The 441,565-nt window shown below is 38.7% G+C and overlaps 2 protein-coding genes, 1 long non-coding RNA gene and 1 pseudogene across 4 annotated transcripts; 2 read left to right on the plus strand and 2 right to left on the minus strand.

Annotated features, from left to right (window-relative positions):
* Window positions 1-31,217: 31,217 nt before the first annotated feature.
* On the minus strand, window positions 31,218-52,090 carry LOC129519519 (uncharacterized). Of its 2 annotated transcripts, XR_008666415.1 has the most exons (4): window positions 51,971-52,090; window positions 47,880-48,237; window positions 41,996-42,117; window positions 31,218-34,223 (listed from the first exon to the last, which is right to left on the minus strand). It is a non-coding gene; the product is annotated as an uncharacterized LOC129519519 (long non-coding RNA). The 2 variants fall into 2 exon arrangements; XR_008666416.1 differs by lacking the exons at window positions 47,880-48,237; window positions 51,971-52,090 and adding an exon at window positions 44,973-45,174.
* Window positions 52,091-62,133: 10,043 nt separating this feature from the next.
* Window positions 62,134-63,382, plus strand: PRMT6 (protein arginine methyltransferase 6). The gene has a single exon (XM_055340080.1). It carries the CDS (start codon window positions 62,184-62,186, stop codon window positions 63,309-63,311), a length of 1,128 nt encoding a protein of 375 aa, XP_055196055.1. The 5' UTR covers window positions 62,134-62,183; the 3' UTR covers window positions 63,312-63,382.
* Window positions 63,383-142,856: 79,474 nt separating this feature from the next.
* Window positions 142,857-441,245, plus strand: NTNG1 (netrin G1). The gene is made up of 8 exons (XM_055340644.1): window positions 142,857-143,543; window positions 299,371-300,011; window positions 359,318-359,490; window positions 371,178-371,204; window positions 392,173-392,340; window positions 397,765-397,899; window positions 440,319-440,478; window positions 441,035-441,245. The coding sequence occupies exons 1-8, from the start codon at window positions 143,298-143,300 to the stop codon at window positions 441,243-441,245; spliced, it is 1,761 nt and encodes a 586-aa protein (XP_055196619.1). The 5' UTR covers window positions 142,857-143,297.
* LOC129519775 (LYR motif-containing protein 4-like) lies at window positions 167,361-167,634 on the minus strand (annotated as a pseudogene).
* Window positions 441,246-441,565: the final 320 nt, after the last annotated feature.

Here is a 441,565-nt window from a genome sequence, read left to right on the forward strand (position 1 = left end):
ACCCTCTCTAAGAAGGAGATATTAGGAAATCGCAAAGTCAAGAAGGGAGACAGAAGCAGGACACTAGAGAAAGTGAAGTCTATGACACCTATAGTTACAGAAAATATTAAATGCACCCCACTTCTAGCCAGATCACCAGATGTCCTCATCCTAAAGACTTAGTTACCTCAATTCTTTTTTTTTTTTTTTAATGATAGTCACACAGAGAGAGTGAGAGGCAGAGACACAGGCAGAGGGAGAAGCAGGCTCCATGCACCAAGAGCCCGACGTGGGATTCGATCCCGGGTCTCCAGGATTGCGCCCTGGGCCAAAGGCAGGCGCTAAACCGCTGGGCCACCCAGGGATCCCCAGTTACCTCAATTCTTATTACCTGATCTGAGATGCCCAGCTTTTGACAGAAAATTACAAGGCATGGCAAATGCAATAAAAATACAGAATGAAAAGACAAAGCAACCATCAGAACCAGGCTTGCTACAATACAGATGTTAGAACTGTCACATGGGGAATTAAAAAAAATGAGTAATATGTTAAGGTTTCTAGTGGTAAAGTAAACAAACATCTGATAATATGAGAAATGAAAACTCTTAAGAAAGAACCAAAAGAAAATGTTAGAAATCAACAACATTGTAACAAAAAAGAAAGATGATTTTGATTGGCTCCTCAATAGATGCAACACAGGTGAGAAAATAACCAGCAACTGTGATGATAATTCATCAGAAACTTCCCAAACTGAAATACAAAGAAAATAAAAGAATTTTAAAAAAATAAAACAGGCATCTAAGAAATAACAGACAATTTCTAAAAGTGTAATGTGTGTAATTGGTATATCAGAAGAAGAAGAAAATAAAACAGTAATGGATTGTAACCCAGAGTATAAAATAAATACTCATGGGTCTATCATGATATAAATAGATGATTAAATAAATTACTAATGGGGGAAATGGATAAGATGTCCAGACAGAAAAATTCCAAATAATTATATAGGTGCTTTACCCTAAAAAAAAAAAAAGCATAATTTCTCCTTAAGAATTGGCTGTGCATTGGAACTTCCTTCCATTGCACAGGTGTCAGGAGGAAAATACAGACTTTTCTATGAATTATTTCAAATTGGATGATCATATGCATTAAAATAAATTTTAGTCCATGCCTTACACCATATAAAAATAATTCAAAATGGGTCATATACTTGAATGCAAAGTCTAAAACTAGAAAACTTTTAGAAGAAAACAAAGAAGAAAATCTTTGTGACATTCGACCAGGTAAGTTTTCTTAAATGTGACACCAATATCACAATCTTTAAAGTAAAAATTTAATAATTTTACATAAATCCAAATTAAGAACTAGTTTTTATAAAAATAGTGTTGAAAAATGGAAAAATAAGTCATTGACGGGGAGAAAGTATGTGCAAATCATAGAAATGTTAAGGTACTTGTGTTCATAATATATAAAAACTTACAACTCAAGGGTAAGAAAACAAACCAATAGTGAAAACTGACAAAAGTTCTGAATAATTTCTTCACCAAACTGGATATACAAATGACATGAAATAATGCTCAACATTATTAGTAATTAGGAAAATGCATTAAAACCACAAAAATACCTAAACACTCACTAGAATGAATATAATCAAAAAGGCATTCTAAATGTTAGAAAGAATGTAGAGACACTGGAATTCTCATACACTACAGGTAGGAATGTAAAAATGGTATAAGCACTTTGGAAAAAGTTTGTTAGTTTCTTTAAAAAGTTAAACATACACTTAGCATACAACACAAAAATTTCACTCCCAGGTATCTCCCGAAGTAAATGAAAATATATGATCAGATAAAGACTTCTACATGAATTATTATAGAAGTATTATTTGTGATAGCCAAAACTTGGAAACCATCCAATTGTCTAAAAATAAATGAACCAACTCTGGTATATTTGTGTAATAAAATTCCACTCAGCAATAAAAAGAAACACACACACATATAAATGTAAAACACAAAAGAACCTCACAACACTATGCCATATGAGAAAACTTATATACAAAAACTACATATTGTACAAATCCAAATGTTTGAAATTTTTAGAAAAAATAGAACTATGAAGACAGAATCAAATCAGTGGTTGTCTGGTGCTGGGAGTGAGAATGGGGTTAACTCTAAAGGGCATGAAGGAAATTTTGGGGGTGATGGAAGTGTTCTAAAACCAGAATGTGATGACGGCTGCATATCTCAATATATTTACTAAGACTCATACAACTATATACTTAAAATAGGTAAAATTTCTGGCCTGTAAACTATATCTCAATAGAGATATTTTAAAACACAGTGAGTATTTGCTAAAGGATGCAGAGATTTTACTTACTTGAAAACTATGAAAGGAAAGACATAAGCCCAGATAGAAAGTAAATAGACTTGATGGAGATTTATTTTCCCCTATAAAACTGAGAAACCATTGAGCAAATGTAGTACAAAGAAGCCAGTAAAGAATAAGAGGTTAAAAACATGGCAAAGAGAGAAAATCATTAATAGATCTGGATCCTTGAAGAAACTTTCAAAAGCAAGTAGATTCACTTTAGGCAAAAAGGATTACCTCATCCTCTGCAATGGAGAGGAGTAGAAAAGACAGATGAAATTAAAGAAAACAAATGGTGGTGATGGGGCAAAAAGGCAGCAAGAGCTCTATCCTGGTGGTGTCACTTACTTAGAATTAAATGGAAAGAAAAATATATTTCTTAGTCATTCAGATTCTTCCTAATGGTTACAGACTCTTCAATTAGCTACTGTGAATGCAGAGTGGTGTTCTTTCTAGCTGAAGTGAATTTATACCTGTAGTTATAACAATCCAACCTGGCAAAAATAATCTTCAGCATCAATCAAGGAGGAGAGGTGTGTACAGTTGGGGGTCTGAGTGCAGAAGAGTTTAGAAAAGCACCTGATTGCAACTGAAGAAAAAGCTGATTGGAATCTATAGGATTCCTGAGAACGTGACCTACAGCTGAGCTTGGAGGTAAGGAGTAAATAATTACCTCATTTCTCCTGTTGGGCATTTTCCTTCAGCTCTTCTCCACAGCACAGGGTGGATGAAAAAAAGGCTGGTGGTTAGATGAATCCATTAATGCTTCAAGTATTTCCCAGAGGTTTCTCTAGCAACTGCTTTAACTCAACTTGATTGCTCTAGCATCCTATCTTTCTCTGCAACTAGTCCCTACATCAACCTACCACCTTCTAGTTCCATCTGCCACCATATTTTACCTCAAAGTCCTCTATAATTATTTCACTTGTGCATATCTCTTCTCTGTTAAGAGCATTATGTGCAGGGAAACCATTTCTTAGGATTTCTTGGAGTCCCACTTTAGTTCTGAGCAATTAGTAGCACTCAAGATTTGTTAAATTGAAAATAATTTAAAATTATCATGAAATAGCTACAAATAAGCTATTTGAAAACAAAATCTTTTCTAAAATATTAGTGATAATTATGTGTGTCCAATCTAATTTCTAATTTATGTTCTGCCACCAAAGAGCTTGATGGCATTGGGCAAGTAATATAACTTCTGTGAACCTCCTTTTCTTAATCTTGGGTTGGCTTAGATAACTTAATGGGTTGGATTAGATAACTTAAAAAATTAGCAATGATTTGTTTTTCCAACTCTAAGTGAGCAAGGGGACTGATGCTAATTGTTTAAAAACCAAAAATAGGTAGACTGTAAGAAAGAAGAGAATCAGATTTGTTTATCCCTAGATTTACTATTATAATTTCATGGCACCGAGTATAAGACATATAACATTATTCTGTATTTAAATATTTGTCAAGAAATTTATTTGTTTGCAAATATTCACAGAAAATTTATTTATAATAGTCAAGAACTGGAAGCAATCCAAATGTCTAGTTACTTGTTAGTGGATAAACAAATTGTGGTATATACAATGGAATACCTTTCAGCACTAACAAGGAATTAGTCACTGCTGCATACAATAATATGAATGAATCTCAAAATTTGTGCTGAGTAAATGAAGCTATGCACAAAGGCTATATTCCATGTATATGAAATTGTAAAGAATTTTAAATAGAAAAAGGAATATATGATATTTTACAGAACAGAAAGCAGATTCTTAGGTGTCAGTTATGGATGACAGAGATTGTCCAGAAAGGAGCCTAAAGGAACATTGTAAGTAATGGTATTTTCTTGTGTTGCATTGTAGTGGTAGATTTGTGCACGTAAATAATGTCAAATGAATGGCAACTGACATACCTTTTCAATGTCATACCCCACTCCTCCTGGGTAGGAAATAAAGCATATGAAGGAATGAAGGAATGATACGTCCTTCATCTCAGTGGTGAGATTGAAGGTAACAACATGAGTTCATATTGCCCTCAAAAAAAAACCCCAAAACCCTAATTTGTCTGACTATACGAGATTGGGCATAAAGAAAATTAATGTGGGGTTTATCTTTGATAGGAAAGCTCTGAAGTAGATAGTTGAGGGGATTAGAACACATCTACTATGGCTGATCATGGAATTCAGATAGTACAGACCAAAATAAAAACAGAGTATATTAGATGCAATGAAAATGAAAGGTCCAATGGAAAAGAAGGACTAGGTGAGCTATAGGTGCAGTAGAAAGGTACAGAAATACTGCCAAGTGATGACAGGGTTCCAAGTTTGTAGAAATGAAATTGAGATGTTCAGAGTAAGGACATTGAGTACAGAATTTTGGGAGATACAAAAAGTGGAAGTTGAAGCTGCTAACATGTATTATAAAGGATGTGTGGGAAATGAACCTTTAAGTCAAATAATTAATATTTGAAAAAAGATTAAAGAATAGGTTGGTGAGTCTCCTCCACCCAACCTATAGCTCCATCTTGCTTTTTTATCCATTCAGTCACTCTATCTATGTCTTGGGATTAGAGCATTTAGTTCATTTACATTTAAAGTAATTATTGATAGGTATGTACTTATTGCCATTTTGTTACTTGTTTTATGGTTGTTTTTGTGGCTTTTCTGTGTTCCTTTCTCCTTCTCTTGCTCTCTTGTCTGTAGTTAGATAGCTTTCTTTATAGTGTTATGCTTGGATTTCTTTCCTTTTACTTTTTCTGTATCTATTATAAGTTTTTGATTTGTGGTTACCATTAGGTTCCTATATAACATCTTATGTGTATAGTAAGAATTGATTTTTAATGAAAATTTTTGTTCTATATTTAATGTTATCGAAAGAGAAAATAATTTCTAAGAAACAAAAGTTGGTTTTAAAAATAGATGTAGTGATAAAATATAGCACTGTGGAATTGAAAATGACTATTCAAAAATACAAATACATCAATATTAAATAATTATGCCCATGATAAATATCTATTTCACATACATGAAGATAATATAATTTTAATATAATGTCTTTTTATTGCTCAATTTTGAGCCTTTTGGAGCTAGATTTAAGTTTGCTGTAATTTTCACTTGATGATGAAGCTAAAACCTATCTATGAAGTTAGGTTGTTTTTCTCTGAGAAAAGTTGACCCAGGATGGTAGTAAAAAAAAGGAAATCTTATCCATATTAAAAAAGGATTAAGTAAATCTAATGAATTGCTTGAAGAATGGATACTAAGCTATAGTGTAGATAAAAGTTGAGGTTATTGATTTGTTCAAAGTGGAATCTAAAGGCTGAAGTAGAAATCATGGATACATAGCATGAGCAATATTGCTTTCTAATCTGCCCTGCCCCACAATGAAGCACACCATTTCAAGAAGGCATTCAGCTTTGGTTCTCAGATGAGCTTGGTGAGAACAGCTGCAAGAGATACTTAAAAGGGATTCTCACTATAGAAAAGGAGTTCCAATTTCCCTTATAGAAGTCTTTGATTCATGATAAAGTCTATGACTAGGAGGTTAAGTAAAATCTAAGCATTTCATAAGGTTGTAATATATACTTTCCTTCTTGTAGCACTAAAAGCTAATCAACTGCTTCATCAAATAAATATTTAGTAATTATTTCCCAAAGAAAAGTGAATTCTTTATAAAGGTGTTACAAAGGGCAGACAATAACAGTATCTATTAAATCTTAACTCTTCACTGCTTGCCAAATAGTGTTCCAAGTGCTATGCATTTAGAACATGTAATTGACAAAAAACAAAAATTAAAATCTAAAAACCATTTACGCTATTATGCTATTCCCATTTTACAGAAATAAAAATTGAGACACAAAGAGATATAAGAAGTTGACATAACTAATAAATGAAAAGGCCAGAATTTGAATACCAATGGTGTGATCATAGATCATAACTCCATTCATTATAGATACACTAGCCTTTTCATATGTATTTTTTACTGAAGTCATCTTTTTTCCACTGATGTATTTATTCTAACATGGTGAAAGTAGAAAAGGGAGCAGGACAAATTATCTCAGCATCTGGATCACTGTCTGCTTGCTCCTTTGACAACCTTCATCAATCTTTCAAAATCTTCCTCCTGGTTATAGGATTTTCAATTAACTAGCATGAATACAGAGAACTGTCTTGACTAAATGAAGTTTATTTATACCTATAGTGTTACAATGAAGTATGGCAAAATGATCCTTAGCATCAATCAACTCCAACCCCACAAGATAAAATATTCCACCTACCAGGAGAGGCAGAAATAACTTTTACAAACAAAAGTTATAAGTTTCCTTTGTTTCTAACAAAGACTGAACTGGTAATTATCTACCTAAAAATCTGTTTTAAAGAAATAATCAGAATTGTGGACAAAAAATTTATGTAAAAATGTTATTTATAGTAGCGAAATTTCAAAACTATCTAAATGCCCCTACAGAAAAATAATGGTTAAATAAAGAATTGTGGATCTATAAATAGATTTTCATCCACCCACTGAAAATTATGCTTTGAAAAATAGTTAATGTCACCAAAAAATTATCATTATATAGTTATGAAGGGAAAGGATCTAAATACATACAAAAAAAAATTAGAAACATACATTCCAAAATATTATCAGTGATTATATCTTGGTGGTGTGATTATAGGTGCTTTTAATATTCTTTTTTTGTGCTTCTGTTTCCCAAATAACCTACAATATTCATTTTGTGGCTTTTATAATAAAAAAATCTATATTAAAATAGAATTTCATAATTGATTTTTGAACAATAATATGATATCTATACTTCATACATTGTCCTATAAATAATGCAGAGAGCTCTATATGCAAACATTTTAACATGCTATTTCATTTAATTATTAAAAGAAATCTATGACGCTTCTGCTTCCAGTGAAGTCCACACAACATATTGGATTTAGCATCCTGCCTGAAGCAATAAAACAACTGGATAAAATACATGAAACAATGGTTTTAAAGATGCCAGACAACAGACATTGAAGGATATAATTCCTGAGAAATAGAACTTAAATGAGATGATCCTTAAGATTGTCCCAGCTTACCGATTTGAGAAATTTCTAAGACATGACACAGAGGGGTGAGGAGGAGCCCACACAGAAGATAATGATTCCCTGAGGCAAAAACATGGATTTATGAGTCCAGGGCACCAAAAAAGCCACAATTCACAGGACAGAACACAAAGAAGAGCTACACAGATCAGGAACTCTGAAGATCCACAATATGCAAGGAAACTGAGGACCTAAAATCTAAGAAAGAACCAGCCTAGACGGAATAATACCAAAGCTTGCACAAGACTGGGAATAGTGCCTGTTCCCACGGTCAAACTGGAAAACATTACACTTAACAAGGCATTGGATGGAATCCTGGACTAAATGCTGGTCTGTTTCCATATGACAAATCTTAAAAACAAGACGAAAGAAAGAAAGAAAGAAAGAAAGAAGAGAAGAAAGAAAGAAAGAAAGGAGAGAAAGAAAGAAAGAAAGGAGAGAAAGAAAGAAAGAAAGAAAGAAAGAAAGAAAGAAAGAGAGAAACTATTTCAAGCAATTTTATTGCATTCCAGAACACACCTCAAGAATATTTATAGCAATACAAAAATATCCAGCACACAGTGAGATAAGATCTACAATGTCGGGAATCAAATTTAAAAAAAAAAAATAATAGGCTTGCAAAGAAGCCAGAGAAAATAGCTTACATTGAGGAGAAAATCAAAACTGATCTAGAACTGACACAAATGCTAGAATTAGTGGACAAGGGCATTAAAACAGTTATAATAATGGTATTCCATTTGTTCAAAAAATTAAGCAGGGAATTAGGAAACATTTAAATGAATCAAAATAAACTTTTGGATATGAAAACTACTCTACTGAGAAGAAAAATACCAGAAGTGTTAATTAGCAGATTAGAACATGGAGAAATAGCAATAAGGTACCCAAAATGAAACACACAGAGGAACAAAAGAACTAAAACGAATAAGCATGTGTTAACTAAATTGTGAAGATAGTTCACATAATGTAATATACCTGTAACAGGAGTCCAAAAGCATAGGACAGAGAGGGAAAGTCATAAAAAAAATCGCCCCCAAAAGCCCAAATTTTATAAATATTGTGAAACTGTAAACCTGCACGTGTATATCAAGCACTAGAAATACGGACAAAACTACACAAGGCACCAACTCTAAACACAGCTTGAGAAAATAAAATATAATAAAATATAAAAAGAAATAAATCATGATGAAGTAGAGTAATCCCAGGAATGTAAGGTTAATTTCACTTTTGAAAGCAGTCAGTGTAATTCATCAGCAATTGATGAAAAAAAAAATCATCCATATAACCATCTGTGATGAGCAGACTCTAGGATGGTCCCCATGATCCTGACCAGAAGATACTTCACACCTGTGTGTAATTCCCTACCTTTGAGTGTGAGAAGAATCTGGAGACTCAATTCTAATGGATAGAATACCACAAAAATGAAAGATATGTGACAGTATGTATGTGATTAAATCACATAAAATCAGTATTGTTAAAAACACCCTCCTGGCTGGCTTTAAAGAAGCAAAGTGCCACGTTGTTTGTTGCCATATGGAGAGGGTCACTCAGAGAGGTGTTTATGGTAGCTTTTAGCTAACAGCCAACAAGAACGTGAGGGCCTCAGTCTCCAATCTACAGGCAAATGAATACTTCCAGCAAACATTTGAATTTGGATCTGAGTTTGAATGCAATCCTTTCTGATTAAAGCCTCACATCAGACTGTAGCCCAAGCCAATACCTTGACTGTAGTCTTTTGAGATCCTGAAGTAGGAGACTAAGCTAAGTAAGCACCGTCCATACTCCTGATTCTCCAAAAGTGTGAGATAATAAATATGTGTTGTTCTAAGCTGCTAAGTAAGCACCGTCCATACTCCTGATTCTCCAAAAGTGTGAGATAATAAATATGTGTTGTTCTAAGCTGCTAAGTTATTGTTAGATAGCAATAGATAAATAAAATGTCATCTCAACAGATGCAGAAAAAGCATTTGACAAAAATCCAAAATCTATTTCTGATTTTTAAAATCTCAGAAAATTGAGAATAGAAGAGAACTTCCTCAGCATCTACAAAACACCTACAAACAACATCAGAGTTAATGGTGAAACGCTGAAAGGCAAGAATGTCCACTCTAATTACTTCTATTCAAGATTGTACTGAGGTTCTATCCACTGCTGTAAGACAAGAAAAAAAATAATAAATGGCATTATGTAAGAAAGAAAAAAGTAAAACTATCTTTGTTAACAATCAACATGATCATCAACATAGAGACAATATTTTTTACATTAGCAACACCAAATGAAATAGATTTCATTATAAACCTAACAAAATATGTACAAAATCCATATGAGGAAAACTATAAAACTCTGATAAAAAAAATCAATGAAGAACTAAGTAAATGAAGAGATAATTCACATTCACAGATAAGAAGACACAATACTGGGGGATCCCTGGGTGGTTAGGTGGTTTAGCGCCTGCCTTTGGCCCAGGGCACGATCCTGGAGTCCCGGGATCAAGTCCCGCGTCAGGCTCCCTGCATGGAGCCTGCTTCTCCCTCCTCCTGTGTCTCTGCCTCTCTCTCTCTCTCTCTCTCTCTCTCTCTCCTCTCCCTCTCTCTATGTCTATCATAAATAAATAAATAAATAAATAAATAAATAAATAAATAAATAAATAAATCTTAAAAAATAGAAGACACAATACTGTCAAGATGTCAGTTATTCCTACATACTCTATAAATTAAATGTAATCCCAGTCAGAATCATGGCAAGTTATTTTGTAGAGATCAACAACAGGTTTCCATTCAAAGTTTATATGGAGAGGCAAAAGAGCCAGAATAGCCAACACAATTTTGAAAGAAAAGAACAAAGTTGGAAGACTGACACTACTCAGCTTCAATATTTACTATAAAACCCAGTGATCAATATAAGATTGTATTGACAAAAGAATTGACAAAATAGATCCATGGAACAGATTAGAGGGCCTAGAAATAGACCCACACATACCGTCTTAATATCTGTCAGCTTTGACGAAGGAACAAAGGCAATATATTAGAGAAAAGATAGTTTTTTCAGCAAATGGTGCTTGAACAACTGGATACCCATATGCAAAAAAAGAAAGAAAGAAAGAAAGAAAGAAAGAAAGAAAGAAAGAAAGAAAGAGAAAGAAAAAAGAAAAAAAACAATGAGTTTAGACACAGAACTTACACTCTTTGTAAAAAATAAGTCAAAATGGATCTTACACTCAAATGTGAAATACAAAACTATGAAACTTCAAAAAGATAAGAAATGACTTATAGGATGTCAGTAAGTTCAAAACAACAATATTGAATGTCAATAAGTTCAACAATATTATATGTTAAAAGTATGATAATGACGTTTTAGAAACTGAAAGAAAAAATTTTAGATGCAGAAAGAAAAAAATTAATAAGCTGAACACCATTAACATTAAAAACTTCTGCTATGCAAAACACATTGTCAGAAGAATGAGAAGACAAGCTACATATTAGGAGAAAATATTTGTTCAAGATACATCTGATAAAGGACTCTTCTCCAAAATAGAGAAAGAACTCTTAAAACTCAACAATAAGAAGATAGGGTAACTGGGATGACTCAGTTGAGCATCTGACTCTTGATTTCAGCTCAGGTCAAGATTTCAAAGTCCTGGGATCAAGCCCTGCATCAGACTCTGTACTTAGCAGGGAGTCTGCTTGGGACTGTCTCCCTCTCCCTTCCAGAGCCCTCTCTCTGTCTCTCAAATAAATAAGTCTTTAAAAAAAAAAAAGGCAAATAAACAACCCAACTAAAAAACGGGCAAATGTTTTAAACAGACATCTCACCAATGAAGAATATAGCATATGAAAACATATTCAACATAATAGATTCTTAGGGAATTACAAATTACAATAACAGTAACATACCCCTGTACACCTATTAGAATAGCCCAAATCAAAAACACTGACAGCACCAATACTGTTGAGGATGTGCAGGAATAGGAGTTCTCATTCACTGCTGTTGGTAATGCCAAAAGGTCCAGCCACTTTGAAAGGCAGCTTGACAATTTCTTACAAAACTAAACATACTCTTAGCATACTATCCAACAAGTGTGCTTCTTGGCATTTATCTAGAGGAGTTAAAAACTTATCCATAAAAACTTGCAGTGGATGTTTATATCAGCTTTATTCATAATCGCCAAAACTTGGAAGCAACCAAGATGTGCATTAATAGGTGAGAAGATAATTGTGGTACATCCAAACAATGAAATATTATTTAGTGATAAGAATGAAATGAACTATTATTATTCTTTTATTCTATGTGAAGACCTAGAGGAATCTTAAGGGTATATTACTAAGTGAAATAAGCCAATCTGAGAAGTCTACATATGATTGTATGATTCCAACTACATGACATCCTGGAAAAGGCAAAACTATGGAAAGAGTTTAGAGGTTAGTGGTTGCCAGGAGGCGGGTGGTGAGTAGGAAAGAATAGGCATCATGGCAGAACACAGATGATGTTTAGGGTGGGAAAATTAGTGTACATGGTACTATAATAGCATACATGTGTCATTAGACATTTGCCAAAGCCCATAGAACATACACTATGAAGAGTGAACTGTAATGTAAACTAGGGGCTTTGGGTGATAAAGACATATCAATATAGATCTGTCACTTAAAAAATACACCACTCTGGTGGGGGATGTTGATAATGGGGGAGGCTGTGCATTTGTCTGGGGAGGGAGTATACGGGAAATCTCTGTACCTTATGTTCAATTGTGCTGTGAACCTAAATTACTCTAAAAAATAAAATAAAAAATCCTCTTGCCCCAAATATAAAAGCATACTGATTGGCTTTTGTGTCTTTATAATATAGGTTCTGAGTTAATTTTAACATATGATGAATGTACAAATTGGAAAACCTTCATGCCTTAATTTATACTAGGATACACTTACACTTGGGATCCCACTAAATTTCAATAATGTATACCCTCTACAATCAGAGTAGTCACCATGCACAAACAGGTAAGATTCACCAGAACTACTGCCATGCCTAAATTATCTATAGCCATAGATATTGCTCTAAAATATTGCTCTAAAATATTCCACGATGGGCATAAGCACTCTGATCCAACAAGTAATAAATTTAAATAAAATTAATCTTTAGCACTAATGATTAGCTCAATAAAATGGGATTCCATGTACCCCCTGGTCAAAAATAATTAATATGGACCAATGTAAATTAAAGCAGGGCCTTTAAGGATTAAAATTTGTTATGCAAGACCTATTTAGAAAAGAGGGAAAAGCACTCCTTTCACTTCTCAAAATATACAATATTGAATAAGGCATTCAATAAAAATTTCACCTCTCTTACCAGCCTCAGGTTTCAGGCCTCATAAATGCCATACTGGCTTAAATAAGCTCATAATTAAATAAAATATTGCATATTTCAAATTTCAGTCAAATATCAAAGGTGGTTATAGTAAAGAGTTTGACTCTATTCTTTTATTTCTGGTTATTGAGAGCTTTCAAGTCCTACTCCTCTCCCCCACCCACCTACCCACATACCTTCTCCTATTGTCCCACTTCTGAGCAAGCCCAGGTGCTCCCTCCTACAGTGCTTATTAAACCAGTCAAGCCTCAGTCTTTTGCAGGAGCCCTCACTCCAGCCCCACTCCCTAACCACAATAGAACTCCAAGCCCATTACCCCCTCCTTGCTCTCTAAAGCTATTTTCAGACTTGCTTGAGAGCTTGCTCTGCTTTCCTCAGAAAGAGCATGTAAATAACAAATCTCTTCATACCGTCTTGACACAATTGTGGCATTATTAGTCTCGACATTAAATCAAATTATGAGTAAGGAGTTGAGCTCATTTCCTATGGGAGGACCATAACATGCATCAAGCCAATATTCTTAAAATCAGTAAAAAGAAAGAATCAAACATTCATGCTGTCTTTTCTATATCAACTGCATTCCAGAATAACAAAATGCAGAAGAAATAAAAGGATGAGAAATATCATACTGCAACTCTAATGGAATACAGGGTTTAGACAACAATCAACAATCATTTGTGAAAACCATTAGATAAAAGGTTGATGGGGAAGTTTGTAATAGATTAGGCTGGAACCATCTGAACTGAACTGATAACCTTAAGCTCTGAGATTCAACCAGTTATTATATGTATCCTATTGAATGCAATAGGAAGTATGCAGCACAATCTGTTCAGTATTCTTACTAAAATTATAAGAATATAATTACTCTTTTAGATTTGATTATTAGCTAATAGAAAATGTAGTGAGTAGAAAAACTTGTTTAAATTTCACAAGACTGAAATTAGTGAAATATATGAAAATTCCATCAGAAAAATCAGCGTGTTTCTTACCAAAAAATGGCATTAAAAATAAGAAAGGGAACTATTATAGATAAGATAAACTAACCTATTGCAATGTGTGGATCTTGTTTGGCTCTGATTCAAGCAGGTCAACTTTACACTGTTTTAAGTTAATCAAAGAAATTTGTATATAGACCAGACATTAGATGATATTGAGAAATAATTATTAACTATGGTAGATATGATAATGGTATGATGATTATTTTTTAAAGGGCTTATCTATTATACTCCAGACTATAGAGAAGGGAAAGTGATGTGAGGAAGACTGTTAGGGATACATGTTACTGGAAATTATTAATGTCTTACTTGAGACCTAATAAGTGGGTAGGAAGGGAAAGGAAAGGTACTCCACATGAAACAAATAGCACATGAGGAGCTGTGAATATCAGAAAGACCATAGTGTATCCAAGAAACTAAAAGGCACAGTATGGTTGTATTGTAGAGCTTGAAAGCAAAGAGGTAAGTGGAAACACTGAAAGGCAATTGAAATCTATGTCATAAAGGGCCTTGAATATTATGATTAGAAGCAATAAGAAACCATGGAGGATTTTAAGCAGGAGGATGACATAATGATTCTTTTTCTTTAGAAATATCACTTTAACTGTGTTATGAGGAGTGGATAGGTAGTGTGAGATTTAAGTCAAGGGGACGAAGAAGGCTTTTCAGTAGTACATATGTGGGAAAATGACTCTGTTGATGAGAAATTTTTTAACAATATGAAGTAGAAAAAAATTGGCAAGACTTAGTGATTGCATGTGAGGAATCTGAGGTTAAGGAAACAATATAGGGAAGGATGATCTCAGATTTCTAGTTTGTGGAAATAAAAAGTGGCATTTTCTTTAAATAGAGATAGGGAACACAGAATAAAGAGCTGATTTTTGGAAGAAAGATCATTTGCAGCCTCATGGAATTTGAAATGTCTTCAACACACATAAGTAGAGAGCTATCCAGTAGTTGGTGGGACATATGAGTTGGAAACTCAGAGATAGATCTTTGACAATCATCAACACAATGTACTTAAAACCATAGGAGTTCATGAGAAGGCCTGGAATAGTGTACTTGGGAAGAAGAAAGCTGGTAAGCTAACCTCAAGAATATTATATAACTAAGAACTAAGGAGGAGGGAGCTCATTTTTAATCATCTGGTTCCAAGGTCTTGCACTTAAAAATGGCCACTGTTTTGTTAAGGTAACCAAGGGCAGATATTATGTCTTGTGTATTTGTGTTTGGTTGTTATTTTTAATTTATTATAAAATATGCAAAAAATTGCAAGATTATACTACTTTTTTATCTATTTTCTTGTCAGGTACAATTTGATATTATAAACCATGCCACTATAAACATTCTTCCTCATGTCTCCTTGGGCACATACGCAATAGTTTCCTTATCTAGAAGTTGAGTACATGTGCAAGTTTCCTTAGGGTATGTATATAGATGTGGAATTCATAGGTTGGAAGTGTTTTGGTCAGTGTTCAATCGTAGAAACAGAACAATTCAAATTATTTTAAGGAGAGAAGTATGTGATATAGAGTATTAAATGATTGCAAAAGGAATAACTCAGAACCATGCCACCAAATGAGCCTAGCCAAAGAATTTTACCATGGCTACAACCAGGAAAATAGGAAGTCAGTAGGCCACTACTGGAACCATTAAACTGAAAAACAAACAACTACCACTGGGATTCCAGGAACAGGAAACCATAGCCTCAGAACTACAGCTATCTCTTAACTCTAATGAAACTAGTGACTTGCCATTCACTGCTGCAACAAAACAAAAAAACAAAAACAGAACCAATGTCTGCATGACTTTGCCTGCCAACCGAAACAATACTTCAAAATTTACCCCGTATCACCTCTACTCTCTAAATATTGCTCAACTATATCAGTTTACAAAACCTAGTGTGTTTCTAGAGCTCCAACTTGATAAGAGTCTGAGAAATGTTGATTTTAGCTCTCAAGCTTTACAGAACAGAATAGCACAGTACACCAACATGGAAATGAATGTTATGGTGTCTTCACTATATCCACCAGATAGTATCTGTGCACCTTAAACAGGACCATACATTGTGAAATAGATCTCTAATAGTCAATGTGAACTATCATAACAAAATACAATAGATTGGGCAATTATACAGCAGGAATTTATTTCTCACCATTCTGGAGGCTAGCAAGTCAAAGATGAAGGTGCCAACCTATTTGGCTCTTGGTGAGAGTTCTCTTCCTGTTTTGCAGATGTCCACCTTCTTGTTGTGACCTCATATGAGCAGAGCCCTTATATCTCTACCTCTTCTTCTTTTTTTTTTTTCTCTTCCTCCTCTTACAAGAACTTTAATCCTATAGGGTGGGGGAGGGGAGGGCATTTGCAGCATCTCATCTAGACCTAATTATTTCCCAAAAGGCCACACTTCCAAATGCCACAGCACTGGGGATTAGACCTGCAACATATGAATTTGGAGGAAAACATTCAGTCCATAACAATCTCCTAAGTGGTTTATCAATAGGTATTCCTACTACTAGAACTGCTCCTGTTGTACAACATCCTCTCCAACACTTGGTATCTTCAAGGGTTTCTGTTTGTTTTTACCCATCTAATAAGTGCAAAATTGTATCTTATTCTGGTTTTAATTTGCATTTTTTGATTACTGGTTAGGCTGAACATATTTTCACATGTTTGTTGGACATTTTAATTTCTTCTTAAGTTTAGATACCTTGTCATGTTTTTGTATTGAGTTGTTAATCTTTATTTTAATGATTTATAGACAGCCTTTGTAAATTCTGCTTCCTAATTCTCTTCTGATCATATGCATTGAAATTATCTTCTAGTGTATGGCTTACGTTTTTACTTTTCTGTTGTTATTATGGCATCTTTTCATATTGTACTTTTTAAAATTTTAATTTGTAATACTTGTTTTCTTTATAGTGTATTCTTTTGGGGTCCTATTTATAATATTCCACTCCTAGATTTATTAGACTATATTTTCTACTAGAGAAGTTCTTCATAACTTCTAAAAGATCTAAAGATTTAATTTTTACAGTAGGTTTTACTAATCTTCTCATATTAACCCTTGGTATGATGGGAGGTATGAATTCAATATATATTTTATTTCTTATGGATGAATCATTCTTTGAGCACCTTTTTTTCTAGCTAGGTCAACCTTTCCCTATTGATAGGAAATGCCACCTCTGTCATATGCCAGGTTTCTGAGTCTGATGCTGAAATCTCTATTCCATCTGTCTATTCCAGTACCACACATAAATGTCTTAATAGCTTGATAACTTTTTACCTTAAAATCAGTTTTGTCTGAGTTTAACATACCATCCTCATTTTGCTTAATATTTGTCTGTTGCACCCTTTTTATTGTTTCAGTTGCAATTTTTCTGTTTAAGTATATTTTTTTAAAAAAACATAACTAGATTTTTTTCAAATTTGGCCATTTCTTCTTTAACTGGCAAGTTAATCTAGTCACATTTATTGTGCTTACAGATATCTTTCTAGATATATGTCTCATTTTGTTCTTATTTCTATACTTTGGTATTTGTCATTTTCTGCCTTCTTTTGGATTCATCAATTTTATTTTTCATTATAACTTAGGTTATTATTATTCCATTTCTCTCTGCCTCTTGTTTAAGAGTTACTCCCTCGGGGCAGCCCGGGTGGTGCAGCGGTTTAGCGCGCCTGCAGCCCAGGGTGTGACCCTGGAGACCCAGGATCAAGTCCCATGTTGGGCTCCCTGCATGGAGCCTGAGCCTGCTTCTCCCTCTGCCTGTGTCACTGCCTCTCTCTCTCTCTCTCTCTCTCTCTGTCATTCATGAATAAATAATCTTCAAAAAAAAAGAGTTATTCCCTCTGCTTCTATCACTCAGTGTTTAAAATCTCTTTTAAGCAGTTTCCCATGTGTAACCAATGGTTAAAATGAGACTTTCTCTCTTTAGTTTCAGCTTAAAAAACCTCAAGACCACAGCCAATAAATATGTTTTTCCATAATAAATTCTGTACATTTCTCAGTGCTCATCAAGATCCCCTTTTAATCCCCTTTTATCTATTTCACCTATACTCTCATCCACTTTCCCACTGGCAACCATCAATTCATCTTTATAGTTAAGAGTCTGGGTTGTTTTTTGGTCTCTTTTTTTGCTTTGTTTCTTAAAGCCCACATATAAGTGTAACCATGTGGTATTTGTCTTTCTTCAACTATTTCATTTAGTTTTGTATCCCCTAGGCCCATCCATGTTGTTGCAAATAACAAGATTTCATTCTTTTTCATTGGTAATATACCATGTATACCACATCTTCTTTAGCCATCTATTATGGACCCTTGGGTTGCATCCATATCTTGATTACTGTAACTAATGCTGCAATAAACATAGGGATGCATACATCTCTTTCAATTAGTGTTTTCATTTTTCTTGGGTAAATACCCAGTAGTGGAGTTACTAGACCATATGATAATTCTATTTTTAATTTTTTGAGGAGTCTCCATACTGTTTGCCACAGTGGCTGTACCATTTTGTATTCCCACCAACAGTGCACAAATGCAATAGATGCTAGTACCTCAATATTTAAAAACAAGTATATTAGAAAATTTATGAAGAATTTGCAAACCTTTTCTGCTGTCTCTATAGGCTACCAACAAGCCATATGAGAGAAGGCTGGGGATTCATTAGCAGTAGATTAGAATTGGAAAGTTCATTGGAAGATGTTGTCTTTGCTGTGCTGTTCACTTTCCTTTTGCTCCATCTCCACCAAGCCAAGTGAGATGGAACTAGGGGCCACTTACAGAAATACTTGGAAAACTAACTTGTACTACTTGGAGTTTGTGGATCACAAAGCTGCTATAACCTGACTCTCCCTCTTGGAGAAGTCTGAAGTTGAGTGCTGCATGGAGCCACCCTGATAGCAGGGCATGTAGACTGGGCTATGGTGCAACAGGCTGCGATTTGGACTAACAGATCTGTGGAGAGCCAGACTTCCATGGCTTTTACGTGAACTCTTCTTACCCACAAGGCCCAAGAGAGGTAAAGCAACCCAACAGAGAAAAATCCTTGCATAGGATGAACTACCAAAAGACAGCCTGAAGAGAGATACAACACCTCTCTGGTGGTGGAGGGCACATTTCCTACATTAAGGCATGAGGAAGAAGAGTTCTGCTCTGAGGAAAAGTCTCTGAAAAACCACAAAACAGCCGCATGAAAGAAAGGGCCAATATTTGTGTGTCTGCTAAACACATGACTAAACATTGGAACCTAAAAAATACTGGAACTAAAACTTAACTGTAATATTAAATGTTTATTACACTGAAGAGCGGCAATTCAATCTAGTCAACATAAACAATGTGGAACATCCACTGGAGTCTAATACTCCAACTATTTCTTACATTTTTCCCCTGTCTTCATAACCTTCCTCGGGATGTACCTTATAAGCTACAAACATCAAATGTTTGACAGATGATAAACAGGAAGTTGTCTGTTTGCCAGTGTATTTTTTTAAAGGCTCTGCCAAGACATAGGAGTTAAATCTGAAAGTTTGCCCCCTCTTAAAAACTTTGTTCCCTTTCTCAGCAGAGGATCTGCTTGCCAGCCTGCCCTTGGACATTTCCTTGCTACCCCTACTTTTCAATTCCCAAGTTCTTGGATTTAACACCTGTGCCTATTGCCCAGAAATAAGTCCTTAAATGGTCAAGTTACCCTATTACGATAAGCCAATTATAGGGAAAGATTGTTATACCTGATGATCAAGAGTTGACTGAATCTTTAGTTATTTATGTGATTGTGGATTGCAAGATATTTGAATAAAATAAATGGATAACTAAAGAGATGCTCTTTAAAAAATTTTTAAGTAGATGCTTTTTAAGAAGCCCTCAATTTCCTCTATATGTCTTAAATCATTAACGAAGTCTTTGATCTTCAACATGAAGACCAACCAAAGAGCTCAGAACACATGATGTTCTCTAGCACTACAAACTTTCACAAATTAAACATGTACACTTGCATGATTAGACTGACACAGTGATGAAGGATAATGCAATTTGTGTGGCCATCACTTAGCAGCTGGCATTACCAGCCAGTCACCATCATTGCCAATGCTCTGTTTCTTCTTTTAAGCTCTTTTCTGAAATCTGAAACTCAATTGACATTTGCTAAAGTGTGAAGCTTCCAATAAGCCTTGGCTCATTTTGGTGTGAAATTAAACTCTTCAAATTGTGTGTGGATCTAGGCTAGATTCCAGCTTCTTACATTCCCTATCTCTATCCATCCTCAAGAATCCTCCTCACTACCACTGTCTCCTTATGGGGAAATCCCTTTGGCTTGACTTACTCCTTCTTGCCTAATGTACAAAAGCCAGGTGGCCTTCTTCCCAGACTTAATTCATTTGCCAATTCTTTCCATCAGCTTCTGAGGAGGACAAAATAGGGGAATCCTTTCCTCTTGTAACTTTGGAAATGTAAGATTTTGTTTTAAAGAACATTAAAGTGAAAATATCTGGGATCTCTAAATTTTCTGTCAGTCTTCTGATTGTCTCTATAATTAGTTGAAATCAACTGCTAAAATAGAAGTAAATTCTCTTACAAAACTTTTTAAAAACTAACAATGTAGCTTGTCTTTGAGGTTTCACAAATGTATAAGATAAAACAATAAACTTAAAAAGAAAGAGCCCCAATCAAGTATAAACTAAAAAAGTTTTAAACAAAATTTTCCTAACATGTGTGATTTGCAATAAGAGTGAAGATTGATTTGAATTTTAAAAGAGTAAGAAAATCATTGCTTTAAGTTCCTAGCACACAGGAACAGGATTATAACAAAATAGACACAAAAGGTCATCATTGATTATGAGACTGTAATTGTTTGGGGACTCTTTCACACAGATATGTTAAACAAAAAAAAAATTTAATTAAAGAAATTTAAACAGAAGCATTAAATACCAACACAGTGAAGCTCTTCTCTGAGAAATTTGCTGGGAAAATTGATTTCCATCTACAAACCAAAGGTTCAGACAAAATCTATCTTGCTTCCAAGGAAAACATTTTTTGCCTATAATGTTTCTGTAATACTCTGGGCACCTGGGTGGCTCAGTCCATTGAGCTTCTGACTCTTGGTTTTAGCTCAGGTCATGATTTTATGGGATTGAGCCCCCCTGTAGGGTTCCACACTTGGTGGGAATCTGCTTGAAGATTCTTTCCCTCTGCCCCTCCTCCCCACACTCTGTTTCTCTCTCTCTCTCTCTCTCTCTAAAATAAATAAAGTCCTTAAATGATCCATCTCTATTTAAAAAATAAAATAAAATATTTCCATAATTCTCAAACTGAGCTCATTTCTACTCCATTCTACATCATTTATTTGGATGTGTCTGAATCAACACTTCTTCATTTTCATTTTCCAAACCCTTTAATGTTGACTGACATCTTATGCTAGGAGAGGCCATGCTGCAGTTACAAATAACTTCTTATTCTGGTATAATATCAAGATTGGCACAGTTCTCTTCCAGGCAATAACTCCGAGATCTAGGCTGCTCCCATTTTATAACCATGTAATCCAGAACATGCAACCTCTGAGGTCACCATAATAGGAAAACATAAGACTGAAGTGGCTCATTGGCTCTTCTTCATCCTGTAAGGGGTACACTCACCTTTCATTGGCGAGAATCATATGTGCAAGAGAGGCTGGGAAGGAGAGAGGAGCACACGGTTAGCATGAGAGCTAATCATTTCTGATATAAGACTGAACTTCTGGAGATATGTTCTTGCTTTCTCTCTTTACCTGAGATATCCTAATTGTACACCTTTCCTCACCATGAAGAACACTGTGTGTGTGTGTGTACATGTGTGTGGTTTTATTCCAATCTTAGCATCTCTTGCTCTTAGAGTACATTGAATTTCTCAGTAACAATTTCTCTGTTCTTGGTAACAGAGTTTACTCTTTCTAAATAGTTTGAGTTAGGCTGAAGATAGGGTGGGGGTGAGTGAGTAGCTTGTCAATAGAAACCTGGCTGCCAGACAGCCCAGGTGGCTCAGTAGTTTAGTGCCACCTTCAGCCCAGGGTATGATCCTGGAGACCCAGGATCGAGTCCCACATCAGGCTCCCTGCATGGAGCCTGCTTCTCCCTCTGCCTGTGTCTCTGCCTCTCTCTCTGTCTCTCATGAATAAATAAATAAAATCTTTAAAAAAAAAAAAAGAAAAGAAAGAAAAGCAAAGAAAAGAAAGAAAGAAAGAAAGAAAGAAAGAAAGAAAGAAAGAAAGAAAGAAAGAAAAAGAAAGAAACCTGGCTGCCTCTCTTTACATGGACAAAGGAAATGAAATGTAGAGCTCAGGCATGGAGTGGTTCTTTTAATTTATCTAAAGAATTTATCAAATAAGTCTAGTTCTATGGATACCAGAGAGTTAAAAAAGACAAAGCCCTGATGTATCCATTTAGAATGCACCACTGTAAATCTACTGCATGTTATTACTTGCCAACATATATTTTTCATGTTTTAATAAATCACAAGACAGCATTCACAGTCTGACTCACTTGGAAAAAGTAGAAAATAGTTATCATGTTCTTTCAGAGAATGAATTCTCATCAACTAGCCTAGAGACCAGCTTAAGCAAAAATGAATATGAAATTGCCAATACCGTAGAGGAGGAAATGTGCGCTGCTATATTAAAAACACCTTCATTTCATGTGGTCAGCACACAGAACCACCAATGGATGATATTCAGCCTGAGTTAAAATGGATGCTAGCCCAGAATGGAGAGAATATGGTGAGAAAAAGAAAAACAATACCAGGAGTACCTGGGTGGCTCAGTCAATTAAGTATCCGACTCTTTTTTTTTTTTTTTTTAAGTATCTGACTCTAAATCTCAGCTCAGGTCTTGATCTCAGGGTCATGTTTTCAAGCCTCAGGTTGGATTCCAGGCTGGGCAAAGAGCCTACTTTAAAAAAAAAAAAAAGAACACATAAGCTTTGGAGTGCCTGGGTGGCTCAGTCAGTTAAGTGTCTACCTCTTGATTTTAGTTCAGGTCATGATCTCAGGGTCAGGGATCAAGCCAGCATCAGGTTCCTCACTCAGCACAGAATCTGCTTGTTTCTTCCCTCATCTGAAAAGAAAGAAAAGAAAAGAAAGAAGAAAAAAGAAAAGAAAGAAAAGGAAAGGAAAGAAAGAAAAGAAAAGAAAAGAAAAGAAAAGAAAAGAAAAGAAAAGAAAAGAAAAAAAGAAAAGCAATAGCAATACAACAACTAAATGACTATAGTATGAAACTATAATGTTCCCCCAGCAGATTAGGACAGATAGTTTAACTATGCATATCATCATCCTTGCAGACTTTGGATCACATCTTAAAGATGAGCAAATTGATAAAGAATAAACCATAGTGGGATGTCTGGGTGGCTCATGGTTGAGCTTCTGCCTTCAGCTCAGGTTGTGATCCCGGGGCCTTGGGATCAAGTCCAGCATCAGGCTTCCATCAGGGAGCCTGCTTCTCTCTCTGCCTCTCTCTGTGTGCCTCTCATGAATAAATAAGTAAAATCTGAATGAAAGAAAAGAAAAAAAAGAAAAGAAAAAAGAAAAAAGAAAAGAAAAATGAAAGAAAAGAAAAGAAAAGAAAAAAGAAAAAGAAAAGAAAAGGAAAGAAAAGGAAAGAAAGAAAGAAATAGTAGGGCCCTCCTGCTACATATGTAAAAGAATGAATGTAATTTGCTGAGCCCCAGGGGTCATATTAAATCACAACCCTGAACAATGTTTCAAAATATACTATGGCATCTAGATAGTCCAGTTTGGTTAAACATTGGAATTCTTGATGCCAGCCACATATACACACGTACACATACACACAGCAACACACAGATCCTGGGTCTCCAGGATCATGCCCTGGGCTGAAGGCAGGCATTAAACCACTGTGCCACCCAGGGATTCCCCAATTTTTTTAAATGCTGAATTTCCTATTTATCATTCTACAGTGAGCCCACAGTGTGGAAAGAATTGAAACATCAGGTGGTAACTTGCTTGATCAGAAACTGGGAAAGACAATTCCTCGTTATCCTGAGCTATCCTAAATATTGTAGGATTCCTATCATCTCTGTTCCCTGCTTGCTTAATGCCAGTAGGGCCCCTTCCATTCAGTCAAATTAACAATGAAAAATGCCCCAATACATTTTTAAATAACCCTGGCAGAGAACCACTTGACCAGGTGGTTTCTGGTAGTTTATTCTCATCTTTTGAGAGATATCCCACATACCAAATTAAAAACAACAACAACAAAACAAGCAAACAAACAACTTTTCCTGATTTTTCCATTTCAATAAGACATGTTTTCTTAAAATAGAATCATCAATATTCCCAGACTTTTCTGTTGAAAAGATGTCATTTTATAGATATACTTGGGTTTTGATCAATTAAACCAAAGTACATTGAAGAGACAAAACAATAGACCATAACTAAAGTTCTAAGTGCAGCCAGTGGAACTGAATGTTTGTTAATAAATGTTGACATAGTGTGATTGGTAAGAGCATTTTCATAAATTTGACATTTCTCTCTACTGTTATTATCTTGACTTTCTGCCTGATTGCCTCTAATTTCCAAGTCCTAAAGTAATTGCTATAAATAGCCAAAATGTCCTAATCTCCATGACATATTTTCTTACATTTGGTCAGGTGCATTATTGCCTAAAAAGTTACTTTTAGCAATACTGCTACAAGATATCATAACTAAAAAAAAAAAAAAAAAAGATATCATAACTACATTTTTTTCACTATTCTGAGTAAAATACTGCATCAAAAAATTTTCATATTTTAAGGATTCAAATTTTATAGAATAGTAAAATAAAATTTTATTCCATGAAGAAGACATATTTTTCTTAGACAAATTGTAACCACATAGATTATTAGTGACCTTTAATTTATTTGATTAAGGTACAGTAAAATCCTTTCTAAGCACATCATGTTGGTTACCATGGAAGGGAAGCCATTAATGGCAAAAAAATTCAAGCACCTAAATTGGGGTAATAGAAGTATATTGGGCTGAGATGAAGAGGAGACTACCTTAAGTTAGCTACTAGCAAAAGAGAAAGAAATGGTTTTTACAAAAATGAACTGTAACCAACTAAGTATCTACTTAAGCCTATAGCAGTAGCACATGACTAACAGAAAGTTAATTTGATTTTAATCCAAAAAGACTTGGGATATTTTGAAGTCCACAGCTTTCCAGAGAAACAAGTTTAAATTCTTTTGAATATATAACACATCTGGCAGGTAAAATTAAAGGAAAAAACTACTTGATTCTTAGATTTAGAAACACTTTTACTGAGGACGGAAAAATGGCTTTCTTTTAAAACCTTTTCTTATGGGAAATTTCAAATAGATAAAATAGTAAAGAGTATGTACATTGAACCCACAAGTATGTATTATCCAATTTCAACCATGGTTATCACAAACCCAATCTTGTTCTTTAAGTATGTTTTAATTTTGAGTAATGTCTATCTGACTGGATGGATTTACAAAGAGCTTCCCAAGAAAGCCTGAACATAGCCTGGATAATCTCTGGATTTCCAGCTTCAGTCTCTAAAGAATAACTGCATAAAGATTAAGATCCCCAATAAAACATCAAGTTGCACACACCCATCTACTTTTTATTCCTTCAAAAACTCCACCAAAACAGCAGTAACTAGATTTTTTTTCCCTGACATTTTCCCATAGTAACTAGGAATACGAATAAAATCCTAGAAGTTTCCATAGAGGGGGCAGAAAAAGAAAGAGTTCTTATACAAAGGAACAGGCACCTGAGTAGCCTTGGATTCTCAACAGCAGTGTTCCTTAGCATGTTGGGAGTGAAGGTGGGGGTGGGGGAGAGAGAGAGACAGAGAGTTATGTGTGTTTGTGTGATGGGAGCAAGAGAAGACAACTAAACCTTTGCTTTCAATAGCTGGGAGTCCGTATATAATGTCTAAAATTTAAAAATCAAAAAGTAACAATATAAGCATTTAGAAACAGCAGGTAAATACCTCATCTATTCACATACACACTCTCCAAGATAGGATAGTTGGTAGATAGATAGATATAGATAGATAGATAATGATAGATAGATAGATAATAGATAGATAGATAGATAGATAGATAGATAGATAGATAGATAGATAGACAGACTTTTGCAAGTAATGGGAGTGATTTCTCTGTAAAGGGGGAAATGGACAAGAGAAAGACTAATGCTTTCTATGTCAAATCTTACTCACTGAATTAGTTTATTTGACTCTTAGAATATTCAATTAGATTAACACAAGGCTTATAATTTTGCTTACAATTTTAAAACTGCAACATTGACTTAAAAAAGAAAGCCTTGTTCAATGTCTTTGTGTTACTCGTATATTGATATGTGTTAATTTTATTTGGAGAGACACCTCATATTATCCAATCCCCCATTTTCTAACACTGCTGAGTAGCCAGCAGTTTTCTGTGTACGTGAGAAAGCTGCTACAGGCTGACTTCAGAATGAGCTTTGACAAAAGTTATGAAAGTGAAACAGAAAACAACTGACCCACATAGTGTTTAATATGTCCACTGGGCACACGACATTTAATTAGCTGAAATGTGTTGACAAAGGAAGACCTTCCTGTTGGCTCGACAATTTTACATCAAAAGAAGATCCTACAAAACACTGACTGAGATAGTAAATTGCTGGGTTGCTTACAAGCAGGTTCTGTCTACATGTGCTCTATGTTGGGAGGAGCTTAAAGAGCAATACGGAGCTCTAAAAACCACCCGCAGGCATTCAGGAGATGATGATTTTCAGCCACTTAGACTTAACATGAAGGACAGGACTGAGTTGGCTGCAGCCCTACTCTGAGTTATGTGCTGATGAGAAGCAGATCTCTGAACCCTTGGTGGCTAAATTAATTTCCTCTATCTCATTTTTTAAATTACTGACAATTACCAATGGCTCTAACCAGCTCCATCTTCACCAGTACCCACGCTCTCATTCTTCCACCACTTTAGTATCTTCTAGATACTAAAAATACAGACATTTAAAATACAATAAGGGATGCCTAGGTGGCTCAGCCGTTGAGCACCTGCCTTCGGCTCAGGGCGTAATCCTGGAGTCTCAGGAGTCCCACTTCAGGGTCCCTGCATGGAGCCTGCTTCTCCCTCTGCATATGTCTCTGCCTCTGTGTGTGTGTGTGTGTGTGTGTGTGTGTGTCTCATGAATAAATAAAATCTTTAAAAAAAAGCTTAAAATGAAATAAAAATACAGACATTTAGAGATGAGTAAGCTGTGATATAAGTCATAGGGAAATAATGTAGCAATGTGAAGCATAGCTGTTTGTACTCCTTGCATCCCCTATTTTGGAATATGTCTGACAAGATGTGAGAACAGTATGTTCTTTTAAGTAGATTAATATTTAATATGTATAGAGGGCTCATAATAAATCATAAATATGCACGCAGAGAAACTTCCCTGCAAATAGTTCAAAAGAAATGCAAAGATGTCTAAACTAAATGAATTAAAAACCAGGGCACAGAAGTAACAGAAGGATACCATTACTTATGGTTTCTGTCACCAGTCATTCCAATCCTTAATATTATACTGGAATTAATCATCATCCTAAATTGTATTTTTATACTAATACTTACTGAAGTTAATACAATGAGAATCACTTCAAACAGTTTTATAATTATTGTAGTTCTCTTACTGCTGGTTGATTTCCTTTGGTCTTTTAGGGTATAGCAAGTTCTGAGCCATCAGCAGGAGGAAAAATGAAATAAAGTTCCAAAATGCACTCCTTTCAATTCTTCCGAGGCTTGTTTTTTTTTAAAAGGTAAGTTACTTATGTCCATCTAGTAATACTCTGGTATTACCAAAAGTAATACTCTTTTAACCACCATCTTTCTGTGAGGTCAACGGCATGTCTGTGGTTTGATACATGTTTCTAATTCTCTCATCATTTAAAAACTGTAACAGAGTGATAATTAGTATTACCAAATTGTCTGACACTGGATGGGTAGAGTGCTGGGCCCTTATACTCCTTATAGATCCAGGTAAAATAGGAATTGTCAAATAATCCACATAGGCTCCAAATGATTACAAGCTTATTTGACACATGCTCACAAAGTATTCTTTCCATAATTCATTTTAGAATCCTGTACAGAGGCAGTAGGGGTAATAGAGTTGATCAATAAAATAACTTTACACTTACTGAAAATATAGATTATTTTTACATAGTTTTCATGATTCTCCTAAGATTTCTGACAGAGGGTCAGCAATATCATCTTCAAGTTTCCTGTTTCAGGCAGAATAATTTGTCTGGATTCAGATTGCTGAAGCCCTCAGAGGCTGTACACAGGACATTTCAGAGATGCAGGGAAGCACGGCCATCATGCACAAACTCTTCCATCATTAGGTGAAGGCTTTCCCCGTGGAGATCAACTCAAACATGTCTGGAATGCCCCTTCCAGACTGAAAAGTCTCTAACTTTCCAAGGAATTTGGGTTTCAATCCCTGTCACTGATATTTGTTCTACACTTTTTATTAAAAATAAAGGTAGATCAGCCCAGGTGGCTCAGCGGTTTAGTGCCGCTTTCAGCCCAGGGTGTGATCCTGGAGTCCTGAGATCGAGTCCCACTTCAGGCTCCCTGCATGGAGCCTGCCTCTCCCTCTGCCTGCATCTCTGCCTCTCTCTCTCTCTGTGTGTCTGTCATGAATAAATAAATAAAATCTTAAAAAAATAAAATAAAGGTAATTTTTCTTAGACAATAGAAGCAATATTAGCTGTTTCTTTGACATTGGCACTAATATTTCTCAGTTCTTTAATCATTCTGCCTTTAGGTTATAAGACAGTCATTTCAGTCATCTATAGCAATTTTCCTAAGCCTTCGTTCATTCTAGATTTTACAGTTCTTTGGTTTTTTCATATCCATCCTTACCTGGCTGTCCCTTATTTCTTATCTTACCATGATTTTTTTCCAAATCCCACCCAATCTGAGAACACCCATCTTAGGTTGGGTCAGAATGCCAAGGAAACTGACATGTTATATACACTCTTGTCAACTATCAGTGAAGCCTTCTACCAAAGAAATCAATTCTAAAAACATGTCTAGGCTGCCTCTTGTAGGCTGAGAACTCTCCATATTCCTAAGAAAAGTCTCAAGCAAAGAGTTGCAGGGGTTTATGATAGAAAGCTCTTGGGACAGGTCTGTAAGCACAGGAACTGTATGTGTTCAGTGGATATGAACCAGGATACTGACAGCATTTGCTACAACATGCTAAAATGGATTAATATGTCTTAGAAAGCAGCCATTATTTTTTTAAGATTTATTTTATTTATTTTAGAGAGAGAGCAGAGGGGAGGAGCAGAATGAGTGGAAGAGAGAATCTTAAGCAGATCCCACACTCTGCACAGAGCCCACCAGGGCTCCATCTCACCCCCTGAGCTGAAACCAACAGTCAGCCTGCTTACCTGACTGGGCCACCCAACCCTGAAAACAGCCACTCTTTAGTTCAATGAGATCATTTTCTAAATAATTGTTAGAATGTGTTTTTTGAGACTCTGAATCCTATAAGACATCCCCTGTTACAGCATCAGATCATAGAATCCACCACCTTTTCTTCCATTTTCTGAAAGTCATATCTCTAGTGTCTAGGGTAAACATTTGGGTGATTCAATTCTTCTTTTCTCCCATTACTCTAGCATAGTAAAGCCACCCCCTCCTAGTTTCAGGTAGCAGGCAAGAGTTTCAGTGTTCTCAACCATAACATGAGCATAATAGGAATATTTATTTACTAGGTTGCAAAGATTAAAGAGGTTAATATAAGATATATATCATAGTTCCTATAAAATAGTAAACACACTAGCATTAGCTATTATATTATTACTATTATTAATTACTGCTTTCTCTAAAGATTTTTGAACTTCTACTTTTTTTCTGGGGCACCTGGGTAGCTCAGGAGGTTGAGCATCAGGCTCTTGATTTCTGTCCAGGTCATGATCTAAGGGTCCTGGGATTGGGGCTACCTTGGGCTCTGAATTCAGCGGGGAGTCTGTTTGGGATTCTCTCTCTGCCTCTGCCCCTCTCCCCCGACCCCATGCATACACTCTCTCTATCAAATAAATAAATATTTAAAAATAAATAGTAAAATAAAATAAAATAAACTTCTACTTTTCTCCTTCTTAGTCAAAATTATGCCTGAAAAGTAGTTCCCTTTATCTCTAAAACATTCTAGGACAGGTCTTCTCAGCTTGAGCACTATTGACACTTGGGGTTGGATCAATTTTTTGTCATGGGGAACCATCCTGTACATTACAGGTCACTTAGCAAGACACTTGCCTTCTACCTACTATATTCCAATAGCATGCTTGCCCCAAGTTCTGACAGCTAAAAAATGTCTTCAGATATCGTCAAATGTCCGCTGGGGGTGGGGCTCAAAAATGTGAGGACAAATATAATACATGACACACAAATAAGCAGTCAATAAGTATTTGTTGAAAGAAAGGAAATAAAGAGAAGTAATAAAAAGAGTGAAAAAGGAGGGAAAAGAGGGAAGAGTTAAAATAAGAGAAAAGAGGGAAAGAGAGAGGCAGAGACAGAGAGATTCCTTGTGTATGGCAAGAGTTTATCTTATGTTTGCACTTAGCTAGTGAGAGTATCAGAAGATGATCAGAGTATCAGCACAGTCCCTAGTGCTGCTGCCATATACCGCCTCTGTGCCAGTCTCATGATCAGATTCAGGGACATACAATCTACATACTTGACCTGGGAATTCAGTCTTCTGTTACTTACACTCAATTTCCCCTTTACTCTGTACCCAGATACCCTCCAATCCACCTCAACTTTCAGGTTTATGAGCTCTTATGGTAGGTAATGTTGTCCTAACAAATGACAATACTTGATCTCTTTTGCTTAGAGCTCTATTATTTTTGAACAATCTATAACTGCCTGGTCCAACATGGTAGCTCATAGTCAATATACTTAGTATTGTATATATGCTGGTTATATTTTTTGTTTGATTGCCTATTGAAATGATAATATTTTGGGCATATGGACTTTTTTTTTACATTTTACTTCATTAATACGTACCCAGAATTAGCAAACAGTAAAGCTGAAGGCACAATCCTCCAGACTGACAAATGTGCCCAAGACTTCTGACACCAATTGCAAGGAGTTACAGTCCAACTAAACGTTAGGGAGAAAAGAGCCTTCACTTCAGACATCAACTGCAAGTTTGTAGGGATTTCCTAAACCACTCTCAGTTTTGGTGGTTCACTAAAAGAGTTTGCAGAACTCCCTGAAAGCTATCATACTCATAGTTATGGTTTATTATATGGAAAAGATACAAAGTAAAATCAGTGAAGGAAAGAGGCTCATAGGGCAAAATCTAGGAAGTTTCACTGGTGTCAACATGTGCCACCATCTCTTGGCATCAGCATATAAACAATCACACAGGGTACTGACAACCAGGAGAGCTCAGCCAAGCTTTCATATCCACAGTTTTTATTGTGCCTTTTTTACAAAGACAGGATTGATTGATTGACTTCCTACATGGTTGAACTAAGCCTCCAGGTAAACTGATACCCTATGACCCAAAGACTTCACCATAAATCACCTAGTTGATTCCTTCTGGCCTGGCCCGCCCCCACTCTCAGACTACTGGGTATGGCTGGTCCCACCTTATATCTGCTGTGCCTGGTTCCCACTCTAAACAAAGACACTCCTCTCAGGTATGACATAAATTGACCCAAGAAGCAAGGACAAAAGCATCTCTTGGATAGAGGCCAAAATCTTTACTACACAATTTGGCTACTAGAAAATGTTAAATTTGATTGTGATTCACATTATAGTTCTATTAAATACTTATCTATACCTTTCTATAGCTAAAATTCTTGTAGTTAATCCTATCATACTAAATCTCAGTAATATCGTTAGATTCATATCACCAAATTGTGTCATTTTCTGTCACCCTAAATATTTATCATTTTTTTTTCCATTTCCAGTATGACCTATTCGGAAGTTTCTCCATGTTATTCCCTTCGAGATCAGTTTAGGGTAACAATATATTCACATATTTTAGAATCCCTTGTCTATTTTCAGCTGGTCCAGCTGGCAGATCTCTTAGCAAATGAATTTTCTTCATCCTTAGAGCTCCACTTTTCCAGTATGAGAGCATCATTTTGATAATCTTAAACCTTTCCCTAGAAATGACATCATCTAGCAACCAAGTTCTTAATTGGACATATCCTTCTTTTCTGTAGTCCATAGCTTTCTAGGTCTTCTCCAGAAGTTTTATTAATCCTTTAAAAGTTATAAAATCAGAATAATCTACAACTTTCACCATGTCCCTTGTGTGAATACTCCAAAGCCACAGTCCTCTTCCCAGTTAGCTGTTTCAGGATCACAGGGGACACTCTCTTGTTCAATACATTGACTATTCATCAGTCTGACATAAAGTTGTTTGATTCATGCACCATGAATACCTTCTTCAATACCTGTGGTGTGATATTAAGCAAGAGTGCTAAAACGATGAAATAGAAGGTTTCTGCTTTCAGTGCTTCTCTTCTTAGTCTGCAGTGGAAACAGCAAAAAAGTCTTACCTGGTCAGTGCATTTTCAGGTTATGAACTCTATGGGATAGGCAATTTGAAGACAGACCAAAGCTGAACTGTTCAGTCCACAGACTACAGACTCCCTGAGGAATTTATTTTATACTATTAATAATCTGCACTTTGTCATAAGAATTTTTTTCAAAAAAGTTGTTAGGTTTAATAAGACCTCAGTTAAGAAATATCCACGCTTGAGGAATGTGTGCTGCAGCAACTGGGTAAAAGCAACTCCATTAGCTGTGTCTTTGCAATTGGGATTCCTAAGTTCTGGGTCTTATGAAGCCAAAACAGTCCATTAATTGTGGGTAGTCCAGGTTTGTCTTCCTATATCACTTTATTCTGTCGTGGAGCATACCAATTAAAATGTACACACATGGTTTTTATGAACACATTAAATGGAAATAACAATCACTAATGCAAAACTAAAACCACGAAGTTGTTCTGCTGTGATTAGCTGTGGAGGTGAGCATTGTCTGAGCCTCTGAGCCTCTGCAGCCTCGAGCAGATCTGTTGATGGCTTCCATTCCCTGACAAAACCACGGAGGAGGACTCTAATAGATATTACATCAGCACATATGCTGCTGGTTGTCCTTCCTTCATGCTTATTCTGCCCTAAGTGACTTTGAACATCTGCTGTCATTTGGTGAATAATAATAATTACCCTTCTGCTATGTGTGATGCTTCAAGGCACAAACAAATAAAAAATCATTTAGGCAACTGAGATTGCAGAAATAATCACATGGTATCAAGGACCATCTCACCGTAACCATCTTGTGCCCGACCAGGAGTTTGGAAACCCAAGCCTTGATCTAATATTTCTCCTCCCGGGGCACCTGGGTGGCTCGGTGGTTGAGCCACTGCCTTTGGCTCAGGGCGTGATCCTGGGGTTCCAGGATGGAGTCCCACCTTGGGCTCCCTGTGGGAAGCCTGCTTCTCCCTCTGCCTGTGTCTCTGCCTCTCTCTGTGTGTTTCTCATGAATAAATAAATAAAATCTTTAAAAATAATAATATTTCTCTTCCCTTACTGAAAGCTCTTAGGCAAAGATATCTCTTAACTTTTCTGCCTCAAGCATTCATCTAAAGAGTGGGGATAGTTATATCCCCTGTCTTATTGCTTGAGAGTGGCTATAAACATTAACTGAGATTCTCTCTCTTTTTTTTAAGTACTTAAAAAGTCTCTCACAAGCCTTTAGGGACAGCATTTTCTAGGTTTTGTTGACCACTGCCTCATTTTTTATATTCCTTAAATGACATGGTTTTCCAAAGCCCCACACAATTATTAGTGCCTTTCAAAGAACAGGTTTAAAATTCCTATTACTAGTTCATAAGCTTGAAGCTGTCTTCTGAAACAGAGATCATAATGTTTTGATCACTCATCAAAAGCTATTAAGGCAGCAGTTAGGAATCTTCTGAATGTGCATGCTAGTCAGAGAAACCTCAGAGCTTTGGCTGCAACTAAAGACCACAGTTTCCGGAAACTCTTTATATTTCTTCTTCCTTGTTAACAGGTGGTTGTAGTTGTCTCTTCATTACTAAAGCATTGCCTGACAAAGCTGTATTGTCATTGAGTGGTAAAATAACCACCTCTACCATTATTCTATGCCCATAGAAATGTCTTCTGCTGTTGACTCATTGCAAATTACACAGTGGTGCTGAAATTGATCACTCACACTCTATTTAGAAAAAATAGGAACGTCATGGCTTTTTGGCATAGGTACCATGAGGAGCGCAACATAACTTTTGCATCACTAATAGTGCTCTATAATTGCCTTAATAGGTCTAATTAGTATATGGATTTTGTTTTCCAAGAGCTTGCATATTTTTAATGGGTTTCCTCTCTTGTTAAATGGTCTAAATGACTTTCTATGAAGACCAACTTCCAACAGAGGCAGACTACCTGAAAATAAAGACAACGAATCTTAGAATGTTTTTCCCAATGAATCTAAGTTCAAATACTTAGAATATATCACCAATAACAAGCAAATAAACTACAATAGTGAAATTTCAAATCTTTTAAGAACACTTTTCACGATTTTAAGGTTAAATATTTAGAAGTGAGCTTTCAGCAATATAAGTAAAAGTGCTGTTAAAAATATAGGTTCAAGATATTTTATAAATTACTACAATCAAAATGTTAAACAATATCTTATAACTGAAAAGAACTTGACTGCTTTCATAAGCATTATTCATACTAATGAATCTCAAATGTTTCAATAAATGGTGGAATATCGATGCTTTAAAGATTTTTTTGATGCTTTAAAGATTCTTATGCAGAGATAAATATTCTCTTTGTTTCTTTTCAATGAACATTTTTACAATTCTTTACACATTGAGTAGAGTACAAAGATTGGTAGAAATTCTGAAAATTTATTTCAGGAAATTATTGATTCCATATGTTGCTGCAGAAGAACCACCTAAGGAAAATACAATCAATGTATGAGTACTCTATTTCAAAGAAAGAAAAAATCAAGAGCTGCTTCTCTCATAGATCATGGATATTCTCTCATAGATATTTGGAACATGGCAAAGTGAAGGAAGAGAACTCACAAGCATTCGAACATTAAAAACTCAACACAATTAACAAATGTTTTTGGAGTGTCCATTAGGTGCCAGACTGTCTTAGGTTCTATCAATGCATTAGTAAACAAAAATAATCTGTTATAAAATGTAATTTATATTCAAATGGAAGGGCATCAATAAACAAATACACAATGTACTGTATGAGATGGTCCTACATTCACAAAGAGCAAGATCCAGGGTTACAGAGTGAAGGAGACACTCTTGTAGAAAGTCCTGTGAAAAAGACTCCAGATAGTAAGAGATGAAAGAAATCCTGACTAAGGGGAGGAGAGTTGTGGCTATCTGAGCTCCATGGGTTCTTGGACAAGGAAACTAATGTAGATGCCCTAAAGCAGGAGAGTCATTAGCATATTCAAGGCAAGGAATTGAGGTAATTATAGCTGGAACACAATGGGAAATCCGTCTTTTATTAGAATTCTTGTTACTGTGACTTTTAGTTTGCACCACAGAGTTAAAACCCCATACTACCCAACACAGTGCAAAAAGAAAAAAGAAAAAAACTTGAACAAAAATGCATTAGCATACTGAGTAAAAATCAATAATCTGAACAATATGTAGAACACATTCATGTCAATGAAAAAAACACTATTGTATGAGGGACCTGTGGGTGGCTCAGTGGTTGGGTGCCTGCCTTCTGTGCAGGGTGTGATGCCAGAGTTCTGGGATCAAGTCCACATCTGGCTCCTTGCGTGGAGCCTGCTTCTCCCTCTGCCTATGTCTCTGTTTCTGTCTCTGTCTCTCTCTCTCTGTCTCTCTCTCTCTCTCATAAATAAATAAATAAAATCTTTAATGGGCACCCCAGGGGGCTCAGCAGTTTAGCGCCGCCTTCAGCCCAGGGCCTGATCCTGGAGACCCCGATGGAGTCCCATGTCCCGTTCCCTGCATGGGGCCTGCTTCTCCCTCTGCCTGCCTCTCTGACTCTCTCTCTGTGTCTCTCATGAATAAATAAATGAAATATTTAAAAATAATAAAAATAGAAATAAAAAATATATAAGTATTTTTTAAAAATAAAAAATAAAAATCTTAAAAAAAACTTAAAAAAATAAAACAAAAATGAAGGCACTGGTTTTTCTTTTTCTGATGCCTTAGACTACTATTTAATTACATTTTCTCTGAAAAATTAAAATCCAACTTATGTTTTATGTGAAAATGAAAACGAAATGCTTAAAAATCCACTCATTACTTGTGGGAAATCAGAATACAGACCTCACAATCTGATAAAACTGAACTTTCCTCCTTAAATTCCCTTAAGCATTACTAATAAAGATGCTGTCTCTTGAGGTGTGTGTTTTATAAAAACCAGGAAAAAGGCACTCGATTATAGATTTTGTCATTGGGGCTTCCATAGCCCTGGATTTTATAAGGTTAAAGCATATACCTTTAAAAATAATTTTTAATATATATATATTTTTTAAAGATTGTATTTATTTATTCATGAGAGATAGAGAAAGAGAGGCAGAGACACAGGCAGAGGGAGAAGCAGGCTCTATGCCGGGAGCCGGAGGTGGGACTTGATCCGGTGTCTCCAGGATCACGCTCTGGGCTGAAGGTGGCGCTAAACCGCTGAGCCACCCGGGCTGCCCAATATATTTTACTTTATGTCTTTGCTATCTTTATAATAATGTATGTGAATTGATTCTACCATAGATGATAGATGGATGGATGTAGGGAGGGATGGTTGGATAGACAGATGATAGATAAATGGATTACAGATGGATTAAAGTATGTGTGCATTAAACACGTTGAATGATAATGATAATTACTTATGCAAAATTAAAATAAGGTGTTCTTATGTTATTTGCTTGGAAAGTTAGTCTTTTAGTGAGATTTTCTCTATCAATTATCTAAACTGGACATTATTTAGTAGTAAAGCGAGAAGAGAGAAAACAATTCTACTTCAGAGTAGACTTGTAGACACTATGTAGCCCTGGCTCTCCCATTTACCAGTGATGTGATTTCAGCAAGTGAACTTCCATGAGCCTTACTATACTCTTCTGTAAAACCAAAATAATAATTTCTTACTGTTTTCAACATACACTATCAACATCTATGGCACAGAAATAAACACCTAATAAGGCACTCGAAAACTGACACCTATTTAATTAGTAGTAGTAGTGGTGGTGGTATTTTGTTTTTACTATCACTGTCACTATTACTAATCAACTGTAGTCTCATTCTGTTGATGGCAGCACAAAAAGACAATGGCCCAGGTAAAATTATAATACTGGACCCTGCCAGGATCTACTGGTTACTTCAGAGAAAGACTTGCTCACCTTGCATTATTCACTTACTTTATAGCAGATGGCAATTTGTGATAAGATTATTCCTGGGAGTTACTGGGAGTTACACTGTGTTGATATATCATTGTTTGTTGGTGAAGGCCATGCTAGCACAAAAGCAAACAGTGACCAACATCTGCAGGATTACAAGCTCAGTGAAGGAAAATAATGAAGAAGGTTGTTCTCATAACATTTTGGTAAACAATTTCTTTTAGAACAATGAAATTTTAATGACTTAGCATTCCTCTCCAGCGAATAATAGTTGCATATTTTTAACACATCCCTTTTGAGAAAATCACATTAACTTAAATAATACTTCTTGAAGGACACTTATTTCATTAATCACAACTGTGAATCCAACAATACACATATACATAAAATCCAGGATATATATGGGAACTTATGTCAGAGTGCCTCTCACATCTGTGGGAGAAGATAGATAAAACTATCCAAGAAATGGTTTTGAACCAAGTTGGTAACTGTCTAGAACAAAATTTAAGTTGGTTCAACATTTCACACATTAAAATAGGATAAAATTTCCAAATAATCAAAAGTGAAGTAGCCAATATATTTTGTGTGACATTCTACTTCCCCAGTAGCCCCCAAGGCTACCAACATCGAGTCAAGATATAGCACATTCTGAATATAAGACCACCTTCACTCCTTCAAGAGCCTAATACCATACCTCCCAGGGCATCTATCCCTTTGATCAGAAACCCATCCACACTATTCTCCAATCTAAACTCTTAAGTCCTGAGGGGGCCCCCTGCCTTAAATACTCTCAACTTACTCCATGATGTCCTGCATCTATATTTATGACTCTGACCACACCCAGAACCCCTCACTCTAGTCACAATAAGAATCCCCACATCCTCTTCTCAGTCTCATTCTCCCAGGCTATCTAATGGTGAAAACTCTTCTATTCAATCCTTTGAAATTCCTTGCTCCATTAGCAGCAAAATCCTCTTCCCTTCATCTTCTTCACTCAACTGAAACCTAGCTCTACCCAGTGAACCTGCTTTCCCTGCAGCTCTCTCAAGTGGTGGCTGTTTCTTAACCGTAACTCCAGCACCCCTGGGCTGTAAGTAACCCAGTGCTAGATGTCATCCTCAGTCCTTATTGCTGCTTTCAGACCATTCCTTCCCTAAAATACCCAGCTTTGAATCTACTGCCATCACACTAAATCACTAATTCCTCCCTATTTTTGCTGACATATATCATATGAACTGGGTCATTTTCCCCAATTTCTCAACAATTATTTTCCCTGATGTGATCCTTTTAAAATATGTCCTATATGTCATTCTGCTCAAAACTCTGCACTGATTCCTCATTTCAGTCAAAGTAAAATTTTAAGTCTTTAGAAGAGTCTAGAAAGCTGTGGTTTCCTCTCCAACTATTTCTCCCTATTCATCATACTCTAGTCCCACTTGTTGGTTCACAGGCATACTCTTGACTTAGGGCCTCAATCTGGCACTTTTTTCACCCAGAGATTTGCATGGAAGTTATTCACTTCCCTTCCTTGCTTTGCTCAGATGATACCTTCTCAATGAGGTCTGCACCAATTACTTTATTTATTATTTATTTATTTATTTATTTATTTATTTAGGACTGTAGGGTTTTTATCTGATTTTATCTATCCATTTGATAGAGAGAGAGCATGAGGACGGGGCAGGGAGGGAGGCAAAAAGAAGGAGAAGCAGTCTCCCAGCTGAGCGGGGAGCCCAACATGGGACTTGATCCGGGACGCAAGACCTGGGATCATGACCTGAGCCGAAGGCAGATGCTTAACCAATTGAGCCACCCAGGTTCCCCTCAATTACTTTATTTTAAATTGCAACTTATATCCGGCACTTGATATTCCAGTTCCTCTTAACAGATTATATCTATTTTAATTTTAATAGCATTCATCATTTTCTGACATACTATATAATTTACTTCTTTTGTTGTTATCAACCTCCTTCCACTGGAATGCAAACTCTGCAAAGGCAAGGATATTTGTCTGTTTTGATCACTGATACATCCCATCCCAAGTACTTAAAATAGATCCTAGTACATGAGAGACACTCGGTAAATATTTGATAAATGAATGGAGAACCAATGAAACAAAATTTAAATGTTAAAAAACTGAAATTATAAAATACTAGAAGAAAATTTTGCACTAGGCTGAGGATGGATGGACAAGGGTTGTGTATGAAAGGACTTTCTATTGTATCTCAAAACCCTAAATCCACAAAAGGTAAATACATTTGAATGAATTAAAATGTAAAAAATAAGCAAACAAAAAAACCAAAACAAAACAAAACAACCTTTTTGCACAGCAAAAGGCCATAAGCCAAGAAAAATCTCAAACCACCAAAAAAACTACTTTACTTTTATATTACAAATAAATGTTAATACTTGTCTAACAAATATGACAACCCAACAGAAAAATACATAAAGGTTATGAACATACAGGTCACACATAAATGGAAATAATCATGGCTTTAACCATAGGAAAAGTCCAACTACTCTCTAATGCAAATTAAATCAGTCCTGGGATACTACACTTACCCAACAAACTGATAAAATCCAAAAGCTTGATAAAGCTTTCTATAGGTGAGCGTTATAATAGCATTCTCTCACACTGTTGCTGAAAGCATAAATTGGTACAGCTCGGGAGGCAATTCCCCAGTATCTGACAAAATCACAAATGCACAGACCTTTGGACCTAGTTATTACCACTTCGGGGGATTTATCCTATAGAAATCTATTTGCATACGTGTGACATGAGGTGTGTAAGAGGGTTTTTTTTTTTTTGTAATGTGATCTGTCCTAGTAAAATCCTAGAAACAAAACAAATGTTTATCAGTAAGACTTTACTTAAGTAAATGACTTAAGTCATTTGCATCAAGTGGAGATGCACCACTTGCATCTCCATTAAATGAAATACTATTCAACCGTATAAAACAATATGGTAGGTTTACATTTCAATATGACAAAAGCTCCAAGATGTAATGTTAGGTGAAATGTGAAAGAAGTAGAACAATGGTATCCTATGTTTAAAAAACAGAGAAAGGAGACTATTAGTATTTGTATTTACTTTCATGTATATAAACAAAAACTGGAAGAATACATCAAAAATTAATAAAAGTTTTACCTATGGAGTTGGAAGGTAGGGATTGGGCAAAGGAAAGGAAAAGGTAGCAGTAAAACTTTTCCTGTGTATCTTTTTGCATTTTTTATGTTATTTTTGAGCCACAAAAACATATTACCTAAAAATCAAGTGATGAAACATAGTTGCAGCTCATAGAAATAGCTCATAAGAAAATCATATCAGTACTACATCATTGAAATGCCAACTAACTTCATTTTGTAAACACCTTGATTGAACACTTTGTAGATACCAAATATGAAACCAGAGAGAAAAAACATTTCTCCATTTTGACTCCAGGAAGATTGTGGTGAGGGAGGAACAAGAACCTGTAAAGAATTCATTATTGTTATTTATTAGCTATTGTAGGCCAGCAAACATGTCAGGACTCTAAATAAAACAAGGCAAGAAGCAGTATTAGCATCAAAAACAACCACTGACAATGAGCAATACCACTTGCAGAATGAATAAACAGGTGTATAGCCACTTAAAGCTTAATTTCTCCATAATAGGAACAAATAGATAAATAAAAGAGAAGCCTTCCCACTGAGAGCAAGAGAAATTGGACCACAGAGCAGTAACACAGCACTACTGTTGAAATATCAATCAAGATAGTGGGTGATGAAAATAGAAGGAAAATGTAGAATTGGGGGAAAAAAACATCCTTATATTTAGCATCTCTTGATTCCTTTCTATATACAATTTAAGGCCCTCATGTGAAAAGAAGTCTCAATGCCAGTGCTCCCACCTTTGGGTCCAAAAGTTGATCGTCAAAAAGTGGTCCATTATGGCTCCACTAAAATCAATTTTACCAAAATCTGAGAAATCAAAGGATAATCAAATTAATTTCTTAAAAAAGTTATTTAAAAAGAATGGAGGAATGAATGTAATTGGGAATGTTTTGCCTAAAGAGGAGAGGGATCAGAGAAAGAGCAAGTAGATTCAGCATCAACAAGAACATTTGATTACCAATCATTTTCAACCCTAGGAATCAGAGAATAAAAATAAGACATCATACCCCTCAAGGAGTTTAGGAGATAAGATATATATATATATATATATATATATATATATATATATATATATATATATATATAATTTGTAAATTTGCTGTTTGTGAGTAGACTGGCTTAGAAATATAATATAGAATGCTATATCAATATTAGAAGTATTAGGCAATTTCAAAAAAAAGAAGTCCTATGCAATTTCATATAAAAATCTGGATTTCCAACCTTTCTTTCAAATTTGGGACATAGAGAGTTACCAGGTGTTGAGAGGAGCAAGTTTTTCAGGTTCCATGGGGTATATTTTACACTGAGAACATAGGAATCTTAGAACAAGATAGAAAGCAAAGTTGAGGGGTCTATTGGCCAGTTCGGGCTGTCACAATAGAGTACCATGGACTGGATGACTTAAATACAGTAATTTTTCTTCATAGTTCTGGCAGCTGAGAGGCTGAGATCAGGGTAACCAGCATGGTCAGATTCTGGTTAGAGCTCGTCTTCACTTGCAAATCACCACATTCTGGCTGTAACCTCATATGAGGGAGAGATAACCATCTGTCTGTCTCTGTCTGTCTCTCTTTCTTCTTGCAAGGCCACTAAGCCCATCATGAGATCTTCCCCACCCTAATTAATTAATGTAACCCTAATACTTCCAGAAGGCCCCATCTCCAAATACCTTTGCATCAGGGGTTAGGGCTTCAACAGGTAAACTTGGGAGGAGGACAAAAATCTTCTTTCCACATAAGCCAAGGTGAACTGCTTGCTGGATAAGAAGTTTGCATGGAAATTATGGAAGCCCTGTAGGAAGAGATATGATTTTTCAATTATCTCTTTTTATTCTTTGTATTTTTTAAAATTTTTAGAAAGAGAGAGAAAGAAAGAGCACAAAAGGGGGAGAGGCAGATGGAGAGGGAAGGCAGGCTCCCTACTGACCAGAGAGCCTGACATGGGGCTCGATCCCAGGACCCTGAGGATCGAGCTGAAGGAAGATGCCCAAACATCTGAGCCAGCCAGGCGCCCCTAGTCTTTCATATTTTGAATTTGGTGTACAGAGCTTCCTCAACTTACAATGGGGTTGCATTCTGATAAGTTCTTCATAAGTCAAAAAAAATCATATGTCAAAAGTGCATTTAATACACCTAACCTGGGATCCCTGGGTGGCGCAGCAGTTTGGCGCCTGCCTTTGGCCCAGGGCACAATCCTGGAGACCCAGGATCGAATCCCACATCGGGCTCCCGGTGCATGGAGCCTGCTTCTCCCTCTGCCTGTGTCTCTGCCTCTCTCTCTCTCTCTGTGACTATCATAAATAAATAAAAAATAAAAAATAAATAAAATACACCTAACCTACCAAACATCACAGCTTAACCTAGCCTACCTTAAATGTGCTTGGAATACTTTTATATTGACCTACAATTAAGCAAAATCACTTTACACAAAGCCTATTTGATAATAAAGTGATGAATATGTAATGTAATTTATTGAATGCTGTACTGAAAGTGAGAAATAGAATAACCATTCTGTGTGTGGCAACATGATCGGTTGTCAGTGTTGTTTACCCTTATGATCACGTGGCTGGCTGGAAGCTGTGGCTGCTGCTGCCCACCATCACAAGAGTATTATAGGGCATATTGCTAGCCTGGGAAAAGATCAAAATTCAAAATTTGAAGTGTGATTTCTACTGAATGCCTACCACTTTTGCACCATTGTAAAGTAAAAACTCATAAGTTCAACCATCATAAGTTGAGGACCATCTATACATAAAAATGTTTTCTATTCCAAATTCAACCTCCAATGTACAAATATTATATCCCCCAAAATCTCATTTTATAACTCTTCTTATTCCTGATCATCACTTACAGAAAAAGTAATGTATAATCCCTTCCATACCAGTTATATACATAAAACTATAAGATCCCTTCACAAACTACCTAAGAAAATTCGGCTTCTAGGGGTGCCTGGGTATCTTAGTCAATTAAGCATCAGACTCTTGATTTTAGCTCAGGTCATAATGTCAGGGGCATGGGACTGAGCCCTGCATGGGGCCCCCCACTCAGTGGGGAGTCTGCTTGAGTTTCTCTTCTCCTACTCCCTCCCTCCCCAACAAGCACAGATGTACTCGCTCTCTTTCAAATCAATCAATCTCTAAAAAAAAAAGAAAGAAAGAAAGAAAGAAAGAAAGAAAGAAAGAAAGAAAGAAAGAAAGAAAGAAAGAAAACTGGTCTTGTAAATTTATATTCACTTTCATTTAAAAATTTGGTTTTAGTGAGCAGGGGTTTAGAATCTAGACAATAATTTGACAGATGAGATTAGTTTTTAATTTAGTGATGCTAATACAGTCAAATGAGGCCACAAGTATTACTTTAAAATTAATTACCTGTGCATATTCTTCAGCAGTACGGAAGCATTTCACTTATTTTCCAAAACAGCTGTTAAATTTCTAATTTTTTAAAACATGCTGCTAAAAAATCTGCTTTTGCCCATAAAAGGCACCATATTTACATCTCTATTATTCTCCATTCCAGCGCCTTCTTTTGAAAGCAGGTGGCCTGCATTTCATAATTAGCAAAATACTAAAATAGACCATCAAAATGCAAACTTTGTCAAACTCCTAAAAGAAAGAATTTATGTCAGAAAACAGTCCGATCCATAGTGATGAAAGAGCTGATAAAAGCTCTCTACAGAACAGGGCCTCTCTAATGGCATTCCATGTTCAACCTTCCCTTCAGGGGTCCTGACTGTCATAATCCCCAGAGTGGGTTTGGGATCAGGGTTAACCCTGATAAGTGGCAGAAGGACCTTGTCCGTGATAGCAGTGCCTCAAAGCTATCCTACAATCCCATGTGAACCACTCCACAGATCTGAGAGCCACTTGGCCGACGGAGCTCTACTATTTGTTAGGTCTTTGGCCACTTAATCGCTCTGAAATTTAGTTCCCTTATCTGCAAAAGTAATACAATAATAATACTTGTTTCCTAGAATTGTTATTAGCTAAATTCTTAGCATAGGATACTACAAAAGCAAGGCATTTAGGTGCAGGTCAAAGGGCAGACAGACCACAGGAATTCACTTTCTCCCCAGTCTGAAACCACATCATAATGGTGCTGTTTTGTTTTTTTTTTTTTAAGATTTTATTTATTTACTCACGAGAGACAGAGAGAGAGGCAGACACACAGGCAAAAGCAGGTTCCCTGCAAAGAGCCCAATGTGGGACTCGACCCCAGGTCTCCAGGATCACACTCTGAGCCAAAGGCAGACACTGGGAGCCACCCAGGCGTCCCATAATAGTGTTGTTTTATTCGTTTTAAGACACAAGGTTACAAAGACAAAGAGAACAGAAGAGTTAGAGAAAAGTAACAAACATTTTGAAGCCAGAAAGTAACTACCTGACTGATGGTAACTGACAGCAGACCAAGGAAGGCAAATTGCAAAGTAGGTAATGGGGCAAGTGGGAAGTGACCCTATGTATACCCTGCAACTTCACCCCTGCCCCTCCACCCCCACCTTTGCCCCTGCCTAGGTATAGGAGAAAATAAAGCCAAAATATGAACATTGATGAACCAGTTATCCCACCATTATCGAACCAGGTTAGCTGGGAGACCATTTATCTCCAGTAAATGTTGACATGGTGACTCCTGAGATGCCAGTGTTCTTACCCCTGCACTTCACAGAAGTTGAAAGTCGCATCTCTATATCTCCATCCAGAAGGAGATTGCAAGAGCTTTCTTAGAAAGATCTGATCTCTACCTTGAAAGAGAGGTACCAAAACAAACAACAATAAAAATGCTTCTCTGAAGAAACAGAAACTACACAGGGAAAAGAAATATTCAAAATATTGCTAAGAGCCTGGAAATACAGTAAAAGATAATGCATCTATGAGAAAGAAAGCAAAATACTACCAAAAAAAAAAAAAAAAAGATCAGAGATCAAAGAGCTTCATGGTCTCCTCTCCAGGCAATAAATAGAGTTAAGTAAAGACATCCATACCCCTTGATAAAGATTTCCAAAGTCAGCAAATGGCCATAGATGAGTGTCTTCTAGCTCTGATGCCCTGTTTTCATATCCCTTCTTTATATTCATCCTGACTCTCCATTCTGATTTAGCTATCCCTTATCCCATATCCCTTATCCCTAAACATAACCTATACTTACATCTTTCATAGCAAATAAACAATATACCATAATATTTGTCTGTTTGTGTCTATATCCCATACTAGAGTGTGAAGTTTCTCCAGGGAAGGGACTGAACATCACTAACACATAGCTGAGTGTCAGGGATATGAGTAGGTGCTCGATAAATGTTTGTTGAATGGATGAATAAACCACCATCACCTGTTTTGCCTTGTCCCCAGAACTGGTAATTCTAAAAGTCCATTATTAGCTTTGGCTAAACTCATATATGCAAATTCCTTGAGGGGGGAACAGAAAAATATTTGGGTAGAAGAAGAAAGGATGTAAGAGATCCTCCCTTCAGTAGAAAACATTGATTTGAACAAATAATACCTAATACACAAGAAAAACAACTCTGTGGAGCACCCTTGGATTTTTGCTTCAATTGCAAAGTCAAATACTCTAGTACTAGAATTAAACTTTCAATGTCCATTTGATGCTTTAGAATATTAAAAGTGGTCATATTTGAAGTTATTTTGTTCCTTTTGCTTTTGCATTTTCTTATGTTTACACAGTGTACAGGTAGACTTGGATAATAAAAATTAATCATATGATAACATATATAAAATAATATAAAGTCAAATGAATGTTTAAGCATATTTAACTTTTTTAATTCTCACTTCTTTACAAAATGTACTTTGAACCAAAAACGGTGAGGATTCTCAATCCTGTTCATTTATCATAAACCATTTTGTCATGGCTCCTCCCAGATTTATAGACTCAAAATCTATGGGAGACCCAGGCATGTGTATTTCTCACAAGTTGCACAGGTGATCCTGGTTCTCAGGCAGGTCTGAGAATCACCATTCATAGAACATGAAGCCTCATTAGAGATCCATGATCTTAATCCAAGGACTCCACCCAATAATTGCTTTCAGTGACTTCATTAATAATTTGTAACTGAGAAGATAATTATTAGTTCTGTAAGAAGACAGGAGAAGGAAAATATATAAAGAATAGGATTTCTCAGAGTGACTACTGAGAGCACAGTTTAATCCAGATCGAAAGTACCTATTAAACGAAGACAATGAGTAAGATAGGATTTATCAGGCTTATTTTAAGTTTATCTTGCTTTTCTGTATTTCTAATTGCTAAGGAGTAATTTCTTAGAGGATTACCTCCATTAAAACCCACCCTCTTATCCTTTTTTGCTAGTAATTCTTTCCAAAGTATATAAAAGCTTATTTCAGTTTTTAAGAAGCTAGAAATCAAATGGATATTCAAGTTCATTTGCCTGGTGTCCTCTGTTAAGAGTTGATATTGAAATAAGAGCTTATAGCCTGTGCATTTGAGCTATTAACCAGGTCCGCTAGCCATTTATCTTTTTTTTTCTAAACTCAAAAACTGAAATTCTCTTAGTCTGCCACTTTATTATTCTGCACCATATTACATTCAAATAGCATCACTATTATATTAATGTAACAGATCATCTCTGTAATTGAGTATGAATACTATCACTTTGCACCCTTCTAGAGCTATTAATTTCAGTGTCTTCATTGTATTTTTGAATGTAGCTGCACAGTAAATAATGCAACACAAAGAAGCTTTAACCTATTCCCAAAGCCTGCAACAAGGATATAAAGCCAGTGGTGTATTAGCTTAAAAAATAGATCAATCTTATCTTGTAAAAAGAAGATAAAAGGTAGTTCTGTCAGAAAGGACAACCATGCTTGAGGCTGTAAACCATACTTGAGAATATAAAGAGAAGCCTAGAAGCCTGTGTTAAATTTTGCTTCCTGTCCTTGGAAAAAGTCTTCAAGTCAATGGGCATTTTAAAAACAAGCAATGGATTCAATTATCCAAGTATTTCCTCATGTTGACTATGCTGAGAAAGCATAAGCTCAACAGTAACAACAGTAACAATTATATTGTCATTTCATAGCACTTTACAAAGGGCTTTAATATACATGAAAGTGAAAATTAAATGAATTCTTAAGTATGGTCATTACACTATCCAATGATAACCTGAGGCATGTAACACTAAGCAGAGAACATAACAGTTAATCATCAGAAGAGTAACACAATAGTTCCTCAAAACATCAGCAAAGTACAGTGAAAATTAAATATCTGTAGAGCCAGGTAGGAAAGATATTGGGATAATGCAAGAATTATCCTCATGTTTTTGAGAAAGGCACTCAGCATCATTTGCAAACCGTAGATAAGCCTGGGTTAAAGGACTGCAAAGTGGATTATGAGCTCTTTGTATTGTTGTTGGTTTGCATCCTTGGGAGCTTTTCAGGTGAAATCGGCCCAAATCTGAAATCGGCCCTCGTTCGTGGAGGGCTAAGAGACAGAAGAAATAGGCCGGCCACTCCAGATGGGTGGCAGGTGTAACAAGCAAGGGAACTTACAAAGCTTATCTTGTGCTGCCGGAAAATGAGTAGATCTCCTTACCTGCTAGCCAAAATGTTGAAAGTTTCTATAGAGGCCTTAACTAGGTTCCTTCATCTATACCCTCCAGATGCTCTCAACAACATATTGCTCAAGGATCTATCCTTTCAAAATGGCTCCAACTATGGGATCGGGTGGGCAGAATGGAGCATTCCAAAGACAGGAAGAGGTAGGAGACTCCCATTGTCAAGGTCCAGCTCCCTGGTCAATCAGCAGTCATCTCCTCTCAATGACCTTCTCCCATACTCCACTCCTCTAGAATGGCTCTTAGAATCTCATGTGCCTCCATCTTCTGCAGTGTCCAGAGCAGGGAGGAAGGGGTTTCATTAGCATGGAGGTGGCTCCTTCGGTATCCATCTGGCTGCACAGAGGCAGATCCCACAGCAGCAGTACAGTCACACACAAGAGAAAACACAGATTAAGAGAACAATGATCTCCCAAATCAGGGACAACTTTTTCCATCAAGAGCCCCATGATCTGAACCATTGATTTACTAAGTCTCCTAGACTGGGGATAGGATCACTCAGGGTGTTCACTGTATCCACATATGTTTTAACAAAGATGACACATTAGCAGACTCATCAGATATGAACCCACAACCTTCTTCTTAGATAATGGTATTTATCCATGCACCTGTGGTGCTTCTTTGCAAGGCAGTAGTAACGTCCAAAACCATTCTATTTTGGAAGACAGCTTTTCTCACTAAAGACATTTCAGCGTTCAGGGCACCTGAGTGGCTCAGTTGGTTAAGCATTTGCCTTCAGCTCAGGTCATGATCTCTTGAGTCATGGGATTGATCCCCATATTGGGCTCCTTACTCAGTAGGGAGTCTGCTTCTCCCTCTTCCTCTGGCCTCCTACTCATGATCTCTCTCTGGTCCACTCTCTGTCTCTCTCTCTCTCTCTCTCTCTCAAATAAGTAAAATCTTAAAAAAAAAAAAAAAAGACATTTCAGTGCTCAGGAAAGACAGGCTTTGTTGGGTGAATGTGATAAGGGCTTCTGTGTATTGGTCTTCCGGGTCATTGGAGGGGACAAAGATGGCAGCCAAATGATTATACCAGAACATGGTATAATCTGGAAAACAGAACATGCTCATCTGGCCTTGAGAGAGGAAAGTTGGCAATTTTCACTACCATGGGGCAGATTCTCCTCTGTGCTCAGGGAAAACCTAGGTTGCAGTGACCAACCAGCCAGGTGGAAACCATGGCCAAAGATTTGTGTCACACATCCATGGGGTCACAGTCAAGGCTATCCAATAAATACCCAGACAGTGTGACCAATCAGTGCCAAACTCATCACTACTCTTTAATGTAACAGAATGACTACAAAGTTCCAGTGATATCCATCCCCATATTCCTTGCACAATTAGGTTAGTTATATTTAGAATGATTCTTCTGTTTCCAACATAGTGGGGTCCAGGTGCTCCAAGGTCCATAATCAAGGTAAGCCATGCTAACTCATTCCAAATATGACTAGCTACCCATGGCTCCACTGGTGGTATTTTTAGGAGTCTCCTTAGCAATTTGATGGGCTGCCTGTAAAGTATGAGTGACAGAAAAAAGAATGCCTACACCGTGTTACTGATAGCCACAGGCCAGGATTCTGCATCAGTATTGGTGGTATCAGCTGGATTAAGAGTACTAGATCTAGTTTATTCTTCCTTAATGTACTGCTTCAGGATTCTCTAATCCCTTCCATCGAGTGGTGATACCCACCATGGCAATCCCGAAAAACTAGAGAGGAGCGTCTTTTCCACATATCCAACAGTTGTATGGATTCCTTTGCCAGGCATATGAGTGGGCCCACTGCAGAAAGGTATTTCCATTGGTACCCAGCTCATGCCCAGATACTACAAGGGCAAAAGAAGTCAAAGGTCAAAAAGGCAGATACTTAGTAGGAAATAGTATGGGAAGGTCTTCATCTTCTCTGAGAATTATACTTGTGGCCTGATATTTTTAGATGTTCATATGGCTGCAGCTTTAGGAGTTTGATCTAGTTGTACATACCATACACATGGTGGCTGGAGAAGGCAGCACTGGCAGTCATGAGAAGACAGAGTGGGGGTGGGATTTGCCAGACCAGGACCCCCACCTTCTCCCCTCTTTCAGTGGTGCATGTCCCATCTAGCTTGCAGCCAGACAGCAGGATTGGAAATTGAATAGTTCCCCCTCACCCAAGGATACAAAGTATCTCATCCATCCTGGTGGGATATACCATTGAAAATTCCAGTAGACAATGCCTTTCCTAGGCATCATAGGGTGTGGTGTTCCCAGCAGCATAGCATGTTGATCGTTGGTGAGGGTCTGGGCAATGGATGTTTCTTGAGACTTCCATACCTTTACATTGTTGGATGCCTTGGCAGGGGTCCACATTCTGGCACATGAGGCAACAGGCCCTTTTGGTTAAGCATTCAAATGTATTGTAGCTTGGAGCAGTACTTTAATCCACCCAGCTAATGTGGTTTTACCTGTTAGTAATTTACTCTGCTGCTCTAATATTCCATTTGTCCTTTCTACCATCCCTACTGTTTACAGGTTAGAGGGGAGATGGAACCTCCATTCAATGTCTTTTGCCCAGTATTACATACTATGACCTTTGAAATGTGACCCTCAGTCATGGTCTATTTGATGAGGATATCCACAAATGGTACTTGGGCTGTCTAATCCCTTAATGGGAACAGCCTGGTTTGCATGGGGAGAGGAGAAGCTTGGGTTAGGCCAAACAGTGTCCACACAAACCAAAGCGTGTTTGGAACCCTCACTACTCAGAGTAAGGGCACCAATATATTCCATTTGCCAATCCCTCACCAGTTGAAAACTTCAGTAGGTAACCCCAGACTCATTGGCAGTTGTCTTGAGCACTGTTTAGAATACACAGGATGTGCTGTTACTGTGTTTACCAAGTCACTGTATTTTAAGGGCAATCCAGCATCCCTAGCAATATGTCATTTCACCCAGGCACTACAGTAGCCACTCTTTCTCTGCACCCAACCTGCTGTCTATTGAAGGATCCGTTGCTAGAACTTGTACTGAGCTGGGGCATCAGCATCCTGATTGCTAGGGGAAGTCAGCACTTTATGAGTCAGGATATAAGAAAATTGTGAGGACTGCTTCAGGTTCTAAGAACCTGGGTCAGGCAGACCCAAATCTTTCCATACAAGCTGACGCCCCAAGGGCTTAGTCATGGTCATCTATCCTTTAGCTTCCCACTATCTAAGGCATAGAGTTAGAATAGCCTGTCTGTGCAAAGGGTTAATGGCCAGGGCTTATGAGTGATCAACAGCCAAATGGCTCTGACTTGAGCCCACAGGCTGCTGTGGTCTGCTCCTGTTTCTATCCAGATGCCTGACTAGATCCATCTGTATCAATCAGTCAGTATTTCCCCTCCTCCTTTCTATGGCTACACAGGCCCACCAGAGGTAATTCGTGGGACATGTGGAGAATCTACACACTCTATGGAGCCCAGTATCACCCGAGTTTCTAGTCACAGTGGTGCACAAAGTGCTCCTCTTCTGTAAATGGGCTTGTCATTTAGTCTACATGGAAGTTTGAGCCATGACAGAGATGGGTTGACAGAACATATTTTTAATCCACCCCTTGATAGGAAGGAAGTTCTCACCATGATATGCTGTTACTTTGTGAGAGGATCTACCTGGAGGAATGCTGTGTACACCACCAGGAGCTGCTGCTCTATGGGAGTGTATCAGTTTTCTGCCCCCTTTCAGAGCTGGGACTAAAATCCTAGGAGTACTCTCTCCTTCAATTGCCTCTGTCACGGTGCCAAGCCCATGTCTTCCAGAGTCACAGACATATCTAACTCAAATGGTAGCCCTACTTGGGAGATGCTCAGAATTTTAATCTGTTTTATCAGTATTTTTTGTCTTCCCAAAGCCTGCTTGCTGCTCTGACCACCAGTCCCACATATACTTCTTCTTTACCAAGTGGTATGAGGGATGGCGACACTATACCAGGTGGAAAATAAAAGTCCCCCCAAACCTCCAAATCCCTTCAAAGGCTTGGATATCTTTTGTGCTCACAGGGGTTAGGTAGGCGTGCATGTCATCAATCACAGTTTCCAGACAATGCATATCTTACCTGATCATGATTCCTAAAAACTTTATAGTGGTGCCTTAGCCTTGGAACTTTTTGGATTTCATGGGCTATCTTCTCCCTCTCAGATGTTCCAGCAGAGTCTGCACAATGTCCTATGGCAGAGCTAAGTCTTCATGTGTTAACACTATATCATCAGTGCAATGGTCCTATTTTATTGATGTGGAGAAAGAGAACAGGGATATTTCTCGTGACATTATGAGGCTCTATAGGTTGACCTGGGAAAGCATCTGAAAGGTCCACTGTTAGGGCACTTGGGTGGTGCAGTGGGTTAGGTGTCTGACTCTTGGTTTCAGCTCAGGTCCTGATCTTGGTGTCGTGAATTCAAGCCTCACATGTGGCTCTGCACTCAGCCAGTGCATACGGGGCTGCTTGACATTCTCTCTCCTTCTCCCTCTACTCCTCCTCCTTGTGAACACATTCTCTCTCTCTCTCAAATAAATAAATAAATCTTAAAAAAAAAAAAAAAAAGGAAAAGGAAAAAGAAAAGTCCATTGTTGTCCTTCCCATGTGAAGGCAAACCGATCTTGTGATTCATCAGCCAGGGGTATCATGAACATAGTATTTGTTAAGTCCAGTACAACATGGTGTACTCCTAGGACCACAGCCGAGTACCTCTGATGGTGGCAATGTTGGGCGCAACTTCATGGATGGGAGGCACTAGCTTGTTCAGTTCTCAGTAGTCCATAGTCCGACTTTTCATTGGCCATACGGGGCTATTGAAATTCCTATAGGCAGAGTGCAGAGTACCCACTTGGGGTACAGTTTTTTGATAGTTTCTCCTATTTCCTTAGGCCCTGGGGCAATGTATATCATTTGACAGTTACCATTCTTCCCAGGGGCAGTAGACTGATGAGTCCCTAGTTGGTTTCTCTCTTCAGCACTGGCTTAATGACTCTAACCCAGAGGTAGATTTCACTGATAGCAGTTTGCAGATCTTGTGGAATACTATTGCCCAACATGTTCTCTAGTATTTGAGACATTATAGACTCATATTTGGTCGGGGAGGGAATGCCTAACTTTTCATTGTTAAAGGGAACTTCCTGACATAACCATTTATCTCTGTAACCACAGGAAGGGGCCAGAAAACTTCAAAGAATTACCATGTATTAGAGTACATTTGGTCGCACTGTCAACTAGAGCCCTCACCTTTTGTTTACTTCTGGGGGATCAGTGAATGGTGAACCCAATATGAGGCCTCTGATCACCACCGCCCCGCCCTGCCCCGCAATGGCCCTCACCTAGAGGCAATATTGGACTGCATCTTATATTTGGGGTGAGAGGCACCCATCCCAAAGAGGACTATACCCCTAAGGCCTCTTCTGGAGCAGATGGGGGCATTGGGGATGGTAGGGGAGGAACAGGTTTGAACTGTTCAGGTTTTAAGGTTTTTTACAGGCTGACCAACGCAGCACTGGGTTGTCAGTCTACCTTTTCAGGTGGAGTCCCAGCAGCCAGGAGGTCAAACCACATTTGCTTCCAGTTTACTTTTATAGGATCTTTACAACTGACTGGGATAACCTTTGGTTTTTCAAGTTCCATCTCTGTCTCAAGTCTTTCCCCTAGCTGGTACTTTCCTGAGATTTGTCGGCACCCTCCAGATCAGCAGTGGATTGCCTAACATCATAAATATTCTATCCCATGACAAGATAGCATGGATATCAGCATCCCATCCCAGGTCCTGGGTTCAGACTGGACTATATCGGCTTCCATTCCTGCAGCAAATGTGGTCCGATCAGATACTTCAAAGCAGATGGCCTGTCTCATTCCTGACTTCCTAAAACTTTGTTGCACCTCCTCTAAAGAGGTCTAGCATTCCATTTGCCCAGAGACATCCCCCTTAATGGGTCAGGTCTCTTGCAGACTAGAACAATCCAATCTATAACACACTGAGGACCTTGAACACCTGAGCACCATGCAGGTGCTGCCAGAAGGCAGCTGTGTGGTGATGTTGCTCATTTTCTGTGCCTCCTACCTGGTCAGAGAACTGTCATCACCCCCGCACACACACACATCCCATAGCCACACTAACTATGCTGGAACACTTGCCCTGGCCTTTTGCTGGGACTTGGCAGCTAAATCAATAAACTCAGTGGGAGTATATTCTTTCATCATGATTGTATCCTAAATTGGGGGCTGCCCTGCTGGCTGGGGTTGTTTTGGCTGTGCTGTGCTATTGTGTTTGTATTAGGGGTCAGATGGCATGGAACATTCTGTTTTACTTTCAATCACATCCTCTTCTTCCCTCTCCTTAGTTTCTCAGGGATTCCACCTCTTAGTGTCCCAATCAGGCTTTGTCGCAAGAGCTTAGACCTTAATTCACAGCAGCCCGCACCCTCCTCGCTTTGGTAAATAGCACACTAAGTTCTCCAACTTATTATCCTGCTCTCCCACCTTGTCTGCCAGCCCTGAAACTGAGTAATGGACACTCACATGTCCTTTTTTAATCTCAGCTCTTTGTTCAGATTTCTAACTTGGCTTCTGTCTCGAGTTTGTCATTGCTAGCCAGCCAAACCGCCCACAGGAGAGGCCAGTCCACTGCAGCAACCACTCTCTTCCCGTCTTTGCCACAGTGCACTATCTGTAGTTCCTCAGACAGGCACATCAAACCAGCAGGCATTTTGAAGGCATCCCTGTGCTCATATGGAGGTCCGGAAGCATCTAACATACACACCACCATGTGATGGTGATGGCCAACTTGAGATTTCTCTTGCCCAAGATTCACTTCTCTGGTTTCTTGGCTGGCTTGCATTTGTTGGTTCAAAAATTTGGAAGCTTCTTGGGTAAAATCTGAAACTGGCCCCCATTCACAGAGGCTTTAAGGAGAGATTGAAGAAAGAAGCAGACTGCTCCAGGCTGGTTGTTGACAGGTTTGATAAGCAAGGGAACCTCTGAGCAAGGCTAGTGGGCAATCACAAGACTAGTATACCTCTGTACTCACCCGCCAGGATCTTCTGAGTTTATAGAGGTCTTAACTGAGTTGAGTTGCATGTAGTCCAGATGGTCTCAGCCACTCATTACTCTCTCAAGACTGCATTCAGAAGTAGCTCCAGCTTTGGGGATCGTGGGCCGAATACACATTCTAAGGACAAGAAGGGGTAAGAAGCCTCTGATTACCCTAATGCAGCTCAAGTGTCACCTGAGCTTCATAAATATTGTGAAATGTCTGCAAATAAGTGAATACTCTGAGAATGAAGCCAAGCAGAGCTGAGCCTAAGCGAACCCAGGAGAACCTACTAGATTGCAAGTCCCATCTCGTGGAAACAAGGAACAAAAAACTTTTGTTTTGTGACAAAAAACTTTTTTGTGGTGAGCTACTGAGATATTGGGGTTGTTGTTACAGCAAAAACAAAACTGACATACAGATATACGTACAGAATGAATTATCATTATAGGACCACTACCCACGTCAAGACTTAAAACACAACCAGCGCCAGAGGTGTCCCTGTGTCCCTCCCATCCTATACTTTTTCTCTTTCCTGAAGGTGTGTACCCTGATAATGCCATAAGAAGATTCAGTGACCTGGTTTGTGAGCTTCAGAAACATGTGATCATGTGGTAAGTGTTCCCTCATGTCTAATTTCTTTTGCTCACCATCATGGTTATGAGATTCATCCAAGTGACTATATGTAGTAGTATTTTCCTCATTTTCATTGCTTTATAGTATTTCATCGTAGGAATATACCATAATTCATTTAACCAGGTTTCTGCTGTTGTAGAGATCCTGAGATGGAGATAATCATTCCTACTGGGAATTTTGTAGTGTTATTTTTTCCTGTAAAGCTCTTTTGACTCTTACTATTTTCGATTGCTGTATAGGATTCGATTCTGTTACCCCTAAAGCCACTACAGTATATGCTATGCTTTTCCTATGAATGACTTCACATAGCGAAGGTAACTGAGCTTCTCATTTCTTCCATCTGGGTTCTGCAGCTACTCTATTTCTATACACCAAAGGAAGAAAGCATGATACATTTTACCTAATCTCTACATGTGTTTTATTGAGAAGACTTGTGATGTGGGGATTGTTAGTTATGCTATAGTAGATTGACTATATTTAAGAATCTTGGGGATCCCTGGGTGGCGCAGCGGTTTGGCGCCTGCCTTTGGCCCAGGGCGCGATCCTGGAGACCCGGGATCGAATCCCACATCGGGCTCCCGGTGCATGGAGCCTGCCTCTCTCTCTCTCTCTCCCTCTCTCTCTCTCTCTGTGACTATCACAAAAAAAAAAAAAAAAAAAAAAGAATCTTGGTTTATTCACTTAACTTTGCTGTGCTTCTTCCACATACTTTGCACTGTGCTGGGCTCTAGGAAAGGAAAGAGAAAACAGTCTGTTTCCACCCTCAGGAGCTCCCAATTGTTGGAGGGGGTCATAGAACGTGAACCCTGGTTGACTGGAACTCCTGGGTTCACTTAGGCTCAGCTCTGCGTGGCTTCATTCTCAGAGTATTCACTTCTTGGATCCAGACTAGCAAAGTAGCCACTATTTGGAGTATGCTGCTTCACATAGCAGGGTTCAGAAACTCAAACATGACAGGTAACCTGTGCAGGTAACCTGTGCAGCTAGCTGCGTTAAAATTTTCTGCTCAGATAGGGTCACAGCTTTGTTCAGGACTTTGTTTCTGATTTGGTGCAGTCATCTCCACATGCCAGGAGCCACACCCCTAGTTCTCTGAGACATAGGCTTATTTGCAGACATTTCACAATATTCATGAAGCTCCAGTAGGAACACACCCACTGTCTCTTTATGCTGACTCATTTTCTCCAGCTGAAAGTATTTGTTTCCCTGATTGAAGTCCCCAATCGGTTGATTTTCGGTCAAAGGAAGATGGGGGGTGGGAATAAGAGAATGATTTGGACTAGGGCCCTCCCCAAGGTCAGAAAGCTTCCTCCGCTGGCCTCGAAGAAGTAAGCTGACAGGTTGTGAGAGAGCCGGGGCCAGAAGCCTCCACAAGCTGAAAGTAGTCCCTACATGAGAATCAGGAAGAGGAGGAAAACCTCAGTCCTACCTCAGCAAGAACTGTCTTCTGCCAACCATGTGAGCTTGGTAGAGAACCCCAAGCTCCAAAAAAGGAATGCGGCCAGGCTGAATATTGTGATTACAGCCTTGCAGAGGACCCAGGGAAGCCATCCCTCAACTCCTGACCTACGGACATTAGGAGATTAAAAAAAAAGAAAAGAAAAGAAAAAGAAAAGAAAAGAAAGAAAGTTTGGTGCTTTAAGCTGCTAAATTCGTAGTCATTTGTTACACAGCAATAGGAAAAAATAAACAAAAAAATAATAGGCCTTCCAGCCCATAAACTCCACCTGGCCTCACCCTGGTTCTGATACACCTCAAATTGTCTGATGTGATCCTTCACAAATTTCAGCATGCACCAGAATTACCTGAAGGGCCGTTGGAACAAGGAAGACAGACCCCTAGCCCAGGAGTTTCTAAATCGTTACATAGAGAGTGAGGTTCATGCTTGTGTGATTCTAACAATTTCCCAGGTGATGCTAACACTGTGGATCTAGAAACCACACTTTGGGAATCACAGGTCTACGGTGACTACATTTACGTCTCTGCACTTGAAATGTCCTCAGTAGCAAAATGCTATGAGATCATAAGCATCTGGTTGAAGCAACTGGTTGACTTTCTTTCATATTAAAGGTTTTCTTTAAAGAAAAAAGAGAGAGAAGAAGATCTTATTAAATGTTCATTAAGCTTAATACCTAATTTTCATTAAGCTATTCTCATTATTCCTGTGGCACTTGAGCAAATGCTAATCTCACAGATGTACTAATATGTTACTTCTCCCATATTATAATTTACATTCCCGGGATTTTAGTACTGTTTCCATTATAGTGGCATGATTTATAGTAGAAGTTGTTAAAATGTCATAACCAATATTTGTACTTGAATCTGTTAAGGTACCGCATTCTGTATTTTAAGAGGGCTCAATAAATTTAAGTCAAATTAATAATTATGGATTAAGTTCATAATATCTTTGTTGTGACTACCTAAACAATTCAATACAAACCTTTTTAAAAAGAATTAGACTTCTCACAATAACATCATCAGGGAGCTGTAAATTTGCTATTCGTCTGTTTTAGTAGTAGGTTGAATAGCTGGGCCAATACACCATGGAAAGACACTCTATACATCAAGAGAATAACATATATGTAGGCTTTTTATGTTTGATGTTCCAATTTGTTTAAATATAAAAACCACCACCTTTTGCCTTCATTTTCTACAAAGGATTTCTTTTTCTTTCTTTCTTTCTTTCTTTTCTTTTTTTTTTTTTTTTTTAGGTAGAAGTGCTCCTTTCTACGCTGACAGCTTCTAAGTAACTACAGAATGGTAAGAACTACATCACTTAATGAATATTCATACCAAAGAGATATTTATAACGTTTTTCATGTCATTGCTCCCTTACCCTTCCCCAACACACACACTTTGAGAATTACAATGACTTCTTGAAATCCTGAAGGAACTACCTTCAACTTTAATACAAAGCTTTAAAATACATTTTTAAACAGGTCTTCACATTAAAGAGGAAAGGAATTTGAAACAAGCATTTGTGGGAGGCAATTGCATCAGCAAACTCAAGAAAAAATAATACAGGGGAGAGAGCTGAGAATTAAAAGTGATCTAATAATTCGCTTAAATAAGGCAACATAGGAATCATAACTAACATCATAATAACAAAAATAAAAGCTCTGTGAAGGTAGAGATTTTTGTTTTTTGTTTATATCCTCTGTTTCTACAATGTTTAGTGCAGAGTCGAAGCCCAGAATATTTATTGAATAAATAAATAAATACATAAATGTGCGTGATGTAGAAAATCATGGTTCTCCCAGTCATACAAAACGCATGTATGATCCCATGTGCACTCAGGACCAACAATCAGGAATGTGGGAATGGTGCTGACTCCACCACAATGCAGTAGATTCTCAATATAAAAGTGAAAAATACAAAATCTTGGTTTTCAAATATCCACCACCTGGCATGGAAAGGCCAGATATGTAAGTGGCTGTGGTACAAAGGGGATAAGTGAAAAAAAGAATTACATGTAAGTGTTGTCAGTCACAGACTGGTTGAAAAAGCTACAAATAAATAGTAACATTTGAGCATTATCCAAAAATACAAGCCAGCGAGAGGACAAACCCAGAACAAAGTTACAGAAACGTACAAATTCACAGTGCTTTCAGAGAACAGCAAGCTGTGGATGTCAAACTTTGGAACCATAACCTAGAGCAAGCAAGAAAAACATATACAGTATACTTGACTGAAACCAGTGAGTATGGAAATAATACTCACCTTTTACTCATTTTATGCATTTGATATTTTCTATTTCCTTTTGCTTAATGCTGGTGAAGATGTATTAAGTCAATTTCAAGATACAGTTGTTTGAAAAACATGGAGTTTGAGCATCAAATGGATGTGGTGAGTAGACTACTGAAATGGAAACACAAAGAATGCCCTGACAGCTGAGCTCCAATTCTTCTCCCATCCACGTGGTTTGCTGGAGCTACACTCCTTAGAGGAGGACTATGATTTAAAGTCCTTTCCTACTTAAAGCACCTCAGTGAGGCAGAAAAGATGAGTAAAGAAATCTCTCTATATACCAAGCCAAGGCGCAGGAAGGGAAAGTGCCACAGGGCATTTCTTCTTTACTTTGGGCATAATGTCTAGTGCTTACCATTATTCTGTCTAGAAAGGTTAAGAGTGTTTGAAAACAAAACAACTCTCCTATCTAGGAGCATCCTAAAATCAATCTGTATCTGGATTTCTCTCTGAGTTTACTAGAGTCAAATTGTTATACTGAACTGCAAAAAAAAACCAAAACTCTTCTTCTTCCCCTGTGAATAGCTATTTCAGTGTTTCCACAACAGTCTTCCTTGAAGACTATTTACTGATCACTCTGTGTGTCAGGATCTGTTCTAGGCTAGGAAACTACAATAGTGGGGAAACAAAAGTCCAAGCTTCTTGGAGTTTATATTTTACAAAACAATAGATACACAAGTAAACACAGAAATTGTAAAAGCTATGAAAGAAATAAACAGTATCAGAAAACAATATATTTAAAGTAGCGAAGGAGGGCCCTTCTCAGAAGGTAATATTTAAGCCGAGACCTGATGGATGAAAGAAAGCCCCTGAAGTCAAGTACTAAGGGAAAAAACAAAAAAAAAACAAAAAAAAAAAAACAATGTTCCAGGCCCTAGAAGAGCGTAAGTGAAGACATGAGCCAGAAAGGCCAGCATATCTTGAGCCTGAGGAGCTGGGAAGAGTAGCATGAGATGAGATGGGAAGCTACTTGACGCTACTAGATTGTTTCAGTACCTAGAATGGGGAGTTAGTGGAGAATGGCTTGGTCTAACTTGGGTTTTTTAAAGCTCATTCGTATAGCTATGTGGACAACCGAATAGATAAGGGGCATGATGAGAAGCTAAGCCATGTCTTAGGAGACCGACTTCCAGGCAAGCAAAGATGGAAGGTTAGACTAGGGTGCTGGCAGTGGAGGAGAAAAGAAGATGGACTCAAGATGTATCTTGGAAGTAGAACCAACAAAACATATTCAGAATTCTCTTAAAAAAGAGACCGTAAGTACGTGAATCGAAAACTGGTTGGAGGAGCGAGTGCATTTAAAAGGGGAGGGAAAAGATTTGGAGGGAGGAAAGAATGGGAGAGGGGTGCACCGAGTTGAGTAGCAGCTTAGAGGTGTCGTATTAAAGCGACGGCATTTAGGCATTTACTGACGACTGACTCTCATCTCATAGCCTGCTCCGCACCTCGGTTTTCTTAAAACAAGGAATCAAACTGGGCAGAAAGACAAACTGTTTTGAAGACTTTTAGCCTTAAATGGTTGAGCCCAGGCCCCTGGGGGGGTAGGGGAGGGGAGGGGAGGGGAGATAATTTACCCGATGAAAATAATGAAGCAAGATTTATTTAACTAAGATCATTTTAGGGAGAAACAGTGGTTCTTACTCGGGCTGCACATTCAAATACCCCAGGGAGCTTTTAAAACTTCATGCGCGCGGGCTCCCGTGAAGCGGTTCTGGCTTGATTAGTTTGAGGTGAGACAGAGGCGTGGGTGTTCTCAAAGGCTGCACAGCTGAGGGTGCTGAGAAGCAAGAGGAGGGCCCTCGAAGCACGAAGCACGAAGCACGAAGCACGGCTGAGGATGTCGGGCCAATGAACCTATCCCATTACACGAGATTAACAGAGGGAAGAAAGCGGTGAAGGGACTTTGGTCCCCGGATACGGAATACAGGCCCGTCGGCTAAATGGACAGAATCCGAGACTACAGGGAAACAAAGTCAGTTGTTTTCAATGTCATTTTTTTTTTTTTTTAAGCTGGGAGGGAATTCTATTCGCACGGTGCTGGGAACACGGACACTCCTAGGGACACCGCACATACTTTCAAAGTGTATTTTATTTGTGCCGTGAACAACAGGGAGGGAAGAAACGAACCCCTGACGGCTGATGAAAGGGAAACAGAAGAGGAAAAATACCTCGTCCTCGTCCACGCAAACGACACGCGGGGAACAGGGCTGCCGCGGGGAAGCACCCGCGAGGCAGGCGGGCAGCCCGGGGCTCCGCGGCCCAGCGCCGCCTTCGGCCCGCGTGGGGCTCCCGCCCGGCGCCTGCCGCCCCCTCTGCCGGGTCTCTCACGAACGGATAAACAGGGTCTTTAAAAACGAAAACCCGAACAAGGGAGGAGGGACTGAGCCGTGGAGTTCCAGCGGCGCCCGCCCCGTCACCTCGCGTCCCCGTCACCTCGCGTCCCCGCGCTGCGGCCTGAGGGACTGCAGGGGGCTGCCGCCGCCAGGGGCTGGTCGCGGGGCCGCGCTCCTCGGCCGGCCCGGCCGCCCTTCCGGGGCCCGCGGTCTCCTCGCGGCCCAGGGCCGGTTCCCACCCGCGGGGCTTTCTTCGTGGCGCTCACACCGTGCGCACCGCCCCTCACCTCGGGGCGCGGCGGGCGCGGGCGGAGGCAGAGGGCAACGGAGGGGCTGAGGGAGAGGCTCGCGGAACTCCGGCGCGACGCGACCCCCCCCCCCCCCCCCGGGCTCCGCGGCGCGGCGGGGGCCGCGCTCCGGGCTTCTCCCCCCGGAAGTGGGCGGTGCCAGCCGGCACTACAAGTCCCAGAAGCCCCCGCTGCCCGGAGCCCGCGCGGAGCCGCGCAAGGCCCGCCGGGAGTCGGCCGGGACCGCCAAGATGTCGCAGCCCAAGAAAAGAAAGCTTGAGTCGGGGGGCGGCGGCGGAGGAGGGGAGGGAAGTGAGGAGGAAGATGGCGGAGCGCCGGAGGCGGCCCCGCCGCGACCCCGGAGGGCGCGGCGGGAGCGGGACCAGCTGTACTACGAGTGCTACGCGGACATCTCGGTGCACGAGGAGATGATCGCGGACCGCGTCCGCACCGACGCCTACCGCCTGGGCATCCTGCGGAACTGGGCCGGGCTGCGGGGCAAGACGGTGCTGGACGTGGGCGCGGGCACCGGCATCCTCAGCCTCTTCTGCGTGCAGGCGGGCGCCCGGCGCGTGTACGCCGTGGAGGCCAGCGCCATCTGGCAGCAGGCCCGCGACGTGGTGCGGCTCAACGGGCTGGAGGACCGCGTGCACGTGCTGCCGGGGCCGGTGGAGACGGTGGAGCTGCCCGAGCAGGTGGACGCCATCGTGAGCGAGTGGATGGGCTACGGGCTCCTGCACGAGTCCATGCTGCGCTCCGTGCTGCACGCGCGGGCCCGCTGGCTCAAGGAGGGCGGCCTGCTGCTGCCGGCGTCCGCCGAGCTCTTCGTGGCGCCCGTCAGCGACCAGATGCTGGAGCTGCGCCTGGGCTTCTGGAGCCAGGTGAAGCAGCTCTACGGCGTGGACATGAGCTGCCTGGAGAGCTTCGCCACGCGCTGCCTCATGGGCCACTCGGAGATCGTGGTGCAGGGCCTGTCCGGGGAGGACGTGCTGGCGCGGCCGCACTGCTTCGCGCGGCTGGAGCTGGCCCGCAGCGGCCTGGAGCAGGAGCTGGAGGCCGGCGTGGGCGGCCGCTTCCGCTTCAGCTGCTACGGCTCGGCGCCCATGCACGGCTTCGCCGTCTGGTTCCAGGTGACCTTCCCCGGCGGGGACGCGGAGAAGCCCCTGGTGCTGTCCACCTCGCCCTTCCACCCGGTCACGCACTGGAAGCAAGCGCTGCTCTACCTGAACGAGCCGGTGCCGGTGGAGCAGGACACGGACATTTCCGGAGAGATCACGCTGCTGCCCTCCCGGGACAACCACCGCCTCCTGCGCGTGCTGCTGCGCTACAAAGTGGGCGACCAGGAGGAAAAGACCAAAGACTTTGCCATGGAGGACTGAGCGCGGCCTCCTCCGCCGCCGCCGCCGCCGCCGCCCCCGCCCCCACCCCCACCCCCAGGCGGCCCGGCCCGGCCCGGCCCGCGGGGCGGGGGCGCAGGGGCCCGGAGCAGCGGCGGAGCCCGGCCCGCGGGTGGGCGCAGCGCCTCTCCGCGCCCTGCCTGCGCCCGGTTCCCGGGGGGGCCGGCGGACTGGAGTCTCCTCCTCCCAGGAGGTTCTCCCGGCGATATTTATTTAAAAAGTGAACCCCGAGGCCCCCAACGATGGAAACAGCTTGTTTATTACTGGGCCTCAAAAAGCATGTGGTACCAAGCACTTGTATTTCTGTTTCTTTCGTTTCGCGGGAAGGAAGCCAAACACAGAGGAAGGCTCCGTGCACATCCCTGACGTCTCCCACCCAAACCTGAAGCCAGGGAGAAGGCTGACGGGGTTTACCTAGACTCCATAAATTTCCACTATGACTTAAATATTATCTCTCCAGAGCCATATTCTTTCATTCTCGAAATTCCCTCCTTTCCTAGGTGCCTCTAGGCTTCAGTGCTTCTTCCTCCTTGTTTTTTTAGATAAACTTTTGCTTCTGGTAATGAGAGTGAGGAAGCAGTTTGAATTATCCTGTTCTTACACTTAACTACTTCCATAGGGTGCTAAAGTCGAACACATTTCTCCTTTTTGAGTAAAATAGGCCATATATAATTGTGCAGCATACCCCCCCAACATCAACAAGGCACATTTAGGAGAGAAACATCTGAAAGACAGTGAAGTAGTATGGGTTTTTTTTATTCTTGATTTTACTATTAAGATTTAACCAAGGCAATGTTTCGTGTATGTTACATAATAAAGTTTTGTGTGACTTTTATTAAACCAGTTGGCAGAAGGCTTTCTGAACCTGACCCAAGGGGTTTGTTCATCATATTGGGTAAATTCTTTAGGCTCTTTAAATTAAGGAAAATCTTTTCCCGGCTAGAGAAATGCACTCACTTAAACTCTCACTTGGGGAGATCATGTGATCTGGCCTACTTACATCAATTGAAATTTCCTTTTTTAGTGTTGTTGAGTTGTTTTTTTTTTTTTTTTTCTTTTTAGCTCAGCCAAATGTGAAAGTTGTGAATTTCGGAAAATCATTTGTAATGAAGTGTGAGTCATGTTATCAAATTTATTTCGCGGATGTTTCCCTCCTTATCCCTGTGGCAAATAAAACATTGGCATTCTATTTTTATAGATGAAGTAAGAAGTCTTGTGTACTGCGACTTAATAATGCTTTTGCCTTCTTAATATCGTCGGTTCTTAAGTGTTACAACCCTTTCGGGATATAGCTTCAGGGTAGTTTATGCTTAATGTATGTTTTTTTCTTCATACTGGTGGCTTTTGTATGCTGATAGAAAACAGGTGTGAGAAGTGGTCTTTGAAGTAATTCAGCATAGTTTTGTTTATTGTAAAGGAGTTTTCTCCTTTATTCATCGCATATTAAAGTACTGAAGTATTATAACCAATTTGCTAAAATGTGGTGTTAACACATGAGACCTTCCATTAGGAGAGGAAACATACAAAATCAATGACTTGACGAGATCCAAGCCATGACAGTGATAGTTGTCACCATTTTGATAGTTAACAGTCTGTGTAAATGGTGCAGTCATAGTAAAGTAGGCCTGATTTAAGCTGGAGGTATAAAATAAGTCCTTTTTATTTTTTAGGGTCAACTATATAAGATGAACGTTTATTTAGAATACTAATGTATGATTTTGGGTAGATTTCTGATGCTTTTTTTGACTTCCTATAACAATCCATTTGCTATGTGGGCAAACAAAAACATTCTGAATTCCAGTTTTTGAAATCCCTTTTATAAATGTGCAGATACTATGGAGTTCTCACCACCAGTATAAGCATGCAAAGAGAACACCAGTTAAAACCCAGTAATTATAGAAGCAAAAAGTCGGTATTTCATAATGAGGCAAGTAAGCTTTAATAATCCTTGTTAGTGTTTCCCAAAAGAAAAATGAATTCTCATAAAAATATAGCTATAAAAGCGATTAGTCAAGAGGCACCATAGCATACCGTTAAAAGCCAGACAGATCCTGCTGGAGCCTAGGCTTCACCACTGGAACTGTGTGATCTTGGGCAAAATACTTAACCTCTGTCTCCAGTGCTCTCACACCTGCTCCATGGAAATGTGATACGCGTAATACGGGGAATAGGGTAAATACATGTAGTTGATACACGCAAGCACATAGTGCCTGGTACACAGTAAGATCTCAGTGATTCCTAGCTGTTGTAATTACAGAAAACTATGGAAACCTGAAGCATTTGGACATTTGTAAAATGTGCTACAGAATAAATATTCAACATGTTGATTTTCTTGCAGGTCTTGCTTGGCAGTATCAGCATGGCTGTGTACGATGAGCAGTGTATAACGATACCAGGTGATCCAAAGGAACCCCAGGCCCTTAGGAGTGACAACACCTCCAGAAGGACGAGAGTGTGACATGCTCCAATATCCAGGCACTGTCCCTTCTCTGTGAACTGGCTCTGCCTACGGTCATTGGACCACAGGAAGAGCTGTCACCCCAAGGAGGGAAAAACATGGTGAAGTTCTGCTTGCTTTCTTCAGACAGCTTACATTTGTTTAGCACCTGTGAAACTTTCCAAATACTTACAATTCACTGGACCAATGGACATTTTATTGAGTATGCCAGGAAATAGTCATTGTGATAAGCACTTAGGATACAAACCAGTAAAACAGTTTTTGCTTCCAAGTGGGTATGTTCATAGGATAAACCAAAAAGGAAAATACATAAATGATAATGGGCTCCTGGGGATGCTGTAGGTGTTAGGAACGGCAGGTAATTTAATTACCCTCGCTTTACATACTTGGAAAAAAACAGATATTGAAAGTTTTGCCTAAGGTTACATAGCTAATTCTTAACAGTTGAACACAAGTATATCAGTTCCTACTCCCAAACAACCTCTTCGTTTCAGCAAGTTCCATTGGAGATAAAGGCCTCAAACAACCACCTTCAGTATATAGGATCTCAAGGTTGGCATTACTAGGCACTCATGAAATAGACCCTGAACCCGTTTCCCTAACAGGGCTAGCCAAGCATGGCATTCTTTCTGAGGCCCCCTGGAAACAATGCTCAGTGCAGTAGCAATGAAATAGATGAGCTTCTGCCATTCTGGCTATAGGTCCTAGCATCCAATGAAGCATTCACTCTAATGATTTAATAAACAACTATCTAACAAGTAAGCTCTATGATAAATAATGAAATGTAACCCGCAACTGAGATATAGTAGGAGAATAAAATTACCTACATCAGTAGTTTGCATACATTCTTTAGCCTGGAAAGTAGACGTCAGTCCAACTAAATCTCCCCTCTGCTGGAGCAAGGACAAGAAGCCAGCCCTTTAGTCAATTCTAACCTTAAAATTCCTCTCAAGCACAAAAGTGTTACTTATCACATAGATTATGAGATCCCCGGAGAAAAATGTGATGGTAAGGTAGAAGAAGATATAATGAGACTATTTCTCGAGATACTGTATTTGCTTCTAGGATAAGACATTTGAAAACAAAACAAAAATCTGGATCTAACTAAAGACAATTTTTTTTTTTTTTTTAAAGTAAGACATGACCAGTAACATTGGAATTGTGCTCCTTTGGGAGCTTTGATGATCACAGTCATTATTTCTGATAATACCTTGAAATGAAGACAAGATTTCAGTTGATTGGGTAGCCAGCCACCTTTTTAACTCTAAAAACAATCACTTATAACACACATTTAGAATACAGAGAGCTGTGAGGAAGGAAAATAGTCCTCCTTTCTCCAGGCTGCCCCCTGCACAAAAAAGAAGATGGGATGGAAGTAAGTCCTTAAAGTGCTTTACAGGCATCCTTGCAATCACATGATGTACATATTTGTGAAAATTCTATCACATTCTGCAATATGGTGCACTAAGAGTAAATGGGGGAACATTGGCTGGGTGGACAATCAAAACTTTGTAGCCAGGAATACTAAGAATACCAGTAAAAGTAGCAATTAAAGAAAGATGTTAATCCTAATAAACACTGCGATAAATAAGGTAGTTTGATGGAAGAGCAAAAGGAAGAGTTACTGAGACAAAGCAAAATGCACCAAAATGGAGAGGAGGTGTAATAAACATTTCAAGATCCAGAGCCTATGGCCAAACAGTGCCAGGAAGAAGAATGTAGGGTGTGAAACATTTCTTTTTGACGATTGCATTCAACTGTGTCACTATACTTTCTGTTCAGTAGTCGTTGCCTGGTAGTATGGATAAACCAACCAACAAATAACCAATGTCAGACCTGTTCTGACATTGTCCCTCTACTTAATATCGTTTGAGTTTATTCATTTACAGAAACATGCATGGCAGGAGAGCATTCTGTCCTTTGTTCCATAAATTAAAGGAATTCAAAAATTCCATTGGGTTTACAGATCTTTTCTTTTTTTTCAGATATTTTCTTTCTAATGCAAGTTTTCTTAAAAGGAAAGTGGGACGAAGGTGGGGTGGGTTACAGGTGGGCCAAAACCATCCTTCAGTATGATTCTATTTATCATATTCTTTTGATCACTGGAAAAGATCGACAGGAAAGGGGAATAGAAATCCTGACGTGGGGAGTGAAAGGAAAATAGCTGAGTATTCAGAAGGCTTTCGGATAATGGGATTGAGGACAATAGGTATTTCTCCAGAGTCCAAGGTACAGCAGAAAAAAATATCTTGGGGTCAAAGAAAACTGAAGTTAGTGAGAGAAGAACATGAAGATTAAGATCCCTATGCATGCATTTTGCCCACATCACCATATCTTTGGGCACATTTTTTTCTGAGGTACTGGGCTCAGAACATAACTAAGAGTATTTTGATTGATTACAAATTACTGCTTATTTTGGTATTTATCCTTAACCTCTCATTTCAGCTTAATTTCTAGATTCATTCAAGGACTGTTCTATTTAAGAACTCTTTAATCCTTTCAAATTTGTGAACAAAACCTCCAACTTCCATTATCTTAAGCTATGTGCAGTTTAGTAATGGGTGGTATGGAATGGGATGACATTAGGCCTTTAAAAACAAGCCCTGGGATCCCTGGGTGGCTCAGCAGTTTGGCGCCTGCCTTTGGCCCAGGGCGTGATCCTGGAGACCCGGGATCGAATCCCACGTCAGGCTCCCAGCATGGAGCCAGCCTGCTTCTCCCTCCTCCTGTGTCTCTGCCTCTCTCTCTCTCTCTCTCTCTCTCTGTTTATCATAAATAAATAAATAAATCTTTTTAAAAAATAAAAACAAGCCCCAAAACAAACAAAAAACCTTGCAGCTTTGTTCTTGATAAAATTATCATATTTAAGAACAAAGCATAGAATTCTAACTATCAATGATGGTGGAGAATAGATTAAGATCCACAAATGGTTAAAACTTTCATTTTATGCATTCATTGGAATCAATCTTTTACTAGGAACTTCTATAAAAATAACAAACTGCTTATTTTAATGTGAGCTTCTCACTCTATCACTTATCATCTGGTGAATTATAAAAATAGGAAATATTTAAATGGTTAAGAGTGTACAGTAAAAGACAATTAAAAAGAGAGGATTTGGAAAATCTACAGATTACACAGTCCTTGAATAATTGAGAATTTACTCTAGAATAATTAGAGGAAAACATAAAGAGAATGACAGCAATTACAAGGAGATTTTAACACAAAATGAAATTTAAAACTACCAGGAAATGTGCTCTTTGTAATAAATACAATTTAATATCAGCTAGCTTTGCTTGAACCCCAATCAGGGGGATTTTATAGAGCCCAGACATTATTATAAAATTGGTTCACATATAAAATAATTCCATGGTATTGAGCCCAAGAAAAATTGGCTTTAGGATAGTAAGTTCTTAAATAGATAAGAGAACAGTTGAGTTACTCCAAGCAATCACTTAAGGTTCTTTAAAGGAAAACCAGACCAATAAAGGATGTGGTCATTGCACCATCCCCATAGTGGTATTAATGAAGACACCAAGGTGATATATTGTTCAGTACAAAAATATGAGATATAGTTGTAGGAAGATATCATTTTTTCTTTTTTTGATTCATTATCTGATATATTTTATACCAGATGATGATGCATGCATAGAGACATATAGTGAAAATAGCATATGCTGAAACTGTATACCAAATGATACTCAAATGCAGCAGCTACTACTTCTCAGCACGTAGAATGTTTCTATGCAATAATGGCATGTTAATCAAACTGTGCAAAGTCCCATTAAAATCAGTGATGTATTAACTTTGTTTACTTCACATCAGTTATACATAATAAAATACTGTTCTTTCTCCTAAGGAAATCTCCATATCTACTATAAATTTTCGTTTAAAGGAAACTCCTCCTTTTGTTAGACATGCCACAGCATATATATAAAGCACCCTCATTAATTTTTGAATCATTATTGAGTGCCTTATGTGCTAGATGCATTTTAAGTACATTATCTTATTTACTGTTTGAAATAACTCTATGAAGTAGTTCTATTATCAATCCCATCTTGCAGATGAGAAGACAAAGGCATGGACTTCGATGAATTTCCCAAGACCATATGGAAAGTAAGTGATAGAGCTTAGGACTCATCTCCTAAAATCTGAGCATCTAACCTACTACACTATCCTATCTATGATGCCTGAGTTCTCAGGAGTTAAGGTTTATCTACAGTCACTTAAAATACACAGGTCATTGTCTTAGGCCAGGATCCCCATAAGCAGATTTTGAGACAAGGATACATATAGAAGTGTTCATCAAGAAGTGTTCCCAGAAAATGCTAGAATGGTAGTTGGGAAGCAGAACCAGAAGGGAAAGAGACGAGCCTAGAGTATAATATTAAACCAAATCCTAAGAAAGGGAATTTTGGCTCAGTCCTGCAGAGATGCTCTGAAGACAGCACAAATCACATCTCAGAACGTCCCCAGTTAGGCAGTAAGGCAGCTAGAGCATTCATACCTTCTCACCCATCAGACACTGGTTAATGTCTACCCCTGGAGAGACACTTCTAGGCACCTCCCACCTCTCCTGGGTGGACACAGCAGTGTTCATGAACTAAGGACAATCCCCCAGCTAAGGATTACCAGCGAAGGAATTTAAAAGTACAAGGGGAGGAGGGCACATAGGTGGCTCAGTGGGTTAAGCATCTGCTTTCAGCTCAGGTCATGATCCTGGGAGTCCTGGGATGGAGCCCCACATCGGGCTCCCTGCTCAGCAGGGAGTCTGCTTCTCCCTCTCCCTCTGTGTGTCTCACCATCTCAAAAAAATAAATGAAATCTTAAAAAAAAAAAAAAAAGTACAGCCGTGAACAGATAAACAAGAAAAAAAAAAAAAAGGTGAGGGATACCCAGTGACACATGAGGAATAAATGGAGCACTGGTAGGATATGGCTACTATCATAAATATACTTTCTGAGACTCCTTTACATCTTAAATAGTTAAATAGTTACAGACACTTTGTTTCATTTACATCCCTCTTTCACTAGTCTTTTAAAAGCTGCATGAATAAAGTATAAATATAATAAATGTGTAGAAGGAAAAAGTTAATCTTCCATTTCTCACAGTTTAGAATGTATCTTTCTACTACATCTACTTATATACACGTTTATGTAGGGTTTTTTTAATAACTATGTGAACATATTATCCATGTTACTCTGAAAACTATTTTGAGGGTGTTAAATACATATACTAAATGTCCCATGAAGTCAATATTCATAATTTATTCTTGTTAATAGCAATATGAAAATGTATGGTATGCATAATCCATAATTTATCCAACCAATTTTCTATTAATAGTTGTTTGCAATTCTTTGCTACTACGAATTTTATTTACTTTTCTCTTTTTCAATTCTCCCCCTAAGTAAGCTCAACTTATCCAATCCCATGACTTTAAGTAGTATACCAACCATATGCCAATGACTCCCAAATTTATAATGTTAAACTGGACATCTTTCCTGCATTTCAGATTCATATATATAACTGCTTAATTGTCATCTACACTTGAACCAAACAGGCATCTCAAACCTAACATAACCAAACATAACCATATAATTATATACATAATTTTACCTTATATGTATATATCTTTAAACAGCATACTTTAAAGTTTTGCTTGTTTTTTTCAAAACTAATATATATTTATTAAATATATTTTTAAATAGCCAGAATCTCAACCTTCTACCCAACTCTATCTTTAGTCAAGAGTTAATACGCTTCTTGAAAACTTGACATCAGATTATGATCATGGGTGTTTATTGATTGTTTGTTGCATGAGACTACTGTTTGGTATTGGCATATCAAGAAGTATAGGACAAAGTCCTGGGCTGACTGAGTCTTAAGTAGAGAGCAAGCATCTCAACTTTTCAAAGGTAACTAGTGTTATAACACAACATATGTTCACTTCCAAATGAATCACAGACAAGTATGATTTTAAGGGTTTGGTCATTGCAAGGTGGGAAAATCAGAGCTGCTCATTGAAAATGGAGGAATGGAACTGAATCTTTCTGGTTCTCAATCATGTCAATGTTTTCCACTGGGAACATCCTTTTCTTAGACTATTTCATTCTTTCTCTCTTTTCTTAAAGTTCTCTGTTTAAATGCCACCTCAGAGTGACATTTCCTTGACTACCATAATGAAAATAGTCCTCTTTCCCACAAGATACCATTTTCTCCTTGTTATCTGAAATTTAATTGTTTACTTGTTTAGTACCTTTCTCATAATATAAACCTTGTGAGAATAGGAATCTTGTCTCTGTTGTTCACCACTATCCATTGCCTAGAACATTACCTGGCACAAATTAGGTATTCTGTAGATATTTATTAAGTAATTGGGCTTTGTAAACCAAATGGAACTTATGTAAGAGGGCAGGGTAGGTATTCTAGGCAAGCACAATGTTTTGAAAAACAAGTGCTTAGCTTTTTTCAATCACACTCTATGGTTGGAAATTTCAGCGATACCTGGCATACCGAAAATATCAGACGGACAGTGCAAATGATTGGGCTTGCCAGCACTAAAATAATCCCTAGTGAGTTTATAGCCTCACTATAAGTGAGTCTTCTCCTAGGTCTACCAATATTCCCTGAGCATACTGAATAAGTAGTCTTGTCAAAAAGGACTTGGTTGGATCTTTAGAAATAAAATTTTGGAAGGCATAAGAAAAATAAAGGTGTTCATAAGACTTTCAAAATGATTGCTTTGTTTTGGGGGATTTCCATGAACAAAAGAGAAAGATCAAAAACTATGACAAAGGTAAAAATTAAATCAAGGTATAATTTATTAAGGTCGATGAAATCTTTTTTCAGAGTTATATTTTAACAACTGGTTTACTCAGATTTGTCCCCAGTTACTCTTTGGAAGTAGGTGTCTACAGTCTTCTCGACAAGGCCTGACTGGATGATAATCCACAAAATTTCCCAAAAGCCACTGAAGGAATCACAGATCTGTGTGTTCTTCATTCGTTGTCAGCCTCAGTGCTTAATTTATCCCTAAATGCTATGGACAAACACATCCTATGGACTTTTTCTGCACAGATACAGGTTTCCTTCAATGAGATTATAACCATGCATGAAATTCTCCAAACAAAAAGAAACAAATATCTTATATATACTGAGACATTTGGCTTGTGTTTACAATGCCAATTTAAAAAATATATTGACATGGGGCACCTGGGTGGCTCAGTTGGTTCAGTGTCCAACTTTTGATTTCAGCTCAGGTCATGATGTCAGGGTCCTGAGATTAAGCCCCATGTCAGGCTTCATGTTGGGCATAGATCCTGCTTAAGATTCTCTATCTTCTTCTTCCCTCTCTCTTTGCCTCTACTCCCTCACATGTTTGCTCTCTAAATAAATAAATAAATAAATATATGTGTATATATATATATATATATTTAGACTATATAAACACATTTTAAATACAGGCAATTTGTTGTGTGTTAAACAATAAACTATTTTAAGAATCTTGAGAGATGCCTGGGTATTCAGTGTTTGAGCATCTGCCTTTGGCTCAGGTCATGATCCTGGGGTCCCGGGATCGAGTCCCACATTGGGCTCCCTGCATGGAGCCTGCTTCTCCCTCTGTCTATGTCTCTGCCTCTCTCTCTCTCTCTCTCTCTCTCTCTCTCATGAATAAATAAATAAAATCTTTAAGAAAAACAAGAATCTTGAAAAATTGTGTTTTTATGGTATCAGTGTTCTCTATATTAGACTGAAATAATTCTGCCCGGACAAGAAATAATCCATGAGCAAACTTCCCCCAAAATGATCGTTTCTTTCTAGGATTCAATTTGGTCATCAAGGAATTTACCTTGTGGAGTCCATTTTGCATTTTTCTAATTTACCCTGTTAGTCAAATATGCACATGAGTGCACACATGTGCGTGCACACATGCATGCATGCACACACACTTTTTAGAAATTCTTGAAATAGACCAAGAGGCACAATCTGTTGTGCAAATGTGATTCAATCCCTGAGAAACGTGGTGTTATCATCCCAGTAAACATCATGCAATTCTCTAGCTCCCTTCCTCCATTCATGCTGCCACCCTTGCCTGTGTAGAATGCCCATCTTCTCTCTTTTCCTTCCTTGTCCAGCTTTTAAGATCTGTTTAAATTCCACCCTCATACTAAGTATTTCCTCATCTCCCCTGGTGGAAGGAATTGCTTCACAACCTCACGTTATATTTTTTGTGCTTTACTCTTCGGGGCCTTATGGGATCTACTTGAGATCACTTGTACTGTCCTGTGAGGGCCGGGCACATCCCTTACTCATCTTCACATGCTCTATCTTATCCAACATATAGTATTTGATTGCTTTTATTCTGTAATACTCAGTGTGTATCTTCCTGTTCCTCATAAGGAAAGAGAGTGTTTTTGTAGTTTAAGGCAGAATTAATTCCTGGCTTAACTGATTTTACAAAAGGCCTTAGATGAACTTGGCATCCATATGTTAGAAAATTCTATTACTAAAAAAAAATCAAAATGCTGCATCCCAAACAAAAGATGACATATTTTTAATTGAACAATAACTTTCAGGCTAAGTTTTGTCTAATAAAATACCTATTTATAAAATAAAATTGAACATGTTTTTGTTCCTAAAAAAAACTTAACCAATCTACAATTTCTGGTGGGAAGAAATTCATCTAAAACAATGCATATGCCAGTTTCTGCTATAATTAAAATAAATTATAATTAAAATTGCTTCAGTATAATGTTTACAGTCCATCCATATCTAATCAATACATATGAAACGTGACATTACTATATAGTGTCATTATTTCCAGAAACCTCAAAATAAAAGTGTCTTTAATTGAACATTTGTCTCACAATATATTAACTGTAAGTCACTTTATCTCAGAAAAAAATAAGCAATATTTTAACTGAATCTTGACAAAAATGCATTAAATCTATTTTTTAAAATATTTTATTACTTGCAAGTTTCAGCCTGATGTGATTTTAAAATAGCCATGTTATAAACCGCTGAAAATTGGAGTTTCTAATGGAAATACTGACAGACCCTTAACTTTCAGAAGGACGAATGCCTTGCTGTAATAACATATGCTGATGCCGCCTCAGTCAGCGCAGCAACATGACCAGCTGCTAGATATGGGATTTCAAATAAAAAACTGGGTGAATACTTGTTGAACGATTTTCCTGTCTCTAAGATTTTAGAAAAGTAATTTCTTGTCTTGGGAACTCCTTTTCTCTAAAAAACTGTTGTAACAAGTACAAAGGGCCCCCTTTTGCTTTTCTCAACAATGTCTCCTTACTTATCATGTCCTCTCCCATTGCTGGTTTCTGCAAAGCGTTCCATTTCAGTATACTGCATCGCCATCCACCAGTTGGTTATTTAAGCCAAAAAATTAAAGGTCAGTTGTAACTCATGTTACTTCTTTACCACATCTGATTAGTTGCAACTACTGAAGGTTTTACTGCCAAAATATATTTTGAAACCAGTTATTCTTTATCATCACTGCCATCACCTTAGTCCATGCCAATGAAAACTCAGGCCAAGCCCATCACAGTCGTCCCCGCCTCCTAACTTGCATCTCAGGATAACCAACAGTCAATGACGGGAAGTTCTTACTTATAGAATCCCAGCAAATGAAGTGGTAGGAATAATAGCATGAGAAAATCACCATTTCACAACCCATAATTAAATAATCTTTGCAATGATCGATCATTCATAGTTGCTAAAATCAGGAGGGGAGTGGTTAATGGAGAATTTTTCCTTTTTTTTTAAAAAAAAAAAAAAAGCTGGGTGGCGCAGTGGTTTAGCGCCTGCCTTTGGCCCAGGGCGTGATCCTGGAGACCCGGGATCGAATCCCACGTCTGGCTCCCGGTGCATGGAGCCTGCTTCTCCCTCTGCCTGTGTCTCTGCCTCTCTCTCTCACTGTGTGCCTATCATAAAAAATTAAAAAAAAAAAGCTTTATTTATTTATTTTAGAGAGAAAGAAAGAGAAAATAGGAGGAGGGGCAGAGGGAGAGGAAGAGAGAGAGAAGCAAACTCCCTGCTGAGGGAGGAGTCTGACAGGGCTCCATCTCAAGACTCTGAAATCCTGGCCTGAGCCAAAACCAAGAGCTGGTCTCTTAACCAAATGAGCCACCCAGGTGGCCCAATGGAGAATTTTCAAATGAAGAATCAAACTTCCATGCTCAGAACCCAACTGTGCTAATCACCGAAGTGGGAAAACCTGTTATTATGTCTTAAAACATGATGAATGCAACAGGAAGCATACTTGCCTAAAATATTGAACCTGAATCTACTCAGGCCTCGAGATTTATGGGAAAATATAGGGAATGAAGGAAAAAGTTAAACAATACCATGATGAAGCAATCAGCCAAATCCAGAATGTGAGAATTCTAAAGAAAAACAATAGCCTGATTCCTCCAACAAATCGGTGTTGTATAAAAGGTGGAGATGATGGGGGTGGTTTGTTATAACAATGAAATGCAACATGAGTACCTAAATGAGTCTAATATAAACAAACCATTTGTAAAACTCACACCTGAGGCAGTGAAGGAAATTCAAATATGGACTATATCAAAAATAAAGAAATTATTGTTAATTCTTTAGGTTTGAAAATGGCAATGAAATTGTTTTTAAAAATGTTTGTATCAGAGATACCTAATAAAATACTTGTGTATGAAATTACATGATATTTGGGATTTTCTTTTTAAAAAAAGTCCAGGAAAAAGAAGAAGTGAAGAAGGAAGAAGAGCAACATATGCCGATAACTGTTATTAGAGCAGTTCATTGAACTATTTTCTTTATTTTGTGTATATGAGAAGTTTTCTCAGAGAAATCATTATTAGAAGATCATTTAAGTTCTTTAGAAAAGAAATGAAAATGACCTTCCAAGAGTGTTCACAGTGGAGAGGGAGAGAAATATACACAATTGAGATATATTTTAAGTTAATAGGAATTGTTAATGATTGAAGGAGAAGGTGAAGGAAAAAGGAGGATTCAATGATGGTTCCTTGGTCGCTGATTTGAGCAACTGCCTAGATAATGGTGCAGTTTACTGAGTGCATTTAGACTGCAGAGGAATAGGTTTCAGTCTATTCAGTCTATCTGAAAAACCCAGTTTCAGATGTTGAGACCTGTTTTCCATTGATGCTGCAGGTAATTGCAACATCCTCAGTGGCAAAAAGCAACACACATTTATTATTTTATAGTTCTGGAGGTCAGAAGTCCAAAATCAGTCTCACTGAGCTAATGTCAAAATGTCGGCATGGCTGGTTCCTTCTGGAGCCTCCAAGGGACAATCTGTTTCCTTTCCTTCTCCAGTTTCAAGAGGCTATTCTCATTCCTTGGCTTCTGACCTCACATCCCATATCTTCTCTTCTGCCTGTGTTTCCTTGGTCACATCACCTTCTCTGGCTTTGACCTTCCTGACTATCTCTTATCCTTTTGATTATATTGGGCATATCAGGATAATAATCCAGGATAAACTTCTTAAGTTAATCACACCTGCAAAGTCTCTTTTGCCATGTAAGGTCACATATTCACAGTTCTGAGGACTAGGACATAAACATCTTTGGTGGGTTATTATTTACCTTGTCTCAAAGTCTAATATGTTTGAAGTGTTATCAGGTATCGTAGTGAAGATGTCAGACAGTTAGAATGTCGAGGTTAGAAGAGAGAACTGAGTGACTAAGTTTGAGATCATTGGCATGCAGATAGGACCTAAAATCAAGTAATTGTTCAGTCTGAGGACTTCCAAATTTAGAGGATGGGGCATCTGGACTTGAGAATGATAAGTCCAGAAAGCTAAGCAAGTGCTGCGCCTGGAAAGCCGGGAAGACACAAAGGATGAACTGTGTTGAATGTGACTAAGGGATCAAACAAGAGAAAAAATATGCATTGTTTTTGGTCTCAAAAAAAAGTCAGTGGGGCACCTGGGCAGCTCAGTTGGTTAAGCATCCAACTCATGATTTTGGCTCAGGTCATGATCTCATAGTCCTGAGATCAAACGCCCTTGGGGTTCCAGGCTCAGCAGGGAGTCTGTTTGAAATTCATTCCTTCCCCCTCTGCTCCTCTCCCCACCCATGCTCACTCTCTCTGTCTCTAATAAGTAAATAAATCTTTAAAAAATAAAAATAAAGTTAGTAATATTTATTTAGTTTTTATTTTATGCATCTGTTCGAGAAAGGGAGCGAACATAGAAGGGAAAGGCAGAGGGAGAGAGAATCCCAAGCTGACTCTGCACTGAACCCAGAGCCTACACTGGGTTTAATTTCATGACCCTGAGATCAGACCTCAGCAGAAACCAAGAGTTGTCACTCAACGAACTGTGCCACCCCGGCACCCCAAAGCTAGTAATTTTTATAAAAGCAGTTCTAACCTAACTGCCATGTCCTGAGGAATGAAATGGATCCAGCGAATGAAGGCAACGCATTTACAGAGCTTCACTGTGAAGAGCAGGGAATTCATGCGAAAGCAAGAGGACAACGTGGGTCAAGGCAGAGGTTATTTTCCTTTTCTCAGGACAGGAGACAACATATGTCTGCTTGGTGACAGAAATGATCTAGTGGAAAGAGAAGGATTAATAATGAAAGAGAAAGAAGGGGTAAACAAAGGAAGGACATCCTGGGCAGGATAACAGAGAGGTTCCACAGCAAAAGAGGAGGACTTTCATGGCAGCAGAGCACTTCTCTGGACATGGAGAAGGGAAAACAGAAAAGATGGGTACCAGCGGAGGCTGGCAGTTCAGCTTGCAGAGCTATCATGAAGCATACCTGCTTTAAAAGCTCTATTTCCTTAGTTCTAAGAGCTGCAAGTAGACTTAGGGACTCAGCTGGTGAGGGAAGGTTTGAGAATTGTTCCACCAAGGGAAATACTGGGAAATTCCTTTCATTTTATACTTTTACTTATTTTTTTTAGCTGGTGGGCAGGGGGCAGAGGGAGAGAGAGAGCATACAGCCTGACAGGGGCTCGATCTCACAACCCTGAAATCATGCCCCTGAACCTACACCAAGAGTCAGACACTTAACTGACTGAACCACCCAGGTGCCCCAATGTGAAATTCCTTTTAAAGGGCCAATCTGCCTGCTACCAAAAAGCAGGCGGGGCAGGGTGCAAAAAAGCCTTCCCCTTGTGATGAGAGGGATCGGGAGGCCGGTGTCATACATCCAGGATAAACTTTATTCATAGACACATTATTTTGGAGTGATAATTCAATTAGAGTCAAATATAACAAGTGAATTGATTGGAAGAAAATGTTTCCTTTGCAGTGATGCAATGGGAGTTATGCTGGCTGCTTGACATTCATTGCGCAGTAAGGATTTAAATGTTCAACATCTTTTAATGAGTTGTGAAGGAGTAGACTTCAAAGTATGTAAAAACGATAGACTCTTTCTATTGCCCTAGATGAGCATTTGTCCCTAAGCAGTGACATCAGTTAACACCCCAGAGCCTCATAAAAGTAGCTGCTTTATTCCAATTAAAACAGAACAGTCATTTCAACAGTCTTGCTTTACAGACAGAATAATATTTCGCCCATCATCTCCCAGGCCATAAGCACATGATATAGTGGCTGAAAGCTCAAGACTGCTTAGATTCACATTCTCACACAAACAGCAGAAGAGCAAAAATGTATTATCCCTCGACTAAAATCCTCCACCCCTCGCTTGAGGTTTAGGACTTAGGGTTGTAAGCAGCAGCAATGGAGAGTTGGTGTGCTTGAATTCTGTTTTGAGAGGAATGAGCCTTTAGGAGTATCTTTCAATGCAGAACCACAGTTTTATTGTAGATGTGGATATGTCTCAGTCTATTCCTTTCAGAAGGAAGGAGAGGTATGAAATAGTTATCTGGAGGGAAAATGACTTTACAGGGAAAGCATGATAGCATTGTTTATTAAAATACTATCAGTTAGGTTGCATTTTTCAAGAAATATTTTGGGGACTTTGATTAGATTCACAGAAGTAATCTGGGTTTTTTTTATTTGGTCCAGAAAATAATTTGATTCAAGACTATCCCCTAAGGGGGAGGGAGGACTATTTCTAAAGGAAGTTAATATCAACTACATGTTGATTATTTTTTTTTTTTACTAATTGTGTTGTGATAAGATAACACCTGATTATATCTCTAAATTGTGGGTGTGGTCTACTATGGTTGCCTGTGTACTGCAAATAATAACATTATTTTGCCTCTGAATAATGCAAAGCTCACAGGTTTTTAAAAATCTATTCTTACAACCTTTCCTTAGAAGAGACAAAGTTTACTATCCCCATTTTTCTGAAAAAGAGAGTAAAGCACAGATATTAAAAAGCATTATCCCCAGATCTATCAGGTTTCTTTGTCTTACAGTTTAATTCTTATGCCACAAAATTTGTATGGGTAAGCATAAAAATGCAAGCTAAATGGAGCATTTAGGAGATCATTGAAAGGAGGTTCCAACAGCACCTACTGTCTTCTGAATTCATTTCCAGCAAGATTCACTTCAATTAAACAAGCATGGACTGAAGAGTTACCATGTTTAAGGTATCCAGCACTTTATTAAAAGGCAAAAATGTCAATTAATGATCATGTGAAATAGAAACTTGGGCCCCAACCATACTAACTTCATTTAGTAGGTCTTATTTTTTAAAATTAAAAATGACAGATTGCTACCTATGTTGGTACCATTGGACTTGATAGTTTTGTTCCTGCTGTTGTTTTGTTAATGAAAATTATAAATTTCTAACTCACTGGTTTTTCAGTGCAAAAGATAAGATTGTTCAAATTCTTGTCCCATTCAAAGAAAACAAAACAAAACTGTAACTATGTGTTTCATACTTGACTCTAAATTGAGTAATCAGCTGTCATTCCCTTCCCAGTAGAAGGCCTCTGTCCTACACTTCTTGATATAGCTGGTTCTCCACTGATCCATGCAACTACATGGTTGCTAATTGAAATTTGATGCTTGTTCTGATTTTATTTTAGTACGTCCCTAATTAGTTACTCCAGTTTCTCAGATATACTAGGGACTCAATAAATACTGATTACTTTTTGATTATCTAATTCTAACATTTCTGAATTATAGGAATGTTATATAAGAGCCTACACAATGTCTTATAATGTTATAATATTATGTTATATATAAGAGTTTGAATGCTTGAGTAGGCAATTAAGCCAGTTAAGGACCCAAGAGAGATTGGAAGGGATTTTTTTGAACAAGATAGTTGAAGAGTTAAAAAAATGAAAGAAAAGAATACCTGGTCACTTTAAGAAAAATAACTGGATTACAATTCCTCTTGTATTATCAGAGAGGGTTATGCCTTTGGCAGAAAATAGGCTTACAGTACTTTTTTAGAAGTCCAAAACATCGAGGTCATTGGCTGAGTAAACAGAAAGGTAAGGCTAGTGACATTGGAGAGGAAACATATTTGTATCTCTATCTCTGTCTATCTACTTACCTATCTTTCTGTTTGTCTATCTATCTCTGGAGAGAGGGAGAGGTAAGGGAACTTATTTTAAGGAGTTGGCTCTTGCAGTTATGGAGGCTTGGAGAGTCCAAAATCTGAAGGAGTAAGCTGGCAGGTTGGAAACTCAAGGAAGAGGTGCAGTTCAAGTCCAAAGTCAGTTCGCTGGCAGAAATCCTTCTTGCTGGGGGGTCACTCTTGTTCTATTAAGGGCTTAACTGATTGGATGAGGCCCACCTACATTATAGAAGGTAATCTCATCCAAACAACACCTTCATGGGAAACATCCAAAATAATATTTAACCAAATATCAGGCCACTGTGGCCCAGCCAGGTTGACACACAAAAATAACCATCACAGGAAATAATTTTTATAGGTGTTCATATTTATAAAAGTAGGCTAAGTGGCAAATTTGGGTTATTGAAAGAGAAGATCCATCTTTTGGTGAGCCGTCTGTTTGTTTACTGTTAATGTGAACTGACTGGAATCATAGCTATTTTAAACCAGCATTATTACAACAAATTACAGGAACTGCATATGCTGAAAAAAAAAACTGGCCAGTAAAACATATTGATGAATAGTTATTGACAGCTTTTATACAGACGTGCATTTGCAGAAGCAAGTCCATATTTTTGCAACAGGCATCCTTTTCACAAAATTGCGCAGGCCATAGTATGCATTTAGGCCAATCTTAGGGAAAACATGAACCAAATATGCAAGAATTGCTCCAATGTTCACAGAGAGCATCTGGAAAATTGGATCCATATTTTGATACAAGTATATAGTACAGAAATAGGGATGCACACTTTTGTGGAAAGCATTTGCTTGGGGTGCTATAATGTTATTTGTTGAAATGCTTAATTAATATAACGGTTTTTTCCCTAAAAGGAATCTAAAAATCATTTTTTCTTCTAGAAATATTTACTTCATATCCCTGCTTTTGTTATTAATTTTTTTCTGTTTTATTTTCAGTTTGGGGAGTAACTCCACAGATACAGAATATTGGCTAACTGCATAACGTTCTGCATTTAGCAATGCCTTGAAACATCCTAAAGTTATTTCATCACTTTCCACTCAGGGGCATCCAATGCCAAAACTTGGCATTGCAGAAGTTATTAATTTCCTCTCTGTGTAAGAGAAGTATCCCTTAATTGACTGAAATAACTTTCTAGTTACTGCCAATAAGATCACTACTGGTTCTGATTTATTCACCTCTTTTATTTATTTATTTATTTATTATTTATTTATTTATTTAGCAAGATAACCACCATTAAAAAAAAAATCTGTATTTGTTCTCATGCCACTTTTTGTCCCAGAAAAGTTTTTGCTTCTCAAGCCCTGCTTAAAAACATCCCTTTAAAAAAAAATCTGGAAATGACTTTGCCTCCAATGGTTCCAGCTCAAGACCTCTGTCTTTGGGCCCACAGGTGTTCTCTGACGTTCTGTGTGTGTGCACAGAGGGTAGCAGGACCAAATAGATATTTGTGTCATGAATGACCATTGCCTTTGCTGGGCACTCAAAGGGAAAATGGATGTGCCATAAAAGATTTTCTTTAGGGCTTCAGGAGTAGGGTTTCAGAACTATATTCAGTCCATATAGTCCCTGGGCTCTAGCTCCAAGATGCTCTTCTTGGTTGACAGATGACTGTCATGATGAACTGAAACCAAGCCCCAGAGAGGTTCTTCAACATCTTGTTCTGTGGTTCTCTGCTATGTCCACCCATCAAGTTCTTCCTTCTCTTGTCACCTTTTGAAAATTTTACTGGACTTCCTTTCTAAGCTTTAAGCACCTCATCTGTCAACTACTCCATTTCTAAAAACACAAACTTGTTTCTCTTCTCCAATGTATGGTTCATGCCCCAGGTATTCTGTTCCTATCATCAGAATGGCTGTTCAAATAATCTTCTTCTTTACTAAAAGACATTGATGGTCCATTAAAATAAGACCTACAGTATGATAAAATAAGACCTGAAATCATTAGAAAGATGAATACAAGCTTATCTGAAACAGTCCCAGGATAGCAAAAAAAAAAAAAAAAAAAAGGAGGAAAAATGAAAGTGTTAACTTCCCACATTAAAACAGATTGAATGTTCTTATTCTGCTCTATCTATGCAGGAAAATCAAGAGACTCAATAAATGACATTTTCTTTGGAGCTTTTGTAAATAAACATTTCTTTTCAAGTGTTTTCTCAGAATGCACCCTGCAGTACTTTTCTGTTAGCAGCTTCCTCTGTGTCCTCTCTAGCAGAAGCAATTTATCTTCCCATCTCCATCGATTGCTATGTGGCCAGGTTATGACACTCTGGCAGCACTGCCTGAGCTCTGGATGGGACTCTTGAGTTCTGAGAAGACTAGAGCAAGGCAAAAGGATGGCATATTTCCCTACCTTTCAGGGTTGAAAGAGAGAGAGTGAGATGCTGTTGGCTCTCAAATCCTACTGGACTTATTATGGAAGAAAGAGGTCAATGAGAGAAGAAGAGAGTAGGGAAGATGAACAATAAGAAAGAAAGGAAAAAAGAAAGAGAAAAAAGAAAAGATGGAGAGAGGGAAGGAAAGAAAGAAAGAAAGAAAGAAAGAAAGAAAGAAAGAAAGAAAAGAAGAAGAAGAAGAAGAAGAAGAAGAAGAAGAAGAAGAAGAAGGAGGAGGAGGAGGAGGAGGAGGAGGAAGGAAGGAAGGAAGGAAGGAAGGAAGGAAGGAAGGAAGGAAAGAAGGAAAGAAGGAAAGAAGGAAAGAGGGAAGGAAGAAGGAAGGAGGGAGGGAAGGGAGGTTTCCCAGTCTTGGCACTATTCACATACCCTTGGCTGGACAATTCTTTGTTGTGGGGGCTGTCCTACATATTGTAGGGTATTTAGCACCATTTCTGGTTTGTACCCTATAGGTTCCAGAGGTATACCCTCAATCAAATTCTGACACCCCAAATTGTCTCTACACATTGCCAATGTCCCCTAGGGGCAAAAATGCCTCCAGTTTGAGATCCACTGACTTGGAGAAAACATGTTTGACATATTCTCTAAAAGGAATTCAGAGTGAAGGTCATATACACATTTCTCTAAAACTGATAACTAAGAATTTTAAGAATATATTCCATACAAAAAATCATGCATGGTATTACAAATAGAATAAGATGTTTTGTAGAATATACATATTAATAAATGAGATACTTACTACATGGAACAAAACCAGTGAAGAGTATGATGCTCCAAAAATTGTGCAGTGGTAAACCACATGTGCCATATTAATCATATGACTCTTTCTCGAGCTTATAGAAGAGATTTATATCTCCTTCCTTTTTATAGAATAATCTAGCTGTATATCCAGAGTGTTGAAGGTTTTTTTATTTAGAAGATTGTTTTTATTAGCTATTAAAATTCTTGTGGCATTTTTATTACCATAGTCAATGTTTGTTTATTGTAAGGCTAGTGAATGTTTTTGAGTTTGGTTGAGCTTTTCCAGTAGGATGGTTCAAGGATGATTTTGACAATTGAAGTTTACAAAGGGATTGTCATCATGTTGTCCAATTTTTCTGGGTATTTTGAATAACCGTCTTTAAAATTGCTGAGATATTATGCTCTAGAAAATGGGCTTGAGTGGTCTGCAATAACAGCTTTTTATTTGCGTTATGAGTCTTAATACTCACAGCATCAACTCTAGTAGCTTCAGAAATGCGATGATGAGCCATTTGGAATTTTAAAAGCATTCATAAATAAATGCATTCTAAAATAGTTCCAATTGGCTAGATAAGTAATGTACATTTAAAAAATTAAAATAAAATAATATCAAAATGCATACACACTTTGGTCAAATAGAGTAAGTGTCCTTTGAGTCATTCAAATACATTCTTCATCATATTGAGTGAGCCGTTCAGATATGTTGCTTTTGCATTTTATAGCAAATAGCAAATAGTACACTAGAACCAGGAAATGCCAGGAATAGGAGTAAAGATTTCAAATAAAAAGAGATAATTACTTGACTGTTTTCATGAAGAGTAAAAATCTCACACCGGTTGCTAGTTCGTTTTTAAGAAGCCTAATTTATGAAGGACTTTGAGGCAAAAAATACACAAAGCAAACAGAAACTTTTTTATTACTTTGTGTTCAGCATGGTGGTATTTGGAAAGAACTGAATTAGATGACATAGACTGAAAATTGAGTAATCGTTATTTCTTTTCGTTTCTTATATATTCAGAAACTTTATAACAGAAGAAGTAGCAAATGCCCTTATTTTCTGAAATCAAAAATTTTTAATTCCCATCCCCTCCTCCCACAATTCAAGAATCCTGAAGTTTGTGCGAACCATTCTGCCACTGCTTGCCCAGGTCTTTGTGGTCCTTTCCACGGCATGCACATGCTTTACTTCTGTGCCAGAGGGGATCATAGGAATAATCCACGTTGAGAATTCTAATTTCTGTTGGTACACAGGCAGCCTTCACTATCTGAGGTCCTACCTGGCCCTAGTGTGTTGGTCCAAATGGAAAACAAAACTCCTTTACTGATCTAGCAATACTTGTGTCCTCTTAGGCTCAGAGTCTGGCCAACCTCTGTTATCCTCTCAGATGCTCACTTCCATTCCTCCCCATCCTGAGCAGCCCCATCTTCTTCTCCAATAAACATCTTAAGATGGCTTCAGATAGATCTTTAAAGTAGCTGTCAATCGCAGTGGGGCAAGCTGAGGCAAGAACCAAGAGGTTTAGCTTCTCTTTCATTCTTTCTATTCTCTCCTAACAGTGAGAATAAATCAATATTTTAATATATAAATCTTTAATATATAAATCTTATATATTGCCTCTACCCATATTTCCTTATTCCTCACAAAACTCTCACAATGCACATTGCCAGCCTACAGACTCAGAATGACACCAAGAAGTCTTGTCTTGCTCAAGGTCACCACACTGGAAGAGCTGGGACGGAAACCCAACTCTGTGACTCAAGCTTCTCTGATTCAGTAAAAGTGTTAGACTGAGTGAAAGAGCCAATGAAGGACAAGGTGCTATTGAATTTAACCGCTGATGTCCACAGAACAAGAATTTCATTCTCAGTATTTAGTGTTTATAGTAGGTAGAATAATGACACCACAAAGATGCCCACATCCTAATTCCCTGACCTGTCAATATGTTAGATGACAAGGTAAAAAGGAATTAAGGTTGCAGATGGAATTAACGTTGCTAATCAGCTGACCTTGAGATGCGGAGATTATCCCAAATTACGCTGGCACATCCACATAATCACAAAAGTCCTTAACTGTGGATTGAGAAAGCAGAAAAGTGAGTGTTAGTATGATGTGATATGAGAAGGACTCACTCAGCCGTTGCCGGCTGTGAAGATGGAAGGGGGCAACAAACCAAAGGTGTACTCAGCTTTTAGAAAAGGCAAGAAAGGGGATCCCTGGGTGGCTCAGCAGTTGAGTGCCTGCCTTCGGCCCAAGGTATGATCCTGGAGTCCCAGGATGGAGTCCCACATTAGGCTCCCTGCATGGAGCCTGCTAGCCTGCTTCTCCCTCTGCCTGTGTCCCTGCCCCTCTCTCTCTTAAAAAAAGAAAGAAAAAAGAAAGAAAGAAAGAAAGAAAGAAAGAAAGAAAGAAAGAAAGAAAGAAAAGAAAAGAAAAGAAAAGAAAAGAAAAGAAAAGAAAAGAAAAAGGAAAGGCAAGAAAAGGAAAGGCAAGAAAATGGAGGCTCCCCTAGAGTTTCTAGAACGGCCTGACACTCTGCTGATACCTCAGTTTGGAGGTGAAATCTACTCTACACTTTGCAACTCCAGAACTATAAGATGATACCTTTGTGTTGTCTTTAACCACTAAGTTTATAATAATTTGTTATAGCAGCCATAGAAAACTCTTACAGAGTCCATATCAATTTTGTTTTTAAGTATTATAAACCAAATTAGCAAATAATGAGAAAAAAATCAAAGAGGTTAGTATTCTGTTATCATTAAGAAATTTTTAGCCCAAAGGCTATGCTAAAAATATACAAAGTTTCCAAAGTTTTCTTTTTTATATTTATTTAGGCATATAATTATTTATGGAACACCTGTTATTAACATGGTGTTGAGGAGATGGTGGGGGGCAAAATAGACAAAGTTTCCATTCTTCATAGATTTATGATCAGAAAAGCCTCAAAATTTAGTTCATTGGGTGTTATTTGATAAGAAAATTGGTCAAGTAGGATGAGCGTTCCAAAAGAAATTCACAGTAAAGTGAACTATGGATCAAAAGATGAGGGGGCACCTGGGTGGTTCAGTGGTTGAGCTTCTGCTTTCGGCTCAGGTCATGACTGACTCCGGATCGAAGTCCCACATCGGGCTCCCTGGGGGGAGCCTGCTTCTCCCTCTGCCTATGTCTCTGCCTTTCTCTCATGAATAAATAAAATAAATTTTTAAATGAGGTGCTGGGGGGATGCCTGGGTGACTCAGCGGTTAAGCATCTGCCTTTGGCTCAGGGCTTGATCCTGGGGTCCCGGGATTGAGTCCCACGGGATCCCTGCATGGAGCCTGCTTTTCCCTCTGCCTGTGTCTCTGCTTCTCTCTCTCTCTCTCTCTCCATGAATAAATAAATAAAATATTTTTTAAAAAATGAGGTGCTGGAGAGGTGGGATCCGCCCCAGAGCCTCTCTTCAGGTTCACCCTTCCAGCCGCAGAGCTCAGCAATTCTTCTGTTTTCTCTTTTCCAGACTCATCGTGCAATCTCTTCCTCATTCCTCAAGGTGAGTCATACAGTGGATTTGGTCTTGACAGGCTTTCCTCTTCCTTGCTGCTTCAATGATCTTTTAATATTTTCACTGCTAACCACTGAATTACAATAGCATCAACAACGAAGCCAAGAGGTAAAATTTAAAATCCTACAATGTTCTTACAACATAGGCTTTGACTAATTTTCTAGAACTAAAGGCATTCCCCTGCTACTCTGAGAGGGGTTCAGATAGTAACTGTCGATGTAATTAAGACCTAAATGTGGATTCAAGGTAGAACAAAAGCTACCCTTTTGACCTCAAATGGGCAATTGTGTTTCTGTGGCCCTCCCAAGAGAGGACACTCCGATTCACTAGGGGGCTCAATAATTATGCCCTTTGGGCATTTTCTTTGTAGGACATCAATTAAAGGGCAATTCTAGGAGACTTAAGTCAAGAAGGTGTTTTCAAATTTATTTTGACCAGAACCCAGAGGAAAAAGCAGATTTTAATTTGTGATCTATCATGCAGTCATAATTGAAACAAAAGTTTCAAAAACAATACTTATCCCTTATACCAAACGATGTACTTTAATTTTCTAAATTCTATTTTATTTTAATAATGCTGGCTGATCACAACTTATAATTTTCAAAACACTGCAGCGAGCTAGTGTAGGGGCTGGTTACACAACCTAACAAACACAATCATCGCCATCAGTAACTCTAGGTATGAGTCCTGGCCTCAACACCTTCTTAGGTGTGCAAGTTTGTTCAAGCTATTTAACATCTCTGATTGTCTTTCCTGTGATCCAATTTGTGAAGATTAATATTTCAGAGGGGAGTGGCAGGGTCCCCAGGTTAAATAGCGTAACATACAATGTTAGCTCCATGAGGTCATGATTTTCGTGTATTTCATTCACTGGTGTATTGAGGGGTGTGCTGTAGTCAGGTCACACAAGCTCACAAGAGATGATTCTGTACGTCTTCTCCCAACTCTTCACTCATGGACATTCTGTTGATAACTTGAAATCAGCCATCATGAGAGTATTTACACCAGAGAAAACAGCAATTGCTACCAGTCAAGCCCTGCCACCCCAACCCCGGCCATTATAAAGCGTTTGTTAGGACACACTTGCCTGTATCCAAGCACCTGTGACAGTGTTTGACCTAGTAGCTCTTAATAAGTAGTCACCAAATGGATAAATGGAAAAATGAATATAAAAGACTTAAAACAACAAGTGATATCACCATCAGGAAATACACGTTAATAGAAATGGCCTTGGGGACTGCTTTGTTGAAAAAAGAGCCACGTAAGAAATTGCCTTAAGGAAGTCTTTCCAATAAAATAAATGGTGTCAAATGACCTCATTTCCTGCCCTGTCACTGTAGAACTAGTGAGTTAAATGGTGATTAAAAAAAAAAAAAGCCATTATGAGTTTCTTTAATAGCTTCCCCCTCCATTCCCACCTTTGTCTCAGCTGCAAGTCACTGACTTCTAAAATGTCAAAAATCAATCATGTTGCACAGCAGATAAACCTCATATATAATTTGTTCACATTTTCTTCCAATGGTGATGAGGAAATGGGAAGTTTGCAGACTAGGACTAACTCTTTAGGTGAGAAAAATGGAGAGATAAAGACCATTACATTCAGCAATACATATTAAAGGATTAAAAATAAAGTAGAAAATAACATCAAAGCATTTTCTGATCCTTCCTTGTATCCCCTAAGACTTCCCTTCTCACATATTATCACCTTCTCCAAGAAGATTTCTTTTTTTCCAGAGAAAGAATGAGTGTCCCTCTCCTGTGGGCTTCCATGGCATAATATATGGACTTGGGTGTATATACTATATATTTATTACCTAAAGCACAATATAGTTGCCTGTAATTAGCTGTCTGCCCCACACAACCAACTGAAGTTTAATGACTTTCTTTTGTTTATAATTTGACACTCAGAGTAATGATTCTACCTTCTAAAGTGCCTGGCACATAATAGAAGTTCAGTAATGTTCACTGAATTTGTGATCAAATTATACATTCATCAGTTAATGAATAGTGCTTTACACATTAAAGATAAACTTAAGACTTTGGGAAAACTAGACAACTAACAAAGAAAGAAAGAAGGAAAGAGAAAGGGAGGGAGGGAGGGAGGGAGAGAAGGTGGGAGGAAGGATAAGGAAAGGAGATTATCTTTTTGAGCCCAAACCAATGCCCATTTCTCTTCAGACTTAATGAGATGTATGATAGCCTTGCTTGTTCCAAGGCAAGAGGAAGGACTAAGATTCTTTGCATAAATTAACCCTGGGGGAAAGTTCAATGGCAAAGGAGCAGAAATAGGTATGTCTTCCAATATCCACTGCATAGTCAAAGAGTTCTACTGAACAGATACCTGGTTGAGTTTCTTTAGAATCTCTACTGAAAAGTTATGTCCACCTGCTTAAATCTGGAGGACTCAGTAATGCTTGACTAAATCTCACTCGGAATCTGGTTACAACCATTTTCAATGTTTGAATACATTCACTCAGGATTGTTTAGACTCATTTATATTTAAACACAATTAGATACAATGAACAGGAAGGTCAAACAAATATGTTTTCACCAATATTTAGTTTAAATGATACATGCCGAGATTAAATGGCAAAACAAGGAACTAAGCAAAACACATCATTAAATTTCACACAGCGGAGCTGATTTGCTTTCCTTTGCACTTGCTTGAGTTTATGTTAAAGAAGTATAATTTTCTGTGCCCCTTGGATTCTGTTAAACCATAGCAGCCAATAGTCACATTAAATCAATGCATATTCTTCGTCTAAGTCCCTTAGGTGCTGTTGAATTGTAATAAATGCAACTCTCTACTTCAGTGAGCTGGGCTGCAGTCCAGGAGAAAGGAAAATCTTGAATTTAGAGTCTTGGCTTATCCACTGCTCGGGAAGCCATTCCAAGTTTTAAAGAAGATGCAACTAACCAGTGCATGTAAATAATGAGACTGGAGTTTGTTTTCACGGGGCATGAGACACCATACTCAATTTGGGAAATAATTATTTTTTTGTCTTGTTACATTTCAGGTTGTTGTGTCATTACTTGGTTGTGCCTTTTATCATGTATCTTTGGACCAGTATTTTCTATTGAAGCTGCTGTGATTTTTACAAAAACTTACTTTCAAAGCCAATAATCTTTTGTATAATAACTATGAGCTTAGAAAATGAAATATACTCTCTGGTAGTATAATTATTAGCTGAATGTTCATCACAAAGTGGAGCCTGAAAAAACTCACGGGCACATGGGCAGGGGGATTCCGTGAATGGACACAGGATTTTTTTGTTCTAAGGGTTTTTGTTTAGCACCAAGAATTTGATCAGAGACTTTTAGATCAATGAGTCCTAGTTTTCATTCATTTAAAAATATAATTTTGGACTTCTGAAACATTTTATGATACAAATTTAATTAGTTATTATCTTAAAATTATAGTTCACATTCATAGAGATAATTAAATAGTAAATGCTTTATCATAAAACTTCCTATAATTTTCCCTGTTACAGAAAAAGACTACCTCTTTGTGTTAACTAGTAAGACAACTGATACAAAACTTCATTAAATTTGAAAACACAATGGACACAGGAGAGGACAGTGAACATTTGAGGTCAGCCCATGAAAAAAATCTGTTTCATTTCCAATTTCAAAACACTATACACTGAGATTTATTTTAGAAGTGAAAAAGAAGAATGGAGCCCATATCTTTAGCTTCACACAGACCAAGACTGTGATTGTCTCTTCTCAGCAGCTAGTGAGGACAGAGTTAAAATATCCTAAAGAGCAAGGATTGAGTTCTACTTTTTTTTTTTCCTCCCCCTAGCATCTCTTATTTATCCATTCTTCAAATATTGATTGGGTGTCTGGCTCTCTGCTAACCACTGATAATACTGGGGTGGACTGTATCTTCCAAAAATGGCAGCAGCACTATCTCCCTCCCCTGTGCTCTTCTGCAGTGTGACCTGGCTACTACTCTGCCTGAAGGTGGAGTCTGATTCCTCAATTGGGAATCAATTGGGCTCTTCAATTGGTCTAGCCTAGAACTTGCTCATAACTAATAGAAGGTAATAGAAATGAAAGTGAATGAACTTTGAGGCCAGTCAAAGATGACAATGTATTTTCTCCCTTGTTCTCTGGAAACATTTGCTCCTCGGGAAACCAGCCAACATGTTAAGAAATCCAACTACCCTGAGGCTACCTGATGTAGAAATGCACTTTAGGCAGGCATTCCAGTCAACTGTTTTGCTGAGCACAGTCTTCCTGCCATGCTCATGAAAACATCAGATGTTCAGTGAAACTGTCTGGGCCCCTCCAGACCAACTGGTTTTAGTCAATGCTACAAGGAGTAGGAAATTGTCCAGACCCTGCTTAGAATTCTGACCTACATAATTATGACACAATGAAATGGTATAAACTTGGTGTAAACTACTAGGGTTTGGGATGGCTATGCTCCAAGAGGTAACTCTAACAACTGCTATTAATAATAGGTAGCATCTATTCAGCTCTTCTTATTTCTTAAGTAATTTTCAGATAAGCACTAACATTATCCCCATTTTCTAGAGAGGCCAAAGTAAACTTGCACAAGATCACAGAGCCTGGAAGAGAGGAAGCTAGAACTAAATTGCAAGACCTGCATTCTGAACTTCTATGCTCTGCAAAACCCCTGCCCTCAAGAAGCTCCTAATCTAGTGCAGAAATAGGTCCATAAATAATTATAATAAAATGTGAGAAGTATCATAATTTGGGCTTCATAAGATGTCATGAGAATTTGGAAGAGAGAAAATATAATTCTCTGTTGAGTGGGAAGCAGATGGGGTAGAGGAGAAAAGACTCAGACTTGGAAAAGGAAGGAGAATTTGATCATGTAGAGATCAGGTGCTTGAGTGAGAGAACATTGGGTTTCTTCTCTCTCTCTCTCTCTCTCTCTCTCTCTTTCTTGCTCCCTTCCTCTCTCCCTCCATCCCTTTAATGGCAGATAAATATGGCTGAAGCAAGAGAGACTGACAAGATAGAAAAAAAAATTGTTGAAGAGGCAAATGAGGAAAGGTTAGCATGGACCATTTCATTCCAAGCTGAAACTTTTGTATTTGTTTTATAAGTGCTAAGGAATTGCAGGAGAAATTTTGATAAAGGAAGCAGCAAAAGAAACCTTGCATTTTTACAATATAATTCTGGTTGCAGTGTAGAAGATGAATTGGACTGAATTTAGAAATAGGTACTCAAATACATATTTTATATGAAAGAATAAATGGATTAATTTAAATTGTAATTTGGTTTCTCTCTCTCTTTTCACTGCCTTAAGCAATTTGCCTTATCACTCACAGCAAAACAATGCAGAACACACAAAGTAATACACAGCATTAGTAATAATGGAACTTTTATTGAACACTTATTATGTGTGCTGTCATTTAATCCTAACAACAAACTACAATGTAAGAATTATCACTATCTCCTTTTTTTGCAGAGGGTGAAACTGAGGAAGACTGTAGCCAAGATTGTATAGCTATTTGGTAGCAGAACTGGCATTCAAGCCAAGGCAGTTGGGTTCTAACTGATGTTACAGATTCTGGGACAGAGTTTAGTAATTGCAGACGCCAAAGCAGATATTTTCACCCTAATTTAGTAATGGTTAACATAGTCTCACAGATAGGCTGATGCTACTGTAATGGGCAGAGGCCCAGCTAAAATAGAAAGTTAAGGAAAGGCTGTCTTGGGGAGACTGTACATGAGTGAATTTCAAAGGATGAGTTTGTCCTTCAAACATTCATTCATTAACTCATCAAATATTTTTGAGCATCTTTGGTACCAGGCACTGTACCAAGAGACTAAAAGAATTAGTTTATTTACTTGCAGCATGTAGAGTCAACAGGCAAATAATTACATGTTAAAGCATGTTGTGAAGGAGAAGTGTGATGTTCTGTATAAGCCCCTCAAAAAGGAATCCTTGCCTAATCTGAAAAGGCAAAGTCTAAACCAAGTGCTAAGGGATGAGTAAGAGTTATTCAGGTAAAGTGGGAGAATGTGATATAGCAAGACTATTCCAGGCAGAGAGGTGGAAGAGCCTGAGGAACTGCATTATGTCAAGTGACAACAGCAAAGAGAGTGCTGAGCTGAATTCTGAGTGACAGCCAGGACCTAATACATGAAGAGTTTCATGATATCATATAATCTATGGAACTATCTGAAGGTATTTTTTTTAGATTATATTTATTTGAGAGAGAGAGAAAATGAGCATGAGAGAGACAGAGAGATCACAAACAGGGAGGAGGGGTAGAGGGAGAAGCAGACTCCCCACTTAGCAGAGAGAGCCCAATATGGGGCTCCATCCCAAGACCCTGGGATCATGACTGAGGCTAAGGCCGACTCTTAACTGACTGAACCACCCAGGCACTCTGAAAGTATTTTAAAATCTGGTTAAATTCACTCTGGCCACTGTGTAGGAAGGACACAAGAATGGCAGGGGGGCAACAGTGGGAAATCGTTAATATATTTTAAATGTATTTTGGAAATATCATTGATGAGATTTGGTGATTGATTACATTTCAAGATTTTTAAAAGAAAAGGCATTTTAAAGGACAACTCACCCACTTACAGATTGTATGACTGGAGAGATGGTTGTACCGAATAGAGCACATGTCAGAAAACTGGACAAGGAACAGGGAGGATGCTGGGAGGACTGGAGGACATGAGTGGGGGATAGGAGAGATCCTGAGTTCAGTTTGGGCAAGCTTAGCTGGAATTACTGAGGGTGAGAATTAATATAGACATTTGGAGTTAGGAATGATGTCTGGATTAAACATACAGATTTGAAAATTCTATATTGAAAAATAGACATATGGTAAACGAGGTTATGAAATTGTCCAGGAAAGGAGAGTAGAGTGACTAGAGGAGCTCCTCGGATAGAGAGCTAAAGAACATTTCTGAGCTGGAGGTGTTAGGAGACAAAGGAAACAGGATTTCCTAGAGAGTTGGCAATTAAAACTGAACAAGAGAGTGTTTCAGAGAGAGCTTTGAGGTAGAAGTGGTTCATAATGTCAGTTAGCTGACATGGAAAACTGTAGAGAAAAGAATCAAGTGTTAAATTCAACCCCTAGGGTGACATTTGTTTTTAGTGGAATGTCAAGGACAGGCCACAGGGGGAAGGGAAGACAGCTCTGAAGAAATTTGGCTGTGAAGAAAATATGACAGTAACTAGAGTGAGATATGTGACCAAGCAAGATATTTTATTGTTTATTGTTTGGTTTTCTTTTCCGTTTTCCTTCCTTCTTTCTTTCTTTCTTTTTTTTTTTTTTTCTAGTGGAAGACTGACTCTAGGCAGTGTTGGAACGTTCTAGTCAGAGTTCACCAAGCAGAGAAAGATGAGTGCTTGTATGACACTTCTGTTCCTTCCACCAAGAAAAAGGAGTTGTTTCAAAGTATGAGATCAAAGACATAAAAGAGATCACAAAGATCAAAATTTGCTTGGAAGGTGAGAACATGACCAGAAAATATATTGCTGCAATAATTTTGAGAAATCTTTCCCATTTTTTTTTCTCATTACTTCAAATAAATCTGTGGTCATTTCTACAGCCACTCATTCTTCCCCATGAGGATTGTGGTTCTTACTGTGGTTAATAGTGCTAATGTTTATTCAGAGTAGATATACATGTTAAATGTGCCCAATGAAAGTATATTTATTTTCAAGTCTGTATCTCCCAAATATCTAAACCCATTCCTACATTATAATTTTTTTTTTATGATAGTCACAGAGAGAGAGAGAGAGAGAGAGAGAGAGAAAGAGAGGCAGAGATACAGGCAGAGGGAGAAGCAGGCTCCATGCACCGGGAGCCCGATGTGGGATTTGATCCCGGGTCTCCAGGATCGTGCCCTGGGCCAAAGGCAGGCGCCAAACCGCTGCGCCACCCAGGGATCCCCCATTCCTACATTATAAACAAGAATTTGTCTTCTCAAAGTATTGGTGAATTTCTAAGAAACACTAAGAACAGGCTGCTAGCTCCCTGTATTGAAATCACACACTTGATGTGCCACAGAAGTAAGATGAAATTTCTCACTGAAAAACTAACAACAAAAAAGAATCCCTAGGTACATCATTGTTGGCCCCTTCCTCACTGTGAAACAGGGAAAAGCATCTCTGGCCAGCACCTTAATAGAGGCAAAACAGAGTGGCATTCAAAGCCATGTAGGTTTAGTGGACCTGAGAAAGAGTACAGGCAGATTGTCCAGGTCCTGGACATTTCCTCCACCACAATTATTTCCTATCTCCTCCTGTCAACCCCCAGAGAGCCATGGTGAGGTTGGTACAAACATAAGCAACCTGGTTGTCCATTGCTGGGAGAATGGATAATTAATTACAATGGACACACAGTATGAAATACCATACCACAGTTAGAAGCGAAGGATTAAATGAACATTCACAGACATGGATGGATGGTAACAGGCACCTGAGTTTTCAAAAGTGTAAGAAACAGGAAGAGAACTATAATCTATAGTACAATACCATCTACCTATTAAAAAAAAAGATTCAAGACAATATCAATTTGTATATCCCACAAAGATAGGATATACAAATGAACAATATCTTAAACAGAGCAGCATCTTTAGTGCATAGAGGGGGCAGGAGAGGAAAGACTAGTGGCTGTAGAAGGAAGGGATCATTAATTACAATTTCAAAAAATAAGTACTGATGATGCTAGTGTGCCATGAACCCAGACCAGTGATTAAAAGAAGTCTCTGTACAGCCATCCAGAAAAGCTAAAAGCCATATAAGCCAGAAACAAATCTGAAACACTGTATAATGAACAGGCAAGGAGGTTTATTACTAACAGGCAAGTTAGTATGATTTGCAGAAGATTGAAACCGGCCCAAATGTAAACAGAGAGGGGAGTAGGCTTTCTGCTCCTGAGCCATTTCAGATGAAGAAGAAATTCAGCATCCGTTCCTCCAGGCTACTATTGATTCGTCAGACTCTCCCTAGTTCCAAAAGGCACACAGTGAAAAGGGTCATAGAGGTACAAAATAAGATTTTGAATGAAGTGACCATCTGGTGAAAGAATAGGAAATGTGGGAGAAGGGTTAAAAAAATCTCAGTAGGCTACTAAAAAAAAAACCTCAAGAGATTGATCAATTTTGTTAAGCTAGTTTTGAGATTGCCTTCGTATATTATAAAATATTTTTGAGAGACAGGCCTAAAGGCATTCACAATTAGTAAATACAGAAAATCTATATACTGGAAAATTTTATTAAATTAATATTTTATACTTGTGTTGAATGTCAATCTTGACCCAAATGATGCCATGACTTTGCGTAGAACAAAAGAGGTTAAAAATGCCCTTCACATGAAAGTTTTATATTCTGACAGCACAAAGGAATGAAATACTTTCTCATCTGAAATAGCAGTTGTCTGGGAGGTTCTTTTATTCTTTCACTGGCACATAGTAAATTGAGTCTTTTCAACAGTAATGCAATTGGGAACTTTAAAGATAATTAAGAAACATAAAATATGTCAGTCTTCTCAAACAGTTGGAATATGAGTTTTAATCTCTCTCCTTCAAGAGCATTAGTATAAATTGAAGCCTATACTCTCATAATTTTTTTAAAAACTGTATCATTTTAAAGATATACCAAGAAAAAATGTCTAATAACTGTGTACAGAAAAATAAAATTTGTTTTTCATAAATATCTACTGAGAGCTGTACTCGAAATATATTGCTTATACATGATCAGAAATATTTCTTAAATTTGTTGATATAATGTAGCATGTAGCAAAAAATACAAAAGAAGAGAAAGGAGATCTTCTAATACAAATTAGGTTTGATGACAGGCTCTGATACAAATGTAGGGATTCAGCTCTCTCCTAATGTCTTGGAGGTCACAGGCAACATGAAAGGATAAACATGGCTATCTGTCTCCTTCTTACAATCTCAGCAGCTACACTGATGGCAGTAGAGTGTGACTGTGACACATAGTCCTTGTAGTATTTGAGTCCCCATAAGACTTCCAAGAGTCGTACCTGGTTTATGCAATTTAATAAAAAAAACCTCTGTGCTTCACAAACAACTTGAGAATAGATGATGCATGTCTCAACTCCACTTCAAAAGAGTAAATTTTTTGGAAGTTCATAGAGGTAAATCTGTATGTGTTGCAATCTCATTTATAAACCACTCTCAGAGTAGCCTTTACTTATTTCCTCTATAATTTTTTTTTTGTATTTATTTCCTCTATAATCAGTAACCACATATTACAATATTTGGTCTGTAATCATGGAAACTATTACTCTCAATTCAGAGGTATAGATCCTCATAAGTATATTTATTTCTCCCTTAAAGGATCTTGATACATTAGGGATATAGACCTTCAAGCAATCAACAGTTGACAATCTCCACTTGGACCAGGGTGCTATCAACCTTTTATTGTCAGAGTTCCTGTTCAGGGCCATAGTGTTCTCCTCCTCAGTATCCATCATCAATACAAAAGTTGAACACCAAGATTACATGGGTCCTACATAGGACACATGGAAATTAAGAGTTCACTTATTGTGAAGTGTCTGGCTGGCTCAGTAGGTTGTGTCTGACTCTTGGTTTTGGCTCTGGTCCTGATCTCAGGGTCTTGAGATCGAGCACTGCATCAGGCTCTGCAATCAGTGGGGAGTCGGCTTGAGATTTTTTCCTTCTCCCTCTGCCCCTTCCCACCTCTGTTTGCACACTCTATTCCTCTCTCAAATAAATAAATAAATAAATAAATAAATAAATAAATAAATAAATAAATAAATCTTTTTTTTTAAAGAGCATACTTATGATAAATATCTTATTTTTAAACATTTCCAACACAGAGGATTTTTTTGGTATGCCAATTTAAATATTTCAAGCATGAAATAGAGAGCATGTCACTAGATGTCACATACTCAGAATACTATTCATCCTTCAGGCTTACAAAGCCAAGGCAGTTCTCACCATTGACACATTAAGAGAAAGAACGAGTTTTCATTTTGTAGAACTCTATGGAGGATGAAGAGGGCCGCCCTTCTTGGGCATTTGAGCTCTCTTTTCTCTCAAACCAGAAATGTATCATACAGGGTCTCATTTGAGAAAACACCTCCTTGGAGCCATAGCCCGGCATAGCTGAATGGAGAGCTGTATTTTAATTCTACCTTTGCCAATAATTGGTTATGTGAAGTCGGAAGAAAATCTTTAACTCTGTAGTCCTCAGTTTGCAAATTTATAAACTAAGAAGTTTATATTAGATGATTTCTTCATATCTCTCATTTTTACCTATTTCCTTATCCTAAATTAAATTTAATGATTTTTTTCGTTTATGTAATAAATGTATCTTAAATATCTAGAGAATGCTAAGTATATGCTAAATATTAAAATACAAAGCCAAAAATTGATAACATACATTTTATAAACCTATCGAAATACCTATATAATATGAGAGACACTATGTTGGCAGCATAGAAAAAATATTTTAAAGATAAGAGGAAGAATGAACTCAATCTTTGTGGGATATAAAGAAAACAATCTCAGTGAAAGTATCAAGTTAGACCTTTTTACAGATTTGGGTGGTCAAGGATGCCCTCTCCAAGCCCCTTCACATACTATGATTTAAAAAAAAAAAATCACCGAGATCTTGACCATCAAATATACTGAACAAAGCAATATTACCTTTACTAAAAATAATGAAAATCTTAATGTGCAGCAATTTTGTAGTTACAAACTTGCAACTCTGAAGTTACTAGATCACCACAAATATAGTCAAAGGTGAGGCATTTCACGTTTAAGCTCCTTTTTTTTTCATGTGCATTTGTTCAGAACTTTTGGTGGCAAGTGACAGAAACCCAATTTGAAATATGTTATGCAATAGCAGGAATGCAGCTACACTCCAGGGGCAGTGGAAGCCTAGCCTTAGACAATAGAATCTCCCTACAGTCCCTAAATCACTGATCATGGTTTCATTCTCGAAGTCTGGCTTCCTTCATTTGATGGAAAACATGGTCGCCAGTAGCACCTAAGACTCTTGACTATCCTCTATGTCCTCCTTCTGTTCCTCCACTCCTCCCCACCTCCTCATTCCTGTAATTCCTCCTTAGTTCCAGTTTGGAAAAGACATTCCTGGCTTGGGTCATGTGGATCCCTTGAGGACAGTCAGTTGAGGTTTGGGGTATGATAATATCATTGGGCCAGTCTGTGCTGGTAACCACCACAGAAGAAGCCTTGGCACCAGGAGGAGATGGTGATATAACAACATGTTGGGGCCCCACTGTTTACTGACTGTGCGATGTTGGAAGACTAACTTAACCTCTCTACGTCTCCATTTCCTCATCTGTAATGCGGAGGAAATACTAGTAATTAATGTCCCCAAAGCAATTAGCACGGTATCTGGTACATATTAAAGGCTCAATAAAATAGTAAATACTTACCTTAAAATTCTCATCACCACCACCACCATCATTGTCATCATCATAGAGGTTCCCATTAGAATTACATCATCGGAAAGAAAAAAGGTACATTCCTTAGAAGAACAGAAAGTATTGAATGAGCCAAATAATATTTGTTATTTGCACTGCTACTAGAACATCTTATTCTGAAAATCATTTTGGAACAAGAACATAAAAATAGTTAAATGGAAAAATAAAAGGACTAAACATATGTTTAAAGGAGGAAAGAAGAACAGGGCAATTAGAACGAACTTACAGATAACTAAGAAGAAAACACTTAAGTCTTTTTCATACCATAGCAGTTGAAGAAACCTCTATCCTGTATTTTTCCTTTGGTAATTTAAATGCATTGGAGCTGTACATTTGCTCACAGTACACTTCAAATGCCTTCCTCTGGGGCCACAGCCACAGATGTGGAATAGGTGAAGGATGGAGGAAAATAAACCAGATGAACCAAATGTGCATATCCGTTTAAAGTTTTGCCCAATTATAGAATCCATATATAATTTATATAAATTACATAATCTAGTATATGGAATGTTTGGGTAGGGTCCAGCTTCTCTTGGGTAAAAATAATCAGGGATTCAGAACCTTCTCCTTGTTTCTCTCCCTTAAATATTGTGGGGACGTGGTTGGAGTTGGAAGAGGGAATGTCCTTGTGGAATTGGCAGGGAAAGTAAGGTGTCTGCATGCAAGTCTAGCTCTGGACCTGCCAACAAGGGATATGCCGGCCCCGCTGACATTTGGGGATTCAGTTTCTGCCTGTATTGTCCATGATTTAGTCTCTCTGGTTTGGTCATACCCTGGTAGCCCCGCCTGATTTCTCAATTTCCCTGTGATTTCCCAACAACTGAAGACACTTTGGTGTCCACCAGACCCTTCATCCAGCCCGGGCTAGTGGTTGTCCTGCAGCCCCTGACTTAGTGGGTCTCGGAGCAAGCCGGTGGGCTCTCGGATCAGCTCTCACATCCCTCGGGAATGCCACCTTTCAGAAATCCATGTGTTGTGTTCCCTCATCTCCTTTGGGTTATTACTCAAGCATTGCTTTTTAGTGAGGCCCATATAAAATTGCATCCCCCACAACACTTCTTATTCCTCTTCCTGTCTAGCACTCACGTCATCTCACATGTAATATATTTTATTTTTGTTAAGTATCTGTCTTTCTCCCATTAGAATATAATTTCCACGGGGGTAGAGATTTTCGTCTTTGGTTAATACCATATAATCAGTGTCTAGAACATAGCCTAGCACAAAATAAGTGGTCAGCACACATTTGTGGAGTGAATAAATGAATAAATAGAAACTGAGAAATGCTTCCGAGTTCCAACTCTCACGTTCTCTGTGCATGTACTGTTTTATTCTCCTAATTCGTCGGGATCCTGCACACAGCAGGCAAGTGAATAGCATAGGCTTGCCATTAGTCTGCCCCTCACTCTTTGCTGTGGCTCAGCTGCTGTGGTTATCAGCTCGCCCTTTGGTCCATCTCTAGGGTTTGCTTTTATTCCTCAACTATTACTTGATATTTTTTCTTCCATGCTTTTGATTCCAATTTACTTGTCTGCGATCTGATGCAGCATCCTCCTTATAATGTGTCCTTGAAGATTCTGTATCTTTCATTCCTGCTCCATCCCAATCTGTCTAACCTTGTGCCTGCTCATAAGAAAAATTCCTGCCTTGATAGCTCTTCACTCTCCCTACCTGGCTTCAGGCTGTTAGATTATCAGCTTATTAGCTTTATGCGTAACTCTGGATGTCCCTGTTCATCTCATTTGGATCTTCAGGGAACCATGAACTCATTTGACCCAATCTGAAGTTTCTTTACGTCATCATACTGCATCTAAAAATTGTGGGTCCTTGCTCCATTAAAAGACCAAACTATTATGGATCTACATTCTATAAGCATACTTTGAATATTGCAAGGTTATATAAGCTTGCAACTTTAAAAATAGCAGACATTTATTGAGCTTTTATTATGTGCCAGACACTATGCTAAGCATTTTCTAGATCTTACTGCGTCTTGTTTTCACATAACTTCAAGAATAGAGACTATTGTTTTAGCCCCATTTTATAGACAAAGAAACTAAGATCCAGACAGCCTACGAAATTTGCCCACGATCACACATTTAGTAAGTAGCAGAGTTGAAGTTCACAGCCAGTTGCGTTTGTCATCAAGGCTTCTATTCTGCAGGACCACACCAAATAGCCTTTATTATTCGTGGCTACCAAAGAGGAATTTTACCACAATTCATTTATCAAATAAGTGAACTGTGTAAATTCAGAAGCAAGCATTCTTTTAATTTATAACAGAGAACAGAAAAGAGCATTTTTTTTTGTCATCAGAAATATCTTATGATTTGGTAAATTCCCAGATGAGTACTAAGATCGGAAACAAATAAATGGATTTCAATGAGGCAGAAATATCTCCCCCCCCTTTTTTTTTTTTTACCAATATCATCTTTCCTTTACTCATTTTTCATGCTGTATTGCATTCATTCATATCCCAGTGATTAGAAAAGACAGCACAGAACTATTTCTCTAACACTCTCTCATAGCCCTTTACATAATGACTTTGGCTTTTAAGCCACCAGGCTGTATGTGTTTTATTTGGCAATGGTTACAGTCCTAATTAGTAGCTTAAATAAATGCAATGGCAACTGACAATAAAGTGCTAGACTACATTAGAGCTTGCAACTCACACGTTGTTTACTGGGCTTATAATGTTCTAATTACCAATATGGTCAGGGACAAAATGCCATTTTCTCCCCCTTTTTACATGGCTCAGCATGGGTAAGCTGAGAAATGTATTAGAAAACAATGTTTCTAATGATTTTATTTCAAAATATGTTTCAGATTTTTCATGCTGAGAAAGTTGCCCTCTGCATTCTTAAACTGCTGAGATGAGCTGACAACTTAGAATTCTCCTATGATCATTTCTGAAACCTCTACAATGAGGGAAAGCTTCAAAACACAAATTGCTTAATGACCCAAGCCCCTCCCACTTTGTGTTTCCATGGGGTTGCATTTCTTTCTATGGCTTCATACATGAATGTTTTATTCCTAAAATAGGAGTAGTCAGAAAAGATAGTCAGGCTTTAAGATAAAAGTTAGAGGAATAGATTGTGGCTGCCCCGGGGACTACAGCCACTGCAGTTTACAGCTAAATTTCCTCCGTATCAAATCACTCAAGCATTGTTACAAAGTCTATACACACTCTTGCTTTCTCTTTCAGCAAATAGGGTCTTTCATGCCTCTTTCAGAGCAGCGACTACTTTTGTCAACAACCAAAGCAGCTCACCGCTGTGAAAATAACTTGGAGTAAAAACCAACCAACCAAATAAAAAAATATATTTGTTCCTCAAAATTGAAGTGGGACGGAAAATACCCGGGGATATATATTCGAAGAAATATGGTAAGGAGGCTTGCAACACAAAGCCAGGAGCCTTGTTGGAAATACAGTTCTGGACTTAGAAATTCCTGCCGGATGGAGGCTATTCGGGGGCACCCCGACAATGAATCTGGGATGAATCTTCCAGATGCTGTTGTGCTTTGATAGTTTGGTTGATTCAAGAACAGAGTTCACAGGGAGCAGAGAAGGGGCCCACATGTTTTACTCTGCAATCCCCAGCATAAATGCTTCTCAAGCTCCCTGTTTCCTGGAGTCCAGCATACAACCAGGAATTTATTACACAATTTTAATCATAGTTAGACTGACTGATTGAAGCGATGAAAAGAGGCTGTTATGAAAGGAGAGGTGAAAAAAAAAAAAAAAAGAAAGGAGAGGTGAAACGTGGAATACATCTGCTTCTGGTTTGAGGACAGAAAGCCCTAGAAGCCCATTAAAGCAGATGTCTGAAGTTTGAACACGAAAGTATTAAGTGACAAAAATAAGTTGTTTACATAAATCCTGAGATAAAATTAGGATATTTGTAAAGTGGTGGTGAAGCTGAGATTACACTAGCCTGCCTCATTTATTTACCATAATCACAGATAAAGTCCTGAAACAAGGGCCCCAGGGCAGGTTCAGAGCCTCTTTCATCCTGGGTGCTTGGTGCATTCACATGGCCTTTGCTGGATTACCTCGAGATTTACTGACACTGAAAAATGTCGCTGCATATTCATTATATTAGTGAGATTTTGATCTCACTATCTCATTACAGTAATTACATTATATCATAAAAAGTCACATTTATTATTGTTTACAGATCTAAATATTCAGTCTTCAGCAAACTTGAAGAAAACAGTCCCTTTCTTTCAGGCCAAGGGATAGCACAAAATGTGTTCTTATCAGAAAGAAACATTCTCAAAGAAATTCCATTTTGATTTTTTTTCCTTTCTATTGAATGATCAATTTTTCTAGTTTCTTCCATAGAATGCCTCACATAGAAAATCCCCAATATAAAACAGATTTTCCTAGAGGTCCTATTGCAGCCGTTTGTTTGAAATATAGAAAACATCTTCCTAACACTTGGTATTATTGAACTAATTAGATTCACCCAAGCTACAGTGCCAATTTAGCAAACAAATAGCAGCCTATTTAAATTAACACACATTGTTCTGGTGAAAAACGCTTACTAGATCCTACTGGGAAAGTATCTTTTTTGACCTTAGTGGTAATCTGACCTTCGTGGCAATTAGTCCAAAAGCCTTTTTCCAAAAGTAAGTCTCTTCTCCAGTGGCTTAAGGATATGATTCTTTTTAGAAAGTAACACTTTAATTTCCTTGTAACCACTTATATTTACACTTTCATTAGGATCCAATAAAAAAGCAGAATTATCAGGATACTAGAGATGATAGAGATAGATATATGTGCAGAGAAATAGTTAGATACAGAGCTTTGTTGTAAGGATTTGACCTTATATAATTTGAAAACTTGAGTTGGTCAGGTAGTCTCTGGAGGGCTGTTGCCTTGCATCTGATACTAAAACATTGAATAGTAGCGACCTATGTCCCCTTAAGAGGAGTTCTCAAACCCACCAGCCAGCAGAATAACCCTCTTCTTTGCCTGTTAATTCAAAGCCCTAAAGAAACCATTGTCCAAGCAGCAGTTGGAATGGAATCATTTTTGTGTGGCCAGCAGATCCTGGGCATGGGAAACAAAACCTTTTTGCTAGTAGATCACTTAGGGTACAGTGAAAGGATCACATCTACCTCTGCCCTTAGATTCCTGCATACACGGGTCCTGGTTACAGGAAAACAGCATTATCGGACGCCGACTAGGAGCACATACCAATCTGAGAAGACATTACACTAGTCCCCCAGGTGTTGTTGTTACCCTACTAGCACAAGTTTTCAAATCCTGACCAATCACGCCAGCTGCTTTGAGATAATGGGGAACAAGTTCAGACCCACGGATTCCAGGAACACGAACCCATTGCCACATGTCATCTTCCGTAAAATGATTCCCTTGGTCAGAAGTGATGCTGTGTAGACTACCACTAAGGTAGATACGGCATCCTGAAGTCTAGGGCCGAGTGTTTGGGCAGAAGCATTAGGGAAGGCAAATCTACACCCAGTGTAAGTATCTATTTTAGTAAGAAATAAATTCCGCCTTCTTCATAATGGAAGTTTCCTAATGTAAACAACCTGCCACAGTTTGCTGACCCCGCAGGGGAACAGGGTCCCATCAGGAGCTTATGTTGGTTTCTGCAGCAGTTCTCTCCGCTAAGACCAGGCATACATCAGTGGGGGCAGCCAAGTCAGCTTTGGTGAGACAAAGTCCATGATGCTGAGCCCTGTGTGACCTCCATTTCTGCTGTCATGGCCATTTATCCCCGAGCCCAAAAGGCAAGGACAGGAGCGGCTGGAGAGGTAAGCTAACTTTATCCACAGAGTGAGTCATCCTATCCACCTGATTATAAAAATCATTTTCTACTATCGTCACTATTTGATGAGCATTCACATAGGACAAATCTTCAACCTCCTTGCTTATTTGGAATGGTCTGCCCCACAGCTTTTTCTCAGAACTCCTAATAATCAACTTTTCAATCAGTTCCTTTGAAGTTCCTGACCATCCAGTCAAACCATTTGCTATACTTCACAAATCTGTATAGATTTATACATCATGTCATCCTTTCATTCACAAAAAAATGAAATGTTCAGAGGCACTTCTTGAAGCTCTACCCACTGGGAGGATTTCTTACATTATAATCCTTCAGGGTCATCACAGAGCAGGGCTGTAGTGCTCTAACTATTTTCCTCTGGGTTTTGCCTGCAAATCATGAAGAACTACCTATAAAACAAACCCAGGATGTCTCTTCCTTGGTCAACTGGTCGCGTGGACCTCGCTATGAGACCACAAGTGCTTGTCAAAAAAGAGACAAAGGGCACCTGAGTTCATATAACTTACTTGGCTTCAGGACCAGCTTGGACAAGACCTTGTATGTATTTTTTCTGTTTAATAATGGAGTGTAGCTGTGCACACTCAGCTCCATGGTTTGGTGAACAAGGCATCACATGCAGTTCTTGATGGGTCACAGGTAAGTTGGTGGTCCATGGTCAAGTGATCAGTCTCTCTACTAAAAGACTGTAGCAATGTAAAAGCTGTTTCTTAAAAGAGAAATTATCATCAGAGAACAGAATGGCTTTGTTCCAAAACCTAAAGGTATTCACTGTGATAAAGCTCTGCCAAAAGCTTTACATAGTATCTCTATTTGCCACTGGCACTTCAAGTACCATAGGATCTGCTGGCCCATATGGCCTAAGGGCCACAGCAGCTGGCATGTCAGTCTTGACTTGTCCCAGAGCCTTCTCTTGTGAGGTGTTTCACTCAGTACTGGGGGCTTTGTGGACCACTCAATACCGGGGTCAGAGTACCATGCCCAAATGGGGCTAGGTGTTGCTTCGAAATCCAAAGTGGTTTCTAGGTGATATGCTACTTTCTTAGTGGCCAGATACAGTAACTTTTTCTTCACTTGCAAGGGATAGCTTAATATATACTCCAAGCCATCGTACCTTTAGAAATTTCACCAAGGTTACAGTTCCCTGAATTTTCATAGGTTTCATTCCCTATCCTCTCACATGCAAGTATCTTAGCAACTTGCCTGGGTGGTTGCTACTTTCTGCCTACCAGGCCCAACAAACATAACTTTATCAATGTAATGGACCAGTTCGATGTCCTGTGAAGAGAATGATGATCATATTCTGCAGATATTAAATTGTGACATAGGGCTGGTACACCACTCGGATAGAATAACTAAGGTATAGAGCTGGCCTTGTTAGTTGCAATAAAACTGCTTCTTTACTGGTCTTTACTATCAAGTATAAAGAAAAAAAGAATATTCACCAGATCAATAGCTGCATGCCAGGGAGTATGTTGGTTTGGTCCAGAAAAAAGAAAAAAAAATTGCAATAGCGGGTGCAATTGGAGTCACTCTCTGATTAAGTTTATAATAATCCACTGTTATTCTCCAAAATCCATCTGTCTTCTTCATTGCAAGTGGAATGGGAAGTCCTTGATTGTGCTGCTAATCTCCACAATTATCTCCAGCAACGCAGTATTACTTCTGGTTTTCCATTTTCATAAGTAGAGACAGTTATAATGGCTTCTCTTTGGACTTTCCTATCATAATAGTTTTAACTCCATAGGTCAGGGAAACACTGTGGGGATCCTTCCTATCACTAAATATGCATATTCCAATTATGCATTCTACAACAAAGATAATAAACACAGAGTTTTTTTGGAGATCCCCATGTTTCATTGTGAGAGGGTCCTGAACCAAAGGACCCACTTTATTGATTATTTGATCTCCATAAGACCAAACTCTAGGGACGCCTGGATGGCTCAGAGGTTGAGCATCTACCTTTGGCTCAGGTCGTGATCCTGGATCCTGGGATCGAGTTCCGCATCAGGCTCCTTGTGAAGAGCCTGCTTCTCCCTCTGCCTGTGTCTCTGCCTCTCTCTCTGTGTCTCTCACGAATAAATAAATAAAATCCTTTAAAAAAAAAAAGACCAAACTCCAACTGATGGACCACAGTAATGTTTTAAGTATATAGAAGTTAGTATTAGTTCTAAGCCAGTCTCTATTAATATCCATAAAATCCGATTATTTTTCCCTCACATTTTATAGCCATATTGCAAAAATGGTCCCAGATACCCCTGGGGGAATTCTGGGGAAAAAAGTAATGGTGTAAATTATTGCCAGTGTACCAGGGTCTTTCCTCAAAGGATTCTTGTCATGTGAACTGGCTCAAGTCTGAGAATCAATGGAGAAGTTATGACTGTTTTGGTAATTCAACTCAGATTTCTGTTGGCTAGAACTTTTCCAGTTATAAAGATTAAGTAAGACTCTATGAGGCTACACATCATTTTCAGTTCTAGGGCCACCATGAAAACCTGGCCAACCTGTGAGTTAGTCCACGCGAATGGCTGCATTGGCTCCAGTGTCCATTATAGTAACCATGCCACCTGCTTGTTTTGGGAGTTTAATGCTGCTACTTAGTCCCAGTGATGCCATCAAATCCATTGCACACAGCATCCCAATTTTATGGAAGTAGTTCTGTCATTTCTGACCCAAGAAGAAGAGCTACCACAAAACTCTTCAAAGATGCTATTGTCGGGCAGCCCTGGTGGCTCAGCGGTTTAGTGCCTGCCTTTCAGCCAAGGATGTGATCCTGGAGACCCCGGATCGAGTCCCACGTCAGGCTCCCTGCATGGAGCCTGCTTCTCCCTCTGCCTGTGTCTTTGCCTCTCTCTCTCTGTGTGTGTCTCTCATGAATAATAAATAAAAAAAAAAAAAAAAAACGATGCTGTGGTCTCCTTACAAATTTATTTCTCAGAACTTCATGAAAAATATGTTCTCTGAACCCTCCAGAGGTGAATGAGTGGGTCTTAGATAAGAAAAGCACTTTAATATTCTAATCACCCTATGCTTTTGGATACCTTCCTCTGCAGTATTCCAAGAAAGTTATAGCATTTTAACTTATTTGGCATAGGATATTTTGGACCAATATTTCAACCAATCTACAAAAAAAAAAAAAAAAAGAAAAAGAAAAAAAGAAAAAGTTAGGGCCATTTCCAGCTTCTCTGCTTAAAACATTAAATCTAGAATCTCTCTTAGTAGACCTATAGCAATATTATAGGTCTGAACAACTTTATATACCTTCTACCTTGATTCCATACCTGTAATGTCTATTCTTACATATATCCTTCAGGTTTCTGTCAAAATAAATTAGCAAATCATACAATTCTCTTGATGAATATTGCACCTTTTCACAGGTCATGATTTGTACCTTACCCTTTGGGCCCTCTGGAACTTGAGTCTGGCTAGATGTCTGGAAGGGTGGCAAGGCTAGGTCGAGAGGGTAATCAGCAGTACATCGCAAGGCAACTGTATCAGGGGTAGTGGAGCATTACAGGTTCCTTGGGAAAGACTAACTTCCATAGGAAGGGATGGAAGGGCTACTTCCACCAGCAAGGAGGACTCAAAAGATTTTAGGATATCGGGTCATCAGAATCTGCCCATATGTCCCATCCTGATTTTTAGGATCTCATTCCTTCCTAATCAATGGTATTACTTTCAGAAAACAGACTCTTCAAGGTTGATAACTCAATTTGCATTATAGTTTAGGCACCTACAAGATTAGACTTCAGGTTTGGTTTTCAGAAATCTTAGTCCCACTGTTACAGCAAACAGAAGTTTTCCTTGAAATAGTCATACAATGTCCTCTATGCAGACCTTGAGATGAGAATTTAAAGCATTGTGAGTTCATTATTTTCTTGCTTCAAGTTCTCCAGCACAGTTAGAAGCAACCAACCAACTCCTTTATATTCTATATTTTTACTATATTATTTTAATATATATTTTTACTATTTTAAAAATATTTTTATTATAACATTTTTGCTGTATTTTTACTATAATATTTTAAAGCTACAAATATTTGATGACCCAGAACATTGCCTTCTAAAGGCACTTGATTACAGGTATCTACAGATGATAAATGGAGTCACTGTGATGCCTATGTTATCTGTGATTACCAGTGCCCCCTATATCATGACATACAAGAGCATCACTGTATCTAAATGTAATCACACCAGACAATCAATTCCAGAAAGCCTAGAACCAATATAAAGAACTCATCTTTAAGATTTTGTTTATTTGGAGCCACTTCGCTTCCAGTACCAAATTCTGAATCAAGTCAGGATATCATCAGAGGAATAGAACTGCTAGAAGATGATAGATGATAGATAGATAGATAGATAGATAGATAGATAGATAGATAGATGATAGATAAAGATTTGTCACAGGGAATTGATCTCATGCAGATGTGGAAACTGGAGTTGTTTAAGCAATTTCTGTGAAGCTTTATTCTTCACATTTGATGGTAAAACCTTAAGTCCACAGGACAAGTAGAGTCAGGAAGGAAAGATGGATGAGAAGTGGGGAAGGACAAGAATAAGATGGAACCCATAAGCATGAGCTAAACTCATGAGGATAAGTTTTATCTCCAGTTCACCCACTTGTCCCAGGAGTCAGAGAAGCAGAAGGGAGACCCAGGAACAGTTGGACCCGTTGCACACCAAGCTATTGCCTTAGGCCAGTGGGGTGCGTCAGCAGATCCAGGATGTGTGTCAACTACAAAATGGCTGCAGTCTCATTTATGCCCTCTAGATCTTGCAAAGGAATCTCTCTTGGGTGCGTTGTAACTGGAACCATGTAGCAAAGAGAATTCTGGGAAATGTAGTTCAGCCTAACCAATCTGACCCATTATAAAGCCTCCATTCACTCTGGGGAGAAGTGTTCCATCAAACATTTTCTGAAGAGGTTTTTGACAGTTGATAGGAAGTAAAGGATGTAAAGCAGTGCTGAGTGACTAAGAGGATATAATGGTAAATAGCAAATATCCTTAATGGAGAAAGTAAACAGCGAAAGAATCTCCTGTGTACCGTGATGGAAATTCATCCACCTTATGCTACTATATAGGCTTCTGATTTCCTCTATTGATACTTTACCCACAAGGATGCTGTTCGTTTATTTCTCATGGATTGTGGTAAAGATTTCTCTTTCTCATGGGAAGTAGATGTAGGTGAGATATGAGATTCCTGTGGTTAAAAATTCAGACTTTGACTTCTGCCTCTTTCACTCCTTTGAGCTAATCCTATGTAACCGTTTCTTCACTTGCAAAAACAATAACAAGCTTATCTATATATCATAAAATTGCTGAGTTTATTAAGCATATAATGGTTGCAAAGTGTTATATCAATACTTAAAGGTTGAATTAATCATTAATATAACTGGATAATAATTGAAAAGTAAATTAACAATAATTATGGCCAGATTATTATGTTCTTGCAGCATTATTTATGGCTTTCATTTCCATGGTAGATTATAAAATTGCAATGTTTTTATGCTACTAATATCTTTATTAATGACATCAGGATAAAAAAATTTGTTTAAAAAGATTAAACTTTCTAAGTCATTTGCATGTTTGGTAGAGAAAGTAGCCATGATATCTACTGCCCCAATTTCGAACTTCCCACTTAGAAAAGTAAGTTGTGGCATCGATAGGATGACACACCTCACCTCTGAGTCTGCGCTGATTCCAGGTGCTGTGATGTGTTTTTCAAATGCCCTCTCCGGCTTGTAGGACCTATTCTCCCAGATGTTGGGGGTGCTCCAGCCCACAAGCCCCTCCAAGAAATGAATTACATCAGTGATTCTCAACGTACGAGCCCTTGAGCGGCAGTATCTACATCCCTTGGATCACTGGCACCACTTGCGAGAGATGCAAGTTCTCAGGCCACATTCCAGACCTAACCAGAAACTCAAGAATCTATTTTATAAGCTTTTTGGTTTCTGATTCTAATATACGGTAAAGTTGAGAGCCATTGACCTACACTAGTAAGAATTGCCTTGACCTAAGTGCCATTCCTCCCCACCCCTCTATCCCAACTCAGAACAACCCTAAAGGGCTACCCCTAGTTCAGATCTTTACTGAGACTGCCCCGCATTGTGGTCCAAATTCTCCCTTTCCCCAGTTATGCTTGTTTTCTTTCTGGCACGGTGTTTATCCTGCATGCTAATCTTCGCTTCACATTCTGTTCCTTAGGAAATCAACCAGCCATAGCTGATTCCAGGAGCAGCCAGAAAGTGCAGACACTGAGATGGGACATTGGAGCTTGATCACCTATCAGTCTCCTGCATTGTGGACCCTATTACTGATGGTAGATGGAGCTCCTGGCACAGGGTTGCTGTGAAACTGTTAAATTGCTTCCTGGTGGTGAATGGGGTTGGTATAACAGAAGTAAAGACACTAGTGGGTGCAATGTATCAGGTGTTTGGAAAATATTAATTATTGTAATTATAAGGATAATGGAATTATCTGGTTATTGATGGGAACCACTGCTGTTTTGAAAAAGGTAATAAAATTCTGAGTAATTAAGGGATAGCTATGAAAACCTGATGTCCTTTTTGACAGCATATAAAGAGATTCTCATCTCTTGGTGTTGGCTGGTTAAAACAAACAAACAAACAAATTAACAAATAAACAGCTAGGAACTAAAAGAAGACTGAATTCTCAACCTAAGCAAGTCTACTATGTCAAGGTTAGCACCTTAACTGGAGAAGAATGAGATCCTGACAAAAAAGGTTGCACTTGAAATTCTTAAATCCCTAGTTTCCTGTGAACCCTCTGGATTTGCAGAAGTTGCCCACATTTCCCTCTCTGAGGACAGCATGGCACAGAAGCTGGGGTATTAGGAGACAACATATGCATGCTCCCTTGATCTAACCTGGCTTCCAGAACAATAATTAAGGTTGAAATCACATAAATTGAAACATAACCTGGCCAGGGAAGTACTAGATCTCAGCACTAAGGGAGGGAAAGCAATATCAAAGAAGATGCAGGACCTGGTCAACATGTACTGGAGGGAACAGGAAGTGTATGCCTGGACAGTGATGTTAAGGACCTGGATCAGGGAAAGCAGACTATAAAGTGAAATAAGGACGAATGTATTGTTGTGAGATCATTCCCCTGCAATACGGGACTTGGCATCCTCGCAAGGACCTTCAGGAAAAAGGCTAACATGCTTGGGGAATGCAATGGCACATGAAAGGCGCATTGTCATGGCAGTTGGTAAAAGAAGGAAATGAGGGCTCTGAGAAGTGAGCGTGTAGAAATGGATATATTACATAAAGTCTAGAAACCCACCCACCACCTATATTCTGAGATACCCTATTTACCAAAGTAATAAGGAATGCACTGATCAGCAGCAGCAGGAGATGTTCAGTGCGGGCTCCTCTTTATAAGACAGGCTGGAGGTGTGGTTCTAGAAGCAGGCTCTCTTATAGTAATACAAAGACAAGATCTTAAAATGACCAATGCAAAGTGCTGGTTTCACTAGGCTGCATATTACTAGCTGATCTCACCTTGAGATCTGAGCCTTTGTAAGCCAGGGCCTCGAAGAAAAATGCAGGTCACTCTAGGTTGGTAGGTGGCAGGTTTTGTAAACAAGGGAACGTACGTATCGGTTTGTCTCAGGTGGCTGCAAGATGAATGGATCTCTCTCTCTCTTCACTCACGCTCCCAATCTTAAGTTTATATAGAGGCCTTAAAAGAGTTCAGTCATGTGTACTATCTGATGATGGGCACCAACCAGATGGTGTCAACACTACATCACTATCCCAAGTCCGTGTCGTTGGGGCAGCTTCTGTGCGCTGGGAAGGTGAGCAGTGTGCAAGTTCCAAGGACATGGGAGGGGATGGGAAGCCTCTGATTTTTGGGGGTCCAGCTCACAGGTCATTGGAGGTCATGTCCTCTAGATGACCTCCCTCAACAAATAATGCACCATTATAGACATTCAGTTAGTTAAAATATTGAAATGTTTTTGCAACTGGTTGGTAAACAGCCATTGTAGTGAGCACTCTGAAGCTCCCAACTCCCAATATCCCATCTCTCTACACCTAGAGTTTTTATTGTTGGCGTAGCACTAAGCAGGAGCTCACGTTGGTTCTGTTTGGTAAGGACCTGAGCTATACAGATTGTTTAGCACTCTGATAGTTTGGAGGGTCTCAGTTTATTAAGCCCATGATGAATATTTGGAAAAAAAATGCTCAAATATTCCTTTTATCATGTATATTATGCATGTTCATATTACCCACTCTTAAAAATCACATTGCATCTTTTTTATATTATGATATATTTACAATATTTATTTAAGAAATGTGCACCAGAATGGTGTGGGGGCTATGGTGTTGTGGGAAAAGTGGGGCAGAGGATGGAAGGAAAAAAATAAATCACATGTTCCCTGGTTACAGCCTATGCTGAGAATATCAAATACACAAGCAGTATGTAATTATCCACCTTATTTACATTAATTCACGACTAAGAAACAGTTCTGCTTTTGCAAAACATTTCAGTGTTATATTAGAGCATCCCTTTAAATCCAAAATATTTTTAAACTTTCAATAAAACATGTATTTAAATCCCTTCATTTGCTGACCTATTATTGAAAATCATTGTAGGCAATGAAAATACTTTTTAATAATCCTCCCAAATCAAACAGACCCCAGCCAAATATTCCCCAATGTGTGAAATAACAAAGTCAATAGATGAAAATGAATCAGTGATGTTGTCTGGAATTTTAGCTTAATTTTTTGCAGTTGCTCAAATATTAATAACTTGGAGATCTGATCTTTTTAAACCCGCAAAACCTACTTAAGCTTTTAAAAAATAAAAATCTAAACAGAGACTTAGCCCCATGCAGTAGGAGCCATCCCAATTTGGCAGAACAAACTAGACAATGGCAAGACGTGGAGGATTGTTATATAGGTGCATTCCTAGAGGGTATGTCCTATATGGGGTCGCTGTAAAGAAACTGATTCTGCATGCTATAGATCCTGGACTGTGCATGCGCCGTCTTATTACCCAGTCAGACACTAACATAAATCATTGAGTGAGTGGATCACAATGGTGGGTATCTTGCCACAGGTCTCAGTAGACAGAAGCAAAATGTAAATCAACAAAAAGCAGGAACTGTTTTATTGTCATAGTTAGGAGAGCATTTTCAAAGGCCGAGAAACAAGCATTGAATTCTTAATTAAGAAATGATTGTAATTTTGTTTTTTTGCTTTTCAAAGTGTGAAGTAGGGAGCAAAAAATCCTCAGAACTCTGCTTGTGATCGAAACGTAAACTGCTATCCTACTAATGTTAGAAGTACAAATGGAGGCATATGAATACCATTTTTCTTGTTAAAACTATGGTGTAGGGGATCCCCGGGTGGCTCAGTAGTTTAGCGCCACCTTCAGCCCAGGGCGTCATTCTGGAGTCCCGGGATTGAGTCCCACATCGGGCTCCCAGCATGGAGCCTGCTTCTCCCTCTGCCTGTGTCTCTGCCTCTCTCTCTCTCTGTGTGTGTCTCTCATGAATAAATAAATAAAATATTAAAAAAATAAAAATAAAACTATGGTGTAGCTCACCACCTCCTGAATTTCTTTTCTTGGTTGGAATTTGCTCTATGGCTAATTTTATCTGTGCAGTGGGAATTATAATGGTAACTACCTTATAAATTTGGGGGGAGTTAATATATACCAAAATATGGAAAATACCGCCTGGTAGGTTCTAAAGTACTAAATAAACGTTGGCTGTCATCATTTTGTCAAATATTGTTATTTTGTCAAATGAAAAGTGTAGTACTTTCTGTACAATAGTTTTGCTACCTTGTAGGCAGAAGCAAAAATTTTGCTACAAAATACCTTGTAGACTCCAGGATTTGGGGCCCTGGAATTTAACCAATTTTTATAATGCTGACTCTATGGGAACATGCATTCTCCATCCAGAATTGAGGCATAGGTGTGCACAGTAGCTGGAGACGGTCTGAATCAGGCAGTTGGTGATGAGTGCCCAAGGACAGGTGATTACGGCTAGCATTTTCTATACTGGGTCTTATCCTTGGGAAGCAGTTCAGATGACAAGATGCTCACCTTCCTTACCTTCCTTAATTTAATAAGGAGAGCAAGAGGCAAAGTGTGAGATCAATCTGGCTAGGTAGTCACCTGTAGGTAAATTCCTTACAGGTCATGCTAAGGCTCTAGTTTACATCTCAGGAATAATGGAAAGCTACCGAGGGTATAAAGCAGAACACGACACATGATTAGATATGTTTATCACATATTAGATTAGATGCTGGATGAGGTATGTTTATAACATACATAATTAGACATGGTTCTAACACGTTGGCTGTCTTGCAGAGAAGCAACTGGTGGGAGCTTAGGAACTGGGCAAACGTGAATGCCAGGCTAAGTAGTTACTGTGGAGGTGGGGCGAAAAAGGCTGTTTGAACCAATTGTGCTTGTAGTAGACAGGGAGAGCAGACAAAAGTACATGAGATTTTCTTCCTGAGAATTGTATTCAAATGTAGAGTGTTGTACTAACATTTTGGAGCCGATTTCTACATGTGTAAGGCAGGGAAATGGTAGTTAGAGCCCACACAGTAGTTGTGAAGATTACGGGAAACGTGGAAACAGAAAGGCAACAAGGCCACACAGCTAGAGCTAAGATGAAATTCGAGCCATGTGACCCTCACAGGTTCTCCCTGCATGGGGCTGCCTTAAGAATTAAATGAGAAGATGCTCATAAAATGCTGAGAATCACACTTGGCCTGGTGTAAGTTCCCACTAAGTGTGACCTACTGTTGTGATTGTTAAGTAAAAATCCTTTGTAAATTTCCAAACATCATGCCGACCAAGTTATAATGTGATCCTTCCAACAAATCATATGCTGGGTGTCGATCACACTTATTACAGGGTCGTTTTAAAGTCCAGTGGCAATTATTTGACCATGGTTTTTAAAGAGAAAGGGCACAGAGGCAGCAACCTGCATGGGAATGATTTTCCTGAACTCTCTGTGTGTGTCCCCCTCGTTGGTTGCCGTGGTGGTTTTGAGAGGGGGCATCGAGAAGGGTGAAATTGGGTCTCAAAGCCCTAATCTGAACAAACAGGATGTGGACATCGGCAGCTCCCTTCCTGACCAGATCCATCCCCAGATGAGAGTCCTCCATCCTCACTCATCCACTGAGAAGGAAACAACCCCCTGAATGTTGACCCACTACTTTGCAATATTCTTGTTAAGGGCCTAGACTAAAGGAAATAGCTCTTAACACCACGGAGGACCAAGCCCTAGGCCAGATTGGGGCCATTGGAGGGCACATTTACCTGGCTCAGATTGTGCTCGGAGACCCTCTATCATAGAAAAATAAACAAAGCAAAGGAAGTTGGGAGCCCAGCACCAATGTTACATCCCAGGGAGATCCCTGACGTCACAGGTCGTGGTCTCCACAGCTCCTGGTGACATCCACCTGCCTGGGTGGTGAGAGCCTTCCTCGGTGGAAGCAGGACTGGCAGGTTAGGGGAAGAGAAGCCGTGTCTTTTCTAGCCTTCCCTTCTTGTTCCCATGCTCCTTAATGCAACTTCGTTTTTTGTTTTGTTTTTGTTTTTTGGGTTTTTATTTTTTTTTTAAGCACCAGGTGTTAAAGACTGTTTAATTAGGCCAAAACTTGGGAGTAGGCTAGAGAGAATTGAAGTGGGTTGCCGCTAAATCAACCCTAGAAGCCATCCTACAGTATTTATACCCTTGCACACAGTACACATCCAAAACATATTTGTGGGGCTGATGAATTGCCACATTTGGAAGGGGGGTAAGGGGCCCCGCAATTCCATTTCCAGGGGAGAGTTGAGTCATTTGTCCTTGCCCGAAGTTCACATCGCACTTGACACCAGTGGAAACCTCATGTGCATGAAAATTGCGCATTGGGCCACAGAGGTTCAGGTGGCAATAAAATCTGGAATGTGGAATCAAAGTGGTGAATTTTAAATTAGCAAAAACAAAAAACCAAAAAAACGGTCCATAAAGGGAGTCAGCTAGAGTGTCTCGTTAATAATACAGTTAAAGAAACTGCAGTGAAATGGGCCAGGTTACATTTCCACAGAGCATCTGCCTCCGAGGCCGTGACCTCCACACCTCTGTCACTTTGCCTAAATGCCCATTCCATCATGAATCTGCCTCTATAGCTTATTGAATAATTGAGAAAATGTGCTCTGCCTCTTTTTAAAAATACCTTTAATTCCTAGCCGCTTGCAATATTACTGTATTATGAACTCGAGCAAAATACAAATTCGAATGTTTCATAAAAGTGCAGACTTGATGATGATAAAGGAAAGAAAAGAGTACCCTCCCACTATTGTTCAAAGAAGTACACAAAGAACAATGAATAGAAATAATAAATCCCAACCAAATGCAACATTTCTTGGTGACCCAGAAGGAGGCTTACCGATTATGACTGAGGCAGATATATCCATTAAATATAAAACTGAATTTGCCACTCGAAGGGTATTATAGTGGAGCTTTAGCACAGCCCTGCAAAATCTCCCCAGAACTGGCCTTGCTATTTGACAGAAAAGAAATAAAGCATTATGATACCAAAGAAGGCAAGGATTTTTTTTTAAATCTGTGCGAGACTGACATCTTCAAATTTAAAATGTGTGTGACAAATGAAGGGAGCTAAGTGTTAGATACTGTTGTGATGACCTCCCAGCCAACCTAGGAAGACTAAAATGGAGTTAAGCTAATAATGTAGGGGCTTTTAGACATAATCTTTTGTATCCTGGTTCCTTCAGCCGTAACATGTCTATAACTGCATCTCCTGTTGGGCTCAATTGTACCTATGGAAACCCCTTCTTCTTTGAACACAGCATGGCTTCTGAATTGTTTCGTTTGTGTTCTGTTGTATAATCAGAATTTTAAAAAATAAGAGTATTTAGATTTTAAATAGCAATCTCCTGAAAAATGATGTCTACAAGTGATAAGTACCTAATTCTTTACTCCTTACCTCCAATTATATGTATTTACTCATTCTACATCTCCTGCATTAAAAAATGACTACCATACTGAGACAAATATAGTGTGAACATTTATTGCAGAAGACATTAAGTCTTTAAAAAGCTTAGTAAGTTTTATATTCCTGCATTCAAAGTAAAGAGCATGGAGATATAGGATTTGAGCATATAAGGAACTTTAGAGAGCATCCACCCCCCAGCATTTTGCAGAGGAAAGAAAGAGTCTCAGTTAGGTCTAAGAAGTAGAATTCTATAGCAAAAGAGGCAGGGCTTCAAGTCCAGAGAGTGCTGGGTTCAGTTCATGACTTCATAATTATGCATAGGTTACTTAGGGCTTGGTATCTTCACCTGGAACGGATAGAAGAATGCCTACATCACAGGCCCCTTTTAAGGATGAAATCAAGTAATGACACCAAGTGCCTAGCAAATGACAAGGTGCGTGCTAAGCATTCAATACATATTCTTTGCCCCTCTTCCCTGGCCTTGGGACACACCCCTAGCCGGTGGCCAAATGGGAATGAAAATACACGTCTGTGGACTCCCACTCACACAACATCCCATCTTTGATGAGCTGGGCCGAGCTGTGGCTGAGCAACTCAAAGACACGCTTTGTCACAGAAGCTCAAGCAGCTGGAGAAATTTGTCTCAAATCCACCAAAAGGTAACAAGATAGAGTGGGGAAGGGGGGAGAGCAGCAGAGCACACCTGCAGCACATCTGAAAATGCAGAGTTGCTTTTTCTCCATTCCCAGTGGACTTCATTCTAATTCAGCTCCAACCAACTTTCAAAGGAGGTTCCAACTACAGAAGAGGCTCCTGAGCAAAGCCAGAAATATCCCTCAGCACCGGCAATAGGCAAATACACTAAGTCCTAAGAAACAAGGGTCACATATGGTCATGGTCACTTATGGTCATTATGTCAGAACACTCTAGTAGGGAGAAGGGGTTAACATTTATTGAACATCTACCAGGAATGAAGCACTGCTTTCAGTCAGACAGTGAAATAGGTGTTATTACCCCCGTTTACAAACATAGGCTCAGGAAGTCAAGGAAATAACCCAGGGGAAATAGGGTAATAAGTGTCCATGTCAGAATTTACAGCAGGCATATCTGACTTCAAAGCTTGAGCTGGTTTCACTGCACTCACAGCCTTCTAGAATTGTTCACTTTAACACACATTGGCTAAGCCTGTTCAAATGAAGCCTTAAGTATGAGTAGTTGGGATTATCATAATCTGATCATAAATCAGTGAGACAGGCCACTGTGTTTGAAGATAGGCTGTTTGGACATCACGCAGATACAGTACTAACCAGAAGTTACCCTTAACTAGAGAAAGACAAAATAGAAAGCCAATGCGTAGGAAGCATTTAATTAACTAAGTTTTATAGGAAAACATGTTCTTTAACCAATTTTTAAAACTCAGTTGTCAGGGGCACCTGTGAGGCTCAGTGGTTGAGCATCTGCCTTCAGCCCAGGTTGTGATCCAGGGGTCCTGGGATCGAGTCCTGTATCGGGCTCCCTGCATGGAGCCTGCTTCTCCTTCTGCCTGTATCTCTGCCTCTTTCTGTGTCTCTCATGGATAAATAAATAAAATCTTTTTAAAAAGTAAAAATAAAACTCACTGGTCAAAGAGTCTAGAGTATGTTCACTAGGAAAAGATGTAACAGTTTCCCCTTAATTCTTTATCATATGAAACTAAATATGTAAGTATTTAAAAAGTGAGACACTCAGGATGAAAAAAAATTTGAGTATTCGGAAAGAAAAAGAACAAATCGAATAACCATGTAGGTTCGAAGATCCAAATAGTGGAATAAATATAAGATATTTAAATGAATTGTTATTTATTTAAAAAGTAATTTTGCGGGATCCCTGTGTGGCGCAGCGGTTTGGCGCCTGCCTTTGGCCCAGGGCGCGATCCTGGAGACCCGGGATCGAATCCCACGTGGGGCTCCCGGTGCATGGAGCCTGCTTCTCCCTCTGCCTGTGTCTCTGCCTCTCTCTCTCTCTCTCTCTCTCTCTCTGTGTGTGTGACTATCATAAATAAATAAAAATTTAAAAAAAAAAGTAATTTTGCTGTAATACTTGAAATGTAATTTGGTGTCGTTCAGATGAGTGGTGATTGTTCTGTTGTGAATCATATATGTTCTGTGCTGATGTCAAAGAAGCTCTAGTCATTAAGGTACAGTTTGGCCATTGGAAGGAGACCCAGAATAATCCCATAAAATCATCAGAGCATAACAGTCCAGGGCTCATATGGTGGTGAGTTTTGTCAGGAAGCCAGGACCATTTATCCTTTGCTCTGCAGCCCTCGACACCTGGCGTCTATGTCATGGTTCAAGATGTTATTCCGGCTCTGACCTTCACATTGCCTTCAAAAAAGAAGGGAGGAAAGGGGAAGGTAGGATAACTACTTCCCAGTAAGGGTATTTCCTGGAAGTTTTACGTACCATTTGAGTAAGGCTGGGAATGTCCTCAGCTACAATTTTATTACAAGGACAAAAAGAAATACTAGGTAATGGGGACAACCACTACAGTGGCTCAATCTCTTATCCACAGTGTGGATCTTCACTGGGGCAATTTGAAAATTACTCTGTCAGAGACTATTTCAAGTTCTGAAAATTTCGCAAATTTTGTAGGACATACTCATTTACTACTGGGTGGGACGTACTCTGGATGTGCACATAGAAAGAAAAATGTGATAAGGTGAGGCAGACCTAGAGCAAATAGACGACCCTGGTGGGTCCTTGCAAGTGAGCAATGACAGTAGCTCTCTGGCTTTGTTTCTTTGGAACCCGTTATAACCAATAATTTATAAAGATCAGAGATTTCCCAATAAGCAAGGTTGTTTTTAAGAATTATTACATGATGCTTTTTAAGAAGAAAACCAATACTGCAAATGACATGATGATTTATAAGCACATGCAATAATTATTTTGTGATAGTAAATATTTAAGGCTTACATAGTGTTTTATTACACTGAATAAACATTCCAATATAAGTGTGACTATTGCACTTACAAATGTCCCATGTCTTTTAACAATCTAAAGTGATGAAAGCTAAATAATATATTGTCTATTTGATTTGACTCTATATATATGTTAAAAAACATTATATCATTATGATCATGGATCATTTCACTGAATCCTTTTTGTATCTGTTATGAGTTATGTATTATCCCTTTTTTCTCCATAAAAAAACAGTGTCAGAGAGGATGAGGCCACTTGTGAGGATCACACAGGTAGGTCTTAAGTAGAAGAGCTGGAGATCACAACGGAGTTCTCTGCCTCCAGAGACGAAGATCATCCCCTGTAAGAAAGTCCAAACTCGAGGCATAGTCCGTAATGACAGTCCTGGGAGTTTTAAAGCCAGTAGGGACCCTCATGTCGCACTTTTAACCAGTGAAAGAAAATTAAAGTGAGATGTGGCTCCAAGTAGGAGACTGTTGCCTATTCCTCCTTCCCCTCTCCTGATTCCTTTTAATCACTTAGGGTAAACACTTTCCCTCCCTCCACCTTCTAACATATCATGGTGACAAATTAATGCCATCACAAAGCCCTAGCAAAGTGCAAAATTTGTTGCAAGATTGTTTTCCCTTTTCTTGTACCCTTTATTAATCTATGGCCAAAGAATGGGAGTTCAAGTCATGATCTGAGCTGATAACTGAAAATGATCTTATTGAAGTTAGAACGATATGAGCTGGTATTTCATTGAATGTGATTACTCTTTTATTTTCAATTTCAGATCAATACAGCTTTTGGATGCTCATGCTATTTGATAATATGTTTTTGAAGGGCGGACTAGAGGGTGAGAAAATATTTTCTTAGGTGCTCCCAGACTAGCTGCAGAAAAATCTTTAATTTCTACTTCTTTCTCTCTAAGTTCTGTAAGAACGAACTGATTCTGAGATGATGAATGGTCAAATTAATTATAAATGCTGTTTGGGGTTAAGTTATATTGTTTAAACCAGCCTTTCAGAACTATGAGTATAATATGATTAATTTACAAGAAATACCTTTATGTATAACAAAAGCAGTCTTTTATTTACAACTTGAAATCACAATTAAGCCTTATTGTTTAGTGTTACAAAACTGTTGGCTGTTGCTGCCCTTTACTGGTTTGTAGTGGTACCACAAATCACAGCTCATGGTTAGTTGTCAAAGGCGTGAAGATCTCCACATCTCATGCATTATTTCAGATAACTCGTATTTGTGAAGATACGCCAGGGAGCCATCTGAGATGACTCTCTTTCCTTCCCCCGGGTCTCACAGAAACTGTGCACTGCTTCCTCTGTGTGGTCATCCCCCCCTCTTGAAATCGGGTTCATCAGATTTTCGCACTTGTTCTTTCTGTATTACCTCACCTACTCAATTGGTCATCTGTGTCCTCATTATGGTCAGTGAGCAGAGATTTGCACAAACGTCTAACACATGAATTATAAGTAAGAGATGAGGGTGAGGTAAACATGACAAAGCATGACAAATATGTAAGGGCCATCACATCAAATGCATCCTTTGATACCACTGACACTATTTTCTACTGCCTCAAAACGACATTTGAGAGCTTATCAGTGGGTAGGGTGTCTTAATTTGTGATTTTTATTTTAATGCTGCCTTGCAGCAGCTCTAGAGCTACTGATACCATTTTCTGATTATTCTGAAGCATTAACATGTACTCCTTCCTGGTCAGACACATGAATGGCACTTAGTATTTTCCCACAATCCCAAATTTAACAGATTTGGGAAAATTGGACCATGAGACAAGGAAGTGTTCCAATTTGCCCTTGGTTGTAACGTTGTGGCTTCTAGCCTCTGGGGTACTCAGTTCAGGAGCTTGTCAGCATCAGACAAAATCTTCCAGCCTCTTGTTCTTTGGCATTTCTATAAAGATGTGCAACAAAACTGGAAATCCCATCCCAGTTTCCCTCCTTTGATTTCAGGATCTTAATATGGAACAAGGGACAGAGATGTAATTCGTAGCATCTGTAAACATGTGGTTATGTGACATCCTAAGTGAGAAAATGAGCTTCTTTTTTTGATAAAACAAATATTATTTCATGTGCATCCCCCACCTTTCCTAGAGGTGCTCAAGATAATCAACTGAAGCCTTGAATTAAATTGCCTTTTCTGTGAAACATTTTCTTCCTCTCTATTAGTATCTTTGGGAAAATGTTGTAAAAACTGTTGTTTCATCACACATACTCTCTGTCTCCATATATTTTTCTCTTTCAAAGATAGTAGATAATTTACTTACAACGCTCGGGCCTATTTCCCCTGCCCCCAAACTAGAATATAAGGCTTATGAGTCTAATCTTTATTTGGTTCACCACTGAATCACAAACTTCCAGGGAAGATGCATGACTGGTCTTATTAAAAAGAACAGTTATATTTCTCTATGGTATATTTAGGTTTTTTAAAAATCTCATAGGTAGGATAAATTAAATTATAAGATTTTTCTGTTTTTGTTGTTGTTTAAGTAAGGGCCCAAACTCACAACAACCCTGAAGTCAAGACCCAAGCTGAGATCAAGAGTCGGACACTTAACTGACTGTGCCACCCAGGCGCTCCTAAGATTTTCCTGTTTTTATTGTCCTCTAGTCAGCTTAAGGAAAACCTCGGGTGACACAGACATCCTGCTGCACATTTTAGGCCTTATTCCTTAGTCATCTCTTTCTGCTCCTCTTAGGGGGTCATGCTTCATGTCTTCTTATAGGCTGCCTAAAATCCTTTCTGAAATATGTTGGTAGGACAAATTTAGAAATGGGCAAAGGAGTTTAAAAACGACTTCCCAGAAAGCTACAGAAATGAAATCTGCGTATAGAAATCAATGATATTAGTAAAAAATAATAATGGTCCCTGACATCAAGTATGAAAAGTATTGTTCTCCATGCTCTAAATATATATAATTTTCCACAAAGGCTCCAAATTGCTGTATGGAGGGCTGTGTGACACATTAAAAACACTAAAATTTGGTTATGTCTCAAAAAGTCACAAAAACATGCATTAATGTGATTCACTACAAATTAGTCAAACTTTAGAAAAAGAAAATCCTAGATCTATTGTCATGCTGGCCTCTTCCAACAAGCCAGGGTGGCTGCGGAGGTCTTTTGCAAGGGTTGCTTCCTCCTCCTGAAGCATTCTCCCTCCAACTATCTGCAGCACTAGTTCTCTTTCCTCCTTAAACCCTTTGCTCTGTGAGGTCTACACTGACCACTCGATTCCACTGCAATCCACGCTCAACATTATCACTCTAATGTTCTCTTCTACTTTTCCTGTCTCCATATATTTTTCTCTTTCAGAGATAGTAGATACTTTACTTATTGTGCTTGGTCCTATTTCCCCTGTCCCCCAAACTGAATATAAGGCTTATGAGTCTAATCTTTATTTGGTTCACCGCTGAATCCCAAACTTCTCAAACGATGCCCTTTTTATACGTTCAATATGTATCTAATTAAATAAAAGAAAGGCATATGCATTTTGAAGGTTTGAAGAAAAAAGAAAATTTAAGAGCTCTGTTGGATTATTTTCATCACCTAATTCAAAATAAACAGATCTAAGTTATTTTTATGAATAAATTCTGTTGATAATCTCACCATTGTCTCACGTATCTACTTTTTCCTTTTCTATTTCAACAACTACCAAATTATTGTCTGCCTGACTTCAGCCAATAGCCGCTCAGTTGTTCTCCCTGTTTCTAGTACCTCCGTTCTCTGATTCATTGAACGTTATTTACAGATATATATATATATATATATATATATATATATATATATATCCCCACTACATTATCCTCCCCTGCTCAGAACTTTCAATTGCTGTATAACATCTCTTGGATACGTTTCAGACTCTTCACTGGGGATTCAGGGAACATTGACCTTTGGCCCACCACCTAAATTCTAAACATATATCCATAATTCCCTCAAATGATACCTTATTTCCAGATAATTTGTTTCCCCACCATTTCCTGAAAATGGCTTGAGTCTCCTGGCTCAGCTGCCTTTGCTCTGCTCAGTCCCCTGCCGAAATTCCCTCCATCATTTGCCCATCCAAACCCTAAAAGTTCTTTTTAAAAGAATCCTTAAAGGTCATTTTACCCTAAAAGGGTACAAGGTCTTCCTCTGTTCTACCTCCTTCCATCAAACACTCCTTGATCTTTGAAGACCAATTATATTCATTTTTAGTCAGTTTTTAAAATTTGTATTTCGGGTTTTAACCTTCACTCTGTGATAATGCTATAAAATCCTCAGCTAAAATTTCAGTGCTGTAGGCACAGAAATTGCAGCTTATGTTTCTTCTGTATTATTTTCCCAAGAATTTGCTACAGGGTTAGAAGCATGAAAGATGGCATCCAAAAAAATCTTGTTTAATAAATAACTAGATAAATTTATGCTGATATGAATAATGGAGGGGTTCAATACCATAATATGGGAAGTAAATAATAGTTACTATTTACAAAACATGTTTTTTTTAACCAAATATTTTATCTATTCTTCACAATAATCTTATACTCAGCATTATTCCCATTTTCCAGCTGAGAAAAGAGAGGCCTGGAAAGATTAAGCCAGTACCTAAGGCCATGCATCCGTTAAGCATGTATTAAGGACTTGAACTTGGGTCTTCAGGGATTCACCAATACATCTTATGTCATTTCAGAATGACTTTGACTCAAATACACAGAAAATACATGCATATATATATGGTTGATAAGTTTTTAAACTAAGATGTTTTAGAAGTTCTGACATTTATGGAAGTCTGTAATAACTCGCTAAGGCATTTTGTGCATATATATTAGTAAAGAAAGTCCAATAGTCACTGACTGATTTTGAAGAAACTTGGCCATAATAAAATGTTTAAAAAAAGCTTTTAACACCTTATGACTGGATCTTATGGTAAGTGTCAAAGAACTGGTGTTTACAAGTTGAGTAAAATACTTCTAGGAGAGATTTATGGCAGCTTATAGCTAATACATATGTTCCAGAAATTGGGCCTCAGTAAGCATGGTTACAAATGAACTGTATTATGTAGCAAATGCTTGATTTTTTTTCCTTTCTTAAAAATATGGTTTCAATGTCCTTGGCTTTCATTCCATCTAATCTTTTAGGGAATCAAACATATATCCCACTTAATTCTAATACATAGAAATTTATATAGAAGCTTAAAAAATATATTTTAGATATCAAAGTTCCTATTCTATTATCCAAGAACATGAAGGATGCATTTATTTTTGGCTCAGCTTTCATTTAAATTAATCCCAACCTCAAAGCAAGACTCAAAATGCAAAACCTGGAAGAAACCTTAGGCTAGTGATCTTCGAAATTTAATATGCTTAAATAAAAATCACCTGTGGAGGTGCTGATTCAGGAACCTGCTTTATAGCAGCAAGCCCCAAGGCTATTGTAAGGCAGGAAGTCCATGAACCCCGCTTTTATAACTACTCCCTTAGATTCATCTAAATCAACCCCCTTGTTTTACAGGTTAGGTAGTTAAGGCCCAGAGAAGTGAAGTGACTTATGCCAATTCACACAGCAAGAAAGTATCTTAACAAGGTTTTGGTCTCTTGGCTCCTAGTCCAACGCTATACTATAGCTTAATGGATTTTCTGAAAAAATTCATTTGGAGGATCCATACATATAATAATTTCAAGCTAAATTTACATTTAGGTCAGTCTCAGATTTTCTATGGCTAAAGTCTGGGGTTCTGCTTCTCAATGCTTAAATGAACTATGGGCAGTCAACTCTCTTTGTCTGTCAATTAATTCTTTTTATTTATTTATTTTAATTTAATTTTTATTTATTTTTGATAGTGAGAGAGAGAGAGAGAGAGAGAGAGAGAGAGAGAGAGAGAGGTAGAGACACAGGCAGAGGGAGAAGCAGGCTCCATGCACCGGGAGCCCGACGTGGGATTCGATCCTGGGTCTCCAGGATCGCGCCCTGGGCCAAAGGCAGGCGCTAAACCACTGCGCCACCCAGGGATCCCTCAATTAATTCTTAATATGAGGATAATTGCAATATCTTAACAGTGATACATATACCATGATATACAGTAACTGATAGTCTAGCTCTCTTCCTTCACTGCACACTCAGCCTTCAGACTACTGGTAGGGACAGATACCATTTCAGGGAAGTGGCTGAAGAGAGGGATAGTTATTCCTATGTCTCATTTTATATAGATATCAAGAAAACGAAGACTGATAAATGTAGATGGCAGCTGGGTATATGTGGGGAGGATAGGTAAAAAAACAAAAATAGTTTATTCATTTTTTCCTCCTCATCAATAACAGCTCCTGACTATCTAGTCATAAATAGTCAAAAGCTTGATTAACTGTCCTATCTTCACCAAAAAGAGAAAAAAAACCTGAATTCCACTTTGATTTAGAGAAGTACTAGTTCATGTAAACAACAATTTGTTGCTCTTTCCTTCCATTATGCATGATTCCTGAATTTCTTGAATTTTAGCACCTTTTTCTAGCTTGTTTTATTTTCTTCCCTTTGCTTTTTGAAAATAGTTATTCTCCAACAGGAGTTTGAAACACATTGGTTTAGGATTGCAAAAATGTAAGCCATGGTGCAATGATTGGGGGCTGGTTCTTTCATCTAAGGCTTAATTGGTATCTATAATTACTAATTACTCATCTCTCCATTATTCATGTGTGGCTTATCCCTGGTTAAATGGTTGAACTTTGGATTTCCTGGTGACCAGTCTGCTCTGTAGCCCTGTTCTCCTGCTGTCAGTGCTTACTCAGGGAAATCCGACTAATTTTAATACCAATCTAAGCACAAAACCTCATTAGGAAAGTGTATCTCTTGCCAAAGGAAGGCATATAATACATTCCAAAAGCAAATATAGAAATTTTAAAAGTTATTTTCTGTTTTACATTACTCTCTTCTCTTCACAGGGATTACTGAGAACTGAATGGGCGGTTCTTGATCCTATCAGGTTGAGACATAAAATTGCCATTTCTGTGGTCAGTAATGGTAAATTATTGGCATGTTCATATGCCTCAACCTAAATACCATAGGAAACTTCCATTCATTTGATTTTCTCTATTGCTCTCAATTCTTGTTACAGATATGCAGTATCAAAAGCTTGGAAGCATTCACCTCAAAGGCTATCTGTATGGAACTATGGGCTTCAATCATACCAAACTACTGCCAAAATATGCCCTATTGGATTAGGGCTCCTGACTTTGCCTCCTGCCCAGCGTTTCCTGATCAGAAGGCTCTTTGTTCCTTTGCCTACTGGGTGAACACTACTCATCTTTTGGGGTGTATTGTAGATCATTTACCACTTCATCTAGCCAACTTTTCCCAGGATTCTCCAAGGAGAATCATACATCGTTTCCTTTGGGGTTCACCCAGTCCCTGTGGTTTCTGTCTTGGCTCCTACAACAACATCACATTGGATGTTTACAAATTTACTTCCTCTTATCAATTGTAAACTCTATGACAGAGACTGCCTTACTCATTTTATTATTTCTTTTTTAAAAAAATATTTTATTTACTTATTGGGGTGGGGCAGAGAGGGAGAGCGCGGACACGGGAGTGGGGGCACAGGGGCAAGCAGACTCTCCACTGAGCAGGCAGGGAGCCTGACAGGGGCTTGATCCCAGGACCCTGAGATCATGACCTGAACATAAGGTAGACACTTAACCGACTGAGCCACCTAGGTGCCCTCCATTTTATTATTTCTGATGTAGTCCCTAGCACATAGGGGGTGTTTGAGAATAAGGAAAAAGGAGGGGAGAGGGGAACAAGAAATAGTTTTTATGATATCACAGCAATCTTACAATTGCGTTATTTCCTATAGGATTTCACAGTATGGAAAACTGATACTTGAGTTTTTTCCTGGCTCATTGGAGTAAGAAGAGAATTCACAACGCCTCTGATTTCATTCTTCTCCATTACAAATTGAGGTAGAATTTAAGAGAATTAGTCATTTTCTGTAGGAGAGGGAGCCTTCTTGCCAAAGGAGATGGCAGCCCACTGGGATGTAAAGGCCACTTGGCACAAACCCATCTTACTCACTAGAAGCCAACACCAGCTTAAATCCACTGCCTCCATTCAGCATAGAAGCTAAAGGATGGGAGCCATAGATAGAGCTGATAAAAACAGCAGCCACAGTAATAATTTCAGAACAGTAAACCTCAAACTGAACCCAGAAGCAGAGTTAAGAAAAGCAGGGAGAAACGTCTGGATAGAGTATGATTCAAACCAATGGTACTCTGGGATCTTAGATTTCTCTTCTGTCTCTACTATTTTTTGATTCTTGGAATTTCTTTCATCATGGATATTTTCGCTGCAGTGGCTCACAGAATTTTAGTGTAGCCCTTGTTGCATTCTATCCCACTTTTATAGGATAGTATAAGAACCTCTTGCAGTGGCCGCTAAAGCACAGAGTTGACGCTCTATTATAGTTTGGGCCAATGGCCTGATGGTGATTGCTAAAGCCATCGACTGAGTTGTATGCATTTTTGTCCCATCTTGGGTACAAAAGGAGTCTCTAGACTTGACCATTAGAACTACATTTTCCTTAAGCCATCTCCAGGATGACATTAAAAATGTACATTACAGTTAGTACAGCTCTCTTTTCCCAACATGATAGTGTACACTCTGACTTGAGAGCTTTGCATTGCCTCCAGCACCTAATACAGTTCCTGGCAGGCGGTGTGGGTTCCATCAATATTTATTGAATTGGAGAGAAGAACCATTGGGATGGAATTGATGGAAAGATCTCTAAATTAGACGAAGGGCGTTACTCAATCTTCCTCCTCTTTTTCCTTCTCCGTTGGGAAAGGATGCTGATTTTGTTGTTGAATAAGAATAATTGAAAATATGAAAATTACATTTGAAGAAATCTACACAGCTGTTAATTTTGAAGATGAATTCTTTTCACCCAACACACTAGATTAACCGCAAGATCTCCTTTTTTCAAGAAATAAGTTTATGATCTTAGGCAAACTAAGTGCAACAGAATACAAGCTGGTGGACAACGAGTTTGTTCAGACTACAGCATTATCCGAACCTGCTAGTGGGATGCCTCTTTTTGTAGCCTCAGAAAAAAGGCAAACTATTAAACAGATATTCTCAGTGTTCTGAGTCTCAAAAACACTGAAATAGGTTTTTTTTTAAACAAAAGCTCAGGGTGTCATGATTTTGACAGATTTTACTGGTTGGATAAAAACATCTAATGTCACATGCTCTGAAAGCATAAAAATTAAGAAGTGATTCCTGTTTATCCCTTATGGTTGAGATAAGGTAAACATAAATAAGAAAAGTATTCTCCCTCAAATACTTCTAGGGCTGTAAAGTTAGAATAGAAAAAAAGACAAAATATTTGACTAAAAACGGTCATCATTTTTAGAATGCTTTCTCCTAAGAAATGATCAGACTCTACATTTTGTTAAATTGTTTATGTTATTTTAACCAAGCAGCTTGTTTTATTATTTCCAAACTATTTTGCACAGCGCCATATATTATAAAGCACATGGGTGCCAAAGGTCATGTTCCCTGCACCAGTCATTAACTATCAATAGCTTATACCATCTGCTATTCTTCACATTCGAGAATCGGTAGCACCGTAAATGCATGCATTTTCTTATATTAAAGAAGACGTCCTTTGATCTACTATCAGTCCTCAGAGACATGAAATGAGATTGCTGATATACCTATGTTGGGCATGCTCGACACTGGATACTTTGGGCTAGTAAATTTAAAGTTCGAAGATAAGTGGACTTGGAACACCTACAACAGAAGGAAAATGCCAATACAGTCTAGTGATAGAGCCCAGGCCAGATGGTTAGGGCTTGTGAGAGGTTTAAATGTCAAAATATTTAAGCATTAAAAAATCCTGTTAGGTAAGGAACTTCAAAACCTGTCAAAACTATGCTGCTAATGGCTCTGTAATAAAACATGTCCCTGAGCACAGAGTGGAGGCAAGAAAGAGCTAAAGGTTTTACAACTGCGAGAAAGGATGTTTCTACTGGGACACAAGCAGCGGCTATAAAAAGCATCTATCACATAGTATACAACTGGCCAAACAGAACTTGTCCCTGATTTGGATATTTCAGACATGGAAGTCTTAATTTAACATAGTGGGAGTTCTTGTTACCAAGGAGGCTGGAACTGGAATCCTGGAAATGGGCAAAAATTATCCACACCTACAATGAACATTGATCTTATACCTACTTTGTCAAGTACTTTACAGTATTTCTAAGAAGACACAACATATCTTTTTGGACCAGATTTATTGCAAATATACCACCTCTACCAGTTCAGCGGATTGACATTACGAGTATTTGAACAGCCTTGCCAAATCTCTAAAAAGAAGGTTTTTAAGTAATTAATAACCTAGGAAAATGAACAATAGAGACATAACAGGATTATAAACAAATGAAAATCTAAGTTGAAGAAGAATGAGGAATGCATGGAAACCTGCCAGAGATCTGAAGCTGGAGAACTGAAAGATCAAACAATTCTTTTCTAAAAGGAGAGAGAGAAAAAAAGTAGAGTCGAAAGGTTAAATAAAACAGAAAAATCGTTCTTTCCAAAGAAGTTAAATATATATATTTGGAGAAGGCAAAAGATGATAGGAAAAGTAAGTATGCCCTAACTTACTTTCTCTGATGCCAAGAAAATATCTAAAGTAAATTTCTGATTGCTGTGTATTATATAAACAACTGTGCAAAGATACATTCAGGAAAGCTAGTCTAATATATAAATTGACGGCTTCTCTGTCCGAGGGAGTATAGCAGATCCACCCAAAGTGGCTTTTTTGGAGATAAGTTTCTTCCCACCCCAGCCCCACTGGAGGAGGGATCATAATCTGGAGAGAAAGGGATTTTAATGCTGAAAAGTCTCCTCTGGGTGATTCTGATATCCTGGCCAAAGTTTAGATCCACATGTTTATTGGTGATTTACCAAGTCTGTGAAAAGATCAGAGCAGCTGTTTGGGGGTGGGGTGGGGTGGTGGGAATCACCTCTGGAAGACTCTCTCACTCCAGGAGCGGGAGAAGCTACCTAACTGCAAAGGATCCCCATTCCCATAGCAGACTTGTTTGGGACTGGTGTCTGCCTCATAGTCAAAGGAGCCCTGGCAGTGAGGGAGGGTCTTAGTAAAGGAAGAGGGGAAGGAGGTTAGTTCTAAGACTTGGGCAGCTGTAAGGGAACATTCCTCCAGGGTGGGAGCCAATATCCCAAAGATCTTGGTATATTCCGGGAAGGAATTTCTCAGTCTCTGCATAGATATCTTTTCTTTACTTTTTCCCGGAAAAGGACCTGCAACACTCAAAGCTGAGAATGGAAACTCAGAAGGGTTTCCTTGGCTTGAGCCAAAATGGAGAGAAAGCTCCCTGTGACAGGGAGAGGTTAAGGCTGAGAGCCCTTCATAGTCAGCATCGGGGGGGGTGGGGGAGGTGGGGGCGCAATGAGAAGTGAGAGGACCAATGTGGGTGTTGTTTCTTAAGCCCTGTTGGCTCTCCTGGGGGTTCTAGGCTTTGGAGCCCGGGAGGGAAGGTTAGGTGGTGAGTGACATCTCCCTACAATCAGTAGATTTCAACCTGGTGGAGCATAGACCGGCACTGAATGAACACAGTCTAAGCATGCCCTCAGAGAGTTTCACCCTTTAGGTAGGTCTTTTTTTTTTTTTTTTTTTTTTTTTTGCAATGTCAGTGCTTAAGCAAAGAGACGGGGAGGTGGAAAGCAAGGAGATCACAGCTTGCAGCACTGGAGAAAGTCAAGGTAAGGATTTGCTGTGGCTTCTCCGTGTTGAAGGGTCTAGGGACTGGATGCCTGGAATCCCTGCCTCCTTCCTGGCTCCTTGGGGGCCAAAGAGGGTCTGGCTGTAGGCTCAGTGCAACAACCTTCTCCCCCAAACACCCTTCTGACAGCACCCCCACCTCCAGTCATTGCAGAAGTGACCCCTCTGCGCTTCCTCTGCGCCTCTCCGGTGGGGTGCGTAGGCAGGGAGTGTGGACGGCTGCCCATGTGTGCCTTCCGCGTTGCCTGGACCAACCTGGAGTCGGGCTTCTCTCCTCCCTCCTCAACCCTGGATGCCGGCTTGCCGGAAAGTCTGAGCAAGCGCTAAAATGCAGAACGGGGCTCCTTGTCAGCTTATTCCCCAGATCCGCGGACCACACAGACGCGTCCCTTGTCGAACCCCGCAGGGCAGTCGTGCCCTCCTCCGTCTACTCCTCGCATCTGTCCAACTTTCCCTTCCTGCGCATTCCCCTTACACAGACAAGCTTTTTTTTTTTTTTTTTTTTGGTTTGGTTTTGAGATGCTTACAGATTTCTGAGATCAGAGCTCTCCCTCTCCCTATTGCAATAGTCTTTCTAATTAAAGTCTCTCCCTATCTAAGGCTGGATTCTTTTTTTGTTTTTATTTTTTTATTTTTTTGACGTTAGCGTGTAGCTAAGAGTGATTCCAGGTAAGTCTGAGCCCCCGCCGGTGGGGAATGCAGCCTCGGGGCCGGGGCATTTGTGTGCTTCTTTGGGAAGAGCAAGGAGCCATGGCGTGCCCAGCTCTCCTGAACTTCAACTTTGCGCAGGAGAACGGGTGTCTGGAGCAGGAGGCTCAGGCCGGCGCGGGGGGCGGCTCGCGGGGCGGGAGTTGCGGGCGGAGGAGCCCCGTGAGGATCGCGGCTGGGGGCGCGGGGGGGGGGCGCGGGGGGCAGGCGCCGGGGCTCGGAGGCGCGGCGCCCGGCTGGTGGGGCGGCGGCACCTGCGTCGGGAGCCGCGGCCGCCGGCGCGAGCCGGACGGAGTTAGGACCGCTCGGAGCGCCCGGGTCTCGGGGTGGCGTGGGGTCTGCGATCCTTCCCCTCGCAGTTGCAGCGGAGGAGCCGCTTTTAAGTGAGACGCCGGTGCCGCCCCGCGAGCCGCGCCTGGGCCGGCTGCTGGGGCTCCGCGGCGGCCGGGCCCCGCTCACTCCGCGCCGCGCGCGTCCCTAAGTTTGCCGCGAGCTCGGCGGCCGCGGGCGCGGGTCGGGCGGGCGCCGCGGGCGGGGGCGCGGGCGCGGGCGGGGGCGGGGGCCGGGAGCCGCCGTCCGGAAGCGGCGCGGGCCATGCATATTTCATCAAACGGACTTGGGGCGCGTCGCGGCTCGCAGCCTTCAGCGCTCCGAGCGGTGACAGCTCTGACTTGAGCGGAGGAATGCGCGCAGGAAGCCCGGGCGAGTGTCACCAGAGGAGCTTCTTGGCGCCAACGCTGATTGTCCTGATTTATGTCCCTCCTGACCAAGCTCCGCGTCTTCGTCTGAAATAAAATGAGAGCCGTGCCCAGCGAGGTGGAGCCGCCCGGCCGCCGGTTCTGAGCCCCGGGACGCAGGAAATCGTCCTGCAGCTTAAAAATAAATATATATAGGGGAGGAAAAAAGGAAAACAGGAGGGGGAGAAAAAAATAGAAACAGAGCGAAGAAAAAATCCCCCAGCAAAAGTTTAAGGCGAGAAGTGGCAGAGGCAGCGGCGCGAGGAGCGCGGAGGACCGGCCGCGGGCGCCGGGCGGGCGACCTCCGAGGGCGGCGGCCTCACGGTCCGGCCCGCGGGCCGCGGAGGAGACGCACCTTCCCGGCGCCGCTTCCTCCCCGCCCGCCCGCCCCGCCCCCGCCCCCGCCCCCGCGGCTACCTGTCAAAGTCACTGATCTTTTGCATTTCGGAAGAGGACGTCAACGGGAAGGAATCCCCCCTCCCGGCGAGGGCTCCGAGAGGGGGCGACGCGCAGGAGGCTCCCCCTCCGGGCCCGCGAGCCAGGTAACGCGGCGGCGGCGGCGGCGGCGGCGGGCGGGCGGGCGGGCGGGAGGGCGCGGGGCTGCGGGGCTGCGGGGCGCGGGGCCTCTCCCACCGCGGGCCGGGCGGGCGGGACCCGGGGCGGAGGGACGCGGGGCGGCGGGACCCGGGCGGCGGCGGCGGCTGCAGCGGCGGCCCGCGTCCGCACCCGGCCCCGCGCCCCCCGCGCCCCCGCGCCCCTGCGCCCCGCCGACGCTCGGCCGAGGCCCCCGGACTGAGCAGGCCCCCCCCGCGCCGTCGGGCGGCTCCCGGGGGCGCAGGGGCCAGCGGGCCCCGCGGGGAGTGCGGCCCCCCGCGCCCGCCGTCCCGGCCCGGCCCCCCGGCTCCCCGCCCCCGCGAGCCACAGGCGGGAGGGAGCCTTGGGGGGGGGGGCGAGGAACTTTGTGAAGCGCCGGAGGAGGCAGCGCGGAGCCGCGGCGCGCACCCCCCGCACGCTCACACCCACCCGCGCGCCTTCCTGGGTGTGCGCCCGAGCGCGGGGCGCGGGGTGCGGTGGGCGCCCGGGGGGTGCGCGGTGCGGGGTGCGCGCGGTGGGTGCACGGGGTGCGGTGGGCGCGGGGTGCTCGGGGTGCGGTGAGCGCGGTGGGCGCGCGGTGCCCCCCCCCCCCCGGGAGCCCGGCCGCCGCCCCCGCAGCCCCGGGCGCGCCCCCCGCCCCCGCCCGCCCAGCGCGGGGGGCTCTTGGCCGCTCTTGCCGGTGGCCTTGGCCCTGGAGAAAACCCGCCGAGCCCGTGCCCCCGGCGGCCCCGCGGAGCCGGCGGGCGCCCAGAGCGGGGTCCCCTGGGTCTAAGGCCGGTGCCCCGCGCCGCGCGGGAGCAGGACGGCGAGGGCTGCGCGGGGCCTCCGGGCGCTGCCTGGACCGGGTGACGGGCTCGGCTGGGACGTCGGGTTCCGGTCCTCTGTGGGTCCGAGCATATCTATATATAACACAAATAATCCCGAATATTAGTGGGCCCAAAATAACCAATTAAGTGATTCATACCCGGGAAAAGTTAGATAAAAAAAGAAAGTGCGCCCTCTGCCGTTTCTTCCAGCGACGGACCGGGACCGCCCCCCGCCCCCCGCCGCCCCCCCCCCGCCCCCCCCCCCGCCCCCCGCCGCCCTGGCGTCGTCCTCCCGCGGGCCTCGCCTCGCGGGGAGATTCCCAGCGGGGATCCTCAAGCAACTTGATTGGGAAAAGTCGGAAGACGCGTTCCCACCGTCGCATCAGGTATCGATTCGCAGAGGGCGGAGGCCTTGGTTACCCAACAGCTTCTCCGTGCCTCTCCACTCCGAATGCAGAGCGGCCGCTCCGCTCCTTATCCTAACAGTTGGTCAGTCTTCGAATGGAAAATTCTAAGATTCAGAATTCCACTAAACATATGGCGTGACTGGCAGTAGATTTGCTCTAGAAATAAGGCCCTGTTTTATGACTGAGCATACTAAAAGCTATCTATCAGAAACGGGGGGAAATTAACCAGAAAGATCCTCCAACAAAATCACTTATTCCAATTTACTTAATGGTTAAGCTTGTTAGAAGAAAAGTTTCCCGGAAATTCTCTTTTTCAGAGAAGGGGCAAGGTGTTTTTTTCCCCCTGATTTGTCTAGCCCTTGAGAGCCTCTCTAGCCTGTGGAGAATAAACAGCCCCAGATTTCATTAGGTATTTTGAGTCACTTTGAAAGTCTTGCCCACCCACCCCCCCTTCTCTTTTGCAAAGGAAAGGCAGCTCAGTAACTGTCCAAGATTCTTTTGGAAGATATGCAACTTTCAGTTTTTCATTAAGACAAAATTTGGGTATTTGCACGTGGATGAGGATGCAAAGAAAAAAAATGCATCAAGTGTTTTGCACCTCATGTTGTTCCAGCTTACATATGTAAGGGATATATTTCCTTTTCTCTTCTGGATGCTGTGAAATGACATATAGTTCACCACTAAAGATCAATATGAAGGCATTCGGAATTCCATATATGGCTATTAATGTGATTATACTCCTTACTGTGAAATTTAAGAGAGATCATCTTAAAATTTTGTATGAAAACAGTTTATATTATTTGCACACAAAGCTTTTTCTATTGAGATTTTTGTTTTGTCAGCTTTCACGGGGCATGTGTGTTAAAGTGAATTGGGTTAGTTTTTTTAGGACGAGCTTAATGTATTTTGCAGTTTCCTTTTGTATATTTGCAATTGGCACAACTACTTGTCTGCCTCCATTATTATATTCCAAAAAAAACAAAAACAAAAACAAAAACCCCAGGTAATATGTCAAAAAATTTAAGCCATTACACATTTAGTTGTTATGCTTTTTCTAAGAGTTGTTAAGATGTGAAGAGTTTTAGAGTTACCAGAGCATCAAGTCGCTTGGAAAGAAAGAAAATTTCATGTAACTCAGAAAGTCAAATATTACATTAAGAGAAAAGTGTGTGTGTGTGTGTGTGTGTGTGTGTGTGTTGTAGGTCAGTAAGAGATATAGCATACTTTAAGAAAGATTTTATCTTCACAATCCAGAGCTTTGTTTCAAAACTTCAGGTGGGTGTATATTTTCTTAAATGTGTGTTTGGAACCTTGGCTGTCTGAACTTTCCTACACAAGAAGGAGAGATTTGTTGTTCTATGGTAATGAAATGCCAGATTTCTTCCAGGCTTAACTGATTCTGAACTAATTTTATATATTATCCCATCCCCAAACATCCTGCTAAGTATATGCTATCTGATTCCTCTAATCATTCTTCTCTCAGTGAAAACCGAGGTCTGTCAAATGCTAAGGTGTGCTATTTGGTTTTATTAAGAATCTCATGATAGGCAGTTGCTCATAATACCCAATCAAGCACGAGTAAAATATGCCAATGATGTTGCAGCACATGTTAAATTCCTTATATTCCGGAAGACAGTTAACAAAAGGGTAGAAGCAAATGTTTCCCGTTAAGGTGGCTAGAAAATGCTTTCCTCAAATAATAAATAAATGCAAAAAGCTTTCAGTATGTCTTAATTATATCAATCTCATTATGACAGTGTTGGAATCTGCTAATTTTGGTGGGTTATAGAATTTAGGTATGTCTTTATCTCTTTATACTTTTCATTCAATGAAATATGATTATAGTCAGTGTTCTTTTTGTTCCTTCCCATTCAGAAACATGCATATTTATAAAATTCTTAATGTCTATGAGGAATGAGTCAATAGCTGTCTATTTCAGGTGCTCCTGAAGAGCTGGGTATTTATGGAATAAATAGCCTACTACTACCACTCCCACCTCCTAGTGAGATTATATAATAAAACAAATGAGCTAGAGTTCATGGATTTACTGTCAATATTTTCCTCTCAGTTGATGAAATTGGCAGTTGTTTTTAGAATATGATTGTCTATAATTTTGACCATTATTACTCCTGTGTACTACTTTGGGAGGCTTCCTTTCTGATGAGAGAAAGGGCCTGTGAAATACTTTCCCCCAAGTTATTCGCAGGTGGAAGGGAATTAGCTTCAGAATCCTGGAAAAAGATGTCCTGTGGATGCAGAGCCATGTTATAGCCCCTTTTAGTCCAGATCAATAGCATCTATCAACCTGAGGACATAATTTTATATTTTCACATAGGCTCTGCAAATTGATATACCAGGGAGAGTCTGTGGAGTTCTCATAGCATATTAATGGGTATTTTCATCAAAGAGGACTTCTCAGCACTTTAGTACATAGGTAGAGATGATGGCATTATTTGAAAACAATCAGTTCCCAAGGCTGGCAAAGCAAAGAACTAGAACCGTGACTGCCCAGAGCCCTTCTGAAGCTGCTCACATTAGGTGATACGGACACCTGGGACAAATTGAGAGCCCCCATTACTTGGCAATTAGTTCAGTTATGGGCCAGAAGGGGTTGGTTTTGTATATTAAATCCCCAAATATGTCGTTGACTGTCCTTCCCACCATCCGATTGCCTGGCTATTTGCTGTGATGACGTAGCTTTTAAGAAGCTGTTGATGATTTTAACCTGGTTGAAAGCATAGCCAGATGGGAACCGGTGCCAGTAGGCAATAGAGGTTAGGGGGTAAATACTATTCTACTTTCATATTGTTTTATTTTCTTTGAAAACTCCATAATGATACTTTAAAAGCAAATTCCCGAGTTTTGACAGAGGCTTCCTTTCCACCGTGTGCTATGGAAATTCACAGATTTAATTTCTTATTAATTTTAAAACGAGGATTTTCTTTGAACTGTATGTGGCGCTGAAAGAAGTAAGGAGTGAAGAATACATAGTAGCATACATGCTACAAATATAAAAATTAGGATGAAATTAAGCAATTATGTTCAAGAACAGCTTAGTGACCCTCTGCTCCTGATCTGTAATATGCCGTGGTCAATATCTTTTTCTATGTCAATGGGAGCTCATTAAATGTAAATTCTGCAGACTAACCGAGCCATGCCATATTAGTGCTTGCCAAAGCTTGACATTTTTAATACATTAATAATATGTCTGTAATGTAATGGAAAACTATTAATCACAACTGGTTATGTGCCAGAAATTTAAGCTATAATTGGCTGCTTCTTGTCAAGAATGTCTGTCGCACAGTCCTGCAACTGCCTAATATTCAAATATCCTGCACTCCTCTGCATTTTTCCTTGTCAGTTCTCTAAATTCGATCAATGGTGTAGTCCATAATTCTGTGTAATGACCATCATTATAATTCTGCTATACTTTAATGAGAATTCGTTATATTGGGATTGCTGTTGCGTCAAGTAACAGGTTCACATACATTTCCTTAGTGTCCAAATTTTTCACATATGTCTATCTGGTCATCCTTTATTTTGTCGTTGCCATAAGGCAGAAGGTGGATAAAGACAGAGTTACAAATAAATAAATGTTAGGTTTATTTAAAAAAAAGTGAAGGTTAATGTCAGGGAGCATTCGAATACACACTTAAGGTCAGGTGGTAAAAACAGTATTAAAAATTAACTCATAATTTTCACTCACTTCAAACAGAGCAGTCCATTCCCGGTGTTCCAGATTATATTATTTTTGAAAAATAAGTTGCTGTGTATTTGAACCTAAGAGTTGAAGTTAATAATTTCTAGTCTCGTAGATTTTACATCACTTCTGCTGTAATGCCCAGCTCCCCCACACCCCATGAAAGTGTGTGTTCTTGTTATAATGAAGTAGTAACCAGTTGAAAACTGCATATTTCTAGAAAATGTACATTTGTGTTATTTTAACACCTTTTCAGATTTTTAATTGTCAAATTGTCGGCTGTTTCTGAAAATATCGGCTTAAAATTGCCATTTAATCTGAAAAAGCAGAGGGCTGTAGTAGCCACAACACATGCTTCTCTGTGATTTCTTTGTTTTTAGCTTCAGAAATCAAAATGTGCCCAACACATCTATATGTTACTAGGAGGAGGCAGATTCAAATCTGCAGTTTATACATGTTTAGACAAACTGCTAATTATTGCTTCGTAGGAACTTAAATATTCAACACTTTTCCTAATAGAAAATATCACAAATTGCAGCTGTATGATAACATTTTATGAATTGAATATAATGAAAATTGCACTTGCATCCATAAAGCAATTATTATAAATTACTTTGCTATGGAAACACTATTCAGCCATCCGTTGGCATTTCATAGTCTCTGTGGCTTAGTTCATTTTAAGATGGTGCATTATTTAAGTATATTGAATTCCTTTTCTAAGATTGTTTGAAGATAGCGAACTTCCCTATTTAAACCGCCTATGTGAATTAAAGGCTCTATAATGGCATTTTCTAACCTGTAGGCTTTTTTGTCCTTTTTCAGGTGTTTAAAAAAATAATTACTGGGACTCTGTATGAACCAACTAATCACACAAATGCCTGTTTTTTACACCTTGGATTCCAAATATGAATGTTTGGTTAGACTTGGACAGCAGTCTCTAAAGAGAAAAGTTGCCATTTCAACTCACCAGTGACTAGTATGCCTAGTCGGGGAGGCTGCATTATCAGTTAACCCAAAGTACTTTTAAACAGTAATTTTTATTTTCTCTTAGAATTAGTGCCATATTATTCTGCTTCATGGCCTGTTAACTCACCCTCAGCTATTTTTATGTGTGCATTTTAAATTGTGCGTTTTACTACCGAGCTTTTAGTTTTAAAGCGGCGTATAATATTTGCCTTTGGGACAAATTCTCTTCTTCTGTTACAGAAAGTAAGTGCAAATGCAGATGTAATGGCTATAAAAAGATGTAAGAAAATAGAAGATTCTTGTGAAAAGAAAATTTGCTCCTTTGGTTTTATTTTTGAGTATTTTTTTCAGAGAGCCAAGTTATCTTTATCACTAAATGCAACTAAACAAAAGAGGCTAAGTTCTTCCAATATAATGAACAAATCCAAAGGGACAGCCTTGTGTGAACAATGCCGGTTTTCACTCCAGCTAACAAAAGCTAAGAAATGTACAAGGAATTTAGAGATTTTTAGGGTCTCTTTGCCAACAGACAAAAGGCATACAAGTAGTTGTCACTTTTTTGTCATTGTTATAAAAGCATTCATTTCCCCCATTGTTCTCCTGGAAGATTTTCTAGCACTGCAATCCATGAGAAATGTTTAAATCTAGCTGCTTGCTCTCAGTTTTGTCAAGATGGAAATACAGTTTTTGAAGTGAAAACCTGTAACTCACCTGGAACATGCACATCTGTCTTTGTTATGGAAGAGTTAAATCCTTCATATCAAAATTCTCCCCAATGTGAATGATTTCTGTGGTTTGCTCATTCTAGCAAAACAGCGGAGTAAAGGTTATCCATATTACACCAATTTGCTTTATATTGCATCAAACCTCCCAAATGTCAACATATCATACGGTTTGTAATGCATTGATTCTGGGGCAATAACTCTTACTCTTATTGTTTCTTAAAGGGTGTTGGTGCCAGAAGGAAAGAATGATTGATGAGAAACAGACACCTGGCTATAGACACTCATCCTTTTGCTTCAGGTACTGAAATCCTACTGAGTCTGAGCATCTCGTGTGAGCCGTGAGCACCAAGGATCACCCAGGGTTATTGGATGTACAACAGGAGAGCCATCACTTTGCAAAGTCATTCTCTGCTACTGGACATCTTTTACAAAACCAAACTACACCCCAGTCTAATAGATATGTTCTAGGACCACGAGGAAGCTGCAAGTTGTTGTCAACGCCTAACGCACAAGTATGTTAGGCTCCCACCAAAGTCCTCAATATACCTGAACACGCACAATATCTGCCCTTCACTTTTAGATTTGGGATCTACGTTGAAGTTTCATCCTCTTTAAAAAAAAAAATATACAGACCTGCCTACATATAGACCTATATGTATATGTAAAATAGAGATCACCGATCACCACACCTGCTTTATTTCCACGAAGACTGCCAAGAATTTAGAGATGTATTTGTCAAGATTCCTGTCAATTCACGCCCTTTGGGTTACAGTGTCCTCAGTGATGCAGCCCTACCCTTTGGTATGGGGACATTATGATGTGTGTAAGACTCAGATTTATACAGAAGAAGGGAAAGTTTGGGATTACATGGCCTGTCAGCCGGAATCCACGGACATGACCAAATATCTGAAAGTAAAACTGGATCCTCCGGACATTACCTGTGGAGACCCTCCTGAGACATTCTGTGCAATGGTGAGGCAACCCTTTTGAATAGAGTATTTCATATTACGTGGGGGCATGTCATCTATGTGTACAAATGCTGGGAGTGTAAAGACTCATGCGCTGAATCTGTGGGTGGCAGATTTGTGCTAACAGGCTAGCTTCCTTCTCAATGGAGGCTTGCTTGCAGGCCCTGGAATTACAAGTCGCAGTGTGATCGATGCACTGGAATGTACCTTCTGCCTTCCTGCAAACCAAAGATTCCACCGAGACAGGTGTATTGTGTATAGATTATAAAAGACAAAGTTCAGCTGAAGGTTAATTTCACGTTGGAGACTGGGAATAGGATTAGGTCATATGCATTATGGTAAAGGATGAAAATCCATTGGTAAACCACTTTAACAACACAAAGGTTTCTTCACATACCTGTGTGAGGCCAATTTCATTGTTTAAGGCTAGATTAGAGTTCATGGTTTTCCTCATCTGGAAACTGCTGTAACGTGGAAGTCCTTGGTTATGAGATCAGTGAGAAGAGAAGCAAAGGATAGAGGAGCTAATGCCTCAAGAATAGGCTCGTTTGTCAACTTATGCAGGCCCTTATTTTCAAGGGTCATGGTTTTCTATGAGTATTTTAAATATGACCTTTGGAATATTGAAAACATATTTGCTGGAGAGTAATGGCCTGGGCATACAAATTCAGATGCTGTCCTTTTGATAAGCAGAATTACAGAATTTGTTGTTTTTACTTGTGGTATCCATAGTCTTTTGCTGGGTGGAAAGTTAAATCCTGTGTGAAGAGATAACGTTGGGGTGATGCGTTGAATTTTCACCAAGGACGTGGTTGAAAGTTTACCTATAAGGTATTAGTAAAGAGTTCGGTGATTAACATGTTGTAAATCAATGTGCTAAAGAATTCAGACAGTGTGTTCATTTGGTTTATGTCATTGTTTTTTTTTTTTTTTTATCATAGGTGGTCTTTATTTGATCCTGGAATTGTGATCTCATTTTTCTTCCCATAACAGATATAATCACATGGCAGATTTTAATAGTATTCTTACCTGACTTTATTATCTTGAACCTGGCCTGGCATTTTCAGGATAGTGAAACTATTAATCAAAGTAGCATCTGTTCACAGTCCCCAGTGAGTTAAATTAGCATAAGATCATCTTAGACCTAGCACTGTGGAAAAGGTTTTGTAACAGGAAACAATTTTGAACAATAAAGAGTGTTTTTACCTAAAACCTAACGGCTTGCCATTTTTCAGAAGTGCCTTTGGGGACTGGTTTGAATTATAGTCTAAACCTGATTTTGTGGAGAGTCAGAAAAAGAGCTTGGCTATTAGGTGTCACTATGACTAAAGTGCCCTGAAAGACTAAATATTTCAAAGAGAGGACCCGTTTTTCTGGGGAACAGGTATGTGTTTGCCCAAAAAAAAAAAAAAAAAAAAAAAAAAAAAAGCAAGCTACATTTTAGAAACCAGAGACTTCCAGAAGAGCTTTATTCAAACACATTAGCAAAACTATAATAAGTCTGTATGTAAAAGAGCAGGGACATTTGTTGGCTATATACCAGGTGTTTGATAATCTCTCATAAAAGGTCAAATTTAAGGGGCGCTTGAGAGGCTCAGTGGTTGAGCGTCTGCCTTTGGCTCAAGGTGTGATCCTGGGATCCTGGGATCCCGAGATCAAGTCCCATGTTGGGCTCCCCGCATGAAGCCTGCTTCTCCCTCTGCCTGTGTCTCTGTCCCTCTGTGTCTCTTGTGAATAAATAAATAAATTAAAGTCTTTTTTTAAAAAAAAAGGTCAAATTTAAGATCTCATTGCAAATCTGGGGTGCACTTGTGGTGCAGGTGATAGGTCGTGTAGTCTTCCACCCTTCGCAACAGAGAACGAGTTCTGGGCCAACTCTTCATATTATGGAGAACACTCTAGCTCTGTCTGTTGGTTTGCATGACACTGGTAGCAATATGCCTCTTCTGGAATTGTTTCATAATTTACAGATCTAAGTAAAATAGCAGGTCTCCTTCAGAGTGCCGTTTCTATTCGCATCAGCCCTGGATGGTGTGTACAGCTTTCCTGACCTCAGCCCCTGGCAAGAGAATGCTAACTGAGCCCTGATCCTGTCCTCCTATGGAAGGGCTTCCTTGCTGTCTTCAGCGTGCCTCTCTTTCTGCTCATGAGTGGGAAAGGGCACTTTACAAAACTTCTCATGACCACCTTTCATGGGGACATGGTCTCAAGCCTTTAAACAAGTCAGTTCCCTCCCAGTTCACTACCCATGTGATGTTAGAAACCAAAAGAGGAAAAAATAATTAGTGTTATCCCTCAGCTTTCTCAAGTGCAGTGATGTGTACACTTTATATATTTACCCCCAAATCCACGGGACAGTCTTTTAAAAGGCTACATCTTAGTATGATGTAGATATTTGGAAGCCTTGGTTGCATTTAAGCTCGTCACTGGGCCGAATGGTTTTCCAAGGGACAGAGTCAGATTTGTGGGATGTTCCCTATTGATGCTCAGTTTGGAGTCCTTAATATGCATATGATTGGCATAACAGATTTAATAATGTATCCTTTAAGCGCATTCTTCGGGACCATTTGTGTGCATATTCTCTGCCAAGTCAATGATAATGGCCTCGTACAGCAACATGTCTTCTCTGCAGTTTTGGGTTTTCCATAAAACTCTTTAGTGGAAGGGTTCTTGACACATGACTGTACAGCTATGTAGGATGCTGTCCTATCAGACCTGTTTAGGTGCTCCTGAGTCCAAGGTCTAATGGGAATCCATCAAGTCATTTGTGTTATGACTTTCTCGTTCTTTCCTCATTGACACCAGCACCCATACCTGCTTCTGCAGGGTCGTTATTGCCCATTACATCAGGGCAGCTGCCACACAAGCACAATCACCACTTAACCCTTATATGTAAATGTTTGCTGCAAAATGGTTTCAGAAATCACCTACTCGGTTAGTGAGTACACCCTTATTAGCTGCGAGTATAACAATTCTGAGCACTAAGGGGACATTTGATGAGAGAAATACCCTGAAATTCCCATAGCTGATTTATTTTATATAAAGTTGAAGTTCACTGGCAATGCATTAGGAGTTCCCTTTGCTGCCTTTTGCGCTTGCTCCATCATTCCATGGCAGTGGCCATCCAGGAATGCAGCATATAGTTTATTGTGAAGTTTTAGGAAAAAGGGCTACATGATTCCATTTGCCAGTAGATCTCTGCTTACTAACCTGGATGGCCTATTTAATAATTTTTTAATGTTTAGTGATTTTAAATTGTTGTATATTTATCCTACCAGCATGTATGAATGTTAGTTTTATGGGAGCACACTGACGTTTTTATTTATGAGCATAGAATAGAGGAAACAGAACACATAATACACATATATGAATTGTGTATATTGAGACCATACATTTTCTTTTTAATTAAATATATTACGTGTAAGTTATTGATAGCTCAAGAAGTATCTCTGTTAAGGAGGAAGAATCTGAGGGGTACAAAAAGATTAAACATTTTTTTAAGGCTGGGTTAATATTTTAGTATAGATCATGTCCTTCTTCCAGCCATATAAAAGCTTCATGTAGCACAGCTTTGTCAGAAAACACAGACCATCTAGTGACTACAATTTGTTTCAATTTGCATAAAGAGCAAATAGGATGATCTGAACCTATGTGTAAAGCTGAAGTGACAACACAAAGCTATGACTTGTTCTTGTGTTTAGACAAACTTAGCTGTCATATCTCCACGCAACACCCCAGTGGCTTAAAAATGGCAAAATTATCTGCAATTATCTCCAGCCTGCAGCTAATTTTCTGGATAAGTTAAACAGAAGCTTTGAAAAGAAGCCTGCAGACGGAAGAAGTCATGTGCGTTTGTACAATTGATGGTGCAGAAGTGCTGATGACTGTGGAAATGTGAACCCTTGAGAGCTGCTGTGGATTTCAGAGCCAATCAAAACTAAATTAGGAAACAAAGATTATTAAAAAGTCTTCTGTGCATGTAATTTTGGCATAATATTATGAGGTGGACATTAAGTGTTTCCCTTGGAGACCCTTGGCATCATTAATGCAGTGTGCCTTTAATTACAAGTAGACTCATATTACAAAAAAAAAATGGAGAAAATAAAGTACTCTGAGGTGTAGTTAGCAATACCCTCATTATGTTTACTGAAATAATTAAAAGAAAGGGTGCAATTTTTCTAAATAAAATGTCAGAATTTGAAATGAAAATGGATTTTCTTTAGGAAATTTACTACTGTGTACCCGTGCTCTTGATGGGCATTTATTCAAGTACCATAACAGGGATATTAACGATCATTCCATATTGTGCTATTTCTAGATAGACTCCTATTAAGAAAAAAATAACTTTAATTATTGCAAGCATTTTGGATAGAACATATTTCATTTCGTTCAAATGGAATTTAGGGAAATAGTAGAAAGCCTTCGTGTTTTATGATTTTAAAGGAACCCAGTGGAACGAGTGAGTGGTAATGCATAGTCATAGGGCCATCAATAACTCGAATTTGACGTCAGTGCAGGTTGCCATCTGGTGGCTATCAGGTGGCCTTTGAGAAATTAATTTGATAAACTCAGTTACATTTTCAGTGACAAGGCATTAATATCAATTTTCCAAAAACTGGAAATGACATTGACTTATATGATAATCAAATGATCTTAAAATACACTGTTCACATGAAACATAATTCAATAAATGAAGTTTTAATAACAGTGACATCTTTCATTTGAACTGATTTATCCCTTAATTATCCCAGAATGGAATTTTTTAGCAAAATATTCAGTTCCTTCATTATTAACGCTTCATTGTTATTTAGTTCATTATTTGGACTTATTTCTTAGAAAAGTTTAATTCGTGTTTGCAATGAATTAAGTTTCATGGAGATCAATCTTTTTGATATATCCCTGTACCAAGTATTTCCTTATTGAGGAGTCTATAAGAGCTCCTTATTATCTGTTGCATCAAGTCTAAAGTATTCTATTTGAGTACTCTAAAACTCTACTTGGTTTTTAAATCTGGTTACACTCAACCTTATTTCCCATTACATCCCATTAGGACTCTGTGGCACCTCCAGGGGACTAGTGATCTGATTGGCAGGGGACTACCGCATTTGGGTTGAAGCTCATTGACATAGCATGCACAGTATATGGGGGTGGGGTGCTTGGGAGGGAGCTGGGAAAGATTATTGTGGGGCTAATAAAACTTAAAACCACATCATGTCACTAAATGTTCAGATAGTGTTCTCTATGTGTACAAGTGCCTCAGTCTCTCATGGGCCGATGCTTCACCAATAATCCAGGCTACTGAATGCAGGGGGAAGTGGACAGAACATATATAGCACATGCAAAACCAAGAGGTGGTAGTGAGGATCAAAGTCAAATAACACGTGTTTCCTGCCTCCATTGGAAGTGAAGAAGAGTCTTAAGCCAAATGAATACAAAGTAGTGTGTACTCAGAGGGTGGGGGAGCAGAGAAGCAAAGCCAGCACTCAGAATTTAAAGATGAAACATTATTTTGCTGCATATCAAAGGGCCACTTGGAGAATAATATGTGGTAACCAAGTGCCTAGTGCTACACAGTGTCTGAAAAAGACAGAAAAGGGCTGGGTGGGGCAGATTCAAGCACAGGGTTTAGATGACAGCCTAGTGGCCTGGTTAATGGTAGAATGACCTTATATGTGGCAGGGTGGAAGAGGAGCAAAAAACCATAGAACCTGATGAGTTTGACCTATCTATGTGTGCATGTATCTTATATATAATGTCTTATAGTATATCTTATATATAATAAATATATCTTTATGTATATTTTTTTGAACTTAATCGATGGTGGAGTATGCTGAGTAAGATAAGCATGGCTCATCTACTTGGAGGTCCAATTTTGCACAAAGATTAGGGGAAGCATTTAACTGAATGCACACATGCAAGATTTTTAAACATGAGAAAATAATAAATGCCTTGCAGTGGATCACTTTGAATTACCTCCTCTTGTTGCCCAAGGAGTAATCTTGTTTGTTCTCAATCAGGAGAATATCACTTGAAAGGTATAAGAAGCAATCTCCTGAAAATACTATAGCCCTTCAGGCATATTGTCCAGACTTTGGTTGGGGGAGGGGCTTGCTCTTCCAGCTTTGGGACTGTACATGGGTCTTAGGCTGACATCTTGATCCTCTGACTTTGAGGACTAGTGTCATCACACAGGAAGTCCCTCATCTTATGTGTTTTTTCCGCAAGGACAAGCAGAGGACGTTCCTCTTAGTTGGAATAGTTTGTGCTTCTCTCCACTTATCTTGATTCCACCCATCCTTCAAGGTCTGTTTGAAGTTGGTTTCTCTACATATGCTTTTTGCCAATTTCAGCTCATACCATTTTCTTGACTGTATGTTAGCCCTGCCTATGTACTGCACTATATGGCATCATTTAGCACTTACTACATCCAATTGATTAATACACCCACATGCACATTTGTTTCATGTGTTTATTTATCCCAACTCTTTATCTGCATCACTACTCTTTTTTTAAATGATTTTATTTATTTATTTATTTATTCATTCATTCATTCATTCATTCATTTATTTAGAGAGGAAAAGAACGAGAGCGCGCGCAGGGGAAGGAGCAGAGAGGGAGGGAGATGAAGAGGAAAAGAATCCCAAGCAAACTCATGCTGAGCAGAGAGGTCTCCTCTTGGCTGGATTTATTGCTTTTCTACCTCATAGCATTTACCAGATTCCTAGACAATAAATAAATAACATGTTTTTAATTGATTAATTGATCAGTTGATTGAATACAGTATTTTTCTAGAATGTTTTCTATTTCTTGAGAACTTTTTAAATGACTGTGTTTTTTTCCTCTTCAAATTAAGAGACAACTAGAAAAATTTAGCTACTGCACTTGGGCAACTAATGATGTTCTCAAGAGAGATGGGAGAGGCAAAATCTACTCAGTGTTCTAACACTGGAAGTGTACATGAGGGATTTTCAAATTCCATTTCTAATTGAATCTTTTAAATGTATTTTCCCAAATAGAAAATTTGGAAAAAAATAGAAGAGCTTAACACACAACATTGAAATAATTTTGCCATATTTCTTACAAATTTTTCTCTCTAAATATATATATTTTATTTTACAAAATTGAAATCATATGACATGCATTTTTTCTTTTTTTCATTTACTACAGTTTTAGCATTTACTTGTATCATGTATTCTTAGAACATACGATTTTTATAGCTATAAAATCCTATTATGTGGATATACAATATTTTTATTTAATTATCCTCTCACCTTGACAGCTTGTTTATTCTTCGCTTTTTTTTTCTATTGGTTATATGCGTGATGAATAGATATCAGCATGTAGTCTTTTTTATCAAACATATCCTCCTTCTCTCACATTTGAAACCTCCCATATTAAACACACATGTTTTTAGATTGTTGAGCTCACTGTATTGTACTTAGCTGATGCTAAAGAGTAGGGCTATATTCTTGTGTTCTCAAGGATGGAATCATTACTGAATGAAATGGACGTTCTATATGTAAGTCATGGGGATTGAAATGAGCATGTGTGACTTAGGTAGGTCCCTCTCTCTGGGCCTTGCTTGCTTTTGTGTGTACTTGAAGAGCTTCTAGATAGAGAAGGAAGACAACTTCAGCCACAGAGTAGAGAGCAAAGTCAGGGGACCTCTTTAGGAGCAACAAGCTAAAGATGAGCAAATCACACCTTGTAAACTGTGTTTGTGGCTTTAAAACTTGCTTTAAATTGATCCACAGCAAGAAAAATATTTTATATTGCAACTCATTAAACACACACTATCCACATACACAACCAATACAAAAAGCTTCACAAAAAAGTACTTACCCTTCCTATGTGCTATGCTCTGCGATACTTTTTTCCTCCTTTATATTTGTTTTTCATCTTTAACAAATAATTGAACATTATATATTGATGGTGATCTATAGATTTTAAGTAGGATTATTTTTGAAATTTTGAATACAAGAATAATGATAAAATTATCCTTATTGCCGCCACCTTTTCTGCTAAGGTGATAACTTCTAACATTTTGCGTTGAGAAACCAAGATATTGGAAGGTGAAATGACACTGAATTTTTCAAAGATGTATTTTTTGGTTATTTACTAAATAGATTTTTAATATGCTTCTTGGCCATTTACATTTTCTTATTCCTGAGACACCTGGGTGGCTTAGTGGTTGAGTGGCTGCCTTTAGCTCAGGTCATGATCCCAGGACACCCCACCCCCCGCCACCCCCCCTCCCCCCGGCCGAGAGCCTGCTTCTCCCTCTGCCTGTGACTCTGCCTCTCTCTCTGTCTCTCATGAATTTTAAAAATAATTAATAAACAAACAAATAACTTTTCTTATTCCTAATTGTAGTTGTTTTTGCGATTTTTGCCTTTTTTTCTAATTTTTCTGTTGAAACATTTACATAAAATATGTTAATTTGAGCCTTTTAAAGAGACACTATTTTTTTGACAGTTGATTAAGTTAAAATATGAGTATCTTTTTTTTCCAGAAGAACAGTCTTGTTTCAGAGATTTTTGTACGCCCTTCATTTTGTGGAAACTTTATGTATTCTTGCATATAATTTTGGTGGCAGGGAGCCATCATCTAAGGGCTGAGAAAAATTCATCAGAGTGCCCCCTCACATCTTTTGTTCCTAATGTAAGAACTTGGAAAAGTTATCGTTTGCCCTAAGTGAAATACCCATTTTCACTTTAAAATCAGCTCTTTGGAAACAGTTGCATACTGAAACGTTCATTGTATAAAGTGGCTGGTATGAAATCTGCTTTGGTTTTAATTCACCAAACCAATGGGCAGACCAATTTTTCATGTGCCATTTTTAGGTTTCAGAATTTCTTTTCTTACAAAAGGGGAAAGTGATGAAAGTTGTTTCACACGCATAATATTGGAAAAGAACTTACTGAGATTGGCAGGTTGTAAGTTTCTTCTCATCTTTCTGGGAATAGATAGATTCACATAGTATCAGTTCCATGAAAATTAAAGATGTGAGCTAAGGAAGCCAGAATTGGTTTTCATTCTTTGACCTACTTTGAAACTGACTTCTAAAATATTAAATGAAGAATTGAGCTGGATATTGCTTCAGTACAAAGAAATAGCCCCTTTCCTTCCAGAAGGTTGACGTCCATTGAGAGGCCTAGCAGCTCACATTAGAATCAGGTCATGTCTGAATGGTGATTTTTCACCATTCCATGTAACTTCTTGTTTCTTTCCTGTTATTTTCTTTTCTTCTCGGAAATGATAAGATGAAGAAATCAAATATGTTTCTGATCAGCTGTGTCTCAGGGGAGAGGAGAATTCAATGTTCATGGTCAGGTCAACGTAAGTTGCATAAGAAGCTGTGTGCGTGATAGAGAAAGTGAGCTAGTGGGCAATCTGAGGTTCGCTGTGATGCCTGGACCACTCCATATGGATTTTGATTTCAAAAATTTGAAGACTAAACATATCCACGATGTTGGGGAGCATCATCAATGTGTCTACTGTCTGACTCGGGATAGCATTCTGTTTAGCTATCACTGGAGTCAGTGCTTTACTAGTGCCTAGCACAGTGTGAAGCATATAGGAGTACTTACTACATGCTTATTGAACTCAACCTGTACTATATTTTTACAAATAATGTTTGTAGTTGATATTTATCAAGAACTTACATGGTGCTGTGCACCTTACTAAACACTTAGTCTTTGTTCGTTCATGTCTTCAGTCATATCATTATCCTTATTTAACAGGTGGAGTAATAGAGGCAAGAAGTTAGATAACTTTTCCAACTGAGTAGTGAGAACAGGATATAAACCCAGGCAGTCTGACATGCATGTCCTACTCTTAAACCATTCCATAAATTCCACCCTAAATTCATTTGCAGTATGTGGGATAAAACCATCACGAAAACCTTTTTAAAAATCACATTTATGATTTGGACTATGAGCACAGTACTATGATTTTGTTATTTAAAAAGCCTTTTATCTGAAATAACCTCAGAAAATTGGATTCTGTAAACAGAGTGTGTGGAATGTTGGAAATACACATTATGTGATGAGTGTCTTCATTCAGGGATAAGAGAACCAATCAACAGTGTTTGTTTCCATTCCTGCTTTCTTTTCCATTAACGTGTTCATATAAATGGAAATAAGCTGTTAGAAATCATACAGAGCGGAGTACATATTGTGTTCACCATCTAAAACCAGAATAATAAGTCAGCAACTGTTGGCTAGTTAACAAAACCATATTCTTGTGGGGGAGGTGTTGAGAAAAGTAGTTAGCATGATGCTTCTGATTTTTTTTTAACAGTATCAATAACAACTGTTATATAGCCAACTGCCTCTATGCTGTCTCCACTCGGTTGTCTAGTAGGCATTTTAAACCTAACACATTTATTATAGAACTCTTGATTTCTTCTCCCCAAATGGATTTTGCCTGTAGTCTTTCCCATATCTATAAACAGCAGCTTATATTTATCTAGTTGCTCATGACAAAAAAATCTAGGAATCCTCTTTAACTCCTTTATGTCCCTCACAACATATATCAACAAGTCCTGCTAGCCACACCTTCAAAAATCTATCCCAAATCAGATTACTTTCACCTTCTCTACTGCTGACAGCCAGGTCCCAACCAGCTTTATATCTAGGCTAGACCCCTGCAGTATTTCCTCACTGATCTCTTGCTTCCAAACTCTTGCCCTGTTACTAAGTTCACGTATATTTTATAATATTTTAACATAGCTCATAATATGCATATAATATAGAAATACACATAAATATATTATACAAATATAAAATATATAATTAAATATTATCTAATTATACAATATGATTATATAATATGCATATAAAATTTTTAGTATCTGAACCAGTCAGGTCCTTTCCTTGTTCAACTTCTTCTCCGATTGTTGCATCCCATTGAGAATTAAATCTGAACTCTTACTACTGCCTGAAAGGTCCTATATAATCTGGCCCTTGAAAGCCTCTTTGATGTCCACTCTGATCACTCCCACCTTGCTCAGACCAGTCTGCCTGCAACATCTTGGTGTTCCACATAAAACTGAGTTTATTTTTGCCTTGTTTGGATCCACATTCTCAAAATCTTCCCACAGCTCCTTCCCACCTTTTATTCAAGTCTCTGCTTAAAAAAACCTTTGTAAAGAAGCCTGTCTGACCACCTTATTTAAATAGCATCTCTTTCACACTCTTTATTCCTTTAGCCTGCTTAATTTTTCTTCATTGAACTTATGGTAGAAGGTGATATTCAAACTATTGAACTACTGGGATAGCCTCAACACAACACAATCAGAAAAAACATCAATGGGTATGCCTTACTGGGTACCATCTGACTAACCTCAGTTCTAATGATTAGCTATTTATTGTATTATATACCGCTCATTTATTTATGTCTCTTTTGTCCTCTGCAATATAAAATCCAGAGGGCAGGAGCTTTGCCTTGTGTCTGTGCATCCTAAGGCTTAACAAATATTTATTGAATGAATGAATGAGGTGCTAAAACAGAGATATGTTAATTTTATGACAGCATTCATCAAAGATTATTGCTTTAATACACACATGGTCTTTACGCTATTTAGGCTATATTGGAGAACCTTAATCTTGAAAGTATCATAAGCATTTTTTTTTTTACTTTTTTAAACTAAAAGTATATAAAAATATAACAAATATATGTACAATCACCACTTAAAATTAACAATGATGATGTTATATTGTTTTCATTAGGATTTTAAAAAATAAATAAACATTACTGACTGAGTGGAAACGTCTTGTCTCCATCACCTGGTCCTTTTCTTGTCTCCCTTTTCAGAGGGAACCAGTATCATAAATGTGGCATATTTCCTTATAGTCCATATTTTTATATTTTTTATATGAAGCTTATATATTCATAAACAACTTATAGTTTTGACTTTGGATTTTTTAATGTTGCCATCTTGAAAAAAACTGTAACTTTTTCATTCAGCTTTATTTTTGTAAATTATCTGTTTGATCTCTATGATCTAGTTCCTTCATATTAAAATGCTATCTATCCCATTGGATAAATATATTCTTCAATTGTGGGAATTCAGCAAGTTTTGTTTGTTTTTAGTTTTTTGTAATTATAAGCCACTCCACAAGAAACATCTTTGTACCGAGATCTTGGTGCTTGTAAGCAAGAGGTTTTTTTTTTTTTTTTTTTTTTTTTTTTTTTTGTATATCTGGGTGCCAAGTTTGCACCCAGAAGCCAATCCATGGGCTATAGAGTATGGGCATTTTCATCAAATGTAGTTGCACCACTTTGCATTCCTACTAACAGATTATAAGAGTTCTTTAGAGTCTTGTGTTGTGTTGTTTACTCATGTGTTTCCTCTTGTTATGTAATGAAATATATTTAAGAAATTGTAGTGTTTTTTTGAAATTTATTTATCTATATGAAAGAAAGCATGAGTGGGTTGGGGGTGGGATGGGGTAGGGGGAGGGGAAGAGGGAGAGGGAGAGGAGAGAGAATCTCAAGCAGACTACATGCCCAGCATGGAGCCTGATGCAGGGCTCAATTTCTTGACACTGAGATCATGACCTCACTGAAACCAAGAGTCTGTTGCTCAATTGCCTGAGCCACCCAGGTGCCCCTAGAAATCGGTTCTTTTATTGCCTTAGTTGTCAGGACACTCATAGTTGTATTTTATGATATATCATAGCAACCATAGTTAACTCAGGATTTTTGATAAAACTATATATTTCATGGCTCTTAATCTCTCATCTTTGTTTTAATTATTTAATAATTTAATAATAGTTTAATTATTTAATAGATAAAAAGTTACTTGGAAGTTGTATGAACATCGCTAATGAATATTTATAACAGCAAATTGACAGGAGGAAGCGTGAAATTTGCAGTAGTAAATATTGAGTTAAACTATAAACAAACTTCATTGACTAGATCTTTTTTACAGAAACTTAAACAAATTTTAAGAGTAATATCTTGCATCTCGCCACCTAAATTGAAAGGTATAGTTTGACCTGTACAACTTATACAAAAAAAAAAATCACAGCTTAAAAATTATTTGTAATATTTGTATGTATGTGATCTTTTTTCCAAAATCACTGTTTTCATTACTGGAGTATAACAATAGCTGATGGTGCTTTTTAACTATAAGTCTCCTTGCTTACTTTGCAAGATGATATATAAATATTGCCTCATCCATCACCAGAATGACTTGTCTCCTAGATGAAAACCTGAGGGTGATGTGTAACTGTAATAAATTTGGGCAGCAAGAGAAGGGTTCCATTTCCAATTAAAACCACAGCCAGGAAGTTTCCATTTATACTGACAATATAGTACACTGTGGGTACATATTTTATACATTTGCTTGTTTGTTTGGGACAAATTGGCATGGTTTTAGGAATAGTAACTGTACTGTAAAGGAGTAGCTTTACACTTCTTTATGTCCTCCCAAGCAAGAGTCAATTGCCCCTTCTAGACAGGACGTTTCTGGGAACCGTGGGTCTTAGACATTTAGAACCAGGTATTCAGAAAACCAGTTCTCTAACTTGGGAAAGTGCATGCCTTTAGAGATATTTTATTGGATTCAAACAGTCTCTACAAGTTCTAACTTAATCAAGTTATTTCACTTTTTTGTTTTGAGGGACAGTAAAATAATGATGTACTTAGCAAAGTGCCTGGCACATAGGATATCCCAAGATATTAATCATCTTTATCGTTGTGATTATCATTTCTGTTGATAAAAAAAGTTAAAGGCATTATGATTCTCATTTTCTACTTTGAAGGGATCTTCTGAATGTTTTCCTTTTAGTTCCCATTTCTGTGAACTGTCTGGTCTTTCCTGATGTTACTAATGGTATCTAATAACTAACTGCTTATGAGGTTCTGGCTCTAAGCCAGGTATTTAAAATCAAAATAATTTCACAACTATGGTTTTAAAATAAATGATATGTATTCTAAATAACACAGTATTAAAATAATCATTCATGGATGCCGTGGCATTTGCATTGAGATTATAATGGATCAGTGTTTTAACAAATGCACTAGACAAGTCTAATGACAGCATGACTGTCTAAAAACAAAAAGGAAATGTCAATAAAATAAATAACTATATGAAAATAAAATTTTATTTTATTTTATTTTATTTTAAAGATAGCATGCGTGAACAGGAGGAAGGGCAGAGGGAGAGGAAGAGAAAGAATCTTGAGCAGGCTCCAAGCCCAGCGCAGAACCTGACACGGGGCTTGATCTCACAACCCTTAGATCATGACCTGAGCCAAAACCAAGAGTCAGATGCCCAACTTATTGAGCATCCCAGGTCCCTCTGAAAGCTCATTTTATTAATCAGCTACTGGAATGGGCACAATGTGTTGTCTCTTATGGATGTTTTGAAACAAAAGAGAGAAATGAAGTATGGGAAATGAAAATGCTGGATCCCAAATCAATTTTTGTGGTTGCTGTATTATCCACATTATCCCCTTCCTCAAAAGCCACCAGCAGATCTCTACCTCCAACCCAGTCCTGATCAACAAAATGAAACATTATTAATTGCAGCCTTATTTACAGTAGCCAAGATATGGAAGCAACGTAAATATCTAACACTGGGTAGATAAATGTGAGATATATAATGGAATGTTTTTCAGCCATAAAAAAGAATGAATCTTGTGATTTGTGACAACATAGATAAACCTTAGCGATCTTATACTAACAAAATGAGTGAAGCAGAGAAAGACAAATATCATATGATCTTTCTCACATGGAGAATCTAAAAGAGAAAGAAAAAAGAAAAAAAAAAGTCTGTAGAAATAGAGAATAGATTGCCAGAGACTAGGAATGGGGGAAGGGTAAAATGGATGAAGGGGGTCAACGGGTACATAAAACTATATACATAAATATACATTATAATGTATATTTATATTATAAATATAGTTAGTTGCATGGCAACTATAATGAATAATACTGTATCACATGCATGAAAGTTGCTAAGAGAGTAGATCTTAAAAGTTCTCACCACAAGAAAAAAAGTTCTGTAACTATGTACAGTGACAGATGTTAACTAGACTTATTGTGGTGATCCTTTTGCAGGATATATAAATATCGATTTATTATGTTGCACACCTGAAATTAATATAAGGTTATATGTCAATTATACATCTATTAAAAATAACATTATTAAGTGAAAGCTAGATCTGTAATTCGTACTTGCTCCCATCATATTTTAGTACACATGGTCCTTGGATACAGTGTGTTAAATTAGGGCAACCAGCAAGTTGTGTTACCAAAGCTATGGACTGCGAATTAGGAAGAGGTCCTGTTTCCAAGGAATTCATCCTTGCACCATGGCTTAAAAGGGAGAAAATAGGTTAGATGTTAGCCGCCGTCTACTACTTGGCATGGTTTCTCTGTGACAGGCACAACCTGCCCAGCTGTGTTTGCTAGTTTTGTGCGTTATGCAGATTTCACAGTTTTAATCTGATCTTGTTTGTTTGTTTGATCTCACACTGCATTTTGGAATGAACACCACACATTGGGGAATAAGCTGTTGCAAGCCATAGGGAAACTTTATTTTATGGTATTGGGTGACAGAAGTAACAAGTGTTAGTAATTTACCCAATTTATCAAATACTTATTGAGCATCTGTTATACACAAGGTACTGAGCTAGGGTTGTAAAGATGAGCAAGACAGACACCTTTTCCCAACCCTGTGAAGCTCATGAACAAAGGGAGGAAGAGACGCATGAGCCCAGGTTACCAATAATTACTACTGTGATGAATGTTCAAAGAAGAAATTAAAGTCCCTGTGAGGGCATGTAATCATAATGCTGGGGGTGATAGGAAAATAAAACTGATTCTTCTTCAAGAAAGTCTGGATGTTGTCAAGTGTTGGATTTGCTCAATGATGTTATACGTTTAGCTTATATATTCTTAGGCCTAATAAGCATAGAACTTTGTCATTGAAACTCCTACAGTAAAATGACGTCATCATCGCAAGACTAGAATTTTTTTTTAATTTTTTTTTTATTTATTTATGATAGTCACACAGAGAGAGAGAGAGAGAGGCAGAGACATAGGCAGAGGGAGAAGCAGGCTCCATGCACCGGGATCCCGATGTGGGATTCGATCCCGTGTCTCCAGGATCGTGCCCTGGGCCAAAGGCAGGCGCCAAACCGCTGTGCCACCCAGGGATCCCCGCAAGACTAGAAATTTAACCTCGGCCTCATTTCCTCGTATTTTTAGTACAGTTTAAACACAAGATTTTTTAGACTTGGAACTGCCACGTGGTAGTAGGCAGTTTTCTTTAATGATGCATTTAGCACTTTGTTTTGTAATTATTGGTCACTTGACTGCCTTCCACAGTGGATCAGAAACTTGAAGAACAGGGACAGAGCCTTGTTTTCTTTTATATCCCCAGCAATCAGTTTAGTGCCTGATACATAGGGGGCCCTTAATACATAACCATGGAGTGAAGCCTCTTTCTAACAGCGTGCTTTCCTAAATCTCTGCTCTGTCCATTTTTACTTTTTTTTTGTCCCTCAATCATCTTTTCTGCCATGTTGACTCGTCTTTCTACTGTCCTTGCTATTATATTTATGATATCAAAGTAGCCTCATTCAGAATCTGGCAGGAGATGACCCTTGGGGGATATTTTGTAGGAATATTTAGTATTTTAAATAGTGGCATTCCCTCCAGTTCATTCAGTACTGCCCTGTGGTGGGCAAAAATGGGAGCTAATGAACAAGCTAGCCTCTGCCTTCAAGAAGCTTTATAAAATAAACAGTTATTTCCAAAGAAGAGGAAAACAAGTGCTGTACAAGAGCTACATATAAAGAGCTGTGGGAACACAGAGGGAAGCAATTCATTCCAAACTCAGAGGGCTCAGTGGTAACTTCCTAGAGGAGATGGCCTTTGAGCGGAGCTATGAAGGAAGAGTAAACTGCTCTGAGAAGGAAGAAGAGAAGGGCATCACAGCGTAAGGAGACAAGCAAAGCCTTGTCTTTAGCTTTCCTTTTCAATAATTTCCTTTGTGGATCTGTCTCAACAGTAACAAATGTTATGACTGTACCACCCATGAATTAATCTAAATCCTGCTCAGCTGTCCTTACGTTTCTCAGGACATAATACTGTAACATCATTTCTTACACTTGGCTTATTCTCCCACTCTCTAAGATATCAATCATTAAGCACAATTATGTAGGTGAAGGCACTTTATAACATGCAAAGTACTATATAAAATAGGGGAAAGTGCTATACAAGGCACTATAACTCTTACTATGTTATTTGCAAGCTCAGTGATCACAAATCATAGGTACTTAACAGATGATGCAGAGATTCAATTCAATAAATATTTATTGAAGCCTAACCAAGTAATTTTGGACAGGTTACCTATTTAAGCCTTCAGAGATCCAGGTTATTTAGCCTGTTTTTTTAGCATGAAGATTGACATAATTAATTTTGAAACCCGTAAAATACAATATAAGAAAAAGTCACTATTAATACATACCAGACCGTTGGTTGGACTCAGGCCTTTGTCTACCAGAACCTTTGCTGGAGAGATGAGACTTACATATTTGAGATCTATAATAATACACAATAGGGCAGCCCGGGTGGCTCAGCGGTTTAGCACCTCCTTCAGCCCAGGGCCTGATCCTGGAGACCCGGGATTGAGTCCCACGTCGGGCTCCCTGCATGGAGCCTGCTTCTCCCTCTGCCTGTGTCTCTGCCTCTCCCCCCCCCCCCATGTTTCTCACAAATAAATAAATAAAATCTTTAAAAAATACATAACAATAGATGATTACATATCAAAGGCATGGATACTGTCATTAAGTATCCTGGGTTTGTGTCCTTTTTCAGATGTAGGAAGAGTCAGAAAGATCACAGTGAACATAGAATTCAAATACAAGCAACTTAACCTTGCTTATGTCCATAAGCTCTGAGATAGAGAGGGTCTTCCGTAATCCTAGCCCAAACCTCAGTGTTCCTTCTTCTCAAGTACTCATTTAAGACTCTATGACATGTTCACTGGCACACTGGGCTATTGGTTTTACCATTGTTTTCCAGTTAGAGACATTCATAAAACTGCTTAAATGCCTTTTTAAAATTTGCTTCACAATGTTCCAGAACAAATCTTCAGAACTTTATGAGTCTGCCTACAGCCATCCTTAAAGTGACATGAATTTATGCATGATCGCCGAGAAGAACTTTATTCTGAAGGAATCTATCTGTAAATGGATAGATCAGTGTTACATTTTTCCCAGTTTATCTAACATTTGCAAAATACAGTATTATTACATATAATTCATTATAATCAGTGTTAAATTCCTAAAGTGTCTGAAGTTAAAGTCCCAGGTTAATCATACTCAAAATTTATATTTGTATGAAAAATAACTTAAAAATGGTCTCATGCCTCTTGAGTAACGTTAATGCTCATATCCAGGTGGGAAAGCCCCATTTTGTAAATGCGAAAGCTGAGATTTGAAAAGGTGAATGACTTGCTCTAAGTCACAATAACTAATAAATAATCGCTGTTGAGTTATCACAGATTTGTAAAGTTAATAGTAATTTTTATTGAGCTTTCTCTACCAGGCATTGTATAAGTATGTAACGTGTAAATTTAATCTTTGATTGAAAGCTTGAGTAGATTTAGGAAGGATGTAAATATTTTGCCCTTGAGTTTTCATCAGAGTTTTTCAAAGCCATACTTCTTTTTCTTTTAATGGAAATATCTTTTGTTAGTTAAGTAAGCACTTGGCAGTAGAACTTTGCAGTCATTATTGATGCTCCTTAGCTTGGGTTGTCATAAAGCCTATGAAAGGCTTTCACAGAAATAATGCTGGAACAGATTCCTCTGGGCTCCGTAGGATCAGAGGCATTGGACTATTGACAAATTGATACCAGAAAAGAACTTTGAGATCTCTGGAGAAAGGGTAGCCTGCAATTTCACAGTATAACTAATGGGAGCTTTACTGTGAAAATAGAAGATTATGCATATAGTTGTAGTCTGAAATGAGGAAAGCAGTTCTTGAACATTGCTTCTGCTGGATTTTCTTTCCTTCTTTTCTTGAATGGAAGTCCACAATTATCATCGGAAATTATGGGTAAAGTTCTCATTTCCCTTTTAGACTAATGTCAAGGGGGAAAAAAGGCCTCAATACTAGATTCTAATATAAATAATTTTAGGAAGCTCTAAATTCATGTTTATAGTTTAGTAGTTACTAATCTAGAAAATAGATGTTCGGGAGATACATCCAATCTCTATGTTCAGGAGATAAATGCAAATCGTATTCCTCATTAATATTCTGGACAGTGTTAAATGTTTCTCTCTCTATAGAAACTTGCAGTATCTTTACTTTAACTTGACCACCTGCTTCCGCCTTCACCTGCTCATGAGCAGCTTTGCTCCCTTGAGGAAAATAGAAGTAGAACGACATTGAGGTGACATCTGCCAGGGTCAAAAATAAACTCAGTAGTAAACCTATTTTAAAATCATTCTCTTTTGAATTTCAGCCTGGATGAATATAAGAATAAGCACATTATATAATCCCCCCCCCCATATTTATAGCAATATCTTTGCTCTCTGTACTGTCTCCCTGAATCCTCCAATCTTGGTACAGGTCTGTCAGTCTCTCAACCATAGGAGGGGTGATTGTAGAAACGACCAACAACAAAATCGTTAGAAATATCTTAAATACAAAATTAACCAAATGAACTAATTTTAAAGACGAATCATGTTTTTGCTAGCTCAAACTTGCCAAAACCATCATGAGGTCCTCCATATATTCAGGCAGACCTTTCTTCCTTCCAAACCCATACCCACATTTATTGGTATAGCAAAAATAAAATTAACCATTTCAGAGAATTTGATCTAGACGTGTATTCTTTGACCCCGTAGTTTATGTATCAACTCTGTTTTCTTGGGTTGGGTAGATTTCATAGAGTATTTTAGAGCTTTTAATTAAAGTATAATTCATGTACATTGTCATATTAGTTTCAGGTGTACAATATTATTCAACAAGTCTATATATTTCTCAATATACATCAAGATAAGTGTACTTTTAATCCCTTATATCTATTTTGCCCATCTCCCACCCACCTGCCCTCTAGCAACCACAGTTTATCTTCTGTGTTTGAGTCTGGCTTTTGTTTATTATTTTTCCTTTTGTTGTTTTTTAATTTCCACAGTGTGTGTAATCATATGGTATTCATCTTTGTCTAACATGTCTCAGCATTATACCCTATAAGTCCATCCATGTTTTGTAAATGGAAGATTTCATTCTTTATTATGGCTAAATAATATTCCATTAATATATATATATATATATATAATATTCCATGCACACACACACACATACCACTTTTTTATACACATCACATCTTTATTCATCTATCAATAGATGCCCTGGTTACTTTCATATTGTAAATTTTTTATTGTAAATTTAAACAGCTATTGTAAATAATGCTACAATAAACATAGGAGAGCATATATCTTTTTGAATTAGTGTCCTCATTGTTTTTTGGGTTGTTTTTTTGGGGGTTGGCTAAATACCCAGTAGTAGAATTATTGGATTATATAATAGTTCTATTTTTAATTTTTTGAGGAACTTCCAAACTGGTTTTCGCATTGGCTATGCTAATTTGCATTCCCACCAATAATGCTTGAGGGTTCCTTTTTCTACACATCCTCACCAATACTTGTTGTTTCTTGTGTTGTTTTTTTATTTTAGCCATTCTGACAGACGTAAAGTGATTTGTCATTGTGGTTTTAATTTGCATTTTCCTGATGATTAGTGATGTCGAACATCTTTTCATGTGGCTATTGGCCATCTGTATGTCTTTGGAAAAATGTCTATTCAAGTCTCTGCCCATTTTAAATTGGAATTTGTGTATGTCTCTGTTGAATTGTGTAGGTTCTTTATGCATTTTGGATATTAACCCCTTATCAGATGTATCATTTGCAAATATATTTCCCAATTCAGTAGGTTGTCTTTTTGTTTTGTTGATAGTTTCCTTTGCTGTGCAAAAGCTTTTATTTTAGTGTAGTCCCAGTAGTTTAAATTTGCTTTTGTTTCCCTTGCCTAAGGAGACATACCTAGAAAATGTTTCTATGGACAATGTCAAAGAAACACCACTCAATTTTTCCTAAGTTTTATGGTCTCAGGTCTCACATTTACATCTTTAATCTGTTATGAGTTTATTTTTGCATATGGTATGAGAAAATATGTCTAGTTTCATTCTTTTGCATGCAACTGTCCAGTTTTCCCAGTAACATTTGACACTGTCTTTTCTCCATTGTATACTTTTGCTTCCTTTCTTATAGATTAACTTACCGTAAGACTGGTTTTTTCCGGGACCTCTCTATTCTGTTCCATTGATCTATGTGTCAAAAATGTGTGATTTTTGTACCATTACCATACTGTTGTGATTACTACAGATTTGTAGTGTCTGTTGAATATTTTTTTTCTTTATTTATTTATGATAGTCACACACACAGAGAGAGAGAGAGGCAGAGACACAGGCAGAGGGAGAAACAGGCTCCATGCACCGGGAGCCCGACGTGGGATTCGATCCCGGGTCTCCAGGATCGCGCCCTGGGCCAAAGGCAGGTGCCAAACCACTGCGCCACCCAGGGATCCCTGTAGTGTCTGTTGAAGTCTTGAACTGTGATAATTCCAGCTTTGTTCTTTCCCAAAATTGCTTTGGCTATTCATGGTTCTTTGTGGTTCCATATAAATTTTAGGATTATTTGTTCTGGTTCTATGAAAAATGTGGAATTTTGATAGAGATTACATTAAATCTGTAGATTGCTTTGTGTAGTATGGATGTTTTAATAATATTTATTCTCCCAATCCATGAGTATGAAATATATTTGCATTTGTTTGTGTCATCTATAGTTTATTTCATCAGTGTTTCATAGTTTTCAGAATATAGTTCTTTTTCACATTTTTGGTTAAGTTTCTTCCTAGGATTCTTTGGTGTTACTGTAAGTGGGATGTTTTCTTAATTTCTCTTTCTGCTTCTTCAGTATTGATGTATGAAAATGCAACAGATTTCTCTACATTAATTTTGCATCTTGCAAAACTTTACTGATTTCACTTATCAGTTCTTTTCAGTGGAGTCTTTTGGGTTTTTTATATAGAGTATCATGTCATCTGCAAATAGTGAAAGTTTTATTCCTTTTTTTTTTTTTTTTTTTTACCAATTTGGATGTCTTTAACTTTTTTTTCCCTATCTGATTGCTGTGGTTAGGACTTCCAGTACAGTGTTGAATAAAAGTGGCCAAAGTTGACTTGTCTTGTTCCTAATTTTAGAGGAAAATCTCTCAGTCTTTCACCATTCAATATGTTAGCTGTGGGCTTTACATATATGGCCTTTATTATGTTGAGATATGTTCCCTCTAAACCTACTCTATTGCAAATGTTTATCGTGAATAGATGTTGTGTTTTATCAAATGCTTTTTCTGCATCTGTTAAAATGATCATATGGTTTTTCTCCTTTCTCTTATTAATGTGATGTAACACATTGATTTGAAAGTATTGAACCATGCTATATCCCTGGAATGAATCCCACTCGATTGTGGTGAATGATTTTTTTTAATGTATTGTTGGATTTGGCTTGCTAATATTTTGTTCAGGATATTTGCCCCTGTGTTCATCAGCAATATTGTTCTCTATTTTTCTTTTATTGCAGTGTCTTTATTTGGTTTTAGTATCACAGTAATGCTGGCTTCATAGAACAAATTTTGAGGTTTTCCTTCCTCTTCTATTTTTTGAACAGTTTGAGAAAAGTAGGTATTAAGTCTTTAAATGCCAGGACAGTGAACCTATGAAGCCACCTGGTCTTAGACTTTTATTTGTTGGGAGGTTTTTTTTTATTATTATAGACTCAGTCTCATTGCAGTGATCAGTCTGTTCTATTTCCTCCTGTTCGGTTTTGGAAGATTATATATTTCTAGGCATTTATCCATTTCCTCTAAATTGTCCAATTTGTTGACATACAATTTTTCATAATATTTTATTATCCTTTGTATTTCTGTGATATCAGCTATTTTTTCCTCTTCCATTTCTGATTTTATTTGAGTTCTTTCTCTCTCTCTCTCCCTCCTTCCCTCCTTCTCCTTTTGATGAGTGTGGCTAAAAGTTTATCAATTTTATTTATCTTTTCAAAGAACCGGATTCTGTTTTCATTGTTTTTATAGTTTCTATTTCATTTGTTTCTGCTCTAATCTTTATTATTTCCCTCCTTCTACTAGTTCTGGATTTTGTTTGTTCTTTTTCTAGCTCCTTTAGGTGTAAGGTTATGTTGTTTGAAATTTTTCTTGCTTCTTGAAAAGGCCTGTAATGCTGTAATCTTACTTCTTAGAAACGCCTTTGCTGTGTCCCAAAGGTTTTGGACCATTGTGTTTTCATTTTAATTTGTCTCTATGTATTTTTTTTTTTTTTTGGTGGGGAGACAGTTCTGTTTATTGTCAATGAGGAAACAAAGTGTGGAGGTGCTCTATATAAGTGGTGATGAGATACAAAAGAGGGGTAGGTTGGAGAGAAAGTATAATACACAGCATTATTCTGAGTGAGCCCCAGCTCTTCATTCTAACACTTGAACCAGGAAAAGAGAGCCATCATTTTTCACTAAGGCTGCAGAAGCATAGAAACCTGACTCAATTTATCAGCTCCTACAGGGTAGGCAGAGAAAGAGACTATTCTAATACATCTTGAATACATCTTACATCACACAATGGTGATGTAAGAGGCCAGTTGTGGTTTGTTGGGAGTCCTCAAGTCCAGAGCATAATGAGTGCTGAGGACGGTCCACAGTTGCAGTGGTGGCTGGTCCCAGCTCCTTAGGTTCTGGGCTTCTCTTGATTCTCAATGATAAATTGGTCAGTCAAATACAGTTGCCAATGTGGACCTGTCAATGAACTATTCCAAGGTCTCTTTTGGCTTTTTTCACTAAGGTTTGAATTTCTGCAGTATCCTTTACTTTTTATTTTCTCTGAAGCCATGTCTTATCCCCCTGACAGCATAAATTCTGCAACTGTAGGTGGTGAAATGCTTGTTCTCTCTCAGCATTGCCTAGTACAGATCTAATACTTGTGTGCAGATGGAGGCTGCCATTTTGGAAGAAAAATAAATAAAGAAATGGATCCTCTTTGAGGTGGTCCGAGTTTAACCTAACTCACAAAACTTCAGTCTATGTAACACCATAAATGAAATGAAATAAAAAGAAACGGGGCTCAGTTTTTATAGCAGGCAGGGCCTCAGCCTTGGTGAGGACTGATCCTCCATGAATTGTTTTATTTCTTTTTTGATTTCTTGGTTGATACATTCATTGTTTAGTAGCATGTTATTTAGTCTCCATGTATTTGTATTCTTTCCAGATTTTTTTCCAGAGTTTCTTGAAATGTGGTGAGATTGTCTTTATAATAATGGAATCTTAAGGGGTGTACATTTCTGTAAGGTCTTTCCTTCCTGGAAGAAGGCAAGTTTATAACTGAGCAGGAATCTATGATAATTTAAATGGAGCAAATACTAGTTCTGACGGGATTGGCCCTTGGGCAAACTAACTGGGGGTAGGAACAGTTCCAATTGCTGCTTATTCTTTTGCCTGGTCCTTATGACCATCCTTCATAGGATTCACCCTCTTAGTGCCTAAAGTGAGAATTGGGAACCTCTAAGAGATAAGGTCTTAATAGAAATAGTTTATGCTGCTACCTCTTCTATAAATATCTACATTTTTATAGGATCACATAAAGAAGTGAATTACTATCTAATAAAATTTTAAATGGTGAGCTGTCCATTTTAGGTCAAGGAGTACTTTTTACTCTCTCTTCTTTCTGATACAACACCCAAGCCACTTTATAATAGCCTGTTGTATCAAAGTCCAACCGGAGAAGCAGAACTAGTAGTAGATATATATTAAGAAAAGTATTACAAAGAATTGGTCTATGTGATTATAGAGGCTGGCTAAGCAAGTTGGGAATTATAAGGCAGACTGTCAGAAAGGGCAGACTTGAACTCTCAGGCATGTTCTGAAGTTACTTTCCATAGACACAACTTCTTCAGGAAAGCTTTGCCTCTGGTCTTACAGCCTTTCCGCTGACTGAATTAGGCCCATCCAGACTATCTAGAATAATTCCCTTACTTAAAAGTCAACTGATGGTGGACTTTAATCACATCTATAAAGTACCTCCATTAGCAACATCTAAATTAATGTTTGAATAACTGGTGACTGTAGCTTAGTGAGTTGACACTTCAAAAAGACTATTACATTTGCTTTTTAAGAAAACTGTTTCCAAAGCATTTAGCTATTTAGATTTCTTAGGTAAAAATATACTCTAAGATATAAAAAAAAGTACATTAAAGGGATATTGGAGCCTAGAGAACATAAATAAATCATTTCTCTTTTTTGGGGTGCTTTCTCTTTTGGGGGCCATGTCTATGTCATAACTCAAAAATTCAAGTTAATGACAAATTTCAGTACCCATGCAACATTATATTTATCTTTATGATCATCTTCTATGATAATTTAATAGGATAATTTAGCAGCCTTAATGAATGACAAATCAACTAATTACAAGCAAAAATTATTGTTACTGATGATGTTGGTAAAAAAGTAATTACTTAAATGGCAGATAGAGTATCATTAAGGTTAATAACCAGATACAAATTGAACATAATTATTGATGCTGAAAATCAAAACCAGTTGGAAATGAATTAATTGGATGTACCATTTGCTATTATTTATGTTTTGTTTTAAAAACAGCTATTATAGGTCAGGTTTAGAAAACAAATTATAGTTTATCAAGTAACCTTTGCTGACCCCAAAATAAAATAATAAGCAACTGTTTTTCACATTATGAAATATACCTAGGCTCTTAATTCCTATTTCTTTTTTCTTGGAATTTTTTAATAAGAATAGATAATTAATAATGGGACCATTATTACTTGTTGCATCATACAAATATTGAGTGTCTTCACCCACATTTTAACAAGACAAAATTTCATTATGTTGAAATGTAACCTTTCGTATGTGAATAAAGTCAGATTGACTGGTCTTATTTTGTCAGTTTAAAACCAGATACATTTTTTAGCATGACATTTCTGTATTTTCAAATCAATACCATACTCTGTGCCCTTTTTAATATTTAAAAATATAAATGGCTGAGTTATTGATGTTTGAAAATGCTCAGCAAATATTTAAATTTTTTTTTCTCATTATGTACATGTTTAACTACACCACTTCCTAATTTTCTCTATCCGTTCTGTACCAGCTCAGAGTTTTGGACTTAGATTCCTTCTATCTTGTAGCAAACACCTCTTTCTCTTCCCTACTGGGCTTTCACAGTCTTCTCAAAATCATTGGCAGAAGGCCCTAAAAGGAGGTTTGAGATTTGGGATTAAGTTTTTTCTTCCCTCAAGGTATCTGTCTGCCTCAAAGACGCTGGGTTGGTTTTGAGTCTCTGTACCTTGCTTTGGTCTGCCATTGTGTGCCCTAGCAGGGCTGTTCTCTGGCTGTTCTTTGCCAAGCTTCTGTGGGACTCTGCAACTGCCGTAGTGCTCAGCGTTAGTCACTACACACCTGCTGCGTCTATCACTTTAAACTCCATTACCCTGCCCCTCATAGACAAAAGTGACCACCCGCCCTCTGAAGACTACAGTATTTCCAGAGACTCTAACGTGACAGTGATTAACCTTGTCCAAGCCAGTATGGTTACCCAAGGCTGACTATACTCATCACTGATTTTCTAGTCTCACATTCACATAGGGACATAGAAATACTTGTATCAACAGCCTGGATTTTTCTGGGGAAGTGGATAAGGGAGGGGAAATGGTGAATGAGAGACCCAAGACTCTTTAGAACCAGATTTAACTTATTCTTCAGTCTCTTGCTTTCCTTCCTTTACCAACTTGACAATCTAATATACATGCTATTTATTTGCTTTAGTGGTTATATGTTCTTTAGATAGCCATGTGACTGCTCAGCAAGAATTTTGCGTGTTTAATTCTCAGACAATTATGTGGTAGGTATTATTTTCCTTATTTGCATCTTGAGAACACTGAGACTCCAAGAAGTCAAATAGCTTTGTGTGTCATCACAAAGCTAGTACAGACTGAGGTGGGATTCATCCCTAATTCCAAAACCTATATTCTTCCAAGAGAATTCTTGGAGACTTTGCAATAATATATTAAAAGCTAACTTATAATGAATGATGACTGTTTTTGTAAGAACTTTTAATGTGCTAACTCATAACAGCTCCAATAATTAGGTAATATGTTAGCTCCATTTTTCAAATGAGGAGGGTGAAGCAGAGAGAAGTTATGTTATTGCCCAAAGCCACACAATTAGCAAAAATCTTGGCAGTCTGGTTTAAACTTTTATGTTTAAGTTGTATGCTCTGGCATAATTAATGAAGTCAAAATTCCAGAATCCAAGACTTAAAATTGTTTTGACTATACTGTCACTAGGAAAGAAAAGTGACCAGGTATTTGGTTCAGCCATTCTTCGTGACAACCATTGGCTTTGCTTTTAACACTTGTCTTAAGAGGAAATGGAATTTTTGTAAAATCAATTTGATTAAGGGTTTGCCTTAAATTATAGACTGCTTTTTCCATATCCTCTCACTGGGGATCTCATAAACATAAATTCACTAGTTGATGCTTAAAAACAAACCAAAAAAACCCAAAAAACAAAACAAAAGAACCCACAAACAAACAAAAAAACTAGCATTTTAAAAAGCAATAGGTCCTTGATAGAATATTTATGGTATGTGAAAATAATTTTTCTTGAAAACTCTTAAACCAGAGAACTTGGTAGTATCTTTCTTCAATCAATATGCTATGAACTTGACTTTTGAGAACAGCTGACTTTCTAGAGAAATCACTCATTCAGTAGAGAAGACTTTCCTGTTTCCAGATTGGTATGAAATTGGTATAGGAGAGCTCAGTAATAAATTAACTGGTCCACAAGAACATCATAATGGCTCTGTAGTAGGAATTGAAATTATACTTCACTTCTAAGCCACTATATGATATTTATCAAAGAATAAAAGTAGAAATGCTTCAAAGATTTACTGAGATATATCCAGCCAGGATGCTTTTTTTCCAGTGCACCTTAAAAAATCTTCTCAAATTCACTATTCTAAGAGTCTTATCCATTTTCTATTTTGTTCCTTTACCCCCCTATGCTCTTTTATTTTATTTTTCTAAAATTGGATACAGTATAGTCTAAAATACAGAAAGACTTGGGATTCTTTAGAAATACTAATTTCCAAGCCCTGGTTGAAAGGGATTGGTGTTTCTCTTTTTCAGTAATAGGTAAATTAAATATCCTATACTTCTGTTTATTTGTTTTTCTTTGCTTGTTTGTTTGTTTGAGTCAGTGTTTCTTTGACAACAAAATATGACCTGCAACACTGCTTTTCCTGAAACCCACATCTTTCAGTAATGCTCCTGCACACCTGCTACCTTGGGAGTAAAGGTTTTATAGCTCTCTGGATGTTAAGGAAGACCATACCTACCTAGTGAAAGTAGTATGAGGTGTTTAAGTTTATTTAGAGCAATGAGATAAAATGAGAAAACAATCATAGCCTTTATTCTTGCCCCCCATTCTAAGATAGATAAGCAAATCTTAAGCATCAAAAGACTTCATTTTCAGATTGTTTATTCTTAGTCCTGGAAGAGAGATTTGAGTTTTAGAATTCCATTTCTGTAGAAATTAAATCCCATTTTAATTCCTTCAGAATTTTCTCATCTTGATGAATCAGTGTATTACACTAGTCAATACTACTGTTAGGGGAGGAAAGTTGAGTCCTGTTCAGGATTAATGTGGCATAAAAAGTAGTATGTACCATTTCTCACTGCAGAAGGATGTCAGGGTTGTTTTTATTTGATCTTGAGATTTCAGTGTTCTAAACAAACAATAATTTTAATGCAATCCCTTCAATAATATATAGATCTATATTTGAATCATCTCTATCTACTTAATGATGGCATTTATTGAGTGTTTCATGCTACATTTTCTGTTCTTTATAATAACTCTGTAAGGTGCCTATCACTTTCCTCAACTTATAAATGAATAAAAGGATCAAAGAAGTTCAGTAACTTGTCCAGGGACACACTGCTGCTGTTTGAGCTGAATTCCCTGAATTTCTACTGTGGAATCCAGCAATTTCATTGGATGTTTGCCTTTAGTTTTTTGTACTAAAATATATGTCTTCTTGCTTATTTTCTTAATTCTTTGCTTTTTCATCTCTCTCCTTTTCTGACCTTTCTTAGAAGGATTTTTGTTTTGCTGCAGATGCCATAGTGAGCTATATTCTATTTTTATTGCTAAAGCTTTCCTTGACCACCCCCTTGCTCCTGTCCTTGGCTGATTTTTATGGCCTTCCAAAGTGTTCCCAAAACATCCTGTCTATGCTGTGATAGCACTTACTACACTATACTGTGATCTCCTATTTGTTTATGTAGTCACCTAATAGAGCAAGGACCTCACTCTCTGCAGGGGTGTTTGTAAGAAATGCCAATGTTTGAATCCTACAGAAGTTATTATACTAGCTTGGACCTTCACTGCCAAAAATTAATGGCTAACTGTGACTCAAAGCCAAATATATGATTCCAAACACTGTTTTCTTAACCATTATATTCTGCTGCTTTGCAGATATTTTTGAAAAATGTAAATACTAAAAATCAATCATTTAAATGAATATAGATATTCTGTTTTGCAACAAGCTTTTTATTTTTAATTTTGTATTTAATATTTCTATTAATTAGAAACTTGTACAGTATAGGTGAAATGGAAGTAAATTTAAGCCTATTTCCCTTGAAGTGACTAAGTTTCATAGAAGATGCTTTCACAAAATAAAAAGCAGATGATACTTTCACAAAATAAAAAGCACTTGAAAAAATATATATATTGAAAAATATATTAAACATATTAAAACAATATTTTTAAAAAAGAAATGCCAGTGTTTGGGACCTGCCTTTGGAGGTGAAGTTCACAGATTGTTTGATTGCTCAAGTAGTTTTAATACAAATTCAGAGTCGAGAATGAAATATTAGCCTATACATATTTCAAGGGCAAGGATAATTCAGCCATATTTATGGAATTTAGTACCATCCCTGATATGTAACAGATACTTAATAAATAGCGGTTGCTTGAATGAGTGAATGAATGAACTTCAAAATGATGACCTATGTTGTTACAATATAAATAGTTTATTTATTTCCTTGATTAATGTATGGTTGATGAATGCACGAATGCTGGAATACCATTAAGTAATCAAGAGCATTTATAATACTAACTTTCAATTCAGCTAGTGCTTTCTGAATTTTGCAACTAAACTGTTACTTGTCCGGCAGTAGTTCTAGGATGCTTCATTAAAAACTCTAAACTCAAGAAGAAGCAGTTTATTGGGATGAATGAAGTATAGCAATACTGCAAGCAGAATATAAGGTTTCTTTTTGAGTCCATCCTGGGTTTTTGAAGGATCTTTACATACTGATATGTTATATCCTGCTCAGTTTGTGTTGGAAAGCAAAAGGCATTATAGAATTCAGCAATCTGCCAAGGGATCCTGGCACTAGCACATACCCGGCTACTGCCTTGGGCAACTTAATAGGAGAAATTGATTGTTACCCTAGGTAGCCATCAGGATATTACTAGATTTCTTAGAGCTGTAAGAACATTAAGTGGGGTTTTCAGAACTGTAATATATCCTTTAGGTCTCATTTCAATGGCAATCAATGCTCAGAGTCCCCCTTTCAAAGCACTAGAAAACATACTGGTATAATTAATGTCACTGATGTATTGTTTTTCCTTTTCCTTTCTGTTTGTTGTGTGTTTTTTTTTTTTTTTGTCCTAAGAGAGTTAGCCAAGTTACAAGACAGATGTCTTCTATGAAAAACTATTACGTAATTTGAAACAAAACGCCAGTCTCTAATTATAGTGAGGTACTGGGGGACATTGAGTAAATTTGCTTGAATGAGATCAATCATAGAAATTCTCTAGGGCACCATATTTCAACTTGGCATGCAAATTCCAAACTCATTTACAATAGGCATGGTGAGAACCACAAGAAGTTCTAAGGCCAGTTGGGAAAGATTCATAACTTTGTCAGTTGGTTATGTTCTGCATAGGATCATAAGTAATTCTAGTGTTGACAAGTACAGATTCTTGCTGGGAGCAGTTTGGAATTAAATTCAGCAATTCAGGACAAATCAATAGCTACTTATTGAGGACCCTCTATTTTCAAGGCCAGGCATTGAGAGAGAAAGGAAGTTGAGGAAGACAAGGTTCCTACCCTCAAAGAACTTTCTGTGGCATTAGAAAGCTGCAGCTTTTGATTCTAAAATAAAGCCTTGGTGCAAAGAAACTAATGGCTTATAGAGTAGCATGATGGTAGGGGAGATTGATTTAGGGGAAGTCAAATGGTTGCCCATTCCCTGTGGATACTCTCTTTCCCCATTAACTGGAGTCAGCAACTTATTTGATACGGGAGATACTGGAGTCCCTCCTTATCTGTGGGGGGATATGTTCCAAGACCTCCAGTGGATACCTAAAACCATAGATAGCACTGAACCCAATGGTTTTTCCTAAACATATGTAGCTATGATAAAGTTAAATTTATAAATTAGTAACAGTAAGAGATTAACAATAATTCAAATAAAATAGAACAATTACAATATACCATAATAAAAGTTACGTGAATGTGTTTTTTCTCTCTCAAAATATCTTATTATACTGTACTTACCTTCATTCTTGTGATCAAGAGAGATGATAAAATGCCTATGTGATGAGATGAAGTGAGGGGAATGTCGTAGACATCGTGACATAGCATTAGGCTACTGTTGACCTTCTGATGATATGTCAGAAGGGAGACGGCATCTGCTTCCAAACTGCAGTTGGCCAAGGGTAACCAAAACCTCAGAAAGCAAAACCATCCCCCAACCAACCCCCCTTCTGGTAACCATCAGTTCTCTATTCTTAAGAGTCTGTTTATTTCTTGTGATAAGAACTTTGAGATCCATTTTATAAGCAACTTCTGAATATACAACACAGTATTACTAACTATAGTTACACGCTGCGCATTAGATCTTGTGAGTTTTTGCTTTGTTTCTTGCATTATATATATATATTTCACCATATCCTCACATTTATCATGCTGCTCTCTTACATGCCCAAGTCATGCTTAGCACTTCTTTTCGTTGTTTTCCTAGATTGACCCACAGTATCCTAAATTCCATATTTTTGTAATTTTTGTTTTATCTTCATTTTGCTAGAGTATAGGTTCGAATAACTAGCAAATAAAAAGTGTATTGTGTGTTTAAAACTTTCCCTCTTCTAACTTCACTGTGATTGATAGGTTGACCATAAAACTCTAAGTTAAAAATATTTTTGTTTATAATTCTAAGGGCATAGTTAGAACCAGGGCTGCTGAAAGGGATACTTTTTTTTTTTTTCTTTTCTTCACATATTTTTTCTCTCTTGTATTTGGTGGCACTAAGTTAGGCCATGATAACATACAATACCCAAAGTCTCAGTAGGTTGTCACATGTTAGCTGTGATATCTCTGTCTTGGCCTCATTTGTCTTCTAAGTATGGGATTTACATTAAAGAAGTAGTCACTTCCAGAGAAAGCTCAACTCTTGACAAGAGAAAGGAATTATGATAGAACTAAATGTTGACACTTAAAGCTCCTTCTTATGTTATTTCCACTCACATTCAAGCCAGTCACATGTCCAAGCCTGACACCAATGGAGCAGGAATCACTCCCTCCAACAGTCTTCCTTTAGCATCCCACTCCCCATCCCATAGGAAGGAGCTTGAGGAAAGGGCCCTGAAGGATGGGCCACATGGAGAGGGAGAGTAAATGAGTAGGAACAATAATATACTGCATTTTAGAGTTTTAGAACTTTCTTTTTATACTTAGAGTTCTAAAATACTACAATTATGTATTGAGATGGTTATTTTATCTATCCATTATGCTGGGAACTTGGTGGATACAAAGACTCATATCCTTCTGTGGGAAAGATTCCTCGATTATTTCTTTAATGAATTCTTCCTGTTTTTCACTCATTCTTCCTAGAAGTTGAACCACCTGACTTGCTTTTATATGTATCTTTTAATCTTTTTTTAGTTTTTAGACATATGTTCCATTATTTTATCTTTTTGCCTTAAGACATTTTTCTTTCTTTTTTAAAAGATTTTTATTTATTTATTCATGAGAGACCAAGAGAGAGAGTCAGAGCCACAGGCAGAGGGAGGAATAGGCTTCCTGCCCAGATTCTGATGCGGATTCAATCCCAGGACCCCGGGGGTCATGACCTGAGCCAAAGACAGACACTCAACCACTGAGCCACTCAGGTGCCCCTGCCTTATACATTTTTTGAGGCATTTATTTTCAATTGATCTTTAAAAAATTTGACAATAATAAATCATTGTTCTGATTTTTATTTTCTCAAAATATTCTGTTCTTGTTTTACAAATATAAAATTTTCTTGAATCTCTGAGTGGATGAATTTGATTATTTTAATATCCTTTTATATTTCCTGAATTATCTCCATTTCTCTATGTGTACTTCTTGCTTGTTTATCTTGATTTTCTTTAACAGAATTTCTGACTAGATCCACTGTGAGGGAATAGGCCTAGTTTGGCTTTAGGAAATAGCATGTCTGGTGATGACTGTCTGATACACAAGAATACCAAGGCTCCACCTTGAGACTGCAGTATCCACACAGAAGCCTTACCTTTGCCCGGACAGTTACCTCAAGTTTTTCTAACTCTTACCAGCTACAATCCAGACAGTGTCATATATTTTCCTTTCCAAAGACATAAACATGGATTAATACCCATGCTTGGGAGCAAGATAGGAAATGCAGTGAAGTGCCTGCTTCTTTTTGAAGATCCCATTAAGAAATGAAAATGTATTTGCATTTCTATAAGGTTGGGAATTTCACAAAGCTTGTATTTTATACTGGTGTGGGAGACTCAATCAACCCTTTGACTTAGGAAGCATAATAATTAGGCTGGTCTGCTTCTCTATGCTCTTTCTCAATGTCAGTATGAATGTTAGATGATTTGATGAAGGGCCCTAAAGCACAGCTTTCACATTTTTTTTAATCTAAAATTAACGGTAATGCATTTTACATTAAGACTCAGTAAACACATATAAACATAAATATGCATTTAACAGAAATAAAAATTCACAAAATGCCATAGTATATACAAATCAATTTATATTTTCTTTTCTATTTCAGATATTAAAATTCTGATCAAGACTTACTAAATGAGTTTTATGTCTCACAAATAATTTTATAGTATATAAAACAGTACCATAGAAATCCTATGAAGTAAATAAAAATGTTCTCTGGCTTTTCAAATAAATGTCACAAATTCCCTACTCTAAAGATACTTTATAAACATTATTTTAAAACTTGGAGTCTTGTTAAGTGTGTTTAACATAACAATTCTTAGCAAGCTTTGTTATCTGGGTATTTTCGCTAAAATTCAAACTTAGAAGAAAACCTATAAAACTAAAGTTCAGAAGTGACCCAATGATTGCTTAGTATAATGATGGATATATGGGGTCATCGTCTTAACCTAAGGTATTGTGTGGTCAGTATTGCTTGTTTTGGGAGTGATGGGACTCACAACATCTGTCAAACAATTTTCATCAAAAAGATTTAACCATAGTTGCTCGATTTTGGTCCACTTCTCTATGTGGAGGTAACCCTAAAGATAGGTAGAACTAGCCCAAGGACTGTGCTGCAGGTTTCCCCTGCCAGGTGGCTGTTTGTGCCTAAAGCTCTCCTAAATATTTTGATTAATAAAAAAAAAGTGTATTGCATTTAGCAAGATTAGTCAAACACTCTTTAAGACTGATTAAAATCTAGGACTAGCAGAACAAACGATTCAGCAGAAAACATGAGGCTGTGTAGTTATGTTATACAAGGAAAGTAACTCTGTATTCAGGACAGCTTTCTTAGAAAACCAGAGACAATGGCAGTGAATTCTAAATCAAAAATATGTTGAAATGAAATAACCCATGACTGAAAAGGAACTGTGAGCACACCCATGGTTAACACCGATTGATTATATGTTGAGTAAATGAGGGTCTGTTTTCAATTGTTATTTCGGGAATTGAGTACCTTTCAAGTAGCAAGAAAGTTGCGTAAAGTGCACAGTTTTCAGTGGATTTTGTCATGCTCCTGAAAAATCTTAAGTGTTGGTGAACTTTAATATAAAAGTATAAAAGAGAAGGTAAAATACTTTTAGGGTTTTTTTTTTTTTTTTTCCCACTACTGGGGGTTAGGAAGATAATGGCTTTTTAAAGTTTTCCAGAACCCTCCCAAAGAAGTGTTGTCGCAGATTCTTTTAAGTAACAGCCACACAAATAATCACAGATTACGGTGTCATACAACCCCATTAACTAGGTGAAGGGGGAATTTTAATGAGATGTCAGCTCCCTCCCTTGCTGTACCATGCATCTTAATGTCCTTGCTGTCTACACTGACTTGGGGCTCCAAGGCTCTGTCATTACTTGGCAATTCCTTTCTCTAATTTCTTGTGACACACGGTGCTTAAATCCACAAGAAATGTGAGGTGAGGCAGAGAGAATTCCTGCAGACTGACTTGCTATATGCAGAACGCTCATTTGCATTATTCATTAGATAAGAGCACTGATTTGCATCTCATTCTGGTTGTCTCCTTTAGGTAAAAAAATACTGGAGAACTCTCCATATTCCCCCAATTTTTATATTAATAATAATTATTAGGGGAATTATGCTTGATTGCTGTCCTAGATTTTGTCCTGCACCACTTGCAATTCCTCTTAAAAAAAAAATCCTGAACACCCCCAAATCCCCAAACCAATGTGATTTTCCCCTTTGTGTTTAAAATATTTAAAGCTTTAACATTTGATGAAAGATCTGAATACATAAATACATTTTATTGAAATGCAAAATGAGACATTTATTTATGATCTATATCTAACATTAGGAATGAGAAGGAGGAGGGAGTGGGAAAAAAAATACAGGCAGAAGTACAGCATTTGAGACTCCCTAAATCTCATTTTAGAGAAATTTCCTAGCAACAGAACATGCCACAGATTAGAAGACACCACTGGTAATAAATTCTTCCCCTCTTGATGGTCAAATCCAAGTGATGAAATTTTGCTTTGCATTTTCTCTTCAGAAGCAAAGAGCAATTAAGATTATATTTTCTTAAAAGCTTTAGCCCCATCATTATAAAAAAAAATATATCTATATGTGTTGAAAAAAATATATATATATTGATGTCCTACTGTGGGTAGAGCTGTGCTGGCCTCTTGAGTTCTTGTGATAGGTACGAGAAAAGCAATAAAATATCCTCTCCTTGGCCTATAGTCTCAGCATCGCATAGTCATAGCAGTTTTCTAAGTGTTCACCATTTCCTTGGCACAGGGGCTGTAGGGATTTATTTATGTACTTGAGCAATTCTCTGGTATTCTGAGGAACAAGCTGCACAGGAGACTCCGATCTGCAATCTCACCTTCAGTTGGAACCACTGGTGCAGTGATAGAGAGAAGCAGGACGTGTTGTGATGGCAGTCTTTGGCCTTCTCGGGAGAGAAAGGAGCAGAGGAGTCAGAGACTTATTCTCCCTCCTGCTGATTTGTTCCTGTTCAGTTGCCCCCTGAATAAATGATGGCATTCTGTTGAAGGTTACAGTGAATCTAGTGTCATGGATCAATCACAACATCCAAAATGAAGTGGGATTTCTGCAGTATCAAGGTGACTTGTAACCAGAAGCATGGTGTCTGGCAGGCTGGGATGGTTTGTTTCTGAGTAGAGGTCTCATACAAATTGCACGTTGTTTCATCAACACAGGTAACAGAAGATTGAATCGATTCTTTTGCTCTACTTTTTCGTATCTTTTAAGGCCTTTAATTCACTGGTGGAAGAGGTTATCACAGCCATTTACTATCCTTGTTCACGGGGCACCCCCTCACCCAACCGCTGTTTATTCTTGTCTGGTTCCTGTGATTAATGCCGTGAAGCCAAGCAGCTACTCCTGTTCTTGGTGGCTGTGTCTGGCATACCGCAGAGTTTAAGGTGTTTGGGCGTCCCCTCAAGGAATACCATTTTTGAATAGCCCTTGTTTACATCCGACTGAAACTGGAATCCTGTCCAAGATTTGACTTTTGGCCAGTGACCAGTTAGGTCAACTTCAAATTGTGTTTTTCTTGAAAGTGTGATTGCTTAAAGATATTTTACCACTTTAAACACGCAAACATTTTTGAGTAATAAAGTCCTTTTTCACTTATGTAATTAGGCCCAAATGGTGACCTTTCAAGTAACAAACATTAATATTAAAAATTTGAGGCAGCTTCTGCTTAGTTGTGTTGTCAGTTTTGGAAGATTATGTCATTTGGGCGGCATCAATCTTTTATTTTTGTTAATGTCATAATAGGCTAGTAGTGCCATGCTTCATAAAAATGTCACTGGCGAGCTATTTCTACTATAGAAGCATTACTGTGGTTTCAGAATCCCGAATGAACTAAAGAGACTACATTTGAATGTCTCATACGCATTTCAAAAATAGCATACCCAAAAGACAACTGTGATTTACCATTCTGCTCACTTCCCTTCCCCTCACTCAAAAACCATTACAGACCATCTCGGCAAGTGGTATTGCCATTCTCCCGTTTGCATAAGCCAGAGATCTAGTGGGCATCCTTGATCCCCTCTTTCTCTCATTCTTATGATCTGGGTCCTCTTGCTGTATGAGAAATCACCTCTAAGTCAGTAGCACAAGGTAAAGAGGAGATGAAAGATGCTGGTTTTGGTAAATACTATCAGCCACTGTCTACCCTCTGTCCACAACTATTCGCATCCTTTCCACATGCGGTAGACATCTGATCCCTCCCTCAAAATTCCCAAAGTCTCATCTGAATGCTTGAAGTCCAGGATGCAGTCATCCAAATCCATTCCAGGTGCCAATGAGGCGCTTTGCATGCAGTTTTTCTAGCATGGTTCTTTTCAGTCTCGAAGAGCTCTGAGTAAAAGACTCCAATGATCTTCCTCCCGTATACCCAGCATGTGGTGGGGGCCAGGCATAACACAACCACTATAAATATTCTTATTTTAAAAGGGAAGGAGGAACAGGAGGCGCACAGAGTCACTGTCCAACAGAAATTCTGAAATTCAGTTGAGCATATCTTGCCAGTTCTTGATATGACCTCAAATCTACTTCTTAGCGGCTGTTTTCTGCAGCTGCTGGATCCATCTCGGACAGCTTTTGGTTGCACTCCCTGAGTTATTCTGCTTTCCATTACAAATGGCCCACATTTGCAGCTGAGTAGTTTTTTCATCCTTCTTCCTGCTCAAAGTAGTTCCTGGGTCAAAAGACCAAACACCTTTCATTTTATGGTGTATCTACTCCCTTCAGTTCCAAGCTGATACAGTTCCTTTAAAATTTGGGGGCTTCCCATGTATCAATACAGAAATCCACTGGGTAGACAGAAGACATGCCCAGAGATCTCTTCAGTTAATGACTTTTTCTGCCATAGACTCCCTGTGAAACTGCTGTAAAATAAACCTTTAAGAGTCTAGTTGCCTAAGCTTAAAAAGGCAGACCCTTAAATCCAGAAGGCTCTGTATATATTTGAAAGGTTTATGAGGTACCATCTTATATATCTTTCTGAAGTTTTAATGAAAAATTTTACAGTCACGCTCTTGTCTTTATCTTCGTGATGAGACATTTTCCTAACAGGTCTTGATTTGGTCTTTGTACTGAGGCCCCTTCTCACTTGGACAGTCTTCTATGGGGAGACCCTGAGTGAACAAGCTTTTGGGTCTTGGTTTTGTTTTTTTTTTCAAACCCAGCAAGGCTTTTTATATTTTCTTCAAAGTTTGCTTAAAAGTTGGCTAGTACCTTTTTTCCTTATAGCTTTGTATCTGTGCCTTACATATGGCTAAAAGAAACAGATTGGCACTTGCAGCATCCTGCCTGAGAAATATCCTTGGACAAATTCACCAGTTTATTAGGCTCATTTCTTATTTTTCATGTCACTATGGGCAATGGGGTCGCCAAACTTCTGCCGCTAGACAGGAGAGGTCGGTTTTTCCCTGGCCTCCAGTAACAGTTTCCTCCCCTGTCATCCCAGCTGTCACTAAACTCTCCTTAAGGTCTTTCTAACTTCTACTGGCTTCACTAGCTTTCATTTACTCCGACCAACTGTCTTCTTAAGGTCCTTCCAGCTTCTGCTTGCTGCCCAATCCCAAATGCCTTAAGCTTTTGTTACGGCGGAGCTCAATTCTGGTGTGAAAATTCTGTGTCAGTTGCTATCCCTGCATCAGAAACCACCACATACTGTAGGGGCACTAATTATCCTTAAACAGCTTGTGGATCAGGAATCTGGACAGGGTACAATAAAGGTGGCTTGTCAATTTCATAATATCTAGGATCTCAGCTGGGAGACCTCAGTAGCTGGGGGCAACTTGAGAGCTGGGGCTGGAATCATTTTGAGGTGTCTCGACTCACATGCCTGGCCTTGGATGCGGGCGATCAGTAGGGACCTCAGCTTTGGCCTTTGGCTGAAGCACCTTCAGATGATCTCTCCGTGTGGCCTGGACTTTCTTGCTGCACGGCGGACGTGGAGTAGTTGAACTTATTACGTCAAAGCTCAGAGCTTCAGATGTGAGTGTCATAGCCAACAAAGTGTGTACTAGTTTCCCAAGGCTGGTGTAACAAAATGCCACAAAATGGTTGGTTTAAGACCGAAGTTTATGCTTGCACTTCTAAAGGCTGGATGTCAGAAACCAAAACGTTGGCAAGGCTGGCTGTACTCCTCCTGATGTCTCTAGGAAAGACTGCTGTGCCTCTTCCTGGTTTCTGGTAATCACTGGCAGGCCTTGGTGTTCCTTGGCTTGCAGCTGCACCACGTCAGTCTCTGCTTCCCTTGCCACATGGCCGTCTTCCCTCTGCATGTTTCTGTGTCTTCTTCTCATTCTCGAAGGAGGCCACGATATTGAAATTAAGGCCCACCGTAATCCATGATATCCTCATTTTGACTAATCATATCTGCAAAGACTATTTCTGAATAAGATCACATCCTGAAGTTCCAGTTGGACGTGAATTTTTGTGTGACACTATTCAATCCAGGACGAGTTGGAATTATTCTGTTTCCGTAACCTAGTCTTGAAAGTCACACAGCATCATTTGTGCTGTTCTCCAGTTGATTGGCACAGTCACAATCGTGCTTGCTTAGGCTGAAAGGGAAAAGACTTAGACTTTACTTATTAATGAGAGACTTCCAGGACCATGTTGTAGAAGAATGCAGGGCACGAGGTGTCATTCTGCTCATCTTTGAAAGATGCAATCTGCTTCATCCTCATCTAGTGCATGACCAAAGTCCATTGATTCTTCCCACAAAATATACCCCCAATCTGTCTGCTTTCCTCCCTTGCCCCTCACTCCTGTGAAGCAGCATAGTCTCCCATCTGAATTATTGCAGTAGATTCCTATCTGATCTTTCTGCTCCTACTTGTGCTCTTCTAACCCACTCACCACCACGATGCAAGAAGAGAGATATTAAAACTATAAATTGGTTCATGTCATTCTCTTTTTAAATCTCCTTGGAGGCTTCCTGTTGCGTGCACAATAAAATCCTAGGGTCTTATGAGGCTCTGCATGATCTTTCCCTAACCTGTCTTTCCAAGTGCTTTAGTGAAAAGGAACACCACCTTCTTCTTCCCTAAGTACTGTCTCCAGCAACCCAAGCCTTTTAACCGTCCTTGGACCAAACCACCTACATTTGCACCTCAAAGTCTCTGCACAGGTACTTTCCGTCTGCCTGAAAATCTCTTTCTTTGGTTCTTCATTAGGCTGACATTTTGCACCCTCTGAGTTTCATATTAAATGTAACCTCTTCAGACAATAAGGATAATAATAACTATAGCTGACATTCTTTTGAGTTATCGCAAAACATTTGCCAGAACTTTGGCACTAGTCATTCTATCTGAATTCTCTGTTTCAATCTTTATAGCACCCTATGAATGATGATGTCCTATTATCATTCTTATTTTGCAGATAAGAAAACCAACGTTTAGTCTAAGACTTTAAGCAACGTTCCCAGAGTCATGCTGGCATATGCTGTGTAACATATACCAGGTATTATAGAGTTTAGAATTATACCCAGGTATAATCTCTGTCTGACTCCAGAGGCTGCTCTCCACCACTAGACCCTGCTGCCTTTCCAGAAAGATGCATCCCTTATTTTATTCTCAGACATAGCACCTATTTATTTTCTTCATTTCGTTGATCACTCTGTGTAGTTTTTTAAGTATGCAGTTATTTATTTATTTCCTATCTTTCTCACTGATATTGAAGAATTTTTGTTGTTCATAGTTCATCCCAGCACCCAACACAGTGCATGGCACATAGTACATACTCACTAAGTATTTGGTAAATAAGTGTGGCATTGTGTTGCCAAATATTTAACCAGCAGTTCTGGTTAATAACTCAGTTCTGTCTGTAACTCAGTCCCCGACCCCCCCAGTAGTAGTAGTTTCATACTCAAAGTACGAAACTTTGAGTTTTCGTATTGCCACCACAGAGTCGATTTCAGGGAACAGTTTAACAACTGACTTACAAGATCCCTGAAAATTAAGCACTGAATGAATGAATGAATGAATGTTGAAAAGAACATGGTAGCGCACCTATTGTAACTGGTTTTGGGGGAGGTGGGGTGGGTGGGAGTCCTTCTCTCCTTCTCTCCACAAGCCCCTGTGGCTATAGCTCCAAACACATCAGGCGCGTTGTTGAGGTTTCAGAACACAGCTGTGATCAAAACTGCACGAGGACAATGAAGAGTTAATGCTGTATCTGAGATACTAAATATCTCTGCAACAACGTAGTGAGAAACACTGAGACCAGATACTGTCATTTCTTCATCTTTTTTCATTGCCTCAGGTGTTGGCGAGGACACATATGATTCAGAACCAAGGGCAGGATGACTTTGTTTTATCCTTTATAGAGAAAGGATAGCAGGGGTTGGAGCAAGACGGAATGGAAAAAAAAGGAGAAGGGGAAAAAAGCCATTAATATTTCACATTAGGCATAAAAATGCTCAGTTATAGCTTTGGCTAGGAAGAAAAATCTCCTTGAGAATATTTGTTAGATTTCTATGCTGGATGATCACACAAAAGACTGATTTATGATTGGTCCAATTATTTACCTGTACATGTAATATGGAATGACATAGGCATTGTTTTTTAAATCACTATATGCTATTCAGCATTGCTGACAATAATTTTTTTTTGCTGACAATATTTTTTTTGACAGTTCTTAATTTAAAAAGCAATAGTTGACTTTTTTTTTCTTGGTTGTTGTTGTTGTTATTTGATCAGCAGCCCCACACTGGTGAGAATCTGGCAATAGATCCAAATGAATTCACAGGACTTGGTAGGATTTCATTTATCACATTGGGTATGAAAGTCCTGACATACCACGTTAGCTGATTGCAAGGGTGGTAAGACAAAGGGTGGTCCTTAGATGTCTTGTCTCAGTCATGGGCAGAGTGTAATGTGTCTTTTATGTAACTGACACGTCTATCCCTTGGCACTGTATGCTGCAGTCCATTCACACCCTGCAGGGGTAATACCTCCTAATTATGCACATTCATTCTGGGGTTTTGAATGAATATATCCTAAAATGCTTTCCTTGCCAGCTCTAGGATCCAGTTTTAAAAGTGCATAAGTAATTAATTTTGTTTTAGAATTTTGAATTAATATCAAGAGAAATGCTTTGCTCTTTATTAATTTCCAGGTGTGAGTCTAAAGAAAACAGCAACCACTTTTCTTGAAATCACATGAATAATATTGGAGCAAGACTGTCTCAGTTGGAGACAAAAACATTATATTTATGTCTCATGGTAATCTATCCGTTGGTTAATGGACCCAGAACCCTCTAGACAGTTCACAAATCCACATAACAGAGCAGATTTTTGCATTAGGATTCCTGACTTAGCTGAAAAATGTGAAAAATCAGATGCAGCCACAGAGTTCCCTATTGATTACAAATGTGAGGATCAAGGGTAAGTTATTCCATCTAAGGCAGCATCCATTTAAATTTAAAATGGTCCTTTCTGGTAATCTCATTTTAGTTAGTGGCATACGAATCAATAAGATTTTTAAGAGTATTAATTCCATCCCATGTGCGGGGCTTCCTATGACAGAATGGACATTGACACCCAGTCCCTAACAGTGTGAATGAATTTAGAAATGTAAATGGAGTTTAAAGACAAAATTGTAAGTAATTCTTTGTTTTTATACAAGAAAATAAACTAGTAGTCTCTGACGATAGAAATGGGAGTCAAATTTCTCACCCCTGTCAAATTACTCTTTGTTGCTCAGATATCATTTTTTTGCCTCTACCATTTGAGCATAGTACTCTAATTGTATAGGTAGCTTCATAAAATGTTTTAATATTGTACACTTTGTAAAAGAACCTTGTAGGTATATAATTCATCAATTGTCCAGCTTCATATCTGGTATAAAAATTTCCTGTATACTACCCTGGGCAGATAGTTCCAGCTTGAACACATCCAAAAATGGAAAGTTCTTAATGTCCTAAGACAGTTGGAATGAACACCTATTACCTAGCAGGTACATGCGAGTCAAAACTTAGAAAACAAAATGCCTTAGTCGAACGGGTTTTTGTGTACCAATATTCACAATAGGTAAAAGTGGAAACACCCCAAATGACCACTGACAGAGAAATGGATAAACAAAAGGTGTTCTATACATACAGTGAACTATTACTCAGAAAGGAATGAAATTCTGATATGTGCTACTACACTGATGAACTTTGAAGATATTTTGCTGAGTAAAATCAGCTGGACACAAAAGGACAAACATCACAGAATTCCACTTATGTGAGGCATCTAGAATAGTTAAATTCATAGGGACTGAAAAGTAGAATGGTAGTTGGCAGGAGCTGGGAGCAGGGGGGAATGGGGAGCTACTGTTTAATGGAGAGAGAGCTTCAGTTTGGGAAGATAAGAGTTTTGGAGGTGGGTAGTGGTGATGGTTGCACAAACAGCGTATGTGTACTTAATTCCATTGAATTGTACACTCAGAAATGGTTAAAATGGTAAATTTTGTATTATGCATATTTCACTACATTGAAAACAACAACAACAGGTGCCTTGGAAGAAGTCAGGATCCACAAGCACCCTTCTGTACTTTCTCACTCTACCTTGTCTGTGCCCCTCGTGTCCAAATCCTACTTTGTGTCACTGGCCTCCTTTTCACACATCGATCCTGGATTGATAAGCTCACTTGCTGTTTTCTAAGAGGAAAATGAATGGACTTTGTTCAAAAGCCTTATCCTAATGGATGACTTCAGGTCCGGTGTGTCTCACTGTATTTTTCCCAGAAGTCCTCATAACCCCTGAGCCCCAGATTCCAACTGTTAGCCCAAAATGTCAGTGTCTGGAGGTTAGCACTGCCTTCCTTCTTCCAATTTGGGGGCCCTAGAGACGTACTAGCCTGTAATCTCCCTCTCTTTTCTTGTATTTACTGTTTTCCTGGCACATCTTCCCCTGTCTTGTTTTCCTTTTATTTCCAAAGTGTGCATTTAGTTTTAAAGTTTAGGATACAATTGCTATTCCTGGATGGATGAAATGGTCTTTGTTACAATTGCTATTCCATATGTGTGAGTACATTTTGCGTGCTCCGAAATTACCATGATGCCATGGGATTTGGTTCTAATGTTTGCTTTAATTCTGTTGGCTCACATTATACAATAAAATCTGACTAATTCTGAATAATGGGAGTTAGACTATAGTGGGTTCCTGAAAAATGAGAACCGCTGACTATTTTTTAAAAGAATTACATTTTCTTCCTTTTAAATTCCATGTGTCTCATAAATAAACAGATTAATAGGTAAAATAAGACCTGGTGTAGGAGACTTATAGTTTAGAATATACTGGGTTTAGAATGGAAAGCAAATGCCCTTAAACATATATTAATTGTTTTGTTGTTATATTCAGAAATTAAAAGTACTTTGATGGGTGGCCAAATTGTTTTTTTCCTTTGTTGGTAGGATAACTTTCCTGAATGGTGGGATGATTTTCTCTCCTGCTATTCTTCTTATCTCTCTGAGAACTTCTTGCACAGCATCTTCAGTGTGGTTGACTCTCAGTATTAAATTCCCTACTCTGTTCTACTCCCTTCTCAGTCTTTCTGATATTTCAGGTTTTGCCGAGTTGCTGTCATTCCTTCAACCTCAACCTTTTTGTGCTCTCCAAGCACATAGTATCTAGTATGATTGAGCACTTACTATATGTCAGGTACGTTTATACCAAACAGCTTTTGGAAGTGTATTTAATTATAACCTCAGTTTACAGCTGAAGAAATATCCTCTGAGTGCGATGAAGCACCTTGCCTAAGAGCTCCAAGCGGACTCTGGCATTAAGACGACATGGCTCACATCTCCAGTGCTGCGTTTTGCCAATAGTCACTAAGTCCTATGACACTGTAATGTCTCTTGAATTATCTCTCTTTTATATTTCCTCTCTACTACCTTAGTTCAAGTTATCAAAATTTCACCTGGAATATTCCAGCTCTTAATATGCCTTCAGTTTCACCTCTTAGATTCATTGTCTTTACTGCTTCTAGACCTTCCTTCCTTCCTTCCTTCCTTCCTTCCTTCCTTCCTCCCTTCCTCCCTTCCTCCCTCCTTTTCTTCCTCTGTCTTTATTGACAGATTTAAAAAAAAAAAAGACTAATCGTATCTCTCTCCTGCTTAAACTTAAACTTTTCAGAGTCTACACCTTGACTCCTCAATCAAGTTCAGACTCCTTAGCCCTTTATGGTCAGGTCCCCGCAGTCCTGCCCACGATTGTGTCTTACTGTTATTTTCTTATGCATCATTTCCGGGGATACCAAACTGCTTGCGGTTGTCAGTGAATCACACATTCTGGTCTTTGTGCCTTTGCACACACTTTTTCCTTTGCCCAGAAATCCTCTCTTCCTGGCTAACTACTATCATTCTTCAACTCAGGCTGAATGTCACTCCTCTGGGATGGCTAGTCCCCTCACCTTGTCATGCACCCCCACCCACACTCTGTTTCTGTGGTACTCTGAGCTTCTCTAAGCCTGCTTGGGACAATAACTGATTGTTCCTGGATGATGATGTCAGGTGGCAACCAATGCAAGAAATGCTCTGATTTGAATTCTCTCCCCCTGTGGCATTCACAGCAATGATAAAAAAAAAAAAAAAAACATTCCTTAGTTAATTGCATCTTAAATCAAAGCCTGCTTACAGAAACACAAATATGTATCAGTCCTCTTTTCTTCTAAAACTCTTTCCAGTTAACTTGGGCACATGAGGGAATACTTGTCAGCTTTCTTCTTCTTTCTTTCTCTCTTCCCTTCGTGTCTTTTCATCTGAATCAAGAAAGCCCCAGTTACAGTCCATATATGCAAGTCAACATCTGCATCCAAGAAAAGAAAATCTAAAGTGTTGAAAAGTGACATTGGCACAGCATACCAGCAGCATCTATCTGCAATGTGTTTAAAAATTTCTAGTAGACCATTTCAAGTCTCCACAGTATTTCCATTACCTTCTCCTCTGTCTCAGTCCGACTTTCTTTACCTCCTACATCGCTATCAAAAATAAATAAGAATATATTTCCTATTAATTTACATTTATTAATTATTAATATGGCAACATACTGAGCTTCTAGCATATTTTTAATTAAGAATATCTATGGTGATTCAGCTGGAATATGGGTTACACAGACTTTTATAGGTTGACCTGGAAACTAATAAACATTTGTCAGAGTTTCTGTGGGAAAGATGCTTTCCAAATTCTAAATAGCTGCCTTATAGACTTTGAGACTTAGCTCTTATGCAAGCTGTGGTCTTCTTGCATTTGAATTTGTTGAAGTTTCTTTTGCATATTTACAGAAAATTTAAATTGTTTTCCATAGGTGCTTAGGGAACAATGAAAATGTACTGAAAAAATGCATGTGTTTTAGATTTAGGCAGATCTGGATTTGAATTCTATTGCCATCATTTATTTTTCTGTATTAATGGTTAGTTTTCTTAAGCCTCCATCTTCTCTTCTCATCTGTAAAATGAAGATAAATCCTCCCAAGTGCATGGGTCAGAGGCTTAGGGTTGCCAGGTAAAATACAGAACATATAGTTAAATTTGAATTCCATGCAAACAATGGATATTTTTAGTGTAAAGTTTTTTTAGTAAATAAAATTTTAGTGTGAAATTATTCATTACCTATCTTAAACTTAAATTTCAGCGTGCTGAATTTTCATTGCTAAATCCGGCAAACCTGTAGGGGGCACAAGTATATTTGTGTGATAAAGGAAATATGATGAGATTCCTTCTGCAGCTCTTAGCTACAGTGGTCAACTATGCTGAAACTAAGTAGGTCTCTGCTTGCTTAGTGATACTCCCAAATGCTCCGCTCTGCCTCAGCAAGCTATGTAGTCATAGACTCTCCACCATTAAACCGTCTAATGAGAAATCATAATAGTCATCGCTTTGGGATTTTGTTATTCAGAAACAGTTTGATAAATGAAGTGACTTTTCAACATTCTATTTAATAATGTGATGGTATCTTTGAAGTTCAGCACAACATATAGGAATAAGTCAATGATACTGAAAATCATCAGCTATTATACGTGGAAGAGACTTTAGAGGTCACCTTCACTACTCCTATTTCTTTCTAGTCATAGGAAGCCTGACCTCCAGGGAGTTCAACTCAGATTTGCACACAACTACATCCTGGCTGAGCTCAGGCTGGACTTTCAGCCCCCTGATTCCAACTTCAGCTGGTTTTTCTCCTGCAGAGTTTCTCCTGCAGTGTACCCTAACTAATCCCTGCCATGACTTGTTAGAATACATTTGCATGCAGTGACAGGGTAGGATCTGTTTCATTTTCTCTGCATGGCACTTTGCCCGGGATCATTTGGATTTGTGGACGTAATTGATAATTTGGTGCACCATAGTGCGTAAACATTGCCATCAGTTTGGCCACTGCATTTTTAATCATATACTCATCTCTATTAAAATCCTCTTCTATGCATTAAATTGAATCACTGAAAGTGATTATACAAAAATGATGACCTTATTCCCAGACCTGTATAATACATGTTTTCCCTATTCTTCAGGTTGCAGTGATGCACTATGGCTACCAAAGGTAGCTTCTATTGTGATTTTCATGACTACAACTTATTTGGTATTCTTTGTTTTCAGTAATTTAGTAAAATTTAAATTATTCTTGGTTCAAAACAAATTCTAAAAATGATATCTATGAAAAAAGTGGAGATTTGAACATTAGCTTTAAAGAGATATTAAAATTATTAGAAATTCTGTAGTTACATTTAGAGACACATGCTGATATACTTATGAATGTGCTCTTGGATTTGCTTCAAAATTATACTGCGAGAAGAAGCAGGATTTGGTGGGAAATAGCTAAAACCTGATTGGTCATGGGATCATTTCTGAAGGTGGATGATGGGTACATGGAGCTTTCATTATACTATTCTGTCTGTTTTTATCTATACTTGAAATTTTCCATAATAAAAATTAAAAACTAGATTCCTGATTCCCAACTCTAGTCTGATTATACAGAAATTAAATAAAATTATATCATGAAATAAAAGCTTTTTAATGCCTACGTTTAGAGGACAGAAATAACATTTGCCTTAATGTCCAAAACTTGTTTACTTTTCCCCCCCTTGGTATTCATTTGGGAGAGTTACATGTAACAGAACTTAGAACTGGGAACTCAAGAGAGTTAAAATCTGACAGGTCTCTCTGCCTTTTGTTAGTTGTGTGACTTCAAGCAAGATACTTAATCTCTTAGGGCCTCAGTTTTTTCCTTATGTAAAATGAGAACATTATACTCTGGTCTCATAGGGCGTTCAGCTCTAAAATTGTTTGGCTTGATGATATCACACACAGGCTTTCCAAGGCTACCATTAAGTTGGCTCATGGTGTGTTTGACCTCTATTCTGTTCTCATTAATGGAGCAATCGGCTCTATTCTGGGAACAACCGTTTTTAACTTAAAGATACTAGGAATATGGTACCAAAATGTTATACGCTACCTATGGATCTCTTGTACATGAATTTATTTTTTAAGTCCTGCTGAAATTGGTTGATATTTTTTTTTATCACTGTTATCTAGTCAACGAGTTACAGAAATTGTTTTCCACTTTGAAAAGTTGAACAATACCCTTGGTGTGGTGCTAAAATACGCTCTTTCAAAATTCAAAGGGTGTACCCTCATTTTAGGATTCCAGGATTTTCTTAATAATTCCATATTTACTCTGTCTGTATCATTTTATTACATTCAGTTATATTCCTGGCCTTTTTGATAAAATCTTTGATATATTCTTATGTAGCAGGACATTGTCCTCTTCACCAATTTTATTGTCTCTTTTGTGAACTGCTCCTAGGTCCAGAGTTTGGCATACATTATGCATGTCGTGTTTATGTCATTTTTTTTTCAAACAAAGGTGAGATTTTTGAATATGTGAAGTGCAACCCTAACTCACTGCAAACCTGTGTGTTTGAAACTTCTACCCAAGGATTCAATTTCATTGCAGTCCTATAATCATTGCAAAACATCTGCGTATGAAAAATGTGCACTGGGTACTACTTTGTAGTAATGCTAAAAGTATTATCTCAATGTCACATCAAAATTCATCCATTCCACAAATGTTTAATGAATGTCTTCTAGGTGTGTTAATTTTGAAAAGGGATCTCACAGGAAAGAAGGCTTAGAACAAATTACCAGAGGACACTGATTTCCAATTTTAAACTGATTTATTCATCAGAAAATGTTACTAAGAGACACTTACTTATTCATACACACAGTCTTCCTCTTGCACAGATACTTCAGAATTACCATAATTAATTCAGAGTCCCAACTCTGGCCCTCATAAAGTGAAGTGACTATTTCAGTGAAGCTGTAATGGAATATCTTTATGAAATACATTTTTGGTTTTCAAAACAAATGCTCTCTGCTTACTCAGTATCTTTGTGATAATACATTTTATCAATCAATAACCTTCTGGACCAGGATTTGTGTGTTTGGTCTCTGTTAAATGATGGTACTTTTATCTAGAGTCTTTCAGGCCAGCTTCTCTTTGATCTTGCTGGAATCATGGGCTCTTCCATCAACCTGTTAAAAGTACCTGACATGACAAGTCATATGATCCTTTCCTTTTTTAGTCAAGTATGTACTCCAGTACCCTACTGGGTTCTCAGACACCATTTTGTAACCATTTCTTTCTTTCACTCCTGTCTCTGACACATTAGTGTGGCTCCTTTGTCAGCTAACTCATTCATGTATGCACACATTCATTCGTCCAATAGACATTTTTTGACAATTTTTTCTTTAATTTGCTGTGTGCTAAGTAAGTTCAGAAGTGACTCAGATAAGCTCAGCAATCTCCGCTTCCAAAATAACATATTTTGAAATCATAATCCTTGATAGCATTTCTACAAATCATATGCTGTGTGGTTGAGTTAGAACAGTCTGCACGGTGGTACTGTGTCTTCGTTTTTTTTTTTTTTTTTTTTCTGAGGGTACTTACATGAGGATTATTCTCAGGAGAATTCCCATCAGTACATTAGGGGAAGGTGTGTCCAGGGGAGAATTTTGGCCAAATCATTCTCCATTCTTTCTGACCCAACCCTTTGAAGATTCTTTTGTTTCATGGTCTTTTTAATACTCTTCCATGAGGAAAGTTTCCAAAGTTTTTTTAAGTTAAAATAATTGAGGGCCACTGGTTGTCCCTTGTTCTAGTAGTTCTCTGCTTCTTCAGATAACTTGTGGATATGAAGGAAGGCTTGATTTCTCATTTCAAAAATCAGCTGTCCTTCCCCCATGAGCCCTTCCTATTACCATCTAAGATGACAAATCTGTTTTTTGTCTCAAATGTTTTCTTTTTTGTGTATAAATGGAATAATACAAAATGTAATACTTTGAGATTGACTTCTTTCACTTAGAATAATGATTTTTGTGGAGATATGTGAAGATACATCAAATGTGTCTTAATTGCAAAAATTTCAATCCAAATTTAAAATGTCTACACTAGTTTTAAATGAAAAAGATCTTAGATTCCTACATTCTGACCCTCCATTTCCTTTTTTTTTTTTTGCTACCCTTGTCTAGAAGTTTTATTCTACAGTTTAAAACATAGTAATGTTTCTTTGATTTGTAGGTAATTATATTTAGCAAGAGTTTGCCAATTCCTTTGATTAGTCATATTCATTTTTGCATCATTCTATTCCTCCGCGTTTACTATTTTTTAAGACTAAAATGCATTCCTTAATCATTCTTTCAACAAGGATCTATGAGTACTAATTTTCCTCAGCCTTTGTATGAATACGTCTTTTCTCCCCGTTTCTTTAGAATAGCCATATATCCAAAGAGAGAATTCCAGATTGACAGTTACTTTCCATCATCTTAAAGAATATTTTCTATTGTTTCCTGACACCTATTGCTACTAATACAATTTTATTGCAAATTTTATCAATCTTGAGGGGGGTTTTTATATATTTTTTTTAATTTTTTATTTATTTATGATAGTCACAGAGAGAGAGAGAGAGAGAGAGAGGCAGAGACATAGGCAGAGGGAGAAGCAGGCTCCATGCACCGGGAGCCTGATGTGGGTTTCGATCCCGGGTCTCCAGGATCGCGCCCTGGGCCAAAGGCAGGCGCCAAACCGCTGCGCCACCCAGGGATCCCTTGAGGGGGGTTTTTAGATAGATAATAATTTTTTTCCTATGGAATGTGTGTGTGTGTATAGCCCTATAGTTATATATAGCTATATATTCTATAGTTTTATTTTTAGTTTTTCAGGTTAGCCTTTGCTATATACTTTGAATATGAGAGTGTTTGCTTTTGTTCAGTTTTGGACATTTTTATCCATTCTTTTTATTCTGTGCTTTGAATTCTTTTTTGTAGTAGACTTGAGAGTCTCAACTGATCTATATCTCTTAACTGCTTTTTCATATATTTTTAAAGTATTTTTGTCTTTCTGCATTGCATTTTGGGTGAATTTCTTTTTTTTTTTCTTTTTTTTTTTTTTTGGGTGAATTTCTTAATACCATTTTGCAGTTCACTAATTCTTATCATTGACTATCTAAAGTTTATTCTACTAAACAAGCCTTTGGGGTGCCTGGCTGGCTCAGTTGGTAGAGCATGCGACTCAATCTTGTGTTGTGACTTTGAGTGCCACGTTGGGTGTAGAGATTACTTAAAATTTTTTTAATTAAAAAATTAAACAAGCTTTATATTTAAAAATTTTAATATCTCTATTGTTGATATTCAAGAGTTCTAATCTACATACTCTTCTTAGCTATTGTGGTTGTGTTTTGCGATATAATTTTCTTTTTATTGATGCTATCATCCTGTATCTTTTTGAAAATCCTAAACATTTGTATGTTGAAGTTATCATATGTTCTTACTGTTTTCATTTCATCTGGAACACACTTTATACCCCCACTTGTTGACTTCTTTGGTTGGAATTTTAATCATTAATTGCATTAATTGTTTTAGAGTTTTGGATTGAGGATGATGGTGAATTAAAGATGGTCACAATGTACCTGACATTCCTTTCACCAAGTGGTGTATCCACAGCTCTCCTTTAATTGAGTGGGATCTGCCTGTAACTATTTTGACAAAGATGAGGGGGTGATGTTGAGCCAGTTTCTGGGTAACTTCCCACCTCTTAGAACAGTCCCTTTACAGCCCTGAGCCTTTATGTAAAAAGTCCAACTACCATACTAATGACCATGTGGAAGGGCGCTGAGACTCCATGGGAAGGGAGAAGACTCAGAGATATCTTAGTCTTCTCTCTGTCTCTCCTAATGAACAAAGCAAGTGAACAAAGCTGTCTCTGACCCTCTTATTACCTTAGCCACCATCTGAATATTATCAAGTGACCATAATTGACACCAGGTAGAGCAGAAGAATTTCCCAGCTGAGGTCTGCTCAAATTCCCGACCCTCCAAATTGTGAGATATAATAAAATGGCAGTTGGTTTAAGCCAGGGTTTTAGAGTACTTTGTTGCACAGCAATTGATGATGGAAACATGACCTTATCTGTTTTCCTGCCTAATACCCACTGTCCCATAATCTCTGTACACACTAATCCTGGTTTTCCAGTATTCCACGACATTTCCCCACACCACCATCTGAATCTGATTCTGATGTTTCCTTTTTCTGTCCAGACTGTGTTTTGCCTTGCCTGTTGGTATGCTTTGTGTTTTGTTGTTGTTATTGAAAGCCAGATTTGACGCATTGCATAAGAACTGAGATAAAAAGGCCTTCAGTGTGAGTATTAACTCACTCAGTATTTGTATTAACCTGGCTAGGACTTGAGCTGTGTTTAATGTTTTCTATAGCAGTAGGTACTAGAGGCTTCAGATTTCTTTAGTATTCTTATTTTTGTTTCTCTCTTGATTTTGGGCTTCCCTAACTACTCCTTCTCAGAAAGAAACTGAATCTCAGAGCTCTTTCAACCACGATTCAACTGTTTTTATACAGCAGCACTGTTATGATTGCAAGGTGTCAGGAAGAAGGAGTTTATGATCTTCCCTTCTCCTACCAGAGTCAGAGGAATCTTTAGAATGAGAACCTGGTAGGATTCCTGGAGTAAAGCTTATGAAATAGTGGGGACCCCACTAAGGCCCTGGTCCCCAGAAATGTCTCACTCAGGCTAGTCCACACTCAGCCTCCAGCCATCCATCAGTAATCCCTTTTATGTGTTCCTATCTGGTTTCTGCCCCAGGTATGTGAATCTAAGCAGTGTCTGTCTCCTGAAATTTCAGCATGGTGGTTTCTAATGCAACAACAGTTCTCTGACAGACCCAAGAAAAGTCAAAGGTTTTTATTTATTCAGTTTTTCCTTTTGTAAAGATGGGAGTGATAACTTCTAAGCTCTTTACATGTGAGAGCTAAAACCAAGGTTGGTCATTCCTTTTTTATTTAAAATTTTTATAATAGTTTGCATAATGTATCTGTTATTGTTCAGTATTTGGACTGGGATACTGAGCCTCAAAATGTGAAATTATAATGTCCCCTTGACTATAGATCCTGAATACTTTCTTTAAAATTCTCTTTCAGTATATAAAGCAGGCTTTTTGCTAAACTGTTTTCATCAGTCTAATATATACAGATATACATACAAATCATATACAGAACAATGAATTTTCACAAACAGAAAGTCATCTGTACAACTACCACCCAGATGAAGAAACAGAATGTTATCTCTATGCCCAGAATACCTTTCACGCCCCATTCAGTTGCCTTTTATACTTTTCTAATTGCCCTCAGTCCCTGAAGTAACTACTGTCCTGAATTCGTACAGTATAAACTACTTTGGTTTCTTTGGAACTTCATATAAATGGACTCCTTCAATATGTGCACTTTTATATCTGACTTATTTGGTTTAAAATTATGTGTTTTTAGATTTAACTGCCTTATTGTGTGTAGATTATTCATTCTTATTGCTCATTTGGTGATCATATGACAATTTATTTGTCCATTCTACAGTTAATATGGAGTTGGATGATTTTTCCAGGGATGTTGGAACTTTCTAATACATATATATATATGTATAATATATAATACATATATACATGTAATACATATACATATAATACATATATATGTTTTTCATATATATATATGTATATGGGTTTTTTTGGTGGACATCTATATGTGTTTCTCTTAGGTATATATGGTATATACCTAGGAGTGTAATTGCTTGGTCATAACTTATTCTTATTTCTGGCTTTCCTAGACACTGACAGGTAGTTTTCTAGAGTGGCCACACCTGTCCTCCTTCATCACCCATGCCACCACACCACCCAGCAACGCACGAAAATTCTGGGTGCTCCATATCCATACCAACATTCAATATCTCACATCTTTTTTCACTTTTGCTATTCTATAGTGTATCTAGATTATATTCTACTGTATATCTAGATAGTTTGCTGTAGTTTTAACTTTCCTTTCTCTGATGGGTAATAAAATTGAGCATTTTATGTTTTCTGGCTATTTGAAAGTGCCATTTATTATGACAAACTTTAATCAAGTCTGTGTTCCTGGTTAGACTCTGAATTCTGTTGAGGTAGGGCTCATATCATTCACTTTTGCCTCAAATCTGCCACGAGGTTTTTCTCCTAATTTGCTTTTAACAAGATGTTATATGAATGTTTGCTTAAAGGAATGAATGTGGGGCTTTTGGCTTCTAGACCGGAAGTTGTACCTGGTAACCATCTCAGATGTTGTTCATGGAGAATTAAGTATATAAGTTTTGGATTTTAGGCATTTGTAAAAATCTTAATAACCATTTGTTCAGCACCTACTCTGTACTGGGTCCCATATAAGGCTGGGTTGCAGGAGATCACACTAGTGAATCAGAGATAATCTCTTTACTTAGGGAGCTTTTAGATTGTGTACCAGTCTATCTTAAGTACTGACTTCAGATGAGCTTTTCCTTAAATAGAAGCCCTCTGTTCTCCCACCTTTCTAGTGCAGCTGGATGAGCAGAAGCTGATATTTAGGACTTTAAGCATATGAATATGGAAGCCATTTTGAAATTTGGTCTTGAGAGATTTCTACCTTGTAATTTCTCTAGAAAGAATTTTTTTCATTGACATTTTTTTTCCAAAAGTGGTGTGGAACGTGTTTTGGAGATGAAAACATCCAATTACTTGGTTCCCAATTTCTCAGGTGTCCTGACCAGTCATAAGTGTCAATGTGAAAAAAATCCTCTTTTCTGTCCGACACAGCTTTATTATTCTCTATAATAGTAGTTTTGTGGCCTCCATCTGAAGAGACACTCTTCCTAGCAGTAGCTATGATACCTAGAGATTTCATTTTGCTTCAGACACTTTCCCATTTTCCTCCTGTATCTGTGAAAAATTCCTCTATGGAATCACGTACTTTGTGCATTAGGTATGCATGCTGAAGAAATGACTTCACATTGTGAATAACCACCAGAAGAATACTGTAACTATGAAGGAGATGGTGTGAAGCCAATTTTTTATGAGACTTTGTGAGAGATCTCTTTATGTACTTCTTTGCTTATTTTTAAGACTCTCTTGATTCTGCTTTTTCTTTTTCATCAACTTCTGCTTCAGAAATTAAGCACAAAAGTGAACTCTTCCACGGAGAAGCTATACATATGTTTAGTGTCGGGGTTATAAATGTTAGCCGTTTTAATTTATTTAAATATTCAAGATGGCTCAAAACTCATTGCCCACTGAAGATGAGATGACAAGAGTATTTATTGGCAGTTACGATACTGGTCCCAGTGACTCTGCTGCCATTGCCTCTGGGGTCCACAGGAGAATGGTTTCTGCAGGGCACCGCACTGCCCACCTCCTCACCTTGACCGTGGGACCACAGAGCTGATGCTGACGTCCTGAAGATGCCATGGGACTGTGTGTTCTCTAGAGACCTCAAAGCATTAAAGTTACACTCTGACTCATGCGGAAGTGGCAGTAGTGCTTCTTCCCTCACCTCAGTGGTAACCTTTAGCATATATGTTCCCAAGCGACACAGTGAGGGGACTCTTCCATTTTCCACCTGCTTCCCTCTATCCCCTATTCCCAGAGAGCTGGCCCCGAGGCCTGTGAGTGACCAGCAGGACGCGGCACGCAGATCCTTCTCCCTCTTCCACTCACCCAGGCTTTCTTTCCTGGATTAGGCTTGTCGGCTTTACTTCCCCTTCCCTTGGGCTGTCTCCCTCCTAGAAGGTGCTTTAGTCTCTCAGCCAGATGGTCTTTGGTGGGTTACCCTCCAGTTCATCTGACAGACTGGCCGCTCCTGCAGGCTGTTTCCAGAACTCCACCACCACCACTGCCCCCACACCCCTGCCTGCCCACATGCCACAGCACTTATTTGTGAGATTCTTATTCTAGCCAGTAAAAACAACTACTTAAGGAAAAATAGAAAACACTCCCAGTTATTCAGGATCCAAACAAATAAAGCTAAAATTTTACATTTTGTGTTTGTAAGCTTCTTTTTGTGATATCACAAACTCTTCTGTTACTTTTTACCTTACAACCTTCTGCTTGCCTGTTAGTCTTTGCAGCATTCCATTTCTCCTCACTGTGTTCAACTGCAGATGCCCTTATGGCATTAGGCCCATGTCCTTGAGTCCCTACTCAGGCCTGGCCCTTTTGAAACTTCACCTACTGCCTTGATTACCACTACATGCTAATTAACCCATTCTTTTTTGATTGGTCACAAATTTTGACATTTTGGTCCGTTATGCCAACTTGCAGTCATGTGGGTATACCTCGGAGTATATCCTTGAAGGGGACAGAAAAGGAACCCCATTGTGATGTAATGGTGATTTATGGGAGGATGTAAAAGATGTGAATGGAGCGTCTGTGGGAGTGACTTGTCCCGGACAGGTAAGAAAATCTTCTTGTGCTGGCCATTGTTTCTCTTTTGCTCAGCACTCATTCTTTCGTCATCTTTTCCTGGCAACAGCCTGTGACACATAACCTTGGTTGAGCCAGTTAGTGCACACCATCTCACTTCCCACATAGTAATAGGTCAAGGAATAGACACATGACCTACGTTGGGCCAACTGGAGACATTTCCCTGGAAGTCTCCTTAGAATTCTCTTTTCTTTCTGATCAAAAAGTGCTTGCTTGCAGCCATGTCACTGCTGCCTGAAGAAAGCCTGCCTGTAGGGGCAAGAAATGAAGCCATTATATTGAGAGACAGGGCAGGAGTCCAGGGTCCAGAGAGAGATCTGAGAAGAGGTGCGTCATCAGATCGGACAGTTCCTGAGCTCTACTCCCTGGTTGTCCTTTTTCTCAATACACCCGTCTTCCTTGTGTAACTTGGTTAAGCTTTTAAGTTGGATATGTTAGGATTTTAGTCAATTGCAACTAAAAAATGTGTGATTTAAATATTTTCTAAAGGAGGTGATGCCAGAGTTTCATGTTGAAGGAGGAGGAGAAGAACATTCCAGGAAGGAGAAACACTTTGAGCAAAGGCTGCAATAATATATAAACATGAACAGTGGGGACGTTCCTGATTTGGGGGTGGTGTCGGGGGAATCGGTTGAGAGGCTGTGAGAGAAGCAGTCAAGCACAGGAGTTTGGAGTTTTACTCTGAAGACAATAAGATAATGCATTTTAGAAAGATAGTTTGATGAGCATACTTAATAATACCATACTGAACTCCAGAAATGTGCTAAGAGTGGATTATTTCAGGTACACTCATGACAAAAATATAGTAACTGTGTGAACAGAGAACCTGTTCATTAGCTTGAGTGTTCATTTTGCTACGTGTACAGATTCTCAAGTCATCATTTTGTACACATTCAATATATATAGTTTTTACTGAAAAATATATTTTTTAAAAAAGAAATATGGCTTGGGCACCCTAATCTTGTTTCACTCATGGTCACCTGGAGAATGATCTGGTGGGAAAAAAAACAAAGACAAGGAGAGAAGGTAAACCTCTCCTGGGGCACTTCAGTCAGAAATGATGAAGCCTTGAATTAAGGTAGTGGGGATATATACATATCCCCAGAAGGGGGAATAATGAGATAAAATTTCCAGGATGAGGTTATTGTGTAGATGTGGGCAGGTAGGGGGGAGGGAGACCCGGGGCCACCCAAGGGTGGAGGTGCCCCTCGGCCGAGTCGGGGAATGCAGGAGGCAGACAAGGTCTGGAGGGAGATGAGGCACTCACTTGGAGTGCCCAGGAACTGAAGCTGCCCTGTGTCACTGCCAGATGAATCTTAATAAAATACTATTTTCAGTATAGTTCTTCATCTGTGAAAAGGTTGTGTGGGGAGGATAGGTTTAGATTAGTTGATCTTTAAGATTTCTTCAAGTGATTTTTTTTTTTTAAAGAATTGATTATATGTCACTGCCAAGGAATCCACACAAAAGGTTCAAATTCTAACCTCTCTTCCTGACTCTTAAGCTTTCCATTTTAATTTGGCCCCCTGTGCCTCCCTAATCTTGTGTGTAGTTGCTTCCCATGCCACACTCTGCTCTAGAGAGAGCCGTACCTTCCATGCCCCAGAATTCCATGCCCCTGAAGATACTAAGTTCACAATGCTGTCTATTCTCGAATGCTCTCTGCTTATTTAGTGGCTTAGCTCAGCTCACCCTCCTTCCTTTGGACTATACTCTGTTCTGTAGCCCTTTGTATCTTTTCCAAATATCCACTTGTACTCAACTGTCAACTATGTAATGCAATCACACATATTCTCTATTATTCAGAGCCTTAATTATTTCATATATGTTAGTTTGCTTTGCCAACTGAGCCTAGAGCTCCTACTTAAAGATTTCTGGGGTCTGGAACAGGGCTGGGTGAGTTGTAGAAGGATCATATAAACCAGTTATATGTGGTTTTCACCTCTGCTGGAATCCTGTCCCACTCCCACTTTGTCCAAAATCCATGAATACATTCTCTAAGTTGCAGTTTAAATTTTGTCTCCTCTAAGGACCAGACTGAATTAGTAGTCACCTTCTTTTCATATATACATAGAGAAAATATGCAATACTTATAACAGATAAGACCTATTTGAGCACTTATATGAATGCATATTTGAGTGTATGAGCATATTTCAGTGACATTATTTCTCAAATAATTTGAATCAGCATCTCGAATAATACCCAAAAGAGACACACCAGTTCATTTTAATATCTTCAAATCACCACACCCAGTGTCATTACTACCTGACCCTTGAAAAGATTTTCGTGGACAAGAGGCTCTCATATCCAAATCCATGGAGTCCCATTGGCACATTGCAGCATGACAAGACTGCTGAGCTTGTCCAGGGAATAAGCCCATCAGCTGACAGAAGGCAGGCGATGAGATCTCTCACCAGATTAAAAAGGGAAGGGCAGCAACTCATTAGGAAACACAGAGATGTCTGCTTAATTACTTGAAAAATGTCTGAGCCAGTACATTTTATGACACCTGGAGGGTATAAACATGCCCATAAATTTAATTAATTTTCTTTCTTCTTTCATTGCACCTGTATGGCCTAAAGGAAAAGAAGTCTAATGAAAGTACAATCAAGCACTTCTGCTGGACTTCCACAATTCATTTGGGCAATATTCAGAAAATGAAATACTGAATTTCCCATCAGTTTATGGGGAGAAATGTATTTGGAAAAATGCAGCCCAGCAGTGAAATTATGCCCATGTCAAATTCTGATCAATGGCTCCCTCAGCTTTATTTCCAAAAAGAGCTTAAATCTCTTTATAGATATATTAAAATATATTTAATACTCATAAATCTCTAAGGAGAAAATCAGCACAAGATATTATTGTTTTCCTGGAGGAAAGCATTATGTGAGAACTAGAGGTTTAAGGGTTGGTCAACCCCTGAGACCAAGTGATCCCATTCCTTCTCTATTGCAGTGACATAACCCACACCTTTTTTTGTTAAGAAATTTAAACTCTGTGATATTGCTGTTTTATCAATTATTAAGATACTTAAAATCTGTGATAATGCTGTTTTATCAATCATGAAGTCAGTAGTAAGAATATTTTTAAATACCCATTGTGATAATATGAGCATTTCATGAGTGCTATTTGCCAGAGACTATACTAGTACTTTACATTAATTTTATCTTGAATCCTCATAACACTGCAAGGAAAGGATTATCCCTTTCGTAATGACTCCCAGGCAGATTAAGGGTCTTACTCAAGGTCACATAACTAGTAAATTGTTGAAATCCAGATTCAAACCCAGTTCCTTTTGTGTCTAAAATCTGTGCTCATTTACTTTTGCTCTGTGAATCGTAATGTCAGGCCACTTTTCTCTTTGCTAATTCAATGTCACTGAACGTATGAAAAGTCCATAGACATATCTTGTTTTCTTAAAAGAAAATCTTGACATTATTGAGCTTTGGGTAGTGAATTATTCATGGAAGCTTCTGGATTTAGCCCGAACAATCTCCTACCCAAGAATTTACAGAAGAAAACTCCACCTGTGTATGATTCCATTTAACCTGACATATACTTGTTTGTGTCCAGTAGTTTCTATTGAAAGCAGAGAAGGGCTTCTTAGCTTCCATGGTATAGGGCAAAAAAGAAAGAAAACATTGCATATTGAGGACTGGCTCTGTGCCCCTTACATGCTTGGCATTTCGCACGTATTAACTCACTTGAAGAGAATCACGTGAGTGATGAAGGTGACCATTCAGAGGCAGCGCCCACTGGGACCACTCCAGGATAATGCTCCCTCTTACCTTGGATGCTTTTTTTTTTTTTTTAAGATTTTTAATTTATTTCTTCATGAGAGAGAGAGAGAGAGAGGCAGAGACACAGGCAGAGGGAGAAGCAGGCTCCACACAGGGAGCCCGACGCGGGACTCGATCCTGTGACCCCAGGATCATGCCCTGGGCCTAAGGCAGATGCTAAACCGCTGGGCCACCTGGAGATCCCCAACCTTGGATGCTTTTAAAAGACATGGTGGTGAATGCCAAGCTTCGTAGTGGAACATATTCCAGAATGATTTGAAAATTGCTGCTAGATAAAAGTGAAATAAAATGTTTTCATTTTAGCTGTTAAATTCCTTATTCTGTCATGAAATACTGTAGTTAGTGCTGTTTTTAGTTTTAATCTCTTGTAAACTCATTGACTGTTAATGTTTAGTGGGCTCATTAATTTGAATCGATCTGATTTTGCACAATCAAGCCCATTACACTTGTTTCAATTTTTTGCATCATGGCTCTAACATCTGGAAGCTATGAAAAGCACAACAGCTTGTCTAAAGAGACTCCACAAGAAATCATGTTTAAGGACATATATTAAGACTTGGCTAACCATAGGCAGTAAAACTTCAGCCACAATTTCTCTGTTTCCATACTCCACATCTCAGACAGAAATACAGACCGAAAGCTGGAGCTCCTAAAGCCCCACTTCAGCATTGCTTTTTCCCCCAAACAGGTTCTTTTCAAGGTACCTACTAAAGGCCTCCCTTCCCTTCACCCTGCCTGATTTATCCTCCTGGGCCACTTACTAAATTAGCTATGACTAGTTTCTCAATGACATTTTTGGACCTAATTAGGTCTAGCTGATAACTTCCGTATTCAAGATTCCCAATCATCATGCGTGCCTCAGTATGACTCTTATCCTTTATGTCTTTTCTAATCATTATTCTTTGAAGATGCCAGTAAACAAGTAATTTTGCCTTTGAAACTGGAATATCTTAAAAAGAGGCAGCCTGTGATTTTATGCCAGCCATAGCAAGGGAGAATTAAAGTACCAAATTCATTCACATTTTTGCATGCATTTTAAACCTTGTTTTAGATTAACAGATGTTTGTGTTTCTTGCCATTTAAAATATATCCTTTATATATGGTGGGGGCTCTTGTGCATATGCATGGCATAAAGGTGGAGAGAATGGTATTTGTGGTCAGACTCCCCCTTAGTCCTGGCCCCCCCCAACTGTATGCCCTTGGGCAAAGTTCTCTACCCTCTTGGCTTCAAGTCTCCTCACTTGTCCGACGGTTTCATAGCACTGTTGTGAACATTAAATGGTTTAAAGGATTTAGAGCAGTGCTTGGCACAAGGCAAGTGCTGAATAAAATAAAATCATTATTATAACCATGCATTCTTTTAAGTTATTTTAATAGAATTCTTATTCACAATCAGGCACTATATTTCTCCTCTGGAAAACAGAAAAATATGGAGAATGAGTGAAAACAGCATATATTTCCCTTACTCCCACCAGTAAGAGACAATTTATGTTATGTTACCATTTTGATCTGCTTCATTCTCATCAGTTTTTAACTTAGTTAAATGCTTCCACTTATTATCAACGTAATCTTGAGCAAATCAGTTACCTTCTCTAAGCTTTAGTAACCTTGTCTGTAAAATGAAGATGGTTGTAGCATCTACTTCATAGGGCTGTTGTGAGGATTAATTGAGATATCACATGCCAGCTGCTTAACTCATTACTTGGCCTGTATTTAGATTTAACCACATGAAGTTGCCAATATTCACCATATTTGACCTATGAAAAAGGCAGTTTTTCATACAGTCAGAGCAATGAGAAGAGCTCAATACATATTAGCTTTGATGATAAGGCTGTGCAGGGCTCTGATGGTTCATCGATGAATTCCGGATTACCCTGGGGTCTTAGCCCACAGGGAAAGCCACAATCTTGTAAGCAAGAGAAAACATTCTTTTAAAAAGAAACAGGAAAACAAAAACCTATCAAACAAAACTGATACACGCCCTAACAAAGACACAGGTTAAGTGGTCGGTGATTCCAGCAGAGGAGGATCACCGCTGTCTGGAAGGATCCAGGGTGTCCATGTGCTGGGCTCCGGGGTATGCCTAATGTCTACTTATCAAAATGCAAGGAAAGGGCTTTTTAGGTAGAGAGAACATTTGGAGCAAAGAAAGAGTGGGAGTAATTTATTTGGTTAAAACATAGGATGCATGGGAAGTGGAGGTGGAAGGTAAAATGCAAAGCCTGTGTCTGACACTCAACACAGTACCTGGCCCATGGCTGGCACCTGGAACTCTCTTGAACTCATTTGCACTTGAGCTTGTGCATACTGTCAGTCAGGTTCCCACTAAGCTCTCTAGCCTCATGGCTCACCTTTCCTTCTCCCCTTCCCCTGCCTCCACCCACTTCCCCCCACTAAGGTCTAACTGTGCTAAACTTACTTCAGTTCCTACAACTTACTAAGCTTTTCCTTGTGTCTCAAGCCTTTATACCAGTAGTTGCCGAAGTCCCGATTATCCTTCTCACCACTAGCTAACTGCTGCTCATTGTTCATCTTGGTTGATGCATCACTTCTTGCAAGAAGCCTTCTCTGACTGCTTATCATCCACCAAGTCTGGATCATGTCTCTCCTGAGTACTCCCATATTTCCCACATTCTAACACTTCCTACACTTCATTTTACATGCCTGATTCTCTGTGTTTGCCTCTTAACCACTCCAAAATGAAAGCTCTGGCAGAGGGAGGACTATATAACCTAGTGTAATCTATATAGTCCCTCAAAGTAGAGATTGAGAGGTACATGTAAATCTTCTGAATCCTAGTATTTGCCATTTAGTACTTTAGTGACATTGGACAGGTTACCTTAGCTACCTGGCTCTCAGCATCCTTATCTATATAATGGGGGTAATTAAAAAAAAAAAAAGCCTAATTTAAAGTCCTTAGCACAGGGCTTTAACATAATAAAAACATCATAAGCACTCATCAAAACTTTGCTTGGTAGTGACAGTCGTACCCCCAGGTCCCTACACCATACACGACCATGCACATAATAAGTGCACCATGTATTTTCAGATGACTGAAACAATGCCTGTGGAAATGAAGATGTTGTGGGTGTAACTGAGGACTGAAAAACAAATTCTCAATTTTATCTTGACACATGTGAGAACTTCCTTGGGATAGAAAGATTTTATCTGCCTGGATAAACACCAATGTCACGTTCCCATATATAGAAAAATGGAACTAACATATCGATTGCTCACTGCCTGCCATGCTCTCTGCTAATTTGCTTTCAGCATCTAAATTAATTCCCACAGAAGGAGGAAGATCTCGTTTACATAGGTTACATATCTTGCTCAAGGGCTATCAGCTGGTAAAGTGATTTAGCTGGGATTCAAACCCAGATCTATTTACTTCCAAAGTCGTGTTTGAACCCTTAATCCATGTTGTCTTAACTTCGCCCCGACAAAGCTTGCTCTGGTGTATTTGTGTTTTCACACAGAATATATCAGTAAACACAGGCAAGATTTGTTTGTTTCCTAATTTGCACTCCATTTTCCTTTGTCACGTATATGGGATCTTCTCACCTCCTTTGACCAGATCAGATGAGTACCTGCTGATCCGAGAAATGCCCCTGAGGACCCATTTCCAAAGTCCAGCGGTTATCCAGAATCTTGGGCAACTAAAGGAATTTGCTAATTCTTCCTCTCTCATCCCATCTGAATCTTATATTCTGGTTAAATGGCAGATTAGTATTTCCCTTGTGACAATCTTATCTTCTTAAAGGGATTCTTCGGGTATACGGACTAAGAGTAATAGTAACAGTAATCACTAACATTTATGAAACATTTACAATTTGCTAGGTACTAGTAACTGGTAAATATGCATTATTTCATTTACTACTCAGTATAGCCTTGTGAGGGAAGGGACTGTTATACAGCAGATGAGAAACTGAGCCATAGTCTCAGAGCTAATGATTTGCAGAAGTGGGTCTCAAGCTGGATTCTGTTTGACATAAACATCCATACTTTTAAGTGCTATAGATTTCTCCTCAGTTGTAAAATGGGAACTAAGATGCGATTTAATTTCTCATTATTCCTGCATAATTAAATGAACACACTGCAGTCCTGCAGCTTCTGTTAAATACCACGCCGTACCTCAGAAGAAAAGAGCAGACAGTAATCCAGTAGGGAGCACTTAAATCTGCAGCATTCCAGGCAGGAAAACTGAATCAAATCCCATTTAGTAAAATCTTTTGGGACCAACAAATGTCTGACCAGAGAAGCTTCCCAAATAGCTGCTTCTCTGGGGACTTTTCTCCACGATCCTCTTGATGAGTTCTCTGTTTGGGGATGCTTTGTAGAGAGGATGAAAAAGTCTAAATATTCAGGAAACTGAGATTCATTACAATGGAAATGATATCCTAAATCACCAGCCTTCGAAATCAGTGACCAGTATACCTAAGAGTCTACATAAGCATCAGTTTTCTGGAAGATACATTCCTTAGATCTGGGCAAACATTTGATGGCAATCTTTTTTCAGGGAGAGCAACCCCCCAAAATGTGAGCCTTGGTGTGTGGCTTTATATCCTTAAACCCAGACTCATCAGATCTTTAGGTAAGATTTGTTGCCTTGTCAGACTGAAGCACATTAACAGTGGATACTGGGCATCTTTCCACATAACAGGCAGGTGATATTAGGGGAAATTATTTAGTCTATAGAAACAGGGAGAAGTGGGCACCCGGGTGGCTCAGCGGTTGAGCATCTGCCTTCAGCCCAGGGTGTGATCCTGGGGTCCTGGGATCGAGTCCCACATCTGGCTCACATCCACATCCTGCATGGAGCCTGCTTCTCCCTCTGCCTGTGTCTCTGCCTCTCTCTCTCTCTGGGTCTCTCATGAATAAATAAATAAAATCTTAAAAAAAAAAAAAAGAAAGAAAGAGGAGAAGTTAATTGGCCCATTACAGGATCAAATCCATAACTTTGTTCTCTAAGAAGAGTGTCTTAAAACAACCAAACTAACCTTTTCAAAATGTGGATATAAATAATGCCTTTCTTCTGCAAGCTATCATTCATATTTTCCTCCCCAGTCCTTCAGAAGATGACTCTCTTCTCCGTTCCAAGGGTCACTCCTTAATCTGACACAATTCCAAATTGATTGTTCCAGGATGTTATCTCTACTCACTCAGCCTCTGCCTTGCCTAAAAGCTACAGAAATGTTCTCTGATCTTAGGGGAAAAAAAAAAAGCCCTCGTTTTAGTCCCCTTACCTCAGAGATACCAAACTTTCTCACTCAGTACACTATTCAATAGAAATGTTCATTATTTTACTTTTGTTATGAAACCAATATGTTAAAGCAAAAGGGTGGAATTATCGCCATATTGCAACTAGTTAGATATAATCTACATATTATCTTAGAATATATTCCTCTATCTTTTATCTGTGTGTACAGGAATGTTTTTAAACAAAAAAGAGGGTCATGGTGATTTATACTCTATTTTACTTAAAAGCATTTAATAATCTTTCTCCATGTCATTAAATATTCTTATATTCTTGAAATAGTAAGGGACACTCATTCCCTTACTCTCAAACCCCTCCCTGTGGACCCAGTACCATTCCAAGCCCCTGGCAACTAATGTCTGGGACAAACTTCCCATTAATGCTATGGGGAAGACAAATATCATATGTACCTATGGGCAAGTAAAGTGAAACTCAGATACATAAAGCATCTTGCCCAAAGTGACCCAGCTTGCGAGAGAAAACAGAATTTGAACTGGAGTCTGTTGTCTTTAAAAACCACTTTTTACCAAGTGTTAATGCTGTGGGATACATAAATGTCATATATTATGACTATATTGTAGAACAACAGCAGAACCCCCATGATGTCCCAGTGAACTCTGAGAGTCTCAATTTGACTGAATTGGTCCCAGATGTTAAATGCTGAATGCGATGCACTGTTTTAGGTCCTCCCCCCCCCCCCCGCTAGTCAAATACAATCATTAACACAGTCAGGAAGTAAAATGTTGCATCTGAGATAAATGCCATGTTCATGTTCTCTTTTTTGTAGTCTCTCGTTGTGTAAGAGACGAATTTTGTCATTAATGTGACAAAGGTTTTATTTCTCAGGAATAAAACACGGGTAGACCCTCATGCCTCCGGGGCACTTGTGTGCTGATGTGGAGCTCAGCACCCAGCAGGCACACAGATGGCAATTTCCTCCCCAGCTCTATTTCTAGTGACCTCACTTGCCTTTTCACCTAAAGCGGTTTCTCCGGGATTCTGCAGCCTAAAGGGGAGGTTAAGTGTTGGGACACTAGTAACAAACAGTATTCCTTGGAGTATGTGCCCATTCGCTGTTGTGAGTCCTCCGTCCCGACGTGAAGATCCCCTCAGCTACCCCATGGGCTCGGCCCCCTCTGGTGCTAGAGCCTGCCAGCTGGCTCCCCCCTCACATGTTCCGACTTCCCGAAGCCACAGCTCGGTGGAGGCCCGGGATTCTCTGAGGCTGCCTCCCTTCTTGGGGCCTCCGCGCTAACGTCTCGAGTCCTAAGAGCACTACGGGGCCCAGCCGCTGAGAAGCACCAGTGGTGTCCTGCGTTCTCTGGAATTACTGGACATCTCAACACCACTTCTGTATGTTTTGGGTGATGGAGGAAACCCAGTTCTCCACTTGAAGATTTTGTTCCATAAATGGTAGATCGGAGTAGAGGTGCGGGCTCAGACTCCTCCCTCCCACGGTCTGAGTTTCAGCCCTTCTGTCACGTTGTTATGACTGTGGGCAAGTACTTAATCTCTCTCTGCCTGGGTTTTTCCATCTGGGTTTTGTTCTCCTTCACTTCATAAAGCGGGGCTGACAGTGGTCCTTACCTCCTGGGGCTGCGCTAGTCCAAAGTGAGGCTCAGTACGTGCTGCCCACTGGTACATATCTAGACAGGCTCGGGCTTCCAGAACAGTGCAGAGATTTTAATCTGCTGCTTCACTTTGTGCTGGTAACTCCTCTCCCCGGACTCAGCAATGAGCTGGAAGGCGCTATGAGTAGTAAGCCCTTGGCTTTATTCAGAAATGGCCTGCTCAGGGGCGCTGGGGGGCTCAGAGGTTGAGCGTATGCCTTCGGCTCAGGTCGTGATCCTGGGGTCCTGGGATCGAGTCCTGCATCAGGTTCCAAAAGGGAAGCCTGCTTCTCCCTCTGCCTATGCCTCCGCCTCTATCTGTGTCTCTCTCATGAGTAAATAAATAAAAATCTTTTTTTAAAAAATGCCCTGCTTTCCAACTCTGTGGTACTGACCTTAAATTATGTTTCTCCATCTTGCTACTCCTTCCTCAGGGTTCTCCCTTACTCGCTAGCTCCCCAGTCCTTTGAGCACATCAGTCCTATTGAGACTATCCCAGCAAGCATCCAGATAAACCAAGAAAAGTCTTCATTTTTTACGTCTTGGCTAAAGTTACTTTTGGTTCACACGGGTAACAAGCTTTCTCTCCCCCCACCAGTCTCATATACAAACAAGGACTTACATTGATTCAGCATCAGAAACCTTCCATTATCATTTGCTTCTAAAACCAGCTTTGTTTAGCTGACTTCTTTTTTTGAAGGACTGATTGATTGATTGATTGAATTGAGAAAGTGGGGAGGGCAAGAGCAGAGGCAGAGGGAGACAGAATGTCAAGCAGACTCCTTGCTCAGCACAGAGCCCAAAGCAGGGCTCAGTATCATCACCCCGAGAGATCAGGAACCCAGCCCAAACCAAGAGTCAAAAGCTCAACTGACAGAAACACCCAGATACCCCTTAGCTTCTTATTAAATCTTTTTTAAAAAAAAGATTGTATTCATTTATTTGACAGAGAAAGAGTGAGCATAGGCAAGGGGAGAGGCAGAGGGAGAGGGAGAAGGAGAAGCTGGCTCCCCACTGAGCAGGGAGCACGATGCGGGGCTCCATCTCAAGACCCTGGGATCGTGACCTGAGCTGAAGGCAGATGCTTAACCCACTGAGCCACCCAGGCGTCCCTCAAATCTCTTTCAAAGCTATTTATTATTGAAGTTTCAACAGAACGTCACTGTGAGATGGTAGTCTCTTACAGGAGACCTCCCAAATAATATTTCAGTGTTGTCAGTTGGTTCTCCTTGAATTACTTAAGGCCAGAGTTCAAGACTAATGAAAACATTTACTTCATTTGTTTATTAAGAAACACTTATTTATATGACCTCTAGATAGTAGATCATCTATGCTTCTTCTGTTCTTATTCAAGTATCAGGTAATCCACATTACCTAAACTTGTATCAACTTTAAAAGATTTAATTAGGGATCCCTGGGTGGCTCAGTGGTTTAGTGCCTGCCTTTGGCCCAGGGTGTGATCCTGGAGTTCCGGGATCAAATCCCACATCAGGCTCCCTGCATGGAGCCTGCTTCTCCCTCTGCCTGTGTCTCTGCCTCTCTCTCTCTCTGTGTCTATCATGAATAAATAAATAAAATCTTTAAAATAAATAAATAAAATATTTAATTATTATTATTACTATTATTTTGGTAGGTAAAACCTCATCACAAGGATTCTGTTCTAGGGGTTAAGTTGAAGCCATGCCTCCAAGACAAAAACAACATTAACCCCTTCACCAATAATACATTTGAACCTAGGTATTAATCTCTTTCCCTTCTCTCTTTCTTACTTTCTTGATCTTGCTTACTATTGAGAGAGCACCATATCAGTGCTTGCTTTATACATACTAGGAAATTTTAAATCTGTGAGATCAGACTCCATTGTTATCTTGTGAACTATAAAATCTCTTTACACAATCTCTTTTGACTAACACATCAGTGAAAATTCCCATCTCAGTCATAGTAAGCTTCTTGCATGTTTGTAGAAAATCAAATACTCTTGTGAAAATATGGCTATAGTTTCCATGTGAAGTTATCCCAGACACTTGGAAGCAGCATAATCTCTTAGAAACTGAGACACAACAATAATAATAATTACTGAGTGACTACTCCATTTGCAACCCAGTGGGCCAAGTAGTTTACAATAACCTCACAATAAACTAATGAAGCCTGAGTGGCTCAGTGGTTGAGCATCTGCCTTCCACTCAGGTTGTGATCTCGGGGTCCTGGGATCGAGTCCCACATTGGGCTCCCCACAGGAAAGCCTGATTCTCCCTCTGCCTACGTCTCTGCCTCTCCCTCTGTGTCTGTCATGAATAAATAAAATTAAATAAAAAAATAAGCTAGTGAGGCAGGTAGTATTATTTCAATTTTATAGATAAGGAAACAGGTTTAAAGAAGTTAAATATGGCACTGGCGGGGCTTCACATCTACATAGTAATAGTGTTTTCTGATTCTGATGAGGCTGTGAGGCCTAGAGCAACTACAAACATCACTGTTGTGAGGAGTCTCATTCAGTGTCACGGATACATAACCATAGTGGCCAGACTACGTTGTAATGCACGTGGCCTTGTGCCCTGGTCAGCACATCAGGCACAGAAGCATTGCTGCCCCAATGCACCTTTTGTGGGCTGATCAAGTCTCATGATCTGCAATGACCACTCTGAGTGGAGCAAGGACCTCCTTCGAAGCAGGAAATTGGTAAAAATGCCAAAAATGCAGTGAAACCAAACCTTCGACTGGCTGTACCCTAGATGAAAGGAAGGAGAGCTGCACAACAGCTTTGCAAGGGACCAGACAGATTGGAACTGCTCCTATCGAGCAAAGACTTTGGTGTGGCAGCAAGTCTAGGAAGTGGAAATGTTACAAACCAAGACGGGTTCTTTGGATGGCAGCCTCATTTGAGATGAGCAGTCTCCCACTAATTGATTGAAGGGCAATCAATTCTGTGCTCAATGGGAGCATGTCCTCAGTTGATCCCGGGTCGTCCTTTTCAGCCACATCTGTAGACACTTGATGTCACTTTCTCATCAAGTATGCCTTCTTGGAAAATAGAAGATAGCGAGCAATACAAAAGCTGGAATGAAAGGATTCCTTTGCTGGCTCTGCAGGCTCTTAATCCTGCCTGTCCGGAGCGACTTATTTATACTGCAGGAACTTATGATGTGTTTAGTACATTGCAAAGTTGTTTTCATTTATTTTTAAATGAGAATTTCTGAAAAGGATTCTGCTCTGAAGGAAGAAACAATTGGAAAAAGGCTTAGAGGTGGAGATACTGGTGTGTTAGTCGGCTCTGTGGGGAGTGGGGGAAGCTGAGCCCTGTAATATCTTACACCCTCCCTTCCATTTCTAAAAAGTTTGCTCTGCGATGACAGTTTGCAGGAACTTTTCAAGATTTTTTTTTTTGGCTTAAAAATATTCTTTTTAAAATCCCAAGTGATTCCTTCACTTAAATCATATTGTTGTGTATTTCTGCATTTACTGTGAATTCTATTGGAAATGACGACAATCCTCTGAGAGAGGGCTGGGGAAAAATGTGGTTTCTCTCTTAGAAGAAGGAAATGCATTTTCCCTTAGAGCTCCTCTGCTCTGCAGACCCAGGGGAATATGTTAATGACCCTGAAAAGTGAATTTGTTTCTGAAGAAACACTGTTCAGTGGTCTCTGGGAATTTGGTTTATTTGTGAAAATGGCAAGACTGGTCCTAGAATTCATCACAAAGGCCAAATATGGAATATAAATTAAGGAAACTGAGTATGAAATATATGTGATAATGTGTACTAATCCCATTATGTATAGTTTCTTCTTTTTCTCTTTCTTCTTATTTGTTGGTTTATTATACCTGTTTATTGTACTAATTTTATAAGCCCTAATAAACTGATTTATGAAAACTCAAATCCTTAAGAAATAGTGACATCATAAAACATTTCTACATCTGGACATTCCTACGCATCACAATGCTATAAGGCGCCAGTGTTACTACAGGAAGAAAAGAGAACTGTGGTGCCCTTAATTTCAGGTTCTGATCAGTCACTGAGGGAGAGTCCTAGAAAGTCTGCAGTCCTTGAACGGTTCGCTTCATGCGGAGGACTAGAGAGGGCTCTAGGAGAATGAGCAGACTGAAGAATGGGTACAGGGTAGCTGGAGGTTGGACATTCTTAAGACTCAGGAATGACTGGGTCAGTAAAGTTGAACTGAGTATTGACTCTGTATGTATAAGCTAAGCAAAGGCTCTAAAATCCTATGTCCTCACTTTTTCCCCCTTTTTATTTTTGCCTTGAGTATGTTTCTTTATATTTAAAATGGGGATATCAGTAAAGATATCGTGTGATTATATTATGTAATTATGTAATAACATTATTAATACAAATTGATGAACTTTTGTGATCTTCAAATCATACATTTTACAAGAACGTGGTTTTTAAACTATATCAGAAAAATGCATTGTTATTCCTAGGTCTGCCAAAAACTGAACACATACTAGTTTATGTTCAAAATCTGGAAATGTAGAGTAGTTAACATTTAACTCACTAGCTGGCCTTGGTAGATAATGTAGCATCATGGTACAATTACTAATCAACTTTCAGGATCAGTGAGTTTAACTTTCCTTGTACCATATAGGATGCTTCTAGTGTGGATAGCTTTTAATGTGTTATCCATATTTTGACTTTTAATGGATGAAAGGTGTATTTAGAGTCATTAGACTCTAATTAGGTGTATTAGAGTATTTAGGATGAAAGGAACTTTAGAGTCACTAGCGTTTGGACTTCGGAGTCAAATAAAAATGGGTGTGAAGCCAGGTTTTTGTAATTACTGAATGTATGTCAAACTACTTGACCCTCAGGACCTCAGTTTCCTCACTTGTAGAATAAAGGTAGCTATCCCTATCTTCCAGATTGCTTAAAGAGATAATGCACATAAACTACCTGTAAAATAAAAGATAAATACAATGACCATGATGGTCATGATGGTGACCATAAAAGTTCATCCTCTTAAGCTCAGATGCTGGCATAAATAACCAGAGGTACCCACCACTGCACCCCACTGGCAGGCTCTTTGTCTACACAAGACATCTTAGGACATCTTCCAGGACATCTCAGAATGCAAACGTTAAGTGAATAGGCTTTTGGCTGATGCATTTTGATTCCTGATTTCCACTTATTTATTACTGGTAAATGGTGGTTAATTCAGGTAAATTATTTATGTTGAATACATTTACAACATATTTCATACTTTTTCCTAGGACTATTCATTGTATCTTGAGGCTAATTCATCTCAAATGGCTAAATATTAATTCCTTGTGATATTAGTTCACTAAATTATCATATATTTCCAAATTAATTATAATTCTGAGAACTTCATCTCCTGTTAAATTACAGTGCCTTACACAGAAGGACAGGTGAATAAACAGAATAACCCCTGGGTAGTACCTCCAGTTCAAGTTCAGGCCAGTGAGCTGTGCAGATTAAAGTAGGTCAAATTCCTAATATCTCTTAGTTGATCTCCTCAATGACATCTGTTCCTTCTTTACCATTTTGGACCATAGACTGCTGGAACCTGGAAGGCATACTGCTGCCAAAGAGGATGAGATAAAATTAATATAAGTCTATAGTAGAAGAAACACATTTGGTCCATAGATTGACCCTTCCTTTAGGGAGCCTTAATGGAACTCAATCTAAAGATTCACCAGGCATTTCACATATATTTGTGGGTAATTTGAACTTTGGACAGTTTTCATATAGAAGGAAAGAATAAAGGCCTCTTGATTCAGAAATTATGGATAACAGCCTGATATTGAACATTCAAGAGACTGAATTTTAGGGTTAGTCTCATCTAGTCTTCATTGCCAGTCAAGGTGAATGGAATAAAGGGCTACCAGGTGTAACCTTCTTCATTTCTTAGCTACTAAAACATTTTAAGATCATACTCCTTTTACTATAAGAATATATTTTTAAGTGAAGCCAAGTACAGATCTAGAAAAACAACACATAAAGGATACTTAATGTAGAACGAGTTCTTTATAAGTGAAAAAAAAAGTCAAAAAAATGTTGGTTGTACCCCATTCTTAGAGAAAACCCTGAATGATCTACTGAAACCAGTTCTTCTCTGAAGATCTTCTCCTACTTCTGTAGAAACCAGAAGATCTGGGTCTGGTGCTTTTTCTTGGTTTCTCCCTTTTCTTTTAATAAATATTCCTTGTGTTTCCTCACCCACTAATTAGTGTCACCATGTGCCTATATTGCTAACAGTTTAAAGAGAGCAGTTCTTTTGAAAATATAATCTCCTTTTAAATGCATCATCATTTTGAAGTGGTCTCATAAATTTTGTTGCTGATTTGGGATCTTAAACGGTATATTTATTTATATTAAAGTCTGCCTGCTGTTCATCTTGACGATATTATATTTGTATAGTTAACAGAAGTGATGAGCCAAATTTAATTTTCTTTCTACTCTAGAATGCTTTGCATCTTGTAATCACCATTGATTGCCTACTTACTAGTCAGAATCAATAAAAGGAGTAGATGTAAAATTGCCCAATCTCATGTTTTATAATATAATAGTCTAGTCAAAATGGAGGGTACTAATAGCATTCAGCTGCATAGACATTATCTGATAATGACAGTGTGTATAGCTCAGATTACAGAGGAGCAAATTAAGGTTGGAAGCTCAAATATTGGACTTTATTTTATTTAGGATAAAGTTTATGCACAACTGATCAGAATATGTGTTTTTACTGTTTTATAGATAATAATATAATTTTTATTATCTTTTTATCATTTTAATTTCATTTCCCTTCAGGGACCACTAATACTGTTTTACCTTTGTCTCAAGATTTTCTTTGATATGACTGATGTATTTGCCTAAAATTCATCAGTATGAGGTTATGAAAACATTAAAGCATAGACCTGTGTTGAGAACAACAGCTTTTAAAGGTTTGTATAAATCAGCAAAACCTTGGAGATAAAAGATAAGAAATATTACCAGGCAGTTGGGGATGTAGTCAACTACTTTTTAAGCATTTGCACTTCCTTTTTTTTTTTTTTTTTGCATTTGCACTTCCTATTTATTGTGCTTTATGGGTCCCTGAAAAATATTTCATTGGGCTTAAATATTTCTAAAATGATTATAGTTTTATATGAAGTCTATTAAACTCTGGTATCCCACTGAAAGTAGCCTTTGGATCATTTAATGGCATTCAAAACTTTAGGTCCTTAAGCAAGCATCCTTGATTACGGGTTTGAAAAAGAAATGCAAATGGGTATAATTTCAAAGCCCATCCAAAAAGGAGTCGTACTGAGAAAATCAATCTTAACAATGGATAAAATACATCCTCTATTGGAAAAGAAAAGTGCTTATGGCATTTTGGAAAATGTTAAGCATGGTAGTCAAATTCTTTTAGGTGTTCCCTGACAATCATAGTATTTTACTATTTCCTACATCTAGAAACAAGAATTCCTCCCTAGACAGCTTTCAAATACACTGGTTAGGGAGTGTACTTATTTGTAGATTGTGATTATGGATTAATTACCTAATAGTCTCTTGCCTATTCAGCTCGGTCAGTGGATATGAGCAGCAGGTTGTTGACATTTTTCCCATTCTTTTGCTCCCTTTTATATTAAGTTCTAACTGCTGGACGCCATCAAATGAGAACCACTTTTCCATGTCACATACTCATCTTCACTGGTGCATATTCCAAAGAAGTACAAGTTTTTTGTTTCAGAGTGAGAGGTGCATTAGATCAAAGGGCAAAGGACTACCTGTGCTAACTTTGGCCTGTGCTGCTCTGTCACCCTATGCTCTGGAGATGGGCCTTTTAGGTAATTGATTTTTACCTTTATGTGGGATGAAAGTTTGTAATAGAGAAGGAATAGCTTGTAAATTTAATAACATAATGAAATAATAGTCCGGGGATGTTAAGAGATGCTCAAGAAAGCTTTTTTCCTTTTTTTTCAGACATATATGGTCAATGAAAATCATATTTAATTCTTATTGAGTTCTTACTCGGTTCTAAATGCTGTATGGGTTACATATTTTGATCCGCAGTGCTATTCCATAAAGTAGGCTCTATTTCCACCCTGTTGTACAGACAAGAAAACTGGTACACAGAAGGGTTAAGTAACATGCCTAAGGTGATATAACTGAAAATGACAGAGGAAATGTTTGAATCTCTTCTCTACCTACCTACCTACTTTCCTACCTACACTAATTCCCAGGGAAGCCCAAGGTCAGCTGGGTCCCATAGACAAAACACTGATAGTCCAGAATTACTATCTTCCATTGGATAAAAGCCAATGATTGAAATGAGGACACTACTACTGAACTCACAGCTTCCAAATTTGTCAGTACTGAAATTGCTCATGCAGTATCAAGCCTCATGTGTGGGACAAAGAGGCAGGATGCAGGGAGGTGGGGCAAGGACTCCAGCAAAGGATCGTGGGTAAGCACAAATGAAAGCTGCCCTTGGGAAATAACACCAGCTAACTTTTATTGAGCAATTCTGTGTGCTAGACCCAATGCAATGCAATTCCTTATTTAATGTTAGCTTCTTATAATTATTCCAGTTTTATCAATGCAGCAACTGGGGTTTAAAATGGTTAGGCAGTTTTCCCAAGGTTGCATAGCTGCTGAAAGACAACAGCAGAACTCAAACTCAATTTGTCTTAATTCAAAGGGCTTTGCTCTAGGACTTCTGGTTTAACCCTGACAGGTAAAGAGTTTGGAATCATCACCTCTGTCCTTACAAGAAAAATTTGGACAAAGTGAAAATCAATTGGTTTCCTTAGACCCATAAGAGATGAAGTTACAAGGCAAATTGTTACCCCAAAATAGAGGAATACAGACTTATTCAGAGAGAAAGATCTGCATACCTGCAGCAGAAGCCAGTGGAGCCATAAGCTGGTAGGAACACTTAAATGATAATTTTGATGAATTACTGGATGCTGACTATGGACTGGCATGAGTGTGAGAAATTCTGGGGAAGCTCAGTCTCAAAAAGTTCCCCAGAGATCCAATAGATTTTACCTCCAGAAATCCCATGGGACTCTCATAGTGAACATTCCAACATTGCTTTGGCAGGGAGTAATTATTATGAAATATGCCCAGAGCTTTCTCCATAACAGTGGCTCTTATCTGTGGCTCAGCTAAGGAAAGGGCATTCCAGATCCATCTAGCCTTCCAACATTGTCTAAAGGGTGGCAGGCGGTTGTTTACCAGGGTCAAGTCTTCAAGGAACTATGTTGAGAGCACTGCAACCAAGATAGGATGTAGGGAAAGGGGGAGAAAATAAGCTATGCCACTAGAATGCCACAGCCCAAGTGGGAAGGGCCCACTAAAAAAAGGAGATGTAATTGAATGTTACAAAACGTTCCTCCTCCCCCATACCTTGTCACCACACCAACCAGTTTAATGATCATGGATTGTAAGTGAAAAACCTGCAAGACATAGACTCACAAAGTCAAGAAGAGGGAGCACCAAAACAAGGACACTTACATATTTTATTCACATGCACACACCTATAGAAAACATTAAACAAAGACCAGCTTCTAGCCAAATTAACATAAATCCTCTCACTAAAGATTGATTTACATCAGTTCCCATTTTTGATACAACATATCCCAACTTACAGCAAAAAAATTACAAGGTATACCAAAAAGCAAGAACAGCTAGTCTGAAGAGACAATGTAGTCATCAGAACCAGACTCAGATATGACACAGGTATTAGAATTATTAAACAAGGAATTTAAAATAACTGTGATTAATATGTGAAGTGCTATGATTAATATGTGAAGTGCTCTAATGGAAAAGGTATATAACATGCAAGAACAGATGGTTAGAAGAAGCAGAATAATGCCCTCCTTTCATGCCAGTGTGTCGACAGCCTAATTCCCAGAAGCTATGAACATATTATCTTAAATGTCAGAATGAATTTTGAAGATGTCATTAAGTCAAGAGCCTTGAAATAGATTATCCCAGATTTTCCAGGCAGGCCCAGTATGCTCAGGAGGGTCCTTAAAAGTGAAAGAGGGAGGCAAAAGAGGAAATCAGCATGATGCAGGGTGAGGACTCAACCTCCACTACTAATTTTAAAAATGGAGGAAAGAGATGGTGAGCCAAGGAATACAGACAGATTCTAGAAGCTGGAAAAGGCAAGAAAAGGGGGTTATTCTCTTGAACCTCCAGAAGATACTACAGCATTTCCTGCATCTTGATTGTAGCCCTGTGAGACCTGTCTTGTACTCCTCACTTACAGAAGTGCCTGGTAATAAATTTGTGTTGTCTTTAGTAACTAAGTTTAATATACTTTGTTAAAGCAACCATGGAATACTAATGCAGATGGGTAATGTAAGCAGAGGGATGGAAACTTTAAGAAAGAACCAAAGGAAAGACTGGAAATAAAAACACTACAACCCAAGTGAAGAATGCTTCTGATGGGCTTGTATGTAGACTTGAGGAATCAGTGAACTTGAAGATAGATCAATAAAACCTTCCCAAACTGAAATGCAAAGAACTAAAATGGAGTGACAGAAAAAGAAGGAAAAAAAATCAAAAGAAATATTTGAAGTAGTAATGGCTGTGCATGTTCCAAAAGTATCAACACACGATTGACCCAGGAATCTGAGAACACCAAGTAGAATAAATACCAAACACACACATATCTAGGCATATTTTGTTCAAACTACAATGATTCAAAGACAAAAAAATCATGGAAAAAGACAGAAAGGAGAAGTACTTTATTTCTACTTATAAAGGAAAAAGTACAAGAATTGCAGTGGTCTTCTGATCAGAAATCATGTAAGCCAGAAGAGTACAGAGTGAAAGAAAAAAAAATCCACCAACCTAGAATTCTGTGTCCTCCAAAAATATCCTTCAAAAGTGTAGGAGAAATACACACTTTCTTAGACAAACAAAAACCGAGAGAACTTATCACCAACTGATTTGTCCTGCGGGATCTATAAAAGCAGTTCTTCAGGCAGAAGGAAAATGATACAGGTCAGAAGCTTCATTCTACATAAAGAAGGCTAGAGCATTGAAGAATGAATATTTAAAGGTGAAATAAAGATTTTTGGTTCTTATTCTTAATATAAAAGATAACTTTAAGGTAATAATAGTAAGAATGTTTTAAGTGTATTAAGTGCTTATAGTGTATGGATCAGTGAAATGAAAACAGCAGTGTTACCAGAGATAAGAGGGAAGAATTGGGAAAACTTAATAAGATAGGTACCACACTATCTACAAAACTAGGTATACGCAGTGTTATTTGAAGATGTACAACACTAGAAGAAAATTTAAAACAAGTATAACTGATAAGCTATGAGGATAGAAAATAGAAAAAGATGGGATGAAGAAGTATGAGGCAGGGTTAAAGGTATGTTCTCATCATTTAAGTGAGGTCTCTGCTTTGTTTTGCCTAAAAATTCAAAATTAAGGTAGAGCTAAGATTCTGAGCTCAATAAAATATAGACATATTAAAAGAGGACTAGGCAAATACACTTATATCTTTTAACCATGATTAGTTACCCAAAGTCCAAGAAGTAGTTGCTTGATAAATACTTATGAATGAGGCCTGACAGTGGGTTCGCAAGCAGATAGGCAGACAGACCAAGACATTCAAACTATTAAATATTTGGGCAGAGAATCAGAAACCAGGGCATGGAAAGCACAGAAAACAGAGTAAAGCATGCAGATGATAGTCCAGACAGTTAGGGCTTGAAAAACCTAGTTAGATTGGAATTGGAACAGAGAAGAGTGTTAGAAGCCCTACAATGTCCTTTAGGTTCAAAAGACGATTTCTAATGCTATGTTCCAGGCACTGTTTGTATTGTGTATAAAAAGGTGAATCCGTATGGTCCAAACATTTAGGAAGCTAGAGTCAAGCAATGAATAACTACCACCTAAGTTCATTTATTTGTTCAACATATGTTTTCAGAATACCTACTCTATACCAAGCAATGTAATAATTGCCAGAATGAAGTATAGAAAGTTTTTATATGTGGGAGAGCTAATAGTCATGTCTAGGATTGTGAAGGAAGGCTCCATGAGATTTAGGATTGGGAAGAGGAATCAAACATGTCAGGTAAGAACCTGAACAGGCAACATGAATGGCAGACATGGAGCATTTGCAATTTCTGCCTTAGCAAATTGTATGAATGTTTCATATTCTGTCTCAAGTCAGTCCCAAGGATTATGTAGCTTGGGGCCCACCGGCCAGAGCAGACAATAAGAAACACTAGATCAGAATAGAAATTAAAGAGTAGGACAGGTCCTGACATCTCATTTTGAGTTTAAATAACATGACCTACTTATGTTGATACTACCATTTAAAAAAAAAAAGTTAACACCTGAGATGGAAACAATTTAATATTCTTGATCCTGGAATCAGGAGTCTATTTTGTGGAGGAACATTAATTCTTGGCCAGGCAGTGAGCCCTATTCTCCTGAAAACCATAGTGAGGATAAATAATCCCTCAGTTGTTTGAATGAAGTTCAACCAAATCAGAGTTTATCCGTTATTAGATCCATTAGACCAGAGACTAATATGGGTGTGTGACCTTCTGAGCTTGGTGTTTTGTGGGACAAGAGAGAGAAAGAGAAAGAGAGAGTCAGAGTCAGTCCACCAATGACATGGTGATCAAGTTGGGTTAGAGTTGGGATGGGATGGGCACTCTAGATTCAGATCTATTTAAACCTACTTAAGGGATAGATGGTTAAAGGGCAAAAATTATATTTGATTTTGTGGAGGAGGACCTCAATATGAGGGGAATCATGAGGGGAAATTGAGTCCAGCCCATGTAACACTAGGCTTTCTAGAACTGTGCTGTCCAAAACCATGGTCACTAGCTATTTCAATTTAAATTTGAGTTAATTGAAATCACATAGAATTACTGAATCACTATATTGTACACCTGAAACTAATATAATACTGTATGTTAGCTATACTGGAATTAAAATTAAAAACTTAATAAATTTTTTTAAATGTTACATAAAATTAAATACTCAGATCCTCAGTTGCACTAGTCACATTTCAAGTGCTCAATAGTTTCATGTGTCCAGTGGCCATGACATTGAACAGCACAAAAAACTCAAGCATTTCCTTTAACGCAGGAAGTTCTTCAGATAGCAGTGTTCTGAAGTGTGTGAGATGTAATGGTACAGCAGAGAAATGCAGTTTATTATCTTCCCAAAACAACTACAAAACAGCTTTTAAAAAAACTTTTTATGTTGGCAGTGAGGGGTAAAGCTTTAGCAAAGCCCTTACAGCATAATTATCAACTTTGCAGACAAATGTCTGTAAGGGTATTTGCCCCTTTCAAATGGAATGAAATATCCTAATTTTTACAGATGAGAAAATTTAGTTTTAGTGAAGTCAAGGCACTTGACACTAGTAGCAAATGGCAGAATCAGGAGTTGAAGTCAGGATGTTGAACTCCAAAGTTTGTTCACTTGACCTTTAGACTTGACAGAGCCCTACGGCCATTTCCAGAACTTAGAGGCTCCCCCTGAGCGGGGGTGGGGTGGGGGGGGTGGGCCCCTCTGGCTGTTTACAGCCTGCATTGGAGCTTAGTAGGGCAGGTGGCCATTCTGCTGCGGCACCAGCCGTTGTTAGGTATTTTGTAATACCACTTTTGCCAAAAATATGTGGATATTTCTCCCCCAAAAATGTGGCCATTCATGTCACCTTTGGATCTTTGCACAATGTTACCTGCATTTAATGCTTTTCATTCATACAGAGCGAAACATTTGGTTCTCACGAGTCTGATTTGCTTTTCATTGTTCAGTTAGTGAAAAAAGATGAGAAAACTCTCTATGTACAATATAAAAACACTGGTTTTTTCCTCAATAACTGAAACTGATGTATGTTTGACCAATTAAAATACGTTTTTTTAAAAATAAATTTACTATCATACACTGGGGAAATTCCTCTGTTTCTCACTTATTTAGAAGTTACATGAAGTGCCTTTATTCTCACCTGCCTCTGTGTTTTAATTTCTTTTCTGGGGAGATAAGCAGTTCAAAATAAATATCCTTAAAGTCACCTTGGTTTGTTTGTTTTTTTAAAAAACAAAATATACTGCATTGTTTTTCTCCTAGCAGTCTCCTACTTTGCTTTTAATTTGCTTCAAAGATTTTGGGAACTACTATTGAGAGCTCTTTTTTTAAAAAAAAAAAATTTCTTTATCTCATCAACAAAATAAAAGCAACTCTTTACTAAATCTTTTGGGACTGGGGAATTTCAGTTAAAGTTTGATAGCTTTCAGGCTATGAGATGGACCTTCGACTCTCATATGCTCAAATATTTTGGAAAGCTTTGGATCATTTGTGACTGACAGTTCAAAAATACAGTGATCTGTTGTGTCTGGCCCATGTCATGCTGGAGAATACTAAATCAATAATAATGCTATCAGAACCAGAAATCAAATGCAAAGTAGTTCCCTTGGCTTCCTGCATAATGACATTTGCTCTTTTGGTAAATTAATGGGGTTCTTGGATAGGAGACCTTCTGGAACAGCTGAACCTGGGTATAAATGGAAAGGGTGAAGCAGTGATGTTTATTATGCAGAAAAAAATTGCCTTCAGTGAATGTTCTACACAAAGAATGTCCAAATATAATTGACTCTCACATTGTGATAGGATATTGGTAAGGAGGCAGGAACAAGAAAACCGTAAACCACGGTCTCTGAGCTGTACTAAAAGTCATCTGGAGAGCCTCACAATAAACCCTGAATTCTGTAACTAGAACAGCTCAAGCAGGGCAGAGCACTGCAGTGAGCAAAGCAACAACATATCAATAATATACCGCATTTCTCCTGGGAAGACCCAGGGAAATTCAGTGATTGACTCAAGAGCATCATTACCACACCTTCAGTAGATTTGACTGATTACTCAGCTGGGGGAATCATTTGATGCCTTGAACATGTTTTAGGGCCAAAAGGGGAAGGGGTTCCTCTAATTGTCTTCAGAAGTCTGAACTGGCTTAAAGAACTTTTGACCACCTGTACCATAGTAGTTGTGGATTTGTATATGCATAAAGGTGTAAAGAAAAAAATACTATGAAAAATATCCAAATAACACCCAACTCAAAGGCTTTAGAAATTTGTGGCAAGAGACAGTCTGACTATCACATGATTGTATTAAATCTATGGCAAAAGCAGATCAACTTCTGGGTTTTACAGAATGCCGAAGAGCATTGTGTAGGATACGTTAACTAAAACTATGAACTGGCCTGTGCTTCCTGTGTATGTGGTCTGCAAAGTGAACACATCTTGGCCTTCGGATTCTCTTGACCCTAACTTTGCTCTGGACTCATAAGGTGGTTGCTGTATTTTTATGTTGAAGATGAATAAAAGTAGGACTTGCTTGCTGCAGCAAACAAAAGATCTTTACCTTTCGCCACTTGACCACCTCATCATCTACTTAATGTTGTGACTGAATCTTACTGAGCTACTTATGTGAACATTTGTGCTTCAAAACTACTTTTGTTTTGTTGGATTTCCAAATTAAAGGGGAAAAAATGTTCTAGTGAGGGATTAAATGCAACCAGGGAACAAAATAATGAAAAGCCTTATTTGAGAAGAAATAACTCTTTGGAATAAGAGGTTACCATATGTCAATATGTCATATAGAGGGAAAGTGAGCTTTTGATTACTTAGAACTGAGGTTGCCAGAGGGTTTCTGATTTAAATTTCTAAGGCTTGATCAGAGCATCAAGGGGTTTGTTGAAAATCCTCATAACTTGTGAACTTGACTTTTATTCCTTTGAAAAATTATACAAAATATTTTTTGCTCACATTTATATTCCATGTGGTATGTTTCTCCTTGTAGCTTTGCAGCTATTCTTGGGCAGGCTTTATACTTGTTGTAACATCAGAATTGAATCTGAGCATTTCTAGAAAAAGCAGTAAGTTTTGGAAATGGAAAAGTGACCCCAAAACTTGGCTCTAAAAATGCTGAAGCTCAAAAAAGACTGAGAATAACCTAAATGAACATGAATTGGGACTACTTAGATAAATTATGGTGCATTCTTAAAATTGAATTCTATTTACCAGTTTAAAAGAGCAGAACAATCTCCAAGACATAATGAATGAAGGAAAAAAAAGCTGTCCTTCACTGTTAAGTACCTTGATTTTTTCACTCAATATTTTCATGTACATATGTGTAAAATCTATTTAGAATAATTACATAATAACTTGGTAGCACTGCTTTTGAGCAAGAGAAAGATGCTTGGGCTCAAGTGATTGAGAGATTTTTTTTCTCGCTGTATGACCCTTTGTATTGAATGATTTTAATATAAAGATGGATAGATAGGTAAAAGAAAGAATTATTCAATTCCTTACACTTCCTTCACTCTTTTTTTTAAGAAGATGTATTTATTTTAGAGAGACAGAGAGCAGAAGCATGAGGAGCAGAGGGAGAAAGAATCTCAAGCAGACTCTGCGTTGAACGTGGAGCCCAACTCAGAGCTCGATCTCATGACCCTGAGATCATGACATGAGCCAAAACCAAGAGTTGTACACTCAACCGACTGAACCACCCAGATGCCCCACTCTTTATGTTTGAATATATTATTTATGTTCCAAATTTCATGAAAACTTGGCATTTTGTTCAGTAAAGTTAAAGTATGGCTGTGTAACAACTTAGGAAGGTTTTGTTTTATTTTGAAAAGGAAAAAATAAATTGCTAACTTCCACTTTGGAAATATCTTGGAGGTAGCTTAACTATTCAGCATTTTTCAATACATGGCAATAATTACTGAAAGATAAAAATAGGTTGATACAATAAATAAACTAGAAAGATATAGCTATTACTGCAGCTACGGTGTAGGTTAATAACTTCATAGATGAAGTTGTCTATTTTTAAATATATGCTTTATGTAAGTACAAATCTGTAAATAAGAGCCTTAGTGTTATCTACATTTAGTTAACCTGTGGAGACAAAAGTACTAGTTAAAGAAATAAAACTTTAAGAAATCTGAACTATCTTTTCTTTTGTGTTGCTTGTCATTGTCATTGTAATTTTCACGATTCTGAAAAATTAAAGTGTTGACTATGTGGTTTTCCCTCCACACCCCCATCATTTTAACTTGTTCTGAAATGTGCCACGTGAGGTATCTTGTATTATGTCCCCACATCTGCTGTTCCATATAAGCCAATACTGCTGCCTTAGAAATAATAGGCCCCCTTTTATTCTCTAATACAGACAATGCCATTATGTGTGATTGTTAGAGCTTTACATTTTTCCACTCTGTGTTTTTGTTTTCAGCTTCCCTTATGGAATAAGTGATCCTTTATTTCAGTAATTTTGTACATAGCTATATATTGGGGTTCTATTCTCTTTTACCCCTCTCCCCTTTCCTTCTTCCCTCTCCTGCCTGCTGGTTCATTCTCTTTGTCTCTGTCAGTCTCTCTCATGCACGTGTGCACTGACACATGCTGTTCATAGATCTTCTGAATAAGGTGAAGGGTGTGCAGCAGGCAGCAGGACTTTTAAGCATGGCACATGCCAGGCTGTGCATCCCATGCTGGAAAATTTAGCTGTCACTTTGGAATCTGCTGGAACTAGTATGCAATTCACATACCCCAAATACTGAAAGGGAAACTGCATCTGGTGTCAGCGAAGTTTCCTGATAAGATTTTATCTTTTCTCCTGCTGATACTGATAGAGCCATAGCCAGGTGGGCAGTAAATAAAGAAGATTTATTATGAGCTGGATTTGTTAGCTGACAGTACTTTCTCAGAACTATATCAAAAAAGACCCAGAAGTGTTCATCATTCACATCCATGGAGCTCAAGAATGAATTGTGGGGTGGGGGAGGGGCAGCTGCAGGAATTTATTCATCCAATTTGTTTTAAGCAGTGAGCATTTCTTACACAATCAGCCTAATCTGAATAGATGACTAAAAATCCAGGGGTTGATAAATTATCATCATGGCACCTGCATCTTATGCCTCAAGAACCTTAAGCAAACCCAGGGCTGTACTTGCGGATTAATTGAGCATGCATAATTTACCACTGCAGTTTACATAAGTGTAAGTATTTTTCTCATTCTGGTAAATAGGCATTTCCAGCTTCAGGAGAAAAATCAGAATATTGCTGCACAATGAAATGAGCCATCAGCCTATTCGGCTATTCTAAGGGAAAAAAAAAAAAAAACTCATACCACCACTGCTTAGTTTTTTAAATTGAAATGATTTTTCAAGTTTAATTTGCTTTTCACCATTTATGTATATTTCTTTTTGCTCACATTTATTGTGTTGATTTTTACCCATGCTTGTAATCAATACTACTTTCTTGTTCTGGTTTGATGCTGTTGTGTATCAAATGATTTGAATGATTCAGGGAATGCTAATCTAGGAAAACATTTTCACTGCGTTTAGGTAGAGATGGGCCAGGAGCAAATGAGTAGGGAATGATGGTGACGGAAACCCCCCATCAGGGTTTGAATGGCTTGTCACAGGTGATTATTTCTCATGGGCTTTTGGGTAAATTAGTCATTAATACTAAATTACTATTTTCTCATCTAAGAATGGGAATAATACCTATCCCACAAGTGGTTGTGTTAAATTTTATAATGAATGCAGAGAGCCTAACTTAGAGCTGGGCATATGCTAGGTATTCAATAAATGATATGTATTTTTCATATTATCTTATTAAAACAAAATTTATTTTATAGACCTAATGGTAAATTCTAAATCTCTTAAATTGGTAATTTAAAACATTTGTTTCTAAATGGGAGTTTATTGAACTCTCAGTAGTAGGCCCAAAGTATTTAGAAATACTGGTTATGTAATGATTATTTGTTTAATTATGGTTTTATAGCAAAGTTATGCAAATGTGTGTAGGTAGATAAGCCAGGGGCATGTTAGGTGTGTTCAACATGTTTATGTCTTAATGTCTACATTAGAGTTGTTTTATTTTGTTTGGCTTTATTTAAGCCAAAAAAGGCCCATTTGAGAAATGAAAGCCTAAATAAATGCAATTGTTCATAAAGGAATCCTATTACAAATGTATTAATCCCTGTTTTACAGTAGGGGAGGATATCTAAACCTCAGTTCACAGAGTAGGCATGATCTTGAGAGGCTGAGTTCAAATTTGACTTTTCTCATCTACTCCCATTTCCAATTATAGTGTACATTATGATTTTTAAAGTATTCTTTTTATTTATGCTAAAAGTTTTACTGCAGTAGCAGCTAGTGCTAAAATCTTAAATTTTACTATCTAAGGGCCCCTGTGAACTAAGCTATACAAAGCACGTTGAACTATAATAGAGAAAGTGGCTACTTAAAGGAGCTTTGGAGCAGATCTTATAAAATCCAAGATCCCAAATGTATTTGCACAGTAAGTTTAATTTTTCATAATACAGAACACCAACACATCAGTTGTAAAATCCATTGTGTGCTTCTTTCTTGGTGAGAATTACAGCTTTCAGCCAGGCATTGGGCTATTCCTAGAAAGGCATGTCACATTCTCTGCCACTTCTCCATGGCTTTACTGATGCAGCTGTCACCCTAGAAGCCCAGTGAATTCGGAGATGAGGCTGCCTCTCTGCTTGATTTTTCACTGAGGTGCGTTTCAGGAGACCACTGTGAGACTCTGGTGGATGAAGCTGAACACAGTGATTGTGCCTAAGGAGAGTCTTGTACCTCTGAGGCTCGTGAGCACAGACCCACCGGTCGTTTCCTGAATACAAAATGGGAAGTGTCGTGCCATCACTCACACTGCAATAGCACCCTCGGTCCTACCAGAAATCATCATTACTTAATCAGCCAGTCTTTTCTCTGTCTTTCTTTCTTTCTCTCTCAGTCATAGATTTCAGATGAGGTCACAGAGCCATGGATAGGAGAGGAATGAGTTAAAGAGATCATTAATTGCCAGGGGAGGGCTTGGAGTGAAGACAGGCAAGGCCATTGACTTCAAGTACCTAAGACTCAGTTTTTTTCTGAAATATGGGTGTAATAGTAACAGCCACCTAATCTGACTGTTGGGAGGATGAAATCAGATGATACTTACAGTTGTAAGCATGGTGCCTTTCAGTGTGTTTGATGATTTCTAGACAGATCTATACTTTGAAGCATGGACCTGCTCTTCTAATTTCTACCTGGACACCATGGGATTAGGTCCCAGTATTAGAACTTTATCTTTACCCTTCCCTTCAGATCACGTGGTCAGCTTTTCTCTCTTGGCTTCCCGAATGTCAAAGTTGCAATGCCAACCATCTGCTACTGAAGGGGATCTTAATTACTTCTATCAAATGACATCTTGTGAGAAAACCAGTATTAGTGTCAAGTGAAGCGAGGGTCTCGGCGGTGGGCTCCATCAACCAGACAGGCCTTGAGGAGCGTTGTGGTTCTCTGCTCAGTTAATAGGTATCTGGCAACCCACCTTTTCAAGTGGAGCCAAACAAGGAAGTCAGCAGCTAGAGCTCCAGAGGTGAGGTTGGGACACAACCTCAACTACGAGATGTTACTTTACTTAGGTCATAGTATAGGTTTCCGTAGAGCTTGGGGTTGTCTCTCAAAATGGTCCCTGAGCACCTTGGTGAATTTTTGTTAATTTTTTGCCTTTTACTGCCAGTGTGCCTTTCTATTTAAAGGGAATATACTGCTTTGTACAGTACTCTGAGTACAGAAGTCAAGAAAGGAAAAGGAAACTTTTCAGGGCCTCTTGGTGACTAGGGCTCAGTAATATGGCCATGACTTGGCCAGTCAGATGCTTCTGTTTGAGGCCTTGCCTCCAGAAGACGAATGGTGGGGATTCATTCATGATTACTTGAGTGACAATCCATAGGAGCATCACGTACTTACTGAGGTGTTCAAGTATGTAATATGGTGACGTCTTCAGTTGCTAGGAGGAGAGTAACAAGTGGTGAAGCTAGCTTTTGGTTTGGGAAACTCGGGGATTTTTAGCTGACATTACAAATTTGGTGCTACAGCAGGCACGAGAGGTAGCAAGGAGTTAATCTTACCAAGGAACTAAGATTATATATGCATACTCACTATCCACTTGTCCTCAAGTCTTCTGTGATTTAAAACAAGCATTTTTCATTGCTTGTGGCTATCAAATTGAGTTCACTGAATCTATAATGACGATCACAATATAAAGCGATTTTATTAACCTGTCAATTATTATTCAGTTTTCTTATTCTGGTCACATCCCAAGTCCAGGAGTGTGTTAAAAATGGAGGACAGTGTGTCTTCATATTCAAAGTGCTGAGTTTCATATTTTCCTTTCATGAATGAGAATTGGGGGTGGTTGTGCATATATCTCATAAAATTTAAAGAATGTTCCCAGTTTACTTCATCCAAGGTTTAGATATTATATTGATTAAATTAAAAAGTTAGTTTGGGGAGCTATGTATATATTTGTACTTTATCTCATAAGACATTACTGCTTTAATTTTTCTATGAGATTTAAGTTCTCAAAATGTGTTATTTTGATGAGACTACCCTAAAAAAAGAGGTCTGTGGTCAGGTAAATTTAATTTTTTTCACTACATAAAATATCTCCCTCTTGAAAATCCACACTACCTGTAAGCTCATATATATTATTAGTTCATATATATAATAAATATATTTTACATCATCTGACCTGTGGTTTTCCAAATATGTCAGACTGCCATGATCTTTCCTATAAAATAATTGTTAAGAGCATCTCGTAGAACTAAAAGACTATGTAAGTGTAACATATTAAGAGATACACTTTGGGAAACGTTGCTATCATTTATGTTTCTAAATTGTGTTTCTTTGCATTACCTGCTTTTAACAACAGATACCTTGGGCTTATCTGCCTCTGTGTCTCATTTCTGCCTATTTAATGAGGATTCGTTGCCAGTAAAATGGGGATAATAGCATCTGTGTCAGAGGATGTTAGGAGGATGAAATGATTCATATTATGTAAATGCTTAGAAGTGTACCTGACTTGTAGTAACCATTCTATGGATATTGGCTATTATTACTGTGTTTTTTTTTTTTTTCGTTCTTCCCTGAAATCCCTTTTTGTGTGAATCATTTACTGAAGCTCCATAACACACTGTTCTTTTTGAACCGAGCAACTGATTTGCTACTTGCTAATTGTATGCCTGGTCCCAGATTTTTCTATTTGGTGATTCGTTTCTGTTCTAATTCAAGAAGTGTTATATTGAAAGTCACAGAAACCAATGCATGTAAACATGCTATTCACTGAATAGATCCAACAGGCAATCACACCAACATCTAAAAACAGGAAATTACAGACAGCTAGACCATATGGGGTTAGACTGAAATGAGACTTCTTCTAGTTCTGGAGCATTTCATGCTGTTTTGGTCTGCTCCTGGGCCCTTACCTTTGTTTTCTTAGCAGACCAATTTTCTCTGTTTGTTCGATTTTGCTGTTTCCCAATATTCTTGCACATGGGTGGGTTCAGTTTGCTAAGGCACTGATTTATATCTAGACACCACTTGGCTTCATGTCAGGGATCTGAATAGCTAACAAGCTCAATCTCCCAGTGTCAGAATTTAAAATTCTTACAAAAAGAATTAATGGCTCCGATCAGACTGTGGTCTGGTTCCCTTTCTCAAGTGTCCACTTTTGTTTTAGTTAGCTATAGTCAAAGCTGAGAGGTACAAACATGGCCACTTAGGACATCCTCCTGTAGGGGTAGTGGTGGAGGGCAAGATATCCTCAATACCGGAGATGGGCACAGGTGCTATGGACACCACAAAATAGCCATATATCCTGTTACCATCTTTGCTGTAGGAAGATAAGTCTTAGTGTTTTCTTCTAAAACACCTCCTTTCTTCACGCCCTTTCTCACCAAGAACTAAAGGATGCCAGGGAAAATGTTTTATAACCAAACATTTGAAATCCCAAATCCCAGTTTAATGGAAATTCCCTTAAAAAGGCCTACAAATCTGAAGGTGGTTTCACTCAGCTTTCACAGATTAAAAACAGTCTTGAGAAAGCCCCTGTTACTCAGTAGGGTCTGACCTAAAATGAGACTGAATACCATTATCTATTACAATCCCAGGCCAGGGACCCCCGGGTTGCTCAGGGGTTGAGTGCCTGCCTTCAGCCCAGGGCATGATCCTGGAGACCCGGGATCGAGTCCCACGTCGGGCTCCCTGCGTGGGGCCTGGTGCTCCCTCTGCCTGTGTCTCTGCCTCTCTCTGTGTGTGTCTCTCATGAATAAATAAACAAAATCTTAAAAAAAAAAAAAAATCCCAGGCCAACTGTCATAAATACCATCTGGTGGCTCCTTTTAATTCTTGCAACAGCCACCCTGCAACAAAGGTTTCGTCTTCATGACATAAAGTGAAGTTCAATGATAAGAGGTAGCTGAGAGCATTTGATTTGATTAAATTCAGGATCTGAAAAAGGAAACAACGAATAAGGGATTCTAAATGATCAGAATTAGTTTGCATGCAACCCATTTTTTCCTAGAAAAATCAACCAACTCTTCTTTCCAATTTGTGTGTCACAGATCTTAGAGAAAGGGATTCTTTGGGCTCTCCGTATTTTTTATTCCATTTCATTTCAGTTTCATTCATCAAGAGATTATCATAATTAAATTTACCTGTCCTTACCCAGGAGTCAGTTATTGGTGTAGATCATATTATAATTTTCTCAGCTCTTTAATGGCTTGCCTGATGTTTGGTGGTGTCGCTCCTGTTTCCTTATTTTATTTTAAAGCATTTGTCCCTTTTGTTTTAGTCTGACAGTGATCTGTGTTGTTCCTCTCTGCAAACAAAGGAATGAACATCCCACACTGCATAAACATTTGTGTCACACTTTCCTTCTGAAATTAGTATTCTTTTAAACTGGTTAACACATTTGTACTGTCTCTGACACCTTTAACTATGACAACTATGAAACAAAATAGTGTACAGTGAACAAACACATCATTTGGAGCCGATTAGATTAATTACTATTCAGGACAGTGCCTAGATTAATTATTTTGTTTGTGTAGTATGTTCGTTAAGTGGTTGCCTGATTGCCGCTCAGAAGATTGATTACTTGTTGCATTTACCTTGTGGTTTCTGTGGGGAAAACATCTTTTAGGATTCATCACTTCTAAAAGCCCAGGAGGCTTGGTTGACATGAGAATGCTCCAGTAAAGCTGTAAAATGGAGAATAGGTTGTGGGGGGAAAAAAAGTGTTCTTAAATAAACACCTACAGTGGTGGCTAGGGTAGCCATCAGATTTGTTTAACATCAGGAGAAACAATCAATGATAAAATAGAGTTAATACAGATTATACAATCTGAAAAGCCAGCACATTACTTGGACAGTCAAATTGAGGGGAATAAGGACTTCCCAGGATTTTCTTGGTCTCCTGGTAAGCTAAAACAAACTCTGATTTTGTTTTCATTTTACCTCATGTACCTCATACACCTCACTTCCCAGTGGCAGCCCCATGGTGACTGCCACTGCTCTGCTGCTTGAGCCTGCCCTCGCAGTGGGCCCTAAGGGCCACCAAGTTCCTTCTGAAGGACCCACACTGCAGCCCTTTCGAGGGCCTGTCTCGCTGTAGGAAGCTACATGGGGTTATGTGATGCATAAGAACACACATTATCTGCTGTGTTCAAGGGGGACTGCAAGCACTAGGGAAGGATTTACGATAATAGGATTTTGTTGCAATGGGGGATCGTAACAAATTTAAATAGAAAAGTACTTTTGAAAGAAGCAAATGAGTTAAGGATTAAAAATAGAGCAGCCTTTTGTTTAGTGAAAGGCTGGACTAATCTCTCTATTTGGGGACCAAAAAATACATTGCTTCAACATAATTGTATATTATACCTATCTGTGACTTGGAATGCCGATGGCTGTATTAGAAAAACAATTTTAGGACTCAAAGAGGCTTCGTATATTTCTGCTGAATATACCATACCTTTCCCCAGAAGAGAAAGCCTCAAAATCTTACTCTCTTTCCTACTCTTTGACTTTATTATTTAGGCCTATTGATTAGAGTCATAAATGACTACAACAGTAACACAGAATACTTAGAAATAAGTCTCTGCAAGTGCTTATGACCTCTGATATTATGGATTAAAACTAAGCAGGCATTTTAACTAACATACGTCCCAGTAAATTAGAAGAAAATAGTAAAATAATGAAAATGAAATAAAACTTGCCTCACAATTTAATCAGTTTTCCCATTACGGCTTGAGATTTCAGAAGGTAAGCCATTTGCAAAGGCAATGTGTTTTAGTGTTTAAGACCACTTTGAATTTAAGATGATTAAACATCACAATCATTATGTCATTATGGCAAAGATAGTTTTCCTGCATAAGGTAGAGAAATTACCAAAGGAGAAATGGCCAGGAGTGTAGGTATGGAGACACTGAAAAATGAGGAGATGATGAGAGATGGGCAGTTGTTTTGGGGTTGGTTGGCTTTCTACAGTGGTGCAGAGACTAGAAATAAGAGGAAATGCATTAGCCCAGCTGAAAATATATTTAGGGCCTTTTTGATTAAATTCTTCTTTTCCTCTGTGACTTGAAAACTGGAACTAGACGGGAATTAATTTTTTAAAACATTTTCCTTTCTCGTTGACTGCCCTCTTGTTTCTTTATGGGTACCTTCTTGAGTCCAGGAGGAAATTCTAGTAATTCAAGTTTTCAGCCCCTAAATCCCTCAGTTCTGACAGACTGCCATCTTGGGAAGCGGGGCTGAGACTATTATGGGACTAAAGTTGCTTTAAAACAAATTATCATGGTTTGAAAACTCTAAGTTCAGCATGTTTAGAAATAGCCTGGGATCCTAAAAAATGAACCCTGTTTTTCAAAGCACCCCCAATACCTTCCTCTGTTGTCTTTTTCATACATCATTGTAGCTTTTACAACTCAGACCTATTCTAACAAATAAGTTGTTTATATTATTGAACTATTAAACTCTTTGAGAAAATGGGAAATGTGTACTTGGAACTTCACTGGAGTGTTTTAGCTTTTTGTAAAAAAACATTAATTGTTTAAAAAGCAGCATGTTAAATCTATCTGTAAGAGTGTGAGTATATGTTAATGAAGCTAGTTTCCATGTATTGTTTACTAAAATAACTTCATTAATTTATGGTCTCACCTCAAATATTTAAAGGTCCTTGTAATTATTTGATGGCTAAATGTGGTTGTCCTTTTAAAACAAAAAATGGCCTTATCGATCCATTCTTACTCTTGACCCACAATTTGGTTTAATTGCCTTTTCTCCTTTATGGACAATGACCTCTCATCAATTTCATCCTGTAACCAAAGCTATCTCTTGGGAGACACTGAGGAGTACTGGGTCATTCTCTGGGGCGGCATTTACTTATTCACTCAATCAGTCATTCAGTCAATGAATAAATGTATTAAAAACTTACTAGATTCCAATACCCACGCTTTTATTTTCTGTATGAATGAAAGTCATAATCCCTACCTTCAAAGAACTCAGGGTTTTGTGAGCGCACCTGCAAAGGAACAAGCAATTATGATAAAGGGTGTTTGAAATGAGGCTCACAGCGCCCACAGAGGTTACGAAGAGCATCCTTGGGAAGAACCCCTAAGAGCTCTGGGAGGGGAAGGGCCGAAGGAAGGGTGGCCAGGCTGAGGGGGCTGCACTTGCTGAGAATGAAGACAGAACCCTGCTTCCGACGCCCCTCAAGCCTGGAGGGTCAGGAAAACGGACAGGAGATGGGAGAGGAAGGTAGGGCAACACTGGGAAGGTCTTAGAAGCCATGCATTTGGTTTTGATCCTGCAGAAACTGGAGAGCAAATGAAGGATTTGATCAAGGGAATGACTTCTGTCCAATTAGTATCATATTCTAACTGAATTAATCAGCCATACTTTATGCCTTTTCTTCACCTGTCAAAATGTCCAAATCGGTTTTGTTTTTTATTTTTTATTGTCCAAACTGAGCTGGCTTCCATTTCTGACAGATTTGACTTTGAAATGTTTTTGCTTATCTGAAAGATAGAAAGGTTTTTCTTTCTGGCTTGAATTTCTAAATTCTGTCTTCCTTCCTCAGCTACCTGCTTGAGATCTTTCACCGGGCAAAATTAGGAAGGTAAATCCACTTCAAGATATAATTATATAGGACTTTTAAAAAGAGGATATGCTGTTCCTATGATATTAAGTTCCTGCTTTTATAATTATTTGGATTGAATAAGCCAGTTTAGAAACTAATGTAGGTCATAATTCATAAAATTGAAAACAGAAGATATTTTAGTTGCTACCTGAGAATATTGCTGAAATCCACTTTTGTTGAAATTTCCCTAAGACTAGAGAACAGCTAGGTCTACAGAAATATTTGAGAAAATTCTGCATTTTGATATGTGTCCATTTCAGATACTTATTTTGTAGTTTAGCTGTAGATGGGGAAATACAAATCTGCATTTAAGGAATGCATCCCATCTAACATGTGTCCCTGTCAACTCTTCAGAGAGTTGATAGGAGAATTTTGCCCCCTTTTTACCTAAAACAATGAAAGGACCAAAACCCATCAATACAGTAATTTTGGACCTCTTCATGATGAAATGGAGTTGCTACACAGCTATAGTAGTGACTTGATTTGGAAATGATGGTGAATATATCCAAACAGACTAGCTCAACTGTACACAGCCAGTCAGCGTGCCCTGCACATTGACATGCTCTAGGAACAGTGGTAGATTTCAGATCGGGGAGGATTAGAGCCCTCTTTGTGGGGCTCTGCCGAAAGAATGCTTCCCACACGTTAGTTGTGGAGACATATAGCAAGGAGGGAAACAAGCTCTATGACAAATGTCCTGTGGAGCAGAGCGGCAAACAAAGATGTAGATGCAGCTTGCTGGATTTTTCATGAATCAAATATCTTATTCCTCAATGACCTTAGCAGAGAGAAAGTATCTTACATTTCCACCTTAATAATCCAGCATCCTTCCCCTGCTTCATCTGTTTCAGTAGCCTCAGGCCTATGATAACCCAAAGAGCTTTTTACCCCAAGATATTTCATTATTTAGGATGTTGTCAGTGATAATAGGACCTCCATTGCCATTTTCCAATTTTGGACAAGTGGGATTAAAGCATTATATGAAAGACATTGTCAGACTAATCCCTGACTCCACTGTGACATTGTCCCTGTTGCCCTATATAGATAGGATCATACACATTTGGGTTTATAGGATGACTCTCATTAAATTGAATGCTCTTACTGGGATTGTATGCTCCTTTATTTAATGCTTTGCTCAGGGCTACTCATAGTAAGTGTTTTAATGGCTCTATGAGGCATTTTTGTTTTTGTTTTTTACTTTAATAGTAGGCTGAGAGAAAAAAATCCACATGATACTGCTGGGAAAATTGTCACTACTGGAATATAATACAGGTTCATCTCTCTGAATTAAAACCTGTTACTTTGGGGTGCCTGGATGGCTCAGACAGTTGGGCATCTACATTTGGGCTCAGGTCATGATCCTGGAGTCCTGGGTCAAGCCCTGCATCAGGCTTTCTGCTCAGTGGGGAGTCTTCTCCCTCTGCCCCTCACCCCATTCCTGCTCTCTCTCGCTCTCTCTCAAATAAATAAAATCTTAAAAAATAAATAAAACATGTTACTTCGTCTACTCCCTAGATAAAATAATTTTTAAAAAGTGAATGAAATTAAAAACAAAAAAACCCTCCATAGTGGACTTTCTTTTTATTTAGAAAAGAAAAACAATTGGAGTGTCAACTTAGATTTTTTTTTAGGGCATGCATAAACAGATACAGTTTATAACAGCAAAGACTCACATGGCACTGTAATGTGCCAAACACTCTTCCAAGCATTTCTTTCTTGACAAAATCTTTCTTTAAAGTGGCTATTGGGACACCCGGGTGGTCAGTGGTTGAGTGTCATGCCTTACATAGCATGCTCCCATATTTTTCCGGTAAATTACTGTTTTTGCCAATGGCATTTTGAGTTTCTGTCCTTGAATCTAAAAGAGCCCTAACTTCTGTCTTCAGTTCAGGGCCTGATCCTGGAGACCTGGGATCGAGTCCCATGTCGGGCTCCCTACATGGAGCCTGCTTCTCCCTCTGCCTGTGTCTCTGCCTCTCTCTCTGTGTCTCTCATGAATAAATAAATAAAATCTTAAAAAAAATAAAGTGGCTATTATTCTATCCTTATTTTCCAATGAGGAAACAGGCACAGAAACTGCCAAGTAGCAGAGTAGGATTATAGCTCTGGGGTTCACGTCCACAGGGTACAAAAGGCCACTTCACTGAGTGCCTGTTGCCTGGAGGGAAAGTTTGTGTTCCTCATAGTGGGCACACTTTGACAATCCAAGTCTACAGAGGAGAAGGCTCTGATTTGATAGTGTGACCACTTCAGACAAAGAAAGTAAGCCATTTTGCTGTTGCTGGTGCTACTTTTATTGTTGTTATTGTTTATTTTAATCCTTGGAATGGAAGAAGAAAAAAGATAGGAATCAGGGAACAAAAATGTGTCATTTGAAAAACCCAATGGGAAAATGGGAAGTACACTATATAGGAATACTTCAAAGGGGTCCTAAAAACTAATCAGCACTGCAACAGAGGTGGCCAAAATTTGATTGGAATTAGGGACAGGAAATAGAAATCATTTAGGAAGCTCTGGTCTTAAAAAATGCACTATAAAAATGGTTGGGTTTTCAAAACCAGAAAACCATTAATATTGCAAGCATTTGTTCCTGAGGAAACCAATAATTTTTATCCTTGTCTTACTGCCATTTTCTTTCTGTTTTTTTTTTTTTCTTTTTCCCCATTTCCTGGTATATTTCTATTGCACTAAAACTCCAAAGCTGACTGCAATTTAAAAACCTCTGATTAGGGGCACCTGGGTGGCTCAGTGGTTGAGCATCTGCCTTCTGCTCAGGTCGTGATCCTGGATCCTGGGATCGAGTCCTACGTCGGGCTCCCTGTGAGGAGCCTGCTTCTCCCTCTGCCTGTGTCTCTGCCTCTCTCTCTCTGTGTCTCTCATGAATAAATAAAATCTTAAAAAAAAAAAAAACCTTCTGTTTGCCTATGCAACACTGGCCCTTGTCACACTGAAGTTCTCATTGGGTCAAGGTTGCAAATATGCTCACCTATAAACCTCCAGTGTTATTCCACAACAGGAATCCATTGACGAGGGTCCTTGAAAGGATCATCACTATTAGGAATCATATTGCATAAGGCATACAATGTATGACAGCTTTGATTTACTGACCCATACACATTAAAATTAGACACAGAAAGCACTTTTAAAGTCATTTTGCCTAACTTTGATCTTGTTTTGGGTGATTTTCATAGATATAAATCCAGAACCTGTTAGAACTCATTTCTAGGTCTTTTCCCTCAAGCTCTACTTTTTATTTTCCCTCTCTAAAATATTATTCTGCTGATAATGAATAATTTATATCTGCTGCTTCTGTGTTACCCTCATTATATGTTCCTCCCCCACAAGATAAAAACCTCAATCTTGCTGTTTGCTTCATTCAAGTATCAATCAACGGTCTCTCTCTAGTATGTGTGCCATAGATGCCACAAGGTTTTTTGGCAGACTGATTTCTTTTTATTAGATCTGTATTTTTTTGATGATTAAAATTTTTGAAATTCTTTTAATATCTTGAGTCAGAAATAAATGTGAAATTCTGTTATTTTAATTATGATCCTGTTAACTCAAACTCCAAAATAACGACAATTTGTTCTTAAACTATGTTAGGTGAGAGGGACACCACAGAACTATGATTGTGTGAATGTTTCATTCTCTCCTTTGGGGTACAAATTATAGGTTATTGAAACGTAACACTGGAATGCAGAAGAAGACATACATTGCAAATTAAAATTTTGGCCATGCCTCCATGATAGTAAACAATAGTCAAAAAGTGAAAATGCTCATTTGTTCACCTCACAATAGTTGTTTTCTGTGAAAACATCATGTAAAAATGAATGAGTTTATTGACCTTCCCAGATCTCAAGATAGCCTACTTGAGTTGGCCCCTGACAAGAGCAATTTCTTGTTTCTTTATACAAACAATAAAAAGGCTTTGTGGGATGGGGACAATATGATCCAATTCTTGTTGGATAGTTTTGGGGGGCTGTTTTGAGATCTCTTTTCAGAGTCACTTCAGAAGCTAAATGTGGGAACAAGAAGATCCCCATTTCACCCTGACATTCTTCAGTGGGTAGAGGGTTTATCCTGCCTCCAGTAGCTGTAGTAACAACAAGAGCCTTCACAGTAGGAAGCTCAGTTGGAGCATCAGAATAAGACTAAAGTAAACTACAGCTAGTGATAGACCCACAGAAGCATCTGACTTTTGAACAGAACTTTCTGCAATGATCACTACCGTCATTTCTGGAACCCATTACTTCTGAGAATACCAGAGCTGACGTAACCCCTGTTTTGACACCCTCCTGTCTAGCTTTTCTAGGCCCCAAACTAAGAACAGATCCACCATTTGTCACCAGGCAATACTGTTGTCAAGATGCTGACGATTAGGGATCCCCAGAAATCAGGTGAAATTTCCCCTTCCCACCCACATACACATTGCTCTGTTTTCTTCTGTTGGCATTTCTGCTGCGTCTGCTGCCTGACACCTGGGAATTCAAAGTCACTGATTAAAAGCCATTATTTTACATAGAGAAAGGAGGTCCCTGCTGGTACTTCTTAGTTCACGGGGAGGGTAAAAGAGAGGCAAGTGGTCTAGAGAAACTGATGAATTATAGCTTCAGCCCAGATAAGTACATCTGAAGAGCTGTAGTTATGATGGATCAGAGTCTAAAGAAATAGGTGTGCTGATGATACTAGTTGTTCTTTAATTCATTCCATGTTTTTAAAGTTATTTATTCCTAATTCATTGACCCCACACATATTTACCAAGATCCTGCATGTACCAGGCACTGTTCTAAGTACTGGAGATGCAGAAACAAACAAGGTACACGTAGCCCCTGGCTTCATAGAGTGGGAAAATAAAGACATTAGACAAATAAATACACAAAGGGTTATTTAATCACATATGTGATAAATGCCACATAAACATCAAAGATTTTCTCAAAGCACCAGACAATTTGCAGAAGCCAGTTTGACAATAATAAATTGATTCATTAACACCATGTAAGAACTGCTGGAAATTTAAAATTTTTTCTTCCATTTGCACATTTTGCAGTATTAAAAAAAAAAGCCAAAAAAAAACAAAAATAAAAAATAAAAAAAGCCTCATAAAAATTCCAATAAATACTATAATTAATATTTTGTTTTCACATCTGTTGTATATAGACAGCAAATTTATTATGTAAAAAGATAAACTTATTATAATGTATCATTTGTTGGTGCAACATTTATTATATAAGGGGAGCACAAGATTTGTGTAAAGTACTCTGGCTAAGCACTGTGAACTATAGAAAAGCTACATTCTAGGGGTTTGCTCTCATGAAAGAGCAATAAGATACACAGTAAAATAACAGCACAATAAAGAATATGAGATAAGGCCCATAAGAGTTAATGTACATAGTAAGTGCTATTTATATGTTTTGAAGTGAAAAACTATAATGCATGGACTAATACTTTTGCCCCAACTGATAAATTTACATAAAAGTTTTATTAAGGTTTTTTGTTTCTTTATTTGTTTTTAGAAAGGGAGGATTAGGGAGGCACAGAGAGAGGGAGACAGAGAAAATCTTAAGCAGACCCCACGCCCAGGGCAGAGCCGGACATGGGGCTCCATCTCACAGCCCTGAGATCATACCTGAGCCGAAACTGAGTTGGATGCTTAACTGACTGAGCCACTCAGGTGCCCCTTATTAAGGTATTTCTTAAAAGCAACTACACATAAAGTAATATAAACAGTAAATCAGATAAAAATCTCAAAGACTCCAGGAAGTGAGGGATATGTAAGTGAGGATGGGGAGGGGGACTAGATTTGTTAGCAAAAGCCAAATGGACAAACCATTTTATAAGGAGATGAGGTAATGAGTGTAGTTCAGGGGAGAGATACAATAGAACGTTTTTTGTTTTTTTTTTTAAAGATTTTACTTATTTATTCATGAGAGAGAGAGACGCACAGGCAGAGGGAGAAGCAGGCTCCATGCAGAAAGCCTGATGCGAGACTTGATCCCAGGACTCCAGGGTCATGCCCTGGGCCGAAGGCAGGAGCTAAACCCCTGAGCCACCCCGGGATCCCCTAGAAGGTATTTTATAATAAAAATTCAAGGTATGCCTGAAGACAAGCAGGAGGCCAGTTGGCTAAAATAGAGATTTACTTTATTGTTTTTTTGCTTTGTTTTTTTTTGTTTTATTGTTATAGAAAAGACCGTAGAGTTAGATTGGACCCTAACTGCAGTGAACTTTGAATGCTCAATAAAAGAGTTTAGATTTTATCAGATAGTTTATGCCATTAAACAATGGTTTGGAGGCAGGAAAGTGTTAATGATCAAAGTAGAAAAATCAGTCTGGATGCAACACACATAACAGGGGTGACAATGTATATTTTAATTACTCAAGGTTAGTAGCTGAAAATTGAGGAATAAATACATGAATTAGAAGATCTTAAAAATCACTTATGTTGACTTGAGTATATGGTATGCACATTTCTCAGAAGCATATTGACCTTATTTTTTAAAAAATGAAGAATTTCTTCCTTCACCTCTAAAAGGAGGGAGGTAAAAAAAATAAAGGGCTATTTGTAAGTCCACTTGTTGGTAGTAAACAGAGTTGAAACTGCTTGGGTGCACAACTTTAATCATGGCTGTGAATGTTCGTAATTAGGAGAAGTGCTGTAGAAATGACTGGATTGAGAGTCAGCCCATGTAGAGGATATGGTGGCAAAGGACTGGAAACTGTTACATTGCACAAATAATGCAAAGGTGGCCATTCACGTATGTGTGAGTTACTGTTGCAAACACTTTTGATCAAGGAAGGGGAAAAGCCATGGAATTGATGTCTTTATTGCAAAGGAGAATGGGAATACACGTAATTTAAAGCTTGGGCAAATCCCAATGTGTTTTTAGCCCAAGTATGTGACTGCATGGCCATGGCTCCTAGGAGAATGGGTGTATGGAGATGAGAGGGAGGGTGGCTGTGGGGAAAGTGAATAACAACTCTAGGTTAGCTTTCTTTTTCTTTTTTTTCTTTCTTTTTTAATTTTCCTAAAAACTTTAAGATAGACAGCCTTACACCTTTGAGGCCTGTACTAATTTTTGAGGCGCATTTTTACTCTTTCCATTTAGGCATTAATCAGGAAGTCGGTCTTTTCGAAGTGTGAATCATGAATAGTGACTATGAAACCTTTTAAGAATGTAGTAGGAAAGATATTAGCACTTTGGGGATGGCTGCTTAGTGGAGTGAGAGAGCTAATGAATGCTCTAAGTTATCTAGCTCTTTTTATCTATGGTAATTAGCTTTAACAAGGCAAGTTAAAAAAAAATTCTTCCCAAGTCTTGTACAGTGTAACTTCCCACTTAGCATTTCTTGTCTCCTTACAAGCCTTATAACCTGAGGCAGTCTCAGATATTCCCTATGGGAAAGATGTATTTGAGAGTTATGCTTACGGCACTTGCCTTTATTAATGTTTTGAAAAAAAAACATTTTAACATTCATTTTAATGTTTGAGAATTCAAGACTTTTAGGGTTGGATTTAAGGCTTATTTTTGTAATTTTATAAAAAAAATAGAAATAAGGTATAATGACAATAAATCATGAACCAAACACATCTCAATTAAATATTGTGAGTCTCCATATCTTTTTTAAAAAAATATACGATTTCTCATAGGAGTCTTATTATAATTTGTCAAAACATTCCAAGGCAGCATAGATACTAAAAACTATCTTGTTTGATAGCTTCTCAATAGATAATAGGAGATTAATCTAGAATCCCAGTTCTCCCTTTGTTGTTTGAATAGATCCAAAGCACCTTCCTTCCCTCTGCATGGAGAATACACACACACCCTTCTGCTTTTCAGAATTCTTAACCACACCCCTCACCTCCAAAATCATTTTGCCACCCAGTTACACAGTTCTGTAGCCAGTGTCTCCTTAAGGTGACAGTGAGAGAGACTATTTATTGATTATCTTACCTCCCACACAATTTATTGGAGGTTGACACCCTCCCTCCCATTTTTTTTCTTTGTGATGGTTGAACGAGTCATTCATTACAGAGATGGCTTCATTTAAAAAGTAACCCCAAAGTTCTAGTGGATTGAGCCATTTACCTACAGAGTAAAACCCTTTGCAATCCTATGGTAATTGATGCTCCCCTCATCCTTTCCATTTAAAGTTAAAAAAACTGTATGTGGATTTTCCTTTCATTTTTTTGTAAATGTTCTTTGGACTCTTCTATCACTCTGTATTCTTTGAGCAGAATTCCTGGCTATAGTTCTTTGTTCTTCTTTATATATTGGCAGACTTAAAAATAGAAATCATTTTGCATCTATTTGGCTGATCTCGAAATTTTCTCTATTTACATTAGTTTAAGGCATCTCTGGGTCACTTCCTTCTAATTTTTTTGGCTTGATCGCTGTGTTTGGCCACATTTGTGATAAGGGAGGGCTGAGGCAGAAGCTGAGTCCAGACTTCGGTCCCTTTGTACACCTGTGAAATTCCCTGGGGAAGTTCTGCACGTTACCCATGGCTTGCCTCCACTGAAATAAAGGCTTTGATGAAATATTCAGGCAGGACGTTTTGTATGTCTTGGGTGCAGTGAGGATTTTGCCTCTTTGTCTCCTTCACAAGATGACGAACACCTTGACTGTGTCTGAACTCACCTTGACTGTGTCTGCACTCACCTCTCCAGTGTCCTGCACAGGAGTATCAACAAATATTTGCTGAATGAATGAATGTGCAAATGAATGAGTGTCCCATGAAGGACTAATCCTGGGGTGGTGATTATAGCTTGTTTTCCCGTTATTCCAATATTCTACTTCACTGTCCTGTCTCAGGGGACTACCTCCTTGAGTTCCATGAGGAATTACAGAAGAGTAGGACTGATAAAAACATATAACAAATCAATGTGGAGCAAGGAAAGGAACCCTGAACACTGGTACACTGTTATAAATTCATCCCTCTTGGCTCTATAAATTACTTTTGAAGAAATTAGAGGATTTTCCTTAATAAAAATTCAAATGCAGCACTTCTCCATCATTGATTTTATTAAATTTGGCAATGGATTGGAATGGTGAGAGTCTGGAAGTGGGAGGATTTCCTGAAAGGGAGTCAACCAAATAGTCAAATAACTATAACAGAATTTTCATAGGCAATGAAAATCCTATGTCATGAGGTAAGATTTTTCAGGGCTGCAAGCCTAGACAGTGAAATGAATGTCACATGGAGACTTCTGAAAAGCAGTGAGCTCTTTCCACTAAGTGATTTGGTTGGTCAGTACCCATAGTTATTTTGAATCACTTGTTTATAACTCACTCTAAATCAGATGGTTTTCTGTTAAATTTTCAATATTAGGAGTAAGAAATATGAGCCCCAAAGGTGTCTTATTTTAAGATTTTCAATCATTCCCTTCTATTGCTAGAAGTAGAAGAAATTATTCTTTAAGAAATATATAAGAAAATAAAAGAGCTATGAAAACATAGCAAAAAAAAAAATTGAGCATTATCGTTGGTGTTCTGATTGGTCCACTACCAGTGGGTTCTTTAATTCAGTATCTGGTAACGATCAATATATTTGAGAATGCATCTTGGAATGAATGGACAAATTGAAAATTCCTCCATTTCTCTTCCTCTTACCCCAAGCAAAATTAATCTTTCCAATCTCTGTGCTTCTGTGATATTTTGTACATAATTCTAATTGTGTATGTCACATTTCAGAATGATATTTTAACCACTTCTGTTTTTCCCTTGGCTGGAATGTGATGTTCTGCATCTCATTGATCTTTCCTCCCTCCGCCCCCCATAAATGTACAGTATGTGTTAGCTGGAATGGGGACCACTGAGAAGTATCAGTTGATGGTGATTTGGAGAAAAAATGGCATATCAAAAAAGTGTACTGGATGTGCAGTTATTCCAAGTTAATTTTTTGTCACATGATCAAACTTTAACCTTCTGAACTCCAGTTTCCTCCTTTGTAAGATGATAAAAGTTACAAAGAAAAATCAAAAGAAAGATGATGTGTGAACTGCTTTCAGATCTTTAACACTCTATTCAATTGATATGATAATCATGTTAGCCAATGAGAATGCACTTTAGGTCTTCCTAACCCTCCCTGAACATGTTTCATTGAAAATTACTGATTTTACCTAAAGTTTTGAGATTGGGGTCTCATCCAAAAATACCCTTCACTTGATGTTGACATTTATTGACTTCCTAGTATATTCAAAGTGCTATGAAGAGTTAAAGGGACACTGTTGGCACCTTCATAAACTACAGTCTGATAATAGTCATGACATGTCATAGTACAACATACAACAAATAGAATAGAAGTTCACTACTTTTATTTTACCAAGTCAGCATGGATTTGGGAGACATGTAGACCTTTGTTAAAATGTCCACACTCAGCCTTCATTTTTTTTCCCTCTGTAAAAACGATAACAAGACCTGCCTCATTAGGCTGTAATAGGGATGGGTGGGAAATGCATATTAAACACCAAGGGTGCCAATAGGAGCAATTTTGGTCATTATTCAAGGAAGAGAAAAGTCACTGTGGGCTTGAAGAATAAGAGGTGGGATTTGTCAGGGACTTTGAGCATACTGAGATGCAAAAGCAGAAGCCAAGTTGGCGTGAATGAGGCTCAGAGATAACTGAAATAATATCATCAACATAAACCCAGTACTCAAGCTAAAAACCTGGCTGTCAACTATAGTTTCTTTCTTCCCCGCATACTTATCCCTAATACTCAAGTCACTGCCAAGTCCTATCAATTCTGACTTGCAAATGTTTCTCAAACTTACATAATTCTCACAATTCTTACTATACCTGTCCATTCCTAGCACCTCTCTCCAACCACGACCCCCTTGCTATGCTCAGTCCGAAGTGTGCCCCACTGTCTTGCCTCAGGGGCATTGAACATGGTATTTGTTTAACACAGAACATTTAGTCCCCAGCCACCCTTCCTTCCCCACACCGAGTACACACTAAGCACACACACACTTGTGTCTAGAAGCTTTTCCTCCAATAAGTCCTTACCATAACATTGGTTGCCTGTTTATCTCTCTCTGTCCTTTACTACAATGTAAGCAAAAAAGGCATTTGCTAGGGGTGTCTGGGTGGTTCAGTCAGTTAAGCATGTGACTCTTGATTTCAGCTCAGGTCATGATCTCAGGGTTGTGAGATTGAGCCCCATGACAGGCTACGAACTCAGTGCAGAGTCTTCTTGAGATTCTCCCTCTCCCTCTACCCCTCCTTTCCTCACCCCCTGCCTATGCTTGTAGGCCTTTTTTCTTTCTCTTTAAAATAAATAAATACATCTTAAAAAAAAAAAAAGAGGCAATCTGCCAACCATCACAGAAGCCCAATTTCCACAAGTTCCCAGTGCCATGTCTAAAAATATCCCTGTATCCACCCCCCAAACTTTGCGTTTCTTTCCATTTCTGTGGATGAGTTGACTCCCATTCTATCTGCCATGAACTTCTCTCTGCATGTATAGATCCCATCCCTTCTCACCAAAGGAAGGACATTGTGTCAAATGTTCTATATTTTCTCCCACATCATCACTTTTCCTCTCTTAACATTATGTATGCAAATATGCTAAAATAGATCCCATCTTAAAAAAATATTACCTTAGCTTAATGTCTCACCCTTCTAGCATCGCCCTATTTGAACAAGTTGTCTGTACTGGCTTTCTCGACTATGTCTTACTCCATTCTGTCTCTGATCATACTGACCAGGCTTTTGTCCCCACCATTTTGACAAATCAGTTCTTACCCATATCACCACTGATCTCCACATTCCCAAATTCAATGATGAGATCTCAGACTTCATCTTTCTTAATTTTTTGACACAGTGGATTCAGTTGATTCTTGAAACTCTTTCTTCACTTGGTTATTGGGTCCCCTACCTCAGTTCTGTTATCACTCTTTCTCATGCTCCTTTGCTGATTTTTTCCCATCCCGACCTCTCAAGGTACAATCTGTTCTCCTCTATCTCTACTTGTATCTCTGAGGAAACAAGTCTTTGAGCTTGAAATGTCAACTGCATGCTGATAAGCCCCAACAGCTCAAATCTTGACCTCACCACTGAACTCCAGACCTACTGCCTGTTTCTTGTTGCTCAGTTTCTATCAAGCATTTTGAACTTAGACAAAACTCTGATTCCCACTTCCTGCCCCAAAACACTCCAGTCACAGACATCTTCAGTTCAACGCAGTTCCATTCTGCCAGTTTCTTAGCCCTCACATTTCAGAGTTCTTCTTTATCACCTCTCCTCATCACCTCCAAAACCTTGGTGTCTTCTCATCCAGTTTATCAACAAATACATCTAGAATCCAACCATCTCAGCCACTGTTTTCTCCCACGTGGATAATCACACTAACCTCCCATCTGGTCTCACTGTGTCCACCCTCAGTCCATATAGTTTTTTATTAAGGAGGCATCCAGAGCAATTCTTTTAAAATATAAGACATAATGTGGTGCCATTCCTCTATTAAAATATTTTCCAGTTTTTCTGCTCTCTAACAAGTAAGAGTCAAAGTTAAACTCTTTATGGTGGCCCTAAAACTCTCCTACTAGTCTCTCCCTTAGTTTGCAACCCCATCAGCCTCTTTTTGGCCTTTATTACACACTCAAACATACCTCCACCTCAGGGTCTTTGTGCTTGCTACTCTTTCTGTTTGGAATTTTTTTACCCTCCTAAATCTACGTGAGTCACTCTTATTTACCTCAATTTTCTGCTCACTTGTCACCTTTTCAGTGAAATTTTATTTCGTCACTCCTATCCTTACCTTTGGCATATCCAATTCTGTTTGCCATACTTTATTATTACTATTTTTATAGCATTTACTGCTTCATGATATATTTATTTGCTTGTTTATTGTCGGCCTGTATCCACATGAAGGCAACGCTATGATGACGGACCTTTATAGTGCCCATCCCCACCCCCATTTATCATTATCCCCAACACCTAGAAAAATACCTGATATGTGGAATGTACTCAAAGAAATATCTGCTGAATGAACAAAATATTTGTTAAATGAGGCCCTTAATTGACTGTAGGAGACTAGCATGTCAGCCACTCCTTCTAGCTCTGCTGCACAGATGTGCTAGCATGGACATCCTCTTGTGCACATTACATTTAATGTCTTTAAAATACTTAATAGTTTCTCTGAGTTCTTTTCACACATTTTTTTCTTTTCTTGTTCAGACTTCTGTCTTGAAATACCATCAATTTAACTAAGCATGTAGACATCAGCAGCCTTACAGCTGAATTATATTAATGCCTTCACAATGGTGGTCTAAGCAATTGTTTTGCTTTTAGGATGGCTGGCTCTGTCCTTTCTATTCATGTTCCAAATGCCATTGAAAAGCCCCTGAATATTACACAAAGTATGCCAATATGAAAAAATATCAACTGCCATTTTATTTCAAGCTGGGCTTCTGCACAGCAAACTGTTCCAAATGTGGTGAAAACCAAATCCAAGTCACCTTAAACAGGAAGACAAATGTAAAACAGCAGATAACCCTCTAAAACAGAAAAGAAACCCTGTATTCAGCCAGTTAGAACCACATATTATTGTATTATTTTTTAACATTTTGACCTGCCATTTGTATTGATTTTTTTTCATGCTTTAATCAGAAACATTTTATCATTTTTGCAAATAATTTTGTAAGATATGAAAATCCCATGGTAGATTGCTATAGTTGGCTTATTTGCTGATTTACTATTGTGATTTCAAAGCTTTGTAATCAAGCAGATCTCAGCTCGAAACTAAGCTCTTTGAATTCTCATCTCAGCAAAGTCCTGAGATTATTTAACATTTTAAAGATTCGGTTTCCTCATTTATGATATGGGTAGAATAAGTCTGTCATGATTATGGAAATAAACAAATTATATATGGCATTTACTAGTACTCAACATGCATTTCTTAGTATTTCTGTTGTTGTTGATTATACTGTCAGAAAGATTATCTATTAAAAGCTCATAATTTGAAGCTGGATTCATCTCCAAAATATAAACTTTTTGCTTCTTTCCTAAATGAAACTTATTAGTCTGAATGCATTGACTTGACCCCCTAAAATTAAGTGTCTACTCCATTCTCCTTGTCAAAGCCTGACATATTTTTTTGAAATTAAGAATTAAGTTTCTCAGTTATAGTGTATCCTCTGAAAAGAAGACAAGTTAGCATGCTTCTGGGTTTTCCTCGCTTGCCTAAATATGATTTATTTTAAGAGAAGACCTTCATAGAGCTAACGTGCCCTTTATCCATAAAAAAAAATACAACGTATAGGATGAATCTAATAATGAGGAAGTAGACTACATGACAAGTGATGAAGAACTTACTATTTTTTTTAAATTTTATTTATTTATCATAAGAGACACACAAAGAGAGGCAGAGATCTAGGTAGAGGGAGAAGCAGGCTCTCCGCAGGGAGCTCGGGTATGGGACTCGATCCCAGGACCCCGGGATCATGCCCTGAGCCAAAGGCAGATGCTCAACCACTGAGCCACCAAGGAAACCCAGTGCTGAAGAACTTATCAAGCAACAGATGTTCTGCAGATTCAACCAAAAGGATTTGGAAGACAAATCACTTACCATAAAAAGTAGGCCACAATATTTGAATATAAGTCTAAAACTAAGAAAATTTAAATAGTTACAACAACTTTGTTTATATAAACACAGATTATGAGCTTAGTCTCTAAGTAACACAAATCAATTCAAAATATATTTTAGTTGAGACTGTAAGCATGATTATCAGATAAAACCAGTTAGAAATCAACAAGTTGGATCTAAACACATTTTCCTCTTCAAGCGTTTATTACTTTTGTTTATAACCTCCAAATTTCCCTTTTCCATTTTATTACAGATTGAGCTTATGAATAATGAACACCAGATACTCTGAAGTTGTGTTTAAAACAATAAAAACATATTTTGGTAACTGGAAGACACCAAATACCTCAAGAAATCCAACTTGCACATGAATAAGAATCCTAAATAATTATAATATCAAACTGATATATTCCACTGACACAGTTATTTTGGTATGGATGGAGATTTAATGAAAAATAGGTAATAGAGATCAAGTTAACATGTACAAGGACATGACACAGAGAAGCATTCTTAACCTTCCTGAGTCTTCCTTAGACATTTCCCCTAAGGACACCTGGGTGTCTCACTGGTTGAGCATCTGAGTTTGGCTAAACTATTGGTAATCCCAAGGTCCTGGGATTGAGTCCCCTATCGGGCTCCCCACAGGGAGCCTGCTTCTCTCTCTGCCTGTGTCCCTGCCTCTCTCTGTGTGTCTCTCATGAATAAATAAAGGAAATCTTTAAAAATAAATAAATAAATAAATAAATAAATAAATAAATAAATAGACATTTCCCCATCTTTGGGTCAAAAAAGTGCTACTAATCTGAGACCAGAACGTGATAAGGTATTGAGCTTTGCAGGATAACACTCCAATCATGTTGGCTCATGAATATATATTAGTGACTTCAGAATCTAGGGCATGCACTGTCTCTTAAATGCATTGAAAAAAAATGACATTAATGAAAAGAAGGAATTATGGGGAAGTAAGACCTTGTTCTGTCAAGTTTAGTACCTGTTCTAAAAACAATGATTCAGAGTTTTAAGCTCAAACCGTCTCTTCTAGTTAAAATTCCCTCCTGACCAAATAGTGATGCGGAGAACTTTTCAAAGTCACATGGAAATCAGTTTCAGTAAAATACCCTTGGTATTTTTAAGTGACTCTCCAACAAATATTTATTGAGCACCTCCTCGTGTCAATACTGTGCCTTTACAAATGACCTACTTATTACCGTCAACAATAGTCTTGTCCAGCTTTTTGAATAATACCACTAATAATACTAATGTACTAATAATGCTAACTGTTTAAAAACAGTAAAACCTTCTCTGTAGCTCCTTTCAGAACACAGTATAATGGGCATTGTTTCTTCCCTGAGGAGTTTATATTATACACGAATGACTCTCTGCATTTGCTTCACAACTTTTTAGCTCTCTGCTGGGCTGATCTAAGCATCAGAGTCCTCAGTGGCTAATAAAGGAGCATTTTACAAAAAAAAAAAAAATCCACTGGGAAATGGTATTCAAATCAGCCCTCCAGGGCATTTTGTTACGGTGAATTCCCATAGGTACATGGAGCAAAATGACGAAGTTCACCCCTGGGAAGGTTATTTATGTGCTCCAGTTTGGCTCCATGGAATACCTGCAAATGCTCAGAGGCAGCCATAAACCCCCAGAAAGCCACCATTCTCCGCAGAGGTACATGTTTGAGCAAGTTAAAGTTAATATGCATTTAAGGAAAAGTTGTGGAGGGGTGATGTTGAGGTTCAATAGTGTTCACAAAGCACTTGGAAAACTAATCTTTAAAAGTGATGTGTAATGTATAAATTTGGCTTTCAGTCCATTGTATTAAGAGAGCAGGCATTACCATCATACCACTATTAAGTATAAATGCTTAAGCAGTTTAAAACACTAAAGTCGGAAGCACTTAAAAGATCTAGTAAAATTGTCTATAGTACACAACTAATCTACAGCATCATAAATATTTAAATATTACTTAGTATATTCCTTACTATGATAGTATTTCAAGCAGCTTGCTTTTTGTATGATGATAAGAAGTAAAGATCAATAATTCCCCATTTCTTAGTAAAGGAATGAAGTGCTTATCTATTTTTCCCTTCTATAAAGGTCATTGCTTTTTATTCTCTCTCTCTCTCTCCTTCTTCTTCCTCCTCCTTCTCCTCCTCCTCCTCCTCCTCCTCCTCCTCCTCCTCCTCCTCTTCTTCTTCTTCTTCTTCTTCTTCTTCTTCTTCTTCTTCTTCTTCTTCTTCCTCCTCCTCCTCCTCCTCCCCCTCCACCTCCCCTTTCTTCTCCTTCTTTCTCTTTTTCTGAACAGTATCCAGCCTTGATAAATGTTGGGGGTTAACCAGAGCTGACAGATTTCAAGACAAGCAAGTCCTGAAAAGGTCGGGAAGGTGTGAGATCCCCAAGGAAATAGAGCAGCTGAGGGATGTAGAAGAAAATGTGTAGGAGGGGAGGGAGAACTTGAACTCAGTCATCAGGAGGTTTGAATCCTGGTGAAAGAATGTATTGGTTTGTGAATTAGGGAAAGGTTTAAGCTCTTTAAAGTTATCAAGAGCAGTAACTCTCCTCTTAAGAATTTTTCAGGACTTACATGAGAGATGCCTTTGGAAATGGAAAATATAAAGCTACATAGTTATTTTTTATTGGTGGTTTTTGTCTTTTGTTATTGTTTTAATTTGGTTTGCTTTTTTTAGTGGCAGAGGGGATGGGTTTGCTCTGATTTGTGTTTTGAAATACAAAAATCAAGAAACTGGAATAGCAGCTGTTCTCACCGTCTTCCCCTTGCATCTTCCATGAAGGCTCCATGGGAGTGCCTCCCACAGTGACTAACAGGTATTAAATCAATATTTGAGAAATGAGTAAAGTTTTCTTTTTCTCACAATTCTGAATTTTTTTCAATTTGGAATGTGAATTACATACCTCCTTGTAATAGTTTTCTGTTCACTTGTGCCATCTCATCTGTCCGTTTGAGGGGCTCTTAGTGATGGCATGTCATCACTGTCACGTCATCCAGAGTGCCTGTTTGTGCTCACTGTACATGTTCACTGAACTGAATACATGAAGTATAAAGCCACCAAGCTTTGGCATTTTACATCTCAATGACTTCTTTTTTTTTCTAATGCTTTCTCCTTCTCCCAAATGTTATCATTACAACAGTTTATTGTTATCGTCCAGTAACTAGACCAGGTGGTGGGAATCTGAGAATTCAGGCACACTCTGGTACTCGGGACTTACAGTTTATCAATATCAAACATTTAGTGAGCTCTTATGTGCCAGCCAACCTGTTAGACTTCAGATATACTTTTCCACTTGGGTTGTGCAAGAACCCATGGAGGCAGGTATTATTATTATTCACAATTTACAAACAAGGGAAATGAGGCTTGAGGAGTAACTTTACCACAGACACAGGAGATGGTGCTGGGATTCTAACCCCAGCAGGCTACCTTCAGGCCCATTCAGGGAAAACAAGTAACACTACAAGGTATTATATGCTAAGTGTCCACAGGGATTTTTAAAGTGCCATCAGATTTCAGAAAACTGAAATGCCTCTATGGGCATGCTATTTGGATAGACTTGGTGGCGTGGTTAGCACTTGGGTTTGAACCCTAAGTAAGCGCAATAGTAACAATTTGAAACACTTACATGGCACTTACCAGAGACCATTTATTCATAATTAACTTATTTATGCCTCACAATAGCTCTATGAGATAGGCACCTAATATGCCCATTTTGCAAGTAAGGAAACTAAAGCACAGTTACATAACTTGCCCAGGTCTCCCAGCCCGTGAGAGAAGGGTTTAGAGAAACAGCAAAGAGTAGGGACAGATTGTCCCAATAAAAGCCATATCTAAGAAGTTTAGAAAGAATGGCATACAGTCTGCCATATGAGGGCTTTCTCTGGGTAATGAGTAGGAAAGCACTTAAGACAAGTTCTCTTACCACTGACAAATTGTAGAGGGCATTAAGATACATCGGATAAGAAACTTACACTAGATTCTATGCAAATATCAGAGTACCACTAAAATTATTCTGAACATTTATTATTTAGCATTTCATTATATGTAGAAGTTACTGCGCTAAGGCTCAACTTAGACACTTTCTCTGGAAAGCTTCCTGACCACCTTCCATCAACCACTCCTACCATCGCCCACGCCTAACCACTCCTACAGAGGGGACAGATGCCCTTCTGTTCCTTGAGGACCCAGTAGTCCTCATTCTCATAGTCTTTACTATGTCTTTGTATTTCCTTTCATCATTCTGCCCACAAAGGATGAGCTCTAATGATGGAAGAGGAGAGCTTCTCTTTAATTTTTCTATGAATAAATTCCCCAAGCACTTAGTATAGAGCTTAGAATATTGAAAGTGTTAACTATAATCATGTTAGTCACATGAAATATTTTCTGGACAAAATAAGATATAGATATTAACTATAATATCTATAATTAATATAGGTATTATAATTTTGTTTCACTCTCCGGTTATCTTGAATGTATATATTTAATACATCCCTATAAAGTCTCATGCACATCAAGGGTGGGAATCAGACCTTTTTCTTTGTGCCTCTCACAGTTTCTGCTATAAATATTCCATATTAAGGAGACTCTATACACATTGATGACATCCTCTCTTGTGTGAAGAGGAAAACAGTACATCAGGGCGTTTATTTACTAGGCTTCAGCATCATGATTAGTCATTGTGTCATCATAGCATCAGTTTCTCCTTTCTCAGTTCTAGTGCCCTCTCAAACACTCCTCTAAGTTCTGGCCACACCTGCTCTTCACCACTTCTTGCATATCCCATGAATGAGCCTAACTTCCTGCCTTTGCTTATGCCATACCTTCTGATTGGGAACTTCTCCTCTTGCCTTCTCCACTTGGTGAATGCCTACTCAAAACCAAGGCTCAGATTTTTGAACCTTCACCCTCAACCTTTCTCTTGTTGGAAGAATCCAATTGTGTCCTCGTATAAGTTCCCATAACACTGTATATCCACTTCCATTAGGATTTATCCAGGGTGTATTGCCTTCTTTGCCAGTCAGTGAAATTGTAGGGGGTGAAGACTAGGTCCTAGTTGTCTCTGCATTCCAAGCACCTAGTATTGTACCTGACACAGTAAGTAATCAATAATTGTTGGATGAATAAGTTAATGCATATAATATAGTTGTTGACAATGATAATCATTACCTAACATTCCCTGACCTTCCCTAGGACACTTAAATTTCTTTTTCTGTCTTGTTGAAAAGATAGGAAAATCGGAAGATCAGATATTCTTAAGATGTGATTTTTAATTTCGTATTAGTTCAGTCTTCCAAGTAGCTTATATTATGACAGGATTAGATATGCAAAAGATTTATTGGGGAGAACTTGCATGAGGGAAAAAGGAGAGAAAACTAGGGAAATCTGGGAAAGTTGTCACATCACCACGTTAGGTGCACTATGGAGGAAAGAGAGAAGAAAGGAAGGTTGGGAAGGAAAAGTTTTAGAGAAAGGTGCAGTTCTAAGAAAGTTTTATCAAAGCCAGTGGGGAATCTTTGAGCCAATAGTCATCCATCAGAAGAGCCCTTACATCTCCTAGGAACGAGATGCCTTACTGTCCCTCTTTGTTCAGTTGTTGTCTGAGAGCAGGTCTTGGGAAGTGTAGACTCCCTGGTCAAACCCAAAGATAGTTTTTAGAGTCTAGCAACTGAAGCCCAGCAATCACACCCCGTCCAGTTGGAGATAAGAGGGGCCACGTTTTCATAGTGACCACAACAGCTTGGAACTCATGATGCTGTAGGGTTGGTTCTTTATCTCTTCTACGGATTTGCAGCTAAACATATTTTAAATACATGAAACACGTTTGAAATAATGGAACAATAGACAATGCGCTGGGAATCTTAAATACATTTCAAGTTACTTAGTCTTGGGTAAGCTTTGTTTATTAGGTAATTCTGACATTTTAGAGGAAAATAAAATTCTTAATAAACTTAAAATACTACAGGAAATTGTTTCAGAGAAAAATCAAAAGAATTATTTTACATGCAGTTTCTAGTGAACAGACGTTTAACTAAGGTCATAGTTTTCTGGATTGTAGAGGTTAAATTCAAAAGACTTCCTCAGAAGAATCACATTTAACAAATTGTTGATGCTGCATATCTTGTGAGAAAGAACATGTAAAAGTTTGTTGTGTAGAATAGAGCATATCTAATTTATAGAGGTTTTAAATGACAAGCCTTTTCTAAATTCCAGAAAGCTTTTTAAATTTGCATTCCTATAAATAAACCAGTCTCTCTTAGAAGCAACCTCAAGTCTAATAAATAAATAAAACCCAACTATTATTTCATATAACATTTTTTCACACCAGAAAGAAGTGACTCAAGATAATATATAGTAGAACTTCTAGAAAGCAGTACTATTAAAACTACACGATGCAGTTTCTCTGCTCAGTATCTATTCTACTTATCATCCCTTGCACTCAACCACATGTTCACTACTTTTTTTAATCTCCAGATTTTTTTCTCATGGGTTTCATCTTGCTGAAAAGTGCCTTCTTATTCCTTCCCCAACCATATGCATCCATTACTTCCTTGAAGATACCTTGAGCTGATAGACTACCTTCTTTCATAAAGTCTTTCTTAAAGAACTGTTCTCTCAATGTTCTCTTAGAAGCTACAAAAATAAGAGGAAATAATGTCACTAGGTACTTGTATCCCTTTAATTCCTTGTTTAGGAATTAAAGGTAGATTTTACTCCATACTAGACACTTGCTCACATGTTTCCTAAGGTTGTTTTATGTCTTATCTCATGTAGTAGATTGGAAACTCTTCAGGGAAACAGATTACTCTTTTGTTCCCTCAGTATTTCCATTCATGCAGTAGAGCCTCAACAAATGCTTTTATTGTGTTTGTTCCATTACCTTTTAAAAATCCAAATAAGTGTTTATGACAAGAAAACCCCAGTTTGAGGGTTGTTTTTTTTTTTTTATTGGAGTTCAATTTGCCAACATATAGCATAACACCCAGTGCTCATCCCATCAAGTAGTTTGAGGGTTTTTTGATTCACTTAATCTCATTACCTACCCAGTGACAACTTCTTTTAATTATTTCTATTTTTATTTTTTTGGTGGGCTTACCTCCATAACTAAAATGCATGTACCTCTTTTCCTAGATTAGAAGTTTTAGACAATATCTACTGATTCCCCATTATGAAATATGAAGATCTAATAGTACCATGTCATTATTCTACTAATTGCTCCCCCTTTTCCATTATTTGATACTGATTTTATTAATTTAAGTCTTTTGTTGATTATCTTTGTAACTTTATTTTTTAATTTTTGTAACTTTAAAAGAAGTATGTAAAAAATAAAAATAAAAGAAGTATGTATATCTTGGTTTCTTATTCCATCAACTTCAGTAAGCACCTTGGTTAACCCTATGTGAGACTTTTAATGCTCTGAAACTTTACTTTTCCTTCTCTCATTCCATTGATCACCTTCCAATCATTATTTTTTTATATTGTCAAGATTCTAAAAATTTACATTTTGCACTGTAACCATAACCAAGGCTTTCATGCTTGATCCCTAGTTGATTCTAAAAGTTAGAATTCAAGTAGATTGGGGTTACTGTGGCTGTGTTGATTTTAGTCATGGATTAACTGAGTGCTGTGATTACATTTCCTTCTCTAAAGCACTGATGCTATGACCCTTCAGTCACTCAAAGAAGAGGATTTCTATTAAAAAGTCAAATAGATTATTTTAAAATTATTTCTAATTGTTTAAAACTATACCACATTATCTTTTTGGCTTATATCTGCTTTATATCAAATTTCCACCCTTTCTTTTATAGCATTTCCTTTACCTTTTTGTTTTCTTATTGATAGTGGAATATATATTCATTGTAGTCTGAAGATTTTCATCTACTCCATTATAAAATCTGTTGCATATTATCATCTTTTTTCCTGTTGACCTCCTTCTTAGATTCACCTTGGAGTCCAATTATTTTAACAACTAACATGATATCATTATTGACCAATCAAGGAAGAGGTTATTGATAAACCACCAACTGGGGCATTCTCGTGTGCACGGGCTAACGGCCCTCCTCACCAATCTTAGTGTGAACGATTGGTTTTCCAGACAGCAGCACATCCATCACAGTACAATTCCTCTTCTCTGTTCTCCTTTTGTACTTCTCTGACTTCTGTTTCTCTTTCACTTTTCTAGATTACATCTTTAGCTTCTTCAGGCAAGAAATTTGGGAATTAACTTTATATGAATGAAAAGTCTTTATTTTATCTTTATTCTGGATTGATCATTTGGCTGAGAATGTAATTCTGGGTTCTAAATAATATTTCCTTAGAATTTTGAAAGCATTACTTCATTGGCTTTTGACCTCTCCTGTTGCTGATGAAAGAAGTCTGGTGCTTTCTGAATTCTTGTTCCTTTGTAGAAATGTGTGTGTGTGTATGTTTCTTTTTTAACCTGGAAACTTTGTAGATGATCTTTTTAGCCTTGATTCTCCTAGATTTCTTAAATATGTGCAGATATATTATGGTGTTGGACTTTTTACTCATTGGGTTTTTTTGGGAGGGCACTCTTTGAGACCTCTCAATATGAAGACTAATTTGTTTCTTTTGTTATGGGAATTTTCCTTTTTATTTCTAATAATTTCTTATGTTTTGATGATTTCTAAATGTTTTCTGTTCTCTCCTTTTGCAACTCTACTAGATATACTTTGGATATTCTGGGTTGAATCTCTGTATCACTTACCTCTTCTCTCTCTCTCATATGTATGTGTCTTTCCTTTTACTCAATGTTCTGAGAAATTTTCTCAGCTTTATATCCAGTCCTTCTGTTGACTTTATTTTTATTATATATCTTTAAAACACAAGGGCTCTTTATTATATCCCACTTGTTCCTTTTTCTTTGTAGTCTGTTCTTGTGGCATGGATGTAGAAAAGATATGGAATCAGTTTGGGCATATTAATTAGGTTTTGTGGCTAATCTCCCTAATGAAAAGAAAAATGCATTTGTTTGCTGTTTTTTTTAACCTTTGTGAAAAATAGTGGTTATGTTCACATTTTCAAAATAATTGAGAAACTTGGACCACTTAACAAATGTTTTAAGAGTTGTGGAATTTTCACATTGTTGGCATAGGACTGAGAAATGGAAATAAAAATTTGTATTGCCATGCATTTTTTTCAATTCAATTTGACTCATTTACTTGACTAAATGGGATAATCTATATAAATCAAGCCTACCTAAAATGTTGTTTATGGATTACTGTATGTCTATGAGTTATTTGTTACTTGCCCATAACAAGATAAGAAACTTGTTCCAGAATGTAAATCGGTTAAGGTACTAGCATAGTCATAGTTAGCTGACATTATTTCCTAGCAAAGTTTTCCAGTGAAAGAAGTGGTACATTGATTAACATTTCGGCAAAAGCTGCTTATCCTATCACAGGCAGGTAATAGCCTATAGATCAGCACCAGTCTTTGGATCACACTTTGAGAGACTGGTAGAAATCACTTAGAGCAGTGCCTGGCAGATAAGGCATTAAAGAAATGTTGAATCTGACACATATTTTCCTGGAATGAAGTTTGAAAACTATCATGGTCATTCACAGATAGAATAATTGGTTATTTATCTCATTAATAAAACGATAAGGGAACTCTGCTAATTTCTCACAGTCCAAGTTTTGTTATTTTTCAGTTTGGCAAAATCCCATAAACTTATTTGGTTTATTCAATAGAAAACAACCCATTGAAGTTACCAATGAGACAATAGCCAAAACCGCTGTAGAACTCTTACTTGTTGCCAACCCCTGCCTGTCCTAGCTGTCTTCCTGAGAGCCCCCATCCTGATGCTTCATGCCAGTCAATGCTAACTAATACTCTGAAATCTACAAACTATTGTGTATTTTGATATTGATAGTGAAATGGGTAATGAGTTATATATAAATATATGTCTTCCATTGTAAGTCTCCCCAAACTTTGGAAATAATCTCTCCATCTCTGCTCACTGATGAAAGGCAACACTTTTTTGCAATGTTGTTGAGTAGGTACTAGGTCCTGAAAACACACTGTAGCATAACCAGGCGCTGGTCAGCCCCTTTCTGTAGGCACTCAGAGTTCCATAGTTCTCTTCCTGAATACTTTTTTTTTTCTCCTGAGAACAAAGCCCACTCAAACCCTAGCTGGCTGTCTATTACCAGTTCACCACTGGTTCCAGAGATCATGTTATCACCCTGCCCCTCGGTTTCATTCCAGACCATCTCAGAATGACCTAGTTTCTAAATAGAGCTTTTACCATCTTAACACTCTACTCCTAGAATACCATGTAATCCTTCCCTGTGGAGGTCATCATCCCTCAGACTTCTACCACTCAGTTCAAATAAGACTAGTTAGGCTACGCTCTAGTTTAACTTGGTTAGAGTCCCTATGACCTCAGTCATCACAGCTCTGTCCCCTCTTGCGACCTACCTGCTCTTCTTTACCAGGATGTCATGTTGGTGCAGGGCACTGCTTGGGACAACTTCATAGAGCCTGCTCCAGTCTTGAAAATCTTCAATCTGTAAGCTCTGCTTTGCCTAATTGCTGTGATAAGGAGTGCCAAACACACATGAATTATGTGTTAGTGAATAACTCCTTTAGTTTGTCATTTATTCACTTTTAATTTTCCAAATTCTTATGGTAACATTATTCCTTTGCATTTAACAATTGTGTTGGAAAAAAAAAAAACAATTGTGTTGGAATGAGTAGGTCAGATCATTTGCTTTCTTGCCATTTCCAGTGAGTTCTCTTTGTCAGACTTGGGTTATTTCAATAGATCTGACCTAAAGATCTTGTTACTTTTACTCTGATCAATCCAATTTACACACTACTACTGTATTAACTTTCTTAATTTGCTGCATGAATCCTCATATGTGCTGAAGAACCTATAGTGGCTCCCTATGGCATAACAGATGGAGTCTAAGAACCATTGCCTGATGATTAAGCTATATCATTAACTCAGCCACTGATTCTTACAGTCTAGGCTCATTCAGTTACTTAGTCACATGCCCTTAATTATTGTGTTTAATTTTGCTCATATTGTTATATGTCTTCTCCTTTCTATTTTTTTTGTTTTTTTTTTCTTTTTTTTTCCTCTCTCTTTTTCTATTGATTCAGTTTTTATGCACCCTCCAAAGCTCAGTTCAGATGTTCTCTCTTGAGGATAACCCTACTTGATTATATCTGCCCAATGTGATCTTTCCCTCTTTTGAACTCCTACTTTATTTACTGTCATTTTCTTTTATTTATTAGTGTGCTTATCTCCTCTCTTGTTGGTATTAGCTCTTTGAGGGCAGGGGTTGCCTCTTCATGCATTCAGTCATGGTGGCTAACATAATATCTTTCATATGGAAGATACTCAGTCAGTAGATAGTAAGTGAATTAATTATTGATTATTATATGCTAAGGAAGAACGAAGGAAGTAACTGTTAAGATGGTCACTTAATGAAGTAGGTTTGTAAGAGTTTGAACTAAGGCAAGGAGTGAAATGGACCACTCTTGAGGAATAGAATCTAATTATTATGAAACTGAACAACAGGCTTGAACATCTCCCCTTCCAAAAATTTATCTTAAAGTATATATTTACAGATACCTTTCAGATGCCTTTAATATATGCATGAAAATGAGGGTATTTGGACTGAAGAAAATTAGAAATACTTGTTTTATCTCTGAATCTTTAGCAAATCTATCCTTAATACAGGTGACCTAAAAATTGATTCACATTGTGGTCAATTTTATCACCATTAAAAATTATACTTCATAGTTTGCAAAACATGAAGAATATCACATAATGCTAGTGAAAAAAAGTAGAATAAAAATTATATACATAGTTTAATTGTGATTTTTTTAAATATGCAAAGAAAAGATTTGAGAGAAAGATAGAAACACTAATAAGATGTTAATGGTTAGTGTGGTGGCATAATGATGGGTACTTTTTCCTCTGTTATAGTACTTTGCATATTCTAAGTTTTCTTCAGTGGATATACAAGACTTTACTGTATTTAAAAAATGGACCAGGGATGCCTAGGTGGCTCAGCAGTTGAGCGTCTGCCTTTGGCTCAGGGCATGATCCTGGAGTCCCAGGATGGAGTCCCATATCAGGCTCCTTGCATGGAGCATGCTTCTCCTGTCTCTGCCTCTCTCTGTCTCTCATGAATAAGTAAATAAATTTTTAAAAATAAATATATAAATAAAAATTAAAAATGGATCAAAAAGGGAAGAAAAATACCTAATAGAAATCTAATTCATTGATAGCTATTATGACCCTGATTAGTCCGCTGACTTGGCAGAGAATGGTATCCCTCAGAGAGGAGTATAATATTTTCCCTTAAATCTATTTTCCTTATATTAGTCACAGAGACATCTCAATAAGTAATTTGTATCTCATTGACTGTCACTCATATGTATAAAAAATATTTTGACATATGTAAGGTTTTTGCGATATAGTTAGGAAATACTGAGTTCTCCCAAAAATTGAGGTAATAACTACTGGATGCTATAGAAAAATATGAATTAAATTCAGAAACAATTTTGCATGACTATCTAGAATAATTTGAAGTAGAGTGAATAAGTGAATCACTCCTGTTTAGAGAGTTATGCTATATGATTTGAGAATATAAGAAAGCCTAAATCCAACCCATGCAAGGGAAATGTACTTTACTTTGTTGAGGTCCAGCTTTCAAATGTGCTCTTTTATAGGTTTTGGATTACATAGTTGATTCATCATAGGAAAAATGTACAGCTAAAGAGTCAATGCACCTTTCTAGAAAAGGGAAAGGAAATTAAGTCCCACTTATGATTGTCATTTTTATTTATGCTAACTTTCTCCTTCCAAGACTTGTATTCACACAAGGGTTATTGAGAGCTAAAAAGTACATGTAAGAATGATCAAATACAGCAGAAGTGAGTGCTGAATTTTATGGCAAGAATAAGGCAGCTTTTTAATATATGAAAATAGTGTTTCTGCATACGATCAGCAATTCTAATTGTGGTGCTTGACATTCAGTGTTAATCCACCAGCTCTAAAGCTTATTAAAAATGGCAGCAGACATATTGGCAGCATAGAAACAGGTCAGAAATTGTCGAAAACAATGAGAGCTTTATGATCAGCCACAAAATTGTGGTTATTTTAGAAATCTGACTTGTGCATGGAATCCACAGGTATGGAATCAATAGTCCACAAATAGTGCTCACAATTGCAGACAATCCCAGCAGTACATTTCAAAGATCCCAAGTGAACCTTCATTTGTTGTTTTTGCCTTTGTTCTCTTTCTCATCTGGATCTGAGGAGCATCTCCCTACTATCCAGTGAAATTAGCAATGGGATTCACAATAAAGAATAAATGTCAGCTTTTCCTCCTAAAAGAAGGAAACACGTTGAAGAAACTAGGCAATCACTTTGTCATTGGTGAAGGTGTTTGCTGTAAATTCCCTTATGGAAGGGTGTAAGGCCATAGGAGTTATTTATGTTTTCACTTCTGTATCTAGATTCATCTAGGAGCCGCCCCCAAACTAATTCCTTAATTATCCAAAGGCCTATGGGAAAATGAGAAATACTCAATGGTGTAGAAGTGGCTCAAGGTGTAAGAAGGATTATCTAATTTGATATGGCAATTTTCTTCTCCTACTCACTAAGTAAATGGGACCTGAGGACCTCATTCATGTTTCTCAGTTATAACCCTAAGCTTAACATGTCCTTTCTGACAAGAGAGTCATTTCACTCCTGCCACCATTGGTGAAGTAACTTAGTAATACCTATGCCTTCTGCCGAAGAAATAGGAACCATCCAAGAGAAAATTAGTAAACTAAATCTGACAGTACCTTGTCACAAGGACCCATTAGTGAACACCATGGAGGATTGCCTGCTTCTCATTCATTGTCTTTCTGTAATTTATATCTGATTTCCCACAGATTATGCAGCAGTGTTGTATGAATATTTGTTGTAGCTACATATTTTGAGAAGCAAATAGGATTTTATAATAAATAGGTGGAAGTAAGAAGAGAGAAATGAATTGTAAATTCACTTCCTTAGGGTGAATATTTCAACAGAGTAAGTGCCTTTGTAAATATGCTATCTTTTGTCTGCTGAGAGGGGTTTTCTTTGTATAGAAAGGCTTACAGATTAATATTAATTCCTGGTTATTGATGTGATTCATTGTGACATCCATAATCTCTCTTATTCCAATTTCAGAGATTTTGCCAAGAAAAGTGTAAATCTCAGCATCCAAACGAAAATTTTAATAGACTTTTCAGGCCAACAAAGATTTGGGGTATTCGAACGTCACTAAACAGTATACCCTCCACACATATGTACCATGATGCTTATCCATTTATAAAAACTTTTAACATCTGTACAGTTACTTACAGCTGGATTTGTTTTTCTATAGCATGTAGGAGGCTCATTCCTCTTGTGCATGTAGAATTTTTATTGATACAAAGGAGCAATAGGTGTATTCATTTATAAAGAAAGAATAAGTTCTCCCAGCTGTGGGAGCTGAAGCCCAACAAAACGTGCACCATGTGTGTATTGCTTTACTGAAGGATTATAATAATTATTTACCATCTTTTAAAATACCCCCTCAAATAAAAAAAGGTAGAGGTAATATACTATTAAAAATATTTGGCTTAAAGTATGACCAGTTCACCTCTACTTCCTCCGTCAGATGCAGCGTAGAATACTTGTTTCATAGTCCTTGGTTAATTACTACATGTTCTTCGGGTAATTAGCACCTCAAAGGTTTTCCACTGTTTGATATCCCTGCCAGAAATGTAGTTCAACTCATTGAAGTTGGGAAGAGTGATGGTAGAACAAAAGGATGAAGATGTATATTTGAGACGTATCTTGAAGACCTTGAATGTGAACCAGGGAATTGACATTTACTTTAATCTCCAGGTAACAGGGTAAGGGCTAGGAGCAGAGAATTAAAGTTAACCAGAGGCTTTGTCTGAATTCTGGCCTGACTATTAATTAGGCTCTATGATCTGCAGTACTCTCACCTATAAAATGGGGGCAATACTCTTTTTAGGTTGTGATGAGGAGGATAAATAATATAAGGTAGTATAAAGGAAGCTTTGAAAACCGGCACTCAGGAAGAGCTTGATAAGTGACAGCTATCACTAATGAAAAGCCATAGGAGAATTCTGAGCATTGAAGTAAGATGATTACACCTGTAATTTAGGAAATCATTCTGGTGATCTCTGGTAAAATTTTATATATACAGAATTATATATTTTTTATATATAAGAATTATATATATAATTTATATATATAAGAATTTTATATATATATATATATATATATACACACACATATTTCTGTTGAGTGATGTTGATAGTAGAAGAGGCTATAAATGTAGGGGACAGGGTTTATGGGTTGTCTCTATATCTCCTTCTCAATTTTGTTATAAACTTAAAACTTGTCCAAAAATAAATAAATAAAATCTTAAAAGTCAATTAGGGCAATTCAAGATAGCAGAAGAGAAGAGAGTTTCGAGGATATAAAATTCTGAGGAAAGATGGTATAGGATGATGCCAAAGAATTGTCATCTCAATCAGCTATATCCTTGAAAACTTCAATTGTCTTGCAAGAGGTTGAGGAATGAGTTGGGACTGAACAAAATAAACAAATATGAAATATTGTTTCAAGAGGTTTGGTAGTGAATGGAAGTCCAGAAATGTTTATATTCTGAGGAGGCTTGGTTTATTTATTTTATGGGAAGTTTATACATTCAGTCTCATTGCATTTGTTGTTTTGAAGTGTCTTTTGAATCAGAGTCAATGATTTTCTCTGTATTATTTTTTTCTCCCTTATTTCTCAGATGACTTTTATAGATGAAAGTCAAGGTAAGTTTTGTTTAATACAGATAGGCACACAAGAGGCCTCATGTCATCTCTCCCATTGACCCCAATGATTATTTCAAAGTCTCTGCATTCCTCCAACTTCCTCTTCCTTCTCTTCACTCCCATCAGGCAATCTGCTTCGGTGAGAAAACACAACCAATCCTAGATACTGAATCTTTCCCTTTCCACCATCAAATCAAAAGTCTTTTGTGCCTTTGAGTCTCCTGGTTATTCTACTCCCCCTTCACAAGGAAGCAGACTGACCCATGTACCTGCTGTGCTGGATTTCTCTCCTGCCTCCTTCTCAAGAACCTGTGCTAGGAGTCATCTGCTCACCTCTCACCTTTGACCCCTTTATATCAGTCATCAGGCAAACTCAGGTCTCAACCAAAATTTTTTTAAAGCCCCCTCAGTTTACTCCTTATATCCCTCTAGTTCCTTTTATAGAGAGGTTGATTCTAATTCTATAATTTCATAAAGTTTGGCCGACTTTTCACACATAGCACAACTCCTTGCCTTCTGTCTTTGTTTAAAATGTCCATGCTTAGAATGTTCATTCCTGCCCCCAATTTGTCAACCCCCTCAAGCTTCTTTATACTCATCTTTTCAGCCTTAAATATCACTTCTTCAGAAGAGTCTTCTTAACCGTAGCTTCGGAGCTTTGCTTTATTATACCTACTACACTTTTAATTACTTCTTCTGTCCTAAGGGATTGTAAATTTCACAAAGGAGGGGCACTATGTCCTGTAATGAACGCTGCATAGAGCCTGGCATAGAGCAAGCGTTCAGAAAAATTTTGTTGAGTATTCCTTGTAGATTCTCATTAACAGATTCCTCGGTACATATATTATAATGTAATCTATCAAAAGAATAGATTTAGGACGTCTGGGTGGCTCAGCGGTTGAGTGCCTGCCTTCCTGGAGTCCCTGGATTGAGTCCCATGCCGGGCTCCTGCATGGAGTCTGCTTCTCCCTCAGCCTGTGTCTCTGCCTCTCTCTCTTTCTGGATCTCTCATGAATAAATAAATAAATAAAATCTTTAAAAAAAAAAAGAATAGATTTAGATCCATTTGATTTTTACATTAATTGATTTTTATACATTCATTTTAGGAGTAAAGCAAGGAATATTTTCATATGAAGTTATTTTTCTTGCTAAGCACAATTATAATTTCAAATATGTTTCCACTGAAAAAGTGTTGACCTAAACATATGATATAATAATCATCCTTAATATTTCTATATTTACTTTAACAAGCATTATCTCTGCCATATGTATTTAATTTTTTCAGTTTGTGTATTTAATTCTCCTATGCCACTAATAACTTAGTCAACCAGACACATAATGCCTACGTATACACATATTAAGATATAGAACAGAATCATTTCACAATCCACAAGAGTTTCCTCATTATTTGACACTCACTCACAGCTTTTGAGAGCCACTGACTGTCTTCATGCCAAGATTTATAGGAGAGCAGCTCATCTAGAAAAAGCAAACAAAATGCCAGGAAAAAAACCAAGAGCGTAGTGACAGAAGGGGCCCTTAAGGTGACAACAAAAGACCAGGGTCCTGATCCTAACATGGTCATTGGTTAGCTGTGTGATCCTGGATAAGTCTTTTGACTACTTTGAATCTGCTTCACTTGCAATATTAGTGTAAGTTATTTCCACTTAATCGAGAGTAAATTTATCTCAAAAGTTTACTGTGCATATAAGCCTACATTTCTTAAGCATTGTAAGGAGTACTTAGAAGATAAGCACACTCTTGCCAAAAACAGTTTATCTTCTTCATATGGACCCAAACCAAAACAGTCTAAGATTAAATAAGACATGCTGTTGTACTTGAGATGATTAAGTGCCTAATGAACAGAAGAGACCATCAGTGCTAAAGAGTTTAGAGAAAAGTAGAACTTCTCATTAAATGGTAAGATCTCTTCTCTGTCAATACAATAATAATGAGATTGAGTATAAAGCATCTAATTATGTGCTTACATGTAAAATATATTCATGAGTATGTGTTGAATAAATAAATGAAAGACTAGATGGGCGAATCAATGAATCAGAGTGCTTAAAATATTGATTACACTTGCAGAAATATTTCTAGGTGTTTTATATGTATATGTATGTATGCATGTGGTTATGTATACATATACTTATACAAATGTTTGTGTATGCGTGTGTATGGGCCTTAAATACAAAACTAGAATTTCACATGGGGAGAAAATAAATTTTTTGTGAAATATTGCTGACTTAATTTAACTACTTGAAATATATTAGAGTTTTTATATTATGTCCTGCACCAAAATATGTTCCAAATTATTTAAAGATTAAATGATGCCATAAATAAAAGAAAATATAGGTGGATATTTATATTTAGTGCAGTGAGAATACATTTTCTAAATTGTATCCAAAACCAAAGATAAACACCATAAAGGAAAATCCTGATAGACATGACCATATTAAAATTTAAAATGCACTATATAAAAAACTTTCACAAGAACTATACAAATGGAAAACTGGGGACATTTTGCAATAGATTTGACAGAGCTAATAGTTTTAATATAAAAAAAACTCTTTCAGGTAAATAATTAAAAAGAAAGAGACTTGCAAGCTAAAGATGTTTTTTAAAGTAAAGGTAAAGATATCAATTTAAAAATTTACAAGAAAAAAAGGAAAAAGGAAAGCAGTAGGTCAATAAATATGTGCAAAGCTGTTCTACTTCATCAGCTCTTAAAAATGCAGATAGAAACAAAATGTTTTGTGTTGGTAAGGGTGTGAAAAAATGGTCACTTACACTCCTTGCTAGTGGGAGTATTATTGTGATCTTTTTGGCAGATAATTTAGCAACAGCGTAAATACTAACAGATTTTAAAATGTGTGTCCCATTGACCCAGCAATCCCACCATTAGAAATGTAACTTAAAGAAATAATCAGGATTGTAGGCGAAGGTAAATGTACAAAGATAGTCACCTAGGATTTATTTATAATTAGGAAAAATCAGAAATGGCTACCGTAAGCATTTTGGCCAGAGCAGATGAAAAAAGCATGCAGCAATTTTTATAATCTTTTGTTAAAAGTAAGTTGGTAATGTGCATCAAGAATTATATTTTTAAATATTTATACTTTGACATATTGATTAATTTTCTAGGAATTCCTCCTAGAGAAATCATTGGAAACATAGATAAAGCTAAATTGATGAAGATATTGCAACACTAGAGCAATTTATAAACCATTGTTGGATTATAAGCATTGGGTAAGCAAATGGTAGAGTCCTAAAGTAGAAGACTATGTGGCCATTATACATGTTATTTACAAAATGTTTTCAACATCTTGGAAATACACATATATCAAATGTTAAAGTGAGACAAGAGATTGTGTTTCAGGGTTCAAACCAGCACTTCCCCACTGTCTACTATGACTTCTCTAAGCTTCAATTTTTTAATTCATAAAAAGGGACATACTTGTGCCTTCCTTACAGGGATGCTGTGAGGATTAAAGGAAATAATGAGTATAAAGTACTTAGCGCAATGCACATACCACTCAATGAAAACTATTATTTTTTTTTAATGGGGCATATGATTCCATAAAAGGACAGTTGTAACTGTCTGAATATACAGTGAAAGTAATTTACTGCGGCATTAATAGTAGTTATCTTGGAATGTTGCAATTATGTGATTTTTTTCTTCTTTCAAAATTTTTTCTACTTTCATAATTTTTAAAGTATATTGGTTTTGTGTTTTGGTTTGGTTTTGTTTCCAAATGGTAGAAAGCAGACAAAGGATTCTGAAAAGAAACTGTAAATCAGACAGGCAGCAGCAGCAGCAGCAGCAGCAGCAGCAGCTAGGACGTGGGCCACCAGGACAGAGCTACATCAGCCAGCACCATCTGTCACGCAGCGAGTAGTCAGAGTCCTGGCTGTTGCGGTGTAGCCTGGTGGCCAAAGCAGTGGTTCTGCAGTTGTGATGTGTGTCTGAGGACAGCAGAAATGCCAGGGCCCCACCTCCAGAGATTTTAATTTGGCAGGACGGAGGTGGGATCCAAGTGCTTGAATTTTTAATAACTATTCCACCTGTGATTCTAACTCCCACCAAAATTTGAGAACCCTTGGGCTAGAGCATGGTGTTAATAAGGCCGCAGTTCCAGACAGCATCCCCAGGTGGCTTCTGTAGTTAGCGTTTGTGTGCCTGCAGGCTGCACGCCCATTTGTTGCCATATGTCTAACCAAGGCTGGGCCAGTTGGGAACATGAATGGAAAGGAGCAGATTATCCCCTCTTCTCTCTCCACTCCACTCCACTCCACTCCACTCCACTCCACTCCACTCCACTCCACACTCTCTTAAAGAAATAACCCTGAACGTATGCCCTATTACTGGTGAGTCAATAATAGCACCTTTGCTAGATGGTCAGAGGGCATACTTGAAGGAGGAATAAGACCTTGACTGCTGCATATGGGGGTCAATGAAAATTAGATGAAGCAGGTGATCTGAAAAAGTCCTCAGTTTGATGGGGCATGTTTAAGAGGGCAGGATATTTTTGCTTTCCCAACAGGCTTCTAGAGATTAGTTGAGAGTTCGTGGTTGTTTAGTGTTTATTTGGAATTCCTCCGCGTTTTCCTTATGTTTTCACGGTATCATTTCTTTCTCCACTCTGTTGTAACATTACCTTAAAACATAATGTGCTATGGGCCTGAGTTCATCTGAAGTTCAGGATATTCCAACGTATAAGATGAAGCTGACCCCATGGGAGTCCGAGTTCTTTCATCTAAAATAGTATCAACCTAAGTGCACCCAATTAAGTGAAATCTTTGCAACACTCAGGTATCTGATTTTTACTTGCCCTTTTGCAAAATCCGTTTGTGTTTGCTTTTGAAAATAACTTTTAATTAAAATCATCCTGTGGATTTTACACCGTGTTCGGTTTTCAGTTCAGGAAGCAGTTGTGCAATTTACATTACAGTTCTTTGGGATGCAGGAGGAATCATTTGTGCCCTTGCCTTTTTAAAATGGAGCCCAGTGGAGTGAGCTGTGTCACTTTGATTTTCCTGCAGCTCTCACTCAACCTTGTTTCTTTTCCTCTGGTTCCTTTTAGATGTGATTATTTTAAGCTTCGTTGCCTGTACCTTTGTTCCATTCTTTGTGTTCCTTCATTGAGGATGTGGATATCCCCATCTTTACTTTGCTTCATATTAGCAGATCCTTTTCTTCTGTAATGGATTAAATAATCCAGGTTCTTCCATGGGGTGGAAACATCAAATAACCTTGCTGTTTGTCACTAGTTTTCCTGTGCCAAAATGAAGATGCATCTGATGGCACTGGGCTTATGCAGTTGAAACCTTAAGGGAGCAGTGGGTTTGCAGTGTTAAGTACAAAGAGAACAGGCCTCAATATCTGCTCAACTTAGCTTTTTTTTCCCCTGTTCTTTGTTTTTTGTTTTTTTTTTTTTTTTTTTTTATTTATTTATGATAGTCACAGAGAGAGAGAGAGAGAGAGAGGCAGAGGGAGAAGCAGGCTCCATGCACCGGAAGCCCGATGTGGGATTCGATCCCGGGTCTCCAGGATCGCGCCCTGGGCCAAAGGCAGGCGCCAAACCACTGCGCCACCCAGGGATCCCCTCCCCTGTTCTTTGAATTACAGTATGGGAGCACTCTGTTTCTTCATCCTTAAAATGGAGATGAGAATATGGATTTTGCAGGTTTGTTTGTAAATTAAACAATTTTTATAAAAGGATAAACCTTTATAAAAGGTTTATAACCAAGGATATAGTGAGCACTTAATGAATTGTATTTATTAGTATGGATGTATTTAAAGTAGCTGCGGGGGGATCCCTGGGTGGCACAGTGGTTTAGCGCCTGCCTTTGGCCCAGGGCGCAATCCTGGAGACCCGGGATCGAATTCCACGTCGGGCTCCCAGTGCATGGAGCCTGCTTCTCCCTCTGCCTGTGTCTCTGCCTCTCTCTCTCTCTCTCTCTCTCTGTGACTATCATAAATAAATAAAAATTTAAAAAATAAAAATAAAGTAGCTGCGAATGTACAAAGTGTGTAGAAGAGACAAAGCAGAAAAAACTAGTTAATATGAGTAATGACAGAACCGAGATTCACACTTTTTCAGCAAGTATTGCATTTAGTAAGTACACGAGATACAGTATTCAGTTTCAGTCTCCAAAGTGGGCTATAAGTTTCCTAATTCAGAAGATACTTTAACATCTTTGTTCTGCTGTACTTTACTGCAGAATCTGTCCCTATCAAGCACTTTCGCCCTCTCAGAACTTCCTACTCTCTTGACTCATTTTCTCCTTACCCATTTGGCTCATCCATCTCTCATTTATGTTCTTACCTCTTTCACTTCATCCTCTCAATGGTCCTATTACCTAGGTTTTATCTTCAAATTTCTGATCTTCCCACCATGTAGAAAGAATATGCTTCCATGGATTTGACTATTAATTCATTGGTGAGCACCAGATTCACAATCCATTTGCTAAGCATCACCCAGTAATCCTATAACAACATTCTAAAAGAAAAACTGGTGACTTTTCATAAAACTTCTGCCTTCAGTGAACCATCTTGCCTCCCACCACCAAGTGCCATCTTGGTGAACGGTATCACTATTTACTCAAACATATAAACCAGAAATCTAGACTCTTCAAATCTACTTACTGCCCATAATACTCACTCAACAAACCAACTCCTGTGATTTTATTTCTTTTTATATGCCAAGCTTATTTCTTCCTTGATCCTTCCCTTGCCTCATCCATAGTGAGTGCCTGTCATGATTCCTACCTGGATTTCAGTGAACACTTCACTGGACTCCCCTGGCTCCTAACCACACTGCTCTCAAACCTGCTGTCAAAGTTCAGTGTAGATTAGATTTTGAGGTAGAGACTCCTCTATACAGGTTAGATACACCTGTATTTGCCAGTTCCATCTCTGACAGGCAAATTATTCAACCCATTGTAGATGGCTATGAAATAGGGATAACAATGTGCATATCGTCAGCTTGTTGACACATTACATTTGGAAATATATGTGATAGGCAGGAACGTTAGTAAAATTTATCTACTGTTACTATCTTTCCATGCAGATTTGACTGTGCCACTTTCCCTCTCATGATGCCCAATAATAGTTTCTTCTGCTTAGTTGACCTGTTCTCTGATGGCCTGTCCCAGCTTTAGACTCTTCTTTTATCATTGTCCATCTCACACCCTACACAGTACACTAAGCTATGTGTACATTTCTAAGCTATGTTCTGGACTCATAACCATCTTAGGTTTCTCACATGTCTCTGTCCTTATATAGGTTCTTTCTGCACTTGGAAGACACTCTTTCCCGGTGACTGTGTTCTCTCCCATCAGAACTCATAGTTCACCTGACTTATAAAGATTTCTTTGGCCTAATCTATATGGCCATCCATTCTGGTTTATCAAGGATAGTCTTCGTTTATAGCTGTTGTCTCCCTGTGATTAATATTAGGACTGCCTTTCAATCTTGAGGCATGAGATGATACATTATAGGGTCACCCTACCTAAAATCTTCTTGTTCCCAGGCCAAGCTAAGCGTGCCCTGTTTTCTGTTTCTGCACTCCCTTCTGTGTTAGATTTATCACAGTATCTCACAAAGTCTCATTATTTTATAAATTTTCACTCATCTCTCTGCCACTGGGCCATGAGGTCCTTGAAAACATGGATTTCATCTCATTTGTTTTCACATCATTTACTCCTAGCACAATGCCTGGAAAACACAAAGTATTGTATATTAATTATGGCACTCTACCTTCCTCACTCCACTTAAACTAACTGTGAAGCACTAAATAAGGAAAAATGCTTTGGCAGCATGTGTAAAAATTAATGAGAATTTAGTTGGGTCTCTGTTGTGCTTGAAACACTAATGGGACAGGTATGAAAACCATGGAGAATTATATTCATTGACCGTGTTGCCCTTCCTGGCCCTGCCTTGTTTCGTGCTATAGAACCAATCACCCACTTCTCTATTCAGCTCTCTCTCCTGCACTTACACTCTCCCACCTACCATTAAACTCTGCATTAAATCACAAAAGGACATATAAATGCTAATTAGTTTTTCTTTTTGTTTTTAGTCACTGACCAGGCATCCAAACTTTAATAATAGTTTAAATTAAATTAATAGTGTCCCACTGAATAATTATAACAATAGGTAGCATTTATTGAGAGTTTATCCATATGCTAGGTCAACTTAAGCACATTTTATATACCATATCACTTAATAGCACGAGGGGTAAATTGAGTATCCTTTGTGCTATAGGCCATTCTAAACTGATGGTTCCTTCTCCGAGCATCCCTGGACTTTGTTCTTTGACTCAGATCCTTAATTGACCTTTCTCTATCCATCTCCATCACGGGTAGAAGAGGAACATTGTTTAACTGATCTCCTTGTGTTGCAAACCAGACCATTTCACTTTTGGAAGGGATCTTATGCCAACATCTCATCCAGGTTCTAAAGGATAGGTATTAAAAATAACTGCTCCAACATGAGTGATATAACCAAATGCAATCTACGCACATTGTTGAGATCTGATGCCACAAACTAACTGTGAAAGACATCTTTTTAATCATAAGAGGAAATCTGAATACAATCATGCGATGTGAGATATTAGAGAATTACTGTTAATTTCATTAAATGAGTTAATGTCATTGTAGTTATGTGTTTAAAAAAAGTTCTGCATCTGCAGATATAAAAGTGAAATAACCTGATATCTGTTAAATGCTCTAAACTAGTGTGGGAAAAATCATAAAAATCAAAACAAAAACAAAAAAGATGAGGATGCCTGTGGTAGAAGACACAAGATGAGCAAACTACTGATGTTTGCTGTGGTTGGATGATGTAAACAGGGTTGTTTACTATGCTACTCTTCTATTTTAGTGTATGTTTGAAAATGGCATGTTAAGCATTTAACAAAGGACAGTTCTTGGCACCCCACTTCAGTCATGTCAAATCAAGATCACTGGGAGTAAAAGCCTTGGGATCTGCATTCTTAGAAAGCTCTCCAGGTAAATCTTGTGTGTTTTAATATTTGAGAGCCACTGGTTGATATTTAAGATGGCAGGATCCTATCTATCTCTTCCCCAAACAATAATTGCTACCTCAAGACATCTGAAGAAAACCTTAACTTCCATGATGGAAATATCAACACATCAATCTCAAAGATGAATAACCATACCAGCAATTCTGCCTACAGACAGAGCCACATTACAGAGGTTCAAAAATAAATCTGATCTCTTTCATGAAATAGAAGACATGGTTTTAGAAATTACCGACTTTTTATTCCTAATGAAATAAAAGAGGACATTGTCTCTATTGAGGAAAAGCAGGCCTGGGTAAGAAGAGCACACTACATGATGAAAATGACAATAACTGAAATAAAAATCTTATTTGAAAGTAGTAAAAAGCAGACCTGACATTGCAGATAATCAAATCAGCCATACCCAGAATACTGAGAAAATGAAATCATGGGTTTAAAAGATGAGACAGACTATAATGGGCATAGAGGTCAGTCATGAAGATAAAACTTATAGACTCAACAAATGGATCAAAATTGATCATTAAAGATATAATAATGTGTATTTTAAAATTCGGGGTGGGGGGAGGAGAGCAGAAGAGACCCAAAATAGCAGCTGAAAAGAGTTTATCATGGCTCAGGTATCCTAGTAAGCAGGATAATGGCACAAACTGTTTCTTGTTATAATCTTTAAATTGTAGAAGATGGTAATGATGAATTCCCTAAGGTTCGGAGCAGAAAAGTTAGATTTCATCAATAAGAGTTATTGGTATCTTTCGTCATGGACCTCACCTACATTTTCATGGGTGTGAAGATGATGGAAAAACTCTAATATTCTTGCAGAGAAATCATGAATTGTTCATATTAAAAGGCATCCTCAGATATGCAATATAACAGAGAGCATGTCTCCCAAAAACACGTTTTGCCAAAGTTGCTAGCAAAGAGTTAAAGTCACCAAAGAGAAATCAAGAAAAGGCTCTTCTATCCTGTGGGTCACATTTTATGAGAACATTCTACTGCATCAAACTGAAGGTGCACTTTTCCTCCCTCATTTCAACATCTCTGAAGTCAGGATGGATCTTCTAATCAATGATATCCTACAATTGCTGCATGACAGGTGGCAGTGGTGACATATCTGTCATTTCCTTCCCTTGCACAAACCTGGCTGAGATTCCTATTGACATGTTTGAATGAGGGTAGCCCATTAATGTCTCAAAAAATGAACCCTTTCAGAGCAATAGGAGGAAAGAATACGAGTTCCAATTCTTGCCTGAAAAGCTTCTATTTGCATCTTCTAGAAAGATCAAGGAAATATAAGCTTCAAAAGTTGCAAAATAGATGTTAGTGACTTGGGAGAAAAATCTGCAGATGGTAAAAGCATTCCGTGAAGAGTGTTGCCTTAAGTTATGGGTATACCGGGGTTCATTGTTCTCTCTACTAATATGCACCTTGGAATTTTTTTGAAATTGAAAGTCATCATAAATCAGAAGAAGGAAAAAGAGCAGGAAGGCGAGTGATAGGAGATAATGGATTCCCAGTGTTCCTCATTGCTCAGAAGATGATAGTGGGTAGAAAAGCTCTGCTATGGATAGCTCAGAGTTTCAAAGTGATTCAGCAAAGTCAGTCTAACCAATTACATGTATATTTCTCTTTCTATATATGCACAAGTATAGCAGGTGATGCAAAAAAAAAAGTCCTAAAGACCTTTTTTAATTAAGTTTTAATTAATGAAAACTCTAATAAGAAAGCATTATGTCACAATTTTATTTGAAGTGACTTTTTTCTTCTTTAATGGTGCATGCAATGGCATTTCTTAGATTTCATGAACAATAGAAATAACTATTATTTATTAAGCATTTGCTATGTTCGGGACACTATTTTAGGGGCATTACATATCTTATTCCTTCAAAGTAAGATTTTCTTATCCTCATTTTTCAGAGGAGGAAACTGAAACACAGGGAAGGTAAATAACATGATACATATCTCATTGCTAGTAAATGGCAGAGCCAAGATTCAAATCCAGGCAGTCTGACTCCAGTGGCCAAGGCCACAATTACTGTCACTGCCTCTGAATGACTTAAGGATGAAGAGTGTCCTGTACTCACTTTACATTTGTTCAGAAAAGAAACAGACCTAGAGGTCTTACTTATCTTAGCAAGAAGCATGTAATACACTAGTGATAGATTATAGTCCAATCTTAGTCTATATTCTTTTTACCTTGTATGGCCTCAGTAATCACAAAAAAATAGCATTGTGCATATTCTGATCCTTCACACACACAACCCCACAAAATTCCCTTTACAGCCAACATTGGCAGGAAATAAAACAAAAGGAAGATAGTTGATATTAAAGGACAGTCAGGCCAGTGGCCTGTTAATGTATTTAATCACCACCACAGGGCTTCATTAGCAATTTCTTGTGTAACAGCTAAAGAAATAATGTCTTGGAGACAATAGGTAACTTGTACCAAGTACCAGAACTATTATATGGCAAAATAAGAATGCAGACTTAAATATAGCTGAGTCCAAAGCCGATGGTCTTTGCATTTTCCAAAGATAATTAAATACAGTTACTAATTGCCGAAAGGAAGCAAGTTATCACAGCAGAGGTTACACACTGACAGCTTGCATTTCAGTTTGACTATACGTTTGGTTGCTTTGTCATGTGCGATGTTTCTTTTAAAAACTGTGTCAAATTGAAATACTGAGAGATCGCCTAAAATCTGGTCCTGGGGCAGAACCAGGCCTGAATTCTTAAATGGAAGCCATCAGCTGGACCTGAATAGCAATTACTCCCATTCCCCAGTTCACTGAGACCCCAACACTCAATTCCTTTTGCACATAGTGCACTTCATGGGTTGACTCTGCCTGCCTGGACCCTATGAGCTTTGGATCTGTGACCTTGAATCTAAATGATTGTGATAATTCAGATGGCTATTTACTCAGAAAAGTAACCTGTGACAGATTATAAGCTCTAAATTTTAAGTTAAAAGCAGTGGTTACATCTGTTTTGTGATGTTAAGAATTATATTGGTAATTTTTTCTAAAGATCTATTTTTATATCAGAGAGAGAGAGCATGAGTGGGATGGAGGGATGGAGGGAGAGAGAGATTCTCAAGCAGGCTCTGTGCTGAGCACTGAGCCCAATGCAGGGCTCCATCTCAGGACCCTGAGATCGGGACCTGAGCTGAAACCAAGCATCGCCATTTAACCACCTGGGCCACCCAGGAATCCCAGTTGTTGTTGTTGTTGTTGTTGTTGTTTTAATGGATCCAGATCAAGCAAGTGCACCATCTCTTCTTTTTAAATTAGAAGTTATATTTGTGTCTCAGAAATTAACAGATTTTTATATTCTACTTTCACATTTTGTTGGTACCTTGAAGGCGGATCAACATTAAAATGTTAAGATTTAGTAACTAGTTACAGTTGGATATTTAAAGGTTAATAATATTCTTGCAAATCCAGATTGTATTTTTAAAATATACATCAGCAAACTTACTGAGGGAATTTTAAAGGCTTTGGGGGAAGGCGCTTTTTGTTAGTCCAAATAACTAGAGTAGCTGAATGGATTTCTTTTCTTTTTCATCTTTTCTGCCTAAAAGCTGGGGGCTTTTGAAATAGGTATTTAAAAAAAAGTTTTCTTAGCTCATTAAAATTCCATATTAGACCCTCAGTAGTTATCAATATTAGAAAGAGAAGAAGTAATTCTACTGATTCCTACTCAGAAGACCTATCATTCTTTCTTTTGAAAAGTGAAATAACAATAAAATGCCGTGTCACGCTCAGATTTGCTTGCATATTTACTCTAAGGGGGCAAAAATTCTTATCTTTGAAAGTATCATTTAAGTTGATATAGCCACTCATTACTAACAGCTTTCAGTGGCTGACAGTGGTACTCGAGGCTGGAATTCATCCTGGATAAACAGTAAAAGAGATAGAAGCTGAGGAAGAATGAAGATTGGCTTCCCCGTCTGTATAGACGATGGTTGCATTCTGGGTAGGGAACATCCATCTGAAAAGTGGTCTCATTCCTCTCCTGCTTGTCTCCAAGTCCATTTGGTGTGCACTTCATCAGTAAGAAGTAGGGAACATGTGCCCTTAATAGATATACACCTATATGCATAAAAATGAAGTTCATGTGCTACTGCACTAATACATTTTGTACATTATGAAACATGTCAAAATAAGAAATTCTAAAGGATGAGATAACACCAGTAGAAATAGATGTTCCAGTATTTTCTTCAACTCCCCTAATGGGCCACTTTCTGCCCTCTTCTTAATTGTGTCCATTTCAGCATTTCCCAAAGTCTCTTCTTTGCAACATCAGCTCAATGTCATTTTGATAAGAATAAGAAATGATTTAATTTTCAAGTAAGTTTGGGAAATACTAGGTTAAAATGAGATGTTTCCTTGCCATGTGACTTCACGTCTTTAATATGAATGACTCCTTGTGAACCTTTACAAAGGAGAGCAATTGTAGGGCTGATATTCCAACAGGATTCCTTTGGGAAACCCCTTCTATTCAAGTTTCCTGAAGATCGTTCCCGAAGATCGTCTTTGCCTGCTGTTTGCCAATTATTTCCATAGGATTTCCATATAAACCTAAAAAGATCCTGGTCGCCAATCCTCAACCTCTTTTTTTCTTTTTATTTTTTTTATTGGAGTTCAATTTGCCAATGTATAGCATAACACCCAGTGCTCATCCCAACCTTTTTATATTACAAACCTTTCACTTCCCTGATTCTCTCCTTCTTTCCTAGGACGATGCTTTCCCCTGAGCACTGGAAGTTAATATCCTTTTGAATAAGCCTGCTTGAGTTTAACCTCACTCCTCCCACTCCCTGCAACTAGTCTTGGCTTTCCACAAAACTTGCCAGCCTCGCTTCACTTTCAGTTTCTAGGATGAATCTTGGTGTTAGTTAAAGGGATTTAAAATAGATCTACTCCACAATTTGGGACTCAACACAAATTTACTTTTCCTGCTTCATCTTGATCATGTACAGGAACACCTATTTTGATGATCTTCTTATTCCTAGGACCCAGTCCCTACTTAGTACTCCATTGATCATAACCAGGAGACTGATAACCTGCCTGGCACCTGAAAATTTCAAGAAAAATATTTTAAACTCTTACTATACTGGGCATATGAGTATCAGGAACTCAAACAAGATAAAATATAAGTTAGGTTCTGTTCAGGAACTACTGTACCAGTATTTTGGTCATTAAAAAAGAAAAAACCGAGGATTGCTGGAGGGGAAGAGGATGGGCTTGATGGGCGATGAGCATTAAGGAGGACACCTGTCATGATGAGCACTGAGTGTCGTATGTCAGTGATGAATCACTAAATTCTACCCCTGAAACTAATATACACTCTATGTTAACTAACTAGAATTTAAATAAAAACAAAAACAAAAACATTAGATTTGGTGTATCCACATTCTGCACTAGTAGCCCTCGAATCTTGGCAGGCCACCTGTGTCCCAGTTCCATCATCAGCAAAATTAGAATACCTTGTATATTCCTCAAAGGTTTGGTTTATTTGTTTTGAGAATCGAATGGCTTTTAATGCACATAGAGTACTTAGAATGATCCTGGCACTTAGCAGCTCCACAAAAATACTAACTTTTATTGTTGTTTTAAACAATTGCACTAGGTATTTTTCTAAAGAAACTTGGACTTTTTTTGCAGTTCAATGAAAATTGGATATTTGTGTTCCATTTGAGTGTCTAAAATTGCATGTTTTCTTTCTGCTTTCAGTGTTTTTAAGTATTTCTTAATACTGATTATTTTTAATGTATGTCATAATAGTACAGTTGAAAAGTAGCATTGACCCATTTTGGTTTTAAAGTTTGAGTCCTCATAATATCTTACCTACTTGCTTGTGTTTACCACCCTTTTTTTATGGTGCCAACATAACAGACTATGCTGTATCTCTTGGCAAAATGCTTCTTTTGAAGGCAACACTACAAATGACTCACAAACATATTCCTTACTTCTTTATGTTAGCCTGCTGTTTGTTTCATTTTGTTTGATATTTCTTTTGCAACAATAGTAAAATGTGATTTGGCCACCAGATATTAATAACAGTGCATTTAAAGTTTGGCAACATCTATTTTAATGCTTAGGCTGTCCACCATTTAGTAAGTAGTATAAATATTTTCCTTCACCCTGTAGGCTCATGAGCCATCAAATACCGTAGTAAAACAATACTGATCCTGCAGCAAGATAAAAAAGAAGGCTAGCAATAAGGACAATGTGATTTTACACTTTAATATCCAATATTAGATCCAAAGTCCAATATAAAATAATCTAATATTTAAAATTCAATATCTTCTGACTTCCCAGTTCTGAAATCACTTGAGTAGACCAGTGCAATCCATTCAGGACAAGTAAATTTTCTGCTGATACGGTTCTGAACTAATATTGAGGAAGATCTGAAATTGCTTAAAATCAATGCTTATATTGGTTCCTGTTAGCAAGAGTTAACCACAGCAGATTAATGAAATTAGAAGGTGGGGAACAAAGGAGACATTCATCCAATAATTTTAGTTGTAGAGCATCCTGGCTACTAACTGAAAAGATTTAGTCAATAAATAAGTTTTTTGCATTGAGAATACATTCTTTGTTTCAAAAATTACAATGTAGATACTAGCAACTTGGTTTTACACTTAGTCTTTCTTCCCTTTTCCACTACATTTCTTTGCCCTTTGTCAACAAACACTGATCATTCTTTTTTTAACACTGATAATTCTTAAAAGTGAGTTACTTAATTCTCTTCCACATATAAGCTGTCTCATTTTGCTTGCTTTCATTTTCAGATTCTCCAATGAGTGTTTTAAACTCTCTTCCTCCCTTTTTGTTTTTAGCTTTCACACTCTCTAGTAGAATGGATCTGCCTCAACACTGTATCATAACAAGTACTTCCAAGGTCACGGACAACCATTTTCAAGACAAATAAAAAGACTTTTCTTGATCCGTATCTTCTCTTGAGTATCTGGCACTATTGACCACACTTTTTTTTTTCTTTCTGACATTTTAAAGATTTTTTTTTTTTTGTATTCTCTAGGATATCAAATTGCCTTTTCATTTTCTGGGAGGTCAAATTAAATTTTTATTTCTCTCCTACACACATTCAAATATCTAGAGAGCCCTGACTTATACTTATTAACTCAAATATAGATTATAAGCTGCCAATAAAACCGTCTTAACTAAATGATATTTTCACATTTATGGACAAATACATGGACTCTTCCTTCTTCTAGCAGAGTTGATCAATAGCCTACGTGAAGAGGTTCCTCCAGAAAGAATAATTCCATCCTATACTTCTAAATTCTGGAATAACTTATTGATATTGGACTTGAAGAATTTCTGGTTATCTTTCTGGAGGCACATAAATGCATTTTTGTTGCAGTTTGATTGTTAGCATCCAGGTCATATTCTTTTCATGTAACTTTTAAAGATGTTTTTGGTCCTTGTGGCTGATCTCTCTTTGGTCTTCCCAATCATGAAAAACACAAGGCTCAGACAATTTTTCAAAGGCTCATTATTACTCTGTTTCTCATCTGAGGCTTTGTTTCCACCAGGCTTGTGCTTTCCATTCCCTTTCATACTCATGTTGCTTTATTATTATTATTATCAATATTTTAAAGATTTTATTTATTTATTCATGAGAGACACACAGAGGAGAGAGAGAGACAGAGACATAGGCAGAGGGAGAAGCAGGCTCCCTGCAGGGAGCCCGATGCAGGACCCCATCCCAGGACCCTGGGATCATGACCTGAACCAAAGGCAGACATTCAACCATTGAGCCACCCAGGTGCCACTAATTATCAATATTATTTTGGAGAGGTGCTTATTCCCATTCCTGGATGTCTGCCCAAAAGAGACCTCAAGTGCTTACTGGCATCAATGACAAAAGTCATTTCAAACTAGGCTATGAGCAGTAGAAAGGACCAATATGAGCATTCACTTGATTTGTTTCCTCATCACATCTGGTTAGTTATTCAAACCAGTATTGCCTGATAGAAATATAATGTAGCCATATAGGTGATTTTAAATTTAGCAAAGGTAAAAAGAAATAGGTAAAAATGATCTTAATATATTTTTTCTAACCTTATATATCCAAAATAATTGTCATTTTAACATGTATCAGTGTGAAATTATTAATAAGGTATGTTACATTCTTTTCTTGTTGTACTATGTCTTTGAAATCCAGTGTGTAATTTATACTTATGTCACATCTCATTTTGGACTTTCTACTGGCTACGTTTCAGATGCTTAATAAGCACATGGGGTTCCTGGCTATCATATTGAAAAACATAGGTGCGAACCATTAAAAAGAAGAGTGGATGGAAGTGGAAGAAAATGAATCTCTATTGCCAGCTTTATTTCAGTTTCTATGTTGTGTGTGTGTGTTTAATGCTTTGGATACTTTAATCTTTACCTAGGAGTAAGAGGTAGTCTCTAATGTATACCTGAGCAAACAGAGGCTCAGAAAAGTTAGATAATTTCCCCGAGTTGATTCTGCTAATAAACTCAAGAGTGTAGATTCCATCTCAGGCTTGTTCTCTTCCCACCTAGGTTTGAATTATACTGAATTCTGAGTTGGCTGTCAGGATGGGAGGATTCTGGATTTGCTTTACATTGACCATAGCTGCTACAACTAGTTTGATTCTGAGAGGTCGTGTTCAGTAAAAGCCATCTGGGGATGTTTTTATATTTGTCACAAAGGGCACTATGAGACCTTGTACAGTTACACCATAAATAACTCTAACACCTCCATTTTATTAGCCCACTTCGAAGAACTGAGTGCTGAATTATCTGGTGGCACAATAGACCCTGAAAAAGAGGTTTTTATGAGAGGACAAGGTGTAAGGGTCAGAGAGGATAATAGAAATGATAATGATGGCAATGAAGATGATAATAATAATTACTGACATGTACTGAGGTCTTACTAGGGCCAAATGCCATCTTAAGCTCTTTTTACATATTAGCTCATTAAGTCCTCACAAAAATGCTGTGAAAGTATACCTTTCTTTCTTTCTTTCTTTCTTTCTTTCTTTCTTTCTTTCTTTCTTTCTTTCTTCCTTTCAATATTCTATTTATTTACTTGAGAAAGAGAGAGACCATGAGCAGGGGAGAAGCAGAGAAAGAAGGAAAAGTGGACTCCCCGCTGAGCACAGAAGGGCTAGATCCCAGGACCCTGAGATCAGGGGTCCAGACTTGAGCCATAGTCAGCCGCTTAACCAACAGAGCCACCCAGGTGCCTCACCCTTATTATTCTTATTACACATGCATATCTTCACTACAGGAAGGAGGCACTGATAATCCTTGACAAGAGTAACTACTTGTTCCAGTTATCCAGGTTTGAAAATGATGATTCTTTTTCCAATGCTAATAACCCCATGCCTTAATAGTTTGCAGCTAACAAGGCTCATCTTTAAGTTATTACTCCTATTTGTACTGGTTTCTATCAACTTTCTTACGCTTAGCCCTGTTTGCTCTTCCACTCAAGTTCCTTCCACTTGGCATTTGCACTTTTCCTTCTACTCTTTTGTAGACTACTTTGGGGAGGATAACATACCTTGTTCATTCCTCAGCTTGTAATTCCCAGCTTTAGCTTCTTGTCGAAAATATAGCTGGGTCCACTTAGCTCCTGAATAATATTCACGACTTCTTACACGGCTCCTGAGGGCTCTATTTTGCCCTCAAAGCTCTTGGGCTTTTGTTTTCTAAACTAGAGTAATATGTAGGAGCCTAGCTGGATGTGTAATAAAATAGGCAGCCACTAAAAGAGGATAAAGAGAGGAAGGATTTGAAAACAAGAGGGATGATGAAGTCTGTGCAGACCAAGTTTGGGACTAAATTGATAGGAGCTTGAAGTTAGGTAGGAAAAATTTGGAGCTCAGTAAGTACACATGTGGGCTATTTTTTAGAGAAAGATGAGGATGGAGGACTTTAGAATATTTTGTTGTACACTATGAGTGCCATTTCTGTGCCATTTTCTTGTCAGTAGCATTGGATGTCACACTAACATTTTGCAAGTGGAACTTTGCTGGGACAAGGCAATAAGAGTCTGAATCTTATACTAGTTTCAGTCGAAAACTTGATCACCACCATTTTTATTGTCTGCAGGCATTAAACTTGGTGTCACCACTGATTCTTTCTTTTCCTTTGTTCTCCACTTCCAATCAATCTAATTTCTGCTGACTCTTCAATTACTTTTCTGCTCAGTTCAATTCAGCTCCTCGTTCTTACACCTACATTATCAAAGCTACCTCCGAGCTTCCTCCCTTATCTCCAATCTATCCCCCTTTCATTATATCCTGCACTGCAGTTATTGTGACATTCCACTCTTTCTGAAGATGCCTCAGTCCCTATCCTAGACTTAAGCAGAAATAGCCACCAGGCCCTAAGTCAGCTCTGGACCCTTTCTGGCTCCGCAGTGAATCTCTTGATTTATAAGTGAAATATGAACTGGCTTTTGAGATTTGGGCAGTATCTCTTTAAATAGAGAGAAAAATGAAAGATCATGCTTCTTCTTACCTGATGTCCCAGAAGTGATTCATGCAGCAGGTAGTTGAATTAGAAGACATATAATTACTTCTTCAGTTTTGAGATTTTCTTAATTTGTTACACAGAAAAGCTAGTTACAGAAACAGCTTGTTTTACATTCATTTGTATGGTCCTCTTATATTGACTATCTACTGTGTGCCAGGAATTGTGCTGGATACAAAGATAATAAGGTATGTCCAGAGTTGTGTGCCCACTCTGAGAATTCTAACTCTTGCTTTTTGATTCTTCTTCATGATTCAATTGAGATAACTCTTAATATTGGACTCAACTTGAACATTTGGTTACTCTAGAAAGCAACCTAGCAAACTAATGAAGACAGCTGTGTATGGGTCACTTGCTCTAAAGACTAAAGACCACCAATGACTTTTTCTTCTCCAACTGGTCAAACACTAAAATTTTCTACCAAATTTTAGTGCCCTCTAAAATCAACATTATATTGGATATTTAAAATTCTTTCCTACCACCTCCCAACCTCCCAAACAGTAGATTCATCTTCATCTTTACAGACAGACTTATACCATGTATCTTGAATAGACTCCATGACATTTCTAGACCTCACTTTCTTCATCTGCCTCATAGGTAATGGTGAGGATTAAATAAGAGGACAAATATAAAGCCCCTCTTACAATTCTTAACCATAAAAGCTATTCAATGATCATTGATCCTTTCTCCATTCTAAAAACAGAATGTCTTCCTCACATATGCAAATCTGAGACATCTTTGAAAACCAAGACTCTAACTCTTTCATCGTGACTTCCTGACTTTTACACTTCTTTTAAAAATACATTTTTGCATGTATTATCTGAATATTAGAATATTATTAGCCACTACTTCATTCCTATATGACCTACCCAAAATAGCCCTCTATAATATATTTTCTGATTTTCAAACTGACATGTCTTTCTCAATTTATCTTGCTACTACGTTATTGCTGGTAAGGAAGAAATCAACCTTATTATAAACTAATCTATAAGATCTAACATAATGCTTGGCACATGATAGATGCTTGATATTGTTTGTCTTTTAATCTACTTTGGTTCATGATGGTGGCTCTGGTAGGCTAAAAGTCACTTCAGCCTTACAAATAAATGAAGATTATATTTATTGTTGATAAAACACTAAGAGTGTTGTCAATAGAGTAAATATTAGTGTGTTTTATGCACACACACACACGTACACACTCCTCAGGTATGAAGTTGGGTAAGGAAATATAGACAAAAATTTATTTCAAGATTGGAAATGCTGAGAAAAGAACATCTTAGAGGAGAAAAGAGAAGGAAATCAATTGAAAAGCAGAAATAGGAAGGAAGGGAGAAGAGTCGTTTTAGTTCAATGAGCCCCCAAATATATGCCTATTTCCCATACCATGGGAAGACCAAGTTTCATGAACCTGGAGCCTATACAGTTCTGGGGATTCCCTTTTAAAAAGAGGAATGCAAAACATCAGATACAAAATTAGGTACAAGCCTAAGAAGTACCAGGTATAATTGAGTGGCTCTGAGGTATAAGCTTCATTAGCTTCTTAATGAATCAGCCTCTGGAGCCAGGTAGGATTTTCAGGACCTCTGTGATTAGGGGAGCCATTTAGGATGTTCTGCTTCCTTGTTCTTCACCCATTTCCACTCAGCACATCTTACATTTTCCAGGGATTTGTACCACTAAGGCACTTCTATGTGTAGGTGTTGTAAAAGTCATGGCCTCCTCAGTCACTGCTTCTTCCCTCCACTTTTATTTTATTCTCCATAACTGTCTGAGAACAACACTTGATAGTCAGCCACAACTGCAAACTCAGAAGGATGCTGTGGGTTGGAGAAGTGAGGTGAGATGGAATGAGGAAAAGAGATCTTCAGCCTAAAGCCACTAGAAGAAGCACTGCTGTGACTGATGGAGAAAAATGAGGATGAAATGAACACCAGGAAAGGACTGGGACATAATTGTAGTCATGCCATTTGTCTTAGTCCTTCAACTTCCCCAGAAGTCCTAGTAACTATATCAATAACACACATGGCACTCTGCACTCTGAGTTGAACTTCTTGGTTTTTGTTTGGTTTTGTTTTACCCAGTATGTGACATCCTACCAATCACCTACAACTTAGGATGTGAGATAGTTCTTCAAGCTTGGTGATCTGTTTGATCCCCAGTCACTAACCTATGGGCAAGTCCCTCTCATCTTATTCCATACTGTCAAACCTACTTAATTTATCCTGCTTTTATCCTGTTCCTGTCTTTCCGCTTTATTTTTCTTATACTCATAAATTTTGGTTGTGTACTTGTTATGTGCTAGTTCTTCTCATAGAACTCTGGCTGGGGAGGCATAAAAATAAACAATTAGAATTTAATGTGATGAATTGTATGATAATGCATATGGTACACTGTATGGTGCATATATGTATAAACACTCAGGGGTTGCTGTGATTGAATCATAAGGTGTAAGCACAAGTGAGTAAAAAAGAATAAAAGTACAGAGGCCAAATCTTGAAGGACTCTACAAGCTAGGCTAAGGAATTTGAATTATATTCCTGAAGGTAATGTGAAACCCTTTAAAGAGCTTTAAGAATGAGGCGTGACACGATTAGATTTGGATTTCAGAAAGGACACTGCAGAAGCTATGCCGAGAATAGATTGTAAGAGGGTAGTATAATATGGAGAGAGTTCATTTAAAATGCTGCTATAGTAATTCAGGAGAAAAATATTTAAAATATTAAAAAACTAAGGCAAACATTGACAATGTGAACAGAGCTGTGGTGATGAGTCGCATCTATTACTTGACTGGTAAACAGATTGAAGAAAAAGAAGGAAAAAAAGATTATTCCCGTGTTTCCTTCTTAAGACATGGAGGAATTTGGTATCATTCTCAGAGTCAAGAAATACAGAAAGAGGAGCATTTTTAATACTAACCACTAATTATTGAGCACTGACAGCATGCCAAGGAGATGCTACACACTTAATATGCATTATGTCATTTTTTTCTCAAGGTGATATCATGAGGTACATATTATTATATTGAGTTTAAAGAAAAAGAAATCAAGGTTCAAAAAAGCCAATTTTCTTGTCCAAAATTACATAATAGCTAAGTAGTAGAGCTGGAATTTAAACCTAAGCAGATCTAACTCAGAGCCATGGTTCTTAGAAACACTACACCAATGTTTCATGAAGTGTGGTCCAGCAGTGATCTGCAACAGATTTATCCAGGGTAATTGTCATATTAGGCTCTTGGGTTGAGCCCAGTTTATTGAGGTGGCATTCCTGGCTGGGGACTGGACACACCAGGTATTTCTTATGCACCTTGAAGTTTACACAACTACTGCAGTATAAACTGTATGTTACAACTTGGTGGAGGAAGAATGGCAGATTTTTTTATATGGTAGAGTATGGAAAAATGCCACCCAGATTGCCAGAGGGGTGGAGCACAGCAGATATTTTCAGGATGGACTTTGATGCTGGGATGGCTTAAATCAGGATTCTCAGTGTTGGTAAAGCTACTTTTGCCGCAGTGTCTCCAAGGTGGTTTGGATGAAGTATCATATGCAGGAAAGGTGATGGAATGGAATAAATTGTCACTGAGCTGAACCACCCTCCAGCTTCCCCCCTTTTCTTGTTCAGTGGTTTTGGCACATCCTTCCAAATTTGCCCCAAGCATGAAATGTTTTTGTGTGTTTTCCTAAAAATAGTTGCAAATACTTTTTGCATTTCATTCCATAAATTGTCTGTTTTTAATAGAAGTATATGTTTAATTATGCAGCAAGTGGTGGAATGGACTCTCCAGGAAGTTGCACAGTATTGTTGGTGACTCTGTTTACCCTCAAGAACACCCAGTGCTCTCTCTAGGAGCAGGAGTAACCAATTGGAGGAATGTGTGATTGTTGCTTGTATAGATCTGGTCTCCATTAGTAAATTGCAAACATTTTCTTGTATGAGTTCTGTGTTCTTCACGATGTTTTTAACATAGTAGGCACCCACTAAACAGCTAATGAATTTGGGAGAGAGGAGTTTGAAAGAAATCAGGAGTGTGAGAAATCAGAATCGACTCACCAGAAACCAGTCATTTTTAAGAAGTGCCACATTAGGAAGTTCTGTTCGTGTCTCTCATGGTTAAGTGATCACTTCAACAGAAGATGCTTTAGTTTTCCTAAACTCTCTTACAGAAAAGCTGGGGGCTTTCAGAAAATGGACTTCAAGTGGGCCTTGGACTTGTTTTCTCCTATGAGAGAGGAAGGAACCATTTTTGAGAATTAAGTTAGAACTTTCCAGATTCAAAATGTTCAAACCAGCTCTCACAGCACATGATAGTATCAGGCTCAGAACATTCCCACCTTCGTGATATTTTAATTCCCCTCAAGTTACTGTAACTCAAAATTCCACTTCAGCTTTGTGTTATTAACATCTAAGTGTCTGTTTCAAGATTATCTATAAAGGCAAAACATTGTACCAAAGATTTTTAAGAATATTCTTTAAGACAAATTTTAAAAGGCAGTGTTGCAACCAATTATAAAAGTGTCACCTTTCTACAGTGTTTTTCTGTAGACGTTCACTTTCAAACTAGCCTGATTTCATTAATATTTATGTCTTCTTCAGCCCATGCAAAATAATGATTTGGACTGCTATATAAGAACCAATTTTTGTGGCTCCTTTGACTTGAGAATGTATTTGGCTCCTTCTTAGAAACTTGGTCATCTTGATCTGTGCAGCCTTCACCAGTTTGAGGATCCTGACCATAATCCTCTGTGGGGATTTAGACATGTGTCTATTATGGCCCATAATCTGTGATACGGCCTCTAGTATTCTTGTTGCAGAAAGGTTAAGCCCTCCCGTCTTTATTCCTGAGTAAAAACGTCCACATGGTATTAGTATCGTCAGGGAGCAGATTGAAACAAGCAACAACTTCAATCAGGTCTTAAGCCTGTGTCTATGCCAGGAAGAAATCTTTGTGATGAGCAAGGGGCTCCGTTAGAAAACAGAGCAGTTGGTTTTTCACTCAGGAGTTACAAAAAGAAAACTCCTGATCCCCTATTATTCTTAGAGTGGCCATATTTCCCAAAGTAAAAATTTGGCCCTCATGGTCTGACAAATGTATAGGTACCTTTGTCACCGCAGTTTCAAAATATCTAAAGTTAAGACAGTCCCATAATATTCAGGCTACATTGTTAACATGTGTATACTCCACTTTGGGACCCAACATGCCAATTAAACAGGGCAGGTTACAAGTGAGATTGCACTCTGATTTGTAGAGATCGCTGCCCTTTATTTACAAAGGGATAACGAACAACTGGAAACATGTCACCTTGTGGACCTACTGGAAGACATGAAGAGTTTATCCTTATAGCTGTAAGTCTAAGTCATCAAGGCCTGTCAGTACTGGTGGTGCTGACACTTATCTTTTGGATTTCTGGAGAAGGTATCCGCCATCTTGAATCATACGCACCTCTGGTTCTGATTTCTCTCTGTTCTTTCTATCACCAGTAACAAAGCTATAAGACCTGGAGAGGACACCTCAGCCTGAGCAATGAGCATCAGCTCTCAGACTCAGAGTGGCCGGAGTATCTTCAGAAGAGTCTGAAGATGAGGAGCCTTCCCGTGTTATAGCCAGGCAAGAATCCAGGACTTAGGGAAAGGAGTGAACAAGAAATTCCAAAAAGGGACTGGGCTCAGGGTTTCCTAACCACCAAAAATTACATCAACGAAAGAGAAGAAAAGGCAGTCATCACCTCAAGATGATAGCCTACCCCAGCAGTTAAAACGTGTGCTCATAGGTCATCTCTCTGAGAGATGAGCAGTGAACTATGCTACCTGTTTCTTCACCCTTTTAAAGGCTTGCCTTGGCAGAGACCTAGCGATACCTATTTCAAAGTCACGTTGGAAACAGGTTGGGAGAGCTATCCCAGAATACTGTTCCTGCTCCCTTTACCTAAGTGTCTTTTTTTTTTTTTTAATGTCACCTAGTGAGCAAATAAGCAAGGATGTGCCAGATGCAGATGGGTGTGAGGCAGCCCTGTCTTACTGTTTTTCACAATTGGTGTGTTAACCCAAATGCTTCTCACCACCACTTGTAAGTACATGCCTGCTTGGCATTTAGCACCATACACTTGAGTAGTGAACATCTTATGATGACTCCAGACATTTCCAACTGTCGTTCCCAGTTGTTTGCCAATAAGGTAAAGCTTGGAAGGGGAAGTTCAAAATGATAGGAACCACAAGTATTGCCTTAATATTGCTTACATGGGATTTTCTTTTTTAACTCTGAAAGGTCTAGCAGATCCCAGTTGAAAGGAGAGTCTTGTCAAAGTATCTCTTGCCAGAAGGAAGGTAATTTTATCAATAGACACAATAAAAACATGTCTCAAATTTTATTTATCCTTTTAAGTTCTGAAAGCGCATTAAGTAACTTAATTTCAATTCTCCCAGAGGTAAAATATTAACATTTTTAAATGAAATTAAGCATCACAATCTTCATCTTCTAATTGTTACAAAGAACATTTAGCAGTAATATCTGTTTAATTATTTAGGCATCTCTTAATGGTGTAAATATTATCAGTGCAGTCATAAATATTTTCTGCTTTGTCCATAGACAATCAGTTAAGAATCTGTTGCTTGTAGGACTTAAATTAAGATCTATTTAAAGCTGCCTGCTGGCCACAAAATAATTACTTACACTTGCTAATGCTTGAATCTGTTAGATTTAGCAGCAAGAAGTGTTCTTTGCTTTCACAAGTAGGGGAAAGTTATTTTTCTTATATAAATTTCATTGTTAATGGTATTAGGGAGGATTAGGGTGGGGTTGAAGTAGTTGAAAATTTAATTAATATAATCCTTTTAACAGCAATTGTTTTCATATTGATAATTCTCTGTAACAACAGTATTACAGATCACACCCATGTGAAATATTTACATGAAATATTTTAGTGTATAATCTCTCCTCTAGCTTTCTCTTTCTAGAATAGTAAGGTTTTCAGCTTCTTCAGCTGTCTTTTTTTTTTTTTCATTCTCTCTCACCACAAATGTAGGCTTTTTTTTCTTAGAGAACCAGAATGAAACCTTTCTCTTTTTCCTACTAATTTTCTCTCAATATCATCATCTCTTAGGAAGTTACATTAATGTTCATCAAATCATGAATCTTCTAAAAGAGCATGAAGGCTATGAAATAATTATGGTTCAAATTGATTTTTTGGGGGGGGGATCTATAGCCATTGGTGTAGATTCTCATTAGAAATGATTTGTTTACTCATCCATTTCAATAAATTGCTATGCTGGTGAAATTATCACTAAGAGTAGAGTCAGATGAAGGACGAAACTATCATTCTGGTCAAACTCTGATCATCTCCGGTGTAAATTGGGAATCGTTCTTAATCTGCTCAAATGTCACGTTATCTAGGAGAAGCTTTCTCTGACCTCCCTATAAATTTACAGTCAGTATCCGTCCTGCAACACCACGCTCTCCTTTAATTGGTTTTATTTTTCCCCATAGCAGTTATCACCAAGTAACATTATAGAACATTATGTATTTGTTTAGTGCATCTCCCCCAACTAAAACGGAAGCTCTACTGAAAGCCAGGACTTGGATTTGTTTACTATTGCATCTTGAAAGCCAAGACAAGTACCTTAAATATAGGAGTATAGTAGGCAATCAATAAATAATTATTGCATGCATGAAACTTTTTCCCCATTTTTCAGGTACCTTAAAGCACCAGATCAGTGCCAAGCAATAAAATTGTCTTCTTGTCCTGGCATGCATTTTGATGGCTGACAATTTGATGTAAATGTAAGCATTTATCCTGAGCTGGCTGTCCTGCTGAGCCCCAGTGGAAGGGTGTCTTTGCAGAACAAAAGCAGAGACTGAGTGCTTTGTGTGGTCATGTCTTCATTAAAGGACTAAAACTTTGGGTTATACTGCTGTCTGGCATCCACACGTTTACAATTTTAAGAGTAATATAAAGCAGAGAATCTCAAAGGATGTTCTCCAGGACACCACTTCTACGGCTTATAAGTAGGGGTTACTAAAGCGAAAAGGGGCACCATGGTGAAATAAAGTTTCTCAAAGTAGGTATTGTTACATGAAGCTAAGGAAGATTCATAACTTGAAGACATCTTAGATGTATGATAATGCTCATTAGGGCTCTCTAGGGCAAGATCTGAGGCTGTGCTTCCCAAATTAATTTGACCTTAGACTCTTCCTTTCTACTACCAACCCTGTTTCTAAGACTGGGTTGCATCATGGATAACACCATTGACTTGGAACTGACAAGGGGAGGGCAAGAGATGTGGGTCTTGGCTCTGCCTCTTACTCACTTTGTTATATGACATTGGGCAAATTACGTAACACTTGTGTATGACTCAGTTTTCTCCTCTGTAAAGCAGTAGTGGACAGGATTGCCCAGGATAATGTATGTAAAGTGTCTGACTCATAAGTGCTACATGTGCTACATAAATGGTGGTTATTGTCAACACCTTTTATCGAATGTAGGAATGAATGCTTTTTAGATAGATATCCTCAAGTATATTTCCTAAGATGCATTTGCTAGGGTAGACTCAGACCCCAGAATCAGCCCGCTGTGCCTCACTCTCTGTCTCAGCACCCTATCCCCATCTGAGAAGATGTGCACATCTATGCTGAAGTCGAAGAAACGCTGTCTTTCAACATGACTTAATCCAGATCTCTGCTAACTCACTTTGGTGTATCCTGCAGAGTTGATTTCCTGCGTTGTGATACCCTTGACCTCAGATGAGGATGCTTTTGTCAGGAGGAAGGTGGTAGCATCCAAGTTAATGATTGTGCAGATGGCTACATGCTGGTAGATTTTGAAGTGACCATATTTTTTCAGTAAATTTCAAACGAAGGTGTGATTTGTGTAAATCTGACCCCTTCCAGTAAATTGTGCATTTACATATATTTAGAATTTATAAACCTTGACAGATTCCACAATATTTATAGCCCTCCAGAAAAAGCCTTTGCCAGTTTGCAGAGCTTTGCATTTGGCTCTCTGGTATGCTTAAGAGAGTTTAAATAATAATAAATTTGGTGATATATTCCACCTGGAACAGAAACTTATTTTCCCCCCTTGGCTCGTTTTGAAGGGGATACTATAAATAGTGCCACAGACGCTGGGATCAGGAATAGGGAATTGAAATTCGAGAGAGAAGTACAGAAACATTTCCATTATCACTGATGCCTTGAATGTATTTTTAAAACAGATCTGTTCCTCAAATAATGTACCTTCTCTCCTTTCTCCTGCCCCATCTCAATTATACTTGAGTCCCCCAAACCTGTTGCCAGCTTTAGGATTCAGTTGCACTAATGGGAAAGAGAGAGTGAAAGTATTAGCTGACTAGGTAGGAGAAATTGCCTCTAGGGAGACCAAAGCAATTCTCCAGTGTTCATCTTACATTTCACGGGAGTCAGCTGGTAACTGAGTGTCGGGGTCTAAAATGTAAATTCATTATTTGAGACCCAGCTCATGCATCCTGCAGGTATGATGAAAAGCTCTCAGTCCATGAAAAAGGGGGGAAAATCTAATTGTAATTACAAGAGAAAGCCTAAGGACAATGTGAGAGGGTCGATTCTTTCACCCATCCATGTTTATGATTACCCAGTAGAGGATTAGGGAGAAATGCCTGAATAGTTGACTCCAAATGATACCATTTATTTTCTTAAACACAAAATAAACAAAAATCAGGGAGCCAGCTGTTTGCCATGGAATCATCTGATGAAAACTGAAAGCAGTCATTAAGTGTAGCGTAAGTGGCATTATAACTTGTGATTGATACAAGATTTATTTCCAGCTTCTTGTTTGAGTGGACTGTGAAGGAAACAAGCCTTTGTCAGGAGGGAAAAAATAGTCGTGGCTAACATCCCCGGACAGCTGACTGTGGGCCAGCACAGAGTACCACACCGGGTAGCTGTGGCTCACACTTCTCATTAAGTACCGGACGCTCCTATCCTCAGAACTTGGAGCACACCTCTGCCCCAAGTCTTTGCTGTGAGATCCCCTTGCCTCGAGCTAATAGGATGGCAGATGTTTGGACCAAGCCCCAGAGCCTAGTAGTATACCACATTTTAATGATTTGTGGTGAACAAAGTAAATGCTTTAAGAGCAGGTTTTATGAAGCAGGGACCTAGTTAAGTGTGATGGATTTGAGGCAACGCGAGAAGAAGCTGAATGTTGGATGGGGGGTATTGTTTCCCAAACAGGACACAGGTATCTACGGTTCATTGCTAATTCTAAAGGTTTCCTTGAAAAATGACTTTTTCAAGAACTGTGCTCTTGAGGAACGTCCTTGAGGCCTGGAGGTATTTCCTTGCTTTTCTATAGCATCTTTCTAAGAGGACGCAGAGGTATTGAGCTGTTAGACAGTTGCTCCGTATCTTTGTGCTTCTGGGACCGCATTATGGGTCTAACACATATGGGATAAATAAACTGTTTCATTTCTTAAAGCCCATGGAAGGAAACAAGACAAGAAAATTACCATATTGCTTCATTTTTTTAAAAAAAAGCGATTAAAGAGGAGAATCCAGTTAGGGCAAATAAAAATGATTACTGCAAACAGGGTCCCCCCCCCCACTTTCTTTCTCTCCTAGTCTTTTACTCAGCAACGGCAATCTGGCAAGACTCGTGTCAAACCAGTGTTTTGATGCACCCTCTTTTGTTCTTCTTCCATAGGGCAACCCCTACATGTGCAATAATGAGTGTGATGCAAGTACCCCTGAACTGGCGCATCCGCCTGAGCTGATGTTTGATTTTGAAGGAAGACATCCCTCCACATTTTGGCAGTCTGCTACTTGGAAGGAATATCCCAAGCCTCTCCAGGTTAACATCACTCTGTCTTGGAGCAAAACCATTGAGCTCACAGACAACATAGTTATTACCTTTGAATCGGGGCGTCCAGACCAAATGATCCTGGAGAAATCTCTCGATTATGGACGAACATGGCAGCCCTATCAGTATTATGCCACAGACTGCTTAGATGCTTTTCACATGGATCCCAAATCTGTGAAGGATTTATCACAGCATACAGTCTTAGAAATCATTTGCACCGAAGAGTACTCTACAGGGTACATGACGAATAGCAAAATAATCCACTTTGAAATCAAAGACAGGTTTGCGTTTTTTGCTGGACCATGGCTACGCAATATGGCTTCTCTCTACGGACAGCTGGATACAACCAAGAAACTCAGAGATTTCTTTACAGTCACAGACCTGAGGATAAGGCTTTTGAGACCAGCGGTTGGGGAAATATTTGTAGATGAGCTACACTTGGCACGCTACTTTTACGCGATCTCAGACATAAAGGTGCACGGAAGGTAAGAAAACATCTGTCTGACTTGAATGAAAGTGGTTGTCCAAAGAAAATGCCAGTGTGGTGGTCCCACTCCTGTAGAGTCACATTTGTCACTTCCTAGTACAGCATTTTCTCAGGAACACCAGTCTAGAGCTGGGTTCAGGGAAATTTGAGGCCCCTCTGACTCAGCAGTAATTTGTGATTCCAGACTCACTGTCACTGAACCTGAACCTGGCAGGATTTCTTAGAATTTAAACAGAAGACAAAAAAAAAAAAAAAAAAAAGCAGCAACTTATTTGAATCCAAGGAACTCCCTAGATCAGGGGGTGGTTTAAGTCTTTAAGGCAATGAAGCCAGGGAGAACAAAGCCAGCTGCTCTAGAAAGGATACTGAAAAACAAGAAATACGTCTTTCCATTGTTTTTAAATGCCAGACAGGGTTTCTACATGGTACAGCTCTCTGCTTATGTTTCATTGTATTGCACACAAAAAAAGTTTCTAAACTGCAACTATATCCCTTTAAATTTATTAAATCAGAACCAAAAGCATTTAGGAAGCACGATGCATTTGTTAAAAAGGAGGGAGCCCTGCTTTTCAGAGTTTTGGTGGTTATTGACTTAAAAAGATAGGCTGCCATTTATATATGGTCCTGAGAGGCAGGCTCCCTTCACTTTGGGGGCCAGTTACAAATGAACCAGAGTTTAAACCCCTTAATGGTCAACAGGCTGGCATATCTTTGATTTTGATACTACGTCAGAGACATACTTGAGCAAGTTTCCAAGAATTTTGAGGATGTTTTAATGAAAAACTCAAGTAATAAGAACCAGGGACTCTAAGGTAGAGCTGTTCAACCAGATTTCTAACTGTGGTATGGTTGGTATCCACATAACCAACTGATGGGAGTTGAAGCATGAGGTAATTAGTTGGGAAAACTAAAGATGAGTGAGGTATACTGCAAAATGGAAAAAAGAGATAGCAAAGCAACAACCATCCTAAAAATGCCAAGACAGATTTAAGTCAGAATATATGAGGTTAAGAATATAAACAGTCCATAAATCATGTAACTTTCATTAAGCAATCATACAATTTAAATAAATACAGCAGGCTGCATTAAGTTTACTGGCTTCCAGCATCCCTTAGGGCAGCCCTGGCCTCAGAAATTGGAGAAGTGTTGAGACTCCCTGGTCTTTCCAAGAGTTGACTCAGTCTATCTTTTGATGATAGTGTTGTTGTATATATACACTAGAAGGAAGGAGAGGTCACTGATGTTAAGGTAAAGGCCATAGAGGGCACACAGAGTGGAGTGGTGGGCATGACCTCAGTATGATAGTAGAGGTTTCAGTAGAGGTAGTGGTAGGAACAGGTGGCCACCTACTCTCAACTTTGTTGTAGCTTCAAGTTCCTTCTGGAAGAGTCAGGAGTCTTTAGCAATGGAGCCTCTTTAAAAACTTTTAACTAAGGTCTTGGTAACATATGATGAAGATATCTTTAAAGCAAAATAATATTCCTGAGAGCAATATGCACTGGTACAATATTGAGCTTGCGGGTTCCAGGATGTAGAAGAAAGTTTGTGCATTAGCAGGGCGCCACGAGAGGGCAATCTGGAACTGTTGCCTGAAATGTGAATATGCTATTTATAGTAAAATATTGCCATTTTACTCATAAACATTTTAGCAAGAGATAATCAGCTTCCAGTTCTTATTCTTGGGGACTATAATATATAAAAATAATTGATGTTGATATGATTAACAATAGCATTCTACAACAAAGTAACAAGCGTTCTGTACCTCTACAAGAATAAATGTCAAAATTCATAAACTTAGATTTGAATTTGAATCCTAGTGTGATTTACACTGTTAGATAAAATCATCTCATTCCGTTCTCTTGCAATTTGATCAATATTTAGTCCAAGCCCAAATCCATAAGACTCCAACTTCTGCAAACACTATCATATTCTACTTGTAAAGAAGACAATCTTGTGAAGCTTTTGGTTGGGAAGTAATCATTGATGGGGCTTATTTCTGTTACTGCACATTCATTTTTGTTTCCCCGTATTATTTAAGAAAGAGAGTTGTAAATACGCTTTAAAGTGACAGGCATTTTCATGCATTGTCTTTTGGGGTCAGACATACTATCCCCTAAAAGTGGCATGTTAGAAATGTAGATTCCCACCAGATTTACCACTTTTCTTTCATCCCTGATCCTACCAGTATCCTTCAACTGCATTTCAGTGGCTCTGGGGAGTTTGCAGGAACCATCCTCCCTTCTCTGGATCTCACCTCTGCAGTCTTTCCCTGTTCATCAGTCAACTGTAAGCTAGGGCGGAAACAGCTGGGCAAGAGAGAAAGGTCCAGTAGAGGTGAGCTCCTTCCATAAGGTCCCTCTCTGTCACCTCTAAACCCTGTCCAAATTCCTCAGGGCAAAACTGATGCTGGCCTGTACTGTGCTAGGCACCAGATGGCTGTGGTATTTTTAGTCTTAGGGGAGGGACTAAGGAAACAAGGCCTGATGGCTCGGTTGTGTCTCCAGCTTTTAAGTTATATAAGGGAAATGGAGGTATTAAAGGGAGCTCTTGAGCTGCCACTGGTGCATGGGCCTTTCAGCACAGAAGCTGATACATACATTTTACCTTGGAAAACTTCAGTAGGGTTAATGGTCTAGGTCGTCTTTTTCTTAGATAGCAAAACATCTATAGAAGGATTGAATATTAATTGATGATGATGTCCAAAAGAAAGTTCTGAGGGTTCGTTTTCAGAGACACCATCAGTATAAACTTTCCACAATACGACCAGGTCTTTGTTTCCCTCAACCCTCTCTTCACCATCCATGAAACAACTGCACCATTTAACGTGCCATAACATGTCTATATCTGGTCATCATAATAATACTTTTGGAGTTGTCACTCTACTACCACCCACAACATAAGGTGGGAATTGGCATGAATTATCTGGGGAGAGTGGGCAGGTATCCATAAAATAGTGGACAGGCAATACAAGATTTTTCAGCTGTGAAACAAACACGGGTGGAGAGTCTTTGAATTGCCTCTGAATTCTGGTTCTCAACTTTCCATGCACATGTGCACATGGCCTTTATGTTTTATACTGGCTAGGACTGTTTGGTGTAAAAGTGATGTTTTGATTGTTATTAGACTAATGTAGCATTTGTGTTCCTTTTAGCATGCGACACATCTCATACCTATTTTACTGGTGACAAAAACTGTAATTCCATCTTAAAACTGTTATGGCTCTTTGGCTGCTTCCATTTACTCCCTCTCACTGTGTATTTATTAATGGAGGGAAAAGAGGAAACATGGCTGTTGGCAATCTCAGCGACTCCATAGTACTTACATTGTTCAATAAACCTAATAATCTTCATGGACTAATTCTGACTTATGGATGTCCTACTTCAGTAAATCAGGGTGATTTTCTCTAGTGAATAATAGACGAGTGCAGTGTGCCAGTACCTTAATTAAAGAGTGGCTCTCTTAGTCTTGATCTCATTTTAATTTACAGGGTAATACTACAATAATATCACTAATGGAAGGTACATTAAAGGGCATCAAGTAGCATTAACTGTATTAAATTATGGTACTTGTGTTAATTAACTGCTGAAGCAAGATGGTTCTAATGGCCAAAAAGGTCGTCTAATGCATAAATAAAATCTACCCAGATGAGGGGTGAGAGGAGGGGTGAAGAGTAGATATTTGTTCTAAACCCTTTTTTTTTATACAGATAGGAAGTTCAGTTATAGGCTGTTAGATATAGATAACGTCCAAAGTGTTTTCTTACATACTTAGAAATTCTGATTTTGAATTTTTTTGGAAATTATAATTTTTGAATGTTTTGTTTCCTTCTAAGTGTTCCACAATTAATTGAAAAGTTGAACATTATATTTGTCAGATGCATAGGTTTTATAGACTGTTAACTCAGTATTATTTATTGTTTCTTTGAGCTGAGCAGTTTCAAGGAAGTAATGTGATTGTAATAATTGTTAAATCTGAAAGACAAATGAACATTTGATAATGTGCTCATCTATCTGTAAGATGTGCTACTAGCAACGTATCAGGATACTGATTTGAGACATACGATAATAGAAAATCTTTTTCAACTTCAAAAACCTTAGAACAGAATTGTCAGAACTTTTCTTGGTGGCCTAGAAAAATCTAACCCACATCTCCGTTACTTGTCTTGCTACACAATATTTCTAAACATAATAATCAATCATTTTTTCTCCATGGTGTATATTCATTTCTTACCCCTTGCAGTGCCTACCCAAGCACCTCACAGGTAGTCAGTTGTCTGTCCCTTACTCTACAGAATGGATTTTGCCTTCTGTGCCCTCATTGTTTATCTTCAAGAAAGAAGCCAGGGGGCGCTAGCTCAGAAGTTACACTTCTCCACTCTTGTGTCCTCTGCCTCACTACTGCCCCAGCTCAGAACCACACCCTCCCTGCCTAATACCAGGATCTGCAAAGCTAATGGGGACAGGGACAAAACCACTCTTCGTAGGTGTCTAGAGTGAGGAAGGCCCCCTACACTCTCGCCCTTGGGAGGAATCAGATATATTTGTAAATGCTCACTGTTTAAATGTCACTCCCCAGTATTTGCTGTAATTAGGACAAAATGAGGTTGAAATTTGCTTTCTTGAAGGTAGGCATTCAGATTGCTATGGAAAAATATGTGATGTTAGATAAACAAGAACATTAGGGAAGTTTAAAAGTATCAAAGCAGTAGGGTATTTCTTGAAATTTTCTCAAATAATTTGGAAAAAATCATGTAATGTGAAAGTGCTCTGTTACCAGACGCTTACCAGTTACCCTGCAAGTTCTCTAACCACAGGTTTTTCCTAGCCACAATGTGAATAAATCTACCAAAATATTTACTTTTCACCTACCCTGTGAGAGGCGTCCTGCAAGGCGCTTTTAAAGCACTGGACCTGGCATTCGTTCATTCTGCTCAATTAGTCTTAATTATTGAGGTTGGGCTGTACTACTGCTTAACAGATTCTGCTTTTATAACACCTTCCCTCTTTCTGTCACCAAAAAAAAAAAAAAAAGAAAGAAAACTTATTTTCCACCCTGGGACAGACGCTGGGCTAGACAGTGGGTATACAGAGGTGTACAAGGCATAGCCAATGCTCTCAAGGAGCCAAAAGCAGATGGGCACAGGCACATAAACAAAAACCAATGACAATGTGGGGTAAGTGCTTTGACCATGGGAATGGGTGACGTGCGCTGATGACATGGAAGGGTACACTCATTTAATCTGAGAATCCCAGGAAGAACTTTGATGAGCAAGTGACATTTGCATGGTAACTTGAAATCTGTGCTTTAGAATGCCAAGCAGCCAGGGCAGAAGGGATATTCTCGGTGACAAATGATGCTTATGAACAGCATAGCATGTTAAGGAAATCCAAATAGCTGGGAAGCAGTGAAGTGGACAAATCCTGGGAGATGCTCTTCCATCTTCATCTTCTCTCCATGGACCTTCAGCACCTCCAAGAAGCATTGAAGGATTCCTGCATCTGGGCTTCTGAGCCCCCCGTGTCCTAGGGAATCTAAAATGATATAGGTTCTCCTCTATCAACAAAGGACAGGTGAGAAGCATTGTAAGGTAGTGTGTGAGAGGATATTTCAGTGCAGCTGTGATGGGCGAGGAACTGCAGGAGAGACAAGGAGAGCGGTAACACGGCTCAGTAGTGGAGCAGCTGTAACTCCAAGTCCTGATGCCCAAGTGGGAAGTCCAGAAAAGCTCTCTAAATCCCACGGAAGTTGGGATCCCTGGGTGGCGCAGCGGTTTAGCGCCTGCCTTTGGCCCGGGGCATGATCCTGGAGACCCGGGATCGAATCCCACATCGGGCTCCCGGTGCATGGAGCCTGCTTCTCCCTCTGCCTATGTCTCTGCCTCTCTTTCTCTCTGTGTGCCTATCATAAATAAATAAAAAAAAAATTAAATCCCACGGAAGCCATCATCACATAAGGGTTTGAGAGCTGCTTACAAAGTCAATAGGACTTGGTGACCAATCAGATTTTGACAAAGGAAGGGCTGGAGGCAAGACTTTGGTGGGATTCCAAGTGGAGAGTCCAATCAAGGATTTTAAAATACTGCTCTGGGGTTGCAGAGAGAGGTTGGAGTTGGGAACAAAGGTTTGAAGATTATCACCTTACATGTGATGGTTGAAGTTTAGGGAATGGATGACTATGGTAGTGTATTTTCCCTTACAATTATAAAAGACTATGGTCACTTACAGAACATTTTCAGAACATTTACAGACAGTGGTAGACTACATTTAAGATGTAGTTATTGAGAAATAATATGAGAAATAGGAGGAAATCAGAAAAGGAGGAATGAATTAAGGTCATTCTAATAGAGTCCATCAACATTTAAGTAATAATCCTTTACATTTTTATGGCATTCAGGTTGCAAAGTTCTTGTCAGGTACCATCTTTCTTTGAATCCTCCCAAGAAACTTCTGAGGCAGGTATTATTTAACTGCCATTTTTCAGATGAGGAAACTGAGGACCAGAGAAGTTCCATGACTTTTGTTTTTAAACGCCTCACACATAATAAAGTGACAAAATCATGTTGCTTATTACAAACCTCATGCTGTCTACTTTATGCTGTTCCAGCCACACTCTCCTGGAGTGAGCTCAATACATATGGGAGATGTAGAATATTCCCAAAGTAGCCATCTTTCAACAGCAACAATGAACCAGTGAGTCTTGTGGCTCTGCCCTTCTTGGAATGTTCTGGGAGTCACCCTCTCTGTCTTGGCTCTGTATTTTACTATACCAGATCGCTGTGTGTTTATCTGAACTCTAACTTCTTAACTCATTTTTATCAATTTTATAATGTGTGGTTCGGCTAACTCATCATATTGTGTTAGATTTAGGTGCTTCACTGCTAAAATAAAATTCTGACGTTTCTTGTTTTCTGAGGGGAGAAAAAGTAAAGAAATTAACTGAATTTTCTAAGTGTTAATCTTCCCCCTATATTTTCCCATAAACTTTCAACACCTGCATAATGGGCTTCACCAAACACAAAACAAACCGCAGAGATTAATGGTTAACTTTGGAAATGACCAACCACCCTCGCTTATTTTAAGAGAGTTACCTTTCATTTGAGAATAATCTACTTTTCCTATTCACTCCCCTTTATTAGTCCACATTCTCTCTTCTGCGACTATAGTGAATAAGTGTACTACCCTCTTTCATATAGTAACATTTCATAGATTTTCAGTCAAGGATCCTATCAAGTCTTTTTTTCAAATTAAATGAATATTTAACCATTTTTCCATCCAAATTTTTAAAATTTAATTTCTTCTTCTTTTAAAAGGAGAATGAAGTTCTGTAAATAAAAGCATTCAAATGAAAAGTTTAGTGACCATAATTAAAAATAAAAAAACACAAAGCATTGCTACTTAACTCCACTGGAAATGCTTAGAATAAAGATTTGTGGTATAAATCCATTCTAAGTGGACAACTGAGTGCCTTTCTGATTTGGAACATATTTCTTAAATCCTTGAGGATTTTTTGAATTACAAGGAGAATATATGCATAAGGAGCTCATTTTCCTCTGAGGTTTGCACCATTATAAGGAGAAAATATATCTAATAATTCCTCCAATTAAATTATAAACTTCATTAGTGTGCAGAAAAACAACCCAGTTTAAAAGCTTGTCTCCTTATCCTAAATTCCCCAGTGCCATAGATTTTTTTAAACTAGTGGGTCATTAAAGGAAAGATGTCTCCTTTTTAAGAAACAAAAGGATAGTTAGGCAAAATACCACATAATTAAAAAGTGAAATAATTTCCTCCCTCACTTAATTTAACATTTGTATAAGAAGCTACATTCTGGCTACATCTATATGCCCAAACAATGGAAAACAGAGATGCCCTCAGCTCTTGTGTCCAACTTCTGAAGCTATGCTTCTAAATCTGATTCAGTGGCAGGCATGTTTAGAAGATCTTGCTGTCTCTTTGTCTCTAGGACCAGTGGTATTCCTGACAAATTAGGAGGTCATGGTCATTGGTTTAAATTTATGTAAGAGTTTTTGTGGGTATATGGAATCAGTGGTTCAGTAGAGACACCATTTCCATTCATTCTAAGAGCAAATGTATTCATGTCATATGCTTTTTCAAATAATGGGTTTATCGTAGTAATTTGATTGTGTGAATATGTTGATCTCATTGCAACATAGGTCTATATTTCAAGTAACTTTCAGAACTATATATTTTAGTTTAACAAGAATGAACTGCATTGCATATAAGATGGTTGCTACTTCTACCTCTGTTTTATAGATAAGAAAACTATCTGAATAAGGTCACTGAGTCAGTGGCAAAGGGGAAAGGAACATTTTAAAATACTTGTTTTGGGAAATGAATTTTCTCCTGAAATTCCACTTGAAAATCATTGGGTGAATGGATAGACTAGGTTTTAAATCTACATATAGGAGCCTCACAAATCCCATTGGTCCACAGAGTCCCATCCAGAATATTGTTCAGTTAGGATAGCTATTGTATCAGCTCTTTCTTACTTTGTGACTGGTACCTAAGACAACTGATATTGGGTTAGGAATGTACTGAGAAGACAGAGAGCAAAACATTAGGACCTCAAATCATTGTCTTACTTTAGAAGGAAACATTGGCTAGGAGTCAAGAGAAATAGTTTCTAGCTCCAGCTCTGCTAATAATTCTGTGAGTTCAGAGCAAGTCCCAACCATTGTGAGTATAGTCTCCTCACCTACAAAATGAGAATGTTTATACTACATTAGTTTTTGAGAATTACTCTTCAAATAAAGGCCATAATGGTCAAACACATTCAAACACAATTGGGAAATGTTTGCAGTATTTCTTTCTAGGAGAATCACAATATATATTAACAGATTAAAGTCCCTGAGATACCCTACAATAAAGAAACATTTCCACTTTATTTACCCAGAACCTCGCAAACTTAGCCAAAAAAAAAAAAAAAAAAACATCTATTAATACCCTCATATAAGTAGCATCAATAAAATTCATGTAGGGTAACAAAATCCCTTTACTTCAGTCTCTAATATTATTGGACTTTTCATATGATGTTAGAAAATAAATTAAAACAACCTGTGTGTATGTGCGTTTGCGTGTGTGTGTGTGTATGTGTGTGTGTGTGTTTGAACTATTTGCAGTGCTAAGAACAGATTGATACTTCACAGTGGAGTCTAATTTTAGCTATCATCTTTTCTATATTGTTGCTACATTGGGTAAAAAAAAATGAGACTATCTTAAGGAAAGTATGGCCTTGATAGGGAGTACCTTTCTTTTTTTAACTGTTGCTCTTATTTTTTGAACCTTAGGGAGTACTGTGTATCTTTCTTTAAGAATTATAGGAAATTAAGTACAGTATTGGAATAGATAGGGATATTTTTGTTTTGTTTTTAAGCTTGAGAAATTGTGATGGAAGATGCAAAGATGTAAAAAATGAAATGCCAAGTGGTACAATCTGGTCTGTTTCAGAGATAAATAGAGATGTTGGAAGATTTCTATTTCTCTCGAATATAAGCTTTTCAAACTCTAATTACAGCAATAAACTAAAATCATGTATTTAAAGGAAAATAAGATTAACTCATATTTAATATATTCTTTTTTATTTTTTTTCATTTGCTTTGGAAGTTATTCTTGAAACCACAAGCTGATTTTAGTTAAGTACGTGTTGCCTTTCTTTTGCTCCCTTAGGAGTGCTAATGAATAACAAATGAGAGCCCCACAAAACCAAAAATAGTATACAGCTAAGGGATATCACCTTGTCTAGGAACTGTGTTTTTGCCCTGGCTGCTTTTACTCATTTTGTCTTAGTGGAATATCAGGGAAGTGAAGCTATTTCCATATATTGGTGATATCCATGAGTCATTATAAATCTTCCAGTGTTGCTAGGAACAGAAAACAGGGCGGAGAGGGCATCAAGAGATGATGGGAGGGGTAAGTCTAAGAGGTCAGCAATTTGTCAGGGTAGGAATAGACAGCATCATGAATTCCTGTACTGGAATTACATAGGCAGCTTGTATGCCAAATAGAATTAGAGCATTGCAAAATCATTTCTTTTAGAACCGAAAGAAACTATGACATAATGTAATCTAACTCTCTCTTTTTCAGATGTGAAATAAGAGTGGTTAAACCAACTAGCCAAGGGTGATACTATTACAGAAAATAGACTCAGATGCAACTTGTTGTATTTTACTCACTGACCTGTCTACCGCACCTAGAACTGGGCCCGGCCCATAGTAGGGACAAGTGTTTATTGATGGGGTGAGTGAATGTCTGTGGAATACCCGTTGGAGCATCATGTAAACCAACAGTTCTAAGTATCTTATACTCTTTTCACTTCTTATTCTGTGACCACCTTTGTATATTACTTACATAAGACTGCAAGGGAACTGGAGCTAAGGCCAATATTTTTGGTAATGCCACTTCATCTAAAATACTAAAATTGCAAAGCTTCAGGCTTCAACCAATTGTCCAAAGATAGAGAATACAATTTATCTACCTCAGATATCAGAGTCATGTATCTATTCATGTAAATGAGTATCACTCTATCCAGACAGACATTATTTGTTTTATTATTGTTTGATTGGTGCTTTAAGACCAAAAATTGTAACTCATAATTTCTTTTCTGGGTGAGAACAAGTCCATGAAAAGAATCAGACTCTTCTTCCCACTCTCAAAATATATTTAGTAAAATCACAATAGCACTGTATGTCTCAAACCTGTCTTCAAGTGACATTTGTCTCTTGGGTTCAGCAACAAAGGAGTTAAAAAAATATATAACAGCCATCTTACAATTTGTAAATGAGGCCTTTAAATATTGATAGAGCCAGTGTTGGGTTTCAAAAAATTTGAGATGAGGAGACAAGGAAACAGGCAGTGACCTTTTATGAACATATGTCTTAACTAAAATAATTCAAGTTCATTATATACTCTTAAGTAGGAAAAGAGAACTAAAAATATTAATAGTTATGAGAGGAAGGTAGAAAGAAAATGAAAGAAGATAATGCGTGGCCAGCTCAGAGTGGTGAAATTATGGATAATTTTATTTCTTTGTAATTGTATGTAATTTTCATATTTTATTCATTGAACATATCATTGAATAAAATCAATTTTTTGAATAAAATTAATTTTTAAAATAAAGTTAAAATTTAGTAAGGTTACAGGATACAAAATCAACACACAAAAGTCAGTTGTGTTTCTATACACAAACAATGAATAATCCAAAAAGGAAATTAAGAAAACAATGCCATTTACAACAGCATCAAAAAGATTAAATACTTAGGAATACACTTAACCAAAAAGGCAAAAGATTTGTACACTAAAAACTATAAAACATTGCTGAAAGATATTGAAGAAGACTATAAATGAAGAGAAATCTCCTGTTCATGAGTTGGAAGACATTAAGATGTCAGTTCTACCCAAAATGATCTATAGAATCAATGCAATCTCTATCAAAACCCCAGTGACACTTTTTGCAGAAGTAAAAAAATCCATCATAAAATTCATATGGCATCTCAAGTAACTCCACATAGCCAAAGCAATCTTGAAAAAGGGGAATGAAGTTGACAGTTTTATGCTTTTATTATTTCAAAACTTACAACAAAGCTATAGTAATCAAAACAGTATGTATCTGTATATAGACTATAGAGCAATAAAATATAATAGAGTCCCAAAATAAACCCTTGCATATATCACTAAATGATTTTTGAGAAGGGTGCCAATACCACTCAAAGAGAAAAGAGAATCTTAAACAAATGGTATTAGGAAAACTAGATATCCACATGCAAAAAAAAAAAAAGTAGATCCTTATATTATACCATATCAAATATTAACTCAAAATGGATCAAAGACCTAAATATAAGAGCTCTAACTATGAAACTTTTAGGAGAAAGCATGAGGGAAAACTTCATGATATTGGATTTGGCAATGATTTCTGGAATGTGACACCAAAAGCACAGGCAACTAAAGAAAAAAAAATGGGTAGGGTGAACTTCATCAAAATTAGAACCTTTTTACATATTAAAGGATACTATCAAGAGTGGAAGGCAACCCACAAAATGGAAGAAAATATTGCCAACTCATATGTCTGATAAGGAATTGTTATCTAGAACATATAAAAAACTTACAACTCAACAACAAATGTGGATGTTGCACAATAATTAAAATATACTTCATGTCTCAAAACCATGCACTTCAAAATAGTTAAAATGGTAAATTCTGTTTTGTGTATTTACCAAATAAAAAGTAAATAAAATTAAGTAGCAAAAAAAAGTAATACTTCTTGTCTCAACAAAGTAAAACACAGAAATTCTAAGATGTTTAACATTCCTAGTCTTTTCCTATTTTTCACTTTGAGATGAAGAAAGTTGTTGAGAAGGGCCTTGAGTTTGGAAGGGACTTCCATGCTAGTTGGAGGAAATCATAGTTTGTCAAGCAGATAGTTAATGCACAGAGGGGATTGTCTGTGTGGAGAAGAGATGAGAAGTTTGAGAAGTGGGCTTCAAGGACACCTATCAAAATAGTAGAAGAGGATTTTTTCATATTAGACTGAATTTTGATTTCATACTAGAGGTAAGCAATGAGGAACAATGAGATCTGTGTGGAGTGTTATATGTTGAGGAAGATGACAATTAAAAAAAAAACACTAAGACAATTATACTACTGTCTGTGTATAAAAGGGATTGAAAGAAGGACCTTATTGATTGTTTCAGTAACCATCATGAAAGGTGATGGCTGTGAATACAGAAAGGAAGGAATAAATCTGAAAAAGCAGGTTTTGATAATACAGAGAAGCATAGCACCTGGGTGGTTCAATTGGTTAAAAGTCTGACTTCAGGTCCAGGCATGATCTCAGGGTCCTGGGACCAAACCCTGTGTCAGGCTCCCCGCTTAACATGCAGTCTTTTTGCCCCTCTTCCTCTGCCCTTCCCTCTGCTTATGATCTCTTTCTTCATAAATAAGTAAAAATAAAATCTTAAAAAATAATAATAATACAGAGAAGCAAGACTGTCCCTAATATTTGCACGGTGGGAAAAGAATACAAATGAAAGCCCACATACTATATGCCTAAATAATTATAGGTTATACATTGAACTGCACCCCTGACTGGCCCACTTTCCCCACCCTGGGCCCCATAGCCCACCCCCCAGGGTGTGGTTAAAGGAGCCATCATCTCAACTCAGCCAGGTCTGCTGTGTGAAAGACTGATAGCAATGTGGCACTCATGGAGAAAGGGAGACACTGCTTCCTGGGCCTAATGCTCATAGTAGTGACTGATCTCCCTGAACCTGTAATGGAAACCTACCCATGCAAGCATCTAAAGGGCAAGGCAAGATAGTTATTTTCTCAATACTTCACTTCTCCATTCTAAGATTTCCAGGTAGTTCTAAGCATTTCCCCAAACTATACCAAGTGTTCTGCTAGTAATGGCCAAGCATTTCCTATTATGCAAACTCTCCTGCCAATAACATCTACAAACTCTGGGCTAAAAGTAGAAGCATTTGAAGATTCTAGAGAGGGATGAAGAGTAGGGAGATACTGGAAAGGAGTCAATGCTTGCAAGAAAGAAGGGCATTGAGTGATTGCCCCCCTTTTTCAGTTTTTCCTGTAAGGACAGGCCTCAGTCTCTGCCACACATTAGGGGGGGGGGGTGGATGCAATTAAAACTGAGATGGAAAATCCTCTTCTTTTATTGACTTGAACAACCAGAGGACAAGAGGCCACCACAACAACCAGAATGTCAAGAGAGAAAGGAGAAAGCGAAAGAGGAAGAAACCTCAAATATTGTGTGTAAATTCTACCTACGTCTCTGGGAGCCCCTGTATCATTAATGTGTGGAACAGCCTTCAAGCAGCCTACCTAAAGCTAAAAGAACTGAACTGAGATTTTTGGCTGCTATTGAGGAGGAGACAGTTTACAGTGTGCAGTTTGAATTTAGTCACAGTCACAGCCCACTAAACAAAGTCAATTCTTTTCAGAAGAACATAACAGAATCCAGTCTCTACAAAGTATCACTTGTAATATCCATATACAATTTAAAAATTACTCAATATATGAAGAAAACAGAAAAAGATAACCCATATTCTAAAGAAAAGACAACTGAGACCATACTCAACAAGACAAAGATATTAGGATTTTAAAGCAGTTGTAACAATACTGAAAGATGTAAGAAAATGTGATGTTGGGATCCCTGGGTGGCACAGCAGTTTGGCGCCTGCCTTTGGCCCAGGGTGCGATCCTGGAGACCCGGGATCCAATCCCACGTCGGACTCCTGGTGCATGGGGCCTGCTTCTCCCTCTGCCTGTGTCTCTGCCTCTCTCTCTCTCTCTCTCTCTCTCTCTCTCTCTCTCTCTCTCACTCTCTCTCTCTCACTGTGTGCCTATCATAAATAAATAAATAAAATATCTTTAAAAGAAAATGTGATGTTAATAAATGATGCTATGACATATTATAGGAAAATGGAGACTATAAAAAGTAACCAGATAGAAACTATAGTACTAAAAAAGTATATTTTCCTATAAAATTTTACTAGATGTACTTAACAGTAGATTGGAACTGATAGAAGAAAGAGTCAGTGAACTTGATAGTAGATTTGTAGAAATTATCCAACACAGAAAACAGCAAGAAAGAGGCAGGGGGAAACATGAAAGAAATTTCAGAGACCTTTAGGACAATATCAAAAGGACTAATAGATGTGTAATGGGAGTCTCAGAAAGATAAAAGAAAATGGGGCAGTAACAGTATTTGAGGAAGTTATGTCCAAAATTTGCCCAGAGACATAAAGTTAGAGTGAACCCTGAGCAAGATGACAATCAGGAAAGCAGCCTGTAAGCAGATCATATGCAAACTACTGAAATCAAATGATAAGGAGAAAATCTTGAAAGGAGAAGGAGTTTAAAAAAGACGTATTACATATAAGCAAACAGCAATTCAAATGACCATCAAAATTCTGATCAGAAACAATCAAGACCAGAGGACAGTGGGATATTTTCTGAGTGCTGAGAGAAAAAAGAAGTAAGGGGGAAAAAAATCCCCTGTCACCCCAGAATTCTATATCCAGTGAAAATATCTCTTACAAATGAAGGTTTATTAAAGGAATTTTCAGATAAAAGAAAACCAAGAGAATGCATTGCCAGCAGGCCTGTACCAGAAGAAATGCTAGAAGAAGCTTCTCGGACCAAAAGGAAGTGAAAATAGATAAAAACTTAAAACTTCAAGAAGCAGAGAACACGGAAATTGAAAATACATACATATTTTCCCTCTTTATTTCTTTAAAATACATATGGTTGTTTAAAATATTTTATAGTATTTTATTATGAGATGTATAATGTATGTAGATATAATACATATGATAACTAGAGCATAAACTACAGCATAAAGCATAGGAAGAGGGGATAAATGTATCTATATGATTGCAAGTTCTTACATTTGACATGAACTAGTATGATATTAGCTCGAAGTAGGTGGTGAAAAACTAAGGATATATATTATAATTAAAGATTATAATCTTTAGGGGACTTATAAATAATAATTATTCAATGATTCAATAATTAAATAATAGCTTTCCTAATTTCAATATCTCAAAAGCCAATAGACAAATCGAAATGGAGATCTTATGGAGTATATAATCAAGCCAAAACTATACCACCCAAGATCAGGAAAGGGAGGAAGCACAGTTATCTGGGAGCCTATTTGCCTACACATCCACTTTGGGTAATTTGGGGTGCCCAAAATTTTTTAAAAGTAAAACACACACACAAGCAAATGCTTAAATTTTCATCCCACCCCCACCCCCCATTCCCCCTATCACCCATCATACTCACTTGAGTTCTCTCAGCCATGAATCTTCTGGTGAGATACTGGTGAGGTTCAGCTAAGTCTCCCTCCATAATTCCTAATTGCTTAGTCTGTTACCAAACTTTCAGAAACTTTTAAGAGAACAAAAAGAAAAAATAATGTTTCTATTTTAGTGATATAAAGGTCCTTCTAAATCAGAGTGCAGAGCAGTGACCCTTTTTGTCAGGGCCTGAGGGTACCAGTGGGGGAGGGTAGAGAGAGATACAGGTATCTACAATGTGTGACTAGATTTTTCATCCTAGGGAGCCAGAAGTGTCATGGTGCCATTGATAATGCTTTCTAAATTGAGAGGGACGCCTATTAAAGACTACAGTGAGCTCATATTTTAACTTAACTTAAAAGTGGTAATGGCCTATAGGAAATAGGAATCATGAGGCTACTAAGAGAACAAGACAGGAGACATAGATATGATAAGTATTTCTTAGTTGATATATGAGCAAGTTGGCCTACTGATGACCTACAAATAAAATAAATTGCTTTTTTCCATTTTAGAATTTCCAACCATGTACAGAGATTTTTTTTTTAGAAGCAAACAGATGGTAATAATTATTATCTTTGTTGATTGCAGCCTGAATGACACCAGAATACCTAGAAAATATTCTTTCCCTATATATAACGCTGAATCCATTCAGACCATTAATAACTGGTATTAGAGAACAATGGTTTGACTCTTCAATGAGTTTTCCGGCTCAGCTGAAAAATATACCAATAATATAAATATAAAGAATAGGATTTGGATGGAAAGTATATTACAAAAATATCTTGGGAATGTTTTCTTTCCTTTGGGAAAAAAAGTTAAGAAAAAAGATTATTGGGGTTTCTCAGGAAATCTGAAACTTGCAAGAGAAGTCTTTAAAAGCATGTTGCATTTTTCTGCATTTCTACCTGGGATGAGCAGATCAGTTGGGAAATCCCATCCACATTCACTGCAGAGGCACTTTTTATAGCCCACCTTCATGGCTGATTACAGATCAAAGAGAATAAAGGGTAGGGCACATGCCCTTCTTGGTTCAGAAGTATGTCTCCAACTCACCAGAGCCATTCAAATGCTCTGTGTTTCTCCCAGCTCCACCCACTTCTCTTGCCATTGTGAGACTGGGTAGTCAGCAGATCACAATCTAGAAGTTGGAGCCTTTTCTGTGTTCCAGAGGAGGAGATAAAGCATGTTGAAAAGTATGTAGTGTTAATATCAAAGGAGAGCATGACAATCACCTGCTTAACCTCAGCACTACAGAGAATGCAAAATGTACAAAATCCCATAATGTATAATAAAAACTTTAAATAGCCCAGAGAATGTCAAAATGTACTATAATTTATTTTTAAAAATATTTTATTTATTTATTCATGAGAGACACAGGCAGAGGGAGAAGCAGGCTCCATGCAGGTAACCCGATGTGGGACTCGATCCTGGAACTCCAGGATCACGCCCTAGGCCAAAGGCAGGCGCCAAACCTCTGTGCCACCCAGGGATCCCCATATACTATAATTTAAAAAGGAAAGGAGTTCTTTTTGGAAATAGCAGCAACCATTTGATTAAACATGTTAATGCAATGCAGACATTTTGCAATTTCAATAATTTGTGTCTTTAAAATGAATAGTCATGTTTAGTTAAATAAAAATGAGGCTATAAATTTTTTTTGAGAACATGGCAATATGTAAGAATAAAAAGGGGTAAAAGGTCATTTATTTGAGACTCAAATCACCTGGACTTGAATTCCAGCACAATAACAGGAGAAATAATAATACCTACCATACCTCGCTTCCAAGAATTGGAAAAAAATGCAAAATGCAATACAAATAAACAGAAGCACTTAGATGTTTAGTGCTTAGTAGTTGCCGGCAGTGTGCCAATTGCTAGAGATACAATAATAAAAAGCCACGGCCCCTGTCTTCAAGTTGATACCATCTGGATGAATTTATAGGCATTTCACAAGGAAAATTCTAAGGCAATGAGATCTGTGCAGTGATAAGGATACAGATAAGATTGCTATAGTAACACCAGGGAGGAGGAGGAAGATGGGAAGGAGGAAGATGGGATGGGGGATGGTTTCTAGAGTACTGTCTGATAGTCTTTTTTTATCATGGTTATTTCTAAACAATTGTCTCCATATGTTAGGTTAGACCATAAGAAATTGTTGTTAATAATCAATTAAAAATGGTTGAATATGATCTAATGGTTGAAGATGTCCTATTTTAGAACCAGTACACACTTAAAAAGGCATGTTTTCCTTCTTCTTTCCCTAATATAGGCATATCCAGAAAATTTATTCACAGTAGAGTTACTTCTAGACACCCAGGAATATTGAGTAAAATGCGGATTTGCAAGACTGCATGTTGTTTAATCAGACTGAATGACAGGCTCAATTTTCAATACAAAGTTAATCCTGTTTTCATTAAATATAAATGTTATTTATGGAAAACAAGAGTCCTACAGAAGCAAAAAGATATCTCTCAGGGTTACACATCTTATATTTGCTTAGCATTGATGAGTTTAAACCAAGAGTCTTCTTTGCAATCTGATTATTTGCTCCTTTCCTTGATATTGATTATTCTATTAGATTTTGCTACTAACAACAGCATATGAAAAGATTCCAATATCATTTTACTGCCAAAATAAGATGCCAAAGGAAATTACATACTATAGTTGAGTTTTTGATACAAACTAGAATAAGAAAATATTAAGTTGAGGCATATGCTTCTGGCTTACATGGAGAAGCAGCAGAGGTGACTTGAAGTAGGACAGACCTGGGATCAAATCCAAGCTCCACCACTTGCAACTGGATAGACTTCAGAAAAATTGCCTAACCTAAATATCTCAGAGTCTTAGTCCCCCTCATCTATAAAATGGAAAAAAACTCTACCCACATAGATGAGTTACTTTAATGATCACAAAGGTATATAAAATGCAACTACATGTTAAATAATGGTGATTATTATCATGGGCCCAGGATGGTATCTACAATTGAGTGTTAAGACTCTGAGAACAGTTTTGCTTTGTTTTCAATTATTTTTTATTAGTCTCACTATAACATATTGGCCTTATCAACATTAACCATTAATATTTTTTGTCTACTAACTCTTTCCACTTTCTTATATTGCTGGACTGTTTATACTAATATATAATTCATACTCTATCGTACCTTCATTAGTGCACTTACATTATCTGTCTTTATTGCTTCCTTTCCCTTTGAAGATATAAACAGGTTAAATTTTTCTTTACAGTGTTTCTAGGGTTCTCCATCAGTAGAGATCACCATGAAAATTAAAACTGGGAATTGTAAAAAGAGCAGAGCAAGTTCAGGTTTTCTAAGGTTGGCTCCTTGAGTTCTGGGTAGATGTGGTTATATTATACCCCCTTTCCTCTAGGTTGCAGACATGTATTTATCCTCCCTGATGATGGATGGCCTACTTTGACATTTTGCATGGATAACTCTTGAGAATGAACACTGCAGTTATAAAAGATTCATTGGTTCATCCAACAGTTCTAACCCGGTCACCTTGACACATAGTGACAGTGTTGTAATGTCCATTGACACAGTCGGTCAGCAAAGAGGAGAAGAAAGTGTCTCAGGATCATCTAAGACAGCAAAAGAGTTTGGGGTTTCTTTTCCATGGAATGTAATGACTAATGCAATTTGTAGTTCTATTTTTCCTCTGGCTTCAGGGAATCTGCTTTTAAGAGGCAGCAAAATCCCTTATGTCCTGGGGAAGTTCAGGGATTGCCAATTTAAGAACCACATCCAGTTTAGAGGCAACTCCATGGATTGTGAGGGAATTGGAGCAGGGATTTAGCAGGTGGAGTTAAAAAATTATGTGAGCACACAATAGTGGACAATTTAGTGGAAAATAAATGACACTCAAATCCATTTAAAACTAGTCACTTTTTGTAAATCATCCTTTTTGATTAGGAGTCCTATTTCATCTCTAGTATATACTATCTATTTTAAAGGCAAAGTGGACTTCTTAAAATACATATTTTGGTGAATTTGGGAATAACTTACAAACATTCTAACATTTAACAATAAAATGTGACTCACCAATCAGTCCCAAGGGAAATTCTGACGTAGAAATCTTAACCACTCCCCCCCCGCCAAAAGTATGACCAAAGCATTAATAGAACCACGATAACACTATTACCGTAACTGAAAGATGAATGTCATAGTTCATATTTAAGTGCTTTACACAAATAAAACACTGAACTATGAAAAATGAAAAACATAGTCAGAGGAGGGCTCTGTACATTGAGATATGTGTCTTTACACTCAACTAATTAGTCGCTACTGAATGTTTTTGCTTTGCTCAGTGGCATGTGGTACATAAATCATTGCAATATGTTCAATGCAAATGGTTGTTAATAGAGGAACCATCTGCTCTGTGCTGGAGAGTTTGTTAAAAAGAATGTGGTGAACCTACTTTGGATGATGTTGAAAAACTCAAATACCAAATTTCTAAAATGAGCTGCCTCCGTTAACCCCAACATTACTAATGCTCTTCTGGCCTTTTGAATTCTACAAATTCATCACTAATCCACTAGTAACACAGTCTGTGCTGTTTTAAAGCAACCCCATTGTACACTTCTAAAGACCGAATATCCTACAGAGGCTTCACAGCGCATGGAGACCCACGGTGTCCTAAAATTGTGCTCAGGGATTTAGAACGACCAATAAATAATGAGACGATCCTCTCTAGAACATCTTTGCTCACATGAATAAGACAGACTCTCCATCCCTGTCCCTCCTGGAAGCTGTTCCTTTAGAGCTGTAGATCACTGGCAAGTTGCAGGCTGATGATGAATTGCCATGGGTATCATCAGTGTTTGCAACCTCCACCTCCCATAATCCACAATACTGTATTTCTCCAAAAGATCATCAGTGCAAAAGGGAGCCGTGATTTCTCTCCCAACATACTTTATTAGATGCTGTCACACAGCTTCCTAATAATGTCTGCCGGACTCACCAGTGACAGTGTAAAACATGGGAAAATTAGTAATAGGACAGGAATCAGAGCCATCAAGTTTCCAATGTCGTGCTCCACTTTCTGGCAAAAAGGGAATACTCCTTAATCCTGCCCTTTCTAATCAGTTCCTGGTCAAGGTTGCTATCGGTATATTTAAGAGCCAGCTGCCATGATGATCTATTACATTAATATCCATTGGAGGTGTGCTCAAATGATACAATACTCAAAATAGAACTTTGGCCATGAAAGAACAAGCTTAGAAATTAACTGTGTGGATGAAAATCTTCAAGTACACAACTTCACTAAAGCCAGATGCAAGGTATGATTATTGGCCTACTGCTAACTTGGCTTTCTCTACTCTACTTTTTTTTTTTTTCCTTCCTTCCCCCCACTCCTCTCTCTTTTGGCTTTTACAGTATCTGATTTAAGACTGTGCTTTTGGGGATTCGCCTGCGGGAGAAGAGGCTGCAGGAGAGCTCATTAGCCCAGCAGATGCTCTATCCCTGGATGAATTATACAATGAAAAGCTTGCTTCTGAGGGCCACCAAAAAGAGCCAGGGCTTTGTGGAGGTGGGCAGCCCTGCAGTGCAATACAAGCTTTTATTTGTTAAAAAGGGATTTTGTACTAAAAACATTTCCCTTTGTTTGTTCTCCTGAAAAGAGGAGCCTCCTGAAGGCTGCATGCATTTGATGACTCCATTTCAAAATGAACACTTGTCAGTTTCCAAAGGGGGCTGCTGCACTTGAAAGTGACACAAAACCATTAGGAGATGGGGAGACTGGCAGGATAATCAGACAAGCAATGCCTTAAAGGCAAAGTGTGCTGGCTGGGAATTTGAGAAGCTCGAATATTGAAGTGGATTCTAACAATGATCCCGAGCCTTTACAAAGCCCGTACTTTAGATTTGGAGCCTTGGAAAGAAAAAAAATCTTAGGTTGTCTAATTACATTAGTTTATTGAGCTGTAGTACCACTTTGGTTCCCAGAACACCACTTTAATTTAATTTAGATTTTGTTACTTCTTCCCCTCCAAAAGGAAAACTTCACCATGGAGGCATATTTATTGTTTTTAATGTTTATGTTTGGAAACATTCACTAATTCATTTTCCCACTTAATTACAGGAAACAGGAGGATTGATTCTTTAAAACTACAGATGATATTTACCAAAAGTTTTTTTTTCCTTTTTTTTATGGAAGTATAAATGGAAAGTTTCTTTGATCCAAAAGTATATAGTCTGATTTTCTGTTTCATTTATTTATTTATTTATTTATTTTTACTTTTTTTTAGAGGAAAGGGCACCCAGGGAAATATGAAGAGCCAACAAAAGCCAGCTGCAGAGACATGGCATTCATCAACCTTGAGTCTTTTGTGTGGGGAAGTGCATTTGGGTCATTGCTGCTTCCCTTCTTGGCAGGATCCTATGGGGCCTCCCCAGTATACTCTGTTGATATTCAGTGACACAGGCACCAGCAGGGAGGGCATTCAGACACATCCCATCTGTTGGTGGTTTAATTTTTTTCAAGTCCACTTGATGAGGTGTTTGTCAGCAAACTTGTCAATCTGTTGCATTTTTGAGGTTTGGGCCCTCTTTGAGGACCCAGAGATATCTAAGCGACGTGAAGCAGAATTTCATAACCCTCTCTCAAATACTTTTTTATACTGACGATGTCCTCAATTCCGAAACACTTACCTCACTTCTGTTCTGAAAACTCCTCGGGGTTGTAAAGTTCAAGTTGTCTAGTTAGGTGAAGGCAGGCATTTATTCTCCATAATAAGGGTAATTTTTAAAACCTTGCCGTGTCCTTCACAATGTGATAGTCTGCTTTAAAATAGTAGGAAATGTTGATTAGTGAATAAGATATCTAGTTAAAACAGATCAAAACAATACATTTTGTTTTACTATCAGGAAGAGCAGTCTCAAACCATTCAAACCTTGATATTCATAGAGTAGCTCCAAAATGTCGCTTCTGGTATTTTTTTCCTAAGGATAAGACTCAGTAATTCCAGGAGAGAGTAGGGATCATGTTGTGTTGATTTGATCATGAAAATCTCTCCAAATGTTTTAGTTAGTCTCATTTATTTATCTGGGAATTGAAATCCAGTGTTCAAAAGCTGTATGGAAGACCTGGGTAGTATCAGGTACCTCTGTGCTGCTTGATGTCAGAATTAGTTATTAAAATAGAGGGGAGCTAACATTTTTAAAATAGGATATTAGCAGGAACTACTTCTTGTTATGTAATGTTCAGAATAACCAACACTTCTTGTTCTTTGTGTGAACCCAAAGAGCCCAGAGTTCTGTATAGTTCCTGCTGGAAGGCAGCAGGCTCAGCAGGTCACCGGACAGGTGTGGGCTGCCGTGGCATCGGAGTCACGAACACAGCAGCAAGGGGAATCAAGTTACTTTGGCTTTATCCTTTGAAATGGCATTTTTTCTGGGATGAGAATGTCAGATGGCATTTCATATTATTCATGATGGCAACCCTTCAGCTCAGAACCATTGTTCTAGAAAACCCACCTGCAGACCGATAACTATCTTCGTAGCCAACAGTCTGAATGCAGTCTTTTAAGTACCTGGGAGACTCTTTCCCCCAACCAGTCCCCACAGGGGAAGTGTGCCGCCTGCCCTAGATTTGTGCTATTCTTTCTTTTTCTTTTAAAAACTTTCTGAATTGAAAGCTTTTCATTTTAAGATTGGGTATCTGACATGGCAAGCAACACCCTATTCCCACTTCAGACTAAGGGTATGTAGAGTCTTCTTAAAATTGAGGATGCTCATTAGTTCACCTAGCATACATTGCACACTTTGCTCCTCTGTTTTCTGAGAAGGGGTTTCCTGGGGCTGCTCAGCCCCCAAAACATCAGGGAAATACAGTTGTAGCGACCAGGAACAAACAAAACAGGCACATTTGAGAAACCTGGATTTGGTCTGGGGTCTGAAGTCTCTCTGTCCATGTGGTTGAGATGTCGCACTCTGACTTGCCCAGGCAGTGCAATTTCCATAGGCTTCGAAAAGAAGAAAAGTCTCAGGCTAAGAAATGCTGAACTACAGCCAACCTGAAGTGACTGAAGGTTTTCTCCATCCCTTATACAACTCCAGGAGAAGATTGCTCCCTGGACACACCAGCCCTCTGAAGAAACTGCATTTCTTGGCTCCAAGTATGAATTTAGTATAGTTGGCTGGCCAGGGGCAAAATGGGGCTTACGGAAGCCATTTTGGCACCCTTGGGGGTTGCAGGCTACGAAAATGACCAGCCATTCGAGAGCAACCCAGCTGTCGAGTGAGTTTACCCTGAAAGTGTGTTTCAGACAGCAGCACAGGCACAGCCTGTGGCCCCTTCTTTGGAAAACAGCTTGACTACATGGGTTGGGGTGGCTGTTCTGGATACAAAATACATTTCTCTCAAGGTGCACTCACAAATACGTTATATATTTAGATTTTTTTTTGGCAAGTTTAAAAAAAAATCTTGAGAGATGTCAAAACAAGTGAAAAATTTATATCCAAGATAAAATGTTCAGTGCCTGGTTTAAAAAGATGCTTTGATCAGGCTTAGGAGACCAGAATAGCATTTGGAAGTTATTGCGAGGCAATCTTTATTTAACACATTCCTTCAAAATTGCTTAACTATGTATTTAATCTTGCCCCATAATGGCCAGGACTTTCTTATCTTGTATTTTCGTATGTAAAGAACTGACACATAGTAGGAATTCAAAAACAGCAGTCCCATCTTAGTCCCCTATTCCTGCCATCATCTCTTTCCTGCCCTGGGGGGGAAAAGAGGTTCCTTTCTTTAGGGGTGCACTGACTCTGGGAAATGAGGTACAGGAAGAGGCTACAGCAAATGCTAGGGATAGAAGGTAAAAGAAAGTAAAAAAAAAACCAGACGGAGCAAGCAGGAAGAGCAGACTTCCAGAGTAAGAACGGAATGCTCACACTTAATGGTCATCTTTGTAGTTGGACAGACTGGGTTCACAGCCATTTCTCCCATCATTTACACTCTCTGTAATGTGGGCAAATGCCTTGCATCTCTAAGCTGTATTTTCCACATCAGTAAAATGGGAATAATAACTGGCCGTGTGGAGTCCTTGGAAGAATTAGTGTATAACACCCATCCTTTCCTTTGGGTATGCAATGCTACTTCTGTCTTATATTGGATTTCTCTCTAGATAAAACTCTCATTAAATTTACTTCATGAGCATATCTTTTATTTCTAAAATTGTGTTTAGTTTTTTATTTTTCCAACCTACCTGAACACTTTTTTGATAGTCTCTTGTTCTCAACTTCTGTTTTCAATTTTCTCTTTATTAAGGCTATTGAACATACTTATTTTGTATTTGATCTGATTATTCCAATTTCTTTTTTTTTTCACTTACAAAGAGTTTTATTTAGAGAATCATCCCATATCAGCTCAAATATAATTATGTCAAAATAACCAATATAGTAAAAACTTACTCAGCAGTGCTGAATGCAGCAGGAAATGGAGTAATAGGAAAAGACAAACATTCCAAAGACTTCCAGACCATATTTATCACGTTGCCCCTCTTCTCAGAGCCAGTAGGAGGTGATTTGGTCACACCTAATAGAATTGATTTTCTGGCATGTCAGATCTATCAATATTAGAAAGTTAATAAATCCACTAATATAGTTTAGTAAATCATGTAGAAAATATACAGTATTGGGCACCTGTGTGGCTCAGTCAATTAAGCGTCTGCCTCCAGCTCAGCTCATGATCCCAGAATCCTGGGACTGACCCCTACATCAGGCTCTCTGCTCAGAGGGGAGTCTGCTTCTCCCTCTCCCTCTACCTGCCACTCTGCCTACTTGTGCTCTCTCAAATAAATAAGTAAAATCTTAAAATATATATATACAGTATGATATCACATAGATATCAAATAACATTAATATTAATTTCATTTTTGATTAAAATAATATAAAACAAGTTGACATCATCTTGTTATTAAGAAATTAAAGTATGAATTAAAGAAATATTACATTATCAATATAATTGAAAATATTTATTCTTACATCAATAGGCAATATTACTTAAGCATCTCACAGACTGTGCCACAGAACACCAAAAACTAGTATACTAGAGTATCCTAAAATAGATAAATCAGCCTTGTTAGAACTGGACTCATTCCATTTCCCATCGATACTTGTAAGAATTCCTTTCAAAAGCTGACTGTTTCAGTTTGGCTCAGAATCAATCTCCAATTTCTTCTTTTTCTTTGATGGATCTATTTTTAATTTTTAAAATGTATTTATTTATATATTTGTATTGAGGTATAATTGACATACATTAGTTTTAGGTGTACAATATTATGGTTTCATATTTGCATATATTTCAAAATAATCACTACAATAAGTCTAGTTAACATTCATTTCCAAACATAGTTACAGATTTTTTTTCTTGAGGTAAGAATTTTTAAGATCTACTCTTTTAGCAACTTTCATATATACAGTATTATTAACTGTAGTCACTATTACTGTACATTATACCCCATGACTTATATATTTTATAACTGAAAATTTGTACCTTTTGACTTTCTTCACCCATTTCACCTATCTCCCACCCCCTGCCTCTGGCAACCATCATGTGTTCTCTGCATATGAGCTTGTTTTTTGTTTGTTTGTTTGGGGTTGGGTTTTTTTTTTTTTTTTCAGATTTCACATACAAGTGAGATCATTATTTATCTTACTCTATTTGATTTATTTCACTTAGCATAATGCCCTGGAGGTCCATCCATATTGTTGCAAATGGCAAGATTTCCTACATTTTTTGGCTGAATAAAATTCCATTGCATATATACATGCACACATTAACTTACCTTTTCCTGCAAAACTCCAATCCTTCATGGATTCCATCTTTATTTAGGGTAGTCTTTGATCCACTGGGCTCAAAACCTTGTCCCAGTACTTCTAACTCCACCACCACTACAACCACCACCCTGAAACTCTAGGCCATAGAAATCTAATAATCCAGTGGCTTTAGTATTCACTTGATTTCCTCAGGGTCTTTTTGGTTTATTCCTGGCTTCAGTGGATTTTCTATATTCTTACAGTTTTAAAAGTATATGTCAAAGTATTTTTAGATCTTGCATTATAAGAAGGTTTTAGTATGTTCTAGATTGCCATAATGGAACAAACAAAAGTCTATAAATATTTCAGGCTGTTTCTTTCACAAGTACAAGTACAATTCCATTGTGTGGAATATATATATTCCACATATATAGTTGTATATATGCTGTGTATATGTATATATATATATATGTGTGTGTGTGTATATATAGATGTGTGTACACACAGTACATTTTCCTTATCTACTTATTTATTGGCGGACACTTAGGATTTTTCCATATCTTGGCTATTGTAAGTAGCACTTTAGTGAGCATAGGTGTACATATATCTTTTTGAGTTAATGTTTCCATTTCCTTTGGATCATACTGGAAATACTGGACCATGTGGAGTAGCTCTATTTTTAGTTTTTGAGGAAACTCCATACTGTTTTTCACAGTGGTGGAAAACAATTCAAGATTATATAACATCTGTTTGGATACCTCAGTCCTAATACCTGTTTGTCAAAATCTTGGGCCCCAGAATCTTCACACAGATATAGAAGCTTAGCCAATTTTAAATTTTAACTACTTCATTTCTTTTACAGACATCTCACGGTTTCTTAAAAACTTGAAATGATTCCATTTCTAAAGACTGGTCTAATAGAAATAGTTGAGAAATGCCAGAAATTCTGGATCACAAAGTTAATATTGAAAGAAAGAGGATGGGCTGGTTTTAAAAGCTAAAAGAAAGGAGAGAAACTGGGGGGGGGGGATATGTGTTTTTTTACATAAAAAGATAAACATAATGTTTTTGTCAGTGGTATTTAACAGTTTGTTTTTCACAGTGACAACTGTAAATTATTTACAACAGGCTATCTGGTCTTAAGCTTTTCAATTATATGTGCTTATAATGGTGAGTTAATATGAAATGAAGGAAAATATTGATCAGAAACATTTGAAATATAGATGAAGTCTTCGTTGGAGAGAATATTGAAGCTGTGCTTTATTTCATACATCTAAGGGACATTTAGAAACTAATAGAATCTATGGCATTATATCTTACTCAACCGTGTAGGTCAAATTACTTCTTTTAAATTTCTGACTAGTCTTAAAGAATGGATTATTTCATTGAAATATAGCATTAAGATTTTGAGATATACTGACTTTTAAGTGAACTATTCTTGCGAACTCCATTTTAATCACCGTGAGAAAATATGAATGCAGTCGAGATTTTAAGTACAACAATATGCAAAATCTGAAAGTAAATATCAAAATATGGCTTTTCCATCTTTATGGGAGGAAATTGGGAGAAAATATTGCTCTCTTGACTAAGGGAGCACCTCAATTCGACTTACTTTGAAAGTTTAGTTTATCAAGCCTTCTCAATAAAGATGATACTCCAAAGTTGAGCATTGTAAAATAGATGGGTGTGAGGAGAGTATGTAATTTGTTTTTCTTGATGTCTGTGATTTTCTCTTTGAAGAAGCTGGAATTAATCAATAGCAAGTGGCTGTTTGCACATAGGTTTGGTCACTAGTGGGGCTTTCTGTTCTTTTGTTCTGGATAAGTCTGTCAGCAGTAACACTCTCCTTCATCTCCAGCTCATCTGCTATATTCCTAGGGTTGCTCTAGCCCACTGAAAATTTGGTCATCTTTTTCCAATGTAATATCTTATGATATTAGAATATCTGTTTTGAAAGTAATGAATTCTAGAGTACACCTTGAGATGGTAATCAAATCATTCCAGGAAAAAAGGGCAGAGAGTTTAACAATATCCACAAGCTGAGGTTGCTTGAAAATACACAATTTGAACTGAAATTTGAGCATATTTCTACCCTTTAGACATTATAAACTTGCCATAACTCCCTGCTGTGAGGACAGATTTGGTGCCCCAGAAGTAAAAGGGTTTAGCTGTGATTAAAGGATTGAGGTCTGTGCCTTGAACTGACAGATTCATTTTTGCTAGGCTTTCCCTGTTAATTCTAAGCTTGACAGCCCCACCATAAATTAATCTAAATGATGGCAACCTACCACAAGGCTGATCATTGTCTTGCAAAAAATCATAAAGTACCATTGAAAATGCAGACATCTCTATCATAGAATACTTTCGCATGTGGTAGAAACCTGAACAAGGCAACTAAAACCATAGGAAATTGCAGCTCCCTCAATACTGGTGGGGAAATAGAGATGTGGACACGCAAACAGAGCTAATGGGAAGAATGTGCCTGGCTTCCGTGGTCTCTGCTGTGATCCTCCGTGTCTGTCTTCTAGAAGCTCATGACAACACAATTACATCCTGCCTGCCCACTTTTTCTCATAACTCAGGTTGATAAATATAAACCACAGTTTATGATTGTGAATCACAGCCTAAAGCAATGTGGCATGGACATTGATTGCAGAGAAATATGAGCAGCAGATGATAACAGATTGATTGACTCAATCTGAACCCTATCACAGTCCAGTTAAGACATCAGGAAATCCGAGCACCATCTGAAATCAATCTTAGATTCTACAAATACAGAGTGGACAGGTCCAATCGTCAAATAAAGGCTTTATAGCCTCATGAGCCTTACTCATACTTTTATAAGATGATCATTCCTCTGGGAATTCCTCTGCAGACCTGAGAGTAGGTACCAGAAGTTAGAGGTGGCATTTTCTATTTTCTGTCTTTGGCAAGCCCCCTCCCTTTTCATTTTTATAATTGACCCTGCGTTCTTGAGTTTGGAACTTCACATTTTCTGTGATTAAAAAACCTAGAGATATTGTGGCACCTGGGTGGTTCAGTCGGTCAGGTGGTTGACTCTTGGTTTCAGTCATGATCTCAGAGTCAAATAAATCCTAAAAAAAAAAAAAAAATACTAGAGATGTTTTCATTCATAGTCACTACTCATTAAGTCACTGAATAGTCAAGAATTGAACACATGAAGTGTGCTAATTTACCTTCAGATCTTAATGAAAAATGTGAAGTTAGAGAAGACTAAAAAAGGGAAGAAGAGAAATGGGAATACATTATTATTGGGAACAATATTTTTCTCCAAAACCAACTACCTTTTCGTGATGATGCTATTTATGAATTTGTATATTATGTAAAGTTAAAGAGGTCAGATCCAACCTTGTCCTCAGATGTATTTTATTTGGTCAACACAGTGTTTTAGTTCTTTCTTTCTTTCTTTCTTTCTTTCTTTCTTTCTTTCTTTCTATACCCTTTTGTGAAGCCTATAACTTTCCAGGTAGTTGTATCTCCCACAACACCTTGTTGTCTTGCACTGGGTGTGTTTACTTGCCTGATAGCTGAAGGCAATTGAATTGTGACCCCCTTGGTCTAACACCACCCAGGAGATTGCATTGAAGTTTTGAGGGAAATGTTTACTGGGTACTTACTACATGCCAGGTACTGAATTTGACATAAACAAAGCAAAAGATTTTGTCATTTCAGGCAGTAATACATACCGTGAAGAAAATTAAATTTGGTTAAGGGAAAGAGAATGAGAAGACAGCCATTTCAGAGTGGTCTAAGAAGGCTTCTCTGAGAGCAGGATATCAAAACAAGAGTTAAGTGATGCGAAGGAGCCAGCCTTGTAAAGATCTGGGGGAAGAACTTTCTAGAAGGAGGAATAGCAAGTGTAAAGATCCTGAAGAGAAACAGGAAGTAGACCACTGGAGATCGAAAGTGATATACACTGGAGGTGAAGCACTAAGCAAGTGCCAGATTGCTTAGGTCTTATAAAGCTACTTCAAGACAAGGGAAAGCCACTGGAAGATTTTTAGCAAGGAAATCAAGTAATTAAATTTATATGGTAATGAATAGATAATTTGTATTCATAAGTAGCACACAAATATTTCAACTTATTTTAAATTTGTAAAATATTTGCAAAATTAAATAATGCTCCTGACGTTTTATCTATATTCTTAATCCACTTAGCTAATTACGATATGTTAGGAAACATCTATTGAGCTCCTACTGTGTGCAAAGTCCTAGTCTAAGCTCTGTTTGCAGCATAAAGATCACTTAATACGTGGTCCCTGGCTCAAAAAGCTCAGACACCATTTTCTAACATCCATCCACCAGTTAACCGAGTATTTTCTGCTATGTCTCCAAAACAGATTTGTTACCATTTTTATTCCTATTATTATTAAAAAGCAAATTAAGAACCTTCCTTTTGTTATTGATGAAGGACTATGACATATAAGTCTCTTCTAATGGAACTCCTGTTACTCCTTTAACTATTTTATTAATTACCTTGATTTTTAAAAAGCATACTGCAATATGAATGTTCACAGCTTCCAGAAAAAAAGGCAAAAGATCTTTGAACTGAATTTGAGAAAACAAATCTTTTAATCACTGCTAGCTCTCCTCATCCTGCTGAAAGCTGGTATCATTTTAGACACTGAGGAAATGATTTCTGTATGGAAGAAATGAGGAACCAGTCTGCATCCTACTGCAGTAACCCAATGAAAGACGGTGACTGCTATTTCAGTCCTGAGGATCACTTCATAATTGTAGAGTTGTATCAAATTAGCATCATGGTTTCTCTTATCCTATTTTGTAGGATCCTAAAGTGTGACTGGCAGGATCTATGGAACACTGAGCAAGAACAGGCTGATTTAAAAATGACAGAGATGAGGACAGGGACAGGGAAAACCCTTAACAAAGTTGTAGAGTCATCTCTCACCCATGCCTTATGCATACAGTGCTCTTGTACAACCATAAGGAATTTCTTGAGCACCCCACAAAGCATCCACCCCCAAAACCCATCCATCAGAGTTACTCTGACCTCTATCCACTTTCCATAGAGTCTTCTCTCTCAGAAATCTCTCCAAGTCTGTGTGCCATGCTATTTCCATCCAATAACATAATTGTTTTTTAAAAAGTGTGCTCATATCTTACCTAATGGAATAACTTGAATGGTGGAAATTCTAGATGCAGTAGCAGACAGCACAAGTTACGGACAAGAGGTCTTTTGTTCCCCACCACCATTTGATGTCATCTGTGTGGTTTGGGGGTACACGTTACCACCTAACACCCTGGCTGGATATGGCAGGTGCTATGTAGTTCTACTACTTTCATTACCAAAGCCTGAATATTCATCCATTAATCCTCATTTTAGCTACCTCGATAGTGCAGCAGGATCTAAGGAAAATAAATTTGCACATTATCCCAGCCAACATGAAGCCAAAGATGACAGGCACATGATGTGGCACCGTGGAAAGAATCTTTGGAGTTCAGGGACCTAGATGTGTCGTCCATCCCCACTGCTAGTGGAAGGAGAGGTGTGGGGCGAGTCACTGAGTCTCCGAGACTCTTATGTCATCTCTAAAATCCCAGAGTCGTTGTGAAACTTAAACACAGAATATATGTTAAAACGCTTTGTAAACTGTAAAGCACTAGGCAAATGCTGCTATTTTCATTTTAAGCAAAAATAGAATAAGGGCAGATGAAGATTTCAGGATCTTCTTTGAGATTTTTCTTTTTTAAGTTTCTCCACCTTTTTAAACAATCTGTGTTTATTATGGTGATTATTTGAAGAGGTGCTCAGGAGAACTTTCTGAATAAATGCATGAGTCTTGTCTGGTTGCCCTTCCGCAACCCCCCACCCCCGCCCCTTCTGTGTCTTGGCATCTCTTCTGGTCTTTCTCTGGTCAGACAGGAAGCTGGCCGCAAGTGTTCCTGAGGGGCCCTCTGTGTATCTCTTCAAGTTAACTGCCACTGTTCCATCACTTTGTTTCTTCTCTTAAAAAATTACTCAAAGAGTTAAAGTTAATTTTTTAAAATTTTGTAACTATGAATTAGTTTGATTATGCTTTTTAAAATAAAGCCTATTCTCATATGAATTTCATCCATGTATAAAACAGTAAAGGCAGGGCTTATATTTTGGATTGTTTTCTGGAGGACACAAAGGAAAAGAGCCCCATTTCAAGTGCAGATGTAGTAGAGCAGCATCCTGACATAATCCTACGAAGGGAGTGTAAGATTGCATAGTCTTTGCATCAGAAACCTGCAGAGGGTTTATCAGCAGAGAATTTCTTAATCATGAAAGCCGTATGGAGGACCATCCAATCCAACTTGACCATCATTTGGAATACACAGGATGCATGATTTAATCTGCAACGTACCCTGCTTTCCATATCATGCCTAATTTGATAGCTCCTCATCTGAACCATAGTTTGCACTTAATAAATGTTAGCTAAGTAAAATCAAAACTATCCCACTCTCCTTTCCCTGTCAAAAAAAGAAACTTGCCAGTATCATCAGTCTGTTTTCTCATTAACTCCATTCACATCATGCTTTTATTTACTTTCTCCCCTTTTAAAACATGGATCCTCTCCTTTCATTTATACAGTGACTGCCTGTCCTTTAAACTTCAGCTCCAAGGGACACCTGGGTGGCTCAGTGGTTGAGCGTCGGCTCATGGCCTTTGCCTTTGGGCGCGATCCTGGGGTCCTGGGATCGAATCCCATATCGGATTCCCTACATGGAGCGTGATTTTTCCTCTGCCTGTGTCTCTGCTTCTCTGTCTCTCTCCGTGTCTCTCATGAATAAATAAATAAAAGTAATAAAAAAATAAACTTCAGCTCCAAGATAATCTCCACCAAGAGAAACCATCTTGCATTGATCATCTTCCTTCTTACTTGAACTCAATTCAATTTAGTACTTAATCATATTATATCTATATAGATATAGATACATAGTTTCTGAGATACTGTACACAATGCTTTATTAAATAAGGCAAAATAAGACACAATGACATGTCTATCTTACATTTTTCGTTTTTGTTTTGACTATGTTATTCCGTAAAGAACTGTCCCTTTTTTTTTTTTTTGGATTGCTCCCCTGTGACCAGTGAAGGGAAGAACATAGAAGAGATGCTAAGCAATCTTTGTGCTTGACTGAACAATAAAAATGCATGAGTATTTATGTAATAAATTGTTTACACTTCTTTTATTGAAAATGTGATATGATATTAAATAGTAGCATAAGTCACTTCAGTCTAATACAATTATTTCTACTTTTGCAAATTACCTTTCAAGCCTTTCCCACATCTCTATGTATTTTATATAGTCATTATCAGAATGCACTTACCATTTTGTATTTTGAATTTTCATTTGTATTTGGCATAATCACTTCAGCAATTTTACATAATCTTCATGATTATCATGTTAACTGCATAAAAATATACGGCATAATATTCCCTTGTAGGAGAGAACCATAGTTTTATTAAGCTATTCACTCATTATTAAACTTTTGACCTTTTCCCATTTATTTTTCATAAGTAACACTTCAGTGAAGACCTTTGTAATAAAGGTTTCTTATTGTTGTTGTTTCACTTGAATTATTTCATTCAAATATAGTCTAGGAATGAGTGGACTTGGTAAGAAGACACATTTAATATTCTTATTAAATGTTACATATTGCTTCACAAGGGGCTTCTACAACCATTTACAGTATGTCCATGACAGTAGAGAGTATTCTCAAGTGAAGCTCCGAGAGTAGTGGTCACAACTATACCCTTTGGTTCCCAATCAAGAAAGCATGACGGTCGTCTTATTCCTAGAATTTATTGAGCAACTGTTCTGTGCTGAGCCATGTTCTTTTCTTAAAGATTCATTCATTCATTCATTTATTCATTTATTTATTTATTTATTTTTATTAATGAGACACACAGAGAAAGGCAGAGACATAGGCAGAGGGAGAAGCAGGCTCCATGCAGGGAGCCCGATGCAGGACTCAATCCCAGGACCCTGGGACCACATCCTGAGCCAAAGGCAGATGCTCAACCACTGAGCCAGCCAGGCGTCCCTGGGCAATGTTCTAAGTACTTTTAATCTTTATTGTTTATCTAATCTGAATCAAGTATTATTATTCTCCTTTTACAGGTGAGAGTAGCCCAGAGCACTAAATTCCTGCCCAACATCAATTATATAGTCAAATATAGAACCTGGAACCCCAATTCAGATTTGTCCATTACACACCTAATAATCTCCCTACTTTTTGTCACCCACACCCCTCATTATTTAAAAACATATTTTCCAAAATATAACACCTACTGTAGTGATGCGAAGCAAAAAATTTTTACATGATGCACTTATACATACATTTTGATGAATATTAGGAAAAAATATTGAAACAGTCAAGTTTTGAATGTTATTGGTTAAATATACAATTAAAATTAATTTTACCTGTTGCTTTTTACTGTTTTTGAATGTGGCTAGTTAGAAATTTTAAGTTATATATGTGATTTGCATATGTGACTCACATCACATTTTTATTACAAAGTGCTGACCTAGAAAATGGTTGAGATCTGGTATATCGGCTGGGACTATGAAGCATAGTTCTTCTCCTGAAAGACTTCATTCAGAGTGGCCAAAGTCAACCCTAGGATCTTATCTTCATTTGCACTATAACTGCTAACTTGAGCTTGTGATAGGAATTGTCCCTCCACCCATCCAAAAAAAAAACAAAAACAAAAAAAACAAAAACAAAAAACCTGATGATCCCTACCAATAAAAAAAGTGAAAGGGCCATCAGTTGGGTGAATGATTTACTGATGCTACATATTAATCCTTCTTGGCACTCTAGAGCCCATAAGAAACAAGTGGATTTTAGCCCCATTTTTGGGAAGTTAAACTATAAAAAAAAAAAATCACACACATGAATGAATATATTTACTCATTTGCATATAGGTAAACCAATAAAATTTTATATATGTATATTTTACCACCACTTACCATATGTGATGTAATGATGTCTATAAATTAAAAAATTCAAATTCAGCCATAATACAAAATAGAATCTTCAATGAAACATAATCATATTTTTGCATATTTTTTCTATATGCCACTTGGCATAAGATATGATTTGTAAGAACTACTTAACATAATCCCTCAGGATCTGAATTCATAAGAATTTAAAATGTATTTTAAAGGTCTAAAACTACATTGAGTTTGTTTTGCTTGGGGGAGGGCAGATTTTGAGCATACCACTGTTACACTCAAGCATTATTTTATTTTACATTCTTTCAAGGCTATATTAAACAGTATGAAATTAACCTCTCTTATTTCTCCAGCAGCAGTAAACAATTCAACAGAAACTCAATTTGTTCTCAGTTCATAAATGTACTATATTCTCGACTGTGTCAAAGTACCTTCTCTACTTTGCCTCTTCAGTGAACTGATGACAGATAAAGATTCTGCTACCCGTGTCTGTTCCAGGCAACAATGGCAGTTGACATAGATCTGTAACAACTCACCTAGGTAGCTCTACTGGGGAGCGAGGTGGGGGAGGGAGTGGATAAAAACATAGCCGAGAGTTAAGTAAGATTTTTGAATGGTATCATAACCATGTCCACTGAGATGATAATTTAATCTCTGCGATTTTAGATCTCCCACACAACAAATTATTCCCTTTCAGTGGCACAGTAGGGAGAAAAGTGCAGAATACCAGCTGGCAGTTGCTGCCTTGGAATACTACCTACAAATATAGATCGGAAGCTGTGGGTCATCACTCACATCTCAGAAGGACTTTTATAGGATAGCTACTGAGCAGATGTAAGGGCACTTTTAATTAAATATAGACCCAAAAATCTGTCTCAAAGTAAAGTTTGTTGTGACACATTCTCTCCGGAGACCTGGAAATTCATAGCTAAAATTAACTTTAGAACAAGAAGGTTTAGAGTCAAGGATGATATTCCAGTGGGTCACAAAATGCCAACCTAGATGTATAGATCTGTAGGCAAAAGCTCCTATAAGGCTGTGTGTGTGTGTGTGTGTGTGTGTGTGTGTGTGTGTGTATATTTAAAGGCACTCAAAATGAAAGGATAAAGTCAGATTTCAAATCTTTTCCAAGTTATTAACATATAAGCTACTGGGATAATGTAAGATCTTCCACACTTTATATCTAGATTGAAATGATGCAGAATTAATTCATCTTATCTACTGGGGATTTAAGATGTTTCCTAATTTTTAATTTTTTTTCTGGGAAATTAGGGTAAATTGTATGGAATAATTTTGACATATCCATTTCACGATGTTTTCTATTCATTTTGTCCACAAAAGGTGTAGACCTTTAAATTTTTAGTCACTGAGAATCGGTTTTGTAATCCAAGAAGCCTAGGATTCTCTGTCAGTGTTACTGTACAACATCTTGATTAAATATTTATAAATTTCTTAAAATGTATGTTGCTTGCTTGATCTATTGAATAAGCATATACTCATTAGTCTTCTTTTACAAAGGGCCTCTAAACAGGAACAATGTCTTTTATCTGTTTTCTGTGTGTCTCGCACACTATGGGTGCTTAATAAATGTTTAATGACATTAAGCTATATGATGAATCACTGCTGTCCTACAGATATAATTGGAAAAGGGGCTGCATCTTGAATGGGTACTAGGGCATTTTAAACATGTTCCTGCCAAAAGCAGGAAGTATAGATCTTAATAGTTGCCCCAAATTGATTTCTTTTTTAATACAGGACCCTAAGAAATGGAGATAGAAGTTGAAACATGCAGATTTGAAATTCTTTGGAGAAGGGCATTGAATCTTCTAGATATCGAACACCAGTATGCCCAGTTCATATCAGATGCCTAGCAAATAGTTGTTGAGTGAACTGTTGTTGTTATAGTCTAACAAACTTTATTTGCTACTGTGATCAGATTTACCCTCAGGAAAATGTTTTTCCTGTGTGATTCTTAAGCCATTTGATATCATTGTGCATATAGATTCCTGTTGACTCACAATCAAGCCAGGAATGTCAATGACATTTTTTTTTTCTTGTAATACAAGCAAGTTTACAATTATAAATTATAAATATATTTTGTTATATATTTATATTCATTAACATATTAATATAAATGTATAAATTATAAAATAATAAACAAAATATATTACCAATATATGAGGCATGTAAATATCCCCTAGTTCCTAGCCTACTAGCATTATTCTATCCTAAGATCTTTAAATGAAAATGGCTGAGACATCCATCCAACACTAAGTAGGAAACCCTTAATTCTATTTGGCCTAAACCCCATTGTTTTCAGGGCTCTTGGAGAATTTTTCTATCTCCTCATTACTCTTTGTTACATTTTCCTACTTCAGTGGTCTTCGTGGTGTCTCTCCTCCCTTACCGGGTCACTGTGTCTCTCCTCTGTCTTCCTCTCCCTGCCCTCCTCACCACAGGAACATGGGGTGTGTGACGGGGGTGAATACACATGGGTGAATCTCAGTCCACAATCTCAGGTGTGCAAAATACCACATTTACTTCCTTTACCAAAAGAAAAAAATGGATGATGGAATTCTTTAGTACTTGTTGCTCATTTCAGCTGCGTTCATAACATTCCTGTGTGGCAAGTACTGATGCTACTACCCCCATTGCACACTTAGGGATACTGCGGCTGAGAGAAGGTAACTGACTTTTCTAAAGTTTAACAGCTGGTAAGGAAAAGTGCAGAGTTGTATTTAAAATTCCTATTCCTGGGTGACTCAGTCGGTTAGGCGTCTGCCTTTGGCTCAGGTCATGATCCCTGGGTCCTGGGATGAAGCCCCACTTCAGGTCCCCCGCTTAGCAGGGAGTCTGCTTCTCCCTCTCTCTCCGCACCCCCCACCCGCACTCATGTTCTCTTTCTCACTCTCTCCCAAATAAATACATAAAATCTTTTTTTAAAAAAAGACTCCTGTGTTTGACTTCTCAGTCTGCTCGGATTCGTCGCCTCCTTCATTAGAGCTACTACATAAGTGATATGCTAACAGTGAGCACTCCCTGAGCACTATCTGTGTAACAACATGCTTCTGAGTCCTTCCCATGTATTATTTTGTCTGATATTAACATACCATTTCAGTTTCCTTTTGATTAGTATTAACAGGATATATCGTTTTCTTTCCTTTTGTAGGCAGCATATAGTTGCTCTTGCTTTTTGATCTGTATCTTAACTGGGTGTTTGTATTTAGATTTAATGTAATTATTGATATGGTTAGGTTGAAGTCTAACATCGTGGATATTTTCCATTTGTCCATTCATTTTGTTCCCTTTCTTCTTTTTCTGCATTTGGCCATTAATCAGTGGCTCCTAGTTCATCTCTGCCTGGAAAGTAATAATAGTAACAGCAATGGTGAACATGTGTTAAGTATAACACATGCATAAGCACTTACTCTTATTAACTCATTTAATGATCACAACATCCATATAATATTATTATTATGCCCATTTTATAAATGGGGAAACTGAGGCAAATTGTCCAAAATCACATCACTAGTTAAAAGGGCAAAGGCCAGCATTCCAACAGGAAACCCACCCACCCACCCACCCCCCCAGTGCCCATGATCCAACCCACTCTGCTGTGCTACTTTTGTTCTGCCCAAACCCTCTGAACTCTGGATTTTACACCTGCCCTGAATTCTGTTTTGTTTTTTTTTTTTTCCCTAAGTTTCTGGCATGCTTTGCTCTGAATTTCAGTTTGTATGATGAGGTGATTTCTAACCTGGTTGCTGATAAATTAATTTTATTAAGTAATTTCTTGGCTTTCTCGGTCCCAAGCCCCAGTCTTCTCCTGCTGCTCCCCAGCTATCAATCCAGGCACGTGTAAGTGCCCATTCTTCACGTTCTTTCCCTGCACTTCATATTCACAGCTTTGTTCACTCAGAGCTATTTGAGTAATACCCCTTCCTCAATTAAATAATACCTCTTCTTTTCTCACTTATTCACTAGTTTCACAGCAGAGCCTCATTTAGAATAACACTGAGGCAGACAGAGCAAGGAGATGCAGCTCTGCCAAGGGAAGACTGAAGTCCCCTGAGCCAATATATGTGGCTCTGGCGTCCCTCCGACCCATCTCACCTGCTTATAAGGGGCTAGTCGGGTGCTTGCTACCTACCTGTTTTCCCCAATTGTGGACACCGTCTTCCTTAAAACAAGGTTGCTAAATTTAACAACACTCCATGGAAGGTTTGGGGGACGCTGAAGAATTGCATGGAGAGTGGATGACTAGTTTTAGAGTCTCACATTCAATCTTAAGCAACTCCTAACACTCAAAATGTGTTACTCAACGGGATATTTCTTCAAGTCTAATCCTCCATAACATCATCTTTGTGGCACCAAAATCCAGTCCATGTCGGGTGTGCTAACCTTTGTCCCATTCCTCTTCATGGCGTTTTCCCCCAAGACAGGATAAGAGATCAGACCACCACATTCCTCTTGTGTCATATGCTTCCCTAATTTCCCACGAGTAAATGCTTGGGCAAAAGGATGTGTGCGTCTCTCAGGGGCAAGTGAGTCGTATCAAGGATGAGATAGCATGAATTATGATTTAGTGAAGAATTTCCTCAGAGGCTTGGGTCTGCAAACAAAACACCAAATTTACATCATTAACCAGAAACCTTACCATATCAAGCTGAAGCGTCTGCATTGGAGTTAATTTAACAGGATCAAGGCTTTCCCAAGAACAGTGGGTAGGTACATGCATTACTGTGCATGAATGAAAAGCTCACCCAAGTGTGTTTTCCAGATTTTGCCACATAGATGTTATACTGCAGATGTTTCTAGCAGAGGCCCCAAGCGACAGCTTTGAAGTTTCAATACATATTAAAATACATTTTGTACTAAATATCTTCATTTAATGTAAGTAGTTATTTCTTTAAAGATGAAAAATGAGATATCGAATGTTTATAATGTGAAAAACTGAAGCTCAGAGAATTTAAACCTCTTTAAAGCCACACAACTTCTTAAATGGTTGCCAATAAACACAATGCTGCCCAAGGTAAAACACAGGTGCTTCCCATGCCAGGTCATGGGGAGCACCTGTGTCAACAACAGAAGGACACCCCCCCTCCCATTCTCAGCACATTACCTGTGACCCTTAAGGATATTTCTGATGTGGTGAAAAACTGAGGGCATAGCTAAGGGGAGAAGCTCCATCCAGAGACATACCCATGTAACTGCTTTAGGAGAAAGAGCACGTCCAAAAGAACAAGGGTGTTGGAAGTGATCAGAATGAAAAAATCAGGGCCAGACACTCCAAATCAAATCATCAACAAATGCAGAAACCAGGATGCATGCATAGTAATCCTGGTTAAATGTGGATTTTGAATCTCATGTACATAAGGAGGGGGATGGAGTCACAGCCCCAGGAAATGGGAACCAGGCTGTTAACCCGAATGCACCAATGCAGGAATGCAGGGGTGTGTGCACAGCCAACGGCAGGAGCACCAGAGGAATACTGGGAAAGGAGAAAAGCAAAGGTACAGGGTCACAGATCAGAACAGACTAGAGACAGGGAGGCTAGCCTGGCACAACTGAGTGTCTTGACAGCCTTAAATCCCTAGAGCCATCACTGAGGCACCTGTTCCTCTTGGCTCTGTCTGGCGGGTTGTGGGGCCAGCCTGCTTGCTTCCCGGCAGGGTCCTGACACCAATCAATGGTGACCGCTCGGTCCCACACAGACACCTTCATCGAACAGAGGGCACTCTGTCGGGCAGATTCACTGTCAGCTCCGTATTTTACTCCCTGTCATAAAGCTTTTGTGTTTACCAGTGCATTAAATATACCCCTGCAATAGAAAACCCTCATTTTCATGCTTGAAATATATTATCTAATGGCATATCTATTTGACTTTTACTACATGCCTTTCATTCCTCTAAGTGAGGTAATTGACCTTTACTTTGCTACCCTGTGGATTAAAAGGCTGCACCACACTCTGCATTTGATATTTTCAGTCCTGCAGGAGAAGCAATTTTGATTTGCTTTTGTTGCAGAGCTGCTCTTTGGGTGGGCCTTCAAATGAAGAGAAACCTCAAGGCCTGAGACTGCATTGTGGCAGTTATTGTCACCATCATGTGGCTTTTATTAGAAAAAGCATAGGTCACTTCATTTCTATGGCCATCTCTATGGAATCGAAGGCCTGTGGGCCTGTAAGACTTCCAGAACCTTCCACCTCAGTTTCAGAGGACATATCGTCACTCCCTGCCTCCAATGATGTTGTTTAGGGATCAACAGCATTCTTCAGATTTGGTGCAAGCACCCGAAAGTTTAAAATCGTGTCCAAACTACACAATTTGTGTGAGAGAGAAGAAACTTCTCGTTAGAACTTCAGCTCTCTCTCAACCACGTACGCCCAGAAATCTTTTGTGTGATACTTTAGCATGAGTGTTATATAGACCTCTACATGTCAAGAATTTGGATGCCTTGGCTTTCTCTGGTGCCCCTTTACCTTCCCTTCCCACAACCCAAATGATGACAAGAATGATGAGACCATGATGTTGATGACGGGGATGGCGGTAATGACAGCCAGCATTTACTATGTGCCAGATACTGTTTTTTAAATGCTTCAAAGATTATAGTTTGTTATTCTTCATAACAACCTTATGAGTCAGGGGCACCTGGGTGGCTCAGTGGTTGAGCATCTGCCATTGGTTCAGGTCGTGATCCTGGGATCCTGAGTCCGAGTCCCACATCGGATCCCTGCATGGAGCCTGCTTCTCATTCTGCCTATGTCTCTGCCTCTGTGTGTGTGTGTGTGTGTGTGTGTATGTCTCATGAATAAATAAATAAAATATTTTTAAAAAATCTTGAGTCAAGTACTATTATCATCCAGTTTTACAGATGAGGAAACAGAGGCATATATAAGTTTAGTAACCTGCCCAAGGTCACACTACAAGCAAGTAGTAGAGCCAGAATCCAAATTGAGGCATTTTGGACTTGAGAGATAGAAGATCCTACTATAAGTTTGGACCCTAATGCATTTGGACAAGTTGTATACGCAATGAGGGTATTTTTACTCATTAGCATCTTAGTTCTAAAGAGTTTGCAGGCTGGATCAGTTAACCTCTGGAGGTATAGGATTCCTTCCTGGATACCCCAGGAGGGATTCAGAACCCCAGGGAAAAGCAGGCAATCAGTGAAAACCTGTTACATAAGGAACAAAACTCATTCCCGTGTGCTAACAAAGGATCAATAGACACAGTCAATGTGTACAGGGAGCTTCTTACTTGGAAGGCAGTGAGTGATGGTCGAGGTCTTTGACTTAATGATCTCATAGTGTTCCTTCCTATGGCTCCTCCGGCAGTCTACTAATGCTTCTCTGTCTTCCTAGTTCTGGGTCCCCCAAGACAAAGATCTGGATGCCAATGATATATCTGGGAAATAATTCCAGAAAGCACTGTGAGAGAATGGGAAACAAATGGAGCAGGGAGGAAAAGTCAATCAGGGTGCTGTTCCCAGAACTATCTTCCTAAGAGGCAAGGAAACTGGAGTATTTATCCTCAAACATCCATTTCTTCATTGGTAGGGGGTTGCTCCTGGAAGTTAATTCACCTCTACCTTGTTCAAGCCAAGCACCAAGTATGCCGAGGCAAGAAACCAGGATCACTCCAGGGGCCATGATGCTTCTGCTACATACGTTTTTATCTTTTCATACACTAAGTCCTATTTCGCTCTCTGTACCTTCCTGTCAAGTGACTTTGATAACCTGTTAAAACCAGAGCCAAAATCTTTAGCAACAAAAGCAGGTTAGAAAGAACTTTGAAGAAAAAAGTATTGGCTTACTCTGTTTACAGTATCCGTAATGGGACTTAGAAGGGAAAGCAGGGAGGTGTGGGGGAAAAAAAACTAAACCAGTATGTCTTCATATTAAAAAAAAGTTTGGGGGGCAGCCTGGGTGATTCGGCGGTTGAGCACCTGCCTTTGGCCCAGGGCGTGATCCTGGAGACCCGGGATAGAGTCTCACGTCTGCTTCTCTCTCCGCCTGTGTCTCTGCCTGTGTCTCTGCCTCTCTGTGTCTCTCAAGAATAAATAATTAAAATCTTAAAAAAAAAAAAAACAAGTTTGGTTTTCTATCTTACTACATGTAAACCCTCTAGGTTTGAGTTTTATCTTTATAAAATGAGGATAGTGATTACTGCTGACCTCTCTCTCACAAAGTTGCTATATAGATGAAATAACACATTGCTGGAAAATGATATTCTTATGAATGCACCTTAAACACAGAACAAGTGGGGTGCATGGGTGGCTCAGTCCGTTAAGTGATCGACTCTTGATTTTGGCTCAGGTCATGGTCTCAGGGTTGTGGGATCAAGCTCCAGCACAGGCTCCTCACTCAGTGGGTGTCTGCTGGAGGGTTCTCTCTTACCCTATCCCTCCCCCCCCCCACTTCTCTCTCTTTCTCTCTTTCTCTCTCTCTCTCTCAAACATGACCACAAAACAAGCTCAAAAAAGGCCAGCTAATTTATTACTTTATTGTTATTATTGCTGTTATTATTTCTCTGAACCTGTGTTTCCCACATTTCCACAGCGAAGACTTCTATCAGTTAATATTTACAAAGAGCCTATTCTGTACCAAGCACCATGGAAGGTCCTGTTCAGGAACTAGGGGTTCATTCTGCCCACTGCCTGACCTCATGATGTCCACAGTCCTGATCCCATTCCTTCACACTTTGGTGCCTCACACACACTAAAGTTTCTTCTCATTCTTTTGTTAAATTTAAAACAAAAATTAGAAGATTTCATGACCCCAGAGTAGTTGAGTTAACAGGTGCCTTCCTTCTGTGGATTATCATTCTGAGGTTGTTCAGAAATAGTAAAATCTTAAACACAGGATCATCTGTATTGTGTTTAACAAATATTTCATAATGATCGATGATGGCAGATCAGGTGGGAACTAAAACTGATCAAGTGGACCTATTTATGAACTGTTCATGGTGGCAGTTGACTGCTAGCTCATTCAAAAGTTAAAATAAAGCCTAATGAAATCATTGACTATCATCTCTATTTTATAGATGAGGAATAAGCCTGAGGTCAAACAAGTTAAAAGTGATCGTAGAGATATTCAAATTTAGGTCTTTTGTAACTCCAGAGTATAGCACTTTTCACCTTAACTTAAAAAGTCAGTTCATTTTACAAAAACAAAAATAAAACCCAAAAAAACTCACCACTTTTTATAAAAATCATGTTAAGGTTAGAACCAGCATACTTTGAAATCATGCAGCATATTCTAATGCCCACCTCCTAATGAAAACATATGTCTATTTCCAAGTCTAAATCCTTGGCAGAAAAATCTGGTTGACCCGATTTTTCGAGCCAGGCCGTACATTTTGGGTTGTTGAACCATTTACGTAATGACTGCTTTTGGGTGGTACATCCAGTCTAGTTCAGCCTGGGAGGTGGTGGAACCATAAAGAAGTAACACGGTGTATTGTTTTAGGATCTTTTGGTAGCTAGTGACCAAAAAAAAAAAAAAAATCACACACAATTCAAACTAGTTGAAACAAAATAGAGACTATTTTGGCTCACATATCTGGGAATCTGGGACGCAGTTAGATTCAGACTAGCTGGCAGCATGGGCTACACAAAGTTGTCAGGATGTTGTCTCTATCTCTTGGCTTTGCTCCCCTCTGACTTGGCTTTATTCTAGGCCAAGATTCTCCATGTTGTGGACAAGATGGCCATGAGCAGTTCCAGGCCACCTGCGACCAGGTTAGCAGTACCATAAGGAATAGGACCTCTCATCCTCACAATCTCAGCAAAGGCCTCAGGGTCGATTTTCATAAGGATTAGGTCCTCTTCCCGTCCTCAAACCAGTCATTGTGTCCAAGAAAACAGAATGGATTGGCAGGCTGAGCAAAGCCTCTCTGCTCATCCTGGACACTGCGTGTTGGAGTCCCCCACCCCAACCTCCCAGCTTGAGGATGGAGAGGGGCGATCCCACGAAGGTTGTTACGGAAGGAAGAAGAAGGAATCAAGGGGGTACTAACACTGCAACATGCACACTGCCAGAAGGTGGGATCAGTCACCCAGCCAGTGTAGGACATTTTTCAAACACAGACCAAACCCTTTACATGTCAAAGAAATTAGCCTTGAAAAGCGGTGTAATCCCCCCAAAGTGACTGAGCAGGTTAGTCATTAAGCCCAGGTCTCTTGATCATATATCACTTGACTCTAAAATATGACCATGGTCCATATTAAATTATGTGAAATTCCACTTAATGACACTTCACTTCTCACATATTTGGGGCAACCCCACCTCTAAATCTGTAATCATATAGATGGAGAGACTTTGATGACGACAGTATTGATAAACGTCATAGCTAACTACCATCTAGTTATTTTTTTCCCTGACCTTATTCTATCCGTTGGATCTTTTGAGAGCTCATTGCCATTCTTCATTTCTGTTCTCAGGGTTCTTTGTTTCTTTGCTTTAGAGTCTTTGTTTCCAATCTTACGTGACACACAGTTCGGGTCATCGGTCACAGCAAGTAAGATCAGCCTCTTTTAACAGATGGGTCTTTTTCCTTCCCTTCTTTCTCTCTCTCTCTTCTTTCTTTTTTACTTCTTTTTTTTTTTTTTTATCTTTACACTTCAACTTTCCAAGGCTTGCTAGCAAAAGTAGGCCACCAAATAAGGGATAAAAAACAAAAGCTTTGCTAGGTGCTGTCTTCTCTATTGGATATTATTTTATTTCTCAGAAAAGGGAGAATTAGAAGAAAGCTATTTCCCCCAATTTTCCATACCACCCATGGGAATCTAATTCAATTTCCTCTCAAATTCTGTAGTGAAAAGTAAAAATATAGAATCAGGTTGCTCTATTGTCTTCTTTTGCACAGGTGTGGCTTTATTTTTTATTCCTAGTCATAAAACTGTTTTTTCAGGCTGAGTCATTTTTAATCAGACTCTAATATAACTATTTGAGGAAATAAGACCTTTTTTGAATGGAGGATAAGTTTTACATATTTAAAAGATTCCAAAACATACCTGACAATCTAACCTGATGGAATCCTACAGTGTCAGATGGCTCTCAGCTCTGTAGCCAGAGCCTCACTGAACTCTGTGGCTTTGCAGAGCATGAAAGAACTTTAGGTTTATTCCTGCCCTATTTTTCTTTTGTCCCAGTTTCTCCCAGAAAAAAAAAAAGAAGAATTATATTTTTTTATCCCAAGAAATATATCAGAAATTGTCATAGTATAGTTCACATCAATTGGAAGTAAAAAAAAAAAAATAGATGAAAAAAGTATTTCACTTATGTGGTTCTATGAGAGAAAAAAAGAAATCTAACTTGGCAGTTGTTTACTGTAAACCACAAAATGGACACATATGTGTGAAAATGACTTGAATACATCAACAATCTTCATTGTTGCTTCTTATGTCAGGAATATATTTCATTTCTAAAAACAAGAAAGCCTTCTTAAACAGAGTGGAGCTTGTTTTCGTCAAGGAAGAGCACACAGGGAGGTCGGCAGGCCCTGGCTTGGTGTGTAAGAACACCACCAGGCCTAGCTTCCTTCTAGCTCCTAGCTTGCCCTACATTAAATGGAGCTTCTATTCTTACAGCTATAAAGCCTGAAGTCCCTCTAGCATTTCTGTCTGGATCCCAGATAAGAAAAAGGAAGAAACGGCAAAATGAGAAAGGTTAAACAAAAGCAGAGGAATGATTCCTTTTAAGCTTCCACTTTTAAAAAACTTTCCAGAACATCCCACCTAGTGACTTCTGGCCATATCTCATTGGCTAGACTATATGACATGCCAACCTTAGAGGCAGGGAAGCCTAGGAAATGAGTATTTTAGTTTTCCCATGTGTTTTATAGAGAGTCAAGTGAGAAAGGGATGGTAAAAGACTTTTAGGTAGCCAAGCCATGGATTTGCCATCTCTCTCCCTAATTATAGCTAACACTTTTTGAGTACTTACTATCTAGCAGAATTTGTGATACATACTTTACATGGATTATTTTATTTAATCTTCATAGCAAACCTATGTTATTGGTATGAGTAACAGTCCATACTATAGGTAAGGAAACTGAGACTTAAATGGAGCCACCTACCAGATTCATGCTAGAGCTAGGGCTTGAACTCAGACCCTTTGTCTCCAGGATCCAAGCTTTTAACATCATGTTGTCCTATCTCTCTTACAGAATCTGTTTCCTTGAACAATGATTATCTCTATTTCTGGGACAGAAGACCCCTCAATTTTACATTTTCTCAAAAAGAATTAAAATGTGAAGGTTCACCATGCATATCTGAAATATCTTGGGTCATCTATTAGTTGCTAATTGGCCTTGGATTAGTTTAGTTTTAATTTAACAACCTCTTTACCTCCCAATCTCCAGATTGATTACTTGTGCAGAGAACAGTGGCAGTCTCAGTTGCTATAATTATCTTGCTATATCTTTTATCTTTCAACACCTCTTATCTAACCAGATTCCTCGTGAGTGTAATAAACAGGTCACAGAGCACCATCGTATACCTACTCCAATCTTGGACAATGCATTATCTCAAATTTATAAGCTCCTATTTTTATTTTATTTTACAGTCATGGTACTCTAGTCTCCCTGGCAAACTTTAGAAGTAGAAAAGAGCTATTTTCAATATTATCCAAAAGAATCAGTTGTTTCGTAAGTCATGTAATCTGATGCTTCACTATGGGTAAGTTTAGGGTTTTCAATAAGATTTAAGTGGAACTTCTATAGGATTTCTTAAGTACCATAAGGTGTCTAAGTCATTCATTGCTTAAGTGTACAAGAAGGACTTCTAGTCCCTGCTCCACCAATTTTTGGAGCAAATAAGTCATATATATTTTAAAAGATGGTAAGATCTCAATGTCTGTGAATAAGTGCTAAAGATCTCAAGCTTTATGTTATACTTCCAGAGGAAACTGTGTAACGATATATTTCTTTGCTCAAAAAACAAATCTAGACCCATCACTTTTCAAAAATAATTTTTCTAAGAAAGAGTTCAGGAGAGGAAAGCCCCCATCAACCAGGGGCCATATTAGGTATTCAGTAATACTGTGAAAGAGCACAAAAGTTATGTAGAAACCTGCCCTCTGGGTTTGCAAAGCAGATACCTGGAGTCCTAGCACCCCTCTTTCTTGTATGCTTCTGCTATAATACAGGAACGCAAAGACAAATTAAACCTCCAGACTCTTTGTTGGTCTGTTAAGTGTGCGGCTCCTTTCCCAAAATTGTTATAAGTATATATCTATTTCACATTGAACTTTGGCCATCACATAGTTTATAAAACTAAATCTTCTGAAAACATCTTTGCTTACCAGTGGTAACTACTGTCAGACTCCAGGTTTTATTAATGAAGGAAGGAGTAGGAGAATGCTGGAAAGATATGAGCCCTTTGTTCCTCATGGGGTCAGGATTAGACCAGACCCATTTGATAGTTGAAGATCTGGTCTTTTGCTGTGAGACAGAAGTGATAATAGCGATAGCTTATACTAAATTATTAAGTGCTTACTATATACCAGGTGCTGTGTTCAACTGTAAGTTCAGATGTGTAAGAGAGACTCGCATTAACAGTGCCTCAAACAAACGAAGTTTACTTCTGTCTCCTTTCTGTTGGGCAGTAGGTGCTCCGCAGCTGGAATAGTGGCTCCATCTGGACCTGCCTTCCCCTGACTGTAGTAAAGGCTGCCCAAGGGCCCGATTCCACTATTTGTGGTTACTGCCGTGGCCCATGTAGTCCAGGGTGGCTTAATACCATTTTCATGTGTTCATGGTCCATGAGTAAATTAAAGACAGAGGACGGAGTGCAGCCCAACAGGAGTGTTACAGACCTCACTCTCACTAAGGTGTCAATGGTGGGACATAGTCACATGGCCACCCCTGGCTCAGGGAGGTGCCGGGAGATGTAGCCGTTACACATGTAGACTGTGCACCCAGCTAAGACTGTGGTGGTGTGAGAAAAGGAAAAGTTCATGAATCAGCAGTCTCAGCTACCTTGTCCTGTATCATTTAAGGCTCCCCCAAACCCCTAAGGGTAGATATTTTATTCTCATTTTTCAGAGGAGTAAACTGAGCTTAAGGAACTTGCCTAACTTCCTGCTAAAGCCAGACTACTTGACCTCAGACCCCAAACTCTTATCCACTGTTTTTCTGCCATCTGTTTTAGACAAATACCATATTTCTTTTAGTTTATTTTTGCATTCATTGAATGTACAATTGAGTGGTTTTTAGTATATTCAAAAAGTGGCGCAGCCCTCACCGTTATCAAATTCCTGAACACTATTATCACTCTAAAAGAAAACCCCATCCTTCAGCAGTCACTCCCCGTTTACCCCTCTCCCCAGCTCCTGGAAATCATTCATCTACTTTCCATCTGTACAGATTCACCAATTCTGAGTATTTTCTATAAAGGAAAGCACACATTATGTAGCCTTTTGTACCTGGCTTTTTTGATTTAGCCAAATGTCTTCAAGGTTTATCTATACTGTAGCATGTACCGGTACCTCACCACTTTTTCCCCCAAAATAATATTCCATTATATGAGTATACTACTGCCTTCTGTTTATCCATTCATTAGTTGATGGATGTTTGGGTTGTTTCCACTTTTTGACTGTTATGAATAATACCGCTATCAACATTTGTGTGCAGGTTTTTGTGGGGTCATGTTTTCGATTCTTTTGGGTAAAGACCTAGAAATGGAATTGTTGAATCACATGATAACTTTATGCTTACCTTCTTGAAGAACTGCCACATTGTTTTCCAAAGTGGCTGCACAAGTTTACATTCCTACCGACATTATGTGAGAGTTCCAATTTCTCCACGTTATCGTCAACATTTCCTATTGTCCATTTTTTTAAATTATAACCATCCTAGTGGATGTGAAGTAGTATCTTGTTGAGGTTTTAATTTGCACTTCCCTAATGACTCATGATGCTGAACATCTTTTCATGTGCATATTGGTCATTTGTATATATCTTCTTTGGAGAAATATCTTTTAAGATCCTTCACTCATTTTCTAACTGGGTTTTTTTTGTTCCACTTATTATTGTAGTTGTAACAGCTCCTTGTATATTTTGGAAATATATACCATTTTTACTAATAAGTGTAAACAGCTTTTAACATAGTTAAATTATTCAATTAATATATGAAATATGAATCTGCAGATCAGTGGACTTGACATAATTTACAAACAAGGTGGTCGATTAAGTTTGTGAGTACAGCTAGCACCTTAGTGCTGGTCAGGTTTAGGACAAAGATTGCCAAACAGAATACAGGTGGAAGAGGAGTTTGCATGAGGATCACACCCGTGATTTTAGTTTTCCTGTTCGTCAGGATTTTGACACACTGGTGACTCAGCAGTGCTTCTCAACCCTTACTCTGCACATGAATCATCTGGTGATCTGGTTAAAATGCAGATTCTCCTTCAGCAAGTCTGGGGAAAGCCTGAGATTTTTATCAAGGCTTTGCGGGGGGCGGGGGGAGATCCTGAAACTGCTGGTCCAGGGACCACTATTTAGGTAGCAAGTGTTCGAGTATCAATATCACTGTTTAGAACCACTAGTCTAATTCTCCCAAGAACCAGTTTGCTTTGTTCTGCCTCAACGAGTGTGATGTCCTAGAATGAACCCGGCCTTTGGAATTGACTCTTGATTACCACTCACCAGAAGTGTTTCTTTGAGCAAATCACTTTACTGCTCTTTGCCACACTTTCCACCTCTGTAAATTATAGACACTTATACTGCCTGCTCCCAGGGATAATGAGGATGGGGTGAAGCAGCACACATAAGGCACCCAGCACAGCTCCAGGCATACAGTGGTGGGGTATTAAGTGTTTTCCTCTTCCCCTCACCTTCAGAGGTAGGAGCTGTCCCTAGGACTGTTCAGTGCAAATACAGCATCAGTGGAGAGACAACTCAGTGTTACCACCCTACTTCCCTACATTGTCATTATTAGATAGAATATTGTTCCAGGAGTTGAGATCTTGGGTCCCACAATGGTAGAAATGAGGCCAGACCAAAGGTCAAAGGCACAGGCAAGGCTTTTTGGGGGCCACAGCTCAAGCTGCATGGAGACACAGCAGCAACACCCAGCACTTGGCCAAGCCTCACTGCACAAACAGGAGGCCCTGCTTGTACAAAGGTCCCCTGGGAAGTTCCTACTCAGGTCTGTTATGCTGAAAAGGGCTAGAAAAGTACCTTGTCCTGATTGGCTGATTTTGGCAGGCAACTCACACAGCTTGTTGGTGCTTTTTGGAGCGGGAGTCTATCAGGTTGGTGGAGCCTGTTTGCTTCTCTTCCTACAGGATGGAGCGGCGGCCGTTGTTTTTGAGTTAGGCTTCTTGGAGATTAGAACTCTATGTCATCTTCTGGTGTTGAATCCCATGGGCCTTCTCACGACACTATCCAGAGAATATGTTATTAATTAAGGCTTACAGAATGAATCAGATAGTCCATTTCAGTCGTCTATTATAGAAATAATAATACTTGAAAATAACATTTGTCAAGAACTTTGTGTCATGCTATCCTAAGGGCATGCATACATTTTCTATTCAATACCCAAAACCGTTCTTTGAAACCCATCCATTTATTGTCTCTGTTTTACAGACGAGGCAGCTGAGGCCTAGCCATACTTAGAAAGACAGCATTCCACTTTTGGTGGTAAAAGCAGAGCTCTGGAGGCTGGCTGCCCACGGTCTAAATCCCGGTTCCATCTCATCCTAGCTGGGAGAGGTGGGTTCCTTAGCCCGTCAATATGCAAATGCTTCATCTATAATTAGTGCCAATCCCACAGTACTATTGTGAGGTTTGTACGAAATAACGTGTGAAATATGCAAAAGCACTTAGCACAATCTCAGGTACTTGGAAGTATTCAGTCAACATTAGTTCTGTTTGTGTGTTTGTGAAGTCACTTACCCAGTGCCCTCACAAGTAAGTGGTGAAGGTGGGATTTGAACCCGGGCTGTCTGATTTCATAATGAATAGCACATAATTTTTAAATGGTGTTGCCACAGGTCTCCTATTGCAAATAACATGTTGAGGTGGAAACCAGAAATTCATGTGTCGGAGTGAAAAGAGAAAGGTCAAGGGGCTGCGGAGGCAGAAAAAGTATGTGAGAGGCATTTTATAATTTATCACCTTTTGAAAAAGACATCTTTGAGGCTCCAGTGTTTGTGCTAACTCACTTTCTAAAAGCATTTGTGTAGCTGCCAGTCCAAGGCAGGGAGTGCAACCAGAGACTGATCTAGGTTTTGTGAGGCCTGAAACTTACCTTCACTAATTTTAAAAAATGCAAAAATATCTTATTTGTGAGAATTATGCAAAAGCACACGACCACATGAACATATTGGTAGGTCTTCCTCGAGGCCCTGAATGGGCCATGATGCTAAACTCCATTCGCTGCATGGTGAACCCTCCCTTGGCACCAAAGTAGCCAAATCTCCCACCTGCAGGGCAGCAAGCCTGGCTTCCTTTCCTGTTTTGCTTCAGAAAGGGCCAGTTTCAAACTTCTCTGTCTTGGTACCTCTAGTTGAAACACTAGTAATAGATGATATATATAGACCTCTAACTCACAGGAAATTCGGGTGGATAACATGCTTCCCAGAATAAATATATTAAATTATGTTTAAGAAAAAAACAGGCAGACTGTATGGGTTTTTCATACCTACTGGCAGGTGGCACAGATCTAAACGTTGGAGCCTTTTTATAAGCCAGATTAAATTGACTCATGACAGCTGGTCACTAAACTACAGGAAGTGCAGACCTGGTTGAAAGCAAGAAGACGCTGGTTCTCATCACTTGCACCGCAGACTGGAGCTCACTTTTTTGGAAGTCTGTCTTACCAGTGCCGTTATTTGACAACACGTACGGCTTGTCACTTAGACACAAGCAGATCTCCGAAGTACAAGCAAGTCCATTCTGTCTGCAGTGTCTTGGTGTGAGGTGTGTGTGTGTGAACAGGATCGGGGAATAGGCTGAGCTCTCCAGAACATCAGATAGCTCCCTGCTCGCAGAGCCTGGTAGCTCTCAGCTTGGGCAACGTGCTGGTAGACGTCGGAGCCGGATGCCCATGGAAGTGGATAATGAACCTGTCGGAGACAAGGGGACGACACAGAAATCTGCCCTCCACCCCATCACGAGGCGGGAGGTCATGACCCTAGGAATTGAGAGCAGTCTCTCACCATTGTGACATTCCTTTCTTTTCTTTTCTTTTCTTTTCTTTTTTTTCTTTTCTTCTTTTCTTTTCTTTCTTTTCTTTTCTTTTCTTTTCTTTCTTTTCTTTTCTCTTTTCTTTTCTCTTTTTTCTTTTTTCTTTTCTCTTTTATTTCTTTTCTTTTATTTCTTTTCTTTTATTTCTTTTCTTTCTTTTCTTTTCTTTTCTTTTTTTCTTTCTTTCTTTTTCTGGAGGAAAAGCCACTCTGGCAGGGGCTCTACATAAAGAATTTCAGCATCTGATTGGAATGGGGTGATGCAAACAGACTGAGCTGTGGATAATGAAAGGGAATTATTTTCCAAAACTGACCCGTGTTGGGATACCTCAGCATCCACTGTCACGGGCTCAGCCCAGGCATGAGAGTTGTCGCAAGGACAGAGAAAAGACAGCCCAGGAGCTGGGCTAGGTCAGCAGATTTACTGCTGGGCAAGTTCCAGTTCCTGCCAGTGCCCAAGCAACATTGCCCAAACACCTGAACCCGGGGGGCTCATCCCTGCATGAGAAGTGGAAGCCAAAAGATGCATATTCCAGAATAACTATGTTATGCAAATGATTTGGGGTTTATTTATTTATTTATTTATTTTTTCTCCTCTAAACTGTGTTATTTTCCTAAGTCTTTCAGGCATTTTTTTTTCAGGCATTTTCTTCTTGTGTTAGGTTTTAGGCGTTTGGCAAATTCTCTGGAGTTTAAATTAAAGTCTTACCAATTTTATAAAGTTCCCTTTGCCCATTATAAAAGCCAATGATAAGGGCATGTGGCAGTTTTCAGCACATGTCATGGAGTGTTCGATTTAATACGATGCCTATTGATTCTCTATTTTCAGTCCATCACCAGGCTAGACATAGTAGGACAGACCCATGCACTTCCTGCGCTCAGAGAGTTTACTTACTTATTAATTACTCATTTATCTTTCAAATATTTTTTAAGTACTTATTATATGCCAAGCACCTTAACACACACTGGGGATGTTACAATAAATAAGGCAAGCGTGACTGTTGCCTCCGGGAGTTTGCACTCCAGTAAAAGTGATAGAAGAAGCAATGACAACACAGTCTTTGTCTAAGGCAGAGATAGTGTGGGCTTTATCAAGTGACTGGCCTTGCCAGTGTCACAGGAGCACATAGGAAAGGCACGCTGGTGGGTCAGAGAAGCCCTCAGATAGTTGGCCAGTGGATGTTTTTTGAACGTCATTTAGGAGCCAGGCACGGAAATTTACAAGTTGACACATGAATGATAAGAATTTGGCAGGTAAATGAGGTAGAGGTAGTTGAGTAGAATGTTCTAGGCAAAATGAACAGTTTATAAGATTACCTAAAGGCAGGGACACCTGGGTGGCTCAGCGGTTGAGCATCTATCTTTGGCTCAGGTCTTGATTCCGGAGTCCCAGGATCAAGTCCCACATCGAGCTCCCTGCAGAGGGAGCCTGCTTCTCCCTCTGCCTGTGTCTCTGCCTCTCTCTCTGTCTCTCATGAATAAATACATAAAATCTTAAAAAAAAAAAAAAAAAAAAAAAGATTACCTGAAGGCAAAGTTTGAAGAACTGAGTATTACCAGTGTTGCAGATGAGACTGGAAAAGGGAAGAGACACAAGCTTTGAAGGGACTTGGAGGCCATGTTACAGAGTGTGAACTCTACTCTGAGAATTGTGACAAGTCTTACAATGGTTCGAAGCCAAGATGACTCTGATATTTTTGTGTAAAGGATTATGTTGACTGTTGTGTTGAGACTGAGCTGGGAGGACCATGGAGGCAATAAGGTCTGTTCAGAAGCCATTGTAATAAAGCAGATCGAAGGCGATGGCGATCTCAACTAGGGCAGTGGCAATGGCTAGAACTGTACTACGTGTTTGAGAGTTATCAAGGAAAGGGATCTTAGAACTTGGTGAGAGACGGAACAATGACAAGTTAGTTATGATAGGAAAGAAAGAGGGAGGCATTCTCAACTAACTGCCTGAAAGGTGATGCAATTTACTGACACAGTAACCCCAGAAGGAGGAGTGGGTAGGAGAGGGAAACCCCAGAATTCAATATGGGATCTGTTAAGTTTAACATACCCAAGAAAGAGATCCATGAGGGAGATATAGATCCAGGATTTATCAACATGTCGATCAGATAATCCTCACTGGGAATAATGGAAAGAGGGTTCTATGGATCCCTATGGGTAACAGAATCTCTGAATCTCCTAAAATGTTTTCAAATGTTTAAGCTTATTTTGTATATGCTTATTATTTCAGGGTAGAGGAAGATTACGCAAATTTTCTTTAAAATGCAAGTTTGCTATAACTCATAGCCATTAAGGACTGCAGAGGAAACTGAAGGGACAATCTGTGTTAAGAGTATCCAAAGAGGGTGTCTGGGCAGCTTAGTTGGTTCAGCGTCTGCCTTCAGCTCAGGTCATGATCCCAGAGTCCTGGGATCAAGCCACACATCAGGCTCCCTGCTTGGCGGGGAGTCTGCTTCTCCATCTCCCTCATCCCCACCCCCAGGTTGTGTTCTCTCTCTTTCTCTCTCTCTCTCTGTCTCTCTCTCTCTGTCTCTCTCTAATAAATAAATAAAATCTGAAAAAAAAAAAAAGAGTGTCCAAAGAGAGTCACTTAGGCTGACAGTGCTCACAGGCCAGAACCCCAAGAACAGCACATAAAGAGAACACAAATAAGAAGAGGATTCTGAATATGAGCTTGAGAATCCAACAAGGACAGAGCATCAGAAGAAAGGGAGTAGCCCACAGATTCAAATACTACTGGGAGGTCAAATAAGGCAAAGAAAATTATCCATTGGATTTTCAACAAAGAGGTCATGGATGACATTGGCAAGAGAGGCTGCGTTTGGTGAGAAAGAGAAAGTGAGTGGGGGATGAGAGAATGGGAAATGTAGATATAGGAAACTCAAGAAGAGAGGAGAGTGTTAAAGAGGTAACTGGAAAAGAAGACCAGGGGTACAAGGTGAGTATTTCTCCCCTTAAGATGGGAGAGATTTATGCAATGAGTCAACGTGTTCTAAAAGCTCAAAGAGCCTTAAGTAACAACAACCCAACCAAATACACAGAAGCATTTAACGAAATCAGAAGATAGAGCTCAGGGTGTCTGCAGTGAGCAGGATAGATAACTGGAAAGAGTTTGAATTGAATTGAGCCTTGAATGATTGGGTTTTGGACAGGTGAGGATGCGCCATGAATTGGAAGAAATCTGAGGGAAATGAGACTAAATAGTCATCTATTTTTCTTTCACCTTCTTTTGTTATTTAAAGAATATTTTCTCAGCAAATATAGTCTTGAGAATGGAAATTGTCTGTAACTCAGAAAGGGACTACAAGTATAAAAGTATTAGCAGCTAAAAGATATTTAATCCAGTTTACAGTTACTACTTGTGTTCTTGATCTTCCTGTATGAAACACGCATATTCTTTGGGGTCATATTGTTCATTTCCTCCTTTGGATTTTTTAACACCAGATAGGGTGCTAAATCGGTATAAGTTGGTGCTTCTATCACTTAGGTTTCTAACATCTTCCATATTTTTAAAAAAACACACCCATAAATAAAGGTGCTAATGTTGGAAGGAGAAAGATCCTTTTATAAGCAACCTAACACAAGTGACTCCCTGCATAGAGGAGACTGTTACGAGACCTAACTCATGATTAAACACTGTCTATTTCACTTAACTGAATCATGTTTTTCTCATCTTTTTAGAACACTGTACATGTTAATTTTAAAGGTTCTTTTTATGTATCTAAGTTGAATAGGTATTGTTTAAGTAGTAAACTTCCAGCTTTTTACCATTTATAACTATACAGAGGGCAGAGTATAGCTGTAAGTATTGCAAATTATAGTAGACCCTTGATAAAGCGGACGTGTGGTCTTATCCAGGGAGGTTTGGGTGGCGAGGGGTGGGTATTATTTCAGGGGCTACACCTTTGAGTTAGAAGAGAGCCCAACAGTTCTCAGTAACAATCTTAGCCACTCCTTCACTTTCTTGCCATGAGGATGGGTTGGTGTTCCAAACATCATCTGCACACAAGAAACTTGGATGTTGCTTACAGATGTCAGAGAAACCAACATCAGTTCTTTTTTTTCTTTAAAGATTTTTATTTATTTATTCATGAGAGACACAGAGGGAGAGGCAGAGACATAGGCAGATGCAGACTCTCTGCGGGAAGTCCGATGTGGGATCCCAGGACTCTGGGATCACGACCTGAGCTGAAGGCAAGCACTCAACCACTGAGCCACCCAGGCATACCAACATCAGTTCTGAAAGAATCTTCTTTTCCTACTAAGAAAGACTACTGTTAACTTTTTCCAATTCACGACATACCCCACAAAGGAAAACAAATGTAAAACACTATAATCTTTCTTTGTCTTTATGAAGTTTGGCTTTCTATATTTTTGTCCTACTTCCTAGAAGAGGCCAGACTAGTTTAAAAACACACACACATCTACAGACAAACACACATACATAACATTTTCAGATGCTGGCTGTAACAGATCTTGATCCTTTATGCCCCGTCAGGGATGTCCTAGTTCTCCCCTCTATGTGGACACATTGCTTCCTGCCTACTCTGTCCTGGCCCCTGGGTCATGGTCATCCTGGCAACCTTGGTTTTACTTTTCCAGAGGATGCAGAGTGCTTGGGATGTTACAATTTATAACCTGCTACATCAACAAATATCCAGTTGGCCTTTGAGATTTTATAGTGCAAGACTTTGGATAGGGGAAAGTGTTTTTGTAGAACCTGCATATTCCATTGTTGCCTCTCATATATCACAGCTCTCTTCACAGACACCAAAGGCAAGGCATTTGCAAATGACCTCAGACCCCTGCCACATAGTTTTATTTTATTTTATTATTTTATTTTATTTTCTAGGCTTCTAAGCATCTTTTATCTGAGTCATCTGACCCACTTCTGAGAGACCTTTGTAATTACCTTATTTGCTGTGAGTGAGAAATCTAAAGACCACTCGAATTGATTAGAGGCCTTGGTGGGAAAAATTTCTGATCTGGGATAATGTCGTTTTAGACAATCAGGAATACCTGATTTTGATCTCCATAGGTCTATAAAAAAAGTCTGAATAGCAAATTGTCTTAATGGTCATCGTTTCTTTTAAACAAGTAAGAATTGTCGTTCTGGTTTAAGGAAAAAACAGAAGATAACATTGCTTTTCAAACCCAGATGAAATTGTCATAGATTTGATAATATAATAAGATCACTGCTCATTGGTGGCAATATTTTGAATACCTGTTGAGAAACCCGTGATTTTGTAGCACAGTTGTCTTCCGGGACCTTCAGGGCCCCACTGAACAGACCGACTAGTATTAGGATTCCTCAAAGTGTGGTATGAGATAGACTGTATCCTAACCCTACCCTTTGTGCCTTGTTGAGAAGATTCTGAAGGTGGGGACTGCAGATCTACATTTTGCCCAGAGCCTCTATGTAGCTCAAGCACTGCAGGGTGTCAGAGCCACCTCCCCAGGAGATAGATGGGTAAGTAAGTCAGATGATCACCTGACTTACAACGAACTCTTGTCTCTCTTCTGTTTAGGTGCAAATGTAATCTCCATGCCACCGTGTGCGTGTATGACAACAGCAAACTGACCTGTGAATGTGAGCACAACACTACAGGTCCAGACTGTGGGAAATGCAAGAAGAATTATCAGGGCCGACCTTGGAGTCCAGGCTCATATCTCCCCATTCCCAAAGGCACTGCAAATACCTGTGAGTAACTTTGCTCTGTAACACTGGATTTTGTGCACGATGAGCTGATAGTTCCCTCAGTTTCACTTGCAATTGTGCTTTTACTCTCACGGTTATCTTGTTCCTCTTCGAAATGCGGCTAAAGCTTTAGTCTCTATTTTACGACTTGTAAGCACATTTTCACACTCGGATCATCTGTTAAATTCAGTCTTCCAACATTCACATCAAATGTGTTGGGAGATAATGGAAATCAGGAGACATTTTTTCTAAGTGGATGAAACAGGAGATGTTTGTTTTCTTGCCCCAGATTACTTTCCTATTAAAATGACAACAGCCTATTGTGTTGTTTAATAGGTTGCTTAACCTATTAAAACTCCCAACTGTAACTTAATTTTAACCATAAACAACTCCAGAAATTCTCTACATGGTTATAATCCCATTTCCCTTACTGGGTGACTTGAGTGATGCTTTTTCTGGAAGATGCTTCCCTGTCCTATTTTAGCTACAGCCTAATTTTGCCTAGTGAAATAATTGGCTTTTTCCAAATTTCAGCACTTGAGGTCATGCCTGGCATGGATCCTACAAGGAGAAGCCACCTTTTGCTACAGAGCATGACTATAGATACTGCATTAAGAAAAGGAATGTCTGAGCGCGTGTGTTTACAGGAACCATGAGAGATGCCTCATTACCACTCATGCGTATACCCCACTAAAATCCCTGAACATCTACAGGAAGACATGCCCTGACACGCTCAGGGTGAGAAATGATTACTTCCAGAATAAACTGTCCAATTCCATGGATGGACTGAATTAGCCACTTGCAAAAGCCCCAGGTTCGCCCTCTTTCAAAAATAGAGGAGGGGTGAGGTTGGGAAGACACCCACGAAGTGAGAAGTAACAGAAATAGCAGGACAGTGAGCAGTGGGGGAATGAGGGCTTGAAAAGCCACTGGCTCTCTGTGAGGCTAAGAATGTTATCAGGTACTTCAAAGCAGCAGCTGTGAGAAACCAAAACCTAAAAACTAATATCACAGGAACCAGGACCTTATCAAGTTAAATGTAAGACTAATGGAGCGAGTAACAAGCCATGAAGTATGGGGGCATGAAATTATGATAAAATTTCTATGAAGCAGAAAAAAATATTCTTCAAAAGATTTAAAAAGCATCCCTATTTGTAAGGGTGTTCGGTTTCTTTCTGTGTTTAAGAAAAAAATGGACAGTCTAGCTCCTAAAATTAATACATAAAGCTCTGTTAAGCAGAAATGTTGGCTTTTCAAGGCAATTTTATTAGCAGAAACTCTGTTGGCTGTCCTCAATTGTTCAGGGCCATAGACTCACGAATTTGGAAGGCATCATGAGGTTATTTGTTTATGAGACCCTGTGGCTGGCTACCAAGAATCCCTATCACCACACTTGTCATATTTGCTTTAAAGGTCTCCCAAAATGAAAGTGGCTCAGATTCCATTTTCAGTGTCTGCTGCTGCTTTAGCGGGACAGGATGGAGCAGAGGAAGGCTCACCAACACTTGCTAGCGTTCTGGCTCAACCTCAGGGCCGGCCAACTTGTCAGAACTATCCCAGAAAGGCAGGTGGCCTGAGCTGCTGCGTTGGCTGCTATGCTAGCACGACTGGTCTTCTACCCAGAACTGAGCTTCAAAGCCTCGTTTACTTCAAGACATTTTCACTGGGAACCCCTTCTTGTGCCAGCCAAGCTTTTTCACTGAAATGGATTTTTTGTACATTCTCCATGGAAATGATGTACATACCCCTCATCTTTTGCATATTGCAGGAGATCACCAATCACTCCCTGACCAAAGGAATGCGACCTCTTTTGATTTTCTTTGTGGACTCCATTGCCCATCTGTCCCTTAGTTTTTACCGGCCTTCTCTAGACTTTTAGACTTTTTCCCATCTTTCTTAAAATATGAAGGTGACAGGGGGACACAACCCCCAAGGAGGCTCCATTCAATGTTTCAGTCTTCCATATGGCAGAAATTAGGTGGAAGATTTTAGAGATAACTGCAGTGGTTCAGTCTTGGAATGGAAAAGCCTTACAATGGCAAGAACCCCTTAAGCTGAATTTCTGACACATCAGAATGTGCTTTAAAACATCTAAGGATGGAAATAAGCAATTCAGTGGGTTAGTACACAAGTCCCAGGATCAAATACAGTTCATATATTCACTAGCTGTGTGACCTTGGAAAAGTAAACTAACCTCTCCAACACTCAGTTTCCCATCTATGATGTGAAAGTAGTAACCAGTTCTTACCTCATAGGAATTTTGAGAGACTTGAAAAGCTACTGCATGTAATGTGTTCAGCATAACACTGGACACAAAATAAGTGTTCAAAACTAATTTTAATTTTAGGATTTTTTTTCATAAGGTATACTTGTTCATTATTGGACACCTTTGATTGTTATAAAACTTATTTCTTAATGCTATTTTTGAGTATGTCCTAATTTCCAATGATTTTTTTCTCTTTAAGTAGTAAAAGAGCTATATGGATGCCAGTTTCTTTTCTTCTCCAGATTAACATCATCAAATTCTATTTCATATAATAAGATTTTCATGTCTCCTGCTGGGTTGCTTGCCCTAGAGGCCCTCTAATTTTTTAGTGTCGAAATGTCAGCCAAACACAGGACTTTTGCCAGTCCTATGATTCTTATTTCATATCAGCTTTTTCTTATATACAGGCATACATGCTTGTGTGTGTGCGCACATACACACATACACACACACGACTCTATGTGGTGCACCACGAGTCAGTTATTTAAGAGGAACACTTAGGATATGCCATATCCTAATACAAGAATACGAAACCTAAGAAGTATAAAAAGAATAGCTACAGTCTCTGAACCCTCAACATCAACTCTTCAATGGCCTAGAAACACCATGCATCTTGGATAATCATTTGATTTAGCAGAATCTCAGCAGCCAGGATCATTTTTTAATAGGAAGGTCAGTTCCTGCCTACTCTTAGCAAAAGAACTAAAAGAACTTTATTAAACCATGAAATTATAAGATCTCCCTTCATAGACAGTTAACCCATCATTCAGAGGACCCTAAACCAGGACTTTGCTCAGAAGCATATGACTTTGGAAGTCCTGAATTCTGGAGCATCACCAAGGCCACGTTTATAAGGAGCACATAGAGCCAGGAGAGAAGAATACAGAGCCCCAGCATTCTAAAACAGAGCTGTCCCTATAATGTGTGAGACACATCACGTTTCTCTATGCTCATCACTACAACAGACTCGGTGGAAGCAGAAGTAATGACTCTTGTGATTACACTTTATTCACCACGCTTTCTATTGGAGACTCAGTGTGTTTTCTTGGGAGATATATATAGATATCTATAGATATTATAGATAGATAGATAGATATCTATATATATATATAATCTCAAAATGTTTTCTTTATTTTTCTACAAAGCTTGTGTTTTCTCTGTAAGACATCTTTCTTCTTCTCCCTGTTCATCTGCATTCTATTTTTGATAGTATTCCCAGTATCCTTTGAAGTTCTTTTCCATCTTCCAAGTATATAGCAACTCTGTCCAACTTTGTGCTTCCTTATGATTCACTTGATTGTTATTGTCCAGCTCGTGAATAGAAGTATTAAGTAAAACCCCTTTAAATTTATGATCCGATCCCTATGGATTAACACACAATATTTTTTATATCAAGATGCTGAAATCTCAACAGTCAACCTTAACTATAACTCTAAGAAAGGTACAATATTGTCTATGCCTCTGCTTCCTGAGGTGGGTTCTGTGACCCTTTACAGAATTTCATGGCCAAATAAGTTTGGAAAATGCTGTAAACTATAATGACTCTAAGATACTCATATTACCTTATTAAAAACATTGGAGAATCCTATAGTAAAGTATTATATTTTGCCCTGTGTTTCCCAAACTTAACTGTTCATGGAACACTTAATAACTTTCTATAAAACACTCTTTCGGGGACCGACTACTCGAAGCAATTTCTACAGCCTAGTGATAACAAATGTCATGAAGAAAGACTTAGAAAGCCCATCCAGTTTCTCTGTATACAATCTTTCACTTTCTTCTTACCTACACAGTCTAATATTCTTCAAAGAGAGAAAATTAAATTGTTCTGACATTGACATTATTTGTTTGTTCAGAAATCCAACTTGAATTGTTACACAATATCTAGGGCTCCTCTGAGTAATGGAAAGTAATTTGGTGATCATTCTATTATTTTCTCTAGGATTAAATTCACATTGACCAATTTATATTTTCCCAGGTGTGCACATGTGTGTATCATTATCCAGACAGTTTCCTAAGTGCTTTACATGCATTTAGTTCGTTCTTAACTCACAACACTCTTAAAAGGTAGATGCTATTAGTTTCATTTTATAGATATGGAATCTGCTGACTGCTGAGGGCAGATATCTTGTTTAAGGTTTCCAAGACTAGTCGGGGTGAGAGGGAGGATTTAAACCCACGTATGTCTTGACTCTAGGGACTGCACATTGCACTATATTGCTTCTCAGGTTAAAGTTCGGTGACTTCCTCTATTCTCCATGGGGCTAGGAACATTTTGACACCTGTTCAAATAAGCCAGTCTTATCCAAAAACTCCACTTCTGCCCTTGCCTTAAATTTTTCGAGCTCTCCACCCCCACCTCTTCTCAGTCTATGGTTTTCCCCTTGTCATTTCCATCTATTCCTGTGGTTTTAGTTCTCACTGATACGGGTTTAATAGTAATCAGTCAGTTACAGCCTGGCATCCTTCTAATGAATCCAGACTGATTTTTCCAGCTGTCTACGAAGATCTCAAAGTCAACATGCTAGATACTAGATTTATTCCTTTCTCTAATTGCCCTTCTCTCATCTTTATTTTAATTCTCCTTTTTCAAGGCTGCCCCTTAAGGCCAACTTCTCTCTGCAGCTCACCTAGATCCTCCCAGGCAAAATCAATTGCTCTTTGCGCTCTAGATTCTTGATAGTGTATGTCCACTTACAATTGGTTGACTTTCTATAACCAAAATTGTAATAACAACAATGGCCACTTCTATCAAGTTTGCCATTGACTTTTATAGTTTGTGAAGGGCTTTAAGTGCATTCTTATGTTAAATCCTTATACTAGTCACCATGGGGTATGTACTATTTTTATCCATGTTTGACAAATAAGGAACCACAGCCACACAAAGATTAATAAGTAAGTTGTCCCAAGGTCCCACAGCGAATGCATTGCAGAACAAGACTTAAACTCAGATCTATCTGACTTAGAAGCTAAAATGTTAGCAATTTAAGAATAAGACCATACTGTATTCCTGGCCTTTATAAATATTTGTAGAATCAACTATTTGGTGAATGAGTAGGTAAACCTAAATAATGCTGTAATGTGCACATGGGTACATTGACCTCCCATCCATCTTCCCATGTCTCCTGGAATGTGTGGTCTTCACAGCTCAGCAGCTCTAACACAATGGTCTTCAATCTCCTACAGGAAGTCAGCTATCTTGGAGGAAATAAAATGGGAAAATGACTCACATTTTTTTCATGGGTGTTCATAGCCCATCCAGCCATCTAGAGATGGCACATTGGCTGACTGATCTTCACAGACCTCCCCAATGGCATTCATGGCCTCAGTGACTTGAGCATTCTCAGGCTCTGTCCACCAGCCTTTCAGGCTCAGAACCCCGATTCTATCAGCACCTTAAGAGAGTATTTTCCTCTCAGAGCCTTATTTATGTGAACCAAGCTGCTGGTCCAATATCTAAAACCAGAATACCAAATTATTCTTGTATAAGCATTAATCCACAATCCTTATCTGAAGCTCATGGGACCAAATATGATTTGAAATTCAAAATTGTTAGGATCCTAAAGGTAGTACATATATTATAGACATATATTATGTCCATACCCACAGCACAATGTAAGGTAGCACCATTTAATCAAACATTTTAATATTTCAGCAGCAAACCCATGATTATTCTCACCTCATACCCCTTCCAGTCAGGTTTGACCACCAAATTAGCTCAGAGCACGTTATGTTGTGCTGCCGGTGATTTTTTTGGGGGGGAAAAAACTTTTAGTTTTTAGAACTGTTTTTTGTTTTTGTTTTTTGAAGATTGGAGAGAAATACAACAAATTAAGAGATTATAGCATGGAGTACTTGTTAGAGGCACAAGCTCTGAAACCTGGACCTCTGGATTCAGATCTCAGTTTCCTTCCCAACGGGTAGAGACGATCTTGGGCAAGCTTTTTGTGTTTGGATTTCCCACCTCTGAAAAATAAACCTGAGTGCTGACCTCAGAGGATTGTCATAAAAATTAAATGGATTAATACACATAAGGTATTTAGAACAGAGGCAGGCACATAGTCAGCACACAACAAAGTGAGATGCTACTGTCATAATTTCACTGAGATCTAACACATCGACTCATCCCAGCCTGATGAGTAAATTCTCCCTGTGGAGACAGCAACTATATAGGGAGATAAATTGTGTCCAAAACCCAATTTGTGCATCCAGAATATGAGATAACTGTGATGGTATTCAGAATATTTAAGTCCTTATGACCAGTGTATTCTCTGCCTCGTAATTAAGACTCTTTGCAGAGCCAGATAATAATCAGAAGGTTGTTTGGTGAGCATGGGATCAGGAAATTTAAATGACTTTAATGCTAATAACATGAGGCTGAGACATCCTGACGCATCCATCTTGCCACAGAGTCAGCCTGCCTAATGCCAACAGAACACTGAAGGTCTGAAAGCTTTCAGGTCACCCTTCCCTCTTCCTGAGACAATGCTGGGCCAGCAGTGCTACCATATGCCTCAAAATGCTCCTCATTCTAGGCTTCTCCCTTCTGATTGGCTGTTCTCCCATTCTTCAGATATGTCAATAGGCTACATCAGGCTGAGGTCACCTCTGCCAAGTCTGTCACATACACTCAGGTCCTAGACCCCTTCTGCTCTTGTAAGATGAGTGTACCTAACTTTGATTGGATCATTTATATGAGTTGCATGGCACAATTCTGTGAAGGCAACTTTATTTCCTTCACCTTCGAGCTCCTAGTAGACAGCTCACTGTACCTCCTCTTAACACAGTGGGCTTCTGGGTTGACCAGGGCTAGAAGGACATTGGAAGCAATTCCTCCAGGATACAAGTGAGGCTGCAGAATGGTTTCTCCCTCATCACTCACCTCTTATTCAACTGGGTTTTTGAAGTTATAGCTTGTGATGGCTGCAGCCTGGCTTCTTCTGAAGATCAGTCATCTGCTTGATAGGCTTTTTTCAAGCTATCTATCACAACAGTGGCAATATTTCCTCTCAATCTGAGGCATGCCAAATCTGTGTCCCTTCTGATTTCCTCGATGAAAAGCTGCTGACTTTGCATTGATTCTCAGAAGGAGTTATGACTTTTGGCACTGCATTAGTCTGCTTCAGAAGATTAGGGTGTTTGTTTTGTGGCCTAGCTATGCCCCCTTTAGCCCTTTACTTGGTGGGAGGGTTAGAAAAATCACAGGAAGAAGGAGAAGGAGAAAATAATTATATAATTCTACTAAGTGCTCACCCTTGCAGCAGATTCCCTTTAAAACGAACGTTAAAATAAATATAGGAGTGGGGAGGGCTAGTTAAGGAGTCAAGTGCCTACAAGCCAAGCACCTTCTAATTTTTTTTAGCACATGAAGCTCTTCGGCTTATTCAACATGTATGTGTATCTCTGACTGAAGCAGCATTTCTCTTCTAGAAGAAGCAACAGTATTAAACTCATAGACCATGTATTGAAGAACCTTCTGGTGAAGCTCATGCATACCTGTGCTTCATTTCCTCAGTGAAAGCTTAGCAGTGTTTCAGTAAACAAGAATTAGGAATTACCAGTTCCAATGTTGAATATAAAGGTGTTGGCTTGGACAAGGCTCTTGCTTCTCTTTGTGCCTTCAGTTTCTTCTTTTGTAAAGTGAAAGGGTCCATGAGATTATTTCGTAACTCCCTTTCTGCTCTTCATTTTTAAGTTACTCTTTATAAATCAGCTTACCTGGTCTCATGCTTCCTTTCTGTCTACCTATCACGTATTTATCTTTTGCAAGTATTTTTGAGGTTGTTTCATAGATGGATTTGCCCTAATGAAGCTTAAATTTCAGGATTCCTCACTAGAATCCTTCTAAACTTTAAAAAAAAATACTTTCATATATAATTTTGTATTGTATTTTAAAGTTAATATTCCTTTTTTCCCAGATTTGACTATGCTTTAGACCCACAACATCTGGATTTGCCCCTCGGTGGCTCAGGGAAAAAGACAGATACAAATAAGAGTATCCAAATAGGAGTTTAAAAGGAGATGTGAGAGAAGGAATCGAAGGAAAAGAGCCAAATATGAAATGAGTTTACCCAGTTGAGCACCAGGTTGCGTTTTGAGTCTCTGCTCCACTTTCTGGAAGGCAGAGTCGTGAGGGGCATCTGTACATTGTATAACTCTGGCTACCAGAATGGAGGAAATGTCCAGAAAGAACAAAAATTTCCATTAATACTGAACTCTGAGAAATGTTTCCGTGGAACATTTTATATGGGCCAAGATCATACTATGACCAAAAAGTATTTTCACTGTGATAGAAACCTTCTTGGAAATAAGTGACAAAGTTTTGATCAAATATACATTGAACAGCTCTTCTGTATCAGACATTGTCCTGAGCAGATTCCAGAAATACAGACAGGAATGAGGTGTGACGATTGTCCCTCAGAACTCTCAGGCAAAGACACAAACAATTACAAATAGAAGTTGGTCAGTTTCTCAGGGAGGACTCTACAAGGGGTGTGCAATCACAGGGAGTGGCTAATCCACATCAGAGATGAAGAGGAAGGGGAGAAATAACTTCCAAGCTCAATTTTAAAGGTAAAAAAAAAATATTCTTTACATAATGCTTGTCACTTCACAGGGAATGTTAACTGCCAACATGTGTCTAGACAATCTTCCTGAGAGTAATGTGACTCTCCTTCCCATGGTTTATAGGCACTGTCTCTGCTTTTTTTTTTTTTTTAACTGTCTCTGCTTTAAGATGAAATTGTGTTCATTGATTCATCCCTTAGAGACTCCAAAGAAACCCAGCCTTTCACGAAATGAATTGTAGCCTTGTCTTATTCCAGAGGCATTTGGAAGACTTCTCCTGGCTTGCCTGTAGCCTTTGTGATGGATGTAATAGGTTTATTAAAATCTTTAGTTGTCTGTAGGGAATCAAAAACAAGGTGTTTGGACATTATAATAAGGAACATTTGGAAAAACCATAACATTTGAAAATATACTAATGGACATCCCCTGGTGTTCAGTTATTTGCCACTTCAAAAATCTTTATCCTGATGAAAAGTTTAAAACTCTTTTCAGCAATTGCCATTTTATAGCAATGGAATAGAAAGTGACTCACCTGGCAACACCTCAAAACACTGTGAGCCACAAAAATGAGGAAGAGGCTGAATTTTAAGCATCCAAAATGTTAGGTAATAGAAAACATCTTCATGAGGAAAATAGGATCGTATAATGGCCCTGCTTGGCGAGCTTTGTATAGCTGCAGTGAACATTCCTCCCTGTACTGGCATCCCCAAAGGAATTGAGACATTTCTACATCTTTCTAAAGTATTCAGCTGCAGCAAGTACTGCATCAAATAGTCTTGCAGGTTTGCTCTCCATTGTGTCTGGCCAAACATCCTGAGAACTTCGCCTTCCATTATGCATGGCCCTCTAGCTCCGTGTAAGTTTGAAAATACCAAAAAAGTCTCTTCCTGCCACCCTAACTTCCATCCTCTTTGACGGATTACAAAAGGCAAGCGGTTCCAATAGAGCAGGATTTTCGATCATGGGGAAATTTGGAGCTTCTGCAACTGATACTAAAATTATGATGCTTCCATCATACCTCACTCAACAGGGGATTTACAAAGGGGAAAAAAGGAAAGATTCGGTACCAAGTCACTGTCACGCTGCAGCAAAGACAGTCTGCTGACGTGTTGGGTCAGGAATTCAGCAGTCCTTTGAAGAGATTGCATTCAGCTTGAAATGCAGTTCAGAGGGCAGAGCTAAAACACAGAAATGGAAATTCAGATTTCCAGTTTTGGTTGAAGAATGATCGTAATTAAGCTGAAGCACTATAAACTCTGTGCTTTAAAATCAAGAGATTTTTAAATGTATTTAATAACTAAAGATAAAATTTTAATCCTTCCAAGGTTTAAAAAAAAAAATCATGGTAAGCTTTAATTCCTCTTTAAATCCCTCCCTTTAAAGAAATAGGAAAGTAGCTCTTGGTTTTAAAGAACACACCTAGAAATCTCTGAGTAAGGTACAATGATTCAACAAGTTATGTTAAATGTTAAATGTTAAAACAAGCAGAGGGCAGTTGTTTGAAGATAAATACGAAAATAGAAGTTTAATGATTCCTACGTTTACCACCTGTTAGGAGTACACTCCAGTGATGTGGAGAACAGGCCTGAACAGCTCATTAACAGCTATCACTTATTAGCTATGTACCATGTGTCAGACATTTTTATGGATTATTTCATTCAATCCCCCCAGCAGCCCTATGCAGTAGATATTATTAACCCCTTTCAGGTGAGGAAATAAGCATAGAGAGGCAAGGAACTTGCCCCAAATCACCTAGCTAGTCAGTAACCAAGCAGGACTCTCACCTCGTCCGGTCTGAGTCCCATCTCCTGCCCTCCTTGGCACCACTACCCAAATTTAGTGAAGAAGATGTAAATATCAGACTCTTAATCAGCGATATCTATCATAGTGTTGCTTGCTTGGTGAACCAACTATATCAATAATGGTAATCTGCAGCAAAGATGGGTATAGTACACACTACCTGCCAAGCAGCAGTTTGAGTGCTTTGCATTCATCAATTTGTGTAATCCTTGCAATAACCCTCAGAGGTAGAAAATCAAGCTACGGAGAGCATAAGCAACTTGCCCCAGGTCGCACAGTCAGTGAGTCTAGGAGCAAAGCTTCAAACCCAGACAGCCTGGCTTCTGTGCCCCTGCTCTTGGCTAGGAGTTGTCAGGGGACAGACTAAATTCCCGTCCACATTTGAACCAAGTCCACTGCATTCTAAAATGGTCCCACCACCTTAGCACAACCTGTAAATTAAAGTGGAAGCTGGGAAAATGGATGAAGTCCATGATCGATATGAACAACCTAATGTATTCTTGAATTATTCTGCTCAATTAAGTTTCTATTACACAGTTTAATTCACATATCTGACAAGTAAAAGAGGACTAAAAATGATGGTTATGTGAAATTAATCAAATAAAGGGCCAAATGACTTTCAGCAGCCGACCTATGCATCTCATAACACATTTAAAGAGATCTCGTGCATATGTGGGTATATTTGCACAGGTCCACTTAGTGTATATTTGGCACTCCGTGCCCAGAACATAAGCCTCGCTTAAAATCTGTTTTGCACCACACACAAACGTCCGTTAACTTTACAGGCAGGCACAAAATGTTTGATGTCATGAAGTTGTCTTGAACCAGCTGTTGAAGTGGAGCATTAGTTTTCCAGCCCTGATAAGTTCAGGAGTTCTAGAATGAAAGCAAAATGGTTTTGATGGATGAATACATATCTTGCTTTTTCTGTGCATATTTCCTAATGATCTGAATGCTATTAAGTGTTAAGTTTCTGAGATTTGTATTTTAAGTTAAAGATGGCATGTATTAATAACTGTCTAACAGTTTTTCTTTATTGTTTTCTTTCTCTCTGCAGGTATCCCCAGTATTTCCAGTATTGGTAGTAAGTAAAAAAAAAAAAAAAAAGAAAAGAAAAAAAAGAAAAAGAAAAAGAAAAACCACCAAACCAAGTCTAGGCTAGCTTTGTTTTCTTGTTGAGCTCCTAAGATCTATTTTCCCAGTGTCCATTTCTGATGTAAGAGGGTATTTTCTTTGTGGATTGAACTGTTGTTCTCTGCACAGATATAGTCAAAGCACAGATAAAATAGTCATCGCTGTGTAACCTCGCTGGGGACATGCCAGCACCACAGCTCCCCTGACTGCTTTTGACCAATGAAGCCACCTCTCCAGAGGTGCGATTGCTTAGGAAACCATTTTTCATTTAGCAGACATATAAGCCGTCCTATTTACCCATACTTAGTAACCCACAACAAATTGAACTTTCTCCTTAGGACTGGATGGATTTCTACCGTAATTTTTAAAAGCAGAGAATGAATACCAATGAATGCTTTAGGCATATTCATTAGAACCCAGTGAAAACGCCATGAAACCAGAGGGAGGGAATTTTAGTAATTTATTACATGCCAGTTTTTGTGAAGGCCTGAAAGAGGCAGGTTGGTGATCATTAGTCTTCCTGGGGGAACGAAGGGGAAAAAAAACAAAAACAAACCTCGGTATGTACATTTCTCCCTATGAAAATACAGTGATTCATCTTTTCCTGACCACTTAGGCTTAAGTTTGATAGAGAATGGGGTATAGAAAATATATACAAAATTTAGGAATCCAACTAACCAGAAATTCCTGCAAGAAATCTTTTAGGAGAAATAGAAGCAGTTGAAAGAGAAGTCCCTCTTCAAGCTTCTATGGAACATTTCTCCATTCCCATTGCAGTGTCCCTTCTTCACCCATAAAACAATGACACCCCAACACCAAGCCTGAGGTGTTCATTCAGGAAATGCCCCCCACAGCTTTGCAGAGCAGCATCTCACGTTTCTGTATTTCCCACCATGTCTCTCTGATGGCCAAGTCCTTCGCAGGCTGCTGAATCACCCATTCAAACAAAGAGCTGAGGAGGCAGAGATTACTCCCTGTAAGTGATCGCTGTGGTCACCCCTCGCAGCCCTCGTCGTCGTGGGTGCTGTGGCACCCAGGGTGACTGCGTGCGAACAGCCGTTGAATACCCAACGTCCATCCTCAAAGCAATACTTGATAATTTGGATAAAACAGCTTCCCACTTCGTATAAATGCACCGTCAGGTCTTCTACTTTGTAAATCAAGCCAGTTTACTTAAGCTCGCCAACAGGCCTGGACGCAGATTTGTTAAGCATGAGCTGTGTGTTAAATGCCATGAAAATCAGCGGCTCTGTCAATAGACGTAGCGTTCACAACCCTTTAGATACCAGCCTAATGCTACCAGCCTGGCCTTTCTGGTCTTGTCGAAATGGCACCAGTTCTACAAACTGGCAGGTGAAACTTCAGCTCTCATAGTGTCAATGTTCTGCTTCAGTATTTCCCTGGCATTTGCCTAAGTGTGTGTGTATTCACACACACGCACACACACACGCACACGGCCCACAGTGGGCTCCTTTCAGGCCTTGACAATCTCATTTATGTATATGCATTTTAGGACGAAAGGGAACCAAATGGTAGCCAGCAGAGACAGCTCATTGGAGGCCGCGATGGCCGTCTGACCTGTCAGATTGTCAGAAATGGATGGATGGAAAGTAGTTCTTGGGCGCTGGGTGTGTTTCTGTTCAGAGTGTCAGTCGTGTGTTGCATGGACCCTCTGACTGTACCGCTCACTCCCCATCTCATCCGGCCGCCTCCACCACATGCCCCATGTCTGAGCATCAGCAGATGTTGACCTTTTACACACTGATTCAGGAAATTCCAGTTTTGTTTTGCTTCGTTTTATTTTGAAATCAGTGGTGACCCGAAAGGATGCTGTGTTGTGCCTCTAGGAAAATTTAACTCCTTAATACCTCACCAAACCTTCTGACGAATAACGTCCTAGTTTGTGACCTGCCTTCCTTATGCCTCTGGCTGCTCTGCTAGGACGGCAGTGGGTGTCCCCTCAGATTTCTCCAGCAAATAGGAACATAAAAGCTGCCAGGAGGTTCCCAATGTCCCACACAACTGGCTTGCCTATTGCTGGCTTTAAAGTCGAGAGATTTACGATCAAACCATCCAACACAAGAGTATCTTCTGGGCTGCTTAAACAGCATTCGCACGTTCCTTCTTTGTGGGCTCATAAGGCGCTTGTTGTATGCACTAGTGGATTCCTTTCCTCTCCAAAGGGCAAGAATTCATGCTAGATGACTTGCTGCCTATTCCAGAGGGCGCAGGAATGGGCTTCCAAGGTATGAACCAAAGAAGAGGGAGTCGCTTGGATTTTTAACTAAGTTTGGGGGTTCACCAGGGCTTCTTCCTTTATCCCAAAGAAGGAATCAATGAGCATAATTTCTCCAAGTATATAGACAATGCCATTTTAACAGTTGTAACACCCCCAAGGTTCCTATCATCAAAGCATACCACAAAGAAAGTGAATGATACATACTTTTGATGTGAATTATTGATGTATGTAACCATAAGTTGACATACATATACTATATACACAATAACTGAGGACTTCGGAGCCCTAGGAGATTTCAGTATAGGTCTCCAACTGTCAACACTGTAATTAAGGTTCAAATGCATGGACAGAGTGGTCATCCTTTCCGATCATCTGCTAAAAATGTTTTTGAAACAGATTTCCCATTAAGGTCATTTGTACCTGCTGTTGTCTATTTATTAGGAAACGGATTTCCCAATCATTTCTAAGGTACTTGATTTAAAACTTGGTCATTTTGATGTGCTTTGGCCGTGGCTGAAAAGATACTGGTGATATTGTCAGCAATTAATGAATCCCAAAATAGATCTAAGGTCATTTGAGCCTTGTGATCTCTGTTTTTACCTAATGTGGCAGTAATTCATTCAGTCTTCATTTTTTTATATATATATAAAATGCATCACACACTTAGAAGTAAACATTCATGATTTTATCCAAGTGAACATTTGTTGATGCTGATGATGCAAATTAATAGTCGGTTTGGTGTGGATGTTTTTGCTAGAGTGATAAACTAATCATTACCTTCTAGCATATGTTATCTGATCCTTAGTCCCGAAAAGCAAGTGATTTCACTAATTATGTTAAACAGTATATTTTAAAGACCATAATTGGAAGACAAACTGGCCTAACGTGCAAATAGCTTTGTGTGGATGCTTATCACTTAAGAAAGCAGGTGACAGAGGAGTCAGAGATGAAAGGTAGGCCAGCCACTGAAACGAAAGATCACATCAGGAAACACCATTTCAAAAAACTTGGCATTTTTTTTAAGTAAATAAAAGTATGTCTTGGAATAACAACAGAAGTAGAGAAATGTAAATATTCTGTGAACCCAAGTATGCATTATTTCTTTAAATTCCTTTGAAGTGATTGAAGTCATGATACATAAAGCATAGAATATTGATGGAGGTGTTTGGCTGTCCCCTCCTGTCTACCTCATTCCATGAGAAAGAGTGGTTCACTTCAGGGAAATATTCCATTTTCCTGTTTTCCCTTATAATGAGCATTGCCTTCATTGTGGAGTTAAAACTTCATCTCTAATTTGATTTAATTGACAGGGCTGTTAAACAAGGGAAATGCTACCCACAGGGATCCATCAGCCTTTCGAGAAAGCCCAGAGATGTTTTCTTACTTGAAAATATTTGATGCCAGTTGGAGACCTTGTAAAGGTTGTTTTCCATACAGCATCCAAATATTTTTATTCAGTGCCCATTTACTGTAGGAACCTGGATCGTGAGGAAAATAACAAGGTTAATCATTTCCCCACCCAAGGGTTATTAATAATCATGTTGATGCTATCCAGAGAGCTGCTGAGTTTGTTTGTTTTTTTCCCTTTGCTTTAATACTTCTAAATCCCCCCAAATAAAAGTTTCATTTGAGTTGCCCTTTAACTAATTAGGTTTTATATAATGAGGGAAAAAAATGATCAGGCTAGTGTAGCTATATGGCAAATTGCATGGTGTGCTACATTAATTTTGAACTGTTTGCTGATGTTCTGGAAGGAAATCTCAGGTCCCAGGTGAAATGCCTTTGGGACTTCTGTTATATCATGTGCCCAGTATCCTCATCACAGATCCATTTCATATTTGTGTAACTAGCATTTCACATTCACGAAACCTTTGTGGTTATCCTAAAACTGAATGAACATTAGGACATAGCTACTGCTTTAATCCTGAAGAATAAATAAAATATTACAGTGAAGGAGAGGCAAAGATCCTCTACCTAAAAAAGGGGAAAAAGGAGATGTTTAGTAATGTTATCAACAATTGCTCACCTTGAGCAAATTGACTTTTTTCGTATGTTAACTTCTTCCCAGGTGAATTTAGAATGCCAAGCCACTTTTTAAGTGTGAGCTGCTATCTGTACCTTTGCTGTTATCTCTGTGGGGGGCAACTGGAAATTCCTAGCCAAGGCCTTTGAAAGACCCCATGATGAACCTTCAAACATGTAACTGTGAACTCCCGCACTAAGTGTGTGGGTATCATTGACATCTTCTTGGAATATAAATAAGGAGCTGGCCAACTAAGTGCTTCACTTCCTGGGAAGAATTAGAGCTTTTGCTCAGAACTGGAGGGAGATGTTCCCATATGTCTATAGAATTCCATTTTACAAATGGTGAATCTGAGGCTCGGAGTGGCCTAGTAACTTGACCAATATAATATGACGAGAAAGGCCCATTTGACTTCACAAAAGTTATAACGTTATACCAAATAGAAGAGGTTAGAAAGAAAAATTCTAGATTTTATTTACTCTTACTGCAGACTCTTTCCAATCCACCACATTGCACCTTAGGCCTGTTGATCCTCGAATTGATCCATTTTTGTGCACAAAAATTTAGTGTCCTGGAGAAAAATGGTTTATTTTCTGGTATCTCACTGTGTTGTCAACAGAACTTTCAAACATCTTGTGTGAGGAGAGGAAGTAGGGGACTGCGACCCTCCACCACACTAATATATGCCCTTCCTCTACCACTACACATCCTCAGTACTCGGAGGAAGAGGTAGAAATGGAGGGATATCAAGTATATTATAGAACATGAGACAGTTCATAAAATTTGCTATGCAAATTATAAAACGTTTGTGCATATTGTATAACAGTGAAAATCTAAATTTTTTTCTTTATTGAAATAGCCACCTACAGCAAAAATAAAACACTGTGTGCTATCTCAAGGACAGGCCTATCGATATCACATTAAACTATATCTTCCCCACCAGTTTAATGACACTGTATTTCTGAGGGTAGGCAGCTTGCTTGTAAAAAGATGGTAAGATGACCTCCAAGGTCCTAGGGACTTCTGGAGAGCTTTAGGATTTTCTATAGATTCCTTTCTATATATCAATAATGTTTCTGGATTCCCTGAGTAACAGCAGCAGTAGCTATATAAACCCAAAGGGACTTTGTGACTCTGCTTCCATCTGATATTTTCCTCACTCATTCCCAGAAGACGGATGTTTCAGGAAGGTTCACTAACATCCCCTCAGCAATGGCCTTTCATACCCATGGTGGCACCCAGTTTCCCACTATGTTTTAGAACCAAAAAATTATGTAAAAATTAGTATTTTGAGGAAATGTCAAGAGTACCCATCCAACATCATCCTTTTACAGATAAGGCGACTAAGATTTAAATGAATTGTCTAAGTCATCTGGACAGTGGCCAAGGCAGGATTCCAGCTCAATGTCTGATATCCAAACTAGGACTTCACATTCTACCATGATATTAGAATTCACCTACCTTCTCATTTGATGAAACTTTACTACTTAATAGACACATTCATTTTGACCAGGTCTGCGGCTTCCGTTAGCAATATATTTCCTTTCCCTAAAACGCAATACTTGCTTTATTTGCTCAATTTTGTGAGTGCTTTTGAATTTAGATGATTGTAAGACTCAAGAAGATCACTTTTTTATCTTGCTCAAGCTGTGCCTGCGAACTTGTCGTTTAATAAATACGGGCAAACCTCAGCCAAAAAAAAAAAATTTTTTTTTGGGAAGATCATGGTCATGGTCACAATTTACTCTGTTTTTAAAGGGTGCCCACAAAGTGAGTTAAAAGCCCCTACAGTTCATGCGAAGGGGGTGCCATGGATGATAGAAGACAACTTAATATTCTAAAACAACCTTACCTCTAAAGCTTTCTTGATGTGAATAAAATTTTAGCCTTCCACTTCAAACTTGCTTTCTAGTTGATCACTATGGCATCAGCGATAGATAATTTCAGCAATTCCAACATAGTTCTCTCCAACGTACAGCATTGTTTTCCCTGGGGCACAGAGGAGAAACATTTCCATCCAAAGTTTCACTTTCATAACTAGAATCTCAGTGCTTCTGATACATGAAAATGAGTTTGAAGTGCCATAACCAAACTGTCATACAACAGTCTTCTGAATTCTCTCCCTCATGAAAAGCAAAATTCAGATAAGACATATTTGATTCATAGTTGAAATGATGTGCTTCTAAACTGAAAGAAACTTGCAAATTAACATGTTATCTTTAAATATTAAAAATCAAATCTCTTCCACAGTATCCCAAAATAACTTATCTTGCTTTCTGAACAATAGTATTAATCAATGGAGGCCCTAAAACTGGATTATCCCCTAAAGTAAACTATTATCTTAAGTGAGCTTTTTTCCATATCAGAATCATTCAGGTTTGGGAATAATTAAGACTGCAACACATAGAGGGAGCACATTAGTTTCTCTGCTCCAATTCAACAAGAACTGTTAATACTACAGGGGCGCCTGGGTAGCTCAGCCAGTTCAGAATCTGCCTTCAGCTCGGGACAGGATCCTGGACATGATCCAGGAGGGAGCCCCGCCTTAGGTCCCAGCTCAGCAGAGAATCTGCTTCTCCCTCTCCCTCTGCCCCTCCCCACCACTCGTTCTCTCTCTCTTTCTCAAATAAATAAAAATCTTTTTTTTAAAAAAGAACTGTTAATACTCTAGTAAGCTGATTTTTATTACAACAGCAGCCACAAATGGGAAGAAAAGAGCTACACTTACTGACTGCTCACTACAGTGTCAAGCAGATACTAACTCACTGAGTCTTGAGAGCAACCAGCAGCTAATGTCATCATCCCCATCTCACAGATGAGAAAGACCAAGAGAAGTTAAGGAATTTGTCCAAGTGATAGAATTCAGCTTGACTTCTACTTACATTCACCATATCTTTTAAAAATCTCCTCAAAATAGATATTTTCTAAACTTCCCATGGTTGTGCTTTGAAAATTCAACAGTGACAATAGTGTAATAGCATCTGATGGACATTCCAGATATTTTGTTTCTTTTTTAGGGAGAGAGTTACGGAGAATGTGATTATGGTCCCTGTACTCCTCGAGCCAGTCAAGGAGATCGTTGTGATGAGTCTAGTCCATTTTCCCAGATGTACTGTGCTAGCATCCTTAAGAAATAGGGATTTCCATAAAAGGCTATTCTTGAATGACTGACCATTTATAACCCCCACTGGATACAGTGGGGAGCCCTCCTCTGGAATAATAATTTCTCAACTCCAGTTTGGGTTTCACTATGACAGTCAAAATATCCATTCTCAAAACTTGGAGCAATAATTTTCCCTTCCCTCTCAGTCCCATAGATTCTCCAAAGAGCAATAGGCTCCATCCTTCCATGAACTTGAGTGGGACCCTGCTAGACCGTCGGAGAACCGCTAGAGTGATGATGGAACTTAACAACTGAGGGAAACCCTAGAGATCTTTTAGTCCAGCACCTTTATTTACAGATAAGAAACTGAAGTCCGGAGAAATTAACAGCCAGATGGGTCCTCAGTAGTAAAACTGGGACCAAGCCCTATTTTTCTGATATATATATATATATATATATCTCCTGATTAGTCCATGAGAAAATGAAATTAATAAATTCTTCCACAGTTTTCCCAAAGAGGAAATACAAATACTTTTAATGCAGTATAATTTTTGTCTTCTATTTGTAACTTCCACTTACTCGAAACAAGTGGCCCACTGGCTAAAAATTCTCAGAGGCTATACATTACACAAGATTTTCATTAAAATTGGGTATGATAACATAGAATTTATCTCAATTGTACTATTGGTATCACCTCCGATGTGCCTGGTTTACTCCTGGTAATTAAACATCTGTTGGTAATATTGATTAAATATTGATTTGAGCCAGGATCTTAGAGTAACAGGAGTAAACGGAGAATAACTGCCTAATTTTAAGTTGTTTTCTTACGTGGCCTTGCAATTATAAGAAAAATAAACTTTTTAAGAAGTAAGATGAGGGCCACCTGGGTGGTTCGGTCAGTTAAGCATCCATCTCTTGATCTCAGCTCAGGTCTTGATCTCAGAGTTGTGAGTTCAAGCCTTCCATTGGGCTCCACACTGAGTGTGTGAAGCCTACTTAAATATTAAAAAAAAAAAAAGATGAGATACCATATTAAAGATCTCATGATGGCCAAATATTGAAACATGTATGCAACAGACAGTTACGTGCCATAGGAGTTTAGGGAGAGGCCACACATTTCAGTATCTTTTTTTTTTTCAGGACATTTTTTCCTCCTAAGGAATAAACAGCACATAAAATTTTGTTTCACCAGCGATGTGTATAGATTAGATTAGGAGTTCCATATGGTATGACTGCTGGTGGTTCTGAGTTTTGATTGTTCAGAAAGTTAGGCAGCCTACATAATGGAAATTATTTGGGGGGGAAAATGTCTAACTATATTCCCAGGTGAATACAAGGGCTACCTTCCTCTACTCCTGCAAGAAACCATCTTAAGTACACAATAATATTCTAGGTAGGGATCAGACCGTAACTGAGGTATCTATCTGGACTATTCCATACATTCAGGTAGTTAACAATTCAAAAGCAGAATGACCTATGTTAACTTTTTATACATATAAGAAGATCCTTAAAGTGGAACCTGAGCATCCTAGGGAAAAATTATAAAACATTAGGTAAACAATAGGCTAAAAATAGGCATAAACAAATATTTAACCTATTGGAATATGGACTATAGTTTAACCTATGAAGCTAATTTTCAAACTCACTTTAAATTGATTTGGTATAAGTTTCTGTCTTAAATTTCTTGGCAAAGCTTATTAACAAAGTAATCATACTACTTAATCTCATTCAAGACAAACAAATCACTGAATATCTAACATTGAATTTATAAACAGTACCCCTACTCATGACCTGTATTTGTCTATCCTACAAGGATGGAGAGAACAACTTCAACAAACTAAAATATTCATAAATTGAAGCTAATAATATAAATAAATATATTTTCTATATACAACCAGAATTTTTCTAAATAATATCTAGAAATCATATTCTAGATATGATTTCCTGGATGAAAATCATTTCTCAAAAGTGATCGCCACAGTAGGAGTAGGCTTGTCTGTTAGTTCAATACCTACCCAGCACCAAGATGCTCAAGTGAAAAGTAACTCAGTCAATAGCTTGAATATTTTGCCCACATGTTACTGAGTATCTATGTATTTAGTAACACTTGGATACAAAAATGGAAAGTATTATTACATTCTTTTTTCATTCTTTAATTTTAATATACACAGTAATCCCAATATTAAGATTTTGTCTGCCTTTGTGTACACATGCACACACACACACGCACAGAGCAACAGTGGATCAGCTTTTCTAACAAATACTTAAAAACCAAAGTTATAGTGAAAGTATCATGTCCTGCAAGAATGTTATTTGTTATAATCTAATTATGGCGGAAACAGTCTGATAATACCTGTTTACAGTAGCCTAGCCACTTGATATCAATTACTCAATATTAGATATTTACTGAGGCCTCCTGCTAGGCTTTGCCCTTCCTCAAAGAGATCCAATCTAATTACAGAGGCAAGAAATAGACCTATGAATTTTAAACTAACAACATTAAAACTCATGCCTTATCCACATATCAGTAAGAAATCAGGAGCACAGACACACGCTATAGGAGTTTAGAGGTGAGAGCTGTTTTTGTGGACTTGGATGGTCCCAAAGGATGACACAAAGGTTGTAGTTCTGAGCTGATCTGAATGGGTGGTAGATTGGAGTCATGAAGTGCCTGCTTGAATAGTTATGCACCTTGGCAAAAGTCATTTAAAGCACCCAATACTAAACCTGGCTGTTCTGTTTTTTCACAGTTATGTATACACTGGTGAATCTCAGAAAGAAAAAGAACATCAATTCTCAAATTAACAATGTTTATAATTACTTCTGAGTCAGAACCAAAAACTCTAGAAACATAGGTTGAGGTTAAAAAAAAAAAATCACGAAGTCCTATATACATCCATACCCACAAACCCTAGCTATGATCAGAAGCACCTTGCATTATTTTCTTTAAGCCAGAACCACCAGTATTCCCTTTCTTTCTCTGAGAAATTGCATAAATAAAAATAGGAAATAAATCCACTTCTTTGCAGAGATAATGGCTCACACTTAAAACACACCCCAAAGAATCTCTCATGAAAGACTAATGCAACCAGTTCATATCTGTAAATATAAATTGCAGAGAATAGAATCCTCAAGTGAGAAATTATTTCTTTCATGTTATCTTCTAGTTTCAGGCACCAGCTTTATATAACAGTTGGAAATTGTGAAGTCCCTATTTGGTTATTTGTAAGAACACTCTAGTTCATTGCAAAAGTAAGTGGATATGGCTTTGTTAGCGAAGGGGCTATATATTTAATGTCCATTCAATGTTTTGGGAATCATCAATTGCTTGCTCTTGTTTGGTGCGGGAGTCATGTTATGTTAAGTGCATCCACTACCAAGTTGAAGAGCAGATGTGTGGTTTGTGTCTTTGTCCATATAATTTTCTGTTTAGACCAAATGATATTATAGCTGAAAATAACATACCCTGATTTTTCCTGATGCGTGCAGCTCCTCCAAAGTTTAATAGGATATGGCCGAATATTTCTTCCCTTGAGGTTTCTAACCCCAAACAAGGTAGGAGCATGTAAAATTCCTACTGATATAAACTCCCACATGGTTAGGGGGAAAATCCCGTGTACTGTTGCTCAGCACTAAATACAAGCATTATCATGAATGCCGTGTCTTTGAAAGAATCATGAATCAAGTATTATTTCTAATATGGAGAGTGTCCTGAAACTATTGTAGCGAAAGATACAGGAAGAAATTAAATGGCATAGAGGAAAAAAAATAAAATAAAAAAAAATAAGTGACATCGAGGTTATAAGCACTTTATCAAATTTAGGTCGAATGGCATTCAGTCCCAAGAGAAGCCTAGAGTTTTGTTGCCATCACAATTTGGAATATGAATAAAAAGCCTTAAAACCTTGTGAGTTGGTACAGGCATCTTCCCACCGCCCCCCCCCCCTTTGCTCCTCTTAACTAAACTGACCAGTACATCAGTTGATTGAAGGTTGGGGATGAAAATTCATAAAGGCAGTATTGTAACCCCTAAGAGAGCCATTTTCTTTTACTGTTGCTCCATATTGACTGGCAGAAATTCGAATCTCTCTGTCTCCCTCTCTCTGTCTCTGTCTCTGTCTTTCTGTCTCTCTCTCTCTTCCACATCACAGTATAGTTTCTCTGTTGGGGCTTCCCCTTTGAATCCTCTATGAATGAACAGTTATTCCTATAGCATCAAGGGCAAACTGCTTTCCATCTGTCCTTAGAGCAGTAATTGTTTTCTGACTTCAAACATAAAAAAAAAAAAAAAGTAAATAAATAAAGGAGACACCGACCGCAGTGTGATTACACTGGAAGGAATAGAACTTTTAAAAGCTGGACAGTGAAATCCATCAGATGCAGTGCAGTGTTAGATCCCCGTTAACATTAGCATCTAGCTGATAGATATACATAGACATGTATAAATAAGAGTTTATTTTAATAGAAAATTGTATTATTTTGCCTTCTTTCTTCTTAAAAAAAAGGCACATTTTTGGCTTCCACCTTTCTTCATTACATACAGGATGTTCCTTTTAAACTCTAATGAATACAGATGGAGGAGGAAATGAGCAAAAGGAGGAACCAGGAAATAGCTGCTAAGCAAAACAAAATATATTAGCAATTTGTTGGGGAGTCAAATTGGAAGGGCTGCATTTTCAGTCCTTGATCAGAGTGATGAAATCAAGACTGTCCTAGATACATATATTAGTAGCAAATAGAATTATCTTAATCATCTGCTCCAAATGAATTTTTTCAAGTTTCTGCATACATATGTGAAAGAAGAAATACAGATCAAGCTCACCCCTATTAGTATAATTCTGTGAGGATTCAGGGGAGGTTTAGTGGCTTTATTCCTTGGCAAGTTCAATGAGAGCATCCTCAGTGAAATGTCACTCAGTATTTCCCATTGAATTTCATAGCTCGACAAATTATACAAGACAGGATCTAAGACTTAACACTTCTCCACAGTGAGTTTTGAGATGAACAAGATTATGCATTGTTCGAAACCTGAAACAGACCTAACTTAATTATTTTGCTATGTTTTATGTCAGTGTCCCAGTACTGAAAAACTTTCAGAAATCTCCAGCTACTACCAGGTGCAGTTTTTTAGAATGTGGATAATGAGTTCAAATGAATTTATTTGAGAGGCAGCACAGTTAAATAAAGTGCTTAAATTCGAAATTTTAGCTAAAGGTGTACTTTCTAGCAGAGGCCAGTTCTCTGCAGCCGTAATTTATCTTGTCAACATCTGCAAAGAGCATCAGGCTCTCCCCGGCTTTTGCTATCTTCACAAACAACTCATCATGAATAATTGGAAAAGAAATGGCAGGCAACTTAGAGAGATATCTCTGCCATTTGCAAGCCGATATCATCACAAAGGTAATACATGTTGAGAAGATGATGACATTTTTTAAAGGTAGACAGATTCAAGGCGACTCTGAGCCTGAGTCCAGCTGGTTGATCATTGTGATTATGTTCTGTGATGTCTCATCAGTTCAACAAAAATAATCTGACTGGCTTATATGCCAATGAGCTTTTGGTTACCCAGAGAGAATGACATAGTGAATTGGGGCAATGATACCAGGAATTACCTCAACACAACTACTCTTTTAGGAGAGGGACAGTAGGGGATCCTAATATCCATATTGTTACTGGAATAATCCTTGCATAACTGGATTCTTAACTTAAATGGTGATTTTTTTTTTGCCTCTGAAAATAAACCTCTAAACTTTATTACTGACAATGTTAAACAGTTTTCAGCCAAATACGAGACATCCTTTGTGGCTGAAAGCATCTCCCAGAAATGACCTATACAAATAGTCTCGTCATTCAGGGCTACTTTTCAAGTGGGTTGATGATAAGTTATTATAGTCTGAACGTTTCACTATTGTTTCTAATGTGCTGTTCATTCTTTTAAACCTATCCAGTTGCTCCCAAATTAGCTTTGTCAACAGTTTCTTCTGTTCAAGTTGCAAACCACAAGAGAGGTAGGAATTCTTGGATTCATACAGTGATTTCATGGTGTTATGTGTTGTGAAACATTGCACTGTATGAATCTGGAATATCTGTGAAGTGTACCCATCAGCTTATTGGTGAGGCATGTTGACTGATTCCAATCAATGCATCACACAGTACTAAGAATGTCATCTGTTAGAGAAAAGAAAGCTTCACTCAGAAGTTTGACTGCTGTAAGTTAAAAATGCTGCAACATTTGTTTTCTGAAAGATTAATGTGTGAATAAGCATTAAAACAGTTTAGGATCCTGTTTCGAACATGAATGTTAGAGTATTAACATTGTTGCTCATTGGCATTGAAAATAAGGAAACCCACTTACAGTGAGTTTCAAGGATGCTTTTCATGAGAACAGAATGGCAGGTTCCATGTTTTGTGCCCATTTAACTTTGTGACAAATGAAAGACCTTGTAATTTCTATTTCGACTGTTTGGAATGAATTTGAACAAATACCAGTGAATCTGCACTGGGTTCGGCATTGATTATGACCTGAAAATAATAGTTATATTACTTTCTTTAAATGAAAGCAAGCAATATCTCATCTGTGACTCATGAATAGCCCATTCCAGCTAGCATCTGTCATTCACAGAATGAAGATTTTTCAGGAAACATAAAGACTCTTGTTTTGGTTTTACCATTTTCCTTTAAATGTCCTATGTGACAGGTGTGTCTTGTTTTCCATCCTTGACTGTTGGGCTTATGTCATGATTTTGGTTGGGTTTTTTGTTTTTTTGTTTGTTTTTTTTTCATGAAACACCCCTTACAAAGAAATATATTTATTAGCAAAATTGAATTTAGATTGACCCACTTGGTGAAAATGACCATAATAGTTTCTTTATTCCTTATTGAATAGAGTCAAATCATTTTCCAGATTTCAATTAATGTTGAGTTGATCCTTCTGTGGTGTATAGAACAAAAGATGAAACTGTTCCGAAGATGGGAAGGGGAAACTGACAGTATCCTGTCTTCAACTTTCCTTACAATGTACTTTCACATGTTAAACATTGAAGGAGCCCTGTTGAGGGGAATACAAATGGATTTGAAATTTGGGGACTGGAAGTTCTTTAGGAACAGAACAGCCACAGGTTCATAGGGTCTCAAGCCTGCTTGGGTATGAATGCACATCATAAAGCAGTCATTGAAGGCACAGGAGGGAGATCTCTCTTTATCTCCCAAATGCAAATCTACACAAAGAAACCAAGGAAGTGGAGGAGAAAAGGAAGAAATAGGGACCACAGATTCCATCTCATTTATGTCATGTCAAGCACACTGGAAATACAAGAGGCCTCTTGACCTGGAATTGGACCCTGCATCGTTGAATCTCGAGTTTCTTGGGGTCACAGCACTAATGAGGTTTGAATACATCTCCAGAGGCAGGAAGAAGCCATCTAATGACTTATATAAAAAAAAATCCATATCACCATCAAATGATGTATGTGGAAGAACTTCAAAAGCTACATAAGGTTGCAAGATAGGGTGGGGGGTGGGGTAAGGACCAGCAAAATGCTACAGCCACTTTATTGCCACCCCTGGAGGAGACCCCTCAGAGGCACACTGACTCTGTGAATATAGTAAGGGGGAAATATTTTTCAAGAGTTTTCATTCCTTCACTTTCTATCTAAACTCTTTTTTCCCAAATCCTCCTCCTCCTCCTCCTCCTCCTCCTCCTCCTCCTCCTCCTCCTTCTTCTTCTTCTCCTTCTTTTCTTCTTCTTCTTCTTTTTTTTTTTTTTTTTGAGTGACTAAAATGAATTTTCATCAGCTTTCCTCATTTGGCCAAGAAAGAAAAAACAACCTGGGCCATTCAGAGTACTAATCTCATATTTCCATAGGCAATGTAACATATGATTAAAGGCAACATGGGAAGAGTCAGGAAGAAGACACCAAAGGGAAATTTAACCCCTCCTCTCTGACATTCCACTCTTTCTCTCTCCAACCTCTTGTTTCTGGAAACTCCTCCTTTCCTGGTCTTCCCTCCAGCCAGGGTCAATCAGAAATAACCTTTACCTAAGAAGATGGGGTCTTTCCTGATCTAGAAAGCCAACTTTGAACTCTCCTTCTAAAACATCCCTAGCTTTTATTGGTCTTGACTAGCCAGTCACTAAGTACCATATTATCATAACTGCTTTATATGTTCTCATACAAGTCACGTATAAAATCCCCCATAGAAGATTTCCCACCACCACCACCCCCAGGGGACTTTGGTTGTCACAGCTTCGAAGTTGCTACTGCATCTAATAGGCAGAGGTGAAGGATGCTTCTGAATATCTACCAGTATATAGGAAAACAAAGAACTATTTGGCCCAAAATGTAAATAGTGCCAAGGTTGAGGAACGGCACTAGACTCTACACGACTGGTTCATGTTGTCCCTTGGCACCAGGTGATTCTCAGGAAATATGTGTTGCCAGTGCTTGCATGCCACACCATGGAAATATGTTGTAGAGGACCCCAAGAGTTTGTCTACACAACAGCAATTAAAACTTGTCTACAATGTAATTTGAGTTTGAAAAACTATAAAAAGCCATAGCAATGTTTACAAATCTCTTTTTTTTCTGCCAAAACAGATCTTCATAGACATATAGACAGCTCTCAGCTAAAATAATCACTAACTCAGTTATATCTTGTTGCGTGGCTGTTGTTTTTCTAAGCTCTTTAATATATGGATATAGCCTGACTCTTATGGAATTCAAATGGGGAGAAATGAATTTAAACATCATTTTCCTCTTGTGTCTTCCTCTGTTTTGCAAAGGAAGGCACCCCAGAATCATCACTGGTTCATTGATATGTTCATTTGACAACATTTTTTGAGTGCTTAGTATGTGCTAGGAGGTGTTTTGAGTTCCATGTTTCCATGGTGAACAAAACAGATACGGTCTACACTCATGCAATTATGCTCAGAGTATGGGGGAGAAAATTGTTTTAAATATACTTTTCAGATACTACAAATTCTACAAAAAAATTAAATAGGCTTTGAAAACTGGGGATTAGTATGTTTAGGCCAGGAGCTGTTATTGAGTGAGTGGTCACAGAATATTCTTTGAGCAGAAACCTAAAAAACAAAGTGAAGAAGGAAGTCATAGGGATGTCCAGGGGAAGAGAATTCTACATGGAAATAACAGCAATAACCCAGGTGCCTTTAACTAAAGATGAAATAGTAAGACGTGGTGAGATTCAGAATGTATTTTAAAAGCATAGTCAAGAAGATCTGCTGATTGATTGATTGTTGAGGATGAGGGAGAAAAAGAGACACCAAGAACAACTCCAAGAATTTTAAGCTAAGCAACTGGAGGAATGGAATTGCCATTTACTGAGATAGGGTGAGCTGCCTGGGTGAGTAGCAGGTTTGGGAAGGTAACTTAAGAGCTCAGCTACGAACATGTTTAAGTTGAGGTATCCATTGAATGTCCAAGTGGAGACTAAGAATGCAGTTGAGAAGGTCAGGCTGGAGGAAGTCTCACGAGTTGATCTAGGCTGAAATAACTGTTTTGGAAAAGTCAGCATAGAGGTAGTATATAAAGTCACGAGGCTGGGTAAAGAGCCCTGGCTCTTGGGTGAGTCTAAAGAGCAAGAAGTTCCAAGGACTAAGCCCTGAGACATTTGAGGAGAAAGGACAAAAAGGAAAAGAGAGGGGAAAACAATGGTGAGTAGGGAAGAAGAAGCAAGAGTGAGTGGGTGGCTCCAAAGCTCCCTGTTTCAGGAAGGGTTGCCTGGCAGCCTTAAAGGTCCCTTTGAGGTTTATGGTCATGAACTTAAAGTGAGACTTGTTTCAAAATAGTTGGAGAAATGATCCAACTACATTTTAGCCGCTGGGGTGTAGGCATGGAGAGATGGGGAATTGTATTTAAGCAGGATCAGGTTTTCCCAGGAGACTATGATGGGATGGGCACTAGAAGGGCAAGGGAGATGAGAATGAATGAAAGGAAGTCACCGTAAGGATGGACCACAGACTCCATACTCTAAGAAGGGAAAGGAGGACATGGTAGGAGAATGAATTAGAAGATCAAAGAATTATTGAACTATTAGTATCATCACTGCAGGGTCTTAATATGTTAATGTAGCTCAGACCACATCATTAATGATCATTCAAGGATTCTGTGCCTATGTAGAAAGACCAGTTCCTAAAGAGTGGAAGATTAACAGAATACTAAAATATAATACAGCTGCCTGATAATTACATTTGAGGTGTCCTCTCATGTTTTTCAAAGATCTTTTTCTCATTTTACATTCTCAAATATGTCATGGACAGAGAAGACAGCTTTATTGAAGTCTCAAAAGAGTCTTAGGAGTCTTAAAAGAATTAAATTGCTACCCCATTTCCTAGATTATAAGACATATACATATCCACTTATCTTCTAAAATACATTTATTAATATTGGGTGTGTAACTGATAGGTTCTATATATAATTACTTATACAACTTATATTATTCGCCTTTGCCTATTGTAATTGATAAGTCGGTTCTCAAACAAGACGCAGAAACAAATCATCTTATCACGAAAATGTATACTATTCATTGAATTCAAAGAATAGTAGATGTTAGTGTGACATTTGACATGTCCATGGAGACTCATAGGCTGGGTCCTGAAAGTGTTGAACTTGGATATCTACGGATATGTTTTTTTTCTTGGATAAAACTGTCAGATGGAGCTTAGCATGTAGCTCTGGCCATTGGGCGGATCTTACGGAACCCTTCAAACACCCACAAAGAAACTCTATTAAGAAACTTCTCCAGCCTTATTCTCTACAATTACCCCAGCTTCATATGTGTGCATGCTCTGTTCCTTTCTTGTCTGAAGTGCCCATCCCCCACCCCCATCCTCCCTTTTATTCCTAATATACCCTACCTGCCCTCACAGAAGATTCAGTGTTAAGTCCATTGTTAAGTTGGTTTTTCCTCTTTTTTTTAAGATTTTATTTATTTATTCATGAGTGACACAGAGAGAGAGGTAGAGACACAGGCAGAGGGAGAAGCAGGCTCTCCACAGGGACTGATGTGGGACTCGATCCTAGGACTCCAAGATCATGACCCAAGCCAAAAGCAGTCACTCAACCACTGAGCCACCCAGGCATCGCAAGTTAATTTTTCCTAATTCTCCTCGAGTTATTTGAATTTCTCCTTAGATCGCTTTGTGTCACTGTTTAATTTTCTTAGCATATATGCTCTTTTGTTTTCTATTCTAAGCGTGTGTTTGTCTTACCCACAAAGCAAGCTTTTTGACAACAAGGACTTTTGTGTGGCTCCAAAAAGTTTCTGGGACAAATTTATGCCCATAAAGGATACCTTTGGGAAAAAGCTGGTTAAATTATATTAGGTGAACCAAGGGCTGGCCTGGGGTCATGAATGTGAAGAACAACCTCCACCAAGGAACCTGTTCCAGAGGAGGAGAGTCAGAGGACAGGGCTGTAGGTACCCACTCCTCAGCAATTCCAGACAGCTCTGAAGAAGTCCTGAGGAAGCAATTAGATTTGGCAACTGGGTCTCCTTCCTGCAACCTCTACTCTTGGATGGCTCTAGCCCAGAAAGGTTCTCCGTATTTCAAATCCTCAACCAAGGAAGGTTCTAGAGGTCTTTTAGAGTTCCTAGGAAGTCAGAAATGCCAGCATAAACAAGGTGTAACTCGAAGTAGAGTGTATTGGAGCGAAATATTTGTTTTTTAAGAAAATTTAATTTGGTGATCTGTAATTGTACTACTTTTGTTGCTATTATTTTATTATTATTAATTTGGCATGCCTTAACAACTGAATTTATACAGATACGTTCTTACCCCATCTCCCACATCCGAGTCCCAAGGCCTCCTTCCCACTCTGTTCTCCTTCTCCCTCTGCTTCATCCCCAGTCCCAACACCCAGCACACTTACACACATGACAAAGTTAGCCTCCTCTAAAGAAAGTGGCTTGCCTTCAGGAGCCTCCCTCTTCTTGCTTCTCTTTTAAGCATCGAGAATCCCCAAGGTGTTCACCCTATTTCTGGTGTCTTCCACTCTTCACCATTCCCAGTGTCCTCCTCTACTTTTTCTATCCAAATTTGACTTTATTCTCTCAGGACCTTGACCTCAGCTGTCTGTAGAATAACTGGCTCTGCTCTAAATGAGTCCACACCATTCTGATGAGTAGCAGCATTAAAAAAAAAAATCTAGTCACTCTTTCTTATTCCTCCTTATTCATTTTGACAGTGATTATTCATTTTTACTCTGCTCATCAAATGCAATACTTCCAAAATTTATCTAGGCCAAAAAGAGTAATTCAGCCCCTTGCATAGTACCTGGCAAATGGTAGATCAACCCAATATAATATTTATTGAATGAGTGATTGAATGAATGGGCTCAAATAGTGGTTGTGTTTGGCTTCCTAGTGAGGTAAAATAAAAGCTAGACATTAATAAGAGGAGTATTTTTAGATTAGATAAATAAAGTTTACAGGATCACGGTGACTTTCCTCATAAATGTTCAGCTAGGCCTATCCCCATATTTTGAGAAGGCATATTAGCTCCCTTTCCTACTTATTTCTTCCACCTCTTTTTTCTGTCTGATTTGATCATTATTGCCACCAAAAAAGGCTTTGTCTTTACAACTTCTTTGAAAAACGTTGAATTAGATGAACAACTTCCTGCTTCACTGAGAGAAAATTGAGTCACTCTCCCCCCTTCCCCTGTGCTCTCCTCCTCTCTTCCCTCATCTCCTTGTCTAGTTCTTCCCACTATCATGCCTCAGCCTCAGAGGCTCCTTCTAGGGAAACAAATAAAAGGAAATCTGGGGTACTGCCCAATCATTAGCTACCTAATTCTTCTTTTGTAGTGGACTAGCTTGAAACTTGGGTGAAAAGGAAATCTTAAGAGCATGTTTCTTATATAAATCATCTCCCTGCTTTTTATATTTTCTCTCACACATAAACAAACTTCAGATTTGGCCTGAAGAAAGGCTCACAAAAGCTGTCTTCTCTCTTAGCATTTGGAAAAAACAAAAATAGAGAATTGTTTAGTTGTCTCGACCCTTATTAAATTTGCCACCATTTCTGGGAAACCCTGACCAAGTTACCATCTTGACGCAAATGATAATGAGACTCAAAACAAAGGAGTCATGGGTGGATGGCAGGCTCAGGCTCCAGATGTTCACATACTTCGCTCCCTCTTTTTAAGAGTGCAAATATGAAGAATAAATGAGGGAAATGACAAAGACAGTAAAGCTCTCGATGTGCAAAAATTAGAACTTTGCATCAATGGCAACTGAGCCTTCCCAAATTTTAAAAGGTGTACACCTGCAAATGCTTCTGTTCATATTGTATGCCAAGAATTAACACTCTCCAGTCATGTTCTGAATGTCCAACCTTTCTATCCTGCTTGAAACAGATGCTACTTCCATGCCAGTCACAACCACCTGTGGTCGCCATGTGTCATGTTGCATCGCATAGATGTAATGCCATCCCGCCATCTTTTCTCCACTCTTCATTTTATCCAAGCATGTAGTGTGCTATTACTCTGCTACTGTATACACTCTGTATACATTTCTGTTCTTCCTTGCAAGATTGTGAATGCTTCGGCCACTCCAATCGATGCAGTTATATCGATCTGCTAAATACAGTCATTTGCGTGAGCTGTAAACACAACACTAGAGGGCAGCACTGTGAGTTATGCAGGCTGGGCTACTTCAGAAATGCTTCTGCACAGCTGGACGATGAGAATGTGTGCATAGGTCAGTTCCATTATAATTTCAGCTATTGTTCTGTGCCTTTCGAGGTATGGGGAGCTATTTAAGGTGAAGAGGCTGTTGATTTGCATCATGGCTGAATCAGAATGAACTTTCTCAATGGAGAGAACATCCTTGTGGTAGACTTAAAATTCTCTTGTGCTGGTTGAATTGGGGGATATATTCTGAATCCTTATGTCATTGTTGCCTTAAAGATGATGAGCAGAAAATCATGTTTAGAAGATGAAGAATTTTCTATTATTCTTTCTCCCTTTTTTTTTTTTTTGCATGAAATCTTAAACTCTGGTAATATCGAATTGATTATAAAGTCTTAAGTTGTACATTCAACTTTTAAAATGGAAGCTCACTATATGGAATTTAAATATAGATATGAGAAATTAGAACAAACTCTTGCATATAATTGGTAGCCAACAAATATTGATTAAATACTGCCATTTGAAATTGAAAGCTATTACCAGTTGGTAATATAGAAGTTTGCCAGACTCTTCCATCCATAGTAATGAAATTCCATTTATTTAATTTTCCTTTAGCCTCTAAAAGGAGAAGCAATTTCTCAAAGCTATTCTAGGCAACTAATTCTCTTAATTTCCAAGGTAAATAAGCTCTGGAACACTGGGTCTACAGAGTTCTCTCCAGCACTCTCCCCCACCCACCATGACTACTGCTTGTAGTCAACTGGAGAGAACCTGCCCTTCCCACCCAAAAGAAGTTTCTCCTACCTTTTGCGCAGTAGTATCTGTTGTTAAGAATGGGAGCTGATGGAAAAAATAAGAAACAATAAATGGAATTTCACTCCATGATTTACTATGAAGAAATGGCATATATTTAAAATGGTCAAGTGTATGTGCATACCTGTTACCTCGCTGGTAGATTACTATGCAGGCAACTAATTTTAAAAGTAGAATTTCTCACATAGAGATTAATTTAAATAGAAAACACATGCTGAAAAATGACAGTCTTTTCATCAAAAAAAGAAATCTAATTAATCTACATTTCTGGGATCATTGTTTTCTGATCGGAGTATCAAGGTCATATAGCTACTTGCCCAGGGTCACCTAAGATAGCCGTGCGAGTTATTTTGAAATCAGTTAGGCCAAGTTTACATAATACTATTTATTTCTACAGTATGTTCTATTTTTCAAAGTGCCTCCTTATTTATTATTATTTGTGAATTAGTGGAGAAATCACTGGACTTAGAGGCCGGAGAGCTGGGTTCAAATCCCAGTTTGCTATTTAATAGCTGTATGCTTTAGGTAAGTCATTTCAGAATTCCTGGTCAAACTGGGATCATATGGGATGCACAGGAAACACTTGGTAAACTGTGGAGTGACTTGCAAATATTTTTTTTTTACTTAATCCTCATTAACAAAACTGTGGGGGTAAGTATTCCACTGATAATTTCCTCTACTTTTTAGTTGGGAAAAGTAAGGCAAATTGACCCAAATCATACAGCTTCAGCAAAGAGTTAGTTTCCTGACTTCAAAGCTTGAACACCGTCTCCCAAGTATCCTGACATAATTAGCAAAACTAAGCTTGTCAGACTTCTACTTATGGTACGTGTTTTGGATGACAGTAGCAATTCCACTGTGAGCTTGCGAACAGAAGTTCAATTGCCTTTATAACTAATGGGGTTACAAAGATTTGAGGTTGTTAATAACCCAAAAGACATATAGCTGTTGGAATTTTGAATGCAGAGTTACATTTCAATGATGTCATTTGTAAAAATATATAAATATCATACTATAAATATGAAAACAAGAGAAAAAGTAAAATAAATAAGGACATAGGAATAAAAATCATTTATATAAAATACCTGAGATTAAAATATTTTACAGTGTTAATTTCATATTATTTTAAGTAAATCAAAGAAAAAGCCCTAAATTAAAAGATTTTATTCCATATAATCTCTACTAGCAGGTAACTTAGCAATATACAAGTGTTTTACTCAGAATTTTCTATTCTTATGAACTTTGGCCTTTTTCCAGTCCTCAAGTAATCTTATAGACTATAAAATCTGTGCTTCCTATTCAATTTTAAGAGGTATAGTTCTGCTGTAAATCTATGTTTGATTACCTTCAGACAGGAAGACAGCCTGTTTAACTTTTGTCTTTTAAATTGTAACATAAACTAGAGACGAAATATACATTTTCCCTACTTAAAAAAAAATTGAAAGTAGTGGTTTTGTCATTTCTAGAAAGTTTGTTCATTAAAGTTATAAACCTTTGGGGAATTTTATTTTATTGAGGCAAACGTGTTTCTATTCAGTATTTTATACTCTTTAAACCAAGGAAATTGGCAAGCCGAAAGATGAGAATTTTTAGGTACCATTAAAATTAGCTATAATATTCACCCACATACCAAAATTCCTTAAATTGCTGCCCTTTTCCTAAGAGGTAAGATTATTTATAGAGAATGAGTTGAAAAATATGGCTGGCTGGTACATGCTATAGTCTATCTTTTTAGTCTATATATGCATACAATGAATCAGTAACAATTTTCTAAAAAAGCTATGGATCTGCTTTTCCCGCTTGAGGGGCCAAGGGTCAAGGTATCAGCGCTGCCTTACTCACCAGGCTAAGGCTGGAGTTTGCTCTCTGAGGGCCACTGGTAGTCTATGGCTCCCTATTGCCAAGGTTTACCATATGGAAAAGTATGAACGGACACCCTCTTTTCCACAGTTCAGCTCCCCAAAGGGCTTGAGGCAGAACTGAGAATTAAATTTAAGAATGTACACTGCAAGTAATTGAGAGTTTAATACCTTTTTGTATAGAAAGCACAAATGAAAATGAATGGATCTGTACCCAATTCACTTTCACAGAATTAAGCACCAGTCTCGGAAATTTGAACTTCATCCAAGTCTTCTCTAATTTTGAGGACAAGAAAGGCCCCCTGCCATTTCTTTAACAAATGACAGTGAAACCCACCACACTGTTTATAAGGGAACAGACCCTATCTTTGACAGAATGTAGATTGCATTGAAATCGATGTCACAAACTATTTGTATCATTTTATATTATAACAAATATAAAATGCAGGCTATTCCGTGTTGCCACAGTGATTGCTGCTTTGTGACTACTGAGGAACTTACCCATTTTCATATAAATTCCAAGCACAGTCATATCTCCAAAGATGCATGTAATTACCCTGTATGACACAGCAATTACATGAAGATGACACTCTTGCATGCTTCTGTCTCATATAAACTCAAGCATTTAGCAGGAAGCTAGAGGATATGTGGTTCATGACCTTGAGTAATCACTACTAATAATCTCTGATAACAAGCTTGACATCAGAATGAAAAACAAGGCTCAGCAGTTACCACTAAACATATCTCAAATTATGCTGTATTATTTTTTAGACCCCTTGAAACCCAAGATGAGGTAACCAAAGATACCTTCTATAGACAAGACTCTTCTAACACCTATAAATCAATTGTAGTATAACTTTTTAATCAAACCTCCAAAAATATGTCATGTTGTTTTCAGCCTAACAGTCCTGCATAATTCTTCTTAATTCCAGAAATAAAATATAATACTCCAAGACCATCACCAATATCTACCATTGACCATGGTCTCACAAGTGTTATTTTTTTTAAACTAAGTTATTTGTACATAAAGTTGCGTGTAGACCACACCTCTCCTTGTCATTTATTTTCATTACCGTTGGAATAACACTACACTTAATCACCTTTTCCTATGACAACCACTGGAATGTCTTAAGGTTTAAATGCTCCACATTTTTTTTTAAATTGTGTTTACTTTTTTTGCATCTAGACCCTTATATTAATATAATTGCTATGAGCTAATTAACTAGAGAATCTATGAAATCAGCTTGGCCAGATATAATTCTACTCCCTGGTTTATGAAATGTTGGTGATTCATTGTCAACCTATACACTTTAAATAGTAAGAAACATAGGTACATACTTATATATATGCACATACAACATTTTTAAAGCCACAACAAAATTACTATTTTAAAAACAACTCCCATATACATACACATTAAAATTTTAAAAATGCCCACTTAAAATAAAACTCTAGCTATTAATCACAAAGCAAGTCAGGCAAGGAGGGAGCATCTTAGTTTATTTAGTTTTACTTTTACCTACATATGTCACTATTAGTCTTAGAAACACTTGTATCACAACAATGCTGAACTCAAAAATTGACTTAGTCAACATGAAATAAGCCATAATTCTAAGACCTTCTACATTCTTAGAAGAACTTGTCTAATTAATTCCGATGACAAAAACAGAGCCAAATCTCCGGACCTTTCATAAAGTTAAATCTTGAGTCTCTGTTGCCAATCTAAAATGCTAAACTTGATGCTAAGAAGGTGAAGTTATCAGGGCTTGTCCTGATTGGTTGGTGGTTGGTTGGTTGGTCAGTACAGTTTTATCTGGTTTTTAAAAAGAAAACCTCTGAACAGGGCATTTTAATATAAAAGAAACAGAGAGGCTTGCCCAAGATCATACAATCGGATAACACAGAAAGGGACTTCGGCTCCCAAATTCCAAAAGCTGCAAACTAACTATTGTTGCCTTTCAAATGGAAATCTAAGGAATATTCCATTTTAGGTTCAGCCTTTCAGCAAAATAGAGCTTCAGAAGCAAAAATATCCTATATAAGAATATGTAAGGAATCAAGAAAATATTCCATTTCCTTTTTACTAGACAAAGTTGTATTGTCCTTCCAATAGACATTATAATGAAAAATGTATGTCTCAAATTATGCCTATGTTGAAATTTACTTGGGATGACAAACTCCTTTTCTTTCATGATTGTTCATCTAGGCTGCATAAAAACTGTAATAATATGCCTAGTATCTAAACATGTGCAGGCTCCCCACAAAACAGTGTGTGTGTGTGTGTGTGTGTGTGTGTGTGTGTGTATATATATATATATATATATATATATATGTTAAAGTGCTCTCCCAAATCATAAGTAAAAATGCCTTTGAATGAGCAAAGTGCATTTATATTACGCTTTAAAAATGTTCAGTTCTCAAATATTGAATGTAACAGATAAGGCCATTTGAATAATTTAAAACAGATTTTACACTGATGGCATATTGATTTATACTTGATATACAAACTTCTCGTGGTGTTCATTAAACCATCTAAAAATGCCCTAACAAATGGAATCTCTATTATGATCTGTTAGCCATGAAGAGCGTGATGTCTTATTTCCTCGAAAGTTTTCAGTTAATTTCCTCCCATATCATAAAAATGGCACCATAGAAGGCTGAGCAAATAAATAAACAAGCCCGAAATACCCATACTTGCCAAAGCATTTCATTAGTGGACATCTTTCTCTAAGTAAGTGATGCATTTAAGTGACGCTCCTGTGTTGATAACCTCTAAGCCATGCAGACTTGTTTCCAGCCTGTGTGTTGTCTTGTTTCTACAGAGTGTTATTGTAACCCTTTGGGCTCAGTCCATGATCGTTGTAATGGCTCAGGATTTTGTGAGTGTAAGACGGGAACAACAGGGCCTAAGTGTGATGAGTGTCTGCCGGGAAATTCCTGGCACTACGGCTGTCAACGTAAGTAACTCTGGGAGCTGCCCTCTGCCTGCTGCAGCATGGCTGGTTCTGCTTGTCCAGGCTGGTGTGTGCAGCTTCTCAGAGCAGAAAAAGACCCAAACCACTGACAAGCTTTGAAAGCTACTTAAGGCCCCAGCCTATGTGTAGGAGAGAGAGCAATCTATCAGCTGTCCAGCTGGCTTCTTTGAAGCCCATCTTCTTCCCCTCTGAATGCTGGAGCAACTTATATTGAAATATTGTGCTCAGATCCAGGTACCTGGCCAGACCATAAATTAAGTGGCACAATAGGGACCCCGCTTGGAAATTCTCACCACAAAATGAAGGGTGATGTGGATGTGGTTAATATATTTCTTGAACTGAAAGCTACCCCGGAGCTCCAGAGTTCATAAATTAAATGATATCTACATAACTTATTACCACCCGTGCTATCACACCCATCACTGAATCTTAACCAAAAACCTAAAGGTAATAAATCTAAGGGATATTTAAATGCCAGGGTAAAATAAATGACAAAAATCAATATTGATTTTAAGCCTCTGAGGTTAGGCACCATGCAGTGAGCCTTAGACAGATGCCATTTGGTTCAGCCTCATTTCTCTGAGGATTATCAGACCTTCTTAAAAGCTTGTCAGGCAGGTGGCATGTCGGTGTATTCAGGGAACAGAAATTTAAAAATCTGAGCAGAAGTGTCCTCCTGTCATTCATAACCTTTTCTGCTTTTTTCATTATGCACTAACTTTCCGGGCTTATCTGTACACATTTAGCTTACTAATATTAAAAAGCCACCAGGCAAATCCTCTAGAGCTGTGCAGTCCAATAGCAAATTGTGCAAGCCACATATGGAATTTTAAATGTTTTGTTATCCACATTTAAAAGTAAAGATAAATAGAAGAAATTGATTTTAACAGCTTATTTAACCCAAATATCTCAAATAGTGTCGTTCAACATATAATCAACATCAAAACTATTAAAGATACATCTTACATTTTCTTCATACTATATTTGAAATCAAGTATGTGTTTTATACTTACTGAACATCTCAATTAGGACTGACCATATTGCAAGGCTTAATAGCTACATGTGTCTACCATATTGGACAGCACAGCTCTAGACCTTCTTTTGCTTACTTTTCACTTGAAAACAATGTCAGCATGCAGGAACTGTCTAAAGCCAATTCCAAGGCTACACAGAGTATGTCACCCACTACTTGTGGAATTAGAGTTATCTCTAAGCTACTCTTCCACATAATGTAAAGCCAAAGTGAGATTTACTGCCATACTATTGTCATAGGCAGCAAAGAACTGTGGTGATCGGTTGAGAAATCTGGCATTGAGTATGCTACGCCAAGGTTAAGATGGGATCCAGGAGCTGGAGGTGAGCGTCTCCAGCCACGCTGGAGAGGAACATTAAAAGACAAATAGGTAGCACACCTCCACATAGGTTCTGCATAAGGCCATAGTTTAAAAGTCCTGCTTGTCGTAGACTCCTAGAAAACACCTTAGGGGTACAGGTGACTTGGTGGATCCCAAGGACCATATGAGAGGCCAGAATTCAAAGGCCAGTCATTGATCCTGGAACATCTGGATGTGGCCTCCAGCAGTCAAGAGGGTCTCTGTGGAGGCCCAGAGAAAGCCAGCGGTCAAAAGAAGAGAAGGAGGGACAGAGGAAGGACCCAAACCAGCCCAAGACTCAAGGCATACGTTATAATGAAACTTTATGATTAAGATAGTCTTCTCAAAAAGAAAAGCTCATGTAAACTTCCTGATGCAGCAGACCTAATGAATAGGTATAATCAGGGAAAGATATTAAAGAGGAAAGCTAATCTAGCTTTAGCATAGATATATTCCAAAAAGATCATAACTTGATTTTTTGTATTAAATATTGGAGTATTATTTTTAAAAAGTACAATGTCACCAGATTTTCCCTTCTGGAATTGGAAGGCTGGATTACACATGGCCCTACCACATAAGGGCTGTGCAATGTACAAAACCCTCTGTATCTCAGCCCCAGCACCTCACATCCTGGGTATGTCTAGATCAGTGAGATTAGAGAAATAGATGCTTTATCCTCTTGAGTATTTCTTGAGTATCTACTATGAACTAGGCATTGAGCTAACAGTAGAGGCTACAAGGATGAAATAAGACAGCTGCTGTGGACATACGAGTATGGAGTTCACAATCTGAGGTGAGAGGCTGACAAACAACCCAAAAGTTTTGAAAGAAGGTAATCAGAACTAAGAAAGAGCAATGTATGTACTTTTAGTGAAGCCCTGATGGAAGTAAGGCTTCCCAGAGAAGTGATGTTTGGTTCAGTTCTGAAGGATTAGTAGGAGCTCTCCAGGATGGAACTTCTTGAGCAAAAGTACATGAGCTAACACACTATGTTCCAGAAATATCAAGTGATTTTGATATGATGGAAGGATAAGGTGTGTGTGTGTGTGTGTGTGTGTGTGTGTGTGCATGGGGAGGGACGGAAGATGTTCAAAAGGCAACCAGCAACCAGATCACATGGTTTCCTGAACCAAGCTGAGGAGTTTCTTCTCATCAGGAAGGAGACAGACAAGGGATCCATCATACAGTTTTAGACAGAGGAATGAAATGGTCATAGTTTGTTTTAGAAGATTATTCTGGCTGCTAAAGGAAGAACCGGAACAGGATGAGACTGAATGTGCTATATCAACTTAACATATTTCAGATATACCTTTGAGTATGCATGCAATAGCTTTATCTCTCTCTGAAATCTTTTTCCTTCCCTCAGATCCACCTATACTGAGCTGACATTCTGTGCAAAAATATACAAATTCTGCTGTCAGTTGATAAATGGCTATAGCAAAAGTATCCCTAAGTGCCTTCCCCTGGGATCTCTCAGACTACCCCCAAGAGCCAACAACTAATGGGGTACACCTGTCATGGTAGGGTGCCTCCAGCACCAGTGTTAGATATTCATTCTAATTAGTTGTTAATTACAGGTTGACAAGTATTTTTCATATTACTCCTGTCTGCACGCACATGAATGCCCTCAAAAATGCCCTTCAAAAAATGCCCTTAAAGTCAATCTCTCTGTCTTCCCTCTACCCCTCCCCCAACACACACACACACACACACACACACACACACACACTTCTATTGAGTTGAACACATCCTTGGGTTAGCCGCATTATCAGTGGCAGTGATTAACCCGACAACAACAACAACAACAAAAACCCATGCCAAGAAGAAAGCAGTGGTCAATAGTGCTGGCAGTGATGCTGGCAGTGAGCCATGAGCTTCGGTAAGCAGACACTCTTAGGCCTTGGGCATGAATTGCCTCTCCACTTCTTACTACCTGCAAGACATAGAGGAAAGCCTGTGGCCTGAGTCCAATTTTTATCTTTTAATGGGAGGTAATACTAGGACATGACACATCTGGTAATCATGAAGATTCAAGGAAAATAATGAATGTGGACCTCATGGTACATATTAAGCCCTCAATTGTTACTTATTCCAAGCACATGTTGATGTGTCAAAATGCTAGGCAAAAAACTTGTGTTTAAAAGTTATTGTACAATGATAGTGCAGAACACGAAGCAGGATCAGCCACTGTTGGAATTCCAAATTGTTGACCTAGGAACTTCTAAAAAGCCCTTCCTTGATTATAGGCAAGGCCAATTTAAGAGACTGAAGTGAAGCTGATCGGCAAATCAACAATGTGGCTTCAGCAGGGGAAGTGAAGAGCTCCAGGATCATAAATGAGCCTTCTGCTTCAGGAGGCCATCAGTTGTATGCTCCATAAGCGTAAGCTGGTCTCTCTGACATAAAAGGTGAAAACCATCAGAATGAATGGGAATTAGACAGCCTGGGGCGCACCCAATCCAGGAAACAAAGCAGAAATAAAAAGGTTTCAAGGAGACCAAGCTGAATCAAAATTAGTATCGAGGTTACTAATAGAATAATCAACCAGCAAGGAGAAGACAGGTTTGTTTGGTTGATGTTTTTTTCTGTGCCTCTTCGAAATTAGTGAAGAGAGTTGAGCCATATCCCAAAGAATAAAGCTAAATCTTCCCAAAGGGAAGACACATTCCATGCTTCACATAAAATATGGAGGGTTAATATGTATTGGGAAGTGATGAAAAACTTGTCACCAGCACTAAGAAGATTGGACAAGGGAAGGTTTGGAAATTTTGGTTTGGAAACTGGAATGGAAATAGCCACACATAGAACCAATGAGGCTGAAGAGGAGGTATGTGGTTTTCCTGGAGGATGTAGAAGATGCATTAGAAATCATGCAATGTCTATTAAAGCTAACGATTATCCTCCATTTTTATCTAGTTTATATGAATACTACTGGTGCTTTCAAAAGAACTTATAGTCTGAATATTTGAGTTAAAGTCAAAAGAGTTGGTGACATAGTTCAGTGTTATGATTTTGGAAGATAACAAAGCATATGGGAATTAAGAATTAAGTACACGTAGCAAAAGGAACATGGAGATTCAGTTGTTGGACCATGGCCTATATATCCTAATAATCCTAGAAAATGGGTTCTTGGAAAGGATCAGCACATATATTACTGAGAACAAAAGAACAAGTGTTTAGTACAAGGCTCAATGGCCTGATCAAGAAGATCCTTAATTCAGTTTGAGTCGAATATTGTGAAAATACCCTTATAAAACCGTAAAACCAGACAGTGTGGCAAACCACAGAGTTTGAAAGAAAAAGAAAGACAACAGCTATTCTCAGGAGAAGAATAAGGAAAGGTTTGTGGAAAAAACTCTATGGTTTAGATGTTTTCCTTCCCAGAGAATGCACAATAACTATATCCATTTTCTACTGCTGCTCTAGTAAACTGCCACAAACTCAGTGGCTCAAAGCTATAAGAATGTATTTCTTACAATCCTGTATTTAGGAGTCCAAAAAGGATCTCACTGGGCTAAGATCAAGCTGTTGGCAGAGCTGTGTGCCCTTCTGGAGGCTCTAGGGGAAAATCTGTTTCCTTGCCCTTTTTTAGCTTCTAGAAGCTACCTACATTCCTTTGCTTATGGCCCATGTCCTCTACCTTCAGAGCCAGAAACTTTCCATCTCACTGCGTCTTTCTTCCATCATTATATCTTTCTCTGACCACAGCTGGGATAAGATCTTCATTTTAAGAACTCATTTGATAGGCTTGGGCACACACAGATAATCCAGGATAATCTCTCTACCTCAAGGTCCTTAATGTAATCTCTATAAACCCCCCTTTTATATGTAAAAGAACAGGTTGCAAGGATCAAGATGTAGACATCTTTGGAAAGAACGTTGACACTGCCTACCACAATAATCATTGAGAATGGCAACTTTTAATGTCGACCATAAATATGCCAGTATCGTGGAGATAGAAAGTAACTCATGCTTGGAATAAAGATATGCAAAAGAAAAACTCACTTGAAAGAAATACATAATAGAACAGAAAAGAGGGCCATGTGTCAAGAAGGTATAGACTTGCATTGTCAATTAGAAGGTAGAAACAGTGAAATACTTTTCAGTCAAGAGCAAAGAACTTATCAAAAAGATATTGTGAGTGTGTACTGCAGACCACACAACCATTCAGAAGATAAATATAAGCCAAATTAGAAAATCTCAATACTCTGGAATCTCAAAAAGCCAAATTAGAAAATCTCAATACTCTGGAAATCTTCCAAAATGGAGGTATTCCATTTCAAAGCCAAATTAGAAAATCTCAATACTCTGGAATCTTCCAAATGGAGGTATTCAATTATCAAGACATTCACTGAGAGATGTGTTCTGCTAATTGCTGACTTGAACTGACAAGAATTTCCTTGCTCAAAAGTGGAAAAAGCAGTCAGGAAACTGGTATTACCACTCTGGGGTGGCACAAAGATGCTAGTATCACCTAAGAGAAGAAATGTTAATGAAAACCTTTAAGGAACATTGTCCCAAACCTTAAGAAAAAGTCAAAATATCATTAGGGGGAAAAAGTAAGATCTTAGATACTTTTAAACACACACACACACACACATTGATTTTTTTTTAAGAAATAAAAGCACAAATTCTTCCCAATAGGCTCCATAGAGAAAATAGGAGACTTCTAAAATAAACATAGCTATGCAAGGGTTCCCAATGGGGTTTTGACAAACATTTATTTAGTCCCTACTATGTGCTAGACACTGCTGCAAATTAAGGCTAAAATATAAAAATTGCAAAAATGCAAGATGGCTTGAAGTTCTATTCACAGTTGTCCAGGTGACAAAGATGTGGCAATCTCAGTCCACTTTCAAGCTCAATTCTAGAGAGCAGTATGTCATGAGTAGCAAAGAAACTAACACAATTTCAGACTGAACAAAGACCAAAACTAGTTCCAGTCGTCTGACATGTGCCCTGAGCAGCCCACATCAAGAGTCTAGAGCTTGGAGACCACGTTCTAAGGCAGCAGACAGTGATGTAGGAGAGTTCTGTCTTTGATGAAGGGATTTTCATAAAGCCAGCTGAAGCAGGTCAGGAAGCATATGACTTGACACATTACAGGTGTCGACCAGGGTTCAGAGGACTCTTGTGTACCAAGTGGACATGTTGGCTCAGAGAGAGAGAGAATGGAGACCAGTGGGTAAAAGGGAGCTGGGTTTCAGCTCAGCATTTTCCAACAATGATTCCTTCCAGCTGTCTAAGAAAATACAGTAGAGTGCCTTGGATAACGATAAATCCTCAGACTCTGAAAAACTTCGAAGTGAAGCTGGGCAGGCTCCTATGAGTGATGCTTTTTGGCGAGTTCCTGCTTAAACAAACAGTTGAGTGAAAGACCTCTAGGACCTCTCCAGCTTCTCGGCTCTTTCAGAGCAATCTCATGGGCCAATAGAAGGTGTAGTAAGATATTCAGTTCAAGTTGTATTAAGAACTAATTTGGCCACTTAGCTGTCCTCTGTGCTCACCTCTCTTTTCCAATGGGTAAACTCTCGTACCTCCCACCAGCGCTGTTCTCAGTCCTCACTTTTGGTTTCCAAGAGTCAGGCTTCGAACTTCCATAAATCCTTTTTTGGTTCTTATCAAAGCTTTTCTACTACTATAGATCAGAAGGCTTTCTTTTTTTTCTCTTCTTCTTCTTCTTCTTTTTTTTTTTTTTTTTGGTATGAGATTAATGTCTACAGGCCTGACAACTTGTGATTATTAAGATGATGCTTCCAAATGCTTCTCTGAGATGAAGATTATACCTTCCTGGACAAATGCCTTGAATCAAACTTGTAGTTTTTCAATTACCTCTGGTTATAGTCTCCTGCTATTTGCTGTGTTACATTAAAATGTCCAGTTTACATTTCACCAATTGACCTCACATTTTGAATCCATTGACAGGTGGCATGTCACTTAAACAAGGATGTCTGTAATGCTTCAGAGCATTTGCAGTCCCAGACACGATTTTACTCGTTTGGCTCTTATATCTTTATCACTGAACATGAATGGCATCACTGAATCCAAGTTTTTAATTTCCTTGCTAGCAACTTGAACAACAGTCTCATTTCCCTTGCTGAGTACCACATACATAACAGTGATGAAAAATAAATAGTTGGAAGGGCCCTTGATATTACTGTTGTTCAACTCCTAAGGGTGGGAAGGAAGTGCTCGTTAAACAGAACCAATAGGAGTCTCCCTAAGGTAATTTAAAAAGGAAAATATTAGGAAGACAGAAGATAGAAAGTGGCAATTTGTAGGCATTACAAATGTGTTGGGTAGTCCTCCTGGGGGGAAAGAAGGCTCGTTTTGTCAGCTAGAAGAGCAAACCCCAGGGTTACTGCCAGTTGTGAAATTTCTCCTGATTCAACAGGACGAGGCCGAAGCACTCAGTCATGTTAATAGCCATCACTTTCTAGTTCCAGTCCTTTTCCCTTCCATTCTTAACCTAACTCTAATTTGAGATTGGTAGAAAAAGCCCCCCAACCTCCTGTACATCAGGGACCTGATACCTCCTGTGAGCAGGAGAGTCCAGGGCTTAGAGTCACGCCATAGAAAGTGCTTTAACTCTTCACACCACTAATGGCTCCATTTGGAGCGACCCTAAGAGGCAAAGGCGGGAGCAGCTTGAGAGGAGTGAGTTGTTCGGAATGCCCTTCACAATTGGGTCATATCCCAAACACATTTAAAACCTGACGTTCTTGAATTGTTGGAGTTTGGTATAAGACACACAGAGATAGTCGGTATACTGTCCACTGGATATAATAGCATTCTAGATCATTTCCTGACAGCCCGAGGTTTGCCTGCTACCCAGCTGCCCTGTGCCCAGTTCAGAGAGGGGTCTCAGTTCTGACCCCGGTGAGAAGCTTTCCATATTTACTTGGTTATCTGTACTATTTCCCCATTTATTTGAAGACAATTGTGGAAATGACAAGGATGCCCAAACTTTACCATTTCCCACCACAGAACCATACAAGTTTAACAGTGAAAGGGTTGTGAGATGCCAAGATAGGGAGAGATGCAGGTACAACTTTATCTCCTAGGAGCTCAGAGTCAAAGCCACGGCCTGGTCCTGTCTGTTCATAGGATGATCAAGAGGCCAGGCAGAGATAAATTACATGAAGTCTTTTCCTTACTTCAGCAATATGTACCTGGAGTGTCACCCTGAGCCACTCTTTACACACTAGTGAGTGTGGGTGTGGGTGTGTATGTGAGACAGAGAGAGAATCTCCATCTTCTGAAGCTGCGTACATGAAGATAATGCCTAAGCATGTCAACCCAATTGGAAAAGGACTGCTCCACTTGAGATTTGTGGGAGAAAAATATTTAAGTGAAGACTCAGTCCTCTGTCTCCATCAGAATGGAATTCTGGGGCAGAGGAGCCACAGATAAACCAGGGTGGCAGGTCTCCTGATGACTAGATTCTAGGAGTCAATGCAGTGAAATTGGGGATCCTGATTCTGGCTGGGATCGTTACCAGCTCTCCAAGAAATGTTCACGTAACACTACAGCCTCTTGTGTGCATCTCCTATGAAGTCCTAGACAGGGCTTGGGTGTTCTCAGGCTCCTTGTTGGTCTGAAATTCTATGATCCCAAAAGCTCACAAACGGTTTGGCCTCCTTGCATATGGACCAAGTGCTGAGGAATAATCATTATTTTAGAATAATAAAAAATTGTTATTTATTGTGCACTTTCTGTGGTCAGGAATGTGTATGCATTAGCCCCATTCTACAAGGGAGGTAGCAACTATTTTCCATATTTTAGAAACAGAAAAATTGAAATTTAAAGAAGGTAATTCCCCCAACTCGAATGTCTGAAAATGGCAAACCAGTTATTATGAAATATTTATTTATTGAGTTTGCTGCAGCATTTTATAGGATTTTATCATTTTTAATCTTAAGATGGAGTTTTTGGTGATTTATTCCAGGGATCAGCAAACTTTTTCCATGAAAGGTCAGATAGTAATTATTTCAGGCTTCCTGGGCTATAGAGTTTCTGTTGCAGCTATTTCAGCTCTGCTATTGTAGCCCCAAATCAGCCCATGATGACATTGAAATGAATGAACATGTTTATGTTCCTTTAAGACTTTATTTTTGGGGATGCCTTTTAAAAAAAAAGACTATTTATGGACAGCGAAATTTAAATTTCATGTATTTTTTAAAGATTTTATTTATTTATTCATGAGAAACAAGAGAGAGAGGCAGAGACACAGGCAGAGGGAGAAGCAGGCTCCTTGCAGGGAGCCCAATGCAGGACTAGATCCCAGGACCCAGGATCACGCCCTGAGCCAAAGGCAGATGCTCAGCTGCTGAGCCACCCAGGCATCCCAAATTTCACATAATTTTCATATGCCATAAAATATTATTCTCCATTTGATTCTGTTTCAAGCACTTAAAAATATAAAAACCTTTCTTCATTCAAAGGCCATCGTAAAGAGGAGGCAGGCTCCTGTTTATTTTTTTTTTAATTTTTATTTATTTATGATAGTCACACACAGAGAGAGAGAGAGGCAGAGACACAGGCAGAGGGAGAAGCAGGCTCCATGCACCAGGAGCCTGATGTGGGATTCGATCCCGGGTCTCCAGGATCGGGCCCTGGGCCAAAGGCAGGCGCCAAACCGCTGCGCCACCCAGGGATCCCCAGGCTCCTGTTTATTTATGTCAAAGTCACACAGCAGTTAGAAAGGAAGAAACAGAGGACCTGGTTAATACAGTGGAGAGAACACGAAGCAGAAGACAGAAGAGAACATTAAGAAAACACACACACGTGCCACTTTTCATTAAAGTGTGTCTTCTATCCTGATGTAGGTATCACAAGGGGTTGGTCTAGCTGATTCAGATTTACCAGGCCCTAACTGACCCTAAGAAAAATGTTAGGTTTTCCAGAAACATGAAGGCTGTGACCAAATAATTTCCAGGACAAGATCACAGGCGTAGTCAGTGCCAGGTGTTTAAAGGCTTACGAGCTGGCCAAGTCAATTTAGCATCAATTTAGTACAATCAGCAACTAATGAAAGAGAAGTCAGGGTGGCCATAATCCAATCAGGGTTGCTCATGTTGGTGTGAGGAATCATTCTGTCGCACTCTGCAAGAACAACCCATCACCTTGAATATCAGCACAAAGCTCTACTAAGAATTATAGTAATAATATCAGCTACAACACCAAGGGCACAAGAAAAAAAAATACATACAGTACAGTACAGTACCTGTCGAGAATTTTTTTTAACCTCAGCTTCGATGTCAGAGGTAATTATTCTAAATAAAGTGCATGTCAGTGCCATGAACCTCTGCCTTTTCTGTCCAGTACTCTTTTGAATGTAACTACATCTATTGAACCCAGGGCGTTCTGGATCATGTGGCCCTATCTGCAGGAATAGAATTATGTCATGACCATCTCTACTTAAGGGCTGTGTGCTTTTCATCCCATCTTTGTCAAATTTTTTGTTTTTAAAAATTATACTCAACCTTCAGTTTTCTATTGCTGCAAGGTGGGAAGGAGAGGTATGCATTAGTACAAAATGATTACCTTTTTTGTATATGAATGATTTTTTTCCTTTTTTAAAATTTGAATTCAATTAACACATAATGTATTACTACTTTCAGAGGTAGAAGTCAGTGATTCATCAGTCTTACATAAGACCCAGTGCTCATTACATCACGTGCCCTCCTTAATGCCCATCACCCAGTTACTCAATTGACTCGGTTGATGTAAATTCCTATAAAGTTTGATTTCACCTAGAAGAGGCACATACACACAGAAATTCAGGCCCACACACGATTCATCTGCTCTGCATCCAACTTCAATCACAGACTCATCCTCCTAGTTAGCAGTCAAGATCATCCAGACATCGCTGGATGCTTTAAAACAGAAACAGTGGCTAAAATGTATTTTTTACAAAATCCCTCCCCATATTCTGCAAGAGTGTAGCATAGGTATTATGCATTGCAGTTCCCTCTTCTGAGCTACAACTCTCTGGGGAAAATGGGCGTATGTCTCAGAGACAAAAACTACAAAAATAATGAAATATTGATGTAATTATTTTTAAGAATCACATTTAGACCTCATTTTAATTAGTATTTTGACCCTATGGACTTAGTCTTACTTAGTTAATCTGTATTCTTTATCATGAAGATCAATAATAATATGGACAAACTACATTGTTCACATAATTTTGAGTGCAAAAAGACAAAGTTTGGGAGTTTGTAGGAGGGCTTGTTACCAGGATAATCTGGCAGTTTATTAGTGATGTAATGTCACAATCATGCATTTTCAGTTTTAACAAATGCCCATGTGGAAGATATTTGGTTGTATTATGAGGTCTTTACTGAGATATCACATCCCTCTTCTTTCTAATTAAAATAAAAATTAAAGTTGCTGATTTTGCACCAAGGCTGCTAAACTACATATAGGCATTTGGATATGAGCTATGAACCATATCTGATCATATCAGGCTTTGAAATTTCTGAAGTCACATTTTTACTTAAGACTGTCTAGAGTCTTGAGATGGAGGAGTTTGTGTTTTACCTGTTGATAGGCCTGTCTAACAAAACATGATTAAATCAATCGTGGTCAGTATGTTCCTTCATATATAACAAATGAGGTCAGCTCGTACCATACTCTATGGGAAATCTAGACCTTCAAGTTCATCTTTGGTTACTAAATTCAATTTAACCAAGGTGATGGGAGAGCTTCTTAACAGAGTCTTGGAAAATCTTTTGAATTCTCCCCCACTGGCAAACTGGGCTGCCTAGAGGTTTGTCTGATTCATGCACTTATTCATGCAATCATTCATTTATTCATTTCCTCATTCATTCACTCATACTGTCAGACTTTTTAAAATATGAAAGCCCAACTGTGTGCCAGGAATTGTGCTAAATTTTAGTACCAAAGACAACTAAAATGTGACCCCTGCCCTCAAAGGGCTAGCATTCAGAAAGGTCTCAAATCAGAGTCCTTCACTCTTGTTGGAATCTGAGAAGACCAATCTCCAGCACTACTTTTCGAGCTCATTTTTCTGTTCACAGAAATCTCTGCTCCAGCCTATAATCTTCGAATCTTATATATAAGTTCGAGTCTCAGGCATATTCTAGTTTAGCACTTATTTTAAGCCATAGGTGAAAACTGTTTAGGGCTCTCCTTATGGCAATTAATAATGAAGACAATGGCGACAATTAAGAGCTTGCCATGTGCCAGGAACCATGCCAGGCCATTTACAGTGACTTGTCTAATCTGTATAAAACCCCATTAGCAGTTATTCCCACTTTATAGGTAAGTGAACTGAGGCTCAAAGAGGCTAACTAACCTGCACATGGTCATCTAGATTCTTGCAACCTTAAAGTGTGATCCTTTAACTAATTAGCATCAGCATCACTTGGGAATTTGTTAGAGATGAAAATGTCAGGCCCTACCCTGGATTTCCTGATCTGCATTTTAACAAGATTTCCAGGTGAATCATGTGTATATTTGCATTAAAAATTGAGAATTTAGAGGGTGACATGGAAAGTGTAGATTTTAACCTTGAGGTAGGCTGATTCCAAAGCCCAGGTGTTTTGTTTATTTGTTTTTATTACTTAGTGTTCACAGAATGTTGGTGGCTGGGAAACCAAGGGCAAACCTATGCCTTGGTAAAAATTATGTAAGGGGCAGGAACTCGTAGAGTATCTCATGTCATCAGTTTTTACCAGCATGTATTCTACAAATCCAAATCCTATTAAAATAAGGAGAATCATGAAAACTTAAGCAAGTAGCCTATTTGTTTTCTTTCATCCATATAATTTAAAAGTGGTTAATATTTGATAGGTTAATAATAAATATTTTAATATAGTATATTGCATTTGGTTATGAATATATCAAAAGGAAATACAAAGTGAGTTCCAAAAGATAAACTTTTATTGGGCACATGAAATAGAACATAAAATTTGATGGCAATTACCATTTAATCTATTCATGTTTGGAAACGTATTGAAAGAGAAACTCATAACTCAGTTAATTGTTATGAATTATTAATTGCTCATTTGAAAAGCGATGAGCAGAACTGCTCTTGTTGAAAAACTTTCCTTCTCAGTGGCTTTAACCTTTGTGTCATTGGTTTTATGAGAACAAAAGGGAAAGAATGACAGCAAGATTCTAATCGTCCAAAACTAGGAACTGACAAGACTGTGAACATCTCAGTGACTATATAAAGGTTAATTGAGATTGAAATGAAATAGTTATCGCTGGCCCCACTCTAGCATACTTAAGTATGATTCTCTGGGGGGTGGGGGGGGAACACATCTGTATTTTATAAAAATCCCCAGGCAATAACAAGACGCAGCCAGGATTGAGGACTACATTCTCAGTAACTGCATGTTGTCAGAGAGATTTCAGCCAGTCATGAATTTGCCTCGATATTCTGAACCCCAAGTGAATGCAAGGTGGGCTCCAATTTGCCACTCCTCGTTAGAGTCTGAGGTAAGAGGGCACTCAACCAAGGCCAGAAACACTGGAAACCATGGGCAACTTTATGAAGACATATTCCCTAGATGGCAAGTGATTTCTAATCCATATAGGCTAAGATCAAGAATATATCTGGATTCAAAGATACCTCATATAAATAGCCCCTTCTTTCTCAAAAAAAAATCAATGTTATGAGTTTCTTCTGTTGGATTAAAAAAAAAAAAAAACCTTCAAAACGTTGAAGGCTTTTTTTATTAACTAAATCCAGGGATTTATTGTTTAGTGTCAGCAGCGTAACTGCTTTATAATTGATTTTTCTGAAGAGAACTGAAAACTTAAGCTACTTTAATTTCCTTTATCTTGACACACATGATTAGCATTACTCTGAAGTATATTTTATCAGGTTCCCAATTACCATTTTTAAAAATCAACTTCCTCATGCATACTTGTCTTGATAAAATATTTCTAAGACAGAGAGAAAGTGTATAAAGATAAAAATATGGCTGCTTTATTCCCATTGATAGCTTTATCCTTTTTCTTCAAAAATTATGTTTATATTCAGTTATGCTTTTTTTAAATGAGTGGGATTATTAAAATACATTATACCTGTTAATTTTTAAAGTCTTGGGATAAAGTAGTAAGAACATTTGGGCAATGGCAGAAATTTAAAGATAATGAAAGAAAATGTAAATTTGCAATCTAGGCTAATATGCCTAGATTCTTGTAGAGGCAATCAAATATTTGGTATGAGACAGTTACAGTCCTGTACTACTAGTCAGCCTTACTCAGCCTCCATTTGCTCATGTAAAACGACAATAAGAATCAGATCTGCTTCACTATCTGTGAGAATTAAATAACATAATGATATTTAACCCAGTTTCTGTCACACAGTAAGGACACATGGTGAGTTAATAAAACTGTAAGCGATGGTACCTGCCTTCAGAGTTTCATTAAAAATGGTAGGGATTGGATCAACAAATTTAAGAAAGCAATCCAAACAAATGACATGATAAAAATGGAAGTGATCATAGTCCTGGCTGCTTCCTGGAAAAATTTTTTAAAAGACTAAAAAATGAATGGGATTTCATACTCATTGTGTCATCTTCTTCTGGATGTTTCTAGTCTTAATTGCCATCTGCAGATGCAAAATTTTAGTTAACATTTTGTCTAAAAGCAGTACCTCTTAGTTCTGCAGTTTCCAAATAGAGAAATAAAGCCCTCACTATAAACTTTTATCCATTAAATTCACCTGACCCTTAGCAGCACTTCTTTGTCAATTTTAGGATCATCTTAAATCCTGGAAATTACCCTGTAATGCTAAAATGCCTGCCTGCTAGCCAGGTCTTGAAGTATGGTGACCTCCTAAACAAACCAAAGCAGACTGGGTTCTGTACCTGGACATAAACCAGTTTCTCAGGAGTGATGATGATTAGACACTTACAGTCTGTTGTGCCATCACCAGACCCATCAGATACTTGACGATTTTCAGCTTGGTGACTGTTGACACCCTTAGGGATTTGTATGTCAGAAATGCATTCAGAGCCCCTTGTTTTTTGTTTTTTTTTGTTTTTGTTTTTGTTTTTTCATTTTTGAGGATTTTTTAGAACTCCTCAGGAGACTTTTTTTTTTTTGCTATTCTTAGCAAATTCCTGTTATGTGCTATTTTTCAGCAAAGTTCAGATTTCTCTTCTTACAGTACAAAGATGCTCAAATTGAGATTCTTACTTTGAAGGGAATAAGGTTGTTTTTTCCTACAGAAGATTAAAAGAAATAATATGAGTAACAATTTAACCACATGTCATACCGCCCTTGAAGAAGGAAGGCTGAATTTTTAAGGTGAACCAAAGGCACCGAGGAGCAGAAGATGAGTTAATACTTCCTCAGCCCTAGCAGTGTCACTACAAAATGTGAAAATGAGAAGGAAACAAAACCTCCAAAGAGTAAGGAGAGCATGAGGGAAATGTTAGTGTCGCTCGCAGCAGGATCACAGGGAACTCACTGCCAGGGTCAGACAATCTGGGTTTAGTCTGTGCCTTTGAAATGTGTTGTCCCTCTGTACACTATATTGGCATATTAGTTTATGTTTTAAATTAATGTACTGGAGTAGTTGAGGAAGAATTTATCAGGGCAGGGAGAAAGGGTGTAAGAAGTACCAAGCTCTAAAGAAGCAGGGTAGGAGGAAAGACCCTCGGTTGAGGGATTCATCAGCACATAACCATTTACTGACCTTTTGCTATGAAGCCTGCATCATGATAGGTGCTATATAAGATGTTAAGCAAGTTTCATATAGCCTGTGCCCTTCAAGAGGCTACTAAATTTGAGTTTGGGGTAAAGCACATAAAATCATGGGGTAAAGCCAAGTTTCCTGTCCAGAGTACTCAGCGCCCTCCTAAAGAGTCTGGTTTTAAAGGAAACTGGAAACTACTCTAGGTCTACTTTAGCTGGGTGGCTCTGTCTTGAATAGTGATTGGAATCCTGGCCCCGCCTCATCCTGTGTTGAGCAAATTATATAACCTCTCTGACCAAAGATTGTGCTTCTCTGAAAAAGAGATGATTCCATCTCATAGAGTTGTTAGGAAACCAAAGGCAATGCTTGTGAATTACTGAGCCCAGTTCTTGGGGTGCAGTAAGCTCTACAGCTGATCGCTGTTACTGGTATTGCTCCACTAGAAGCAAATTGCGGTAAGTAATTGCAATTGATAAAGAGCTTGGGAGGATTTGCAACCGTCAATGAGCCATTAAACCTGTAAGTGGAGATTCCAATCATAATTGTGATTTTTAAACAATATTTGACAAGACAGTTAATTATGTGTGCTCAGAAGTCATCAGGAGAAAGTGGGAAGTGTCTGGGTGGTGGGCAGGGAACTTTACATGGATTCTCTGATGTTCTGAAATTCCCTGGGGGAGGGAGCTGTGGGAAAGATAAGTAGTTGAAAGTGTGTCCTAACATCACAGGTCTGCACCCCTGGTCCCGGGGAAGTGACCAAGTTCTATGAAATGCCTGAATCTCCCCACCTTGCTCAGAATTCTTGAATAGTCTCCTTCGGCCCTTGAGTGAGGGGATGGAGCTTCCATTCACTGTGGCTCACTTCTCCAGCATGAGGTTAGCCTCTCCAAACATTAGCATCTGTATGGTAGAAGAAAGAGTTCTCTTTTGTGTCGAATTTCAAATTAGAATTTTATTGTTTTGTGGGACAGCACAGTCAACTTCAAATTTGTTAATAAATCTGAAGGTAGAGGTAATCTTGTACTTTTTAAACAAGATGGCAAGGCACTCTCTTTTCTTACTCCAAATTTAACATTAGGACAGAAAATAATGTTCCTTTAGAGCACGGCTCTCTTTCTAAAAATTTCATCAGGAAACTGACAGTTAAAAAGGACACTGAAAACACATTTCTTTTCAAGAGCAGACGGGAGTTCGCGGGGGATTTTTTCTTTCCCTCAGGAGGTGCCTAGTTTCCAGCTACAAGAGTATGCATTACTCACTGAAAAATGTGTTTGAAAACACAAGTAGAGATCATGACTAACACCCTCAGGGACTCTCCTCAGGCCAACAGAAGTACAATTCTGCTCCTGCAATGTAGTTAAGCTTTCCTGCTGACTGTGTCCTTCTTTTCAAACTGCAATGACTTACAAATAAATACACCAGATTAAGAAGACCTCATGATTAAATTGCATTCAAAGATATTTCAGTAATAAACACACCATGTGCTGTAAGCATGCTTGAACACTTTGTGCATATTATTTCAATTCTTTTTCCCTATAGCATACCCATTTCAGAGATGAGAAAACTAAGGCTCATAGAGTTTAAGTCGTTCAAGCAATTGGTAAGGCAGTGGAGCTATTATGAAATCAAGATAAAGATCTGACCCCTGGTCCCATATGCCATGCAGACTCATTGCTGTGCCTCCAAAATAGACACACTCGTCAGCCCAATCCTCCTTTGGAACTAGGAGGGTAATAGGAGCTTGTTGCAGTGTTCTAGTCTTGGACCATAGCCCAGCCCCAGGGTCAGCTTGCTTTTGGTGAGATGGAAAGAAGCCTCAGTATTCATTAATAGGAGTGTTTATGAACACAAACACCACCACACAACAGAGAAAGAGCCTTCTGGACAGAAACAAGCATCGACTGACAAAGGTTATTGACTGACTTCCACTATCAGCTTATCATTTGCTAACAGAAGCAGTTGTTTATTTACTGCCCTCTATGTGCAGTGAATTTGTTTCTCAGAATCAGCAGCTGGTCCACGTTCACTTGGGACAAGCAAGCTATGCTCTTAGATTCCCAGCTCTTGAGGCTGGTGTCTAGAAGGACACAGAGAGGCCCTGCTGTGAAGAGGTTGCATCTCGAGTAGGGTAGGGTATTAACAAATGAGATGGGCTCTCATTGTAAAGGCTGCAAATCATTTAATTCAAGCCAAAAATCCTGTGTCGTTTCCCGCAGAAAAATCACCCAAGCTCGTCATGGAAAGACTCTCTGACCAATTCCTCAAACCAGTCAGAAATTCAGATAAAGACATCAAACTGTAGCCCACCCCATGTCACTTCACAGGTTAATACTTCAAAGAAGGAAACAGCATACATAAACAGCTGTCAGATACTTAGTGCCCGGATCAGATATGACAACAGAAATAATCTTATCCCAACATCATCATCATGACAAGCACTTTGCATCATCCTATTTAATCTTCACAGCATTCCTGTAACAGAATATATCACTTTCTGAGTTTTGCAGACTTAGAGAGGTAAAACAAACTGTCTAGGTCACAAAATTAAAAGAGAAAAGGAGGAGGCCAAACCCAGTTCTCTTCCTTTCTAGGCCACCAACATGTATTCACTGTCAGGTGCCGCACACAGAGCACTGAGCTACAGCAGCTCAGGGGTGAGCCTCGCAGGGAAGGCGAGGGGAGAAATGAGATGTAATGAGGAAGACTGTTGAACATCAAACACTTGCAAGATGATTTTTAGAAGCAATAAAAAGTCATTATTCACAGTGTTGTCCATTAACCTAGGTTGGTGCTCCTCGGGATCAAATGAAACAGAGCGTTGGATGCTGGAAACAGCAAGGTGCCCATCTTCTCTAAAGCAGCAGGCTTATTCTTCACCAGCTGTGTTAGCACTTGTGAAAAGTAATAAATGCCTGATTCACTTTACGGGTCCAATATTCTCAGATGGGCAGGGCCAGTAACTGCTGTTGCATTGCAGCCGCTCCAGTGAAATAAGGTGACAGTATTAGGTAGCATGGCAGGAAGGATGTGCAGACAAGCCTTGATTGTGGTAGCAACTGTTTCATGATGTCATGTCAGGACTACATGGTCAGGCTCTTTCTGTTGCCCTGGAGACAAGGAATGGCAAGAATTCTCTTCATCATCAAATCATTAGCCCCTGGTGGCAGACACTGTCTCAGCTCTCGTGTCCTGTGCCTGTCATCTCTTTGGAAGGATGCATGAGAAAAATGCAGATGGCTTGATATAGTGGCTGCAAATGCTCTAAACAGGATTTCTTAAAACATGAGTAGGTGTCATGGAATCACCTCCGATCAGGTTTGGAAAGATGCACCCATTTTTAGAAGAGATGAGAATGTTACCCAGACCTGAACACAGTGACCCATCATGATGGGAGACAGGTCATTTCACTTCAAAAACTGAAAACCATCTCATGAAAAGGGAGGTGAGCAAGGAAGGACAAAGAAAATTAAGTAGTATAGTGGAAGGCATCCTAAAATCACTTGAGGCCAGAAGTGGAGTGATCTGCTAAGTCAAAGGCTCACTCAGCTGCCTGGGTTTAACAAAATGAAAACCCCTTGGACACCTAGCAGATATCCATATGTCTGTTTTCAAACTTTAGGCGAAGGGGTGGGATTTTTTTAAAGATTTTATTTATTTATTTATTCATGAGTGACACAGAGAGAGAGGCAGAGACATAGGGAAGTTGGAGGAGAAGCAGGCTCCCTGCAGGAAACCCAATTCGGGACTCCATCCCAGGACCCCTGGATCATGCCCTGAGCCAAAGGCAGACATTCAACCAATTAGCCACCCAGGTGTCCCGAGGAAGAGTGGGATTTAGACACAGTGGACACAAGCAAGTCTTGTCTCACTCAGACTGGCTTTGGAATCTGTCCTAAGTCCATGCCTCCTCCCAAAAGCCCTGTTATCATAAAATCTCTCTTGAGCAAATGAATCAACAAAGCTTTTTTAGGAGCTCCGACCAGAAACAAGTAGACCCACCCAGGAGCCTAGCCTGTTTGCTTACTGGGACTCCTAGCTGGATTTTATTTTATTTTTTTAAAGATTGATTGATTGATTGATTGATTCATGAGAGACACACACAAGGAGAGAGAAGGAGAGAGAGAGAGAGAGAGAGAGGAAGAGACACTGGCAGAGGGAGAAGCAGGCTCAATGCAGGGAGCCCCATGCGGGACTCGATCCCGGGACTCCAAGATCACGTCCTGGGCTGAAGGTGGCGCTAAACCGCTGAGCCACTGGGGCTGCCCTCCTGGCTGGATTTTAGACTAGCCTTCGATGTATCTACAGATACCACACTGCACTTCATCGACTCCTTGTGCCCAAAACAGATTACCAACGAAGCCCAGGATTAGAAGTTCCATTTGGCTTCATATTGGTCTGCAAACACCTTTGTCTGCCTACACACTCAGCATGGAGTCTGCCTGAGGTTCTCTTCCTCTTCCTCTGCTCCTCCCCTTGCTCGCATGCACACTCGCACTCTCTATCTCTCAAAAAGAAAGAAGAAATAAACAAACAAAGAAGGAAAAGGAAGAAGAGCATTCTTGGAGGAAACTAAAGTCCAGTAGGCAGCATCCAGATTGAAAGGAAACACCATACATCCATCACTCAGCTATTTTCCAGTATGCATTTCTGGTTCTTTTAGTACCAAATCCTCTATCCAACACTTTAACTATGAAGAACAGCACATATTTGGAAAAGTCTGGTAGCAATGCATTTGAATTCCATTTGCACGTTTCTCATTTCTCCATGTGCATGGCACTCTGCTCAGTGCTGTAGAAACACACAGACACGAGCACCCATTCAACATGGTTACTTTTAATGTGTTATGCTCAATTAGCAGAGAATTTGGGAATATTGTTGAATATTGTGCTTAATGACATACATGTGTCTATCAGATATTCATGTAACATTCTAAGAGGCAAATAGATTACTTTGAGGGTTTATCTAACAATAATTTATCTTTTATTGAGTTTTTTGTAACAAGAAAATTGCAACATTCTTTTATAAATATTGCGGTTTGAGTCATACATAAGCTGCCAGAATAAATTATTTATATCAGTAGACTTATGAGTTTGTAGTGTGAGGATGTTTTCGCCTCCTAAGGTATTAGGAAATTATGAATCTAATACTTTACCATAATATCTAAGGAAGCAGAACAGAGCATTCATTTCTTGGATTTTTGTGTTATGAGTAGTGTAAGGAGATTTTTCTGAAGACTTTTTTTTATTTATATATTCCAGACTCCTTAGTGATATTAGACAATGAGCCCATCCCCAGGATGGTATGTTTTTATCCATAATATTCAAGGAAAAGACTCAGTTTACTTTTAAAAATTGATCTCACTTGCTCCAATAGCCCAAAAACAGGTATATTCAATTCTAGTCTGTCCTCATATGAAAGTTTCGGAGCGTTATTCACTATATGTCTAATGTCAAATATTAAAAAACACAGTATAATAAAAATCTAGTTCAAAATCCCCTTACTTTCAATCTATTAGATTAATGGGGATGGCACATTGGTTCCACTGTTATACCACTCCAGTGGCAATCTTTAAAATTAGGAACTGCCAATCTGGGGGAAGCAAAAGAACCCTATATCATTTTAAATTTAACTTTAGCCTGCTCTGAAGCCATTAGAGACGATTAAAGGAGATCTCCAGCCATTATATTCAGCCCAGTAGTCTTCAAGTTCAAAAGGTAAAAAGCACTTTTCCCTATAAATAAACTGAGAGACAAAATTATTTTCAATGAAGTTTCAATTTCAGTGAAAATAAAGTAGGTAATTACATTGGCTATTACTGAGGTCACTGCCTTCATTGACCATCTGGCTCAAAACTAAAAAATAGGTATCATTTGTGACATGGACAGAAATGAGCAAAGTGTCCACAGCTTCCTCCTTTAAAGACCTGCAAATTCAGTTAATTCACATATTAACAGTCTTCATGAAACAGCTACAAAAAAAAAAAAATAATAACCTGATGGCCTTTTTGAACCTGAACAACTCACAGCATAAGAAAGAAAAGAAATGAAAGCTGTGATATCTTACCATGACCATTACTATAGTTATAGTTTCTATATGATGGGTTCTTGCATAACATTTTTGTTTGCCAAAAACCAGTGGGCCAGACTTATCGCTCTGATTTCTGACTTTCCTACATATATAGAATCCTATTTGTTGGATGTAAACTTTATTTTCAAGTTGGAAGTGTTATCCCCTATTAAGGAATATAATTTAATTTTTGCCTAATTTTACTCTACTTTCTATAGTTTCAAAAGGCATCAAAACAGTTCAGGAAGTTGGGTGGATGCTGTTTTAAAGTCATTCTCAATGCATATTGCTTATTTTTACTAATCTCTTTTACTTCTAAAAAAAAAGGCATTATTGGATTTTTGTATAGCATTGGCTCACATACCTATTATTACCTGAAGTGTATTGAAGAGAAAAAAAGTTTATTGCCTTTTTTTAGGCAGCTTTGCAAAGATATAAATATATTGTTCAAGAAGAGTGAGTTAGAAATTGAATTAATTTGCTCTGAGTCTTAAACTTAGGATAACTTTATTCCTACATCCTTTGTAAAACCCAAAACTTTGTTAAAAAAAAAAAAAAACAACAGGTTCTGTTGTGATGTGTTTTGTTTTCCTAACACAGAGGCCACTAGCTTCAGGTTATGCTATTCATTCAGCTTCAAAATAGAATATATACTTTCTGAAGATCCCATTCTCTGCATTCATTGCTGCTGGAGAGTCTTCGCAAATACCCTTGCCAGTAGACATAGCTGTCAGCCTGAGAAAAGGAAAGGAATGGTGAGGGCGGGAACAAGGCAGGAGTGGAAAATAAGTTGCCAAGAGAAAAAAGCTGTACTTTCAATTCTCAAATTGAAAGTTATTTCTATTCAGTCAAGTCTTGTGAAATTATTCACAGTAAAGATTAATGATTCCTTACAGATAGGGGTAGGCCTTAGCCTCCCCACTAGTTTCTCCTGACAAAATCCATTATGCAGTGATGCTAGTGGGAAGCCAGCAGGGGCGAGCTTGTTGAAACACCTTTGGGATGGAGAGCTTTAACCTAGAACCTGGCACAAAGGAGCTGTTCCAATACACAGCTTTGGAATGTTGGAGAAAAGGGTTCACAGCAGCATTTTCAGATGCAGCCAACCAGGTACCCAGAGCAAATTATTTGCTTGTGGATTTACCAGTGGGGAGATGGAAAACCACAAATAGGGATCCCTCCCTGACCTCAGCTAGCCAGATGTACAAATGCATTGATGGGTTCAAGTGCAGTGGTGGCTAATCCATTCTCATTTTGCTCTTTGTCCATCTCTGTTTCTTTAGAACACTGAGAGTAGAAAACAATTTGCTTTGCCAGGAGAGAAAAACCTCAAAACATAGTTCTCAGCACAATCAGTGTGCAGGCTGAGACCCATCTCGGTGTCACAGATGGCTAGTCCTGGTTCTCGTCATGATGCTCGTCTCTTTGCCCAGTGCCATGCCACTAAGCCATGCCCTTGCACAGTGCCAAGCTGGCAACTGACCAGGAGCTCACTCTTGGGTCATCAGCAGCCTCTTTTACTATGACATCGCTCCTCTGCTCTCTTACTTAGAGGTGAGCTGATAATTTATTAGGCAGGACAGATTTTACAATTTGGAATAACTTTGGCAATTATATCTCCCGAAGAAATCCAGTAGTTCCTGTTTGGGATATGAAATTATTTCCTCTACGGCCCATGGTTCAATATTGACTTCTTACGAATATTTATATTCCTAGCATCTTAGCTTCACTGCCAGCAAGAATGGCAGTTCCATTGAAATAATAGCTGTAATTATTTGATAGTTTCTTTCTTTTTTTTTTTTTGAAAGCAGTACATCCTTCAGCTTTCACTTTTATACTACATTAGAAATTAGGAAGTAGCCTAGCTGTGAAAACTGATGCTAGAAATTGTCCATCCATCATAAGGAATGATCTTTTCTCTGAGGGGATTTTTCTACTGGACTGCCAAGTGCATAATATTCCCCTGGAGCGAGGCTGCAACCACTGTGACACAGCTCATGATATTTAATTCTCGAGGGCCTGGCAGCCTGATGCACAGGGGTGCTAATTGTGCTCTATAGTTATCATCGTGTCTTCAAGCCCAGAAGGTCGGAAGAGCTTATCTAATCCTGGGGTAGAGGAGCAATTAAAATCCATCCCAGCCAGGAGAGCTTCCACAAAATCCATTATTCCTGCCATACTTTTAGGTCCTCCAAGGAAGGATACTGGATGAAACAAGCCATAGAAGCCTGCACTGTATTCAAGAAACGTATTGAGCATGAATTCTGTGCCAGGTGCTCTTCTGGAAATTGAGGATATGGTAATAGGAAGAGAAACACAGACCCTGGTCTCAAGAACTCACTTGCTGGTGGGAGGCAGACGGGAATTAAGGGAGGGGGCAAACAGTGGGTGGAAACCATTTTAGACTGGTAGTTAGCCAGGCCTTTCTGAGAAGGTAACACTTCGGCGAGACCTAAGTATCAAGGAAGAGCCACCTGTGGAAAGTTCTGAGGGAAGAGTATTCTAGATAGAGGAAACACATCTTGCAGAAGCCAGAAGGCAGGAAGGAATTTGGCCAGTCCAAAAAATGGGAAAAAGAAAGTGTAGGTGGCACATTGAATCAGAGGGAGAGGGGCTGAGATAGGTAGGAGAGGGAGATGGGCAACAGATCACCTGTCCCTTCAGGCCAGGACAAGAGGTGTGGATTTTCTTCTAAGCGTAGTGGATATTAAGCAGTAGAGTGGCATGATATGGGGGTTTCAATTAAAAAATAATAATTCTGGAAAAGAAATATAATAATAATAATAACAATAATAATAATGATTCTGGCTACTTTGAAGACAGTGATAGGAGGGCAAGAAGGGGAAGGCAAGATTAGAACTAACAAGCGGGCAGTTAAGTAGGCCAGGCTAAAGGTTGTCGTGGCTTGGACTTGGTTGGCAGCGAGCAGGTAATGAAAATGCATGGATTCGGGACCTGTTGTAGTCAGTGCTTGCCCTCGCTGAGAAACTCAGCATTAAATCTGGATGTTGAGGTCACCTGCAACCGAGATGTGCATACTCTGTTTTCTGTTGCCCTCACCACCTGGATGCCTTGTAATTGGTTTGTACTGGTTTTGTTTGGTAGAGAAGGAAACAGGGGCAGAAGTAGTAGCAGTGATAGCATTCCAGCATAGGAGTGTAAAGCAGAGCAGCCAAACAAAGTAGCCAGGTCCCCAGAACTGGGTGGGATCCCAGGCTCTACCACCCACTACCTATGTGACTTTAGACTCATTATTTACCTTCCCTGGGTGTTTGTTTCTTAATCTATAATAAGACTATTAGGATAAGAATACCTATCTTATAAGATTGTTAAAAGGATTAAATAAATTGATGCATAATGTCAGGCACAGATTAAGTGCTCAATAAATAAATGTTAGCTTTTGTCATTATTGTGGTTCAACTAAACCCCCTTCTCTACCCCACCCCATCCCTTCTGCACCAAGTGACACATAAAATGACATATCAACATGTGCTTTTCCTTTTAGTTACCAAACAGGAGAAGGGACTACATAGAGATTTTTTTTTTTAATTTCTTAAAAGGAGAAGAGGAACTAACATTTAGGAAACTCTTGCCACTGGACAGATGTTTAATACAGTTGTATCTCATTTAGACCTCTCTGTAATCAAAATAGTTACCATTTATTGGTAAGCTTTTTATATGCAGTACCTAATTGCACCTTCAGAAGTACTCTGCTAGGAACATGTGCCTGTTTTACAGATGTGGAAGGTTGAGGGGAGTGAGGGGAGGAAATTGCCCTGCCAAGTTCTCACACCTAGTGAGTTCAAGAGCCAAGACTTGAGCCAGCTTTGTATGACATCACAGCCTTTCCTCTTTCTCCTAAAGAGTGGGTTAGAGACAAACTTTACCAGGTGACTTCCGGTTATCTCTCAGACCCATTAAAAAAAAAAAAAGGAAATCAAGTTTCACTCTCACTTTCCCTCATGCCAGCCAGCTCAGGTCTTCATTTATTCTTCGACTCGTCTCCAGTCCAGAAGGTCCTGAGCTAAATTCCCAACCCAGTTAGCTTGCATTGATCATTCATTTTGATGTCATCAGGCAAGGGCCCATCATCAATGTGAATTCATTATGTGCTTCTTAGAAAGTAAACTAATGAAGGTTGGAAATCACTGAATATCTTTTGCTTTTTCATGTGGTCAGTCTTTTCACATTATTCTCACAGTATTGCTCTTGGCAGTATAGCTAAGGATCCATTGATGGCAGCATTGTAAAATAAATCTATATCATGTAATTTATAACTTGATCATACAAACTCATTTATCTTGATATTTGGGCATAATTCTTCTTTATCATAAACTTTCATCTTATTAGTTATTCTTTTTCTAATACTAGAAAATAGACAATTTCAGTTCATGGTACCTTTGTTTCTTTGGTGGTTTTCTTTTTTATATTTATTCCCACAAAATAGAATTGATGAATTAAAATAAAATAGTATTATAATAATCCTTAATATTGAGACATTTTTAGATATTTAAGCATTAGATTACAAGAAAATCTAAGAGATTTTCTCATTGAAAAATTATTAAATTGTCAGAAAACCTCTGTTGCCCACTTCTTACCCTTGTGAATCTTGTCTTTCTTTGCAATCTGTGAATAAACTGCCCTGTTTTGTCTTGCTGAAGCCAAGCCAGCCATAGGCATACAAAGGTATTAGAGCACTTAAACATTGTAGGGGGATCTGACAAGCATAAAGATTTATAACCAACAACATCATTAGCACAAAGGAATTGCCTGATTGAACAGGTCGGAGACCTGCCTGAAACATCCTAATAGGCTGGAGTGATATTCAGAAGATGTGACTAGTTAAGGGCACCTAATATAGAAAGCAAGCAATCCATGGAAATGAGTGACTTGGACACAGATGAAAGGTCTAATGTAGCAATGACAGGTAGCAGGAATCCAGGGAAGGGGGGGGTGGATGGGAGCAAAGGACTTTAGATTAACCAAGAGACCTACATGGATCAACTGGTACAACACAATTAAAACCCTGGAAGATAAAAAGAGATAGAGTGATCCATATAGGATCACACAGCATACCAAGCAACACAGCCGGTGACAAGAAACGTGTTTGTTTGAGTCAGAGTCTTAGCTTTGGCCTCAGGAGAAGTCAGAAAAGTTGAATTTGTAGAGTGCAAAACCCTGTTCACCCTTTTGCACACTCTTTTATAGGGAATACATGAGATTTATTCATCCTCTGGTCCTTGGAATAAAATAGCCATGATAGAAGCTAAATCTAAGATATAGTTTTAATTTAAGATTTTGAAGGCTTTAAACTTCAAATGTGGTCTGTACTACCAAACAAGCAGAGCTGAAGACCTTCCAACCCCGCTCTGAGAAGGACCAGTGCAGCATCTCTGGAGAGCTCTATGTGTATGGTTCTCTCTAGATCAACCAAACCCCACAATTCCCTTGCCCCTCTCTCCTTGCTGTTCCCCTTTTCTCCAAAGAATTAAAAGAAACAGAAACAAAAGGTATTAAAAGCTACTAAAGTAAGGGACATGACTAAAACTACTACTTGGAGTCAGTAATGAAACTCAGATTATTTTCAATTATAGTCTCAGGAATGATTTAACTCTTGCATCATCTTAGGAATGCACAGATCGCTCGGAGAAAACCACCCCGAAGAATCTCCTGGTATGTGGCAGGCAATAGAATAGACGTTTACAACACAAAGATAAAAGAGATGTCAGAAGATACAAAGATAAGAGATGTCCACCACCCTCAAGAAGTAATGTTTAGAGACTGCCCACTCTGAACAAAGCACCATGCTACTTAGTGCAGATGATGAAAAGAGGCAAGCCACTGCCTTCCCCTCAAATTTCAAGTTTTCATGGAGGAGACAAAAAAATGCATATGGAGAAAGGGTGTCTGTGGTAGGTTTTGAAGAGTCACATAAACTTTGACATTTACCGAAGGACTTTCTGTGTGTCAGGCACCGTTGTGGTTGCCTTGTATGTACTAATCTATTTAATCTATGTAACAGTCCTCTGAAGTGGATACCAGGTATTAAATGATCTGCATTTTATGAATGAAATGAAGACTGAGTGATTTCATGAGATCACCCAGCAAGTATTTGGTAGAATCAAGGTTTAAATCCACGCTGTTCAAATTGTATCCACATTCATACCTATGCCTAGATTTATATCTGTCTTCAAAAACAGGACTGGTGTCTGAAGGCTGGAACAGTCAGAGAAATCTTCATGGTAGGGGTTTTTCATGAGCTGGATTTTTATGGCTGAGTGGGGAGTTTAGGGAAGGACACACCAGGAACAGGGGCTCTGATTCAGGGAGCAGTATGTAGCAGCTAAAGGGCACGAAGGCAGAATGGACCAATGGTACTTGGGGTCAGAGAAGCCCAAGTTCTAGTCCTGCCTCTGCTGCTGGGTTGCTGGTAGGGCTTTGGTAAAATCCACGCATCTCCCACAAAAAGGAAATTAATAATAATAATAATAATAATAATAATAATAATATCTGTCCTGCCAGGTTAGTGGAAATATTTGGCAAGATGACACATGCAAAGGTATCTTAATGATACTTTTATTTGTGTGCGTATGTGTGTGCACACATGTTTAAGACCATAAGTACATTAGCCAAGATTGGAAAGTTTATGTTGTGCAGTAAAAGCAGACAATGAGGAGATTCTCAGCACGTCGTGGGGGATTCTGACTACAAAATTATCCAATGAGTGAGAGGTATTGTATAAGCTCTTTGAGAAACTCAATCTGACCATTCCTGCGCATTTGATTTGGGGAGAGAGAAAAGACACAGTGGGAAGGTATTTTAGAAGTAGAAAGGAAGCAATGAGTATGAAATATGTGATTCTTTTCTATAAAATTCATGTATTCATTCACTCAAGAATGCTCAGATATTCATTGACTACAATCTGGTACCAGGCCCTGTTGTAGGCATTGCACTGCAGCAAGGAACGAAACAGCCCAGATCCTTATCTTTGTGGGGTTTATATCCTAGAATAACTCATTAATATAAAAACATGTGTATTCAAAAATAAGAAAAAGGAATGTTGAAGAAAGTGAAATGTGTTAGAAGAAGATATTTCAAAGCCAGTTGTGCGATTTCTCTTTAACCAGCCCACCCAAATCTTGTTCATGCCTGCCTGGTCTAACCTTGGGTACACCTTAGTGAGCTTCAAAGAGGAGGGCTAACGTCTTTTCACTGTGTTTTAAATAATGTTCACAGCCTCCCAATTGCATCCAAACCAATTCCTACTTGTTTTTTCTTTCTGCCGCTGGATCTGAAAGCCCCGGGAGGCACAGCTTCTATATGTTGTTCACTAGCCTCTTGCTTTTGGGCTGACTAGCTCACCTCTCTCCCAAGACACAACAGCTGTGCTTTTCTTAGGAGAAGCCTTAAAACGTCCTTCTCTATGCCTGCAGTGACTTTATTCCCCCTCTTCAGGTCACCTACTCTGGATTTGTTCTCATTCCTACACCATTTTCTTAACCAACTAGAAAAAGGTCCTTTGGATATTAAAAAAGAACTAAGTACCTTTTCCTTCTGCTTCATGTTTGAAGTCTAGTTTTAGTAAAAAGCTGTGTTGCATAAAATTATTTAAGTCACTTATGAGCTTGTCTAGCATCCCTGTCTTAGCTAAATGTTTTCCTCAATAAGCGGCTTTTATGTTTTTCCTCTTCATTAAAGAAAAATGAGTAAATAGATCTTCTTTCCGACAGGTAAGCAGTTGTTTTTCCTATGTAAGGAACCGTAAGTGTGAAAGAGGATTGTTTTTCAAATTGGCAAGTATATATTAAGCCCCAAAGAAGCTAGAAATTATTAACAATGAAAGTGAACCAGAAGACACAAGAGCATACCCTGTGTGAAGTTATGTTCTCCAAGGAGACGTAAATTCATGAACATAAACACCATTTCTGTGGCTCTCCCAGTCTGGCTTTTTATCGCAGGACTCTGAGCAGTGCCCACACTTACAGCACTCTTAATAATAATCATTGAGCTGAATGATCCCTCATGCTCACGACATCTCTGAGATGGCCTCTGTTACAGATGAAAAAAGAGAGACTCAAATTCAGCCATGAGTGGTGATGTCAGTATTTGAACCCAGGCTCCTAGACACCACCACGGTAAGCAGTAAAACACCACATCTTGCAGTTCAAATATTGGATGTCTCAGGAATGTATCAATGAGAAAGGACAATGTGAGTTGCAATGGGTCGCCATCGACTTTATTGAAAAGGTAGGCCTTATGACTTGTCCCTCCTGAACCTTGCTGATGTATTTTGGAGCACTTAATCAAGTGTTTGGTCCCTGGTGCGGTAGCGAATACATTTTTGAAAATTAGCAGTCATTTTTACTTAGAGTTTGGCATCCCTAAATGACTCGTCATCATTTTGCACATTCTTTTGATTCCATAATGTTGTTTTCCTCACCTTGAATTTATTGACACCGATTCATTTTGCCTTGACATTGGCATTAACAGGGAAATGGCTTTGTTTCATCCTATTATAAAATCACCTCCCAAGACTTGGTTCGACATTGTCAGGAGGTAGTTGTGGTGACAGCAAGGCCACAACAGACAAGAGTGAATTACAGTGATTCCCGGGGAAAAAAAAATCATTAAGAAAAGTTACTGCTGTGTGATTTCAGAAACTATTTGTCATAACTTAAATATCCCTGCTGTTTAAAAATCCTAAGAGGGCTTAGACCATATTTAGAACACTCCTGCCAAGTATATATAGGAAAAATTAAGTCTCTAAGGAGACATTTTAGCTATAGCTTGACAAACAGGAACCTCAAATTATATTTTAGCTTTACACAGTTCTCCAAGCCATTGAAATTCTGTCTCAAAAAAAAAAAAAAAAAAAAAAGCATGTGAATTAATGACACAATTATCTCCTTTCAGTCACAGGTACTCAGATTCCTAAGGCCAAGTATCAAAGGCCTGTAGTATTACTCTCCCTCCCCCTCAGAATGTGGCCTGTTTCACAGATTTGCCTTCGGCTACATGGACTGTCACTCATGAGTCCCACGTCATGTCAAAGAACACCAACTCTTTCTACCTGCATTCTTCTTTGGTGGTCTTTTGCCTCCATCCCGATTCCATCTGGATTTTTCCTTTAGCCTATGTTCTGAATTTAACTGGTTATCTTCCAATTTAAAAAAAAAGTCACTAGTCTCCTTCAGGGCCCGGTCTTTTCCACCTCCATGTGGCCGACATGCCAAGAGTATAAGAGCTAATACATTTTGTCTGATGAAAAATGGAAGGGGTGCTTCTGGTCCCCTGGCTCAGCCGGCCCCTTTTGCTTCTTCCCCTCCCTGCACCCCTTCCCCAGGTACATAGTGTATCCTTGAAGGAAGAAACCCAGCCAAGTCCCCGTACCCTTCCTGCTGGAGCTCCCCGTGGGGAGAGCAGGTGTGGAAGGCCTGACAAGCCTTGGTGGAGGAGCTGGGCTGCTGCGGCCTGGTGGCCGCCACTCCTTTCCGTGTCCCCTGTTAGCTTCCTCTCCCTTTCCCTGCCAGGCATTTCACCCCTGCCCTCAGGATCTCACCTTACCTCTGCCTCCTCGTGCTCAGGAGTGAGATGAGGCCATCGAGGGACTGCTCCCTCACTTCCCACTCTCCAGTCTGTCCATGTGTGTCCATTCCCACCTACCGACCTCCTGGACTATCTGCAAGTAATAGGCACATGACCACCATTCAGAAAAAAGGCAGAGAACAAAAGACGTATTTTATCTGCATGGTGAGTGAATAATTTATTTGGGTATCAGTTTGGTCCCAGGGACAGTTCTCAGTAGGACTCTACAGCCACGATGAGCAGGTCGGACGCGACACAGGCATGTAGGACGCGACACAGACTCGAGCTGCTTGCAGTGGGTTCTCTCTGGGCAATGAGGCCAGCCTCAGAGCCCCTTTGGGAATGGTGGGCAGAAATTCCAGCCCAGTCCTCCTGGGACCTGCCGGTGTAAGACGTCCATCTGCCCCACATCCTCTCTAGCAGTTAACACTAGGTGGGCCCTCAGACTACGAATCCCTTTAGCTCAGAGGCTCTGCTGCTTCCAGCCACACCTGACACTGGGCAGTCTTCCGTAAGGCAAGGAGTCCCAGTGTCCGGGGCTTCCTCAGGATTACAGGATTGTGCAGGAACTCTTCTGTCTTTCCTGAGATTGTGTGTGTGTGTGGGGGGTGTGGTTTCAAGTTTTTCTTTAAATCCCAGTTAGGGAACATATTCGGGGATCATTTTTGTAGACATTTAAGATAACTGGGAGTTTGACTAGTAATATATATGAATGGCACAAATACTGAAAGATGGCAAAATTTGGTCATTTGGATCATTTCTTACTTGCATCACCTTGACCATCTCGGTAAAACACGCCTTTTATTTTCTCAAGTAACAACAGTTCTTTCTACTGACCTTTTTAATATCTTCAAAGGGCTACCTATTTATTCTTGGCCATTTGGAAAAAGTAAAAAGCAAAAAGATGGAAATTAAAATTACTAAGACCACCTGCACTCCCACCAGCCAGAGCTCAACACTGGTGGCATTTGGGTGCAGTTGTCCCAGCACTTCCCAGGTCTGTATGGCATGAGGCATGCGTGGAGGTGCGTGTCTGTACTTTGGGGAATTGTGCTGGATAAACACTTGGGCTGCTTTTCCTCCTGATATAGTGTCATACACACTGAAACACTGACTGATAAAAAAAAAAAAGAAACACTGACTGATACCTTGATGTGTGTGCTGCATCGTGTGTGACTAAGCCTTCCAACGAGCACCATCTTTCACCTCGGGCAAGAGTAGAGGCCGCACCTGTTTATTAAACTAGACAAGTGCATTTTCTGATACCAGATGAGAAACTCTGTGATTCCTCAGCACCGTTTTTATGAGCACCTTGCCTGTGCCCGTGTTGGAAGGTGTTGACCTTAATAGGATTTCAATACATCACTAATGATCGCTTTGGGAAAAGATGCCCAGCCTTTGGCTGTGTGGGATTCTCGGTGAATTCATCCTTTCTCAACATAAGCAAAGGCTTTTTTTTAAGGTTGCAAAAGCTGAAAACCTTGGAGTATTTGGGCACTGCTTTCCTGTCCCTTCATTTGAGCCACCTGTTATTTCTCTCAGGCTAGCTGGGTTTCTGCCTACTGCACACATAGGCTCCTTCAAAATGAACGTGGCTTTGTTTTTAATGATGTTTCGAGTAGTGTTTCCTTTGACTGGACAAGAGCAAGTGTCACTCCCATAATCAGTGCTTTGAGAATAGAGGAATATGAATAGAATGGCTTCTCTCTTGTCAGAACTGATGTACTTGATTACTCACACGTGTCTGACCACCCAGCTGACAGCTCCCACATTGTTCCCTACAGCCCCTTCAGCTCTGCTCCTTGGCCTCATTACACTGACACCAAGTTGGCTGGATGCTGTCACACGGGAATCATGCCACCAGCACCACTTTCCCCAGATGGATATAGACACAGACAGCAGCATAGCTTGAGAGCAGGAGGGCAAGGATGTTTCCAACTGATGGCTTCCAAGTTGCAGTCTAGATCCTGTTTGCCTCTGTACTTCTGCCCTGCCTCACCAAAGCAGGAGCTAAAGCAGGGCTGCGGGGTAGTGCTCCCCACCCCTACTACCCTGAGTGCACGCCTTCTGTCCCCTGATCGGTAAAGGAGAATGCACACTGAGAGGACACGAGTCACCTTTGAGAAGACAGGCGCTGCCTATCCAAGCCAACCTTGCAAAACCTTGTGGAGGACATGACAGCTGAATACAAATATTCAAGCACTGAGTGTTTGACCCCATGCCACCTCAAGATTTGTACCCGCAGAGGACATACACAGATGCTGTCTTTGAGGGAGGACATTGGCCTCCGTTTTCACTTGAGCACCTTGAATTGGATAGTGATGAATTCCTTGTCTGGCAGGGTTAGAAACAAGAACCTCACTCTTCCGCCCTGGGCTTCTAGCACTGGGGTCTGGCGGGAGGTGTTGAACATTAGCAAAGTACACTTAGGTTGTGTTTTCTATTTTTTAAAACACCTCCACCTAATTCATCTTGAGGTGCCCAGTAACTGCAGGACAGGCATTACTATTCTTGCTTCAGAAGTAAGGAAAGAGAGGCACAAAGAGGTGAAAGGATTTCCCCAAGTTCATGGGGACCATGAACTACAGAGACCCGACTTGAGTCACAAGTTCTCTTCACCTCATTCCCTTGACATCACCTCATACGTTTAGTACAAGTCAGGCGAAAAACTATGTCTGCTCCATGGGGCACCAGGTAAGACTGCTGGGCAAAACCGGCCAAGGCAAAACAGCCACCTGAGTCATCACCAGGACTCATGATACGCATCACGTATTTGATGACAAAGAGGAGGAATGCCTCATTCTTTGCCTCTTAAGACAATAGGCTCTCCATGAAAAACATGCACAAGAATTGTAAAGTCCAAGAGAACTTTAGAAAATACCTACTTCCAACTCTTTCCCTAACTGTCTAGCTGTCTTTAGAATGCGAGGTCCACTGAAGCGGCTGCACTGTCCGCCTGGCTCCCACTACGTGCCCATCGTCTAGGACACTGCCTGCTTGCATGGCGGAGGGACAGATCAGCAGATGCTAACAAGTGGCTGCGTGACATGCCCAAGGCCTTACAGCAAAGCAATGGCTGGTCAGAACTAGAACCCAGGTTTCATGACTCGTAATCAGTGTTTTCTCCACTGTTCCATGTCATGAGTCATGGCCAGACGTAAGTGAGAAAAGATGGGGGGAAATGCAGTTAGTGTACCCAGAATTCAAAAGAGGCAATTAGACACCGGCCTCAAAGAGTCTTCCGTACCCCGGGAGCTAACCTGCAGGCTCGGTTTCATATGTCACGGCTCACAACCAGGGCTGAATAAATGGGTCATAATCATAGCTCTTTATCTCCCTGCCACAAAATCTCAAATGCCAAAATCAGAACTGAATGTTGCACACATGCCTTTGTTATTAGCCTGTTTGGTAGAGGTTATTCACTCTTTGACGTTTCTTTGAAAAGGACGGGAACAATTTGGAACATCTTTCTCCTGGCAATCCTGGGCTTGTTTCAGGTGGTGAAGGTAGAGGTCACTTTATTAATACAACCATCAAGGAAGGCTGTCATGGCAACGCATTGCATCGATCCCTTGAAGTGCCTGAGACAAAGCCAAAAAGAGAAACTTTCAAGTCTATAAATACAGACCCAGCATTGCTCAAGCATAGCAGCTCACTGACAGGGCGAACCCGAATGTATGGCTTTGAATGAGACCCAAACACAGAAAAGAAAACTTCCCTTTTGTAATGTCATGGATCATCGGAAATAAGTGACCCTTCAGGTCACCAAAGAAAAAAAGAAGAGAACAATCAGCAACACTAAGTTCTGGCTGGTGCCCATTTTGAGCACAGGGGTCCCCACCTTTATCCACCTTTCCATACCTTCCAGAAAGGACGAACAGAGGGAAAGGGGAATCAAGGCCCCATCATTCACATTTTGATAAGAGATTGCAGCTTGGGAAGAGGGAACTTGTATGACAATCAAGGAACCTACAAAAAAACCAGTTAGAGAATTGAATAATTTAGCTACATCCCTGTGGCTCATTATTGAAGCCAGAGGAAAGACAAGAAGTGAAACAGGGAGGAAGAAATGCTGCTCATTCCTATTTTTTTACTTTGAAAATTCTGAGTGTTTTTATAAACCCATAGCAACTACGGAAGCTTATTTATCTACTATTGTGGCTTGCTTACTGAAGCTGTGATCGGAGCTATTATAACACCTTGCCAAATACAGCCTTTCCACCAGGATTCCACACTTCATCTTTTAGCCGCATAACTGTTTGGGTATAACATTAATACTCTAACCTTGTCTATCAGGGGCCACAGATCATTTCAGTCGCTCCATTTGAAAGCATTTCTAATATTGAAGCTTCGGGGGGCTATAGGTTATATGGTGTGATATTGGACACATCGTGAGTGAATTATTTTTATCAATGGTAAAAGTATCCGTTAGAATATGGTCAAGCTAGTACCAAAGTGGGATCAGCGTTTCTGGTATCTAAGGATATTTTATCATAATAAAAATAATAGCGTCTAGCAAATAACAATTTGCATCCGATACAAGGTCAAGCATTGCAGAAGGGAGCTAAAGACAAACCTTCCCTGTTTGCTGAGATAGCACACTCTTAGGTTGTCAATAGCAATGAAGAAAGAATAAGGACATGTTTAATGTAAACACTTCCCCGAATAAGGTCAGAGCTTCCAGTTTGAGATGAATCCACACAGAAGGAAGTTAAGGAGGTGATAACGGCATGGTGTGTGTTGGGTAGCAATCCCTGGTTGGATTTTTAACCTGCAGTGACCTGCCAGATGACAGGGGGTTAGGTTAGGGCCAGGATTGTAAGTGGTGTTTATCCCCGTGCTGGTTCTATCAGCTGGGGGAGGATGCCCAAAACCTTCCGCTGCGAGGAATCCTGAAGGCGATCCATGGCACCCCAATCCATGACTGCCGTGGTAGGTAGCTGTGCCTTCTGCCTAGGGGAAGGGGACAGGCAGCTTATCCAACACATTCGCTATTCCCAACCTGGGCCTTTGGTGTTTGGGGTCACATCTTCTGCATGAGCTGATGGGTATTTAGAGCTCCGCCCAAATGCAGAAGTCTGGAAGATGGGAGACTTGATGCTACCGACACATACGGCTCCGTCACAGGGCGGTATGCAGGCCGAGGAGCCGGCCAGGACACCCGGCAACCCCCGCCCCCCCCCCCCTGAGGACTGCAGACATGGCCTGTAGCGTCTTGAGGAGCCTGGGACGCACACTGCACCTCTCCGTTTCCTGGGTTTCTCTGAATGCGTCTCCTACGTAAAGAGCACTAATCTGTAAATCAGGAGCCCTGACTCTAGCCCACATTCTTCCCTAAATTGTTTTCAGTTTCCTCATCTAGAACTCATCTAGTTTCTGGAGTTTCCCCAAGCCCTGATTTTACTGTTCCTCACAGAGCAAGGTAGAGCAAATTACACGGCGAGGGTGGTTTTGGTGGTTTTGGTTCCTCCCTCCTATTCTTTGGTTCTTAGCAGTGCTAACAGGTGTGTCTTAAAACCCACCTTTCTGTAGTTCTTCTGCTCCAAGGATACTCACTCCACTCTTCTATTTCAACTTCAAGGACTTACAGTTGCCTCTGATTCCCATGGCTCTGCACCAAAAAACTCACTACCTCTCTGTGATCTGCAATCACCAAGACATCTTCAGTGCCCTTTGCCCAGTATACATAAGGACAATTATTCCTCTTCATTGTTATGGCTGACACCCTGATCCAGAACGTCATCATTTTGCCATCAACATTAATTGAAGAGGGATTATTCTTTGTTGTAGGGGGCTGTCCTGTGCATTGCAGGATATTTAGCAGCATCCCTGGCTTCTGTCTACCAGAAGCCAATAGCATGCCCTCCCCTGAGGTGTGACAACCAAATGTCTGAAGACATTGTCAAATGTCCCCTGGGAGACAAAAACATCCACTGTTGAAAAGCGCTACCTTAGACTGACAACCAAAGACCTCTGTTAAATGTTTATTCCTTAAATTTCTCCAAACCTTGTTTTAGCTATTCCAAAATCCCTTCTGTCAGATTCAGTCAAGAACACGTAATGCCTATTTTGTAATTTCCTTCACCCAACTCCATGTGCCACCCTTCCTCTCACACTCTCCCAGTCTGTTTATTTATCCCTAGATACAGTCACCCACTGCAGGAAGACTTCTAGGACTGATTTTATCCCCTCATATGATCACTGCATCTTGTTGATACCTTTTCTTCTCAGGACCCTTCATGAGGGCTTTTCATTCACTTCCAGTGGCCTAAATGCTGACATTCTTCAGTGTTCTATCTGGAGCCTTCATTTGTCCTTACTTTATATTCTACCAAGATTGGGTCTTCTGTACTCTTCACTTCACTTTTTCTAACAATGACCAACATCACTCCTGCTCCAAACCCACATCTCCACGATGACCTACCTCCTGAATGATTAACTAGTTTTTCTAACTAAGAAAAAGAGCCCAGAAGAAGAGCCTACAGACCCCCTCAAAGTCATTAGGTCCAAAAAGGTGCATTTTCTTCCCTGATCAAAGTCTTCCTCCAACTACTTTTCTTAATAAATTATATTTTGATGGATCCAAATACTGAAAACAGGAACCTCAGAATCTCTTGTATCCACTTCAAACCACCTCCATCCAAATCTATCCCCTCTCTCTCCCCATTGCTCTAACCAGACCAAGCCCATTCTGTTGAAGCATCCAGGCTCCTCGCCTCCAGTCTGTCCTTCCTCTGGCCAAGCCTCACCTGTTTTTCTCCCCATTAAAACACCACCCCACACATAGGTCTCTGGCCACTTCCCGTTGCCTATTGTCTAAATAAACTCTGTGGTGTGTGTTATGTAGAACCTACATAACCAGACGGCAGCCTGCCTCTCTGGTCTCCATTTGCCCTGTTGCACATCCAACGCTCAGGCCACACCAGTCCACTTGCTAGTGTGTTCCATGTGTCTCTCCCTCAGGCCCTTGTCAGAAAACCTGAGAGAGCAATTAAGCAGGTGTTTTGGAATTTAGAAATGATAAGAGAGCACTGTAGTCCCTCTTGTAGAGTTAGTAACTGTGTAAGCAGGGAGCAGCACTACTCCTGGGCAGAGGGAAAATAGGAAAGAGGATGGGTGATTAGAAACTAACAGGACGGAGGGGAGACCCCACAGATATGGGACCTGCATCTCTGAGAAGACATAGTGCCAGGGTGCTGGCTGGTACCTCTGAAACCTGGGCAGGGCCCCTCAGAGCTGAGCTTGAACATCCAGGGAAGGAATGCTGCTGAGTTGGCGTAGGAAGGAACCTTCCAAGGGTGGGAATAAAGCTGTTTCTGAATAAAGCTACACATGGGGACCAAATGCTGCTATACTGCCATCATCGAGTGACACTGTTAGGAAGAGCCATCAAATGGGTAAAAGGAAATCCCTTCACCATCTCTTGTGCCTCTAGTGGCCCCTACAGTGGAAGCCAGGAGCCAGCTTGCAGAAGGAAGGGTGGATTGAGAGTTGAGAGACAGTGGCATAATAAGCAGCACTCTGCCCCTGCACGTCTCTTTGTCTGTGCTCATACAGTCTCCCCAACCATGACGCCCCTTCTACCAGTATCTGCCTGGAGTGCACCATTGTTCAAACACAATCTCCTTCCCATCGTCTTTTCTAATCTGCCCCCAAATGATTATTTACATCAGCATCTCAGTTCCCCTAGCATTTTGCAAATACGTCTTTTATTCTCTTTTTTTTGCATCACAGTTATTTCTGCATGTTCTCTCTTTTTGTTTTCTGCCAAACTGTGAGCTCCTTCAGGGCAGGTAGAGTTACAGCCGTACAATCAAGCAGGGTGCCCGGCACACAACAGATGTTGGCTGAGGTGGATGGAATTGACAAAGGCATGCTAATGAAATTACTATTAGATCATTTCTTGCATATATTTTATCTTGCCAACCAGGCTTGAACTCCGTAAGAGCAGAGATCGTGCTTTATCATTTGTTATTTGTTCACGGTGTTTAGTACAAAGCTTCATATGCTGAAGAAGCGCTCAGTGATATTTGTTAGTCACCTAGTTTATTCATTAAGCACCACAAATCTGGTTCAAAAAGACATGAAGACGGAGGATGAATTCATGAATAGCAGGTAGGATCCGTAGCTAGGTTCAGATGTGCTTCTAGCACATAAGCCCAACAGAACGCTGTACATACAGGGAAGTTCTGTGTTTGTTGAATAGCACAAACAGGAGTCTAAATGTAGAAAGTCTTATAGTGAATTCTAAATAATGAAATATATTCTAGATTTGATTTTTCTGTTTATTTCTTGCAGAAAAAGTGTAGTTCTCCAATCCATGATATTATTAATCCTTTTGTTACATCTGTTCCTTGCATAGTTAATGAATTTCTTACAGTCACCAATATCAACTAGCAGATTATCTAAATGTAGGAAAGGTATTGGATTTTAACTTAATCACCAGCTTCTTGAAAAAAAAAAAGAAAGAAAGAAAGAAAGAGAAAGCTCTGTTCAACAACTGATTTACATTCAAGTCCAAGAAGAAAAAATAGCTTTTTTTTAAAAAGGGGGGAGCAATATTTAATTAACTATTGATTTCTTCTCAATTATTCAAGGCAAGCAATTATCGATATTGATAGAACAGATATTTTCCTACCTCTAGTGCCCAAATGAAAGGAAATATCCCATTCAGCAATGTGCTGCCTGGAACAAGAAATGCTGAGAATCTTTAACTGTAAATGGGAACAGTTATTTGGATCTAGTTATTCCATGTTACCCCAATTAAGCATATTTCCTGAAGTGTAAGCAAAACAAAATATGCTGAAAACCTATATATGTTTCTCAAATTAACAACAACCGGTTTTGACCAGGAGTTTAACCACTCTACACTTGGAGATTTTGCCTCACAGCTACAGCTCTTGACATTTTTAACCATGATGCATAAAATACTATAATTTGGGTCTAATATTCAAGATTTCTACCACCCACTGAGAGACAGCTTATATAATCATTAGAACCTCTGGAACACCACCTTGTATGTCAATATTTGGAGCCTGAAGGATGTAGTAGGCCTCAATAGTCACTTCTGACATTTACAGACAGCAAGTGTGGGTACTTTTGAAAATTGTACCAATACATTATGCAGCTGTCTTAGAGGTCGCCAAGGAATTACTGTAGAAGAAGGTAAAACAAGGCCCCATTTAGGGCACTTTGTTATTAACTCTGGGATCGTCCACTACCATCTTTCCTCAGCTCATTTGCACGCAGGGCATTAGCACATTTGTGTCTAGGAAGTGTCTTTTGAAGGTGACATGACTACTGAACATGATTAATGGACAAGTAACATTCTCTATTGAATTACTACTTGGGAGATTTTTTTAATACTTTGCACCTTGATAGTAATATTAAGTGTGTGTGTGCACGTGTGTATGTGTGTGTGTGTTTAATTCATGTGGTACCCCTGGGGAAATTTGACCATGACATCCTTTAAAAATGAAAAATGTTATAATTTATAAAAATCTACCTTTTCTGCTCTGCCCCTACCCCTCACTCCAGAGTGTGGTTCTATATATTAAGTGCTTAAGCAGCATATGTTGCTGGGAAGTGTTCTTGGCTCTTTTACTCTTTGTTGTTATTTTAATTTCCCTGGGTTCTATTTAACATTCTGCTAAATCAGTGAAACCTTGATTATCTAAAAGAATAGGAGACATGGACTTAATGAGGATAACCAGAACTTTGAAATAAGTAATTATTAGAGATGAAAATTAGATGACAGGGACCATGAATGAATTTTAGTATCTGGAATTGCTTGCTTGATTTATTCAAACCGATTCTATTAATTGACGGACATAGTGAAATTCTGGTAATCAGGGTCTCATCACCGCATTGTTTATTATTCTGGGAAATCAAGGTAACCTTGGACTCGACTTCCCACATTTACCAGGCAATGAATATCCTGATAGGCTTGTCAGGGGCAAATGTGACTGAGTGCTCGTCCTCACTCTCCTCCCATGGAACCACTTTCTCTCTTCTGATGTGGCTGCGCCTGCCTGGAGCATGCTGCCCGCCCCCTCCCCCAGTACCCCTGCCCTCCCCCTGCCCTCCCTCTACCCCCTCCCGCCCCCCTGCCCCCCCCCGTCCTCCCAGCCCCCTTCCCTCCCTTCTGCCCCCCTACCACCACCACCCCCCCCGCCCCTCATGCTTCCCCTTTGGCTCTGCCTTCCCGCATGCACATGCAGGGAGAATGGCCCACCCCTTCCGAGGTTCTTGGTCATTTTAGCAATACTGCTTTGCGTGGGAACTACCATCCATCTGGCTTTAAGACTCCGCATTCTTGGAGCGGGCACTTGTCCTGTAAAGAAGCAGGAGGCCCCAACGGGCCCCACTTCTACGGAGGAAGGACACCTGGCCGATCAGGGCTTCCCATTCCCTTGTGCCCGGTGGCCCGAAACGGGCGACGACAGCGTCCAAGGTCGCAGCCAGAATGTCTACGAAAGGGACAAATGTGATCAAAGCAGCGTAAAAATAAGCCACAAAGGCAGCAAACTACATTGGCTTGGAAATTGGGAGTCACGGGCTTAGTTGGGGCGGGGGGGAAGGCGGGGGGGGGGGACGGCGGCCCCCCTGAGATCTTGTTTTTTAAGCTGGAACCGTGATGTACCGGGTGACCTGAAATTGCTTCTGCTTGTCCTCCCCGCGGCCCGGCCCTGCAGCGAACGTCTGCGACAACGAGCTCCTGCACTGCCAGAACGGGGGGACGTGCCACAACAACGTGCGCTGCCTGTGCCCCGCCGCCTACACCGGCGTCCTGTGCGAGAAGCCGCGCTGCCAGGACGCGGGCTGCGGCTCCCGCGCGGGCCTCGCCGCCCGCCCGCCCCGCGGCCCCGCGCCCCCGCTGCTGCTGCTGCTGCTGCTGGCCGCGCTGCTCCGCGCCGCCGGGCCCCCGCTGCTGTGAGCCGCCCCACCCGGCCGGGCCCGGGGCCCCCACCCACCCCGGACCGCCCCCCCGGACCCCCCTCCCCCGGACCCGGATCCAGAGACCCGCCCCCCGACCCGGACCACCCCCCGGATCTCCCCCACCCCGGACCCCATCCAACCCCGACCTGCCCCGGACCCAGAGACCCGCCCCTGGACCCGGACCACCCCCCGGGTCTCCCCCAACCCGAACCCAGAGACCCGCCCCCGGACCCGAACCTGGACCCCACCCCACCCCAGACCCCCTCACTCCCACCCCGGTCTCAGGCCCGCACCCCCCACCCCGACCCCACCCCACCCCCGGACCCAGACCCGGACCCACCACCCCCTCCGGACCCACCCCGGACCCCACCCCTGGGCCCGGACCCCACCCCACCCCACCCCAGGGCCCCCCACCCCGGAGCCAGACCCGCCCTGGACCCGTCCCGGACCACCCCCCCGGACCCGGACCCAGACCCCGGACCCAGACCCGGACCCGGACTCGGACCCCGCCCTCCGGACCCGGACCCGGACTTGGACTCGGACCCCGCCCTCCGGACCCGGACGCCCCCGGACCCGGACCGCCGCGGCAGGGAGGCCAGCGCCCGCGGGCACCTGCCGACGCCACGGGGACCCCGCCGCCCCGCTGGAGCACCGAGCACAGTCAGGAGGCCTACGTGGACTAAGCCATATCCCCCAGGCGTGGACGGCGCGTCCGGGGGACCCGGCGGCGTGGGCAGCCGCGCCCCCGAGCGGCGAGGCCCGGGGCAGCCTGGAAGGACCGCGCACGCCCTGCACGACCGCGAGCCCGCGGGCGCCCACCCCGGCCGGGCGCTCTTCGCCGGGGCCGGAGGACACCGGCCACCAGCTGCCAGACTGGCCTGCTTCGGCCCCGAACCCCCTCCAACCTGTGCTTTAGTGAACGTTGCTCTGTAACCCTTGTTGGTTGAAAGATTTCTTTGTCCGATGTTAGTATTGCACACGTGTAACAGCCCCCCCAAAAGCT

Source organism: Nyctereutes procyonoides, unplaced genomic scaffold, assembly GCF_905146905.1.
Source record: "Nyctereutes procyonoides isolate TBG_1078 unplaced genomic scaffold, NYPRO_anot_genome, whole genome shotgun sequence".
NCBI classification, from domain to species: domain Eukaryota; kingdom Metazoa; phylum Chordata; class Mammalia; order Carnivora; family Canidae; genus Nyctereutes; species Nyctereutes procyonoides.

Excerpts from the sequence above, each read along its gene's own strand:
- PRMT6 (XM_055340080.1), top strand. The coding sequence starts at position 62,184 with ATGTCGCAGCCCAAGAAAAGAAAGCTTGAGTCGGGGGGCGGCGGCGGA.
- NTNG1 (XM_055340644.1), top strand. The coding sequence starts at position 143,298 with ATGTATTTGTCAAGATTCCTGTCAATTCACGCCCTTTGGGTTACAGTG. Across the intron at positions 300,012-359,317 it reads GACATAAAGGTGCACGGAAG|GTGCAAATGTAATCTCCATG; the intron begins GTAAGAAAACAT and ends TCTTCTGTTTAG. Across the intron at positions 392,341-397,764 it reads CGATGAGAATGTGTGCATAG|AGTGTTATTGTAACCCTTTG; the intron begins GTCAGTTCCATT and ends TTGTTTCTACAG.